The sequence below is a fragment of the Colletes latitarsis genome, chromosome 8 (assembly GCF_051014445.1).
Source record: "Colletes latitarsis isolate SP2378_abdomen chromosome 8, iyColLati1, whole genome shotgun sequence".
Taxonomy (NCBI): Eukaryota; Metazoa; Arthropoda; class Insecta; order Hymenoptera; family Colletidae; genus Colletes; species Colletes latitarsis.
This window is the reverse complement of record NC_135141.1, coordinates 22,009,213-22,464,839: the sequence shown is the minus strand read 5'-3', so window position 1 is coordinate 22,464,839 and position 455,627 is coordinate 22,009,213. Positions and strand designations below refer to the sequence as shown.

The window sequence follows — 455,627 nt, the reverse complement described above, 5'->3', positions numbered from 1 at the left end:
TTAAATTTTGTATTTGTTCGTAAAACAGGCACATGATGCAATACACTAATACCTTGCTTTACGGGCGAGATATTTTCCAGGGGAAAGTCGTAAAAAGGAAATCCCATATAGCGAAGTATGAAATTTATTACAAATCGATACAAGTTTCATAGGCTCGGTTTCAACTTCGTAGAAAAGATTAACAAAATTAATTTCTACTTAGAAAACAAAAAACGTTGAAATATTGTTCGAAGATTAACATGATTAAAAATAATCGTCACAATCTGCTTCTGTTAAAGAACGTACTTTAAAAAATTGGTCCAACGTTCGTCGTTTTGCCTTGCTTTTTCCTACTTTTTAGTAGAATTGAGTTTGCCTTTATTCTTCCAAATGACTAACAATTGTAGATTTAGGGTACATTTTTTTTAATTTTTTTTATCTATAGCTATTTTAATCTTTAATTGACAAGTTTAGATCCAAGAATTTCTGGTCGATTTGTCGTAATAGAAATTTTTTTAAATGTCTATTAAAATTTCCCTCACTCTTCCAAATGCCTCAATTCTGTATCGAGGAGATTTATGTTAGTTTTTGTTGTTCTTAGCTACCTGTATGGGGGCCAATACATTGTTTAAGATCATTGTTTAACCAATGTCTTAATCTTCAACTCACCAAATTTACTTGCAAGAATTTCAAGTTGAGTTTGTTCCCACACAAAATTTTTAAATGTCTTTATTAAAATTTCTCTCACTTTTCCAAATGTCTCTATTGTCTATTGAGGATATTTTTATTAATTTTGTTATCCTTAGCTACCTGTATGAGGACCAATACATTGTTTAACCAATGTCTTAATCTTCAACTCACCAAATGTACTTGCAAGAATTTTAAGTTGAGTTTGTTCCCACACAAAATTTTTAAATGTCTTTATTAAAATTTTTCTCACTTTTCCAAATGTCTCTATTGTCTATTGAGGATATTTTTATTAATTTTGTTATCCTTAGCTACCTGTATGAGGACCAATACATTGTTTAACCAATGTCTTAATCTTCAACTCACCAAATGTACTTGCAAGAATTTTAAGTTGAGTTTGTTCCCACACAAAATTTTTAAGTGTCTTTATTAAAATTTCTCTCAATCTTCCAAATGCCTCAATTGTGTATCGAGGATATTTTTATTAATTTTGTTATCCTTAGCTACCTGTATGAGGACCAATACATTGTTTAACCAATGTCTTAATCTTCAACTCACCAAATGTACTTGCAAGAATTTTAAGTTGAGTTTGTTCCCACACAAAATTTTTAAATGTCTTTATTAAAATTTCTCTCAATCTTCCAAATGCCTCAATTGTGTATCGAGGATATTTTTATTAATTTTGTTATCCTTAGCTACCTGTATGAGGACCAATACATTGTTTAACCAATGTCTTAATCTTCAACTCACCAAATTTACTTGCAAGAATTTTAAGTTGAGTTTGTTCCCACACAAAATTTTTAAATGTCTTTATTAAAATTTCCCTCAATCTTTCAAATGCTTCAATTGTATATCGAGGAGATTTATGTTAGTTTTTCTTATTCTTAGCTACCTGTGTGTCAATGATCATTGTTTAACCAATGTTTAGAAATGGAATAACCGATTCGTAGGGTTTCTCCGAGATTACATGAGAAACGATCTCGTATCCAATGGCGTGTCAAGGGAACGGGGTTCGGATATAGTGATTAAAGCGATACTTCCGCTGGTCGTTATCGAGCCGCGAAGATAGCATCGCGGTTCTCGATCACTGTCAGGGCGGGAACCCTCGACACCATACCAGAAAACTCCATACCGATGTATACTATTGCTATGGGGAGGTTTCGCGAGTTCCAGCCTTGTCTCCTTTACTTTAGTGCTTCCTTCTTGGTCTTCTTCCTAATTAAACGCAAATACAATCTCCTTAAAATATTCTTCTTCATTTCTTAACACTTTGTCAACACTCTTCCTAAACTGTATGCAACAGCATAACTCAAACTCCTACGACTCTAGTAATCTGAAGATTCATAGTGTGAAATATTGAAATAATACTCTTTGTGTTCCTATGGAATTATTCAAGGCTGAAGTTTCTTGAAATTGTACATTCATGGTGATTCTAAAAATATGTATTCAGCAATATTTTAGCGAGTATATTTATTTTGTATCGTTAGATAAGACTATTTTATAACATGGACCATCTTAAACTCCTATGAGTCCTGTAATATTCATAGCATGGAATATGAAAATAATACTTTTTATCTTCCTATGGAATTATTCAAGGCTGAAGATTCTTAAAATTGTACATTGATGGTGATTCTAAAAATACGTATTCAGCAATATTTTAGTGAGTATACTTATTTGTTGTTGTTAAATAAAATTATTTTATAACATGATCTAACTAAAACTCCTATAATTCTTCTAATATGGAGATTCATAGCATGGAATATTGAAATAATAGTTTCAACTACATTTCTGACGATTCTAAAAATATGCATTCAACAATATTCCATTGTGTATATTTATTTTTTGTCGTTAAATAATATCATTTTCCATACCATTGACTTAATGTGACTAAAAAATATTTCTACGTATGAAATAATTTATAAGATTAACTCTTATCTAGTCTCTCTTATGATATATTTGAATTTACCTTTCACAAAATTAGTAGAAACAGAAACTGAATTTATATTTGTAATATCGCTTCGTAATAATTGAAATCCAAGTGATCTTTCGAAATGAGCCGTTCGATTTATTTGCAGAGTTCTCATTTAATGCCAACGTAATCGAATCCTGGTTCGCATCGCTTTGTCGTTATTAATTCCCCAACGTGAAAATTAAACGCATCAAATACGCGGATTCGACTGTTTCCATATGGAAAATGTGGCATCGTGCAATTTTATAGAAATTCCTACTAATTGATCCGTTAATGAGTTTTGACGTAATAACGCAAATGCACGCGACACGATCGTATCGAACAGAGGCGAGCGTACATGGTGCAATGATGTTGGCGTACGAGCAATTAAACGTACTGGTACCTTGATCACCTTGGTTAATGAGAATAGCACTCGAGACAGAATATTTTATTTCCTGACGTTTTATTATTTCCCTGGTAAATTAAGCGTAACGATGTCGTCTTGTACAACGTTGTCGCAAAGTGGTCGCCATTAAAATATATGAAAGCCTTTCGGAAATACAGTTATTCATAATTTTTTTTTTATTCGACTTCGCTCTTAAACTGCATGCATTTCATTGCTTGTTCCGCATACTTTATACGAGTTTATTAGGTTTGTCTTTTATTAACTCATCCTATAAATTCGTGACGTTAATCCTGTCTAGACTGGCGAGAATAAAATTTATAATTCATTGTTTAGAAAAGAGAAACGAAATTCGGTCCTAGGGATGCTCGAAATACACTGTAACAATATCTCTAGTTGGGTTTATATCTTCGTAAAATTCTTGTATGCTTTGTGGAATCATCATTTTGTATTTTAAATTGCGATCAAATAATGTAATTATTAAATTTATTCGATTGGAAAAATTACCAAAATCTGTGAGGGTATATTATTTAGAATTATTAAACAGAAACAAAGAAAAAATTCTATGTGTTTGGTGGAATCATCATTTTGTATTTTAAATTACGATCAAATAATGAAATTATTAAATTTATTCGATTGGAAAAATTACCAAAATCTGTGAGGGTATATTATTTAGAATTATTAAACAGAAACAAAGGAAAAATTCTATGTGTTTGGTGGAATCATCATTTTGTATTTTAAATTACGATTAAATAATGAAATTATTATATTTATTCGATTGGAAAAATTACCAAAATCTGTGAGGGTATATCATTTAGAATTATTAAACAAACACAAAGAAAAAATTCTGTATGTTTGGTGGAATCATCATTTTGTATTTTAAATTGCGATCAAATAATGAAATTATTATATTTATTATACATATACTATATTCGATTTGGAAAAATTACTAAAATTTAGATATTGTCCAGAATTATTAAATAAACAGAAATACGATTTTTTATTATAACAATGAATTTATTTAGACAATGTTGTCCCAATCTATTCAATTCTGCCAAGTCAAATATCGTTCCATCCAGTTATTGAAATCAGAAAATACCTTCATAGAATTAGAAATACCAATCAATAGTTCTATAACGACTGAGAAACAAGCCGGTAGTCTTATTATAATCTTAGAATCGCTGTTATCTCAGGTTCGTCTTTTAGCCATCGTCCCACGGGACCGTAAAACCGATGCCGTAACTAATCGTTCGGCATGCCATTAATCCATTTATAGCGTTGTAATATGCATCCGGACCCGTGAAACGGTTTAGGGGGTGGGTTGTGGTATTACTGGGACGAACGAGGAGGGAAGATACTCGCGCAGAGAGCACATACTCGTGTGTAGGAGAGACCCAAAGATCAGAGAGGGATGGAACGCGTTAAAATACGAGTGAGCTTCGATGTTGACTGCGTGTATGTGCGTTCAACAATTTGAACATCGGACTTTATGGTGTGGAGTATCATGGGAGGTAGGGTAGGCGGGTGTCGAGCCTCATTAGACAGAATGGGACCCCATGCACGGCGAGGGTTCGTCGCTTGGGACTCGATGGAAGTGCGCACGACGAACCGAAAACCAACGTTACCCTAACGCGTCGACTTTTCTTTTGCGTTCACGTTTAGTCGATCCTCTCAATCACCATATGTACCTGGGGGCTTGAAGAGGTTTCGAAATTGTTTGAAACAGTTGTAGAAAAGTCTGGTCGAAACTTAAACTAACTTAAGTTTACATTCAAATACAGTAAACTCAATATTATATTTGGGACATAAAAATATCCACTCAGAGCCTTAAACTTAACGCTTCAAACTTCCGTGTTTAATGCTGTATCAGAAATTTAATATTAAAATTTGATTCAAAGGTGAAATTGCTTTCTTATAGGAAGCACTATATATTTTTACAATCTATTTCTATCCTTCGGTTTTCCATTTGTGCTTTAATGTTTTCTCCATTGCCTTATATCCTTGGTGCTTTTCTTTCATTTCTCTGACTCCTACAGAATTTTCCCGATAGTCTGAAAAATTTCTATTTTAACTAACTGTTATGAAGAACTTAGAAGTCGAAAACAAACCATATAAAAATGGTCCAATCTTCGAACGACCATACTCCTACAATAGTGAATATATTTCAATGAAACTTTTTTCTGATGTAGAGCTCATGGGTATCTACAAAATAATATTAGAGAACTTTTCTGTAGGGCGTCAAATAAAATTACTAAAAATGAAAAATGAATTTTTAAGAAAAATCGACAGGGGGTAGGTGCCTAAATTTTTCGACGAAAAAAAAAATTTCAAATCGTCCTAAAAAAATTATTTTTAGTTGCAGGGGTTAATTACAATCATTTTTGGTCAATAGACATACCCTCGAAATCCTAACCATTTTCGAGAAAAAAATTCTTTACCGAAAATATAATTTCAGGCCAGAAATGTCTGCCCGGATTTTCATGCGAATCTTTAAAACATCATAACTTCTGAACGGATTGGACGATTTTGATGTTTAAAAAAGCAAACGATGCGTATTTTAGTGGAGAATATGTAGAAATTCTAAAAATATTAAAAAAGTTGATCCTTGACCACGTAAAGTGAGAAAAACCTCATAAAAATGGTCCAATTTTCAAACAGCCATAACTCCTACAATAGTGAATATATTTTAATGAAACTTTTTTCTGAAGTAGAGCTCATGGGTACCTACAAAAAAGTATTAAACAACTTTTCTGTAGGGCGTCAAACAAAATTACTAAAAATGAAAAACTAATTTTTAAGAAAAATCGACAGGGGGTAGCTGCTGAAATTTTTCGACGAAAAAAAAAATTTTTAATTAATTCTGAAAAAATTATTTTCGGTTGCGGGGGTCAATTACAATCATTTTTGGTGAATAGACATACCCACGAAATCCTGCTTATTTTCGAGAAAAAAATTTGAATAGGTAGGAAAATTTTATTAATAGTTTTGTTAATATCTTTTTAACAAACAAATTGGTATTCTTGAATTTTGTCTTATATTGGGATCTAGAATCTCATTAAAATTCTCAGGGGTGGCCGAACACCCTGTGTTTGTTTCATAATTATTACTTTTTAAGTTTTCTTTTATACAAGATTCTGAATCTATGTAGAGTTGTAAACAATTTGAAATGTTCTAAATGATCAGACTCTGGACGTTGATTATTTTTTATATACAATTATTCACTGGTGATTCATTATAAATGAAAAGAAACTTGTTTCTTATTTTTTTCTATTTATTTTTGAAGTAGTTCTATTTAACAGTACACGAAACTTTATTTAAAAATAATTTTTAAATAAAAGTTTAGTTTTTAAGTAATCCATGTTTCCAACATCTCACGACCACTGACAAGTATTACATATAATTTATTCAAACAAATAATCTTAAATATCTCAATGTATGAAAAAATGGATTTATACCAGTTTTAATTTAATTTAATTTATAATTCATATTTTAAACATCTCAAAGTACAATTTCAAGAACTCAATTCATAAGAAATAAGTTTTTGTTTGTTCATAGCGAATCACAATTATAGTGCATAAGTACGAATTCGAATATAACTGTATATAATTATTTCATCAGGAATATTTATAAATCTATGATACAAGTCGAAACAAAAATTAGCAATCTTCACATATACTACTATTAATTTTCCTCTTAATTTATCAATTGTATTTAATTGTGACTTACATAAAAACGAGTATCGTGTATCAATGTGACGGTTAAAATTTGTAAATAGTTTAATTATTTTTTCCCACGAAGTACGTATTACAGGATAGTATTAGTTGGAGGGATAATTGTAATTCTATGTTACACTATTACGTTTCTGCAAGGAATTTCCAAAGGGTGACCCGTATCCGGGGATAACGTTACACATAATAATGGCTGTCGACCAGAGAGAGCATCATGTTCACACGCGCGAGTAATATGTAATAGGTTTGAATGTGATCGTGTACGCTGTGCGAATAAACGAGACCATTTGTCACGCATTAGTAATGTTTGCACTCGCTGCTAGGAACAATACGATCGCCGATAATCACGGGGTAAATTCACTGTGATTAATTATGCTTTTCGCTCGATTAGCTGCCCAGTGTCGTTAGACCTTCTGTCACTTTTGGTTGTCGAATAATCCAAAACGCGCGTCAGTAGCGATGGGATCAAACGTCTCTCAAACAGACTCAAACTCTGGTCTATTAAAATTTATATTTACACATTTTACAAAGTTTCTATAAATAAATCTTTTCGAACGACCAAAATCGACTTTTGGGACCAAACGTCTCCCAAACAGATTCAAACTTTGATCTATTAAAATTTACATTCACACATTTTACGGAGTTCCTATGAATAAATCTTTTATTTAATATTTTCTATAATGTGGAATATTAGAATTTTCTAAGCCCTGGCGGTGTTTCATTGTTATCGAGTTCGTCTGAATATTGGAGTTTGTAGATTCAACGAAGTTCGAAAGTTTTACTTCAAGCATAAATAGGTTAATCTCGTCCCTACTTTCTACGGGTTACCTTGTTTTCTCTTTCTTTCGTCTCTCTGTTCCTCTCCCCAGTTCTTGATTTCCCTCCTTTGTCAACGAATAATTGACAAATCACTCGTTTTGTCGACGAACGATCAGACCCTTCCGTACTCGTCTTTCACCTCTGTTTTATTCGAGTTGAAAGAGTACGCGATTTACCTCTTGAACGGGACTTGAGGCATTGTAACAAGTGCGGCTCCCTTTGAGCGTCTGTAAACGATTGCTTGGAAGACAATTGCTTTCGTTATTCAACGGATTCCCGTGGGCTTGAAATTGTCGGTTTGTTGGAAGCATACTTATACGCGAATCTCTGGCAGTGTCTTTGATTTTGTCTTGAATTGAAATGTAAACATCAGATCCCGCAGTTAGTTCTTGGCTTTTTTTTTTAAAAAAGATGGTAATAAAGCATTCCTGAGAATCTATTACTTTTTGTGTCTCTTGGAAACCAAAATCTTTCAGAAATATGATTCTCAAAGCCTCTCAATTATGAACATCAGTAAAAAGAATCCAAAAACCAGTCGAAATTTGACTTGCTAGTATATAAAATAAATTATTTTAAATAACAATGTACAATTTGAGGGAAGTCATTCTCCAAGGAAGATGGTTTAAAAATTTTCAAGTTGCACTTTTTTATATGTATAGTGTCCTCTTCGAAAGGTGGCAACTTTTAAAAATCTTCAAATATGGTCATAAAATTCTAAGTTAAATGATTGTAGGATTCTAGAAAATGCAATTGATGAAAGAAGGTCGATTTTTTAAGTAGAAATGTGCAACTTGTACTCTCTTATATGTAGTGTTCTCTTCGAAAGGTGGCAACTTTTAAAAATCTTCAAATATGGTCATAAAATTCTAAGTTAAATGATTGTAGGATTCTAGAAAATGCAATTGATGAAAGAAGGTCGATTTTTTAAGTAAAAATGTGCAACTTGTACTCTCTTATATGTAGTGTTCTCTTCGAAAGGTGGCAACTTTTAGAAATCTTCGAATATCGTCACAAAATTCTAAGTTAAATGATTGTAGGATTCTAGAAAATGCAATTGATGAAAGAAGGTCGATTTTTTAAGTAAAAATGTACAACTTGTACTCTTTTATATGTATAGTGTCCTCTTCGAAAGATGACAACTTTTAGAAATCTTCGAATATTGTCATAAAATTCTAAGTTAAATGATTGTAAGATTCTAGAAAATGCAATTAATGAAAGAAGGTCGATTTTTTAAGTAAAAATGTGCAACTTGTACTCTCTTATATGTAGTGTTCTCTTCAAAAGGTGGCAACTTTTAGAAATCTTCGAATATCGTCACAAAATTCTAAGTTAAATGATTGTAGGATTCTAGAAAATGCAATTGATGAAAGAAGGTCGATTTTTTCTTTAAAAAAACGCCGGAATCTTGTCTTGAATGTAGAATTTGCGGAGCACGGTTGGTCGAGTCGGCGAAATATCGCGAGATTTTTCACTTTCTTGTTCTGGAAGAAGGTCGGGAAAAAGATGGTTCTCGAAAGGGACGTGGAACTTCGTCCCTTCGATCGAATATGTCATTTGGTACCTGGGTCACGTAGCTCTTCGTATTGACAGGCCAACCAGCCAACCAGGCACCCTCTTCTCTTCTCTCGTCTACTTCGGCTCTTGTTCCAAGTTTAGCTTTATCCGGTTCCCCGTGGAGCCATCGCTGCTTTTTCGAGTTACTCCGCAACACAGGGAAAAATTATCAACGCCATTAATCGAGATCTTTAATATCGCCCCAAAACTTAGTCAATTTAGCGTCGTATAATCGATTGATTAAATTGGTCGATATATTCATACTTTAACACCACTTCCATTAAGAAATACAATTTCAGCTTGAAATAATTTTCTAAATTGTATCATTCTTCCTTCATTGATCTTTATACTTTTCCTATTTTATTCTAGCTTCTTTCTTCCATCAAACATTTTTCTTAACAATTCCGCGGTTATTTGCATTAAAATACAATAAATAATAGTGTAAGTAACACTGCTTCTACCAAGAAATACAATTTTAGCTTGAAATTATTTTCCAAGTTGTATCATTTTTTTCTCCATTAACTTATATAATCTTCTTATAATGTTAAATTAATTTAACGATATCTTTTACCCATCAAATATTTTTGTTAACAATTCCACGTATATTTGCATCAAAATACAATAAATAATAGTGTAAGTAACACTGCTTCTACCAAGAAATACAATTTTAGCTTGAAATTATTTTCCAAGTAGTATCATTCTTCCTCCATTGATTCATACATTTTTCTTATAAATGTAAAATTAATTTAGCAGTGTCCTTTCCCTATCAAATATTTCTTTAACAATTCTACGGTTATTTGCATCAAAATACAATGGTACCAAAATGGCGGTAGAAATTTTGTTAAGGTACCCAACCACGAAGTTATAAATTCTTTTATAACGTCTTTCTGTTAGAGTTGTTTATATAAAAAATGTGTCAGCTAAATATATGTTAATTTCGAAAAATAATCGCAGTTTTATAGTGTGCCTTTTAAAATAACTTTGTGGGTCCAAATTCGCCAGTTTTACAGAACAATTTAGGAAACATTAAGTTTCATTTTGGACTCTCTCTATCTCTATAACATTTACACGAACACTGTTAAATATTTATATGAATTTCGTTTGTTTTTAGAATTTTTGGTGGAGCAGTTATGATACAGCGATGAGCCTGCAGGCCCAGGCTCAAGCTCAGCGCCCTGCCAGGTACTCGCCTCAGGAGACCGTCAAGGTAACAAGTTATTTTTTAATCGATTTATAAATTTACCATCAGTAAAAATTATATTAATAGACAATGCGTAATAAATTATTCCACAGACGTATATTCGGTGCATAAAATGTAAAAAATGGCTCCACGAAGGGTACTCTAAATTCCTATATTTATACAGAAAATTCTTTCTTAATTTTTTTCAATTATACAAATTAGAAATTTTAAGCAAAAACGTTTCTATTGTAACAGTTTAATATTTCGTATAATCTACAATGTAAAAAATAGTTCCACGGTGTTCTAAATTCCTACATTCTCGATTTTTTTTTTTTTTTATAAAATTTGAAATTTAGTTTTAAGCAAAAGTCTTACCATTGTAACAGTTTACTTAATATTTCGGTATACTTGTTCTCAGTTCTTGTTAAACACGTTTTATGAAGCTAGATGTACCTCCTTTAAACCCCTGGACACGTATATTTAATATTTTAATTTTTATTTCATAACTTTATCTCACTTTTCGGTATGTTCACTTCAGATACCATTTAAGTTTGCTTAAAGAAACTCTTTTCTATTTTTTAACGTTTGATATCTCCGTATTAAAATATATTTGAAATCAGATATTATGTTACAAAAATGGAAACCTTGGTATTTTAGCTGTAGTTTCTTTCGTCAGTCAATATTTTGGAGATCAGGATCGTCGTTGAAACACTGTCGCGAGTCTGTTGCTTCAAATTGGAAGCAATGCGTCTAATGAAAATTGCATTCGTTTTACTTGGCGGGCTTGCAATTAACGCGAGCACTCTCCTCGGGTGATATCGTCACTACGTTCTCTACGTTTCACTCCTCATCTCGTTCATCATTGGGGTTAATCCCATACGTGTTCGAGTGTACGCGACCTTGTATTACTTCCTGCGTACTCTGAATTCCAGTTCGGGAGAGAATTAGGGGAAAAGAGCAGACAAATTCCCCGTTTATAGCTGTAAACGCGAAAATGGAATTCCATTATATTGTACAGTGCGATTGCGGCCGCGATCGATGTAAAATTGAACGAATAAAAGTGTCGACGTACATACAGGGTGTTCAGCCACCTCTGTGAAAAATTGTAATGGGAGATTCTAGACGCCAAAATGGGACAAAAATCAAGAATATCAATTTGTTGATTGACGCTTCGTTAAAAAGTTATTAAAAAATTTCAAATCATTCTGAAAAAATTATTTTTAGTTGTGGGGGTAAATTGCAAGCACTTTCTGTGAATAGACATACCCGTGAAATCTTATCCACTTTTGAGAAAAAAATTCGAGTAGGTACTGAAATTTTTGGACGAAATTAAAAAATTTCAAATCATACTAAAAAAATTATATTTATTTACAGGGATCAATTACAAGCATTTTTGGTGAATAGACATACCCTCAAATTCCTACGCATTTTCGAAAAAAAAATTACTTACCGAAACTCTAGTGTGAGGCCAGAAATACTTCCCCGAAAATATTTAAAACATCATAACTCGTGAACGGATTGGACGATTTTAATGTTTAAAAAGGCAAACAACGCGTATTTTGATGGAGAATGTGTAGAAATTGCAAAAATATTCGAAAAGTTGTACCTTAATCCCGTAAAATGACAAAAACACTATAAAAATGGTCCAATTTTCAAACGGTCATAACTCCTATAATAGTGAATGGATTTCATTAAAATTTTAGGAGGAAGTGGAGTTCATGGATACCTACAAAAAAGTATTAAACAACTTTTCTGTAGGACGTCAAACAAAATTATTAAAAATCAAAAACTAATTTTGAAGAAAAATCGACAGGGGGTAGATGCCTAAATTTTTCGACGAAAAAAAAAAATTTCAAACCATTCTAAAAAAAATATTTTCAGTTGCAGGGGTCGATTACAATCAGTTTTGGTCAATAGACATATCCTGGAAATCCTACCCAGTTTCTAGAAAAAAATTCAGTACAGTCGGAACTTTAAACGTTATTAACTTTTTAACGAACTCTCCATCAACAAATTAGTATTCTTGATTTTATAACATAACATATAAACTTGTTATATGTTTGTTTGTTATGTATTGTTTATTATAAAATTGGTTTTTGAATACAAAATTGTTTAGGAGAAATAATGTGATATAGTAGATTATTGTATTTTGAATAACCTTCGTAGTCCCATTGAAACATTATAAAAATGTAATTTAAAACGTAACTAAACATCCTACGCCAGTATTAATATTACGAATTAGAATAATTGGCCTGAATTTTTATTTACGGTTTCCTCTATTTCGGGATATTTTATTTTATGTACCTTGGACGATAATTATTGAAACTTCCGTCGTTAGGATTACACTTAAAGTAGTTCATTTAATTTGGAAGCCTAAAGTTTCTCGTTAAATTTATTATGTACACGGAGAAAGTAGAATTCGCCGGAATTACGTTTCAGCTTTTCTGCAGCCGTAACGTATTTAACAGAGGGATATTGTTCCGTGATAATGTCAGGCCGTTAACTACAATTCATCCCCTCCTTTAATGTTAATCCGATCTTTACGCGGCTATCACCGAGCGACCATTTTAATCCTCCGCGAAAATAAGCGTGTTTATGTATTCTTGATAAGGAACATATACTTTTCAACGGGTTTTATCGCTTCATTTACATATCTATCCATGTACTTTTTCTGGTATTAACATATCTCTACAATTGCTACCGAGCCAGATTAATATTGGAACCACTACTTTTGACACCACATTCTCGTTTGAAAATTTCAAAATTAATCTCCAAACAATCCTTTAAAAATATTTTCCTTTTTCCTTATAAAAATCAATATTAAAAGAATTTACATTACTTTTTCGAGCATAGTATTAATCAAATATCATGATTGAAAATATTTGATTTCAAGTAAATTTTCTATCCTAACTTAATTTTAGATTATTTTCCCCAGCACGTAGGATTTAATATACATTAAATATCCATTTCAATGTTCACAACTTTCGTTTCTGGAGCTTTTTTTTTTGGCATTCAAAGCTTCCAAACTATTCAATAACGTCGTACACAATTGTTATAATCCTATTTTTTAAATTTACGATTCACGAATGGAATGAGACCTCCGGTTTTACGAGAGTTTGTGTTCTCCAGCCGCGAATGAAAAACAGAGATACATATTGTACGAGTGGGGGATAAAACGAGGGAATTCCCAGGAACGATGTCGAGGTATCGGATATAATTTTCCACATGAATGCGCTGTCGGCTCGTCGCTTTTTCCTAATGACTGTCTTAATTAATATCTCGCGAATAGGCGCGGTTGCGTACGACCTGTGCACGAACACGACCTTATCGGGCCCCTCTTCCTCGCCGTTTCAAGGATAATTTTCCGCGCGAGTGCACGGACTTCGTTCCCGCTCGTCGTCGACAAGCCGCTGGTCGTTTCGTTGCTCTTTCTCCGTGCCCCTGGTTCCGACATCAACGTCGACGAGGGCCATCATCGCGGCTGAAGTGGGCGTCGTGTGGATGACAAAATTTTAGGAACGACCAAACGCCTCCCGACGCGTTCCGTTATTACGATTTCCCGCAGCTACGATTACAGATTCCGCGCGAGCAACGCGAGAAAAGGAAAGTTTAATCGAAGTCGATAATTATTCAATATCTAACGCGAACCCTTCTTCAACTTTAGAAACACCGAAAGTAATCTTAAAAGAGTGAAAAGGATAATTTCGTTGGACTCAGTCACGTTTTCTATAGTATTGATTGGAAATTATTAATCATTATAATTGGGATCAGGTTTGATGGATTTCAGATCTCGTGTATAGAATTACAAAAATCGTGATCCTTATTTTCTTGCAATGCATATCGAATGTGACGATCGATGCGATTATACGAATTAATTTTTTAATATATTGCCCCTTTATTAGTTTCGTAGATTTTTTGATTGTAGTAAAATTGTTTACGAGACCCAAAACATCGATTTTAGGCTGGGCAAATTTTATTTGAAATAAAAATAAAGAGTAACTGTTTGAAGTAATTTAATTTTCATTGTTATTTGAAGATAAACATAATAGCGACATCAAATAATGGGTTATTTCGTTATCTGCTTAATTCTAATTGGCCAAAAGAAATGATCCCGGAAATAATAATTAACAAAATTATTTATTTCATGGAATATTTACCACAGTTGACACTTCATGTATACCGCGAATATCCTGTATACAAATTTAAATTCGTTTTCGATTAAATAACCAATTTATAATTCAGTTTTATCGCACATTCGGTCGTATAATCATAGGAATTGTTGAAACTTCTTTTGTTATATAGTGTCAAAGTAAATGTCAAAATAAACATAGAAGTTAGCATAAATTATAGTAGTTGTTACATTCATAGGATAGAGGATGAAAAGCCCTTTAAAATGAGCGTTTGTACGAGACGATAGCGTTATTAGTTCCAGAGATATAGCGTTTTTAGTTTCAAGTCGATACGGTGGCTAGTTCCGGAGATACGAGGGTTCGAAGCGTTAGTTTACGTTCATTGAGATCAATGGACTCGCGCGCGCAACAATAGTAAACAGTGCGTAGTAAATTCTTGGAAATACTACTACTTCCTGATCACGTGACTGTCTCGACTCACGCGCGACAAGGAGGTACGACGCGACGCGTCAGACGGAGACAGAGATAGTCAAATTAAGAAAAATACCCTTTTACATAAATTACGATATCTCGAATACGGAAAGTCCAATCGACAAAAACCAAAAACCATTTTAAAGGGGAAGCTTTGCCGCTTCCGACGATGCCTCATTTATAAATAAAACACTAGTACTTTCGAAACTACACGCGTCTAAAGTTTTAGTATTTTTAATACGCGTGAATAGGCTATTATACGCGAGCCGGGCAGTGAGACGGTCGAATTAAAAAAAATTACCTTTTACATAAATTACGATATCTCGAAAGCGGAAAGTCCGATCGACAAAAACCAAAAACCATTTTAAAGAGGAAGCTTTACCGCTTCTAACAACAGCTCAAAAATGGATAAAGCACTAGTAGTTTCGGAACTGTAGCCATCTAAAGTTTTATGATTTGTAATACGCGTTAATAGGCTTTCGTAAGACGGAGAGTGGAATATTAAAAATTAGCTATTCATTTAAATTGCGATATTTTCAAAATGGAAAATCAGATTGACATAAATCAAAAACCATTGTAAAGGGGAGGCTTTGCCGCTTCTAGCAGGTCTCATTTTAAACAATCCTAAACCACACAATTTAAAAGTCTTAGTTCTTATTTTCATAATCTAAAATTCACGAATCCTTTAACACCTCAACTTGAGAATCATTTCAGTTCCATAAGAAAATTCTTGCCACTCATGCATGGAAAATATGACAGTAAAAGTATCACAAAAAAAAATATTGAGAATCTCTGATAACTCCAATTAGAAATAAAGCACAGATGAAAAAGTAGGTAGATCGTACGAGAATTTTCGTCCACAAATCAACGTCCCACATCGTGAACACTGTTGTACGATGCCATTGTCGCGCGAAACTTTTTAAAACGCGACGATAGATTTTAATTGGGAGTGTTTCACGAGTACTCTCCCCCGTCCAAAGCTATCTTTGGCAAAGCTGCCGCTAAATGGCCGAGATTTTCCGGCAGTGGTTTCCTTCCCTGCTCGTTCGGACGTTGACTCGGATAGACGAAGACGAAGAGAGTTTGGGTGCCGGGTAGAGCCACGCCCCGGTCATGAGAACGAGATGATACCATTTTGCAACCCTCTTGGTAGCTGCCAAAATCCCTCGAGCCCACCTCTCTCCGGCCCTCCGTTGCGTAGATAATTAAAGATACAACGCCTACCTTTCGCGGCGGGGTGTTCTCCTTCGTTGCAAGATCCACCGACACGGTTGGGGCGAGAGAGCGCCAAATTGGATTACGCGTGCAGAATCTTACCGCGTGCCCCCGTACAACGCGGTCTTCGCCGCGATAGTTCCAGCCAAGTTTCCGTAACGTTCGCGAAATCCCTCTCGAGTTCTCGTCGGCTCCAGGGAAACTTCTTTCGGTGGATTTGCAGGGAAGCACGCGAGAAACGAGCGGTCAGGGTCCATCCCGATACGCCAAAGTCCTATCATTTCTCTTCTTCAGTCTCGATTTTATCGATAGCGTTATCAAATCAGTTCAACCTTTAAACTCGCATCGTTGCTTTAAAACAGCGCTAAAGCAAAATGCGTTCGAGGTTCGTGGCTACTTTTACTTTTTTTTAACTATTTTAACACTTTCACTGCCACGTCATCCATATTATGATACCAGAAAAATTAATTCTAAAATTGGGACATCCTTAACACTCGTAAAATTGTACACAACGATACCGTCATTGAAAATGCTGTGAAATATTGAACTATCGAGTACTTCTATTTTTCACGCTGCAATTTATTTATTTATTCATCAGCGTACAAGAGAAAATATATTTTTACAGTCGAGGTACAGAACTGTGCTCATGATTTAATTATAAATTAATTTGAACGAATGTCGAGGGCATCTTTAAATATAAAAAAACTGGCACGTTCATTGACCGTGTTACGAATTTAACAACGGAAGCTCGAATTCTTAAAAATCCAAGTGTCTACTCGCGACCATTATAGTTGAGAAACAACTTATTTTCACGCGTTTTACTATCCTTCTAACGGAGTTCACTCTTCCGTTATGGAATCGAAGCAAATCTCCGAGAGCAGCCTGTAATGTTATCCAATCGATTATCTATCGCTCGGCGAACTTCGTGATTTAATTATAAATTAATTTGAACAAATGTCGAGGGCATTTTTAACATGTTGACTGCTAGTCCAAAAATAGTAGAATTGCTTACGAGGACAAAACTTTGATTTTAGACAATCGTAAACTACATAACTTGAAACTTGTCGCAGTACTTACTTTCGTAACTTCAGTAAAATTTGTGAATCCTATTCAAAATTTTCTTTAACATTTCAGTTTGAGATTCAATTGCTTTAATTCCAATGTATAGAGTCTTGTAACCCATATATGGATGACGTGGCAGTCAAAGTGTTAAATATAAAAAAACTGGCACGTTCATCCACCGTGTTACGAATTTAATCACTGAAGCTTGAATTCTTAAAAGTCCAAGTGTCTACTCGCGATCATTATAGTTGAGAAACAACTTATTTTCATGCGTTTTACTATCCTTCTAATGGAGTTCACTCTTCCGTTATGGAATCGAAGCAAATCTCTGAGAGCAGCCTGTAATGTTATCCAATCGATTATCCATCGCTCGGCGAACTTCGTAATTTAATTATAAATTAATTTGAACAAATGTCGAGGGCATCTTTAACATGTTGACTGCTAGTCCAAAGATTGTAGAATTGCTTACGAGGCCAAAACTTTGATTTTAGACAATCGTAAACTACATAACTTGAAACTTGTCGCAGTACTTACTTTCGTAACTTCAGTAAAATTTGCGAATCCTATTCAAATTTATTTTCTTTAACATTTCAGTTTGAGATTCAATTGCTTTAATTCCAATGTATAGAGTCTTGTAACCCATATATGGATGACGTGGCAGTCAAAGTGTTAAATATAAAAAAACTGGCACGTTCATCCACCGTGTTATGAATTTAACAACGGAAGCTCGAATTCTTAAAAATCCAAGTGTCTACTCGCGACCATTATAGTTGAAAAACAACTTATTTTCACGCGTTTTACTATCCTTCTAATGGAGTTCACTCTTCCGTTATGGAATCGAAGCAAATCTCTGAGAGCAGCCTGTAATGTTATCCAATCGATTATCTATCGCGCGGTGAACTTCACTCGTTTCCACGTTGCATATCACGGAAGAACGGTTCGCGAAGAGTTAGAGCAACGCTCGGTACGATCTCGCGGGTGTCAACCTGAAAGTTATTGCACGGGGAAAAGGAGCATAGGGTGGAAAGCGGAGGGTGTGTACCTCGCGTAAATGCCCTTCGTGCGTATTTGCGCGGTCAGGCATCGATTAGCCATTCGAGGATCGATCTAACCATTGTATCAGAATTGCCTCGGTATCTCCGGGTAAATGCCTCTCTCAGACTCTCTCTACCCTCTCGATGCGCGTTTCTCGAAACATATTGAGCATATACCAGAAGCAGAAGGGAATGTTATCGGTGTATTATCGATATCTCGAACGCGTTACGAGATATCGTCGCGAGATTTCGTACGTACGACACGCACGCCATCTTGTTTCGAGTAGAAATTACTGTTTTATTTGTCGGTGGAGCCTGTTTAGAGAATCTTGAAATTTATTGCGAGATAGTGTCAATACCTTAGCAAATATCGTTTATTAATAATTTAATTAGATATAAGATTATTCTCACTTGTATTTGTACACTATAATGGTGATTAACGAAAAGGAACTTGTTTCTTATTTTTAACAAATATTCTTTATTATACTGTGTTACTTCTTCCATTTACGAAGTAGTTTCATTTAACAGTACACGAAATTTTATTTGAAAATAGTTTTTTATTTAACAATATGCGTTGTCTTCAACGTTTCAACGTTCCACGACCCTTAACTAGTTTTACTTTTAATATATTCAAACATAAATATCTTAATGTACGAAAAAATTATACCAGATTCAATTTAATTTTATTTATAATTAATAAAGTAAAGTATAATTCATGTTTTAATTTAATCAATCACAAACCTTTAAAAACCTCGATGTATTTATACCAGTTCCAAAAACTCAACTCATCAGAAATCAATTTTTTTTCATGAATCATCTTTACAGTGTGCAAATACAAGTAGGAGTAACTGTTATATATTCGATAAATATTTCAGTGTCGATCTTGATCGCGAGAACAATGTTAATTAATAATAATAACATCGACGTTCAGTTAGAGAAAAAAACACATTTCAATCACATTCTAAGTCTAAAATTAACACGATAATTGTAGTATAAATACAACACAAAATTGAAAATCAATATTAAAGAAAATTTGTCTGATAAAATAAAACAAATACCATTTTTGTTCAGTAGGAGTAACCGTACCTGCTTTTTTCTCAAAGTACTGAAATTTATCTTGTTCAAACGGTACTAGTGAAATTATTTGTCGAAGTAAATTCGTATTATTTTTAACGAAGCATCCCTTACAACTATGCTCTCAGATACAAAGTGTGTCCGTTAATCATGGTGCTACAAATTCTAATACCTTTCCGATACTCGTTAAGAAATTGGCGAAGAAGCAAAAAAGCTGAGCACATCGGCGTCTGTGCTACTTTTTGACCTCGAAAGGTGCAGCGCTTGGCAACCAATGGAATTTGTCTGATCCATCTCTCTACGATCGTCTTTTACTTCTTTAATCGCAACTAAAATTATCTGACACGATGTCGGCCATTTAAATCGCTTCCACTATTTTCTTTTCCTATGCAATTTCAATGAAACTGAATCAGAGATGTTTCAAGAGTCTTCAATATTTTTTTAAAAGACTCACATTATTATTAATTGATAATACTACCCTCTCATAGAAAAGTGTTGGTTCAATTTGAAGTTGAAAACTCAACCAAATGCAAATCTGTATCGTCCATAACTTCCAGGATTTCACCCCTCGAATATGAATATCATCGAATAAAAAAAAAATATACTAAAAATTATTCCTTCGTTTAAATTACGATATCTTCAAAATGGAAAGTCTTATTATTTTTAATACGCTAAATGTTGTAAAACACAATTTCAAAAATCCCAATATAATTATTAATTTCACAATTGTTTCAAATAAGATTACAAATAATGTTATTGCAAAATCTTGTATCATCCATAATTTCCAGGATAGTTTTCACCCCTCGAATATGAATATCATCGAATAAAAAGAAATATACTCGTGTAATATTTCTCGATCGAACGGTGTTTCTCGCAAGAATTTTTCTGTATCTCTTTTTCTTTTGCATACGATGCAACCCCAAATATTTCGATCTGTTTTTTACGTCACCCTCGAAGTCGAGGAACGCCGAGATAAGGTGCTCCCCAGTTTTTCACGTTCTCGAATTTTCCGCGTCCGTGGCCACGCGGCACGATAAGCCTTTAATCGAAGATTAATATTACTGGGGTTGTTTGGCAGAGCCCCTCCCCCACCCCCCTGTCACGCATCGCGATTAAGGGTGGACCTTACGTGCCGTGGGCAACTCCTTCTCTCAGTCTTTCCTTCTTCTTCGCGTTTCTTTCCGTAGATGTTGCCCTCGCTTCGTTACTCTCTTAGTATATCATAAATTTTCAACTTTCTCTTCATTTATCCACCAGCGTTCCTTTTCGTAGACATTACACCCTCTTTTCCATATCTCGAACGTGACTTCGCGATCCCTTACAGGGCGAATAAGTAATTTCAAGCATTTTTTTTAAACACTGTAACCAATTTATTTATTCACCTTTGTATAACAGTATTCAGACACTTTTTACGTATCCTTCATTTCGTTATATTTGGATCTTGAGGATTAAAATAAATTGGTTGACACTTGGTTAATGAAAATGCTTGGAATTAAATTTTCTGTGCATAGTAATTCAAATTTTTATTCAATGTTCCAACTATTCCTTTCTTGTCATTTCCTCGAGCTCTTCTGAATTGAAAATTATTTTAACCAGGATTTCTAATAGCGTTGGGCACAGTTTTACTTCTTAAATTTCTATCTGGATAAACATCCATATAGGTGAATCACTTAATAATAATTATTTGAATAAACGAAAAATGTATACTATAGTATCTAGTAACAATTAGAAATTTTTTCGCGGTTAGTGTATTCGTCGTTTGCTTGTTCGAACGTAAGATAAATAAGAAAGTTCCGGTATCGCATTAGGGGAATAAAGACGCTCATAAATCAAAAGTCACTATTAATTGCTGTATCAACACTAGGGAGAAAAGTTTACATATGCACCCCAGGAATCCTATTAATTATTCCCCCCTTTAAGTGCCGCATAAATCATTCCAATTAGTGGTAAAAACGTAATTATGAGTCGTATTCGCGTGAAATCCGTAACCAACGAAGACGTAATATACGTAACAGATATTCATAATAAATGCACATAATACTTACGACGTTTTTACGCCCGTAGGGTGAATAGTCTAATGTACACCATAACGATATTACTGCCATTAAACTGTTAACCCTTCGACGATTCCATCGAAGGCTTTTCGTGTTTCTAATGATCCCTACGCTCGTTATCCTATTTCCTTCTCGAACGTCAAAGGCACAAAGAGGAAATTGAACTAATCGATTTAGTCGTCAATTTATGGCCAAGTGCCACGAATATCTCCTACAGCCCTCTTCGATAACGTAATTTATTACCCCACGTATTCTTCCATTTTTTAAAGTAAATTACCTTCTTTGCTCTCTTGATTTTTATAAATTCCAATAGTAATAAAATTAATTTTCGTTTGATTTAAAACCCTTTTATGTTCGTGACAAAGGTCGATTCATTATTCTTTGACTGTTGGATCGTAATTCTGAGCAATTTCGTATTGAATTATCGAGCATATTCTAATCCTTTACTGCATATTCAATTTTCAATTATTCATAGTAATAACAAATGTCACTGTTTCTATCAAATTTATTTTCTCTGTGATAGTTTTACTATTAAATTGGAATTTTAGCAGCTCCACAGAATCTGAAGTCTTTTATAACTTGCAATAATAATAAAATGAATTTTCATTTTATTTAAGACCCTTTTATGTTCGTGACAAAGATCGATGCATTACAATTCGATCTATTGCACGATCAATTTCATATGAAATTAGTTTATTTTTAATATTACTAGTTTCAATTATTTCAATTGAAGGATTTTCATTATATAAATTTATTTTGTATCAAAAATATGTTAAAATTATTTTTCTTTTATTTCTTTTATATATAATATTTTTATTAAGAACATTGAATTAAATCGAACTCCTTTTGATTTAATTGACGGTGAATCTGAATTAGAATGCTGAATATTTTAGAAGTCAATTTACTCTAATTTTTATAGCCTGTTGGATCACAATTCTGAGCAATTTCAATCGTACTAAATTATCAAGCAAACTATCAACTCTAATTCCTTTCTGCATATTCAATTTTCAATTCCTCATGATGAATCGCTAAATCTTAGCCATTACTTCCATAAAATTTATTTTGTTCGCGATAATTTTATTATTGAATTGAAATTTTACAAGTTCCACAAAATCTGAATTCTTCTCGGCAAAGAAAATATTTTTTCTTGCCTTAGAAAAATATTATAATTTTATCCCCTTCGAAGATGCTAATTTTACCAATTTGTTAATACACTTTTAACGCGTGTAACTGATCGTTTCGATCGCCCTCCCGAAGTTTGGACCGCCTCGAGTCGATCCGTTTGGCGCACGAGCGGTTAGCTTTGCACTTATCGCCGCAATTTCGTCAGTTTCGGTCGATTTGGAACTTGGACGTAAATATCGGTGCGTGGAACATCCAAAGTTTTCTTCGCCCCTGTTTCCGTCCCTCTGCCGTCCACGTTCTCGCTCTCGTTGTCGTAAGAATTGAGAATCGATACCGGTGGAGTTTCTGCAACTTGACGCAAGGACTTTGAGGGGGGTGGCGGAACCATCCGTGCCTCTAGAATTCAGGGGGTTTTCAGGATATTTATGTGACAGCGACTGTAACGTTTCAACCCCTGGGCTTGGCTCAGGCTGTTTCAAATTCTAAGCCCCGGGTGCCGTTTGTTTGGCCCCGACCCGGGAAATATTACGGGCCAAAGAAGAAAGAAGATTCCGCGCGGGCTCTAAACTCTCCCCCAGCCCCCATCATTTCCTCAAGAATGTATGGTCGAATCTTAAATTCTTTCGTCTTTTAGGGCGGCGTTGGTAATTCACTGCTGTTAGTACTGGGTTACGTGAATTATGGCCGTGGAAAATATGCACACATCGCACGGGAATCCTAATCGTTCGTGGAATGGCCATCTTCTTGCGCGATTTCTTCCTGTTACTAAATCGCTGTCGAATGTAGGAGAGAAGTCGATTATTCCAATGGGGAGACAAATTCGTTCTGATAGAAGTTGAGAATATATGATTACATAAAAGAAAATAAAATAATTTTAAAAGATACACGTTCAATAAATAAATGTATAACTCTTGGATTTAGAAGAGAAATCGATTATTCTAATGAGGAGACAAATTCGTTCTGATAGAAGTTAGAAATACATAATAGAACAACAAAAAATAAAATAATTCTAAAAGATACATATTTAAAAAGTGCATGAATAATTCTTGAATTTTGTTGAAGTATTTCTTGTAAAATGAATATTTAAAAAGTATCCATTATTATTGTCTAAGTGTGTCTAGTGTTACGTTAGTAATTTGATTATTTTTTTCATTTTCACAATCGTGGATTTTTCAATATTATACAAAAAAATGTCTTTAGAGCTTCTTTTCTAATTTCAATGCCATTTTATTTTCTTTTGGAAATCATAGTGTAAATGAAGCGTGTAGTTTTATAGTAATCGTACAATTTCAAGTCATAATACGATCCATGCGTATACACCATATGAAAATTTGTTTGTTTCTGTAAGTTTCGTACTTTTCGATTCCACGATTCAGACGTATGACGACGGTACATAATTTCTAATTAAAAATAATAGGCACGGTAATGGGGAAAGCATGTATTGCGACAGAGTAGGGAATGTCTGTAGGAAAATGCGAAGGTGTTACGAGAAAATAGCTTGAAAAGGTCTGTGATGAAAGGTCCAATTTTTACTTTGCGTTTTTATTAATATCATCCACAATTACATACTTTGTTTTTTCTTCAAAATTTAACGCTTGTATAATCCAGTAAGTTATTCAGATTAGAAATTCTTTATATGGTTTTAATCCAGAGTATTAAAGTTAATTTTTGTTTCAAAAAATATTTTACATTAATATATATTAAAAGAATCGTCTAACGATATTTTTAAATATATTTTTCAAAGAATAAGTCTATTGGTAACCAAGGAAATAGAAAAAGATTACGAATAAAATCGTGCAAAATTTATTTGTAGTTGAACTTTCAAACTTTTATCAATCTATCAATTTTATTATTTAGAGGACATTGTAGATCAGCACACACTCTTAATATTTGCTATAAAGTATAGAAGTTGAATATATAAAAATTAGCTCGAACAGAAATGCAAAATGAATGCAGTAATATACGAAGCGTAAGTAGAATAGGTAAACGCATGGTCAGACATATCGCTTTCATCACTTGTTACGGAATCAATTTTTCATTGCCCGTACCGATGAATGAGGATGTGAGTTAATAAATAATTGATGGAATTATTTCCAAAATGTCTATTAGAATGTATCCAGTGAATCATTATACTTAATTTATATCAATGCTTGCGTTTATCAAATTGAAGATGAAAAATTAAAGTCTTTTCAATTTAGCGTTTTGAAAACTGGAATCACTTCGAGAATTCTTTTTTTTTTATAGGTAAACTGTAAGTTGAAGCACGTTCGAATTTTACACATGGTTTCCCTGATTTTTTAACAAGGATTTAGAATTTTTATTTTACATTATTAGAAAATGGAGAATTTGGATCTTGAAATGGAAATTATTAATACAAATTCTATATTTTATTTAAGAATCTTAAATTCATTGCACTTTTCTGTTAAATTAATATTAGTTTTTCATAATTCTAGGTAATTCATTAAATGAATAATCTAAAAAATTGAACTTGCTTTATAATACATACGATATTCTCAGGATAATGATGCTATTTTTTAAAAACAGAAATAAAATCGACAAAACAGCATTACTTCAAAGTATCGAAATTTAAATTTTGTATTATTTCTAAAGGCAAAATAAATACCTTTTACTACAAATTTTTAAAATTCAATTTGTTTTAGTAATTTTGTTTGAGTCTAATACTTTTTCGTAGGTACCCATGAGCTCTACTTCAGAAAAAAATTTCATTGAAATATATTCACTATTGTAGGAGTTATGGCAGTTAGAAAATGGGACCAGTTTTATGGGGGTTTTCACACTTTTCGGGGTCAAGGAACAACTTTTTTAATATTATTAGAATTTCTACATATTCTCCACTAAAATACGCGTTGTTTGCATTTTTAAACATTAAAATCCTCCAATCCGTTCAGAAGTTATGATACTTTAAAGAGTGTGATCTGGCCTCACATTAGATTCTAGTTTAGGAATTTATTTTTCGAATATGCGTAGGATTTCGAGGGTATGTCTATTGACCAAAAATGATTGTAATTGATCCCTGCAACCGAAAATAATTTTTTCAGAACGATTTGAAACACATGAAATTTCAGGGAAATCATTCATTCATGATCAGACATACTTTCGGTAACGAATTTTTTTCTCAAAACTGGGTAGGATTTCGGGGGTGTGTCTATTCATAAAAAATGATTACAATTTATTCGTGCAACTGAAAACAATTTTTTCAGAATGATTTGAAATTTTTTACTTTAATTCTTAATTATTTTTTAACGAAGCCTTAGTCAAGAAATTGATATTCTTGACTTTTGTCTTATTTTGGCCTCTAGAACCTCCCCACGAACGTACTTTGAAATCACTATTTATAATTCTAACGTCAGACTATTGCTTCAATAAATCGTTCGAATTTTGTATAAAAAGGAGTCCACTTAATATAGTTAAAAATCAGTACACGAATGTTTTTTGTAATCATCGTAATAAACATCGTTCGAAACGATTGAAAAGCTCGGCCGTCGCGCCGTGTCTCTAATTACGGATCCACGTACGGTTTATCGAATCGCCTTTAACGAAGCGACTGGCAAAAAGTAGTCTGCGTGCGTTCTCTCGAAAGTCTGGCGAAGGGACGGAGGGCAGAATTAGCGGAGGCATGCGTGATGTTATGTGACGTAAGGTCTGACGGAAACAGGGAATGGAAAGATAGTGGCCGCCTACAAAACCCGCAATGATTCTGTACCGCGTTTCCGTATTGTAACCAGTCACCGATAGACTTCTCGTTTTTCCCTTTGCTCGCGTGTCCCAACGGTCACGACAGAGAACGCGGAATGAAAAATTGAATATCGCAGAGCAGCGTATAAACACGCCACGCGTGATCGGGAATCAAGATTAATTAATTCTCTTTTCTACCGACGACTACTTCGAGTACGCGCGTGCGTGCATGCGAAATCTTGTTCAAACAATTAGTCTTTTTGCATCGAGCCACGTGGGATCCCTTGCAACACGCGTGCACCAGCGAACCGAGCACGCGAGCGTAGATTGATCATCCGTAGCTTTCGTCGACTTAATTTTATTCCGCACACGACATTTAGGCAACAGATGACTACGCAAGAGTATCATCGACGTTGTAAATCTTTTCTTATCGGCGAGTGTTCCGGTTTCTGGGCGCAATCTTTCTCCATATATCGTTACCCGATAGATTTTGAGACGGATATTTGATTAATTATGTCATCGTGCATCTAGATAGGGTTGTGCTTCGCTCTTATTAAATTTGTAATTATTTTAACGCGTTAACTGCGTCAGTTTTGTTCAAATTATAGCGTGAAAGATAGAAATATTTTGTAGTTCAATGGTGAATTTGTTATTTTACAATATTTTATTTTATTTAGAATTTTACAAGTATTAGGGTTTTTCAAGCTCGAATAAGACGAAAATCAAGAATAGTAAAAGAGAAATTATTTTTCTAGGCTGTTTCAAATTTATCGGGAAATTAAAAAATTTTAAATCACTCTAAAAAAATTATTGCCAGTTGCAGGGGTAGATTACAATCATTTTTGGTGAATACACATACCTTCGAAATCCTACGCACTTTCGAGAAAAAAATTCCTAACCGAAAATATAAAATGTCTGACCATATATGACATTTTTCCCTGAAATTTCATGCGTATGTACAAAAGATCATAACTCCTGAACGGATTGGAGGATTTTAATGTTTCAAGCGGCAAACAATGCGTATTTTGGCGAAGAATATGTAGAAATTCTAAGAATATTCGAAAAGTTGTTTCTTAACACCGTAAAGTAAGAAAAACCCCATGAAAGAAGTCCAGTTTTCAAACTGCCATAACTCTTACAATAGTGAATATATTTCAATGAAATTTTTTTCGGAAGTAGTGTACATCGCTATCTACATAAAAGTATTAAACAACATTTCCGCAGAGCGTCAAATAAATTTATTAAAAATGAAAAACAGATTTGTAAGGAAAGTGGACAGGGGGTAGGTACCTTAATTTTTTGACGAAAAAAAAGTTTTCAAATCATTCTGAAAAAATTATTGCCATTTGCAGGGGTGGATTACAATCATTTTTGGTGAATACACATACTCCCGAAATCCTACGCACTTTTGAGAAAAAAATTCTTTACCGCAAATATAATGTGTGGCCGGAAATGTTGGTATAATTTGAAATTTTTTCTCGAAAGTGCGTAGGATTTCAAGGGTATGTCTATTCACAAACAATGATTGTAATTGACCACCGGAAACGGAAATAATTTTTTCAGAACGATTTGAAATTTTCTTTTTTCGTCGAATTTAGGGACCTACTCTTTGTCGATTTTTCTTAAAACTTCGTTTTTGATTATTAATAAATTTGTTTGACGTTCTACGGAAATTTTGTCTAATACTTTTTCGTAGGTACTTATGAGCTCTACTTCAGAACAAAGTTTCATTGAAATATATCCACTATTGTAGGAATTATGGCTGTTTGAAAATTGAACCATTTTTATGGGGTTTTTCTCATTTTGCGGGGTCAAGGACCAACTTTTCGAATATTTTTGCTATTTGTACATATTCTCCACCAAAATACGCGTAGTTTGTTTTTTTAAACATTAAAATCGTCCAATCCGTTCAGAAGTTATGATGTTTTAAAGATTCGCATGAAAATTCGGGCAGACATTTCTGGCCAGAAATGATATTTTCGGTAAGGAATTTTTTTCTCGAAACTGAGTAGGATTTCGGAGATATGTCTAATGACCAAAAATGATTGCAATTGACCCCTGCAACCAAAAATAATTTTTTCAGAACGATTTGAAACACATTAAATTTCAGGGAAATCATTCATTCATGAGCAGACATTATATTTTCGTTAACGAATTCTTTTCTCGAAACTGGGTAGGATTTCTGGAGTATGTGTATTCACCAAAAATGATTGTAATTGTCCCCCGCAACCAAAAATATTTTTTTCAGCGTGATTAGAAATTTCTTAATTTAATTTTTCAATAACTTAACAAAGCCTTTGTCAAGAAATTAATATTCTTAATTTTCGTCTTATTTTGGCCTCATTAAAGTTTTTCTCAGGGTCGGTCCAAACACCCTGTATAAGACTCCATGACAAGTAGTCTCGCAATTATGAAACTTGACAAAAACATCTTTACTCTAGCACAACTCCTTAAAAAATCATTATAATTTTAATCAAACTATCACTCGAGACTGAAAGTAGCATCTAAAGGATTATTTTTCACCAAAAAAACATTGGATTACCCCCCTTTCCCCCATTGAACACGTCCCAATCTCCTTCTCACCTGTTAAACATCGCGGGGGGGCGCAAGTCAGCGGAAGACATTAAACGTCGCGGCATGGAAGTCGACGAAACTCGTCAACACCGGTCTTAATGCGATTTCCCGTGCCCGGGGTAACGGGGGGTGAAAGCGAAACGCGGAACGATCTGTTGGAAAAAGGCGGAGAGTCGCGGCGAAAAAAGGGAAAAGCGGACACGCCGGAGCGATCCCCTTGAAAGTTTAAAGTCAACTTTCGCTTTTCCCAGCGTCGAATACGCCTGGTAGCGCCCTCCTCCTCGATGTACCGTTCTCCGTTCCCTCTATCTCCAGGAGTCAAGGTAATACTCGGTCGCAATAAACGCGGCTCACGGACAAAACTTACCCCGGCTCGGGATGCGCATGATCTAACGGCCACGTGGGAAAATCCTCCCCCTCCGTTCCCTCGTCGTGCCGTTTCGTCGAAACGAAAACGTTATAACACGATTGGAGGATGGAGGGGGAGGGTAGGTGGTGTACTGTTTCCCGGCGTATCACAGGAACAGGGCCGTTTCCTCTTTTTCCTCTCGTCGTTGGAACAGTCGAGGTGTTTGTTTGCATTGTGTCGGAACTTTAAGGGGTTACAGTTGGATATCTCGAAGGAAGCCTCGACTTTTCTTGGATCATATACTAATTATTTTGGAATAATCGTCCTCTTGGAGGGAAGCAGTTCGATATTGAATTAAAAGGGGAATTATTAGGAAACTATTGTGTTATTTTACAGCATGATTGAAATAACGTTATTTACAATTTTATGAGTATTAGCCTTGAACAGGACTGCATGCTCGAAATATTTTTAAGCAATTTTACCGTTAATTTGGAAAGTTATAATCGATAATTATCGTTAAAAGAGTTTCGAGACGAGAAAACCAGAGCTTATTTTTTCAGTTATGAATGTTGCTATCGTCTGAATTACGATCCTGTATTTATGTTAACGATAAGTTACTTTTCCAGGTCGAATTCAGGTCGCGATTTTGATAAAAATTGCAGTCTGTTTTTCTTGGCGATTTTAGTTCCAGCCGTAGCAACATTCATAACGATTAAAATAAGCTTTGGTTTTTCTCGTTTCAGATGACTGAGACGGCCGCTAGCAGCACGACCGTCAAGAAACTTTTCCTTTAAACAGATTTAACTTATCAGTTTCAACTTTGTATATTTTCAAATAAAATTGCCTAAAAAAATTTACACTAATATTCTGAATATATCTAAATACGTATACAAATGTTTCGTAATATTAAAATTTATAGCTCTTCTTTATTAAATTATCGAAACTCACGTTCCAAAATGGAACCTATGTTATAATATTCCTATAATTTATAAGTTAACCTAGACCTCACAATTGTTATATTAGAATATCAGTGAAAAGCATGACTCGAACCCTAACTGTAAAAAGAAAACTTATATGACTTAATAAAATCTTCAAAATGTTTTTAGATACAAATAACGATTATAAAGAAATATATTTTTACGATACATCTCATGATGACGAAAGTAAAATTTGTTATTTGAAAATTATACATATTAACGATATTTTATATCGCTATGAAAAGTAAATATATTAAATTAGGTATTCAAAAAGTACGTGAAATATCAAAACATGTTTTTTGGTATAATTTAAATGACGTACTGGGTACTTCAAATCCCATCACTCGTTCAATTAAAAAAAAGAGGAACAAAACAATAATAATTGTAATTATTTGGAGATAGAACATTTTAAAGCTCTATAGTTATAACAATGAATAACGTAAATAGTAAATAAAAAACATAGAACATCATCGTGACAACAAAAATAAAATTTGTTATTTGAAAATTATATATATTAATGATATTTCATATCACAATGAAAATTAAATATATTAAATTAAGTATTCAAAAAATACGTGAAACATGTGTTTTGATATAATTTAAATACGTACTGGGTACTTCAAACTCCATCATTCGTTCAATTAAAAAAAAAAGAAGCAAAACAATAATAATTGTAATGATTTTGAGATAGACTATTTTGAAGCTGCATAGTTGTAATAATAATGAAGAAATGGTAAAAGAAAACATAGAAAATCATGGTTATTGTATGTTTACTAGACTTTTAGTATAAACATTTTTCATTCAGTAGATACTTTGAATAAATGACTTTTATCTGTTGTTTGAGTGCAAAAAACAAGATATAGAAAATCATGGCCTATACTCAACTCGTATTGTATAAATTTTTCATTCTGAAAATACTTAAAAAGAAACATTTTTATGATTTTTGAGTGCAAAAAAAAGATATAGAAAATCATGGCCTAGAACTATAAAAAAAAAAGAAACAAAACAGTATTAATTGTAATGATTTGTGGATAGACAATAATAATAACAATGAATAGTAAATATAGAAAATCATCGTGACGACGAAAGTGAAATTTATTATTTTTGTTACGCACGAGTGTCCCATATAAATTGAAAGTTATGCGTCGGGATCGTTACCGTTCCCTGCATCCTGCTGTGTTCGCGTTACGCGCGTGGCACGATCACCGTTTCTTTATCGATAAAGAAAGTACACCCTGGAAATAGAATTGCTTTCGCCAGATGGTGTCCTGTGATGTCCTCCTTTTTTTCGGAAAGCCGCAGGTAGTTTGAACTGACGGAGGGTGCGCGCGTGCAGGTCAAAAGTTTCTCGGGGTTTCGAATTAATGGCAAATCCATAGTGAGAGCACAAGCGCGCGTAAGCTCCGCTCGAAACTACCCTCGCCGGCGCAACCCTCTGTCTGCTCCCTGTTCCACGTTTCGAAAGCTCCATCTCTCGAAACGCACGGGTAAATTACATCGGGGGATTCCGCGCTGTTCTTATTCGAATACAGTTTATCCATGGAGCTTCGTCGAAAGAGCTTCTACTGTAACGGCTGTCGGTAAATTCACTCTGGCGAACACATATAAGCGAAATACTTATCCAAATTGTAATCTAGATAAAATTATTTATAAGAAACAGAAGACAAATTTTATTTTGTAAATAAACGTATCTTAATCGTCAAGAATTATTTATTGTAATAACAGTACTAGAGGTCATTGAATTAATATATTATTTATAATGTAGATTTTTATATATTATTGCCAATAATTTAACATCTTTTTGATGTAGTAACTTTAATGTATTACTATTATCGTTTTTTTAATGAGAGGAAAAGAAGGAGCTTTTCAGTTTAATGTGACTATGGTAATATTCAGATGGATATTTGTTTATAAATGATTACTGGTCTATAATTTATATCGTATTTCCTACTTCGTTTCCTATAGCACGAAGGAAGAAAACGCAATTGTGAAACATAAGTAGAATGTGACTTTACGCGTAAGTAGAATAGGGACAGCGTCGAACGATTTAACCCTAAGACGGCTGACTATAGTGTCTGAGTACAACTCGCACGAGAGGTCTTTTATTTTGTAAATGTTAATCGCCCCAATTACAATTTGTAATCGTGTCCAAGCAATTACAATTAATATTATATTAATAATCGCTTCATACAGTTATAAATTATTCAACAAGTTACACATTCATTATAAATTTATAAATTTTGTCAATTTATGTTTACAAATTATTTAAAATAACTTGTAAAGCTTGCAAATTTGCGTTTAGGAATTATTTGAAAAATATTACTCCAATGAATATAAAATTAAAGGTTGTGTTTGTCGAAAAACATTGCAAACATCAGAAAATTGACATATAACTACAAATTTTTCTATATATTTATCATAAATAATTACCACAATTTGTAATTGTGCCTGAGCAATTACAATTAATATCTTATACATTTTAAGAATCATTTTCTACGCTTATAAATAACTCGACAAGTTATACATTCATTACAAATTTATAACTTTACGTTTACTAATTATTTAAAAAACAGTTATTCCAACGAACAGAAAATAAAAGGTCTTCCGTCCCAAAAATTATTATTACAGAAATGTTCACCAACCCGTCCGTGAAGTTGTCATCCCCAGGTCCGCGACAACTCGATAGACATTAATAGACAGCGTTATTGTCAGTCGTAATCTTAACAAACATCTTCTCCCTAGTTCGTGTTCTCGGTTGGTCGGTACTCCAGCACCCCTAATTAGTCTATTTCACGTCCGTGACGTATTCGAATCACGCAGATAGGGGTGTGGCCAGAATGGACGATCGAGTCCTGTCAAAACTAGTTCCTCGCGCGGATTCAATTTGCTAAGCCGATCGCGGCAATATTGCAGGCGGAATTGCATAACGCTCTACGCGTTTACGCGCGCAAAGCGCGGGCTAAATGACGCGTGCACGCGCGCAAAGCTTAAGCTGATTCGAAAGGGGACGAGATGCAGAGTATCATCGGGGATGCTTATTCCTGTGTGCAACACGGGGGTGCAAGCTTAATCTTCGGACGAGTTCGGCGGGTAACCTATGACGGGATGTGCCCGGGATTATAAGTTGTAAGCCCCGACCCGAGAAATCCCATTCGTTAATACGCGGGGCTTGCGGTTGGCCGGCGCATTTGAATTTTTTCTGTGGCTTGGCGGGCCTCCCCAAGGCGCTGTTCAAAGTATCAAAAACTCGAAAGAGTATGTGGAACGACTCGTTTACTTTCGTGGACTACCATAATATCGCGAGTTTCCATTTTATTTTGAACGGGAGAAATTTGTAAATGCATGGAACGATTGAAAATTAACAAATTTTTGGGGGTTTTTTACGCAGAGAAATTTGTACTTTATTCTGTTTTTAATTCTTCAAATAATGCTATGCTAGTGAAAAATAATATAAAATTAATATTTTACTTTGAAGCATCTACCATAATATCACTGGTTTCCATTTTATTTTAGATGAGAGAAGTTAGTAAATGTATGATATGATTGAAAATTAGCAAATTTTTGGGGTTTTTTTACGCAGAGAAATTTGTACTTTATTCTGTTTTTAATTCTTCAAATAATGCTATGCTAGTGAAAAATAATATAAAATTAATATTTTACTTTGAAGCATCTACCATAATATCACTGGTTTCCATTTTATTTTAGATGAGAGAAGTTAGTAAATGCATGGAGTGATTGAAAATTAGCTAATTTTTGGGGGGTGTTTTTAATGCAGAGAAATTTGTACTTTATATTTAGTCTGTTTTTAATTTTTCAAATAAACCTAAGCAAGTGAAAAATAGTATAAAATTTCTATTTTATTTTAAAACATCTACCATAATATCACTGGTTTCCATTTTATTTTGAACGAGAGAAATTAGTAAATGCATGGAATGATTGAAAATTAGCAAATTTTTTTGGATTTAATGCAGGGAAACTTTATATTTATTCTGTTTTTAATTTTTCAAATAATCCTAAGCAAGTGAAAAATGGTATAAACTTTTATATTTTACTTTCGAACATCTACTATAACATCACTTTCATTTTATTTTAAATGAGAGAAATTAGTAAATGCATGGAACGATTGGAAATTAGCAAATTTTGGGTGGTTCTTTTACGCAGAGAAATTTGTACTTTATTCTATTTTTAATTCTTCAAATAATGCTAAGCAAATGAAAAACAGTATAAATTTTTATATTTTACTTTAAAACATCTGTCAAAGAGTAAATGTTCCTTAAGAATTTTTATTAAAAAAACACAAAATAATTGTTCAAATTGAACTTTTACAGCAGAATCTAAGTGCCAATGTGAAAGTTAACTTGAAAGAGAAAGAGAAATGATTCAGAATTTGAAAGTTTACATGTAAATTTAAGACCCAGCGAGAACTCTTGCTATGAAAAATATATTTTATCGTTCAACCAAAGGAAATATATAATTGTAAACAAATACAGAATGAGTATGTAATTTGATTGGCGTTTTCACTAGCAGCCATTTTGGTGAATTTAAGTACATTTTCGCTAATAGACAATCGTTGTAACGAATCCACACCATGGAACAAGGTTTGAATTTTCGTAGAAGCAATGACTTAAGACCTATTCAGTATGAATTGTTGGATTCCCGAGGGCACAGGCTTGAAAAGGAGTCGATTCCAGAGGGGTGGTTTTTCCCTCGAGCACGACTACCGTGACTCATGTTCCTCAATTAAAAATTATTGCCTCAACACCGTAGAACTGGACATATTAAAAAGTGAGACTCATAAGCCATACAGTATTATTTTAAAAATTTCTGAGTTTTTCTCGAACGTATTTACCACTTATTTTGTGTGATCCTCTTCAATAATACAAGTGTTAAGATACAAAATAAATTAATACTCAAAAATTTCTTGAGACACAAAAACTACGTCTACTTTTAAACTCTAATTTTACAAACAAATTGCTTACTTTCCAGTTAGAAAAACTGACCAACTCAATAACATTTAAAAGAAGCATATATTTTTTTATGCTGACGTTTCCTTCGCGAATTTTCCGTTTGGAACCAATTGATACTCAGTAAATAAACTAATACTCAGAAATTTTTCAAGATACGAAAAAATTAGGTCTACTTTTAATGGAAGAAGAGAATCTTCAGCTTTCACTATCTTAGAACGGCTCAACAACGCGTATTAAAAATACTAAAACTTTAAACGCGTGCAGTTTCGAAACTACTGGTGTTTTATTTATAAATGAGGCATCATCGGAAGCGGCAAAGCTTCCCCTTTAAAATGGCTTTTGGTTTTTGTCGATCGGACTTTCCGTTTTCGAGATATCGTAATTTATGTAAAAGGTAATTTTTTTTAATTCGACCGTCTCACTGTCCGGCTCGCGTATAATAGCCTATTCACGCGTATTAAAAATACTAAAACTTTAGACGCGTGCAGTTCCGAAAGTACTAGTGTTTTTGCCATAATTGAGCCATTGTTAGCAGCGGTAAACCTTCCTCTTTAAAATGGCTTTTGGTTTTTGTCGATCGGACTTTCCGTTTTCGAGATATCGTAATTTATGTAAAAGGGTATTTTTCTTAATTTGACTATCTCTGTCTCCGTCTGACGCGTCGCGTCGTACCTCCTTGTCGCGCGTGAGTCGAGACAGTCACGTGACCAGGAAGTAGTAGTATTTCCAAGAATTTACTACGCACTGTTTACTATTGTTGCGCGCGCGAGTCCATTGATCTCAATGAACGTAAACAAACGCTTCGAACCCTCGTATCTCCGGAACTAGCCACCGCATCGACTTGAAACTAAAAACGCTATATCTCCGGAACTAATAACGCTATCGACTCGTACGAACGCTCATTTTAAAGGGCTTTTCATCCTCTATCCTATGAATATAACTATTGTTATAATTTATACTAACTTCTATGTTTATTTTGATATTTAATTTGACGCTCGACTTGAAACAAAAATTGTCATAACTCCGGAACTAATTACGCTATCGACTTAAATGAGCAGTCATTTTAAAGGGCATTTCATCCTCTATCCAATGGATATAACTAGTGTTATAATTTATGGTATCTTCTATGATTATTTTGATATTTACTTTGACGCAATATACCCAAAGATGTTTCACCAATTCCTATTGATTATACGACTGATCATTTGATCAGTCTTGATAGGTTTGGGCATACATGAAGTGTCAGTAGATTTAGTGTTAAACTTAAAATTTACAAAGAACAAAATTGCTTACTTTTCAGTCAGAAAAATGGATCACATTATTAATAATATTTAAAAGGAGTATATGTTTTTCTACGACCACTATATATATGTCGCGTGAAAAGCCTTTGGCGTCGTGTTTTCATGTTTATAAATCCGTTCGCGGTGCGGTGCGGTTTTCGACGGTCGTGGATTACATTTTACGGTATTTTCTGTGTGGAATCATCGGTGAATGGCAATTGGCGTTGGTAGATATAGAGGAGACCGCGATATGATGGCGATGAGGGTCCATTATGCTACCGCGAATCCCCGTCAAAATTCGTCGAGGTTGTACCACGAGAGCCCCTTCGTTTTCAAATCTCGTGCACATACGTGCATCTACGGATTGCAAATATTTTTTACCTGTCGGAAACGAATTCGTTAACGCCGCTTTTTATTCGTCCTTTCAAAACCATTTAAACGAAAGCTATACACGCAAGTAAATCTTGAAGAATTTTAATAATTTTTCGATATTTTTCAGATAATTAAGGATATCATAATATTTTTACATTAAAGATTCAAAGAATTTTTGTCTATTTGTATGTTTTAATATTTCCTCTATTGTAACTTGAAAACGACTCATATTTTGACAAAATTTCTCACACGATTAGATCTTTCTAACTTAGATAAGTTACATTACATTTTCGCTAAACCAAAGAATTTATTTGCTATCAAAGAAATATATTCCATTTATTAGGAAGCATCCAGATAAAGAAAATAAATGTCAAATCAAATGGCAATCATACTTTTGCTCGAGAAATCCTTCCACTTTGTGTAATACAATTAACAGCTTAATTACGAAAAGTAAACGTCGAATGGTAACAGCCAAAAATTTTAAATCAATTTCAACCCCAACAGAGGCGTGACTTTAAATCAGTTTAATAAATTTAAATTTAAATTACAAAATAAATAAAATATAATTATTATATGAATTTGCTCGCAGACTCAACCAAGCGTTGCACGCGATCCAAGAGCCATATTTCGATGTGATTAGCGTTAAAAAAAAAAAAAAAGAAGATACGTCACTGACACGTAACAAGCAGAAATGCAACCGTGATTATACGCCACGCAATCTCCTGTGAAATCGGCGTAAAAATATCTCCAAACAAAAACCTGCTCTTTGTACATGTTCGAAAAACACACCTACACGAAACACGGAGGCGTACTCGCGCACTACCCTTCCATTTTCACGGTCCAGACGAAAAGCAGGGGTTGGATATGCCCTGTGGTGACTGGCTCGTGGCATGGGGTTTCAAGACCCCGTTCTGGCTGCTGGCTGAACCGATGAGATTTTATCCAAATGCTATTCATGAGCAACGCGCATTCCAATATCAGAGTAGCAAAATGAGGCCTGTCGGATAAGGTGAAATTTCTATTATCGCTGGGAACGACTAATAACGCGTCACTGAAAGCACTTTCCAAAAATTAAAAATCTCTTCGTCGATCTTTCTCCCCTTCGTTTCCAGGGATCAAAATTTCATTCGAACGATAGGCAACCTATAACGTCCAGTAGCATTTATTCGTAATTCGAGCGTTCGTTCGATTTGGGGATTTAATTTTTATTTTAATTCCATAAGTGAAATTTCTATTATCGCTGAGAACGACTAACAATACGTTATTGAAAGCAGTTTCCAAAAATTGAAAATCTCTTGGTTGATCTTTTTCCCCTTCGTTTCCAGGGATCAAAATTTCATTCGATCGATAGGCAATAAGCATAGTCCAGTAGCATTTATTCGTAATTCGAGCGTGCGTTCGATTTGAGGGTTTAATTTTTATTTTAATTTCATAAGTGAAGTTTCTATTATTGCTGGGGACGACTAATAACGCGTCACTGAAAGCACTTTCCAAAAATTAAAAATCTCTTCGTCGATCTTTCTCCCCTTTGTTTCCAGGGATCAAAATTTCATTCGAACGATAGGCAACCTATAACGTCCAGTAGCATTTATTCGTAATTCGAGCGTTCGTTCGATTCGGGGGTTTAATTTTCATTTTTTTAAATATGAAATAATTCCATAAGCGAAATTTTAAGGTTTATATGATATCCGATGAACTTCAGTTTTGGATCTATTTTTATTTGTAAAAATAACTCTGCTCGAATTAAAGGTAATGCTTCACTGTTTACAATGCAATCAAAGGAAACACTGAATTCCACTAAATTCATAATTAAATAGCGCAATGAAAATGAAACATATTAAATTAGGTATAATTAAAAAAATACGTGCAATATCAAAATATCTGTTTTGGAATAATTTAAATACGTACTAAGATACATCAAATTCCATCAATCGTTCAATTAAAACAAAAAAAAAAAAGAAACAAAACAATAATAATTGTAATGATTTAGAGATAGACTATTTTGAAGCTGCATAGTTATAATAACAATGAAGAAATGGTAAAAAAAAACATAGAAAATCATGGTTATTATATGTTTACTAGACTTTTAGTGTAAACGTTTTTCATTCAGTAGATACTTTGAATAAATGACTTGTTTGAGCGCAAAAAACAAGATATACAGTAGAAAATCATGGCCTATACTTCACTTGTATTGTATACATTTTTCATTCTGAAGATACTTTCAATAAATCTCTTTAATCTGTTGTTTGAATGCAAAAAAAAAAAATGTAGAAAATCATAACCTATAACTTGCATTGTATAAATTTTTCATTCTCGAAATGCTTTGAATAAATGACTTTTATATATTATTTAAGTACAAAAAACAAGATATAGAAAATCATGGCCTATACTTAACCTGCATTATTTAAATATTTTCATTCTGGAGGTACTTTGAAAGAATGACTTTTATCTGTTGTTTGAGTGCAAAAAACAAGATATAGAAAATCATGGCCTATAACCTACTACATTGTATAAATTTTTCATTCTGGAGATACTTTGAACAAATCACTTTAATCTATTGTTTGAATACAAAAAAAAGAATGTAGAAAATCATAACCTGTAACTTGTATTGTTTAAATTTTTCATTCTGGGGATACATTGATTCGACTTTTCGAGTGCAAATGGCTGAGTTGCGACCAAGCAAAGTTTCTGCGTTCGTTTATCGATGCCTTGAGGAATTCATGATACCACATTGGCCAGAGCAAGTGTTGCTCGTTGCAATATGGTACGATCATACACCAACCCCGTGGCCGAATGTAATTAGTTTTTAGCCCCAGAGCTATGATAGGGGGGCCGTGGCCCTACGCGCCTAGGGTCCCATGGACTTACTGTATGCACACACTTACTCCTAGTGCGATCTAACGCCGGAGGGTAGTTCAGCGCCTGGGGGTGGTTTCAGTTTGCCGGAGGCACCCTCGGCAAGTGCATCTATTGTCTGAGTGCAAGGACCCGAAAATACGCTTATCGGTATCATCGACCACGGAGCCACGAAAATTCCTGATTTCTTACACGAGAAAACTTGAACATTCCCTCATAATTCCTCCACGTACATTTTCGTTGCTCATCAAACCCCATAAAAGTGATTCGCTAATTTTTTAAACGAACGTTATTGTGAAGTGAAACCTGGAAAGTGAAAGTGATTTATTTAATGCTACTGCAATTTTCTTTCAATCGTGCAATGGGTCAGTGTGAGCAGAACTTTCGTTTCGATACTGATATAAAATAAAAACCGATGCGTACACGATCTCCAGTTTCACTTTCGTTAGAAATGTGGTAGATTCGAGGGACCAACGATGGCAATGACAATACCGAATCGTTGTTCTTCGTCGACCAAGGATCGAATATACAACTATTTACGTTGGGCCAAGTCGAGGGCGAAGGTAATCTATCTGGACGAGATGAAGCATTTGCGTTCGAAAAGTAAACCTTCCTTCCTCGAATGCCACACTGGCGCGGGAGACACACCTTTTCGATTAATTAAGGGTTGCAGATAATAGCTGTCGTCTTTATACGATGCTTGTAGAATAACTTCCAATGTACTCCAAGAGAAGAACGTTCCACGTGGACTGGGACTCTCCCAGTCACGCGACCGGAACAGTGAAAAGAAGGCCAGCTTCGCTGAACGCGTCCATTTCGAATAATTGCTTCGAGAACGTGGAGTATTACGAAGTGAGGGCTCGTATTGGTGGTTACGGTTTAAGGCCTCTGAAATCGTTCGACGGTCGATTCGAACGATATCGAAACGACGTTACGGAGTTACTCGCGAGCAAACTTGCAGCGAACGAAATGGAAGGTGGCGCCGTTAAGGATAATGGAAACGGTTTAGAGCACCCTCGGTCCCCTCGTAAAAAGAACCAACGCGAGAACGAGGAGAAACTCGAGGATTTGTCCTCCGTCGAGAAGCGAATTTCAATCTCTGACCCGATCGCTGGATCATCCAGCGTTCGAAACGATTCCACCGACGAAGGTGTGGAATCTATTAACGTCGTGCAAACGTCGTCCAGCGAAAATAGTGGAAACATAGAAGATAAGATCGAGGATAGTGTTGTTCTCGCGGCTGAAGAGGGAAAATCGAAGAAGAAGGACCACGTGAAACGCGACTTCGGTTTGAAGTTGTTTCGAGAACCCTTCGAGTGGAAATCGAGGGTGTCGAGCGTCGCGAGGACTCCGGGATGCTCGCGGGGCAAGGACGTTAAAATTGAGAGTTCGATCCCGAAATTGAAGAAGAGGAAGCACGGACGTGGTTTGGTGAATTCTAGCTCGGAGAGTTCGGGCATCGGGTCGCCGTTGTCGCCGTTGTCGCCGCAGAAAGAAGGTGGTAAAGTTGCGTCAGGAAGTTTGATGAGGACCAGCGGTAGCAAGAGTTCTGGCCTTGGATCGCCGGATTCGCCGTTGTCACCGGAAAGTCAGAAGTACGCGGCGTTTTATTTGATCGAGGAACAGCTGGAGAAACTGAGGAATTGCCCCTGCGAGAAACGACAGGCTCAGGTAAATTTAGTCGACGAAAATTATCAACGAGGATCGAAGAAGAATGTTTGATTTCTGTATCGATGTTGGAATATTCATTTTTTGGAACAATCTACATGTTAATTCGAGGGATACGTACATGAGTGTATTATTTTTTGATGGATTTACCATTGATAATTTATAATGGGAAGTTCTAGAGAGGCCAAAATAAGACGAAAATTAAGAATATTAATTTTTTGACTAAGGCTTTGTTGAGTTATTAAAAAATTTCTAATCACTCTGAAAAAATTATTTTTGTTTGCAGAGGTAAATTACAATCATTTTTGGTGAATACATATACCCCTAAATTCCTACCCAGTTTCGAGAAAAAAATTCATAACCGAAAATATAATATCTGATTATGAATGAATGATTCCCCTGAAATTTCATGTGTTACAAATCGTTCTGAAAAAATTATTTTCGGTTGCAGGCGTCAATTACAATTATTTTTGGTTAATAGACATAACCTCAAAATCCTACGCATTTTTGAGAAAAAAATTCGAGAAGGTGTGAAATTTTTTGACAAAAATTGGAAAATTTTAAATCGTTCTGGAAAAATTAGTTTCGGTTGCAGGGGTCGATGGCAATCATTTTTGATGAATAGAAATACCCTCGAAATCCTACACACTTTCGAGAAAAAAATTCCTAAACTAGAATCTAATGTGAGGCCAGAAATGCACCCCCGAAATTTCATACGAATCTTTAAAACGTCATAACTTCTGAACGGATTGGACGATTTTAATGTTTAAAAAGGCAAACAACGCGTATTTTAGTGGAGAATATGTAGAAATTCTAATAATATTAAAAAAGTTGTTCCTTGACCTTGCAAAGTGTAAAAAACCCCATAAAACAGGTTCAATTTTCAAACTGCCATAATTCCTACAATAGTGAACGTATTTCATTGAAATTTAGCATGGAAGTAGAGCACATGGATACCTACAAAAAAGTATTAGACAACTTTTCCGTACAGCGTCAACCAAATTAGTTACCCATGAAAAACGAATGTTTAAGAAAAATCGACAGACCTAACCCAGACCTAAATTTTTCAACGAAAAGAAAAAATTTCGAATCGCTCTAAAAAAATTATATTTAGCTAGGAGGGTTAATTACAATCATTTTTGGTTAATAGACATATTCCCAAAATCGTATCTACTTTCGAGAAAAAAATTCAGTACGAGCGGAACTTTAAACGTTAATAACTTTTTAACGAAATCTCCATCAACAAATTGGTATTCTTGATTTTCGATCTATTTTGGCCTCTAGAATCTCCCATTACAATTTTTTCCCAGCGATGACCGAACACCCTGTATATTTTTATTGTAGATTATATCAATATTATTTAAAAGACTGATAAGTATGCAAACATAATTATATTATTTCTTGATCAAATTTACTATTGATAATTTACATATTTTTATTTTTTGGTAGATTTATATATTTTTATTTTAGATCACTACATCAATTTTATTTAAAAAACTGAGAAATTTATATTTTCAAATTCCATCTCTTGGAATTACAAATACTTAAATGTTGCATGTATTAAATAGATCAAATTTCATTTTGTTTAACTCCTCGAACGAAGTGTTTATCAAACAAAAATAAGATGAATCTTTTAGCAAAAGTAGAATTATACTTCATACAACCCTCTTAGAAGAAACAATCTCAAAGGGGGAAAAGTTAGATAGATTATTGAAAAATAACAGCTAAAATGAATAAGAATCCACAATTGTATATTCTATACGTCGTGTCCTGGAAAATCGATGAGAGCGTCGAGCATTGAACGTTGACGGAAGATTGGACGGGCAAGGAGTGCAGAGAAGACTATAAATCTTGTGAGTCACATTCTGGGGGGGCAACGCAAGCCCGTGGGTGTGCAACCACGTGGTGCAAAGGAATTACGTTCACCCTCTTTCGGTGGCGCGTTGCTCCACACAGCATGACACAGCCACGCGCGTGCGTTTTCTCATTCATGAGGGCGCATCATGGCCGACGCGAACCGCGAACTCCAGTTTCCGCCATTGCTAGAACTTCTTAGGGATCGTACGTACCGCCTAAGCTGTCTCCTAGCGTGTTCTTGCGTTTTACCGTGGGATGGCGACACGTCACACTGTACAATAGAGGTTCTCAATTCGTTATTCTTTGTTTCTAAAGATTCATTCGCAGGACATGTGTGGAATTTTTCATAAAAGTATCGTTTATTGGAGCTCTATTTTAAACAAAATTATCTATGAGTACATCTCGAAACATATTTTGTTACAGATTAAATCATTGACTTTGGACGAACACTTTTCATTTATTTAATGTTTTCAATTTCTTAAAAAAAAAAAAATTTCAGTGTTTTTAAAATAAATACTATTCTTTATACTAACACTAAAACTACCAAAGTGGTCAAAAGTGGGTCGTAATTTCTAATAAAACTTGTAAAATATTTAATTGACCATAGTCAGTATTAATTGACCACAGTTTTCTAGAAGAAATTGAATAAACATTTATTTTCATTGCATTATAGATTTCTTCAAGCATCTATCATTTTAATTTCTTTGGTAGAAATAATAAATAATAATTCATTCAGAGAATAACATTTATAACTTAGTTGTGTTCTGTATACTTTGGCTAAAAGTATTCAGCACTGAAAGAATTAAATACTACAATATATATAAAATTAAAAAAAAAAAAAGAATATTAAACTATTTTTTGTGCTCTTCAGATATACAGAGGCAAAAGAAAAATTTGCAATCCTAATAAGCACAAGTCAGTATCTCCATACAGTAAAATTTATTTAAAAATTTAATCTGTGAAAAAGAATCAAACAAAATCGAATTTCCTGCAATTGATACACTAAAAATATTCCACCTAACAAATATAAAAATTGCTTTCTTCGAGCCCATATTTTTTTTTTATTAATCATTTCAAACCATACGGATTTATGTGCTTCACAATGATGAGAAAAAAATTAAATTTATGTTATAGTAATATGGAAGGTACTGCTTCAGTCGAAGAAAATTATTCTTTCCGTGGCCAAAGGAGTATTAAATCCGATTTTTCTACGGTTTCCGGGGAAATTAATATCTCGAAAATCGCGTACGGGTCTTCGAACGGGGAGATTGCTTCTTTTTTTTTTGCAGAGTAAGGAAAGAAGTGCCCTTGGAAAAAATGTTCCCGTACTCGCGAGGAATTCGAATATCCTCGGTCGAACCGAGCTCATCGACCACTTATTCCACGTGGTTCGCCACCCTTCATCGCGAAACCACGCGTTTGGGGGGGTCGTAACACGGTTATACTTGCAACGTTCTAATGTTTCGAGACTTTCTTTTCCCTGAGAACGACCGCCATCGTAGGTGAATCCGCTTCTCTCATCGAAGGCCGATTTATATCGAAGCCTTCGCCAAGTAAAAACAAGCACCATTGACGAGTCATGGGAACTTCCTGTGTAAGGGAATACCTCTTTTTGTTCTTGCATTTTCAACCTGATCGTAAATACCGTCGCTGAGCCAGCTCGAAGATTTTCCAGACATTTTTTACTTTTGTACCACGAAAGTTATACTTCGTGTTACTGAAGTCGAACAGATAAAAAAAATTGTTAAAGATATTTATGATTTGCTGTGACAGTTGTAAAAATTGTGCAATCGAGAATGTATTCTTTACTATTATTTTCAATACAGATGGAATATTTGAGATAGTTCGATAAGTCTGTATTTTTGCAGAGGAATTTTATACTTTTTACAACTGTAATAAATCCTAAATATAATACCTAGCCAGATCCAAATAGAAATTGATTAAACTGAGAAAATAAAACCTACGATATAATCCTAGATCACAAAGTCGATAATTCCAACTTATAGATTTACTTTTCCCCCGTCCAACAACGGTCGTTCCATTCGGGGAGGCGAGAAATCGACCAAGTTCGTCGATGGATCGAATTAGGAAAGTTTTTATCGCGGCTGATCGACTTAGCGCGATTACTTGTGCTAACGAAATCGTTCTAATCGACGGTTTCCATTAGACGAATATGAAAGAGGTGTACGAGAGGTCCTTTCGCGTACAGAGGGGTTCATTTTTATGTGGAAAAAATGATTCGTAATAATCCCGAAGCCAGTGACACGGCAATACCGCTTCCCGTAAGCCACCCCTTGCGTAGTACGAATTCCGAAGCGGTTGTCATCGGGTTCCTCCGCAATTTCTACGTTCCTGGAACACTCGCCGGGGCTGTTTCCCCGGACGAAATAATTGGGAGTCACTGACCCAAAGGGCTAAGCCCCGGGGTCGTCGTCGTATTATTATATTGAATTCGTGGAAACGGAAAAGTAAGTCGTCGGGAAGGCCCGGGACGCATCTGAAACGACGAAATCGGGAAGCAGACGGGCATAAGCTCGGTGTGGCTTTATTAATTATTGTGACGACCTTCCCCAGTCGCCCCCTTCGTCATTTGCGTCACGTGTGTGTGCATAGCCCTGGAACAACGTATCGATTCCGTTGGTTTGTTAACCCTCTCCGTCTCCTGATTTTTCGATTTCAGACGCGGAAATTTGATTTTTCCCATTGCATTAGTTATTTTCAAATTTCCTTTAATATTGATTTTCAATTTTGTGTTGTATTTATTCTACTATCGTGTTGTATTGTCCATTATTAATTTTAAATTTAAATGTATCTCTTTCTTTAGCTGAACGTCGAGTTATTTTCATATTTCCTTTGATATTGGTTTTCAATTTTGTGTTGTATTTATTCTACTATCGTGTTGCGTTGTCCATTATTAATTTTAGATTTAAATGTGTCTCTTTCTTTAGCTGATTATTGTTAATTGATACTATGAAATGTTTATTGAATATTATACCAGTTACAACTTGTATTCGTACACTATAATGGTGATTTGTTATAAACGGAAGAGGAAACTTGTTTCTTATTTTTTTTCATTTATTTATAACAAATGTTGTTTGTTACACTGTATTACTTCTATTTAAGAATTAATTTCATTTAATAGTACACGAAATTTTATTTAGAAATACTTTTCATGTTAACAATATAACGCAGTAGTCTCGAGCGGTCACCCATCCCTAGTCTGGTCGCGACCAACGCAGCTGCACTTCACTGATCACACGAGGACCAATTTTTCCAAAGTGCCACGACTGTTGACAAGTATTACTTTTAATTTATTACAATACAAACCTTTATGTACCTTAATACATGAAAACATGAAATTATACCAGTTTCAATTTAGTTTACAGTTAATGAAGTAAGGTAGAATTCAATAAAATAAAGTATAATCAATTTTCTGATTTATTCAAGCACAAATTCTGAAGTAGTAAATCTTAAGGGAGTAACTGTATATGAATAATTATTTACTTATTACTCTTATATAAACCGTATACTTTTTACAGATTTTCATATTTATCGTTTTCTTTAATTTCTTATGCCTTACATTATTCCATTTATTTTGTGATTTATTATAAAACACAAATCCTAAAGTATCTCAATATAGTGTACGAATACAAGTTGGGAGCAACTGGTATATATTCAATAAATATTTCAATGTCGAGCTTGATCGCGAGAACAACATTAATTAACAATAACAACATGACATCGATGTTCAAAAGATACAGTCCTTTCAAAATCACAATCAAAATTTGAAATTAATAATTGCAGAATAATACAACGCAAATGTAATTATACCAGTTTCAAAAACTCAATTCATAAGAAACAATTTATTTTTCATTTATTGTGAATCACCATTATAGTGTACGAGTAACTATAAATCTTGCAGTCTGGGGGCACTGCTCGAGTAATTCAGTATTTTAAAAAAGTAATTTATTTTTTACTGTTAACGAGGGGAACCGTAACACATTTGTGTGTGTGTATGAAATCCTTTTTGTGCAAAATCGTCGACATAGAAACGAACGGGTGAATGTGCCCGCCTATCTGTTGAATGGGATCAAATTAAAACCCTGTACGTATAGTACGAGTAACTGGCCTGTCAGGCGTACGATTTTACTGACATGTGCGTGTTCACGCAATGATGGATTCGTTCTTCCTTTTTAATGTTTTGCTAAGTTTCGCCAGAAACTCCGAGAATTTCGTTAACTACCCGAAACTCGATAATATCGTTGCTCTGTTCCCACCCTTGCACGTGTCTCGATTACCAAGAACCGAACCGCGCAGTAAATATTAGCGAATTGTTGCTGATAATAATGCAAATGAAATTCACTAAGCTCAGAATCAGTTGTAAAGATTAATATTTATTATACAATTATAGAATTATATAGTCAAAAAAATAATATATTTTTTACATATGGATCTGTTGAATATTGCAGAGCATATATTTACAATTTTATTTTTTGACTTTTCGTCGCTCAATTTGTTGCTTCTCTTCAGGATCATTATGTGGAAGGTAAACTATACCTGTATAAAATAAAATTTGATGGGAAATAAGTCATTGGTATATGGCAAATAAAAATATTTTTTAAATTGATTTTCCTTGCACAGAATAACATGAGAAAAATTGAAAATATTAGAAAAACATCATTCCATATGAATATAGACAAACTGCTGTAGAAAGTTTAACAGGTCCTTTTTAACGAATCTATAAGCTACATATACAGATAAAAAAATAATATTATACAAACATTGAATAAAATTCCAATCCCTAAAAAATCTGTACCCAAAGACAGAGAACTTTATAATTTTCTCAATAACCAGAATAGACATTACAACTACATTCGATCCCATTTTTGCAAACTTATTTCCACGTTTGAAAAAATAAAGTCCTCCCATTATTTATACGCTCGCGAATAAATTACTACTCGAGCAAAGTAATAACGGGATTTAATGGTAAAATTTTTCCAACGAATCTCGGTAGAATTGTTTTAATTAAGTTCTGACGCGACCACAGTATGCAATATGGGGTTAACCAGTATGCATATTAATACCGATGCGAGCGGCACCTGTTTACATATGCGTTGGAACAACATTATTCAAGCCTGTAAATCGTTACGCGTCACCCAGTTAGCCCTGTTTACGGAGGTCCAAAATCTCGTTAGGGCGCGTTACTCGCGGCTTATTTAGCATGCATCCAAAATCTTCTAGCGCGCTGAGCATTCGCTATAAATATGTAGATCAGTAGCCACGGCGTGCCCGTCGTGCCGATACTCGCCCACGTCGTAATAAGAGGGCTCCTTTCTCGAGGGTGAAATCGTTTTCGGGTACCTTTTTACCAGCCAATGCCCCCCACCCCCATTCCACAGTCATTACCAGAAGGACACCAGTTTCCTCCCTTTTCTCGAATGCTTTTATTATATTCGCTCTCTCATCCCTCGACGCCCCGTGTACACACTCGTTCCGTGATTTTTCCTGCCACCCCCTTGTGCAACAACCCCCCAACGATCGGAGATCGAGCGACAGCTCCTTCGAAGCTTTTGTCGTCTTTCCCTGTCGTCTTCAATGCTTCGCTTTCCGCGACGAGAATCTGAAAAAATAATCGCGACCACCCACGCCACGAGATCCTTTACGAGTGACTGATCGATCTGTCGCTAGAATCGACGATCTGACACGCGTTTAAGAGACTCTTTTCGATGGCTTCGGCATCCTGGGAAGGTTAGAGTGATGTAGTGGATGTAGAAGCTACTGACTATGGGTTTTCATAATCGTTACTCTTCTTTATGAAACATATTTTATCGTTTAAAAGAGGATTCCTTTGCTGTACAATATTAAGCTATTTTCCTTTTGAGTAAATTAGTATTCCTCGACAGTTCTCTAAGAATAAAATATTCCTTTTCATTCAAAGTAAGTTTTTACTGCTTTTGCAGTGTTCGTGCAATTATAAAAATCCCAGAATCTAATACATTTCGCGTGTATAAAATTTAGGAACATATAAAACATATTCAATGAAGGCATTCTAATATGCAAGTAATTGCACAAAGGTAATTCAAGTTTAAATAGTTTCTAAAGTATTGTTGAATATTAATTAAAATAAAAGGGAAGGAATAATCATAATAGACAATGATAGAATTAAATTCAAGTCAAAATCAAGTCGAGTCAATTAAATTAAATTAAATTCAAGTCAAGTCGAGTCAATGCAATTAAATTAAGTTGAAGTCAAATCGCAAGCAAGACGAGTCAAGTTAAGCCATTTAAATTGAACTCGAGTCGAGTCGAGCCTAGTCAAAGCCCAGACAACTCAAGCTGAGTTAATTAAATCAAGTTAAAGTCGAGTCAAATCGTAGCCAAGACGTCTTAATTCAAGCCAAGTCAATTAAATTAAAGCCAAATCGTAGCCAAGGAGACTCAAGTCAAGTCGATTAAATTAAGTTAAAGTAAAATCGTAGTCAAGACGAGTCAAGCCGTCAATTAAATTAAATTCAAGCGGAGTCGAGTCAAGTCAATGCCAAGACGACTAAATCAAGCAAATTAAATTAAATTAAAATCAAGTCAAATCGAGTCAAATCGTAGCCAAGGAGACTCAAGTCAAGTCGATTAAATTAAGTTAAAGTAAAATCGTAGTCAAGACGAGTCAAGCCGTCAATTAAATTAAATTCAAGCGGAGTCGAGTCAAGTCAATGCCAAGACGACTAAATCAAGCAAATTAAATTAAATTAAAATCAAGTCAAATCGAGTCAAATCGTAGCCAAGGAGACTCAAGTCAAGTCGATTAAATTAAGTTAAAGTAAAATCGTAGTCAAGACGAGTCAAGCCGTCAATTAAATTAAATTCAAGCGGAGTCGAGTCAAGTCAATGCCAAGACGACTCAACCAAGCAAATTAAATTAAATTAAAATCAAGTCAATTCGAGTCAAATCGTAGCCAAGGAGACTCAAGTCAAGTCGATTAAATTAAGTTAAAGTAAAATCGTAATCAAGACGAGTCAAGCCGTCAATTAAATTAAATTCAAGCGGAGTCGAGTCAAGTCAAAGCCAAGACGACTCAACCAAGCAAATTAAATTAAATTAAAATCAAGTCAAATCGAGTCAAATCGTAGCCAAGGAGACTCAAGTCAAGTCGATTAAATTAAGTTAAAGTAAAATCGTAATCAAGACGAGTCAAGCCGTCAATTAAATTAAATTCAAGCGGAGTCGAGTCAAGTCAAAGCCAAGACGACCAAACCAAGCAAATTAAATTAAAATCAAGTCACGACGAGTCAAGTCCAGCCAAGTCAATCAAATTAAGTTAAAGTCAAATCAAGTCGAGTTTAACCAAGCCAATTAAATTAAATTCAAGTCGCGTCGAGTCAAGTCAAAGCCCAGACGACTCAGCCAAGTCAATTCCATTAACTTCAAGCCAAGTAAAATCAAGTCAACCATAAAATTAAGTCAAAATCCAGGTATTAATACACATGTAATAAAATTTGATACATTACATATTTATAGCTACGATTGTCGTAGTACTAATCGAATAGAATACCAACTAAATTTCACAAAAATTGCCATGCTTCCTATAACGGTTTCTCCATTTCAGTTCGGGAGGCCGTTTCGTTTCTCGTTCGATGTCTCCGGATAATCGCGCTATGGAATTCCCGGGGAAAAATTCTCAGAGCGCGATTTAAAGTAACCGCTCGTATAACTCGGGTGCTCGAAATTTACAGGCGTTGCCGCGGGCGAAATAATTGCGGCCACTCTGGCGCTTCTCATTTCGACGCGCGTGGACGTGCAAACGTTGTACGGTTCGACGTAGCCGATGTGCGCCAGCGCACAATTGCACCATGGTCTACGTCGTCCTGTGGCGCATCGGACGCTTTGAAACACCGTCAGTCCTGTCGAGGATCCTTCTAAGGGTGCTCGCTCCATTCACCCCCCGAGGATCCTTCGACTTCTCTCTGCAAATCGGTCCGCGGTTTTCCTCTTTAATCCAGTCGCGCGTCAAAATATCTTCCACAGTGGTTAAACAAAAAAAATTATCCTTAAAAACGGAGTAAACTTTCGCACGTTCGACGAAAAAATCTTCTGTCAACAGTCTCGTACTTCTGCATAAATTGCTTACAATTCTTATGCTACTTGGAGCAAACAGTGATTTTTCAAACAATTTGAGAGGAGAGATTTTTACAAATTTATTAAAGAAACTATGTGTCGATTTCCAGAGATTTCATAGTTGTTAGTTTGCATAAATTGATTATATTTTGGGCGGCCTGGAGCAAACAGTGACTTTTAAAGTAATTTTATTCGATGCTCCAACAGAAGATATTTTGAAAAGTTTATTAAAGGGCGCCAGAGATTTTATTCTTCTGTAATAATATTTTTGTTCTGTGCGAATTAGTTGCATTCTACGTGTTCGACTAGTGGCTTTCAAAGTAATTTAATTTTATTCGTTGGAAGTGGAGAACAGATTTTCTCGTGTTGAACGAAGTTTGTATCGAAGTTAATGATGACGGTAACAGTGTTTCTTAAAATAAATTTTACACGCTGAAAGAGGTGAACATACGATCTTCAAATGTCAGTTAAAGTGTTGCTTCTTCCCCAAAGGAGTTACTATGTGCTCACACAGAGAAACAGTGAAAGTGTTCATAGTGACACTATCAAACCCCTCGGTGATAATTTGCAAATATAAAACTACATTGATAATTCATTGCTGATCGACGCAAGACATTCCTCCAATAAACATCGTGTCAGAGACTCGTGATTCTTCCAAGATACATCCACCAAGGCCAAGAAGACTCGATCAGATGTCTCCATTGCTTCCAACTTCCGCAAGAAACTTGGCCACCCGGTGCAGGATTCGTCGGTGACTGGGCGAAAAATGTGTCCACGATGTCCGGTGGCTCTAGTCCCAAACTGTCCGCGATATTTCCTCGGATGGAGAACGGTACGAAGCCGAAAAGCAAGATCTGCAAGCTGACTTCCACCAAAGCCTCGACGTCCCCTATAACAGCGAGCCCGAAGAAGTCGCAGAAATCGAATTCCGACTCTCCCGCCTCGAGTCCCGCCAAGTCTCACTCCTCCGTGTCCTCGACGTCCCCTCGACGGATTCCCCCGGGCGCGGAGTCGACCAAGAGGTCTCCGAGAAAGTATTCTCAGCTGGAGGATCGACAGCAGGCGTCCCCGAAACGTTCCCCGCGTAGATACGTGTCGATCTTCGAGGAGGATCTGCAGATCGAGATGGGTCTGGGGCTCAGGGTGTCGACGAGCTGCGGGGACGAGCCGGAGATGTCCTTTCTGGAGTTCGAGTCGCTGTACACGCTGGAGAAGGAGCTGATGCAACGACAGGATGCGGGTCAGTTGGACGAGAAATGTGTTGGCGGTTGGATGGGCAGACGCGGTTTGTACACGGAATTACCTGATCCGTTGTACCAGCAAGCGAACGCTGCAGCCGCTGCATCCTCGCAGATACCGATGGAGGGGTTCAGCTTCGCGCCAGGGTGGTCCCTGAACGTGGAGCACTTCTATCAGTGGCAGCATCGGGGCAAGACCACGCAGCAGGTATCGACACTTTCTCAAATCGATTGGTTCGCGATAGACGTTGGCACGAAAGGATTTCCAACCACAGTATGATAGTGGATACAAATACGAGACGCTTAGGTTACTTGTACAGGGTGGTTTGTGCGATTTGTGCGCCTCTGTAACTTCCAAAGTATGGTAAAAAATATTTTGGAGGGATATGCAGTGCATTTGGGATTTTTTGAAGGTGAAGACGTATTGGATAAAAATATAAGACACTTCGATTACTTGCATGGGGTGGTTTATACAACGTTTATAATTTTCTAAGTATGTTTAAAGAAAAATTTGTCCATCTAGCTCCTTCGATTTTTCATAAAAATTCGTTTTTGATATTTAGTTAATTTGTTTGACGCTCCACGGAAATGTTGTTTAGTACGTTTTTATGGGTATTCATGGGCTCTACTTCAGAATAAAATTTCAATGAAAAACATTCACTATTGTAGGAGTTATGGTCGTTTGTGAATTGGACCATTTTAATGAGGGTTTTATCACTTTATGGGGTTGAGAAACAACTTTCCGAATATTCGTAGAATTTCTAGATATTCTTCACTAAAATACGCGTTGTTTGTATTTCGAAACATTAAAATCCTCCAATCCATTCAGGAGTTATGGCGTTTTAAACACACGCATGAAATTTCAGGGGAATCATTCATGTCTCTGGTCAGACATTGTACTTTCGACAAAGAATTTTTTTTCTCGACACTGGGTAGGATTTAGGAGGTATGTGTATTGACCAAAAATGGTTGTAATTGACCCCCCTAGCTAAAAATAATTTTTTTAGAATAATTTGAAATTTTTTTTTTGCCGAAAAATTTCAGCAGCTACCCCCTGTCGATTTTCCTTAAAAATTCGTTTTTCATTTTTAATAAATGTGTTTCACACCCTACAGAAAAGTTGTCTAATACTTTTTTGCAGGTACCTATGGGCTCTACTTCAGAAAAAAGTTTCATTGAAATATATTCACTATTATAGAAGTTATGGCTGTTTGAAAATTGGACCATCTTTATGAGGTTTTTCTCATTTTGCGCGGTCAAGGACCAACTTTCCGAATATTTTTGCAATTTTTACATATTCTCCATCAAAATACGCGTAGTTTGCTTTTTTGAACATTAAAATCGTCCAATCCGTTCAGAAGTTATGACGTTTTAAAGATTCGCATCAAAATTCGGGCAGACATTTCTGGTCATTTCGGTAAGGAATTTTTTTCTCGAAAGTGCGGAGAAATTCGGGGGTATGTCTATTGACCAAAAATGATTGTAATTGACCCCTGCAACCGAAAATAATTTTTCCAAGACGATTCGAAATTTTTTTTTTTTCGCCAAAAAATTTCAGCAGCTACTCGAATTTTTTCCTCGAAAGTGGTTAGGATTACGGGGGTATGTCTGTTGACCAAAAATTATTGTTATAGATCCCCATAGTTAAAAATAATTTTTTTAGACAGATTTCAAAATTTTTTTTTTCGTCGAAAAATTTAAGCACCTACCCCCCCTGTCGATTTTCCTTAAAAATTCGTTTTTCATTTTTGATAATTTTATTTGACGCCCTACAGAAAAGTTGTCTAATACTTTTTTGTAGGTACCTATGAGCTCTACTTCAGAAAAAAGTTTCATTGAAATATATTCACTATTGTAGGAGTTATGGTCGTTTGAAAATTTGACCATTTTTATGGGGTTTTTCTCATTTTGCGGGGTCGGGGACCAACTTTTCGAATATTTTTGCAATTTGTACATATTCTCCATCAAAATACGCGTAGTTTGCTTTTTTAAACATTAAAATCGTCCAATCCGTTCAGGAGTTATGACATTTTAAAGATTCGTATGAAATTTCGGGGGTGCATTTCTGGCCTCACATTAGATTCTAGTTTAGGAATTTTTTTCTCGAAAGTGCGTAGAAATTCGGGGGTATGTCTATTGACCAAAAATGATTGTAATTGACCCTTGCAACTAAAAATAATTTTTCCAGAACGATTTGAAACACATGAAATTTCAGGAGAATCATTTACTCACGATCAGACATTATATTTTCGGTAACGAATTTTTTTCTCGAAACTGGGTAGGATTTCGGGAGTATGTGTATTCACCAAAAATGATTATAATTGACCTCCGCAACCAAAAATAATTTTTTCAGAGTGATTAGAAATTTTTGAATTTAATTTTTTAATAACTTAACAAAGCCTTAGTCAAGAAATTGATATTCTTGATTTTCGTCTTAGTGTGGCCTCTAGAACCTCCCATTAAATTTCCCCCAGGGGTGGCCAAACATCCTGTATAATAATTTAAAAAAAATATCAATTTAGAAGCTCTAAAGCGATATTTATTGCTCGCGTTGTATCTCTGACGAGATCGTGAGATTTTTATCTCAGCCCGGATTCGCAGTCCGTTGCAAACGCGTGGGCGCGAAACGTAATCCGCGCAAAGCGTCGTCGTTCTTTTGTTTTTCAATTTCAGCCGGAAAATGACGGGCACAAAGTACCCGTGGCCGGGAACTGCCCGCGGGAACGAACGAAATGAAGTAAAACTCGATATCGCCGTGCCGCAAATTTGCAGCTCGGTTTCCGAAATTAGCTCGATGAGGGACGCGAAAATCGGCTCTCGCTCGAATCCGCCTCGAGGGCCGAGGCGCGGAGAAGCCGAGGGACACGAAGGAGCGAGAGAGAAAGACGAGACGACGTGAAAACCAATGAAATATAGCCGGGAAGAAAAAAGAAGTGGAAGGTACAACACAAAAAATATGGAAAAAAAAAGAAAAAAGAAAAACAGACGAACGGGGAAACGCGTGACGCGTAGAACCAGGCGAACACGAACAGGGACGAGCAAGTACAGGTAACCAACCGTACGGGACGCGAGCTGTGAGAGAAAGAGAGGTGGGACACGCGTTAAACGTATTCGAGTTGGCGTTCGTACTCGACTGACGGCGAGCTTTGGCGAAATTGCTTCCGTTTTTCAATTAATTCGAAACGCGATCTCCGAACCTACGGCTACACACTGGCCCAGCGAAGAGACAAACGACGACGCGTGTTCCTGACAGCTGATTTCGAATTCGAGCGTCCGCGTAACCGCGTACATTCCGCGTTGAAACTTTACGAAGAGCCTCGAGAGGCTTCGCGACTCCAGTACGCAAGGGTTAAGTAGGAGCTTCGTTACAGGGGTTGAGAACAGTTGAAAACTGTAAGATTTGGGTGTTGAATCGGTCATGGAACACCGAACGTTCGATATAACATTGATATCAAAATAAGTTCTATGCCAAGTTGTGGGTGTAGTATTCCAAGTGTCTGGAAACAAAGTTCATCGTGTATATTTTCTGTATTTGCATTTGCATCTTCCTCTGCAATATACGAAAGCATTTATGTTTAATTAATTTAGATAAAACAGTATACAGGGTGTTCGGCCAGGCCTGGGAAAAATTTTAATGGGAGATTCTAGAGGCCAAAATAAAAGGAAAATCAAGAATACCAATTTCGTGACTGAGGCTTCGTTAAAAAGTTATTAAAAAATTAAATTAAAAAATTTCAAATCGTTTTGGAAAAATTATTTTCGGTTGCAGGGGTCAATTACAATAATTTTTGGTGATTAGACATACCTTCGAAAACTTAAGCATTTATGAGAAAAAAATTCAAGAATGTTTGAAATTTTTCGACAAAATTAACAAATTTCGAATCGCTCTAAAAAAATTATTTTTAGCTAGGGGGGTTAATTACAATCATTTTTGGTGAATAGACATACCCTCGAAAACTTACCCACTTTCGAGAAAAAAATTCCTTACCGAAAATATGATTTCTGGCCAGAAATGTCTGCCCGAATTTTCATGCGAATCTTTAAAACGTCATAACTTCTGAACGGATTGGACGATTTTAATGTTTAAAAAACCAAACTACGCGTATTTTGATGGAGTATATGTACAAATCGCAAAAATATTCGAAAAGTTGTACCTTAACCCCGTAAAATAACAAAAACACTATGAAAATGGCCCAATTTTCAAACAGCCATAACTCTCACAATAGTGAATATATTTGAATGAAACTTTTTTCTGAAGTAGAGCCCATGGGTACCTACAAAAAAGTATTGGGCAAGTTTTCTATAGGGCATCAAACAAAATTATTAAAAATTAAAAACGAATTTTTAAGAAAAATCGACAGGGGGTACTGCCTAAATTTTTCGACAAAATTAAAAAATTTCAAATCATACTAAAAAAATTATATTTAGTTACAGGGGTCAATTACAAGTATTTTTGGTGAATAGACATACCCTGGAATTCCTACGCATTTTCGAGAAAAAAATTCCTTACCAAAAATATAATCTGAGACCCTGAAATGGTTCCCCGAAATGTCATGTGAATCTTTAAAATATCATAACTCCTGAACCGATTGGACGATTTTAATGATTAAAAAGGCAAACAATGCGTATTTTAATGGAGAATACGTAGGAATTCTAAAAATATTGGAAAAGTTGTTCCTTGACACCGTAAAGTGAGAAAAACCCCATAAAAATGGTCCAATTTTCAAACTACCATAACTTCTGCAATAGTGAATATATTTCATTGAAATTTTGGAGGGAACTAGAGTTCTTGGGTACCTACAAAATAGTCTTATACAATTTTTCTGTAGATCGCCAAACAAAATTATTAAAAATCAAAAACGAAGTTTTAAGAAAAATCGACGAGGAGGTGCCTAAATTTTTCGACATTTAAAAGGAAAAGTAATAAACTAATTAATTCTCATATTGAAATATTTAAGAAAATAAATTTGAATAGGATTCATGAATTTTAGTGATGTCACGAAAATAAATACTAAGATAAGTTTTAAGTTATTTACAATTGTCTCAAAAATTAAGATTCTGGTTTCTTTAAAAATTATATTAGTCTAACAGTCAACGTATTAAACATCTCCTCAACACTAGAACTACCGACAATTATACTCTATTTATCTCTACCAAAGAAATTAAAATAAGTGTTTATTTATTCTCTTATAGAAAATTAAATCTTCAAAAATTCAATCAAATTCTTTACAAGTTTCATTAGAAATTACAATTCCAATGTTGAACATCGTACATTCGACATTTTGAATACGAAATCTCAATCGTATAAACGTCGTCCGAGTCCTTTCTTCGCCAGTTTAAACAATAGAATATTCGAATATCAAACTTCTGTAACGTTTGAATATTAAATATTGGTACGAACAGAGATCGTATCCCTATATTGCATCTCCATGCAACGTTGCGTAATATTGATTCGATCAAGAAATCAATTTTGCACGCGTTCTTCGTTCCCTATCGGTTCCTTTTCCCGTTAAAACCGAGCGATTTTTTCGGGGCAAAGTACTCTTAAGGATTCTTCGACAGAGGGTGGATTCGCGAGGTTATCAAATATGCTGCCCGAGGGTGTGAAGGTACTTTGATCAACCCCAAGAAGGTTGCGTTTCTCTTCCCGGATTCGCTCTCCGGCGATGTTTACTTTAAGGGATGCCACCGGCTACCAGCATCTTCCAGCTCGCAGGAAGGACTTGCATTTCTCTTCCTTATACATATTACAAGGGTACGGTTTCTTTGTTCCTCCAACGAGGACGAAGTCGCTTTCATTACCGTGGAGTTTCGTGCCCCGTGATCGTTGCCGCGATCAAAGGAGAAATTGACTTTGTTTATTAGCCGACGCGACCCCGTCCTTTAAAGTAATTAGCCGAAGATGCGTGAAATACGTCGGCGAAATCGCGCGGTAATTTCGACGACAAAGGAATGCGGGATAAAAGCAGACTTCTCGTAACACCTTCAGTGTACAATGGCTCGAGATAATATCCGCACACTATGGTACTATGTAGGTTATTGCCTTTCGTGAACGCTTAAACTGGCTTAGCGAATTAATTTTAGATTAATCTATCAGAGCTCTTATTCTGGCTGGTAGAAATGCTAAATTTAATTTAAAACATCGTCGTGCTTGCTTTGGAAATATTTCTCGGGGATGAGACAGTCTTTTGGCGGGAATTGAAATCGTTGAGGGTCAATTTTTATGTTTTTCAGAATTTTCCTGGGGGAAAGTATAACATGTAGGAAGTTAAATTTTTATACGATTGTGTGTTTACTGTTTTACTACACATACATAAATTTACAGAACTGAAGATGAAATATTTTTTAAATTGGGGAAATTAAAATCGATCCCTTATTAAGGATCAAGTTGTGTATTTTTGAGAATTTTTCTAGGAGAAACTACAACGCGTACGAAGTTAAATTTTTATACGATTGTGAGTTTTCTAATTTACTACACATACATAAATTCACAAAACTGAAGATGAAATATTTTTTAAATTGGGGAAATTAAAATCGATCCCTTACTAAGGATGAAGTTGTGTATTTTTGAGAATTTTTCTAGGAGAAACTATAACACGTACGAAATTAAATTTTTGCACAGTTGTGTATCTATTCTTTCATTACACAAATGTAAATTCACAAAGCTGAAGATGAAATATTTTTTAAATTGGGGAAATTAAAATCGATCCCTTACTAAGGATCAAGTTGTATATCTTTGAGAATTTTTCTAGGAGAAACTATAACATCTACGAAGTTAATTTTTTGCACAGTTGTGTATCTATTCTTTCATTACACAAATGTAAATTCACAAAGCTGAAGGTAGAACACTTTTTCATTGAGGAAATTAAAATCGGTCTCTGGTTAAGGGTCAAGTTTATATTTTTGAAAACTTTTCTACAAGAAACTATAACATGTACGAAGTTAAATTTTTACATAACTGTGTGTTTACTCTTTTACTACACATACATAAATTCACAAAGCTGAAGATAAAATATTTTTTAGACTGGGAAAATTAAAATGAATTCTTCATTAAAAGTCAATTTTTATATTTTTGAGAATTTTTTCACGAGAAACTATAACATATACGAAGTTAAACTTTTTCTCATTTGTGTGTTTACTTTTTCAGTACACAAACATAAATTCACAAAGCTGTTTGATAATTTATATTGTAAAATTGTCTCTCAACTATGAATTAAATATAATTCAATTTAATAACTGTGGCTGTCATCCGTATTAAAATAAAAAACTTACTATAATTTTTTAACAAACGGTGGTCCAGGAATGTGCAATTACCTATTTTTATTATTTATATAACTGGACAAATTTCAAGTCAGAAATCACACAGAGAAAATTGTATTTAATCCCTACCCATTTATATTTGTATCACCAATTTCTGTGCAATATTTAAATAGGACCCAAGGTGGAGACATTCGTCAAATAAATAAATAATGCTTGTTTGGGCACGTATACGCCATAATAAAATTACACAGGTGCTCGTTGTGCACGCCGCAGTACGAAATGGCGTCACCGGCGGGGGTGGAATAAAGGGAATAAAGGAAAAAACGTGTGCATACAATGTTGGCGGAGAGCCAGATCGTCGAAACGTATTTCATCGGTAGGAGAAGAGGGAACGAAGAATTTGTAGGGAATAGAACTGTGTATACGTGCCTCTTCCGGCCGATTACATTCGACAATATGTCGACTTCTGCATCAATTTGATCGCCGCAGCTGTTTACGACGACGTGATGCGATATACACTTGGAAAGTGCCCATTGTGCATTTATTCTTCTATATATAAAAAGAAAACTAATAATTTATATCGCTGCTTGCTGGAAAATTGGTATTCTTGTCGTCCCAAACACTGCTTCGAAATTACTTTATTCTAAACATTTTTATTTGCTATTTCTTTTGTCTTCTTTGGTAACGCGTGTTTACATTGTTGCTTGGTTGGAAAATTAGTATTCTCGTTGCCCCAAGCATTGCTTTCGAATTACTTTATTTTATAAATTTCTACTAGCAACTTCTTTTGTTTTCTTTGGTAACATGCATTTCTTCTTCGAATACGTGGGCAAAAATATAGTAATTTGTATTGTCGTTTGCTGGAAAATTAGTGTTTACAAGTGTTGTTGCAAGTATTATTTTAGAAGTATTTTATTTCAAATGTTTCGATCACTAGTTTTGCTTTAGTAACAGGATTCTATAATTCAAAAGGAAGATGAGATTATTTTAAGGATAAAATTATTAGACGAAAGTGATCGTATGATTTTACAGAAGTCGTGTACTATTATTATAGAAACTATTTTACTTTTTGTTGTGTAAAATTTAATTCATAGGACATTTGTATGAAGGGAAGAAAATTTCAATTTGAATGAATTAAAATTAAATTTCAATTCATGTATAATTACATATAAATGTCCTATTTAATTTTATACAACAAAAAGGAAAGATGTCTATAATAATAGTATACGACTTTTGCAAAATCATATGATTACTTTCGTCTGATAATTCTGACTTCAGAATAATCACAATGTTTTTCTTTTAATATTTAATTCAACGTAATAGGAACTGGAATATACTAGTTTCGTGAATTATTGAAAATTCTTTTGTCTTTGCTATTGAAAATATATTTTACACCTTTATGTAGTTACAAGTTGCAATTATTATTGGCTCAGCGTACGTTTAACATTGACAAATCGACGTAAGTGCGAAGAACCGTGAGTCACTGAGAGTCAACGATTGAATTAAAGATCTATTTTGTCTGTAAGATAGTCGTACAGGCAGAGATAGGCGCCTCGCCTTGGGGTAGGTTCGCCCCTGTCGAGTTCAGGGAAGTTACATGTAGGTACGCGCCTACGCGACCTAAATCATTTATCGTCCAATTGCCAATTTGCAGCCCCAGGAAAATTGCTACGTCGTCAGGGTATTCACCCTCTTCCTGCTTCCTGCGTTCCTTCTACGCTTCTTTCCCTCATAGGGAGGTTCCACATTGTCCCCTGTCGATCATTCGAGGTTTCGTCGATCGATCGAAAATAGTTTAATCAACCAATTAAATAATATTATTCCCAAAAGCAACATCCAACCATTTCGTACACGGAGTACCATACAAGAAGAGTTATATTTGTTTTTAAACGAAACAAAGTAAACATAAACAGGGTGTTCAGTCATCCCTGGGGAAAATCTTAATGGGAGATTCTGGAAGCCAAAATAAAAGGAAAATCTAGAATATAAATTTCGTGACTGAGGCTTCGTTAAAAAGTTATTAAAAAATTAAATTAAAAAATTTCAAATCGTTTTGGAAAAATTATTTTCGGTTGCAGGAGTCGATTACAATCATTTTTGATGATTAGACGTACCTCCGAAAACTTAAGCATTTATGAGAAAAAAATTCAGGAATGTGGATAAATTCTTGGACAAAATTAAAAAATTTCGAATCATTCTAAAAAAATTATTTTTAGCTAGGGGGGTTAATTACAATCATTTTTGGTGAATAGACATACCCCCGAAAACTTATCCACTTTCGAGAAAAAAATTCTTTACTAAAAATATGACGTTAGGTCAGAAATGCTTCCCTGAAATTTCATGCGTATCTTTAAAATGTCATAACTTCTGAACGGATTGAAGGATTTTAATGTTTAAAAAAGCAAACAACGCGTATTTTAATGGAGAATATGTAGAAATTCTAAAAATATTGGAAAAGTTGTTCCTTGACCTCAAAAAATGAGAAAAACCCCATAAAACTGGTCCAATTTTCAAACTGCCATAACTTCTACAATTGTGAATATATTTCATTGAAATTTTGGGGGGAACTAGAGTTCATGGATACCTACAAAAAAGTATTAAACAACTTTTCCGTACAGAGTCAACCAAAGTAATTAAAAATAAAAAACGAATTTTTAAGAAAAATCGACAGGGGGTAGGTGCCTAAATTTCTCGGCAAAAAAAAAAAAAAATTCGAAACGTTCTTAAAAAATTATTTCTAGGTTCTGGGGTCAAATACAACCATTTTTGGTGATTAGACATACCCTCGAAATCCTACCCATTTTCGAGAAAAAAATTCGATATTGGCGAGACTTTAATTGTTAATAACTTTTTATCGAAGCCTCCATCAACAAATTAGTATTCTTGATTTTCGTTCTATTTTGGCCTCTAAAATCTCCCATTACAATATTTATATTTTTTTATTAATAGTTTGTTCAATCTTTCATACTATACAAAAGTTTCCAAACTTAAATTTAAATTATAGAATTGAATATTTCACGACGAATAAATAAAAATTTGTTCGATCGAATACACGTGTAATAATTCGAATAAAATTTGTAAAATTTATATCGTGGTGTACTTTTTACAATTACGGGAAAAATGTCTCGTAAACAAACCTAACTCTTATTATTTTTAGAAATGTTTGTCTCGAGGATACAGCGTCTAGAATACAGGAAAATGCAATGTTTCTCGTTCGACCTTAACGTTATCATGTTGAACACACAAATATTCCTAATCCTGACAATCTGTGATGCGTTTCTGTGACTTCAGAAACGGACAAAGGGACACGGAAAAATAATCGAAAAATGTTTGCACCGGAGAACATCCTGATAAAATAAATACGTCGCGGATAGACTTGATTTGGGGTACGATTACAGTAAAAAGAAATATTCAAACATACAGTTCAGTAATGTACTTAAGGGGGTCTTCTATTAAAGTAGGAATAATAAGCATCTTTGTAAATTTTTTACGTGGAAACCATGAGACTTTTCGATACGAGAGTTTCGTCCACTTTGTTATTTATCTTTCGAGGATATACACAAATTTTTTTAATACGAAATAATAAAAATGTAGGAGTTCTATAATATGTACAATAATAACACGAAATAATATAGAATGATATGAAACTTCATTTTATTTACGAATTTCGTCGAACGACTTTGTACACACATTTCCAAGATTCCAAATTTTAAAAAGATGCCAGGAAAAAATTTTTTTTTCACGTGGATTACTAGAAGACCGATTAAAGTCATCACAGAATCGAAGATGAAAGTTTTACTACGAGGATCCCCTTAAAATTTTACGCATGAATTTTTCCAACATCTCGTTCCACAAACAAAAATGTTTTTCATCTAATCTCTCCTCTCTGCTCTGTCCTTGTGTAAATAATAATGACTTTCGTATCGACATCGAATGTCCCTTTGAGCTACCGTATCTCGTTCGTTTCGTATGCTGATTTTTCGTCGCTCTGTTCCCTCTCCTTCCTCCTCCCACATCGAAGGGTAAAGGGTTGGCTTACGCTCGATGGAAAAGACCAACACGATCGTATTTCTCGCCCGAAACGGGCTTTAGTCGCCGAATCATCGAGCAGTCTCTGAAATTCGACCTTCCTAAACGAACGATCCGTTAGGAGTATATCTTAGTAGGACATTTTTGAAATTTTATAAAATGAAAACTATTTAACGTATCGGTTTGAAACTTTCTACAAACTTTGATACGTGTTTGATCAAGTTACATAAATTTTTTCAAACAAAAATACGCAACAGATTTAGAGATGCTAAATGTTTGCCTGACCATTGTAAGGAATACAGTAATGATTCTTAAAATGAACATCCCTCCGAGATTGACGTATTCATTTTTCGATCAAGAGTCTTTGATGATTCACTGAGCTTTAAAGGGGATTCCTCAGGATGGGACGAATAGAAATGTTCAATTTACGAATCACGTCGGGGGGTTCATTTTAAGAATCATTACTGTATTGCCAATACGTATCAACTCTATGATTTTTTATGAAAGAGAAATTTTTCAAATTGGGAGGGACAGAGATGTTCAACTTACGAATCACATAAGGGGTTCATTTTACGAATAATTATTGTAGTTTGACCCTGAGTCTATAAAGTGGAGGGGTTAAAGGGACCAAAATTTAAAAGTTTCGAAGCGTTGCAGTTTACGCGATTATTCGTTACGATTATTATCTCGTTTTCCTCCCCATCGTTGTCGTTTTGTATCTCTGGGGTGGTTCTTTGGCAGTTATAGCGCGATGTTGGAAAAATCGAAAGCACGTACTTTAGGAATATCGTGACGTGTCGCGCGATGAGAACACGGTGCTTGTTACGCGTCACAGTACGCCCTTCATTTGCGTGGCAAGGCGGAAGAGGGGACCATTTTCCTCTTTCCTTAGGGTAGGAAAACGCCTTGACAACATAAAACTACTCAGATCCCCGCCGAGACGTCTTTCTCGTTTTGTAATAACCATAAAACTCGCTGAAAGCTCTAGCGGAGCTTCTGAGTGAATTAGTAAGAAAAGAGTGCGCCCATTTCCCTTAACATCCTCAAGGTTAGTGCAACACAAGTCCATACCGAGGATTGCAGAGATTAGCCTTGAATGAAATTCAAATTCAGTGATCAGAATTTCTGGAAAAAAGTTACTTCACTATTCTGACTTTCCAAACTAAATAGAAATGGATTTATATTTTTCACATTTCCATGGGGAAATGAGTGTATTTTAATCGTAAACAACATTCACACTAAACAGAACGACACTTCATCAATGCTCTTTAAAATGACTGCCCATTTCAGTCGATAGCGTAATTAGTTCCGGAGTTGTGACAATTTTTATTTCAAGTCGAGCGTCAAAGTAAATGTCAAAATAAACATAGAAGTTAGCATAAATTATAACAGTAGTTATATTCATTGGATAGAGGATGAAATCCCCTTTAAAATGACTGCTCATTTAAGTCGATAGCGTAATTAGTTCCGGAGTTATGGCAATTTTTGTTTCAAGTCGAGCGTCAAAGTAAATGTCAAAATAAACATAGAAGATAGCAGAAATTATAGTAGGTGATATGATCATTAGGTGGAGGATGAAATGCCCTTTAAAATGAGCGTTTGTACGAGTCGATAGCTTTATTAGTTCCGGAGATATAACGATTTTAGTTTCAAGTCGATGCGGTGGCTAGTTCCGGAGATACGAGGATACGGAGCGTTTGTTTACGTTCATTGAGATCAATGAATTCGCGCGCGCGACAATAGTAAACAGCGCGTAGTAAATTCTTGGAAATACTACGCCCGAAACTAGGTCACTCGGTCACGAGTCACGTACGAGAAAGAGAGGTCCGTCGCGACGCGACAGACGGAGACAGAGATAGTCAAATTAAGAAAAATACCCTTTTACATAAATTACGATATCTCGAAAACGGAAAGTCCGATCGACAAAAACCAAAAGCCATTTTAAAGAGGAAGGTTTACCGCCGCTAACAATGGCTCAATTATGGCAAAAACACTAGTACTTTCGGAACTGCACGCGTCTAAAGTTTTAGTATTTTTAATACGCGTAAATAGGCTATTATACGCGAGCCGGACAGTGAGACGGTCGAATTAAAAAAAATTACCTTTTACATAAATTACGATATCTCGAAAACGGAAAGTCCGATCGACAAAATTCAAAAACCATTTTAAAGAGGAAGGTTCACCGCCGCTAACAATGGTTCAATAATTAATAAAACACTGCTGGTTTCGAAACTGCAGCCGTTTAAAGTTTTATGATTTTTAATACGCGTTAATAGGCCTTTCTGCATTTTACATAAATTACGATATCTCGAAAACGGAAAGTCGAATCGTCAAAAATCGAAAACCACTTTAAAGGGGAGTCCTTGCCGCTTCTAATAGTGGCTCAATTCTGAATAAAACATTACTATTAATGTTTAATTATTTTTATATTGTCAGACCGTTTTAAGACAGTGGAAACTGAAAATTCTCTTCTTTCATTAAAAGTAGACCTAATTTTTTCTAAAATTTCTAAATATTAATTTATTGACTGAGTACCAATTAATTCCAAACAGAAAATACGCGAAAGAAACGTCATCATAAAAAAATATATGCTTCTTTCAAATATTATCGAGTTGGTCGATTTTTTAACTGGAAAGTAAGCAATTTTTTTGTAAAATTTAAGATGGACAGTGTTCTAATATTAAAATTTCCCCAACGAATTTCTCAAATATTTGTCTCTCCGTTTCCCGATTAGTCAAATTATGCAACAACGAGCGAACGATCGCAGAACTGTACGGATAGATACGATCGCGGAGGCCTGTCTCAATCGACGATTAAAGAACGACCCGTCGTTTTCGTAAACGACGAGTTCGTTTGCTCGACGATGTCGAGAAACGGACCCTCCTCTCCTGGTCTGTCCCCGAGGCAAAGAGACGCGAGGAAAGTGCCCTGTGCCCGGGCTACATCGAATCAGACACGAGCACTGGATCCCGTTCCCGGCCTCGTGGCAACCCTCGACAAACGTCAAAGCTCGTTAAAGCTTTTTGGAGTAAGTTAGCAACCGTGTCCGTTTCGTCTTCCATACGAATCACGATACGTGAGAGGAAAGAATTATTGCAATTTCGACGTGACGCCTGTCGAATCTCTAATGCGGGACGCGGGCTCTCTTCTGCGAACGGGTCCTGGATTCGAGCAGAATAGTAGGCGGTCTCACGACTACTCCACGGGAATTTATATCAATTTAAAAGTGTACATAAATTGCACGAATCGGAAGCTACTGGAGAAGAAAATATAAGTTATTTAAATATCTGTTTTATCGTTGGGATTTAACAATTATAAGAGTAAATTTTTCTCGTCAAAATTTAGATATTTTACGACTCAATGACCGAAGGTAAAACAGTGATAAATTTCTTCGAAAAATAGCAACTTTTATCGTCACAACATAATACAAAGTCAGACTCTCGACAAAAAAATTAAAACCTCGATCTTCCATGGTTACAGAACTTAATGCATTGCAATATATTCGGTCAGCTGTAATTCTGTGTCTAAAACTATTAAACGTGACAACCGAAGGGACTATAATTGTTATGTTGCATGGTAATATTATTCGCATAATTTGAAACTCTAAAGAGCTAAGAACTCCGGCAGCTTAGTTATTAGGATCGTTGAAAATTGAAAAGCACTTTCTCGAACGATTACGATACCATCAATCTCGCCCGTACAAATTGATCGTGATTTCATAGATCGTTATGTAATAACACGTATTCTATGGTCTTTCTATGCCCGGTAATTTTCGCTATATTTGCATGAGCCATTGTTAGCGAGCGCCAAGGCACTTAACGCTCCCATCATTCCGTAAGAGACGACTGGATATAAATAATAGGAACAGGATCTACTAACAGAAGCAACGATAAGTTTGCACATTCTCGAGTTACGGTCGCGAGTCGGACCAACCAAGAAGAAGTCGTCCCACGGAGCGAAAGTATCGTCGTTTTCGCGAACAGCGACGGAGCTTAAGGATCGTTAGGACGATCCCGTGTGGGCTAGTTCTCGTACAGGATGCCCACACGACGCTCACAATATACAATGGCAGGGTAGGGCTCGGTTGCGTCGCCTTTGCAGCCCGAGATCCAGGTATACTTAGCTTGCACACATTGTAATGGCACGTAGGTGTAACTCATTCATAAAACATAACCCACGTGGCAGAGAGCTCCAGCCGACGAGAAAGAGAGAAGCGTCTGGTTTCTGCTTCTGTTCACCTAAATGGCGGACCAGTCGATAAATATCCACCATCAGGCGAAAAAACGTCGCAGAAATCTATATAATAATTGTTTATCCTTGATATAAATGGGGAGCACGTTGGTATGTGAGTGGTCATTGAGTAAATTGTGTTTTAGAAGCTTTAATATCAATTTTATTTTGGTATATTTACGTTCTAATTGATTGGTTGATTTAAATGGTTAGTACAGATCTTCTAACTTGAATTTAAATTTGTGATTTTATTTTATTTTTATTTAGAGCAATGATATTTATAAAATGAATATATTTTAGGAGTTGTATATAAAGTATCTTTTCATAAATAAAATTAATTATGTATTTAATTAATTATTTAAACTATTTTTCTATGTAGAAAATTTTGTCTTTTATTTTTGTGTATTATCAAGATGAGAAGAAGTTAATTTTAATAGGACTCACTAAAGTAAAATGGTGAATTGAGTAAATTGTGTTTTGAAAGCTTTAATATTAATTTTGGTTTAGTATATTTACCTTCTATCTGATTTGTTGATTTAAATTTGTAATTTTATTTTATTTCATTTTTATTTAGAGTAATGGTATTTATAAAATGAACATATTTTAGCTGTTGTATATAAACTATTTTCCATACATAAAAGTAGGTTAAATCTACAAAGTAGTGTGACTTAATAATAATTATTTAAACTATTTTTCCATGTATAAAATTTTGTCTTTTATTTTTGTGTATTATCAAGATGGGAAACAAGATAATTTTAATGGAACTCACTAAAGTAAAATTGTGAATTGAGTAAATTCTATTTGGAAGTTTTAATATTAATTTTCTTGAAATATATTTACATTCGACTTCATACTTAATGGTTACTAAAAATCTTCTAATTTGAATTTGAATTTATTATTTACAGTAATGGAATTTATAAAATAAAGTAAGTGATGTGACTTGATAATAATTATATGAATTATCTTTTCATATATAAAATTGAATCTACCTACAAACTTCTTTCATTTTTTATGAGGATTTCCAGAATGGAGAAGTCAACTTTGATCGCTAAAGCAACCATCAAGAGTTCTTCCATAAAATCCTCGATATTTCGAGGATGAGTGTTCGACAGAAGGAAAATGGTGGATTTATTTTTAATACGGGATATAATTTTGATGATTCGTAAGATCAGCGAAGCTTTGGGACTGGTTAAAAGCTATTGACTTGGACGGGGAGTTTCACGGGGACAAAGGACGTAAAAATAACTTGTTCCTTCCGGATTTTCGTAGTCATGACAACGAGTTTCCTCGAATCTCGAGAGGGTACGATCAGAGATACCAGATTCAGCACCCGGTGCGCTACTCACACATACCAGATCACGCGTACGTGAGCTCGTAGAGTTTCGGAAAGTCGACAAAGGCAAACTGACACATGCCCTCTTTCTCGATTATTCCGAAGCTGCCCGAAGTAATTTCGGACCGCCTCGTGGGAGTCGAGAGAGAAAGGCTCACATTTGCCTCCACGCTCTTAACAACTGAAATCCGACCTCCCGTCAACGGCATACGATTCGGAATCTCGACTGCCCAGGTATTTTTACTTGCCTTTCCTAGAGTTCATTACTAAACTCTGCAAGTTACTCCTGGTTTCTATTTGCCTCAGATGACCTCTGATGACCAGTGCTGACAAAAGTACAGAACTCCCGACAACTTTTGACACCATACAGCGACTGTTATTGACTGCTCCTGATTACTGCTTGCCTCTGCTGGACTCTGCTGACCATCGCTTATATTTCTGACAACCTATAACGATTACTACTGACTTCTGCTAACCTCTGTTGGTCTTTGCTGATCTCTGTCAGCGTGTGCTTGTCTCTGCTGAACTTTCCTGGCCTCTGCCGAACGCTACTGACCACTGCAGGTATTTCTGATAATGTATAACGATTAATACTTACTACTGCATGCCCCTACAAGTCTCTGCTTGCCTTTGCAGGTTTCTGCTTGCCTGTGCATACCTTTGCTGGCCTCTGCTGAACACTGCTGACCATCCCTGATGCTTCTGACATCGTATAACAATTACTACATGCTACTGTTCGCCCCTGCTGATCTCTGCTTGCCACTGCATGCTTCTGCTCGTCTCTGCTGGCCGCTGCTGACCACCTCTGACGCTTCTGACAACATATAACGCTTACTACTTGCTACTATTCGCCCCTGGTGATCTCTGCTTGCCACTGCTGGCCTCTGCTGACCACCGCTTATGTTTCTGGCAACGTACAACGATTACTACGACTCCTGCCTTCCTCTGTTAACCTCTGCCAGCGTCCCTTGGCCTAAGCTGACCACTGCTGACCACCGTTTATATTTCTGGCAACGTACAACGAATACTACTGGCTACTGCCACCCTCTGCTGACCTCTGCCAACATTTCCCGACGTCAACTGACCATCGCTGACCATCGCTGACAACTGTTGACTGTTGCTGACAAATTGTGACGCAATGTAATATAATATAATATGTTTATATGTATTAAAGTGTTGTATAATGTAAATCTATGGCAATAAATGATATAATTTCAAAGAATTCTATGTGTTCTCGTCACTTTTACCTTTCTTTTCCTCTCCCCATTATTCCCTTAGTTATAAGACACTCCGAATCTTTTAAAATTTTCTAAGTTCCCCGGAAAGATTTCAAATTTCCCGCCGCCAGGAATTTTTGTGAATTCCTGAAACTTACCGGCGTCCCTGAAACTTCTCGGAATCCCTGAAATTTCCAAGAAGTTTCAGGCAACGGCAAAAATTCCGGCCTGAATTTTTCGGCAAAAATTTTAAAGAGCTATTACGTAATATTACGTAATTTCTGCCGAAAAATTCCGGCCGCGAGAAATTTTGAAGAGCTATTACGTAATGTTACGTAACATTATGTAATATTATGTAATATTACGTAATTTCTGCCGAAAAATTCCAGCCGCGAGAAATTTTGAAGAGCTATTACGTAATGTTATGTAATATTACGTAATATTACGTAATATCTCTTTAAAATTTTGCCGAAAAATTCAGGGCGGAATTTTAGCCGCTGCCTGAAACTTCTTGGAAATTTCAGAGAGTCCGAGAAGTTTCAGGGACGCCGGTAAGTTTCAGGGATCCGAGAATTTTCAGGAAATCTTAGAAATGGCGTTATTTCTATTTGGAGAGGGAAAGAGGGGTAAAAAATGATGAGAATACATAGAATTCTTTGAAATTATATCATTTATTGCCATAGATTTACATTATACAAAACTTTAATAGACATAAACATATTACATTATATTACATCATGTCACAAGTTGTCAGCAACGGTCAGCAGTGGTCAGCGATGGTCAGTTGACGTTGGGAGATGTTGGCAGAGGTCAGCAGAGGTTGGCAGTAGCCAGTAGTAATCGTACGTTGCCAGAAATACAAGCGGTGGTCAGCAGAGGCATGCAGAGGCAAGTAGAAACCAGCAGGGGCAAGCAGTAACAAGTAATAATCGTTATACGTTGTCGAAAGCATCAGGGGTGGTCAGCTGTGGTCAACAGAGGCTAGCAGTGGCAAGCAGTGGCAAGCAGAGTCCAACAGGGGCAGGCAGTGGCAAGTTGTAATCGTTATACGTTGTCAGAAGTATCAGGAGTGGTCAGTAGCGGTCAGTAGGGACCAGCGGAGGCAGGCAGAAGTCAGTAGCAATCGTTATACGTTGTCAGAAATATAAGCGGTGGTCAGCAGAGGCCAGCAGAGGCTGGTAGAGGCTAACAGTAGCCAGTCATACTCGTTATACGTTGTCGGAAGTAACAGGAGTGGTCAGCAGCGGTCAGCAGAGACCAGCGGAGGCTGGCAGACGTCAGTAGTAATCGTTATACGTTGTCAGAAATTCCAGCAGTGGTCAGCAGCGGTCAGCAGAGGCTGGAAGAGACTAACAGTAGCCAGTCGTTATCGTTATACGTTGTCAGAAATTCCAGGAGTGGTCAGCAGCGGTCAACAGAGGCCAGTGGAGACCTGTTGACGGGAGGTCTGATATTAGTTGTTCAAGAGCGAGGAGGGAAGTGTGAGCCTTTCTCTCTCGACTCTCACGAGGCGGTCCGAAATTACTTCGGGCAACTTCGGAGAATCGAGAAAGAGGGCATGCGTCATTTTGCCTTTGTCGGGTTTCCGAAACTCCACGAGCTCACGTACGCGTGATCTGACATAGTGTGAGAGAGCACCTTCGGTGCCTTTCTGGCATCTCTGGGTACGATACGTTTTGTGCCTAGCTGCAGGACACGTACGCTTCTCATCCTGAGGGAAGTGGGTGCATTCTCCGCTCGTTCTTGGGGGAAGATAACTCGGTTAGAGGGGTGCTCAACTCGAGCGTGTTCCATATTTGTACAGGCAAAAAGAAATTCTGCGAAGAATTTTAACCGTCGCGGATTCGCAATATATTACATTCTCCCTTCGATTTATTATTCATCGAAAATAACGAGTATATAAAATTAATCAATCCTGTATAAATTTAAGATTTCAACGAGTGATTCAACTATTAATATTGCACTTATTAGGAAGATGCACAAAAATACAATTTTGTTATATTTTTAAAACAAAATGCCAGCAACAGGAATTAAATTAATTTCTACCAATCTCCATCCTCTTTTACATGCAACGGAATTAAGCTTAGGAAGAAAAATTAAGTTTTTTTTACGAATAAGTTTCTTTCTTTCTAAATTTTCTGATGACCCTTCAAAATTTTCTCATTTGCATTAAAGTGGCCTTATTAAATTCTTATTAGACACACGATACGAATCAAGGAATTAAAGATAACGATTTTAGCAAAAGAATTATATTTTTTACTTCGTTTCTAATAATTCTAGAGGGTTGGAAATTAGAAAATAATACGATAATATAGTGGTTGTCGTTATTTTAAAGCCATTACCGTTTACCTATCTCCTTGATTTCTTTCCCCGGTATTTGCAAAGAGAGTGAGAATTTCCGATGGATATTTACATGCGACGTGTACGCGCGAGAAACGGCAAACGCAGGAATAAAAGATTCGTCGAAAGGGAGAAACGTTCACTGGCAGAGGGTGGGTCAGCACGTGGTTCATTTGCAACGAGTAGTTGAACGAGGGAGAAAGAAAAACTCGGGGCGATGACCGTCGAAAAACAATGAGAACGGACAGCCATAAGTGCATATCTCGTATGTGCATAAATTTTTACGCTCGTTGCTAGAATCTGCATATTTAGCGTGCAAATATGCGCGAAAACCTTCAATCATTAAAGCAAGAAGCGTCTGTTAAATTGTCAGAACAACAATAAGTTAGACATAAAAATTTCTTATTCTTGTACATTTCTTGCTTCAGTTTAAAAGATAATACGAAACAGTAAATATTATTTATAATTTCTGAGGAGACTTGTCAAGCCATTCTAATCTTTGCTTATTATATTAAAAATGAAACTCTTTTTAATTTACAATTGATCATCGATGTACCAATAATGTGACATGTGAACTTTGCTCGAATAAAATTATATACCGTGTTGGGCTGTCGTTTCGAGAAGCGTTTCCGCCGATCGAGCAGAGAGAATAATTTGATCCCGATCAGAGGATTATTTGCTCACAATCGTTACTCCACCCTTCCTTTTCCTTCTGCCTCCTTTCCACATCTTTTTCATATTGACTGACTGGCCCGTCTCGATATCGTGGCCAAGGCAAACCTAATTTCATCGTTCCATTCTCTTGGTGCCCATCGAGTAGCCCCTTCGTAATCAGACGACAAAGCCAGAGCCACCCCTTTCACTCTCTCCCTTTCTCTCTTTACTTTCCCTCTTCTACTGACTCGTCTCTCTTACTCTCGCTCGTGTCCAATGGCGCAGTAGATGGGAGATGCAATTGCACGAAATATCCATTTTTTAACCACTCAAAATCTTCAGTTTTCCACCTAAAGTGGCTCCCTCCAGTTATCACTTGGCATAGTTTTTTTTTTAATATTAAAAAACGTATTTGAGGATACTTGTGAGCTTTATGAGATAAGATATTATTAATTTCTTGACCTTCTTTTTTAGCCATGATTTGATTTCTGGTAGCTCCAAACCCTTCGAATATATTTAAATTCAGTTATCATTATTGTAATGTTTTTATTGCTTCTGCCTTCAATTACGACTTTACAATTTAATCTCGATTTATGTTAACCTACGACATACAGTTTATACATTCGTATTCGTACATTATAACAGCGATTCATTATAAATGGAAAGGAACTTTTGTTTTCTTATTTTTATCCATTTATTTTTATTAAATGTTGTTTATTATAGTGTTACTTACATTTACGAAGTAGTTTTATTTAATAATACGCGCAACTTTATTTAAAAACAATTTTTATTTAATAATTATACACGGTATTCTCCAAATGGTCACCCATCCTTGTTTGGCCACGGTCAACGCTGCTTTATTTCAATAATTGGACGAGAAGAGGCGTTTTCAACGTGACACGATTCTCGACAAATGTTTTTTATAATTTATTCAAACATAAACCCTCAAATATCTCAATGCATACAAAAACGAAATTATACCAGTTTCAATTTAATTTACTTTATAATCAATGAAGTAAAGTAGAATTTAATAAAATAAAGTGTAATTAATTTTCTGATTTATTCGAGCACAAATTCATAAATAATAAATTACCATTATAGTGTACGAATGTGGGAGTATACGAATAATTATTTACTAATTACTTGGATTCCTTTGAATTGTGCAAAAAACCGTATACTTTCTACATTATGTTTTCATATTTATCGTTTTCTTTAATTATTTATTCGTTATATTATTCCATTTATTTTTTAATTTATTCAAACATAAACCCCTACATATCTCGATATACTCAGTTTCAAAAACTCAATTCATAAGAAACAACAATGTATAAAAAAATGGAAGTATGTCAGTTTCAATTTAATTTAATTTACAATCCATAAAGTAAAGTATAATTCATTTGTTAATCTATTCAAACACAAACCCTTGAATATCTCAGTGTACTTATACCAGTTTCAATTTAATTTAATTTACAATGAATAAAGTGAAGTATAATTCATTTGTTAGTTTATTCAAACACAAACCCTTGAATATCTCAATGTACTTATACCAGTTTCAAAAACTCAATTCACAAGAAACAATTATTTTTTTTCACTTTTAGTGAAGCGTATTACCAATTATAGTGCAGAAATACAAGTAACTGTATATGAAACGAACGCTAAACAAAATTGTCTCTACCTTCTTCGACAAAATTCCCCAAATCGTCGAAAAGTAACGGTACGTACGCGTCTCTGTTGATGTTTATTTGCAACCCTCTGATTAAATTTCTGCCCTCCCCCGAGTTCTCACGCGTCCATCTCGCGAAACTGTCGTATCAACGAAATTTCGACTGTACCGGGGAAAACTGAAATTCGTCCGACTAACGTGCCCCGTCGTCGCGTCAAATATCCAACCGGGTAAATTAATTGCTGCCTTTTAACGACTTCGTTTCGCCGTGACACGGGGCAGAAGAGACGGAAAACGGACTCTCGATTTCATGCACTCCGATTAGACCGCTCGCGCAGCAGAATCTGTTTGTATCGCCAGGCTGACGTTTCAAAGTGGAAACTCTGCGGAAATTCCGGTTGAATTGTTACAAAGGGGGCGAACGAATCCTCGTAGAGGAACCACCGTCGGTCGAAACGTAAATTGCCGTTTTAACCTCGAGTCCGATAAACCTATTAAACTTGACGCGTTCTTTGGGCGAAATTCAGGTATCGATGACTTTTTTAACATACGAATTCTAGAAAGGCTCGAAGAGAAGTTTATTCGTCTGTTGAGAAATTCTCAAAAATATTTTCAGAAAATTATTCGCTTATTTATAGTTGTTAATGTTCTCGATATTGTTCGTGGAGACGTATCCACCAATTTTTAGAACTACATTCACCTGGTGAACGTTACACATCTGCTGATTAAGTGTTCATATACAACGGTTCAAACTGACAATTTATTCAATTTATTCGACTCAAAAGAAGTGGTTTTACAGTCGAATAAATTGAATAAATTGTGAGTTTGAACCGTCACAAAAGTGTCTCTGACTCTAAAATATTTATTCACCGCTCGAGGATCAAAATTTGCTCAACTTTGAGGGTCATGGGTGACCCAAAATTGTATATATGAATTTGAAACAAGATTCGACTACGATTAATGAGTCTCTGTCGTTCGTTAAGGAATGCTTTAATGTTGGAACGTTGAACCCACTAAATATACGATACAAAAGAACAGACTGCCTTCGCTATTGAAAAGTTGAGCTACCATACGAGACTCGTGCAATTTGTGAAAGAAACCACATATGTATTTTAATTTTTGGACGATTTTAGAATCTGTAGAATAAACAAACGTTAAACATTTCTCTGTATTTCACTCGTTCTCAGTGTTTTCATGATAATTCTACAATTTAGTAGTACCTCCCTCGATAACGTTCGTCCACATTGCTGTAAAACCACTTCTTTCGAGTCGAATAAATTGAATAAATTGTAAGTTTGAACCGTCACAAAAGTGTCTCTGACTCTAAAACATTTATTCACCGCTCGAGGATCAAAATTTGCTCAACTTTGAGGGTCATGGGTGACCCAAAATTGTATATATGAATTTGAAACAAGATTCGACTACGATTAATGAGTCTCTGTCGTTCGTTAAGGAATGCTCTAATGTTGGAACGTTGAACTCACTAAATATACGATACAAAAGAACAGACTGCCTTCGTTTTGAAAAGTTGAGCTACCATACGAGACTCGTGCAATTTGTGAAAGAAACCACATATGTATTTTAATTTTTGGACGATTTTAGAATCTGTAAAATAAACAAACGTTAAACATTTCTCTGTATTTCACTCGTTCTCAGTGTTTTCATGACAATTCTACAATTTAGTAGTTCAATTTAGTAGAGACACTTTTGTGACGATTCAAACTTACAATTTATTCAATTTATTCAACTCGAAAGAAGTGGTTTCGCAATGTGGACGAACGTTATCGAGGGAACATTGTAAAACCACTTCTTTCGAGTCGAATAAATTGAATAAACTGTAAGTCTGAACCGTCACAAAAGTGTCTCTGACTCTAAAACATTTATTCACCGCTCGAGGATCAAAATTTGCTCAACTTTGAGGGTCATGGGTGACCCAAAATTGTATATATGAATTTGAAACAAGATTCGACTACGATTAATGAGTCTCTGTCGTTCGTTAAGGAATGCTTTAATGTTGGAACGTTGAACTCACTAAATATACGATACAAAAGAACAGACTGCTTTCGCTATTGAAAAGTTGAGCTACCATACGAGACTCGTGCAATTTGTGAAAGAAACCACATATGTATTTTAATTTTTGGACGATTTTAGAATCTGTAGAATAAACAAACGTTAAACATTTCTCTGTATTTCACTCGTTCTCAGTGTTTTCATGACAATTCTACAATTTAGTAGTACAATTTAGTAGAGACACTTTTGTGACGATTCAAACTTACAATTTATTCAATTTATTCAACTCGAAAGAAGTGGTTTCGCAATGTGGACGAACGTTATCGAGGGAACATTGTAAAACCACTTTTTTCGAGTCGAATAAATTCAATAAACTGTAAGTCTGAACCGTCACAAAAGTGTCTCTGACTCTAAAACATTTATTCACCACACGAGGATCAAAATTTGCTCAACTTTGAGGGTCCTGGGTGACCCAAAATTGTATATATGAATTTGAAACAAGATTCGACTACGATTAATGAGTCTCTGTCGTTCGTTAAGGAATGCTTTAATGTTGGAACGATTGCGGAGCAAGCCTAGGAAGTGTACACACGTAGCACTGATCGATATTCGACTTGGCGTCGATTATCGTGCAGGTTGCTACGGGTAGGCGCGTACAGGTGCGTTAAAAGGCAACTCGATAGCCGGCATTACAATTAATCATGGTGCTCCTATGTGAATCGTTCGGAATAGCAATCGATAGTCCCAGCACCTGTCAAGAATGCTCATCGTTACCCTCGTGCTTGTCATTGTCCACGCGTGGAATTCTCTACGAGTCCTCTTTCGAATCGGGCGTCAACACAACGATCGTTTGCATTTAATGGGCCCCTCGCTGGTTTGGGAATTAAAATCGAACATGAGCGCTGCGAAGTCTACGTCGAAACTTTAACTTATTCGTTATGATATCTAGAATTATCAATATTAACCATGAAGTGGTGTCCATTTGTGATTTTTGCATATTTTGCTTGCGTAGAGAATTCACAGAAATACTTTGAAGCGTTCGAAAAAGGTTAAAAGTCCCTTCGATTCACGATAGGAAAAAGTCTACTGAATATAGTGAATAATAAAAAGAACGATTTTTATTTACAATTATCGCTCGATGCTTTTAAAATAAAATATTCTAAAAATTATATTTACTTGTACTAAAATCAAAAACTGAGAAATGAAGCTTACATAAATAGGAAATATGGTATATAAAAATAGAATTAAACGGGGAAAAATAGACTCAGTTATATTTTTTTGACCTCTTCACTTTCGATAACAATTTAATTATTATATTTGATATGTCTCTGAAACAAACATAAAAACGAACGATACTAATATGTAAAAATCTAATTGTAATGCAAGAAGAGACGCTGAGGGAAACAGTATCGTCGGTCGAAGCGACAGAAATTGAAGCTGCTTTCGATAAAACATCGCGACGGAACGAACTAATCGACGATCTAAAATCGTTTATTGACGAATTTATAGCCTTTCCTCGATTCTGTTAATTTGCCGAACAATGCACCGCGCATCAGCGTCCATTCATCGCGCTCCGTTTCCAGTTAAGCTGAATTAAAACGACTTATAATCGAGCACTCGTCTCAAGATCCTCTCCTCTCCCTTTTTCTCTCTAGCCACTTTCGTTCCTATTTTCATCCCTCGGTCGTCGTCGCGTTATTTTCGCCCAAAGGGAAGAGATGTTATCTTCTTAGAAGACGCTGGGACCCGCAGCAATTTTTATTATACCCTCCTTATGCTCTCCTCCGTCCTTGTATCCCCTAATTGCGTACGATTAATTGAGCAATTTTTTAAATTTAATTAACATTCGCTATAATTTCGGTTTCTCCTTTTCGCGTCGAAGCAATTAATTTCAACGTACGTTCGAGAATCTCTTGTCTTGGTATTGAATATTTTGGAATTTTTCAGTGAATGTCTTTTTGAGAAAGAGAATTTTACAAATTGTAAAATACAAAAAAACTATAAAGAAAAGGAAAATGTATCGAAGAACTGTAAAGAGATTGAAGATGTTGGTTTTGTTTATATTCGACAGAATATTGTGGATGAAAATTAGAAAAGGGATAACAATTTTTGTCGTATTAAACTATATTGTATATGCAATATGTATATTTCATTTGCACTTTGAAATGTTTCAAAGATACGCATGAAATTTCGGGCATTTCTGGCCTGAAATTATAGTTTAGGTAAGGAATTTTATTTCTCGAAAATGGTTAGGATTTCGAGGCTACGTCTGTTGACCAAAAATGATTGCAATTGACCCCTGCAACTGAGTATATTTTTTCCAGGACGATTTGAAATTTTTTAATTTCACCGAAAAATTTATGCACGTACTCGAATTTTTCTCTCAAAAGTGCATAGGATTTCGGGGGTATGTGTATTCACAAAAAAGAATTGTAATTAGACCCCGCAGCCAAAAATAATTTTTTCAAAATGATTTGAAATGTTTGGGTTTTCCTCGCTTTACTTTTACATTAATATTAATAATTAACAATGAATTTGAAATTGTATTGTTACAGAAAAAATATTTTCAGTTGCACGGGGCAATTACAATCATTTTTGGTCAACAAACATACCCCCAAAATCCTACTCAGTTTCGAGAAAAAAAATTCCTTACCGAAAATATAATTTCAGGCCAGAAAGGTCACTCCAAAATTTCGTGCGTATCTTTAAAACGTCATAACTTCTGAACGGATTGGACGATTTTAATGTTTAAAAAAGCAAACAACGCGTATTTTAATGGAGAATGTGTAGAAATCGCAAAAATATTCAAAAAGTTGATCCTTAACCCCGCAAAATGAGAAAAACCCCACAAAAATGGTTCAATTTTCAAACAGCCATAACTCCTACAATAGTGAATATATTTCAATGAAACTTTTTTCTGGAGTGGAGCTCATGGGTACCTACAAAAAAGTATTAGGCAACTTTTCTATAGGGCGTCAAACAAAATTACTAAACAACAAAAACGAATTTTTAAGAAAAATCGACAGGAGGTAGGTGTCTAAATTTTTTGGCGAAATTGAAAAGTTTGAAATCATTCTGTTTAACGGTTAATAATTGTAACAGATAATTTATTACGAATAACAGTTACTATACCTACTTGTGATACGTACATATGCATGTATATTACTATTAAAAAGTTTAACGCAGAGATGGGCAAAGCTTCTGTCCAGACTACATTCGAATGATAAAACTATACAAATAAAAATTGAACTATTTTGCCAAATAAACGTCACGAATAAGTTGCTGTACTGTGATTTTATTGGTTATCTAATAGTCAAATTAAATCTTGCTCTGATTTGGAGCATGATTTTTAAAATAAATGAAACCTTTTACCGTATATTTACAAAACGATTTATTGAAAATATTATCTTTATATTTTTACAATTGAAGTAGAGAACAGTGCTTATAAATGAATGATATATATAGAAATACTCATAGAACAAAATAGAATTGATACTGAGGCTTATAATATAATTCAATTTAATTATGAATTTATGCTTAATTCTTGCTTTTAATTTTTAGAGTTTTACATAGAATTAAATAGAATTGATAATGACACTTATAATTTAATTTAATTGTAGTTATATGCTTTTGCTCAATTCTCCTTTTAATTTTTAAAGTATTACATACAACAAAATAGAATTGATACTGAGACTTATTTAATTAAATTTAATTTAATTTTGAGTATAAATTTTTGCTTAAATCTCCTTCTAATTTTTGAAGTTTTGCATACGGCAAATTAGAATTGATATTGTAACTTAAATTGAATTCTAAATTTTTGCTCAACTCTCTTTTTAATCCTAAGTTTTGCATGGAATAAAATAGAACTGACACTGAGACTTATTTAATTTAATTTTAATTTTGAGTATAAATTCTTACTTAATTTTCCTTTCAATTATGAAAGTTTTGAATATAACAAAATAGAATATCGACTCCTGCTACTCGACCACGGAATTTACGAATTTGAAAGTCGAACGAGAGTCGAAAGCGCATAACGACGCGAATGCTGGATTAACTAAAATGGCGGAATCGGTAAAAAAGAAAAATCGCATCCCGTGCACGATGGGGTTGGACGTTGGGAGCGACGGAGAGTAACGTTTCGCGCGTGGCTCGCCACGGTGACAACGGTTTGATGAAAACTCGAAGAATGAAACGGCGCAACGAGCTATTATTGAGAAAAAAGAAACGCGCCAGAGACGGAAAAAGGGTGCGAAAGAGGACGATGGAAGGAGAAAGAGCGAGGGAACGCATAGAGAAGCGTGCGCGACGCGCGTATTCAGTTACGTCCGGTGCGTCGCGCCGTCGAGACGCGCCGTTTCGGCAACAAGTTTTCGTCAACGTGCGCCTCGCGATCTGCCTCCACGTGTCCCCCGACGATGCCTCCGAAATCCATAAAAAATCGACGACCAATCGACAATCGACGTGTTTGCCTCGCGAAACATCGTCCATCGACGTTCGACGTATCACCCGAAGCGTCGTTCGAAAACAATTGGCCGCAGACACAGAATGAGTCTCCCTTCGTCACCTTCCATAGTGATTGGATAATAATACAGAAGAGAAAAAGACACGAGTGGAACGCTGTTTGTGTTTACACGGGCTGGCGACTGTTGACTGCGAAATTGAATAATTGGATAATATCGAGCGAGAAATTCTGGGGGGGCTGGAAGTATCTGGTTCTTCTTAAATTAGCGCGTAACTTTGGTGCTTTGGAAGCACCATTCTCTCGTTATCTCGATGGTGCAAGTTCGTCGATTCGCGAGTAAAAAGAGGGTAACGTCGAACCGTTTAATCAATCTCGTTCTTCGAGGAGCAGGTAGTTTCGAAGTTTCCTGTTCCATCTTCGCTACGCCTATGCACAGCCTCCTTAACGCTGCACAGAGAACCCGCGTATACTTCAAACGTGATTTTATTAAGGTGACATTATCGTCTAAACCCTTTACGGTAATTGCAAATAAATAGACGTTATAATATTCGGAAGTTAAAACAACACAAATTCAATAATCAGACTTTGAAAGACTTATCATTAAAACGATTCAACTTTCTCGAGTGTTTATCTCATTAAAAATGTAAACTATAAAACTGACTGTAATTAAAATAAAAATCCAATGATCAGACTGAGACTACCTAGTGTTGAATGTATCGAGTTCTAGTATCATCATTGACTCATTCATACTATAAAAATAATCCCCCGTGTGTTTGTCCCATTAAAAATGCAAACTCTAAAACTGACGTTATAATATTCTCCAAATTAAAACAAAAATCTAATAACCGGAAGACTTTGGGATTTTCCAGTGTCGAGTATATCGAGTTCTATTATTATCACTGATTATATTCGTACTATAAAATAATCGATAAAACGATTCAGTTTCCCCGTGTGTTTAACCCATTAAAAATGTGAACTCTAAAACCGACGTTATAATATTCTCCAAGTAAAACCGGAAGACTGAAATTCCCCAGTGTCGAATATATCGAGTTCTAGTATCATCACTGACTCATTCATACTATAAAAATAATCGATTTCCCCGTGTGTTTGTCCCATTAAAAATGTAAACTCTAGAACTGACGTTAATATTAATTCTCCAAATTAAAAGAAAAATTTAATAACCAGAAGACTTTGGGATTTCCCAGTGTCGAGTATATCGATTTATCATTGCTCGTATTAATGCTATAAAATAATCGATAAAACGATTCAGTTTCCCCGTGTGTTTGGCCCATTAAAAATGTAAACTACGTCGCTTTCCTAATTAACATTGGACTCAGGGTCGATTCTATCGGGTTCGTCGAAACAGAGATCGTGCTCCTTTTCCTTTCGCTGCGAAAGAAGAACGTGAGAACGTATCAAGAGCGTTTTCCGCGAATGTCAACGCCGCCGCGAACTTTTTATTGTTCGCACGGTTGTTGCACGTTTGCCTCGGTGCACGTCTGATACGCCGCCCCGATGCGCTTCCGAGTACACCGGGTTAAAAGGAACGTGATGACACGCCACGCGAGAGCACGTGCATCGAGGATAACAAGATCGGTCCGGTAATAAACCGGGGAACACGGTCTATCGATCGTCTGCTCGCCGATCGTGATCCAGCATCGTTCGTCCTACGCCCGGTTAGCCTTTGGCGAAACGATGATAAACGTTCTTGGAAACTCGCTACGCGCGTCGTTTCTCTTCGTTTGGAGAAAGACGAGACGCTTCCGCGCCCTTATCGCGATCGGTGCTGCCTAAGAACCATCGGGATTTCGATGTTAGGTTTTATTAAATAATTATATGCGTGCAAGAATATGGCACGGATCAAATGCGTGGATGAAAGTCGAAGTGCAACTGGAAACGAAGAATAGAAGATTTGGAAGGTGAGCGACGAGGACTTTCGATTTAATCATATAAGTAAGATAAAGAATACTACGCTTATATAGAGCTAATATAGTTAATATATCCAAAGATATAGCTAAAATATACAGGGTGTTCGGCCAGCCCTGAGAAAAATTTTAATGGGAGATTCTAGAGGCCAAAATAAGACGAAAATCAAGAATATCAATTTGTTGATTGAGGCTTCGTTATTAAAAAATTAAATTAAAACATTTCAAATCATTCTGAAAAAAATATATTTAGTTACAGGGGTCAATTACAAGCATTTTTGGTGAATACACAAACCCTTGAAATCCTACCCACTTTCGAGAAAAAAATTCGAGTAGATACTGAAATTTTTAGATGAAATTAGAAAATTTCAAATCGTTCTGGAAAAATTATTTTCCGTTGCAAGGGTCGATTACAATCATTTTTGGTCATTACACATACCCCCGAAATCCTACACATTTTCGAGAAAAAAATTCCTTACCGAAATTATAATTTCTGACCAGAAATATCTGCCCGAATTTTCATGTGAATCTTTAAAACGTCATAACTTCTGAACGGATTGGACGATTTTAATGTTTAAAAAAGCAAACTACGCATATTTTGGTGGAGAATATGTACAAATAGCAAAAATATTCGAAAAGTTGGTCTCTGACTTCGAAAAATGAGAAAAACCCTATAAAAATGGTCCAATTTTCAAACAGCCATAACTCCTACAATAGTGAATATATTTCAATGAAACTTTTTTCTGGAGTGGAGTTCATGGGTACCTACAAAAAAGTATTAGGCAACTTTTCTATAGGGCGTCAAACAAAATTACTAAACAACAAAAACGAATTTTTAAGGAAAATCGACAGGGGGTAGCTGCTGAAATTTTTCGGCGAAAAAAAAAAATTTCAAATCGTTCTGAAAAAATTATTTTCGGTTGCGGGGGTCAATTACAACCATTTTTGGTGAATAGACATACCCCCAAAATCTTACCCATTTTCGAGAAAAAAATTCAAAAAGGTGGTCAAATTAGTCGTCAAAATTGAAAAGTTCCGAATCGTTCTGGAAAAATTATTTTTAGTTGCAGGAGTCAATTGCAAGCATTTTTGGTCAACAGACATAACCCCGAAATCCTACTCAGTTTCGAGAAAAAAATTCCTTACCGAAATTATAATTTCTGGCCAGAAATGTCTGCCCGAATTTTCATGTGAATCTTTAAAACGTCAAAACTTCTGAACGGATTGGACGATTTTAATGTTTAAAAAAGCAAACTACGCATATTTTGGTGGAGAATATGTACAAATAGCAAAAATATTCGAAAAGTTGGTCTCTGACTTCGAAAAATGAGAAAAACCCTATAAAAATGGTCCAATTTTCAAACAGCCATAACTCCTACAATAGTGAATATATTTCAATGAAACTTTTTTCTGGAGTGGAGCTCATGGGTATCTACAAAAAAGTATTAGGCAACTTTTCTATAGGGCGTCAAACAAAATTACTAAACAACAAAAACGAATTTTTAAGGAAAATCGACAGGGGGTAGCTGCTGAAATTTTTCGACAAAATCAAAAAATTTTTAATCGTTCTGAAAAAATTATTTTTAGTTGCAGAGGTCAATTACAATCATTTTTGGTCAATAGACATATCCCCGGAATCCTACGCAGTTTTGAGAAAAAAATTCGAGTAGGTATTGAAAGTTTCCAGCGAAAAAAAAAATTTTTCAATCATTCTGAAAAAATTATTTTTAGTTGCGGGGGTCAATTACAATAATTTTTGGTGAATAGACCTAACCCCGAAATCCTACCCACTTTCTAGAAAAAAATTTAGTAGGGGCGGAACTTTAAACGTTAATAACTTTTTAACGAAGCCTCCATCAAGAAATTAGTTGTTTTAGAAATTTTGAAAAAATTTGATTCGCGTCTTATTTTGGCGTCTATAATCTCCCATTAAAATTTTCCCCAGGGATGACTGAACACCCTGTATAATTATATGAAAGTCAAAGTGCAATTGGAGTCGAAGAATAAAAGGACACTCCACGATTAAATCACTTAAATCACTGGATTATGTACCGAGGACAGTCAATTGAATTATATAAGTGAAATAAAGAATACTACGCTTTTATAGAGTTAATATATTCAAGTATCTAAGAATATAAAATAGCTAAAATATCTAATCATACGAAAATCAAAGTGCAACTAGAGTCTAAGAATAAAAGGACACTCCACGATTAAATCACTAGAAGATTGTTACATAGAGCTAATATATTCACATATCTAAAAATATAATACAGCTAAAATATCTAATTATACAAAAGACAAAGTGCAACTGAAATCAAAGAATAAAAGAACACCTCTCAACAATTAAATCACTCAAGATTAACAATTGAAGATTACAGTTATTTTGTCATCAAAGAGTATTTTACAAATGCTATATGCACATGTCTAAGAATATAATATAGCTAAAATACTCAAGTACGAAAGACGAGGTGTAATTCGAAGAATAATTTCGTGGGAGGTGCGAACAATAAGGACTACCTACTCCTCTGAATAATCGTCGTAATTGCTGGGATTATTTAGCCGCCTGGGGGGATCGATCTAGGCGGTGGATCGTTGCAAATATTCCGTTGATCCCCGAGAAAGCGTAGCTCGGTACGCGAGGCGACACAGATCGGTGCTCGGATGACGAATGCTAAGTGTAATTACGCCGTTGGTACCGCGAGGTTGCGCTGCAATTGTATTCGTGGCTCAATTGGAAACGGTAATTAGTGATTCTACCGCGAAGCTTGCAGCGTCGTGCGTGAATTGATGCGATTTGGATGATGTTAACGGCTGGTAGCGTGGACGTCATGGCGTGCATCAGGGCACCAAGGTCCGTCTGCGAATCCAACGACGACGTCAAGGCTGATTCAACCCGCAATGTCATACAGGTACGGGCGTATCCGTCGTAGCATACAAATATCCCTGACCGTTCCTGGCCGAATCAGAGATCCGTGGATCCATTGTGTTAACGATTTTAGACCTAGGGGTAACCCCCCCGCGATCAAAGTCCCGAAACATTTGCTGTTGCAAACGAGTTTCACCGTTCCACGACGTACGAGTCGTTTGTGCAAACAGTATCGACAGAAATAATAATTATAAAATTACAGAGTCGTTGATAAAGTGTAATTTTGTACGAGTCGTTTGTACAAACAGTATTAAAAAAAAATAATAATTATAAAATTGTGAAACAATTGATGAAGTGTAATTTTATAGTATTTCTTTAGAGCAAGAGATTTGGGAACACATGTAACTTTGAAATTGAGTTTTACAAAAGTAAATTAATTTATTTTTCAGTTTAAATCTTTGCTCAAAATTGTATCGAGTTTGTGCAATGTTTGACATGGCATGTTTGATTTGAATAGTTGGGGGAAAAATGTATGGTATAGGTGAATTTAATTTTATTGTTCAATTGTGATCAGTACGATGTGATTTATAACTAATCAATCACTTTTTACTTAGTGATATAATTTAATAAAATACATAAATAATACTACTATTCAACGCCTGGACAAACGTTTAAAACTAACCACATGACCAATAACCAGACTACTAACCAGAAAAAGTGACTAAACTAATAATAATTGATAGACAAATTGAGAATGAACGGTGATAAATTAACATCGAAAGTATGGTGCAGTTTGAGAAGGAATTAGATAATCGAAATTTATCTTGAACGAACAAAAATTCATTGTATTTATAGAAAATGAAGTTTGATTCCTTTTTGATGACGCGTCGGTTGAGTATTTAATTATGGTATCAACGCAGTCCGGCGCATTGTGCTATCATAGCACGTCAGGTAGTTGACAGAAAATTTCCTGGACGTCGGATCGGCCTTGGTAGTACGGTAAATTGGCCACTTCTTCCGACCTTACTCCGTTAGGTTTCTCTTTATGGGGTTGTTATGGAAGAAAAGTGCAAACAAAACTTCGTCCGAAGGTGTGACTTCTTATTTACTATTCAAAGTTAGCAGCAATGCTGAAGCAACTTCTTCCAAAGCGTAGACACGAATGTATTTTTATACTTTCTCTTTAGGCAATAAACAGAAATTTCTTATTCATGTAAGAATTACATTTCTGTTGTGGATCATAGTATAAGTGAATCTTAATATTTGTTGGTACAGCAAAATTAATTTCTTAGAACAAGAATCGATTTCTATTTAAAATATATTTTGTAACAATTATTAACACACGTCGATGAATATTATAAATAGTTTATAAAAATCTTATTTTCTCTTTGCACGAAATTTTGCTAGAAATAAACCACTAATCCTTGTTGCACATTGACGATAAATAATAATTATAATAACCCCATTAATTAATAAAATAAAAAACACCCCTGAAGACTCGCCAAGAATATTTTTCATACCTCCCTCCCAAGAGAAAAATCCAAAATCGAGATTAAAATACTTTCACCTAGATATTGTATCGTAATATTACAGTAATGTATTGCCTATGATGATCCATGCTATACATAGTGACTTTGCACGCGAGGGGTGGCCTCGATTCGCGCGTATCGAAATCGCCGCTCAAAACCACAGTCGAAAACTCCACGCAGTGGCGTTCGCGCAGTAATGAAACTTATAATCCACGTGATGACCCGAAATTATGAAGGAAGTTCATCCTGCTTCTCTCTTTGCTACACTCAAAAATAGTACGGGTGTCTCGACTGGCCCGTAACCGACGCGTGTGCGTTCACGCGCGCCTTCACACGCGCCCAGGCTTCGTTTTAGTGCGTACGTGTGCTCGAACGGGTAGATCAACGTTTGAAAAGAAACATTTTTCTTTCGTGGATCCCATCAGTACGTTCTGTATTTTCATAGATTACATTGGAAGATGTAGAGTTCGTGCAAACTGGTCTATTCGATTATTAGGCTGAGTTATTATGATTTTATTAATTGTAGAGAATAGTAGAAAAATACTGGCAAATTGGAGTTAAAAAAACAAAAATGTAGTGTATATAGTTTTCATAGTTTTCATTAGTACATTGCTATATATTCATAGATTACATTGGAAAATATAGAGTTCATGCAAAGTATTCTACCCGATTTTCAGACTAAGTTATTATAATTTTATTAATCGTAGAGAATAGTAGAAAAATGCCTGGCAAATTAGAGGTATAAAAAAAAAATTCAGTGTTTCAAATTTTCATAGATCCCAACAATACATATGCTATATATTCATAGATTACATTAGAAGATATAGAGGTCATGCAAAGAGGCCTAGATGATTATTAGCCTAAGTTATTATAATTTTATTAATCGTAGAAAATAGTAGAAAAATAACAGGTAGATCAGAGTTAAAAAAAAAGATTTGTAGTATAACAGTTCTCTGTAGATCCTATCAGTAGTGTTACATTTTCATAGACTGCATTAGAAGATATAGAGTTCATGCAAATTCGATTATTAGCTAAAGAATATTAGTAACCGCGAGAACTAGTGCAATGCAACGTTTAATTGTTTTATGGTATCTTTTTGATTATTAATTAGTATTTTTCTTACGGTTGGAACACGGTTTGGGAAACGCTGGGGTAGATGAATCGCCTATGTAAATACACGCGTGCCTCCGGTGGAATACGAATGCGCGCGACACACTCGTAGGACAAATAGAGAAGCACGGTGTCGATGTGCGCGCGCACGTTCATTTACACGGCCGGGAGGAACGTGCAAAAGTGTGTGTGCGTGAGCATCGTATGATTCGGTACGCACGGTGACTAAGTCCTTTTCTCTATCGAGCCCCATCCTCGCTCGAACCGTTTGTCTGCTCGTTTCTATTCTTCTGGCTCGCTTCTCCTGTCCCTCTTTTTCCACCAGAAAATTCAGGAAAATTGAGAAAAGATTCAAAACAAAAGTCGCGGAACTCATTTTTTCATTTCGCTGCCTTTAAATTTAAAAGTATTTCAAGTTAAATGCTGGTAATTCGAACAAAACGTCTTTTATTATTCAAAAGCTACACATTAATTTGTTAATTTTGTTAGGCAGATAAAATGTTTACAAACTCTTCGTTATAGGTGGGGAAATTTTTAAAAATCTCAAACACAATTTCACAATTTTTTGCATAACTCGAACTATTCACGAAGCATTAGTATTCCTCGTAATCATTTATTTACATAAAAACGATGTTCTCAAAATTTGTCAAACTTAAATTCATTTTCATTTGTGAAAAGTATCAATATGTTATACATTTTTCACACTACTAGTAAATCTTTCTTACTATTCGCGAGGTATTAGTATTATTCCTTGTATCATTTACGTACAATGTTCTCAAAATTTGTCATTTTTTAAATATATCAATGAGTTACATATTCTACATACTACCAGTAAGCCTTTTTTTTACTATTCATGAAATATTAGAATTCCTTGTACCATTTATCTATATAGAAATAATGTTCTCAAAATTTGTCAAACCTAATTTCACTTTCATGTTTGAAACATATCAATGAATTCCATATTCTACATACTACCAGTAAGCCTTTTTGTTACTATTTACATAACTCGATATTTACTATTCACGAAGCAACTACTATTCTATTAAAAATAATATTCTGAAAATTTTTCTTCGTTCCTTTTTCCCCCCGTAAGTGGGCCAGTAAACAAATTTTAAAGGATGACCGTTAGAAGTCGAACACCCTGTATACCTTTACGCGAGGAGCCACTCGCGGGATCCGACGCGCGAAATATATTGGCACTCGGCCAAAACAATAAACTCGGTGGTTCCGTCCCGCGATGAGCTGACGCCTTTTCGCGACTTGGCTTTTCTTTTGCGTGGAAAGAAGCACCGCGCGGAGAACGAGTTTTGTCTTTATACCGGCGGCGGTGGCGAAGTTTCGTTCACCGGAGAAGAAACGAGCGCGCGCTGGCGACTTCCGGTCGCTGGAGGACTTCTTGGGAGCGCACCGGTTGACCGTAGAAAGTCTTAATTGACTGCACCGGTGCTTTCTCGACGCGTGGCCTTCGTTAAGGGTAGCGAAATAATAGACGGATAATTGAAAAAGTAAAAATAGAACTTACGAATCGTCTTTAGAGGGGCCTTAACTTCAGTCTTCGTTTATTTTTAATTCAACACTAGATTTACGGGTATTGATCGCACATATATTTATCGATACCTTTTAGGTTGACGATTACCTTAAAATACGATTTTTCTTTTAATTAGAATATGTGTTCATGCCATTGCATCAATCAAATTCAACATAAGTTGTTAAAAAATACTATTTATGCGTTCTGTAATTTTAAATATGGAATCTGACATCCGTCAAATTGAGAAAAGAGTAGAATATAACCTCGATTTTGGGGCAAGATCCATTTGAAATAGAAAATAATTTATTTTCGACTATTCCCTGAAAGTTACAGTAATATTCGTTTGAAATGAACTGATTTTAACCCTGGTGTGGATTAAACTAATATTGTATAATATCTGTCGATGTAATTAGTGGAAAATTGATGCAATTCTCCATTAGTTCATTATTTCTTAAATGCTTCGAAGGAAAGCTGATTTACCAACTTCAAAATAATTCAGTCCAGATTGAGGGTTAAATAATGAGTTATTTTGTAATTTCTTTACTTCAAACTGTCCAAAAGAAGCAATCTTGGAAATAGTAATTAATAAAAATATTTATCTTAATCCCTTTAATAATTTATATGTATAAAGCTCTCTTCACGAATGAATAATCCGAAAGTAGACATAATATAATATTTTGAAAATAATTATGAAATAAAATAACACGTTCGAAATAATATTTCAAAATAGTGTAATTTCAGAAGTGCCTCGATGGAAAAATTTGGAGACTGATAAATGTGCCAGCTTCGATTAACTTGCGGACGCGTGATCAAAACGCGACCAAAACTGTCACGTGTCTTTTCGCGAATAATAATGACAGAACCGTATGGACTTCTTGCGTAGAAACGTCCAATTTGGGCGTCGAACACCTGACACTGCGTTGCAAATTGAATTCAAGATGTATCGCAACGACTCCGATGACTTTCTAATGCGTACGGTTCTTTATGGAATACTTTCTCAATAGCTAACAAATAAAATCGTAAAAATAACAGCTCAAAATTTTATTCCCCTTAAAAAAAAAGATATTTCATTCTTTCGAATATATTTTGTCTTAAAATTATATTCTTAAAAGAAAAAAAAATTTTATCGAATCCCTATATTTAAAGTTTAACTTCACGTTCCAAGTTTATTTAAACTCACAATGTTAAATTATTTTTATTTTATTCGTCATTATTCGTCATCCAATAAAAATATGTTTCAGCTATAAATAATACTAACTTTTATATACCTCCCTCAGCTTATTTGTTTAAAACATTTAAGCCAATATTCACGAAAATATAAAATAGTATTTTTTCTTCCAAACGTTTTCAGTCTTAAAAATATTTTTCAGCTACAAATAATACTAACTTTTATATACCCTCTTCAGCTTATTTGTTTAAAATATTTGTCGATCGTCTCTAATTAACTTAATATTTAAAACTTTTGTAGTTTTTTATTCCTATTGTAAATCTTGGTCCATTAAATTTCTAATCTGTCGAATATAAAATTTTCTCCCTTCGTTTTCTCGGTTATTTTAATCAAACATTATCGTATTAGCATACAAATGCAATTAATTATTCATGAAGCTTGTAACGTACAATTAAGTTAAATAGTTTATGCAGTTCCCCGGTCGATGGTGACTCCAAGCATGTGCGGTTTATAGACTTCGGTCGACAAGCGTCGAGCGTAGTAACTCGTTTCTCGATCGATCGATAGATCCTTATCTCTGGTGTAGACAAATGAAACGTTCATTTCTAGGGGGCACGCAATCTAGAAGTCATAATCGACGCCCCTTGAAAATAATCGATCCATCGACCATTACCGTTTTTACCGTGTCGCGACGCGTTTAGTATACCTTAATTTATTATGCTAACGTTGTTTCTAGTCATCATCGACAATTTGCAGATCGATCAGGCGTCGTCGTAACGCGTCCCCCTCCGATAATAATTGATAATTGCGCGCGAGAATTCTCGAGATTCTTCAATGAAATTTCTACTCGTGTTTCTCGGTAGAGCAATTCTGAAATCTTTTGGAATTTACAACTATTAGCAATTTTCTGAATTTTAAAAAATATTTTGGCTTTAAATTTAGAAATGTTGAAAAAAATGATATTTTACATATAACATAATGAAAGAATTTTCCTGCCTCTGAGATGTTTGTATCTAAATATAGAGACTTGTTAAATTTCAAATCGATAAATTGTTTTTCAAAAAATCTGATTAATGCTGACTTTGAAACTAATTTGATTAAAATAAATAATGATTTCCTTTTTTAAATTTATTTAATATTATTTAATTCTACTTTCAAAAACTAAAAATAATTTTCACTTTTTTAATATTCATCGCATCGATGCAATTAAATATTAAATAAAGACTTTCGTTCGAAAAATCATGGATAATTCATCAATATCGTTTCTGATATATTTATTATTAAGTTAATTACATTGACCTGATGTTATTCTAGGCGAAGTCTATTTATTAATTACTAATTGCGTTTTTTTTTTGTGCAGATCTACACGGATTGGGCGAATTATTACTTAGAAAGAGGTGGTTGCAAAAGAAGAGTGGCGGATCTTCAATCTGACCTGTGCGACGGAGTTCTTCTCGCTGACCTGGTCGAGGCAGTCAGTAAGTAAATCAATAGTAAAATTTTCCTCTATTTTAGTAAGCAGACCTACTAAATATATGAATGGAAAAACAAGAAAGAATAACTAAATATATACCATAAACTCATTTGCTTTTATAAGACCTTCTTTATTAAAAAAAGAATATTCCTTTTCAACGTATTAAACCTAAAGAATCCATAGAGACCCAAAACATTGTTACAAATAAAAGAATTTCAACCGTTAAATTTTTTGAAAGTTTCATAAAATTACAAGGAATTATTATTTTCTATTTGCGTAGTATCAGGCAAAAGTAATTTTGTTAGATTCTTTAGCAAATAAAAATTAATTTCTTTTGTACCTAGCTCGTGATCGAATACTTTTTGAAATTGTTATTACGGTAAAAAGAATGTTTACGATCGTCGAACGGTTGTTGATTTTGCAGTGAATGAAAGAGACGCCAATAATCGAGTGGCAAATAACAGTACTGAATGGTCGAATCGTTTATGGTATTGGACAGTTACCCATAATACCTAAATTGACAGTAAAGTCGTTAGTGCATGGGGTAACGTGGTCACGTGTCGTATGCGCACGCCATATGCGATGAGCATTGATAAATTCACGATTTCCCCGTTAGCCAGCGAAAGGGCATCTTTGTATTAATTATCGCTCGTTCCTCGTTGCAGCCAATCAGAAGGTGATTGACGTTAACCGAAAGCCCAGGAACGCCCAACAAATGGTGAGTTTTTGTTTAAACGTTTCCACTTATTTCTCAAAAGAAACGATACTTTATTAGAAAATTAAAACTGTAGTATGCTTAGATCTGACTTCAATCCTTATAAACAATATTTATTTTAAATAATATACACGTTAAATATTTGTATGCAAATTAATTTTACTGTTTAGAGTATCTTCAGATTTTTCTTTCGAAAATTTCTAAAAAATAAACAATGCTTAAAAATGCTAAGAAATAATTTTTTATTCAAGCAATCGCGGATCATTTTTACTAAAGAATATATTATTGTTACTTTTACACTGTTTTAACGATCTCTTAAGCAGCTTGTAGTTTCTTTTGGAAAATGTTTTCCCAAGACTGTCGGGAAATCTCTCGATAAAAGAACAATGGCGTGGCTCGAACAAAACTGTACGTCACCCTTTGCCCGAAATAAACGTCCAAATAGCAAATTTAATAATAGGTGGATAGGACGCGGTGAGTCTATCGCGTGACTTACTCCGTTCACCTGATATTACGTCTTCGAACTTATTTCTGTCGGAATTGGTTAACGATAAACTTGTGATTAATATTCCAACAACGAAAATTTAAAAGTTCGATATCCACCATGTTATAATTGCAGAGGAACTGATAACTGTTCAAAAGGATATTAAAAAAAAAAATCACGAACTTAATTCAAATAGCATCGAATAGTATTATATGTGTTTTATTTTCTTTTTCGAAACTATTTTGTAAAAGCTTCGTTTTCTAAACAATACTTTGACATATTTTAATGTTATATGATTTGGTAGAATTTATTTTCGACCGATGAAACTAGTATACGATGGATCGGTGTTAATAATATAAAAAGTAAACAACGTCCATGAATCAAAACGCGTGTTGGTGAATAGTTAGAAAGATTCAGATCGTTTACACGAAATTTACAAGTACAGTATATACAGAGTAAATTTAAGAACTTCCAGCTTATGGTGACGAGAGTCGATCACCGTGGCTTGGAGCGGTTTACGAGTTGTCTTTTAAAAATAGAAAGCCCATAACTGCATTTGGAATACGTAGATAAAATCTGAACGAGCTCTTCTGTGCAGCTGCATCGCGTAGAACCATTATAGATCGTTAATTACTTCTCTTTGCAATTGTACCTAGTAAAGACAATGGCTGTGATACGCGTTCCTTCAAACTCGATTCTAATTCGAGCAATTAGTATTCTTTTCTAACGAAACGTTAACCACTTAAGATCGTAATTGGTGCTTTCTATAAACGAAACACGTGTCACGTTTATCCTTCGCCATTTTAGTTTTCGCAATATTTCACACTAAATTGTATTCTTTTTTTATTTGAGGACGGTTCGAAAGGTTTGTGATTATTTTATAATTTAAGGGATATATTAATACTCATCTAAAATAGGTTTATTGTGTTTGTATTTGAGGCCAAAACTTTTAAGTTTGTATTTTGTATATTTTACTATCCGAGAAAAATAAACACTTTGGCCTCGGATAATCTCGTTTAACATTTTCGGGATCTATCAGAAATTTATAGAGTTAGGAACGGTTTTATTTGTAATTTTTTCACTCAACAATTGTTAAAATTGTACTTTGCAACGGTCATTTTAAAAACTCAGTACTAATCAATCGAGAAATAATGCACAATTTGATAGAATTTAGTTTACGTATTTTTTATTAACAGAGAGAATAGATTCATGGAAATTAGTACAAGAAGTAAAAGCTTCGAAAACAAAGTTTGCTTCGCTTAAGTGTTCCTCTCTGAGCGGTATTAAAAGTTACTATCATAAATTAAGGTTCACGTTGGATGTCGGATGTCAAGTGTATTATTTAACTTGTCGACCTACTAAACTTGTCGAAAAGTTCCTTTAAACAGTCTGGAAGCAAAGATTCTTCGAGTGGTCTCTAAAACTTTTCCAATATGACGACGCGAACTTATTATAGGTACTTGCAAAACCATTGTCCTAAATTGTGTTTGTCTTAAAATTAAATCGAATGCACGGCACTTAACCGAGAAAAGTAATTTCGTAAAATTGGTCGAACACATTCTGATGCATGAAACTTTTATTTGGTCACAAAAGGAACGGAAAAAATTGGAAAAATATAGAATGGCACTACATTTTGTGAATTAATTTTAATTTGAAGAGTATGCACTATTTTTTCTGAAATAATTTTAATTTTAAGAAGACTAGTTTTTGTGAGTTAATTTTAATTTGAAGAGTACTACTTTTTCTGAATTAATTATAATTTGAAGAGTACTACTTTTTCTGAATTAATTATAATATTAAGAGGACTAGTTTTTCTGAATTAATTTTAATTTGAAGAGTACTACTTTTTCTGAATTAATTATAATAATAAGAGGACTAGTTTTTCTGAATTAATTTTAATTTGAAGAGTACTACTTTTAGTAAATTGATTTTAATTTGAAGGATACTATTTATCTGAATTAATTATAATTTGAAGGGTCCTACCTTTTGTAAATTAATTTTAATTTGAAGGATACTATTTTTCTGAATTAATTATAATTTGAAGAGTACTACTTTTAGTAAATTAATTTTCATTTGAAGGGTACATTTTGTGTTATTAAGAGCTTCGTTAAAAGTTTCGAAAATTCCAAAACAAGATCGTGAAGAATGTTTATTTTGCACCATTTTTGCAAGATTGCTTTACGATACCAATTTAGTAAAAAGTTTGGAGAACTTTTTCGAAGTTCCTGGAAAGTTTTGGTGCACGTATAATGGCAGTCCCTACCCTCGACCACGAGAAACGAGCGTGGTCCATCGTAGACGCTTTCCAATTTCGCGGTGCCGAGGGTAGACGATGGAAAAGAGAAGGGCTCCGGGTCTATAATTAAAGCAACGCTGTTGCATTTGTGCCCGTGGCTCTGCTCGAGTGTGCGTACGCACGAAACAGCGCCGATAGCACGCGAACACCAACGCGTACGGTAAAGCGCGAAACTCGAATCACGTGTTTCCCGTCAAGGCTCACCCGCGCAACACGCGACTTATGCCTGCTGTCCACTTGAAACTTTTACTTTTACAACAAAAACTCCCCCACACGAGCAGGAAAGCCTTCGTGCTAGGCCTCGTCATCTTTAGAAATGAGCAAAATTATCTGGACAGAAGTTTCAAACAAACGCAACATAGACAATTTTACATTTGGTATTTGTTCGAAGAAAATTGCAGAAAAGATTCATAGAAATGGGGGAAATTATTACATAAATAAAAACTTCGAAGAAACGATAGATAAGCAATTTTAAATTCGTTATTTGCTCGATGAAAATTGCAGAGAAGTCTCCATACTGAGAGTGGCCACATAATTTGTACAAATGGGCAAAATTATTAATTATTATTACATTGGAAGGTAGATATTTAGATCCTAGATCCCTTATTTGTTCGATGAAAATTGCAATTTGACCTAGAAAATGAAATTACGTTGCCTGTGCAGTATCACCTCGCTGTATGCACGAATCTGGGTTATGGATACGTGCAACAGAGTAATCCCCACTACTGTTTACGTTTCCTCAGCTTGAGGGATCGTAGATTCGAGTGGATTTGAGGGAAAGAGTAGGTGAAAAGTGGGAGGAGGAAATGTGATTTTCCATTTTTCACTCGTGACCCCCCAAGAAATATAGTGTGACTCACTGGGGGGGCCGTTGAGAATTACTGTAGCAGAGTATCTCGACCATAATAGTGGCTCTCGAGAGCAAAGTGGACATCATAGGTGCAAGACATTGATAGGTGTTGAGACTGGGGATTCAAACCAATCGGAAGTCGAAGCACGCCTTTACATTTATGGTAGTGTGGGGGAGTTTCTTTGATGTTAGTGCACAAAGGGAACTTATGTCACCCGTACGCGGTGCCTGTCGACCGCAGAGGGTTAACTCGTAAACCAGAGGAAACGCGCCCTTTAGGCTTACTCCACATTAAACAGGAAACTGTCGATTGCGTAGAAACTGTAAATTGTGGAGGATTTACCGTGTGTAAAATAGAACGTTTCCCCAACCCTACGGGAGCTTTAATTGCCGACAGATATGTGCAGCGATCCATTTATAAATTTTTTAAACGCTCCTTTACGATAAAATTTCATTAAACGTTCAGTTTCTTTATTAAAAAATACAGATACGCGTATATTTATTTCTTCGATATTTCTGGACGATTTTTCATTTATAGAATTTTGCTAATTATTGTACCATCATTAAAAATGTTTGGGTTTGTATCTAAACTATTGTGAAGTAATGGGAAATTCTAGAGGACAAAATAAGACGAAAATGAAGAATACTAATTTGTTGATTGAGGCTTCGTTAAAAAGTTATAGAAATATTTCCGGTCAAACAGTATTTTTTCGGTAAAGAATTTTTTTCTCGAAAGTACGTAGGATTTCGGGGGTATGTCTATTGACCAAAAATGGTTATAATTAACCCCTGCAACCGAAAATAATTTTTTTAGAACGATTTGAAAAAATTTTTTTTCGCCCAAAAATTTAGGCACCTTCCTGAATTTTTTTCTCGAAAATGGTTAGCATTTTGAGGGTATGTCTATTGACAAAAAATCATTGTAATTGACCTCTGCAACTAAATATAATTTTTCCAGAACGATTAAAAATTTTTTGATTTTGTCGAATTTCAGCAGCTACTCCCTGTCGATTTTCCTTAAAAATCGGTTTTTCATTTTTAATAATTTTGTTCGACGCTCTATAGAAAATTTGTCTAATACTTTTTTGTAGGTACCCATGAACTCTACTTCAGGAAAAAGTTTCATTGAAATATATTAACTATTGTAAGAGTTATGGCTGTTTGAAAATTGGACCATTTTTATGGGGTTTTTCTCATTTTGCGGGGTCAAGAATCAACTTTTCGAATATTTTTGCGATTTCTACATATTCTCCATTAAAATACGCGTCGTTTGCTTTTTTAAACATTAAAATCGTCCAATCCGTTCAGAAGTTATGACGTTTTAAAGATACGCACGAAATTTTGGAGTGACCTTTCTGGCCTGAAATTATATTTTCAGTAAGGAATTTTTTTCTCGAAACTGAGTAGGATTTCGAGGTTATGTCTATTGACCAAAAATAATTGTAATTGACCCCCGCAAGCGAAAATAATTTTTCCAGAATGATTTGAAATTTTTTAATAACTTTTTAACGAGGCCTCAATCAACAAATTGATATTCTAAGAATCTCCCATTATAATTTTTAATTATAATTTTAAGAATCTCCCATTATAATTTTTCCCAGGGGTTGCCAAACACCCTGTATATGTGTGATTTCTTTATTGAAAAATTCAGATACATGTATATTTACTTTCTCGATATTTTTGGACGATCTATAGAATTTTGTCAATAATTGCTGTCTCATAGTTAAAAATATACGGGATTGTACTTTATCATTCTGAATAACACTTTTTTAGATGTGTGATTTATTTATTAAAAAATTCAGATACGTGTATATCTATTTCTTCGATATTTTTGAACGATTTTCCATTTATAAAATTTTCTCACTAATCACTGTTTCATGGTTAAAAATAAATTATACCTTACCTAACAACACATTTTTAAATATGCGTGACGGTACTTTCTCTTAATTTATCTAGTCATGAATTTTTATTTTGCTATTAATCGTCCATTTATGCAGTAAAAATCCATAACAAATACTTTACTATCAATAGGAGAAAATGAATAACCAACGTTAAATTCTCACTTGTTCTTTATGAAATATTTTATTTTATAAATTTAGTCGTCTATTTACGCAATAAAAATTCGTAATAAAGTATTTTAGCAAACGATTAATAGCAACAGAAAAATCCATAAAATATTTATCATGAATTTACTAATAGTTCCCTCGACTTTGGTTAGCGACAGATTAGTGATGAACTTCCGATTGTTTTAACAAACGTAGCGAAAATAAATCAAGTCCCGCCGTGTCTGTAACGTTTCTCGTATCAGGTGTGTTGTTTTTAAAAGAGTCATCGACCAAACCGGAACTGGTCGCCTGCGTCGCATCTCTGACCGTCCGAGTCGGTCCATCGCGATCTATTTCTATTTCACGGAGAGTCCACTCCCGTGGGAGTGACTCATACGGTGTATACGTTATTAGTCAACCGACCAGCTTCTAACGAGTTCACGGTAATCAATTATAAATAAAAGCAAAGCCTCGCGAACGAATACAGACAACAACGAACAGAGAACTATTGGCCCAGTCAGGAGCTGGTCATCGAATTACGCGTACGCCTAACTGTCCGAGTAACGCATGCTCTAGTTATCGAAAACAAATTGCATTCGATGATATCTGTCACTCTCATACACCATAATCTCATTTCTCACGATTGTGCAGGGAAAAATCTCAGTATTTAAGGGAATATTGCTGTCTAGGCATTTCTTCGGCCTTTGTTTGTGATTTTTTTTTTAACGACAGGTAGGTTGTTTTGTAGTGACATTTTGCAGATATATTTATTCGTCTTATAGGTATCTACAGTATTTTTTTCATCAAAAAATATTAAAAATTGCGAGAGTTATAGCTTCTTGTTTTAAAAAACGCACTTAAACTGGCTTACATTGATATTTCAAGATTTAGCAAACCGATTGACTTCAAATTTGGAGAGAATATTCAGCAGACACGCCTTTATAGCTGGAACTAGAGATTTAAAAAAATATTGAGTTTTACTATTTCTTTTGATACGCTAAAGACAAAAGAACGATTAACAGAAATTCGAAACTTGAAGCGTCGCCATTTCTTTATTTATCAGGATATTGACTTCTCCCTAGTTCCTGCTGTAACTATAACCTCCCTTATGAAGATACTTTAACCCCCTCTGTTTGAAATTATCTGGAATCCTGGAAGCCATTGGAGCACCTTTTCCAAAAGAGCCATTAAATAAGAAGTCATAATTCTCACGATTTTTAATATTTTTCCATGAAAAAAATATTGTACATGCTTATAAGATGAATAAATATATCTACAAAGTCTCAGTACAAAACAGCCTATCTATCATTAAAAAAAAAATCATAAAAAGGGCCGTGAAATTGATAGTCTAGACAGCAATACTTCCTTAAATCAGTCAAGATTTCTTTGTTTTTTTCTCTCTAGAATTTTTCTTCTTTATATTTTAAAGTAATTTTATCGAAATAATGGATAACGAGATCAACGTTAAATTCTTATTTGTTTTGTAATTTGAATCAGTGCTCAACAAGTTACTTTTTAATTCGTGTTATTAACTTCGCCTGTGAAATGTTATTTGTCCAAAGGTGATTCAGAATCAGAGTCGAAGGCGTTTTATAATCGAATGTTTGAGCCGATAGTGTAACTATTTGTTCGTCGAAGCGAGAACACGTCGTCGTGAGAGAGCACGAGCGACCGCAAACATTCGATCACCATCGTTTCGTTGACGAAAATGTTCGCTACAGGTGTCCTAAATATAGGTGGGATGTTTACGCAGCAGGTTGTGAGAGGGATTCGGAAAATCCCTCCGGAAAACCTGGGTGTGGTTTTCCTGGTAATCTATCGTCGTGAAAAGAGTTCGATTCATAACTTTTCAGAGAGAGAAAAATATTTGAAATAAAAAAAACTTCGTGTTGGTACAATTTAGGCAAAAGTGATCGACTTCTTTCGCTCATTTTTTCTTTTTTTTTTTTTTTGGAACACAAACGTATTAAATTGTTTGAAATTTCTTGAACGTTAGGTTCAAGTTACTGCGTTCGTTCGTTTAGAGGCTTCGAGTTATGCTAAATTTAGCACATTGTGAGCACATGATTGAAAGGCCACTATGTCGAAACTCCTGAAATACGTAATTTTTTTCGTGGAAACGATGGTCACTCGAACGTATGAAATTTATTAGAAATACTTGTTCTTATAGTAAAAAAGAAAACAATATTTTTTTTATAATCATACATAAACTTGCCTTTTGTCTTTTTCCTGCAATTAAGTCACTGTTCCAAATACTTTTTGAGTCAATCTAGCAAATAAAAATAGTGTTCGCAATATTTACTGTTTTTGTAACAAACTTATTGTAATTTTGAATTTACTCAATTGAAACGACCAATGATGTATTTCATTCTTTCGTTAATTATTGTCCAGTGGAAGGAGATTCTCATTCACAGGCGGTGTGCAACTCTAATTGGCTGTTGCGTGGACGTCCATAAATCTCCATTCCTCCCACGGAAATTGAAATTTGTCGTAATTTTGAGTGGTTTCAAGACGCGTATTTTACACAGTTTAAATGCAGTATCTCATTGAAAATCGTCGACTGTTCCTTTCGTCGTCCACGATTCTAAAGAATAATGCAAAATTTCTTGTAAAATCAACGAACGTGTACGTATATACTTTTTTTTATTCAATGGCTTCATTCATCGAAATGTACATAAAAGGAGAAAACCAAACAGGGTGAAAGAACGAGGTTCGACTGAAAAGGCTATCGTCGAAAATTAATTTAAAATATATAAATAACATATCTGAAAAATTGCACCAGAAGTCGATTCCCTGAACTGAAATTCGTGTATTAAATTGTTTCTAAATAATTCTCATTCAGTAGCCATATTAAGTTATTTCATCTGTATTATTTCCGTGAATTACAGAGTTTAGATATTTTCTGGTGCAATGAAAAATCAAAAGTATCGAACGACAGTGAACGAAAGGAACGTGGTGATTTTGCAATTATTAAAAATTCGAATTAATCGAATGCATATTATTTTGTGAATCTCGATACAACTGGTTTTATTTTAGATTATAGGGTTTTACTATACGCGCTGATTTAACGAGAGTTATTCGAGAGTTTGAAATTGAAATAATTACGAGCGAGTTTGAGTTTAGCTTTCGGTCGTTCATATAAAATGCATGCGGGGGTAGAAAATGCGCTGACCGTTCCCGGGCTCGTGAATTTCCATCCAATTTACTCGGTCATTGTGTATCCTGGAAGTTACTCTTTGCAGGATCCCGCGAGAGGGTGGCGTCTTTTTTTCACCCCCTCTCTGCGTTCTCTTCTCTCCGTGAAGTACGACATCGAATTAGTGAATCTTTCAGGAACGAGAACTCGTTCGACAATGTAGTTGCGTATCGACCAGAAAGGAGGCCTCATTACCTTTCCAAATCGGTCGTGCATTATACGTGGATACGGACAAGCAAACCGGAAGCCTCTTGTTAGAATTTATGCTAATTTTTTAGACCGTTTCGGAGGATCGACATCGCGGAAAGAGAATTTATTAAAATGCAAAATTTTCGAGATGTTCAAGTTTAGCAGAATACCTTGGATTCTTGCTTATTTTCATAGATCAATGAAGCTAATTCTTCATGAGATAATTATAAATAGTGTAAATTTCCATTAATTCCATTTTATAGAACAGAATCTGGCTTCTGAGATGAATACCGATGAAAGTTAAATCGTTCGAGTATAATTTAAACAATTTTTTATGAAGGATCTTTCTCCTAAAAATTCTTTAAACTTTGCAAAAAGATGATAATCACGCTAGGTTCAGATTGTAGGCAGTACTTTTGTATTCACTTTCAGATTGTCAGCCATATTGTTTGTTTTGAGTAGCTTCCAATAGATTCTACGCAATTTTGTGTACCACAATAAGTCTTTTGCAGCGACTCAATTTTTATCGCCATTTTGAAAGTACGAATCTCTTTTGCAGTAACGTTTTCACCATTCAGAAAACGTACAACTGAGTTCTCGTCGCCATTTTGAAAGTATGAAATAATATTAATTATTCAATTTAAGACAACATACGAAACTACCATCCATAAGAACATTTAATTGTCTCATATTCACGCTGAAACGTACATAATCTCGACTCTCGTATAATGGAAATTAAATTACGAAGGCAGGAAATTTGAATCGTAAAAATAGCCCATTTCGTTAACGAACGATTTAACACATTAGAAACCGTAACAACCAGACGATGTTAAAATCGCCATTTTGAAAGTATAAAACAATACGAAGCTAATGAGCACATTTAATTGTTTCAAATCCACGTTTAAACGGATATGACCTCCTCGACCCTCGTATAATGGAAATCAAGTTACCAAGGCGGGAAATTTGAATCGTAAAAATAGCCCATTTCGTTAACAAACGACTTAACAAGTTAGAAACCGTAACAACCAAACGATGTTAAAATCGTCATTTTGAAAGTATAAAATAATACGAAGCTAATGAGCACATTTAATTGTTTTAAATCCACGTTTAAACGGACGTAACCCCCTCGACTTTTATATAACGAAAATCAAGCTAAAATAGCCCGTTTCAAACGTAACAACTTGGCAATGGTAAAATCGCCATTTTAAAAGAACGAAACAATATTAACTATTCAATATAAAACAACATACGAAGCTTACCATCCAAAAGCACATTCAATCGTTTCGCGTCAACATTTAAACGGATATGACCTCCTCGACCCTCGTATAATGGAAATCAAGTTACCAGGGCGGGAAATTTGAATCGTAAAAATAGCTCATTTCGTTCGCAAGCGAGTTAACACGATAGGGATCGTAACATCCGCGTTGAATCGCGACCGTTGTAACAACCTGGCGATGGTAAAAGAGGAATTGGATCAGGAACACAGAGGTTTGGTGGTTATTTTTATGGGGACTGCTTTATAGTACGAAACTGACCCCATGCTATGAGCACCGGCCACGTGGGATACCTGCTTTTAAGGTCCGTATACGCAGCCACTACTCGACTCCCACTACCTGCTTGTTCCTACTTCCCACCCTCTCCACTTTTATACCGCCGTCTCTTTCTTTCTCTGCACCCTGCTAACACACTCTCCACCACCTCTCGACCCGACCAATTGCGGTGTAGCTTACCTCTACCTCGTGTCTGCGTTCTCTGTCTCTCGTCGGTTAGTGTCTCACGAGTGACCCGGTAGTGTGGATGCTGTGACGATCGCGCTCCTGGATCTTCGTGCCGCGAAAGATTCGGCGGGAATCCGAGCAGAATTATCGTTTGTCGTTTCTTAATTTTGTGAAAATATAATCAATCGCGCGCGGTGACTTTATCAAGTATAGTCGATCGAAGATTTTATTTTTCGTTCCTTTAATTATCGTTCACCCAGTGTCGAGCGTAAGATTTCGAGTGAAACCTTTTCTTAATTTTGTGACAAACGGCGTGGTGACTTTACTAAAATGAGAATATTATCTTTTGTTTCTTAAATTTATTATGACGTTCGTCCAGTGTCGACGATGAGACTATTTCGAATGAAATCTTTTCTTAATTTTGTGACAAACGTTTGTTGATTAGGGATGAAGGCTTGGAAGGACTCTGTGGGAAATAGAAAACGTTCAGTTTTAACGAAGAATAATTCAGTCGCGAATAAAATCTTTGAGAAGAGCTTCTTTATTTCGACGTTTCACCCGAGGTCCTCAGATATTTCAACGATTCTCGAGTGAGTGGTAATTTTTGAAGAGAAATTCGAATAAAATAACATCTCAAAGATCAAAGTGACAGTAACACGTATAGATTGTTGTGTATCAGAATATGATTTTAAAAATATTTAAAGTTACGAAAATATACGTAATACGTTAACCGCTGTTCTCCATGTGTAAAAGTATCCTTCGAATTTGTTCAAATTACAGCGTGACTGACACAATTTTATTAATAACTGACGACCAATAAAACCAACGCATAGCAATTTATTCGCGACGTTTGATCGATCGAACATTTTTATCTGTTCCTCGTGAAATATTTAATTCCATGATTGGGAAAGCTCAGCTTTTATTTAACAACGTACAAACAGAAATATTTATCCAGGCCAGAATAACTCGTCGAGTAATTACTTCTTTAAAAATTCGAAATACTCGACAATTAACGATATTATTTCATAGCATTCTTAATAACAATAGCGTCGTTTGTCGCGTTGTGTAACCAGGAAATTTTTCATGCCTTTCTATTCACGCGAAACGACCCTGAGCATTCCGAATTATCCTCGGGATTTGCTCAAATTATCGCGTAAAAACTGGAAATGTCGCTTCGATGCTGGTCTTATTATTGCACGGTATTTCCAACGATATTAATCCGACAAGTTCGCGAGTATTAGAATTTATTTACGGTTCGCGATTTGAGGAAGCGGTGTATGTCAAAGCGTCGGTCACGGGTGACCGGCAACGCGGCTCGAACAAAAAAAACTGATCACCGGTGTCCGCCACGGTACTCAACCGTGTTAATTCCGGACCAGTACTCGTGAAATCGTCTACCAGGACAATATTTCGTTTCAAGACAATTGGAAACTATATAATCTAACATTAGTATTTATTTTTCTACTTTTATCGATTTTCTATTTTAACGTTTGGAAATTTTTTTAGCCTCTCGATAGAAAATTCTATCATTTATACATAAATTAATTGGCAGTTAATGTGTTAAAATTCTTCCACTGTGAACTGTTTTTAAATATATTGGAAGTTTCACGTGGTGGTCACCAGTGAGATACTCGTAAAATTCTCTATGAAATCACTAAATTTTATTTTAATACGATTAGGAACTGTGCAATCTAAAATTCATCTTTTATCAAAATGTATGAGTACTATTTAGATTTATTTTCTTTAACGTCTCTTGACAATTGATCTTTTCTGCTTTTTAGTAAACAAATCCTATTATATAAATAACTTAACAGTTGATACATTAGAATTTTACAATTATTAGAGTTTTTAATAACGGTTAATGTTAAGTTACAATTATCAAAATTCCTTTGTCGTGAATAATTTTGAAATCAGAAATTTTAAACCACAAACATTTCTGCCCTTCGTTTTGTGTTCTTCTATCATTTTATTCGTTGGTGTGGCAACAATTGACTCGAGAACGACAGTTTAAAAGTCGCTCGCTGTGAAAATATTACAAACTTGGATGATTCGATCGACGAAACGTAGCGAAAACCGTACGAAACTTACAAGTTACAAGACTTAGTTTCGATATTGCGTGTGCGCCTGGCCTCTATCTATCAGCGGTTAGTGTACGACGAGTGGTGGTCTGTTACTACGGATGCAGTAACAGTTTCCCGTGTTATATTTTCGCGCTGGTGACGGTTAAACACGCGATACAGATGTCCTGCTGGCCCCACTATCTCAGAATTAAACAAATGGATGACTTGAATGTAAACCGAACGAAATCTTGCATCTTGAAAATGATACGCGTCCTCGATCACCGGAATCAACAGAAGAATTGTGTTGGAAATTCAACCCCGCGATACCACACCTGTGTCTTCATTTTTAAACTCTGTGAGAAAAATTTTTGTGTCATATTAGATGAATTTAATTAGAAATGTATGTCAGCTTGCCTGAAATTGCGGTTATTATTTGGTGAAAAATTCAACGAAGCTCGAAAATTGAGTAAATAATTCTTAGATTATATTTAATTGTCTTGTATACATTCTGGAGTTATAAATTGAGGAATTTAATTAGAAATGTGTGTTAGCTTATGTGAAGTTGTATGTAATTATTTGGTGAAAATACTCAGAAGATGGACGTGCAATAACAGAACAGGTTTAAAAATTCAACGATGCTTGAAAATTGAATAAATGATTTTTAGATTATATTTAGCTATCTTGTATATTTTCTGCAGTCATAATTTAAGGAATTAGAAATGTTACATGAAATTGTAGTAATTATTAGGTGAAAATACTCAGAAAATCAGTGAAGTGCAAAAGAGAACTGAATATTGAATAATATATAACAGAATAAGGATTTAAATTCAATTTTACTTAATATTTTACTGTGAGTTCACTGACAACAAAAACAATAAATGGACAAATTTACATATCCCTGAAGATTATTCAACGAGAAGGAAAGTTGAATTTTTTAATGAAAATAATAGAAATGCTTACATATAAAAATGACACAACAATTTTTCTACGTCCACCAAAAATTATCTGTGACAAAAATGAATAGAAAATGCAACACGTGGCTGTACTATTCCGGGGTTGAATGGAAGATAAAACTATGGTAGTTAAAAATCTCTCCGTATCAGGAAGGGTATCTCTGTAATCGTAGGATCTAGGACCGCGATCCTAATTTTTCCAGAGATGAATGAAATCTTCCCCAAGTCGTACGCCTCTAGAATGAAGAAGTCCCTCAGGATATTAATGATTCTACTCTCAAGATGTTAGCTCGTATTCTGAACTTTTGTCAAAAGCAGACAACCCACAGGAAAGGTGCAATAAACGAAATATCAAAGTCGAAGTCTTTTTTCTGTTCGTCTAGAAGTTTGTAGCGTCGAGACGGTTGAATTAAAAATTCGCGACGGCCAATCAGGACGAAAATCGACGAGGAAAGCGCGATCGGAGACCGGTCGTGAGATTTGGTACGACCTTCTGCGGTGTAAAGGATACTTTGAAAACGATACGACACTCAATCGTCCCGTTCGTCGTGACGTCGTGTTCGGGGTCCTGGTGGCTCGCCACCTTGCTACGTTCGCCAGGGACTCTCTTTTAAGTGTCCGCGTTATCCAAGAACAAAGAGGGGGCGTTATTGCTATAAAAGAGAAAGACAGGAGGAAGCAAAACGTCCGAGAATCTCCTTAAGAAGGTTTATAAATAGGCATGGCCAGTCGAAGCGATATTTTCGCTCTCTCCGGTGAAGCGACAATGAATTGGTCACGACCAAGACGACGACAAATGCCCTCCGTGGCTACTCTTTAACGAGATTCGCAATCGTCTCCGATAATCGTGGTGAACGTTTCTTTTCTTTCTCTTTTTTCGAACAAAGACTCCCCCCGTCGACGGATAATCGCGCGCGTGGGCGGCTGAAAATTCGCGAACGGCGAAAATAAAGTGATACCGGTTGCAATTTGTTTTGACACCGCGGGTGCGTAAATTCCCGAACTGTTGTCATTCGCCAATTATATACGTCGGTGATTCAAGAACCGTTTCCGTGGAACTAGATCGAAATAAACTTTGATCTTCGCCATGTACCGTCCTTGTTGTCGCGATGCGGAACTGGAGCAGTTTTCGAAAACTCGACGCACGATACGAACGTGACGAAGAACACGGATCGTCCGCGTAGCAGGTAAATTTATTTATTTCTATCTCTTTGTGCGTTCGTGTGGATGGATTTTAACCTCTCAACGTGCATGCCCGAGTCTGACTGCTTTGAAAAACGATATTTGTTTAATCTAGTGGTTTAAGGGATGATAATATTTGTTTTCTTTCAAATTATATGTCAGATACAACATCGTAAGTAACAAAAACCGCATTTTTAGAGACAAATCCAATAAAGAAAACTGATCATTCGTGGTTAACCCGAAAAATACGAGCGTTAAGAGGTTAATGATAGTTGTGAGTTTTCTCACCCTTATGTTTGGAGTCCATTTTAAATTTGAAGAAGGTTGTCTAACGCGATTAATTTTTCAATTAGAGTATTATGGAATACAATTAATTCTACAAAATAATAGAATTATAAAATGAGGGACGTCATTTTTGCACCCTTCAGATGCATTTGAAAAGTTATTTCATCACAAAAATTAATGTTTGTCGGTCTTAAAAAATAATTTTAACACCCCTAAATATTTAAGCAAATTAAAATATTATAGAATAGAATTAATTCTAAAAAAAATAGTGGAACCCTTGAATATAAGAGGTCATTTTTCTTAATTTTATTACATTTATACATTTATATGGATGGCTTTTGTACTCCTTAGATACGTTTGAAAAATTATTTCATCACAAAAGTTCACAAGTTTGTTGATCATAACAATGTTTACAAGTATTCACACCCCTAAAGATTTAAGTAAATCAAAGTACTACAGAACAGAATTAATTCTAAAAAATAAACTACATAACGTAGAAGATAATTTTTGTTAATTTCTATTTCAAATCTTGTAGGAACGATTTGTCTTGTTCTAGTCGCTCAGATAAATACAATGACCCGATTATGCTACAAATCAAATAACGAGTCAGACAATTTGTCAATTATCGAAGCAAGGAACACGAGTGCCAATTTGCGTTTTAGATAAGTAAAATTTCGAACGATATTAAGAAGGATAGGATCGAATCGAGTGAAACGTTCGCGACAATGATGGCGAACACGCCAGAGGGTAATTCTTAACGAAGTACATACGCTGCTTCTGCCTCGACCTTAGTCAGATCTGACACGATCACATGTGCAACAGACGACAGTTAAGAAAGTGCATGCTCCGCGTCATTGAGCCGTTGGTTCAGTTTTAATTCCACTCGTGATAGAAATAATTAGCGTCGTCGAGACTATAATTTCAATTTAAATCTCTGTGTGTTGCGAGCTCGGACGACCGTCGCGAGAAACTCTCGGCGAACGAAACCATCGAGGAATAGAAACGCAAAGAATAAATTCTGCAGCGTTGGGTAAAAATTTCTTCTCGTTTAAAACAGCGACAAAATTGAGCCTTCCGGAATTCAGAAATGATACAAACAAATTAAAGATTTATCGGTTTGCCCTCTTTTCTATCACTGTGCTTGAAAAAACAGTTTCAATATCGTGCAATTTTTATTTTCCAATGCACAAATCTCGTATCATTTCGGTGTCGTTGTTATTCTAAATTTTCGTAAGAATTTAAGCCAAGAAATTGACAAACTATCGAACAAAATTAATTACCTCGTATTAACTATGGAATATTTAATAACTAGGAATTTATAAAATATGAATGCAACGAGGGTTTTACTCCCGGATAACAAAACGCTCGAATAGGAAAATGGCCGGATGATCGAACGTTCGAATAACGGAGGATCTACCGTTTTACTATTTGACAGTTCTGTTATTACTATTTGGGGTTTCGCTGGACAATCCAGACACTGCGTAATTTGACATTGGTATCTGTTGATGGAATGTTTGATCGGTATCTCGTGCCGGCGTATTGTCTCTTGAAATGAACATAAAATGAGTTGCATAACCGCCTGGCTCGCGATACGTACACACACGTCAGTCACGCTGCACCGGGTGTCGCGCAGTCCGACCACGGACGCAGGTTAATCCACTGTGTTCGTGTTTCTCGCCGAAGGACTCGCATACCTGTCGCACTTATATGACCTTACATAATGATTCCACTTCCGTCGTTCCAAGGATTCGATACCGCGCAAGATTCGCCTGGGAAAGAGGAAATATTATGTGGGAATCGAACGGTGTGTCTTCTGACAATCGTACACCGAACTCGATAATAGCAATAAATTTTAACGCGACGAGTGCCACCACAAGCACCGATTTGACATCGAACTGAATTTCTAAATATCTTCTTAGAATTTCTACATATTCTTCGCCAAAATACGCGTCGTTTGCACTTCGAAACATTAAAATCCTTCAATCCGTTCAGGAATTATGACTTTTTTAAACATACGCATGAAATTTCAGGGGAATCGGAATGTCAGGATCAGACATTGTATTTTTGGTAAGGAATTTTTTTCTCGAAAATGGTTAGCATTTTGAGGGTATGTCTATTGATAAAAAACGATTGTAATTGACCCCTGCAATAGAAAATAATTTTTCCAGAATGATTTGAAATTTTTTAATTTCGTGCGAAAATTTTGTCCAACTTCCTGAATTTTTTTCTCGAAAATACTTACGATTTTGGAGGTAGTCTATCCACCAAAAATTATTGTAATGGGCCCCCTAAACTGAAAATAATTTTTTCAGAACTATTTGAAATTTTTTTTTTCCGTCGAAAAATTGAGGCACCTACCCCCTGTCGATTTTCCTTAAAACTCCGTTTTTCATTTTTAGTACTTTTGTTTGACGCCCTATAGAAAAGTTGCCTAATACTTTTTTGTAGGTACCTATGAGCTCTACTTCAGAAAAAAGTTTCATTGAAATATATTCACAATTGTAGGAGTTATGGCTGTTTGAAAATTGGACCATTTCTATGGGGTTTTTCTCATTTTGCGGTGTCAAGCATCAACTTTTCGAATATTTTTACAATTTCTACATATTCTCCACTAAAATACGCGTCGTTTGCTTTTTTAAACATTAAAATCCTTCAATCCGTTCAGAAGTTATGACATTTTAAAGATTTACATGAAATTTCGGGGAACCAATTCAAGCCAGAAATGTTATTTTCGGTAAGGAATTTTTTTCTCGAAAATGGTTAACATTTCGAGGGTATGTCTATTGACCAAAAATGCTTGCAATTGACCCCTGCAACCAAAAATAATTTTTCCAGAACGATTTGAAATTTTTTTTTTCGCCGAAAAATTTCAGCAGCTACCCCCTGTCGATTTTCCTTAAAAATTCGTTTTTGTTGTTTAGTACTTTTGTTTGATGCCCTATAGAAAAATTGCCTAATACTTTTTTGTAGATATCCATGAGCTCTACTTCAGAAAAAAGTTTCATTGAAATATATTCACAATTGTAGGAGTTATGGCTGTTTGAAAATTGGACCATTTTTATGGGGTTTTTCTCATTTTGCGGTGTCAAGCATCAACTTTTCGAATATTTTTACAATTTCTACATATTCTCCACTAAAATACGCGTCGTTTGCTTTTTTAAACATTAAAATCCTTCAATCCGTTCAGAAGTTATGACATTTTAAAGATTTACATGAAATTTCGGGGAACCAATTCAAGCCAGAAATGTTATTTTCGGTAAGGAATTTTTTTCTCGAAAATGGTTAACATTTCGAGGGTATGTCTATTGACCAAAAATGCTTGCAATTGACCCCTGCAACCAAAAATAATTTTTCCAGAACGATTTGAAATTTTTTTTTTCGCCGAAAAATTTCAGCAGCTACCCCCTGTCGATTTTCCTTAAAAATTCGTTTTTGTTGTTTAGTACTTTTGTTTGATGCCCTATAGAAAAATTGCCTAATACTTTTTTGTAGATATCCATGAGCTCTACTTCAGAAAAAAGTTTCATTGAAATATATTCACAATTGTAGGAGTTATGGCTGTTTGAAAATTGGACCATTTTTATGGGGTTTTTCTCATTTTGCGGTGTCAAGCATCAACTTTTTGAATATTTTTACAATTTCTACATATTCTCCACTAAAATACGCGTCGTTTGCTTTTTTAAACATTAAAATCCTTCAATCCGTTCAGAAGTTATGACATTTTAAAGATTTACATGAAATTTCGGGGAACCAATTCAAGCCAGAAATGTTATTTTCGGTAAGGAATTTTTTTCTCGAAAATGGTTAACATTTCGAGGGTATGTCTATTGACCAAAAATGCTTGCAATTGACCCCTGCAACCAAAAATAATTTTTCCAGAACGATTTGAAATTTTTTTTTTCGCCGAAAAATTTCAGCAGCTACCCCCTGTCGATTTTCCTTAAAAATTCGTTTTTGTTGTTTAGTACTTTTGTTTGATGCCCTATAGAAAAATTGCCTAATACTTTTTTGTAGATATCCATGAGCTCTACTTCAGAAAAAAGTTTCATTGAAATATATTCACAATTGTAGGAGTTATGGCTGTTTGAAAATTGGACCATTTTTATGGGGTTTTTCTCATTTTGCGGTGTCAAGCATCAACTTTTCGAATATTTTTACAATTTCTACATATTCTCCACTAAAATACGCGTCGTTTGCTTTTTTAAACATTAAAATCCTTCAATCCGTTCAGAAGTTATGACATTTTAAAGATTTACATGAAATTTCGGGGAACCAATTCAAGCCAGAAATGTTATTTTCGGTAAGGAATTTTTTTCTCGAAAATGGTTAACATTTCGAGGGTATGTCTATTGACCAAAAATGCTTGCAATTGACCCCTGCAACCAAAAATAATTTTTCCAGAACGATTTGAAATTTTTTTTTTCGCCGAAAAATTTCAGCAGCTACCCCCTGTCGATTTTCCTTAAAAATTCGTTTTTGTTGTTTAGTACTTTTGTTTGATGCCCTATAGAAAAATTGCCTAATACTTTTTTGTAGATATCCATGAGCTCTACTTCAGAAAAAAGTTTCATTGAAATATATTCACAATTGTAGGAGTTATGGCTGTTTGAAAATTGGACCATTTTTATGGGGTTTTTCTCATTTTGCGGTGTCAAGCATCAACTTTTTGAATATTTTTACAATTTCTACATATTCTCCACTAAAATACGCGTCGTTTGCTTTTTTAAACATTAAAATCCTTCAATCCGTTCAGAAGTTATGACATTTTAAAGATTTACATGAAATTTCGGGGAACCAATTCAAGCCAGAAATGTTATTTTCGGTAAGGAATTTTTTTCTCGAAAATGGTTAACATTTCGAGGGTATGTCTATTGACCAAAAATGCTTGCAATTGACCCCTGCAACCAAAAATAATTTTTCCAGAACGATTTGAAATTTTTTTTTTCGCCGAAAAATTTCAGCAGCTACCCCCTGTCGATTTTCCTTAAAAATTCGTTTTTGTTGTTTAGTACTTTTGTTTGATGCCCTATAGAAAAATTGCCTAATACTTTTTTGTAGATATCCATGAGCTCTACTTCAGAAAAAAGTTTCATTGAAATATATTCACAATTGTAGGAGTTATGGCTGTTTGAAAATTGGACCATTTTTATGGGGTTTTTCTCATTTTGCGGTGTCAAGCATCAACTTTTTGAATATTTTTACAATTTCTACATATTCTCCACTAAAATACGCGTCGTTTGCTTTTTTAAACATTAAAATCCTTCAATCCGTTCAGAAGTTATGACATTTTAAAGATTTGCATGAAATTTCGGGGAACCATTTCAGGCCAGAAATTATATTTTCGGTAAGGAATTTTTTTCTCGAAACTGAGTAGGATTTCGGGGGTATGTCTGTTGACCAAAAATGATTGTAATTGACCCCTGCAACAGAAAATAATTTTTTCAGAACGATTTGAAATTTTTTTTTTTCGTCGAAAAATTGAGTCACCTACCCCCTTGTCGATTTTTCTTAAAAATTAGTTTTTGATTTCTAGTAATTTTATTTGACACCTTACAGAAAAGTTGTGTAATACTTTTTTGTAGGTACTTATGAGCTCTACTTCAGAAAAAAGTTTCATTGAAATATATTCATTCTTGTAGGATTTATGATTGTTTGAAAACTGAATCATTTTTATGGGGTTTTTCTCAATTTTCGGTGTCAAGCATCAACTTTTGGAATATTTTTGCGATTTCTACTTATTCTACACTAAAATACGCGTCGTTTGCCTTTTTAAACATTAAAATCGTCCAATCCGTTCAGAAGTTATGACATTTTAAAGATTTGCATGAAATTTCGGGGAACCATTTCAGGCCAGAAATTATATTTTCGGTTATGAATTTTTTTCTCGAAAATGGTTCGCATTTCAAGGGTATGTCTATTGACCAAAAACGATTATAACTGACCCCTGCAACTAAAAATAATTTTTCCAGAATGATTTCAAACTTTTCATTTTCGCCAAAAAATTTGTCCACCTACCCCTTGTCGATTATTCTTAAAAATTCGTTTTCTTTTTAATAAATCTGAGGCTATACAGAAATGCTGTTTAATACTTTTTTGTAGATATCCATGAGCTCTACTTCCAGACTAATGTCCAATTAAATAGCCTCCCTATTATAGAAGTTATAGTCGTTTGAAAAGTGCCTTTATTGAAAAACTTTATATTCTTAAAATATATTTGAGTCATGAAGAAAATATGCTGAGGATACTCGAGTTGCTATACAACCATAATAGCTTAACAAATGGAGACCTAATACGGCGTCTATGATTATTCCTAAATTCTGTGGCTCTCATTGAAAAACTCTGCATCTTTAAAATATATTTCACGCATGGAGAAACTATGCTTGTGTCGCGATGGTGTAATTTCATTAAAATTCGTCGGCTCGCGAGTTTTTCAGATCGCGGCGAGGAACCGGAGGCCTCGTGTGCAATTAATCAGAGTATGGCTCATCGACTCGCGGGCGTTTTACACGCGCGCGAGCGTACGCGGAATTACCGCAGCCGCGCGCAGCGACGCGCGATCGTCGAATCGTCCCTCCTTCTCTGGACGCCGCGCTTTCAGCGAGATCTCACTCGCGTGCTGTGTCACGGGCGAATTAGTATCTCGTTAACACAGCACATCGTGTTCGCAACGTTGCGTAGTTGCGGCTGATATATCGTTGACAGTCGCAACGTTTGTTCCCGAAACGCGGGAAAAGAAATACCGTTGGCGCGAGATCGCCATTGCCCCGGGGCAGAATTATCGTTTCAATACAGCTGTTGAGAGAGCAACGGAGGGCTTCGCGTTGAAATATTGTTAATTAACGAATAGCAGAGGACGTGCCGTGGGACCCTTGGGGAATTTACCCGGATGACCAATTATTTAGAAAAAAAAATAAGGCTTGAAAATTGCAGTACTCTGTTTCTTAATATCTGAAATTAATTTTTTGCATCGATGCTTTGGATCTTGGCTTTGACGCGTGCAAATGATTTTAATCAACTACTCATGGAGGTATTGGTCCATTTGTGCAATATTATAAGGCGTACGTTGTTAAAAAATATTGAGAATTAATCGAAGGCGGAAATGATGCTTAAATTAAATCCAATTGGAGTGCAACTTGTTTATTAAATTTAAGGATTTTCGAGTTAGTATATTGCAAAGATCACTAAATTGTATTGCCCTTTTCTTATATCATGATCTATGAATGTGCAATTTGGTAAATTTTAAAATTATTAAATTGAATCCAATTGGAGTGCACAAGTAACTTGTTTATTAAATTGAAGGATTTTCTTGTTAGTATATTGCAAAGATCACTATATTGTATTGCCTTTTTCTTATATCATGATCTATGAATGTGCAATTTGGTAAATTTTAAAATTATTAAATTGAATCCAATTGGAGTGCATAAGTAACTTGTTTATTAAATTTAAAGATCTTCTTGTTAATATATTGCAAACATCATTATATTCTATTGCCCTTTCCTTATATCATGACCTATGAATGTGCAATTTGCTAAATTCTAAAATCATTAAACTGGATAAATTCGTGAATCAAGCTTAGTATATAATCACTATTGTTACCTAACATTTACGGATAGAGTTAAATAATATTCTGACATAACGGGACAATATACAATAAATAGAGAAAATACTAAAATATATTATCTTCCGGTATGTCAACTAGCTTCGTGATTTTAGTATTATTTTACTATTTTCTTAAAATTACATTTGACGAACCCCTAATTTCGAATTGTACATTTCGATGTTAAAATGATTCCGAGATCGCAGGTAAATTAGATCATGCTGAAGATGGGAGAGCCGATAAGTATAAAGGAATCCCGCGATGGGGACAAAAGGTTTTGGCTCTTGGAGACTACCGAACCCCATCTTTGGTCTCTTTGCTTCTCTCCATCGTTGTATTTCAGAGACAAAAGGCGCAACCCTGCAGGCACACCGTGCTTCATCTTTCAAACAGAGTGGCAAGCATGAGAGTTTGTACAACTAAGAACCTGACGCAATTTACTGTTGGGGAAATGGCCATGAGCAACCAAAATCTTTTCTCCAAACAGGAGACGTTGATTGACCGTGACAAAAGAGACACGACAAGGAAATTCATTCCATTCACTACATTAGCGTCTTTTATTTCTTTTAAATGGGAATCGAACATTAAATTTGAAAATTATAATATTTAGAATTATCGTTTATTCAGGGTGTTCGGCCATACCTGGAAAAATATTAATGGCAGATTCTAGAGGCCAAAATAAGACGAAAATCAAGAATACCAATTTGTTAATGGAGGCTCCGTTAAAAAGTTGTAGAAACATTTCCGGTCAAACAGTATATTTTCGGTAAAGAATTTTTTTTCTTGAAAGTGCGTAGGATTTCGGGGGTATGTCTATTGACCAAAAATGATTGTAATTAACCCCTGCAACTAAAAATAATTTTTCCAGAACGATTAGAAACTTTTTAATTTCGACGACAAATTTGTCCACCTTCCTGAATTTTTTTCTCGAAAATGGTTGGATTTCGAGGTTATGTCTGTTGACCAAAAATGATTGCAATTGACCCCTGCAACTGAAAATAATTTTTTCAGAATGATTTAAAAATTTTTTTTTTCGCTGAAAACTTTGAATACCTACTTGAATTTTTTTCTCAAAACTGTGTAAGATTTCGGAGATATGTCTATTGACCAAAAATGATTGCAATTGACCCCTGCAATCGAAAATAATTTTTCCAGAGCGATTTGAAATTTTTCAATTTCGTCGAAAAATTTAAGCACCTACCCCCTGTCGATTTTCCTTAAAAATTCGTTTTTGTTGTTTAGTAATTTTGTTTGACGCCCTATAGAAAAGTTGCCTAATACTTTTTTGTAGGTACACACGAGCTCTACTTCAGGAAAAAGTTTCATTGAAATATATTCACTATTGTAGGAGTTATGGCTGTTTGAAAATTCGACCATTTTTATGGGGTTTTTCTCATTTTGCGGTGTCAAGCATCAACTTTTCGAGTATTTTTACAATTTCTACATATTCTCCACTAAAATACGCGTTGTTTGCCTTCTTAAACATTAAAATCGTCCAATCCGTTCAGAAGTTATGACGTTTTAAAGATTCGCATGAAAATTCAGGCATACATTTCTGGCCAGAAATTATATTTTCGGTAAGGAATTTTTTTCTCGAAACTGAGTAGGATTTCGGGGGTATGTCTGTTGACCAAAAATGCTTGTAATTGACCCCTGCAATCGAAAATAATTTTTCCAGAGCGATTTGAAATTTTTCAATTTCGTCGAAAAATTTAAGCACCTACCCCCTGTCGATTTTTCTTAAAAATTCGTTTTTCATTTTTAGTAATATTGTTTGACGCCCTATAGAAAAGTTGCCTAATACTTTTTTGTAGGTACACACGAGCTCTACTTCAGGAAAAAGGTTCATTGAAATATATTCACAATTATAGGAGTTATGGCTGATTGAAAATTGAACCATTTTTATAGGGTTTTTCTCATTTTGCGGTGTCAAGCATCAACTTTTGGAATATTTTTACAATTTCTACATATTCTCCACTAAAATACGCGTTGTTTGCCTTTTTGAACGTTAAAATCCTTCAATCCGTTCAGAAGTTATGACGTTTTAAAGATACGCACGAAGTTTTAACGTGACATATCAGGCCTAAAATTATATTTTCGGTAAGGAATTTTTTTCTCAAAACTGCGTAGGATTTCGGGGGTATGTCTTTTGATCAAAAATGCTTATAATTGACCCCTGCAACTGAATATATTTTTTCCAGCGCGATTAGGAATTTTTTAATTTAATTTTCCAATAACTTTTCAACGAAGCCTCAATCAAGAAATTAATATTCTTGATGTCTTATTTTGGTCTCTAGAATCTCCCACTAAAATTTTTCCCAGAGGTCGCCGAACACTCTGTATAAATAGCTAACAAGAAATTCGTTAATTTATTAATTCAAAAGCATTCATTTATCACAGACGTCATTTTTATAAATTTCATTTGCACAGTTTGCTCGTAAATAAAAAGATTCGTGCCACTGTCGCTGATAACGATTAAAAAATAAAAAATTTGTGACTCGTTGAACTGGAAATACAAATTTTAATTCTAAAATGGAATATTTTCGCGTCATGGGTAATTTGTTGTACGTTGTATTTGTTGGTTATCTGTTATCAGCCGTTTCTAGCGGCTCCGTGATTAGGAATCCGTGCGTCGAGCCACAATTGCGTTGTTTCGTGGAAAAACTCGATGTGGCGTGGCAACAATAGGCGCGCGTGTTTTTTACACGTTTCGTCGTCGACCCGTTCTGAAAGAGTTGCAGCAAAAAACACGGTATACCGTGTTTGACGAATGGGAAAGAAAGGCCGTAGGAAGTCCCTGACGGGAAACGCGGCCTTTAGAAAAAGAAGTCAAAGAGGAACGAATACGTTTCTCTGCTACATTTGTCACCGAATACCGAGTATTTTAAGTGTCGATGGAGACCGGGGAAAAAGCGTGTTCGGAATGTGCGCAATACTGTTCCGCCATTCGAGCTACGAGGAACGATTGTGCAAAAATATCAAAGACTTTACTATAGTAAAATTCTGCAAAAATTTTTAAGTAAAGAAAAAACTTAATTTTGAATATCATTTAATCTTGTTCATCTTCAGTTTCTGTTGTTTCATTTTTAATTATGTCGATTACATTTTTGCAGAATGATTTTTTAAAAGTTTCATGTGTTCTAATTATAGATATTTATATGTCGACAATTATAATAGCAAAAAGAAATATTTCAAATCGGTTAAAAATTCTTGGAAATTAAATTGACAAAAAATATTAGTAGTTCGGTTTTTAGGAATAGAAAATAAAATCTATTTTATTTACTGTTGTCCATTTGACGAGAAAAGAACATAAATTTATTAACAGTGAAAATTTTTATGCTTCATTTTAATATATCAGAGGAAGAATGAGAAGACGACGGTTTCCTATGTTTATTTGCAATAATTATTTCATAATTTTCTACGTCCCTTCCGTCGAAATATCTTCCGTTCTTTTTAATTACAATGTAGCAAATTCTTGAAATTTCCTTTATCGAATATTCCTGCAACTATTTTATAATTTCCAGTTGCAGTAGACGTTGGTTTGCAATTTCTAATGCATCCCGTAGTAGCTCCATGGGATTCAGATTGGGCGATTAAGGCAGCCTATGGTGCATAATATCCCTTCCTCTTTGTTTTATTATAAATATTCTCTACAGAGGCTCGAAGAATATTTCGAATCATTATCTTGTCGCAAACAGAAATTCTTTCCAATTAGTCTCGGCTCGGCGGTATTTTCCTACATCCTACCTCATTTAGTATACCATCGACTTAATATTTCGAATCCCTCGGAGAAACATCCCTAAATAAGGATCGAACCACCAGTATTTTTAATTTATTACAGAAACTGGAATCTCAACTTCCATGAAGCCTAATCTTTTAATCCGCAACAAATTATTTTGAGGAGAAAGAACAACCCTTAAATTTCTTTCCTTCTTTTGAGAGTAAAATAATATAGAACAAATGTATATATAAAAGGTGAGATTCAGCGATAGGCTGTTATTAAATATTTACCAAAAACTTCATTAACCCAACGTTTTTAACGTTTCTTAAACTTTAAACATTCCAAGGGATTTGATTTACTTATGAATCTCGAATATCGAAATTGGCCAATGCTAAAATTAACCAGTTCGAAAAAAATTCCTACAAAATGTCTCGTCTCGAGCTTACGGGAATTTATTTATTAGGTTCCCCGTCGTGTACATTATGTAATAGAGGGTTAATAAATGGACGTTTTAGTAGCTCCCGCGGGGACACGGTTACCTACATGCACGTTCACGAAATTATGGATTAAGCGAAAGTCAGAGTTTCAGGAGTCGAGTGTATAAAATTCATTGTCCTACCGGGGTCAACATAAAATTATTAAATTACGCAGGCGTTATTACACATTTTACGCGGTGTCGCGCCACGCCGAGGTACACGCATTGAAATCACTTAAAGCAGCCAGTTGCGTCACTTTGTCGCTGACTTTAAGTTTCCCTCGTCGCGGGAGAAAATAATTAAGCAATCATTTTTGGTTACACGGACCAATATTCGATTTTAAAAGCACCGATCCGAGATACATACTTGTTCAACGATTATTTTCTCTTTTCCTTGAAACGTCTTCCACTGGAATAAAATAGATTCTATTTTATGCAAGTTTTTTAACTTTTCGACCATAATTTTTCTCTGCTTGGCATAAAAGAACTAATTTTCTGCTATTTTCTTATTTCATCAAAATATCAACAGCTTAAATTTTCTTGCTATTAAATAGATAGATAACTTTGTGGGAACAAGAGTAACGTAAGTTTTTGTTCTGTATAATACAAATATGTCCATTCATATTTTTCTTGAATAACTCTTTCCTGCTTATTAATAATTTCTTTTTTTTTTTACGTAGCATAGATGAAAGAAACTTTGGTTTTAAGATGAGACGTCGCGTTTAATTTGAAAAATTCGGTATTTTTTCCCCGATGGAAATGTGAAAGTTTAATCTGCTCGGAACGCATTCGATATGATTCAACGACTGGTTACGTAATTTCGGGTGTACGAACAATCGTAACGGTGGTAATACGTGTGCATATCTCGCGCGAATCAAGCGGTTTCCAGCCTCTGTGCCTGCACCGCAGAAACGTTAACAGGGTCAGACGATATGCGCAAACCTCAATGCCGAACGATCAAATGAGTCACAGTAATTTCGTCTGCATCGAGATTTCATCGTTCGCGATTCATTACTCGCGAAATACGGACAATTGGTTTCGTTTATCCGTAACGGTAAGTTTTACCATACGCCAAACTTGTTCCAAATACGGGGACGCGTTGTTTATCATGTTTGACAAATGAATAACGATCAGATAAGAAGGCTGGCTGACATTAGGTGCAAATGGATTTACGATATTGCTATTTAACGCGTGGATTTTTACGGTGGTCACCGGTGACCGGCGATTCCAGCTTGCGATCTTCCAAACATTTTCAAACTAAACTTTGATATTTGTTCTTTTCTTATTAAAATTTGAGCAAATGCATTTTTAGACATTGGAGAAATGACCGTGAACGTGTTAATAATTTCGTGCTCAATTTGATGTTAAAAATTAATGTTGAAGTTTCAATATAATATGAAGTTTTAAACTGTAGAAATTTCTTTTCATATTTTGTGGGGTTTATTTCAAATAAGGATCGCGTTCCAGTGGAAACGATACCAAACAAGTCCATGTTTGAATAAGTTTGAATGAGTTTGAATTAGAAAAGGAGTGCAAAAATATTTCATTATGAGATTTGTTTCCGCAACATTGTAATTACCAACGTATTAAATTTCTTTTCATATTTTATGGAGTTTATTTAAAAAGAATTGCGTTCTAATGGAAACGATACCAAACAAGTCCATGTTTGAATAAGTTTGAATGAGTTTGAACGAGTTTGAATTAGAAAAGGAGTGCAAAGAAATTTCATTATGAGATTTTTTTCTGTATAAATTGTATTATCAACGTGTTAATAATCTCGTGCTTGTTTTGATGTCAAAGATTAATGTTTAAGTTTCAATATAATACAAAATTTTACACTATAGAAATTTCTTTCCAAATTTTATGGAGTTTATTTCAAATAAGGATCGCGTTCCAATGGAAACGATGCCAAACAAGGCCATGTTTGAATAAGTTTGAACGAGTTTGAATTAGAAAAGGAGTGCAAAGAAACTTCATTATGAGATTTCGTTCTGTATAAATTGTAATTACGAACAATTCCAAGAAAGTGCGAGTGGTGTTTTAATCTAGGAAATGACTTCACGTAAAACAAAGCGACGCTGATCGTAAAATCTCTGTTTGGTAACAGGCACCTTGTTGGTTTTAGTCTGGAATATATCGAAGAGCCAACATGAGATAAGACGAGATTAAAGCCGATAGAACAGAATGCGATTGTTGGGCATTGAATCGATGCTATTTGATCCACACAAATAGATGACATAAATTACAAGATATAGGAGTATAAATTCGCAGATACCTTCGATAAGCTATTACGAAACGCTATGGGAACGACGAATGCTTTCAACGAGTCTAGGCTCCGATCTAGGGGACTAATTAGCAAAAATAATGTCTAAAATATTGTATTTGAATAGAATCGGTAAAAAGAATGCAAATTTCAATTTCTAAGAAACTCTCGACAGGTTGCACGAATTATAAATAAAAATTATACCTTCAACTTTTATAAATCAATAGTGTTAATATTTCCAGGCAGATTAGGACAAATTCTTTTTTACGATTATGATTATTTCACCAAAGGGTGATTAAAAGTTAATTATTTATTAATTTATTTACTATGAATAAAAACCCAGAATTGATATTGGAAACCTGATTTTTCAACGAGAAAATTGTAACGTAATTAAATTAATTATTGCTCCACTCTGACCCTCAAATAATGAATAAAATCCCATTAGTGTACTAGAGAAAGTGTAATATTTTTACAGTTGAGGCAAAGAACAGTGCTTACAGATAAACAATATATCGTATATGATATAGAATAAAATAGAATTGATATTGGAAACCTGATTTTTCAACGAGAAAATTTTAATGTAATTAAATTAATTATTCCTCCACTCTGACCCTCAAATAATGGATAAAAACCCATTAGTGTGCTAGAGAAAATGTAATATTATACAGTTGAGGCAAAAAACAGTGCTTACAGTTAAACAATATATCGTATATAATATAAAACAAAATAGAATTGATATTGGAAACTTGATTTTTCAACAAGAAAATTTTAACGTATTTAAATTAATTATTTCTCCACTCTGACTCCCAAATAATGGATAAAAACCCATTAGTGTGCTAGAGAAAATGTAATATTTTTACAGTTGAGGCAAAAAACAGTGCTTACAGTTAAACAATATACCGTATATGATATAAAACAAAATAAAATTGATATTGGAAACCTGATTTTTCAACCAGAAAATTTGAACGTAATTAAATTAATTATTGACCCTCAAATCAATTTTTATCGCGAAAAAGAAAATGGAGAAGCGTGGATATGAACAAGGATGTAGTAAGTTTCGTATAAAGTGTGCTGAAAATTTAGTAAAAATATTTACTATTATATGAATACAAACCCATTGGTGCACTAGAGAAAATGTAATATTTTTACAGTTGAGTCAAAAAACAGTGCTTACAGTTAAACAATATATCGTATATAATATAAAACAAAATAGAATTGATATTGGAAACCTGACTTTTCAACGAGAAAATTTTAACGTCATCAAATTAATTATTGCCCCACCTTCGACCCTCAAATAGACTTTTATCGCGAAAAAGGAAATGGAGAAGCGTGGATATGAACAAGACGGAAGTTTCGTATAAAGTGCGCTTAAAATTTCATAAAAATATTTATTATGTCCGTTTACGAGCTGTTTTTTTTTACGATGGCTTCTTTTCGACTGCGCCATAAATCGCGCCTTGTTCCGTGGACCGACGAATAAAGGACGTATTGCGTGTTCAACGAGTTTCTATAGTTGGTTTCCGTGTATGCATCAGCGGGCTTTACCTTCCCGGTACCGACCCGCCCAGCGAGTACAAAAGCCAGCGAATCAATCTACGAGATGGAAGCGAAGGGAAGGCGTCTTTAATGGTCCCAACGACCTCGGGGAATTTACGGAATGTGCATAACGGTGATGGTGTAATCTGCGGGAAAAAATTGGCGGCCGCGATGGGAAAAAAGAATATCGAGCGACGGCTAATAATTGCCTTGGGACCCCGTTTGGGGCCCGCGTGTCGCTTTATCGAGGTTCCTCCGCAACGATCGGGGCACTCGAAAGCGTTCGACGATTCTCGATTCGAATCGGCACGCTTTCGAGAAAATTAGATTACGCGGGCGACCATGCAGATTACGCTAAAATTTTATTTTTAGTTCTCTTCTCGCCTCGATCAAGACGTTTCCAACCCTTCGAAACATCTTTTAGATTTTATTTTAAAAGGTATTTATTGTATTGTAATTAAAATTCAATTGAGTAGAGACTTAATTGTGAAACTGAATTAAAATTTTCTTGGAAACTTCTTTTATATTTTATTTTAAAACGTATTTTTTTGTTATACAAAATTGAATTAATATTATTTGTTTTATGTGGGGTATTTTCTTCTCGTATAGTAATTAAAATTGACTTCAGTCGCGACTTTTCTCATTGAGAAATATATTTTTCGTTTTCTTTGTTCAAATTTTAGAATATTTTGGATCATTACAAGCATCAGTGAGAACAGTTTTTTATTTATTCCATTTTATTTTTACTGTAGAATTCGTTAATAATTTAAAAAAAGAACTTAGAATTCGAGAGATTTAACAAATAGGTGGAATATTACTAAACGTGCCAGACCGATGTTAATATTTTACAATTAATGAGTTATTATGTTTCGAGGAATTTACAACGCGGTATTTAAAACGTAGAAGGGACAACGAAGAAATATTGCGTTTTCATTGTCGACTCGTTAGCTTTTATACAAACGGTGATCCGTTGTTATTTAACACAGACATTAATTTTTGATCCATTTGTCTTCGACGCATAACTGTCAAAAGATAGTCGAGTCGCTAACGAAGTCTTTATTATATTGGGAGACACAATAGACCATATAAATCGTCAAGGCGATTGTCATTCTTACATGCTAATGTTGACACAATAATCCTTTGCAATACACCTCGCGCGAACGTGGGCGGTTATGGGGTCAGGAATAATTTTTGTTTCGCATTTCGTTACACATACCGCGAGTATTGCGTAAAATTGTACTAATTTTTCATCATAAAGTGTAAAAATAAAATAAAAATTAATGAAACTAATATAGATGCAACTAAACTGATTTCATTTCAATATATCTAACTTAAAATATTTGATTAAATTAAAGAAACTTTCCAACATTGTTAGTGAGCCACCGCCATTTTGTTCACTTTAACATCTGCATACTAAAATCTATTCTTGTCTACAAAGTGTGGAAATAAAGTAGAGATTAATGAAACTAATATAGATGCAACTAAACTAATTTCATTTCAATATATCTAACTTAAAATATTTGATTATATTAAAGAAACTTTCTAACATTGTTAGTGAGCCACCGCCATTTTGTTCACTTTAACATCTGCATACTACAATCAATTCTTGTCTACAAAGTGTGGAAATAAAATAGAAATGAATGAAACTAACATAGAGGCATCTAAAATAATTTCATTTCAATATATCTAACCTAAAATATTTGATTAGCTATAATTAAATTAAAGAAACTTTCTAAGTCAGTGAGCTACTGCTATTTTGTTTAGTTTAACATCTGTATACTATAATCAATTTTTGTCTACAAAGTGTGGAAATAAAATAGAAATGAATGAAACTAATACAGAGGCAATTAAAATAATTTAATTTCAATGTATCTAACCTAAAATGTTTGATTAAATTAAAGAAACTTTCTAACTATATCAGTGAGCTACTGCTATTTTGTTTAGTTTAACATCTGCATACTATAATCAATTCTTGTCTACAAAGTGTGGAAATAAAATAGAAATGAATGAAACTAATACAGAGGCAATTAAAATAATTTAATTTCAATATATCTAACCTAAAATGTTTGATTAAATTAAAGAAACTTTCTAACTATATCAGTGAGCTACTGCTATTTTGTTTAGTTTAACATCTGCATACTATAATCAATTTTTGTCTACAAAGTGTGGAAATAAAATAGAAATGAATGAAACTAATACAGAGGCAATTAAAATAATTTAATTTCAATGTATCTAACCTAAAATGTTTGATTAAATTAAAGAAACTTTCTAACTATATCAGTGAGCTACTGCTATTTTGTTTAGTTTAACATCTGCATACTATAATCAATTTTTGTCTACAAAGTGTGGAAATAAAATAGAAATGAATGAAACTAATATAGATGCAATTAACATAAATCCATTTCACTATATCTAATCTAAAATATTTGATTACATTAAAGAAACGTTCTAACTATGTCAATGAACCACCGCCATTTTGTTTACTTCAACATCTGTATACTACAATCAATTTTTAAAAAAATAGAAATAAAATAGAAATGAATGAAACTAACATAGAGGCAACTAAAATAATTTCATTTAAATATATCTAACTTAAAATATTTGATTAAATTAAAGAAACTTCCTAACTTTGTTAGTAACCCACTGCCAATTTGTTCACTTTAACATCTGCATACTACAATCAATTCTTGTTTACAAAGTATGGAAATAAAATAGAGATGAATGAAACTATCATAGAGGCAACTAAAATAATTTCATTTCAATATATCTAACCTAAAATATTTGATTAGTAATAATTAAATTAAAGGAACTTTTTAACTATGTCAACCAGCCACCGCCATTTTGGTTAGTTTAACAATCTGCATACTACAACCAATTCTTGTCTACAAAGTATGGAAATAAAATAGAAATGAATGAAACTATCATAGAGGCAACTAAAATAATTTCATTTCAATATATCTAACCTAAAATATTTGATTAGTAATAATTAAATTAAAGAAACTTTTTAACTATGTCAACAAGCCACCGCCATTTTGGTTAGTTTAACAATCTGCATACTACAATCAATTCTTGTCTACAAAGTATGGGAAATGAAACAGAAATGAATGAAACTAACATAGAGGCAACTAAAATAATTTCAGTTCAATATATCTAACCTAAAATATCTGGTCAGTAATAATTAAATTAAAGAAACTTTCCATGTCAACAAGCCACCGCCATTTTGTTTAGTTTAACATCTGCATACTACAATCAATTCTGGTCTACAAAGTATGGAAATAAAACAGAAATGAATGAAACTAACATAGAGGCAACTAAAATAATTTCAGTTCAATATATCTAACCTAAAATATTTGATTAGTAATAATTAAATTAAAGAAACTTTCCATGTCAACAAGCCACCGCCATTTTGTTTAGTTTAACATCTGCATACTATAATCAATTCTTGTCTACAAAGCGTGTAAATAAAATAGAAATGAATAAAACTAACATAGAGACAGCTAAAATAATTTCATTTCAATATATCTAACCTTAAATATTTGATTAGTAATAAATAAATTAAAGAAACGTTCTAACTATGTCAGTGAGCCACTACCATTTTGTTTACTTCAACATCTGTATACTACAATCAATTTTTAAAAAAATTGAAATAAAATAGAAATGAATGAAACTAACATAGAGGCAGCTAAAATAATTTCATTTCAATATTTCTAACCTAAAATATCTGGTCAGTAATAATTAAATTAAAGAAACTTTCCATGTCAACCAGCCACCGCCATTTTGTTTAGTTTAACATCTGCGTACTACAATCATTTCTTGTCTACAAAGTGTGGAAATAAAATAGAAATGAATAAAACTAATATAGATACAACTAACGTAATTCCATTTCAATATATCTAACCTAAAATATTTGGTCAGTAATAATATATTAAAGAAATTCTCTATGTCAGCGAGCCACGGTCCTTTCGTTGACCTAAGCGTCTGCATACTGCTCTACCTTTGCTATTCGGGGAACTCGCATTGATTTAAATTACAGTGGTCAATTGAACGAAGTGGTAAACCTTGTAACTTATTACAGTAATACTCGCGGTTGTAATAACAGAAAAATCGGTCGGTAGTAATTTAATGCAAGATACAAGTTTCGCAAGCATAGTATTGCATCAGTATATTGATCTGTGCGAAGAACATGAAACTGCAACGGCGGCAGAAATATTCAGAAAGAGAAAACTGAATATAATATATTAATACTTTCGACGACATTAAGTGTCGATTGAACGCGAGATCCGAAACTTTACGATCGATTAAAAGAATATTACGGGAATCGTAATCGACTACACGAGTGAATTATTTAAATAATACACGAGAATTCGACAATTTTAATCCTAATAAGCACACAATGGAATAAAAAAAATTTGAAAATTATCGTATTATTTATGATAATTCTTAGCTGCACCGGAACGATGTCTTGGAATTAAAATATTTTTTCTGTAAAAATAGTGATCAAAATAGCAAATGTTCGGAAGCTACGCGATAACGGCAGTTTTGCTATTTAATATTCGCTTAAAACATTCGTTTGGATTCCACAAAAAATTACCTGGACAGGCAGAACATGAACATGTTCATATCGAGAAACATGATACATATTGCTAGTAAACGATATCCAATATCGTGCATATCCCGGCTACTAGACTACACATGATAGAAACGTGAAATCGACTCGAAATTCAGTGAATATTTATCAAATTTCTTTAGAAATGATGAAACAGAAAAGAAGCTCGCTTAAAGTAATAGTAACATGGCTGTGATCCACAAGGTTTTACGTATAGAAAAAGAAATTAAATTCTTCGGTGAAAATATATTTTTTAACAACTAATCGCTTGTAAATATAATTTGAAATAATAATAATAATGTTTTAAAAAATGTATACTAATTTTTCATTTGTCACACAATTTATTTTATGTATATTTACGGAAGAACGTTGTGAAAGTATCGTAGCTATCATTTATCGTCACTTTCGGTATTAAATCGATAAAACAAGGGAAAGAGAAAGTTGTTTATTTGTTAATTAACGCGCGAAAAAAAAAATCACTAGAAACTACTTAACACGTTCACTGCCAGCTCAAAACCGTATAATATTCTGCAAAAGTAAAGATTTTGGACCATTGTAGGCTACATAACCTAAAAGTTTCGGTCCTCATTTTCGTAACCTTGTTAAAATTCACAAATTCTATTCATGTCCCTCAACTACTTAACTTGAGAATTAATTTTTCTAGTATCACAATGGTAAATCCTGTCACCCATATATGGTAAAAGTGTTAATTATTTCGTGACTTTCCAAACCTTAATTATCGTTGTGCATCGACGTAAACGAGTGGACACGAAACATTTCAGATTGTGTAGTTTTAGGAATTTAATTGGACTTTAATTACGTCTGTATCGAATCAATTAGTTAACGCGTCGGTAATTCGCGCAATTACTCGCTACGACGCGACGAAAATATACGATCGTTCGAAATTACACGCTAAAACAACACTCGCGAAGCTTTCATTGCCGAAAACGTTTAATTTCAAACGTGAATTAGCGGAGCCAGAGGCACTGGAAGCTCGATGGGCCTATCAAATTGGTAAATCGAAACAATTAAGCTTCTACCTCGATATCATTCGTTGTAATTAATTAATGAATTATAAGACGACGAATCAACGTTCTTACTTACGTTACTGAAGGAGAATAATCTTGAAACTTTTGTCGTTCGGCGTACGAATTTTCATACGTCAATATGCATTTTCTATTTTGCTTATAAACGTACTTTATGGGAATTGGAAATAAATAGTATTCTAATTGGACGTTCGTTGTTCTTAAGGTTATATCTGCGTTGAAAAATCAGGTTAGAAATGCAAGGAATTTACTTAATGCTTGTATGCAACTCACGTGTGATCGTTTGGCAGTGGCTTCGAGGGAACTTAGCCTGAATTCCAACTCACTAGGAACTCACGAGTCATTAGACGAAACGTAATTATCTTCGCTTTGTCCCTTTTAATGAAATCATGAATTCCATACGTCGTTGTTTCACATACCTTTTAAACGACAATATTCTCCTTGATTGGCAGAATTATTATTCCGCACAAGCCGCAGAACTATTTCGAGAACTCGGTTACCCGGTGGAAAAACAATCACGTGTCACAAAAATGAAAGTAACTTTTTGTTAATTCAGATACGAATTGTTAGGATTGATCGATTTTAAGTAAACACTTTTGTACGGTTTCACGACGATTTAAGTTTACGGATGGAAATGTAGATTAATTTGTAGTCAAACTACGACGCGACGCGTGCACTTAACATTGCACATGGTTTTCGAGACGCGTTAACAAAAGAACGCGCACGGTCGACGCGGGAAGAAACGCGTGATTGGCTCGCGCATGACCAATAGAAACGCGGCGCCAATACCGCGAGTTTTAAACTCTGTTTAGTACGAATTCCTTGTTAGGTTTCTATTAAAGTCCCATATTCCCCACAATTATAATATTAAATTCGACGAGACGTCTTGCGAATAATAGGTGGGTTCTAATTTATAATTGTCTCGCTTTAGTCAATTATTCTACGAAAGCAAATTAAAATCGAAGTTGAATAATTTGTATCCTTCGAGTATCTCTTTTAAGGGGACAAGGTTGAAAACATTTTGGGGAACGTTTTAGTAGCTCGATATTCGTCGCTACTTGAGGCTCTTATTTTTAGAAAAAGAAAAAGTAAATGCGATCACTCTGTTCTTCTCGCGTGTCCTTCTCCCCTTTTCACTTCCGTACTCTCACGATAATTATGAAGCAAGGCCTGGATGCAACAGCGAGTTGAAGAAGCACATGGCCCGTGACAAGAAAAGCCGGTCTATATCCGACAGATAAATGCGATGGCTGTTTAACACCGAGGAAAGCCCCGTAGGCACGAGCCATCTCTAAAATTAATCGGTCCATCGACTTTTTGTACCACGAGAAACCGAGATTAGAGGCTGTCCTCGGACGCCGCTGAACTTTGTGTCCCATTTACGGTCTCGATAGAACGGAAACGATCGAATCGAGAAGGTTACGCCACCTTTGCGGAACCAGCTTTCGAAATTTATCGCAAATAAATTGTATTATCGCGTAACCGAAGTCTGTTTTTATTTTATGTTTACGTGTACAAGTAACCTGAGATTTTTATGAGTTATTTTTACAATAACTATCATTAACTTGGATCGAACGTTTCTAGGAGTCGACTTTTCTTATTATTTATTAAATAATGTAGAGTTTTATCAATCTGTTCATTTTGTGAAAATTGTAAGAAACAGTTTGTTGGTTATTGCGACGGAGAACAACATTTTAAACACGAACGATGGCCATTTCTTCTGCAGAGTCGCTTTTAATTTATCCAGTTGTGGGATTAGAGTCGTTTAAGCGTTCCACTGGGTTATTCTTCTCAGGATTCATCGCGAGCCTTTCGCACATTCTTTGCGTAGGGCAAAAAATTTGTGGTATGGTTAATCTTGACGTTCCCTGCCTTTCTTCAGTTGTCTCTTTCGAGATATACTTTTTAATTGATCCTCTGCATCGCAGCTTTTTAAATACGCAGCTCGCAGTTTTATCCAAACAATTGAATATAATATAATTGTAGTTATTCGTAAATTTGATGAAAATTTGATTAATGTAAATCAAATGAAAGTGTTGGGTTTTCTATTTACTGAAACGAATGTAAAGCAGAACTGCACTGAATTAGTAATGATCCTACGTTTTATCAATTCGTACGACATTCAATTGATTTTATTTAATCTTTGAACCATTCGATTCGTCGTCTATTATTCGAAGAAAATGTCTCTGGTTTCGAATAAGTGCGCGTAACTCGGTCTTCCGATCGCAAAAAGCGAAGCGAGTTTTATATTTCACTTTATCATGACTCAAGCAGAGTAACGAGGTAATGCGTTCTGTCAGCGACGAAAGGATGTGCTTAATCTGGCGAAAACGAGAAAAGATTTTCTAATTAAGACCAACGGGACAAACATTTAAATAAACGCGCGTAAGCAACAGGCATTCAAATTTCTTTTATAAAGTTCTAGACTGAGTCTCGTATGGTCCCTCAAACTCCCACATAACAAAGTGCATTTTAAAAATTTCATTCTCAGGCCTTACGGTTTTCGAGAAAAATAATTCTTAACAAATTAATACTAGCTTATTAGAAAATCGAAAAATTGTAGGAACACTAGAATCGAGTGTTCCCATAATTTTGCAATTTTTCTTCATTCATTTTACTTTATCTCATAAAAAAAATATCACGATCGAAAGAAATTTAACACTATAGATACACAACTACTGATTTTTACTAAAATTTTTATCAAAATCCCTCGTGTCTATAGTTACGTTAATATGCAATTTTTCTTGTAATCAGAGCGCATTTAAATTCAAGATAAATTGTAAGCAAATGATACGAGTCAAATTGACGATTTCCATAAGTCGGCCATTAAAAAGTCTCGATTGAAACTGATGTAAGAACGTTCGAATCGAACACGTTGAAAGGACCGTGGGTCGAAACGTTTAACTAGGAATTTTTCGCACGAACCGCACTTAATAATTTCAACACCTTCTACTGGAACAGTATTCCAACAATGAAAAGCGCCGACAATGCTCGTATACCGTCAGCTGATCTCTCTTGTTGCGATATCGCCCGAAGGTGTACGTCACTTTCGAGGTCTCGCGAGTTTCGAATCGGAACACCCGTCGCTGCCAGAGATTATTAAGTAAATGGTAATATGCACGGCCCAATCACGCTACGCGCAACGAATCTATAATTGCACGGCCGTGGTTCGACGTATTTGCTCAAGACACGCTGGTCTTTTACAACGCGTGAAATTCTACTCTTTCGTGGCATCGCAGGTCCAGCAATTATCTCTCTGCTGGTCAGAATTAACGATGGAAGTTGTTGAACCAACTGTCTTTCGTGTGACACGGTGCCATTACAAGTCAAAACTCGAGAAAGGTTTTGTAAATTTCTATATCGAAAATACTAGTAAAGGAACCGTAAATTTTATTACCATTATTTCTATTGAAGGTTGTTCATTTGTTGTAGAAAATAATGCTGGAAATTTATTGTAATTTTCGATGCATTTGTTTTGAATTGCCATTTGATGAATGTTTGAGTTTTTAGTTTGATTTTTTGATAAGTTATGTTTGGTATCTATGGTACCTTTTAAATTGAAAAATGATTTGTTTATAATATTAACGATTTATTTCAAGTTTTTATGTTGAGTATTTATTTATATTGAATTGTGTTTAAAGAAATATACCAAGAAATAGCTCTATGATTTTGTGAATATTAAACTTTCATTTAACGCCAATTTTAATGGAGAAAATCAAAGTCAAAACCATTATTGAGGCCTCAGGAGTACTGTAATAAACATTGTTTTTTAAAATGAAAAAATGTTACACAAAATACAAAGTTATACTTGGTCAGTAAATAGCAGTAATAACAATTGACAAATGATTTTTTATTCAATAAAAAATCGAAATCGTCTCAAATGTTTTTTCCGGTTGGTTCGAAATATTCATTCGTATTTTTATAAATTGTTTTGCGTGGTAGCACAAATAAAAGTCAAGAGATGTTACATCCGGTGGCCTAGGAAATAAAACGATTGATCCGCCGCCATCGATTCGACGTCAAGGAAATCGTTCGTTAAAAAATTCACGTACATTCAATGGTACTTAATCAGCAATTAAAAACTTCAGACTAATCGTTCATTTTATTTAATATTAAAAACAAATTAGTTGTCTTGCGATTAAAAACTGTACTTGTACGTCCACAAGTATATTGCGTTTCATATAATTCCATACAGTAATTCATACAGAAATTAAATAATATGTGGTATTTTTCTCTAATATTTCATTTATTTTTAAAATTTGTCTTTTGGTCAAGTCGTTAAAAATTGTTTAAAATACAATGTAAATTATACTGTGCAAGTATATTAGAATTTATTCAATCGTATTAAATTAAATAATGTAATATGAACTTAATATTATCAATCTCCAATATACATTTATTTTTTAAATTTGTCTTTTGACCAAATCGTTAAAAATTGTTTAAAATACAATATAAATTATACTATGCAAGTATATTAAAGTTTATACAATTTTATTAAATTAAATAATATGAAAGTATGTGAACATAATATTATCAATTTTTAATATACACTTATTTTTAAAATTTGACTTTTGACTATGTCGTTAAAAATTGTTTAAAATACAATATAAATTATACTATGCAAATATATTAGAATTTATAAAATTAAATAATATAAAGGTATATGAACATAGTATTATCAATTTCCAATATACATTTATTTTAAAAATTTGTCTTTTAACCAAGTCATTAAAAATTCTTTGAAATGCAACACTTTAATTCATCATAAATAGAGGAAATAGTGGTTCGAATAATGTTGAGGCGACGTCTGTATTTGCCTAGATGAGAATGTTTCCGGTCTCCGGTGTCAGGAAAAGTGGAAAATGAAATTGTTGCTTTACGAGTTTCGATTTCTAAAGATCCGATTCCGGCAGGCAGCGATACCGGTTCCACGACGAACACAAGATCCTCATCTTCTTGTTGTGCAATCGTCTCCGTGCGACTTTTGTCTCGGATACTTCCACTCGCGGTACATGCAACAATCATGCAGTCCACTAACGCGCCACGATGCGCCGGCGAAACCATATTTGACGCACGTAACGAGCGCCTTCTGGAAAACCGAAGAAACGGGTTCCAGCGTCGACTGAATCGATTACTTATTGCTCGATAAGTTTAAATCGTGGTCATCTATTGTTACGGGGATCGATTATTATTTACACGCCGGTCGTTAACCCGCTACTGCAGGGTTTCTCAAATTTCACAGTCCCAACCATCTTTGTAAAGGGAAATAAAATAAAATAATTTTTAGGTATAGGTCGATTAAATAATATTTTAGTTTTATTATTGGAGGAAATATTCGTTTCTCAGGGTTTCTTTCTAGGTAAATAATATTACAATTTTATAATGGAAAATAAAATAATTTTTAGATATAGGTCGATTAAGTAATATTATAGTTTTAGTATCAGGGGAAATTTATATTTATTTTTCAAGGTTTTTCCTCTTTTATCAGGGTTTATTTTTAGGTAAATAATATTACAATTTTGTAATGGAAAATAAAATAATTTTTAGGTATAGATCAATTAAATAATATTTTAATTTTACTGTTGGAGGAAATATTCCTCCCTTCATAACATTTAAATTGCATATAAAATGTTTGTTGTATCATCAAAATTAATAGACATTATGAGACTCTATAAACAATATTCCTCTTCTCATAAAATATTTCCCCATTCTTGCAAACAATTTCATTTATTCATTTACAGGGTGAAAAGAACTCTTGATTTACAAAAATGAGTTTATCTTGAACAAATTACAAAATTGCAAATTGTTGATCTGACGTTCTCAATTTCACAAAAGATGCATTTAAAAATCCAGCAGATATTACACCTTATTTGACAAATTGAATCGATCAGAGACCAGAACGAAACCTGTATGGTTATTCATGATTGTTGCAACGTCCGTTTTCAATTAGTGCATTAATCTGTGCTCGTCGCGCGCTCGAGATGCTTGCGCAGGCGGAATCAGAGGTTGAAGAGAGATAGGCTGAGATCCAAGAGGAGCTTCTTACGTCTTCTTCTTTTTCGTTTTCCTCGTTATGCGGCAGAGGAGCGAGGACGCTACCATAAGAGGACATCTCTTGGCATCTTTTGCTCTCAGCCGTTCTCCTTCCTCGACCACGGTCTCTGAAACCTGGACCAACGTGCAGTTCGAGGGACAGGTACCCTTGAATCGGTTGATCGCATCTACAAATGGGCCCGGTTAATTGCACGCCCGTGACGCGACGTGAATTTTGATTTCGTTAATTTTTACGAGTACCGTTTCATTTTTCGTCGACGCCGCGCCATCGACGCGGAGAAAAAACGTTAACGTGCCGTGCAAAATAACTCTACGACTGCATTCTTGCCATTATAGAACTGATAATTCCATTGTTAATTGGTACGATATGAAAGTACATTTTTAATCGTTTCTTGTACCATTATAGTTACTCATATTTCGTCCGTCGAATCTGAGACATAGATAATAAACAGTGTGATTTTTGTCATTTCAAAATTCACAATTCATTTTTTTTTTAATAACAACTTGAGACAAGATTTTTGTAGAAATTTAATAGTATGTATTTTTCGATGTTTTGGCATAGTATTTTTCACAATGATGAACGAGATTTTTAAATCTAAGGGGACACAATGAGTCTTCAAAAGTTTATTCGCAGTTTATTTAAGGTAAAAATTTATTCTTCGGTCTTCTTGTTTACATTTCCATGCAGAAAAATACAATGTTATCATTGTAATATATTTTTGAAGTGTCGGAGATAATATCTGAATTTTTTAAGGACTTTAAACCTTGATTAAACTTCATTAGACTTCATAGGATTAAGGGGTTGATATTTAGCGAGCCAAGAGGGGTGTAAAATAAAATTTTGAATATAGAAGTCTGTGTATTTTCCTCATATTCATATACTGATCGTCAAGGTGCAATTGTTGAAGTACACCTTTTCTTACATTATCAAAAATTTGCCACTTATCATCGTGGAAGTTTTCTTTTCCTTTGGAGAAAACGTCCTCTATTAAATTTTTAAATTACTGATTTATGTTACTTGGCAAACTGTGCAGTGAGAAAATATAGCTCAAGTTTAATAAGATCCCTGAAAAGTGGCTCGATCGTAAAAGAGTGAACGATGGGAGTAAACTCTGACGTTTAGTATAGCGAGAGGCAAACTTTTTCTGAATTTTGGACTCCATAGTGTTAAAAGTAACATCGAGGAAATTATCTACGTAATTATAAGATGAAGAATGGAATTTTTAAATTTTTCCCCATAACATAATTTCACGTAAGATTTGTTGGGAAATAGTGAGAAGTATAGAGTTCTTCCATAAGACTGAAATTATTCCTCGTCCAATTTCAAAGTATCCATCGTTGAGAATACTTTTTCACGAGTAATAAGTAATAACAGTTATTGTAATTTATTTATTGATCCAGGTTCTGGGAAGTTAAAAAAATCTCAATGTGTTCTCCTCCAAAGAGTACTTTAATTTTCAATTATTTTAATAATTAATGATACATAGGCTGTTAAATAAATAAACCTGAAACTTTTAGAGGTTCCCAGTAATTATCGAGGGGAGTGAAAAATATTGTCGAATCAATTTAGACTTTAAAAACAAGTTTTCCAAGTGTAATATCCCCCCAGTTGAGAAGAATAGAAATGTTCAACTTACGAATCACATCTAAGATTCATTTTAAGAATCATTACTGTACATTGAGTTCCAAAATTATTAACACAGATATACTATAGTTTCAAAACAATGCATTATTAGAAACGTTCAACTTACGAATCGCGACAGGGGTTCATTTTAAGAATCATTACCATACAATGGATTGCAAAATTATTAGCACAGATATTGTATAGTTTTAAAAGAATGCATTATTAATATCGTTCAATTTACGAACCATGTCTAGGGTTCAATTTTAGAATCATTTCTGTATATCGAGTCTCAAGATTATTAGCACAGATATTGTATTGTTCGAAAGAATATATAGTAGAATGTATAGTTTCAAAAGAATACATCATTAGAAACGATCAACTTACGAACCATGTCTAGGGATTCATTTTAAGAATCATTACTGTACATCGAGTCTCAAAATTATCAGCACAGATATTGTATTGTTCAAAAGAATATACAGGGTGTTCGGCCACCCCCGGGGAAAAACTTTAATGGGAGATTCTAGAGGCCAAATTAAGAGGAAAATTAAGGATACTAATTTGTTGATTGAGGCTTCGTTAAAGAGATATAGTAATATTTCCGGCCACACAGTATATTTTTGGTAAAGAATTTTTTCCTCGAAAGTGAATAGGAATTCGAGGGTATGTGTAATGGCCAAAAATGATTGTAATTGACCACCACAACTAAAAATAATTTTTTTAGAACGATTCGAAAATTTTTTGTTTCGCCGAAAAATTTAGGCACCTACCCCCTGTCGATTTTCCTTAAAAATTCCTTTTTCATTCTTAGTAATTTTGTTTGACGCCCTACAGAAAAGTTGTCTAATACTTTTCTGTAGGTACCCATGAGCTCTACTTCAGAAAAAAGTTTCATTGAAATATATGCACAATTGTAGGAGTTATGGCTGTTTGAAAATTAGACCATTTTTATGGAGTTTTTCTCATTTTGCAGGGTTAAGGATCAACTTTTTGAATATTTTTGCAATTTCTACATATTCTCTATCAAAATACGCGTATTTTGCTTTTTTATACATTAAAATCGTCCAATCCGTTCAGAAGTTATGGTGTTTTAAAGATTCGCATGAAATTCACGGGAAGCATTTTTGGCCTGAAATTATATTTTCGGTAAGGAATTTTTTTCTCGAAAATGGTTAGGATTTCGAGGGGATGTCTATTGACCAAAAATTATTATAATTGGTCCCTGCAATCAAAAATAATTTTTTTAGAACGATTTGAAATTTTTTAATTTTGTCGAAAAATTTCACACCTTCTCGAATTTTTTTCTCGAAACTGGGTAGGATTTCGGGGATATGTGTATTCATAAAAAATAATTGTAATTAACCCCCGCAACCGAAAATAATTTTTTCAGAACGATTTGAAATATTTGAATTTAATTGTTAATAACTTTTTAACGAAGCCTCCATCAACAAATTGGTATTCTTGATTTTCGTCTTATTTTGGCCTCTAGAATAAAATTATAGTTTCAAAAGTATGCATTATTAGTATCCTTCAACTTACGAATCACATCTGGGGGTTCATTTTAAGAATCATTACTCTATATGCTGGAATCCTTTCCATTCGCGAGTTATATCACTGATATCGGAGCAATTTTAAAACCAATGGTGGGTGAAATCTGTGTCAGTTGTTTGAATGGGTCCCGGGTCTTATCCATCGGCGACAAAAGCTTCGAAATAACATCTTCGCCGAGGAAAGACGCGAAGCTATTAAAACGTCGTGAGCTTTTATCGATGTTGACGCAGCTCTTCGCCCCAGGGGCAGGTTCACGAGATGCACCGCGACGCATCCGAGCGAGCACTCACCAGTTATCCACGCGAGATGACAGCCGTAAATGGTGTTGGTGCTTTTTAATGCATTCTCCCGTCCGCCTTGTCGAACGTCCTGCGTGTACCTATGCGCGTCTCCCAGCGCGAAAAAGAAGACCTTGGACCTAAGGGAGACATTGTACTTCCTAATAAAGGGTCGAACATCCAACAGGTTGTTCTATTCGCGACGTTGGTCCGTCTGCTTTCTACGACAACTCTTTCGACTCGATTCTCCGCTTATTTCACGAGACGTAACTTTCTCGGTAACTGGAAAATCATGGAACCTCTGTTCTATCCGAAAACGTAGAGAAACGCCATTTCGGTTAGACATGGTGGGGTTAAAACAATATCCAAGCTGATTTAAACACTTTAACAGCTGCACAATTAAACGAACGAAGCTCCTTCACTGGTTTTTGATTCGATATTTTTTAATTGAAGACTGTGGCTTTGTATATTATTTTATCCTTAGAATTATTCGTTATGAATTATTTCTGAATTTCTGTGAAGTGAAGTTTCTGATTAATTTGTTTACATTTTAAGTTGATGAATCGACTGCTTTTAAAGGCGATTCGTCGATCGAGTTTGCACGAAGAGCTAGAGACTTTCTACATTGATATTGTAGACCAAAGTGAGGCTCACGATGATGATATGAATTATAAATATTGAAAGGAATGGGTATAATATTTTTAGTAATATGTTTTTGTATTTAGAAATATTCTTTCGCGATTCCCCTGGATTATAAGACACCCTCCTCCCCTTCTGGTAGATATGGCGCCTCTCACTTTGGAAGCCACTGCTCTATATGAAAGCAAGAACCGAGCAACATCGGATCCATTTACGGGAAAGTCGAGGGGATTTTTCTCGTTTCCACGATTCTGTTTCCACGTCGTCCATACGCCCTATCGGAGACTGACGTATACAAGGTGGTTCATAAATACATGTCCATGCTGCAGGGGATGAATTCACCCCCTAAATCTTCCATTTATAGCTTCCAACATATTTCTACTACTTATCTATTTCCTAACCTCTTTTTTCTTTACTTAAGTTCTTTAGTAAAAACTATATCCAGACTAGTGATTCTTAACCTTTTTGTAACCCCCATAAATAATTTTTTGTTTTGTCACAGTCCACCAAAACTTAACTCAAAATTTTAAATGAGCATCTTACGTTTGATTCTTATGATATAAATGAAAAAACTTATTTATTAGAAAAGAAATATTTACATGTGAAAAGTAACATTGAGTGCATTTCTATTGAGAGCAATTCAGATGAATTTCTGTTCGTAATAAGAATTGTAATTGTTGAATCTTTTTGAGCAATTTATATATTAAATTGTTTAGTAATAAGTTGCTACTCTTGATTAAGTCATTGAATGTATCAGAACCAACCCCATTGGGTCTACGTTTAGCTTCGACCAATAACGAACGAGGACAGAATATACATCTGGCTAGAGACGTGACCAATCCACTCTGGCCATACTCGCGTATCTTTCACTTGCCATCTTTCCAGCTCTGCACAGTAGTACGTTTCTTTTAATCATTAATATCTCGAAAACTAAGGGATCTAATAAAACACACTAGTCAGAGTTAGAAAGAAGAAGAAGGTATCAATAATAAGGAAGAAAGAAGGGTCAAAAAGTAGGGACAGACCTCCAACTTGTCATCTTTCCAGCTCTGCACAGTAGTACATTTCCTTTAATAATTAATATCACCAAAACTAAGGGATCCAATAGAACACACTAGTCAGAGCTAGAAAGAAGAAGAAGGTATCAATAATAAAGAAGGAAGAAGGGTCAAAAAGTAGGGGCAGACGTCCAACTTGTCATCTCTCGAACTTTGCACAGTAGTACATTTCCTTTAATCATTAATATCACCAAAACTAAGGGATCAAATAAAACACACTAGTCAGAGCTAGAAAGAAGAAGAAGGCATCAATAATAAGGAAGAAAGAAGGGTCAAAAAGTAGGGACAGACCTCCAACTTGTCATCTTTCCAGCTCTGCACAGTAGTACATTTCCTTTAATAATTAATATCACCAAAACTAAGGGATCAAATAAAACACACTAGTCGGAGCTAGAAAGAAGAAGAAGGCATCAATAATAAGGAAGGAAGAAGGGTCAAAAAGTAGGGACAGACCTCCAACTTGTCATCTTTCCAGCTCTGCACAGTAGTACATTTCTTTATGCATTAATATCATCAAAACTAAGGGATCCAATAAAACACACTAGTCGGAGCTAGAAAGAAGAAGAAGGTATCAATAATAAAGAAGGAAGAAGGGTCAAAAAGTAGGGACAGACCTCCAACTTGTCATCTTTCCAGCTCTGCACAGTAGTACATTTCCTTTAATAATTAATATCACCAAAACTAAGGGATCAAATAAAACACACTAGTCGGAGCTAGAAAGAAGAAGAAGGCATCAATAATAAGGAAGAAAGAAGGGTCAAAAAGTAGGGACAGACCTCCAACTTGTAATCTTTCCAGCTCTGCACAGTAGTACATTTCTTTATACATTAATATCACCAAAACTAAGGGATCCAATAAAACACACTAGTCAGAGCTAGAAAGAAGAAGAAGGCATCAATAATAAGGAAGAAAGAAGGGTCAAAAAGTAGGGACAGACCTCCAACTTGTAATCTTTCCAGCTCTGCACAGTAGTACATTTCTTTATACATTAATATCACCAAAACTAAGGGATCCAATAGAACACACTAGTCGGAGCTAGAAAGAAGAAGAAGGTGTCAATAATAAAGAAACAAGGTATGAAACAAGGATACAAAAGGTCAAAAGGTAGTGACAGACGTGCAATTCGTAATCTTTCCAGGCCCCAATAGAGCAGACGAAGAGTTTCGTTTCTTTTAGCGTGTAGATACACCCTCCTAAGCATGGGCATGCATTTGTGAATCACCCTGTAGGTATTTACATCGAACACACTAGCCATCTAGCTGTTACCTACGCGTGGGCAACCGGGGTATTGTCGGGTGAGTCATCTCTCTCTTCCGTTCCTTGTGTACCTCTCACCACCCTGTGTGCAACGTGTGCAGTAAGTACAGCACGGTTTGTTTTCTGGGTAAAAGCCGGAGCCGCCGTGGCTCTTAAGAACAATGGAAACAAAAGTGGCACGCCGGCACGCGTGCTAGCACAAGGTAGCCATGGTCACGGCGGTCACGTTTCGTAGAATGTTGTGTCGTATATGTACACCCGTGCCGTGTCTTTTATGTACACCTTATACCGTACTCTCTGCCTCCTTTGCGTTGTTCTACCCTCGGTACCATGTATACCGATATGTAACAGTCACCTCGATGCGTCCACGGAATTCTGGACAACAAGAGGGAAAGTTGGCGAGAAAGAGGATACAAGGCAGTTACAGACAATTTTCTACGCCCTTCGGTTTTCGTTTCGTGGATGTCTGCATCAGTGGGGTAGTTGTCCATGTCAGCCTCTCATTAGGCCAACTTGCTTGAAAGGTGAGCACTGTGGCTGCAAAATTCTACTGGGTAGAAATAATACTGACTTTTCAATCTCTTTCTGTGATCTAAAATATCTTTTCCAATCTCAACTTTGGATTAAGATACTTTTTTTGAAATGTCTGCATCAATGTGGTTGTTGCCCCATTAGACCACCTTGCTCACTCGTGAATTAAATATTTACCAGCATAGAATTAATACTGATTTCTCAATCTTTTCTTTGGAACAGTTTCGTCTCACAATTGAATATACAGTTTATAAAGTTAGTCGAGTTACACAATTTCAGCGATTTTTTTTGTAAATGTAATAGTCCTTCGCCACGCTTGCCACAGAGTTCTTCCTGCCTGTCCTTTGACTCCTTTCCAAGGGATTCGTCGTACTCTCGCCCTTCTTACGCTTTAATTTGCTTTGATGTTCGATACCTCGGACACGATAGACGTACAGGAGCAAACGAGACTCCCTTTGGAAGACCAAAAATCAATGCTTCCTATTGATACTTATGTAAGGTTCACGAAAGAAAGAACTTGGGGGCTGCTGGCTCGACGATAGCGTCTCTGTACGCTAACTTATTAGAAAAGTCTCAGATTTTAACTACTTTTTTAATACACTAACAAAAGGCGCAAATACGTCCAGTGTTTATATTTACATTAGAAGCTTGTTCTGCAGACAATAAAATACAATTTTTGAGTTGCAACAGAGCACCCAGTCTGTGGCTAAGCAAGCAAACCCATGCTTAGCCACCAAAGCAATGAGAACAAAAATAAAAGAAATATAAAAGTATGAATAATTTTTTCTAAAAATATTTTTGTTTCTCCATTTTCTTGAGCCCTATCTCTTTACCATTTTACTACCATGCAGGACGTAGCGCAACAAGTCAAATAAGATCCCTGAACTTCGTCTCCTCCTGTTTCGTTTGAACAGTATCTGACGACACCAAGTAGACTATGGGCCTAAGCAGTACTCTAATCGTCTGGTTTCGATCCCACCAGTCACTCCTCCACGCTCAAGTTACTCTGTCAGGGATCTTATTAGACTCGATGGGCCACGCTAACTAACCTGGCACGCGTACTAGCACAAGATAGCCACGATCACGGTGGTCACGTTTCGCAGAATGTTGTGTGGCGTGTATGTGTACCGCTGCAGCATCCTTTGCGTGAACCTACGATACCCTCTGTGCCCTGTTTGCGTTGATCTGCTCTCGAAACTATCTCTTGCCAACGCACAGTAGTCCTCTGAATACGTCTAAAAGTTAGAGAGAAAGGGGAACGACACGGTTCCAAATACTTTTTTCAGGATTTCACAATGGTCAACCCCTCAACACCAGAGTTTGGAATCTCTTCATCATGTTAAAAACGTAGAATACAACATTGTAATTAACAAAAAGCACCTTTTTATGTAGAATAGAAACAAATTTCATAAAGAAAACCAATGATTTTTTGGCGGATTAAAGGGCCAAACATGTGATTTTTTTCTGCCAAACACCTCAAATAATTGTAGATTCCTCTCTCCTGCAACAAATAGATACTAGTTTATGGCATGATCGATGTTTCTGTGTTGCGCAGGTCGAGAACGTGAGCCTGTGCGTAGGAGCACTCCGGGCTCTGGGGGCGGACGTGGGCTCCGTAAATCCCGGCGAATTGGCAGCGGGATCAACCCTGTGGCCGGTTCTCGCCCTTCTTTTCGCCCTCTCGCGATACAAGCAAAGAGCAAAACAGCTTCAAGATATGCCTAGGTAAGTTGAAATGCAGGTTCCTTCTTTACAGTAGTCGGCTATGCAGAAAACGTTCTTACCGATCAAATTGGCTGCTGGTAAGTCAGGTTTCTCTGTACTAGCAGTTGGTAACGTAGTTTTGGTACGACCGTAGTTAAGCGGGGAATCACAGCTGCTGCATTATCGAACGAAAAACAAAATTACGCGCGCATATATGCGTGTGTGTGTGTGGAGTAAGAGGCACACAACATAGTGTAAACACTATGAACAAATGCAAGAAGAAACTATGTTATGGAACATACAGAATTTTTAAACTATCAGTACGTTTTTCAAAATTAATTTTTACGATTCGAATTCGTGAATCTTGCAATCATTCAAATTTTTGTTTCATTCAATTTTATACTAAGTGATCGAAATGTCAATTGACAGTCCCACAATAGATTATTTTTTCAGTTGTTTTTAAGTTGTAATGAAGTACTTTATATTTAACGTATCGTCTGATTTATTAGCAGAACAGAAACTACCACAATTATTTCTTGATTAATTATACTTCAAGACGCTCACCGCGATACGGAGCATATATGCTCTCCATCGTACCTTCTCTCGGTGCAAGTCATATTTTATTCAACCTTCGTTTCGTGCTGAGACGGTATTTTACGTACGAAGTATGTGCATAACTTCTCCAGAAAAAAGTCTATTTTTCTAGTATTATCAGATATGAATACCAAGTACGAAGTGTAAGTGAAAAGTCTACGGCGGTTGTGCGTTCCGCGCTGTAGAGCTCAGGAGTACCATTTTGTCTATACCACTTTTATTCCAACACTATTATTATTCTCCGTGGAAAAAGAACTTGCGGAGTACCAGGACTTTTCTTCTGGGAACCTTACAATACCAAGGAGGTTTTTAACTCGGAATAATGCTCTAATTGTCATGTACGAGCAGTAAAGAAGCCTTTCTCAAGGTTAATTACGTTCCCAAAGTCTAACATACACTCACTCATAAAAATTAAAAAACAGAATATTCATTTGCAAGTTCTTATCTTCTAAAACGCATTTGAACTAAATTAAAATATGAACAGTAGTACAATTTCATCGTAGATAATTATTTACTCATCCTCCTATATTCGATTGCAAGGACGTTCTCTCTTGGGGTTTTTTTTTTTTAAATCAGACTATATCATTTTGCACAAATCTCCTAAAGGCGAAACTAGCTCAGAATTTGTTTAATAGTCTAATTTGCCTCGTATCACTATGTACAAAAGTTCAAAGTCCATATTGTTCCACAACTATTGTCAAATCAATATCTACGAGAAAGATATCTACGAAAAAGCTATTATTACAGTGAACGTGCTAATTGAATCACGAGCGAAAGGAACGATCCCAATCGAAAGTCGCCAAGAGTGAAACACGACGACGTTCGATAATCCTATTTCACAACTTGCCTTCCCCTCTCGAAGCTTCTTGAAAAGTAGTGTCTTGTTCAATTACAACGCTTCATTAACGAGTGAAGAGATCCTATCGGACTTCCAATCAGGCCTTCTCAATATAGTATTACTCGTAGTAGATGTGCAGTACCTTTCTGTATGGAGGAAGTGAGTTAGCCTGATATTCAATCTATGCAATTCCTAGGGTTTCTCCCAATAACCTGCATGTAGTACGTTAAATTAGCGTCTGTATGTAATAATATTGCGTAGTGTCTTTTCTCGTTAGATTTCATGGTCAGTGTTAGAGGAAAAACTCTCAAAAACCTCTTTAACAAGATACTCAATGGTTAATCGGCGAGCACTTGTGAGAGAGACGAGAGCGTAGCCCTCTGCCGGCGAGCGCGAGAACTATCGCCAAAGAATAGAATGGCAACAACCAGGAACAAACACTGATTTATGGAGACGTTGGCGATTCAGAGATTCCAATCTCAAAACATGCAATTATTTTACAGGTTGGTTTTAAATCTGCTTCGAAACTTTTGGGCGGTGTAGTTTGGAAATATATTTAAGATCGATGGACAAACCTCCTCAGCTTTTTCAGGGGGTCGGTTCTCAAACGTTTGTCTCGTGGGAGGAGCGTTCGCCTAACGGGAAGCTATCCCGATCCTTTCAACTTCTTTCTGGTTTCATCGACGTTGATCGATACGCATCGGTCCGAGGATAAATGCGGCCATTCCCCCGGCTCGGTTTCCGCGAAATTTTCGAGCACTTAGGCGTCTGGTCGTAATATTTTCATTCTTCGCGAAGCACGAATCGATACCGACGTCCCGTCAGACGAACGACCTGGCGGCGTGCTCATTAACGTCCGTGTTAATCAAGCTGTACGCGTGCTCAGACCACGGAACGTTCCGCGAATATAACGACGCGCGTGTACGCATGCGCGCGAGCTACGCGTGGTTCCCCGTATTTCGTTACTGTAATGGAACCGCGGGCCAGCAGCTTCAAACATTTTAATTACTCCCACACGATACGCGGTTAATTGCTCTCGCGATCGCCAAGGAGCCCCACTGACTCGGTGTTTTTCTTAATTCGCATCCCTCGAGAACGACGACTGTCAAGGTCGTTATTTTTAAACCCGTCGCCATTGCCCCCCGAGCGTGAGGGATTTCCCGCCATGCCACAGTCTGTCCAGCAATCGACAAAATGAGCGATAATATTTTCTCTCGTACTATTTTTATTTTGTTTTTTTCATGCATGTTACTTTCTTTTGTACTAAAATCGAAATTTAACTATTAGTTCATATTCCAACTATCGACGTTTGCTATCTCCCTATTATAACATTTTTTTCAGAAATTAAGAATTATAACAAGTAAATTTCTTGTTGATTTATCTACTTAAGGAGAAATTACTGGGTTTTTTGTTGCATTCTAAGAACACTTGTTTCTCAAATTACTGTGTAATAATTGGTGTTCGTGCAATTGGAAAATGTATTTAATAAAAAATTGTTTAGTCATTGCGAAGATAAAATCTTTAACGGGAACAGAAGATATAATGGTTTCTTCAATTAAACAGTAATATATTCTGATTGTATAATCTTTGTTTCCCGTCCAGAAATTTCAGTTAGACAAGATTGGAATCTAAATTGGAGTTATTCCAATTTGGAAACCGAGTCTAATTTATCTAGGATACAATCTTTATAATAATACTGACTGTTGATGAGGTTCTCGTTACTAGAATAGATATTAGAGTACAATTGATACTATTGTTTATTGAGTTCAATAGTTCTCCTGTATAATTGTGTGAAAGAAGATCGTTAGTGAAGAGAAACATTTTAATTGGTTAATAAATATACTCGTCTACGAGATTCTGGATCGAAAGATTTAGTTTATCGATATAAAAAAAACCATAGTCGCACAAACAAAGCTTTGATGATTCGTAAAAATATAAAATGGAGTTCTTTAATGACCAAATGTTTAAATTTATAAATATATTAATTATATGATTTCCAGACGTATGTTTTTGATTTTCGATTTCAAAGTTGTTTCAATTGATGGCTAATTCCAATGAGTTTCTTCACAGTTTACCCAAATATTTTTGACTTGTTTAAAATAATTTTACTTTCACGACACGGTGGCGTGCAAAATGGCGCTCCAGCTGAAATGAGTTTTATGCTATCTGTTTTATCCACTTTCTTTCGTACAATTTCGTCGAAATCTGTGCACGAGGAAATCAGGGCAAACTAGATATCCAAAAATGGCGGCGATCAAACGAAACAGAAATGGATCCTTCGGGGGAACGCGTGTCGAGTGAAATTCAAGGTCCGTCGACTAATGAAACGTGTAAAGACTCTTTCGTTGGGAAGGTGGAACGTAAACCGTCGGAACAGCCAGGAACGCTCGACATTAACATATTAACAATGCTCCATTATGCCCACGACCGAGTGTAGACCGTGGTGTTGCGCTCGCCACACAATATAACCACACTCACACACCGAACGACCGTCCGCAACACAAACAAATCAGCGTGGGTGTATTATGGCTCTGGCTCTTATAACGAGAATATACCGGGTAGTCCAAAAATCTTCGTCAGAGTCTGTCAACTTCTCCACAATTTGCAATTTGATTCATCGTTAAACAAAAATTGGACGGTTGATTTTTTTTAAATTCATTCCTTTATCTATTTTCTACATTAAATTAATTAAAATAAATAGAATTCGGGGGGAGAAATATTTTAATCGTAGGATACTAAAACATAAAGGAAACTAAGTGTTCGTTAACTATTAAACAGTATTAAATAAATTCCAAGAGAACGCATTTCAGTTCAATACAAAATTTGTTGTATACATTTGATTCGAAATAAGGGTTCAAGCATATTTGAAAAACATTAATCTAAATACTCAGAAAGAAAATGGTCCCTAAAAGTTTCTCTTTTATCGAGGATAGGGCGGAAGTTGAGAAACACTGCTCTAATAGAAACAGCTTCAGGAGGTGACTGTTTTATCGTTATTTACAAAACCATCCTAATCAAACACAGTTTATACTGGAAACCGTTATTATTTAACTTACAATTAGTTAAATGTACGCGTATCTATCCAATCTCCAAAGTTGTTTTTCTAGGAATTTTATTCTACAGGGTTGCTATAACTGTACAGGGTACAGGACGATTCTTTCAGGGGACAAATAAAAGGAGAACAATTTCATTTTGATTATAGTATTATTGTGACACCCTCGACGCTATAAATTTTACGATAAAATAAAACTTAATATAAATATAGTAAAGCAAAGTAATGGGATCGTTTCGGGAAATGGTGTCTGTGTCGTAATTTGCATTTTTTAAACAGCCTATACTCGAGAATAGTATGTAGCTCGTATAAATTGTATTGTAACACTATCTATTTGAAGAATGGCACTCTGCCAACACGACTCTGTCGCAGTCACGTGGTTTTGTTTACTTGCACTTCGTGTTTAAGTTGTACTCTACTCGAGTACGTGTCACTTACAATGTGAAATACTCTAGACTTCAGCAGAATCTCTTGAAATGTCACAGTCTACGTGTCACACAGCGACGAGGGGAATTTAAGCGCTCCATATCACATACTCTTTCACAACACTCATAAAATAATGTATTCTGTAAACTACCATATAGTATAACTTCTTTTATTTACCATGTCAAATGAATTTCGAAAAAATTGACAAAATTCTCGTATAGATTCATTATTTTATTTATATTACGCGTGCTATTTTTGGCTTGTTCGATAAAAATTACAATTTTTAATTATACTATCAAATTACGATTCGTAATAATTTTATTCAAATTATTTTTTATAATTTTGAATAAAATTATTCGGTGAATATTTATTTGAAGTAACTGGAGTAACGACAAATTCAGTATAATTCTTAACGTTAAGATCGGGCAATTCATAAAGAAATTTCGGTACAAAATTATACGAATTACGTATATCATTCCGATAATTATCAATATAAATATTTACTTGATGTTAATGGAATAATGTTGAATTCTGACGTTAACCACATTAACCGTTAGCGGGGTCCATGGAACCGTGAAATTCTTCGACAGTTTATTGCAGTGTTTATACTGTGGTCTGCGGACCCCTGGGGTTCCAGGACGTGTTGATGGGGGTCTTGAAGCGCTCCTAAAGAAAAAGGAAGCGCATTATGTAGTGGGATAAAAGATTATACCTCTCCAAGTACTATTTTCTTATTAAAAACATTTGATGAAAACAGGATCGTCCATTCCTGAGAAACAGTACAGTAATATAAAATTTGTAATGAGACAACTTTCCTTGAAAACCAAATAACAAGAATTCACTAATAATATTCAATAAAATAATTCTCAATTTTAATAGTTTTTGTGTGAACTGTAAATTAAAGGATACAAACCCATATGGATAAAACTAAAATATTCGAATAACTTTATCCAGAAACCAATTTCAAAACACGCTATAAAAATAATAATTCAACCAGAGAAGGTAAAATTCGAGGATCAATTTTCGATGCTACCCTGTAGAAAGCTATATCATGTATCGTTTATACAATTTATAAAAGAGTTTATAAACCCATTGAAATAAAATTAAAATACTCGAATAACTTTATCCAGAAGCCAATTTTAAAACACGCTCAAAAAATAATAATTTAATCCTACACTAGAGAAGGTAAAATCGAGAATCGATTTTCGTCGCTACCCTGTAGAAAGCCATTCTCACGAACCGTTTATACAATTATTTACAAACCCATTGAGATAAAACTAAAATACTCGAATAACTTTATCCAGAAACCAATTTCAAAACACGCTATAAAAATAATAATTCAACCAGAGAAGGTAAAATTCGAGGTTCAATTTTCGATGCTACCCTGTAGAAAGCTATATCGTGTATCGTTTATACAATTTATACAAAAGTTTACAAACCCATTGAAATAAAATTAAAATACTCGAATAACTTTATCCAGAAGCCAATTTTAAAACACGCTCAAAAAATAATAATTTAATCCTACACTAGAGAAGGTAAAATCGAGAATCGATTTTCGTCGCTACCCTGTAGAAATCCATACTCACGAACCGTTTATACAATTATTTACAAACTCATTGAGATAAAACTAAAATACTCGAATAACTTTATGCAGAAGTCAATTTCAAAACACGCTATAAAAATAATAATTCAACCGGAGAAGGTAAATTGGAGGATCGATTTTCGATGCTACCCTGTAGAAAGCTATATCGTGTATCGTTTATACAATTTATACAAAAGTTTACAAACCCATTGAAATAAAATTAAAATACTCGAATAACTTTATCCAGAAGCCAATTTTAAAACACGCTCAAAAAATAATAATTTAATCCTACACTAGAGAAGGTAAATTCGAGAATGGATTTTCGACGCTACCCTGTAGAAATCCATACTCACGAACCGTTTATACAATTATTTACAAACTCATTGAGATAAAACTAAAATACTCGAATAACTTTATGCAGAAGTCAATTTCAAAACACGCTATAAAAATAATAATTCAACGGAGAAGGTAAATTGGAGGATCGATTTTCGATGCTACCCTGTAGAAAGCTATATCGTGTATCGTTTATACAATTTATACAAAAGTTTACAAACCCATTGAAATAAAATTAAAATACTCGAATAACTTTATCCAGAAACCAATTTTAAAACACGCTCAAAAAATAATAATTTAATCCTACACTAGAGAAGGTAAAATCGAGAATCGATTTTCGACGCTACCCTGTAGAAAGCCACACTCACGAACCGTTTATACAATTATTTACAAACCCATTGAGATAAAACTAAAATACTCGAATAACTTTATCCAGAAGCCAATTTCAAAACACGCTATAAAAATAATAATTCAACCGGAGAAGGTAAATTCGAGGATCGATTTTCGATGCTACCCTGTAGAACGCTATATCATGTATCGTTTATACAATCTATACAAAAGTTTATAAACCCATTGAAATAAAATTAAAATACTCGAATAACTTTATCCAGAAGCCAATTTTAAAACACGCTCAAAAAATAATAATTTAATCCTATACTAGAGAAGGTAAAATCGAGAATCGATTTTCGTCGCTACCCTGTAGAAAGCCATACTCACGAACCGTTTATACAATTATTTACAAACCCATTGAGATAAAACTAAAATACTCGAATAACTTTATCCAGAAGCCAATTTCAAAACACGCTATAAAAATAATAATTCAACCGGAGAAGGTAAATTGGAGAATCGATTTTCGACGCCACCCAGTAGAAAGCCATACCCGCGTACCGTTTATACAATTTATACACAAGTTTACGCGCAAACAGACTAGACACACGCCAGCTTCTCTACGCTCGAGACCCATACACGTGCGCGTAGTGTATTGTTACATCTCCGGTACAATACCTCGCGCGTGCACGTGCACGAGGAATGCACGCATTACCATAAAAATGATTTAAAAATCGACGCTGGAGAGCGGACGGCCGCGATTGGCCGGCTCCTGCGGAAACCGGGCGATCCCATTGGCGGAGCGACCGCGGTGGGAGCCCAGTGCGCGGAGGCTGTGCGAGCACGGTGGCGACACGCGCGAAGAGAAAAGCGAAACAGAGCGAGAGCGACGACGAAACGGTTACGCGTGGAGGGAGAAGATAGACGACAAGAGAACCGGCGGAGGGTTGAAAGGAGAAAGGACGAACGGGAGTGAACGCGATTGGGAGATTCGAGAACGCGAACGAACGAGGGGTACACGGGGGTGAACGTGAACAGGACGAGGAGGGATGAAACGTGGGGTTCGTCGAGCGGGTGGAACGGAGAAAAGAACGGCTCGCGAGAGGAGACGAAGATGGCGAGCGAAAAGGACCGATGTACGCGAATGTTGCGAAGGAAAGGACGAAACGGGCGAGGACCCTGTCGAAGGGACGGTACAACGCGCTGCATCTGCATGGTTTGTACCGGTAGAGAAAGGGAGAAAGAGAGAGTGAGGTTAGGGCGACTGGACGCGCGAGCGAGAAGCGACAGGAGAGTTTGGTCGAGCGAGTGGTGGGGGGGGGGCGGCGGCGTGGGACGAGGGAGGGAGAGAGCGAAAGAGAGAAGCCACGTGCTATGGGAACGGGAATGGATCTCTCTCGGCAGGCCTCAGTTCGAAACGGGCCATCAGCGATGCCTACACACCATGGCCACACAATGACCGTGGAATTGCTCGCCATAAGGCATCATCGCGTCGGTGGACGTGCAGTGTTGTGAAAAGGTTTCGCTTTTAACGACCACTGTGAGTCTCTCTGTTTATTCCCTTTTTTCTTTCCGTTGTCCTTTACTTTGTGCCCGCGTAGCATGCGAATCGAGAACTGGTCCCTGAAAACAAAGGACCGAGACCGCTGGAAAATATGCTTTCTCTGAGACCGATACGTTCCGCGGACCGTACGTCGATACGCGTTAAAATTCAATCGCGATTCCCGCGTGCGGATCGGTACAACGGGAACACCTCGATCCGTAGGAAGTGATAAAGATAATAGGATCCTGTTACGGAGGAGTTCGTAACCGACGTTTCCACCGTTCAAGAAATAACACGACTCTCTCGGGTAGATCGAACGGAGGAACGACGAATGGGGAAACAGTCGAGCCGGAGACGCGGGATCGTAAATATCCGTTTCGATGAGATTTATCCGTAGGAAGGATGGTTTTCGTCGTCTAACGTCTCGGCGTGCCACGCTCGAGTTCGATGGCACGGATCGAAACCGCACGGGGGAGGAAACGTATCGCGGAACAATGAAGGAGCCTGTGTACATAGATTGTTCTCGCATCGACCAGGATTGAGGTTAAGATCGCGCATCGCGAATAGCCATTCGTCGAATGAATCACGCCGCCGGGAACGATTAGCCCTCTTTTTATTTCGGCGTGTCCGTCGATCGAGGTACGCGACAGAATTTTGCCGAGAGGGGGCACCACAAAAAGCGAGAAGCTCTCCCTTTGACGAAGTTTAAACGCCTGGTGCTTGTTCACCTATTTGTTTGTTTACACGCGCGAGCGCATCGCGCCGACCGGTTGATTCATCGGGACACTTTTGACCGTCAGAAAGTGTCAGTGCTCGCAAGAAGTGGTGCTATTCCGGTTTGCGCGTGGAAACAGGAAGCGGGAGACGAATTCGCTGCAAAATGGGAAACAACGGGAGCAGCAGCGGGGCCAGCAGAAAAGCGAGGAGCCTGCCGAATTCGCCGGAAGCACACAGGTAACCTTGTTTACAATTCCTCGGGTTCCTTCCTTAATCATTACTCGCGATTTATTATTCACAATATAGATTTACAACTGCTGTGGATTTATATCAATTAGTAAACTTTCGAAACAGGGTTTTAGAAATATTATTTTCTGGCAGTCGTAGACCACAACAGAGAGGATGTACTGCTATATATTCTCGACAGTGAAATGATGTATCAAAGAGGTGTAGGTGTTACAAATATTGTAACAGTATTCAGAAATTATACTGCAAACTAATTTAGAGATATTTTAGTTGTCTGAGCATGGATAAACAAGGATATTTTTGGAATTTTATTAAAGAAAATTTATTTCAAATATTAGTTCGACGCTTTGAACTGTTATTTATACGCATCTTACCGAGTTGCATGAATCTTTTCGTAAAAAGATTTCGTACAAACTCTTGTATTTTGAGAAAAACATCCTTCGATAGTAAATTAGAATGAATTGAAAAACTCAGAAATATACAAAATGGCGGTGATTCCAAGTCACTGTATCGATTTTTTTGCAACAATTAACAAGCAAGAAAAGTTTATAAGCAACATTATTTTTATACATTTATACCGTCATCTTCTTTTTAGAATGCAATAGATTGATAGTTTTGAAATAGGAGTGGGAGTAGCGTAGGCATATAACACAGTTTAGAAGTTAGTCGTAAACTACAACAGAGAGGAAAAATTTTAATAGGAGATTCTAGAGGCTAAAATAAGACGAAAATCAAGGATACTAATTTGTTGATTGAGGCTTCGTTACAAAGTTATAGAAACATTTCTGGCCACACAGTATATTTTCGGTAAAGAATTTTTTTCTCGAATGTATGTAGGATTTCGAGGTTATGTATATTGACCAAAAATGATTGTAATTTATCCCTGCAATCAAAAATAATTTTTCCAGAATGATTTGAAACTTTCCAATTTTGTTGAAGAATTTCTCACCTTCTTGAATTTTTTTCTCGAAAATGCGTAGGATTTCGAGGTTATGTCTAATCACCAAAAATGATTGTAATTGACCCCTGCAACCGAAAATAATTTTTTTGGATCGATTAGAAAAATTTTTTTTTTCGCCGAAACTTTCAGTACCTATTCGAATTTTTTTCTCGAAAGTGGATAGGATTTCGGATGTTTGTCTAATCACCAAAAATGATTGTAATTGACCCTTGCAATCGAAAATAATTTTTCCAGAGTGATTTGAAACTTTTCAATTTCGTCGAAAAATTTGACCACTTTCCTGAATTTTTTTCTCGAAAATGGTTAGGATTTCGGAGATATGTCTAATCATCAAAAATAATTGTAATTGACCCCTGCAATCGAAAATAATTTTTTCAGAACGATTTGAAACTTTTCAATTTCGCCGGAAAATTAGGCACCTACCCCCTTGTCGATTTTTCTTAAAAATTCGTTTTTCATTTTTAATTACTTTGGTTGACGCTGTACGGAAAAGTTGTTTAATACTTTTTTGTAGGTATCCATGAATTCTTGTTCCCCCCAAAATTTCAATGAAATATATTCACTATTGTAGGAGTTATGGCAGTTTGAAAATTGAACCAGTTTTATGGGGTTTTTCACACTTTTTGAGATCAACGACCAACTTTTCGAATATTTTTGCGATTTGTACATATTCTCCACCAAAATACGCGTAGTTTGCTTTTTTAAACATTAAAATCGTCCAATCCGTTCAGAAGTTACGACGTTTTAAAGATACGCATAACAATTCAGGCAAACATTTCTGACCAGAAATTATATTTTCGGTGAGGAATTTTTTTCTCGAAATTGCGTAGGATTTCGAGGGTATGTGTATTGACCAAAAATGATTATAATTGACCCTCGCAACCGAAAATAATTTTTTCAGAACGACTTTAAATTTTTTAATTTTGTCGAAAAATTTCACATTTTCTCGAATTTTTTTCTAGAAAATGGGTAGGATTTCGAGGGTATGTGTATTGACCAAAAATGATTGTAATTGATCCCCGCAACCAAAAATAATTTTTCCAAAACGTTTTGAAATTTTTTAATTTAATTTTTTAATAACTTTAACGAAGCCTCAATCAAGAAATTGATATTCTTGATTTTCGTCTTATTTTGGCCTCTAGAATCCCCATACATGACACTAATATCAAAATTTTATATGAATTCATTTAGTACCACTTTAATTTTAAAGTACAATTTTAAAGTACCATTTTAATTTTGAAGTACAATTTTAATGAAACTATTTATTCTATTCTAACTATTTATTCTCTGTTTAACTGTACACCTTAAAAGTGTTTTATAAGAAAATCTATTAATTTGATAAGCAGATTATGTATGTATATATGGAGAATTAATGCAATTAAGTTTCTGTAAAGAAAAATTAATTTGTACTTTTGTTAGAAATATTTAACCATCAAAACCAAGACAATTTTAAATATCAAATTATAATCGAATACTTCTATAAATTAGCGAGGTTAAATTTTGTTTAACTCAACGTTTTCTGAATAATTTGAAATTTGGTTTCTCTGGATCACGACCGTGACTTTACAGCATTCGTTGCCTCTTCAATAAATGCAATATTCCCCACACTGCAACATCCCCATCGCCCATGTTTCACTGACGGTCGAAGATTATTCAAATGCAACTCTGTGTTAGGTCTTCTCCATACAAAGAGTCTCATTCAAAATCGATGAAATCCCCTCACCACCTCCCACATGGATTTACTTCGAATTTTATATATTCGTAGATGTACATATGTGGTAGTCGTAAATTCTCGTTATCAATTTTTCCATAACTCTGCAGGGAAAATCTTTCCACGAAATAAGCTCCACAGATTCCGATCAATTAAAAAAAAAGCAATTAAAAATTCTAATACTTTTATTATTTCTAGTTTTCCATATTCGTATAGAAATCTTTTGTTGCCTCGATTTTTATATTTGAAGCCACATTATACTTTGACAATATTTCTTCACAAAGTTTTATTTTAAATTATTTTTTTATTGTGAAATCTTTCATTCTGTAATTTAAATTCTAATTTTTCTTCAATGTGTAACGAATAATAATTGTTTCTCTTATCTTCGTTGTTCGAAACTTTCGATTAGATAAGAATTTTGCTCGCGTACGACTTGGAAGTAGTAGTTGGACCAGTATCTATGAGTCTTTCACGCTGAGAATCGTCCACCGCTTTCGCTACACATTGGTCCACGTGAATTATGCTACACACGTAAACGAAACACGTTTATAATCATTGTAGATCTTATCTGTATCAACAGGTCATTTCATAAGTCTGCGCATTTCACCGTGCAAACTTCTGTTACGAAGCTTGCGTGCATAAATATAGTCCTACCTGTTCGAATCGCGAACCATCCATAAATTTCGTTGCATTCGTACTTTCGCCAACGTGTAAAAAGGATTTTGAGCTGGGAAAAATTTTAATGGGGAATTCTAGAGGCTAAAATAAGACGAAAATCAAGAATACCAATTTGTTGTTGGAGGCTTCCTTAAAAAGTTATTAACAATTAAATTCAAACATTTCAAATCGTTCTGGAAAAATTATTTTCAGTTGCGAGGATTAATTACAATCATTTTTTATCATTACACATATCCTCGAAATCCTACGCACTTTTGAGAAAAAAATTCCTCACCGAAAATCTAATTAGGTACCTAAAGACGAAAAAAAAGAATTTCAAATCGTTCTGAAAAAATTATTTTCGGTTGTGGGGGTCAATTACAATCATTTTTGGTGAATAGACATACCCCCGAAATCTTGCGCATTTTCGAGAAAAAAATTCCGTACGATCGGAACTTTAAACGTTAATAACTTTTTAACGAAGCCTTCATCAACAAATTGGTATTCTTGATTTTCATCTTATTTTGGCCTCTAGAATTCCCCATTAAAATTTTCCTGTATATTTTGATAATATTTCATACGTGCAGAATAAAATAAATTTTTATAATCTGTCTGTAATTAATTTTGATGATATTTTATACACACGGAGTAAAATAAATTCTTATAATTAGCCTTTAATTTATTTTAATGGTATTTTCTACACACAGTGTAAAATGAATTTCAGTGGTTTGACTGTAATTTATTTCGACGATTTCGTGCGAAACAAAGCGACGTTTGAGTAATGTTAAATTTATTCTAACGTTCCCGAGTTAAGTATCGTACTTATATATCGGAGTTTACGAGGGACAATAGAAAGGCAATGATCGTGAACGATTTTGAGTGCGAGCCACCGTATAACTTACTCGTTCGCTGGTTCCGTTTGATTTAACACGCTACATAGTCCCTGGAACGCACAGACACATCGGTCCTCGTCTTTGCGGATTGAACTTTTACGGTGACCTGCCTTCAGAGTTAAAGCGTGTTCTGTGTTTCTTCGGTGGTCCCGGATTTTACGATCCACGTATCGTGAAATCGAACATGCTCTATGGTTCGAGCCCCGATTGCTCGCTATCTTCGAACATCCAACGATTCTTACCAACTATTCCCGTGGATTACAAATACAGGGAAAATAACATTACTACAGGATGAGAAATCCATTTTTATTATGTAAAATCACGGTTGAATTCGTGGACATACGAAATCAATAATTGTATTCTTTTTAATTTGGGAAATTTTAAATTCTTATCTTCTCGTTTTTTTGGGACTCGTGATTTTAAAATTTAAATTCCTGAGCATTTTTAGAGGATTTTGAGGATATTTAGAATTTCGTTAAATTATTTTTACAAGACTGTTTCGAATTTTTGTGGATCAATATTTCTTTATAAATATTGTAACAGTACTCAGAAATCCATTTTTATTATGTAAAATCACGGTCGAATTCGTGGACATACGAAATCAATAATTGTATTTTTTGTAATTTGGGAATTTTTAAATTCTTATCTTCTCGTTTTTTTGGGACTCGTGATTTTAAAATTTAAATTCTTGAGCATTTTTAGAGGATTTTGAGGATATTTAGAATTTCGTAAAATTATTTTTACAAGACTGTTTCGAATTTTTGTGGTTCAATATTTCTTTATAAATATTGTAACAGTATTCAGAAATCCATTTTTATTATGTAAAATCACGGTCGAATTCGTGGGCATACGAAATCAATAATTGTATTTCTTTTAATTTGGGAAATTTTTAATTCCTATCTTTTCGTTTTTTGGGGACTCGTGATTTTAAAATTTAAATTCTTGAGGATTTTGAGGATATTTTGAGTATATTTAGAATTTCGTTAAATTATTTTTACAAGACTGTTTCGAATTTTTGTGGTTCAATATTTCTTTATAAATATTGTAACAGTATTCAGAAATCCATTTTTATTATGTAAAATCACGGTCGAATTCGTGGGCATACGAAATCAATAATTGTATTTTTTGTAATTTGGGAATTTTTAAATTCCTATCTTTTCGTTTTTTTGGGACTCGTGATTTTAAAATTTAAATTCTTGAAGATTTTTAGAGGATTTTGAAGATATTTAGAATTTCGTAAAATTATTTTTACAAGACTGTTTCGAATTTTTGTGGATCAATATTTCTTTATAAATATTGTAACAGTACTCAGAAATCCATTTTTATTATGTAAAATCACGGTTGAATTCGTGGACATACGAAATCAATAATTGTATTCTTTTTAATTTGGGAAATTTTAAATTCCTATCTTCTCGTTTTTTTGGGACTCGTGATTTTAAAATTTAAATTCCTGAGCATTTTTAGAGGATTTTGAGGATATTTAAAATTTCGTAAAATTATTTTTACATGACTGTTTCGAATTTTTGTGGATCAATATTTCTTTATAAATATTGTAACAGTACTCAGAAATCATATTTTTATTATGTAAAATCACGGCCGAATTCGTGGGCATGCGAAATCAATAATTGTATTTTTGTATTTTTTTTAATTTGGGAATTTTTAAATTCTTATCTTCTCGTTTTTTTGGGTCTCGTGATTTTTAAATTTAAATTCACGCTTAAAATTGTTGAGGATCTTTAGAATTTAGTTAAATTATTTTTACAAGACTGTTTCGAATTTTTGTGGTTCAATATTTCTTTATAAATATTGTAACAGTATTCAGAAATTATACTGCAAACCAATTTAGAGATATTTTAGTATGAGCATGGAGAAAAAGGATATTTCTGGAATTTTATGAAAATATTTCAGATATTAGTTCGACGTTTTAAATTATTTATACATCTCTCACCGAGTTGCATGAATTTTTTCGTACAGAGATATGTAATAGTTTGAAAGATATAAACTATTTCCTAAATTGTTATATTTTGAAGAAAAACATCCTTTGATACTAAATTAGAATAAATTGAAAAACTCAGAAATATACAAAATGGCGGTGTTTCCAAGTCACTGTATCGATTTCTTTGTAAGAATTAACAAGCAAGAAAAATTTATTGGCAAAATCAATTCACGAAATTGAATATTGATTTGAGTATTGAGGAGTTTCAAAAATACAGAATTAAAATTATATATTTTTAATGTAGTGATTTAGTAGAAATATTGATAGAAATCTAAAAAAAAATAATGATAATTTGAGTACTAATTAACTTTGTGTTTCTTTTTTATTTTCGAAATTCAATTTTAAAAATTCAGAGAAAGATTGAATGTTGATGTGAGTATTGAGGAGTTTCAAAAATACAGAATTAAAATTATATATTTTTAATGTAGTGATTTAGTAGAAACATTGATAGGAATCTAAAAAAAATAATGATAACTTTAGTACTGATTAACTTTGTGTTTCTTTTCTATTTTCGAAATTCAATTTGAAAAATTCAGAGAAAGATTGAATTTGAATGAGTATAGGCATTGTTTTGAGTAGTTTGAAAGTCATTTTGTGAAGTCTGAAGCACTATCTATTTCGATAGAAATTAATAAGCTGAGTAATTTTGGAAGTTTTTTGGTAGTTTTGAAACAGGAATGGGAGTAGCATAGGCATATAACACAGTTCAGAAAGATTGAAAATATCAAGATACTGTTTGTACATTGAAAGATTAAAACAAATAAGAGATCCGTCTAAAGATATTATTTATAGTAAACCACTTTTTCTATCAATCACTATCAACGAATACTAACTTTTTGCTCCTCTAGCTTGCATAGAAGTGATATTAACACAGGCGTACAAATAATCAGTCAACAATTGCTTTCTTCAAATCCAAAACGAAATTCATGCCTCAAAGCTCGTCTCAGCTATTCATAGACATATCATTAGCACATCTTTACGTCCTGCCCATGTTTTCGAAATTAGCTATAAATACAAAGTTAATAGTTATTGTCGCTCGTTTAGAAGCATTTATCGTGTTTTAAGTAACGGGAGATCAAATCGAACGAGCCTATCTTCTCCCTAGGTATTCATCGGGTGTCTCTAAAGTTACAACTATAAAATCAATCGCAAATCAATCACAATTTTATTAGTTTTCTCTCTCTCTCATCCCCAAATTAATTCCTTGGTTAATCGATGAAACGATTTTTCCTGTATTCGTTAAAACAACTCCGTTTATCTCGAAGGCTATTAAAGCATGGAATTAAAAAGTGCTCGAAAAAGTGTTTCGAGTCGTTCGATTTCGTCGAATAAGTGCAAGCACGGAGGACGAACCGTAAAAGTGGGAATCATGCAGCGTGTATAATTACACAGCGCGGACGAATAAGACATGCTCGGTCACGATCTATATTGAGAAAGGAAAAATCAAAACCAGATCCTCTCGCTTCGTGCCCCGACTGGCCATCGCCACGGGGCCCCGAAGACCGGTTAGACGTTGACTGCAGGTCGCATCTCGACACCTTCTGCGCTCGAACATCCGACGCGAACACGCGATTCGATCGGTGGAACATCCACTACGTGCATCCTTCGAACCGTCGATCGACGGTGTCGATGAATGCGCGAAAAACCGTGTTAACGATCCTCTTGCTGCCCGATAACGTAATTTTCCGGCGTCCACAGTCGATTCACCGAGGCAACACGAGCCTATTTTGAAGAGGAAGTGGCCTCAATTTTGATCGAAAAGCGAAACGAATAATTTCTGACTGAAACTCGAAAAAATTTGATAAGAATTGTTCTTTCGATTATAATAATTATACAGGGTGTTTGCTCACCCCTGGGAAAACTTTAATGGGAGATTCTAGAGGCAAAAATAAGAGGAAAATTAAGGATATTAATTTGTTGATTGAGACTTCGTTAAAGAGATATAGAAATATTTTTGATAAAGAATTTTTTTCTCGAAAGTGAATAGGATTTCGAGGGTATGTGTAATGACCAAAAATGATTGTAATTGACCCACACAACTAAAAATAATTTTTTTGGAATGATTTGAAATTTTCTTTTCCGCCGAAAAATTTCAGCAGCTACCCCCTGTCGATTTTTCATAAGAATTCGTTTTTGATTTTTAATAAATTTGTTTGACGCTGTACAGGAATTTTCTCTAATACTTTTTTGTAGATATCTATGAGCTCTACTTCCATACTAAATTTCAATGAGATCCATTAACTTTTGTAGGAGTTATGATCGTTTGAAAATTGGACCAGTTTTTGGGGGTTTTCCTCATTTTGCGGGGTTAAGGATCAACTTTTTGAATATTTTTGTTATTTCTACATATTCTCTATCAAAATACGCGTAGTTTGCTTTTTTAAACATTAAAATTGTCTAATCCGTTCAGAAGTTATGACGTTTTAAAGATACACATAAAAATTCAGGCAGACATTTCTGGCCAGAAATTATATTTTCGGTGTGGAATTTTTTTCTCGAAACTGAATAGGATTTCAAGGGTATGTGTATTGACCAAAAATGATTGTAATTGACCCTCGCAACCGAAAATAATTTTTTCAGAACGATTTAAAATTTTTTAATTTTGTCAAAAACTTTCAGTACTTACTCGAATTTTTTTCTAGAAAATGGGTAGGATTTCGGAGATATGTCTAATCACCAAAAATGATTGTAATTGACCCCTGCAAACGAAAATAATTTTTTCAGAACGATTTGAAATTTTTCAATTTCGCTGAAAAATTTCAGCAGCTACCCCCTGTCGATTTTTCTTAAAAATTCGTTTTTCATGTTTAGTAATTTTATTTGACACCCTATAGAAAAGTTTTCTAATAGTTTTTTGTAGGTACCCATGAGCTCTACTTCAGGAAAAAGTTTCATTGAAATATATTCACAATTGTAGGAGTTATGGCTGTTTGAAAATTGGACCATTTTTACGGGGTTTTTCTCATTTTGCGGGGTTAAGGACCAACTTTTCGAATATTTTTGCAATTTGTACATATTCTCTATCAAAATACGCGTATTTTGCTTTTTTAAACATTAAAATTGTCCAATCCGTTCAGAAGTTATGACGTTTTAAAGATACACATAAAAATTCAGGCAGACATTTCTGGCCAGAAATTATATTTTCGGTGTGGAATTTTTTTCTCGAAACTGAATAGGATTTCAAGGGTATGTGTATTGACCAAAAATGATTGTAATTGACCCTCGCAACCGAAAATAATTTTTCCAGAACGATTTAAAATTTTTTAATTTTGTCGAAAAATTTTACACCTCGAATTTTTTTCTAGAAAATGGGTAGGATTTCGGAGATATGTCTAATCACCAAAAATGATTGTAATTGACCCTCGCAGCCGAAAATAATTTTTCCGTGAATGATTTGAAATTTTTTAATTTAATTTTTTGATAACTTTTTAACGAAGCCTCAATCAACAAATTGATATTCCTGATTTTCGTCTTATTTTGGCCTCTAGAATCTCCCATTAAAATTTTTAAATAAAAATCCTGAAGTGAGGAATGTGGTTTGGAATTAATTCTCAAAAGAGAAGTTGATTGTTTTCTTGAAAGAGGTAGTTAATTGTTGGCGAATTTATTTGGTACAATTGACGAGTTAGAAGTTTTAATTCATTTAGTACGTTTGTATAATATTTTCTTGTCGTCGAGATTATTATAATATTACACGTCAATTGTACCAAATAAGTTCTCCAAAAATTAACTACCTCTTTCAAGGGAACAGTCAACTTCTTCCATGAGTCTTCTTTGGGAATTAACTCCACGAAAATTAATGTTTTTAACGAGAAAATGTTATAGAAACGTGCTAAATAAATTATTGGAATTTCTGACGTGTCGATTGTACCAAATAAGTTCCCCAAAAATTAACTACCCCTTTCAAGGCAACAGTCAACTTACTCCTCTTCTTTGAGAATTAATTCCAAGGAACTTAATTTTAAGCCAGATTTCTCTCTCCACACTGTTTATTTATACCTCAAAGTAAGATTTGAAATTATAATTTTTAACAAATTTTGTAAAATTTTAAAAATTATTTTTATTTTACTTTATTTAGCTTTCTAAAAATGGATCTTTAATCGACCACGGACAGTGCCATTTTTGATATGCATACACAATTGAAAAAAAATGTTCTTACTGTTTGAGATACTAGATACTAGATACTAGATAGTAGAACTTAATTTTAGGCCAGATTTCTCTTTCCACATTGTTTACTTATACCTCAAAGTAAGATTTGAAATTATAATTTTTAACAAATTTTGTAAAATTTTCAAAATTATTTTTATTTCACTTTATTTAGCTTTCTAAAAATGGATCTTTAATCGACCACGGACAGTGCCATTTTTGATATGCATACACAATTGAAAAAAAATGTTCTTACTGTTTGAGATGCACGTGAACATTGCGTGAAAGGAAAAGTCTGTGCTTGTATTAGTTTCCTTGAAATTAATTCTCAAAGTGGAACTGCAATTTAAAGGAACGTCCGAAAGTCAGAGATAAGGGTGTTATTTTAGATTTTTTGTTTCGTTGAAATAGCGATGGTGGAATCGTTGGTATGGCTGACCCAGAGCTAACCCGGCTCGCCATTAAACGCAGCTAGTTTCTAACCGACTGTGTCGTTAGAGTTTTTGCGTCGAGCTTTTAGTATCAAGCTAACGGTGTTAGCAACGACCATCTGCTGGAGTATATAAGAAATAGCCAGTGGCGATAAAATACCAAAATAAATAGATCACTGACAGTTCATTATTCGATGAATAATGCACTATCAGAAGCCGTTATTTATTCCTTCGCGATATAATTCATTGAATTATGCATTATTCATCGAGCTATGGGCGTCGATGGAATTGCTCTCGCTGTTGGCACGGTACTGTGCAAGACTCTGACGTTAATCTAAGATCCAAGTAAACTAAAAATTATTTTCGTATGTTGGCTGGAAAAACAAAAATAAATACTAACAGAGAAAATAAAATAATTCTTCAAAGATACACTATAAAATATTTATAATGAATTGTACACGTTAAGTAAAAATGAATAAAAATGTAACAATTATTGCAAACGAGAATTTGTATACTTGCGTCAGGAACTCGGCGATACCAATAATATTTTGTAAATGAGCATTGCAATAATTACAACGAAATTAAATAATTTTTAAACAATGTTTTCACTGACTCAATTTTTACCAATGGCGTAGGATGCATTGATGGATCGTTGAAAAATCCAAAATAACATCGACAATTCGCATTTTTGTCGACTGCTGAATTACCAGTGTTATTAGAAAAATCGGATGACTCATAATGCTTTTATAGCTCTTGCGAAAGCTTAATCAAAAGTTTCTTTGACTTGCAAATACTCGATGACCTGCTCGCTCACCTGGTCCTACGCCGCTGGACTTTTGTCTGCGAGGAACAGTGAAAGCAGTCGTTTATAGTGATATTCCAACAACGTTAGCAAGCATGAAGGATCGTATTAGAACTGCATTTGTGCTGATATTAGCTAAGAAATTAGAAGCATGATCGGGGAATTTTAAAAGAGTCCTTGGTCAATGGACACCATTTTTAACAAATCCAGGGAAGCTAAAATAAATACCACTAATTATTGTGATAGTTTCATTGGGTAAATTAAAGCATAGTACCTATTATAAGGTAATTTTAATTATTATAATATGTAGAAGATTCTTTTTTTATATATATTTTGTGACCTTCAACCCTCTACAACCCCAAACAATTCTGAAATTATATATTGTTTGTTTAATTTCTCGTAGTGTGATTTGATTGTATCATTAGTATATCAATTGTGGCGTTGAAGCATTTGTTTACAATTATTTTTGTGTTGTTTATATCTAAATATATATGTGAATAATTAATATATATATAAATAACTGTTAAATACTTCTTTTTCTTTGATATTGCTTTGCATCACCAAGAGTTTCTCGTTATACATTTTGTGACTTTCAACCCTCTACAACCCCAAATAACTCTGAAATTATATATTATTCATCTACCTTTTCGAAGTCTGATTTAATTGTATCATTAATATATTATCAATTGTGGTGTTGAAGCAATATAGCCTGTCTAAAGTTATTTTATAATATCAGTTAAGAATTTGTACCGGATAATATTTATTTTTTTCTTTGATATTGCTTCTACTAAGAGTAACGGAGTATTCAATGCGTTCGAGTTAAGTGGAACACCCCGTATGGCGTAGACCCGGCTTAACGCTAACCGAATTCGACGCGAAAAAAGCTTAGGCTGTATTAGGAGGGGCGAACTCTGGAACCCTCTAATAATTTCTAGGGTCCAGCAACTCCACGACCCTCGATTCCTACGCACCTGGCGTTCGATTCACGAGAACAAAAGTTTCCTTTTAAAGAGTCAGAAAACGTAGACGTTCGATGATACATTTTATATTATTCTCGTCAGAAACAAAATTTGTATCCTCAAAAAAATTTCGAGTAAAACAACAGACGAACAGAAAAAAATTAAAATTCATTCCATGCTTTAATGTAGTAGGTAATTCAGAAATTTATACTTTCGATAGTTAGTTTCAATCATCGATGTATTTTCCATATTTGAAAAATTTCAAACATTCAATATTTTTTAAATTCAATAGTGATTTTATACTGTATTATTCAGAAATGAAAACTTTCGATAGTTATTTTTATTTATATTATTTATATTTATTTTTATTTAGCGTCTTTAAAATATTTCGAAGATTTGTAATTGTAAAAATTCAATGCTAATTTTATACTGTATTATTCAGAAATTAATACTTTCGATCATCGTTTTCAATCAATTTTCCATCTTCGAAAAATTTCAAGCAACCAACATTTCTGAAATTTAATACTGATTTAGTTCCAGTAAGATAACAGACGATATTACTTACAGGGTGTTCTAATAATATATCAAATACTTCATCCCTTACCATAGACAAAATCTTTTGCAATTTTGTAATTCGTGCACGACGAATGAATAATTCCCCTAAAAATAAATAAAATTATGAAATTGCAAGAATTTCTAATACGAACAACAATTATAGATGTTTTCGTTTGTTTGTTCGAACAAAGTTAGCTTCATCTTTGCTTTGGACAGGGCTGAAGGCGAAGTCGAAGCGATCCAGCGGCGTATCACAATGAAGATAAAAAATGTTTTGCGAAATTCTGTCGTAAACGGAGTCCTGTCTATTCCGTGGGAGAACCGGTCTCCCTCGACACGACGCCTTTCGAATAAACTTCTGCTCGACGTAGATTGACTCCATTTCTGCACAATTCAAATGCATCAAGTTTCTATTAAATGGCCACCTTTGTTCTGGTTCGCGTTTCGTTTCTGGCAACCGGGGTAATCGACGGGAGTTTCGTATTCCGCGACGCGGGCGTTTGTTATCGGCCAGACGCAACGCGATAATAGCAACGATACAGTAAACGTGGAAATTTAATGTGCCTCCCACGAAGTTTAGTATTTTCGTTTTTAACTACGACGCCCGTTTCGAGCCGTTCTCGTTCGCGTTGTTACGTTCCAACGGCTCTTATTTACGCCGTTTGTTTGCCGTTTTATCGGCGTTCTTTAACGACGCGTGTGACGCGAATAGAGACGCGGACAAACAACGTTACATCGCGGAACAGTGATGCGCGATCGTTAATTAACGGCGACCCGTTGGATACGTGCACGACAGAAAAATGCGCGAAGAAATTCAATCGAACGTCGAGGAACGAGCCACTGAAGTAAAACGTGAATTGTAAATTTATAGAAATTGTGGTGTAAGAGGTTTTTGTTAATTGTTGGTGGAAAAAATTTGTTCGTCATTTTGGAAAGCATTAGATGGAAAATATGGAGACACGAGAAAGAAATTTAAGAGACACGATGGACGTTGATGTGAGTATTGAGGAGCTTCAAAAATACAGAATTAAAATTGTGTGTTTTTAATGTAGTGATTTAGTAGAGACTAAAAAAAATATTGATAATTTTGGTGCTATTTAACTTTGTGTTTCTTTTCTATTTTCGAAATTCAATTTTAAAAATTCAGAGAAAGATTGAATGTTGATGTGAGGATTGAGGAGTTTAAAAAATATAGAATTAAAATTATGTATTTTTAATGTAGTGATTTAGTAGAGACTAAAAAAAATATTGATAATTTTGGTGCTATTTAACTTTGTGTTTCTTTTCTATTTACGAAATTCGATTTTAAAAATTCAGAGAAAGATTGAATGTTGATGTGAGTATTGAGGAGCTTCAAAAATACAGAATTAAAATTGTGTATTTTTAATGTAGTGATTTAGTAGAGACTAAAAAAAAATATTGATAATTTTGGTGCTATTTAACTTTGTGTTTCTTTTCTATTTACGAAATTCGATTTTAAAAATTCAGAGAAAGATTGAATGTTGATGTGAGTATTGAGGAGCTTCAAAAATACAGAATTAAAATTGTGTATTTTTAATGTAGTGATTTAGTAGAGACTAAGAAAAATATTGATAATTTTGGTGCTATTTAACTTTCTGTTTCTTTTCTATTTACGAAATTCGATTTTAAAAATTCAGAGAAAGATTGAATGTTGATGTGAGGATTGAGGAGTTTAAAAAATACAGAATTAAAATTATGTATTTTTAATGTAGTGATTTAGTAGAGACTAAAAAATATATTGATAATTTTGGTGCTATTTAACTTTGTGTTTCTTTTCTATTTACGAAATTCGATTTTAAAAATTCAGAGAAAGATTGAATGTTGATGTGAGTATTGAGGAGCTTCAAAAATACAGAATTAAAATTGTGTATTTTTAATGTAGTGATTTAGTAGAGACTAAAAAAAAATATTGATAATTTTGGTGCTATTTAACTTTGTGTTTCTTTTCTATTTACGAAATTCGATTTTAAAAATTCAGAGAAAGATTGAATGTTGATGTGAGTATTGAGGAGCTTCAAAAATACAGAATTAAAATTGTGTATTTTTAATGTAGTGATTTAGTAGAGACTAAGAAAAATATTGATAATTTTGGTGCTATTTAACTTTCTGTTTCTTTTCTATTTACGAAATTCGATTTTAAAAATTCAGAGAAAGATTGAATGTTGATGTGAGTATTGAGGAGTTTCAGAAATACAGAATTAAAATTGTGTATTTTTAATGTAGTGATTTAGTAGAGACTAAAAAAAATATTGATAATTTTGGTGCTATTTAACTTTGTGTTTCTTTTCTATTTACGAAATTCGATTTTAAAAATTCAGAGAAAGATTGAATGTTGATGTGAGGATTGAGGAGTTTTAAAAATACAGAATTAAAATTATGTATTTTTAATGTAGTGATTTAGAAGAGACTAAAAAAAATATTGATAATTTTGGTGCTATTTAACTTTGTGTTTCTTTTCTATTTACGAAATTCAATTTTAAAAATTCAGAGAAAGATTGAATGTTGATGTGAGGATTGAGGAGTTTAAAAAATGCAGAATTATAATTATATATTTTTAAAGTAGTGATTTAGTAGAGACATTGATGGAAATCTAAAAAAAAATAATGATAATTTAAGCGTAATCCCTAATCGAAAACCTTTAATTCTCAGGCGTTCTTCGGGTCTTCTTTTACCCAAAATTTATTTATTTAGGTACTAATACAATCATGGACATAACTATAATGAAATTCATACGTTTCTCCTTCTTCTCGACATATTTTTATTTCCATATATTTATTTTACCACGAAGACCATCGATATATCTGTAAAATAAAAGATCGAGGGTGAAAGATCGTGACGATTGACCAATTATCACGATACCGTGTGGTTAAGCGTAATCGAATCGTGACAAATGCAATTGAATAACATTTTGCGTTGTCGAGGGGTCGTGACAATCCGAATCTCATCGTTCATTCCCCGAAAACGTTTCGCCATCGATCACTCGCGAGTAATTAGCGATCATTTCGACGGGGCGCAGCGTTGAAAAATCGACCAAGGGACGAAAGAAAACATTCCGCGAGTCTTAAAGAGATACACTCGCGACGGTATTTATGTTGACACATGCATTTCATCACGAATATACGAAGAAAAGTATGGTAATATTAAAATAGAAGCAATTTTTAATACAACCACAGTTGTTAACGATTATTTACTTTCTTTTTATAAGAAATCAGGTATTTTCGATATTGTATATGTATATACACATATAGTAATAAATACAAAACAATTAACAAAACTGAACAACGACAATTAAGTTGACAATATATACAAAACAACGTTTCTATTTTCAAACGTAAAATTAATATGTTTGGTAGCCCTTCGCTTTTATAACTTCTAAAAGCCGTTTTGCCATACTTTCGATTAGATTTTTTAACATATTAGAGTTTATTTTAACCCATTCCTGTTTCAATGCCTCAACGAACTTTATTTTTGAATATCTTTCGTTTTGTGATACTTGGTCCAATTCTTCCCATAAGGGTTCGATGGGGTTTAAGTCTGGGATTAAGTTCCTCTGGAGTTAATTGAAAAATTCCACTTTATAATTATCAAATACAACCGAAATATGTTTTCCAACTGTTTTTATAAAATAACGTTAACACTTAATGTGAAGGTTAATATTTTATCTACAGAATGAAAATTTACATGTGTCAACTCACTTTTCTGTTTTGTAGTGATGCATTGTTGGCACTTGACACGTAAACAGTTCGGTCACCGTGGCAGCAATGGCCAAATAAGGCACCAGTTAACACAAAATACGCGAATCGTTAGTATTTACGAATGTCAACATGTCAACATTCCTTTTTCGGGCGACTCCTTTTCTCTCTCGCTCCTTTTTTTTCACCCACCGCGTCTCTGAGTCGACGCTGTTTGATTTATTATTCGCGACTCGCGCGATTATTTCACGCGGTCCACCGTTTCTCCCTTCTTTGCCTCCCTTTCCCTTCGTTCCCGAAACTCTCTTTATTTAGCGAACGAGTTCAAAGACATCCCCGAGACGAGTGTGAGTCAATGTTTTCGATGTGAATGGTCGCAGAAATAGATCCTCGAGCACTCCGCTCCTGTTCGCGATCGCCTTGTCCAAATTCCGTTTTCTGATCTTAACGGGCCGTGAGGTTCTAGGGAATTTTTTTTCCCCTCTCCATAAATCGGTGGTTTGAAATGTTAAAAATAACGTGCAAGTGGTTCCGCGTCGAAATTCGCATTATTAAGCAAGCTGTGGCTCGTTGATGCCAACTGTGCGCGTTGTTTTCTTTCTATTGGGATATACAGGGTGTCCAGAAAGAATTGGACCAAATTTAAACTGTGTGTTATTCAGGTGAAATAGATGAAGAAAGTTCGTATGAACTTGTGCCCGAAAATGCTTTATTGAAAAGATACGAGCGTTAAAAGATTTTTATTTTTCATCTATTTGATGTCAATAATACGTAGTACAAGTTTGGTCCAAAACTTTTTGAACACCCTGTATATTCGTATCCTTGCATCAATTTATACATTTCTAGCAAGTGAACCAGTTTGTTTAAAATAATTAAGACAGAAAACGGGGAAACTAAAATTGTATAATATTATGGAGAAATTAATAAACTTTTATAATGTAAAATTCTTAATGATAACGAAGAACAATTTGTATGAAATAAATGAATGCCTAAAAGACATCATCAATGATGTCTTAGTAAACTTTTTGAGGCATATTAATTTACTTATATTTAATAAAAGGCACAAAAGTCATAACATAGAAATAATTCTAAGTTTTTACAATTCTTTTATAGATGATTTAATATTCTTTTTTTCGAAATATTTAAATAGTTTGTTTCATCCATAGTCCCCTCGATGAATTCCACGTTTCCTATGTCGTTTGCCCCTATGCAGCCCCCATAACATGGCGGGTCCTCCTCGATGTTTCACTGTCGAGCAGATATTACCTTTCTGGTATTCAGTATTTCTTTTTCTCTTCGTACCATTTGTTTTTCCCCCATGTCCGAGTAAATTAATCCCCCAGTTCGAAGATAACATTTTTCCAAAAGCCTTCGATGGAAATACATGGTTGGAATTCATATCCGGATTTTTAATAACGAATATAGTCGACTGTTCGTCCGTTACTCGTAAAAATTGCAATTGTAAAATAAATATTTAAGTGTTCTATCGAATAAGTGTCGCGAACAAATTATTGTACATTGATACTATTAGTTTTATTGGTAATATCAAATATTAAACTAAAAATTTTAAATAAACCACGTTATTCTGTAAAACTGCTTCCGAAATAGATCGATAAATGAGCCGTTCACTGCACAAATCGATTAACTCCACCAGTCGCATAAAAATTGTAACATTTCTGACTTTATATCATATTTTCTTATCAATTTTATATCTTTTAGACGAAAGCCACATCTGTATTTATGCGTTCCACAAAATTTATTTGAATTTATATCATAAAAGGAATTTTAAAAACCAATGCACATTATTTCATCGCATTTCTTCGCTTTTTGTTTTATGGAGTTAATCGATTTGTGCAATGAAGGGCTCAAAACTATAATAAGAAAGTAAAAAAAAATGAGAAGTTGATTAGGAAAAATGCGATTTCTTTCTGTGATAGACGATTTTATAATTTTTCGGTGGTCGAAAAGTTGGTCTGGAATTTGTTTCTGGTCGAACGTCATTATTAAGCGTAACCTTTCGATGGTTGCTCGTCGAGAACAAAGAATAACATCGAATCGTTTCGAAGCGAAGATCCGGTCGTGCCCTGAGAACACACGGTCGTCCAACCTTTCTATCCATAAGCTTCCTATTCGTTAAATCGAAGCTAATTTCCCGAGCAAGCTTTAATTTTATTGTCGACGTTTCCAGGAGAATGTGAAAGAGTTGATAATATCATAGGAAATGGTCTCTGATAAATGTTTTCGTACAATAGATCGACGGAGAGAAAAATAAAATGGTAGAACGGTTGAAGTGCCTCCAGAAAGGAGGTATTGAAATTCTGAGATTCTTTTTCTACAGCAGCCACTTGTACAAAGCGTCTTCTCAGAACTTCTCAGAGATCGAAGGAGACCAGAACCGTTTAGCTCTTAGGGGCCCCCTATACGTTAAACAAAAGTCTCCGTTGCAACCGATTTTTTCGTTTCAGTTTTCGTTTGTTGACCGAGTCATTCTACTTCAGACATTTTGGAAGATGTCCAAGCATTGTTCTTTTCTACTTTTATCCATTCGCGTACGCTCGAATTCGATTTATTGTGCATCGTAAATTTTAGATCGAGGACTTTGCTTTTTATTTTGTAAACACTTTGCATTTTATAGGAGTTACTTTCTGTTTTGTGTTTTCATTAGAAATCAATTTTTTATTTTTCATTGAATGATCCAAGGGGTTACAATTTTTATGGATCAACTATTAGGAGAAAAAAGGGGTCTTTTTTTATATAAAAGAGTAATATTATTCTATTGTTTATTAGAAATATTTTGTTGTTTTGGATACAGTTGCAAAGTTAATGTGAAAGTATTATTAACTGTTTTGATTTCGTTTATAAAGATGTTTATGTTTATAATTGTATAGTTTGATGAGAATTATTAAAATAACAATATAAGACTATCTTTCGTTTAAAAAAATCTAGAAAGCCTCCTTTTTTCTTTCCAACAATCTATAAAAAAGAGTTCGTTATAGTGCAAAGATTAGCCCTCCTGAGAAAATAGTTTATAATACTTTATATGGACCACGTGATATAGTACCACAATCTATACTAATCTGAAAGGAACTAATTTATAGATCTAACAGTCTACTATAATTTATGTAAATCTAAAAGGAATTAATGCAAATTTACATGTCATAGGAATGTTTATAAACACTTCCACCATTAGTACAAAACTAAAACTAATTTATAGATCTAAAAATCTACCACAATTTATACAAATCTAAAAGGAACTAATGCATATTTACACGGAATAAGAATATTTATATACACTTCCAGCATCAGTACAAGACTAAAAGAAACTAATTTATACATCTAAAAATCTACTAGAATTGATATAAATCTAAAAGGAACTAATGCATAGTTACATATAGTGGGAATGTTTATGTACACTTTTACCATTAGTACAGAACTAAAAAGAAACTAATTTACAGATTTAAAAGTCTACCACAATTTATACAAATCTCAAACAAACTAATGCAAATTTACAAGGAATAAAAATATTTATATACACTTCCAGCATCGGTACAAGACTAAAAGAAACTAATTTACTGATCTAAAGATCTAGACGACGGGTTAATATTTTTCCCCCCCAGCGATTCTAAATACCTGGGCTCTAGCGGGGAATGCAAATGCGCACTATTATAGCACGATTTATGCAAAACTAGAAGAAATTAATGGACATTCGCCGGTTTAAAAAATCTAGATAACGGTAATATTTCATTCTGTAATTCTGAATAAGTGGCCATGTGGTTAGTGGGAAAGGGTTAATACACCCGCGCATAATAAACGCCTGTCCCGCGTCCTTGCGTTTCTGCACGCGGGTGTACTAATCGATGGTCTGGACGGTCGTGATAATAATATCGTCCGCGTAAAATGGTACACGTCGCTCTTCCTGGTAGAGGACCGTCCTTTTTCTCAAGATTATCTAAATTTATCGCGCGGCCGCTGGAACAACGTTCAACCGTTCCTTCTGGTACGGTTTCTGCTTTCTCTCCATGTGCCCCTTTCAACTGCCCGCGAATCGATCTTTTATAGCCTTCGCGCGAAGAGTAATTGCACCAGCTCGGATTAATTATCGGCCCTTTTCGTATAAATTATCGAGAGACGTGCGTGTATCTTTCCCCGGGGCTAAACGGTTTCTAGAAACTGTTCGCCGACATCTGTCGAAGTTAATTTCTATTTACGCGGCACGCCACTTCTTTTATCGTCGTTTTTATTCGTCGGTGTGTTCTTACTTTCTTGAGTTATCGTTTCGTTATTGCGGCGAGAGCCTATCGCGTTACGCGGAATCGAATTCTACTCGATTAGTGTTTTACTTTACTGGCGTTTCGTATTTATTTTTCTGATCGATCGGGAGTAATAGTTTTCGATTCAAAGTGAGGAATAAATTATTTATTAAAGTTTTATTTTGGTTTTCTTTTTTGTTTTGGACATTTGGTATTGATATATTTGTTTTTATAGAGTTAATTAAGGGAATTTTAATTGAGGCAATAATATTGAAGTTTCAACCCTTAATAGTTACGTTTACTCATCCTTCTGAGTTAATAAGTTTGTTTTGTATATGATTTGCTTATTTGTTTTGAAGTTCAAGTTTATCAAAACATTGCAAAGTTAATTTTTAGTCATTTCGAGACTCCAATCTGGGGATTGAAACGTAATATAATTCAAAATTTGTTCGACTTAAAGTAGAATGTGAAAAACAGAAGTAAAAATAATTTTATTTCGTATATGATCTGTTTATTTGGTTCGAGGTCCAAGTTTATCAAAAAATTGCAAAGTTATTGCTGTAGTATTATAATTTTTAGTAATATTAAGGCTCCATTCTGGGGATGGAATCGTAATATAATTCAAAATTTGTTCGTCTTAAAATGAAATTTGAAAAACAGAAATAAAAGTAATTTTGTTTCATTTTATGATTTATTTATTTGTTTCGAGGTCAAAGTTTATCAAAACATTGCAAAGTTAATTTTTAGTCATTTCGAGACTTCAATCTGGGGATGGAATCGTAATATAATTCAAAATTTGTTCGTCTTAAAATAAAACTTGTAAAACAGAAATAAAAATAAGTTTTGTTTCGTATATGATTTATTCGTTTCAAGATCCATGTTTATCAAAAAATTGCAAAGTTAATGCTGTAGTATTAAAATTTTTAGTAATTTCAAGGCTCCAATCTGAGGATACAAACGTAATAAAATACAAAATTTGTTCGTCTTAAAATAAAACTTGTAAAACAGAAATAAAAATAAGTTTTGTTTCGTATATGATTTATTCGTTTCAAGATCCAAATTTATCAAAAAATTGCAAAGTTATTGCTGTAACAGAATAATTGTCAGTTATCTTGAGACTCCAATCTGAGGATCGAAACATAGTATAATGTAAAATTTATTTGAAAAACAGAAACCGAAATAAAACGTTTCCAGCAATCGTGAAAAATAGGTGGGATTCGTTGGCGTTAAATTGAAACTGAAATCAGAAGTCTCGTGGCGTAAACAACTGGACAACTTCAGAGATAGTTTGAGCTATCCTTTCTAACCGAAATAACGCATAATTCTCTGTGTCGAGATTTATGGCTCCTTCGCGGCGCTGGACAGCCCTAGAATTGGCTCGCATCCACGGGTGTCACACAATATTGTCTAATACCACGAATGAATTAGCCATTCATGCGAAGTATTCGAACAACGCGTCCATTCTGTGACAATTCTCTCAAATATTCCGACGAACGTCTAAATATTTAGCTACAATTTCCAGTCTCTGCGCTCGTTGTGTTTCGTTTGATGAAGTTTGATGAATCATATTTTCCACATAGAAGATAGTATTATTCAGTTATTATATAAAGTAGTATTTCTTTTCACTATTATAGTTGATCATTTAATTAAGATTGTAGATATTCCAAAGAGGCAAACAATAGATTAGCCAAAATAGTTGTGTTTTGTTTGACAAAGATTGACTAATAATATTTTCCACATAGAAGCTAGTATTAATCAATTATTATACAAACTAATATTCCTTGTCACTATTATAGTTCATCATTTAATTAATATTGTAGATATGCCAAGAAGGCCAACAAAAAACTAATCAAAATCGTTGTGTTTCGTTTGGTGAAGTTTGATAAATCATATTTTCCACATAGAAGCTAGTATTAGTCAATTATTATACAAACTAGTATTCCTTTTCAATACTATAGTTCATCATTTAATTAACATTATAGATATTTGTTAGATAGTTTGATGAAGTTTGATGAAGTTTGATGAATCATATTTTTCACATAGAAGCTAGTATTTCAATTATATAAATTAGTATTCCACTTCAATATTATATTTCATCATTTAATTAACATTCTAGCTCCTCAAAGAGGCCAACAGATTAATCAAAATCATTGTGGGTTTCGTTTGATGAAGTTTGATGAATCATATTTTCCACATAGAAGCTAGAATTTCTCAATTATTATACAAACTAGTTTTTCTTTCTACGATTATATTCCATCATTTAATTAACATTATAGATATTCCAAAGAGGCCAACAAAAGACTGAAATCATTGTATTTCGTTTGACAAGGTTTGACTAATCATATTTTCCACATAAAAGCTAGTATTTCAATTATCACATAAATTAGTATTCACTGTTGTATTTCATCATTTAACCAACATTGTAGATACCCCAAAGAGGCTAACAGGAATTAACCAAAATCATTATATTTCGTTTGATGAAGTTTGACAAATCATATTTTCCACATAGAAGCTAGTATTTCTCAATTATTATACAAACTAGTTTTTCTTTTTACTATTATATTTCATCATTTAATTAACATTATAGATATTCCAAAGTGGCCAACAAAAGACTGAAATCATTGTATTTCGTTTGACAAGGTTTGACTAATCATATTTTCCACATAAAAGCTAGTATTTCAATTATCACATAAATTAGTATTCACTGTTGTATTTCATCATTTAACCAACATTGTAGATACCCCAAAGAGGCTAACAGGAATTAACCAAAATCATTATATTTCGTTTGATGAAGTTTGACAAATCATATTTTCCACATAGAAGCTAGAATTTCTCAATTATTATACAAACTAGTTTTTCTTTCTACGATTATATTCCATCATTTAATTAACATTATAGATATTCCAAAGTGGCCAACAAAAGACTAAAATCATTGTATTTCGTTTGACAAGGTTTGACTAATATTTTCCACATAAAAGCTAGTATACTGTTTATCAATTATCACATAAATTAGTATTCGTCTTCACTATCACATTTAATGATTTAATTAACATTGTAGATATACAAAGGAGGCCAACGAAATCGTGTTTCGTTTGACAAAGCTTGACAAATCATATTTTCCATATAGAAGCCAGTATTTCAATTATCGTGCAAATATTATTTATCATTTTCCCCGTCGATATTATGCAACGTAAAATAAATTCCAATAAGTCGTAGGAGGGCTTTTACGACTACCTGTATACATCGTCCCCGCGCGAAGGCGTTAGATTACTTTGCTTTACGATTTCTAACGATCGGTAGGGACTTATAGTAATGCGCCCGGAGGAGCCGTTCCTCTTCGTTCGAGGATTTTCTCGGCGCATTGTAACAATTTGTACCTGTATGCGAATTATCGTTCCTGTCCCGATGAAAAATCGTCTGTACGAAGACCGTGGCGAACTCGCGGCGTGGTTTCCTCCGGTGGTTTCTCTGTCGTTGTAAACTGGTCCTCTAAAGAACTGGACTCAGCATGCAATTACTCCTAGTGCCACGGATAAACTACCGAACTCGTTCGCATTAAATATTCAAGCAAATCGGCGAGGTGAACGTAAAGGCGTTTCCACACCTGCGGTTCTCGCCTAATCTCCAGTAACGAATGTTTATCGAGTTCAAACTATCGAGCACTCTCAACGGGGAGCTTGTGACACCTCAGTGGGTCACTAGTAGGGGAGAAAAATGGGAAAAGATTCTTATTGAGGCACGAAAAATATTATTTGGAGAAAATAAATCAAAATTGATACTATAGAAATTTATGGATCTCAAAAACTCTAGTTTCAATATTGATTATTAGAATAAAAATGCAAGAATAAATAAGCTACAACATTTTATTATGCCACAAATGATACTACTTAATTTAATGAAAAATATTTAAAAATGGAGACTATAGAAATTTATGAATCTCAAAATCTATAGTTTCAATATTGATTATTAGGAAGAAAATATAGGAATAAATAAGCTGCAGTTTCTTATTGAGGCACGAAAAATATTATTTGTAATTTTGGAGAAAATAAATCAAAATTGAAACTATAGAAATTTATGAATCTCAAAAACTCTAGTTTCAATATTGATTATCAGAATAAAAATGTAGGAATAAATCAGCTATAGTTTCTTAATGGCTTACTAGAAATATTGTTTGTAATTTTGGAGAAAATTAATCAAAATTGAAACTATAGAAATTTATGAATCTCAAAAACTCTAGTTTCAATATTGATTATCAGAATAAAAATGTAGAAACAAATAAGCTACAGTTTCTTAATGGGTTACTAAAAATATTATTTGCAATCTGTAGAAAATAAATAAAAATTGAATCTACAGAAATTTATGAATCTCAAAAACTCTAGTTTCAACATTTATTACTAGGATAAAAACATAAGAAAAAAAATAAACTACAACTTTTTATCATGCCACAAAAGACACTATTTAACTCAGTGAAAAATATTTAAAACTGGAAACTATAGAAACTAACAAACCTGAAACTCTACTTTCCTTTTTATTAACATAAAACCGTTAACAATGACTAAAAAGGACAATATGATTTTACAAATACAGTAAAGTGAATCTACTTCGTCCAATATTTTTTCCTCGTCTGTGGTCTTATAAAATGGCGCCCCAGGTATCCCTGTTTCGTTACATCACTGCTTATAACTAGAAACGGTGTTGCAGCAATTTGTGGGTCGATTTGCAGTGCAGTGCGTTTCGTAGGAAGCACCAACAGATTCGAAACGAGCATTTAGCTGTGGCACGGGTAGAATTGCTTGCAGTATAGCAACTTAAAGTAAAACGGAGTACGGTGAACTGCAATGGCGTTCGAGCAAACGGTACACAGGTTCGCGAAGGGTCAAAGGAGTAAGCTTGAAAGTACGGCAATTAGTAGAATCTGTCTTTGGGATCGTTTGACCGGCCTCTATCTACGGTTATCTATGCGAGGCGGAGAACTATGCACGTAACCATCGAGCTATAGTCCATTAAGCACCAGGGAAGAGAGTTTGCAACGGCCAACGTACTCTTTACACTTCTGCCTAAGTGCACGGGGTTAGGCTGTGATTAAGGCAGGTAAAAGCAACGGCCGGATGCCTATCGACCACGCCGCGCCCGGCGACATTCCTTCTAATTAAGGGATTATTCTACTCTGGAACCTTAAAAAAATCTATTTTTACTTTCTGAACGTACATCTCGAAAATATTTTTGTAAACAGTGGAGGTGTCTGCTTATTGTAGCACTGTTCAATTTCTACAATTTTATTATTCTCAATTGAAACATGAGATGAAATTTTTCATTAAGAATTGTTTCAAGATTTTTAAATCAGACATCAATTTTTATGATTCGATTTTAACTACGATGAACTAGTCAGTAGATAAAGTTTTAGAATCCTTTTTACCACTTGTGGCAAGCTCCTCAAATTCATTCCATTTTACAAAGAAAGATTATTTCTGACCTTAAGACTCCAAAAAAATGTATTAAAGTGCAAAAAAATAAAATTCCAATGTTTCTGTGCCCCCTCGGAAATTGTTTTGCCAGAAACTTTCGCATCGATCTAAAAGAATGAAGGAAAATTTCGTTCACTACACAGTCACATAATTTTCATTTCTTCCTTGCACCCTATTATGAAAACAGAATAATTTATTCAATTACAATGTTTTGGTATTGCAGGCCTTATTCTCATCTGATGGAAATTATATAAATTCACACTGTAATGGAAGGTCAAAAATTTGGGGGATGAAAGTAACGCGTTGCTCTTTTAATAGAATCCCGGAATGGAATGCTTCTTAAGGCCCCGTTTCTTTTGTTTACTCGCTCTTGGGGGTTGTTTGGCGACTACAGCGGGGGGTTCTCGCGATTTTTCGAATCGATCGACCAATTAAATCTGGCCACAAAGACGCGAACGGTATCGCGGGGTTGTATGCCCGCTCTTTCACGAAGCCAGCAGCAGCTACGCCTCTCGAGACTACGTGCTCCTCTCGTTAAGGTAAAACCGTAATTTTGCACGTTGCTTCGCCGGTGAAGCCTGTCATTTATCACCGTTAGCTCGTTAGCGATGCTGAATTTTTTTCACGGGCTATCGACGATCGACGATGAAAGCTTTCCAACGATCGCGAGACGAAGATTGAAAAATCCTACGGGCAAGAAGGGTTTCGAGTAACGTTTGCTTGCCAGTCTTCGAGCATCGAGACTGACCTATCGCGATTTTTTCTCTGGACGAACGTCGATCGTACATGATGTGCACAGTGGAGGAACGAAAATACTCGAGCTGTATTAATTTTAGTATGTATTAATGGATTTATTTATTTAATGCCTAGTATGCTTGGACTTACATCCAGTTTACATGCTCACTTTTTCTATCTATTGAACTGTAATTATCTATGTTTTCTTAATATTCACGAAGAATGTACGATATTTTGTCTTTGTTTACGTTTGGTTCATAAATTCTTCCGCCTCGAGAAATTAGCTGATGGAGCATCTAGTTCTTTAACATTAAACTTACTGATGCTTCATGTATATCCTGTATACAAATTTAAATTCATTTTCAATTAGATAAACAATTTATAATCCAGTTTTATCGTGCTTCAGTCGTATAATCAATAGGAGTTGTTGAAATCTCTCTAAGTATATAGCGTCAAAGTAAATATAAAAATAAATTATAGTAGTTGTTACGTTCATAGAATAGAGGATGAGAAACCCTTTAAAATAAGCGTTCGTACAAGTCGATAGCTTAATTACTTCCGGAGTTATGACAATTTTTGTTTCAAGTCTAGCACCAAAGTAAATGTCAAAATAAACATAGAAGATAGCATAAATTATAGTAGTTGTTAAGTTCATAGGATAGAGGATGAAAAGTTATTTATCATCGTAATAGAATTCTGCTCGTTTCTATTACCAGCATTATTAGGATTAACGAGTTGTGGAAAATAAGATGTTTAACAGTTACACATCATTTACAGCGCTATATTTCATTTGGTTGAATAATAAAATATATTTCCGTATTTAAATTTGTCCAACGCAAAATTTATTTGAAATTAAATACTTTCAATTGCAATATTTAATCAGAAATAAATTTGATTTGTCAGGGCGTAGGTACATGTAAAATAAAAAATAATTAAACAGCTAATAGTTGTAAAATCAGGTGCATCTGTATCAATCAGGTAAATTGAAGACATAATATTGTTCGAATGTATCGTTTATCGTACGATCGCGCTAAAAATTACGAGACAGCAATGTAAACGTAGATTAACAAATTGCCTTGTCCATCTCTTCCAACGATCAGGGTTTAATACACGGCGTAAAATCAGCTTCCGCGCGATCCGGATTGATTTTCGAGTATGATTCGACCATACGCGTATCCGGTAAACGAGAAATTGAATAGCACCAACGCTCGTAAACCGACGGATTTTGGGATTTTTACGAAGATTAACGAACGTTCGAGTTCGTATCGATGTACGTCAAATTGAGAGGATAAAGCTTCGTGTGTTTATTTAAATAAAATTCATTCCGTCGGCTTTGATTTTGTCGAAACGATGGTATCGGAACTGCGGGCAGAGACTGATGAACATTGAAACTCGTGTAATACGGTGGAGTACAACGGATACAAACATCATAGTATATATCGCGGGACACGTCTTATACCGGAACTTGAATTACATCAAAATTTAATTGCTACAATTATTACGAACGACCCTTACGCTCTAATCTGTAAAAATAATACAATGTTACACTTATCAGCGAGGAAAGTTATATACCGTAAAGTACCAAATATACCAAAATTATATACCGTAATTCTGGAGGAAATAATTATTTATTAGCATAGTAATTACTCGAGCATCCTGTATACAAATTTTAATTCATTTTCAATTTACTTTTATCCCACACCAGTCGTATAATCAATAGGAATTGCTGAAACTTGTTTAGGTATATAATGTCAAACTAAATTTCAAAATAAAGATAGAAGACAGCATAGAATATAGTAGTTGGTATAGTCATTGGAAAGAGGATGAAATGCCCTTTAAAACGAGCGTTCGAACAGGTTGATAGCGTAATTAGTTCCGGAGTTATGACAATTTTTGTTTCAAGACGAGCGTCAAAGTAAATGTCAAAATAAACATACAAGATAGCAGAAATTATAGTAGGTGATATGATTATTAGGTGGAGGATGAAATGCCCTTTAAAATGAGCGTTTGTACGAGTCGATAGCTTTATTAGTTCCGGAGATATCGTAATTTTAGTTTCAAGTCGATGCGATGGCTAGTTCCGGAGATACGAGGATACGAAGCGTTTGTTTACGTTCATTGAGATCAATGAATTCGCGCGCGCGACAATAGTAAACAATGCGTAGTAAATTCTTGGAAATACTACTACTTCCTGGTCACGTGACTGTCTCGACTCACGCGCGACAAGGAGGTACGACGCGACGCGTCAGACGGAGACAGAGATAGTCAAATTAAGAAAAATACCCTTTTACATAAATTACGATATCTCGAAAACGGAAAGTCCGATCGACAAAAACCAAAAACCATTTTAAAGAGGAAGGTTTACCGCCGCTAACAATGGTTCAATTATGGCAAAAACACTAGTACTTTCGGAACTGCACGCGTCTAAAGTTTTAGTATTTTTAATACGCGTGAATAGGCTATTATACGCGAGCCGGACAGTGAGACGGTCGAATTAAAAAAAATTACCTTTTACATAAATTACGATATCTCGAAAACGGAAAGTCCGATCGACAAAATTCAAAAGCCATTTTAAAGAGGAAGGTTTACCGCCACTAACAATGTCTCAATAATGGATAAAACACTAGTAGTTTCGAAACTGCACGCGTTTAAAGTTTTAATAATTTTAATACTCGTTTATAGGCTTTCGTGAGACGGAGAGTCGAATTAAAAAAATTACCCATCTACATAAATTACGATATCTCGAAAACGGAAAGTCCGATCGACAAAATTCAAAAGCCATTTTAAAGAGGAAGGTTTACCACTTCCAACAGTGGCTCAATTATTAATAAAATACTAGTAGTTCCAGAACTGCACGTATGTAAAGTTTAACTATTTTTAATACGCATTGTTAGACTGTTCTAAGGCAGTGGGAACTAAAAATTCTCTTCTTTCATCTTTGCTATACATATGTTTCCTATTTACATCAGAAGCTAACCAGAATATGATACCAAATTTTGTCTTAACTACATATTTTTCTAGAAAAACAAACAATAAGAATAGAAGTGAATATTGTAATACACAAGGTACGTATACTCCAAAAAAAGTCGTGAAGATAAATGGCGCTAAAACAATGTTGTATGTTAGAAATTCTAAACGAAGTTTTAAAAACCAAAATGTCTGCCAGGAATAGACCTTCTCCTTCCATTTGAAGATACACTCACACAAACTCGCTCGCCAATCCTTTACATTCACGTACACATTGACATTGAAAGAACAATCGATGAAAAAATGTAAATGTTAACGTAAGATTAAATCCGACACGTCTCGAGAAAATGGATTCTAGCATTCACAAGAACAGTCACGACTCGAGGGCACAGTTTGTATTTTACGCCGCGTGAAACGTGGCTGCTCGGTGGTCGGTTTTGCGTTAGAAATTTCTACAAAGTTAGCGTTACATCACGACGTATTTATTGCCATTTCCACACCCTGAAGTCCTGAAATAGCCCTCGCGACATTAATTTACCGTGAGAGCCGCGGTATGCTAAGAAGCTGGAGAGATTGCCACCGGATGGAATTTAGATTCACCGATCGGTACTTTTGAAAAAGGTTGTTTCACCGTTGATCGTGATTTCGCATCGCATAAACCAACGACTAACAGTCTCAGCGTCGTTAAGATGAATTTTATAGGCGAACAAATAGATTTCTATCGCGATCGTTATTCGAATGCAATCTTTATTGCTCCCAAACAGTTCGATACTGCAAAATCTAATCGAATTCGTAATAAAAACTTGTAGATCGAGATCCAACAGGGCAAATTCTTATTTCGTTGAATAAAAACTGAAATTTCAATCCGTAGGATTAAATATTTTGCAACGATCGATTAAACGTCGCGAATAAATCGCTAGATATTGGTTTTGTCTATCGAATAAAATTTAATAAGTTGTGAAATCTTAAAGAGAGTATTCTAATAATTAAAATATGAAGAAATTTCGTGCGATAGAATCTAGTTAGGAAAGAATTATACTTTTCTTTAGTCGTTGAATAGAATCGTTGGTCCCGTTAATTAATTATTTTTCTCATGCTACCATTTCCTGCACTAAATATCTAATGATACGTAGATTGTACAAATATGTTTTTACATTTTTTAAGAATTTTATGTTTGTTTAAATTTGTTTCTTCTCTTTAAGGATCGATTTCGTGGACATGTCGCCTAAGTATGTCCCGTTAAATGTACACATATCAGACATACTATCTAACAAGCGTCCATAATTAATGCATTAGTATGCACCGATCAATATTTATCACGCTCCACTTTTCATATCACGTAATTTCATCGGAAGTTATAAAATTGCTGTCTGAATTTAATGTACTCTCAGTTTATTATTATTTCCTCTATGTAATCCTCTCAGGTATACGTTTCAGGAATTTTACAGTTATTTTCATGTTCCAAGCAATACTATAATTATCCCGCTAATCACAGTTAACCTTTTCCTTCGTGCTTATTCTTTTAGAGAACAAGAAATTACTTATACAATGATAAATACTGTGTAATCGAGTTTCCAATTAATTCCAGTAATTATTTCTATTTTAATAAAATTATTCTTCACATAGTCGTGAAAATTCTAACCACTGTTTTCATCCTTTACATTCTTTTCAATATCTCTGCAAACTATTTTATTTTTATATTGTTGACATTACTTAAATTCTCTTTTACAAATGATTTGCCACTGTTAGAGACCAAATATACAGGGTGTCTGGCCAACCCTGGGAAAAATTTTAGTGGACGATTCTAGAGGCCAAAATAAGATGAAAATCAAGAATACCAATTTGTTGATCGAGGCTTCGTTAAAAAGTTATTAACGTTTAAAGTTCCGACCGTACGGAATTTTTTTCTCGAAAATGCGCAAGATTTCAGGGGTATGTCTCTTCACCAAAAATGATTGTAATTGACCTCTGCAACCGTAAATAATTTTTCCAAAACGATTTGAAATTTTTTTCTTCCGTCGAAAAATTTCACACCTCCTTGAATTTTTTTCTAGAAAGTGGGTAGGATTTCGGGGGTATATCTCTTCACCAAAAATGATTGCAATTGACTCCCGGAACCGAAAATAATTTTTTCAGAATTAATTAAAAATTTTTTTTTTCGTCGAAAAATTTAGGCACCTACCCCCTGTCGATTTTTCTTAAAAATTCGTTTTTCATTTTTAGTCATTTTGTTTGACACCCTACAGAAAAGTTGTCTAATACTTTTTTGTAGGTACCCATGAGCTCTACTTCAGAAAAAAGTTTCATTGAAATATATTCACAATTGTAGGAGTTATGACTGTTTGTAAATTGGACCATTTTTATGGGGTTTTTCTCATTTTCCGGAGTCAAGGACCAACTTTTCGAGTATTTTTATAATTTCTATATATTCTCCACCAAAATACGCGTAGTTTGCTTTTTTAAACATCAAAATCGTCCAATCCATTCAGAAGTTATGACGTTTTAAAGATTCGCATGAAAATTCGGGCTGACATTTCTGGTCAGAAATGATATTTTCGGTAAGGAATTTTTTTCTCGAAACTAAGTAGGATTTCGGGGTTATGTCTGTTGACCAAAAATGCTTGCAATTGACCCCTGCAACTAAAAATAATTTTTCCAAGACGATTCGAGTCTTTTTTTTCACCCAAAACTTTCAGCACTTACTCGAATTTTTTTCTCGAAAGTGGATAGGATTTCGGGGGTATGTGTAATAACCAAATATGATTGTAATTGACCCCTGCAACCGAAAATAATTTTTCCAAAATGATTTGAAATGTTTGAATTTAATTGTTAATAACTGTTTAACGAAGCCTCCATCAACAAATTCGTATTCTTGATTTTCGTCTTATTTTGGCCTCTAGAATCCTCCATTAAAATTTTTCTCTGGGGTCGAACACCCTGTATATCAGATCGAAACGTGAATTGCATTTTTAAGTAATTATTACTTCGAAGATAGAAAGCTATAGAAGCGAGCAAAAGTTACGAAAAGTTTTGCAGGCACTTTTGCGGTCGGCCTGAAACGTTTCTGTTTCTGCCCGTAAATCTGCCGAAAGTACGTATATAGTAGAAAAACTGACAAGAATAACTAATTTTATTCGCGTCGAAAGTTTTTACGGAGTTAAAACGCTTTCGCGAGGGAAACCAAACGACAGTACCACTCGCGAAACGATATGAAATTGAAATACGATGCTCACTGCAGGGAACTATGAATTCCTATTGTTCGGTAATTTATTGCTATTTCTTGCGTGGGATGGAGTGAAAACTTCGTTCGACCGTACGTAGACTTGTTAACGTAATATTGGTTCGAAAATACCAAAGAATATAGCGTTAAAAAAAATTTCCACGAGAATATCTTTTCTTACTTATTATTGTGTTAAATTGGGTTTCGATTTTTACCATTTTTAACTTTGAACTTTCAAGTTCCATGCTTCTAATTCTGTCCAGAGTTTTGGTGATTTCACTGATTGTGAGTTTGCACTTTACATGAAACACGAAACTCGTAAAAATTGAAAAGCATTTATTTTGTAACGTTTCATATAATTGCATCTTCGAGTTCCTCCATTTCTATACTGATTGTGAGATAACTATCGAGAAGATATTTCAGCGAAAAATAGGGTAAAAATCGAACAAGTCTGAATACTTATTCACACAGTGTAAAATCTAATTTTATTTGATAGAAATTTTACAGTAATTCCCAATAACAAATTTCCCCTGTCCCCAAGGTTCCTTTGTCCCGCTAAATTTTAGTAAAAAATTCAGGGATTGCAGAGTTCGTCCCCAATATTTTATTTTTGGGATCTTTGAAGTATTTTTTTAATTTGATTGATGCGTCCCCATATTGGTTTTAAGAAGAGGGGCACGGTGGATGGATAAAGCGTGAACTGACATAAGACAGGGATGCTGGGGCGCACAGAGGTGCAAAAGGGGATGCTCGGAACAGCAGGGATGAGAAATCGGATATTGATCCTCGGGGGTCTCATTGGATGTGGAAGCCAGAGGCTCGAGTAATTAACAGTACCTCCTTCCCCCCTTTTACCCCAGCCATATCTGCATTAATTGTTCGCCAGAACGTGTCCATATCGCGCGAGTACTTACAATCGGAACGGTACATGCATAGTTAGAACACGTGCGTCGCGTACGAATTTTCTTGATACTTGGCCGCGTGAATGCCACTTGCGGAACAAAAAGAGCTTTTTGCTCGATAAACATGGCAACACGGTGTTCCTAAGTCTTCTGCGTTCTTTTATTAATTTTTACTATATCGAAAAATGTAAACTATCACGAACATATTTGTTTATTCGACATTATATTGACACTAGATTTTTATTAAAACTCGTCGTGTTGACGGTCGAATTGAAATTTGATTTTTCTTTTAATTATCAAATTCCACACAAATTGCTAACAAATAATGTTTATGAGTTCTGTAACCTCAAATATGGAATCTGAAATCCGTCGAATTGACGACCTCCATAACTTTAGTGTCAAACTCCAATTTTTTTCTTTTTTAATTAAAATTTGCAAAATTATAGACACAAAGACACGAAGATGGTTCATTGCAAAGTGGTAATATTTATTTGCCTTAATTTTTGTGTTTAACATAATTAAATAGTAAATCGTTAATATTTAAAATAAAAATTTATCAATTTCACTGCTTTTAAAGCATTCCTTCGATATTACTCGAACTCTGACTTTGTTCTTTCGTACTTCTGTTATCTTAGCTAAAATTCTTGGAGTCGTATACAAGGTGTTCGGCCACTCCTGGGAAAAATTTTAACGGGGGATTCTACAGGCCAAAATAAGACGAAAATCAAGAACATCAATTTCTTGATTGAGCCTTCGTTAAAAAGTTATTAAAAAATTAAATTAAAAAATTTCAAATCATTTTGAAAAAATTATGTTTGGCTGCAGGGGTCAATTATAAGCATTTTTGGTGAATAGACATACCTTCGAAATCCTATGCACTTCCGAGAAAAAAATTCGAGTAAGTGCAGAAAGTTTTGGGTGAAAAAAAAAGACTTTCGAATCGTCTTGGAAAAATTATTTTTAGTTGCAGGGGTCAATTGCAAGTATTTTTGGTCAACAGACATACCCCCGAAATCCTACTCAGTTTCGAGAAAAAAATTCCTTACCGAAAATATCATTTCTGGCCAGAAATGTCTGCCCGAATTTTCATGCGAATCTTTAAAGCACCATAACTTCTGAACGGGTTGGACGATTTTAATGTTTAAAAAAGCAAACTACGCGTATTTTGATGGAGAATATGTACAAATTGTAAAAATATTCTAAAAGTTGGTCCTTGACCACGCAAAATGAGAAAAACTCCATAAAAATGATCCAATTTTCAATCAACCATAACTCCTACAATAGTGAATATATTCCAATGAAACTTTTTGCTGAAGTAGAGCTTATGGGTACCTATAAAAAAGTATTAGACAACTTTTCTGTAGGGCGTCAAACAAAATTACTAAAAATGAAAAAGGAATTTTTAAGTAAAATCGACAAGGTGTAGCTGCTGAAATTGTTTGGCGAAAAAAAAAAATTTCGAATCAATTACAATCATTTTTGGTGAATAGACATACCCTCAAAATTCTACCCACTTTCTAGAAAAAAATTCGGAAAGGACGGAACTCTAAACGTTAATAACTTTTTAACGAAGCTTCAATCGACAAATTAGTATTCTTGATTTTCGTCTTATTTTGGCCTCTAGAATCCTCCATTAAAATTTTTCCCAGGGGTAGCTGAACACCCTGTATATTTAAAGCGCTCGTGCAAGGATCATATCTCGTTAAGTTTGCATCTAGGCACAGTGAAACAAGACCGTGACTCCAAGGCGTCGGTTAGAAAGTTCTACGCCGTTAATAATATTGTTAACGGGTGTACCAACCACTCGAAGAAACGTTTTTCGCTTACACACGACAAACAAAGCAAGGCAAGAACCATGTTTACAACCGAAACACGTCATATCATGCAATATTAATACGTCAGCCGATTTGCAGCCAACGGAAATTGTGAAACGCGTGGCCCCGCGATAACCAACCGAGAACATTAATTTTCGATATTGCCCTCGTAAATATTCCCCGAAACGCAACTATTCCCGACGGTTTTCTTCGCGAGATTGAAACGTTTTCCTTTTTTTTTTATTCGACGCGCGCGCGACCGGGAAGCGTGAAAAGGGGTTTCAATTTTTTCGTCGGACAATTTTACGCGATGTATCATCGCCCGTGTCTTCTATTGTGACGCATAGGAATGTTTCTGGGTGGTGCAAACAACCATAAATCTCGAATGGACACTATTTCTCTTTCACAAAGTGTGTATAGAATGTAGAGACTGCGATATTATTTGTTTTTGCTGGATGAAAACATCCCTTACATACAGTTACACTTGTATTCGTAAACTTGTTACGAATTTTTTCCCTAATTCATTTTTTTTACTAAATATTTTTATTACACTGCCGTTTTATTTTTATTTAGAATTGTAGTTTTTTTTTCTTTAACATTAACGAATGAGTAATGCCTAATTACAAAACTGACAGAAAAGTATACAGAAATCACAACAAATATGTTTTTTTTCTCAATCGGTCACCCATCCCAAATTTAACCGCGCTCAATGCAGCTGCACTTCAATGATCGAACGAGGTCCAATATTTCCATCGTTCCATAACTGTTGACAATTATTACTTTTAATTTCTTCGAATATAAACCCTTAAAGGTCTCAATGTATGAAGAAATGGACTTATTTTCTTCACTTATAGTGTACGAATACAAGTGGGAGTAACTGTATGTACGTGATTCATTTTTTATTTACTAATTGGATTCGTTTGAAGTTTGTCGTTTTCTTTAATTTCTTGTACGTTCTATTATTCTATTATTTAAATTTATATAGAATTTACATTTACACCTGAAGAAGACCATCGAAAGTTAAAGGTGTTTCGAGCTGAAATAAAAATTCTGATAATTAATAAAACATTGAAGCCATCGACTTTCACGTTTATATAAATTCTTCCTGTCGCTTTCTTTTTTTTCTCAGTATTTCTAATGTGTGAAAACCGACTTAAACATCAACGTTAAAGACATAGCAACAAACGATATTTTGTAAATAATTTGTACAGGGGGAATTTATATCATATTGCACTCCCTGCCTCCATCCCCTTCCTAATCTTTCTAGAGTTAATAATAAGCAAGACTTCGTTCTGAATTGCCTCGATCGTTCTATTAGGCAGCATTCTGCCCCCCGGAACTTTATCACGGACAAAAGCATTGTAAATAAAGAGTCTGAGGAAGTCGCGGACAAGGGATTAAAGGAGACAGTTAACTACGAGATCCCTAATAAACTCGTAGAGAATTTTATAACCTGCGCAACTAAACGTTCCTCGATCACTTTTTCTGCTGTTTCGTGCAATTTTTTTCCAAGTACCATACCTGTGCGATTTTTTTTCTCCGTGTAATAGATAGACGTGGCCAAATTAATCGTGCATCATTTTATAAAAATACATTGCATCAATGAATATTTTCTATACTTTTCATCAGCCTTAATTTAACGTTCTGTGGGATTGGATCGTAATTTATCTTGAGTATCCGCAAAATTGAGAAGAATAGAAATGTTCAACTTACGAATCATATTTAAGATTCATTTTAAGAATCATTACTGTACAGTGAGTCTCAAAATTATTGTCACAAGTCTACAGTTACAAAAGAAAGTCTCATTAGAAGTGTTCAATTTACGAGTCATGTCTGAGGATCGTTTTAAGAATCATTACTGTACAGTGAGTCTCAAAATTATTGTCACTGGTCTATAGTTACAACAGAAAGTTTCATTAGAAGTGTTCAATTTACGAATCACGTATGGGAGTGCATTTTAAGAATCATTACTGTCCTAGTGGAATTATTATGTAGCTAGACACTTATTCGAATTTATTTTAATAATATCCAACCGTGATACTAGGCCAACTACAGTAATAATCCTTGAAATGAACATCGATAGAAATGTTCAACTTACGAATCATATTTAAGATTCATTTTAAGAATCATTACTGTACAGTGAGTCTCAAAATTATTGTCACAAGTCTACAGTTACAAAAGAAGGTCTCATTAGAAGTGTTCAATTTACGAGTCATGTCTGAGGATCGTTTTAAGAATCATTACTGTACAGTGAGTCTCAAAATTATTGTCACTGGTCTATAGTTACAACAGAAAGTTTCATTAGAAGTGTTCAATTTACGAATCACGTATGGGAGTGCATTTTAAGAATCATTACTGTCCTAGTGGAATTATTATGTAGCTAGACACTTATTCGAATTTATTTTAATAATATCCAACCGTGATACTAGGCCAACTACAGTAATAATCCTTGAAATGAACATCGATAGAAATGTTCAACTTACGAATCATATTTAAGATTCATTTTAAGAATCATTACTGTACAGTGAGTCTCAAAATTATTGTCACTGGTCTATAGTTACAAAAGAAAGTTTCATTAGAAGTGTTCAATTTACAAATCACGTCTGGGGTTCATTTTAAGAATCATTACTGTCCTAGTGGAATTATTATGTAGCTAGACACTTATTCGAATTTATTTTAATAATATCCAACCGTGATACTAGGCCAACTACAGTAATAATCCTTGAAATGAACATCGATAGAAATGTTCAACTTTCGAATCATATTTAAGATTCATTTTAAGAATCATTACTGTACAGTGAGTCTCAAAATTATTGTCACAAATCTACAGTTACAAAAGAAAGCTTCATTGGAAGTGTTCAATTTACGAATCACATCTGAGGATCATTTTAAGGATCACTACTGTAAGTTTCACAATAACGATACTATGTTCGTCGTGAGGTCTAATATATTAAAATCAACAGTGAAACAAATCAGTTCTTTTTTGCGAATATAAACAAAATTAAATCGTGTACATTTAAAAAATCACATTAAAATCGTACGTCAAAGCAAAGTACGTTGAGCAAATAAATTTTTCGAACCGTCCAATAATTGATACAAATAATTCTCGCGTTACTCGTATACCCAGTAGCGAAATAAAGTCGCCCAATTTAGCGTTAAAAGCTAAATTACGAATTCACAGGGTCCGTGTTTCCTTGGAATGCGTCTACACTATAATGCGTAGGTAGATCTTTCCTTTTTAAAGGGAATAACCGGTCTCGTATCGATCCTCGCGAGCAATATCGTTCGCTCGACATGGCCCTCGTATCCTCGCGTATCTTAAGGGGTCCCCTTAGGACACATCCTCCTTATCAGTGCAAGTACACCCGCTATAAACGTCTCACCATCCTTTGCGCGTTATAATACGCATGTAACCTCGCGTTTCAAAATTTTTATTCAAGACTTAAAAGGGCCTCGACCATTAACGCGCCTCTCTGAAACATTTTGCCCTTAGGCCTGGATGCGAACCAGACTTTCATCAAATGAAATGGATATTCGAGGACGCGAGCATGTGTTGCTAGGCGCCTAAGTGTCCGTGGAAGTGCTGTGAATACTTACAAGTTTGCAAAAGTGAGACTTCGTTAAAAATCTTACGTTAGAGCCATGCTTTGCTCGTTAAGGTATGGCATAGTATTAATTGTAGGAAGACCGAGCTGCGATGTCGAACACCGAGGGGAGCTCGACCAACCTAACTACGGTTTCCCATTTTTTATTGGTAATTAAAAGAAAATTAAAAACGATAAAATTGGAAATTACTCGTAAAATAAACTCGACTCGAAAATTTCTTTTGTCTACCGCTGTAATTTGTTTAAATGGTCGTGAAAACAATTTTAATATTGTTTGTTTCATCCTTGAATCACTTTCCGCCATTTTGATTGAAATCTCAATTTTATTATTTCCTTTGCGTTGCATTTGTAAATTCTTTAGGTATTTATTTATTAAAAATCAAAAAATTTAATGACTAGTTTATTGATCGTCTCAAATTAAATTACGAGCAGAACTATAAAACTGTTTCGTTCGAAAATTATTTCGCGAATTCGATATTTCGAATTTTGTATTCTCCAGTTGCTCACGTAGCCAGTTTCCACGTATCTAGTGACGTTCCCATAAAAATATTCGCGTTCTCCTAGCTGCAGCCTCCACGAAGCGTGATATTTCTTGGAAACGTGACGCTTTCATCGGCTGATTCGTCAACAAAGGGGATGGAAAGCGTAGTTAAATAGTGGGGCGCGAAAGACAGGCACGTCATACTCGTTTTTACACGGTCGCCATTTTACGTTTTGCTGCCACGCGCTGGTTGCAGCTGTCCAACTATTTTACAACGATCAAAAATATTTTATAAGCCAATTATTTCCACCCACAATTTGTGCTTTGCATTTATAAATTGTATTTGTTAGTTGCACTCGTAACTTCTATTCGTCAGTTGTATTTACAAATTCTATTTGTACGTAGACTTAATTTTACCTTGATATGTACGTTATGTATTAACTTACAAATATAAATTGTAAACACAACTTATAAATGCAAGATACATAACTCTAATTAAAATACAAATTATATGTCAATTACTAAATAAACGAACAAGATATAAGTATAAATCAAACGCAGATCGTGAACAGTAAAACGATCGTATCGAAACCATTTTGTTTCACATCGTCGAACATCGTCGAACATAATCAATCGTACCAAGAATTCAGTTTGATCGTCTTCGAAGAAAATTCGTGACACAGTCGACTGAATATTGACCAACGAATTGAAAATTTAAAAGGCGTCGGGGCAGAAAATTATTTTTTCCGTATTGTCGAAGGGTGGGGGGAGGATCCTAGTTAGCGAAGTTTGTATCACCCTTCTATCTCCGACTGCGTTATTCAAAGAGAATCTTGTGCTCGCCGAATTCGCGGCACCCTTCGTCACGACGGGAAGAAGAGTACGACGACGCTTGGAAAGAAAGAAAAAAAAAAAACGAAAAAATATATCCGTCGAAGGGAACGGTGCGCGACACGAGTACGAAACGACCACCAACGAGTCTTTCTTCCTCCCACCCCACGTCGAGCTCTCGTTTACCAGCGTTTTCTTTGGGCAACGTTAACGCCCTCGTGAGGTTTTCTTCTTTTTCCCGGCCACGGTCTCTTCTCTCTTGTTGCCCTCCCAGCTCTGCACCCTTTTCACTCTCGTTTTCCAGCGAAAGTACGCGTTTTTGGCACGCGATCCGGTTGCATGCTTACGAAAACTACGCGATGGAATTCCCGTTTGGAATTTCGACGACCCGCTAATAGGATGCCCCGAATCGTTTCCCGTTTAATTTGCAAACGTTCGCGTGGCACGCCAGGGAACTCATTTTTATAATTTTAGCCAATGTTTATGCGGGAAACTGATGGAGAAAGTGAATCGTAATAAAGAAACAAATTGCTAGTATGTATAATTAAAATTAGTAATTAATAACTGAATGCAAAAGTGGAATATATATTAAAATGCAGTAAATTTGTAGTAATATATTGAAAAATAATAATCTTTATTTTCTGTTATTTTCTTCGAACAGTGAATGGTGACAAAGAAATAAATAAATAGTATAATTAAAATTCATAATCGTTATATATAGAGTGTTCAGTTATTTCTGGGAAAAATTTTAATGGGAGATTCTAGAGGCAAGGATACTAATTTGTTGATTGAGGCTTCGTTAAAAAGTTATACAAATATTTTCGATAAAGAATTTTTTTCTCGAAAGTACGTAGGATTTCGGAGGTATGTCTGTTCACCAAAAATGGCTGTAATTGACCTCTACAACTGAAAATAATTTTTTTAGGTCGATTTGAAAAATTTTTTCTTTCGTCGAAACTTTCAGCACCTATTCGAATTTTTTTCTTGAAAGTGGATAGGATTTCGGGGGTTTGTCTATTCACCAAAAATGATTGTAATTAACCCCTGCAACCAAAAATAATTTTTCCAGAGCGATTGGAAATTTTTTAATATCTTTTTAAGGAAACCTCAATCAACAAATTGATATTCTTGATTTTCATCTTATTTTGGCCTACAGTATAGGAAACAGGAATCGATTTTTATGATCCCAGGAACTCGTATATTATGTCCTTTCATAAATATACGTTGTGGAAAAGGTTTCCAGTTGCCCTTTCCTAATTTAGATAACACAGTTATTCCTAACACTATAATTACTGGATGCCTGTCCGTTGTATTGGTATCTCGAGTCGAAAACACGAAACGCTTTCTATCCTCTGTAGTTTTCGTTTTGATTCGCCGCGCACGGAAGAAGTGGCAGTACAGTAAGACCTTTCCAAAACAAACAGTTCTCAGAAAGAGTGTTTCGCCCAGATCGTGGAACAATAACATAGGCGGCCAATGGCCGTGACGAGATAGTAACCTCATGTTTCAGCACTCGTTCGTTGGAAATGACGAATACTTCTGGTTATACTATCTTTGTTTAAATTACTCATGTCATCGTTATCGATCATCGTATTAACGGTACGTGTCATTTTAACCTGTTGAATTTTATAAAATTTTCTACGAGACTACTTTTGTTTTCAGAAAATTGAATACTACTTAATTAAAAATTTGTAATTATTTTTGTCACATTTATTTTCCTTAACGTTTCACCGTAAGAATTAATTTTTGTTGGTTCTGAATGAAAAATAATATCATCTATTTCAAGTATTTGAATTTTGGAATATTCTAGATATCTAAGATTGTACAAATTGAAATTATTATAACTAAAATTATTTCTGATAACGAATAGAAAAACTTTGAATTATTTAAAATTAAAATCGAAGTATCCCATTAGAACCAATATTCTTCTAACGATTATTATAAAAATTTGATTAAAAGAGTCCATTCCTGTGACCAAAATAGAGTGTAATCCATCAATTTAATTAAAAAAAATTAATAGTAGTAAATAACTTCAAGAATAGACCTTTCTTCCTACCCCAATTAATTTTCAGTTATAATCGTAAAAGTTACAAGAAGAATCAATACTTTTAAAACGATTATTATAAAAGTGTGATAAAAAGAGCCCATTTCTGTAACCAAAATAGAGTGTAATCCATGAATTTAATTAAAAAAAAATTAATAGTAATAAATAACTTCAAGAATATACCTTTCTTCCTACTCCAATTAATTTTCAGTTATAATTGTAAAAGTTACAAGAAGAATCAATACTTTTAAAACGATTATTATAAAAGTGTGATAAAAAGAGCCCTTTTCCGTGACCAAAATAGAGTGTAATCCATGAATTTAATTAAAAAAATTAATAGTACTAAATAACTTCAAGAATATACCTTTCTTCCTACCCCAATTAATTTTCAGTTATAATCGTAAAAGTTACAAGAAGAATCAATATTTTTAAAACGATTATTATAAAAGTGTGATAAAAAGAGCCCATTTCTGTGACCAAAATAGAGTGTAGTCCATCAATTTAATTAAAAAAAATTAATAGTAATTAACAACTTCAAGAATATACCTTTCTTCCTACTCCAATTAATTTTCAGTTATAATCGTAAAAGTTACAAGAAGAATCAATACTTTTAAAACGATTAGTATAAAAGTGTGATAGAAAGAGCCCATTTCTGTGACCAAAATAGAGTGTAATCCATCAATTTAATTAAAATAATTAATAGTAGTAAATAACTTGAAGAATAGACCTTTCTACCCCAATTAATTTTCAGTTATGATCGTAAAAGTGACAGGAAGAATAAATTAGAATGCAACTTTTGCACCATTCGTTAGCAAAAGGAATGCTGAGAACGATGTTGGGCAATTTGTGGCACCTAATAGCCAGCGTAATCATAGTTGGAGGTATCGTTGAAACGAGCCGAGAAACGATTTCAGTCTGAATGACACTAACGACTCTATCGAGACGTTGTTTTCTAAATTGATCTCTTTGTTCCAGATTGCCGTCTCCGTACAATAAGCAGTCGGCCGTCGGTGGGGCAGGTGGCGGACCCGGCGGTGGAACCAGTATACCTTTACCTGCCACCGTAGCTGCCACCAGGAGGTGTCCCCCGGATAAAGTTAGGCCAGCACCAACACCGACCCATCAATCGCAGCTCGGTAAGTTCACTATCGTTTTACCCTTCGTGAGAAACTTTGGAAAGGGTCGATCAAACGCAGACGCGGTTCTTTAAATAACATTATCTTCAACCACCCTACCTCGAGAATTTGTTTTTCAATTTTGGTAGAATATTAAACTCAGTCATGGTATGTAACGAGTTCAGAAACATTTTTATTTGGATTTTTTAAAGAATTGGAGACTTTGGCGTAGGATTGTTTTTGTTTTAGAAAAGTTTGTTCATTCAAATAATGATAATTCTTGAGTTTCCTAGGCTTTGAACCCCCGAATTTGTTTTTCAAATATTTTGGTATGATATTAAATTAAGTTATGGTACATAATTACTGCAAAAATATTTTTATTTGGATTTTTTAAAGGATTGGGGACTTTAATGTTGGCTAGATTTGTCCTACAGAAGTTTATTTATTAAAATAATGATAATTCTTGAGTTTTTTTTGGCTTTGAACCCTTAAATATGTTTTTCAAATATGTTGGTATGATATTAAATTCAGTTATGGCACATAACGATTGCAGAAACATTTTTATTTGGATTTTTTAAAGGATTAGGGACTTTAATGTGGGGTAGATTTGTCCTACAGAAGTTTATTTATTAAAATAATGATAATTCTTGAGTTTTTTTGGCTTTGAACCCTTAAATATGTTTTTCAAATATGTTGGTATGATATTAAATTCAGTTATGGTACATAACGATTGCAGAAACATTTTTATTCGGATTTTTTAAAGGATTAGGGACTTTAATGTGGGGTAGATTTGTCCTACAGAAGTTTATTTATTAAAATAATGATAATTCTTGAGTTTTTTTGGCTTTGAACCCTTAAATAAGTTTTTCAAATATTTTGGTATGATATTAAATTAAGTTATGGTACATAATTACTGCAAAAATATTTTTATTTGAATTTAGTAAATAATTGGGACTTCGATGTGGGATACTTTTTGTTTTAGAAAAGTTTATTTATTGAGATAATGATAATTTTTTAGCTTTTGAGGCTTTCATCCCCTAAATTTGTTTCCCAACATTTTTATATAATATTAAATTCAGTCATGGTACATAATTATTGCAAAAATATTTTTATTTGGATTTAGTAAATAATTGGAGACTTCGATGTGGGATAGTTTTTGTTTTAGAAATGTCTATTTATTGAGATAATGATAATTTTTTAGCTTTTGAGGCTTTCATCCCCTAAATTTGTTTCCCAACATTTTTATATAATATTAAATTCAGTCATGGTACATAATTACTGCAAAAACATTTTTATTTGGATTTAATAATGAATTGGGGACGTCGATGTGGGGTAGTTTTTGTCCTAGAAAAGTCTATTTATTAAAATAATGATGATACTTGAGACTTTTAGGGTGTTGTTGTCCAGTAATGTATCCAATAAACGTAGAAGCATTTTTATTTCAACCCTTTCGTCCCTTGAATTTTTTTTTCAAAGATTTTAGTATAATATTAAATTCAGTCAAGGTATCCTACGACTATAAAAATATTTTTATTTGAATTTAGTGAAGAATTAAGGACATTAATGTGTAATAGTTTTTGTTCTAGAGAAGTCTATTTATTAAAATAATGATGATTCTTCAGTCTTTTGGGGTTTCACCCCTTGAATTTAGTTTTCAAACATTTTGATAAAATATTAGTCATGTGAGTTATTCTGAGAGTGAATAAAATGAAAAATTGATGGTACCATTTTCACCCTTTAAGGGTTAAATGTAAACCAAAAATATGCGAAAAAATCCGTTACAAAAGTGTCATAGTTTTCGTTTTTATTCCAAAGAATACAAAATTTGACCAGACTAGAATAAAATCTTGTATAATCTTGTATACTATCATTATGTTTCGTAAAATCCGTCACAAAAGTGTCATAGTTTTCGTTTTTAACCCAAAGAACACAAAATTTGACCAGACTACTCCCTCAAGGGAGGGTTGAAATCTTGTATAATATTGCAGGGTTAATAATGGGTCCGCTATTTGATTTATCCAATCGCTGCTGATTGAAATAGCGATCGAAACAGAATTTTTTAATTAATCTCGAAGCTCCACAGGAAAAACGCGATCGAGGTCCGTGGAAAATTAATAAACTCCCCGGAATAAAATTGCGAGAGCGACGCGCGTAGCATCGCGAAAGGGGAAACCCGGAGCTTTACGCGGGAAAATGAAAGCAAATGTCAGAAACAGATACTGCACGCATTAAAAGATTATGTCTGGATATTATTTCGTGGCGGCTGTTCGCGGTATCCTAGCAGCTAATGGAAAATGACTTTCCATTAAAACCAAGTTGTCCGAAGGAAACAAAGGGAAGTTACAAAACAATATCGCTGCTTCTGCCGACAGACCCTTGGCTTATCACTTCTCATTTCGCCAAAGCATTTCTGAATTATATTCTCGTCTCGTAGAACCTCTACGAACGCTCTGATCAAACAGTGCTCGTGGAACAAACGAACTGAATTTTTCAGTCGATCTGTTATTAAATATTTTTTAAATTATTTGTGGCGGGAACAAACTCAATTTTTTTAGGTTCATTCGATAGAGCAATTTCGATAGGTTGGTTCTGGAATGTTTCTATATTTATTTTTATTGAATAACATTGTTCATCGAGAAGCTCACGTATTTTCTAAGATAAGAGTACTCCCATATTCCCAATTATTTTTTAAACCAAAATAAAAATTGGTTTTCACACACTTTTCTAGAATAGAAGTTTAACTTAATCCGTTTCTAAAAAGCTCTCAAATTACCATCGTTGCAATAGACTTTTCAGATAATAAATTAAAAGATTCGATTTTTTTAAGGTTTTGGACCAGAACACACCCTTAAAAAAAAATCAATTCTCCTTCGAAACGACTTGAACCCTCAGCCTAAACGCGTTTCGTAGCTTGGTGACGTTCTTAGCACCCCGAGCTTACTCTTTAAGACACAAAGATTCGACGAGGGTGTCAAGCGGCATAGTAGATTCGGTGGCACGTTAAGAACACCCCATTAGCCATTAGCGCCGTGAATGGCTTTTAACAACCCTTTGCGCATTTCTGGCTGCCGCGAGGATCCTGGACCACCACCATGGAAACTGGCTTCCATGGGGGTACGTGTCCCTTTTAAATATATGGGCTCTCTTGCCCGTGCGTCGACCTTGTTCTCTCTTTCCACCCCTCACACTAACTCACCCTCTGTTACGCGTACTCGTGCATTATTACACCCTCTCCATCCTCGCTACGCATACACCCATCGCTCATTCTATTTCGCGTAGATACACGCAACATCGTTCGACGGAAGTGCGCTCTATTCGGGGGCCCATATGCGTGTATCTGAGCCTCGATTACCCCCGTTTTGTGCTCTCGTGTCTCACGAAACCCTCACTGGAGGGAGGAGATATCAAATTCTGGTTTTTTGGAAAAACTTTGTAACAGAAATTGAGTCGTAGATCACCTGATATTTTGGATGAAAATTAATCGCGTTTGAAATTCTTTATTGTTTACTATAAAATATTCGAAATAAGATCATTTCGAAACGATTTGGAACGACACTTCTGAATAGTAATTTTTCAACAAGAAAAACTTTGTAACAGAAATTAAGTCGTAGATCACCTGATATTTTGGATGAAAATTAATCGCGTTTGAAATTCTTTATTGTTTACTATAAAATATTCGAAGTAAGATCATTTCGAAACGATTTGGAACGACACTTATGAGTAGTAATTTTTCCTAATAATTACTTCTATTGCTTTGCCAAAATGCCCCTTAAAATTATGAAAAATGGAAGCTCACTTCGAATCACTTATTTCTCATAGAATATGACGGGTGACACGACTTTTCACTAAGAAGTTAAACAAATTAAAAAATCTCAAGATTGAATGTTAATAAAAATAAATCTAGATAGGACTCTTGAATTTTAACGCTGTAAAAATAAGTTTTCTGACAAATTGTGAGTATACTAGTTTCCAATTGTCCGAAAACAAAGTTTCGTTTTTGGTGGACAATTTGGGGGATTTGGCAGTCGATGTATTAAAATAAAATAATTTCAAGGTAATAGAAAGACACTCGTGAATAATAATTTTCCAAAAACGTTATCTTTACTGCTTCATCGAGATATTCGTTTCTTAAAGTTATAAAAAATAGAAGCTAATATTCGAAGCACTTATTTCTCATTATAGAATATGTCACTGAAAAAAATCAGGAAAAATCAGAGGTTTGACATGTTTCGAATAAAATGGTTTCGATGGAAGGGTGCTCTCGAGGGCTAATTTTCCACCCTGCAACAGTCCAAATCGTTATCTTGACTGGTTTGCTAAAATATTCGTTGGCTAGATTTATAAAAAATTGAGGCTTATGTTTGAACCAACCCTCGTCCATACGCGAAACTCTGTTAGGCTGGGCGACAAGCACAGGCTGATAGCGAACGTGCACGAACACACGCCTATCGCGTACAGACGACGATATTACCTACATCCACGATGGGCACGAGGGGGTAGCTAGTCCGCTACGAGATGGGGTGGCACCCCATAGTTTATACTTTACTCTCAACTCCCACGTTTCCAGGGCCACCTCCAGATGTGCACGCCGATTTACAGCGGTTCCCAACTCGCGGGAAACTTGAAACACAAGCTCACATGGAACGAACTTTTAAAAAATTTATGTACAGTATAATAATTTAAAATTTCATATCTCGAATCAAACTGTAAATAGTGGTTCTCAACTTGCAGTAAACTTGAAACACAAACTCACATGGAACGAACTTTTAGAAAATTAATAAACACTGTAATAATAAACGAAATAAAATTTTATATCTCGAATCAAACTGTAAATAGTGGTTCCCAAACTTGCAGTAAACTTGAAACACAAGCTCACATTTTAACGAACTTTTAGAAAATTAATAAACACTGTAATAATGAACGAATTAGAATTTTTATATCTCGAATCAAATTGTAAGTAAGTAGTGCTTCTCAACTTGCAGTAAGCTTGAAACACAAGCACCCATTTCAACGAACTTTTAGAAAACTAATAAACACTGTAATAATAAACGAATTAGAATTTTTATATCTCGAATCAAATTGTAAGTAAGTAGTGGTTCTCAACTTGCAGTAAACATGAAACACAAGCACCCATTTCAACGAACTTTTAGAAAATTAATAAACACTGTAATAGTGAACGAATTAAAATTTTATATCTCGAATCAAACAGTAAATAGTGGTTCCCAACTTGCAGTAAACTTGAAACACAAGCACCCATTTCAACGAACTTTTAGAAAATTAATAAACACTGTAATAATGAACGAATTAAAATTTTATATCTCAAACTGCAAATAGTGGTTCCCAACTTGCAGTAAACATGAAACACAAGCACCCATTTCAACGAACTTTTAGAAAATTAATAAACACTGTAATAATGAACGAAATAAAATTTTATATCTCAAACTGGAAATAATGGTTCCCAACTTGCAGTAAACATGAAACACAAGCTCACATTTTAACGAACTTTTAGTAAATTAATAAACACTGTAATAATAAACGAACTAACATTTTTATATCTCGAATCAAACTATAAATAGTGGTTCTCAACTTGAAACACAAGCACCCATTTCAACGAACTTTTAGAAAATTAATAAACACAGTAATAATAAACAAATTAAAATTTGTATATCTCGAATCAAATTGTAAATAAGTAGTGGTTCCTAACTCACAATAAAGTAACTAATGGAATTATTGTCGTGGAAATGTATTTTCTGTCGTATCGTGAACATCCACATTCTTTATAGCTTCTTGCGATGACGTAACCGAAATGCATTTTGACGGCGATGAAATATGCATTCGCGTTGTCGTATAAATTATGGAACTGTCTTGTCGAAAGTTACGTGAAAGGGTGAACAGAGGCGAAGATACGAATACGAGATGGCGCATTTTGTTTTCTTTTTATCTCTGAAGTTACGAAATAGTCGCAGATAAGAAAATGGGAGGAAAAGCTAAAGGAGATTTCCACGTTAAATATAAATAGAAATCTTTCAGACGCGTAAAATCTTTTCAGTTTCAATTTTTAAAACAGTCGACAGAGGAGCCTTCACGTGGTTAAAATCGCATAATCTTTTGCGATTTTTATATTGCGATTTTTGCTATATTTTCCGTCATAACTTAAAGAACAACTATACAAAATTTTATCCATCTTGGAGAAAAACAGTAGGGGCTGCATGAAAATCACAAACACACAGATTTCAAATTTTACAGTAATGAATCCCAGTTTTACCGTAGAAAATTCTACTCCATTTTTCCCCAAGTTTCTCGAAACTAAAATCGAAATTGAAATCGTGGAAAATCGTCAATAGTAAATTTAACTTGTGCCTTTGAGCAAATTATTACCCTAGAACGGATTTATTCAACGGAAAATGGCCGCACGAGTCATCTTCCGTCACTAAAAACTCGCGGGGGCGTCTCGTAATCTGGAAATAAGTAAAAAGCCGCGATAATGAATCAATTCGTGGGGACCTTTTGTCCCCCTGGTTTCTTCTCGAGCCTCAAATACCGAAAATATAGATTTTAAATTAAAATAAATTTTAATGTATATTCAAAGGTTACTAGATAAAGTAGAATGTATACAGGGTGTTCGGCCTCCCCTAGGAAAAATTTTAATAAAGGATTCTAGAGGCCAAAATAAGACGAAAATCAAGAATACCAATTTGTTGGTGGAGGCTTCGTTAAAAAGTTATTAACAATTAAATTAAAAAATTTCAAATCGTTCTGGAAAAATTATTTTTAGTTACAGGGGTCAATTACAAACATTTTTGGTCAACAGACATACCCCCGAAATCCTACTCAGTTTCGAGAAAAAAATTACTTACCGAAAATATAATTTCTGGCCAAGAATGTCTGCCTCAATTTTCATGCGAATCTTTAAAACGTTATAACTTCTGAACGGATTGGACGATTTTAATGTTTAAAAAAGCAAACTACGCGTATTTTGGTGGAGAATATATAGAAATTATAAAAATACTCGAAAAGTTGGTCCTTGACTCCGGAAAATGAGAAAAACCCCATAAAAGTGGTCCAATTTTCAAACAGTCATAACTCCTACAATTGTGAATATATTTCAATGAAACTCTTTTCTGAAGTAGAGCCCATAAGTACCTACAAAAAAGTATTAGACAACTTTTCTGTAGGGTGTCAAACAAAATTACTAAAAATGAAAAAGGAATTTTTAAGAAAAATCGACAGGGGGTAGGTGCCTAAATTTTTCGACGAAAAAAAAATTTTTAATTAATTCTAAAAAAATTATTTTCGGTTGCGGGGGTCAATTACAATAATTTTTGGTGAATAGACATGCCCCCGAAATCCTGCGCATTTTCGAGAAAAAAATTCAGTACGGTCGGAACTTTAAACATTAATAACTGTTTAACGAAGCCTCGATCAACAAATTGGTATTCTTGATTTTCGTCTTATTTTGGCCTCTAGAATCCCCCATTAAAATTTTTTCAGGGGTAGCCCAACACCCTGTATAATAGTAAATATAAGTTTAGAAACTATAATATTCTTAAAATATTAACAATCCAAAGACAATGGGACATTTTACACATGTTTGCAATAATAATTATAACACGAAAGATATTTCTAAATACAAAACATTAAATTATTAGAACTCGATTATTTGTCATCTATTATGCAAAAATTGAGAATATTTTTTCAGGTAACTTTTCAATAATTTGGGAATGAAATGAATAAATTAATAAATTATAGTCCAACAAGTAAAATTAGAATAATAGACAACAAAAGGAACGAAAATATATTTATTTACCACGTTATTTATCAAATTAAAAAAAAAAAGTAATCACTCTGATATAACACTACCAAAAAATATATTCATTAATAAAATTAAAATAGTCGTGTTTCCCAATAATTATAATATTACCTCGGACTACCCAACCCTTCCATTTAATTTCTCACTTATGTTCTCACTCGTTCACAGAAAAAATATTTAATTCAATTTGTATTCGACGAACGAAAAAGATATCGTTTGCTTGTTCGTAACTTTGTATCTAGATAAGAGTTTTGCCTCTGGTTTTTTATCTGTAGAAAGACATCGACTATAGCGATGTAAATCAGGACCATGACCTAGACGCATAGGGCCTGTCGTTTAGACCGACCGCTGCGATGCGAGACGAACGACGAAAAAAGGAGAAAAAAAAGGAAACGAAGGGCTCCGAAAATAATATCGTAAACCACGAACGACGATGCGTCTTGTCTACGCACGCACGCTTATGCGTGCCCGTACATATATTATGAACACGTTACAGGACGTGGAAGTCTATTTCGAACCGAAACACATTCTGTATCCAGCCGCTCGCAACACGCTGGCTTTGATACAGTCACGATATATACGAGGGAACTGCATCCCCCTGAAACTGTAACAGTGGCTCTCAATCGTGTAAACAAGCCGTCCGAGCAAACTCGCGACGCGTTCGAAATTTGTCTCCCACCTGTAATACGAATCCTTTCGCGTTCAAACTTCGGTAGGATTTCCCTACACCTCCCCCGGAAAACAAAGCTTTTATTCAGGAGGGGTAGTTTGTTCTGAGCAGGATTTAATCGCCGCTGCAGCGAAGCTTTACTTGTACTTCGTGTTTCCCCGAATTGTACGTTCGTACCCCTTCCCACCTGTTTTTCTGTTTACTCTTTCGTTATATACCAAAAGCATTAGGTGCATTTATAAAGCATAGGTGTATTTTTATATGTTTACCAGTCAAATTTTATTAATTAAGGATGATACAGTGGACGTTGTATCTGTTTTTATTTTTAAATCACTAAAGTCTAACCAGGGGGCAGGAACTGTATAGATTTTAATGTGCTAATGATAGTAGAAAGGCTCTTTATGATGTGTGTAAAATATTAGGATACTCTTCAGTTTTTAAGATATGAATTAAAGTGGGATAATTGTGAGTTTGTTTTGGATAACTTGGATTTTAATGTGCTTTTGTAGAATGATAATGGTTCTTTATGGTGCATGCAAAATATTAACTGTAGATATTCAACACTTTTTAAAATACGAATAATAAAAGAGATACGATGAAGCTTGAATAACTTCTTTTCACGAGTTTTTACAGTAGTCTGAAGATCCACAACGTTCCAATAAACAATGTACACAGGATGTTCGATCACCATTGGGGAAAATTTTAATGAGAGATTCTAGAGGCCAAAGTAAGACGAAAATCAAGAATACTAATTTGTTGATTGAGGCTTCGTTAAAAAGTTATTGACAAAATTATTGCTGAAAATTATTAATAAAATTTGTCCACCTACACGAATTTTTTTCTCGAAAGTGGGTAGGATTTCGGGGGTATGTCTATTGGTCAAAAATGATTGTAATTGACCCCCGCAACCGAAAATAATTTTTTCAGAATTAATTAAAAATTTTTTTTTTCGTCGAAAAATTTAGGCACCTACCCCCTGTCGATTTTTCTTCAAAATTCGTTTTTCATTTTTAGTAATTTTGTTTGACACCCTACAGAAAAGTGGTCTAATACTTTTTTGTAGGTACGTATGAGCTCTACTTCAGGAAAAAGTTTCATTGAAATATATTCACTATTGTAGGAGTTATGGCTGTTTGAAAATTGGACCATTTCTATGGGGTTTTTCTAACTTTACGTGGTCAAGGAACAACTTTTCGAATATTTTTACAATTTCTATATATTCTACACTAAAATACGCGTCGTTTGCCTTTTTGAACATTAAAATCCTTCAATCCGTTCAGAAGTTATGGTGTTTTAAAGATTCGCATGAAAATTCGGGCAGACATTTCTGGCCAGAAATTATATTTTCGGTAAGGAATTTTTTTCTCGAAAATGCGTAGGATTTCGGGGGTATGTCTAATGACCAAAAATGGTTGTAATCGACCCCCGCAGCTAAGAATAATTTTTTTAGAACGATTCGAAAAATTTTTTTTTCGTCGAAAAATTTAGGCACCTACCCCCTGTCGATTTTTCTTCAAAATTCGTTTTTCATTTTTAGTAATTTTGTTTGACACCCTACAGAAAAGTGGTCTAATACTTTTTTGTAGGTACGTATGAGCTCTACTTCAGGAAAAAGTTTCATTGAAATATATTCACAATTGTAAGAGTTATGACTGTTTGAAAATTGGACCATTTTTATGGGGTTTTTCTAACTTTACGTGGTCAAGGAACAACTTTTTGAATATGTTTATAATTTCTACATATTCTACACTAAAATACGCGTCGTTTGCCTTTTTGAACATTAAAATCGTCCAATCCGTTCGGAAGTTATGACATTTTAAAGATTCGCATGAAATTTCGGAGAACCATTTCTGGTCTCAGATTAAATTTTCGGTAAGGAATTTTTTTCTCGAAAATGCGTAGGAATTCAGGAGTATATGTAATGACCAAAAATGATTGTAATCGACTCCTGCAATCGAAAATAATTTTTTTAGAACGATCTAAAAACTTTTTTTTTTTACCGAAAACAGCACATATTCGAATTTTTTTCTCGAAAGTGCGTAGGAATTCGGGGGTATGTGTATTCACCAAAAATGCTTGTAATTGACCCACGCAACCAAAAATAATTTTTTGAGAATGATTTGAAATTTTTTATTTTAATTTTTTAATAACTTTATAACGAAGCCTCCATCAACAAATTGGTATTCTTAATTTTCGTCTTATTTTGGCCTCTAAAATCTCCCATTAAAATTTTCCCCAATAGTGACTTCACACCCTGTATAACTTCACTATAAAAAAGAAAATCGTTCTCACCCAATAAATTATTTTTTCTAAAGCATAATCGTCTTTGTCGGATGGTTAACCACAATGCTTTATAATGTTCTATTATTTTATCTAGAATTCCTGCTGGCTGTGTTTTAATCTCTCTTTTAACGAACGCAAGGTGGAGGAACGTTTAGTTTTAGTTGGCAGTTGGAGCGATTGCGAATCGATTCACCGGTGTGACCAGTCCCTTTGAATTAGGATAGAATTATTCAGTACGGCCCCTCCGGGAAATCTTTCCCTAGAAATCATCGTTTTCATAAAGCGGACCGCGGTAACGCAGTCGCATGCAGCGACAGCTTAACTTCCGCCACCCCGTAAGCTCGATAAATTTTATGGCTGCTCTGTATCCGAGTACCGGAACCCCCACCGACTTCTGCAACCCTCTTCCGTCTTCGCCAGGGGTAGAGAGCTGCAGCTGCTGCTCCCTTTTGCTACAGAAAGTATTCTTAATTTTTTGTGCTTCGAACTGAATGGATACTACGAGATATGGTCCTCGCGAGTGGTGGTCACCGGTGACCGGCACTGCAAACTACCCCTTGCAATATATTTTACAATGGAAGAACCTTATAAATGGACCGCGTTTATGGGGAATTTTAATTCTTAACAAAATTACAGAATGCACTTAATATGCAAAAATATGAGAAACACGTAAGATACGAATTATTGTATTTAACCCTTTGCACTCCGAATTATATTTCAATTTTGTTACCAGCACCTCCTAACGCTTGCGTTTTATTTGAAATTTACGTTAAATAAGACTAAAACAAATTCAATGAAATATCTGTTTCATTTACACTACTGTTGTATTTCGTAATTTTTAAGTGTATATCTCTTTGGACTTGAAAAAATGTCCAGTGGGATTCGACAAAGGAGTTCCTCATAGCTCCTCACGCTCGACATAGGAGTGCAAAGGGTTAAAGGTCGAGACAATCGTCCACAAACCTCCCATTTTATTAATTCTATTAATAAAAATATGAATTTGCATAAAGATCCACAGACTTCTTATAAAATTTTGAAAATTGTAAATAACGCTTTAATTAGAAATTTTGCCATACAATTAGGGGTTGAAACGTCGAATATTTTTGTGTTCCGCGCTATAATTGTGGAGAACGTTTTTAAACATTTGTTAAAAATTCAAAACGTGCTTGATATAATTTTCTATGAATTCAATTAAATTTTTCTTTATTTAAGGAAGTGATGCTTTCTTGAGTCCTAATTTTTAAAAATTCCCAAGATTGTACAGTTGTTGAGTGAAGATTCTGTATCGAGACTCCTCCCGTTCTGTCACAATTTGTTCTCTCCAATTTCCGGGTGCAGTTATGAGAGGAGCATAGGTGTTCCAGAAATTCACCGCTGTTATTTATCTCCAGCTCGCTGGTCGAGTACGTTTGAGTCGAGAGACGCGAATGGCGAATGAGAAACAGCGAGAGATGTATTTATGGTAGCGGGAATAATTGCACGATAGTTATAGAGGCAATTTATTATTAAAATTATCAACTAGATTAGTCAAATACTATAATCGTTACGGACGAAGCTCGTACCGTTAAACTCGGTGACGTTGGATCTAATCGCAACGACCCATTTATCGTTTAACATTAAACGTTTCCGACCAGCCGTTCGTAGTAATCTTCAGAATTATTAATGTAGGACAGTCTACATTCCAGAGAAAAATACATAAATTGCATAATGAAGAACTAACGAGCCGAAAATAAATTTTCGTCTAGACGAGTCGAAGTATAAAATACTAGAAATTAAACGTTTGAAAGAATATTACAAATTTAATATTTTATACTATTCAGGAAATTTCTCGATCGATGCTCGAATATCTCATCAGCTTCTAAAATACAATTACTCCTATTCGTATTCGTTTATTATAATGATTCCCTGTAAATGATAAAAAAAATTTGTTTCTTATGAATTGGAAACTGATATAAGTACATTGAGATATTTAAGGGTTTGTGTGTTGAATAAATTAAAAAATACATTATTTTATTAAATTATATTTTATTAATCGTAAATTAAATTAAATTTAAACTGGTATAAGTCCATTTTTTCGTACATTGAGGGTTTGTGTATTGAATAAATTAAAAAATGAATCACACTTTATTTTATTAAATTATATTTTATTAATTATAAATTAAATTAAATTGAAACTGGTATAATTTTTTCGTACATTGAGATATTTAAGGGTTTGTGTGTTGAATAAATTAAAAAATGAATCACACTTTATTTTATTAAATTATATTTTATTAATTATAAATTAAATTGAAACTGGTATAATTTTTTCGTACATTGAGATATTTAAGAGTTTGTGTGTTGAATAAATTAAAAAATACTTTACTTTATTAATTATAAATTAAATTGAACCTGGTATAAGTCCATTTTTTCGTACATTGAAATATTTAAGGCTTTAAATATGAATAAATTAAAGATAATATTTGTCAACGTATATTGCACGTTGAAACCATCGCTTCTCGTGTGATCACCGACGTGCAGCTGCATTACAGTACTTTGGGATGGGTGACCGCTCGGGAAAAAAACACATATCGATTTTCTATAATGTTTATATTATCTATATCTCTTTATCGATTTTATAATTGGGCTATACTTGCTTCGTATCAATATTAAAAAAAACCACTTTACTCATAAATTAAAAACAAAACTGCATAGATTGTACTCATTGTAAACACCGATTCTCTTTCGATCACCGAAGTAAAGCAACGTTGATCGTGGTTAGTACCAGATTATTGTTAAATAAAATTGCACGTATTATTAAACGAAACTAAGTAACCACAGTATAATAAACAACACTTAGTGAAAATAAATGGTAAAGCATATATGTTCACAGGAAACAAGTTTCTCTTCGTTTATAGTGAATCACCATTTACGAATAGTGTTAACTGTATATCATTCGCGTATGTTCCTGGTATAACAGATCTGTACGCGCATATAACCCTAGATCATACGCGAGCTTACGTCCACACATTCACGAGCGTATACATTACAGATTATTTGCATTCAAGAGTATGTATCAGATTCGCGTATAGTGTACCCGCGGTATTTGCTTCAATTACTAAGGGTGTTACGCCGGATTATTACGAGACTTCGGATGAAATGTTACCGCACATAGACTCTTATTGACCTCGCTGCCAAGCTTTACCTTAAGTCCCTTGATCCCTAAAGACCTTAACCATTCATAGATCTCTCGAGCCAAAGGAGGAAAAATTTTCTTTCATTAAAATAAAGTAGATTGAATTTTCTTGGAGTAGGTTACTCGCTGCTGGACGTCGGTTAACGGACGTTAATCTCCATTATCTTTAGATTTACGTACAGGGTGTCCTTAAAAAAAAAGAAATTAACGTTGAAACTCATTGCAATCATTTTTTAACGCAGTTAATTTTGAAAACGAGTCACGTATTAATGTTTCTAAAGTTAAGTTAATTCGAGGTTACGTCCATTAATTAAAATTTTATATTGATATTAAAATAGTATTCCATTTTTAGTATATATTAAATGTTGCAACGTGAAATCGTACGAAGGGTCACGGTTTGGTAGAAAGATCGGTCGTTGCACGATCTTCCACCGCGGTGTGATCTCATCCCGTGACTGGTAATCCCTCAGGAATCTCATTAGAACTCGGCTAAAAAAGGAAGTAAAGGAAAACGACCGCACGCGTCAACGGGCCGCAGTGCGCTTATAACTTCTCCCCTAATTTATCAAGTAATAATTAAGAACCCTCTCTGCAAATAGGAAGTAATTATTACGTAGAAAGCAACTTGACATATTTAAATAGAAAACGTGTGTATCCGTCGCGCGAATTCTAAGAATTAATAATAATAATTAATTTAATAGAATTCTATTTTAATTCGTGATTAATTCTAATTTTAATCACGTTTGCAACTGCAATGTTAAATTTCTATTTCAAAAAGATCAACCGAACAAACGGTTATAAAATAAAATTTGTAAACGTACAACTTTTTCTGTTGCTTATATAAATTGTTGCATTAATAAACGAAACAAGCAAAACAGAGAAGAAGGATTTGCTTCGATATATTTGGAAGAATAAAGTGCAAAATATTTCCTTTTCGTGAACGAAAGAAATAAATAAAATCCCCTGACAAATACGGGTAGAAATACACGCGTCTATTTATTTCATTACGTAGGGTTTACGCAGGATAAACCGTTTCCGGATAAACCAGCAAACGACTCTCTGGCTCTGTGTAAGCTTTACCATAAGCTTTGTAATCCTGCAGGAATCTCCCTAAGAGACACCTTGGAGCGCGAGAGAAGAAAAAAATGGTACCCGTATTCGTCAGCGCCGATATAAACCGTCTCTTTCGTGCGCGTAGCGTTGGAAAGAGAGAAACTAAAAGGCGAAGGGATGTAGGAAGGGTTAAAGGCGAACAAAAATGGCAGGAAGGTCGGGAAAAGAACCAGGAGAAGAGAAACAGGAGAGAAGCGACGAGAAAGACAACAAGAGAAAATTGAAGTCGCACAGCACACGTAAGACCTGCACCCGGTCTTTAACCCCGAAGCATCCGAGGAACCAGTGGTTCTCAGTATTTTAAACAGTACAACTGCTTTGGAACCCAAAAAATTGCGCGATATTTCAACAAAATTTTTTCCCCTTTTTTCTATATTTTTTTTTAAAGAAACTACTGGGTATATCGATGTTGCACTTTGCACGTATATTCGTCCATGTTTTGTCTATATGTGAGAATTTTTTCAAATTTATTTTTTACGTGTGACAGATTTTGGGAAAATTTTTGTTTCTGGGGATGTCAGTTTGAAGGAGCTTGTTTCAGAAGAAACACGTTTGAAGTTTTATATTTTTATTTAAGGAACTGCTGGATATATTAATTTTACACTTTGTATGCATATTCGTGTATGTTTTGTCTACCTGTGGGAATTTTTTCAAATTTATTTTTTACGAGTAGCAGATTTTGTGTAAATTTTTGTTTCTGGGGATGTCAGCTTGAAGGAAGTTGTTTTAGAAGAAACACGTTTGAAGTTTTATATTTTTATTTAAGGAACTACTCGATATATTAATTTTACACTTTGTATGCATATTCGTGTATGTTTTGTCTACCTGTGGGAATTTTTTCAAATTTATTTTTTACGAGTAGCAGATTTTGTGTAAATTTTTGTTTCTGGGGATGTCAGCTTGAAGAAAGTTGTTTTAGAAGAAACACGTTTGAAGTTTTATATTTTTATTTAAGGACCTACTGAATATATTAATTTTACACTTTGTATGCATATTCGTGTATGTTTTATCTACCTATAGGAATTTTTTGGAATTTATTTTACACGAGTAGCAGATTTTGTGAAAATTTTTGTCTTTAGAGATGTCAGTTCGAATGAGGTTGTTTCAGAAGAAACACGTTTGAAGTTTTATATTTTTATTTAAGAAACTGCTGGATATATTAATTTTACACTTTGTATGCATATTCGTGTATGTTTTCCCTACCTGTAGAAATTTATTGGAATTACAAAATATCTCGAGAAACTCTAATACCACTCCAGATTTAAAATTGAATTAATTTGGATGAATTATACCCCTTCAAATTGAAATTTGCGTTAATTTGGATTTACATCGTGGTTTAATCAATTCGCAATACCACCAGACTGTTCAACGAGATACTTTTAAAGGTTTCCGGATCGTAGATGACCAGGGGGAACTCTTAACAAAGATATTAGAAATATCGTTAACGAATAACGACGATTGTTATGGAATTTTTTGAACGAGCTTTTATTCCAAGAACTTATTCATTCCTGATTGAATTGAATTCGTTCTCGAAATAAAACTGTGTCCAACAGTTCCTCGGTCTCTGTGCTCGAAGCACTTTGGACCTACCTTTTTCGTGGAATATTCCGCCGCAATGTACATGGTCATATAGTCTCTGCAGCTGAAACAGAATCGCCCTTCGTTCCTCGATGATTCCTTTTTTTTCGCTCCACTCGGGTACCTGGGCTTCTGCAATTCTTCTCCGGGTTCTCCTCTCCCTGGAAAGTGTTCGTTGGCGTTCTCTTTCATAGCGTCATCTTCACGAAAGCTTGTAGGAAGAAGGGTTTAGCTCTAAAACGACCAATACTGTTCTGGGTCCATGTAACGTCAGAAATTCCCTCGACAAGGAACTCAAGGATCTCATCCTCAGCGTAGACATATTCCTAGAATGATTCACTTCCCTACGAAAGCAGGAAATAATACTAGAACTTGATGACGAAGCAAATCTGTCGTCAGATTATTTTAAATTATTCGAATAAAATTGTTTTAGTGGAATTATTAGATAGACTCTTATTCGAATTTATTTTAATAATGTCCAGGTCATGCTAGACCAACTACAGCAATGATTCTTAAAATGAACATCGATAGATATGTTCAATTTACGAATCACGTATGAGAATTCATTTTAAGAATCATTACTATTGAGCAAGTCACAAAATTGTTGACACAGATATATAGTTATGAAAGAATGCATTGCTAGAAATGTTCAACTTACGAATCACACATGAGATTCATTTTGAGAATCATTGTTGTACAGTCAGTCTTAAAATCATTAGCACAAGTATATAATTGCAAATGAGTGTATCGTTTGAAACGTTGAATTTACAAATCACTTCGAGAGTTCATTTTAAGAATCATTCCTGTATATGATGAACCCTTTCGCGTTTATTATCGATTATGAATATGAGATATCACTTTATTCTTCATTAATAATCCCAGAAGTTTTGCACGTCCCTATTCTGGCAAATTCGTTAATTGATCAAAATTTATATTAGACGTAATAGTTTCATTATTTAGTCTCAATTCAAAATATAAAATATAGTAAAATCTATTTCTCATCCCCAGTTACCAAACTTTTTATAAAAATTTGTTTTTTATTGCATAAAAGCAAACATTTATATCGATCTTCGATACCACACACATGATCGTTAATATAACTATTTTAAAAGTATCGAGTATTCCCTGTAACGATAAATTTAATTCTTCATCTACCGAATGACAAATTCTATCCTCTTCAATCTTCGATGTTTGAATTCTATGGATCATCAACAAGTGTATCTTTCCAATCCCAGTGATTACTCGCTTTGATACCCAGTTTGATAGCTCAACCCGGTTCATTGAAATTGATACGCATTGATGAGTCTATCCCAGCAGCGATCCCATCTCTGCTGGAGCGTGTTCCGTGATTCAACGAACAGTGTTCCGTTGGTATCTCGATGTGTTCCGGTTTAGAAGGTAGCTATTTCAACACTCTTGCCCTCACTTGCATTCCAATTAATACACCGGCGCACTCGTCTTCTAATTGGTACGTTCTTCTGAAAACTCCGAGCTCTCTCACCCAGTTCTGGTAATCGCCAGAATTTCCACGGGAAGTAGCTCAGTACGCCCGGCCAACTTTGTTACGTTGATCTGTGGACGGTGACACGTTTCATTGCATAATTTCTTCCTCCTCTCCAAAGTCGAATTTTTAGCTACAAAAATTTCACAACCTTATTAAGTAATTAACCAAACTATATATTAAATTTGAGAATGATCGAGCTTGTACAGTTTTCAAAAAAAATTCTTAAATGTAACAATGACTGATGCTCCATGTCCATCTTAGATTCTGACTCGTATCATTCCATAATTTCTCCCTCCTCTCGAAAGTCGATTTTTTAGCTACAAAAATTCCTAAATCTTGTTATGTAATTAACGAACCCATATATTAAATATGAGAAAGATTGAGCTTGCATGATTTCCAAAAAAAATTCTTAAATGTGACAGTGACTGATACTCCATGTTCATCTTAGATTCTGACACGTTTCATTGTATAATTTATTCCTCCTCTCCAAAGTCGAATTTTTAGCTATAAAAATTTCTCAACTTTATTAAGTAATTAACATAACTATATACTAAATTTGAGAATGATCAAGCTCATACATTTTCCAAAAAAAATTCTTAAATGTAACAGTGACTGATGCTCCATGTCCATCTTGGACTCTAACACGTTTCATCGCATGATTTATTCCTCCTTTTCAAAGTCGATTTTTTAGCTATAAAAATTCCTGAATCTCGTTTTATAATTAGCAAAACCATATATTAAATTTGAGAAAGATCGAGCCTGTAAATTTTCCAAAAAAAAATTCTTAAATATAACAGTGACTGATGCTCCATGTCCATCTTAGATTCTGACACGTATCATTCCATAATTTCTCCCTCCTCTCGAAAGTCGATTTTTTAGCTACAAAAATTCCTAAATCTTGTTATGTAATTAACAAACCCATATATTAAATTTGAGAAAGATTGAGCCTGCAAGATTTCCAAAAAAAATTCTTAAATGTAACAATGACTGATGCTCCATATCGATCTTAGACTCTGACACGTTTCATTGCATAATTTCTTCCTCCTCTCCAAAGTCGAATTTTTAGCTACAAAAATTTCTCAACCTCATTAAGTAATTAACAAAACCATATATTAAATTTGAGAATGATCAAGCTCATACATTTTCCAAAAAAAATTCTCGAAAAGGAACAGTGACTCATACTCCACGAGCATCTTGAGTAATTCAATAATTGCTAATATAAAACTCAAAATCTAATTGGTTGCCCATCGTATTCATTATAATTTAAAATTCTGATACATTATTGTGTAATTAACCATATATTAAATTTGAGAAAAATGGAGCTTATACGGTCTCCAAGAAATTTTTTTAAAGATAACAGTGACTCTACGAGCATTTTGAATAGCTCGATAATTACTAATATAAAATTCAAAATCTGTGATGCAATTCGTATTCGATATCATTTTGCGTACCAAAGTTGTCCTTCTCCAGATATATTTTCTGCCCTTGAGAAGTTTTTCTCGGTTAGGGACACGCAATTAGAGAAATCTTTCGCCCGGAGACCGTTTTTTCGCGTTTCTCTTCCCTTTTCGCCCCACAGTCGCCGTTTCCTCCTTCACGAGGCGGCTTAGTTGCGTACATTTATTATAAGCACGCCACGTGAATACAAAAAAGGTAATACAACCTACCGTGCAACTCACCTCACGCGTGTCGAGATTCCTTAAACAGAGAACCACTGGCTTGGGATACTCAAAGTCCCTTAAATCTTTATCTTTCTCTCTCGTTTTCAAGTCCCCCGCTTTCCTGTCCGTTCGAGTTAAAAATACTATACTTTTTCGTTCTTATACCGGTTCCTCGAACGGTTCGAATATTGTCCCTCGATGAACGCTTGGTTCGAAAGGGCTGAAACAGTGTCAGGTTCGAGGTCAAACTTTTCTAATGAACCGAACAGATTTGATTACCTGTCTGCTCGGTATGCGAAGTATAGTCTTCCGTTTCCACGCAAGGTGTCTCGTTCGAACAAAAATTTGCAATCGTCCATCAACGTCACGTTAATGAAATAATTGTACTCCATGTCTCTATTAATTCGTATTAGATACTAACGTACAAATGTTACATTTGTAACTGAACACAAATTTTATATTACTCTAGTATTTCATTTGAAAAAATTTTGTTTAACGATGGACGTTATAAATTATTATCATTTACTGTTCAATTACATTTATTAAGTATTTAATTCTATTTAGTAAAATTGTAAAGTATATATCTAAGGTGTCGTAATTTTTAGTAATTCCTATTATTATTTAATGTTTAATTAGAATTATTAAAAATATAATTTTATTCAGAAAAATTTTGCAAAATATATGCCTGAGTTGCTGCTGTTAGAGAATTTCATTCAATAATGGACGTTACAAATTTTTATTATTATCTAATGTTAAATTCTCGATTAATATTTTTGGTTATTTTTTTGTATAAAGAAATAAAGTCGTTGAAATGAGAATTATGAAATCGGTTAGAGAGGATGTTCCAGTATCTGGAGAATATGTTTTCTAATATATCGTAATTTTGATTGGCAAAATTGAGTTTCAAAATCAACAGTTAAATTTCTTTTTGTTCAAAATGTTTCTCAAGAAGACAGTATTGAATATTCCCTCTCGAGATAATAAAATAGTCAAATAGCGAAGGATTAGGGCAACGAGTTGTACAAAGTTCGGATAATGGATGTTCCATTCTATGCCTGGTTCCGCGCGATGATTCAAAACGTATAAATAACGAGCGCTAAACCGTGAAGAAGTTTGCGCTTATAATTAGCACAGTTTCTTCGCGAAAGTCGGGTCTTCGATCGTCCTCCTTCCTTTCTTCGCCCAGGAAGTAAGTCTCTTTGTTCTAAAATGGACACTCTGATGACACTGTGCAAATGTTGCTCTAAAAGTTAGCGCATCGTTACGCGGGTCAAATATTTTTCAAATATTTCGAACGAAACACACTACCACGAATAAAATCGATTACCATTTTATAGTACAGAATTAGTAAAAAATTTCGTGTCAAATTTTAGAAACATAGCTATCGTTGCAATTGTATCAAATAAAATTATTGGCCACAATTGCAATTATAATTATCAAAATAAAATTCACGACTCACCAGATAAACAATACACAAATATGGTCGTTTATCAAATAAAATTTATCAAATAAAATTATTGGCCACAATTACAATTATAATTACCAAATAAAATTCATGACTCACCACATAAACAATACACAAATATGGTCGTTTATCAAATAAAATTATTGGCCACAATTGCAATTATAATTACCAAATAAAATTCATGACTCACCAAATAAACAATACACAAATATGGTCGTTGATATTCAAAGCATGCAATTTGGAATTCATTAAAAAAAAAAACATGAGAGAAAGTTGATCAGCTTTTGTTTGAAACACGAATCAAAATCTGAAGATATCGAAAATTGGAAAACCGAAATTACGAGTGTATCTAGCGAGGCTCGAATGAAATGAAATTTTCAATTAATTCCGATATAACAGTTATTAGTTTTAACTTTTTTGCTCGAAGAAAACAGTTTTATATTCCATATATTAATGTGAGGAGACAATAATTGCTTTTCGTTGGAAGTTCTTATCTATTAGTACGTGTGTATTTCTAATTCAATTATCTCGTAATATGTAATCAATATAATTCAATTCGATTCTCTTTGTAATTATATTCCCAATTGCAATTACGAATTACACTTTAATTGAATTGAACAAAAGATTCAAATAACGAATTACAATGTAATTGAATTACATTTATTAATACGTATTTATAATTCAATCACCTTGTAATATATGTGTAAACTATATAATTCAATTCGATTCTTTTTGTAATTATATTCCCAATTGCAATTACGAATTACACTTTAATTGAATTGAACAAAAGATCCGAATAACGAATTACAATATAATTGAATTACATTTACTAATACGTATTTAAAATTTAATTCGATTCTTTCTGTAATTATATTCCCAATTGCAATTATGAATTACACTCTGATTAAATTGATCGAAAGATGCGAATAACGAATTACAATGTAATTGAATTACACTTATTAATACGAATTTAAAATTCAATTTTCTCGTAATATATAACATAATTCAATTCGACTCATAATTATACTCCCGATTGCAATTACGAATTACAGTTTAATTGAATTGAACAAAAGACCCGAATAACGAATTACAATATAATTGAATTACATTTACTAATACGTATTTAAAATTCAATCACCTCGTAAAATATAACCAATATAATTCAATTCGATTCATAATTGTACTCCCGATTGCAATTACGAATTACACTCTGATTGAATTGAACGAAAGAACCGAATAACGAATTACAATGTACTTGAATTGCGATATACGATTATAATCGCTCGATTCAATTCGTAATTCTGCACAAACTCTGTCGCGCGGGACGTTAAATTAAACTTTCCGCGACAGACACGCGCACGGGAAACGAGTCTGAGCGGAATTTAACAAATAACCGGGAGCATAAATGCGAGAAAGCCTGACTGCGTCAAAGGAACGAAAGACAAGGATCGACGAGTGTATGAAATCTGTTCCCGCCTCGACGCGTCTCTTTGTTTCCGATGGAAAGCTCGCAGGAAAGCCTGCGGTGTCTTCCATGCTGGAGATTCGCCGCGGTTTCCACCCTCGGCAATTTCGAACCCCCTGGTTTCGCGGCCCTTAACCTTTTGCAACCTCTTCCTCCGTCCTCCGAATGCGTAACGCGACTGCTGGTGCTCAGGTGTGTGGCCGAACTTAGAATATCACCAGGAGGGAATACGAGCGTCTCTCGAAAGGCACAAACCGTATTGGAGGCGCGCTCCTCCTCTCCTGAAAACGCGCGCTCGCGTTTGCATAAATTCCCCGTACAGGGTGTTCGCAAAACCGGGAACCAAAACCGCCTTATTCGATCCGTTGACATTTTGGGATTCAAACCAGCGATACGATCCTTTTTGTTTAAATGTTAACAATAGATTTATTGACATTGCTCGTATTTTTATTGACAGTTACATTGGCGGTTGTATTAAAATGTGGCTTCTTTTGTTATTAAGTTGCGTGTTCGTACTGTTACATCGATCAAATTTAGTGTAAATTGCTAATAAATTATATTTGTGAGTTTTGTAATTTGTAGTATTTGTTGATATATTTCTGTTTATATGTAGGATTTGAAACACGTTAAATCTACGAGTTCCCGTAAATCTAGTGTTATTCGGAATGTGAAGTTCGAAGAATATCGTTAGAAATTGTTCAATTTGCGAATCACGTTTGAGGTTCGTTTTGAGAATCATTATTCTTCAGTGAGACCCAAAATTATTGGCGCAGGTATATGCATGGTAACAAAAGAATGCATCATTAGAAGTATTCTATTTACGAATCATGTCAGGGGTTCATTTTAAGAATTATTACTGTTTTAGTAGAATTATTATGTAGATAGACTCTTATTTGAATTTATTTTATTAATGTCCAACCGTGATAATAGACTAACTACAGCAATGATCCTCAAAATAAACATCGATAGAAATGTTCAACTTACGAATTACATCTGAGATGCATTTTAAAAATCATTAATGTACAGTGGGTCCCAAAATTATTAGCAGAAGTATATACATAGGAACAAAAGAATACATTATTAGAAATGCTCAACTTAAGAATCATGTCAGAGGTTCATTTTAAGAATCATTACTGTTTTAGTGGAATTATTATGTAGATAGACTCTTATTTGAATTTATTTTATTAATGTCCAACCGTGATAATAGACCAACTACAGCAATGATCCTCAAAATAAACATCGATAGAAATGTTCAACTTACGAATTACATCTGAGATGCATTTTAAAAATCATTAATGTACAGTGGGTTCCAAAATTATTAGCAGAAGTATATACATAGGAACAAAAGAATACATTATTAGAAATGCTCAACTTAAGAATCATGTCAGAGGTTCATTTTAAGAATCATTACTGTTTTAGTGGAATTATTATGTAGCTAGACAGTTATTCGAATTTATTTTATTAATGTCCAACCGTGATAATAGACCAACTACAGCAATGATCCTCAAAATAAACATCGATAGAAATGTTCAACTTACGAATTACGTCTGAGGTGCATTTTAAAAATCATTAATGTACAGTGGGTCCCAAAATTATTAGCAGAAGTATATACATAGTAACAAAAGAATGCATTATTAGAATAGTTCGACATAAGAATCGCGTCAGAGATTCATTTTAAGAATCATTTCTGTTTTAGTGGAATTATTATGTAGCTAGACAGTTATTCGAATTTATTTTAATAATGTCCAACCGCGATACTAGACCAACTACAGTAATAATCCTTGAAATGAACATCGATAGAAATGTTCAATTTACGAATCACGTAGGAGGTTCATTTTAAGAATCATTACTATTCAGTGGGGTCCCAAAATTATTATCAGAGGTATGTAGTTACATGCATCATAAGACATGATCAACTTACGAATCACACCTGGAGTTCATTTTAAGAATCACTACAAACAAACCCATTTTCCATAAACGATCGCTCAGAAACCATAAATATTTTATCAAAAAATATAACTGCTTTCAATCTTAAGAAAAATAGTATATATTTGAGTCTCAAAAAATTTAAATCTCTATCAAGGACTACAAACGATTTTTTATTTACAAAGAAAAGAAATACTTATCGACAAATTCAATGTTGATTAAGGTCCATTTAAAAATTTTTTTACGTAAATAGAAAAATCTTTACACGCATAATTTTGGTGATTTTCTCCCCCATTAATAAGTGCAGTAAAATCGTATTATTACGAAATAGACGGTTGGTGGTAATTGCAGGGGTTGAGCATCGCTTTTCAAGGCGCGAGGATACGAATTTCCGCGGTTTTCCTTTTAACGTTAACACGCAGCTCGCGTCTGCCCGGGTGTCCCGATACGTTTGTATTGGATTTGCACCTGCACGGAGTGCGTGTTGCGTTGGTGCAGCCCCGCCGCGAAACTCTCGCACCCCCTCGTAGCAGTGCGCAGCCCCGCATGCATTTATTGCATCTCCACAAAGACGCGACGCGAATCAGAAGTTCTGATTCAGATCCGTCGCGGGCGAGGGAGGGTCGAGAGGGGATCGTGGGTAGGGGGATTCGAAGGCAAATGAAACGACGGAAGTGAAAATCAGTTTCACGTCGGCGCAGCTCGCGCCGATACGCGATTCGACGATAAACGGGACCAGTTTCTTATTTGTCGAACACGACTTCCGGGGATATCGAGCAAATTAATAGACAGGTACACCGGATAGTTGTCGACGCGCGGGCCACGAGGCGAGGTGTGCACGAAATGTTTACCTTGCCCACGTTCCGACGTCAGTGTTCCTCTTCGATCGTGATTAAGGGATTGCAACCGGACGACTTAGACAAACAGGTGAACTTTCAGTATGTTTCCTTTGGGGCAACCGTTGATGGGGCCTTCTATTAAAGTAGAAAAGTAGACATTCTTTGTGAATTTTTTATGAAGAAACCATGAGACTTTTTGATAGGAGTGTTTCACTCATTTTTGTATCCATCTTTCGAGAATACACACAAATTTTTTTAGTACAAAATGATAAAAAATGTAGGAGTTATATAGTGACATGTATAGACTGTTTCGAATCACAGTTGATGAGACCTTCTATTAATGTAGAAAAGTAGGCATTATTTGTGAATTTTTTACAAAGAAACCATGAGACTTTTTGGTAGGAGTGTTTCGTTGACTTTGGTAGGCATCTATCGAGAATACACACAAATTTTTTTAGTACAAAATAGTGAAAAATGTAGGAGTTATATATAGTGACACGTATAGACTGTTTCTAAACACAGTTGATGGGGCCTTCTATTAAAGTAGAAAAGTAGGCATTATTTGTGAATTTTTTACAAACAAACCATGAAATTTTTCGATATGAGTGTTTCACTCATTTTTGTATCCATCTTTCGAGAATACACACAAATTTTTTTAGTACAAAATGATAAAAAATGTAAGAGTTATATATAGTGACATGTATAGACTGTTTCTAAACACAGTTGATGGAGCCTTTTATTAAAGTAGAAAAGTAACCATTATTTGTGAATTTTTTATGACGAATTAAAGTATGTATTACAAAAAATTAAATATCTTAATTTTTAAAAAGTTGTGTAACAGTGTTTTAAAATTTAATTTTATTGGACAGCAAATTATTTGAGATTATTTTTGTACGACGAACTACTCCTGTTTGGACATTTTGCTTCTTTTATTTGGATCAGAATTTGTTGAACGAAGCATCGGGAATATCGGGATGGTGATAAATGAATTGTTTATATGCGGGTGCTTTTGTATTCATAAAATTGACACAACCAGGCGCTCTGACCCTTCGACAGATGGATTTTAGTTTTTTTTTTTAGAGAAAATAAATGGTTGATGAAATATTGATTTGCATGCGAAAAGCTTGTGTTTTACTCGATGGAAAACAGAGTTATATTTTTTTTTTTTTAAATAAACATTCATCCAGGTGCATATACAATTTCCTTTTGTAGATATTACTGTTTGCCAACGATCGGTAAACTTTTCGATTCCAAATCTATCAGTATATTTTGGATTTAAATTAAAATACATTTCTGTTGCATTATTGATGACTTCGACGATTTTAAATGCTTTTCTATTCAATTAGTTTTGCACTAGGGTGAATAAATAATTGTCAGAAAATGATAGATAATTTCCCTATAGATAGACAATTCATCCCATAAAGACTCAGAATCTTTGTTTTCAACGCCGTGTTTGCTGGAAACAATCCAAAATCACAATAAAGTTTGCTCGAATTACGATGATTACGAATTCCAATTATCATAAAGCACGCTATCAATTTAATCTTGCACTCTTTTGCTTATTCCGTACGAAAGCTCGCGGTCGAGATGAAATTAGTTCGTTCGGGCTTGCCAGGAGCAGATAGGAAATGAAATTTACAATTTAAATTTCATTCAAAACGAGTGTTCCTCTGGTGCAATAAAATTAAAAATTACATATATCATGAGAAACTGAAATATTCTAAGAATAAGCACAGCAAAGTTAGTGTAAATAATCCTACAAGAAAGAATATTCTTATCGTTTTTTAAATGTCTTTGAAATGTTCAAATTACGAATCACGTTTGAGGTTCATTTCAAGAATCATTACTGTTTTAATAAAATCATTATATAGATAAACACTCATTCGAATATATTTTAATAACGTCCAATTGTGATACTAGACTAATTATAGTAATAATCCTTAAAATGGACATCGATAGAAGTGTTCAATTTACGAATCACGTCTGAGGATCAGTTTAAGAATCATTACTGTACAGTGAGTTTCAAAATTATTGTCATTGATCTATAGTTACAACAGAAAGCTTCATTAGAAATGTTCAATTTACGAATCACATCTGAGGATCATTTTAAGAATCATTATTCTTCAGTGAGACCCAAAATTATTAGCATAGGTATATGCATAGTAACAAAAAAATGCATCATTAGAAATATTCAATTTACGAATCACGTTTAAGGTTCATTTCAAGAATTACTGTTTTAATAAAATCTTTATACAGATAGACACTCATTCGAATATATTTTAATAACGTCCAATTGTGATACTAGACCAACTACAGTAATAATCCTTAAAATGAACATTGATAGAAATGTTCAATTTACGAATCACGTCTGAGAATCATTTTAAGAATCATTATTCTTCAGTGAGACCTAAAATTATTAGCGCACGTATACATATAACTGCGAAAGAATACATCGTTAGAAATGTTCAACTTACGAATCACATCTAGAATTCATTTTAAGAATCACTACTAAACAGTAAGTCCCAAAATTCTTCACACAGATATATAGTTACGAAAGAAGCACAGTAGAATGTGAGCTATCATTAAAAAATTGTTTACTTCAAAATATCCAATATTTTTAATTTTCAGATTTTACAGATATTTTTATTTATGTTTACGTTTTCCTAACGTAGATCGTGCAGGTGTTTTATTTACGTACGAGAGTATCTCCGTCTTTTTCAATATTCCCGTGACAGCAAGTTTATGAAACTCGTTCCTCCACACCGAATGCAAAGGTACGATCGCCGCGACACGCGCGTACGTTTGTTTGTTGCAATCCACGAGATACCAGGCGTTCGCGTTTCTTACACAATGCGGCCCGAGCCGCGTATTGTCGGTCGGAATATGACATGGAACGAAATGTCGGAAATAAAAATCAGCGCCTCTTTGGGGAAACCGATAGGGAAGGTGTCGTACACTGGAAATACACGTCCCCCTTTATCGGATAACAAACTCGATTTTATGGCCGTGAATAGAATTGTTTCTGTTACGCCGCTCCGTGTAACGATGTTTCTATAAACTTTTCGCGATTCGGAGCACGCGTCCCTTCAACTCCGCCGCCAGCAATATTATTGTCCGACGTCGGCCAAAGTTGTTGCGTTTAAACAACGGTGCACTAGGTTCGTAATAGAACTCGAACAAACATTTCAAACATGGTATGCAATTTTACCAAAATTACTAAACCCCGTCCACGTTTCACCACTCGCTTGTATCGATGAAACTTCGATTTTTCAATAAAATTTTGTTCGACGCAGTTCCTTATCGTGTTGATATTTTTAAATTATTTATCCATGCAAAGACTACAGTGAGTCTCAAAATTATTTGCACAGGTATATAGTTACAAAATAATGCATCAAATCTGTGGTTTGTAAGTTAACATTTTTAGTATTTTTTGACTTGTAATATATACTTTATAGTCTGATGGAATAATATAAATTAATAGAAATATTTATTGTCACTAAATAAAGAAACAGTCGATATCTAAATGCTTTTCTGGAATCACAATAACATTCCCATAATCTGTAATTGCACAGTAATGATTCTTAAAATGAACCTCTGACGTGATTCTTAAGTTGAACATTTCTAATAATGCATTATTTTGTTACTATGTATATACTTGTGTTAATAATTTTGGGATTCACTGTACATTAATGATTTTTAAAAAAGACGTAATTCGTAAGTTGAACATTTCTATCGATGTTCACTTTAAGGATTATTACTGTAATTGATCTAGTATCACGGTTGTATATTAATAAAATAAATTCAAATAAGAATCTATCTACATAATAATTCCACTAAAACAATTTTATTCTAATAATTTAAAATAATCTCGTTAAAAAATCGTCAAAAAATGAATCTGATATTTGATTCATAGATTGAACATTTCTACTGATGTATTCTTGTGCAATTATATATCTATGCCAATAATTTTGAGACTCACTGTAAAGTAGTGATTCTTAAAATGGACTCCAGATGTGATTCATAAGTTGAATATTTCTAGTAATGCATTTTTTTGTAATTATATATCTGTGTCAATAATTTTGTGATTTACTGAACAGTAATGATTCTTAAAATGCAGTCCCATAGGTGATTGGTAAATTGTAAATTTTTATCGATGTTCATTTTAAGGATTATTACTGTAGTTGGTCTAGTATCACGGTTGGACATTATTAAAATATATTCGGATGAGTGTTTATCTATATAATGATTTTATTAAAACAGTAATGATTCTTGAAATGAACCTTAAACGTGATTCGTAATTTGAACATTTCTAACGATGTATTCTTTCGTAGTTATTCAAATAAATGTCTAGCTACATAATAATCCCACTAAAATAGTAATGATTCTTAAAATGAACTCCAGAGATGATCCCTTATACACAAGATGCACCGATTTTACGAATTATTGCTCTATATCGAAACCAATATATTACCGAATTCTGAAATAAATACCGTTATTATTTGAGGTAAGAATAAAATAAAGTAATTAACGATTATATTGATGAGTCTTTAGTTAATTATATTAATATGTGTAGGTCAAAAGAGAAAAATTTTGACAATTGCAATGCAATCAAAAAATTGAAAACATTACCAATAAATATAGATAAATATACCGGGTGTTAGAACAAAGGTACTACCTACAGTGATCGGCATAATAAAGCGACCATCCTATATTATATCGTAGAATATCCTAAAACTAATATTTTTAACGAGAAAAGATCCTACTATTAGATCTTTACTTAAAATTCATTGTCACATCAAAGGTTTGTTACAAAAATTAAACGAGCATTTTCAATAACAAGAACTTATAATTTTATTTTAACAAAACAAGCACTTTCATATATGACAAAAAAAAGTGTCCACTTTGTAGATCCTAATTTATCCTTCGAAGAAAATTAACTTTAATATTTAGTATGGCCTCTTCATAGTTACCACTGTACGGTAAAATCTCAAAGAACAAATACAAATTTTCTCGAGTAAACAAAGATTGCACTTTCCAAATCAAACCTCGAATCGATTTTTGGTCTCCGGGTCTGAAGCAGTAGCTTTCCAAACCGTTTCAAACAATTTCAAACCGTTTCGAAGCGTTTCGAAGCGTTTCAAACCGATTCAAACCGTTTCGAACCGTTTCGAACCGTTTCAAACAATTTCAAACCGTTTCCAATCGCCATTATCGCCGCGAAGGAGACGGCACGATACCGCCAGAAAGTTTTTCAGGCTCCCGATACACGGCTGGGCCGCGTTGTGCCAGTGACTCCCGGTAACCGTAACGTTTACACAAAATCGAAACACGGTGGCTGCGTGTCAATGCGGGGGCGCGTATGTACGCGCCTCGCGCAGGAACACGTACACAAACTGGCCAGGCCGGGCGAGCCACGACGGCAGCGGATGAAAAGGTAGACACATAGAGAAAATACTGAACAGGGCGAGGGGCCAGAACTCTTTGAACCCTCTCTCTGTATTTTCCCTGGAACTCTTTTTCTCCTGCTTCTTCCGCGTACCTCTGGCTCTTTCGCGCTCTCTCTTTCTTGCTTTTCCCGCTGGTGCTCTTCTCTGGTACCTCTCGAGCGTCTACGGTTTTACTGGTTATACCAGGAGCCAACGACGCCGTCGTGCTGCATTTCCATTATCGAATTCCTCGCAGTCGTTCGTCGCCCACGGTCGTTTATGGTCGCGCGAGAGAGGGTGACATGTTCTGCGTAAGATTTATCCGCGAGAAGAGCCACGAGGAAAGCTGCGCTTGTCATCGGCCAGAGATCGAAGGTAGGGGGCTTGTTCGAGTGGTTCCTTTATTTCCACCCGTCCCGCCGCGCCGATACTTCCATTTATTTCGATCGTTTCGCGTTGGTCGGTTTATCTTCGTTGTTCGCGTCGAACATTTTTTTTTTTTTCTTCTTTTTTCTCTTCTCCTACCCTATTCAAGCCCCACTTCTCTGCCATCCTTTATCCTTTGTTTTCCTTTCGTCGCGCGGCTGCTGTCCACTCAGACCGTTCGAACGCTTTTGTTCCCCGGGGTATTTCTTTTTCCAATATGGTTCTCTGTTTCGCGCGGGCTTCGGTTGGTCGTTAACTGCGAAATTCGACCCACATTTCTTTTACTATCGACGCCGTCAGACCGCGTTGGAGAGTTTTGTTAGCCAGAGATCTGCTTCTGACGATACAAAGATTTTTTTGTCGAAGATTGTTGGGGAGTAGATCTTTTAAACTTTGCGGAGTTGTTTATATATGTTTTGGGAAGAGGTGAATGTTTCTTTTGTTGAGAAATTGTGATTAATCGGAGAGGGGCTTTGGGGAGAAGAGACACATGTATTCCTGGGGTTCCCCATTTTTTAAATTCTATTAATTCGAAGTATTTTTGTAATTTTAAATTGGAAGATCTTCACTCTTTATAGACGTGTTATAATTTTAAACAATATACGAATAAAATTTAGTAATTTAGTTCTCTCTGTCCCCTCGTATATTCTTATTATGGAAGATGGAGCAAAATAATGTTAATACTCGTGAAATACACGATATTGTTTTATCAGTATGGTGTTAAACCGTTTTGTTTTTAATATTTTCATTTTTCTTAAAAAAGATTTCAACAATTTTTCGATGGTTTCTAGAGAAATTTTATCGAAGAAACAAATACAGCGTGTTCGGTCACCCCTGAGAAAAATTTAAATAGGAGATTTTCGTGGCCAAAATAAGACAAAAATCAAAAATATCAATTTCTTGATTGAGGCTTCGTTAAAAAGTTATTAAAAAATTTTAAATCATTCTGGAAAAATTATATTTAGTTGTAGAGGTCAATTGCAAGCATTTTTGGTGAATACACATACCCTCGAAATCCTACCCATTTTCGAGAAAAAAATTCGAGTAGGTGCAGAAATTTTTAGACGAAATTAAAACATTTCAAATCATATTAAAAAAATTATATTTAGTTGGAGGGGTCAATTGTAAGCATTTTTGGTGAATAGACATACCCTCGAAATCCTACCCACTTTCGAGAAAAAAATTCGAGTAGGTGCAGAAATTTTTAGACGAAATTAAAAAATTTCAAATCATATTAAAAAAATTATATTTAGTTGGAGGGGTCAATTGCAAGCATTTTTGGTGAATAGACATATCCTCGAAATCCTACCCACTTTCGAGAAAAAAAATTCTTTACCGAAAATATAATTTCTGGCCATAAATGTCTGCACGAATTTTCATGCGAATCTTTAAAACGTCATAACTTCTGAACGGATTGGACGATTTTAATGTTTAAAAAAGCAAACTACGCGTATTTTGGTGGAGAATATGTAGAAATTGTAAAAATATTGGAAAAATTGGTACTTGATACCGCAAAATTAGAAAAACCCCATAAAAATGGTCCAATTTTCAAACGACCATAACTCCTACAATTGTAAATATATTTTAATGAAACTTTTTTCTGAAGTAGAGCTCATGGGTACCTACAAAAAAGTATTAGACAACTTTTCTGTAGGGCATCAAACAAAATTACTAAAAATGAAAAAGGAATTTTTAAGGAAAATCGATAGGGGGTAGGTGCCTAAATTTTTCGATGAAGAAAAAAATTTTCGAATCGTTCTGAAAAAATTATTTCCGTTTCCGGTGGTCAATTACAATCATTTTTGGTGAATAGACATACTCCCGAAATCCTACTCAGTTTCGAGAAAAAAATTCTATATGTGCGAAAATTTAAACGTTAATAACTTTTTAACGAAGCCTCCATCAACAAATTAGTATTCTTGATTTTCTTCTTATTTTGGCCTCTAGAATCTCTCAATAAAATTTTTCCCAAGGGTGGCTCAACACCCTGTATATGAGTATATCATAAGTATTTTTAGTAGTTCAAATTAAATACATTAAAGTAAATTTCTCGAAATAGCCAAATAACGTGTGACGTCCATCTTCAAACAAAAAAATGTCATAAATAAGCAATTTTAGTATAGTAAAAAAAAAAACATATTAATAATATTATAGGTATTCACAATATAATTCTAACTTAATATTTATTATTCATAGTCGAGTGTTTGTCATAATGAACAGGACTTTTGATATTGTTTAAAATAATTTTTTCTTTTTGTTTAATAAAAAGTTGCATCGAAGTAAATGGTGTGAAATTTTCTGTGGAAATAATTGCGAGTAAAAGTAAGATTCGGGACCCCTTAGAAAATATTTTGCACCCCCTTGAGGGTCGCGACCCACTGGTTGGGAATGAGTGATCTAGTCCAAATACTCAGTGGTAGTAATACGACCGTTTAGGGCAATAATGGAGCCAGTCGAATACCAAGATATGGCCTTCCGAATCGTCAACCATCCCCCATGTTCAACAGTTGGAGGCAGACAATTCGAAATATGACTTTTTCCCCTCGTCATACGTGCTTCTGATTGTTACATTCGAATTAATTACAATTCTTGAATTACCAATTAAGGAGACTGTGGGGATTTCGATACAGATTATCGACCATCACTGATAAACAGAGAGTTACAATATGTTGGTACGAAGGGGTTAAATTCAAACGAATGTATGTGTTTCTCTTTATCATCTGGAAAATGGAAATTTTATCACATTCTGCAAATATAAATTTGAAAATATCAACGTCCTAAAAACAGTATTTAATAATATTTGAATGGAAAATCGAACTTTTATAGCGACAGAATAATAGTTTTGTTGAGAAAATTAGTGATTATTAAACCATTTTAAGTTGCCAGATTTTTTACTAGAATTTTAAGAAATATTTTAAACGTACCGTTGAATTTTATGAAAAATTGTAATTTCTCTTTTTTTAGTTTAATAACTCCCATAATTGAATTTTTTCATCAAATTCAATGGAAAAATCACGTTTAAAATATTGCTTAAAATTTTATTACAAAATTTGGCTCGATCTCCCATGGATCTGATATTTTCGAAGAATTTACAAAGTTTCTCGAATTTAAAAGCGAGAAAATTTGAAACGTTTAAAAATAATGGCGACAAAGTTCTGCCAACTTTTTTATCAGTGGGAAAGGGTGTCGCAGTAAAAAGGGTTAAAGGTTAAAATTCGGAGTATTCGACGTTGCAAAACGCGGTTGCATTCCTGATCACGGTTCACCGTTTCTATTTTCCTGGGGGAAAAGATGCTTCCGCTGCGTTTGCGAACGAGAAGAAATGGAAACTGGCGCCAAGGTTTATTTCTCTTGGTCCTGGCTGTCACGCTTTCTTGTTCCTTTTTACGTCGTCTTCGCGATCTCACCCCAGAAATACAAATATGCTTCTGCCTTCGCGCCTCTGTTCGCCGTTGTAATGCCATTCCCCATTTTATTATTCGCAGAAAAAAAAACCGCATAATTTTGTTTCGTATTATTGAATTATTCCATTCTTTCCCTTTGTTTCCTCCCATCTTCGTCGGCCATTGTTGCAACCTTTCTCGCGCGTTCTATTCATCCGACTTGAAGAACAATTTGGCCACAATCTTTTTGATTTTATTAAAAAATTAAACTTAAACTCTGCCTCAAAAATGAGGGAGGAAAATAAAATAGTTTTTTTCAATAATTCGAAACGAAATAATGTTAGAAATAACATTTGTTTCTGCGCCACCTAGAGTTCTTCTGACTTACTATTATTATACCGTGTGTCTTTTATCTGTAACGAAGCCTCGCGCTAATTTAATGTGTTACTCAGAGGAAGTCGAGTTTTGCTCATTTGAATCCCCTAATTCCCACAAATAATTTGAGAAAATATCCAATTTTCCCTCTTTTACATTTTGCAAGTTCTAAATTCGAAACGTCGATCTTCGTTCGGAATCACAGTCGCCGGAATTTCATCCGCGAGAGCCCCCGTTGTATTTATCTTCTTTTTTTTCCTCATCTGTACTCGCACGTGGAAACACGTGAGTACTTACGTATGTCGCCTGTGCGTCAAGACGTCCTGAAAAGGACACGTCGTCGACACGTGTACGTGACAGAGAAGAGGGGGAGGGGTTGGCGTTGAAAAGCAGGAGTTTCCAGGAGGGTAGCTGGGAGAGGGTCGAGCGAAGAGAGGACAAATAAGGGAATCTAGGAATAAAAGAGGGAGAGATCGCAATTTGCTGAACCTTGCTGCGAAACGAGACAGCCGAGGTTGAACAAAAATCACGTGTCTGTGTTTCGTCACCCTGCTGATGAAAGTGCGCTCTGTTTTTTTCCTCCTTTTCCCAGCGACGCTGCACGCTCGTTGTTTCTCTTTTTTTTTTATTAACCCCGCGACACGTACGCGTCTACGTACGGAAAAGTGGTAGCAGCGCTGTTAAACGGAGTTTAAAACTCGCGGTATTGGCGCCGTGCTTCTATTGGTCACGCGCGAGCCAATCACGCGTTTCTTCCCGCGCTAACCGTACGCGTTACGCGTTACGCGTTCTTTTCTTAACGCCACTCGTAAACCATGTGCAATGTACCACGCGTCGCGTCGTAGTACGACTACAAACTAAACGTATATTTCCGTCTGTAAATCCTCTTAAATACTCGCGAGATCGTAGAAAGTGTTTATTTGAAATCAATCCATCGCCCTGACAAGTGCATTTTTCCGAAACCCGAGACAAGCGCAAGAAACGACGCACGCTGGACGAAGTTTCTAAAGAAACACCAGAAGTTCGTTTATTTTATAAATATTACTTTGCAAATAGAAATATTAAAATGTCGACTCGCTGGAGAAGATCTGGTGTTCCTTTAATAGTCACCGATCCGTTTCGTATCTTTTATCGTAGCTCTTGGACATCGTTCGTTTAGGTTAGGATACTATTTTACATCCTACGATAAATTTTGACCCGGTTAATGATACAAATCTTCGAGCATTGCGTAATAGAAGGAAAATTATAAGTAAATGAAAGGTGTAGCGAAGGTTATAGAATTAGACAATAAAAAACGATGCATATACTTTTTAGATTATGTTTAATATTGCACGAATCGTTGCATACATGGTACTTCTGTTAAACTGTTATAAACTGTGCAAAACAAAAGATGGTATGCACGTTTGCCAACGAGGGAAAAAGAAATATTTCCAACAAAAGGTTACAATCGTTCCCCTCATATGTACCATCAAACCTAACCTTGCAGCATATTGTACATTATTTTATTTACGTTTATAAACGATACTTTCTCTTGTATAATTTTTATTGCGTGTTCCTCTTCTTGCAGTAAAGTATGTTTCCAGTGAATAAATGAATAATAATAGGCGACATTATGTTCGTAACTCGAAAGCTAAGGAGTAAAGGACGTATGTTAATAACCTCGTGACTCGAATTCATTTGATTTTCAAAGCCGATATTAACAAAAGGTTGAAATATCCTCGTGGAGGACCTACTTTCTACGGCTCTCGAGGCTCGAATTCGTTTTGGTTCTTTTTAATCGTCCTTGTTCTCTTCCGGTAGTTTCGAGAGTCTCGGATTCGTTCTCGACGGTGCTCCCCTCTGGCCGCCGCTTTTCAAACTTCGTTTTTCGTTCCGTCTTTCGGTGACCGAGTTTCCTTTCTTCCGAATCGAAGTTCCGCGTCGGTGAAAATAAAACCTCCGATAAAGAGGGCCTCTCGATGTAGAGAGAGACAGAGTAAGGATTTTTTTTTTTTTTTTTAAACCCAACCGACGTATCCTGGTCATTCATTTCTGATTTCAATGCGATCCTTCGTTCCTCGCGCTTCCTTTCAAGTCGCCACGCCAAAGACGGATATTCCTTTCTTCGACTTATCGATTCCAGGGTTTTCTTCTCCAAGCCGCGGAATAGACGATAATGATTTGCGTCTTTTGTCGTTTTTATAGGGAAAGATTATGTGACGGATGCCATGGGAGACTCCGGGGACCGTTTACTGGGTTTTATTTGCAAGTCAATTTTCACATACCTCGCCAGGTATCTGCAATTAGCGACGTTCGGAAAAGCAACGGTACAATCGACTCGTGTTGTACCTGGGCCATTAAACTATTTCTCTTTGCTATGCAAATTGGAGTTAAGGGAAAGGAGATTATTCAGATACTGATTCGTTTTATCTGTTCGCTGTTTACTTTGTGCTACATTCTAGAAGATATCAAGGCCAGTCTTTGGGAGATTTAAATAACTAGGAATTGATATCTTATTTATATTAAAGTATTTCTTCTGCTTTAAATTTATTTTATTCATCTGTGTGAGAAGAAAATAATACCTATTTGTTGTTCTTCTTAAATAATTATAGGAAGAAGGTTTCGACATTCAATGATCAGTCGAGGAGCTTATATGTAAGACTAGATAATCGGTCGAGTACTTGTGAGAGAGCATAGCCCTCTGCTGGCGAATGCAGGAACTGTCGTCATAATATCAAAGCCAGTCTTCAGAGATTTAACGTATTTCTTTTATTTAATATTCATTCGTCCAAAAAAAGGAAGATAAATTGTTATTTTAATTTCTGTTTAGTACAGAAAATTATAAACTAAGGAATTTGTTTGCAAATAATTTTCTAAAATAATTTTTCTTTCTCATCTCTCTGAATTTTTCTATGAATTGTATAATTCACTTTCCTAGAGAGGGACAGATCTGTGAGTCGAGAAACATGGTATTAACGTCGATAATATTTATTTGATCTAATCGAATAGTATGACCACGGCGCGAGCGGGAATATAGGCGAAGCTTTAATCCGGATTTTCCGATTTCCGCCCTCAGCCGAGTATTTCCTCCGACTCCCATTACTCCTGCACGCAGTCGAATTTAGGGGAACGCGAGAGGATGAGCTTGAAAATCCACAGAACGATATTTCCGATACGGTTAGTAGCCAGAACGCTCTCCCCTAACCGTATAATCTGCGTCTAAGCAACGACGCAAGGGTGGTCCAGAGCTTTTTCAGCATCCCCAGCGTCGAACGTTCGCATATGGACTTCCTTTATACGCATTCTTGCGACCGTAGTTTTCGGGATATTTATGCAGGATTTTCTAGACGGCGGATATACGAGGCGCGAACTTCCGGATTTCATGGAAATTTACGAGCCCTTATGAAAAAAATCTCGCGAAGGTCGATCTGGGTTAAAGAACGTAGAACATTTTTTACGTGGATATTTCTCAAAATTTCAGTTCCAAAAAAAATTTATAATTTGTCACCTGATGTTACAAATTTAATGACAATTTTATTATTTTTTAAATTGTAGATTAGAAATACTTCACAATAATAATTGTAGATTTGAATCATTTCCTAATAAACAAATACAAAATTAATTGTTAAAATGAATAAACTATTGCACGTGGTTATCCTTTCTGGAAGTCGTTGATATCATTTTTATCAATCTTGTTTGAAATTTTTCACTCATTGAATATCAGAAATTATTTTTGCAAAAGTCTTCGAATTAAATACAAAATTCTTACAGTGACGAATTAATGATATTCTTTAGTCACTGTTACAAATAAAAGTTTAACGAAATATAAATTCACATGAATAGAAATATTTACAAAAATGAACATTCTTAAATCTATACATTTGTACAACTTTTTCGTTGGAAAGATATAAAATTTATTGAACATAAAGGTCAAATTGGGTTAAAGAACGTAGAATCTTTTTTATGTAGTTATTTTTCAAAATTTCAGTCCCAAAAAAAATTTATAATTTGTCACCTGATGTTACAAATTTAATGACATTTTTATTATTTTTTAAATTGTAGATTAGAAATACTTCACAATAATAATTGCAGATTTGAAACATTTCCTAATAAACAAATACAAAATTAATTGTTAGATCGAATAAACTGCACGTGGTTATCCTTTCTGGAAGTCGTCGATATCATTTTTATCAAACTTGATTGAAATTTTTCACTCCTTGAATATCAGAAATTATTTTTGAAAAAGTCTCCGAATTAAATACAAAATTCTTACAGTGACGAATTAACGATATTCTTTAGTCACTGTTACAAATAAAAGTTTAACGAAATATAAATTCACATGAATAGAAATATTTACAAAAATGAACATTCTTAAATCTATGTATTTCTACAACTTTTTCGTTGGAAAGATATAAAATTTATTGAACACAAAGGAAACTGGGTTAAAGAACGTAGAATCTTTTTTATGTAGTTATTTTTCAAAATTTCAGTTTCAAAACAAAATTTATAATTTGTCACCTGATGTTACAAATTTAATGACAATTTTATTATTTTTTAAATTGTAGATTAGAAATACTTCAGAATAATAATTGTAGATTTGAATCATTTCCTAATAAACAAATACAAAATTAATTGTTAGATCGAATAAACTGCACGTGGTTATCCTTTCTGAAAGTCGTTGATATCATTTTTATCAAACTTGATTGAAATTTTTCACTCATTGAATATCAGAAATTATTTTTGCAAAAGTCTTCGAATTAAATACAAAATTCTTACAGTGACGAATTAACGATATTCTTTACTCTCTATTACAAAGAAAAGTGTATCTAAATATAAATTCACATGAATAGAAATATTTACAAAAATGAACATTCTTAAATCTATACATTTGTATAACTTTTTCGTTGGAAAGATATAAAATTTCGGGTTGTATTGTTTGAAAATTGTTCTCACGCAGCGAGCAATTAGCGAGTAATTTAAGGTGACGAAATTAAGCGACTCAGTCTGTGTGCTCTTAAGCGTAATTAACGGTCAATTGTCGCGTCTAAATCGTGTTTTTCGAGTACGTCGAGCACGATTAATGCTCGGCGTACGCGGATGTTTGCGTGGCCAAGTGCATCTGAAGTAACACCACGCGACTTGTCAATTCGTTTAGAAGAGGGTGAACAATCCTGGTGGAGTGGTCCCATTTATTTACACCGCGGGTACCGACAGCTGCCATCGACGTTAACTCCAGTTTGTTTCCTTGCAAGTTCGCCCCCCTTCCATTGTCCTTTCGGTGAAAGGCGATCAGTGGGTCGAAATAAAAAATTAGGGGATGTTTCTTCGTCTTGATATTGGATCTCGTTCGTCGACAGAATCCGAGGGTGAAAATCAATTTAGAGAAATCTTACGGCAGACTCCTCCGAAGACTGCTCTGTTTTGCGAGATAATATAAAATACAGCGCAGAAAAATGTAATAATTCAACAAATTTATATCACTAAATTTTAGTAACTAGCGAATGTTTAAACGTCTAACGAGCAAGCTTATACGATTTAGAATCTGTCTAAAAAATTGTGTAAACAGAATTGGAATAAATAAGAAAAAGGTGTAGAAAATTTTTAACAATTATGGAAGCAGAGCTACCAAAGAAAACAGAAAAAGTAAGAAAATATAATTATACTTCTTTAAGATTCTTTGAAGCCTGAGTAAGAAAAAGATATAAAAAATTCTTACCAATTTTGTGAAACAGAGTTACTGAAGAATTACGTATTTGAAAAGAAAGCAGATAATTACAGAAAAAGGAGATATAATTATGCTTTTTTAAATCTTGAGTAAGGAAAAAGTGGAGTGAAAATTCTTGCCAGTTTTGGAAACAGAGTAGATGAGGAATTAATTAAAAAGAAAGGAGAAAAGATAATTACAGTAAGAGGTGGAAAACGTAGAAAATACAAAAGAAAATGGACAAAGGAAGTGCGAGAGAGAGGAAGGAGGAAAGATTATTGAGAAAAGGGGCTGCGAGGGGAAGGAACGTATAACGGTTCAGGAAGATGATGAGGCACGATGATAAACGATGATGATGAAACGGTATAATGGTACTGATGAACGTGTGCGTGTGTGTACTCCAATCACGGGCAGACTCCTGTTCCTCGAATCATATTTCCTCCTTCGGGCGATCCTCGAGCTCCTTACACGCGGTGTAAATTTAGAAAAGAAAAATGAAGAGGAGTGCATTTCTATGTTGGAAGTATAATACAAGATTATCCGTGGACAGTGCGAGACAGACTCGAATTATTATATAGACTGTGATATTTCATAATGGATAACTATAAAAGTTTAACCGTACGTTCGTTATTTATCATCGTAATAGAATTGTGCTCGTTTCTATTACCAGCATTATTAGGATTAACGAGTTATGGAAAATAAGATGTTTAACAGTTACACATCATTTACAGAGCTATATTTCATTTGGTTGAATAATAAAATATATTTCCGTATTTTAATTTGTCCAACGCAAAATTTATTTGAAATTAAATACTTTCAATTGCAATATTTAATCAGAAATAAATTTGATTTGTCAGGGCGTAGGTACATATAAAATAAAAAATAATCAAACACCTAATAGTTGTAAAATCAGGTGCACCTGTATCAATCAGGTAAATTGAAGACATAATGTTGTTCGAATGTATCGTTTATCGTACGATCGCGCCAAAAATTACGAGACAGCAATGTAAACGTAGATTAACAAATTGCCTTGTCCATCTCTTCCAACGATCAGGGTTTAATACACGGCGTAAAATCAGCTTTCGCGCAGTCCGGATTGATTTTCGAGTATGATTCGACCATACGCGTATCCGGTAAACGAGAAATTGAATAGCACCAACGCTCGCAAACCGACGGATTTTGGGATTTTTACGAGGATTAACGAACGTTCGAGTTCGTATCGATGTACGTCAAATTGAAAGGATAAAGCTTCGTGTGTTTATTTAAATAAAATTCATTTCGTCGACTCTGATTTTGTCGAAACGATGCTATCGGAACTGCGGGCAGAGACTGATGAACATTGAAACTCGTGTAATACGGTGGAGTACAACGAATACAAACTATCATAGTATATATCGCGGGACAGGTGTTATACCGGAACTTGAATTACATCAAAATTTAATTGCTACAATTATTACGAACGACTCCTACGCTCTAATCTGTAAAAATAATACAATGTTACACTTATCAGCGAGGAAAGTTATATACCGTGAAGTACTGAATATATCAAAATTATATATCGTAATTCTGGAGGAAATAATTATTTATTAGCATAGTAATTATGCGAGCATCCTGTATACAAATTTTAATTCATTTTCAATTTACCTTTATCGCACACCAGTCGTACAATCAATAGGAATTGCTGAAACTTGTTTAGGTATATAATTTCAAACTAAATTTCAAAATAAACATAGAAGACAGCATAAAATATAGTAGTTGGTATAGTCATCGGATGGAGGATGAAATGGCCTTTAAAATGAGCGTTTGTACGAGTCGATAGCTTAATTAGTTCCGGAGTTATGACAATTTTTGTTTCAAGTCGAGCGTCAAAGTAAATGTCAAAATAAACATAGAAGATAGCAAAAATTATAGTAGGTGATATGATCATTAGGTGGAGGATGAAATGCCCTTTAAAATGAGCGTTTGTGAGAATCGATAGCTTTATTAGTTCCGGAGATATCGTAATTTTAGTTTCAAGTCGATGCGGTGGCTAGTTCCGGAGATACGAGGATACGAAGCGTTTGTTTACGTTCATTGAGATCAATGAATTCGCGCGCGCGACAATAGTAAACAGCGCGTAGTAAATTCTTGGAAATACTACGCCCGAAACTAGGTCACTCGGTCACGAGTCACGTACGAGAAAGAGAGGTCCGTCGCGACGCGTCAGACGGAGACAGAGATAGTCAAATTAAGAAAAATACCCTTTTACATAAATTACGATATCTCGAAAACGGAAAGTCCGATCGACAAAAACCAAAAGCCATTTTAAAGAGGAAGGTTTACCGCCGCTAACAATGGCTCAATTATGGCAAAAACACTAGTACTTTCGGAACTGCAGGCGTCTAAAGTTTTAGTATTTTTAATACGCGTGAATAGGCTATTATACGCGAGCCGGACAGTGAGACGGTCGAATTAAAAAAAATTACCTTTTACATAAATTACGATATCTCGAAAACGGAAAGTCCGATCGACAAAAACCAAAAACCATTTTAAAGGGGAGGCCTTACCGCTTCGAATAGTGGGTAAATTATTAATAAAACAGTAGTAGTTTCAGAACTGTACGCGTCCAAAATTTGTGTACTTTTAATACGCTTTAATAGGCTTTAGTAAGGCGGAGATTGGAATTTTAAAAATTACTCTTTCACTTAAATCACGATATCTCGAAAACGGAAAGTCGGATCCACAAAAACCAAAAACCATTTTAAAGAGGAAGTTTTACCACTTCTAACAGTGGGTCAATTATTAATAAAACACTAGTAGTTGCAGAACTGCATGTGTGTAAAGTTTAACAATTTTTAGTAAGAATTATTAGACTGTTCTAAGAGAGAATACAAATTCGCCTAAAAATTAAACAATCACAGACAAATTTTTCTATTTTTATAGATAGATTCGAAATATTTATGTAGATAACAATCCTGTTCGTATCTCGTTAGAAACACAGTAATCTATAAACAATAAAATTATACCAGAATAAAATAAACAATTTCAAAAATTCCAAATCGAGTTTTCGAACGTTTACCAATAATTTTCTTTTCTCATTTTCATGAATAAATGTTAAGAGAGCGGTGAAATATTTTTTCGTTAATCCGCCTCTCATAAATTTCCGTCAAAATCAGCCGAAAAATTTCAAGATTATCGAGTCACAATTTTATTCATATATTTGCTGGCGACACGAAAGGTGATCGTTGAGATTATGCTACCGTTTTGACCGTCGAACGAGTACTATGAAAGGAGCGCGTACGTGTACACTGTAGGGAGTAATGTTAGGAACGTTTATGCGAATATTTCGCCTCTCGAGCGAGTAAGAAATAGTCGCGTGCACGTCAGCCTGTATGTACATACGAGCCATTAGGATTTCTCTTGTTCCTCCGCTGATAGCGCTATGAAAGTCTGATTTATCGTCGATCCGTGCGATTTCAAGCCGCGAATAAATTCGACCGGTACCTGCGTCGACAATATTTGCTTGGAACGTTTCAGCGAAATAAAATGTTCGACAAACAGTCGACGATTTCGTGCCGTGGTATTATGTTGCTTCCATTATCGATGGCTCGATGACCACCATGCATATGCAAAGAATTTTTCATTTATTTACAAGATAAATTCTCCCTCTTTTTTCCAAATACACAATTAATTACATTTTTATAATTATGTGATATTATTTATCGTTGTATAATATCGTCTACACCAAAATTCACAAGTATAAAATGATAAAATAATGTTAGCGTGATATAAAATAATAAGTATCGCAAAAAATAGATAAAATTATGGACTAGAATACTTAAGAATGAATCATAAATTGACAGGAGACAATTTTTGAAGACAATTAAATTGTAATGAATTTTTTAAAATTTATTTTTATATCAGTTTATTTTATGTAATTTTCTGATACTATTTATCGTTATATAATATCGTCTAAAACAAAATTCACGAATATAAAATAATAAAATATTATTTTAGCATGATATAAAATAATAAGTATCTCAAAAAGTAGGTAAAATTATGGACTAGAATATTTAAAAATGAATCATAAATTGACACGCGACAATTTTCGAAGGCAATTAAATCGCAATAAATTTTTTTATTTTCGTATCAGTTTATTTTATGTAATAGATATTTTTCCTTCGTATAGTGTTGCAACCCGTTTTAGCGATAACGTCTAACAATCGTAAGTTTCTTCGAGAGCAGGTTCTTATCTCATTCGCGTGTCGCTGATTAAAATATCGAGCTCCGATACGAAAGAAAAAGACGCGTTCTTGAAAGTCTTATCACGCGTCCGGCGTTGCAGCATTTTTGCGCCACGCCCACCGCGATTCCCCGTCGAATTAATTCACTGGATCGCGAGGCAGGATGTATATGTACTTCCTGCAAATGAATTTCGCGGTGAATAGAAAACACTCGATCCTCGACGCCCCGGCGTCAGAATGCAATTTCTTTGCGATGCCCGCCGGGGGAATTGAAAATATAATGTGCATCAGATATCGTTCCTCGTGATCTTGTTACGACGAAACACCCCTCAAACAGACTACGGTCACGAGAATCATCGAGATTTATCTGGAAATATTCGTATACCATCGTTCAAACGATTCGAATTTTCAATTTTTTGAGGGAGGATTATTCTATCGATCGTTTCTTTGGGATTGTATAACACAAAACACTCGTATTTGTCGTTCACTTTTTCCTGATCTTCTGGAAATCTCAGTGAAATTGAATGTAGTAATTAAAATCAGATTATATACTTTGTTAAATTGTTTTGAAAATTTGAACATTTCTCTTATAGTTGAAAGTAGAATGAAAGAAGTTGAGGTTGAGCTGTTTAATAATAATATAAAATAAAAGAATATTAATCTTCAGCAATATTCGTTGGGGTCTTATTTGACCCGAGATGAGGAACGAGCGATCACAGTTGGGGATTTAAGGAGTTAGCTATTTCTATAATAAGATAGTTTGTATAATATTTTATAAGGAATAATAATTTAGATATTTGTCATTGGAAGTAAATCTGGGTAAAAAATGACCGATTGAAAGTTTTTTTATTCATTAAAAATCTTTATGTCCACGATTAATTACGTAGAATTTGTTGTATAGTAGCGTCGTAAATTTTGATGGCAAGTTAAATAATTAGTAGAAGAAGAGTAAAACGACAGTGATGGGAGATAGATCAAAATTCACGATGGGCTTATGAGTCAACCATCCTGACAGCCTTTGGGACTTAAGCCGATCCCACGGGACGTTGCTGGAGGAGTCTCCGCTTTGTTGAATCCACCCCCGATTCTAATTCGTATCGACGGCCACACGTGCGTGAACTCCCCGAAGGAGAAAAAACACGTGCGCGAAATCGGCAGACCCGATAGCGAAATTGAAACGAGTGGGAAATTCCGATCGTTCGTACGATTGAAAACGCGTTTACGAGCTTCGAGTCGCCGCCATTATTACCCTAAGTTTCTTAGTTTCGGGCAAACAAAGACAATGTGATTCGAAATATATTTCTTTAAATTTTGTTTCTGAATACTCGAGACTGTTCGACCACATTTTTTGGCCAATTTTATTCAAAATTTAAATTGTATCACTTAATTGTAAAGGATCAACAAATTTTTTAAACTGTTCCTTCGTTTCGGGCAAATAAAAATAAACTGATTCGAAATATTTCTTTTTTAATTTTGTTTCTGGATATTCGTGACTTTTTGACCACATCTTTTGGTCAATTTTATTCAAAATTTAAATTGTATCACTTAATTGTAAAGGATCAACAAATTTTTTAAACTGTTCCTTCGTTTCGGGCAAATAAAAATAAACTGATTCGAAATATTTCTTTTTTAATTTTATTTCTGAATATTCGAGACTTTTCGACCACATCTTTTGGCCAATTTTATTCAAATTTAAATTGTATCACTTAATTCAAATTGTAAAGGATCGAGAAATTTTTTTAATTAATAGGAAATAGAATTTGGAAAGGTTCAGTTTTTTTTTAATGCAATTGACAAGCTTGAAGAATTGGGTTATTTAGAATTATAATTTAAGTTTCTTCGTTTCGGGCAAATATAAATAAACTGATTTGAAATATTACTTTTTTAATTTTGTTTCTGAATACTCGAGACTTTTCGACCACATTTTTTGACCAATTTTATTCAAATTTAAATTGTATCACTTAATTCAAATTGTAAAGGATCGAGAAATTTTTTAAATTAATAGGAAATAGAATTTGGAAAGCTTCAATTTTTTTTTAATGCAATTGACAAGCTTGAAAAATTGGTTTATCTAGAATTATAATTTAAATTTCTTCTTTTCGGGCAAATATAAATAAACTGATTTGAAATTTTACTTTTTTAATTTTGTTTCTGAATAATCGTGACTTTTAAACCACATTTTTTGGTCAATTTTATTCAAAATTTAAATTGTATCACTTAATTCAAATTGTAAAGGATCGAGAAATTTTTTTAATTAATAGGAAATAGAATTTGGAAAGCTTCAATTTTTTTTTTAATGCAATTGATAAGCTTGAAGAATTGGGTTATTTAGAATTATAATTTAAGTTTCTTCGTTGTGGTCAAATAAAAATAAACTGATTTAAAATCATCGAATCACACTATTTATAAATAATTTAATTTAAATTGTAGTCGATCAAAAAATTTTTAAATCCCAATAATGAATAGATTTAGAAAAGATTTAGTCTTTTTATAATGCAATTGATAAATCCAGTTGATTTATAAGAAACTATAATTTCTCAAAAACACCCCTACGTTTTCAGAATTTTCACTCTAAATACTACCATAGTTCTCGATAAATTGTAATAATAATCGAACATCGTACTATTTCTGCTTTAGAATTGAATAAAAAAAATTTATCGTTGTTCTCGATTTAACGAAAAATCTTTTATTCACCGCCCAGAGTGTCCATTTTGAAGAAATGTAAAATTAATCATGCTCAGACCACACTTTTTAGATCATCTTCTTGCAATCTCAGTCGTTGTCCCTGTTACGAATTATATTCAATTTTTATTCAATCAAAAAATGTTTAAATCCCAATAATGAATAGAATTAGAAATTTTATAATGCAATTGACAAATCCAATTGATTTATATGGGACTATAATTTCTCAAAAAGACCCCTAATTTCTGAATTTTCACTCTAAATTGAATAAAAAATATTTATCGTTGTTTTCCATTTAACGAAAAATTTTTTATTCACCGCCCAGAGTGTCCATTTTCAAGAAATGGAAAATTAATCATGCTCAGACCACACTTTTTAGATCATCTTCTTGCAATCTCAGTCGTTGTCCCTGTTACGAATTATATTCAATTTTTATTCAATCAAAAAATGTTTAAATCCCAATAATGAATAGAATTAGAAATTTTATAATGCAAGTGACAAATCCAATTGATTTATATGGAACTATAATTTCTCAAAAACACCCCTAATTTCTGAATTTTCACTCTAAATTGAATAAAAAATATTTATCGTTGTTCTCGATTTAACGAAAAATCTTTTATTCACCGCCCAGAGTGTCCATTTTGAAGAAATGTAAAATTAATCATGCTCAGACCACACTTTTTAGATCATCTTCTTGGAATCTCAGTCGTTGTTCCTGTTACGAATTATATTCAATTTTTATTCAATCAAAAAATGTTTAAATCCCAATAATGAATAGAATTAGAAATTTTATAATGCAATTGACAAATCCAATTGATTTATATGGAACTATAATTTCTCAAAAACACCCCTAATTTCTGAATTTTCACTCTAAATTGAATAAAAAATATTTATCGTTGTTTTCCATTTAACGAAAAATCTTTTATTCACGGTCCCGAGTGTCCATGCGGTAGAAATGGAAAATTAATGCATTTTGGATCGCGCCCAGCGCTCGTTAGTCACCGCAATGCGGTCAACCGACAGAGTGGACTAATTGCAATCTAATCTCCTAATAGAGATTCGAGCCATCGCCTGGAAACCCTCGCCATCGTTCGTACCAATCGCGTAAAAGCTCAAAGAAGCTGGATAAGAACCGTGGCGATGGCACCAGGCGTCGGAACAGACGTTAGATCGAAGCTCTTTGTGCGTCCCTTTGACAGCCCTTCGATAATAAACCTTCTTTTCCTCGGGAAAAGGGTGGCTTAGTCATCTCAGATGAGCCTGATCGAGCAGCCCGTGCAGAAGTTGACCCCGAAGAAAACTCTAAGGGCTCTCCTAATCTCTAAACACCCCCGCTGGCTGGCCTAACTCGTAACCCGACTCCTTGGCTAATCATTTTAAGCTTCTCGTTCGCGTCGCGTTCTTCCATTCTGTCGATTTCAAAGGCTGCTTTGACCCCCGAAATTCCTGCTTGCCAACAGACAGATTTTATTCGTCGAACCGACCGATAAGCGGCTGATTAAAACGCGCTGGCACATCAAAGTGCCCGCGAAGATCAAAAGTCGTGGAACCGGTTGCATTTATCGGTAATCTGTTAATGGAATAATTTCGTATTAATTCGTTTGATTAAAAACATCGTCGATGGGATGTTGAAATTCAAGTAACAAAGGTTAACGAATTCCACGGTGAATCCTCGAATTTTAATTTTTATATTTGCGAATTTGTTGAATGTGTGGATACTTTTAAATGCAATTAATTTGAAAATTCAAGAATTATTAACTGAGAGTATCTAGTCACGATTACTATTATATTTCTACAATTTTACGTTTCTTATAAAAGTTACGTTTTATTTTCGTTATAAAGGGTTGTTCAGCTACACCTGGGAAAGATTTCAATGAGGGATCCTAGAGGCTAAAATGAGACTATAAAATAAGATTCTAGAGGCTTCGTTAAAAAGTTATTAACAATTAAATTCAAGAATTTCAAATCGTTCTGGAAAAATTATTTTCGGTTGCAGGGGTCAATTGCAATTATTTTTGGTCAATAGACATATCCTCGAAATCCTACGCACTTTCGAGAAAAAAATTCCTTACCGAAAATCTAATCTGAGGCCAGAAATGCTTACCCGAATTTTCATGCGAATCTTTAAAGTGCCATAACTCCTGAACGGATTGGACGATTTTAAAGTTCAAAAAGGCAAACAACGCGTATTTTGGTGGAGAATATGTAGAAATTGCAAAAATATTCGAAAAGTTGATCCTTGACCCCGTAAAATGAGAAAAACCCCACTAAAATGATCCAATTTTCAAACAGCCATAACTCTCACAATAGTGAATATATTTCATTGAAACTTTTTTCTGAAGTAGAGTTCATGGGTACCTACAAAAAAGTGTTAGACAACTTTTCTATAGCACGTCAAACAAAATTACTAAAAATGAAAAACGAATTTTTAAGGAAAATCGATAGGGGGTAGGTGCCTAAATTTTTCGACGAAGAAAAAAAATTTCAAATCGTTTTGGAAAAATTATTTTCAGTTGCGGGGGTCAAATACAATCATTTTTGGTGAATAGACATACCCCCGAAATCCTACTCAGTTTCGAGAAAAAAATTCCTTACCAAAAACATTATTTCTGGCCAGAAATGTTACCCCGAATTTTCATGCGAATCTTTAAAATGCCATAACTCCTGAACGGATTGGACGATTTTAAAGTTCAAAAAGGCAAACAACGCGTATTTTGGTGGAGAATATGTAGAAATTGCAAAACTATTCGAAAAGTTGATCCTTGACCCCGTAAAATGAGAAAAACCCCACTAAAATGATCCAATTTTCAAATAGCCATAACTCTCACAATAGTGAATATATTTCATTGAAACTTTTTTTTGAAGTAGAGCTCATGGGTACCTACAAAAAAGTATTAGACAACTTTTCTGTAGAGCATCGAACAAAATTATTAAAAATGAAAAACGGATTTTTAAGAAAAATCGATAGGGGGTAGGTGCCTAAATTTTTCGACGAAGAAAAAAAATTTCAAATCGTTCTGGAAAAATTATTTTCAGTTGCAGGGGTCAATTACAATCATTTTTGGTCAATAGACATACCCTCGAATTCCTACGCGTTTTCGAGAAAAAAATTCTTTACCGAAAATCTAATCTGAGGCCAGAAACGCTTACCCGAATTTTCATGCGAATCTTTAAAGTGCCATAACTCCTGAACGGATTGGACGATTTTAAAGTTCAAAAAGGCAAACAACGCGTATTTTGATGGAGAATATGTAAAAATTGCAAAAATATTCGAAAAGTTGATCCTTGACCCCGTAAAATGAGAAAAACCCCACTAAAATGATCTAATTTTCAAACAGCCATAACTCTCACAATAGTCAATATATTTCATTGAAATTTTTTTCTGAAGTAGAGCTCATGGGTACCTACAAAAAAGTATTAGACAACTTTTCTATAGCACGTCAAACAAAATTACTAAAAATGAAAAACGAATTTTTAAGGAAAATCGATGGGGGGTAGGTGCCTAAATTTTTCGGCGAAGAAAAAAAATTTCAAATCGTTCTGGGAAAATTATTTTCAGTTGCAGGGATCAATTACAATCATTTTTGGTGAATAGACATACTCCCGAAATCCTGCGCATTTTCGAGAAAAAAATTCATTAAGGGCGAAACTTTAAACGTTAATAACTTTTTAACGAAGCTTCCATGAACAAATTGGTATTTTTGATTTTCGTCTTATTTTGGCCTCTAGAATTTCCCATTTAAATTTTCCCCAGGGGTGGCTGGACATTCTATATAAATTTAAATTTTAATTCGAATATTTTGAAGTTTTAGTTTGCAAGAGTGTAAATGTCAGACGAGTAAGAAATAAATATTAACTGTAAGTTGATAGACCGTTAGGTACAATGAAAGTCTTTATCGTGCTGCGTGACCGATCGCCTAATCGCAGAATGTATCTCGATGCATTGTCTCGAACGAAACTCAATACAACGGAGGTGAGAAAGTAAATACTAAACGACTCGGACATAATCTTCGTGAGAAGAGTAAACAGTCTAGTAACACCTTAAGGCTGATTTGCGTTTTCCATTAGGGAGGATTTGCAAATTTTATTCGCGAATAACAAACGAAAATAGTTGATTCGTGATCTAATTTTTAAATATTACAAAGACACAATTTTTCTTACGTCGCTAATTAATTACGAAATTTCGAAGGAAAGTGAACCACGAGAATCGCTGACTTCGTTTTACCATTTTTGCGAACGCTATGATTCGACGATGGGCGAAACGTATTTCCTTATTGGGCTGACACTGCAGATATATTATTAAGTAGGTACAGTAATTTCTGCTCTTGAATTACAAAATCTTCTGGTTCACTTTGAAATGAAAATTAGGGGACGGTCTTCTAGTACCACTCTAAGCTTTATAACTTGAGTCCATAAAATTCAAATTTAAAAAAAATTTATAATATAAGATAGGATTCAATGAAAGGAGAAAAATTGTTTCGTTTCTAATTTACAAATAGAAAAATGTGTTTTATAGCAGATGAATAATTATCGTCCAGTTATTTCGTCAGTATAATTTTAGGTATTAGATGATTAATGATATTTGAAAATATCAGACACTTGAACGTTAATATTAGATAAATGAATATTTGGAAAGAATCGAAATAAAAAAGAAAAATACATCACCCTTGTTCTGAGCCATTACTGGAATATTTTTATTTTTAATAATGGAATGTTGCTATAATTCATCATTGTACAAGGATTAGAATAATTAAAATTGCAATTTAGAATCATAATATAGGCACACATATTTTCTTATTTGATTCAAATTAGTAGCTAAACTTATTTACTTGATGTTTACTCTAAATTATAAATTTGTTTTTGAAAAGTTGTTAACTTATTTCGTTATTTCACGACACGAATTGAAATGTTTAAATAAATTTGTACCACTCTTGTCTGTCCATTAAATAATTATAATGATAAGAGAAAGATGTAAATGGAAAAAAGGGAAGCAACGGTTTTGCTAAAACAAGTAAATTTTATTTTTAGTCGACCATGGGTGGAGCAACGCCTAAGTTTCCTTTATGTTATTTACGACAGTGCCAAGCAAACCTCAATACGTGCACAAAGGTTGTCTGCATTAGCTTTGTCCCATTAAAATCAACCCTTGTCGACGGTTTCAGTTGTATTCTGCAACATGATGTTACAACAGTGTAAACGTACCCCCAAAACGTTTACTCGGTTGACATTTGCTATGCAAACGGTGAAGTGTACCTTTTCCACTGTCCTGACTTCCAGACTATTTGTTTTAAGCGACAATCTACGCGTATACACTTAACCCTGATATTCTTTATACGGTCCCCTGCACACGTGCCATTTTTCACGAATGTTTTTGTCCAGATCTTCTAAATCCAATGATTTGTAAATTGTAGGTTTCATTAAAAAAATTGTGGGATTTATTTTTAATTTTATCTATTTTATGTATTTATTTTTATTTTTAATATTTATCGTGGTATAACCCCCTAAAAGAAAAATCTTATGTAATTGTAGATTTAATCAATAAATCCCACAAGTTATTACAGTTATATAGGATTTTTTTTTGAGGAGTTACACTACGATGAAAATTAAAAATAAATCCCACAATTTGATGATTAAATCTACGATTTACAAATTATTGGATTTAGGAGATCTGGACAAAAACTTTTGTGAAAAATGACACGTGTGCAGTGAACCGTAAATTGTGGGATTTATTTTCAATTTTTATTTATTTTATATGTTTATTTTTATTTTTAATTTTCATCATGGTATAACCACCTAAAAGAAAATCTTATACACATAATTGTAGATTTAATCAATAAATCCCATAAGTTATTACAATTATATAAGATTTTTCTTTAAGAGGTTACACTATGATAGAAATTGAAAATAAAAATAAATATCTAAAATAAATCCATCAATATTGATTAAATCTATAATTATATAGGATTTTTTTTTAAGGGGTTACACTATGAATGAAAATAAAAAATAAAAATAAATATACAAAATAAATCCCACAATTTATTACAATTATTTACTATTAGATAGGATTTTTCTCTAAGGGGTTAGACTATGATGCAAATAAAAAATAATAATAATAAATATATAAAATAAATCCCACAATATTGACTAAATCTACAATTATATAGGATTTTTCTTCAAAGGGTTACATTATGATGAAAATAAAAAATGAAAGTAAATATATCAAATAAATAAAATTGAATATAGATCTCACAATTTTTACAGTTATATAGAATTTTTCTTTGAGGGATTACACTACGATGAAAATAAAAAACAAAAGTAAATATATGAAATAAATAAAATTGAATATATAGATCCCACAATTTTTATAATTATATAGCATTTTTCTTTAAGGGGTTACACTATAATGAAAATTGAAAATAAAAATAAATATATAAAGTAGATCCCACAATATTGATCAAGTCTACAATTATATAGGATTTTTCTTCAAGGGGTTGGACAATAACAAAAATTGAAAATGAAAATAAATATATAAAATAAATCCCACAATATTGATTAAATCAACAAATAATATAGAATTTTCTTTTAAGGGGTTACACTATGATGAAAATAAAAAATAAAAATAAGTATACAAAATAAATCCCACAATTTATTACAATTATTTACTATTAGATAGAACTTTTCTCTAAGGGGTTAGACTATGATGAAAATAAAAAATAATAATAATAAATATATAAAATAAATCCCACAATATTGATTAAATCAACAAATTATATAGGATTTTCCTTCAAGGGGTTACAATATCATGAAAACAAAAATTATAAATACACATATAAAATAAATAAAATTGAAAATAAATCCTACAATTTATTACAATTATATAGGATTTTTCTTCAAGGGGTTGAACTATAATAAAAATTGAAAATGAAGATAAATATACAAAATAAATCCCACAATTTATTGCAATTATTTACTATTAGATAGGATTTTTCTCTAAGGGGTTAGAGTATGATGAAAATAAAAAATAATAACAATAAATATATAAAATAAATCCCACAATATTGAATAAATAAACAAATTATATAGGATTTTCCTTCAAGGGGTTGCAATATGATGAAAACAAAAAGTATAAATACACATAAAACAAATAAAATTGAAAATAGAAATAAATCCCACAATATTGATTAAATCTACAAATAATATAGGATTTTCCCTTAAAGGGTTACTCTATGATGAAAACAAAAAATATACATACACATATAAAATAAATAAAATCGAAATTAAATCCTACAATTTATTACAATTATATAGAATTTTTCTTTAAGTATTTACACTATAATGAAAATTGAAAATACAAGTATATCCCACAATATTGATTAAATCTACAAATAATATAGGATTTTCCCTTAAAGGGTTACTCTATGATGAAAACAAAAAATATACATACACATATAAAATAAATAAAATTAAAAATAAATCCTACAATTTATCACAATTATATAGAATTTTTCTTTAAGTGCTTACACTATAATGAAAATTGAAAATACAAGCAAATCCCACAATATTGATTAAATCTACAAATAATATAGGATTTTCCCTTAAAGGGTTACTCTATGATGAAAACAAAAAATATACATACACATATAAAATAAATAAAATTGAAAATAAATCCTACAATTTATCACAATTATATAGAATTTTTCTTTAAGTATTTACACTATAATGAAAATTGAAAATACAAGTAAATCCCACAATATTGATTAAATCTACAATTATACAGAATTTTCCCTTAAAGGGTTACTCTATGATGAAAATAAAAAATAAATATAAGTATACGAAACAAATCCCATAATTTATTAGAATTATTTACAACAATATAGAATTTTTCAAAGCAGTTACACCACTTTGAAAATTAAAAAGAAATCGAATTTCTTCTCATTCAGCGTTCGTGCGAAACAGACAATGCTCGACGAACGGCCTTGGTACTAGTATTCAATAACAGTCGCGAGAGTTTTAAAGGAGAACAAACGACGAAAGAAAGAAATCGGCGTATCTGGAGTCACCGTTGAAGTTAATCTCCTTGGCCTGTCAATCGTATGCTGTGGACGCACACGCGTGTGCAACCGACTCGTTGCACACGCGTGCACGACGATCGTTCGATGCAATGCCCTTATGAGTCCGTGCACCGTTAAAGACTGCACTAATGCAACCGTTTGCTCGTTGCTCCCTCGTGCATCGATGCACACTCGTCGCGTACCGTACGAATGAAACAAAGGGTGGGAGGAGAGCCTGGCGTAGAGCAGTATGGAGCAGCGATGCATTCGCACAAAATGCAAGTACGAGTTTACGTTAGAACGAGGACAGAGACGGACGCGTTGCCGCGATCGACGGATAAATCGTGGCTCCGATCGAGGAGCTGAGAAATAATACTATCGAGTCGGTTTGCACGAGATATTCCAATTTTTTAATTTTCTTTCCTTTGGTGTTTTTTTTTTGTTTTTGGTGCCACGTCGACTTTGATATTTAGATATTTTTCTCGTACGAAATAAGGAGTGTGTCGAAGTGTGGAACGATTTTTCGTGATCCCTTGCTGACGGACATTTTGGAGCACGGACGACAAAGTGTACGATTGAAATTATTGTTTTCTGTGTATGTATTTCATTTTTAATTTGGAACATTTTGGCACTGATTTTATGGTAGACACTTTATTTTGTGGTAATTATTGGGAAAAAGTAAAGGCTTGTTTTGTTTTTGGGGATATTCTATAAACTTTGTAATAAATTTTTATTGAAGAAATACTGCAGGAAAGATTGGGAGTTCTTAATTGTTTTGTTAATATTGGAATATAAAATTTTGTTTGAATATACGAGACAATTTCTTGGTAAAATCTTCTAAAAATAAACCATGGTCGAGATACTATCTGTAGTAAAATATGAAATTCAGAAGATCATTCTTAAATTTTAATTTAAATTTGTAATTTTACTGCCGATAGTATCTCGAACATGGCTTCTTCCCAGATTATGTAACTCGATTATTTCACTGATCTGTATATACCGATTACCAAGAAATTGCTTTGTACAAACACGTGGGCGAAATTCGTGTTCCACTATTTGCAAGCAAATAAGCTCCTCACTTTTAACCTTTTCAAATCACAAAGCTGTTATATTATCCCCAGGTTATCAGCTTTCGTTGCTGTGCAATAATGTTGTTCGTAATTTGCTTTAAAATTGTATTTTCATCGAGACCCAATGTTTCTGTTTAAATAATCCATTAATTTCACATTATTCCGTTGGAAAACCTTCAACGAGAATAAAAGATTATTATTCTTATCGACATGTTTCCCAACGACATTAATACTACAATTAATAATAATAAATTATGTCGTAATACGACATAAAACGACATCTGTCACTTCAAATGAAAATAAAAAATTACAGACACTACTTTTCCCCCACATTTTGAATGTAAAAAATTTCATAGGATGTGAAAGCAATATTTTTTTTACTTCCTTCATAAAAGTAACAATTCATTCTATATATTTAATTTCTGAAAGGACAACAACAGTATAATAAAAAAAAATATAGTATTTTATAGTAGAATAACTTGAATTAGTAATAATGAAATATTTTCTTTTCGTCAAAAATTTTAAAAGTTCATTTACCACATCCATACATGGATTTATTTCTTCATAAAAGTAACAATTCATTCTATATATTTAATTTCTGAAAGAACAACAACAGTATAATAAAAAAAAGATATAGTATTTTGAAAAATATAATTACAATAAATACTCTCGTACAATTAACACGATTTTGTGTCATATCAAACGCTCGTTGATCGATAAAAATTTATTTCTTCATAAAAGTAACAATTCATTTTATATATTTAATTTCTGAAAGGACAATAACAGTATAATAAAAAAAAATATAGTATTTTATAGTAGAATAACTTGAATTAATAATAATTAAATATTCTCATTTCACCAAAAATAAATTAAATTATTGGATATGGTAAATAAATTATTTAAAAATTTATTTACCACATCCATACATCGATTTAACACTTTGACTGCCACTTTACCCATATATAGTTGACAGGATTTACCATTATCATAATAAAAAAATTAATTCTCAACTTAAGTCGTCGAGGAAAATAAATTCGGATAGAATTCGTGAATTTTAACAAAGTTATGAAAATAAGTACTGTAACAAATTTTAAGTTATGTAGCTTACAATGGTTTAAAATCAAAATTTTACTTTTATTTACGTTTTAATCTGGCAGTGGACGTGTTAAAGGGTTAATTTTTGCTCACGCTTGTGCAGCCATGATTCTCAGCCCCTAAATTGGGAGCACAACGTTTCTACCGTTGGAACGTTGACGCAAGTAGCTGCAAAGTGTTCGATGTGCAATCGTAGGTCGCGATTAATTAGCGTCACTCGATAACCAACGAATCGAGCGGCCATCACAGTTCGTTGCACTTGGCCTGTGCACCGAATATCGACGAAACAGCGTTGTTTTTTAATTATCTCCGTATCTCGAGCACCGTTACGCAGAGAGGGGGGATTAGAATGAAGTGGGGCTGGAAGCACCTATGCTTGCAGGAAACGCAAGTACGATTTCACACGTGTTAGCCACCGTGTGAACACGCAACAAGTCTTGCCTAACACGCGTGCCATGGAATTCCCCAGTTGCTTGCATCTGTGATTTCTTTTAATTATTTTTGTTTTTGTTCGACCCCTGTTGCACAGCTTTTTCGTAGGTATAGAATCTTTTTGAGCAAAATTTTACAATAGACGTGTTTTTCAAAATTTTACATAATATAATCTGGACGAAACAAAAAATAATTAGTTTATGGACAAGTTTCGTTCGAATATTTCAATAATCTCAATTCGATGGATGTTTAAGATTAAATTGTGCAATGTCTGGAGAGAGATATGAATGTTAATTAAAATGTAACTTATCTTTCTATACAATTTTACCACTGGTTATTTCATTTTTTTTATAAGCTTCCAATCCACAACCTTTACAATAGAAGCTTGAAAAATTTGTTTAGTTAGCATCGAATTTAAATTTCTGTCGTTTGGGAATAATTATTTGTACAAAATGATATGGAATAATATTAAAATAGAAGAGGTTAATTTTTCTGTATATTTTTATGAAATGTATTTAATTGGTAATATTTAGTTTCATCAGTGGATATTAAATTCGTCGATTAATTTTCGAAAGAAGAATGTTCTCAATTTGTTTCGTGTACGAAATACTAAAACCGAGATGACGGATAGTAGGGTAAGAGTGGAAGAAGTAATTTAATGAAGTGGCGCGCTCATGTAGAATGTTGTTACGGTCGAGGTTCGCTTATTAAGAAGCAGAAGGAAGAGCTGCAATTGTTTTTGCGTGTCTATTTTCCCATTTGAGCGTCTATGCAGCGACACATCACCGCGCGGATGTATCTATTTCGCGATGTACACCCGTTGCGCGAACTTTTTGTCGCATTACGGGCGAACAAGTAGACCGTTTATTGATATCTCGGGTAAGAAGATAAGTTGAACGAGTTTTGCACGAAGAGAGATGGAAGTTTCGTGGTCGAGCAAATTACAAGGTGCACAATAGAAGAAGACACAAAAGAAAACAATGAAATATAATCAGTTGAGATATTTATATACAGGGTGTTTGGACACCTCTGGGAAAAATTTTAATGGGAGATTTTAGAGGCCAAAATTAGACGAAAATCAAGAATATCAATTTCTTGACAGAGGCTTCGTTAAAAGGTTATTAAAAATTAAGTTAAAAAATTTCAAATCGTTCTGGAAAAATTATTTTTCGTTGCGGGGGTTAATTAGAATCATTTTTGGTTAATAGACATATCCTCGAATTCCTACGCGTTTTCGAGAAAAAAATTCCTTACCGAAAATATTATCTGAGGCCTTAAATGCTTCTCCGAAATTTCATATGAATCTTTAAAATGTTATAACTTCTGAATGGATTGGAGGATTTTAATGTTTAAAAAGGCAAACAACGCGTATTTTAGTGGAGAATATGTAGAAATTGCAAAAATATTCGAAAAGTTGCTGCTTGACACTGCAAAATGACAAAAACCTCATAAAAATGGTCCAATTTTCAAACGACCATAACTCCTACAATAGTGAATATATTTGTATGAAACTTTTTTCTGAAGTAGAGCCCATGGGTACCTACAAAAAAGTATTAAACAACTTTTCTGTAGGACGTTAAACAAAATTACTAAAAATGAAAAACTAATTTTTAAGAAAAATCGATAGTGGGGGTAGCTGCTGAAATTTTTCGACAAAATTAAAAAATTTCAAATCATACTAAAAAAATTATAGTTAGTTACAGGGGTTAATTACAATCATTTTTTGTGAATAGATATACCCCCGAAATCCTGCGCATTTTCGAGAAAAAAATTCATTAAGGGCGAAACTTTAAACGTTAATAACTTTTTAACGAAGCTTCCATCAACAAATTAGTATTCTTGATTTTCGTCCTAATTTTGCCTCTAGAATTTCCCATTACAATTTTTCCCAGGGTTGGCTGAACACCCTGTACATGTTAATATTTATGAATTCCATAATTTATAATTTCAGTATTAAATAACGTTATTTATTATGAAATCTAAAATCTGATATCGGTGTTATATTTTAAAGAACAATTCAAAGAAGCGGATAGAAATATTTACTGCACAGGAAATTTAATTGGAGCAATTAAAAATGGGATTAAAACAGTCAAAGAAATTCCATAAAATATCGAGTTCGTACTGTTGTCCAATTATCGTAAAAATTTCTGGAGCGAATATAAATTAATGATTTCGCGTCTTGTTATTCGTAGCAGTTTCTTTTATTCAATTCTTTCATTGGAGTTGTGTTTTTTTTTAATTGCGATGGGATGCTTTTCTGTTGATTGTGAGCGTGTTTTATTTCTGCATATATTTCACGAGGATGGGTACACGAGAGTGATGGATGATTTTCAGTACGAACGATTGTACTTGATCTTTGAAGTGTACTGATGTCCAGCCATCGATCAGTTCCGTTATCGAGTGCTTCCCAAACATTAGTCAGGGAATCGTATGCATAGTTAGCCTAGTTGTGGTGTACACTGCTTAATTACAGTTTCATGAATCAAGCCTCCCAGACAAGAGATCGAAATAGTTGCAGAACTTCCTTGACCAATTGCATATTGTTACATACATCGAATCATCGAGTGAAATATTCACTATTATCTACATTTCCAAATCTGTGAATATTTCAGTTAGTTCGAATTTTCACAGAACTTGTGACAGAATATATTTTGAGAAAAGGAGTCCTTTTCATAGAAAGTTTAATATCCCCGGATGATAATTGTGTGAAACGAATTAAATACAGAAAAGAAATAAAATTAACTCCGAAAGTGTTAATAAAATATATTCTAATACTAGAAACTTTAGATTACATAATTTTCTTTTTCGTAGACAATTTTACAACCATCAATGAAATACTTTTTCATCCCTCATCGTACGATTTAATTAAACGTTACTTTTCAAGATCACAATATTTCATTTTTCTACTATTCAAAATAGAATAATTCGAAAATATAAAAATGTCTGGTTCAATTTAGTATTTAAACTTATCAACCACCCCCCTAAAAAAAAATTCCATCCTTATATGGTGGCGTTTAAAAAATGTGAAGAGAAAAAGTATTTTAAAAATTTTTAATTTAATTTAATTTTTCAAGATCACAATATTTCATTTTTTTTACTATACAAAATTGAATAATTTGAAAATATAAAAATGTTTGGTTCAATTTAGTATTTAAACTTATCAACCACCCCCCTAAAAAAAAATTCCATCCTTATATGGTGGCGTTTAAAAAATGTGAAGAGAAAAAGTATTTTAAAAATTTTTAATTTAATTTAATTTTTCAAGATCACAATATTTCATTATTTTACTATTCAAAATTGAATAATTCGAAAATATAAAAATGTCTGGTTTAATTTAGTGTTTAAACTTATCAACCACCCAAAAAAAAAAAAAATTCCATCCTTATATGGTGGCGTTTAAAAAATGTGAAGGGAAAAAGTATTTTAAAAATTTTTAATTTAATTTAATTTTTCAAGATCACGATATTTCATTTTTCTACTATTCAAAATTGAGTAATTTGAAAATATAAAAATGTCTGGTTCAATTTAGTGTTTAAACTTATCAACCACCCCCCCAAAAAAAAATTCCATCCTTATATGGTGGCGTTTAAAAAATGTGAAGAGAAAAAGTATTTTAAAAATTTTTAATTTAATTTAATTTTTCAAGATCACAATATTTCATTATTTTACTATTCAAAATAGAATAATTCGAAAATATAAAAATGTCTGGTTCAATTTAGTGTTTAAACTTATCAACCACCCCCCTAAAAAAAAATTCCATCCTTCTTACATGATGTTTAAAAAATGTGAAGAGAGAAAGTATTTAAAAAATTTTTAATATTCACTTTGTCGTCGATTAATTTCTGTCGAATTGTCCAAAGTGTTTGAAAAATGGCGGGAACCGTTACGACGGATACTGTTTTATTTGTGTCGTCTGGGAGGCGAGTAATGAAAAAAAGGAAGAACGTAGTTGCAGGTGGTTATCCTTTGAGAATTCGAGGCACAGAGATGCGGTTAATATCTCTGGAAGATCGATCGACGCTGCTTCGACTTACGATGAATCATTCTCATGACTGGCAAACCCTAATGCCTGGTCACGTTTTAACCCCCTCCCTTCTCCCCTCTACGTCTCCTCTTCTTTGTCAGCGATGCCCCGCAGAATTCGCTGATAAAAAAGAAATCGAATTTATTACGACACCTCGTGACTCGTGCTTTCCATAGGGGCGCGAATGTTCTGATCAATCATCCTCGAATCGTCACGCCGCGGACGAAATCTGAAGCATTCGTAACGGCGGGATCGATTCATATTTTAATAAGGAAATCGTTCGACGATAGCAAACGTAAATTAATTTAATTCTTTTCTTGCGATTGTAGATTAAAATTGTTATAATTATATAACTGTGATAACTATTTTAGGACTCACTTAAAATGAGCCTCAGACATGATTCTTAAGTTGAACGTATCTGTTGATGTTCAGTTTAAGGATTATTAATATAGTTGGTGTGGTATCACGGTTGCACATTGTTAAAGTGAATTTAAATAAGTATCTATCTATATAATAATTCCACTAAAAGAGTTAATGATCCTTAAAATGAACCTCAGACATGATTCTTAAGTTGAACATTTCTGTTAATGTTTAGATTAAGGATTATTAATGTAGTTGGTCTGGTATCACGATTGCACATTATTAAAATGAATTCAAATAAATATCTACCTACATAACAATTCCACTAAAACAGTAATGATTCTTAAAATGAACCTCAGACGTGATTTGTAGGTCGAACATTTCTAATGATACATTCTTTTGTAACTATGTACCTGCGATAACTGTTTTAGGACTCACTTAAAATTAATCTCAGACATGATTCTTAAGTTGAACATATCTGTTGATGTTCAGTTTAAGGATTATTACTGTAGTTGGTGTGGTATCACGGTTGCACATTATTAAAATGAATTTAAATAAGTATCTATCTACATAAAAATTCCACCAAAACAGTAATGATTCTTAAAAGAATCTCAAACATGATTCTTAATTTGAACATTCCTGTCGATGTTCAGATTAAGGATTATTACTGTAGTTGGTCTAGTATCACGATTGCATATTATTAAAATGAATTCCAATAAGTATCTATCTACATAACAATTCCACCAAAACAGTAATGATTCTTAAAATGAACCTCAGACGTGATTTATACCTCGAACATTTATGTTCCTCCTAATGAGCTAGCGTAGCATGAAAGACATTTAAAATACGAGCTGAGTATAAATATCTTCTGATATAAAATTTCACCTCCGCTGTACGAAAGATGAACATGCCAACGCCAGACATCGTTCGCCTTAAGAATCATTAATGTAAATTTTATCTTACTACTTCTTTTCATAACTCTAAAATTCATGAATCATATTCAGATTTATTTCTTTTAACATTTCAGCTTGAGAATTAATTGAGTTGGTCCCAAAATGAAAAGTCTTGTCACTCATAATATACAGGTGACGAGTTGGAATTAGTTTACTCAAGCAATTGCAATTTCGATAACGTTGAAACGAATAGAGAGACCCAAAAGTACGTTCGACGGTCGGAGAATTCTCGACGAACGACGAAAATTATTGGAATTTAAAATCCCGTTTCGATTGTGCCTTCTTCTTTCCGTCGAACGTGTTCGAATTCCGTTAGCAACACGCCGGAAGAATGCAATTCGCCAACATGCCGGCATTCCGGCACGCGTGGCATTCGATTATGAATGCTAGTACGCGCTGTTGTAACCGCCACGATGCCTACCAAACGATCGATGAAGGGTTAAACTAATAAAGCCGCCCCCTTCGCGGCCAGGCCCGTCGTAAGATTTCTCTTAGGTGGCCGTTTATCTCGTATTTGGCTGATTTGTGTCACGTACGCTGACAATTGAACCGTACGAGCGAATTAGGCTCCGTTGTTAGGACGAATCACTGTCAGCATCGGTGCCAATGAAGAACGATCGTCGCTGGTGAGATTGCAGCGATCGAACGTGAGACCAGCGTGGCCGAATTAATTTAAGAAGACAGAGGAATTGATTTACGGCCCTGATACAGTCCGCCGCGGGAAAAAAACGATGCCGTGCGCGATTACGCTGTGCAATTCATGGATCTGGATCGTTCTCGAAACGGCAACAAATAATATGCGCGGGCCCCTCTGAATTATGGATCGAACGCGATCGAATCTCAACGGTAGATCGCTCGAGGGGCCACTGCAAAATTCTCTAAAAGTAACTGCATCAATTACCTGTTTTTCTTTCCTCGAGGAACTTTGGAACGATTATTTGGAAGGGGGATTCTTTTAGGTGTGGAGGACATCTTTAAATTGCTGGGAAAAAATTTTGTTATGGTCGATTCTTTTTCTTATTGATGTAGAATTTTATTATTAATCTTTAGTAGACTTCTCGTCACTATCTGATTGGGGAGGGAAAATTTGCAATTTTTTAAAAGTTTGCACGAGGAGTTTGCATTAAATAGACTTTAATATGGATTAAATACTCATTTTATTTAAATAGTTGAATTATTATCAAATGGTTTTTATTATAGATGTAGAATTTTATTAATAACCTTCATTAGATATCTCAGAAAACATTTTTAATAAAATTCGACAGGGGGGAAGGGCCTAAATTTTTAGGCGAAAAAAAAATTTCAAATCGTTCTGAAAAAATTATTTTCGGTTGTAAGGGTTAATTACGATAATTTTTGTTCATTACATATACCCTCAAAATCCTACCCACTTTCGAGAAAAAAATTTGAGAAGATATGAATTTTTCGACAAAATTAAAAAATTTCAAATTGTTCTGGAAAAATTATTTTCGGTTGTAAGGGTTAATTACAATAATTTTTGTTCATTAGATATACCCTCAAAATCCTACCCATTTTCGAGAAAAAAATTCGAGAAGGTATGAATTTTTCGACAAAATTAAAAAATTTCAAATCCTTCTGGAAAAATTATTTTCGGTTGTAAGGGTTAATTACAATAATTTTTGTTCACTAAATATACCCTCAAAATCCTTCCCACTTTCGAGAAAAAAATTCGAGAATGTATGAATTTTTCGACAAAATTAAAAAATTTCAAATCGTTCTGGAAAAATTATTTTCGGTTGTAAGGGTTAATTACAATAATTTTTGTTCATTAGATATACCCTCAAAATCCTTCCCACTTTCGAGAAAAAAATTCGAGAATGTATGAATTTTTCGACAAAATTAAAAAATTTCAAATCGTTCTGGAAAAATTATTTTCGGTTGTAAGGGTTAATTACAATAATTTTTGTTCATTAGATATACCCTCAAAATCCTTCCCACTTTCGAGAAAAAAATTCGAGAATGTATGAATTTTTCGACAAAATTAAAAAATTTCAAATCGTTCTGGAAAAATTATTTTCGGTTGTAAGGGTTAATTACAATAATTTTTGTTCATTAGATATACCCTCAAAATCCTTCCCACTTTCGAGAAAAAAATTCGAGAATGTATGGAATTTCACGACAAAATTAAAAAATTTCAAATCCTTCTGGAAAAATTATTTTCGGTTGCAGGGGTTAATTACGATAATTTTTGGTCATTAGACATGCCCTCAAAACCCTAACCATTTTCGAGAAAAAAATTCAGTACTGGCGGGAATTATTATTAAATGGTTTTTATTATTGATGTAGAATTTTATTATTAACCTTCATTAACAATTTTTTGAAAGTTTGTATGAGGGGTTTGCATTACATAGAAATTAATATGGATTAAATATACAATAATTTCTAAATAGAAAGAATGTATTTTTAATTAAATATCGTGGTTTGAAATGTTTAGTTTTGAATAAATTTTCTTGCAACGACTGAAATGAGCTTTGAAGCTGATTAATTTTTTAGTTTTTCTTGGCGCCAGTTTGACAATCGTGATTCCGAGAGAAACGTGTTTAAAGTTTCAAATGCAGTTTCGAAATAAGTCCGCGGCTTGTTTCACACTTTGGTACTTGGCGCGAAACCCCAACGCATGAAACTCATTTCCAGAGGCGAGAATAATAATGTTCGGACGTAGCTTGTGTCCTGTTTGGCCTTGTTTCGGAATTGTAGCGAGTTTCCGTGTCGCAACTCTTCTGGCGAGCCAAGTTACAACCGATACGACTGCTTATAAACAATGATATCTTACGTGTGACCTTTTTGGACAATATAAACGCCTATCTCGTTGAACATTGCACCACTGTAATCAACTTTTCATTTATGAACACAAATTCAGAAATGGAATAGAGCTTTATGGAAACACGATTCTATAAATTACAATTAATGAAGACTCACAGAACACTTTCATACAAATTTAAATCAACTTTTCATTTATGAACACAAATTCAGAAATGGAATAGAGCTTTATGGAAACACGATTCTATAAATAACAATTAATGAAGACTCACAGAACACTTTCATAGAAAATTTAAATCAACTTTTCATTTATGAACACAAATTCAGAAATGGAATAGAGCTTTATGGAAACACGATTCTATAAATTACAATTAATGAAGACTCACAGAACACTTTCATACAAATTTAAATCAACTTTTCATTTATAAACACAAATTCAGAAATGGAATAGAGCTTTATGGAAACACGATTCTATAAATAATAATTAATGAAGACTCACAGAACACTTTTATAAAAATTTTTACAAACTCCAAAAGCAAATCTATCACGGAAAAAAATGTTCATTCTTTAGGAATTCGACAAAAATAAATCACTCTATTTTCCACTAATTCTAGTAATTCGCTAATTACTGGTCTGCAACAGCATCGACGCGAACGATAAATTGCATAATTTTAGCCAGCTGGCAGTAGCACAAATCGTGATAGGACAGCTGTTCCATGATCTAGCTTAGGACTTATCAAGGGATCTTCATTGCAGCAATTTAGATACCCGGTACAGTCCAGTCTGCAATTTTCTCTTTGCAATAATCCATCTATTAATATCTATATACAAACAATCCTTCAATAATTGTAAGCGTTAATAAAAATATTATATTTACTCGTTAGGTAAAAATAAAAATAAAAGAAGCATTTTTAGTGCTCTATACGATCTCTGATTTTCACTTTACAATAATCCATCTATTAATATCTATATACAAACGATCCCTCGATAATTGCAAGCTTTAATAAAAATGTTGTATTTAGTCCTTGGGTAAAAATAAAAATAAAAGAAGCATTTTTAGTGCTCTATACAATCTGCAATTTTCTCTTTGCAATAATCCATCTATTAATATCTATATACAAACGATTCATCGATAATTGTAAGCGTTAATAAATATATTTGCTCGTTGGTTAAAAATAGAAATAAAAGAAGCATTTTTAGTGCTCCATACGATGTTCATCGTAATCGTAGAATGCTCGTACTTCGGATTATCTATCAAGGCGAGGAGAATGCGTTAGAAGTTTGTCCCACGATAACGTAAATTGCTGGGTGGAAACAACGTCTACGATCAGAGTAGTGACAGATTGAGCAACGAGGGGCAGGGAATTAATCTCATCGCGTGGTAAATGCACGCTATCACGTGCATGTACTGTGGTTTATTTTGTCTACAAACAGCGTATACTGCCCAGACACCACTAAAGAGGTTTAAGCTGGGCACAGCGTTACGACTGTATTTGCTTAATGAGCCAACAGATCATCGTTTTATTGAGTCGCGGCCAATGACAGCGAAAACGTAATAGGAAACGACGGGGGATATTTATGAGCGTTTATCGTCGACCGTTTAATTAAATGTAGTAAATAACCATACGACTGTTCCTCTGTACAGAGATCAGTCCTATTATATTATTATCATCGTTACTCGTGCGAGCAATTTTTCATTCTTTCCCTTCGTTCTTAGTTAATCGATATATAATTAGTTATTTATATTTGTGACAATTGTATTTGCAAATTTTTACTCTTTGGATACGATGTGTCTGTGAATGATCGTAAAGAAAAAGTGTTATAGAAACGTTGGAGAAATTGGAAAATTTATAGAACAAGATTGAAAGCTAGATTTAGTGAATTCTAATTAACATTTGCAATATCGAGCCTTTCTCTTATTTCGTGAGCCACCAAATGGTGGAGGTTTCTATTATTTCTTAGAGAATTTATTGAGATTATTTGTTCTGTGTTTTTTTATTCCATTGTATGCCAGTGATTTAATTTGTTGTTATTGATATCTGACCATTTGTTTCGTATTCTTTTGTTTCGTGACATTTATTCTTTCTTAATGAATGTATTATTATTTGCTGTATATTCTTCTGTTTCATTGTTTGACAGTGATTCAATTAATTATGATTGAGATTATAGATATATATATTAGAATAATTAGATGAAATTATTAATTACAAATGTTAGTATATTTTTCTAGATTTTCTTTCTACGCCTACCTATTTATCTATGTTTATTCTATTCAGTTATAATAAATTTAAAAAATTATTTACCGAGGAAGACCAAAATTAGAAATTAGAATAATTAGATGAAATTATCAATTGCAAATGCTAATATATTTTTCTAATTTTATCTGATCCTTTGTTTCATTATAAGACATTTATTCTTTCTTAATGAAAGTATTAAGTATTATTTACTGTATATTCTTCTGTTTCATTGTTTGACAGTGATTCAATTAATTATGATTGACTATAATTCACTAGGCCGTGGTTTGAACTTTCTCATTCCTTCATAGAGAATTTATTAAGATTTTTTAGTCCTGTATTCTTCTGTTTCATTGTTTGACAGTGATCCAATTTGATATGATTGACCAATTTAGTATAATTCATTAAATCATGGTTCGAACTTTCTTATTCTTTCTTCAGAGATTATACCAGGATTATTTGTTCTATATTCTTCTATTTTGTTTTGACAGTGATCCAATTTAATGTGATTGACCAATTTAGTATAATTCATTAAATCATGGTTCGAACTTTCTTATTCTTTCTTCAGAGATTATACCAGGATTATTTGTTCTATATTCTTCTATTTTATTATAACAGAATTTATCATGTTTAATTAGACAGGGTGTTTGGCCACCCCTGGGAAAAATTTTAATGGAGGATTCTAGAGGTCAAAATAAGACGAAAATCAAGATTATCAATTTCTTGACTGAGGCTTCATTAAAAAGTTAATAAAAATTTAAACTAAAAAATTTCAAATCATTCTGAAAAAATTATATTCAGTTACAGGGACTAATTACAAGCATTTTTGGTGAATAGACATACCCCTGAAATCCTACCCACTTTCGAGAAAAAAATTCGAGTAGGTGCAGAAATATTTGGACGAAATTAAAAAATTTCAAATCATACTAAAAAAATTATAGTTAGTTACAGAGGTCAATTACAAGCATTTTTGGTCAATAGACATAACTCCGAAATCCTAGTCAGTTTCGAGAAAAAAATTCATTACCGAAAATATAATTTCTGGCCAGAAATGTTTGCCCGAATTTTCATGCAAATCTTTAAAACGTCATAACTTCTGAAGGGATTGGACGATTTTAATGTTTAAAAAAGCAAACTACGCGTATTTTGGTGGAGAATATATAGAAATTGTAAAAATATTCGAAAAGTTGGTCCCTGTCCTCGCAAAATGAGGAAAACCCCATAAAAATGGTCCAATTTTCAAACAGCCATAACTCCTGCAATTGCGAATATATTTCAATGAAACTTTTTTCTGAAGTAGAGCTCATGGGTACTTACAAAAAAGTATTAGACAACTTTTCTGTAGGGCGTCAAACAAAATTACTAAAAATGAAAAAGGAATTTTTAAGAAAAATCGATAGGGGGTAGGTGCTTAAATTTTTCGACGAAGAAAAAAAATTTCAAATCGTTCTGAAAAAATTATTTTCATTTACAGGGGTCAAATACAATCATTTTTGGTGAATAGACATACCCCTGAAATCCTACTCAATTTTGAGAAAAAAATTCCTTACCGAAAATCTAATTTAAGGCCAGAAATGCTTCCCTGAAATTTCGCGCGAATCTTTAAAAAGTCATAACTCCTAAACGGATTGGACGATTTTAATGTTTAAAAAAGCAATCAACGCGTATTTTAGTAAAGAATATATAGAAATTCTAAAAATATTGGAAAAGTTATTCCTTGACCCCGTAAAGTGAAAAAAACCTCATAAAAGTGGTCCAATTTTCAAACGACCATAACTCCTACAATAGTGAATATATTTCAATGAAATTTAATAGTCAACTAGAGTTCATGGATACGTACAAAAAAGTATTAAACAACATCTTCGTGTAGCGTCAAACAAATTTATTAAAAATCAAAAACTAATTTTTAAGAGAATTCGACAGGGTGTAGGTGCCTAACTTTTTAACGAAGCCTCCATCAACAAATTAGTATTCTTGATTTTCGTTTTATTTTGGCCTCTAGAATCTCCCATTTTTTCCCAGGAATGAAATTTTATTCTTTTTTTTTTGTAGAGAGTTTGGTAAGATTTCTAGTTCTCTAGTAACGAATTTTAATTGGGATTATTTTTAAATTAAAACGTACCAACTTTTCACTGTTCCAGGCGGTTTGAAACACGGAAACGGTGGCATCGGAAGTGCTAACAGTTCCAGAAGCACTAGTCCAAGTCAACAACAGACGCTCCAAGGCGGGCTGTCCTTCATACCTCAGCCCAGAAATCAGAATTCAACTAACAGACAACCTGCAGCCACTACCCCGAGGTAAATAATCTTCCCATCCCACGCAATATCAATTTAATTACGGTTCGTTAAGGCCGGAGATGGTAAAAATTGTATTCGAGCAATAAACAACCAACAAAACCAACATCTAGCAATTCGTTCATTTGTAAAGTCTTTCATTCTATATTTATAATTTTTATTCGTTAATCTATGTTATTATCTTGATAATAATTTTACCCATCTCTGTCCAGGATAAATATACCAATAGTTGACCACTTATTTGTAGAAACTTTTCTTCAAATACCTGCTCCATCTTAAATTGCAAATAAAATGTTCCTTTATTTTACTCTGATTCTTCTTGAAAATATTTTTCAATAAGTAATTGATATCTAACAGTGTTATAAATTTTATCACTTTCGTTGCATCAGTTAGAATAATTAAAAAAAAAACTCAGCATTCTTAAAATTAAATACTATTATAAATAAAAAAAACTGTTTGAAAGAACTTTTCGAAAAATCAAAATACTTTCGGAATAACAAATAATCAAAGGAAAAATCTCAGTATCCTTAAAATAAAAATCTATTTGAACGAATTTTCCCAAAAACTAGAATATTTTCAGATTTACAAATAATTAAAAATAAAAAATCTGTCAGTACTCTAAAAATAAAATTTAGAAACAATTTACCAGAAACCAAAATACTTCTTTCAGAACTACAAACAAGTAAAACAAAAATGTCGAAAACCCTAAAAATAAAATATCATTTGAAAACATTTTCCAAAAACAATATTTTCCAAACTACACGTACGATATAAAATCAAATGTACAGGGTGTTCAGCCACCCCTGGGAAAAATTTTAACAGGAGATTCTAGAGGCCAAAATGAGACGAAAATCAAGAATGCCAATTTGTTGATTGAGACTTCGTTAAAAAGTTATCAACGTTTAAAGTTACGACTGTAGATGGGCAACATGCATACAGTGGTTCTCACTCAGCATGAGAAACTCTACTTAGTGACGTTCACAATTGACGTTCTACAGGCGGGACTTTAAACGTTAATAACTTTTTAACGAAGCCTCAATCAACAAATTACTATTCTTGATTTTCGTCTCATTTTAGCCTCTAGAATCCCCCATTAAAATTTTTCGCAGAAATGGCCGAAGACCCTGTATATCTACTGTTTACTAATTAGAGCAGTATTTCACCCAGTTTTGCTCGAACCCTAGTCAACGAGGCGTCAGCAAATATCGATGAAACAAAGTAAAACCTCAACATTGAACCTCCCTGAAGGATCTTATCTAACTAGTCGAGCTATAAACGGTCAACTATCGGTAGTTTTACCTCGCTGAATTGCGGACGGTTGATTTTGGCGAAGGTCGGATTAATCAATGCACGTGAAACGGTTTCAGCCCCCGAGCGTCGACGGTGGGGAAATCGGGCGGCACGAGGGCCACGCAACCTTCGCCGTACACGGCCGCGGGGCCGCCGATCCAGCAGAACAAGAACTCTGTCCTGGACAAGTTCAAACTTTTCAACAACAAAGAGAAGAACCAGGACCGCGGCAAAGCGTCGTCGGGCGTATCGAAACGCACCTCCAGCTCCTCGGGGTTCTCGTCGGCCAAGTCGGAGCACTCGGACAGTTCGACGTCGTTGTGCGATCAGAGCAGAGTTCAAGTGGAATCGCCGAAGAGCCGCGCTTTGAAGTCGAAATTGCAGTCGACCAAGCCGGCGAAACAGGCGAGCCCGAAGACCGCGAGGAAAGAGCAGAGCAAGGCGCAGAGCAAAATCGCTCGAACGAAGGCCGCCACCGAGAAGTTGGTCAGCTACAATCCGCCCTTAGAAGATGTCAAGTCAGCCGGCAAAGTCGGCGGCGTGGTTACGAAGCTGGCTGCGGACAAGAAGACCGGGAATCTGCAGGACCTGCTGAAGCAACAGCCGGTGGGCCAGCTGCAGAAGCCGAATCCGCCGTCGCTGACGCCCTCCAAGCAGATCGAGACGAAGAGCGCGGCTGGCACGAAGAACGAGTCGATGCAACAGTCGCCCAGGCCGAAGATGGAGCTGCCAGGGAAGATGACGGACGCGAAGATCCACCTGCAGAACATGAAGATTCTGCCGAACGGGCTGAACAAGGACCTGCTGGCTCAGAAAGGATTGACCGGTAACACGAATGGGATGATCAAGCAGTCGGATCAGGAAGAGACTCACGAGCACAACATCGATCACACGCTGTCCATGAACCAGGCGAATCTGTTGGAGGAGAAGTCGTCGATCGGTAGGCAGAAAACGATCGTCGAGAATGTGCAGTCGAATCAGTTGGGGGAAGCTGGGTCCAAGAACAAAAGTGACACGAAAGCCAAGGTTTCGAACGAGCTGCAAGAAATGGGGAGCTTGAACGAGAAGCAAACGCCTGGGTCTTCCGTTAACAGTCCCGAAGCGATTGATGGGAAGATGAACGTCCTTCAGGATGGCTCCATGACGAGTTACGGGAACTCCGTTTCGCCGCAAGGTCAGCTCTCGAACGGGGTGAATTTCGGACAGTGCAAGCAACAACTTCCGGGAATCAACAGCCCGTTGCAGGGCTCGACGATGGCCGCTTCCGGGATCAGTCCTGGCTCCAGCATTCCGAAGCCCACGGCCTTGGTGAAAGGCACTTCGAAACCACCGAAGGAAAACAACATACCGGGCGTACCGACGCCCACGAAATTGAAGGCAGACGTTTTGCATCGCAAGCTCGATCCCAGCACGGTTGCAATGGTGTCACCGATGCCAAGTATTTCGGATCTGATGTCCGAGAGCTCGCACAGCAATTCGAACAGCACCGGCCAGAGCAACTCCAGCGACAGTAGCGTTATTTATAGGCCGAGCAGTGAGAGTGGCAGTGAGATCAAAACTATACCCAATAGAAAAATTGACACGACCTTCGAACAAATGGAGAAGGTTAGTATCAATAGTAGCTTGGCAGAAAACACGGCTCTGTGCACTTTGAGCGACTCAAAACATCTTTAGAGACTACACCCAGGCATACTTGATTGCTTCTTCTTGTAGTATACTTTGCCTCGTAATGTAACAATGTCAAAAGTAAAAATCGGAATCTTAATGTACCTCGAATTTCTATTTAAAACTTGAGATAAACTTTTGACTGTTTTATATTGTTTTGCAATTTCGCTGAAAAATTTCAGCATCTACACTAATTTTTTTCTCGGAAGTATGTAGGATTTTTGGGAGTATGTTTATTCACTAAAAATGTTTCTAATCGAACCCCATAACTAGCAATAATTTTTTTAGAACGATTTGAAATTTTTTTTTACGCCGAAAAATTTAGGAACCTTCCTGAATTTTTTTCTTGAAAATGCAAAGGATTTCGGCGGTATGTTTATTGGCCAAAAATGATTGTAATTGATTCCTGCAATCGAAAATAATTTTTCCAGAATGATTTGAGACTTTTCAATTTCGCCGAAAAAATTGAGCACCTACCCTCTGTCGATTTTTCCTGAAAATTCGTTTTTCATTTTTAGTAATTTTGTTTGACGCCCTACAGAAAAGTTATCTAATACTTTTTTGTAGGTACCCCTGAGCTCTATTTCAGAAAAAAGTTTCATTGAAATATATTCACAATTGTAGGAATTACGGCTGTTTGCAAGTTGGACCATTTTTATCGGGGTTTTCTCATTTTGCGGGGTCAAGGATCGACTTTTCGAATATTTTTGCGATTTGTACATATTCTCCATCAAAATACGCGTCGTTTGGCTTTTTAAACGTTAAAATCCGTCAATCCGTTCAGAAGTTATGACGTTTTAAAGATATGCACGAAATTTTGGAGTGACATTTCTAGCCTGAAATTATATTCTCGGTAACGAATTTTTTTCTCGAAAATGGTTAGGAATTCGGGGGTATGTCAATTAACCAAAAATGATTGTAATTGACACCTGCAATAGAAAATAATTTTTCCAGGGTGATTTGAAACTTTACAATTTCACCGAAAAATTTAGGCACCTACCCTCTGTCGATTTTTCTTAAAAATTCGTTTTTCATTTTTAGTAATTTTGTTTGACACCTTATAGAAAAGTTGTCTAATACTTTTTTGTAGGTATCCATGAGCTCTACTTTAGGAAAAAGTTTCATTGAAATATATGCACTATTATAGGAGTTGTGGCTGTTTGAAAATTGAACCATTGTTATGGGGTTTTTTCCATTTTGCGGTGTCAAGCACCAACTTTTCGAATATTTTTACAATTTCTACATATTGTCTACTAAAATGCGCGTTATTTGCCTTTTTAAACATTAAAATCCTTCAATCCGTTCAGAAGTTATGACATTTTAAAGATATGCACGTAATTTTGGAGTGACATTTTTGGCCTGAAATTATATTTTCGGTAAGGAATTTTTTTCTCGAAAATGGTTAGGATTTCGAGGGTGTGTCTATTGACCAAAAATGGTTATAATTGACTCCCGCGACCATAAATAATTTTTGCAGAATGATTTGAAATTTTTTAATTTCGTCGAAAATAATGTTCTTATAATTAATTATATTTATCTCATAACTATATTAATTGTACAAGTATGGCTGGGAATAGACTCTAGATTTTATGTATTTATGGTGTATGCTGGTATGAGAAGCTTTTACAATATTTATGCAGAACAATAATACATTTTTTAATTGCGAGGAAGCATGTTTATTAATAACTGGATTGCGGAGTTTATGCATTTAGATCATATATTGCAAAAAATGTATGATATATTCCAAAAGAATTAGTAGAATTCTAATTTAAGTTAAGGAAAATTTTACTTTATATTGCCTTGTAAAATCAGTAAGACGTATGTATGAGACCTTGTTTGATCTATCAAGAACAGGATGTTTCTGAATGTAACTTGCGCATAAAGGAATGCTGGGTCGATCTCACTGACAAGTTCATTACTAATATCTAGAGGAAACATCAATTTATTTTCATAATCATTACGCTCTTGAGAGATCAAATAATGCATGGCCCTCATAAACATATCTTATTGATCTTAGTTGAGGAATTAAATTACAATTGCCCTTAATTAAAATTTGCACAAGAGAATTGGTTGAGAAATTTCTCTCCGTAGCTATTTTAACTTGCCTTCAATCAATGCAAACGTTTACAGGTTTTTAAATTCCATTTCCTTTACGATATTTTAGTATCAATTAATTCTCTATTTACGGACCAATAGCAGCCACAAATATTCTCTTTTACTCATTCTTTAGTATATAATCTACCAGTGAACGGTCCCTTCAAAAGGCTTTCTACAAAACCGACTACCAAATTTTGAAATTTCATTTATTAGCCCACTCTGTCAATCTAAAATCTCAGCTACTGTTTTCAAATTAAGTAAAACCCCAATACTCTCGACAAAATTACTATTCTTACAGTCAATTTAAGAGCTAAGCACACAAAAAATTTCTGCTCGATCGACCAGAACCAGGGCTTTCTACAAAACTGACTACCAAATTTTGAAATTTCATTTACTAGCTCACTCTGTCAATCTAAGAATCTCAGCTACTGATCCAAATTAAATAAAACTCCAATACCTACGACAAAATTCCTATTCCTACTGTCAGTATAAGAGCTAAGCACACAAAAAATCTCTGCTCGATCCCTATTTTTTCGACCAGGACCAGGACTATCTACAAAACTGACTACCAAATTTTGCAATTTCATTTCCTAGCTCACTCTGTCAATCTACAATCTCAGCTACTGTCTTCGAATTAAGTAAAACCCCAATACTCTCGATAAAATTCCTATTCCTACTGTCAGTATAAGATCTTTGCACAAAAAATTTCTGCTGGCTCGACCAGGACCAGGACTATCTACAAAACTGACTACCAAATTTTGCAATTTAATTTCCTAGCCCACTCTGTCAACCTACATTCTCAGCTACTGTCTTCAAATTAAGTAAAACCTCAATACCCTCGATAAAATTCCTATTCCTACTGTCAGTATAAGAGCTAAGCACACAAAAAATCTCTGCTCGATCCCTATTTTCTCGTCCAGGACCAGGACTTTCTACAAAACTGGCTACCAAATTTTGAAATTTCATTTCCTAGCCCACTCTGTCAATCTACAATCTCAGCTACTGTCTTCGAATTAAGTAAAACCCCAATACTCACGACAAAATTCCTATTCCTACTGTCAGTATAAGATCTTTGCACAAAAAATTTCTGCTGGCTCGACCAGGACCAGGACTTTCTACAAAACAGACTACCAAATTTTGCAATTTCATTTCCTAGCCCACTCTGTCAATCTACAATCTCAGCTACTGTTTCCAAATTAAGTAAAACCCCAATACCCTCGACATAATTCCTATTCCTATTATCACTTATGAGCTAAGCACATACAAAATTTCTGCTCGATCCCCATTTTCTCGACCAGAACCAGGATTATCTACAAAACTGCCTACCAAATTTTGAAATTTCATTTACTAGCCCAATCTGTCAATCTAAAATCTCAGCTACTGTCTTCAAATTAAATAAAACCCCAATACTCTCGATAAAATTCCTATTCCTACTGTCAGTATAAGAGCTAAGCACACAAAAAATCTCTGCTCGTTCCCTATTGTCTCGATCAGGACCAGGACTTTCCACAAAACTGACTACCAAATTTTGAAATTTCATTTACTAGCCCACTCTGTCAATCTACAATCTCAGCTACTGTTTTCAAATTAAGTAAAACCCCAATACTCTCGACAAAATTACTATTCTTACTGTCAATTTAAGAGCTAAGCACACAAAAAATCTCTGCTGGCTCGACCAGGACCAGGACTTTCCACAAAACTGACTACCAAATTTTGAAATTTCATTTACTAGCTCACTGTGTCAATCTAAGAATCTCAACTACTGTCTTCAAATTAAATAAAACCCCAATACCCTCGACAAAATTCCTATTCCTACTGTCAGTATAAGAGCTAAGCACACAAAGAATCTCTGCTCGATCCCTATTTTCACGACCAGGACCAGGACTATCTACAAAACTGACTACCAAATTTTGAAATTTCATTTACTAGCTCACTCTGTCAATCTAAGAATCTCAGCTACTGTCTTCAAATTAAATAAAACCCCAATACCATCGATAAAATTCCTATTCCTACTGTCAGTATAAGAGCTAAGCACACAAAGAATCTCTGCTCGATTTCTATTTTCTCGACCAGGACCGGGACTATTTACAAAACTGGCTACCAAATTTTGCAATTTCATTTACTAGCCCCCTCACACTGTGAATCTAAGAATCTCAGCTACTGTCTTCAAATTAAGTAAAACCCCAATACCCTCGACAAAATTCCTATTCCTATTATCACTTATGAGCTAAGCACACACAAAATTTCTGCTCGATCCCTATTTTCTCGACCAGGACCAGGACTATCTACAAAACTGACTACCAAATTTTGCAATTCCATTTCTTAGCCCACTCTGTCAATCTATAATCTCAGCTACTGTCTTCGAATTAAGTAAAACCCCAATACTCACGACAAAATTCCCATTCCTACTGTCAGTATAAGATCTTAGCACAAAAAATTTCTGTTGGCTCGACCAGGACCAGGACTTTCTACAAAACTGACTACCAAATTTTGAAATTACGTTTATTAGCCCCCTCACACTGTCAATCTAAGAATCTCAGCTACTGTCTTCAAATTAAGTAAAACCCCAATACCCTCGACATAATTCCTATTCCTACTGTCAGTATAAGAGCTAAACACACAAAAAATCTCTGCTCGATCCCCATTTTTTCGACCAGGACCAGGATTATCTACAAAACTGACTACCAAATTTTGCAATTTCATTTTCTAGCCCACTCTGTCAATCTACAATCTCAGCTACTGTTTCCAAATTAAGTAAAACCCCAATACTCTCGACAAAATTCCCATTCCTACTGTCAGTATAAGAGCTAAGCACACAAAAAATCTCTGCTCGTTCCCTATTGTCTCGATCAGGACCAGGACTTTCCACAAAACTGACTACCAAATTTTGAAATTTCATTTACTAGCCCACTCTGTCAATCTACAATCTCAGCTACTGTTTTCAAATTAAGTAAAACCCCAATACTCTCGACAAAATTACTATTCTTACTGTCAATTTAAGAGCTAAGCACACAAAAAATCTCTGCTGGCTCGACCAGGACCAGGACTTTCCACAAAACTGACTACCAAATTTTGAAATTTCATTTACTAGCTCACTGTGTCAATCTAAGAATCTCAACTACTGTCTTCAAATTAAATAAAACCCCAATACCCTCGACAAAATTCCTATTCCTACTGTCAGTATAAGAGCTAAGCACACAAAGAATCTCTGCTCGATCCCTATTTTCACGACCAGGACCAGGACTATCTACAAAACTGACTACCAAATTTTGAAATTTCATTTACTAGCTCACTCTGTCAATCTAAGAATCTCAGCTACTGTCTTCAAATTAAATAAAACCCCAATACCATCGATAAAATTCCTATTCCTACTGTCAGTATAAGAGCTAAGCACACAAAGAATCTCTGCTCGATTTCTATTTTCTCGACCAGGACCGGGACTATTTACAAAACTGGCTACCAAATTTTGCAATTTCATTTACTAGCCCCCTCACACTGTGAATCTAAGAATCTCAGCTACTGTCTTCAAATTAAGTAAAACCCCAATACCCTCGACAAAATTCCTATTCCTATTATCACTTATGAGCTAAGCACACACAAAATTTCTGCTCGATCCCTATTTTCTCGACCAGGACCAGGACTATCTACAAAACTGACTACCAAATTTTGCAATTCCATTTCCTAGCCCACTCTGTCAATCTATAATCTCAGCTACTGTCTTCGAATTAAGTAAAACCCCAATACTCACGACAAAATTCCCATTCCTACTGTCAATATAAGATCTTAGCACAAAAAATTTCTGTTGGCTCGACCAGGACCAGGACTTTCTACAAAACTGACTACCAAATTTTGAAATTACGTTTATTAGCCCCCTCACACTGTCAATCTAAGAATCTCAGCTACTGTCTTCAAATTAAGTAAAACCCCAATACCCTCGACATAATTCCTATTCCTACTGTCAGTATAAGAGCTAAACACACAAAAAATCTCTGCTCGATCCCCATTTTTTCGACCAGGACCAGGATTATCTACAAAACTGACTACCAAATTTTGCAATTTCATTTTCTAGCCCACTCTGTCAATCTACAATCTCAGCTACTGTTTCCAAATTAAGTAAAACCCCAATACTCTCGACAAAATTCCCATTCCTACTGTCAGTATAAGAGCTAAGCACACAAAAAATCTCTGCTCGATCCCCATTTTCTCGACCAGGACCGGGACTATCTACAAAACTGACTACCAAATTTTGCAATTTCATTTACTAGCCCCCTCACACTGTGAATCTAAGAATGTCAGCTTCTGTCTTCAAATTAAGTAAAACTCCAATACCCTCGACAAAATTCCTATTCCTATTATCACTTATGAGCTAAGCACACACAAAATTTCTGCTCAATCCCCATTTTCTCGACCAGGACCAGGACTATCTACAAAACTTACTACCAAATTTTGCAATTTCATTTACTAGCTCACTCTGTCAATCTAAGAATCTCAGCTACTGTCTTCAAATGAAATAAAACCCCAATACCCTCGACAAAACTCCTATTCCTACTGTCAGTATAAGAGCTAAACACACAAAAAATGTCTGCTCGATCGATGTCCCATTTTCTCGACCAGGTCCATTTCTTCACACACGTAGATTAGCATAGTTTGGGGAACGTTGTAGACAGGCTTAAATACTAGCGTATGCATAAAATCCACAGCCAGGTAATAACTTTCCGCTTGGCATCGAATCAAGTATTAACTCGCGCTCCCCCGCAGGTCCTGTCTGAAAGTTCAACTTGCGCTGGGGGTTCCATAGCCGACGACGAGGCTGAAATGACAGTGAAGCCTATGCAACCTCTGCTCCGCGGCTACACGCCCGGCGCAAGGGGCCTGCAAACCTTGCCAAGCAGGACGACCGCGAGACAGTACACGATCCTTCATTCTTCTTCCCATCATCATGTCGGTCACGATTACGCGGACATCGACGTCGCCTCTGGCTACCTAAGCGACGGAGAGGTTCTTCGCGGCGGCATGAGCGTCGGTAGCAGAACACTGTCCGACTTGTGCGACGGTTACATGTCCGAGGGCGGTGCTTCCTTGTACGCGCGCAGAATCAATCCTTCTTACGGCCACGATCACGAGAGGTAAGTTTGACGAAGTATTAATATTCGAGGGAGAGGGGAGTAAGGCTTCTCAGAACGCAGAGATACTTGAATGGGGAGAGCGACATTTCGAGGAATCCGGGGCCTTTTAAAATGTGGAGCACGATGAGAAAGAAATATTGGAATATTATATAAAATTATGATATTCTCATTTTGAAGATGTCGAATTGGGGTTGGATGGAAGGGATGGAGATGTTTTGTTATTGTTTTTATACGATGGATAGTTTCGAGAATTACTGTTGTGATTGTGAAGTCAAAAATTGAAGAATATTTGGACCTTTTTTTTAGTTTGGTTCAATTAGATTCGATATATGTCTGTGATAGATGGAAAGGAATTTCAGAATATTGGAATATTTTAAAAAGTTGCATTATTAAATACGATGGGTGGTTTAAAAAATTATTAGTATGATACTGAAGTTAAAAATTGAAGAGTGTTTTAACTATTTTCTAATTTGAATCCATTGATGTAAATAAACACCAATGATAAATCAAAACGAATATTAAAATATTGGGATATTAAAAAAAATAACATCATATAATACGATGGATAGTTTTAAAAATTATTACTATGATACTGAAGTCAAAAATTGAAAAGTAATTGGACCATTTTTTAATTTCAATCTATTAGTTTAAATAAATGCTAATGATAAATAGAAAGGAATCTCAGAATATTGGAATATTTTAAAAAGTAGCATTATAAAATACGATAGATAGTTTAACAAATTATTACTATGATACTGTAGTCAAAAATTGAAGAGTAATTGGACCGTTTTTTAATTTCAATCTATTAGTTTAAATAAATGCTAATGATAAATAGAAAGAAATCTCAGAATATTACAATCGACAATTTTTAAAATTACTAATATGATCGTGAAGTAAAAAATTAACAAATTCTTGGAATTTTCTTTTAGTTTGAATTCTTTGTCTTAATAAATATCAATGATAAATGGAAAGAAATGTCAAAATATTAGAATGTTTTAGAAAATAGCCTTATAAAATATGATGGATATTTTAGAAAATTACTACTTTGATACTGAAGTCAGAAATTGAAAAGTAATTGGACCATTTTTAATTTCAATCCATTGGTCTAAATAAATGTTAATGATAAATAGAAAGGAATCTCAGAATATTGGAATATTTTAAAAAGTAGCCGTATAAAATACGATGGATAGTTTAAAAACTATTATTATGATACTGAAGTCAAAAATTGAAGAATAATTGGAGCATTTTTTCCTTTGATATAAATAAATACCAATGACAAAATGAAAGGAATCTCAGAATATTAAAATCGACAATCTTAAAAATTACTACTATGATAGTGAAGTCAAAAATTAAAGAATTCTTGGAAACTTCTCCTAGTTTGAAACCTTCGTCTTAATAAATATCAATGATAAATAGAAAGAAATATCAAAATATTAGAATGTTTTAGAAAATAGCCTTATAAAATATGATGAATATTTTTAAAAATTTGGATCCTTTGATCTAAATAAATGATAAATAAAAGGGAATATCAGAATATTTGAATATTTTGAGAAACAGTGTTATAAAAGTTTTTAAAAATTCTCTCTGTTAACTCAACCATGTACTGTCATAATAATGTTTCCTGGAAGCTTATATTCTTACGTAAAAATCTAAAAAAATATTGCATAATGGCCTAAATGAATTTTACTAGTCACTGTGTATCCCCGTTGAGAAGCTTACAAGCTTTAAGTATAAGCTTCACTGATCAATACTTCGTCCCTCTCATCTGTCTTCCAGGCGATGATTTATTTACGTCTTCCTTACGTAAATTACTGTAGATCCGCATTATTAATTACATTAAAATATAATAACTTACTGGATTGCGTGTATTTCATGAAAGTTTAATGAAAAATTATTATACAGAATATATTACAAGAAAACATTATTTAAAGTAACTATATTTTTTTATAAAGGGACTACATATTTTTATTATCATGGTATAATAGTTAACACCCATCTAGTATGTGACTTTGGCTACGAAAATTCCTAAATACAGACTACACAATAAATACATTAATTTTAATATTTGACAAATTTTCTTATCGTAAAAAAGAAGTGGAATATTTATAGTTATCAAGTTGATTGAATCACCTTGCATATACACTGAAAGGTAATTAATTTAACCGATTTAGAAACTTTTTGGAGCTAGTATCGTCATTTATTTTTTCGATGTGTATCGTGTCATAAAACACGTGCTCCACTGACAGTGACAAGTCGAATGAGTCATGGCCTCCACGTGAGCATAAAATGCACATCGTGAAATCCGTCGACGCGCGTGGACTCGACAGGGAACATTTTAATTTTCTCTAATTGTTTTCTTACTTAAAAAGAAATAAAAGTTTTAGGTAACACAGAGTAAGGAAATTGATTATTTATATACGTTACTGTTTGGAAACTAGTTTAAAATACAGTTATCTGTTAGAGACTGGAAGTATGTGTTCTATTAAAGTAATTTGTAAGAGTATAGTACAGCACTCTTCTCCAATGTAAAATTAATATTCTACAAAGCACGCCAGTAACAGCTCGTGGAAAAAGCTTTTTGCATAAAGTAGTGTAAGAGCCTCCTTATACGAGCATATTAAAAATATCAAGTAACGCGATATGTTCTATTCAGGTCCTGCAAAATATTACTCCAGTATCGAAGATTTACTCCAAACAAATATTCAGCATGTATCACAGAATATAATCCGAACAAGCATAGTTTATTTAACATGAACATCTCGATTTTTTTTATTTGGGACATTTATTAGACATAAATTTGTTTGACACTGTACGGAAATGTTGTCTAATACTTTTTTGTACGTATCCATGAGCTCTAGTTTACTACTAAATTTCATTGAAATATATTCACTATTATAAGAGTTATGATCGTTTGAAAATTGGACCACTTTTATGGGGTTTTTTTCACTTTACAGGGTGAAGGAATAACTTTTCGGACATTCTTAGAATTTCTACATATTCTTTACTAAAATACGCGTTGTTTGCCTTTTTAAACATAAAAATCCTCCAATCCGTTCAGGAGTTATGATTTTTTAAAGATTCGCATGAAATTTCAGTGGAATCGGAATGTCAGGATCAGACATTGTACTTTCAGTAAAGAATTTTTTTCTCGAAACTGCGTAAGAATTCGAGGGTATGTCTATTCACCAAAAATGATTGTAACTAACCCCCCTAGCTAAAAATAATTTTTCTAGAATGATTTGAAATTTTTTAATTTAATTTTTTATTAACTTTTTAACGAAGCCTCAATCGAGAAATTGATATTCTTGATTTCGTCTTATTTTGACTCCTAGAATCTCGCATTAAAATGTTTTCTAGGAATGGCTGAACACACTGTATATATTTATGTTGATATTTATTGTAAATATCTAATGAAGTTCCATTTCAACGTATCTTCAGTATTTTCTCCTTCGACTTTGGCACGGGAAGAAAGCATTATTTGAAATTGATCGAATTGCTTCTGACGATGGTGGGGTTACGTGTACGCCCGCGGTTAATATTAAGTTATCCTAGCGTGAATCACTTGGCGAAGTTGCGCCGCGACGTCTGAATTAGACTTAATGTGATATGCACCGGAGAGTAGTCGCGTCGCCAAGTACTAACGGCCATTAATTAGACGAAATTTTGCGGCCTAATTTTGTACGGGCCTGCAATTACTCAGCCCCACTTAACTTAGCTCGATTACCTCTTGCTACTCGAGTTACATTGATTTAATTAACCCTTGTTTCAATAAACTGGTATCCATTTTATCAGTTAAAAAATTTCTTTACGTTACACAATTTCCAATTCTTCGCAGTCGCGAGTCTGTTCCTGGCCCCCCAATTTTAGAAACTGCGTAGAACGGGCCACGGTCCTAATCGATGTCTGGCATCGATTAGACACCCGCTAAAATGAGTCACACATCGAATTCGAACGTTCTTTGTTAGGTAGAAATTAAACAATGAAATTCAAGATTTAAAAGAAGAAAATTTCTTAGTTTCAAAGCTTCATTATCATGAACAATAATAAGATAAAAGGACATGGCTAATATGTTGACTGTCGAATGAAAATAGTATAATTTTCGACCAAAATTTTCATTATTTGACATCTGAAATTTTAAGATAAATTGTAGATGGTTGCACCTATCTATAGTGAAATTATCAAGTATAATTATTAGTATTTTTTCATAGTTTTCTCTTGTTATGACTACCTATTTATTTACGTTTATTTTATGCTGTTATAATAAATTTAAAAAATTGTTTAACGAGGAGGACCTAAATTAGAAATTAGAATAGTTAGATGAAATTATCAATTGCAACTTTTACTATATTTTTCCAATTTTTTCTTTCTACACCTACCTATTTATTTACGTTTATTTTATGCAGTTATAATAAATTTAAAAAATTATTCGCTGGGGAAGACCAAAATTAGAAATTAGAATAATTAGATGAAATTATCAATTGCAAATGTTAGTATATTTTCCTAGATTTTCTTTCTACGCCTACCTATTCATCCACATTCAATTTATGCAGTAATAGTATGTTAAACAAATTGTTTACCGATAAATAGATTCTCGATAGTTTACGAGCACAGACGGGTTAACGTTCATTATTTAACGGCACTATAAAGAGAGCCACCGCAGAATTTAATCAAGCGTTCGTTGTGCGAGTTCGATTAAAATCCAGCCCCCCACCCCTCCCTCCCTGGTAATGAAATCTAAAGATTTAATATCGATACAGTACACGAATAGTCTGGCAATATGGAAGATTAAAAGGTCCGCGGAAGGAAAAGAAAATCAGTTACCGTGTGGAACGGAAGTGGGTCAGTGGTGATCATCTCGATTAGATTCACCGCATTGAATTTGGATTCGTCTCGGTCGAATAGAATCTCGTTGAAGCGTAGGCTGTCCCATCCAGCTCGTTCGACTATTCAATCTCACTTGATTTCCTTCGAACGTGTCGTGCATGGAAAAGTGTATTGGACGAACGACAATAATTTCTCGGAAATGTCCTATATTACGAGCCAGGCCAGATAAGAAAGTGTACCGTAATGTTCGTTGGAATATGGGACACGCTCGTCGGTGAAGCTTCGATTGTGCCATTGACAATAACTCTGAAGGGGGATGGAAAGTTAACGATTCTAATATATTCCCGGCGAAAGGAACAAATCTAACGAGGACGAATAGAACCGACGACGACGCTTTAAACGAACTATTTCTGCGACGCTAACCATCGTGCGTTCCTCGAGTAATGCCTGCACCGAGCTCTCAAATTGTTTCCAATCAGAAATATAAATCTGACCTCTAAAATGCAAAATCTAAGTATTAGGCTTATATTAAAAACTAATAATTTCATTTTATTATTGTTTCTCTTGCTTCTCTTCTAAGCTGGGGATTGTGAATATTAATGGCCAAATTGAATTGGAAATATTAATCTAAAAGTATTTTTCGAGCAATAATAGAATCGTTCACCTCCAATGAAAACTCTATGTATGATTTAAAAAAAAGTCTTAGTTTTATTTAGAAATAATCGAGACTTTTTTTTATTTTTTTAAATTGGATGATATGGATACGTACGTGTCTTAACAATTTTTTTTAACGAATCTATTTAAGATGAGAGCCTAAAAATAATATTGAAGGTTCAGTATTATAAGAATGATATTATAAAAATAATATCGAGTTGTTCGAATTGCCCTAACTAATTTAAAAAATTTGCAAATAGATTTTGAATGTCTCCATGAAAGTAACGTTCTGAGAGGAGGAATGCTTAGAAGAAACAGACGATTTAAATTGCTAGAAATTGTTACATTTCATTGTGTCGAAGAACGTCTTGGTTATAGTGTTCGTGGCTTCTTACGTGAGCAGAACATTGCTCCGAGACGGTTTGTTCCCTATACCCGAATACCCCAATCCCTGTATAGTGATATCCGAAACCTCGACACGACGCAGACACTTGTATGGCTATACGATAGGTATGATGTAAGTGAGAAACGTATCGCGTGTAACCTTTTAATTAATTTTCTAATAATAAAAATAGGGCACAAGCGCAAGAGTCGAGCAGAGTATCAGAAACATTACACCCATGATGGAGGAGTACCATTAAAAGCTCCAATAGTAGAAGAGTTTCAATTTAAAACTGTTTAAATATTTATTGTATCGTTAAATTATTTATTCGACAATCAATATGTATACATTTATAGCTGAAATTTATGTAGTTTAATTATCTGTATACACTCTCGTTCGAATGCAATTATTTCGAAAACTATTTTAAGCAGAATTCACTTTGTTTCAAGCAGACTATTTTGATCATACATTGTTCTGTCCTTTGTATTTTTAAATGACTTTATTTAGTTAGGTAACTAGTATATTCCTCAGTTGAGTTTGTTGAATACTTAGGCCTTTCAGGGACATTTAACTTAATTTTCTTAAGTATACATATTCTCTGATAAAATTGACTTTTTTTAAGTAGAAGGATATTCATTTCACTCATTTTAACCGACTGATTATAGAAATGGGGTGTAGTAGAAATAACAGAATAATAAGTTAATGATAAAACCGGTTATTTTAATTCATGTTTGGGGAATTAGAACATTTCACTTTTCCTCAACTGCCTTTCTGGGACATCTTGATATTCCATACCAAGATTGATCGTTTTAAAGTCGAAGAACATTAAATTCACTCATTTTAATCGATTGATTATAGAAATGGGGTATAGTAGAAATAATAGAATAATAAATCAATAATAAACTCGATTATTTTAATTCATGTTTGGAGAATTAGAACATTTCACTTTTCCTCAACTCTCTTTCTGGGACATCTTGATATTCCCTACCAAGATTGATCGTTTTAAACTAGAAGAACATTAAATTTCCTTATTTTAACCAATTGATTATACAAATGGGGTGTAGTAGAAATAACAGAATAATAAATCAATGACAAACTTGATTATTTTAATTCATGTTTGGGGAATTAGAACATTTCACTTTTCCTCAACTGCCTTTCTGGGACATCTTGATATTCCCTACCAAGATTGATCGTTTTAAAGTCGAAGAACATTAAATTCACTCATTTTAATCGACTGATTATAGAAATGGGGTGTAGTAGAAATAACAGAATAATAAATCAATGACAAACTCGATTATTTTAATTCATGTTTGGAGAATTAGAACATTTCACTTTTCCTCAACTCTCTTTCTGGGACATTGTGATATTCACTACCAAGATTGATCGTTTTAAAGTAGAAGAACATTAAATTCACTTATTTTAACCAATTGGTTATAGAAATGAGGTGTAGTAGAAATAACAGAATAATAAATCAATGACAAACTCGATTATTTTAATTCATTTTTGGGGAATTAGAACATTACACTTTTCCTCAACTCTCATTCTGGAACATCATGACATTCCCTACCCAAGATTGATCTTTCTAAAGTAGAAGAACATTAAATTTCCTTATTTTAACCAATTGATTATAGAAATAGGGTGTACTAGAAATAACAGAATAATAAATTAATGACAAAATCGGTTATTTTAATTCATGTTTGGAGAATTAGAACATTTCACTTTTCCTCAACTCTCATTCTGGAACATCTTAATATTCCCTACCAAGATTGATCGTTTTAAACTAGAAGAACATTAAATTTCCTTATTTTAACTAATTGATTATACAAATGGGGTGTAGTAGAAATAACAGAATAATAAATCAATGACAAAACCGACTATTTTAATTCATCTTTGCGGGTCAGAAGATCTTTCCAGTTACTCCACTTGCTATTCACCAACAAAATATTTTAATATTTCGAAATAGTATGTTTAATACTTTTTTTTTTCGACCCTCGGAGGATCGCGACACATAGTTCGAGGAGTTGCGTCCCAGAGCGGCCGAACTTCGTGGTTTTCGTGGGGCACGAAACAGCCGGAGGCGCAATCTGGCCCCTCTTCGGTAGCTCTAACTCTTTTGGCATAACCAAGCTGCGTATCATCCGCTTGAAACCCGACGCGCTTTTCGGAAATTCAATATACTCGCCCCCGTCTCTTGGGTCGACCCTCTTGCATCCTACTGGCATCGTTGGGAACCCCACGAAACGAGGTGAGGGCACAACAAAGAAGACGAGCCCCGAGAAGCATATTCCGACGATTACGAATCCTCGGGCTACGTTTGAAAACATTGTCTCTCTCTTGCTCCTCCGTTTCGGCCGTTTAACCCTTTCGCAGTTTAGTCGAAACGATCGAGACGAAAGCTGCCAAACTGTTTGGGTCCTCGATCGACGAGGCAATGGCCGACGATCAAGATAAGCTCTTTGAATCCTAGTCTACTGGTTAGCCTAATAAATATACGAAATGTTTCGAAACATGAGAATTCTTCGTGTGATAACACGTTAAGAACCACCGATAATTATGGTGTTTTTATTAAAATGAAGAAACGTACAGTGCAATGGTAAACCACAATTTGTAAAAATCCAGTCGTGTAAATTTTTTACAATTTTTATTAGAAATTATGAATGGATTATTTCGATTACTTTGACAGTCCTAGTGTTAAAATAGAAGAAAAAGATTTAAAAAATATCAAGTTCCATATAATCTTAATTTCTAGAAGACTAATCTTTTTATTTAAGACACAAATAAAAATGGTGGACAGTCTGCAATTTCAGCGAGATCGCGTTCAACGGGCATTTTATTAATTCGACAATTTCAAGACAATTTATAAATTTGATTACTGCTTTAATGAGCAGGCACACACGAGTCGTACCCAAGTTCTATTTAATTACACGACGAACAGAAACTACGCACATGGAATTTCAGGTCGGCGGGGTAGAAATTAAACCGCACACGTATCCCGTAATTATGAATTTCCGAGCATTCGGAAAATGCCACCTTTTCTTTTCCTTGGCCCCCCTCTGTCCTGTTCCTACGAATCTATACCTGTAATGGTTCCTAGCAATTTTTTTTTATTTACAAGAAACTCTCAATTATGAAACTGTATAATAACCGCCGGAGAAATAAATTTCGAGTTATTAAAACGAATCGTTATTGTTACGTTCTACTGCGAAAACATTCGTCGAATACTTACTTCCAATTTAAATATTAACGAACGGTCTGAAAGGCAAGAATTAACTTGAATTTCCCAATCGATAATATCGTGCAATGGAGGGTTAATTTAAATCGTATAAAAGTTCAAACACCCATTCGTACTCGTTCCATTAAAAGGTCCAAGTCTCGAACAAGTGGACTTAAAAAGTTCGTAAAAGCTAGCTCGATAACCGGTCAATTAGTCGTTCCAGTCGTTCAAAATAAGTGGCCCGTAACTTTTGGGGCGACTGCTGTGAAGCTAACTCGGACGTTCGTAGAAATATTGGACGATCGTTGTTCAAATACGATTGATGCTGAATTTTCAAGACAATTCCCGGCAGCTCTGCAGGACTGGAGCACATCGCGCGTTCGCCCTCAGCGTCGAACAATCGTGAATGAGCAAGCAACAGAGCGAGAAATCAATTTAAGCTAGGGAGACGTCGCATTGGACGTAGCCGTACGCAGGAAGATAAGCGTCTTTGTCCTTTGTCAGCGACGTTCGGTATTGTCCTTTTCATTCACCGGGATGGTAACCAGAAGACCAGAGAACTCGCGCCTTGCCTATTTTGAAATATCCCGAAGGAAACGTTTCCGTGACTGATCATTTGTGCCAGAGTCTATCAAACCCACCCACAGTCTCTCGAAAGAAAAGAACATACAACATCAAGTAAAAAAGAGGTCATACTTTACTTAAATTCGTCGAATCCAAGTCTCTAGGATTTTATACAAACTTCGAACGCCAAGGATCAAAGTGATTTTTAGAATATTACTCCCTTATAAATATTTTGTTAATTTTTCGTGAACACTATTATTGATATATGTAGATAACTGCGAGAAATACAACGTAAAATTTGTTTATTTTGTATTTTTCGTTAACGAGACTTTCACTAGTATATTTGTAAGATTTTACATATTTCCATATTTAACGAGTATTTTCACTCTATCGGACCTAGATTAGAAACAAATTATATCGTGTTTGGTCTCCTTTTAATCGGGAAGCCCTCACAAACACATTGGTAGAAGTTTCATTCGAAGAATAACAAAAATAAAAAAGTTTCATTTTTGCGTATATTGCCTCGATATTCGAGCCCCAATCAGATTGCGCTACTCGACGTTGAGCTTCTTACTGTGTCAAGGGGAGTCCCCTCTCGGTAGTAGGGGACCTTTCACTTATCCAATAGGAAATGACTCGCAGTTATCCAAGCTTTTACTTAGAAACTTGAAAAAGATTGTTCACTTTTCTTAAAGACAGTTTTCAATTATATTAGAAAAATAGCAGTTTAATTCTACTGTAGGGTGTCTGGGAAAAAGGTTAATTCGAGCAACACTGGGAATTACGCGATGTCAAAAATATAATCGAATAATTTGGACTTTGAATTTCACGCGTACGGACCATGTGTTCGATGCAGTTGTCCTGGTTGCCACGCGAAATTACTTCTCACGGAAGTGCCATAAGTCTTTGACGGGTTGTAATGGCACACTCAATCCTTTTAATTGTTTCATAAATCACCGCGGCATAAACGGCAGCTTTCCGTGGCCAGTGCGTTTAAATGGTAATCTCTTGAGAATGTTGTATCCCACAAATTGTCGTAATACGATCGTTAATTTTTGCAACAGATTTAGCCAGTTGTTGGAATAGAATATGCATAAAATCTTAAACGTTTACGACTCGCCCACGCCTCGTGCTTTAAGCCCTTCGTGTCTACTGAATATAGCCATTTACGTGGATTTTATAATTCCTAGAACGAGAGAAGTAAATACTTAAAATAACGTTACAAATAATTTAGCATTGTTACAACGTAGGAGGTCTGTTAACACCATTTAAAATATTTTATTTGTATTTATTCTTTATACAAAACTTCAATTCACAATCTCAAATTAAAGTAATTATAAATATATACAAAAAGTAAAATGTTTAATTAATTCGAATTGCAAAAAATATTTTGTGTTACATCAAATATATTTGGTTTAATCGACCATTTGCTACAGACGTCTCCATTTTGTATTGCTTTAAACTTGTTCTAGTTGCTTGTTTAAAATTGACAGTTAATTGACTCGATCGTATCGGAGTTCCTATTCTACATTGTATTCCTAGATAATTCGACCGATTATTTCCAGGAATTTGAAACACTCCACCGGTCGATTATCGATTAAGTCATAGATACCGTGAACTTCGAGACACCTGCTTGCTCGCGTTAGGGTTACTCTCAAAGTCTTCGGATAGGAAAGTCCATAACCGTATTTTCTTGTATCATCCAACTCGAACAACAAACTCTAAAAATATGTAAAGGGAAGACGATTACACTTTTCGTCGCGTCTATAATTTCGTTCTTAAATGGGGGATGAAAGCAAGATAACTCATGTTATAGTATCAAATTTTCTTATATTTTCCCTCTTAAAGATATAAAAAAGAAGTATTTTTCCCTATTTCTTAAATTAAATTTACATTTAAATAGTGTAGTCCAGAGTATAAAAAATAAAGTCACGCTTGTTTGGATTAACGAAGAGCTTAATTTGAATATCCGTTTGGCCGATCTCAATAATTTATAAGATCCTATTCCCATCGTAGAATACGACTCGATCTTAACTAGAAACAATGTCCACACGCATATCCGACAAATCAAGCTCAATAACCTCAAAAACAAAGTCTGAAATGGAAGAATGTGATCCTTAATATCGAAACAGTTATTTTCATAACCGTTTCGATCACTGGAAGCAAGAGACACGATACTAGACATCGTCGATACGGTGTTCGATAGATTCTCGAACGAGTCGACTCGTCTCGATCGGAACATCCGAGTATCGAGTCCGTTCCCGGCAGTCGAATCTTCGGAATGTTCCGAGTCCTCTATTCATAGGAGAAGGGAAAAAAAGTTTCTGGTATCTGGACGAAGACGAGGACGCGTGTCGCCGGTGGACGATACGAGGCGAGATTGGCACGACGCTTGCGTCGACCAGCGTGACGTCACGTCGATCGATCCGTCGTGGTCGTTTACGGTGGCGCGATCTGGCGGCGACTTGGGGCAACCATCAGGGCGGCTTAAGGCGCCACCGAAGGAGGTTCTCGCGCGACGGTTGGCGGAGTGCGCGGGGTGCTGTTCTCGGGGGGTTGTTCGACGGGAGACCCGTCCGTGGCGCGTAGTGGACGAGGGTGGGGAGCTGAGTCGGGGAACGAACGAAACGTACGGTTACGTGCACGAACGACGGGAACGTCGTGGTTTGCGATAGTTCTCCGGGGACGGAGGAGCCGGCTGCTCTTCGTCGCGACGCTGTCCAACTCTTGCAGTTTTCCACGATCGGTGATTCTACGGATTTACGCGGAACAGTGAGTCCTCCACCCTCTTTTTAACCCTCCACCCCCACAGTCGTCGACGGGACATCGCGATGCCGACTCGCGCGAGGAGTGTACGCGTTAAGAACGTCGTCGAGTGAAGCGAAGAGTAAACTTTCGCTTCGTTTGGCCGACGAGTCACGCTCGATCTCTACGCAGGAGTCCGTTGACAAGGTTAGAAGTTCGCAAGGACAACAACGGATAGTTTATTTTTGCCACAGGTTGGTACACGGTTGCTCGAAACGTATTGTCGTGCACTCGCGACACCCGACGAATGTTATCGCGTACGCTAGCGGAATTTTTCGAATTCCGAGGAATTCGGAATTCTCGTGTCGAGACAGCGGTGCTCAACCTGCGGCTTACTTTTTAACACTCGAGTCGTTTGAATGATTCGAGCTGAGACACGAAATTTTTTTGGCGATTTTATTGCCACGATTGAGTCGCGTAGGGTTATGTGTGTATGTTTTTTTTTGTTGGTAGTACGATTTAAAAATTAATTATTGTCGTTTGTAGAATATTGATTTTAGATGTGTTTAAGTATTATTTATTCTGTAGAATTGTCACTGCTGAAATTTAGTGTCCTTTAAACGTTATTTTAGTTTTATTTGTACTTGTAAATGGTTGTGTATTGTATTTTTTGACTGAAACTCCGGATCTCGGATACAAACTATTTATTCTATCCTTGTAAATAAATAATTATATAATGAAGCTTTGTGAAAATTGTAGAATTATCACGTTTGACTGGCATGGTGGTCACCGGTGACCGACGCTTTGAAATGCTTAGAATAAATGAAACTTTGTATTTGTAAATTTCTTAATAACGTCACTGACAGTAGGAATACTATAAAATATTTGTGATTTGAAAAAATGTCGAGGAAAACAGTAAATAATGTGGTTAATTCTTGTGATCAAACGAATGGTTTTTGATCATTCCAATTTCAAAGGGAAGAAAATATTTTTAAGGTAATTATTTTAGATAATTACCTCCAATCTTACTGGGATGTGACATTGGATCGCATACCAAGGTCAAGTGACTATAGGACCTGAAAGTAAATTCATACACTGATGATAATTTATGTATTAAATCATAAAACACATTTACATAATTTCTCATAAATATACACATTTATTTATAGAGCCCAAGGTTGCACAAACTTGGTGTGTGACTCAAAGTCACGTTGCAGGATTAGGGCTGAGAAAAGAATAATGAAATGTTGGATGTGATTAGAATTAATGTTTATGTTAATATAACGACTATCACGACACGAAACTATAGTCGACGATTTGGGGAACGATAGATTTATTGTTTTTTATTTTCAATTGTTGTGTAACTTCGTGAAAATTTTTAGAATGTTTTTAGACGGAACGAAAATCCAAATTTGAAACGTAAGAGGCTGTTGAGTATTCGTAGCACGATGAATATTGTGTAGCTTTGTTAAAACTTGAAAATTGACGCTAACCCCATCGGGATATAACTTCGAAGCGCATAGAAAGTTCGAGTAACTATAAGCACAGTAAATAAGTTTGTATACTGATGATATTTTAGGTTTTATTATAAAATACGTTGCAAAATCTATTATTAAATTTGGTATGTGACTCGAAATGAGATATGATTAGAATTAAAAAAGATATTAAATACAGGGTGTTCGGCCACCCCTGGGAGATTCTAGAGGCCAAAATAAGACGAAAATGAAGAATACCAATTTGTTGATGGAAGCTTCGTTAAAAAGTTATTAACAATTAAATTCAAAAGTTTCAAATCGTTCTGGAAAAATTATTTTCGGTTGCGTGGGTCAATTACAATCATTTTTGGTGAATAGACATACCCCCGAAATCCTATCCATTTTCAAGAAAAAAAATCGGGTAGTTGGACAAATTCGACGGAAATAAAAAATTTCAAATCGTACTGGAAAAATTATTTTCGGTTGCAAGGATCAATTACAATCATTTTTGGTTATTACACATACCCCCGAAATCCTACGCATTTTCGAGAAAAAAATTCCTTACCGAAAATATAATTTCAGGCCAGAAATGTCACCCCAAAATTTCGTGCGTATCTTTAAAACGTCATAACTTCTGAACGGATTGAAGGATTTTAACGTTTAAAAAAGCAAACGATGCGTATTTTAGTGTAGAATATATAGAAATTATAAAAATATGAGGAAAATTGTTCCTTGGCATCGCAAAATTAGAAAAAACCCTATAAAAATGGTCCAATTTTCAAATGACCATAATTTCTACAATAGTGAATATATTTGTATGAAACTTTTTTCTGAAGTAGAGCTCATGGGTACCTACAAAAAAGTATTAAACAACTTTTCTGTAGGGCATCAAACAAAATTATTAAAAATGAAAAACGAATTTTTAAGAAAAATCGACGTGGGGTAGGTGCCTAAATTTTTCGGCGAAGTTAAAAAGTTTCAAATCGTTCTGGAAAAATTATTTTCGGTTGCAGGGGTCACTTACAATCATTTTTGGTCAATTGACATACCCCTGAAATCCTATCCTGTTTCTAGAAAAAAATTCGAGAAGGTGTGAAATTTTTCGACGGAAAAAAAAAAATTTCAAATCGTTTTGGAAAAATTATTTTCGGTTGCAGGGGTCACTTACAATCATTTTTGGTGAATAGACATACCCCCGAAATCTTGCGCATTTTCGAGAAAAAAATTCAGTACGGTCGGAATTTTAAACGTTTATAACTTTTTAACAAAACCTCCATCAACAAATTGGTATTCTTGATTTTCGTCTTATTTTGGCCTCTAGAATGCCCTATTAAAATTTTCCCCAGGGTTAGCCAAACTCCCTGTATATTAAAAAACAGTTTTCTCGAAGTGAACTCGTATCTTTCAAAAATCTGAGAAATTAAAATCGAGCATAATAATAAAAAAGACATAAATACATGATACTATTCGAGAAACAATAATTTTGCATAACATTGACATTGGAAAAGGGCCAGGGAAGAGGGTCGAACCATAATGGACGCAATTATACGTAGAAATAAAATTGCAAAGCTGCTGCCAAGTTATTTTATTTATGTGTCTACGATAGAAATTAATGTTTTTGTTAAAGCAAAGGTTGAAAACCAAACTGTCGAATTTCTTATTGTTTTCATTTCAATTCACTAAAAAAATAGAATAATGTATTCTATGCACCAAGTTTATAGCAAGGAAAATAGTAAAATAAATCAAATTTATTTAAAAATATGTGTATTCAAGACCTCATGAATAGGATTAATGGATCTTGATTTCTATTGTTTGGGTCTGAAAAATTAGATACGATAAGAATTAATGTTTTTTTTATGATCAAGTTGCTTCTATTTTTAATCCTAACAGTCGAAATTTGAACTAGGGACACGAGACCCTGTGGTTCGCACGCATTCAAAACTGCGAAAGGTTCTCTTTTTTCTTGTCTGGCTTCCACCAGAATAAACAGAAAATTCAAACAATGTCTGCAAGTTTTCTTTAGAATTCTCTCGAAATAGAATTGTGTAGATACCTCCGAGTTATTTTCTTTCCACCGCCGTAACAAATGTTATACTTATTAACGAAATCAGTGTACGTGTGGTAATTATTATTTTCTGAATCATGAAATTTTCATAGATATTTTTATATTCTTATCAGTCTTTTTACATACTTTTCACACAATTTTCTTACAATTATTATCTTGTTTTTAAGTTGTTTGAATATATTACTCTTTTATTATAATTAATTCTCGTGCAAATGTAAAGGTTTCTCAACAGCTTTTTAATCACCCCTATTTTAAATCACCTACGAATCCCTGTTTCCATTATGTATCAATCGTAAACGCTTTTAAAATGTTTTAAAAAGCCTCCTCTGCCACAATATTTTGTTTTCCAAGGTTTGTTGGTATTTTAAAATTCATTACTAAAGTCGATGTTATTTACGAGAGTATGAACGTCAAAGAATTAAAAATAACAGGGAAAAAAATCTTTCTCGATCCCACTTAATGATCTTTTTGATCTTGCATCTCATTGATGGGGTCAGCTATCGCATCGCGGTTCGCTGCTCGACCCACAGGTCATAGGTCGCCGACCACTGTATTACAAATTAAAATGCTTGAACCGACTGACCTCTCGAGCACCCTTTAATAATTAAGTGTATCATCTGTACCAATTTTTATAGCCCTGAAAGGTGAAAAATAAATAGTCAACGTTTGACAAAACTTCTTCTACTTGAGACTTACTCTTAGCCATCATTATTCTTTCAAAATTAGAAATAGTACGAGTACTCAGGAAAATATATTAAGAAATGATCAGGATCAAAGGCTTTCTTTTTTAAAAATTACTCACTCGATTTTGCAAATTGTTTTCGGTAATTATAAAATTTTTCTCGATTTCTCTACAAAGACAGACTTTCCCCTTTTTGCATCCTTGTTTGGTTCTACTAACAATATAGTGTTCAGCCTACCCTGGGAAACATTTTAATGGGAGATTCCAGATGCCAAAATAAGACGAAAATGAAGAATACCAATTTGTTGATGGAGGCTTCGTTAAAAAGTTAGGCACTTACACCCTGTCGATTTTTCTTAAAAATTCGTTTTTGATTTTTAATAAATTTGTTTGACGCTGTACGAAAATGTTGTCTAATACTTTTTTGTACGTATCCATGAGCTCTAGTTTACTACTAAATTTCATTGAAATATATTCACTATTGTAGGAGTTATGGTCGTTTGAAAATTGGATCACTTTTATGAGGTTTTTTTCACTTTACGGGGTCAAGGAACAACTTTTCCAATATTTTTAGAATTTGTATATATTCTTTACTAAAATACGCGTGAAATCCTATCCATTTTCGAGAAAAAAAATCGAGAATGTGGGAAATTTTCCGACGAAATTAAAAAATTTCAAATCGCTCTGGAAAAATTATTTTCGGTTACAGGGATCAATTACAATCATTTTTGGTCATTACAAATACCCCCGAAATCCTACGCATTTTCGAGAAAAAAATTCCTTACCGAAAATCTAATTTCTGGCCAGAAATGTCTGCCCGAATTTTCATGCGAATCTTTAAAACGTCATAACTTCTGAACGGATTGGACGATTTTAACGTTTAAAAAAGCAAACGACGCGCATTTTAGTGGAGAATATGTAGAAATTGTAAAAATATTCGAAAAGTTGATGCTTGGCACCGCAAAATGAGAAAAACCCCATAAAAATGGTCCAATGTTCAAACGACCATAACTCTTACAATAGTGAATAGATTTCAATGAAACTTTTTTCTGAAGTAGAGCCCATGGGTGCCTACAAAAAAGTATTAAACAACTTTTCTGTAGGGCATCAAACAAATTGATTAAAAATGAGAAACGAATTTTTTAGAAAAATCGACGGGGGTTAGGTGCCTAAATTTTTCGGCGAAGGTGAAAATTTTCAAATCGTACTGGAAAAATTATTTTCAGTTGCAGGGATCAATTACAATCATTTTTTGTCGTTACACATACCCTCGAAATCCTACTCAGTTTCGAGAAAAAAATTCCCTACCGAAAATATAATTTCAGGCCAGAAATGTCACTCCAAAATTTCGTACTAATCTTTAAAACGTCATAACTTCTGAACGGATTGAACGATTTTAACGTTTAAAAAAGCAAACGACGCGTATTTTAGTGTAGAATATATAGAAATTATAAAAATATTCGGAAAATTGTTCCTTGACCTCGCAAAATTAGAAAAACCCCATAAAAATGGTCCAATTTTTAAACAGCCATAACTCCTACAATAGTGAATATATTTGTATGAAACTTTTTTCTAAAGTAGAGCTCATGGGTACCTACAAAAAAGTATTAGACAACTTTTCTGTAGGGCATCAAACAAAATTACTAAAAATGAAAAAGGAATTTTTAAGAAAAATCGACAGGGAGTAGGTGCTTAAATTTGTCGACGAAGTTGAAAATTTTCAAATCGTTCTGGAAAAATTATTTTCAGTTGCAGGGGTCACTTACAATCATTTTTGGTAATTACATATACCCCCGAAATCTTGCACATTTTCGAGAAAAAAATTCAGTTCGAGCGAAACTTTAAACGTTAATAACTTTTTAACAAAGCCTCCATCAACAAATTGGTATTCTTGATTTTCGTCTTATTTTGTCCTCTAGAACCCCCCATTAAAATTTTCCCAGGGTTGGCCGAACACCCTCTATAAAAATCGGGTAAATAAATTGCAGGTTAATGAATTCGTCTTGAAAGACACTCATCGCACGATCTAAAAAAAAATATATAGTTCCATTTAAAAAACGAAACTTCACCATCGTATCTTTTAAATTAATAACATGAACAAAATTTTCGTTTACGCCAAAATAAAGATCCTATTTTATCCTGCAATTTTCATATAAATAATTTTTTCGTATCATCAATAGTTATTGAAATATCGCGACTGTCACACTTTAGCTGGGACACCCTGTATTAAGAAATGATCAGGATCAAAGGCTTTCTTTTCTAAAAATTACCCTTTCGATTTTGCAAATTGTCCTCGTTAATTATAAAATTTTTCTCGATTTCTCTACGAACGGGACATACTTTCTCCATTTACATCCTTGTTCGGTTCCGCTAACAATGTATATCGCCCGAGGAAATCGCGTGGCCCTGTAAAGATAACGGAGTAATGGAACATTTTCCAATAACAAGAAAAGGAAACTGATTCCGGTTCGAACCGCCGCGGAATAAAAATATTGAAACGGAATTGTTGCGAAATACGATCGACCCCGTAGCTAAGGAAAAGTTGATCGCGTCTTACGAATTCCCATCTAACGAAACGGGAAATAGGAGTGCAACTTCCGGGAGTTTCCTTCTTCTTTCGCGCGATGTATGAAATTGGCGTTCGTGTCCTTAACGAAATTGAAAAGTTTTTCCGACGGTAATGGAGATGTTCATTAAATTAAACGTTGTTCACGGAACAATCTTTCCCCGACGAACGGTTTGCATGCTCGGGGATTCCCTCGTTTCAAAGTTACTTTGGCATCCCTGTTGAATAAAACGAATCCTTGGAATTTTATTTCCTCTCCATTCGAATACTTCGACGGATTTACCAATTCATTTTATTCGAATTAAATTAAGGATCAACTTAGATTCAGGTGAAATTTTGTACAATTAAATGTGATCGATTTGTTTCTTTTTAATTTGAGGGGGGAAGCCATTTTGTTTTGTTCGAGACAATTTTATCTAAATGCTTTTAAGTTGTGAACGATAAATATGTAGAAAAGGTAATTGGAATAAAATATTCAAATTATAGTTTGTTAAAATAAATATGTGTAATTGAGTTTTGTCACTTTTTTAATTTGGGGAAGAAATCCATTATTTTATTTGAGTCATTTATATTTAAATGGTTATAAATTGTAAATCACAAAAGATATGAAAGAAAACAGAAATAAAAGATTCAAAATAAATTCTGCAAAAATATTTAAGTGTAATTGATTTGTGCCACTTTTCAAATTTAAGGGAGAAATCCATTCTTTTATTTCAGTCATTTCTATTTAAATGCTTCCAAGTCATAAATGATACAAAATACAAAAGAAAACAGAGATACAAGATTGAAATTATATTCTGTAAAAATAAATAAGTGCAATCCATTTCTACCACTTTTCAAATTTAAGGGAGAAACCCACCCTTTTATCCAATCTACCTCTATTTATATGCTACCAAGTCATAAATGATAAAAGATAAAAAAGAAAACACAAATGAAAACTTCAAATTAAATTTCATAAAAATTAATAAGTGAAACTGATTTGTACCACTCCAAATTTGAGGGTGAAATCCACCCTTTTATTCAACCTCTATTTAAATACTGCCAAATCATAAATGACAAAAAATATAAAAAAAGCTGTCTTCGTTTGTTAGTAAAAATTTCTTTTCTCACAAGACTAAATAATAAAAATGAAAAATTCCGCTATCGTGGACTATTTAGAAATTTTGTTCCAAAGATATGGCCTCGAATACACGGTCGAAAAACATTGAATAATAACCGTGTTACGATTATGTAAGACGCCAGGGGACCCTTGAAGAATCGTCGTGAAAGCTTTACAAGAAGCTGGACGCTGCAATCGCGTTGGGTTAGGTTTGTAGTAGAGTCTTTGCAGCTACGAGGCGTTCACGTAAGCGCAGTAATCCTAATCCTGCGCGCGTGATTCGTGAATTATTAATCGCACGACACCGTGAGACTTCCTAGGATTTGCGTCAGCGAATCTGTTACTGGTCGCGTCGAAATAGTCGTGGAAACGCATCCGCCAGCCATCGGCCGTTCGAGCGCTGACTTATACTACTTACAAGTTAATTAGCCGACGTCCTAGGCATGCAAAATCTGTCCCGTCAGCCTAACAATCCCAATCCACCACTCGAATCATAATCTAATTTCACTTCGTTTCGCTGAACCCCTTTTTTTCACGTGCCTTGCATTTTCTTGTTTCTCATTTTAACACGTTCAATGTCAAGTGAACGGTTCTGAATTATTAATTGAAATTTTCTTTTTTCAAGGCAATTAAAATCTGCGTACATGTAATATTTCTAGCAGTATTTTTATTTTTGTAATCTTGAAATTTGTGAGCCCTGTTCAGATTTATTTTTTTTGAACACATTGGAAATTAATTCTTTCGATGGGGTTGAAAAATTATTAGCTAATTCGTAGCAGTATTTTTGTAATTTTTTAAGCTTTGAGCCCTGTTCAGATTTATTTTTTTTGAACACATTGGAAATTAATTCTTTCGATGGGGTTGAAAAATTATTAGCTAATTCGTAGCAGTATTTTTGTAATTTTTTAAGCTTTGAGACCTGTTCAGATTTATTTTTTTAAACTCATTGGAAATTCTTTTAGTTCAGATAAAAATTATGAGCTAATATTTGTTGCAGTATTTTTATTTTTGTAATCTTGAAATTTGTGAACCCTATTTAGATTTATCTTTTTTCTTCTTAACACTTTGGAAATTAATTCTTTTAGTTTCTTAGTTAAAATTTCTGTCACCTGTACTGTCTTGTCTGAGTCAAATGTTAACGTTTTTTAATATCTGAGGAAAACCAAGGTTTTATAAATATTTAAGTAGTATCAACCTAACAATTAATTAAATTCTTCAGAGGATATTTTAAGTTTGCAAAGAAAGTAACATAAAACGTTTGGACACAGAATAAGATTTGAATTGTTATTAATTTTTTTACACTTGAACAACTTAAATATAACACTAATCTTCGTAACTATTATCATTAGAAATTCTTAACGATTCTCAGGAGGCAAATACTTTTTGACAAAATTGACTCCGATTTTGCGAGACATTTTAATACAACAGATAATTTCTGTTGATGCAAAATGTAATGTAAAATGAATAACAAATCAAAACTATAAATTCGTTGGTAAGCTTTTCTTTGCAGTTTCCTTTGTTAATATATTCCAATTAACGAATTAATATACAAATGACACGTAAACGAGAATTTCAGAATGAATCTAAAATGTTTGTTCGTTATTTGCGAATAAAATTACAGGTGCTAATAATGTTATAAAACATCCCATCCGCCATTCAAGTGTTAGTTTAGGACCGTCTGACTCAATGGATGTTATCATAGGACACTATAAACTATTAAAGCTGTAACTGTACTTATAAATTAAACTGTTTCTGGAGTTCTACAAACTTCGTAGGGCATTCTAACTCGAAAGGTAAAAAACATTTTGAAAAATTACTAATTTATTAACAAAGGTTCTTGGAGGTGTTTGAACTTTTCTCGTGAAACGTTAACCGGATCAAAGTTTCATTTTCTCGATCTACAAAGTGCTTTCGAAGGGTGGTTAGAAACGTTGCAATCGCTGAATAAAAAATGATCGGTCGACACAGATTCGCGAATCGATCATTTCAGAGCGAATGGTTCTATTTCGATTACGTATTGTAAAGAGAAAGATCAATCTTGGGTTAAGTGGGATATGTGATATTATGCAAGCAGACGAGCAATTTTTATTAGTCAAGCTTAGAACAGCAGATTGAAACGTCTGACCTAATACTGGTTGAAATTCCTTCGAAGATCCATCTTCTATTCTCCGTACAATACACGCAATTACACGTTAGTCTATAAATATTTAATAGTAAATCTCTCTAATCTGCTCTAAGCTTGATACAGTTTTATATTGGTTGCAAAAATATCGTGTCTGCGTGTGACGTTTTATTTTCAGCCGCTATACACCCTCCACCCACGTCTATTCGTTGCTTACGATAGGTAAACAAAAGATTAAGTTAGGATTATCGGAAACCATTCGACTCGATACTTTCGTTTCGCAATGAAATGGGTCTTTCCTATTTCGATCGTCTAAAATTAAATGGCTTTGGGGATTTATTTCTAGAAAAATAAAACTATTCAATGATTTTCAACCTTTCAAGTAATAGTAAAAGATATTCACAGTTATTAGTAAATAATCTATTTTATTTACACAAAATAGTCCTTCCATTTCCCCAAAATTTTCTGCAAGCTCTTGCTTTGTTAAACTGAATCCTATTTTGCATAAATTTTCCACCCTTACTATTTTCTTTTATATTGAATTTTAAAAACGTAGCAAACACTCATCTTCCTACAATCTTTACGCCATTTATTATAATAAAATAGCCTCGATAAATCTTAATAAACTCTTCTAAGTGATTGCAAATGGGGGATGAAGTGAACAGTATCCTCGAGATTTTTTACTCTGAATCAGCGGTCCCAAAACCCCATAAATAAGGCGTTAACGAGCCTGCAAAGTTTCGAATCACCTTTCAAACGTACGACACAACGTCCAGGACAACTTTGAAAGAGGCCAAGCGACACAGAAACAGACGTACGTAGTTACTTTGTGTCCGGTACGTTGTACGGTCAACGAAAGGACGTCAACCCGATAACTTCAGTCCGATTTTAATTGACAACGAAGCACGGGGAAGCCCGTCGACAAAGAGAAAGGATAGGACAGTCGAACAGCAACTCATCGATTTCGAACAGCTTAACAGACACACTGTCCGTCGAGTGGATTGGCTCGTGGATCTAATCTCGCTAATAGAGCGATTTCTATACGATTCAAATCCACCCTCATTTGGCACGTTTCACGGTCCTCGAGTCGGGCACGATGCCTTTCGGAGCGTCCATTTTGTCAGAGGCTCCTTACAAAAGGAGCTACATGGCCGCCATTGTTTAGCACATCTCTTGGTGTTCTTCGCTTTATCCTATCCGTGTCCACTCAAATGGAAAACTGCTGCTCCGGATTGTATTCTAGTTTTCTTCTTGGGCGACCATGACCTCTGGAAAGAGGAGGGTTGTCACGATCCAAAGAGGTCAGATAAAATCCTTGGAATGTTCTACGAAGTCGACATTTTGTTCCTAGACGATTGGAAACTGTGAAATTAATTTAATTTAATTCATTTGTCACTTGGTATTAATTTTTGCAATCTTATACAAATTCCTGAATCCCATGTCTTATCATGTCCATCATTAATGCAGGGAATCATTTACTCGAGTAATTATTTGTCCAGTAATTTATAGAGTTTTCTTTATACTCAACCATGTATTAATATTTTACTTTGATTAATTAGATGAGAGATATCTGTGAAATAACAGAGGGAATGGGCCTGCTCAGACGCCATGACAGTCAATGATAGGTCGAGCACTTGCGAGAGAACGTAGCCCTCTACCGGCGTAACCACACATTCTTCAAGTGGCCACTACCTATCGAATGACTCGGATATTTATTATTATTTATTGCAACATCGTGAAGCAAAGTGACACTTTTACCATGCATATATGCATGACAGCAGACGGTTTAACGAAATAACGAGGGATCCATAATGAACCCCGACGCGTCGTCTGAGGGTCGAAGAACGAGTCTGCCACTACGTAGTTTTCCACTAAAAAAATTAGTTCTGAAATTTTAGATTTCGAATATTTATTTTAACAAGATTAGATAAATTACAAATTTTAAATATAGTTTCAGTCTTGCGGAATATTGCACGCTATTCGCGTTAAGGCAACGTCGCTAGAGCGTTACGATAACGCGGGGCTTTGTAATAACTTTTTATTTAATATTCTTTCACGGCGCCCTCGCGTCGAAGGTAAACAGTAACGAGAATCGCACGTGCATTTTTTTTTTTTAGATACGTGGGCGGTTCGAGGCGAGAGTTGTCAGGGGTGAAGGAACTGGTGACCTCGAGGAGGGTGCAGAAGAGACCCTCCGCGAACGTTGTAAGGTCGGATGGAGGTTGCATCGGGGGCAGTCCAGGAAGCGGCGGCGTCATTGCAGGCGGCCTGCTAGGCGGTTGCAGTGGTGGCAACGACGCCTTAGCAGAGTTAACCATCGAGGACCTGGCATCTCTTCCCGCCGGAAATCACACCTCCGCCAATCACACGGGCCATTCCTCTCATCACAAGGTCAGCGAACTTGGCTAAATCGATATTTCGTTTGGCGCGCATAGCATCGTTTAGACCAGCGGTTCTTAACCTGTTGCCTGACCTTTGAATGATTGTTGTCCAAGACTCGACTCGAAATACACAGTGAGCATCTCACCGTTCGAGTCACACGATAGAAATGAACAAAATACGTTTAGAAGTAATTTGGAAAGTGTAATGTTGTTTCGTGTCTATCAAGAATGGTTTAGAAGAATTTCTGTTTGTAACAAAGACTATGAGTCTTTTTAAGCAACTATCATTTCGCGGGCTATAGGTTGAGAAACACTGGTTTAAATGTACTCTGTGTACGTTGGTCTGAAAAAAGGTTTTGCATGGGCAAAATTAAAATCGTAGTTAGTTTTTGTGTGAAACGATTGATTAGAGACCAATAGTGCAGGAAAATGATGATTTAGGTTATAAAAAAAGGGACTATAATTAAATTTGGGAATATCAACATCAGTGTGTTTGACACTAAAGGAGCAACATTGCTGTAGAGCATGATACGACAAATCTCGAATTAGAGTAATGGTTCTTAAAATGGGTCGATGTGATTCGTAATTTGATCATTCTGTTACTTCCAACTTGAAAGATCCAAAGACAATGCTTTGTGTGTCAGATCTCGCCAACTGGCATTTAAAAATCACAGCTTATTAACTCTAGAAAGATATTCTTCAAAATATACTATTTATCACGTTAAATTATTTACTAATTTAATAGTATAATAGTATACGATGAATCATCAGATGCATTAAACTCTGACTAAATTAGAAGAAATAATTACAATAAAGTTGCTTCAATGTTATATAATTCATCAATTTTTACTTATACATATTTATAGATTTTCCAGAGAAAAATATTGTTTTAATCCTTTTAAGAAGGAACGTGATATTAGTCGAATAGATCATTTTACAAATCAGTACTGTATAAACATCTTCTAGTCTCAAAATTCGCCTCACAATGATGTTCATTTTGCGAATCATTCCTGTCAAACATCTCCTAGTGCTGAAATTCACCTCACAATGATGTTCATTTTGCGAATCATTCCTGTTAAACATCTCTCAGTTCTGAAATTCACCTCACAATGATGTTCATTTTACGAATCATTACTATTAAACATCTCCCAGTGCCGAAATTCGCCTAAAAACGATGTTCATTTTACGAATCGTTCCTGTTAAACATCTCCCAGTGCCGAAATTCACCTAGAAACGATGTTCATTTTGTGACTCATTCCTGTTAAACATCTCCTAGTCTCAAAATTCACCTCACGACGATGTTCAATTTGCGAATCATTCCTGTCAAACATCTCCCATTGCCAAAATTCGCCTAGAAACGATGTTTATTTTACGAATCATTACTATTAAACATCTCCCAATATCGAGATCCCCATCCACCTATATGAAAAACGAACACATCAACTCTGAAGCGCCGTTCATTTTAAGAATCATCACCGGTAGTAACTGGAATAATTTTTAAACGTAAATCTTTCGATAATATAATTGATCCACGATGCGGAAAAAAGCCCCCACGGATTCGAACGAGCTTCGAACAGCGCACTTCGCCGGTTATTCTCGCGCTCCATCATTCTTAATCAAAGTAATCCGTCGGTTGTTCATTATCATTGGACGATAAACACGACGTGCCGGTTCGGTCGGCGTGCCAATTAGGTTTTATTTGAACGTCAGTTGACATCGAATTGCGCGATAAACATCGGGTAAAATTAATTAAGCTTAAATCGCAGTTGCGGTGAAACCGTCCGCTCGAAACAAACGGTAACGAGGTGTAACAATGCGAATTACACGCGCGTACACGAACGAAGAACAGAGTGGGGGGGGGGGGGGGGAACGATCGACGGGATTCACCGCGTATTCTTGAATCCGAATACCGATAATTGCGGGAACAGTCGGGCGGCGTCCGGGCTACCCGTCGACGGGATCAACCCGGCATGTAATAATTATTCAAGACGCATTACGTGCGGCCCGCGTAATTATTCAATAACCGTGTGCACTCCAACCGAAACGTACATCGACTACGCACAAAACGCGAACGTGAGTCGGAGCGCAAACAATGAAATTACAAAGAGTCTCTTTCGTACGTGTGCGTCAGCTGTTGCATCGAGCAGCTGCCACCGCGTACTGGGTGGTGCGTTTTTAAATGTTTCCCCGACTACCCCAACCCCCTCCACATCCCCGGAAATTCAGTTACCGTAGGAATCGAATTAAAGGCCAGTTGGTCGATTCGAGTCGTGATCTTCGTCTACAGCTCATTCGATTCGCCATTTTCTACAATAATGGCGAGGACTTTGATGATATTATTAAAGGAGTGCTGAGAAATAATTTGGGAATCGTAGAAATCTAGTTTTTTAGATGATTGGAAACTAACATACCTACTTTAAAATTGAAGAGTCTAGATTTATTTTATTTCACATAGAATCTTGAGAATCGATTTCTATAGCTCATCCATATGTGGCTTAGCAGTTAATGTGTTAAGGGTTGTGAATGTCAGTTTAAAACACATGGCATGAAAAGGGTGCTCCATTGGGGGTTGGAAACAGCTGGAAAAAAATGTTAAACAACACTGCCAAGTTCATAGAAAAATCCCCATTTCAGTCTGCAACATATTCAGTGTTGTAAATTAATCTAACTACGTCAACACCCCTTTTAACGAAGACCAAAACACAAAATTATTAAAACTGAAGTAACTCGATGCACGGTATTAGAATCAGAGGTGCACTGTGCGTCAACGCCTGGAGCAAATCAGAGTTTCTTTGATCGAAGAGGCAATCTTCCGTGGTGGTGGGGGATGATCTGTGCCCCTTCGAGCCGCGACTCTTCCCCCCAGGCTATTCCCCCGCTTCTAAATTTTGTTCGTTCACTAGATCGGTCCTCCGTCTCCTCTCTCTGTTCCAATTTCGCTCCTCGTGCATTTCGCCCGTTCATTTTCTCCCCTTTTATTCCCCTTTAATATACGACGTACGCTGCACCGATGTAGCGCTGCGTGTTGCATCGTACGCGTTTGACCCCCTTTTCCCTAACAGCCCCATTCACCGTGTCCTCCCTTTTTCTCTGTTGCTTCGGCGCATCGTGCGACGCTCTATGCTGTCGAGAGTTCGAATGTCTCGTACGCGCCACCCACACGATGAATGGGAGGCTTAGAGAACACCTCGGATACACGGAACCAACTTTACAAGTCGCCTGTCGTGGAAATAATAACAAGAACAAATCGATCTGGGTGTCATCCATCGATTCTAGATTCTAGATTTTTTACAATTTTTTAACCATCATCTTTCGATGCTATAGTTGATTCATAATTGCTCTCAAGATAGTACTATGCCTTTAGATAACTATACAATATCAAGTAATTAAAGTGTACCTCAGATATATGAGAAATAATTAACTAAGTTACCTTCTTCCTATCAAGAAAGGAATTATCCATCTATTTTTGATTCTAGATTTTTTACAATTTTTTAACCGTCATCTTTTGATGCTATAGTTGGTTCATAATTGCTTTCAAGATAGTACTACACCTCTAGATGACTATACAGTATCAAGTAATTAAAGTGTACCTCAGATATGTGAGAAATAATTAACTAAGTTACCTTCTTCCTATCAAGAAAGGAATTATCCATCTATTTTTGATTCTAGATTTTTTACAATTTTTTAACCGTCATCTTTTGATGCTATAGTTGGTTCATAATTGCTCTCAAGATAGTACTATGCCTCTAGATGACTATACAATATCAAGTAATTAAAGTGTACCTCAGATATGTGAGAAATAATTTTCTAAGTTGCCCTCTTCCTATCAAGGAAGGAATTATCCATCTTTTTTAAATTCTAGATTTTTTACAATTTTTTAACCATCATCTTTGGACGCTATAGTTGGTTCATAATTGCTTTCAAGATAGTACTACACCTCTAGATGACTATACAATATTAAGTAATTAAAGTGTACCTCAGATATGTGAGAAATAATTTTCTAAGTTGTCCTCTTCCTATCAAGGAAGGAATTATCCATCTATTCTAGATTCTAGATTTTAAAAAATTTTTTAAAGATCATCTTCTGATGCTATAGTCGATTCATAATTGCTTTCAAGATAGTACTACACCTCTAGATGACTATACAATATTAAGTAATTAAAGTGTACCTCAGATATGTGAGAAATAATTAACTAAGTTACCTTCTTCCTATCAAGAAAGGAATTATCCATCTATTTTTGATTCTAGATTTTTTACAAGTTTTTAACCATCATCTTTCAATGGTATAGTTGGTTCATAATTGCTTTCAAGATAGTACTAGACCTCTAGATGACTATAGAATATCAAGTAATTAAAGTGTACCTCAGATATGTGAGAAATAATTAATTAAGTTACCTTCTTCCTATCAAGAAAGGAATTATCCATCTATTTTTGATTCTAGATTTTTTACAATTTTTTAACCGTCATCTTTCGATGCTATAGTTGATTCATAATTGCTCTCAAGATAGTACTCTGCCTTTAGATAACTATACAGTATCAAGTAATTAAAGTGTACCTCAGATATGTGACTAATAATTTTCCAAGTTACCTTCTTCCTATCAAGAAAGGAATTATCCATCTATTTTTGATTCTAGATTTTTTACAATTTTTTAACCGTCATCTTTTGATGCTATAGTTGGTTCATAATTGCTTTCAAGATAGTACTACACCTCTAGATGACTATACAGTATCAAGTAATTAAAGTGTACCTCAGATATGTGAGAAATAATTAACTAAGTTACCTTCTTCCTATCAAGAAAGGAATTATCCATCTATTTTTGATTCTAGATTTTTTACAATTTTTTAACCGTCATCTTTTGATGCTATAGTTGGTTCATAATTGCTCTCAAGATAGTACTATGCCTCTAGATGACTATACAGTATCAAGTAATTAAAGTATACCTCAGATATGTGACTAATAATTTTCCAAGTTGCACTCTTCCTATCAAGAAAGGAATTATCCATCTTTTTTAGATTCTAGATTTTTTACAATTTTTTAACCATCATCTTTCGATGGTATAGTTGGTTCATAATTGCTTTCAAGATAGTACTACACCTCTAGATGACTATACAATATCAAGTAATTAAAGTGTACCTCAGATATGTGAGAAATAATTAACTAAGTTACCTTCTTCCTATCAAGAAAGGAATTATCCATCTATTTTTGATTCTAGATTTTTTACAATTTTTTAACCGTCATCTTTTGATGCTATAGTTGGTTCATAATTGCTCTCAAGATAGTACTACGCCTCTAGATGACTATACAGTATCAAGTAATTAAAGTGTACCTCAGATATGTGAGAAATAATTTTCTAAGTTGTCCTCTTCCTATTAAGAAAGGAATTATCCATCTATTTTTGATTCTAGATTTTTTACAATTTTTTAACCATCATCTTTCGATGGTATAGTTGGTTCATAATTGCTTTCAAGATAGTACTACACCTCTAGATGACTATACAATATTAAGTAATTAAAGTGTACCTCAGATATGTGAGAAATAATTAACTAAGTTACCTTCTTCCTATCAAGAAAGGAATTATCCATCTATTTTTGATTCTAGATTTTTTACAAGTTTTTAACCATCATCTTTCAATGGTATAGTTGGTTCATAATTGCTTTCAAGATAGTACTAGACCTCTAGATGACTATAGAATATCAATATCAATATCAAAATAATTAAAGTATACCTCAGATATGTGAGAAATAATTTTCCAAATCTTTTTTACAATTTACTAACATTCGTGATTAATTCGCAGTTGTTTTTAAGACTGCAGAGGACTATACAATCCTAACATACAACTTTTCATTTCTCACAGTATCATCATGAATCAGCAAATTACTAAGACTCATAAAAATAGAATTTTCCCTTTTAGGAAAGGGGGATTTATCTCGACCATAATTAAAACTAATTGAAACAGGATTGTGTTTGGGCTCATTTTCACTGTAGAAACGTCACGAATCGATTGACATCGACATCGTGAGGACGTAACGAACAAAATATGAAAATTGTAAATTTTTCTGGCTGAGATAAACTCTTTTCGATTCTTTGGCGCATTGTGTTCCACGCTGTCGAGAGTTCGGATGTCTCGTACGCGCCAGCCGATGAATGAGAGACTTAAGGAACACCTGAGATGTCTCGGACCAACTTTCCAAGTCGCTGTCGTCGTATCAAAGAAAGAGCAGAAAACAAAAAAGGAAAAAAACAACCGACCGACTCCGCCCTGGCGTCGTCTTTCGATTCGTGGTCGTCGTTTCTCAGAGCTTTTCCGAGTCACCCCTATCTCCCTTCCGTGTCACTTTATTTTCTTTTCTTTTTAGAATCCTTATCCTCCTCCGAGGGACTCGTCGATATTCCTGATACTCGTCGTTTTCCTCTCTGGCCGCCTTAAAACTAGACGGATTTATCAAATGCTCTGACGGTGGAAACAATACTCCCCTGGGATAGTCTCAGTTTCTTCTGCTGTACTTCCGACGAGGCAGCGCTTCCGGTGAACTGTCAGACGTAGGAGAAAACGTTTTTCGTTGACAAAATATGTTTGGTTTTTAAAGTCTGGATATTCTTATAGGATAATGAGGAACAAACAAAATAGCTCGAATTAATTATTATTTAATTTCGTTTCGATCGAATGATTATCACGTAAATAATTAATTGCATACAAAATTATTAATTGGAACCAAAATAGAGGTAAATTGTCGTTAGTAATATTTGAATTATCAGAAAGTGGTGAATTTGGATTTTCAAATGAAATTAAATTCTCTTACAAACGACCTAAAAAACCAGACAAAATTTGGTATAAAATTCTAGTTAGCCTCCAATCTAAATAGGAAAAATATAGCAATCATAAAAGGAGAGAATCTTCAGTCTCCACTGTCTTAGAAGAGTCCAACAACGTGTATTAAAAATAGTTAAACTTTACACGCGTACAGTTCCGAAACTACTAGTATATTATTAATAGTTAAGCCACTGTTAGAAGCGGCAAGGCCTCCCCTTTAAAATAGTTTTTGGTTTTTGACGATCCGACTTTCCGTTTTCGAGATATCGTAATTTATGTAAAGGGGTAATTTTTTTAATTTGACCATCGCTGTCTCGCGCGTGCCTACGCACTGTTTACTACGAGCACGTACGGTCATTGACCTCGCGTCAACGAAACGTAAACAAACGCGACGGACCCTTATATCTCCGTAACTAGACACCGCATCGACTTGAAACTAAAATCGCTATATCTCCGGAACTAATAACGCTATCAACTCGTACGAACGCTCATTTTAAAGGGCATTTCATCCTCTATCCTATGACTATACCAACTATTATAATTTATGCTATCTTCTATGTTTATTTTTTCATTTACTTTGACGCTATATACCTAAAGAAGTTTCAGCAATTTCTAGTGTGCGATAAAACTGAATTAAAAATTGTTCATTCAATTGAAAATGAATTGGTATACAGAATGTTTGCGTGATCACTATACACCCACTCTTCCCTAAATAATTGTTTTCTCCAGAATTGACTGTGGTATCGATGTAAAACAAAATCCAGGTACAGAAAATTCGCTCGCCTTTGAGAGTTTTCGACCCGTTCACCCGGAAGTCGCTATCGAAGAAGGCTCCGGGATCGGTATATCAATTCGAAATCTCCCCTCGGACGCGTTCGTCCATATTTTATCGTTGTGCTTCCGCATCGTCGACGCTTCTTCGCTTTTTCCACGGCGTTCTCGCTCGATCTCCCGAGACGAAGGATTTGTCAAATTTCCCGGGGAGGACGTAAACAACGTTCCCCGCGGTACCGTCGCGTCGACGAGACGCGCTAGGAGTCCCTGGGCGGCATCGTCGCCGGGGGACGAAGACAGACGCGCGTGTTTCGCCCGGGATTGGGAAGAAAGAGAGGAAGGATTAGTGTACGCGTCGCCGTGAGTTATGCAGGCGGGTCACGGCAGGTCGTCGAATGGAATCGATATCTGCCGGGTGAAATAATAACCGTTCTCTTTCTCCCGTCTCGTTGCGCCCTTTGACCGTCTCCGTTCCTCGCGGGCAACGGTTACCGCGAGCAAAGTCACGGGGACCAGACCTGGACGACCTCCATTTTGAAATCGAAAGAGAAATATTATAATATCATTTAGTTCATTTTCTCGGTTAATTCTTGTTGGTTAAATTTAACTCAATATCGTTCTGAAAATTATTCCGATCATGTAACCTATCCTTCGTATACAATAATGATTCTTAAAATGAACATCGCTCGGTGTTCATCTTTCGTACAGCGGAGGCGAAATTCGACACCAGCTGATATGTATACACAACGATATAGGAAGATACTCCCGGTTGGGAGGGATACAAATGTTCAATTTACGAATCATGTTTGAGGTTGATTTTATGAATCATTACAGCGAGTCTCAAAATTATTAGCACATATAGTCACAAAATAATGCACTGTTAGGAATGTTCAACTTACGAATCATATCTGAGGTTCGTTTTAAGAAGAATTACTGTACAGTGAATTCCAAAATTATTGGCATAGATATATATAGTTACAAAAGAATGCACTGTTAGAAATGTTCAATTTACGAATCATGTCTGAGGTTCGTTTTAAGAATCATTACAGCGAGTCTCAAAATTATTAGCACATATAGCCACAAAATAATGCAATGTTAGGAATGTTCAACTTACGAATCATATCTGAGGTTCGTTTTAAGAAGAATTACTGTACAGTGAATTCCAAAATTATTGGCATAGATATATATAGTTACAAAAGAATGCACTGTTAAAAATGTTCAATTTACGAATCATGTCTGAGGTTCGTTTTAAGAATCATTACAGCGAGTCCCAAAATCATTAGCACATATAGTCACAAAATAATGCACTGTTGGGAATGTTCAACTTACGAATCATATCTGAGGTTCGTTTTAAGAAGAACTACTGTACAATGAATTCCAAAATTATTGGCATAGATATATATAGTTACAAAATAATGCACTGTTAGAAATGTTCAATTTACGAATCATGTCTGAGGTTCGTTTTAAGAATCATTACAGCGAGTCTCAAAATTATTAGCACATATAGCCACAAAATAATGCAATGTTAGGAATGTTCAACTTACGAATCATATCTGAGGTTCGTTTTAAGAAGAACTACTGTACAGTGAATTGCAAAATTATTGGCATAGATATATATAGTTACAAAAGAATGCACTGTTAGAAATGTTCAATTTACGAATCATGTCTGAGGTTCGTTTTACGAATCATTACAACGAGTCCAAAAATTATTAGCACGTATAGTCACAAAATAATGCAATGTTAGGGATGTTCAACTTACGAATCATATCTGAGGTTCGTTTTAAGAAGAATTACTGTACAGTGAATTCCAAAATTATTGGCATAGATATATATAGTTACAAAAGAATGCACTGTTAGAAATGTTCAATTTACGAATCATGTCTGAGGTTTGTTTTAAGAATCATTACGAGTCCCAAAATTATTAGCACATATAGTCACAAAATAATGCAATGTTAGGGATGTTCAACTTACGAATCATATCTGAGGTTCGTTTTAAGAAGAATTACTGTACAGTGAATTCCAAAATCATTAGCCTACGTATATACATAGTAACAAAAGATTTAATCCTGGAAATTTGGTCACTAAATATTGTGTAAAAATTTGTATAAAATTGAGAATAACAATAGGGTATGAAATATTTATCCTGAACATTTTGTAAAAGACGAAGAGAGTGGAATGTTCCTATGTTTAATTCGCAATTAACTGCAAGAAAAATTGTAGAATTGTAAAAATTTTCATCATGGACGATAGTTCTTTCAATAATACTGTTTTCAAAGTGCGCCGGACTGGTTGCTATATATGTAGGGGTGGATTCACCCTTGTTTCGAGCCACCTTGTCTCTGCTTTTCATTGATAACACGCGCTAGCTGATTATGAGCCATGGGGTTCCTGGCTTTCATTGTTTATACCGTTGTCCTCGTAATTCTAAAAGTTAAACTCGATACTCCTATACTGGCGAACAGGAGTTTCATGCAAATTTTAGAATCCCATTGTGTGGTATAATACTTAAATTCAGAGGACATTTTCATTGAAAACGCCATTTTTCAACCAACGATTAGAATTTAACAAATTGTACCAGGCATTTGAAATTCAACACACACGTACATTAATATTTCCAGAAAGTAAACTGAAATTTGTGTGCAATTATATCGTATTTTGATTGAGTTATTAATTTTGTTCTATGCTTTGTTCCAAAGCTTTTTCTATATAGTAGCTATGATCAGGGTAGTTTTATTTATCCTGTTTAATTGTAACTATTGTTCTTATAAGAATAACACAAGAAAAATTTAATTTAACGATACACTATGCCTCTTTTGGGATCTGTGAAAGAATATTATAAACTATAAACAATCAATATGCAACTAATATCTGACACTAGGGCGGGTATTCATACCTCATTTATATCATAGAATTTAATTTGAAAGTGAAACATAATTTGACCAACAATCAGTCTCAGACTCTTGCAATTGCAATTTTACAATAATTGTAAATCACAATAGAAGCAGTATAATAATATTTAAAACTTTCATCGTTTGAAAAACCAACTTCTTTCCTGCATCAGTTTTTAAACGAAGAAACTTTAAATGATTAACAATATAAATGAAAGAATAATCCTTTGTTCTCCCTGAATGGATTTTCCTTATTAAAAATTATAATGAATTTCTACTGCTTTTTAAGTTTCCTGATTTCTACGTAACTCTGTTTCCCCCTAGTTTCATTTATCTCTTTCACGTTACTCCTTTATCCAATTAAATGAGGAGAAAATGGTATGTATTTCTCTTTTTCGCAATTACTCCGTCTTTCTATGCATAGCCATTCAGTACGTATCTCGTTTACTTCTTTCGAAACATTTTGCGCGGTAATATCAGCCTACGAACAAATAATTTCTGCTCATTACTCGAACTCTAATCGTCGCTAACGAGCAGTAATTTTCACTGAAACGGAGAAAATGTTATGCCCTCGACTGCAAACAGATTATTGCTCTTTCCAGATGATAATCTGGCCGTACTAGCGGTTCTATTAACGATCGTTGCACAAAGACTATTGGATTTAGAATTCTGCCCGACGAAATGAATTATTAAAAATATTGAGAATGAGAGAAACGATCGACTAACAAAAATATTACTGATGCCTTTTTTAGTTTAATAACCTTGGCTTTCTAATTAGTGACTCTTGACGATACATAAATACATTATTTCTACAATGTTCAAATAATCTGGAATTCAAAAATTCGAGATAATAATTATATTAATTACATAGAAAATTCGTAATAATTTTTCCTAAGGCAGAACTCTAGACAATTATTTCTGAGAGATTCTAATTAAACATATTTAATAATAATGTGATAGAATTTTACACGAAAAATGGGGATATGAAGGCTTCTTTAATGCTATTAAATTAAATTTATAATATATAAATTCGGTACAGATCTATGGAAGTTACCAAATTAGAGTTACATTAAATTTATTGTATATTAATTGAGGTTACATTGATAAAAATTAATAATCAGTATATATTTTAGTAAACAACGTATAAGAACTCTAAATTATAAACTGTGGAGCCATTCAGATTCGAAGAAAAATATTAAAACTGTAGCTTCCTGCTCTCGCCGACAGAGGGCCACACTTAACTTTTACCTCTCTCACAAGCACTCGATCGACCCCCTATTTCTACATATACACTTCTTAATCGACTATTAAATGACTCCACTAGCAGACCTCTACGAAACACACATAGATTTCTTCAGAAAATAGTTTTTAAATATATTAAAAAATTTTGAGAAACATTATATATTTCGAATTCCTTAAGAAAACGTAACAATGATAGCCAAACGGGGATTGTTATCTTCCCCCATCTTCGAACGTTATCCAGCAATTTTAACCGATCGGAAAAATCATGTTAAAGAGAAGTTCTTTGGCGTTGGACTCTCGCCTTCTTGGAGAAAATTACGTCGGCCCTTAGCCGATAATCCGCCTAGGATAATCCCCGATTCAGCCTCGTCGAATTGAGAATCCCTGACCGACCCTGGAAAGTAATCAGTTTTCAAGTAACATTACTTTTCGAAACCAGCCCTCCTCCGACCAGATAAAATTAGAAGGGTGAATAGCGAAGGGGGTTTCACTCCCATAACGCTTCATCGTTTGCACAGCGGCGGTTCCCTCTTTTCTTCTCTTTCGAATGTGAATCAACTTTATTAAACGACCACCACCGGATGCTTTTATCAGCACCGCGTCGCGGAACAAAACGAATTTTTAATTATTTTAATCATCGCCAGCCGAGGCAGACTCAATATCCTACTCCGTTCCATTAAGTCTTAAGTCCAGTTCGACGTAAGGATTTTCTTGCATCGAGTAATGCTGCGATGCAAATGTAACTGTTCAATCAGAATTTGGTCATAATAAATTTGGATGAGATTTACTTTAGCGAGGTTGCAAAAAATACATACTGAAACAAATTTTAGGTTATGTAGTTTACAATTGGAATCAAAATTTTGGTTTTTTAAAATATTCTAGAGTTTTGATGTGCCTGTGAATGTGTTAACAAGATCTTGTAGGGACTATATTCTAGTTACTTCGTGCCTTACATTGACATATTGGAACGTGTTGATTAATAATAAAAATTCAGAAATCTTATATTGAACAATAAATTTTAAATTCTGGTGACCATAAATATCGAATTATTGACAAGCCTTGATCAAATAGGAATTTCTATATTAAATTTTAACAATTTCAACCTTGAGAAAACAAAATTTAAAGAAAAATTGGTAGGAGGTAGGTGGACATAGTTTTTGGCAAAATTGATAAGTGTCAAATCGTTTTGAAAAAATTATTTCTCGTTGCGGGAGTCAATTACAATCATTTTTGGTGATTAGACATACCCCCGAATTCCTAACCATTTTCGAGAAAAAAATTCCTTACCGAAAATATATTTTCAGGCTAGAAATGCCACTCTAAAATTTTGTGCATATCTATAAAACGTCATAACTTCTGAACGAATTGGACGATTTTAATGTTTAAAAAAGCAAACTACGCGTATTTTGGTGGAGAATATGTAGAAATTGTAAAAATATTGGAAAAATTGGTACTTCACACCGCAAAATTAGAAAAACCCCATAAAAATGGTACAATTTTCAAACGACCATAACTCCTACAATTGTGAATATATTTTAATAAAACTTTTTTCTGAAGTAGAGCTTATGGATACCTACAAAAAAGTATTAGACAACTTTTCTGTAGGGCATCAAACAAATTTATTAAAAATGAAAAACGAATTTTTAAGAAAAATCGACAGAGGGTAGGTGCCTAAATTTTTCGGCGAAGTTGAAAAGTTTAAAATCACTCTGGAAAAATTATTTTTGATTGCAGGGGTCAATTACAATCATTTTTGGTTAATAGACATACCCCCGAAATCGTAACTATTTTCGAGAAAAAAATTCGTTATCGAAAATATAATTTCAGGCTAGAAATGTCACTCCAAAATTTTGTGCATATCTTTAAAACGTCATAACTTCTGAACGGATTGACGGATTTCAACGTTTAAAAAGCTAAACGACGCGTATTTTGATGGAGAATATGTACAAATCGCAAAAATATTCGAAAAGTCGGTCCTTGACCCCGCAAAATGAGAAAAACCCGATAAAAATGGTCCAATTTGCAAACAGCCGTAATTCCTATAATTGTGAATATATTTCAATGAAACTTTTTTCTAAAGTAGAGCTCATAGGTACCTACAAAAAAGTATTAGACAACTTTTCTGTAGGGCGTCAAACAAAATTACTAAAAATGAAAAACGAATTTTCAGGAAAAATCGACAGGGGGTAGGTGCTTAAATTTTTCGACGAAAAAAAAAATTTCAAATCGCTCTAAAAAAAATATTTTCGGTTCCGGGGGTCAATTGCAATTATTTTTGGTGAATACACATACTTCCGAAATCCTACCCATTTTCGAGAAAAAAATTCGAGTAAGTGCTGAAAGTTTTGGGTGAAAAAAATGACTTTCGAATCGTTTTGGAAAAATTATTTTTAATTGCAGGGTCCAATTGCAAGCATTTTTGGTCAATAGACATACCCCCGAAATCCTAACCATTTTCGAGAAAAAAATTCTTTACCGAAAATATAATTTCTGGCCAGAAATGTCTGCTCGAATTTTCATGCGAGTCTTTAAAACGTCATAACTTCTGAACGGATTGATGGATTTTCACGTTTAAAAAGCCAAACGACGCGTATTTTAGTGGAGAATATATAGAAATTGTAAAAATATTCAAAAAGTTGATGCTTGACACCGCAAAATTAGAAAAACCCCATAAAAATGGTTCAACTTTCAAACGACCATAACTCTTACAATAGTGAATATATTTCAATGAAACTTTTTTCTGAAGTAGAGCTCATGGGTACCTACAAAAAAGTATTAAACAACTTTTCTGTGGGGCGTCAAACAAAATTACTAAAAATGAAAAACAAGTTTTTAAGAAAAATCGACAGGGGGTAGGGTGCCTAAATTTTTCGACGAAGTTGAAAAGTTTCAAATCACTTTGGAAAAATTATTTTCGATTGCAGGGGTCAATTACAATCATTTTTGGTGAATAGACAAACTCCCGAAATCCTACGCACTTTCGAGAAAAAAATTCTTAAATTTCATTCCCCCGAAATATCATGCGTGCATATAAAAAATCGTATCTCCTAAACTGATTGGACGATTTTAATGCTTCGAACTACAAACAACGCGTATTTTAACGAAGAATATTTAGAGATTCTAAGAATATTGAAGAAATTAACACTTCGTATGTAGAGTGCAATTATCCGGCATAGTTGATTTTCCAGCATCACCCCAGTCTCGAGTCTACCGGATAATCGGAATCATACCATGCAATTTTTAGCAGTTTCAACGCAAATGAACGACCCGTTAACGTTCAGTCGATGATATTTTTTGTGACTGGCTGTACGACCGGTGGAGTATTCGGTAACCAAGCGTTAGTAAGCAGTATCGTCGCATAAAGTGGGGAGGCCTGGTGAGCAATGGATCGTCGACCCTCGCAGTCGGGCAGTTAACGTTCGTCCGCCTGGTGAAAACGCGAGCGGTTCTCGTCGAAGGTGGTGCGGTATATTCCGTCGACGATGGCGGTGCACGTTGATGGAAAGCCATTCCCTTAATTTTCTCCGTCGAAGGGAGGGGGATGGAAACTCCTTCGTTTTCACGGTGTGTCCGCGCGGCGTTTTCCTTGACCGGGATCCCTTTGGAAAAACCTGAAGGAGCCGGTCTAATCCGTGAAAAGCAATTCCCCGCGTCTTTCACGAGGGTAGAAATCGCAGACCCTCGACGAATATTTATGGTGTCTAGTGCCTAGAAATCGGGTTCCGGGCGTTATCTTTTCTACGCAGAAGGGCTGCTCTCAAAGTTCAATTTGCGCTAGTTGGTTCGCATTTTGAGACGCCGGGGAAGGACGGGAACGTGTTTGCGGCAAACTGTGCCCGCGCCGTGCTAATTTGTTTCGTTTCCACCCGCGTGCAAGAGTAATGAACGTTGGTGGCGACGCTGAACCGTGCGAAAGGGGCTAATTCGTTGAAAGAGGTCCAAGTCGTTTGGAGCCTAGGTGCAACGTGCATTATTCAGTTTTTAAAGAACGAAGGAGAATATGGTTTCACCGGGATAGTTATTCAGACGATTCCAGACATTACCGCAGTTGTTTATTTACCTCTTTCTGCTGCACGGGATACGTGAAATAAATCTTGAGAAACTTTTGTAACGTATATAGAACTTATGAACGTTTATATGTTTTATTTTGGGTACTACGGAATTTAAAATATACAGGGTGTTCGGCCACGCCTGGGAAAAATTTTAATGGGGGATTCTAGAGGCCAAAATAAGACGAAAATCAAGAATAACAATTGTTGATCGAGGCTTTCTTAAAAAGTTACTGACGTTTAAAGTTCCGACCGTACAGAATTTTTTTCTAGAAACTGGGTAGGATTTCGGGGGCATGTCTATTCGCCAAAAATGAATGTAATTGACCCCTGCAATGGACAATAATTTTTCCAGAATAATTTGAAATTTTTTAATTTTGCGCAAAATTTTGTCCAACTTCCTGAACTTTTTTCTCGAAAATGCTTACGATTTCGGAGGTAGTCTATTCACCAAAACTTATTGTAATGGGCCCCCTAAACTGAAAATACTTTTTTCAGAATTAATTAAAAATTTTTTTTTTCGTCGAAATATTGAGTGCACCCCCTGTCGATTCTTCTTAAAAACTCGTTTTTCATTTTTAGTAATTTTGTTTGACGCCCCACAGAAAAGTTGTTTAATACTTTTTTGTAGGTACCCATGAGCACTACTTCAGAAAAAAGTTTCATTGAAATATATTCACTATTGTAAGAGTTATGGTCGTTTGAAAGTTGAACCATTTTTATGGGGTTTTTCTAATTTTGCGGTGTCAAGCATCAACTTTTTGAATATTTTTACAATTTCTATATATTCTCCACTAAAATACGCGTCGTTTGGCTTTTTAAACGTGAAAATCCGCCAATCCGTTCAGAAGTTATGACGTTTTAAAGATACGCACGAAATTTTGGAGTGATATTTCTGGCCTGAAATTAGATTTTCGGTAAGGAATTTTTTTTCTCGAAAGTACGTAGGATTTCGGGGGTATATGTAATAACCAAAAATGATTGTAATTGACCCCCGTAATTGAAAATAATTTTTTTAGAACGATTTGAAAAATTTTTTTTCACCGTAAAATTTCAGCACCTTTCTGATTTTTTTTCTCGAAAGTGGATAGGATTTCGGGGGTATGTCAATTGACCAAAAATGATTGTAAGTGACCCCTGCAACTGAAAATGATTTTTCTAGAACGATTTGAAACATTTCAATTTCATCGAAAAATTTAGGCACCCTACCCCCTGTCGATTTTTCTTAAAAACTTGTTTTTCATTTTTAGTAATTTTGTTTGACGCCCCACAGAAAAGTTGTTTAATACTTTTTTGTAGGTACCCATGAGCTCTACTTCAGAAAAAAGTTTCATTGAAATATATTCACTATTGTAAGAGTTATGGTCGTTTGAAAGTTGAACCATTTTTATGGGGTTTTTCTAATTTTGCGGTGTCAAGCATCAACTTTTTGAATATTTTTACAATTTCTATATATTCTCCACTAAAATACGCGTAGTTTGCTTTTTTAAACATTAAAATCCTCCAATCCATTCAGAAGTTATGACCTTTTAAAGATTCGCATGAAAATTCGAGCAGACATTTCTGGCCAGAAATTATATTTTCGGTAAAGAATTTTTTTCTCGAAAATGGTTAGGATTTCGGGGGTATGTCTATTGACCAAAAATGCTTGCAATTGGACCCTGTAACTAAAAATAATTTTTCCAAGACGATTCGAAAGTCTTTTTTTTCACCCAAAACTTTCAACACTTACTCGAATTTTTTTCTCGAAAGTGGGTAGGATTTCGGGGGCATGTCTATTCACCAAAAATGATTGTAATTGACCCCCGCAACCGAAAATAATTTTTCCAGACCTATTTGAAATTTTTGAATTTAATTGTTAATAACTTTTTAATGAAGCCTCCATCAACAAATTGGTATTCTTGATTTTCGTCTTATTTTGTCCTCTAGAATCCTCTATTAACCCTCTATGGGCCCGTGTAACTTTCAGGTGACATGTTAATATATCGACATTTTACTAAATAATTTTAGTTTTCTCACAAGATTATTTAATGTTTCTGAGATAACTAATAACTAGACTGCTGATGTTTATGCATTTATGGGAAATTTAAATTTTCAAAAAACTACAGAATGCACTTAATATGCCAAAATATAAGAAATGTTTCAAGTTAGACACAAATTATTGTATTTAGGGGTTGAGACAACCCTCTATAAGGTTCCCATTTCATTAATTCTATTAATAAAAATACGAATTTGCATAAAGATCCGCAGTCTACTAATAACAATATTGATGACGATTGGCAGCACCAGATATCAAAGTAAGTGGCTCGTAAGTTTATATTCAAGAAACAAATTCGGCCCATAGAGGGTTAAAATTTTTCCCAGGGGTGGCCGAACACCCTGTATGTGTGTAGAGTAAATTTTGAGAAACACCTCTGAAAGTTTAAATTTCATTTTAAAGATATCGAAATCAATGGAATATTTACAAAATACAAAATGTTATTTTAATATCCTATATGAGAGAATGAAAATACAGTATATTTCTAAAAAAGATACGCCAAGGGGTTGATCTGTTAAAATCTCGTCGTTTGACATTTTATTTTTATTTACTGGAAAAGACACGCGGCACGATAATGAAAATCGTAGAACGAGAATGGCAATTGCTTCGATCGAACGAGCATCGAGACTCGTTTGAATCGTCGGATGAGGAGTGTCTGAAACAAATAGACACCCCTGTTAAATTGCACTAGACACTGGAGGGTAACAGGGGTGGTTCTGGTTCGAGGGCTATCCCTTAATTATCCTGTGCAATGACGCATTCGACGTTCACACAGGTATTTCGTCGCTATCGATCCCATCGAAAGGCCGACACGTGTGCGGGGACCAGCGAACTTTCGTAGTTTCGACGATTAGGGCCACTTCATCGCGCCAATTAAATTATCCCGGGAGCAGTTCGATCCCCGGGAAAAGTTCGTACGATTTGGCGAAACGGAACAAAGTGCGATCGACGATAATAATTCCGGGATTCGGTACTCGGCGACGAAGTGAGTGATTCGTGGAAACGAGCCGCGATAACAAGTTTCGCGCGATAATAATAGCCATAATCCGAATTGGACGAAATATCGCGGTTGCCTTCGTTCAGACGTTCGTGACCGTATTAAATAACTGGGAAACGACTTTCAGCGACGGCGAAAATACGGAACAGTTCGATCGGTGAAGTAAAAAAATGGTGAGTCTATTTTTACATTCTAAGCTTTGGGAATTATATCGACGATTCCGAAATTTCCAGTTTAACGAGTTTGAACCTGTTTTGTGGAATATCAGAAGTTTCGAAGCTTTAATTAATTGGTTTAATACTGTATTGGGATACCTCAAATTTTCGTCTGTTGGACGTGAATTCTTTTTTTTTTTGTTATTTACAGCTGAGATTAATGGTAACACGTACTCGTTCATATGATTTCAATTTTGTAATTTTTTTAAGTTTAAATGAAGACATGTTATGTGAATGTTCCAATTAAAAAGAAATGTTTTAAAAAATTTTACTGAATCTAGAATTTATCAGTCTTGTCTGCTTATTATATAGAGTAATGGAGGTTCCAATGTTTTAAAAAATATACTTCTCTTAAATAATTCCTATTTCTTATTTATAAGTTTGCTACAGTAAAAGAAAGAATTTTAATGTCTTCAATATGGCGACTTTTGATAGGTAAAATTCTCCTAAATCTGGAATTCATCAGTCTTGTTTGCCTATTGTATAGAGCAATGGAGGTTCCACTGTATTAAAAAATATACTTTTCTCACATAGTTTCAATTTCTTAATATTTATAAGTTTAAATGAAGAGATGTTATATAAATATTCAAGTTAAAAAAAAGAATTTTTAAAAATTTCTCTAAATCTAGAATTAACAAGTCTTCTCTGCTTATTATATGTATAGGGTGTTCGGCCACCCCTGGGAAATGGGAGATTCTAGAGGCCAAAATAAGACGAAAATCAAGAATATCAATTTCTTGACTGAGGCTTCATTAAAAAGTTATTAAAAAATTAAATTAAAATATTTCAAATCGTTCTGAAAAAATTATTTTCGGTTGCAGGGATCAATTACAATCATTTTTGGTCAATAGACATACCCCCGAAATCTTACCCACTTTCTAGAAAAAAATTCGAGAAGGTGGGAAATTTTTCGACGAACTTAAAAAATTTCAAATCGTTCTGGAAAAATTATTTTCAGTTGCAGGGGTCACTTACAATCATTTTTGGTCAATAGACATACCCCCGAATTCCTACGCATTTTCGAGAAAAAAATTCCTTACCAAAAATCTAATTTCAGGTCAGAAATATCACTCCCAACTTTCGTGCGTATCTTTAAATCGTCATAACTTCTGAACGAATTGAAGGATTTTAACGTTCAAAAAGGCAAACAACGCGTATTTTAGTGTGGAATATATATAAATTGTAAAAATATTCAAAAACTTGATGCTTGACATCGCAAAATTAGAAAAACCTCATAAAAATGGTCCAATTTTCAAACGACCATAACTCCTATAATAGTGAATATATTTCAATGAAACTTTTTTCTGAAGTAGTGCTCATGGGTACCTACAAAAAAGTATTAGACAACTTTTTTGTAGGGCGTCAAACAAAATTACTAAAAATGAAAAACGAATTTTCAGGAAAAATCGACAGGGGGTAGGTGCCTAAATTTTTTGGTGAAATTGAAAAGTTTAAAATCACTCTGGAAAAATTATTTTCGATTGCAGGGGTCACTTACAATCATTTTTGGTCAATAGACATACCCCCGAATTCCTACGCATTTTCGAGAAAAAAATTCCTTACCAAAAATCTAATTTCAGGTCAGAAATATCACTCCCAACTTTCGTGCGTATTTTTAAATCGTCATAACTTCTGAACGAATTGAAGGATTTTAACGTTCAAAAAGGCAAACAACGCGTATTTTAGTGTGGAATATATATAAATTGTAAAAATATTCAAAAACTTGATGCTTGACATTGCAAAATTAGAAAAACCCCATAAAAATGGTCCAATTTTCAAACAGCCATAACTCCTACAATTGTGAATATATTTCAATGAAACTTTTTTCTGAAGTAGAGCTCATGGGTACCTACAAAAAAGTATTAGACAACTTTTCTGTAGGGCATCAAACAAAATTATTAAAAATGATAAACGAATTTTTAAGAAAAATCGACAAGGGGGTAAGGTGCCTAAATTTTTCGGCGAAGTTGAAAAGTTTAAAATCACTCTGGAAAAATTATTGTCGGTTGCAGGGGTCAATTACAATCATTTTTGGTCAATAGACATACCCCCAAAATCCTACCCACTTTCTAGAAAAAAAAGAAGAGGTGTGAATTTTTTCGACAAAATTAAAAAATTTCAAATCGTTCTGAAAAAATTATTTAGGTTACGAGTGTCAATTACAGTCATTTTTGGTGAATAGACCTACCCCCAAAATCCTATCCATTTTCGAGAAAAAAAATCCAATAGGAGCGGAACTTTAAACGTTAATAACTTTTTAACGAAGCCTCCATCAACAAATTAGTATTCTTGATTTTCGCCTTATTTTGGCCTCTAGAATCTCCCATTAAAATTTTTCCCAGGGTTCCACTATACTAAAAAATGTATTTCTTTTACATAATTCCAATTTCTTAATATTTATAAATTTGCTACAATAAAGACATGTTATACAAATATTCTAATTAAAGAAAACAAATTTAAAGAATTTTCCTAAATCTAGAATTAACCAAACAGTCTTGTCTGTCTATTATTCACAATAATTGCGCTTTCACTCTATTAAGAAACTACCATTTTCTCACTGTGTGCTAAATTTAGGGTAATCGAACAGGCGAACAAATTAGAAGACCGTGTCTGTTAAGGGTTAACATTCGTCGTCCGCGTGTTTGGGGCATTTTTTCCGGTCTGAACGATAATATTTATTCCGTGGAAAAAAAGGGACGTTCGCAGGCCTGTATTTCGGATAATAAACCAAGGAGAAGAAAGAATAAAGGGTACGGGCGGCGCCGTGACTCCGTACTCGGAAGGAGGGCCCCGTTTATTTGAATTTTCGCGGTAGTACTGTCGTTCAAAGCAAAGAAGTCATCGTCTGTTTATTGTTTCTCGATCGTTTGTCTTCTCTTGACGCATCTCGGGGATTACCGTCGACCCGTTTCGATCGGTACGAACACGCCTTTAAAGAGCAACGGGAGAAAAAGTCGCGCTTAACCCACGGGGATCTTTTGTCCGGCTTATGGCCTTTTCACCGTACCTTTACGATCCAGACGGTGAAAACGTGAAAGAGCATTTTCTACACCCCCTCCCCATGAGTCACTACGTACGCGGTAATTCTACGTTTCTGAATAGGGGGAGGGATCGGGAGAAATTGAGGAAACGAGGACCAGTTTTCCGTTCTCTCGATTTACAGTCGTTTGAAATAATTGGATGAAACGGTTGGAGGGCGGTTTGCTTCAAATTTCTTTTTTTTTCATTTTTATACCCTTCAAGAAACCACAGTGCAAAATTCTTAACCCTTTTGGACTCACAGTGAAGTGTAAAAAACGAATTATTAATTATAATAGTGTAATATATTTCCCTATCAAGAGTTACTTGTAGATGAAGGTTGAAGAAATATTTTTCTTCTTGAAATTTTTATTTGTAGAATTTCTTCTTATAATTTAACTTAATTAAACTATAAATTATTAATTTAATTTTAGAGTTTCTTCTTATAATTAAAGTATGAATAATAAATTTCCTCGCCAGCTGGATTTTGAGTAAAAGTTTGTCCTTTAGACACCCCGATATTGTTTCGATTTTTTTGAACGAGAAGAAAAACATTGAAAAATACTCCCACGTGCAAATCAAGTAACGTATAGTTTCCGTTGGTGGATAAAGGGTTCCGGAACTGGTGACGAAAAGTGGGTTTTACGCAACGACCCTAATCGTAAACGCCAATTGTTATCACCTGATCAAACATCCACCCCGTGCCCCGAATCGGGACTCCACCCTCGCAAAATTTTATCGTGGGATTTCAGGGACAGATTTGGGGAAATTTTATTCCCCAATATCGAACACAAATTTTAGATTCATTTATAAATAAAGTTCATTCGTAAATCAGAATCGAATTTATCACAGATTTTAAAGCAATTCTTTTTCCCATATCTTTGGACACAATAATGTATAATATATATGCTTGAAAAAAATGGTTCAAAATATGCATGAACATGTGTACAAATGTTTAAATTTATAAGTCTAATACTCTTGTTAAAATTAAAATATAAACTTGTTTTTTCATCGTCTTCAAACTACCCCCTTAACTAAGGAGAGTATTTTGGTTTAATAAATGAACAGAAATAACTCAGTAAATGAAAATAATTTATCAAAGAGGCACAAATTTAAAAATGTATAAGTCAAACTACCCTCTTAACTAAAGAAAGTATATTGATTTGATAAATGAACAGAAATAACTCAGTAAATAAAAATAATTTATCAAAGGTGTACAAATTTAAAAATGTATAAATACTTTTGTCAATATTAAAATACAAACTTGTATTTTCATCGTCTTCAAACCACCCCCTCAACTAAAGTAAATAGAAATGATTTATCAAAGGGGAAGAAGTCGCGTTAATTAACGAATTCCTGCAATTATCAATCCTGATACCCAACTTTGTCGGCTAGTGTGTAATTACGAAATCAGAAGCTGAAAGTTTATAAAAAAATACGAGAGGTTTCAGTTCGAAAAGTGCCATTGGCAACGAGTGCAGAGATTCTGTTCTCTGTCGTGCAGCCGCCACCGTGGCGTCTGTTTTCTGACTCATGCCATCAGGGTTCTGACTTCAACGTGCCTTATGCTCGAGAATCGATAGCAGTGAAATCAACCTCGCCGGAAGTCCTTGACCTAGGTCACGCGTTCGAGTACACCGATATCGACACCCCCATTAAGCGCCTAATGGATGATGAGCAAGAATTTTCCAAAGATTTATCTCACATTGCATGATTAGTCAGCAATTATAATTATGTTAAAATATAATTAACAATCTCCGATTATTCTGTAAACTTGGTACTCTTTTTATGGGTTCACATTAAAATTCTAGGGGTGAGGACTATCCTCAAAGTTGTGGATGAAACATTTATTTAGTTACACAAAAATTAGTGGAAATATAGAAATAGATATGATTCATTTTTATGGTGCAGTTGAGAGATTGTAATAAAAATTACAATCTTTTTTAAATGTCTAATTTTAATAAATATCTGATTAGTTACAGTGGCATAGAATACGGTGACATAGTGAAAAGTTTACAGAGTCCTTATGGTTGTTCTTTGGAAAGCAAACTTCGTTTATATTAAAGTTTTTGGCTGTCTCTATTAATTTTTTAGATGATAAACCCTCTGCAACAACCCTGTATGACTCATAGCCATTGCACTACCATCCAAAAGTTTAATCTCACCGAAATGACGCTGGTCGTTAGAAGTATATATTTTTAATATTATGATTCAGAGAATATTCTTAGTTGTATAGGAGCTTGTAGATAATAATAATATAACAAATACTGCTCTTTAAGAAGCTACTTTTACGAACATTTCGACTCCATCTACAGAATAAATTATGAATTAAATTTGGCAAATTACTATTTGCCATACCTCGATTCAAGTTTCATATATGATAACACAAACTGAATTTAATAAATATACGAATGAAATTTAAATTGTAGGTATTTAAAACAATTTTTGTGGAAAAAAGAATATTTTTTTATTTTTAGAAGTCACGTTACAAAATTGCATTTGGTATTGCTAGTTATTAATATTATAACTCGACCAGGACAATTTTTTAACACCCTACAGTGTGTTCTAAAATCATATGAAAAAATTGAAATCTAATTCTTCTAATTCGTTGAGCTCTGATAATCGTATTTTTTGAATTTTTAGAAAGGTTTCTTTATTTTTAGAAGTTACATCATAAAATTGCATTCAACACCCCACAGTGTATTCTGAAATCATCTAAAAAAATTGAAATCTAATTTTTCTAATTCGTTGAGCTTTGATAATCGTATTTTTGGAATTTTTAGAAAGGTTTCTTTATTTTTAGAAGTTACATCATAAAATTGCATTCAACACCCCACAGTGTATTCTGAAATCATCTAAAAAAATTGAAATCTAATTCTTCTAATTCGTTGAGCTTTGATAATCGTATTTTTGGAATTTTTAGAAAGGTTTCTTTATTTTTAGAAGTTACATCACAAAATTGCATTCAACACCCCACAGTATGTTCTGAAATCATCTAAAAAAATTGAAATCTAATTCTTCTAATTCGTTGAGCTTTGATAATCGTATTTTTTGAATTTTTAGAAAGGTTTCTTTATTTTTAGAAGTTACATCACAAAATTGCATTCAACACCCTACAGTGTGTTCTGAAATCATCTAAAAAAATTGAAATCTAATTCTTCTAATTCGTTGAGCTTTGATAATCGTATTTTTGGAATTTTTAGAAAGGTTTCTTTATTTTTAGAAGTTACATCACAAAATTGCATTCAACACCCTACAGTGTATTCTGAAATCATCTAAAAAAATTGAAATCTAATTCTTCTAATTCGTTGAGCTCTGATAATCGTATTTTTTGAATTTTTAGAAAGGTTTCTTTATTTTTAGAAGTTACATCACAAAATTGCATTCAACACCCTACAGTGTGTTCTGAAATCATCTAAAAAAATTGAAATCTAATTCTTCTAATTCGTTGAGCTCTGATAATCGTATTTTTGGAATTTTTAGAAAGGTTTCTTTATTTTTAGAAGTTACATCACAAAATTGCATTCAACACCCCACAGTGTATTCTGAAATCATCTAAAAAAATTTAAATCTAATTTTTCTAATTCGTTGAGCTCTGATAATCGTATTTTTTGAATTTTTAGAAAGGTTTCTTTATTTTTAGAAGTTACATCACAAAATTGCATTCAACACCCCACAGTGTGTTCTGAAATCATCTAAAAAAATTGAAATCTAATTCTTCTAATTCGTTGAGCTTTGATAATCGTATTTTTTGAATTTTTAGAAAGGTTTCTTTATTTTTAGAAGTTACATCACAAAATTGCATTCAACACCCTACAGTGTGTTCTGAAATCATCTAAAAAAATTGAAATCTAATTCTTCTAATTCGTTGAGCTTTGATAATCGTATTTTTGGAATTTTTAGAAAGGTTTCTTTATTTTTAGAAGTTACATCATAAAATTGCATTCAACACTCTACAGTGTGTTCTGAAATCATCTAAAAAAATTGAAATCTAATTCTTCTAATTCGTTGAGCTTTGATAATCGTATTTTTTGAATTTTTAGAAAGGTTTCTTTATTTTTAGAAGTTACATCACAAAATTGCATTCAACACCCCACAGTGTGTTCTGAAATCATCTAAAAAAATTGAAATCTAATTCTTCTAATTCGTTGAGCTTTGATAACCATATGTTTTGAATTTTTAGAAATGTTTAACGGGATACGATTGAATTGTTTGCCAAAACAGAGGGTGCCGGGTGGTGGCGGCGTGATTGTGGGGGGTGGCGGTAGTTCGGCCACCCCCCAAGGTGCACAGCAGGCCAGCAACCTGGTGTACCGCGTCGTGAGCTCGAGGCATCCCGGCGGCGGTCATCATCCTCACGTGAAGAAGTCGGACAGCTCGCAGCAGACGGACAACTCGGCGTTCAAGCATCAGCAACAGCAACAGCAGGGCTCGAACAGCTCGACGAACAGCAGCTCGAACAGCCAGCAATGGAAGAAGTACATCGAGGCTGGAGCTGCGAGGGATCGGGAGAGAGACAAGGAGGGTGCACCCCCGAGTCCTAGTCCCTCCAGGCGATCCCAGGTAAACATTTATACAGTTTCGTCCCTTCTTCAGAGCCGTCGCTCTTCTGGACAATATTGATCTTTCGGATGGGCAGTTTGGCTAGCTCCACTCTTCTGTGGCGCAAGAATTTGGGGCCTATCGTGCGCTAGGAAGGCCCATAGGTCCCTATTTTCATTTTGTAATACACGAAAGTCGTTGAACTGATATATTACTCGTAATAACTAGAAATTTAAACCTTCCAAGAATATATCAAATATAGAAGCTAATATAAATACATATTTATCATTATAAGGAATATAAATATTGCTCAAAAAATAAAATAAAGAGAAAGAAAATTGGGGTTGAATCTCACGATGACCTAACAATAGTGAAACGTTGAATTGTTTGAGATTTTATAATTATTATACACATGAACTGGAATGTATCATTATGAAATTATGTTTGTTTGTTTTATTTTTAACTGATATGTTGATGTTTTATCAGTCTATGAAAATAACGATTTTTCATTACTCCTACGTCTTTTATTACAAATTATTAAAATAGTATTTATGAGAATCTGTTGTCCATAATGCTTTTCTTGCCAGCCCATAGAAAATACAATACTAAGCTTGTCAAGCAATTTAATTCAAAGGTTTTCTTTGGCATTGTCACTCTCTCTTCTTCATAATACTATGATATTGCTTCCAGACTAATTTAATCTTCCCTTTATAATATCCAATTAGAAGAGCTAAATTCTGCACCGACGAAAATCCTCTTTTCCCCCTAAGTGCCGCATGTGCCCCGCGACATTTTAATACTGCAAGAAGCTATAAAGAATGCCTTTGCATGTGATGCTCGCGACGTCTTTTCCCCTATAAATTACATTTTCATGGTAGTTGTGCTTGATTTATGCGAAACGAAATTCTGACCAATTAAAACCAGTTAAAACTTTCTCAAAAACTGTCCTTTATTCAATTTTAACGTCTACGTCTGGGATTAAGGGGGAATATTGTCTGCAAAGAAGATTATTATACATATACTGTCGATTAATTTTAAGACTCTAATTAGTCAGTTTGTAGAGACAAATATCCTTTCTCAATTTTTGAAATTCCTTGCGAGCAATAGTTTCCTAAATTGATCCTCCATTTTGTAGTTTGATGGAGGTGTCCAAAAGCAGAAAAAATTCTACATACCTTACTCATTTGGTATATCGTTTATTATAAAATTATTTGTTTAATTTGGATAAGCTGTAGATATGAAAATAAAATGGTCGTACGTTTAAAATGTATTTGTTTGGGGTGTCGCAGGATAAACATCGGAAACAGGCCATGGCCGAATATGCGAACGGCGAGAAACCTCAGAAAGTGTCATCGGGAACGTCGACCAGCGGCAGCAGCAAAGTTAGGGGAGTGCCGCAGAGTTTTGGATACGTGAAGAGACACAGCGCGGGTACCAGTCCCAGTCCCAACGGGGTCCAAAATGGCGGCAAAGATGCTACGAGAACGGCACAAGTCAGCGCAGTCCCAAGAACAAAGGCAAGCAAACGTTTATCTCCTCTTAATTGACCATACAACTCTATTCCCGTAACGTCATTGAATCAAGATATTTATTTTACAATTTTAAATATCAAGGTAGATATTATTGGAGCACCGAGAGTCTTTGATATCATCAAAGACATAATTTTATTGAATCGTTTTCAACCATACAACTGGTCGTCCTCAAAAAAGAAACATAATTTTACACTTAGAAAATGTATAAGAAAATTATGCAGTTTAAAGTGAACAGTTATAATTATTATAGTATAATAATATCGTTCTTACAACCAAAGAATATCTTCAAATATATTCTTTTCTCTTGACTGTACAAAGACATGGGTATTGAATATGAAAAAATATTTCCACTTCAGAAGATTAAGTTTGATCAAATTACTGAGATACACGTTACAAAATCAATAGAGATTTTCTACAGTACTACCTTGCTTCTTGCACTACCGTTAGGGATATGTGAAACAGAATCATCCCCATCGACATGCAAGAAGAGGATCAGTATTATTTCCTTCAATTTGACTTCCATAATTTTTGATAGTCATTAAATAAGATTGCTTACTTTCTTCAATTCTCTGTTACAGGTTAAAGTGTCAGGTGGTACTCAGACATGCACCACAGAGCTCCAGGCCAATTCTTCCTCGTCGAGTCAGGGGCACCATTACAAGAGTTACAGTCTCACGGGTCCTAGCGCCAGTCAGCTGTCACAGTCGGTACGAGATCGTCTCATGCTCGGATCGCAGAGCCTGCCAAAACCTGGTAGCCCAGAATTCACAGCGCTGTTTGCATCTGCCCATCATCGGGACAGAGGACCCGGTGCTGGACCAACCAGCACCTCCTTCTCCCCGCGAGTACTCAAACCGTCGGATGGAAGCCTGAGCGACACGTGCAGCAACTATGCAGCGCCCGATCTTCAAGGATATTACACTCCCAATAGTCCCTACACCACATCCTGGATGAGACACAGCAATACCTATACACCCAGTGGACGTTCTCAAGGTACATTTCTAGTATTTCAACTAGAAAATATATTAGTGTAGAAATCCATAAACTCAAATTAAATACATGGAAGACGGTATTTTGCACTGAAAAGTCGTTTCTGTACAAGGTGGTTCGGCCAACCCTGGGTAAATTTTTAACGGGAGATTCCAGAGGCCAAAATAAGACGAAAATCAAGAATATCAATTTCTTGATTGAGGCTTCGTTAAAAAGTTATTAAAAAATTTGAAATCGTTCTGAAAAAATTATTTTTGGTTGCGGGGGTCAATTATAAGCATTTTTGGTGAATAGACATACCCCCGAAATCCTACGCACTTTCGAGAAAAAAATTCGAGTATTCACTACGCTCTGTTTACTATTTTCACGCGCGCGAGTTCATTGAACTCGATGAAACGTAAACAAACGCTTCGAACCCTCGTATCTCCGGAACTAATTACGCTATCGACTTGTTCGAACGCTCATTTTAAAGGGCATTTCATCCTCTATCCAATGACTATACCTACTATAATACAAATTTAACTTAAAACAGGAAATAAATAATTTGAGAGTTCACTATTTTATTAAAACCCTGTTGAAAATTACATATACGAAAATCAGCATACACGATAGTCCTGAAAATAGATAAACATACGTGAAACATGGACACCTATTTCAGAGTTAATTCAACGAGGTTCGTGGATATTGGACAATGTATTTACTCGAGTTTCGTAATTTCAGGAATGGGTTTATGCGAGGCGGACAGCGTAGAGTCGCTGGGTTCCCATCGAGCGAGCTTAACCCATGCTCGTTTGTTGATGCATCAAAGGGACTCGACCGGATCGCCAGCCCCGCCGAGACTGAACAGAAGCAATTCCATTAGGTGAGCCCGTAGCGTAAACGATATATATATTATTTTCTTGCACTAGTTACTTTCACAACCTCATACGAGATCCTTAGAAGTCATTTGCATACGTCTATATGTATAGATGCATGACTAGAGGATGCAAATGTCTCATCATATTCGTTGAATCGATCAGTTTCAGCTTCTTTCTGATTCTTTATAATTAACCACTCAATGACATCGATTGCTCGTTTACGGTGAAATAACGCAGATCATTTGATACCGTTCTAGCCATCTGCGGGACAGGACATTCCCAAGGTAGTGAGAAAATCTAGAATACACATTCGTCGAGCCTGTTTTCAATGCATAAGTATTAAAACGAACAATACCCTCCGGGGTGGTATTAATACCCTACATGTACACACGAGTGACCGTTGTACGCACTTGACACACACACACATCCCTGTGTATTTATATATTTCCAAGTCTTATTTACACGTGTGTCGATTTTACTCAATAGCGATATTTTAGTTCTCCAATAATTGGAACGATTTCAATTTTCGTCGTATTTTTGTACTTTGTGACTGGTCTGTGTGCTTATTGTGCGAACGCATGCTCTGTCGCTTCTTTTTCTCTCCTTTCTTCTATAAAATTAGTTAACCGCGATACGAAACGTACGTAATTAGGATCGTTTCTGACTTAGACCGTTCTTGGCTTACATTTTTTTTGTTCCACGGAAGTACTCTTGCGAATCGTTCGCTCGACTCGTTTTCCCTTCGTGGTGCTATTATAGAACTGCACGAGCGTATACACTGATCGAGAAGTGGTACTCGACATTCAGACGGAACGGAATTTATCTTTTAATTAGGAGCCTCTTCCAGATCGACTAATTACGTATACACTCGGCCAAGTAGATAGACGTGTTCTCGTCGATGTCCTAAACAAACTGAACACTCGGATGCGAAGAACACTCGTCTCGGTCGGGTCGTCCGTCCGTTTCTCCGTGAATCGAACGCGACGAACTCCAGTTTTATGGAATAAAAAACAAAAAAAAAGAACGAACCCCACGACGATTCCGATTTCTTCGCATCTAAAGGTTTCCGTTTCACGGAAACGCGTGATTGCGTTCGGGAATTAACTTGTAATTGTCCGATTCGCTCTTTCCTTTCCCGAACGCAATCAGGCGCGACAAGCTACAACGATGTCTGTGCTTTCTATCGTTTCGAGCGAGATACTTGGGCAAATTCTCTAACGTTTCGACGAGATTTCTTAAGGAGATATTCCCGTTTTTCAGGACGAAAAGATCGATCTTTCAAACGATATTATAAAAGTTCGAAGGCTTGATAATATTTGAGAACGTCGAATCAAGTTTCTCTAGAAATTATGCTGTTATTATTAACAAACGACAGCCACATTCGCGTAGTTGAAATCTAAGTTTGATTTAAATTCAAGATGGCTACCACTGTGCCCATTTTTCGTCGCTTCGAGATTTGATTCGCTATATTATCAATAATAATCGAGAGAAGAATTGTTTCCCAGCAAGAAAATTAACAAATAACTGTGCAAAAGTTGATCCTTCGCCACATTCGCGTAATTGAAATCTAAGTTTGATTTAAACTCAAGATGGCGACTGCTGTCCCCATTTTTCGTCGCTTCGAGATTTGATTCGCTATAATATCGATAATAATCGAGAGAAGAATTGTTTCCCAGCGAGAAAATTAACAAATAACTGTGCAAAAGTTGATCTTTCATAGTTTTTGGTAAATGTATTCTCTAAAAATGGTTTAAAACGACTCGAAAAGAGGGAATGCCTCCTTAAGTGTTCGACGGCGGCCATCTTCTATCCGTGCACGTTACGGGCGCTTTTTAATCCTTCGAAGATGCAAACAGTTCTATCAGCGATCGTCGTCGTGCGTGGAATATCAATTAACGATAACAATGGATATTTACGCGAACTTGTGAATCGATTACAGAACTCTTTGCTGATCTTCGAAGTCACTTACGATATAGTAGCCAAATATTCTCTACCGATGATTTAGATGGTTGTACCTCTGTTTTCGCAGATCCACGAAAAGCGAAAAAATGTATCCGTCAATGTTAGCTAGAGGAAGCGGGGCCTCGTCTTCCGTCGGCGAGGAAGTCGGAGTCGGGATAGGGATGGGTGTCGGTGTTGAACCCTATTATAGCGTTCCTGTAGGATCTACCGGGTGTACGGGACAGCACTGGTCTCAGCCAACGTCTCCAACGCCCACGCACACTTCGCGACAACCGCCTAATCTTTACCAACACGTGCACAAGGACGACGATAGTAAGTTTTCGTTTCGATGTGTTTCAAACTAATTCATTTAATTCGATCGCTTGGAATAGCGAAATAAAAATAGAAATTTAAAAAATTTATTCAAAATTAATGAAGATTTATAATAAAATCAAAATGTAATATAGCTTTACTCTTCCATATTCTGTTATTTTATTTATTGCTTTCTTATGAATCTCGAAGGTATCAATAAAAAAGGAAACCTTAGCGATTTCTATGTATTTAATAAAAATAATATTCTCGGTTCGAAAGAGACGAAGTATTACGGCGTTTCGTCCTAGATCCGCCGGAGGATTTTTCAGCAAGGCTTTCCTAGCGGATCCTGCCTTAGACGCGCCTACCAGGTGAAAGCAGTCTCCTATATGTGAAGCTTTTAGGTCAAACACAACGAGAAAAATCTAAATAACAGCCATCTGGTGGCTGAAGCACGTCGAAACGACATAGTCTACGCAGCGAGGAAAATATCAAACTTTAGAAACGAGGAAGGGTATTAAAAGGGCTCTCTAATGGCGACGAAAGTGGAAATTTCGAGTTCCCTTGCAAACCTGAGAAAGAAAACTGTAAGGGAGTGGGCAATTTTTATAAATATGACCAACTATTGATCGTACAGTGTGAAGCAAAAATATTAGATTGGGCTCATCGTAACAGATTACTTCAAATAATTTAGAATTAATCATTGAATTTGTGTCATCGCATCAAACTCACTTTTCTATGGCTAATTTCTTTTCAGGTTTGCATGCTCTATGTTCAGATTTAACGTCTCGCCTTGAGGATTGTTTTATCTCCTCAGTGTAACGATGCAGGACTCTTTGATATCAGATTTGCGCTCCTTATTATTAATAGACAGTTTATTTGCATAATCGAAAAATTAGTCACGATTTCACTTGATGGACGGGGGGAAAAAAGTGGAATCTTTCTCTTTTGCTTTCAGTTCATGGTTCTTCGGTATCTTTGGTATCGACGGCGAGCAGTCTTTACAGTTCAGCCGAGGAGAAACAAGCGCACGAACTGAGGAAATTACGACGCGAGCTCCTGGACGCCCAAGAAAAAGTCCATTCGTTGACTAGCCAGCTATCGACAAACGTGAGTACATGTTACGTCGATTAACTTTAGCGATAAAGCATTGCCGGGTCGTATATTACGAACTTGCTACCGTTCGAGACCCAAGTCATACGTATTTCGTAATTTATATACCGGTCTGTTAAACTGACGTCACGTTGATACACAATTGCTCGACACGGATCTATCCTGTCGCGAGAGATAGGTCGAGTTATCCGTGCTCCGCTAAGGGAATTGGTGCAAATGATTAATCATAATTAATCGAACGGGACGACAATTAGCGTACTTACAAGCTGCACGTTGCAGGTCGTGCTCTTCTAACGAGCTTGATCCGGCCAAACCTGTTGCGACAATTTTCTATAGAACACCGACATACCGTCCCCCTTATGTCAGAACCATGAATGCGACAACTTTCATTTTTTCCAGTAAACATGAGTTTTTTGACTATTCTATTTTTTTCTGTTTTTGATTTTACACTGATTATATTCTCGATTCGACAGTATAAAATATCGTTCACTTTTAGCGGGACTGTAACTTTTTCATTTTAGAATTCATATCTTTGTTCGATTCAAGTCTCTATTCAATTCATGACTCCATAATAGTATCGTTGACTTTCAGCAATATTGTAATTGTTCAATTTCAGAATTCATCAATTCATTTTTTGCAGTAAACACGTGTTTTTGACCATTGAATATCTTGTTTTTCTGTTGCTGATTTTACAGTGATTATATTCTCGATTCGTCAATATAATATATCGTTCACTTTTAGCAGGACTGTAACTTTTTCATTTTAGAATTCATATCTTTGTTCAATTCATGAATCTATAAAACTATCGTTGACTTTCAGTAATATTGTAATTTTTAAATTTTAGAATTCATATCTTTGTTCAATTCAAGTCTCTATTCAATTCATGACTCCATAATAGTATCGTTGACTTTCAGCAATATTGTAATTGTTCAATTTCAGAATTCATCAATTCATTTTTTGCAATAAACACGTGTTTTTTGACCGTTGAATATCTTTTCTGTCTGTTTCTGATTTTACAGTGTTTATATTCTCGATTCGACAATATAAAATATCTTTGACTTTCAGCAATACTGTAATTGTTCAATTTCAGAATTCATCAATTCATTTTTTGCAATAAAAACGTGTTTTTTGACCGTTGAATATCTTTTTTTTCTGTTGCTGATTTTAGAGTGATTATATTCTTGATTCGTGAATATAAAAGTATCGTTGACTTTCAGCAATACTGTAACTTTTTCATTTCAGAATTCATATCGATGTTCAATTCATGACTTTATAAAAGTATCGTTGACTTTCAGCAATACTGTAACTTTTCAATTTCAGAATTCATATCTTTGTTCAATTCATGAATCTATAATAATATCACTGACTTTCAGCAATACGGTAACTTTTCAGTTTCAGAATTCATCAATTCATTTTTCCCAGTAAACACGTGTTTTTTGACCATTCAGTATCTTTTTTTCTGTTGCTGATTTTACAGTGATTATATTCTGTATTCTACAGTATAAAATATCGTTGACTTTCAGCAATATTGTAGCTGTTAAATTTCAAAATTTATCGATTCATTTTTTGCAGTAAACACGTGTCTTTTGACCATTGAATATCTGTTTTTCTTGTTTCTGATTTTACAGTAATAATATTCTTGATTCGTGAATATAAAAGTATCGTTGACTTTCAGCAATACTGTAACTTTATAATTTCAGAATTTATCGATTCATTTTTGCTAGTACGCACGTGTTTTTTAGTATCGAATCTATTTCTTTCCGTTTCTGATTTTACAGTGATTATATTCTTGATTCGTGAATATAAAACTATCGTTGACTTTCAGCAATACTATACTTGTTCAATTTCAGAATTCATCAATTTATTTTCCCCAGCAAACACGTGTTTTTTGACCATTGAATATCTGTTTTTCTTGTTTCTGATTTTGGGTGGAAAATTATTCTCAAAACATACTTGATTCTGGTAGACAATCGAATAATTTCTTTTCCTTTCAAAAATACCAATATCTACGAGTACAGTGGCTAACAAAGTACCTCATTTCATTATTTTTCAACTCTTATAAACATTCTCATGATATTGAAGTAACATGAAAAAATTATTCTCAAAACAATCCTATATTTCATATACTAGTAGTTTTATTACAACAACTAACAGTATATTTTATTTCATTATTTTTCAACGTGGACGTACATTTTCATGAAATAGAAATAACATGGGACAGCTTTTCTCAAAACAATCCTATATTTCATAGAGCGATCAATAGTTTTATTACAATGTCTAACAAAGTACCAAATTTCATTATTTTTCACATTCCATAAACATTCTCATGAAATTGAAATAACGTGGAAAAATTATTCTCAAACAATCCAATATTTTACATAGTAATTGATAGTTTTATTAGTGTCTAATAAAGTACCAAATTTCATTATTTTTCACCTTCTATAAACATTCTCATGAAATTGAAATAACGTGGAAAAATTATTCTCAAACAATCCAATATTTTACATAGTAATTGATAGTTTTATTAGTGTCTAATAAAGTATCAAATTTCATTATTTTTCACCTTCTATAAACATTCTCATGAAATTGAAATAACGTGAAAAAATTGTTCTCAAAACAATCCTATATTTTATTACAACAACTAACAATGTATTTTATTTCATAACTTTTCAACGTGAACGTAAAGTACCCCATTTCATTATTTTTCAACTCATATAAACATTCTTATGAAATTGAAATAACATGGAAAAATCATTCTCAAAACAATCCTATATTTTATATACCAATAGTTTTATTAAAACAACTAACAGTGTATTTTATTTCATTATTTTTCAACGTGAACGTACATTTTTATGAAATAGAATTAACGTGGAAAAGTTTTTCTCAAACAATCCAATATTTTACATAGTGATCAATAGTTTTATTACAGTGTCTAATAAAGTACCCCATTTCATTATTTTTCAACTCATATAAACATTCTTATGAAATTGAAATAACATGGAAAAATCATTCTCAAAACAATCCTATATTTTATATACCAATAGTTTTATTAAAACAACTAACAGTGTATTTTATTTCACTATTTTTCAACGTGAACGTACATTTTTATAAAATAGAATTAACGTGGAAAAGTTTTTCTCAAACAATCCAATATTTTACATAGTGATCAATAGTTTTATTACAGTGTCTAATAAAGTACCCCATTTCATTATTTTTCAACTCATATAAACATTATTATGAAATTGAAATAACTTGAAAAAATCATTCTCAAAACAATCCTATATTTTATTACAACAACTAACAATGTATTTTATTTCACTATTTTTCAACGTGAACGTGCATTTTCACGAACTGGAAGTAGCGTGGAAAAGTTTCTTTCGAGCTAACCCAATATTTCGAGCGTCGAGAAAGGTGTTAAAAAGATCGAGGGACGCGTTAATGAAATTTCGAACGACCCGCGTCGCTCCGAGGCCGCGGGTAGCGTCCGTGCAGCTGACTGGCTGTTTAACGAGGAAGATCTGTGGCCCGAGCCAATCAGACGCGACGCGGCCGCTCTGGCATCTTGGATCGCCCGTGGCGTGGATCGGTAGTCGGTTTACGTTCAGTTTGTGCCGAGACGCGCTACCATAAACATCGTGCGTCCCCTTGTCGTCGGGTTCGTGCACGCGAACTGTACGCTTCGTTGTGTTTATCCGTCGAAGTTTTGGCGGGCAACGATCACGATCCGCGTACCCAGTGTGAGAAAAGTGCGGAAACGGATCATTCGCCGTGGGAAAATCGTTTTGTTCGTCGACGTTACGCGTAGTCCAGTGGTGATCGTCCGAATCGATCGCGCGATCGATGAGCCCGAAACGTGATCTTCCGATGCGGCGGACTGGCTGAAAGAAAAGTAATTGAAATGGAGTCGTTTGTCTGGTTTGATTTTTATCGATCCCGAGCGGTCGACTCGATCGCTTTCCGTCGATAACTTATCGCCGGGCGACCTTTCTCTTTGTAAACGTTTTATCGAGGATTACGCGTTACGTTCGTAATACTTCCTGGATTTGTTTACCATTCTATCAGTTTTCTTCTACGCGTCAAAGTAGAAAGCAGATAAAGAAAAGGGCTGACACGACGTTTTGAAAAATTTACCCTGTGAATGATCCAGCAAAGGGGGGTGCGAGTTAAGGAATCTACGAGCATCGAATGTTTGAATTAAATTGCAGTGCAAAAGTGTAAGAACGATTAGAGAATATTTTTTAATGAAACGGTTTGCAAAAATACAGATATGTTCGTTATATTTACTTGTTGCTGAATGAAATTAGTTTATTTATTTAGGTGAAATTTAAATTTCTAGTTGTTTCTCCTTTTCTGACATATTTGTTATTTTTTAATCAGTGTCACAGTTTGTTTTTGGTGAAGAAACAGACGAGGATTGGCAAACAATCACTTGTTAAAAATTGTTTAAATGGTATTTGCAACGAACTGTCGTTAGAAATTAATTTTCGAAACGTAACAAAATAGTTTTAATTACTTTGTTATATTTACGAATTTACGTCACACTTCATAGAATGTTTTTATTATCAATTCACTGAATACTTATTAATTCACTAATTACTCAGGCGGCATTAATTTTATATTTTCGTAATTATGTAAAGAATTCCATGAGGCAAGAAAAAATTAAATATTGAAAATATTTATAACGTTAGATTTCTTTCACGTATTATATAATTTGTTTCACCGTCTTACAAAATGGGATTTCTGTTATGAATGTTCGTCATTCGGTTTTTTCTGTAGACGAGGCTCCCTAAATTTCGTTTTGCCTTGGGCCCTATGAAAGCATAATGCGTCACTGTTCTTAATAACTCGAGGGAAGGCAATCCATTTAATCTGTTCTTTGGAGTTGAATTTCGGAGCCAAGTCTCGAAAAAAATCTTAAAAGCGAACATGACTTTACGGTCGTTGCACTTGTAACCGGAAGAGCGACTGAGATCTTTAATAATTCCTATTTATTTTTGGAGCAGTCGAAAGTTACACATTTTCAAGGATCCATTTTCAGAATCGATTTATTCAGAAGCTAAATTTTTAGTGTAACTTTTAATAAATATTGAAACCCTTCTTCGATATTGTCACCATTTTGGTTAAATCCTGAAATTATAGTATTCAGTCGATCTGGAAGGTTATTTTCAACGATCTATTTTCTTTTTATATTTTTATCCACAGAATTTATTGAATGGTATCGATATATTCAAAACCTACATTTTTAGTGTAACTTTTAATAAATATTGAAACCCTTCTTCAATATTGTCACCATTTTGGTTAAATCCTGAAATTATAGTATTCAGTCGATCTGGAAGGTTACACATTTTCTTTTTATATTTTTATTCTCAATATTTATTCAATGGTATCGATATATTCAGAACCTAAATTTTTACTATAACTTTTAATAAATATTGAAACCCTTCTTCAATATTGTCACCATTTTGGTTAAATCCTGAAATTATATTATTCAAGGTTTTGAATACATATGTACGTTTCATGAATTTTTCGAGGGAAAAGGTTGTTTGAAATCTGGAGCAAAATTTAATTATTTAATGATTTAAAAAAAGCAAGGCATAGGTGGGCAAAATTTAATTTCTATGATTAATTCAAAGTTTAATTCTGTGATTCAAATTCTAGTTTTCATTCAACGAGTTGCAGATAAAAAGTTTTATCTGTTATTCGTCGTTCGAAATTTGTATTTTTATGTGAATTTTGCACGTCTATGCAACAGAATCATGGATCTCTGAGAAATAATGAGGTGGACACGCTGAGAAGACAGATATTACGGTCAAATCGACTCGTTTGAGCCAGTTCTCGGCTCCCATGCTATCGGGACGCATAATCGCGATACGATATCTGAAAGTGCATCGCGAATCGATCAAGTTTCCGAGCAGAGATCCGCGTAGCTACCCACGAATGCCTGTTTCTCGCGAGATAACCTTTAATTGATCGTCTTGAGCTCTAAACGCAGGGAAATAGATAGAAAGGACCCTGAAAACGCCATTTCAAGAACCTCGTCTTCCACTAACAGATCCATACGATTCATATTAATACAAAAAGAATCTTAAAAATAGATGCAAAAATTGCAAACAGGAGTAACGTTAGTTCTCGCTCTTAAAAACGAAGAAAACAGAAAACAATTGTGAGGAAATTAAATAATAATGTTCGTAAGAGTCATCGACCACAGAAATATTTTTTTAAAAATTAGTTTTCAATTTTCATAGTAAAATAGCAAGATAAGAAGTTTCATTTGTAATTATTAGTAGCTAAAGCCATTTAAATTAAATAAATTAATCGATACCCTACAGGTTCTTTTCATTTTGGTTAGAACAAAAATCCTCAAATTTTTTTTTAAATTACAGTTTTAAACTTTAGTTAAAATTACAGGTAGTCGAGATCAATAAAGTGGATCATTATAGAGAAAAATAGAGTAGAATTAATAACAGGATAACAAATTTCACTCATAATTATTAGTAGGTAAAACCAGTTTTATCAAGAAAAGTATCGATACTTTACTTCTTTTCATTCTTAGAATAAAAGTCTCCAATTTTTTTTAAAATTGCAGTTTTAAATTTTCATAGTAAAATAGCAAGATAAAAAGTTTCATTTATAATTATTAGTAGCTAAAACCATATTTCAATAAAATAAAATAATCGATTGCAGTTTTAAATTTTCATAGTAAAATAGCAAGATAAAAAGTTTCATTTATAATTATTAGTAGCTAAAACCATATTTCAATAAAATAAAATAATCGATACCCTACAGCTTATTTTAATTTTGATTAGAACAAAAATTCCCAAATTTTTCTTACAATTACTGTTTCAAATTTTGGTTAACATTGCAGATAGTCGACATCAATAAACTGAATCCTGAAAAATTATTGTAGAGAAAAGTAGAATAGAATTAATAACAGGATAACAAATTTCAGTTATAATTATCAGTAGCTAAATCTATTTTAACCCTTAAATGGACTCTCAATCTCAACTGAATTATTTTAATGTTGCTTTTTACCAAATTGTTAAATAGAAATCATCTTTCTTTTAAGGGATTTAAGAAATAATTAACTAACAGAAGATTATATAAATTTTCAAATAATTACAATTACATATGTTAAATAATTATTAGTTTAAATAATCCATTGAAGGGTTAATCTAGAAAAGAACCACTACCCAACAGCTTCTTTTCATTTTACAACAAAGATCCATTTTGTCTTAAAATTACAATTTTTAATTTTGATTAAAATTACAGATAGCCAGATCCAATAAACTAAATCCCAATTATCACTATCTAAACCTATTTTAATCGAAAAAAGAATCAATCCCTTGTTCTTATTTGTAGACCAAAAATCCCTAGACATAAATTTTGTCTGCTTTGTCTTAAAATAACAATTTTAAATTTTGATTAAAATTACAGATAGCCAAATCCAATAAACTAAATCCAAATTAATTCAAATCCAACAATAATCTACACGAATCCCAATTATCACTATCTAAACTCATTTTAATTGAAAAGAAGAATCGATACCTGCTAGTTCTCATTTTTAGACCAAATGTCCCTAGAGATAAATTTTGTCCACTCTGTCTCAAAATTACAATTTTAAATTTTAATTAAAATTACAAATAACCAAATCCAAATTAATTCAAATCCAACAATAATCTACCCGAATCCCAATTATCACTATCTAAACCCATTTTAATTGAAAAGAAGAATCGATACCTGCTAGTTCTCATTTTAGGACCAAAAGTCCCTCGACAAAAATATTGTCCACTTTGTCTTAAAATTACAGATAGTCAAGTCCAATAAACTAAATTCTAATTAATTCAAATCCAACAATAATCTACTCGAATCCCAATTATCACTATCTAAACCCATTTTAATCGAAAAAAATGAATCGATACCTGCTAAGTTCTCATTTTAGGATCAAAAGTCCCTCGACATAAATATTGTCCACTTTGTCTTAAAATTACAGATAGTCAAGTCCAATAAACTAAATTCTAATTAATTCAAATCCAACAATAATCTACTCGAATCCCAATTATCACTATCTAAACCCATTTTAATCGAAAAAACCGAATCGATACCTGCTAGTTTTCATTTTTAGACCAAATGTACCTAGAGATAAATTTTGCCCACTCTGTCTCAAAATTACAATTTTAAATTTTAATTAAAATTACAAATAACCAAATCCAACAATAATGTCCCCAAATCCCAATTATCACTATCTAAACCCATTTTAATCGAAAAAAAACAGTCAATACCCTTGTTCTCATATTTAGACCAAAAGTCTCTAGACAGAAAATTTCTCATCTCGTTTCGATCGCCCGCACGTGAATATCTGGAGCTCATTAAAAACCGTGATCACGTCCGGCCATAGCACCGGACGCGAACGAGCAGTTTACACTGCTCTCGTTGCTCGACACGAGGCGGACCGACCCCTTTCGACGTCGTGTTTCGAATACGTTTAAAAAAAAAAGAAAGACCATTCGCGTCTCGCTCGGACGACAAAACGGCCCGTCCTCGAACATACAATTTTCGATATAGCATGAATCGCACCTGGATCGTTGTACGACGAGGGGTGGGGGGGCGTAAGACGCGTATATGGAAGGAAAGAAGCGCGTCGTTGGATCGTTCCTAGGAAACGAGGGATCTACCGGAGACCCGATCATTTTTGCGCTACTATATGCGACGTGCAGCATTCCCGGCGCGTACACCTTCGTCCACTATCGTCCTACCTTATTTTCTCCACTTTGTCTTTTTCTCGCGTTTCCGTTTCTGTCATCGGCTGCTGGCCAGGCCAGGTCGACCGTTCGTCACTCGCGCGACCGGTCGACGATACGCCGTAGCCCCGTGCAACGAGGATAAACCTCTCGCGGACGGGAAAGAACCCCGCCGACTCGGAACTCCGCGATCTTTCCTTCCACGATGTCCATGTATAGTTATTGACGCCATCTACGGGGGCCCTCGTTATGTCGATCGTCGTGTGAATCGCTAGGATACGCTTTTATCCGTTTCAAATATGAATGCACAGCGCCGATCGACCCGATCCACGGCCCTCAGGATCCTCCAAATCGGCGAATTCACCCCCTCAAGTACGATTTAATTTCAAACGACCATTACTCCTATAATAGTTAACATATTCCAATGAAACTTTTTTCCGAAGTAGAGCTCAGGGGTACCTACAAAAAAGTATTAAACAGTATTTTCATACGACCTCAAGGAAATTTATTAAAAATCAAAAACGAATTTTTAAGAAAAATCGAAACTTTTCGGCGAAATTGAAAAGTCTCAAATCATTCTGGAAAAATTATTTTCGATTGCGGGGGTCAATTACGATCATTTTTGGTGGAGAGACGTACCCCCAAAATCCTGCACATTTTCGAGAAAAAAAATCCAATACGGGTGGAACTTTAAACGTTAATAACTTTTCAACGAAGCCTCCATCAGCAAATTAGTATTCTTGATTTTCGCCTTATTTTCGCCTCTAGAATCTCCCATTTTAATTTTTCCAAGGGTTGGTCGAACACCCTGTATATGGCACAAAAAAGAAAAATTCAAATGACTTATTAAATCACACGTTATTAAATAAACATGTCCTCTGTTGTGTTCATACGTTTGCTAGTTTCTTTCGAGAAAATTCTTGGAAATTTCGCGGGTTCGAACGTTCTATTACAGAATACGACCCCTTGATGCATTATATTTGCGAAAAATGTCGGAACAATCGACGGTTGTGACACGCGTTATTAAGAAATATCGCTGGCAGCTGCGCTACGTGGGAAAAGGATTAATTATATCGTTCGCGAGCTCGATGTTTCGCCATTGACAGCCCTTTATTCGTAATCAAAATTCCAGCAGACACTTTTAGCCGGAAGCCAGGCAACAGGTAGCACGAAGCAAACGCTTTTACAGCTGGCGTAGGACTCGTCGGAAATGCGTCGTTTATGGCGTCATTTGGCGATCTCGAGATAGATAGTGGCTCGTGCAACATTTTCAATTAAAAACCGATCGATTGGACATTTTAATCTGTCGTTTGAATCGAGGCGTTTGCATTAAACTTGGGCACAATGTAATCTGATTAATGATTCACGGATAACGGTTACCCTGTAATAATAATTAAACCGTGCAATTACCGTTCGTGTACCGTGCGTTTACTATCGTGAATTATTCAACCAATTAATTTATACTCTGCTCTACACACAAGGTGGACCACGTTAATTTTATTGACGAGTCAAAATGCAAGGAACGCTTGAAATTAAAATTGAAGAAATGTCGGAATTTCTATTTCTATATACCAGTCATTCTTTTTGTCGAACTTAAATGGAATTGGAAAGTTCAAGGTCTTCGTTAATTTTTTATCGATAATAATTTCCGCGATTATTCGAATCGTTTTAGAACGTGCTTCGAGAGTATCAGTGAGTCATCGAATTAAATAATTAAACTCGAGTTGTAAATGTCTGCGAGGGTGTATTTTGGTTTCAGCCGCCATTCTCGAGGCGAGTTAAAAAAGAAACGTTCGTTAAATAATATTTTAGCTGTGCAGAGACTTCGTGTTTCAACTGTTTGTGAAAAGGTATTGTTTAAATATTTTTACACGATTTTTGCATTTTTCCTTCCCATTGAAAAATGGAAGGGAACAGGTTATTTAAATTGTTGAGCAAAATTCTGGTTGGTATTTTTATTTCTTTTTTTAATTGATTTCTGAAACTGTAGAATAAATTTTCTTTTAATTATTGGATTTCCAAGTCTGTTTTTTGTCACGGAAGTGACCTACTCGCGGATGGCTCTTGTTTTCTATGAATAACGCAAGCAATTAAAGGGTTCTCGTAATTTACGATCGACTCGATACCATGGCGCTCATTCTGACCATACGTGTGCTTTTATCGCGATAGTAATGGAGAATCTGTTATCTGGGCTCATTAATTGCAAGAAGAGTTTCTTGATGTTCGATAAGCAGCAACGTTGCGCCGTCATTAAATGTGCAGGATAAATATCCCCAACATATGGAGCCCACTTAAACACGAAAATAACTAAAAATGTGTGTATAAATATTATACACACCACAAACTGTCCTTGTCCTCGAGTTATGGCCATTTTTGTACTTCGAAAATTCTTAATTACGAAATGGTACAATTTTTACCAAGATCTGAAGTTCAGTATTTTTTCGTTAACATTAGAGCAACATCGTTAGAAATACTTGGAATACTCAATATTTTTCCAGGATAGTAATAGTAAAATTCCAGGTCTCTATTTCTGTATAGTTACACCCACTAGTTTGAAATTTATATCGAAATAAGAAGAATTTTATCTCCACTTCCGATTTTATTGCGTTGTCTTTCTGGGGATTTTTCTTCTTCGCTAATTTTACCATTTTTTATTTTAAATGCTACTTATTATACTGTGGTTTTAATAGTATACACTATATTTATACATTGCACTATATTAATAGTATATACTATAATGAGGTGATTTACTATAAATGAAACACTTGTTTTTTATGAACTCTTTTTCCATTTACTTTTACCAAATGTTATGTCGTTTATTACACTGTAGTTTTGAATATTACAGTTATTTCTATACTAGTATATTCGTACACGTGATTTACTATAATTGAAACAACTTTGTTCCTTATAAATTTCTTCCCATTTATTTTTATACCAAATGTTGTTATTTATTACACTGTGTTTTGAATAGTATTTTACACAGTTACTTCCACTAGTATTCGTACACTATAATGGTGATTTACTATAGATGAAACTGGTTCTGTACAAATTTCTTCGATTTATTTCTACCTAATGTTGTTTATTACTCTCTTCTATTTACAATGTAGTTTTTTTTGTTTTCTCTTTCTAAACATTAACGAACAAGTAATTCTTAATTACCAAATTGATAGAGAAGTATTTATTAATAATATAAACAGTTATATAAATTCAACAATAAGTAGTGTTTTCCTGAGTGGTCACCCATCCCTAACTTGACCTCCACCAATGCAGCTGCACTTCGCTGATCACACGTGGACCAGCGTCTCCAATGCTGCACAACGATCAACCAGTTCTCTTTCTAATTTAAACCCTCAAATATGTATGAAAAAATGGTAGTTTTAAAAATAATTCATAGAAAACAATTTTTCCCCATTTGTAATCACCATTACAATATACGAACGAGTGGTAGTAATCATACACAATTTAAATCTTTGGAGGGCCAATCTTTTCAAAATTAAATCTCATAGATTTCATGCATAAATTCTGTTTTCACTTACAACAAATCGCCATTATAGTACACTAGTACGAGTGTTGTAAATAACTATTTAAAATATTTAAAAAAATAATTCGATAAATACCTACAAATCGAATAGCTCAATTCATAGAAAACAATTTTTTCCCCCCATTTGTAATCACCATTACAGTGTACGAACACTAGTGGTAGTAATTATACACAATTTAAATCTTTGGAGGGTCAATCTTTTCAAAATTAGATCTCGTAAATTTCATGCATAAATTCTATTTTCATTTACAACAAATCGCCATTATAGTACACGAGTACGAGTGTTGTAAATAACTATCTAAAATATTTAAAAAAATAATTCGATAAATACCTACAAATCGAATAGCTCAATTCATAGAAAACAATTTTTTCCCCTCATTTGTAATCACCATTACAGTGTACGAACACTAGTGGTAGTAATTATACACAATTTAAATCTTTGGAGGGTCAATCTTTTCAAAATTAGATCTCGTAAATTTCATGCATAAATTCTGTTTTCATTTACAACAAATCGCCATTATAGTACACGAGTACGAGTGTTGTAAATAACTGTCTAAAATATTAAAACAAATAATTCGATAAATACGTATAAATCGATGACAAAAACATCGCAGATATAAAAGTCGAGAAACAATCATGGCCTCGCGAATCGCAGAAAAAAAACAAGATTTATCCATTCTCGAACCAGGAAACAGCGACTTAACGATCGTTTTCATTAACGCCGGAGTAACATTTCTGCCCGGTTAGATCACTGTCGCTTTATACACGTCGGTGCCATCAGCCAGCGAGAAGAAACTCCTGTCGTCGTATTCGCGAACGGGTGTTAACTCGTAATCCCGGTTAGGTGTCCCATAATTATTCCTAACCCCGTTTTTGCACGGTTAATTACGTATGACGCATACATTTGCAGTTATTAACCACACCCGTTACGCGACGATAGCGAAAGACGCCACGTTTCCGACGTCTTTGGAACATCTGTTGCTATACCTCGCCTCTTATGTTATGGTACCTCGACCAGACGCGCGTGTTCCTTTGTCATAATTAAAATTATCATTCCCTTGGAACGTCCATTGTGCAATGATTATTTTCCTCGACGCCCCCGATGGGCTCGATACTTTCGAAGTGTCCCGTCCTAGCCGGACAATTAATATTTATTACCATTATTGCGTCTTATTAAAAATCATTAGTCTTCGTTAAAAATTAATGGAAAGTCGTTTGTCGTGGTCGTAGGGTACCGAGCAGACTGTTATTTTTTCACGTACGCGACCGCGTAAATAAATTAAACGCCTCTCCTCGCGAAGCAAATATCATTAAGCTCTCCCGTGGCTCTATGAAACACAATTTCTACACGAGTGTGGCTCGCTTTACGGCCTCGTTTTGTATCATCCTTTATTTACATTTCGCGTAATCTTGCTTTCGTCGTCCATTTTGCTTGCCCAGCTTCGCGGAGAAAGTCCCCCTGAAACACTTTATTTTCGTTGCTTTGCCTCGCGTTAAAAAATTTTATTTATTCCAAGGGTGATAATCGTTCGAATATAACTACTACGATGGGTAAAAATTTAATGGAAAATTGAACGACTCAGAGAACGATGCGTTGCAATGGCGATGGAATGTTTGAACACCTGCTGGAATATAGTTTCTGACACAATGGATAGAACGTTACGTAAAAGATCACGTTTTTTAAGGTGTGAAACAAATATGCATAGTTCAAGTTTTTAAAAAACGAGTGTATATTGCAAATTAATAAATGCACCAAACTCCTGAAATTATCCACGATAACGAAACTCTATTTTTCAAGGCTTGAAATTCAGAGAGGGCTAGATTTATTTTCTTCAGCATTCAATCTTGAGAATTAATTTTTTTAATTTTTGGTGAGTGTTAGTGTGTTGATAGAATTTTTTTAAGAACGTTTTCATCAACCCCCGCCTAAGGAAGGTGAAAAATATATGCATAGATCATTTTTTTAGAAAATAAGTGTAAAAAGAAACCCCTCAGATTGTCCAGGAAAACGAAACTCCATTTTTCAAGGCTCATTAAAATTCCAGAACACTCGATTTATTTTCTTCAGCATCCAATCTTGAGAATTAATTTTTAAAATTTTTTGATGAATGTCAGTGTGTTGATAGAATTTTTTTAATAACGTTTTCATCAACCCTCGCCTGAAGAAACTGCTTCTGGTCCCAATTTCGAGCCCAATCATCGTCCACACTATTTTAACGCGAGTCGAAGCTTCGAGAGTCGTAGATTTATTTTCTTCCGCATCTAATCTTGACAATTTAATTTTTAAATATTTCGATGAATGTCAGTGTGTTGGTAGAATTTTTTTAAGAACGTTTTCATCAACCCCCGCCTAAAGAAACTACTTCTGGTCCCAATTTCGAGTCCAATCATCGTCTACAATATTTTTAACGCGAATCGAGGCTTCGAGAGTCGTAGATTTATTTTCTTCCGCATCTAATCTTGACAATTTAATTTTTAAATATTTCGATGAATGTCAGTGTGTTGGTAGAATTTTTTTAATAACGTTTCCATCAACCCCCGCCTAAAGAAACTGCTTCTAGTCCCAGTTTCGAGTCCAATCATCGTCCACACTATTTTAACGCGAGTCGAAGCTTCGAGAGTCGTAGATTTATTTTCTTCCGCATCTAATCTTGACAATTTAATTTTTAAATATTTCGATGAATGTCAGTGTGTTGGTAGAATTTTTTTAATAACGTTTTCATCAACCCCCGCCTAAAGAAACTGCTTCTGGTCCCAATTTCGAGCCCAATCATCGTCTACAATATTTTTAACGCTAATCGAAGCTTCGAGAGTCGTAGATTTATTTTCTTCCGCATCTAATCTTGACAATTTAATTTTTAAATATTTCGATGAATGTCAGTGTGTTGGTAGAATTTTTTTAATAACGTTTCCATCAACCCCCGCCTAAAGAAACTGCTTCTGGTCCCAATTTCGAGCCCAATCATCGTCCACGCTATTTTAACGCGAGTCGAAGCTTCGATTATTAATTTAATAACTTGTTTCCGGCTGTTGGAAAGGTGACAAGCTCGTTTGAGATACCGTTGCTCGAAAAGTACCAGAGTTCCCTGTACACGAGTTGTTCGTAATCGCTCCTATCGGTCTGCGGTCGTTAGAAAAAGGAACAAATATTGTTGTACAGCGTCTTTGGTACGTCCATCATTCCAATAGCAACTACGAAACACACACGCGGGTTATTTATGAAAGGGGGCCCGTCGATTGTGTTACACGGAGCGTCCGTTAAAGCCAAAGCGAAGAGCTCGTCGTTCGTGCACCGCGAGCGGCGCCAGGAATAATGAGCGTTTCCATACGTTTTATTGATATTCCATTGACAAGCCATTGGCACCCAGGGGCGTACGGCTCGCGAGGCACGACTTCATGAACTTGCCACGGAAAGACAGCCTGTACAGAGACCGCGTGGGAGTTCCGTTAATCCGTAGGAACCGAGCGAGCCTCCACTGGCGCAGGAAGTCATAAACTCTAATTGTTACCATTGTTCTTTATCGTGCGGATGGCTGCTAATCCTTCGACGGTTTTTTTCAACAGCCACGCCTTCGATCCTTGAAACGCGAAAATTGCGGCTCCATTAGTTTTCTGCGTTTGTGTTAAGCGGTACACTGTATAAGTATTTGGACGATTTAAATGGAGTATTTAAATTTTGTGAAAAAAGTTTTTCTGGGTTTATTTTATATAGTTTCGCGAAAATTGTTTTGAGAAATTTGTTTCGCGACTGAAGAGATTGAAACATCTATTTTATAGTCACCCCCTTGAGAATTGATCTACGACTTTGTTGCGGTTTTATTCTAGTATTTTATTTTCATAAAATAATAACGATTTTAAAGAGTGTTCAATTACGTTTTTTTTTAAATTTGTCATGCGATTGAAGCTACCATAAATTTAATATTAAAACTTCTCTTTCATAACAAAGCTCCTTGAGAATTAAATCCACAATTTTTTAGTCATTTTATTTTAGTATCTTATTTCTAGAAAATGCTAAAAATTTTAAAGGAATTATTGTTTAATCCTCTATTTTTACAACCTATATTTTTTTTAAATTTATCACGTGACTGAAACTATCACAAATTTAATATTAAAACCTCCCTTTCATGGTCACCATTCAAGAATTAATCTACAATACATTCGTCATTTTATTCTAGTATCTTATTTCTGGAAAGTGCTAAAAATTTTAAAGGAAGTATTGTTTAATCCTCTATTTTTGCAACCATATTTTTTTTAAATTTGTCACGTGATTAAAACTACCATAAATTTAATATTAAAACTTCTCTTTCATAACAAAGCTCCTTGAGAATTAAATCCACAATTTTTTAGTCATTTTATTTTAGTATCTTATTTCTAGAAAATGCTACAAATTTTAAAGGAAGTATTGTTTAATCCTCTATTTTTGCAACCAATATTTTTTTAAATTTTGTCACGTGACTGAAACTATCACAAATTTAACATTAAAACCTCCCTTTCATAACAAAGCTCCTTGAGAATTAAATCCACAATATTTTCGTAATTTTATTCTAGTATCTTATTTCTGGAAAATGCTAAAAATTTTAAAGGAAGTATTGTTGAATCCTCTATTTTTACAACCTATATTTTTTTAAATTTATCACGTGACTGAAATTATCACAAATTTAATATTAAAACCTCCCTTTCATAGCCACCATTCAAGAATTAATCTACAATACATTCGTAATTTTATTCTAGTATCTTATTTCTGGAAAATGCTAAAAATTTTAAAGGAAGTATTGTTTAATCCTCTATTTTTGCAACCATATTTTTTTTAAATTTGTCACGTGATTAAAACTACCACAAATTTAATATTAAAACCTCCCTTTCATAACAAAGCTCCTTGAGAATTAAATCCACAATATTTTCGTAATTTTATTCTAGTATCTTATTTCTGGAAAATGATAAAAATTTTAAAGGAAGTATTGTTGAATCCTCTATTTTTGCAACTATATTTTTTTTAAATTTGTCACGTGATTAAAACTACCATAAATTTAATATTAAAACCTCCCTTTCATAACAAAGCTCCTTGAGAATTAAATCCACAATATTTTCGTAATTTTATTCTAGTATCTTATTTCTGGAAAATGATAAAAATTTTAAAGGAATTATTGTTTAATCCTCTATTTCTACAACCTATATTTTTTTTAAATTTATCACGTGACTGAAACTATACAAATTTAATATTAAAACTTCCCTTTCATAGCCACCATTTAAAAATTAATCTACAATATTTTCATCATTTTATTCTAGTATGTTATTTCCAAGCAATGTTAACAATTTTAAAGGAATGAATATTGAATTTAAATATTGAGTCCTCTATTTTCTCCCTATATTGTTTTAAAATTCATCATGCGATTGAAACTACCATAAATTTAATATTAAAACCTCCCTTTCATAGCAAAACTCTTTAAGAATAAATCTAAAATTTTGTCCGTCATTTCATTTGGCTATTTTATATTTAGGAAATAATAAAAATATTAAAGGAATATTAAATTTAAATATTGAGTCCTCTAGTTTCTCCCTGTATATTTTTTAAAAATTTGTTACGCGTTTCAAACTACTCCAAATTTAATATTTAAACCCCCTATCATATATAATATTTCATATATTATATATATAATATTTAAAACAAATTTAATATTAAAACCTCCTATTATATATAATATAATATTAATATTAAAATCCCCTTCGTAGCTGCCCCCTCAAGAATTGATCTACAATTTTTTCGTAATTTTATTCAATCTTAATTTGAAATTTTTAAAATCATAGAATTTTCTTGGGTAAATATCTCTGCCAAAAGTTGGTTTATAATACTAACTGGTACAAATGGAGTGTTATAGTACGAACGAGGAATTAATAGGTAACCTAATTCGATAGAAACATTATGTTTGCAAATTTTTAGCACGCGTTTACACCTGTTTCTTAAGTGGTCACCTACGTTGCTCGTTTGCATAAATTGATCCTTATCATTCCTCAGATAAAATTAGTAAGGTATGGCCATTGGAAACGTAGTACTTTACGAGGTAGTAAATATTTTATGTTAGAATATCACTTTATTCCTGCAGGTGTTCGAACAGTCTCCCACGCGATCCAAATACAGTCGAACTCATAATAAACAATAAGCTCATAATTGCTCATTTTTATAACGAACACAGTACAGATATGTACCATAGAGATTTTGGGAGATTTAAGGAACATTGATCAACGTAGTTATTCGTTACAAATAATAATATTAAACAGAATTCTCCTCAAATTTAAAAACTATACAATCAATAACAAGTGCATTTATTCACCTATGTAATTACAAATTATAATTATATAGCTATGAATTAGAAATTTAATTCATAGAATTTCAGTATTATCCAGCAAATTTTGCAGATTCACCGCTACTAATTATAACCAAAAACAGGGGAAATTTTATTCGAACTGCCATAATTTATTCTTGACGTTCACTCGATCGAACAAATTTTTATTTCTCCATAAATGAAATTTTGTAACAGAGTTCGATAATATTTTCTTGCTAGTCTCTTCACACTTTCAAGTCCCATAACAGTCACGTGAGAGCAATTAGTTTTGATTTTAACATTCCAGTCATCAATCGAAACGAAAGGCTGCGAGGACGCAGTGTTATTTAAAAAAAAGAATTCACGAGAAAAAATCGAGTGGGTTGAAATGGAGAGAACAAGGCGACCAAGGTGTGGGACTTCGTGTATCGAGCCATTTTTCTCGATGCGTTTCCGTTATGTATTGTGCCACGATCCGGATGTTATGGTGCCCCATCTCGCTGGGAGGTTCTGCAAAAGACGCAGTGTGTTCGCAAGCCTTTCGTTTCACTGTGTAAACTAATTGCTTCAGCACGTGTGTTAAATAATTTATGATGAAAACTGTATAGAAACTGGTAACGAAATGACATTAAAAGTAAAATGTTTAAACACCTGTTGGAACGAAGTCATTTTCTAACAATTAAATATGAAATATGTTGGACGATATCACCTGTGTTTAATGAGCATTTTCTTAGTATTTTTGTACGTGAGATAATAAAAAAAAAGTCATTATTACGACATCTAAATTTTTAGTTGCTACAATGTCCAATTGTATTTGTTTTTTTGGAAAGCTTAGTTTATATCGTTTCTGAGCTATTAATTTTAAACGTTCAGTGTGTTTAATAAAAATATTCTTCTCTCAAATTTAACATAGCAAAAAATTGGATAATTGACATTGATTCCTTCAGTTTATTTTGATAGTTTCGAAGCAGTCAAAAGATCGTAATTTGCGTTATTTAATAACGATGACCTATTAATTTTAAACGTTCAGTGTATTTAATAAAAATATTTAAATAGCAAAAAATTGGAAAATTAACATTGATTCCTTCGGTTTATTTTGATAGTTTCGAAGCAGCCAAAAGATCGTAATTTAATAACAGTTTTGCAAAATTTTTTTAGTGACGATAAATGTATCGAATCTCGAAATTAATTAGACACAGTTTGGTACGATTTTGACGGTCGACAGTTGTCGAGATATTTACGAAACAATGTTTATAGGATCTTAAAACGAGATAAAAGAACAGCAGAATGATTCTTTAGCTCGACAAAGTTCCCTATTGACTACTTTGCCATTTCCGCTTGGTAAGTGTCCCTCGAGAAACTTCACTTTCCGTGAAAGATAAAATTCCTCTGTGTTGTTGGTCGAAGATAAAATGCTTCGACAATAACATGAATCAGTACAATCTAAACATCGTCGTTTTACTGAAGTATCGTGAGAAAATATTAAATTCAGGCCAGTAAATATATAAAATAAAATACTTAACCAATTTTTATATAGTTTGGAATCTTTCATCGATTACAATTATTGCTCTAGTTCTGAACAAAAAGAAAATTCTATCAAGGGTTAAATTTAAATTTTATTATTTAAAATTCCATACATCTGGAAAAGTCTTAGAACTCCAATTTTTAATATTGCAATTATTCTCAGATTTTCAAATGTTTCTTCCCCTTTCGTTAATATGTGAAATTAAGTTAAAACTAGATAAAATTGAACGGTTTCTTGGGCGCCTAAAAATCCGAATGAAGGTTGAAATTGATGTTCGATGAAACGAAAAATGATCAGATAGGTCTACGCCAATGGGTTCTGAAGGGTCTGGCCCGGATCCTGCAGGCTCTCTTCTGACAAGAATGTATCAGCTCGGCTTTTATCGATGTTTTCCTTCCGTCAAGGCAGCCTGGATTTCTTCTTTTCCCTCTGGTCGCCCACATTGGGCTGCTTCCAATTCATTTCTTGCTTTCTGACCAAACGAAATCGCCAAATTAGCCATTTCGAAGCGGAGTAAAATTATGTGAAACGATTTTAAAACTGTGGAATTTTATTGTTCGATCCGTGCATCGATCAGAATTATTATTACCATGAAAATATCTTAGAAATTCTATTCTGTATATTAAAATTGTATAAATAGAATGATTATTCATGTTAACTTCGTATACACAACTGAACAACCCTCGAGAAGTCTAAAACTACCCTTGCAACGTACATTAATTATTTAACAAAATTTTACAAGTAATACATTTTCAATTTTCTCCCTATAATTTTTATTTTGTTTCTCTTTGTAATTTTCCCGCTATTAATAATAACAAAGCTTCGATCGATTCTCTTAACGTCAAAATAAAAATAGTAAAATAAATTATATCGCGCGTAAACAGTCTCTGAATCGACAGATTTCCCAGAGACAGAAGCCCAAGCTCTCAAGAAATTAAACAAACAGTAACAGAGAGCGGGGGAAAAAAATCAAAATGGTGCCTGTAAGCCATTCCGTACTCGTGGCAGACTAAACAGCTCCAGCTCTTTGGCAGTCCCTTTGATAGACTCGACTGTGAAATCGAGCTTTGTTTCCAGTATTCGATCTCTACGTTTCGACCGTCGATTCCGCCCAAATCCAGTTTGCAACTTTTTCTCTCGCGATTCGTGGAGGGGAAAGAAAAATCTCGACGAAAGAACTCCGTCGTTATTTCGTCGCGCGATTATTCTTCGCGAAGTCGCGAAAACGGCGAAAAAACGTCGCGGACATTCGACGAACGCGAACGGGATGTTAATCGGTATTAAATCGTTCTCTGAAGGGCATTCTTCGAATTTTCGGTGCTCGTTCGGACAACGAAAATCGTTTTTCTGCGACGTTATGCCAGATGGCCGTGCCGCGCGTTTTATTTTTCTGCTCGCGACAATGCGTCGGGTCAACGTACAGGGTGAACCACCTAACTTTCCCACATTAGGGGGCTTTTGAATCAGCTGTTCCATCGAAAACGTTCTCTTGCAAATGTTACATTAAATGTTTTTTTCGTTATTCTTCTTCTTCTACAGAGACATTGATATTCAGAATTGGGGGTAAAAAATTGTTAAAATACAGTGATTTTTAGATAATATTTATTAAGATTCTAGTTCAAGTGTATTTAAAATAATTAATTCGTCAGAAATCTATCATTCATGTACGAAATAAAAATTTATTAACAATCGTGAAATTAATGGCAGCAATAACAGGATATTTTTTTAACAAATAAATCACATCTGCCATTATGAAGTTAGAAGAATGCACAAAATAATTGCAAATAGATTATTTAAAACAATGATTTGATATTTTTCTGCATATTGTTTGCTAAATTGAAACCACTGTCATAACAATCATTAAATTAATGCCAATAGTATATTCCTCCCACTTTGCACCCCAGAATTCCTGTTTACTTTGTTACAAAATAATTCCGCCATCACACTTGCCATAATAAAATTAAAATACTGCATCAAATAATTAGAAATGCATTATTTAAAACAGAAAATGAGTCTCTGAGATGCCAAAATATAGTTCAAGAATTAAATACTGTTCGTGTATAGAATTTACACATTTATTATTAAATTTATTATTAAAATTCAGATATTATACATTTAGCATTACGACCATAAAGTTTAAAAATATTTATTAAGAATATTTATTAACAATATAACAATTTCCCTTCTCATATCCCCGAATTCCTAGTTTCTTTTTCGCAAATAATTTCACTACAAAATTATAATAATGCATCAAATAATTATAAATGTATTATTTAATACAATAGTCTCCGAAATACTAAAATAGTTAGAGGGTTAAATACTGCGATTTATCGCGGATGGAGTATCTTATTTTTAACCTTTGCAGTCGAAGCGACTCGAGGCATCATTTAGAAAAGAGTTATCGAATAAATAATCTGTCAATACCGCGCATAATGCGATGGATAGTGCGTCCAGTCGATGCAAATTCTTGTCAGTTTAGTTTGCTCTGCGAATAGATCTCGCGTCGTTTCACGAACGGGGCTTCGGAGCCTTGGTAAACACGCATTGTCTTCGATCATACGTGAGCTATGCAATAAATCATCGGTAAAAGAAAATGTCTTGGGGACAGAAGGTTGCTTTGGCATCGTACAAACGATGATAAACGAGAAGCTGCGATTCGTGACGTGTCCTGGACAGAGAGGCGCTTCGTCAACTCGAGGATCCAGAAGTCAAAACGCGACTTCTTCGCCCGTACCTGGCATCGAACTCTCTGCAACCCGATTCACAATACAGGGTGAATCGTTATTCGTGGTATCGGTCGAGCCAGATAAATTCTATAACTCGAAATAAGTCGAAAACCAAGAATAGAGAAAATTGAATTTAAATATTCTAAATTAAAAAGTGAATTTTATTATGTGAATATATTATTTTGTATTTTATGTTTTATTTTGTAGAAAATTGAATTTAAATATCAGAATTCTTTCATGAGAAATTAAACGATTGCACGAATTTTTCGATAGGATTTCGTGTAAATTGAAAAGTGAATTTCGGTTGGATTTTGAAAAGCTCAACAGATTTTGGAGACTGATGTCTTTTAAATTACTTTTCGTCTAGATGGTAGGATTTTGTTGAACGATAAGCTAGCATTCGTCTGGGCCATCGATTTGAAATCACTCGTTGAATCGTATGTGAGATAACTTAAAAGCGATCGCTCGCGAAGGAGGCGATAAAAATGTGTATTTGACGTTGCTTGAATCGCAATTCGGGTTTATGGCATCGAGAAACGCGCGCAGGGAACGAATGATGTGGTTGGAATTGATGGTTTAATAAATACAACGAAGCTACATAATAAATTGTCGACGCGGGATTGTTGACATTTTAACTGTTGTAGCGAGAACACGTGCGTGGGCATTTTCGAATGTACACTTTAACCTTTCCCGATTCTAAAATTTCACAGACTTTGACACGATTATGTATCGTTTACGTAGAGTCTATTAATATTTTACTTCAATATTTAAAAGCAGTTCCTAAATCGAGAGGAATAAATAAATTTGATTGGAAGTTAATTTTATAGAATTCAATTATGCTTCTTAAATCGAAAAGAATAGTCTTTGTTTCCATAATACAAAATAAGATACATTAATTGAATATAAAAATTCACACTTATGTTTCTTGAGTCAAAAAATAAAAAATAATTTTGTATTCCTTGATACAAATTTATGGAACAGTTTGTTAGTAAAATGGAGCTTTTCTTTCGCATCAAAGAAGATCCAATAGAAATTAGGAACTCATCAAATAATTTTGTTTAATATGATATTATAGTTAAAAAGTGTTATGTCCCAAAAATGTTAACAGGATTAAATGTTTTCGATTTAAAGTTTGAATATTCCTCAACTAACAATCCCTACAAAATAAATTATTATTATACACAATTGTAACATTAAAAATTGACTTTTGAAAGTTTATACCAAAAACATATTTGCCAACGTTCTCTTGAGAAGCTGACCCAGCGTTAATTAACGTTGAAATAAATAAATGAGCCCATGAATTACGCAAGAGTTAATTAATCTTTTATGATAAATTAGCTGACCTGTTTGCGCTCACCGAGGTACAACTACTTTAATGAATGCTTAAACTCTTCGTCCTGTTAAAAAGAGTGCGTATGCAATAATTATTTAGGTCAGTTCTTATAAAAGAAAATTATCTTTCGCAACCTTTAATCAGTGGCAACTTTCGATTGGAACTCTTCTATACAAGTATCGTTTAGTATCAAATGGAATTATGTGGTGTAATAATAAATATACTCGAGAAACTCTCAGATCACTAAACTACGGTCACCAAGTAATGTTTCATTGTTTTATTATTCCGAGCAAACAAATCATTTCTGTGGTGATTTTTCGGAAAGAACAAACGTTCCATTTCCCTGGTACATTATTTATTAAAGCTCAAAAAATTAGCAGACCTATAGATATTTTCAAACATCCAATAAAAATTGATTTTTCATCCAAACAAACCTGTCCTAATTTCTCATGGACATCTCGTAATTATTTTATACTTCGTCAAGAAGGTCAATACTCAAATAAAAATTTCGACCAAAAGGTAAACAATGGTTACTCGTCGAATAAAAATTAAAAATTAGATTACAGAGTAAAGCATTCCACAAATAATAAATAAAAGTTTACCACTTTGAATATAAACGAGTAGTGATTAAATTGATGCACTTGCTATTTTTACTAAACAAAATGGTAGATCTACCCATCGAAATATAAATTTTATTTAAATGCTCTCCACGGTTCGGTAGATTGAATTTTCCAGTCCAATTCGACGGGTGGAAAACTGTGACCAATTTTCCCTCGCGCGTAGTCCAAAATGGACGAAATGGAGCGAGAGGGGACCGTCGAATTCCGGCGGTTGGCTCATCGGGATTCAAATAGGTGGACCGTCGGTGTCGTCAACGTCGACGACGGGCACGGGTAACAATAAGTGTGACAATAATAATAATTCATCGTCCCCGTCGTCCGTGGGTTTAATTCATCAAGTTGCGCGTGCACACGCTAGGAATGGGCAAAGGCTCCGTGGAGACGCAGGGAAGAAGACCCCGGGACTTGATTGAAGCCAACTGGCCGGCCAATCCCGTACTCCGCCTTATTAAAACTCGTACCGTTGTTTTGTCTTTTGTCTCTTCTTTTAATGCCCGGCATTAACTAGCCGCCTCGAACCCGCACGTTCGTCTTTGTAACCATTTCTTTCGACCTCCCTTCGGCTCTCTTCCCTCTGCTTCTTACCTTTTTGTCCCGGCGCTGAAAAGAGGCAAGAAACATCGGTCGTGGCTCGATCGTTCGCAGATTATACAGTCGACCGCGTCCCGTTTCGTGGCGTATTGGATCCACAGATCGACAAAATCCGCCGGATAAAAATTTCGATAATAAACTGTTAAATCAAAGTATTTTATTGGACAATTGTTATACGTGAATTATAATACATGCGTAGTAAAAAAAAAGATTGTGAAAACCGAACTGCTCATTCATATATCCAAAGAAACTTTTCATGTAGAAGTCGCGAACATCGTTCATAAACGATTAACTTCGTCCATTTTTTACTCGTTTGATGGAAACAGAAATTTGTGTGAAATGAAACAATCGAAAAGTTGAGTAAATTGTTCGAATAGAAATTTTCCCAGTTTTCTGTCAGACTAGTTTCAATCGAATTTTTGTGGTTTTGTTCGTTAGTTTTGAATGGGTGTAGTAGATTTTTACGTGAGGAAAGATATAGGTTAGGATCCGCCATTTATTTGAAGAAACGTGTGTAATACAAATTTATTCTCTTTTATCAATGGTTAGAGATTGTATTCTACCTAGAATGTATGTGTTTGCACATTTAAAAAATTATTTTCATTTTGAAAAGCACCCACGAAGCGATCAAAATGTTAATCCTAGTAAAGATGACCAAAGAGAGACCAAAATGGCCGCCAGTAAAGAGTTGACTTCTTTACAAGTTCCAATTCTTAAGCTTTTGTAAACAATTTTTAAATATGAGTTTCATTTAAATATCTAATCTCTTTCATTAACTTTTATTAGAGGTTAGAAAAATATATTCCTCCTAAAGTATACGTGTTTGCACATTTAAAAAATTATTTGTATCTCAAAAAGGACTCACAGAGTGATTAAGACATTCTTAACCTTGTGTAAACAATGTTCAAATACGAGTTTCATTTGAATATCTAATCTCTTTCATTAACTTTTATCAGAGGTTAGAAAAATATATTCCACCTAAAGTATACGTGTTTGCACATTTAAAAAATTATTTGTATCTCAAAAAGGACTCACAGAGTGATTAAGACATTCTTAACCTTGTGTAAACAATGTTCAAATACGAGTTTCATTTGAATATCTAATCTCTTTCATTAACTTTTATCAGAGGTTAGAAAAATATATTCCACCTAAAGTATACGTGTTTGCACATTTAAAAAATTATTTGTGTGTCGAAAATCCCCATTCTTAACCAAACTTTTTCAAATAATTCCTAAATCTAATTTTTATATCGAAAGAATATAAATCGTGGAACCCAATAGTTTGCTACAATTTTTAACGCAGACTTTAAAGACGCTAAAAATAACGATGTTCCTCTCCAGGAAGATGGAGACTGCTTCATTATGCCGTGGCAGAAATTAATATTTAAATTCCAGATAAAAACAAGCGCTGATTCGTATGCGCGACGCCACAGCTGTGTTATCAAAAATCATGAGAGGTGTTTTAAAAATGTCGTCCGAGGAATATTAACGACGCGAATTCTGTGAGAGACGTAGCAAAGACAGTCGTGATCCTATCGAATCTGCATAGTAATAGATTTACATTATGCAAATGGCGCATTATCCAGTGCATTGGAAGCGCGCGGCAGGCATAAATATCAACCTGAATCCGCGTAAATATTTTCCAAGTTGCACAATATTCTTTTCGTCGATGACGGAGACCACCGTTTTATGCGACATTCGTCTGACGAATTGTATGCACAAATGACGCTAATTTAATTACGCCGTGATTCGTTGCCGACACCGAGCACTGATCCTTTAATAGAAACCAATTTATCAAATTTGTCAAATTAAAAATCATATTTTAATCTTTATTAGCATTTCGAGATGAAGGGATTATTAAAATATGGTTTTTAAAAATTTATTGTGATGAAAGTATGTGTTTAAAAAATTAGTATCAATACGTTGTTCGTGGAGTGTTAAAATGTTTTTATTTTTAACTGGAAGTTGGTTTTTCAAAATGGCAGCCTTCTCTCTGACGATGTGAATGATTTCTATTCTCTGTAGATTTAAAATTATTTATGATCATGTCGAGGTTAATAAATTGCATAAATTTTCTTGTGAAAATGTGTACGTAGTACTATAGTTTAGATAAACAAATTTATAGAAATATTCCTCGTAATGAACAAATCTGCCAAATTTTATTAAGATTTATTGAAATATACGGAAGTTATTTATGGAAATATTGCTCGTCCCTTTAAGTAAAATTTTGTTCTTTCCACTTTGTGCTTAAAAATGGAGACTGTTTTGGTTTATTTAGTAGTGGACAAATCTGCGAAATTTTATTAAGATTCGTAGAAATGTACACGAGTTACTATCCAAGTTATTTAAAAGTTTACAAGGCAATCAGGACGAATAAACAATTTCTACTTTAAAATGATTGTAATTGCATATTATTTTCTTACGTTCTTGTGCCTCCAAGTTCAAATTAGGGGCCTCCCTTAATTGTAGGTTGAGGATACTCTGCGACCTTTCCACTGCAACGTACTCCAGGGCCATTGAAATGGTCGAGGTCCTCGGTATTGTAAATAATTACCATTTATGGTCCTCTTGAAACATAGAAATTTAAGTGTCCATCGTCTACGCGAAGGTTCACAATTTCTTTCTCCCATCACGAGTACCAAATCTAAATTCTTGCACTTAGATTTACTACAAAATATCAAACTATAAAACTCCAAAAATTATTTTCTCATTTATTGTGTGTTATATTTGTAAATTACAGTCCATTTGTGCCATCAAAAATTAAAACGATAGATACATACGTGAAGAAATATACAGGGTGTTTGACCACCCCTGGGAAAAATTTTAATGGAGGATTCTAGGGGCCAAAATAAGACGAAAATCAAGAATTTTTTTCTCGAAAATGCGCAGGATTTCGGGGGCACGTCTATTCACCAAAAATGATTGCAATTGACCCCCACAGCTAACAATATTTTTTTCAGAACGATTTGAAATATTTTAATTTCGTCGAAAAATTTCACACTTTCTCGAATTTTTTTCTAGAAAGTGGGTAGGATTTCGGGGGTATGTCTATTCACCAAAATTGATTGTAATTGACCCCCACAGCTAACTATAATTTTTTCAGAACGATTTGAAATTTTTTTTTTCGCCGAAAAATTTAGGCACCTACCCCCTGTCAATTTTACTTAAAAATTCGTTTTTCATTTTTAATAATTTTATTTGATGCCCTACAGAAAAGTTGTCTAATAGTTTTTTGTCGGTACCCATGAGCTCTACTTCAGAAAAAAGTTTCATTGAAATATATTCACTATTGTAAGAGTTATGGTCGTTTAAAAATTGAACCATGTTTATGGGGTTTTTCTCATTTTGCAGTGTCAAGGATCAATTTTTCGAATATTTTTGCAATTTCTACATATTCTTTGCTAAAATACGCGTCGTTTGCCTTTTTAAACATTAAAATCCTTCAATCCGTTCAGAAGTTATGGCGTTTTAAAGATACGCACGAAATTTTGGAGTGACATTTTTGGCCTGAAATTATATTTTCGGTAAAGAATTTTTTTCTCGAAAATGGTTACGATTTCGAGGATATGTCTATTGACCAAAAATGATTGTAATTGATCCCTGCAACTAAATATAATTTTTATAGCATGATTTGCAATTTTTTAATTCAATTTTTTAATAACTTTTTAACAAAACCTCAGTCAAGAAATTGATATTCTTGATTGTCCTTTTATTTTGGCCTCTAGAATCTCCTATTAAAATTTTCTCCAGGGGTGGCCGAACACCCTATAAAATGCAATAGATGTGTATTCATTTTCTCATAGAAAATTACGATTTTCAAAAATTTAATCCAGTAAATTTTTTACAATTTCTATCAGAAATTACTAATTAATTGCCCACTTTGGTACTTCTAGTATTAAGCATTTGAAACCATACATACAGATTTACATGCTTTACAATGACCAGAAAAAAATTTCTAATTAACACTCTTTAAGAAAAGAAACAATTTCACAAAACTCAATACTAAAACAATTTAAGCGTATATAAAACCTCGACGATACTTTTTTCTGTCCACATCAACTCCTAGTTTAAATTAGACCTCGACTCGAGACAATAACAACAAATTCAAATCTCATAATAAATAGCAACAATACGAGAATAACAAACCCAGAAGCAGCGTTTGATCGTAGGTTGACCTTTCCAGCACAGTTCACGGCCGTTTCAACGACGAGGTCATTACTAACGCGCATAATTAGCGATATCGGATAGCCGGAAACTCGCGGAAGGCTGATTGCATCGACGTCCTCTTCTTATTTGTACCTCGGTTGTCATCGCTGAACGGCTTAATGAAGTCGCGAGCGATTACGCCAGGCGGCTGTTGACCCTGTAGCGATTAATAAAAGTGTTTTCCCCTCCGTGTTGATCGATTAGGACAGCAGTACCGCGAATAAGAGTGGCCGCTCGTGCTCCTCTTCTTCTAGGCTCGTGCATGGTGGCGTTCTTCGCTGGACGCAACCGCGTGCTGTTTCTTGGCTGGTAGATAGCCATCGCGGGAAAAAGTGGTAGGCGACTGGCCAAGAGAAAGAACGGAGCGAGAGAGAAATAGAGGCGGGATGTCGAGTCTTTGTTCGGATTTTGTTTCGCGTGGATTCCGCGCGCGTTCTCCGCGGCGAATCGATGATCTCCGGCTTCGCGAAGATCCATATCATGGCGATCCTCCGACGAGGATTGGACGAAATATCCACCTCCGTTTCATAACTTGGTCTTTGAGCGGTTTCTTCGGTGGCCCCTTTGCTCCGTTTCGTGCACCGCCATTTTTTGCGTATCGTTCGAAATAAACATTGCGTCATACGGTGATTCCTCGTGTTCGTATATTGTAATGGTGATTAGGTACGAATGAAGAAACATTTGTTTCTTATGAATTGAGGTTTTTGATATGATATGGAGTGTATTTTTTTTGTATGTTGAAATATATGAGGGTTTGTATGTGGATAAATTAGAAAGAAACATTGATGGTGACTGTACTGTACAGGGTGTTCGGCCAACACTGGGAAAAATTTTAATGGGAGATTCTGGGAGGACAGAATAAAAGGACAATCAAGAATAGCTATTTCTTGACTGAAGCTTTGTTAAAAAGTTATTAAAAAATTGAATTAAAAAATTGGTCTTTGAGCGGTTTCTTCGGTGGCCCCTTTGCTCCGTTTCGTGCACCGCCATTTTTTGCGTATCGTTCGAAATAAACATTGCGTCATACGGTGATTCCTCGTGTTCGTATATTATAATGGTGATTAGGTACGAATGAAGAAACATTTGTTTCTTATGGATTGAGGTTTTTGATATGATATGGAGTGTATTTTTTTTGTATGTTGAAATATATGAGGGTTTGTATGTGGATAAATTAGAAAGAAAAATTGATGGTGACTGTACTATACAGGGTGTTCGGCCAACACTGGCAAAAATTTTAATGGGAGATTCTGGGAGGACAGAATAAAAGGACAATCAAGAATAGCTATTTCTTGATTGAGCCTTTGTTAAAAAGTTATTAAAAAATTGAATTAAAAAATTTCAAATCGTGCTATAAAAATTATATTTAGTTGCAGGGGTTAATTACGATCATTTTTGGTCAATAGACATATCCCCGAAATCGTAACCATTTTCGAGAAAAAAATTCAAGTAGAGGCAGAAATTTCTAGACGAAATTAAAAAATTTCAAATCATATTTAAAAAATTATATTTAGTTAGAGGGGTCAATTACAAGTATTTTTGGTTAATAGACACACCCTCGAAATCCGAACCATTTTCGAGAAAAAAATTCCTTACCGAAAATATAATTTCAGGCCAGAAATGTTACTCCCAAATTTCATGCGAATCTTTAAAACGTCATAACTTCTGAACGGATTGGACGATTTTAATGTTTAAAAAAGCAAACTACGCGTATTTTGATGTAGAATATGTAGAAATTGCAAAAATATTCGAAAAGTCGATCCTTGACCCCGAAAAATGAGGAAAACATCATAAAACTAGTTCAATTTTCAAACAGCCATAATTCCTACAATAATGAATATATTTCAATGAAACTTTTTTCTGAAGTAGAGCTCATTGGTATCTATAAAAAAGTATTAGACAACTTTTCTGTAGGGCGTCAAACAAAATTACTAAAAATGAAAAACGAGTTTTTAAGAAAAATCGACAAGGGGGTAGGTGCCTAAATTTTTCGACGAAAAAAAAATTTTTCAATTCGTTTTAAAAAAATTATTTTTAGTTGCAGGGGTCAATTACAACCACTTTTGGTGAATACACATACCCTCGAAATCCTATCCACTTTCGAGAAAAAAATTCGAGCAGGTGCCTAAATTTTTCGACGAAATAAGAGAATCTCAAATCGTTCTGAAAAAATTATTTTCGATTACAGGGGTCAATTACAATCATTTTTGGTCAATAGACATACCCTCGAAATCCGACCTATTTTCTAGAAAAAAATTCGAATAGGTGCAAAAATTTTTAGACCAAATTAAAAAATTTCAAATCATATTAAAATAATTATATTTAGTTGGAGGGGTGAATTACAAGCAGTTTTGGTCAATAGACACACCCTCGAAATCCTAACCATTTTCGAGAAAAAAATTCCTTACCAAAAATATAATTTCAGGCCAGAAATGTCACTCCGAAATTTCATGCGAATCTTTAAAATGTCATAACTTCTGAACGGATTGACGGATTTTGATGTTCAAAAAAGCAAACAACGCGTATTTTAGTGGAGAATGTGTAGAAATCGTAAAAATATTCGAAAAGTTGGTGCTTGATACCGCAAAATTAGAAAGACCCCATAAAAATGGTCCAATTTTCAAACGATCATAACTCCTACAATAGTGAATATATTTCGATGAAACTTTTTTCTAAAGTAGAGCTCATTGGTATCTATAAAAAAGTATTAGACAATTTGTCTATAGGGCGTCAAACAAAATTACTAAAAATCAAAAACGAATTTTTAAGGAAAATCGACAGGGGGTAGCTGCTGAAATATTTCAACAAAATTTAAAAATTTCAAATCGTTCTGGAAAAGTTATTTTCGATTACAGGGGTCAATTACAATCATTTTTGGTCAATAGACATACCCTCGAAATCGTAACCATTTTCGAGAAAAAAATTCGAGTAGGTGCAGAAATTTTTAGACCAAATTAAAAAATTTCAAATCATATTAAAATAATTATATTTAGTTAGAGAGGTCAATTACAAGTATTTTTGGTCAATAGACACACCCTCGAAATCGTAACCATTTTCGAGAAAAAAATTCCTTACCGAAAATATAATTTCAGGCCAGAAATGTTACTCCCAAATTTCATGCGAATCTTTAAAATGTCATAACTTCTGAACGGATTGACGGATTTTGATGTTCAAAAAGGCAAACGGCGCGTATTTGAGTGTAGAATATGTAAAAATTATAAAAATATTCGAAAAGTTGATGCTTGACACTGCAAAATTAGAAAAACCCCATAAAAATGGTCCAATTTTCAAACGATCATAACTCCTACAATAGTGAATATATTTCGATGAAACTTTTTTCTAAAGTAGAGCTTATTAGTATCTATAAAAAAGTATTAGACAACTTTTCTATAGAGCGTCAAACAAAATTACTAAAAATCAAAAACGAATTTTTAAGGAAAATCGACAGGGGGTAGGTGCTGAAATACTTCAACAAAATTTAAAAATTTCAAATCGTTCTGAAAAAATTATTTCCGTTTCCGGAGGTCAATTACAATCATTTTTGGTCAATAGACATACCCTCGAAATCGTTACCATTTTCGAGAAAAAAATTCGAATAGGTGCAAAAATTTTTAGACCAAATTAAAAAATTTCAAATCATATTAAAATAATTATATTTAGTTAGAGAGGTCAATTACAAGTATTTTTAGTCAATATACATACCCTCGAAATCGTAACCATTTTCGAGAAAAAAAAAAGACTATTATATTTCTAATAAAGAGGATCTCATAAAATATACACTGTGCAACAATTTCGATTCCTTGAAACCTTTAAATTGAAAGGACTTCGTAATGGCATCGAAATAAAAACACACGTTTAAATTGGCGAGGTTCAATTAATAATTGGACGATTTAGGCCATCCCCAATGTAACGTACGATGACCAACAGTCGGCTGCTCTCGAAACAAATAGCATTTGAACTTGATTCTAGCAAATGGATACTTAAACCGTGAATGCTCTGCATTATTAAGAAGAAGTGTAATTTGTGGCTGAAATATCGTTCTTTTTGCGATACTCCTTTAATCTCCCGTCGTAATTAAAATGCTTCGAAAAACGCTAGTAAGGTTACTCATAGTCTTGAAATATCTTCGCGTCCTTCCGTGTTCCAGCAGCGATTGCATTCTTCCTGTTAAATCCACGAGAATTGTAATTCCCTGTATTTCCTCGACATTGATTACTCAATAGGAATATAACGACAGAACATCTGCACAGGTTCAGTTATGCGTTCGTCGTTAACACAATGTTCGGTATTTAACTGTGCAGAACCTTCGATAATGCTTCATCGAGTTTCAGTAATTTGTAAAAATGTATTGGAAATGTATCGGCGTACAGAATCGTGGAATACAATTCCAACGAAGTTGTTACACGTGAAAGGAAAATAATATTGAAGAACTGAACTAATTCAATCTCGAGAAGAACTCACATGTATTCGATAAAATGATTTCATATACGTTCTAATATTTTGTTTAATATTTTATAGATTTGCAAATAATCGTAATTAAACATTTCGTGTAATTAAACGTATTTTTTATTAATCTTGAACGTGTAATTAATTTTAGAGTTCCAGTAGAAAGTTTCGCCAGTTTATTTTAACGACCTTTCTGTCATAATTATACCAAGACTACTTATACTTTATGTAACTGCATAAATTAAACGAGATCCTTGGTCTGGAAATTCTATTCGAATGATGAGCAATAGCAAACGAAACCAACGTGTAACGATTTATTTGATGTAATTTTTATTGAATTCAAATTTTTATCTATTTAATCATTTTTCGATGGTCTGAATAGTTTGAGAACAAAGATAAAATTCACACTTTGAGTGAAAAATAAACAACTTCCGTTTCATCAAATAAAAATTACAGGATGAAATTATGTTTCACGTCGAAAGAATGGAAGGTTATTTTAATCTTCGATCGAAGAAATCGCTACGTGGAATTCGCATTCGCCATAATCGTCATTTATTGTTCGAGTAAGCTTCTCCCCTACTCTGTTTGAATTAGTATTGGATGACACTTGTTAACTAGGGTTATAGACCTAGACCCTAGGCGATAGTCTAATCGTCTGGCCTTATCCCTGCCTCTCGTTGACCACCTCGAGGCTCTTATTAAACTTCTTACGAGTATACATCATTTTCATGGAAAACCTTCGTCGCTTATAAACTCGTAAATCATTATAAAATCAGTTTTTTACTATAACATGCAACGATTTACTTAATCGAGTAATTCAATTTTGATTTGTTCATTGTGAAATATTTCAATGTATCTAATTTTTATCGAATTCAAATTTTTATTTGTTTATTCAGTTTTCGATAGTCTTATTTGAAACGAAAGGGGAATAAAATTCTCGAGTAAAAAGCAAGAAATAAACTTTTATTTCGTTCAATAAAAATTACATAAATTATCAACTCATTGTCTGTCAAACCAAAATACCATTTTTTACTATACTAAAACTTTGATTTCAGAATAATTGTAAACTCCATATTAAAATTTCTCTCACTACGTATTTTCGTGAATTAAAATTCACGAATTCTATTCAAATTTAGTTCTTTTAACATTTAAACTTGAGTTTAGAATTTTATTCGAATAATAGCAAACGAAACCAACATGTAACGATTTATTTGATCGAGGAATTCAATTTTAATTTGTTCATAATGAAATATTTCAATGTATCTAATTTTTATCGAACTCAAATTTTTATTTGTTTATTCATTTTTCGATAGTCTTCATTATTTGAAACCAATAAAATTCTCGAGTAAAAAACAAGAAATAAACAACTTTTGTTTCGTTCGATAAAAATTACATAAATTATCAACACAGTGTCTGTCAAATCAAAATACCATTTTTCACAATACCAAAACTATATCGAATATCGAAATCAAATTTTTATCTGTTTAATCATTTTTAAGAATTAATAGATTTAATATTGAATATTCGATTCCACTGTGGAAGAAAATGAGACACTAACCGGATTTTACTTTTAATTTTGACACGACGGAAGCACGTTCGCGGACACGTGCTCGTCGCGAACGCCACTTCCGGTTCCGTGATTTAAATCGCAATTAACCAAGCGCGCCCTGCGCGTTGCAAACGCGTTTAACTCGTGTTTATATCGTTCTCTTTTCACCTATCGTTGTCGCGATAAGATGACGATTTGTCGCGCGACTTTTTTCATTCTCTTGTTCTTGAGATTCGCTATTAGCTCGAGGAAAGATCCTCGAGGCAGCTGCGACCAGCGACAGGAATTCACCGCGTAAACGCGAGCAAGAATGCGAGAGGACGTTTCCGTCGGCGAACCGAGACTGTCGGAACTATCAACTGCCAACATTAACGACAAAGAAATAGAATTGTTCTTGTTTCAACGTCGACAGGACGCTCAAAACAAATTACGAGATCGAAATAGTAAAGCGAAATACTCGAGTGAGGGAAGTTCTTGAAAGTTATGAATATGTAAACTCTTGTTACTTTAAATTCAAGTTACTTCCAGATTAGATTATGGAGGGTTGGATACTTTTTAAACTGAATAGATATGAGAGAAAGATATAACGAACGCGGGGATTTAAATGCATTGGACAGAATTTTTGGAGTAAATAGAGAAAGAAATGGAATATTCTTTGTTTTTGGAAGTTAAGATAAATGCAATACTTAGTTTGAGTCCCCTTTAATTTTAATTGAAATTCTTATCGTTGTTTTGGATAGAATTTTGGACTAAATATAGAAAGAAAAATTGGGGTGTAAGAAAATATTCTTTGTTTTCTTTTTCTTTTCTTTTTGAAAATTAAAATACAGGTTAAAATAGATGGTTTGAGTCCTCTTTAATTTTAGTTAAAATTCTTATCGTTGTTTTGGATAGAATTTTGGACTAAATATAGAAAGAAAAATTGGGGTATAAGAAAATAAAATATTCTTGGTCTTCTTTCTTCTTCAATTTTAATTCATTTAATTAATTTACTTATTTTTTTATCTTTTTATACTAGGATTTTTACTAGGATTTTATACTAGGATAAAGAGGATTTTTTCCTTGTAAATAAATAAATAAAATAGCTAACAATACACTTAATTTTTCACATATCGTCACTACTTTGTAATAAGTATTCTTCTTACATATATTATTTACAATTTACGCTCTCTGCAGTACAAGATTTTCTCTGTTTTTATCTCGACCACTTAACGACCATGCACGAGATAACTCAGGCCAGATAATCAAGCGAAACCACGCTTAGCGATTAAAATAATAAAGAGTAAAATAAGAGCACGAACACAGTCTGCATACTACAAACGTTTAAATATAGTTTCGAAACATTCCTCCAAAAATTAGATAAAAATATTGCATTTTTAGATTCAGATTGAAACCAATTCTTGGAGTACAGAGGGTTAATTGACATTTCTTAATATTCGTACAATACATTAAATTTTCTGAATTTTCAATGTATCAAAATTCAAAATATATTACTCAGAGTATCTCTAAAAGATTTGAGTAAAAAAAATATTGCATGTGTAAGCTTATATGGAGATCAACTTTTGGAGCACAAAGGATTAGTTGACATTTCTTAATACTCGTACAATACATTAAATTTTCTCAATTCTCAATCTATCAAACTTCAAAATATATTACTCAGAGTATCTCTAAAAGGGTTTAAGTAAAAAAAATATTGCATTTGTTTATTATTATTGCATTTGTAGGCTCATATTGAAATCAACTTTTGGATCACAGGGGGTCATTTCTTAATATTCGTACAATACTATTAAATATTCCGAATTCTAACCGTATTAAAGTAAGTAAATAATAGAGAAATTAGTGTTACTTCTCGTCCACAATAAAAGTCACTAGAACTTCGCGCGACAACCCCTAAAGCCGCTAACGAGAAGCGCCGTAGCTGGATCTGGTGAAAAAGGAAAACAGTGAGACACGAGCGCTGTTAAACGAGGGCCCCTAGGACGGAAGAAAACTCCCTAACGATACGAAGTTACGCACGGACGGCCGTGACGTATCGACGTCTTTGAAATATTAATATTTATGAGCCTCTTCCTGCAAAGAGAATGCACCTGCGTCTGCGCGTACGCGACAAAGCCGCGGCGTCGAAGGAACACGCACGAGATTTTTTCTTTTTCTTTTTCGCTCGACGCACACGGCGCAACGTTTGTTTGCCCTTCTGTCCTTGCTTTCTGTACTACGGAGCGTTGAATAGCCCGTAGGAATATCCGCGGGCAGGGAAAAGTCTTGTTTGGATTATTTATAATGCCATGGAAATTGGCTTGGGACCCGCGCGCTATCTCGGGACGTGTCTCAACTATTATATCCTCGCAGGAAGTTCCGTAAACGAGTTACGGAGTATCCCGTCGCACTTTTTGCCGCCTTCTAATACCGGGTGTTCCGCGATTTCGCGCCCCGCGAATCACGGGGGCAACGCACCCTGCGATTATTCGACCTTTCGAAGACTCTTCGCTCGATTCTGGCCGCCATTTTTCTAAAAATGCTAAAAAATGCCAACTTTCTAAACGGGGTGCAAGAATATTATATATGAGAGCGTTAATAGTAAATGAATTATGTTTGGGGGCTCGTAGTTCATTTATACGTTCGGAAATTGCATAATTGATATTGTAGTATCTCTGGAATTTGGACGCCATATTATTGAGACTAGCAGGGGCTTTTTAAATAAAATAGAAGAGTATATTTTAAGGAGGAAGCAATTATATAGCAACTACATTATGTTTGAGTGGTCGTAGTTTATTTATACGTTCAGAAATTGCATAATTTATATTATGGTATATTTGGTTTTTGGACACCATTTTGTTGAAATTAACAAGGGTTTTATAAATAAAATAGAATAGTATATTATTTAGAGAGGAAGCAATTATATAGCAACTAAATTATGTTTAGGAGCTCGTAATTAACTTATACATTCAAAAATTACATAATTAGTAATATGGCATCTGTGGAAATAGTAAAATAATTCCAGACAAATAGAAGAAGTTTTCCTAGACGTTTCCTGGCATTGAGTCTATTTCCTTTACACAAAATCATTTTGAACAAAATTGAACTTTACACAGTCCTCAGACCAAAATTGAACAAACAAATTAAGATTTAGTTTCGAGCAACTGAGGAATAATTTCGCTTCGATTGTATTTCTATAAACGTTCCAAAATAAATAAAAACCAATTAAAAAATCGAGAAATATCAAAGGAATCTTTTTTAAAAATCGAACAAACAAATTATGATTTGAACGCCATGCTTGAGACGTATACGATTTGTGTTTCGTAGTTTCGAGCAACTGAGGAATAATTTCACTTCGATTGTATACGAATAGAGAATTATATCGTCTTTTCATTCGTCGTCTACTATTCGAATAAAGGTTTTCCCCCCGTCCAATCGGGTTCACGAAATTACTGTTGCGCCAACAGCTGTCCCCGTAATTAAAACTGACGTTCTTAACGAATTGTTCGCGCACCTGCTTTCGCGTGGCCGGTTCGATTTCAGCGCGAGTTAGGGCTGAATTTAGAGAGACTTTAATGCCGGGGAACAACGCGCCGCGGGTTCGAGACCACTTTTCTGTCGCGCGCGTTTTGCAATTTAATGCGACTACCTGGAGAGAACGACTGGTAGTCGGGTATTTAAGCGGATGAAAATGAATTCTTGACGCGCATTGACTTGAATTTAAACGGTCCCTGATTACGATGAGCGCCGCCATAAAAGAATTATCCGACGAAATTCACCCGTATTCTCCCTTCGATCGTATATATTTAACTATGGCGGGCTAATGCTATAATTTTACTCCTGTGGACACATAATAATATGAATAATTCAGAATCGTGCGTAGAAAAGTTTGTTTATCTACGGAAATTAGGCGAATCCTCGACATTCGATCAACATATTCCTCGAGTGTAAATTCGGTTAGTAAATGATATATACAATGAAAAATTTATGATACTAATATGCTACTTTATACGAGATTCTATAATGTAAATATTATTTTAAGAGTTGTTTTTGTTTAATTATGTCTTTTGAGGCACATGGGATACACCAGAATTAATTATTTCGTAAAATAATAAAAGGGCAAAGAAGAAGTATATTTATTACTGAATTTATTATGTTTACATTTTTTGTCTTTTTCGGGAATTATATTGCAGGTTGGGATATTATAGAAAGCTTGTTTTAGTAAAAATCGCTACACGAGACTTGATTAATGAAATCGTAAATAAATAAGAAACGAACTACTGTGTGGCGACAGACCCAGAAAATATTACAGAAAGAGTTTTCATATTCTTCGAACCAATGGCTGTTGCTAACATTTCTGCACACTGACAACTTCATTTATTTAAATTGTTGGAGTTGGAAAAATCTTTTACAAATTTACACTGAGTGTATCTATTGAAAGTTAAATACTTCCAACAACAATATTCAATTTTAAATAGATTTTGCATAGTTATTCAATAATTTAATTTTAATTATAAAACCATTTTATAAGAAGAATTTAATTTATTTGTTACACGTATGAAAATAGATTTTTTACTGTTCCACCAACAAATTTAATATGTCGACAAAATCTTCTACTTTACACTGAATGAATCTATTAAAAGTTAAATATTTCTAACGACAATATTCAATTTGAAATATATTTTCCATCACTATTTAATTATATTTATAAAACCACTCCAGAAAGCAGAAAAAATGCAGAAAAATCTATATACTGAAATAATATTTCCATGGTTACTTAGAATACTCAGAAACCCCAAAAATATATATATTCGACAATAACAACTTATAGATCACGATTACACCACCGTGTTAATTTAATTCTACGTAGTACTCGACATTTATAATCGTCGCCTGGAATTAAATAAAATGCACCGTATTAGAAGGCGTTTCCTTTACAGCAACAAAGCTGATGGTTTTATACATCCGTAAACCCTGAAACGACGTACTAGATGTCCACGATTAATTCCTTTACACCGCGAAGATACTTCCATTCTGTCCGCGAGCATCAAGAATAACTTACGCACGCCGCGAAATTTATATATGCGATAAATTTGTAACCGTTTTAACGCATAAGATAAACCAGTCCCCCCTGGCATTAGAAGCAACGATTCTACAACTATTTCTGCAACCATCGTTGAGCCCATCCTAAGTTCTTCCCGTTACATCACGGGTTACCAATCCGACCTATCGAATCCAAAGAATTATACCAAGCGATTTACATTATATGCTACGAATCCACGCCGCGTAGTCACGTTACGATAATTCACCTCTTTAAATGGTAACGATTAGCATAATGCGCTGCTTATGCGGCCACGAGCGTAGAACTCGACGAACTATAGTCCCCTGCACGACGCAATAAACGTAATTTTTGTTCGAACACCAGGCAGAAGTCGACATCGATTTATTCGATCGATGTTTCCTGATACTTCTCGATGACCAGGAATTTAATTGACAATCGGTCAATTAATAATTAAGAAAAACCGAGATATGAAAATAATTATGGTTGCTGTGAATGATATTGTAAAAGAAACATTATTGGAAAATATCGTAGTCTCTGGAGAGTAAATAAATATAAAACAGAATCTGTGTAAGAAATTGTCTTCGACAAAGAAAATTGCGAATGCGGAAGAAAAAATTTTTTGAGTTAATTTGGGGCACAAATAAAAAAAGTTAAAGAATTATGTAATTTGGATTGATTAATATGAGTTGCATCTCTGATTCTGAACTCTGGTTGAAAATAAACATTACGTGTCGTAAATGTAATTTGTATTCGTCAAAACTGGCAGAGTTGCATAAAAACTGGTAAAGAATGTAATTGGAAAAAAACGTGCAGCCAAGGTTGGACGATACTGTGAATCGAGATGATTTCACATACTGCATCATCGCGGAAGACTGGGAATTTAAAATACCTCCATTTTGGTAACACGAGAGAAATTGGAGAATCTTAATATAAAAATTACAATTTTCTTCTGAATAAAGAAATTTAAGGAGAAATTCTTTTCTTGTATTTTTTATAGCTTGAGGTCTTGAAAAACTGACTAAAAAGATTCTTAAAAATTCTCTTAAAAGATTCTGATAATAATTCGTAAAATTAATCGGAGTTGTAAACAGTTTTGTTTCGATATAATACGATTCTCGATTTCGATATGGCGAATGAAGTCGTTTAATAATTAAATAAATCGATGATTTAAATTGTAAGAAAAAATCAGTGGAAATACCTTTGTGAATATCTCTGTTGGGACGATTTGTTAGAAAGATCTTTCCATGTGGATATGTATAGAACGTTCGAAGACTTTAATTTTATGAACCTTGACAGTGATGGGAGTGAAAATCAGGTCGCAATTGAATTTTGCTCGTCTAAAAAAAACGAGTAATGCGTCTAACGGTTACAACGGTGATTATTCGACGCGACAAAAGAGGCCATCGCAGCTTTCAGAAATGAAATCGTTCAGCTATAGAACAATTCGAACAGGAATGCGCACTGCGCGGCCTCGGTATAATTAACTAAACATAAATATTCAGTTTTGCAGTTTTTTTGATTTTTATAGCTCCCCTGCATGAATTTTTTAATTTCAAGTTTGTATTTTTAATGTATTTCACAATTCTTGGATGCACAGCAGTCCCTCGATTAATGACTTAAAAGACTCCTTTGATATTTCTGGATTTTTTTTATTAGTTTTTATTTATTTTGGAACGTTTATAGGAATACAATTAAAAGTGACACAAGTCTCTAATTCGTCGCTCCAAGCTATAAAATATAAAATATATCCAAACCGTCTCAAACATGGCGTTCAAATCTTAATTTGTTTATTCGATTTTAAAATAAGAGTCGTCTGGTATTTCTAGATTTTTTTTAATGGTTTTTATATATTTTGGAACGTTCATAGTGAAACAATTCTCTAATTCGTTGCGCCAAGCTATAAAACACAAAATATATCCAAACCATCTCAAACATGGCGTTCAAATCTTAATTTGATTACTCAATTTTAAAATAATTATTAGTTTTTATTTATTTTGGAACGTTTATAGGAATACAATTAAAAGTGACACAAGTCTCTAATTCTTTGCTCCAAACTATAAAACACAAAATATATCCAAACCATCTCAAACATGGCGTTCAAATCTTAATGTGTTTGTTCAATTTTTAAAAAAGACTCCTTTGATATTTCTCGATTTTTTTATTGGTTTTTATTTATTTTGGTACGTTTAGAGGGATACAATTCTCTAATTCGTTGCTCCAAGCTATAAAACACAAAATATATCCAAACCATCTCAAACATGGCGTTCAAATCTTAATTTGATTACTCAATTTTAAAATAAGAGTCGTTTGGTATTTCTAGATATCATTCATTGATTTTTATTCATTTGAAATGTTTATATAGATACAATTAAAATTGAAACAAGTCTCTATTGCGTTGTTCCAAACTACAAAACACACAAACACATACCTACCCCATCTCAAACAAATCCAAATCTTAATTTCTTCGCAGTTATAATGCAATAGAAGAATAGTTGCATTTGAACGTTATTCTATGAAAGTTGCATTTGAGATAATCGTGTTTCCGTTTGTCTCTACATGTTTGATCCAGACAATACTCATATTAATTCGTATCTGTGCAATTTAGCCCTCGTATGACACTACTTATAAACACATACATGCCCATAGTGTTTTTAATTCTATTTTTATGGTCGAAGAAGTTTGACATTTCTCGATATTTCACGATTGGTTCGATCCTATTCGACAGGCTGATTGTTGTTATACAATAACGAATTGAAACCAGAAGCTGTGCACTCGTTGTTACGTCATCTGGCACGAGACCCAGTTACATTATCAATGATACCGTCTCAACAGCTGCTTCCAATCACGACCTGCCATTTGCAATGTTGGTTAAACTATGCGTCTGTGAATACCATACGCGATAATAATTACGTTGCGACAGTGACACTATTACTGTTCAGTTTCGCAACGTACCTCATCTTCGTTACATAAAACGACTCGTGCGACACATTCTCGTTTATTCGTTAAACGATAAACAAAACGTCCCTCGAAACTATACCGCGACAATACTAATCGAGCTCTCGTAAGAGACGTCGAAGCATTCGACTGGAACTTTTCTTCAAGACAACTCGTATGTTTCTTCGTTAAAAAAAATTAAACATATTATTAATTTAGACGAGCATAGAGGGTTCATCAGGGACCTCATTATTTAGTTAATAACTCGTTGACTAAATTGAATTAATTACAGTACTCTTATCAATGGATTAATTGATCGTAGGCTGGTTTTATTCAGCAAAAATTTCTTTACTCTTTTAAGATCCTTCGAGCTTACTTTTTCTAGATCTTTTCATTTCAAATAAGCAAAATGGTGGGAAACGTGTCAGCCAGTAGGATTCCTTTTTTGTAAAGGAACAGTTTTGATTATTTTGTTCTTGAAAAAATTTGTGATCGTTCACAAAACATAGATAAATATCTGTGCAAAATGTCGAAATTGAGAAACTTATATATTTTTTGTAAAAAATCCCTAAAAAGATAAAAAAAATGAACTCTTATTCTTCGTTCGCTATTTTCTATATCTGAATCCAAGTGCAAGCAGTAAATAGTATTTTCTCATGATTTAAACGTTTAATAAAATAGCATTGATTTATGCAAATATCTCAATGTTTACTATTTTATTTAGCCCAACAAAAATAAAATAAAAAATCAAATCTCTACCAAATTCAATCCTAACAAATTTCTCACTTATAATCCAATAATTTATGGAAGTGTCACGAACGTAATCGCGTAACATCCAGGATTTCCATCGGTCAAACGACTCCAGAAACTAACGAATAGTAAATTGTTTCCCACAGAAATAATTCTACAGCAGCTGGTGCGGTATAAAAAAAAAACAATCAACGATGCACCACGGTGTACCGATCACAGAACATTTTGCAAAGTGTACGCGGTGATTAACGACAGTCCTCGAGGCAAGAATGCCAAAAGTAACGTCCTGAGCCGTCGATGATGGATCTGAACGTGTGTTCGCGTCGCGTCCACGACGGCTACGCGACCATAAGGTCGAGAGGTCGCAGCAGACCTCGAGCCGTGTACAGATCCGACTCGGAGGAGCTTCTAAAAGAAGCTGGCGGCCCTTACGCGCTTCCCAGACTCTCGAATTTCCCGATAGTCTCGAACGATCTGCACCAGGTGCCAAGGTGGTCGGACTTCACCAACGACTGTCTCCTGATCGAGAACTACGGGACTCTGAGAGGCTCGAGGAAAACAAATTTACTGGAGGATCGGAAGCCAGTCACCTTGAACACGTTCAGCAGGGTCGACCAGAGACGAGGCAGTCTGCAGAACTGTTGCTTCGACGAGAACGACGATGCTCGATCGAACGTCCAACGACTCAACACGTTCTCCGGCGGAAACGACATCAACGACAAGAAACAGGACTTTTACGCGCGGAACGGTGGCGCGGAAGACTGCGATTACGACACAGTGGCTGCGGAAGACTACCAGCAGAACGATCGAGCCACCATGCGTTCCTTTCGATCGAGGAACAACGTTTTCGACGACAAAGAGCAGCTCATAGAGTCCCCGAAAAGAGCCACCATCGTCCTCGATCCTAGCTCGAGAAGGCTAAAGGACATCGAGTGCCTTTTAGGGAACTCCGATCTGATAAAACGCAGCGAGAAAATCGTTGGAAATAGACGGATCAATGGCACCAAAGACAGACAACCGATCTACGCTGTTCCAAAAATGTTGCTCAAACCCAGGCGTGATCGTCGAGTGGTGGTCGTCGATGGCAACTACGTGCCCAGCGGGGATCTCTATCGAACCACCGCCAAGTACATCGAGGACATCAACAGGAACATCGCGGAGATCGACAAGAGCTACGAGGAGCTGAAATCCTCGTCGAACTCCAAGAACTCTGCCTACGGAGTGATAAATAAAATCGCGAAAGGAGAGCTCCTGGATCAGTGCAATCTTTACGGGTACGTGAGGAAGCGGGACATGGCCCCCATGCCTCCCATAGCCTCAGATTTCGGCGAGAACCTGGTGGAAAAATCTGAAAAGCAGTCAGAGATCGAGAAAGCTGAGATACCAAGGAGCTTTCCGAAAAGCAGACCCAACTGCTTCGGAAAGCAGCCGCCAAAGCTGCTACCGCGATCCTCCTCGATCGACAACACCTCGAGACACTCGACCGGGTCCACCACAACGTCCTCCACCAGGTCCACCGAGTCCCTGTACGCGATCAGCGAGTCGTTGTCCAGCGAGACTCAGCAGAACGACGCCTCGAAGAGTCCCCTCAGCTGCAAATTGGACACAGAGGTGTCCGACGACCTGGAGTCCAAGGACGACGTGTCCTCGACAGACGAGGACAGATCCACAGCGATTGGCCACGAAGACGAGCTACTGGTCACCAGTACGATTCGAAAGAATCGTTCTAGAGTCGACAATGTTGACAAGTCATACTTGAGGAACAGGATCCTATCCAAATACGATGGTCATCAGAATGGTTTCCAAGAAAGAAGGAACTTGGATAACGTACAGCCGGAGGCCAAGAATTTCGAGGATTATCCAAAACGAAGATACGATACGTTGCCTTACAGGAGGTCCAGGGTAGCCTCGAGGCCTCTTCACAAGTCCAGCGAAGACGTGCTCGATGGCGAGCGACCCGTTCGTAGCAGATCGTCGTCCCTGAACAGACCCTGCGCCAGCAGCATCGACGTCACCAGCGAGGATTCCTGCAATCGGAAAAACTTATTCGACAACAGCAAGATTCCTCTGTACCTGATGGACGCGACGGATATTATACTGCACGGTCAGCTGGACAGGACTAGTCGCGGGCTTCAGATGCAAGAGAGGTTCCCCAGGTCGTCGTACGGCAGAACCAGGCACAATTCTCTGGAATCGGAACCGGAGGACAAAGGCAACGATGATAATTGTCGACAGAACGGCTTCGCCACTTTGCCCAGGAGGGGGAATCTCTCGAAAGATCAGGCCCCTAACGATCCTCTTAGACGACTCTCGGGCAACGTGCCGATCCTCGAGCCGCTCTACGAGCACGCGGTCAGCGATCCAGTTAAACCCAGGAGCGCGGAGAACGTCATTCCTTGGTGGGAACTGGCGACTAGGAAGTACAGGCACCGCAGTTGCCCGTCTTTGCAGGTAACGCGAGGATTATTGTTTACTGGCGATAAACAGCCTCGAGAATGTGAAAGATCTATCGCGAAGAGAGGTCCACCGAGTTCTAATGCTGAGTTTTTCGGATGAGGTTTTGTTCAATGATAGAACTTTGGAAAACTGAAACTGAGGATACTTGGTTTTGGGAGCAAATGGCTTATAGTTTTTAAGGTATTTAGGGTTGATGATTTTTTGATGAAATATGAAACGTGTGGCGGAAGAGAATTTAGGGAAGTTGGTAGGGTTCGAATCCTGCTAGAGGAATTTTTTGAAAAATCGTTTTTTTTTTATTTAGTTTTTAATTATACACTTTGATGTAATGTTTTAGGTTTTACTGAGCTTGAAATATATTTTTTTAAACAGTGAATTTAATATTAGAAGTACCGAGAATTATGGTGTATTTGTACCAAAAAAATTGAAAGGATAGAAACTTGAAAAAATGTATAATGCAATGGAAGTATTTATTCGTTTTCTTTATAGAAAATTGCGATAAATTTGCAAAAATCCAGTCGAGTAAAGTTTTTACAATCTTTTTGAACACTTCGGTGGTTCTAATGTTAATGTCCACTTTGAATATGGAGTGTAGAACAAAATTTTTTTCTTCGAATTTTTGCTACTATTTGTTGGAGTAGTAATCTTTGAAAAAATGAAAAACTTTCTTGGATATTATATCAAAAATAAAATAACAGAAGCAGACTATAACAATTCAAATTTACGTAAATTGCTATTTATTTAGATTTCGAATCATAAAAATAAGAAAAAGTTTCGGATGTCCAATTCCTAGTTAAAATATATAAAATATCCCAATAGTCATGGTGCAATCGAAAAGGAGATTATTGTACGTGAAAAAATGATTCGAAAATGTAGAATAGAATTTGTTCATACAATGCTTAGATTTGAAAATATTTGAGTTCGAAGATTTGCCTGGCGCGTCTGTCCATTGTTAGCTATTTCTACTTAATCTGATGTCCGAATTATTCTCGCGTACTCAATGAATTCTTCAAGTCTGTTTTATCGAAAATGAAGTCTCGCTTGAAGAAATGTTACTCTACATTTTTGACTTGCTTATTCACGTAAAACAATCATGATTACTGGAATAGTTAATATGTTGAGCCAAATATTATATAAAAATTATATAAAATTTATTTCTTTTTCTTGCATTTTATTATGTCTAGTATATTTATATATTTTGGCTTTAACCGTATCTGTTTCTCAGAAAGAATTAATACATTTTTACGGAGATAATTTTTGCTATGATAGATAATTTTTAAATATTTTTTTTAGATAAACAATAATTTATATCAAGAGTCCTAAAGATTAGATTAGATCTAAGATTAGATGGATGCTTACAGCAACTAACTTTTTATTCATTTTGGTCTTCGAAACAAGAAACATTTATTTCATTTTTCTATTTAAATTAATAGAAAGATAGAAAGTAGAATGTCTTGAGAACACGTCGAATGGTTGAGTCACTTCGTACACGAACGTAACTAACTTATCGGTCATCGATTGTTATAACTTATTACGGTCCATTTCACTTATCGCGATCAATATTTAACAAGTAAATATTAACTTTCTAAAAGGTAGTTCTATAAAATGTGTCAGTGATATAACGGTTAATTGTTTAAATAAAAAGAATATATATAGGGTATTCAGAATTACGGAAGTTAGATATAAAATTAATTCATTTTTAACAACCAACAAATTACGATAATTAATATTTGTAAAATATTGTTTTCAGTGTAAAATTACATATTGACTATTTAAAATGATACTATTTATTTCTTTTTGTATTCAATGACAACTCATAGAATTATTTTTACTAACATTTTAACAGTAAAATATAGTTTTTGAATTGACTTTATTAACACTTTCCAATCTGTAACTAAATAAAGTGCACCATTTATTTATGGCGGTACAAATTGAATCGACGAAATGGTAAAAGTGAAATTAAAAAGAACATTTCTAATATTTTGAAGTAGGACCACGAAATTGTTAGTTACTCATATTATAACAAATGTTCAAAGTGCAAAGAGTTGGTACCACTTTAAAAATATAAAATTTCACCTTGATATCGCAATAAAGAAAAAGGTATTTAAACAGATTTTAATTATAGTAATTTGTAGAATATTGAATCTATGAATCTTGTCTATATTTTTAAAATGCAGGAAATAATACTTTCGTTTAGTTAGTTGCAAATGAATAAATTTTTTTTATAAACAGATGTAGTTAGACGTCTACGAGGAGAATGAAGCTTTTTATTGAAAAATCGTACGCGATCGCGTCGAATCGTGATACGTACAAGGCTCTATGTAGTCGAAGACACGCGATTCGTATAAAGTGATTCTTTGACACGTATGGCGAGCAATGATTTTCTTAGAATTACTTGAAAAGCTCTTTTATTCGTCGATGGAACATCAACTAAAGCAGTCGAGGATTCTTTTTTCCTTTTACGATACTCGAGATGCGGGATCTTTAATTAAAGACACGATTACTCTTAAATCGCATTTTCTGACGATCAATCATACATGTTCATCCTGAAATTAAAGTCAAACGACTTAAATAACATAAAGTAAAATAATCTCTATTCTTGTTATATATAATTTTTAATTTCATAAGAAAAATAATTTCTATTTTCATATTTTTACCATTCTTTATTCTTCTCGATTCTTATATTTTTATATTTGTTATATATAATTTTTAATTTCATAAGAAAAATAATTTCTATTTTCATATTTTTACACTTCTTTATTCTTCTTTATTCTTATATTTCTTATATATAATTTTAATTTTATGAGAAAATTAATTTCTATTTCTATATTTATATAATTCTTTATACGATTTCTAAGTTCACTGATTACGCTTTAAATTTATTTAATTTCACGTTCAGGATGAACACGTTCACCTCAGTCGTACGGAATGCGATACAAGAGTAATAATTTAACCGTTTCTGTTCGTGCAAAGTGTATAATTCGATTGTTACTAGAAACTAGGCCTGTCGCTTCTCGGGCAGGGCGATACAAATCTGAAACACTTTCTAATTTCCAATCGGCGAAATTTAATTGCTTACCATTGTGTCGGGGCGCAAGAATCGTTTCGTATTTAACTAATACCCGAATGCATCGGTCGTTTCGTTCGATTCACCACGCCACTTATGCCCGGCTCGATCAGGTTCATCGATCTTTCTTCGCGCCTTTCACGCGTCAGCATACATCTCCGGCTAATTATAGGAACGCCTTTGATGAATTACGAAGATCGCGGGCCTAAAAACTAACGTTGCGTGATTGTATCTTTCCGACTCGGCGGTGCGCCATTAACGTTGCAAAAAGAACGCAATCGTCGCAAATTATTTTAATTGCGATCTTAATCTGACCACGGTGAAAGCTGCTGGATCCTCGCGATACGGCAATTTATAATATATATTTACGCGTTTTAACGGACGAATTCCAACGTTCATTTTCAGCGGAAGGAGCTGCAACACTTTGTTGATTTTAAATAATGGAAATAACTGATTTCACGATTTCTTCAACGAGAATCCAGGGAAAAGTCAAGAACAACGATTGATAGGAGCATTATAATTTTTTATGATTTATTTTCATTCGTACGTGTTCATTTTCTCAACATTTTTGTGTGTCTTCTTTTTGTCCATAGTGTTTAAGAAATGGTACATTTAATATTACACTTTCTATTCGATGTCAGAGTTATTATTTTTGAATTCTATATTGTTATTCTGTCTTGGAAAGTTTATTTTCGTTTTAATATCGTAGATGGAACTTGGCTTTTTGTTTCGTTGAAATGAAAGAAATATGTTTGGTCCACGGATGGATAAAAGGAAAAGGTAATGAATAAATTCGAACGCGGCCACTCTCGGTCGTCAAGGCGATCTACGTGATTTATTTCAACTTATGTCACTGCTTAAACTGCTGCGGGTAGGTGGAGGCACTCGAACAATAAATTCGATAATGAGACGTCACGGGTGGAGCCGTCAAACGAAATTAAAGCAAGCGCATACCATTGAACCATTAGAAAGACGATGTGTAATAAAGCGTAGGTCGACAATGCCACTCGTGGTCCCGATTGAATAATTATGTGCTCGTACACCGAGCCTCTTCAGTATCCTCTTTAAACTCGATCCTCCGCTGAAACGTGCCCTTTTCTCGCCGTGCAGCTCCATTTTCAACATTTACACAAAGTATCAGATCTGTCCCCCAAATCAGGGACACGAAATAAAAATAATATATTATTTAGCTAAATGTTGGCAAGCAAATGATTTTTCTCTACATTCGAGTAGCTATAAAGATTTCCAGATTTTAATTTTAATAATCTATATTGTGGTTCTCAGCCTCTTAGATCAAACTTTCTTTTATAAGAAATTATTTGAAAACGATTTATTTGCTTCTCGAACGAAATAAAGTTACTTTTCTTACGTTAATTTTAGATTAAAGATAGTACAGTATTTGTTTGTATTTTATTTCAAATCCAGTGCGTCTTAAACTAATAAGAAAACAACGTTAGTTTACTCGCAGTATTTATTCAAACAAGCTTTTGTTTTTTCAATATGAAGAGTAATTTCATTCTTAAACTGACACTCCAATTTTTATTGAACAAATAAAGAGATAAATAGTTTGAAATTTATATCTAAATAAGAAGAATTTTATCTCCACGCCTCTAGTTTTGTATATCAGCTTTCTAGGGACATTTTTCTCCTTTGTTTACTGTTTTATTCATATGCAGTTACTCCCACGATTTCCATTTATTTTTATAGTAATTGTTATTTATTATACTGTGTTTTGAATATAGTATATTATTACACCAATTACTCCCAGACTCGTATTCGCAAATGAAAACTTGTTTTTCTTATGAATTTCCCATTTATTTTGACCAAATGTTGTTTTATTACTATGTGTTACTCTTTTATTTACAAAGTAATTTTTTTTTGTTTTTTCTTTTTAAATATTAACGAGCAAGTATACTTAATTACATAATGGATAGAGAAGTATTTATTGATAATATAAATAATGTTTTTTTTCCGAGAACGGTCACCCATCCCAAACTTGACCGCGCCCAATGCAGCTTCACTTCTGTGATCGGACGTGAAACAAGTGTGTCCAACGAGGCACAATCATTCACACACTTTATATTCAATTTAAACCTTTAAATATCTCAATTGTACAAAACTATGAACTTGTACCAGTTTAAAAAATAACTCAATTTATAGGAGACAATTTTTATCCATTTATGATCGCCATTAGAGTGTACGAACTCGAGTGGTAGTAATTCTACATATTTTTTAAAATTAGATCTCGTAGATTTTGCAACACCAACAAATCAAGTACATATATAGTTGTCAAGATCGTGAAAATTCAAAGCCAACGATGGACGAATGTTTTTGAATCCCAGATTGCAATAAAAATGAAAACCCAAAGCATTATGGTGGCTTTTCAAAGGCTCACAAAGAAGTTGGTTATACCATCGATGAGTCAGAGATGGCTGGAGCATATCGCAATCCACACGTGTAATAATATTCGTTTAAGTGTTGCCCCGAAAAATCGGTGTCACGAATAAATAGCAAGGCAGCGTGTTTCTATTTTGGTACATTTCAGTGAACATTCGGATTTAACGTGACGCGTAGATGCTGCAATCGTTTCTGATAACACTATTCGGGGACAGAAGCGATTAAGCTCGTATCCAGCTGTTGCATACGCGACGGTTACCTAACTGTCGTCTAATCTATATCTCAACAAACGCCAATCTTATCGCGATCTCGCCGTCGGAAAAACTAGGAACAAAAAGAGATTATTTTCGTAAAAATAAACGGTTATAATCAATCATTGGAACGTTGCACGTGGAATAAATTGCGTTTTGTAGATTTTATGAACGGGAATGGTAATAGCCTAGAAATAATGTCACAACAGACGCGACCAAAACATCTGTTAACCGTTTAGGGAAACTTAAATATGGCGGTTAAAATTCACGTCACGGGCGGTGTCTTTGAAACGTGACTTTCGCGTTGGGAAATTATGTTCGTAAGATTGTTGCTCGTCCGCAAGAATGTTTCAACGCTTTCCTGGGGCGGGACAGAGGCAGTAAATCATGGCCTCGCATAACAGTGGATCGCCCAGTAGCTGACCGTTCTCAAATTTTCCCATCGAGGAGAAATATCGTATATCTGCGGCCAGGTAGCCGGTCCTAAGAAAACATTGAGTCACTAAACAGTCTCCTAGTGCAACTATCGATAACCTGCATCCTCGATAATAGACTCATACCGGAGGCAGTTCCATATTTTTCAAATATTCGAAACACGAAACTCGAGGGAATGGTTTCTAAGATTATTTCGTTCTGGATCACGTTTTATTTTTATTTCACTTTTTTTGGGGTAACATCCACTTTAATTCTATCCAAATATTTTTCGAGTATATTAGAAACACAAAATATTTGTAGACATGGTTTTTAAGCTCATTTTATCTGGATCACGTCTTATTTTTATTTCATTTTTTTAGGTAACGTCCATTTTTATTTAAATATTTTTCAAATATTAGAAACACGATATTTGAAGAAATGGTTCTTAAGCTCATTTTATCTGGATTACGTCTTATTTTTATTTCATTTTTTTAGGTAATATCTATTTTTATCTTAAATATGGCTTAGTGTATACGTTACATATATTTTACTCATCGATTCGGGATCAGAAACGTTCAATAATCGAGAGATTATTGCTGCTACATTAAATGACAAGAATTTTCCGCTACAAACTTAATTTTTAACAATCAAAAATTCTTCACACTATTTTTGATTCGTCTAAACGTAATTCTTTTCATTTGATAATACCTTGTTATATAATATATTTTTTTATTTAATTGGAGATCGAGAACATTTCATAATAAATGTTGCAACTATCCAAACATAATTTTGACATTAGAAGCTTCATTCCTAATAACAAAAAATTCATTTTCAACTTACCTAAATATAAAAATTGTTTTCGTTCTTCATCATATAATTTGTACATACTTTTTTATTTAATTGGGGATCGAAAACGTTTCATAATAAATGTTGAACTACTCCAAACATAATTTTTATATTAGAAGCTTCATTCCTAATAACCAAAAATTCATTTTCAACTTATCTAAATATAAAAATTGCTTTCGTTCTTCATTATATAATTTGTATATATTTTTCCCCCAATTGAAGGTCTAAAACGTTCGATAAACTTTGCAATAAATACTTTTTGCAAATTTTGTTCCTGATAGATTCGATGCTCGACGAGAATAAACACGATATATTATAAATAAAAAAAAATAAGAGAAACAGTTTTGAAGTGCATTTTTATTCGTCGACTGGAGACTTAATAGAACGTCAACAATAAATTACACAATTCGTTCCAGGTTGAGAACATCGAACTAAAAGAGTCTCGCGAATAGAAATTGGCGTTTCGTCCATATTTTACAGGGTGAGACTCGTCAGCGAGGTTGACTCAGCAAAGCTTGCCTGAGTAATTTATCGTAAGCATGATTGCGCTCTCTGATTTCTGTATTAAAATTCTCCCAGCATAGTATCACCCTTTAAAAAATAGTAATCGAAATCATTCCTTTAAATTTACGATTTATTCGTTAAAAAAACAACGGTCTCTAACGTTACTCTTATCGAATAATAAATCGTCAGATTCGACTTTTATCAGGAACAAAGCTTGTACAATAAAACTCGCTGACGTTTGACGCTGTTGTATCAAACAACCCTCGATCAGAGAAAGAAATATATAAAACTATCATAACAAAAAAAACTATCGAACATTACATTCGTAATAAATATTATCTATAAAATGAGAAACTAAAAAGAGAAGAAAAAAAAGAGAAAGAAATATATAAATCTATTATAATAAAAAAAACTGTCGAACGAAAACAATTTTTATATTTAATCGAACTGTAATAAATATTATCTATAAAATGAGAAACTAAAACTCCTATTAATTTTTGGATATTGAAGATAAAGAACACATTTTCAAGAATACTTCTGGAGAATCATTTTTCAAGGTATCAAAATATAAGATAAATTAAAACTAATATAAAACGAGCTCGACAAACCACGCGTGATAATTAGTATCAGATATAAACACGTTCAAAGATAACGTCGTGAAGATAATTGTCTACGTAGACAATTCTGTGTGCAAAAAATATATACAGAGTTTTATCGTGAAACACATTCCGCAGATTGTCGATGCTCGTTCAGGAAGCTCGTAAATGGATTTTTACGACTGCAAACGTGAAATAGATTCCGCGTTCGAGTCGTCGAAATTAATTTCTCGACGACCCAGTTGCTCGAAGTTTCTTTCTCGAATCCAAGCTGAACCGTCTATCGGGCGTGGAATATTCGTAAAAATAGTCGTGACACCCGTTAACAGACAGCTATCGTTACAATTGCGCGGGTGTTAATTACAGTGACAGTATAAATTAATACAGCGCCGCGGAACGAACAACTTCTTTGCGACAGATTGTTGCTGGAATGCCTTTGTCCCGCGAGTGTTTCCATTTTCTTCTCTTTTACAGCTGTCGAATGGCCAAGCGACAGCTGACAGCGTATATGATACGCGTACCCGTTCTCTAGACGTTTCTTAACAATGTTATTTAACCCTCTAGCGCAGTGGTGCGCAACTTGTTTCGTCGCTAAACAAAACAGGATATCGAAAAAAGGCATTCGAGTGAAGTTAAAATACATCAGCCATTTTATTTTTGAACCAAACTTTCGTTTATTTTTAATTTTATTATTCACTGAATTATTATCCGGAGTCTTACAAAATTTATTTTTCATTTGATTGAATAGAATTATGATTTATAAGATTAATAAGGGACTTCACGAAGTAACAGAATTCAGAAATAATTACGAAATATAATATGGCATTTGTTGTTTGTTTCGTGCAAAAAACGAGCTACTTTTGTCTTAGAATACTATTTAGGAACCGATTGAATGGCTATGATTGAAATTTTTATTTTTATTTGACAAGCAAGGGATAGACAGATTATTTTTTATTCGTTAAAATTATCAAAAATTGACCTTTTAAGGAACTTTTCCTCGAATAGCTATTGTATTTATTTATTTTATATGTGTATATGAAACATATTATACAGGGTGTTCGGCCACCCCTGGGAAACATTTTAATGGGAGATTCTAGAGGCCAAAATAAGGCGAAAATGAAGAATATCAATTTCTTGACTAAGGCTTCATTAAAAAGTTATTAACAAATTAAATTAAAAAATTTCAAATAGTTCTGGAAAAATTATTTTTGGTTGCAGGGGTTAATTATAAGCATTTTTGGTGAATAGACATATCCCTGAAATCCTACCCACTTTCGAGAAAAAAATTCGGATAGGTGCTGAAATTTTTTGGCAAAAAAAAATTTTTTCAAATCGTTCTAAAAAAATTATTGTTAACTGTGGGGGTCAATTACAACCATTTTTGGTCATTACACATACCCCCGAAATCCTACGCATTTTCGAGAAAAAAATTCCTAATCGAAAATGTAATTTCTGGCCAGAAATGTTGCCCAAAAATTTCATGCAAATCTTTAAAATGTCATAACTTCTGAATGGATTGACGGATTTTAATGTTTAAAAAAGCAAACTACGCGTATTTGAGTGTAGAATATGTAGAAATTATAAAAATATTCGAAAAGTTGATGCTTGACACTGCAAAATTAGAAAAACCACATAAAAATGGTCCAATTTTCAAACAGCCATAACTCCTACAATAATGAATATATTTCAATGAAACTTTTTTCTGAAGTAGAGCTCATGGGTACCTACAAAAAAGTATTAGACAACTTTTCTGTAGAGCATCGAACAAAATTATTAAAAATGAAAAACGGATTTTTGAGAAAAATCGACAGGGGGTAGGTGCCTAAATTTTTCGACGAAAAAAAAAATTTTCAAATCATTCTAAAAAAATTATTTTCAGTTGCGGGGGTCAATTACAATAATTTTTGGTGAATAGACCTACCCCCGAAATCCTATCCACTTTCTAGAAAAAAATTCAGTACTGGCGGAACTTTAAACGTTAATAACTTTTTAACGAAATCTCCATCAACAAATTAGTATTCTTGATTTTCGTCGTATTTTGACCTCTAGAATCTCCCTGTATATTTTTTTTTTAGCTCTTTATCCGCCTTCACAAGCAATCTACTAAATATTTTTTCAAACATAATGTTCTATTCTCTTTCTACCATAGGGTAACTTCTTTACCCTTAAATAAATATTCCAAAAACTTCTCAGAAGTTCAATAGAATTCTATTAAAAATAATTTTCCAATAATCGTCAGTGATCTAAAAAGTAGACCAACTAGTAAGTTTAAATAAAATGAACAATATAAATTACATCGTAAATCATGAGAATCACTTTTCGACGATAAAGAAGATTCAAATCTATATAAAACTTATTTGATCGTGGAATTAAATTTCGCGAAATATTCCATTCTACGGTTCGAAATTGTCGTTCTTATTTATGTTGTGCTACCGTGAAATTTCTACGGAGATAAGGTTCGACGCATCGTACGTCATTTATCGCGCAATGGCGAGTTTCTAGTAAATTTTAAGCAAGGTCGCCGCAGAACGTTCAAAGCTAACAGTAATTAATTGCAGCCGGTCGCGGCTCGTGTAAATAAATCTTTCGGCCGAGCCACCATATTGAGAATGATCTCGAGCACGGAGCTCCTGCTAAAACAACCTATTCAATTATCCACGTACACTCGAAACCTCTTTGCTTCCACTTGTAACTCTACCGCGGAGTGCATTTTCCTGGGCACTCGAGCTTCTTCTTCGTGAAATGACCTTTCGTCCATTTTTTTTTTCTCTGCAACTTCTGGTGCGCCATTATTTGCATCTTCGACCGGAGATCGCGATCCTTTGCTCGATTTTCCAATTGTCAAAGTAAAAGATTGCAATAAATTCTTTATTTATGCCTAATCACGAGATAAACTCGATGAGCAAGATAAAATTAATCAAATTGTTTATTACCTAGTTTCATAAAGCAAACAAAATTGTGAAAGGAAGATAATTGGAAGCTTAAACTCATTGAAAATAACGTAATAAAGTTACGTTTGTTGTTTGTGAAATAAAAATTATAAAATATTTACAACTAGCGAAACCATGTTTTATAAAGCAAATATAATAGTGGAAGGAAGAATATTGGAAGCTTGTAAAATTATCGAGAATAATGAAATAAAGGTACGATTATTTTTTGTGTAATGAAAATAATAGAGTATTTAAAATAATTCGTTATTTTTACGTTTCGAAGAAAATGTGCTCAGGTTTGTTTTCAAACGTTGATAATTTAATTAAATTTGTAAAATAAAAATAGTAAAGTGTTTTAAAATAATTAATCATTTTTATATTTCGAGAAAAACATACCCAGGTTTGTTTTTAAACATTGATAATTCAATTAAATTTGTAATATAAAAATAATAAAATGTTTTAAAATAATTAATTATTTTTATGTTTCGAGTTAAAATATACCCAGATTTGCTTCCAAACGTTGACAATTCAATAAAATTTATAAAATAAAAATACTAAAATATTTTAAAATAATGAATTATTGTTGAGTTTCGACGAAAATGTGCCCAGGTTTGTTTTAACAGTAATTTATCGTTTCTGACCGGATCTTTCGATAGTTTTCGTCGTTGAAAGATTGAACGAACGCCCCGCGATGGTCCTGCAGGTAGTTTCATCCACCCTCGAGGGTCGATTCTATATTTTTCTATCGTCCTGCAGGTCGAAACGTGCCCCACGTGGGGCGAGGGAAAGTCGGAAATGCATAAAACTGTCGCTGGGATTTGTGGTAAGCCGTTTCACTCGTTTAGGATTCGTTGGACACCGGGTCCTGTTGTAAATGTCCTTAACTCCCCCGCAGGACGAAGATTTATCGTTTCGTGCCTCGCTTAAACGTTTTCGGCTGGTTATTGTATGTAAGCGCGCGCAATGGCGTAGAAATATTCTTTACAACGACTGAACGTTTCGCCTTCGCTGGAACACGCTACCGAAATTTTCTCGCGTTCTTAACAATAAAATATTTCTTTGTTTCACAGAGACACGAGTAAGTGCAAATTAATTCAAAAGGAACGTTTCAATTTTAATTTGCGTCATCTCACAAAAATTCATTTTATAGATTCATAATGTTTGTCGTACAATTTTTATATTATATAGGCCAGTTTTAAATTAAATTTAATTTCCCTGAACAATTTGGTTTTGCTCTGGTATCTCAAAACAGTAAAACGCATATTTTTATTTTAATTTGCTTCATTTTTAACCCTGCTCCCTGTGGAATTGGAATTTTAAGAAATTATTATTATTTATTTATTCATCGGTGGAGAACCTCTTTAATAGAAAAAGACAAATAGTATCTGAGGAAAAGCAAAATATTACGACTCGCAGAAAGTTAGTAAAATAATTAAATACAATGTATAATTAATGCAAGGTTTCATTTTAATTTCCCGTTGCTTCATTTTTAACCCCCTCTCTGTGGAATTGGAAATTCAAGAAACTCTGGAGTAACTATTATTATTATTTATTTATTCGTGGAGAAACTCTTTAATAGAAAAAGACAAATAATATGTAAGGAAAAGCAAAATATTACGACTCGCAGAAAGTTAGTAAAATAATTAAATACAATGTATAATTAATGCAAGGATATTTTTAATTTTTCGAGGAGAGAAGTTTTCTAATTTACATTTACGTGCAGACTATTCTGGAAATGTTTAAACGAAACAGCGATGGAGGCGAGATGTAGAACAAGATATTGTAAGCTCTGAGGAGTACCAGACGTGTAGCGTGGCGTAGTTTTTAGTGGGGCAGCCATTGAATGCAACTACTTGAGTACGGCCTTCTAGATAACTATGAAACCACTTGAACGTACTACCATGAGTATCTATCTTGGTTAGTTTTTTTTTTTTAAGTGAATCACCCGATTCACTTTCTCGAATGCTTTCTCAGTCTTTATATAGTACTTCTATATTCCGATTCAAATCGCACGGTTACTGAATGAAGAAAGATTCCTTGCTATAGATCTGCCCTGTGGAAAGTTAATTATGCTTGTCGTACAGCCATTTTGTCCATCATTATCATTTCAAAACGTCTTCGTTTATCGTTAGTGTATTTTTTATGCTTCGTAAACGTTTCTCGAACGATTAAAACCATAATTTGTCCATCGACCTTCGTAGAATATGCTATTATCGACGTGCAGGATAAGTCGCCTAACTCGATCACCTTGAATTACTGATAGACTGTTGCATTTTTTTTATCGAAACACGAAGGCTATCTTGAGTATCTTCAACGCAATGTATAACGTTGCAATTCGAAATTACTGAAATATTTGTTAAATAATTTGTCATCAAAATAACGTGCCAAATGCCAGAAATGAATAAAATTTTATCAAAATAATTAGTCGGATAAATTTTTTTCGTTTAAGAATACGATAGAATACTATTCTACGTTTATTGTATAATTCCATTTCTATTTTTTATTCAAGTTTGACCAATTTTTAGGCGCTTATATCTCAATAAACAAGAAAAATAACAAAAATTCGATTTTCGATTGACACATATTTTTTTTGTAACAAAACAGTGTACAATATAATTTATAGTAATCGAGTCAAGTGACTGGCCTTTTTCGTATAAAAATAAAACACATCTAAAATGCAGTAGGAAATGCCATTTTGAAACCTAATCTTATTGATGGTTTGCCAGTGTGGCTAAAATATTTCAGCTATTAAATTTAACAGGTAATTTGCACGCGAGTGTAATTAACGATTAATAAAATACAATTACAAATTGTGGTACGTCTAGAAATCTCAAAGAAATAAATGTCCGTCGAGCCGTTTTTAGAGTTTCCTGTGATATATATTCGCTGATAGGAACTAACATTGACATTCATTCTAACAGTATAGCCTCGACTATTTACGAGGCTAGAAACACTCGAAGTAATTAAGCTAATTTTTTCCACCCATTACTTCTCCGTATTTCGTCGAAACAAGGTGGCCTTAACCGAGTATCCTCGTTAGCAACACACATTTCTTTGAGAACGTTAATTGCACGCGAAAAGATAAGATATTTCTTGCCTCACCCCCTAAATACATACCAAACGGAAGTATTTGAAATTTAAACGATCGAGAGATGAAAAGAGAGATAGGGAGGCAAGATCTTTCAGCAATTAAAAGGTTAAAACTAAAACGCGAATGGGAAATGATAGGTATCTGTGCTTTAAAATGCACGCTCCGTTGGCCATGGCGTTAAGCTATCCTTTAATTAGAGCCTAGAATGAGAAGCTATAATCAGTGGATATTAGAAAATACTTGGTCAACTGGTCTCTCGTCCGTGGCTCGAAAGCAAAAACGATTATTCCGCGGATCGAGCATCGGTTTCAAGCAAAGGAAAAAGTGAAGTTTAAACAATAATTTCGAAATTAGAAACAGCCCACGGTGACTTCTTACGTTTCATTTTTCATTTCACTCTTTAAATACCTGTCCTTTGACAGAGATCTGTTGCGCAATTGGATTGATATATCCGTTCGACACGCGAATATCTGACGTGATTTATTTAGACCTCGTAACTGTGTTTCTTGCAAAGATACACCTGCAGAAAGTAATTGCACGTTTCTCTTAATTATGACTGTCTTTTTTCCGTAATGTGCTGCTTTTCACGTGGTCGAAAAATAAACACTTCATTTCGTAACCACTGACGCCACGGGGAAATATTCCACCATTTTGTAATCAGTACTCGACCACTATTAGTTGTCTTCATATGTAGATGGTTTGTTTTACTTTGAACGTTGCATGAAAATAAATAAACGTTTGATGTATTATGTGAGGTTTATAAACATCAATATGAACTTTATTTTTTTAATTAGCTGCTTTTTAAGAAGGAAACAAAATAATAGTAGTTATATGTGCACTTTAATCTTTCAATCAAGCCGCCATATTGCAAATGATTTCTCGAAATTTACCAAAACATTTTAACGAAAACCTGCTCACCCAATAAATTCGATAAACATTCTTCTGAATTGAATAATTTAGTTTAGTTTTTTAGTCTTACAAAAAAAATTGTATTAGTGCTTTTTGTGATATTTATAATTTATATGCTTAACAAAGCCTAAATAATATAAGAGACACAAGCTTCCATCAACTTCTCACATTTATAAACACAAGTATGAAAACAAATTTGTTAGTCATAAATATTAATAAAGACAAAAACTTTCTTCACGACGATTAAATGATGATAATTATGAATATAGTACAAAGTTACACGCGAGTGGAGTTATTAAGAAAACTAAATCTGCATAAGGATTGGGAAAAGTGAGTCGTACGAAACGAATTAAAATGGCGTACGTTGCCAGAGGGTTAATTAGTTCCTCGCTGCCCCCTTTTCTGACCTGGCCGTGCCACTAGTCTTAACGGTGATCGTCATAGCGCAGCTGCGCTCGCATGCAAATGTTTTCGCTCGCGAATCGCACGCCAGCGAAAAAGGTTCGCATAAATTGTTCGAATCGCGTTGCATCGGTGCAACAACACTCCGCGGCCGGAGTTCATCGCGTTGAACTCGAATTCTTCAGTCAACCTCCCTTTTCCTTAAGGTTGTCGTTATGTTTATTACGCCAGTCCCTCGCTTCGAGGGGAGCCAAGATGGCTATCACGTGTTCGCCTTTCGTGCACCTACAGGGTGTGACAAATCGAGCGAACGTTACTTATGGAGCGAATTCTTTTCACTATTATTATCACGATTTATTTAGAAGACTTCCGTTGACCAGATGGCAAATTCGATCGATGTGAATTGAAGTTTTAGTCGCTTATATCGTGTCGATACTAATTGTAAAGTGGCAGACATAATTCGACTCGACTTATCAAAGTTTGAGAATTTTTTTAATTTTTGGAAGCCTCGAATTAATATTATGATTTGAACTTCTTCTCTTTTTTCTTCTTCAGTGTAAATTTAATTTTTAGTGACTTCTCTGATGTATCGAAATTAATTGTAAAGTGGCAAATATAATTGGACTCAATTTATCAAAGTTTGAGAATTTTTTAAATATTTAAAAGCCTCGAAGTAATAGTAATATTATGATTTTGACTTCTTCTTTTTCTTCTTCAACGTAAATTTAATTTATAGTGACTTCTCTGATGTGTCCAAATTAATTGTAAAGTGGCAAATGTACTTTGACCCTTAACTCATCAAAGTTTGAGAATTGTTTTAAATTTCTGGCAAATTCGAAGTACATAATATTAATATTACGATTTGAACTTCTTCTCTTTTTTCTTCTTCGATATAAATTTAATTTTTAGTAACTTCTGGTCTGTTGAAATTAATTGTAAAATAGCAAATATAATTCGACTTAACTTATCGAAGTTTGAGAATTTTTAAAATTTTTGAAAGCCTCGAAGTAATATTAATATTATGATTTCGACATCTTCTTTTTCTTTTTCAATGTAAATTTAATTTTTAGTGACTTTTCTGATGGGTCAAAATTAATTGTAAAATGTCAAATGTACTTTGACCCTTAATTTATCAAAATTTGGGAATTTAAAAAATTTTTAAAAGCCTCGAAGTAATATTAATATTATGATTTCGACTTCTTCATCTATTCGTTTATTTTGTTAATTCAATTTGCATAACTATGATTAGAATTTTAATTCAAAGGTAGCGTGTTACGATCCTGAAAGCTCCACTATTTGAAAATTTCATAATCTCAATATATTACCATAATAAATCTTTTAAATTTCTATATTAGCATAATATGTTAATGTATTGAAATCGAGAAATTTTCAAAAAAGGATTTAAGTTTGTTGGCTCGTGACACGTCCATATGTGCAAAGAGCTCGAGTTCCCTTCGGTATGCAAATGTTTATTGACAGTGCTTAGAAACATAATCCTAGAAATCAATCCATTCGTACGGATATTTTTTCGAAAAGTAAATAAATCAGGAAAAATAAAATAAAAATAAATTGTTTCTTTCGAACCCCAGTCGTCGAGTACTTTGGCTCGAAATTTAATTTTGTTTACTTTTGGTTAGTGTAAATTAGAAGTACTTAATAGGTCTCTGTTCCAGTTAAGTTTACCTGAATTTCACGTGGAACGTGTCAAGATTGTGTATACGCGTATCGAAACTTGGTTTATTTATATTGTAAATGTTAAATATAAGTATGCATATCTTTGTGCGAAAAAAATATCAGAACTCTCGTTATCGAGGTCCATTTCACATTTGACCTACTTGCTGATTCGCGTATAAACGTCTTTCGCTAATATGCATTGACTCCAACCGCGGAGTCATTCATCTTTACAGATTAGAAACTGTCAGATTATTCAACGAAACCGAACGTCGAAACACGGAATCTGAGAAACGTAGACTATCCGTTATAAATGGATTTTTTATTATAAAATATAAATATTCACCAGTCAATTCTAGCATAAAAATCGGTAAATAATTCTTACAAGAAAACAAAATGCAAAATTGTCCACTATAATTAAAATTAAAAATCTATTTTGAATTACGAAGTAAATTCATTTGCTAGTCAATTTTACCACAAAAATCGTTTAATGATTCTATCGAGATAAAGAAGTGTAAAATTTTCCACTATAATTAAAATTGAAAATGGTTTTTTAATTACAAAATATAGATATTCATTCATCAGTTCGATTTTAGAATATCTCAAAGCATAAAGTAATTGCTAAAATACAAAAAAATCGTTAAATAATTCCATCGAGAAAACGAAGTGTGAAATTTCCCACTATAATCCTCTTCTACCCTCCACTTACTAAAATCACATTGTGCAGGTATAAAATATAAGGCCAAACAGACGCTTTAAAATTTAAAAACGTAATCTCGATATCTGATTCCAAGGCTCGTTAAAATCTGAATAATTTAATCGAGTAATCTTCCTCTGTTCGCCACTCGACGTGACGCAATAATGTTAATAATCACAGAGAATGATACATTTTAGTTTTCCTGGCGATACCGAGACGTCCAGGGAGAAGCTATAATCATTACCGGTGCTTGAAACTACATGAAAACGTAACCTTGCCATAATCTAGTGCCAATCAAGAAGTTTGCAGTGTACATTTACCGACCGTGTAAACGATAATAAACGCCCATTTATTTCTTCCTACTGCGCCCGGGTTGCTACCACGCTGAATCGTTCTTGAATGATAAAATCATAGTTACGCGTACTCCGGTCATTATTGCGTACGGTACCCTCTTTTTACACTCTTTTTATTCGTGTCGTCCCCCTGTTACAACACTAGGTGGTTTTCGTACTTTTTCAACAATTTCAAACCGCCTTTTTACCCTGCTATTTTGCCAATAGCCGGAAGTCGTACGTGTCATAAGCGAATGCCAGCATAATTCTCGCACAAAATGGTGGTTAGGTTACCATAAAATTTCACGTAATGCGAAACCGTGTTATAAGAGTCTGGAAACCGGGACAAAAACGACGGTGGCTTCCACGAACTGACAAAAACATCGATCAAAGTCAAATTTTATTTACGTATAATAAATGACAAACGTTTAATCCAAAAACTTCACAAATTGGATCGAGGCTTTTTTAATAATTCTATTATGTGAATTGAAAATTTATAATTCATCCGAGAGCTCGATTTCACGAATTGGATTGAAGCTTTTTCTTTTTTATTTTATTTAAGGTCAGATTAACAGCCAAGGTCATGGATCATCGATAACTTATATGCGATTTTTTACTTTATGTCCATTTTATTGGATATTAGTTACAAAATAACATTTAAATTATCATGCATATGTATAATCATGTTATATACATTGATGTTCTTTTAAAAACTAATAAGTTTCAGTGTGTTTTTTTTTAATTTTGTGTCTTCCTCCACCATGATGAAAATCATTGGAAAAATAATAGATTTCACACTGAGATTTGCAGTTTGGACATTTTGGAGTACTTTGTTATCAAATGTGAATGATTTAATTTAACGAGTTCTATTAATATTCGTGTTATTTTTACTTGGTCATTTTTGTTTAATTTACTTATATCCATTTTATCCTAGCAGATAGAGAATTTAGTTTTTAAATCTCAGTTGTTCAAAAGTCAATCTCACTGTCGAGACCTTGATACCTTCTTCTTACTTATTCCTCAGCAAAACTCTGGCACAAGTTTCTCCATAAAAGATTCCATTTTGAAACTCAATCTCGGCCACTGATATTAACAAAACATTTACAAGTCTTAAAAGAGGCTCAACGTATCGCGGAATCCGGAATTGAAATCCCATTAAACCGAGTGAAAACAACGTCACGGCTCAGAATTCTTCCACAATTCGTTTTAACGAGTCATTTAATTGCATCTTAGACCACCTAGGGAGCAATCTCGCGGATACATTAGAAATTAAATGGAGCGTATTTGCATGCACAGAGAAAGTCGCGACGGATTGGCAAAAAGCTTATAAGAGGATTAACTGTGCCTATTGGGTAACAGAACGTGGACCCAATCGTTCATTGCATTAAATTCCTTTCTTTCCTTGCTCGTGCCAAGGCCCAAGAATATAATTAAAATTTAAAAGAAATATATTATCACTTGGAAGTCGAATTTATCTTGAAAAGTGTCAAAGCCCAGGGAAATTATTCAAATTTTAAAAAAATATAATAATATCACTTGGAAGTCGAATTTTTCTTGAAAAGTGTCAAGACCCAGGGAAATTATTCAAATTAAAAAAAATATATCACTTGGAAGTCGAATTTATCTTGAAAAGTATCAAGGCCCAGGAAAATGATTTAAATTTAAAAAAACAATAATAATATCACGTGGAAGTCGAATTTATCTTGAAAAGTGACAAGACCCAGGGAAATTATTCAAATTAAAAAAAATATAATATCACTTGGAAGTCAAATTTATCTTGAAAAGTGTCAAGGCACGGGGAAATGATGTAAATTAAAAAAAAACAATAATAATATCACTTGGAAGTCGAATTTATCTTGAAAAGTGTCAAGACCCAGGGAAATTATTCAAATTAAAAAAAATATAATATCACTTGGAAGTCGAATTTATATTGAAAAGTATCAAGGCCCAGGAAAATGATTCAAATTTAAAAAAACAATAATAATATCACGTGGAAGTCGAATTTATCTTGAAAAGTGACAAGACCCAGGGAAATTATTCAAATTAAAAAAAATATAATATCACTTGGAAGTCGAATTTATCTTGAAAAGTGTCAAGGCAAGGGGAAATGACTCAAATTTAAGAAAACAAATAATAATATCACTTTGAAGTCGAATTTATCTTGAAAAGTGTCAAGGGAAATTATTCAAACTACAAAAAAAAATATTAATATCTCTTGGAATGATATCTATCTTAATGAAAAGTATCAGGGCCCAGAGAAACGATTCAAATTTAAAAAACAATAATGGTATCACTTGGAATGATATTTATCTTGAAAACTATCAAGACCCAGGGGAATGATTCAAATTTAAAAAACAATAATAATATCACTTGGAAATCGAGTTTATCTTGAAAACTATCAAGGCCCAGGGAAGTGATTCAAATTTTAAAAAATAATAATATCACTTGGAATGATATCTATTTTGATGAAAAGTATCAAGGCCCAGGGGAATGATTCAAATTAAGAAAAAAATAATAATATCACTTGAAAGTCGAATTTATCTTGAAAAGTATCAAGGTTCAGAGAAATGATTCAAATTAAAATAAAATAATAATATCACTTGGAATGATATCTATCTTGAAAACTATCAAGATTCAGGGAAACGATTCAAATTAAGAAAACAATAATAATATCCCTTGGAATGATATTTATCTTGAAAACTATCAAGGCCCAGGGGAATGATTCAAATTAAAAAAAAAAGTAATAATGCCACTTGGAATGATATCTATCTTGATGAAAAATATCAAGACTCAGGGGAATGATTCAAATTAAAAAAAAAAACAATAATATCACTTTGGAAATCGAATTCTTGAAAAGTGACAAGTACCATGGAACTGATTAAAATTTAAAAAAATAATAATAACACTTAGAATGATATCTATCTTGATGAAAAGTATCAAGACTCAGGGGAATGATTCAAATTAAAAAAAAAACAATAATATCACTTTGGAAATCGAATTCTTGAAAAGTGACAAGTACCATGGAACTGATTAAAATTTAAAAAAATAATAATAACACTTAGAATGATATCTATCTTGATGAAAAGTATCAAGACTCTGGGGAATGATTCAAATTAAAAAAAAAACAATAATATCACTTTGGAAATCGAATTCCTGAAAAGTGACAAGTACCATGGAACTGATTAAAATTTAAAAAAATAATAATAACACTTAGAATGATATCTATCTTGATGAAAAGTATCAAGACCCAGGAGAATGATTCAAATTAAAAAAAAAACAATAATATCACTTTGGAAATCGAATTCTTGAAAAGTGACAAGTACCATGGAACTGATTAAAATTTAAAAAAATAATAATAACACTTAGAATGATATCTATCTTGATGAAAAGTATCAAGTCCCAGGAGAATGTTTCAAATTAAAAAAAGAACAATAATATCACTTTGGAAATCGAATTCTTAAAAAGTGACAAGTCCCATGGAAGCGTTTAAAATGAAAAAAAAATTATAATAACACTTAGAATGGTATTTATCTTGAAAGGGGGGTAAGGTAAAGGTACACGGATGCTCTTGTGACGAGGCTCGAAAGATTCGCGGAACGTGGTCGGTGAAAAAATGGACGTATCTTTAGCCGAGTCTCACACATGTGCCGATACACGCTCCCATATGCACTGGAGTGTACTGTTTCGCGATGGAGAATCGCTCTTCTGCGGCCTGGGAACTGTTAGCCCAGTTTGCTCGGGTCGTAACGCTTGGAGGATTATGGTACGTTCACATCGTGTGTTATCTGGTCTCGTATTCCCAGCGAGCCACTCGTACGGAAAGGAAAGTACGATACGTTCGATCTTCTCCTCTTTTTCTCTCCCTCTTTCTCTCTGTCTCCCTTCGACTTTTCATCGAGGACCGCGTGGAAAAGCTCGCCCATGGAAATTCCGAGGGCAGCATGGTTTTACTTTCGCCCAGAGAACTCGCGATAAGAGCGGTAATTCGAACAACCCTATTGTTCGAGCGTAAAGAATACCTCGCGAATGAGCACGAGTTTCGGAAGAGCACCGCGGGGACACGCGTAATTATCGTGAAACCGAAAGCAGCTTCGCGGTTGAGATTATGGTTGTATGGTTGCAGGAGAAAAACGCGATGACTGCTTCTTCGTTTGTGGAATTGAAAAGGAGTTCTTTAAAACTTTTGGTGAATGCAGTTATTCGAGTATTTATTTCTTGTGGTCGCATTGGGTCATTAGTGCGAATTAATGATCACCCAATATTAAAAGATTTGATCGAATTTATGCTACGTGTTATTTAAATGGAATAGATGAAAAAAGTTTACACAAACTTATGTCTGATAATGCTTCGTTTAAAAGATACAAGCTTTTGAATGTATTTATGACTCGGTTATAAATAATGTTTAAAAATTTCTTTGCGAGAATACAGGCTTTCGTCGAATTAGTGATTGTCGAGATCAAATGTTCCATTTCTGTATTGGAAATAATAGTTTTATTACGTATTATACAGGGTGTTCGGCCAAGCTTGGGAAAAATTTTAATAGGAGATTCTGGAGGCCAAAATAAAAGGAAAATCAAGAATATCAATTTCTTGACTGAGGCTTTGTTAAAAAGTTATTAAAAAATTGAATTAAAAAATTTGAAATCATGCTATAAAAATTATATTTAGTTGCAGGGGTCAATTATAATCATTTTTGGTGAACATATATACCTTCGAAATCCTTCACACTTTCGAAAAAAAAATTTAGAAATGTGAATAAATTTTTCAGCAAAATTGAAAAGGTAGAATTCATTCTGGAAAAATTATTTTCTATTGCAGGGATCAATTACAATTATTTTTGGTCAATAGACATACCCCCGAAATCCTATCCATTTTCGAGAAAAAAATTCGAGTAGGTGCTGAAATTTTTAGACGAAATTAAAAAATTTCAAATCATACTAAAAAAAATTATATTTAGTTGCAGGGGTCAATTACAAGTAGTTTTGGTCAATAGACATACCCTCGAAATCCTAACCATATTCGAGAAAAAAATTCCTTACCGAAAATATAATTTCAGACCAGAAATGTCACTCCAAAATTTCGTGCTAATATTTAAAACGTCATAACTTCTGAACGGATTGAAGGATTTTAACGTTTAAAAAAGCAAACGACGCGTATTTTAGCAAAGAATATGTAGAAATAAGAAAAATATTCGAAAAATTGATCCTTGACACCGCAAAATGAGAAAAACCCCATAAACATGGTTCAATTTTTAAACGACCATAACTCTTACAATAGTGAATATATTTCAATGAAACTTTTTTCTGAAGTAGAGCTCATGGGTACCTACAAAAAAGTATTAGACAACTTTTCTGTAGGGCGTCAAATAAAATTATTAAAAATGAAAAACGAATTTTTAAGTAAAATTGACAGGGGGTAGGTGCCTAAATTTCTCGGCGAAAAAAAAAAAATTCGAAACGTTCTAAAAAAATTATTTTTGGTTCCGGGGATCAATTACAATAATTTTTTATCAATAGACATACCCTCAAAATTCTAGCCATTTTCGAGAAAAAAATTCTTTACCGAAAATATACTGCGAGGCCGGAAATGTTTCTTTACAACTCGAAAATTCAAATATTCAAATCACTATATTTATTTCACTGCATTGTTAGAAACTTAAATTTTCGAAATATTACAGAGTGCACTTAATATACAAAAATATAAGAAATACTTAGAGTAAGATACGAATTATTATATTCAAGAATTGAGACAACTCTCTACAAAGCTCCCATTTCATTCTATCAATAATAACACATTTATTAGTTTAAAGTATACAATTTACGAAGAATAAAATGCAAAATACTTTCACCAATAATTTGACAACAGAAACATTTAGTAACCTTGCAGCAATTCAACCACGTGAAAAATAAAATAAAATTCATTTCCCATGCCTGATAAAATAAATTAAAAACATCAGTGGCCAAACTATCATTGAAATTGAGTTACACAAAGAAAAGTAGCTCTGGAAGAGGCAAAATACTGTATCTGTATGAAAGTATTTAACAAATGGAAATGGAGGAATCGGGAACCAAGTAATCGTTTAATAATAGAAGCGTTAAAGGGAAATACGGAAGTTGGGAATTCCGTGGAAGGAGGATTGGGAGAGCGCGTAAAAGATTATAACCATACTTTGTATACTTTTCACGGCGCTGTATAATTTATATTAACCGAACGAACGATAAGTTGGCCGTAACGATCCGCAAAAACGCGAGGATATCTTTTCCACGGGTCGTTGCTCGTCGTGTCTCTTTTTCCGTATTCCGTGTTTCTGTCGGATCGAAGGTGCTTTCATTTTTCCTACGCGGTTTCTTCCAATCCAATGATAATTTAGACGCGGTTCACTTAGACAACGCGCGTTTAGTTACCGGGGCGAATCTGTGTCGGTGATCACAAAGTAAATTTATGACACGCGAGTCTCTTCCGGCGAGGCCACGTGTGTGCAACGGTTACTCGAATCCTATATGTTTCCTGCAACGTTAGAAACCACGTACAATGACCCAAAAACTGCATTAACAACGATAATCCACGGTAGAATATTATTATATTCTTTTCCACAATTTCTACGTGGCTTTCTAATATCACAATGGCTGACTCGTACTTGAAAGGCACTTGATAATAGATTTACGGGCATTGATAGCACGTATTGATATCTTTCATGTTGACGATTACCTTAAAATACGATTTTTCTTTTAATTAGAATATGTATTCATGCCATTGCATCGATCAAATTCAACATAAGTTGTTAAAAAATAATATTTACGTGTTCTGCAATTTTAAATATGGAATCTGACATCCGTCAAATTGACGGCTTCCGTAAATCTAGTGTTAATATCGAATTCTCTTGTTGATCATGTCGAAGTAGGAAAGGTATTAATTTTCAGTGGGGATTTTTGAAATGGTATATTCGAACGATTGGAAAATTTAAATTTTAATATTTTAAAGGATTTTCAAAATTCCTTTTCAGTTTTGAAGGAGAATGAAATTGTTATATTTATTTGTTATTTATTGAACATTTTTAACGTTGATTTTAAGTGAAATTGATATAATAAAAACTCAATAATAGAAGGAATTCTAGAATCTGAAAATTTATATAATTTAATGTGTTTTATTAATTAAACTTGGAGTCTGCAAATAAATGATCCAAATCGTAGTAGTATGACAGTTATTTATATTTGTAGTGTATTTTATCACGTTAGAAAGAATGTTTTCAACAATAATTTTAATAAAAAGATTGATAGGATGGATAACACTCGTCTCACTCTAAAAAAAGAATTATACAGAAATGAATTCAATACAAAAATCGCGTTGAGAAAAGGACACTCTTTTAATTCATATTGTTGATATAATTTTGGGAAAAAACAACGTTTCTACAGGTCGTTAAATTCGAAAAAACATACAAAAAGATTGCATAGAAATGGTAGAAGCTAGAAAAAAGCTACTTTTCAAAAAACTTTTTAGTACGTATTGTCAATTTCCCTTTGCAAATTTTTTTTTTTAAATAAAACTAGTTGATATCACGCGGTTTTGTAATTTTTTAATTTCTCTAATTTCTTAAGAAGATTTAAACGTATCAAGAATCACATTTTGCTCGCGAGGGACTGGAAAATTTCATAATTTTTGAGAAGGGATACGCTATGAACGAAGGTTTTTCGTGCGTTGAAAGGTGGCTTTTAAGAATCGCGCGTGTAAAATCACCCTGCGGAGCGCAGAAAGTCTCGCTGCAACGCCAACGCAACCCTTTTAGAGAAGACAAGGCGCGTCAGTGTGCAGAACGGTGCGTTTTACGCGCATCGTCGGCACGTACGTTTTTGCCACAACAGCTTCCGGTCCAGTTTTTAGATACTAGCTTCATCTCGAACCGCCTCGACTTTTCGTTAAGCCAGATGCACATCGAGGTGAGCCCAAATTCCTCTTACGAACGCGTTAATCATTGCTTAAAAATGTATTGCAACGTACCGTGACAGTCATTAATTCGATACATACAACTTACCGCAGAATATTTTCAAACACGCTTTTAACCCTTTCTTGGTATCATATATTCGCATTGGAACGTTTCTATGGCCCAAAACATATGCTATTAAATGATAAATAACACCCAAAATCCTTGCACAGTTCGTTAAATTTAAATAAAAATATACGTTTCATTATTCAAAATATATAATTGTAAATTAAATTAAACATGAAAACTTACTTTGTTATTCAAGTGAAATATCTCATTGTAGATTAATTTGAACACAAAAATATATTGTATTATTCAATTAAAATATACCACTGTAAATTAATTTAAACACAAAAATATATTTTACTACAAAGTGCTCCTAATTCAATAAAAGTGAATTAAAAACGATAATAGACAGAATAATAGAGCTCAATATCGGTTGGAAATATAATAAATTTGAATCGTTATTTATGAAAATGCCCAACCAAGTTAAAAAATACTTTTATTTCGTCGGTCGACCAGAAGTGGACGATTAATCTTTCGCGATAAAAACTCGTCAAAGACTCGTTGACAGATTTATTCGAATTCTTTTTTCATCCGTGAACGATAGATAGGCCAGTGAACTGAAACATCGCGGTATCCGAAGCATTTAGCGGAGTACAGAGGATCGATGAACTTTAATTTTTCGAGCGTTACGGATTTCACGAAACTAGGAAACTTAAATACGGATCGAAAGAGTTAATACGATTCCCTCATTTCTTAATAGAAATTTCCTGATTCTTAACCGTGTAATTATTTACATAAGTTTCGTTTCATCACTTTTGTAATTTAATTCGAGAGACACAGTTTTTACACAACGCTGATTCGTTTCTAAAATGAAACGAAACAATAATACGTGAGGATGGTTTCCATTTCCGGATTCCACCGTTTCATGTATAAATTTCTTTTTGTAGAAAACATTTATTGCTGTTTGGTCCAGTTTTTTTAATCGACCTGTGAATGGAACTTCAGATATAGAGAAATTATTCAATTTAATAAAATAAGTGGTAAAGCAAGCAAAATTACTGCCAATTTAACTTCAAAAATTGATTCATATTCATACGTTAGCTGTTGGAGTATTTTTTTTCCTAAACCTATCAGAGTAGAAATAATTACGATATTAAATAAATATTCAGAATTAAATTGTAGAGCAAGCAAAATTATTGCCAAATTTAATTTGAAAATTGGATATTTTTTTTCTTAAACCTATCAGAGTAGAAATTATTCAGTAAATAAATATTCAGAATTGAATTTTAAAGCAAGCAAAGTTACTGCTAAATTTAATTTGAAAATTCATTTATATTGATACATAACTATTGGTGTATTTTTTTTTAATTTGAAAATTGTTAGAATTTGATGGACGTAGGCTTTGGAATTTCTGTGTGAAACGTTTAATAGAGAATTTGTGGTGGAAATAGCTGGCGAATAGCAGAGAATCGCGCGAAATGTCGCTGCACTCGGAAAAGTTTGATGCATCAGGATGCATACGCGGTGAATGACACTTAATTCACTGACGCGTTGGAAGGACGCGCGCGTGTAATAGCTGTTTTCCGTCTAATTAAAATTCGTCCAATGCAATCCGACGGACTATTGTTAGAAAAGAAAACGTGTCTGTACGATGATTCATGCTCGCATCGTAATCGATCAAATATTCGACTCTTCGAAGAAACTTATATTCCTCTTTTCACCGCCATTGAAGCTCTAAAATAACAACGTATAATATAAAATAATATTAAATCAGACATTCGACCTTTTACAATTCAATTATCAATTAACTATTTCAAACGTACGATTTCCAACGACAGAAGAATTTTCTGTCTAATGATCAGAAATAAACAACATGGGATCGAATAAAAAATGGCGATTTTCCTTAACGAGGAACTTGGAGATTAATTGTCTTCGAATTAAATACAATAGAAACTACATTGATAATTAGTGAGAGTTTCCTGCGTGCTTCCTCTTGTTAAAGAGTAATAATTACTAATTACTTATATTTTTGTTAAGAGACAGTAATTGATCGTTGGAGTAAATACGTTTCAGATCACTCTAAAAACTATAATGGAGTTTAATTTTCATTCCCACGTTAATAATGACCATGGAAGCGTTAATTCCATTCATAGAAATTTCCTAGTATAACACAATTTTCTATCTCACAGTATTTTTTTTTTAATTTAAGTGAATAATGACCTTTGTTATTAATGTGATTTAAAATAACAAATAATAATAATAAACAGCATCTCTATTTGTAGAATATTTCCAACCTAATTCAAACTCATTACTCTTTTTTGCACTTCGTATTATCATCTTTAAAAATTGATAGAAAGTAAATAATAACCTTTGTTATTAATGTGACTAAAAATAACAAATAATAGTAATAATAATAATGGAATTTTCCTGATCTAATCTAGACACCCCACAGTAAATAGTAAGTAAATAATAATAATTGCTCTCTTTGAAAGTTGATATAAAATCACAAATTTTCTATTGATGCTACTCAAAATACCAAATAATAATAATAATAAATGATATCTCCACTCACAGAATTTCTCCACCCCAAATTCAAACTCAACACAAATTTCTACTGCACATTATCATCTTTAAACATTGATAGGAAGTAAATAATAACCGTTGACACCACTCGATATAACAAATAATAATAATAATAGTGGACCCACGTCGTTGGTTTAGCGACGTAACTTACGCTCGGGTTCTCGTAATTGAGTGTCTCCCCGAGTAAACGAACGTGTCGGGAAATTTCACGCGATAAATTCAGATTAGTACGCGATCCTGATTTACGTCATAGAATTAAGGAGAGGAGAGTGAGATTCGCTCTGGATCGGAACGAATCGAAATAAAACCGCGAAAGAGAACGGTGAAAGATGATCTACGAGTTGCTCGTTCGCAGAGTGTATTATATCAAGGAAGACGAGACGGTGGGAAGTTAAGTACGATCAGCGTTTCGAGAGCGATAAATTACTGTTTTTTAGATAGTTGGTCCGCAGAAGCGATACGGGACAGAGAGTGGATGTCGTCGACGTTTCTTCTGGTTCGTCGATTAGGTACACGTCGTTGAAAGTGAATTTTATTATTTCGATACTCGCCAGATCACGGTGCCCTTGTGTACGTTTGATAGAAACTTTTCTCAAGTTGCTAACGGTGCTTTAAAATAACTGTTGACAGAATTAAATGTTTATTCGTTGTCAGGTTCGAATTAATCGTCGAACTATTATTTTTTGTTAGCTTTGAAACATCATTCATTATTGTGTCTTTTAATATAAAATTTGTTCAAATTGCAAATGGTGCTTTAAAATAACTATTGACAGAATTAAATATTTATTCGTTGTCAGGTTTGAATTAATCGTCGAACTATTATTTTCGTAATTCTTTTTTATCAGCTTTAAAACATCATTCGTTATTGTGTCTTTTAATATAAAATTTATTCAAATTGCAAATGGTGCTTTAAAATAACTATTGACAGAATTAAATATTTATTTGATATCAGGTTTGAATTAATCGTCGAACTATTATTTTCGTAATTAAGAACAATCGATGGAATATAATTTCAATACAGCTTGTATTTTTAATTTATCACAACCCAATAGTTCAGACACGCCATTTTCAGCATCACGAATGTCGGTAAATAATATTCGAATAGCAAAAGTATGTTTTCGTAGCCTCGTTACGAATCCTATTGATAAATATTTCTTAATCTTACTATCCAGAGCTGTTCTATTCGTCCGATATTATACAAGAACCTCAACGATTCGGACCATATTCGGATCCTCCTCAGGAGTGTAAATCAGGTTAAGAAACTCGTGTGTCCGAATCAAAACATGGCTCGTAAATGCAATAAATCGCACTTAATAGGATGAAAATTAAGTCAATATGTAAAAAAAGAAAGAAAATCCCGTGATATTATAATTGCAAATCTTCCACACACAACCTCGTCAGTCTTTAACACTGTTACAAATCTCGCCACACCGTTGAGGCTTTTTATAAAAAAAAAATCGTATCATAAAATATTAAGGTTTCTCTTTTTTCTTTTCTCATAGTGATTTATTTAGTACGATCTAATTATAGAATAAGAAAATAATTAAAAACACAATGAATAATATCTCCACGTATTAATTTAATTTTCTTCTTACAAAGTACTCTATGCATCGAGTGTATCATACTATGACTTGAATAGACATTTAACAATTATACGACAATTAAGTAAACAAAAAACAAGATAAAAAAAGCACAATATTATTACTATTTACTAGACACTCAGCACGTGGTTTTCTGGACGCTATTTTGGGCTCCTAAAAAGGCCACGAATATGTACCAAAACGCTATATTTGATATCGAATGAATAAAATAGCTCCGTGGATGGTCTAATTAAGGAATGTCTAGACAAGGTTTATTTCGAATGGCTGTGGGAACGTTTAACGGTTCGCTGAGAGAGCATCGAGAACGCGACACTTTCCAAATCGATCGAGACGTGAGCCCACCCACGGGATTTATCGATGGTAGATGCGTCGGGACGCGTGGGCGTCGCGTGGCGATCGAACTTAAGCTCGTAAATCGCTACCAGCGGAATCGACGATCGACCGTGGGACGCTTATTACACGTAGGAGTCGGAACGATCGCGAGGACGCGAAATTAAAGCACCAGGCGACATTATTGCTCTACACTTGTTGCTACGATCCTTCAAACACGAAACGATATTACTGGGTTCAGTCACAAGTCGTTGGTTCAGGTTGGATTACAAATTTTTTGCAGAATTCCAAACGTCATGCAATTCCTCTTCGTCGTTCAGTTTATTTTATTTTAGAGAATTTAGCAGAAAATAGTTGTACAACTTTTTGTGTGACTCAAATAGAAAAGTCACAGCAATATTACTACAATCTTTCAAACTCAAAACGATATTACTGGATTAAGAATGAAAATTTAACAAAGAAATAATGGTACAACTTTTTGTGTGATTCAAATGAAATAGTAAGAGAAACACTGCTTGGCTACTGTCAATAAAATTACAGTGGTGGAAAACCTAATAACCTGAAAAAAATCATCAAATTAGACGTTTAAAGATCCTCAAAGATCCTCAGTGACGTTCACAATGTGGAACAAGTCAATTGTTCCGCCTCTAACACATGTTTTCGCGATATTAAAGTCATTTGTAGGCGCATCAAAGTCGTTTAAAACGTAAATCAACCACAGCGTAAAGCTATAAATATTGACGCTAAATGATGTTCGCTGCTGCAAAAGAAATCCGTCTCTCCGCTTGTGAAATGCATTTTCACGATATTAATGCGATCCAGTCGTTAGTTGCAAATTCATGTAAGGTGTTTGAGACTTAAACAGTCGATATTAGTCCGCCATCGCTGTCTGGATACCGGAACTGTAAGAACTCGAGGCTGAGTTACGTTCGCGACGCGAGTGAGATCAGTCTTTTCGTTCGTATAATGCGTTTTTATAATAGTGATGCTATTAGTCACTAGATGCAGATACATTGGCGTTGTTAGTGACCTAAATTGTCGATATTAGTTCGTGAAGTTGGAGAATTTGTACATGGAGTTACAAAGATTCGTCGATGATGAGGAAGAAATTTGTCTTTCTGTCTGTGAAATACGTGTTTGCAATAGTAATGCTATTTGTACTCGATTGTAGATGTATTAGAGCTGTTTGAAAACTAAATTGTCGATATTAGTTCAGACAGGCTGTAACAACTACACGAACCTGTAAAGATTTAAACTATTTTAGTGGAAATAGCCTCTATATAGCTGTGGTTAAGTATTTTTCTTAAGTAGTTTTGTTTCTTCCAATTTGTATTAGAATATTCTGAGGAGAATTGTTTCAATATTGCTATTATGGACCCATTTTAATCCAAATACAAACAGAGGGGGAAAATTTGATGAATTTTCGTAATCTTTATTGATATTTTTATACATTTATAGAATATTTTAATTCTTCTTCTTTTTACTCTGTAATCCATCTCTGCAAAACAATGCATATTCAATCTTTTATTCATATTCTGTTTTATCATCGGATGATTCGTAAGAAAATGGCGTTTCTAGGTTACGAGAACTATAATCACCCGCAAGTCAGCCATTTTTAGCAGGAACGTTGACCATCGAATTTTGAGAAAGAGTCAAGAACCTCCGTATTTTAAAACCAGTTTGGAATATTATACAACGACAGGAAACATAGTAGAAAATATAACGAGTGTCTAGAATACATTAGTAAATCCGTATTTCGAAACGAGTTTGCAGTGTTATGTATATAGTTGGTCTACCAAATGAAAGCAACGATACTTCGTGCAAAAATCGTGAAAATATGCAATAAAAAGTGAATGTACGAGCACTTAATATTCACGTGTATTTCAATATAAAAATAAAAATTGACCAGTCTATTTTTTGGCGTCTAATTATAAATTTTTTTTAATCTCTGGAGAATGATCTATGGCCGTGGTCTATTGGGTAAGGCCCACTATCTGGGCCAAAAGGGACGAAGCTCGATAGGATGCTCGAAGGAAGTGTAAAGTCGACACGTAGGTGGGCAGCATTTACGAGCATATCGTGTACGTCCGGCACAATAAAGAAATGTATTTCTACGGGTATGGTCGACACATTCGGCGGTAGGTGAAGCAATATAGCAATCGCATTAGAGTCACGCGTGGGAGCGCATCTCATATTTACGATCGACCGAGATCCTTCGAGGGATTTACTGGGCCCCTCCGAACTGTTCGATATTTCTCTTCCCTAACAAATATTCCCGCCATTGTAAACAATTTTATTAGTTTGACAAATATTTCAGAATTCAGGTTCACAGAAATAATATTTGTCAGCAATTTATATTCAACTTAATTAACGTAACGATACGAGCTTCTATTCTAATTGAAAGGAAACCCATATTTTACTGCAACCACCAAGATGGCGGATGTCGATTGAAATATGTGCAATCGATCTGTACATCTAACGTCAAAGAGTATTAAATAAAAAAATTGTCAACTACCAAAGTGATCACAATGACTCGTTCGTAATTTCTAATAAAAGTTGCACAAAATTTACTCGACTGGATGTTTACAAACTGTGGTTTTCCATCGCGTTATACATTTCTTCAAGTATCTATCGTTTTAATTTCTTTCGTACAAATAAATACTCCATAATTGTTGGTAGTTCTAGTATTAAAAGGAACCCCATATTTTACTGCAACCACCAAGATGGCGGCTGTCGATTAAAATATGTGCAACTGAAAAAAGTTTTCATTCAAAAAATTCTATCAAAAACTTGTGATAAATGACAGAGGGAACTAAGGTTTGCACGTTTGAGGTTACCAAACGCAATGTGGAATTTGTATCCTCGTTGCACGCGTAATGACATCGTCGGGGACCTTGGCTATCAATCAAACCTCGCGCTTTCGACCGGTAATGTATATCGCTACCGGTTTTTCATCGTCTTTAACAAGTTCGGACATTTTTTGCCACGGACGGTGCATATAATGCGATTTGAAGTTGACATTCCGGCAAAAGGGGGGAGCACATCGCGTGTCCCGCGACCACAATCATCATCATCGCAAGCGTGAAGGTTCCATGCCTTGCGACGCGAAACGAAAAGGTACAATGAGGGAGTCATGAGATAGGTTCGAGAAAATTACCGTTCGCGTTTTACGAGCGGAATAATTTCTCTGGTATTACGCGTGGAAACGTGGCTCACCCACGCGTCCTTTAACCTTTGTCCTTCTCAATTTTCTCCATCGCTTTGTCGGTTCCGCGGGAACCGCGAAGACCCTGAAATCTCAATAGAAAAAATTTCGTAACGTCTTTTCGGTTCGACTGGCGTCCATAAATTCACTCGAAATATTTAGAAACATAAATTTATTATAATTGAGAATCATTGTGGTCCTTTTTCTTAAGTTCCTATCCTAAAAATCGTACTATTCGCCATTTTGTAAAAATTCCCTATATCTTTAATGGGACTGTATACTACCACTTAATCCTACAAATTTTTTGAAACATTCTGCTGGAAAATTGCAGCACATTGTTCAAACAATCATTTTCTGACAATGGAAATTTTATTTTTGTCGCCATTTTAAACGAAACAAATTGAAAGTATTAAGATTGAATTATTATTGAAATTATGTTCAACCTTAAAAGAAATAAATAAATGATAGCAAATAGTATACTGAATATTTTTCAAATTACTTTTACGGGAAACAAGGAGAGGAATTGTACGACGTTTATGTCGAGATTAAGTGGAACGTTCGTCCGACATTTTCTCACCAGAGGTGTCTAATACACCCGAATGATTGATGAAGAATTGCGTAGCGATAGGGCACAAACCCGTTGTGTTACGCAGATAAAAAGAAATCTAATTACATTCTACGCGATAACAATGGTAATTTATCGTAAAATTTTAATGGTGCTCGATACGAACTTGTCTGGCGTAATTTATTACGCAAGACTGGTCGGGAAATTCTTTTTTCAAGATCCACCGGTTTGATTTGATTCTATTTTAAAAATTAAAAATTATCGAACATATTTTGAAGAATTATTTAAATACTTTTTACAGATTTTAAATCGATTCTTTTCGTAAAAATCGTCTTCGATCGATAGTTAATATTCTACGAAAGTTGCAATGTGGCGACCTCTATGAGAACGATCATCCTGGCGCGAAACGTTTGAACCCATTCGCAGAAATTTCTATTTTACTTTCTATTTTAGAATTTTACAATATAGATTTGACATATTACTTCGACAAATGTTTTTAACAATCCTATCTTTCTATTTCAGAAATGGATATAAAATTAGAAATCGATATTTGAGAAAATTGTTGGATTAAGTATTTCCCAGAGAAACCACCAGTCACGATTCGATGGGTCTGTCCATCAAATCTGTGCTGACGAAACCAGACACCCATTCTGCACCGGGAATATAGATATGTGCTCGTGGTCGAGAAGGTCGTTGTACCACGAGTACGACTCTAACCCTTTCTATTTTCGGTCGGAATCGTTCCTCAAATCGCCATTGCCCTACCAGCCACTAGTGGCCACTCGAGAGAAGAAAAAAAAAATGAATTATCGCTCGACATTGAGTGCAGGACCGAAAATTGGGTAGCTGGGATCGATACGCGGAAGATAGCTCCCTCGTGTCTCCACTCGACGTTATCCAGCTTCCATATCCTACTTCAAGAACCTTTTGATAAAAGTACAGGGTGTTCCCTTATAAAAAAACACCGGGTAAACTTTCGTTCGATGAAACGGTTCGATTCTTATTTTTCCATTATTAGTAGCAAATGAAATTCACATTTCTAATAATAGAATTAATAAAATTGGAGCTTTGGTATCTCAACCCCTAAACATAATAATTTGTATCTTACTTTAAGTATTTCTTATATATTCTTATGAATTAAAATTTCCCACAAATGCATAAACATCCCTAGTCTAATAATTATTACAAATTCACTGTCTTATTACTCTGAAAATACATCAATGAATTTTCACTGAAAATATCTTTTACTCGCCCCAGCCGGAAGTAAAATACTTCTGGATTAAGGGTTAATATTGTACCAATATTTAAATAACCGATCTCAAATAAATTTAAACACCAAAGATGTTTAACTCATAATTAAAATATAAAATGTTATACAGATTTATTTAGCTCGAAGTTTCTCTTTGTTGTGGCTCAGTGTTGCGTGGCGATAAAATTATAAAAGTACACGTAGGCATCAATGACGTATCGAGAAAAGGCTTTTAATCGATTTTGAACATGCATTATAATTGTCTCAATCGATGATAATGATTTAATTGTTTTTTTTAATCGTCGCTGGGATCTTTAAAACGAGGCTGATTTCGTAACAGCAGTAACGGGCTGTAAAGAAAGGGCGGGAAACAAGCGGAAGAACAGATAAGAATCGTTCGCGTCGGTGCAGTTTAGATCACCAGATTCCGTACCGTGAGTGGTTTTCTTTCTACCTGGGATCGCTGAACCGACGGAAACTGATTATCTCGCAGACTCGTGTAGCACAGATTGGACGTAATCGCGTTGTTCGGAACGATATAATCGGGGAACGCAGAAACAACGCGTCGCTAAACCCCCCTTTCCATTTTAATCGATCTTATTCTACTAACGACACGTCGACTTGCAATTATTCTATCCCTGCATCTACAAATTCTACTATTGTAATTTTACTCGAGTCGACAATTTTTTCATTCCATTCTTTACTCCAAGAATTTTAATAGCAAATATCTCTAAACCTTATACCAGTTTGATATAAACAAATATACCTATACTAAATTTTAAATGTATTTAAAAAACTTGACAAGCTTTAAAATAAATAAAAATTGTCCAAACTGGTGTACATAAAATACCAAATGAATGATACGGACCGTGAATTTTAAAATACTAATTTAATTTTAAATTAATTTAAAAATGAATTTTAAAATACACACCTGAGAAAAATTTTAATGGGAGATTCTAGAGGCCAAAATAAGACGAAAATCAAGAATATCAATTTCTAAAGTGAGGTTTCGTTAAAAAGTTATTAAAAAATTAAATTAAAAAATTTCAAATCATTCTGAAAAAATTATTTTTGGTTGTGGAGGTCAATTACAATCATTTTTGGTCAATACACATACCTCCAAAATCCTACCCACTTTCAAGAAAAAAATTCGTATAGGTGCTGTAATTTTTCGGTGAAAAAAAAATTTTTCAAATCCTTCCAGAAAAATTATTTTTGGTTGCAAGGGACGATTACAATCATTTTTGGTCATTACACATACCCCCGAATTCTTACGCGTTTTCGAGAAAAAAATTCCTTACCGAAAATATAATTTTAGGCCAGAAATGTGGCGCCAAAATTTCGTGCGTATCTTTAAAATGTCATAACTTCCGAACGGATTGAAGGATTTTAATGTTTAAAAAAGCAAACTACGCGTATTTTGGTGGAGAATATGTACAAATCGCAAAAATATTCGAAAAGTTGGTCCCTGATCCCGCAAAATGAGAAAAACCCCATAAAAATGGTCGAATTTTCAAACAGTCATAACTCCTACAATTGTGAATATATTTCAATGAAACTTTTTTCTGAAGTAGAGCTCATGGGTACCTACAAAAAAGTATTAGACAACTTTTCTGTAGGGTGCCAAACAAAATTACTAAAAATGAAAAAGTAATTTTTAAGAAAAATCGACAGGGGGTAGGTGCTAAAATTTTTTCGGCGAAAAAAAAAATTTCAAATCATTCTTGAAAAATTATTTTCGATTATGAGGGTCCATTACAATCATTTTTGGTCAACACGCATACCCCAGAAATCCTACCCATTTTCGAGAAAAAAATTCGATTAGGTGCTGAAATTTTTAGACGAAATTAAAAAATTTCAAATCATACTAAAAAAATTATATTTAATTACAGTGGACAATTACAATCATTTTGGGTTATTATACATACCCCCGAAATCCTACGCATTTTCGAGAAAAAAATTCCTTACCGAAAATATAATCTCTGGCCAGAAATGTCTGCCCGAATTTTCATGCGAATCTTTAAAACGTCATAACTTTTGAACGGATTGGACGATTTTAATGTTTAAAAAACCAAACGACGCGTATTTTAATGTAGAATATGTAGAAATTCTAAGAACAATGAAAAGGTTGTTCTTTGACCCCGTAAAATGAGAAAAACCACATAAAAATGGTCCAATTTTCAAACAGCCAATACTCCTACAATAGTGGATATATTTCAATGAAACTTTTTTCTGAAGTAGAGCTCATGGGTACCTACAAAAAAGTATTACACAACTTTTCTATAGGGCGTCAAACAAAATTACTAGAAATGAAGAACGTATTTTTAAGAAAAATCGACAGGGGGTAGGTGCCCAAGTTTTTCGGCAAAAACAAATTTTTAAATCTTCTGAAAAAATTATTGTCCATTGCAGGGCTCGGTTAAAATCATTTTTGGTCAATACACATACCTCTAAACGTTAATAACTTCTTAACGAAGCCTCCATCAACAAATTGGTATTTTTAATTGTCGTCTTATTTTGGCCTCTAGAATCACCCATTAAAATTTTGTTCAGAAGTGACTAAATACCACCTTATATATAATTACTAGTATTCGTGCATCGTAAATGAAAAAGACTTCATACATTGTGATATATAAGGGTTTAAATTAAGAAAAAATCTTGTAAACGGTTGTAGCACGTTAGGAACACCCGGTCCACGTGCGATCACCGAAGTGCAGCTGCATTGCACACGGTCGAGTACAGTACTTTGGGATGGGTGACCGCTCGGGGAAAAACACGTATTCATTAATTTATATTACTGTTTATATTATTAATAAATACTTTCCTATCGATTTTATAATTAAGCATTACTTGTATAAATATTTAAACAAAAAAAAGTCATAATAAAAACAACATTTAGTAAGAATATATAAATGGGTGAAAAATTCACAAGAAAAACAAGTTTCTTTCCATTTCTAGTGAAGCGCCATTACAGTGTAAAGAATACACTTGAAATAATAATTAATTAAAAAAGACACTCCAAATAGCAATCAAACTTTACGGTGTCGATATTCTTTCTGTTCCAGGCCCACGTGGTGTCAGCTTTCGAGCAATCGCTGTCCAACATGACACAACGGCTGCAACAGCTCACGGCTACGGCTGAAAAGAAAGTAAGTTACCGTCAGATTACGAAAATATATGAAACCCCCGTTAGAAACAATATCAAATCTGATTCTATCGAACCGGTTACGTCGACGGCAGGTGTCGCGACGACAGAAATTACGAAATCGCGGGGTAGGTTAAGCGCGATGATAGTGAGAAAATTGTTGGAGTAAGTCCGACGTCGCTGATTTCCCGGACGATTAAGGATGCCGCAACAACAACCACCGCAGAGATGACCACGCGTTCCTCTGCGCATTGTCCACGTTTCTAAGTTCACAATAACCTCTCCATAACCCTCCTAGGATCCAAATTGAATCCGCCATGCACGTTACCCAACGTTCCAACGAAGCTGTCGATCAACAACCGCACGCGAGACCGCCTCGAAATCGAAAACTCGATCGACCAACCGACCCGAAAACCATGCAACTGTTGTCCGCCTTTCCCAATCATAACATTCAGTATGTGAACGGCACGGTGATGATCCCGGTGCCCCCGGAAGACGCGAAAGCCCTCGGTCTACGCGTGCCAGAGTCGAGGAACTCCTCCGTGGGCTCGAATTCGACCACCTCGAGGAGTTCTACTCGTCCGTCGGGCTCGAGGACCGTTCGTAAATCGTCCAACGACGTTAAGAGATCGAGCAAAGCGACGAGGAAGCCCCAGGATCCGAAGGAGGAACGAAAGACCCAGCGAACCGTCGCCTCGGAGAAACTGAGCAACTTCCACGCGAAACTGGAAAGAGGATTGAAGAGCATCTCCTGCAGGACGAAGACGCGTCGTAAGGACGGTTCGGAGACCTCGAGAACGTCCGATCGTTCGTCGAAATTGAGTCCACCGTTGAACGGAGCCGATCGTTCGTCGAGGAGGAATCCGTCGACCTGCCAGGAGGACAAGTCGGACAAGATTCGAGCGGAGCCGAGCTCCAAGTCCATGAGACAATTGTTCAGCATGGCTGACTCGTGGAGCAGCGACTCGATGATCAGTCACTCGGATAACTGTGCTTGCTGCCACAATCGAGAGCCCTGTCCTCTCCACGGAACCGACCGCGTCGAGGAAACGCGAACTTCCGTGGAAAACCACGGTTCGACGGACCCGGGGACGAATTGGCGCGGATAATATCGCTCCGTGGATAATTGAAAAGTCTTTCGAACGTTTTTACGAGAGTACGATATTGGAAGTTGAAACGAGCAGGTGTTACAGCAGGTTGGAGTCGATATTGATTATCTGAAAAGACGAAGGAAGAAATCGATTTATTTTGTATGCGAAAACATTAATAGTGTTGATAAGTTTTTTGAGAGTAATTGATTCATTTTCTGTTTACACTTTTATTAACGTGATTTTATATTTTGGTCCAGAATGTATTAGCTGAAATATACGAAAAGGAAGCAAATCTGTATTATATTCTTATCTATACAAGTTACGGACTATGAGAGGAGAATTTTTAATGAAATTACAGAAACATTTCTGGTCACACATATTTTCGGGAAAGAATTTTTTTCTAAATAGGGAGTAGAATTTCGGAGGTACATGTAATAACCAAAAATTATTGTAACTGACCCCTGCAACGAACAATAATTTTTTCAAAAGGTTTTGAAATTTTTCCCCTGTCGATTTTTCTTAAAATTGCGTTTTTGATTTTTAGTAATTTTGTTTGACGCCCTATAGAAAAGTTGTCTAATACTTTTTTATAGATACTAATGACCTCTACTTCAGAAAAAAGTTTCATTGAAATATATTCATTATTGTAGGAGTTATGATCGTTTGAAAATTGGACCATTCTTATGGGGTTTTTCTCATTTTGCGGGGTCAAGCATCAACTTTTTTAATATTATTAGAATTTCTACATATTCTCCACTAAAATACGCGTTGTTTGCCTTTTTAAACATTAAAATCGTCCAATCCGTCCAGAAGTTATGACGTTTTAAAGATTCGTATGAAATTTCGGGGGTGCATTTCTGGCCTCAGATTATGTTTTCGATAAGGAATTTTTTTCTCGAAAGTGCGTAGGATTTCGAGGGTATGTGTATTGACCAAAAATGATTGTAATTGACCCCTGCAATCGAAAATAATTTTTCCAGTATGATTTGAAACTTTTCAATTTCACCGAAAAATTCTAGCACCTACCCCCTGTCGATTTTTCTTAAAAATGCGTTTTTGATTTTTAGTAATTTTGTTTGACGCCCTATAGAAAAGTTGTCTAATACTTTTTTATAGATACTAAAGAGCTCTACTTCAGAAAAAAGTTTCATCGAAATATATTCATTATTGTAGGAGTTATGATCGTTTGAAAATTGGACCATTCTTATGGGGTTTTTCTCATTTTGCGGGCTCAAGGAACAATTTTTCGAATATTTTTATAATTTCTACATATTCTACACTAAAATACGCGTCGTTTGTTTTTTTAAACATGAAAATCCTTCAATCCGTTCGGAAATTATGACGTTTTAAAGATACGCACGAAATTTTAGGGTGACATTTCTGGCCTGAAATTATATTTTCGATAAGGAATTTTTTTCTCGGAAATGGTTAGGATTTCGTGGGTATGTCTATTGACCAAAAATGATTATAATCTTCCCCCACAACTAAAAATAATTTTTCCAGAATGATTTGAAATTTTTTAATTTCGCCGAAAAATTTAGACTCCCCTGTCGAGTTTTCTTAAAAATTCGTTTTTAATTTTTAATAAATTTGTTTGACGCTCTACAGAAATATTGTTTAATAGTTTTTTGTAGGTATCCATGAACTCTACTTCTAAAATAAATTTCAATGAAATACACTCACCATTGTAGAAGTTATGATCCTTTGAAAATTGGACCATTTTTAAGAGGACTCATACCAATTTCAAAAACAACTTAATTCATAGGTGTTGAATATTTATTTGTTAAATAAATACAACAGAGTTTCGACCTAAGATATATTTAATCAAGGTATAATAGTTTTACAAGACGAAAATGCTGTTCTCAGTTTAACGGTGCCATAAATGAGTGTCCTCCTCAAGTAGTGGTGACCTTAGCAAGGGAGGAGACCGCACCACTGGATTTTCCATTCAAAATATACGGATGCAATGCTTATTCTCAACAATAGGAGACAAGTTTCTTTTTTCATTTATAGTGAATCACCCACGTTCTCCTCAGTATTACTCAAACCACGCTTGTCCTCGCAAAGAACGATCATAAAATTCATAAAATTTTCAGGACTCCGAGCTTCAGGAGCTAAGAGAAACGATCGAGAGACTCCGCAAACAAAGCGCCGAAGCTGGCCTGAACAGTGCTCCAACAGCAAACAACGGTCGCCGCCACACTCTTGGCGACTCCGATTCTGGAACAACGGGATGCACCGGGAACAGCAATTACCACCAAGGTGCCTCGATGGCGAGGCAATTGTCCGCCGACAGCGTCACCTCGTTGAATTCGCTGAGCAGCGCCTGCTCGGCCAGCAGCCACCACAAGAAGAAGGGTTGGCTTCGCAGCTCCTTCTCGAAAGCGTTCTCCAGGTCGCGGAAGAACAGACACGGCTCGGTCTCCGACGCTGAGGACTGCAAGGAAAGCACCGGCGGGGATCTGAGCGCCCCAAACAGCCCTAGACTGCCTACCGCCTCTAAACACGAGTCCTCCAGAGGCCAGGGCACCAGAAGCAACGGGCAAAAGTCTCCGGAAGTCGAGAACCCTCTGACCGGGAGCAAGAGCAGCTCTGCCCTCTACAAAAAGGAAGACGAAGACGTGGTCGAGCTGAAGAAACAACTCAGGGAAAAGGACCTCGTGTTGACGGACATCAGACTAGAGGCTCTGTCCTCGGCGCATCAGCTGGAGTCTCTCAAAGACACGGTTATCAAGATGAGGGTACGTATTTGTCTCCTTAGTGATCGAACGATCGTCAGAATTGCTGTGCATGTAGTCTCTAGAAAGATTTCTCCAAATAAAATTCTTCGTTTGCAGAACGAGATGCTCAATCTGAAACAGAATAACGAGCGTCTCCAGAGATTGGTAACATCGAAATCGTTGACGTCCTCCCAATCGTCGCTGCCCAGCGATCCGGACAGACGATTCAGCATGACGGAAGTGGCGTCCACGGTGGCTGCGCTCTCGAACGGCGACACCAACACAACGGCGGATCAGTTAGAGAATCTGAACGTGCCGGAACACTCGGTGGTGCCGTCTACCACCTCGACCACGGGTGAGCCGGCAATGGAGCAAGACACGGACGGGAAAAGGATCAACGTGGCTATCTACCTGGGCAGCGAGAAGAACTTCAACTATAATCTCGTGACCGGAAGCACTTCCGATGGCAGCATCGGCGAGCCGCCCCACTGTATCATCGCAAACGTCTGCATCAGCAACAAGACCACCTGGGACTCCCTGGATTCTACCGTGAGACGTTGTTTCAAAGAGTACGTCACGAGAGTGGATCCTGTAACGAACTTGGGCCTAGGTGTTGAATGCGTCGCCGCTTATCACCTTGGTGAATCATCTAGGTACGTATTTTGTATATTTCCTATTCTCGATCCCATCGCTAGACATGAGAAGCACGAATTAGAACCCAGGTGGAAAGAAATTGCGGTGAACTTTGTTGGGATATACTCTTATAAATCTGTTTTCGTCACAGGTGTACCACGGATTCCCAGCATCCAGAGTTGTTACCCTGTGGATACTTAATAGGCCACGTGAAAACTATTTACCTGGTGCTTTCCGGTTACTCGTGGCTCGCCGTGGACACTCTGATACCGCGGTCCATCGTCCAGCGACTGATTTCACTCCTCACCGAGCATCGCAGGGTGATCCTTTGCGGACCAAGCGGTACCGGCAAGAGCTATCTGGCTGGAAAATTGGCTCACGCTTTAGTAGACACGGATAACGACACGAAGGACGCGGCGGCGGTGGCCACGTTCAATGTCGATCACAAGTCCAGCAAAGAACTCAGGCAGTATCTCGCGCACATCGCCGAAAGATGCGACTCGAACGCGGCCGACGAGCTACCGAGGGTAATCATTCTCGAAAATTTGCAACACGCTGCGTCGTTGGGAGAATTGTTCAGTGGCCTCCTTGGTACTAGACACTCGTCTTGCCCGGCTATTATCGGCACAATGAGTCAGGCTACTTGTAGCACAACGAATCTTCAGTTACATCATAACTTCAGGTACTTTTTACTTTAAGAACGATGACGGTTCGTGCTTGCATCGAAATGAACATTCGTTGGCGTATGAATTACGGTAAAGATTCTTAAAATGAACCCCAGATTCGTAAATTGAACATTATTATGCCTCCCAACTTGGGAGATCCTCCTTAGAGTGAATCGTGACTTCGTCACACCAACTGGCATTTGAAGACCACGGCTTATTAACTCTAGAAAGATATTCTCAAAAATGTGCTATTTACCGTGTTGAGTTACATAATAATTTAATGATATAATAGTATATGATGAATGTGTATCATCAGATGCATTAAATTCCGACTAAATTGAAAGAAGTAATGACAATAAAATTGATCAAGGTTATATAATTTGTAAATAACAGCTCATGGCATGTCCAAAAAGTGGTTAATTTGTTGATTTCAAATAGAAAAAAGAGAAGAGGCTCAATGATATTGCTGTGTATAAACATTCATTTTAAGAATCATTACTGTAACTCGAGCCCATTTTAACCCATTTGCATCGTACGGAAGAATGACAAATATTATCGTCAAATTTATTTTTATCGAATCTAAGTACTCAGCAAAATTAAGGGATCAAGTTTGATGGAAAGATTGTCGATCTTTGAACTGCTGTAACCACTTAAAGAGACGTCGTACAATTAGTTTGGATTCGTTTTAAAGCTCGAAGTCACTGCCTTCAATGCATGAAACAAACGATGAAAAAAAGCTAAAAAGAATCATCCCCTTATATTATTGATATTTATAGTATTTTACCAAGCGTATTTATTATTAACCCTGTCCTCTACATTATATCTTTAAACAATAATAATGGGATAGAAATTGTAAGGTAAACTTTAATAAACACAAACTTCCAACTGTATCTACCCTGGTAATAACTAGTAATATAATCAGTAGTTGTAAACAGATTGTTTCATAACCGTTACTTTCAAAACACAATCGATACGCATTGATAAAAAGTGTTTTGAGTGCTTCACCATTGTACGATGAAGCGAGAGAACAACCTTGCCCGGAATTCTCCTACCCCATTTTGTCTCCGCTATCCCTAACTTTTCTTATAATATTTTACCTGAAATACAGAATGATCGATCTCAGAAAAATGCGTGTTCTATTATTCGAAAATTCCCTCACCCGTACAGCTTTGTATTTCTATTGATATGGATAACGGGGACTCCCCGGACTACCTTTCGCATATATCAATTTCCTCCAATACTTTCTATTTTTAGGTGGGTGCTATGTGCTAACCACATGGAACCGGTTAAAGGGTTCTTAGGCCGTTATCTCAGGCGGAAACTGTTAGAACACGAACTACGCGAGTGCGGCGGGACCAGGAATGCAGAAATGGCAGCCGTCGTCGAGTGGTTGCCACGGATTTGGTTACATCTCAACAAGTTCCTAGAAACTCACAGTAGCTCCGACGTGACCATAGGTAAAATAATCGAACGAATATCACGGCCTCGATGATTGTTTGTTTCAAATTGCAACCGCAAGGTAATATATAAATATTCGCGCTTTCAGGACCACGACTGTTCCTGTCCTGTCCAATGGAGGTGACGGGTTCTCAAGTATGGTTCACCGACTTGTGGAACTACTCGGTGATACCGTATCTGGTCGAGGCGGTCAGAGAAGGATTGACGCTTTACGGCAGACGCGTCAGTGGAAATGGAAACGGTGATTCCTCCTGGGAGGATCCGGCTCAGTTTATCGTTTCGAGCTATCCGTGGATTTCTACTCATGCTGTTCACGGTGGTAGCGACGCTCTTCTTCGCTTACGACCCGAGGACGTTGGTTACGACGTTGTTACGTCCGGACACACATCCGGAGTCGGTGCATCGAGTGTGAAAAGCCTTGGCAGCACGCACAGCGACACCGAGGGAGACCCACTAGTTAGTGTCACTTTCTGTTTGTAGTTCACAAGGACAAATTAACACTTTGGCGGCCACTGTCGCGTGTACGTGACTTCACCGTTACTTGAGGAAAATATACATCGCGTTAAAGTAGTCCTTATTTAAAACATGAGAACCTTAAATAACATCAGTACAAATATTGTAAGCATCTTCAACTAAATAATTCAGAGATTTTCAAATTTACCCTTTTATAAGTAGTAAAGTAAAAATATTCTTTTATAACGGAAAGTAGTAACATGAAAGAAGAAGCACACAAAGGTGCATGAAGTATCGCAACACGATGATTAATTAATGTTTCCCGTTGTTGCAGCTGAACATGTTAATGAGACTACAGGAAGCAGCTAATTATTCGAGTCCTCACAGTAACGACAGCGACTCGGTGACCTCCCTGGACTCGTCGCACACACGGCACTCGGAAGATTTGAGTTCGTCGACATCGTCGTCCAGGGGTGTAGAATCGGCGCTTTAATTCGACAATTCCACCCGCCGTCGATGCAAAAGAAAAACAGTTTATCAGTAACATCGATCGTGCGTCAGGCCAGTTTGTAACATCCACTTTAAAGAGGTAGCAATTTATGACTATTTGAAACGTACAACCGAATTAGATGCATACGCGAAAAAAAAAATTGAAATACGGAAAACGAATCAAAAGCAAAGTTTTTAATACCTTTAGGATACGAGTACAGATATTTCTCCTTCTAACTTTTTACGACGAAATATATCAAAGAGGTTGGTAAACGATCGAAGTGTCGATGGGAACCACGATGTTTTCGATATAATACGTGATACGATACTCTTTACAAAACGCGTCCTTCCATTTGTTCTTACGGTGAGGCAATGATGTGCATTACGAGTGAAAAAAAAAAATTAGAGATTAGAAATGTCAAGAAAAAAATTTTCAACGCCTACAGCTGGCCTATATTTATTCTAGATTTTTACGTGCGTGAAGCACTTCGGTGTGATATGTAATTAAATAAGTAAGGGACAAGTAAGCATTGACGCTAGCGTTCTTCGTATGTAAACGACGTAAATGCGTACGTCACCACGCGATGCAATAATCCACGCTGCCGTTACGGAAGTACGAGTCTATTTTAAACAAATGCAATTTCTACGATCAAATCAAGTACGATCCAACGTAAGTGTAGCTTAATACGAATCTACTCGAGAAAAATTTGGATGAGATATACAGTATTATCGTAGGGCGTAAAACAAACGGCTTCGAACTGAGCCACGGTTTAGGATCGGGGAACTGCCATTCCTCTCGTCCACTACTTTCAGGTAATAGCTTATCTTACTCGATAGACAGATCTCATGGACGAACAGCTCAACAGAGTGTATTGTCTCGCCTTCAGGAATGCAGCGCAGTTCGAAGTGAGCACTGATGATGGGTGTGCGTGCGAAAATAGTCTATTTATACATACTTTGCTACGAAAGCTCTATTTAATTAAAGAATGTTAATATAATAATATGTATATGTGTACATGTATATATGTCGCGTCCCTAAGCGGGCGATGCTTTCGCGACACGTGGCGTACTCGGAATAATTCTACCGCGGTTTTCGCGTAGCGACCAGGTCCGCTATGAACAAAAACCGATCGACGCGGTTTCTGTTTTCAACCGTTCGCTCCATCGCCAGCGCAAAAAGAAGCGAAGAGAACGACACCCGCTTCTTCGTCCTCTTCAAGGGCTCGGGCTGTGACGGGGCCGTTGGTAGCCGGCGATGGCAATAAATCCATTCTGGTTGTTTTGATTAGAACTTTCTCAAGGGAGGCTTGAAAATTTGCTACGTTTTGGGGTGCAGTGTGCCTCGTCTTGATGGGCCTTTACATCATTCAAGAGACTAATGACTATCCGCAAGCGCCGTTATTTTAGTCTCTAGATCCTCAAAGGAGGATGTGGTTGAGGAGCAATGAGGGATGCACCGGAAAACCCCTTTGAGATACGCAGTTATGAGTTCTGGAGTAGAGGTGATCATAGACGCCAGATCTAGGACCACCTCTACCATGTTGTATCGTATGAGGAAAGGAGAGATTTTCTCTATGGATGTCCACAAGTCAGACGTTAAAGGACATCTTATTTTTGACACAAATGACTTGGCTTGAACAGATCCCTCTCTCCTCCGATGAACAGATTTGATGTAGTTTAAATAGGCTAAGGTTTGCGTTCCAGTCACGTCGGGGTCACCAATTGTCGCGTCCCTGGACTGCGACTAATTTTCTCTAGGTCGCGTGAGAACGGAAGCAAAAGGCGGGAGGTATGAACGCACAGACGCCAGATAACAGATAACAAAAGGTTTATTTTTACAAACACAACAATGCCTAACGAGTGACGAGCAACAATTAAACGTGCAACAAATAACGAACAACGAATAACGATAACTATAACGGATAACGGATAACAGAAAGCAGTGGAATGCAGAGGCTCAAACCGTGACGAAACGGGCGATGCTTTCGCGACACGTGGCGTACTCGGAATAATTCTATCGCGGTTTTCGCGTAGCGACCAGGTCCGCTACGAACAAAAACCGGTCGATTAACAATCGTAAAACTACCGGATGTGGCTTCTGTTTTCAACCGTTTGCTCCATCGCCAGCGCAAAAAGAGGGCACGGCCGCAGCTCCTGTTTCCGGCTCAGCGGCCGCGACGGTATCGCCACATATATATATACGCAAATATAAATATGTACACATACATATATATACACAACCTAACGATGACGGCGCTAAGTGTATGTTACGGATAAAGTTTATAATTAGCCAGTAAGATATGTGAGTAATTCTGGTCATGTAACATTGTAAATACAAAATACGATTGGGATGCACGATGACGCTAGATGCAGATTTGATTCGAAGTCCCATGATAGCCTGCGAGATCTTTTCCGACAATGGCGCGTGTAAAGTGTAAAAAAAAAAAAAAAATGAAAAGAAGAAGAGATGAAAAGCAACAAAATTAAAACCCTTTTATGTGCAATTCATCGATTCGCGACGTGTTAGTTTCAACTGCCAAAAAGACAGAAGATAATACAGGCTACACAGACTATACATATTGTACATGTTTAACAGGCCTTTATGGCCGATTTCAGATTCCGATCGATGGCACGATGTCCTGAATACGATGTGCATGTAACGTAACAATTATACAGTCGCATTTACAGGTTTTCTACGTTTGTACCGTATTTATACGCTGTACGACACTGCACTCGATCTTTACTCAAATGACGATAATTATTGTGTCATCAAATAAATCACACTAAACTTTATGCGGTTCTTATCATTCCATCTGTATCTTCGTGACACTTTGTTTGCCTATAGTACTCTATACCGTAAAGTAAAGAAAATTGGAAATGTTTTTGTTTTGTCACAAAAACTTATATTAATGCTTATAATTTTTATTTCGTTAATTCAGTTTGTGTTACGATAAATGAAACTTGAATTTAATCGCGATATATATTATGAGAATTTGTGTTTGAACGGTTGATTTACGATATCGAGACACGTTTACATTCACTATAACGTCAAACATTTCAGGTGGTGTAACATCAGTCGTACGTCAATTGCAATCACATCTGCTACAGGTAAGTGACTAAATAAATTGTTAAATTATTCAGATATAACAACGCATCGTTTATGTTCCAGGAATCGATTTTATTTGTCTCTCTTAAAAAAAGTGAAAAAAATAGAATCAGAGCAACAATTAGGTTACAAGTTAAACGTTAAACATGGAGCTAATTTTCTGTTTCGACGCATATAATGACTAGCGACAAATTACGCGTGTTTCTGAAAATGATACGTCTTCTATACACAATGTGAAACGTGAAAAAATAAACCACTCTACAAGGAATACTTCGGCTTGCAACATAGTTTCGGGACACTGACTATTTACAAAGCTGATTTATTTAAATCAAGGATACACATCATGCTTATATTTAAATGTTCATTCAGTCTAGAAACAATCCAATAAAATTTAAATAAATCTAGAATTGACATGACTCTTTGGAATAACGCTAAAAAATATTGCTCGTCACTAGGCCATATAAAATACGAATATTTTCCTAATTCTCTATATATATATATAAAACGTCTTAAATACACTAAACATTCTATAAAATATAGGCTACCGATGGTCTAGAATAACGTTAGAAGCATACTTTTTACTTTTCAAACAATATTCTACAACAGCGTATATAGTAAGTAATCTCCTATCCATGGCACTTAAATGAGAATCTGTAATAAGATGCTCAACGCCGGCCATCATCGACTCGTGTGCGACAAGCTTTCCAAGAGCACTGCTCAAAGAGCCTCCACTAAGTAATTTTAAACGATCCCAAGTAGTTTTGTGAATCCTAAAAGAAACATCGCCAAGATTAGTAGTTTCGGAATCTCGATAAAAACGAGCAACACGCTCTTACGACAACGGAGACAAATTTTCTTTGCTTAAATACATACATGCAACACTGATACAGTGGTGCTAATATATCAAAATGATCGACATCAGGATTCCCAAGGCTCTTCCCATTATCGATCAACAAAACAGCAGGATTGTGAAAGTTATTCTGCGCTAACTCGTAATGATGACGATCGCCATTGTCCATTAAGAAGTCAAAGATCGCAGTGTCTACCAAATCCAAAAGTCTGCTCGACGATTGCGGAGAATACGCTTTGGAATCTTTCACCTAAAAGAATGAGCAAAGTTTGTTCGAATACTCTTTACTCGTCGAGGGAATAAAAAGTACAAACGTACTTTCTCGCAATAATTATCATCGGTCTCCCACGCTGCGAGTTTGTTCTTCTTGTAAGTCCTCTGCCACGGATGACGATGCTTCACGAGTCTCAAATATCGCGGCAACCAAGAAATCAGTGCACCCTCCAGAATATCTCCAGTCGCGCAAACTGGATCCGCGGGAGAACAGTAATGACAAACTCCGTACAGACAAGTATCGTTGCCATCTTGATACATAGTCGTGTAAAGTTCAGGGGTTGCTAGTGGCCGAACTTCGTTTCCTAAATCGACTGCAGACACCATTCAACACCATGTATTTTCGAACGTCTCAATTACATAAATTTGTAGCTTCACAAGCAAGTTTAAACTTAATAAAGATTCTCTTTATAATACTTTAACCCCTTCCCCTACTTAAACGAGTCTGACTCATGATGAAGATTTTGGTCCCAAACATGGATGTCACGAACCAGACTCGCAGACAGCAGATCACGATCGTGATTGAGTTTTAGTTCCTATCAGTACGCCAGAAGAGTTGGTCACGATTCTTATAACCTGTTACAATAGCAGTTTAGCATCAGTTTGCTATTGGGTTGAGTCATAAGTAATTTCATTTCTTTATTAAAAGAGTTACGCAACACCTTAGTCTAAAACGTATCCTCCATTATTAAATACAACCTTTTCCTATTTATTTAGTAGCTTATCAATTTCTGCTACAGAAGAATCAACTTGTTTTTATGAGAAAAACGTTTGAATGAATTCCTGTACATGGTTGTCGCTATTGAATTTTCGTCTGTTTAAAGAATTTTGTAAGGATCGAAATAAATGATAATCTGTGGAAGCTAGGTCTGATGAGTAAGGAGGATGAGATAACACTGTCCATCCTAGTATAGTCTAGCATTGTTATGCAAAAACATGAAGCCCTTACTATAAGTACTGGTCGTTTCTGTAATAATTTTTCTTGGACCCTGTTCAATTGTGTACAAGGCTGCTGTAACTGTCTCATTACGTTTTAGCAACTTACAATGGATTATTCCTCTTTGATTCCACCATATGCAAGGGGGAATCTTCTTTCCATGAAGAGAGGCTTTGGATTCTGGCAGAGGTTGTTTATCTTTATCTATCCACTGTATTTTTCGGGTAACATTTTCATACGTGACCCATTTTTTATCTCCTGTAATCAGTTTGTCCAAAAATGGGTAATTTCTGTTCATAGACAAGAGCAAAGTGGCAACCACCATCCTATATGCCTAGCTGATTGACTTCCCAGTTTTTACAGATGTCGACAAATGGTAGATTGGTTGTTTGACGTGGGTTTTGCACCACTTGGACTCTCAAAACGTTGTCATCAATATCCGTTGACCGTCCCGGTTCAGGTTCATCTTGAAGACTGGTATCTCCGGAACGAAACTTACCAGACCAATTTCGCATTGTACATTCTACTACTACACCTTGACTTCTCCATTTCACTTACACGAAAAATTGTTCCAGTACTTGATCTGAGCTTGCTGACTACTACTTCTGAACTGTTCAACCCTCTAAGATAAGCTAAGCACGACGGCGAAAACGAACAGATCATTTGGAATTCCCAAAACAGTTTATCATCCACTACCTGAACCGGCAATTACTCATGACTCAATCCAATAATACCAAAAGAGGGTAAACTATGCTTAAGAAGCTACAGATCTATCTATAATATAATTTATCGTCGGAGCAAGCGTAATACGTGTCCAATCTAAATTGTTTCATCGTACGCGGAAGTGAAACATACGTTTTCTTACAACGGTTACCGGTACTCTTCTCAGAGCCAGTAACGATGACAAATGAAAGGCTACAACTTCGGCATTGTGCCTGTCTTTTCCGTGGTAAACGGGCCCTCGAATAATCGCGTCTCTGGAATACCATTGGGGCTTGAACATCGCTTTGACCCCGTGTTCCAAAGTTAACATCAACTTCAGTTGCGTACCAAGCGCTGCGTTGTCCGCGCGCATCACTTTCGATTTACGCAAAGTATCCAGTATTGTTCCCAACTCGGGCGCGACAGGTGGAATTAACTGGTGAGCATCCGGCCACTGAAAGTATAACATATTCCTTTCATTCCATTCATACATTTTATTAGTTTTATTACTTCATATTCCGACCTAGTACTAACATTATTATTAGCAATGTTCCATATATTTTCGCGAACATTCGGCGTTATCCTTAATTCGGTCAACAGCCGTTCCAAGACTACCGAATAGCTGGTATTTTGTTTAAAATATTTCGACGGTAGTATCTCGATCTCCGTTTTAATTTTCTCCGCCATATCTTTCGCGACCGATTTCTGCGGGACTTCCAAGTTTTGTTCCACCCGCGCGATTAATTGTTCCTGTTCGAGCTTCAATTGGGAAATAGGCACGCCTTTGGAGGAAGTCTTTTGCGACGAGCTCTCTACGATCAATCGGATGAAATATACATTAACGCTGAGGACGAGAATCAAAAGACCGCCCAAAACGACCAGAGCGCAGCGTCGGCCAATCATCTGCGAACATAAAGTTTTAAGTTTCGATCGTACGAACGTTAAATAGATGGCGCGCTATTATTTCGCTCGAGAGAAACATAACATCGAGAGACCGTAGCGTCGAATGGCGTTAACTTGCGCCATTTTCGTTCTTTATGTATATTTTTTCGAGACGTGTTTTCATCTTAAATTGCAGAACGACAAATACATTAACGCGTATCGTTGGAATAATGACACAGTCGGAAACTCCATGAAACGAGTCTCAATATCGTAAGCGTACAACATGGCAGCACTGTCACGAAAATGCATATAAATCGTTAAAAGCGTACTTAAGTAATATCAAGGAAATGTTTGTTTAGAAAGGAACATCAATTGCTATCACCTTTGAAAAATTGGCCACGCTGGTAATGTCACCTGGTAACAAATATTTCTTTCATGTTTCGGTTAAACTACTGCTCAGTCGCGTCCGACAGTGATCAAACAGCAGGTATCCGTCGCCATTTTTAACTTCAATCCAAAATACTCACGCGCCGTAAAGCGTTGCATCGGAACCATAAATAAACACCGATGAATGAAAGTTTTCAACAAAATTCGATTAGTATTATGTTTCTAAAAAACGTTATATACAAACTACCGATACTATCGACTGTGAAAAATAAGAAAATATTATTTTTGTAATAGTGGGAACACTAAAAGCATTGTCTACAATTTCATACATATTCTACCTTTTTAAAATTGTTTTTAATTTTCATAAAAAAAAGGAAAAGGTTTACTATAAATATCGTATTCATACACGAGGAATTTCCGCGTTTATACAGAGTAAGGAACAGTAAAACACAATAATTTATAATCATGGATTTATTTTATAAAAACATGTAAACTACAAGGTGAATATAGTAGAATTAAATTTAGGCTATTACTTCAAATGAAGTAAGTTTTCTCTTAAAACGCGGTGGTGTTCGGATGGCTCGGCTCTAAATCGTTTTTATCTCCATAGTTACACTCGTACAAACATTTATATTGATATATACATGTAGCATACATTTTCATTCTCTTCGTTGTCTCTCTCTTTCCCGTGCAAGCTCTGTGGCATAGTCGTAAGGCGAGCCTCTTCTATAATTGGCAAAAGTTTAGGGAAAACTATTAATGATGGGACCAGTAAGGAAACACGTTACCTATCTCGGTGACGATCCTTGTCACGGTAACGGTCTCTACTCCGATCTCTGTGTGATCTGTCCCTACTACGACTCCTATATTCTCTCTGCCTTCGACTTCGATCGCGGCTTGACGATCGTTTGAAATGCCTGTCCCTTTCTCGATCTCTTTCTCGATCTCTTTCTCGAGCTCGTTCGCGTTCACGTTCTCTAGTTCGATCTCGTTCGCGCTCACGGTCCCTGTATTTGTCCTTACGGTCCTCGTCAGATCTAGAAAAAGAAATCGTACGAAGGGAAGTACCGCTGAATAACGAATAATCCTTCAAAGATATAAACTTATGCAAGATGCATAGATACGATGGATTTATTTGTAATGCAAGATACCAAGAAATTATTTGCTATAAATACATCGACGTTTTACTTGATAATCGTAATTATTCAAGAAAATTACTCATTTCTTGATATCCAATGGATAAAGTTAGAGATCAGTGTACAGTTATCGTAAGTATTTAGATGATTTTTCAAGAATTACGAATGATTTTTGACCTGTAACTTTATTGGTGCAAAAAATCCAATAAATTTCGATGCAATTCAAGATAGATAAGAGCGAGTCTAAAAAATATACAAAATGGTTCTAGAATCTGGAATAAAGCTGTAGCCCTTTTTCTAAGCGCAGACACAACAAAACTGATACAGGAATCGTCAATTCTGCAATCGGGACTATCTTTTGACGATATAATTCTTTTTGCTTTCACGACAATGCTAACGTAATGTGCAATTGTACTAATTTCGTTTTAATATAACCATACATTTTCTGCGCATAAAACGATACTTCCCACCGTGTAAAAAACGTACAACACCGTCCGACAAAACAAGTGCAAGTGCACATTGTATTTGCACTGTTGTAAAAAAAGAAAATTGTATTATCAAAAAATAATCTCCAGTGCGGCATTAAATTTCATCCTACATCATTTTTTTTGTATTTTTGTTTAAAAAAAAGAGTCGAATCTTTGTCCCAATTGCTAGGATCACCCTGCATACAGGATGAGGCATTTAAACCAACCCATCTGTATAACTTGTCTACTTTTAGGGATAGAAAAACATCAGAACGATTTTATTGAGTTTCAAGGAGGGTAAAGTTGAAAAGATCAAGTTTGTTTTGCAAATAGGATGACCTTCTTTTTATTCTCCTAAGAACTTCTTCACACAGTGATACGCGCATCGCTATATACGATGAACATAGATCAGAGCTCGAAAACTATTATGAAGAACGTAAGTTTCAAATTACGTCAATTTAATTAAGCTTCTTGCATCAGCTAGGTTCCTATAACCGTTATTTTGTATAGATTGTTGTTTCGAGATAATCGTAAACTAATATCAAACGTAATATACATAGGAAATAATTGTTCAGGATATCGATCCTATCAATGTATTAAAAACCCATCCTTAAAACTGAAAAAGATTAGTCCAATGCTTTGTTTTCTATCGTCAGAAGCGATCGAGTTATTCAAGTGGCCCGCTTTAAATGCCTCCCCATGTATAGAAAGATAGATTTATTGCACTAAATTTGTAAAGCAAGCAAATAACTGTACAAGAATCAAGTAGGAACATACACGTGTACTAAAGAAAACTGAACGATGATACACTGAGATCAAGAGTTTCCTGGAGATGGTACGTCTTTAATCTTCACCCCATTTCCCTAACAAGTTCAATGAATATTATTAACCTTATATAAATTAGTAACGTGATTGTACTCATACCACGTAGACGCACCTGGCTCGCCAGTGGCTTGTTTTCTCAGCCTCGCCCCATTGAGCTTCGCTATCTGGGATATGTCGTGGTTGATTTCGCGGCACAATGTTGCCATTATCTTTCCTGTTACCGCTGTTACTATATTTCCCATGATTATTTAACGTGATCGGTGGCTTTGCATTCCGAGCGTTCATGGACTGCTGAGGAAACCTTTCTGCTAATCGATGTTCAAGTTCTTTTTGTATAGGCACTGGTATTCTTGGGAATAGAGTTGAAAACCACTCTAATTTAGTAAGAAATTGTTTGAGAATATCACCCATCTTCATAACTTGACCTCCTCCAGCTTTTACATCTAACTCTTCCTCATCCTCTAAGTAATCGCTATACCAACTAAATAAGTCAGCTGGTGGTTGTGTGTATCTATAAATATCATCAATTAGGATACAGTGGTTTCGATGAAACTATCTTTTAAAAAAGAATTATCATGATTCTTACCTAATATACATAAACCCTAATGCCCGAATGTACGGTGAGTCAGGATGATTGATAAGACCATTTAATTGTTTCCGCGTTAGCCTCAAGGTGAAGAGCTTATACAGCAGACAATAAGCCGTCGAAACAATTCCTCCAGCACCGACACCACGAACCTGCATGAACCGCTAAATTTACACCCCCCTATGTCAATTATTCGTAGTCATATTATATTAAAATATATTGACCGAGAACATGCTACTCTGCAATAAATACACATGGTGTTAAGTGAAACTGTCTGCTCAGTGCCTGAATCAGACTGGTGCACGGCCAATACGTTTTCTATTGATGCCTGGTTGCACGTTACTAGTGAAAGTCTATGTTCGAAAGCGTTGCTCTGTTCAATTTATTTTAAATAATTCCACTTTTCCTATTTCTATCGGCAGTCTCTGTTTCGCGGACCGCCCGTGTCTTTTAAAGTGCTACAAACTTGAAGGGTCTTTCCGTGCGTACAATAAAGGCTCTGTGATTGTCTTACTTTTAAATCAACACATAAATTAACAGATAAAAAGTAACAATGTATTAGAAAACATACTCACGCCTCCACACATGCCCGTTTGACCCGCTGTTTTCCTGCTTCCCTTTTCCCATGGTTCCAGATGAGACACTTTATAATAAATTTCATCGATAACCTCGTGGTATGTTTTCAATTCGTACAAGTTCACTTTAAAATAATGCGATGACTGTATATTCGTCAAAATTAGTGGATTTAAATTCATAGTCCTTTCGTTCCCCCATAGAGGTAGTATATTTGATTTTTTACCCTCCTTTTGAGCTGGACGACGTTCCTCGTCGCAACCGCTGGAATTGTTCCATGGCGAACCTATGCAAGAACATTTAATTTAAGTAAATATTTAAACACCGTGTAACACCTAATGGCATATGATTGGCTGGTAGAGGTTAAGTGTATTAAAAAAAAATCGTACTGCCAGTAGAGCATTTTCCCCCCTTCGACATTTAAATGTCACGAAGAGAGAAAATAAAATATTCATAACAAACGAAATATACGTTTACCTACCGTCAGCTCCTTCTGCCTCTTGTACTTGCATATTTATACGTTAAACTCGCGAATCTCGCGACGGAGTTTAACAAACCAGACGCCACATACAAACGTTATATATTTCACTGTAAACTCGTAACTTCAACGGATGCAATACAAAATAATCATATTCCCGTATTCAAAATAATTAAATACAAGATTTAAGAACTCGTGTAACGCTTTTTTTTTTTTATATAAGTGTATAGAAAAATGACGTCAACGGGAAGCGAAAAAAAGACACAATACGGTTAATACGCATGCCTACGAAATGTACACATCCGGTTTCATTCACATCTCTACTACTTTTATTTTTACCTACATTGCACTATGTAAATAAACCATGTATCACAGGTTTTCGTGACATGTATATCCAACGAATTATTAAAGAAATGTTACACGCCAAAAATTGTAAGAACAGAAAAATGAAACGAGCATATATCAGAAACTGTACTGTTACTATAGCACTTCGATCTAAACACAGAGAACCACATGAACGAATGGTAAATCGAATATTCAGACACACTGTTCACGAAAGTACAGTTATTTGGAATAACCGTTTATCGGCGATATGGATCTAATATACTGCGTCGACTTGTGCACTTAGATATTAGCATTTTTCACGTTTCAAGGCTAAATGTAAATGTCAGCACGAACGTCGCGTCGCACCGTGTTTTACTACTTCCGAAGTGTAATATGGTGCAAAAACAAAAGCATCATACATTTTCCCTAGAAAAGTTCAAGGGACCTGTTATTACTAGATAGCGGGAAACGTAAATTCAACTTATTTTATATAATCAACTTAACGTCTGAACAATCCAGTCGATGAATTGAATTTACCGCTCGTGAGATTTAATTTTAATTGCTTCTGAAATAATTATATTCTTCCAATTAGTTTTAATTCCAAACACTAAGAGTGTTAAATTCGAATTCCAATTGTGAACCGGTAACATTGGAAGCAAAGATGCCAGATTGAGCACCCGGTGCATTATTCACACTATGCTAGATTATGCATACGTGAGCTCGTAGAGTTACGGAAAGTCGACAAAGGCAAACTGACACATGCTCTCTTTCTCGATTCTCCGAAGCTACCAGAAGTAATTTCGAATCGCCTGATGGGAGAGTCCAGTGAACCGCCCAAGTTTGTCGTGAAATAGTTCGTTATTTTCAACGCTAGATGGCGCTTATTTTCCGACCTCGAACCCTCTGGTGCTAAAACGCCCAAGTTTGTCGTGGAATAATTCGTTATTTTCACCGATAGATGGCGCTTATTTCCCGACCTCAAACCCTCTGGTGCTAAAACGCCCAAGTTTGTCGAGAAATCCATCTAGCGTGGACGATGCGAACTATTCCACGACAAACTTGGGCGTTTTAACACCAGAGGGTTTGAAGTCGAAAAATAAGCGCCATCTATCGTTGAAAATAACGAACTACTCCGCGACAAACTTGGACTTTTTGCTATCCGGATTTCCAATGTGCCCGGAACATTTCCAAAATGCTAGCAGCCTTGCGAAGAAGTGGCATGTATTTTATAGCTAAGGGAATAATGAGGAGAGGAAAAGAAAGGTAAAAATAATGAGAACACATAGAATTCTTTGAAGTTATATCATTTATTGCCATAGATTTACATTATACAAAGTTTTAATACATATAGATATATTATATTATATTATATAGGGATCAGCAGTGGCATGCAGAGGCTAGTAGAGACCAGAGATGCCAGAAACAGAGATGCCAGATTCAGCACCTGGTGCCCTACTCACACATCGAAGATCACGCGTACGTTAGCTCGTGGAGTTTCGGAAAGTCGACAAAGACAAACTGACACATGCCCTCTTTCTCGATTATTCCGAAGCTGCCCGAAGTAATTCCGGACCGCCACGTGGGAGTCGAGAGAAAAAGGCTCACATTTGCCTTCTCGCTCTTAACAACTGAAATCCGACCTCCCGTCTACGGCATACGATTTGGAATCTCGACTGCCCAGGTATTTTTACTTGCCTTTCCTAGAGTGCATTACTAAACTCTGCAAGTTACTCCTGGTTTCTATTTGCCTCAGATGACCTCTGATGACCAGTGCTGACAAAAGTACAGAACTCCCGACAACTTTTGACACCATACAGCGACTGTTACTGACTGCTCCTGATTACTGCTCGCCTCTGCTGGACTCTGCTGACCATTGCTTATATTTCTGACAACCTATAACGATTACTACTTACTTCTGCTAACCTCTGCTGGTCTTTGCTGATCTCTGTCAGCGTGTGCTTGTCTCTGCTGAACTTTCCTGGCCTCTGCCGAACGCTACTGACCACTGCAGGTATTTTTGATAATGTATAACGATTAATACTTACTACTGCATGCCCCTACAAGTCTCTGCTTGCCTTTGCAGGTTTCTGCTTGCCTGTGCATGCCTTTGCTGTCCTCTGCTGAACACTGCTGACCACCCCTGATGCTTCTGACATCGTATAACAATTACTACATGCTACTGTTCGCCCCTGCTGATCTCTGCTGGCCTCCGCTGGCCTCTGCTGGCCTCTGCTGACCTCTCCTGTTACTTCTGACAACGTATAACGATTACGACTGGCTACTGTTAGCCTCTCCCAGCCTCTGCTGGCCTCTGCTGACCACCGCTTATATTTCTGACAACGTATAACGATTACTACTGACTTCTGCCTGCCACCGTTGGACTCTGCTGACCGCTACTGACCACTCCTGATACTTCTGACAAGGTATAACGATTACAACTTGCTACTGCCTGCCCCTGCTGGACTCTGCTTGCCACTGCTTGCCACTGCTAGCCTCTGCTGACCTCTGCTGACCACCCCTGATGCTTTTGGCAACGTATAACGATTACAACTTGTTACTGCTTGCCCCTGCTAGTCTCTGCATACCCCTGCATCCCTCTGCTGACCTCTGCTGGCCCCTGCTGACCACGCTGACCTTTGTTAACTTCTAACATGATGTACATGTATTAAAACTTTGTATAATGTAAATCTATGACAATAAATGATATAATTTCAAAGAATTCTATGTGTTCTCATCACTTTTACCTTTCTTTTCTTCTCCCCATTGTTCCCTTAGTTATAAGAAACCGTTTCTCTACTTAAAACTGGAATTCCAAAGTGCCCGGAGCGTTTTCTGAAATGCCGGTGACCTTGACCCACTTTCGAAACTGGGTCAAGGCCAAATCCTGATTCACAAAGCGCCCGAAATTTTTCTAAGATTCGATGGCCTTGACCCAATTTCGAAAGTAGGTCAAGGCCATCCGGATTTCCAAGTCGGCCAGAAGATTTCTGAAATTTCGAATGGCCTTGACCCACTTTCGAAATTGGGTCAAGGCCATCCGGGTTTCCAAGTCGGCCAGAAGATTTCTAAAATTTCGAATGGCCTTGACCTACTTTCGAAATTGGGTCAAGGCCATCCGGATTTTCGAAGCGCCCGGAAATTTTCTAAGATTCGAATGGCCTTGACCCACTTTCGAAATTGGGTCAAGGCCAAATCCGGATTCTCAAACTGCCCGGAATTTTTCTAAGATTCAAATGGCCTTGACCCACTTTCGAAACTGGGCCAAGGTCAAGGTCAAATTCGGATTTTCAAAGTTCCCGGAACATTTCTAAAATGCTGGTGAACTTGCGAAGAAGGTGGTACGCATCTTATAGGTAAGAGAATGATTTGGAGAGGAAAAGGACGGTAAAAAATGATGAGAATACATAGAATTCTTTGAAATTATATCATTTATTGTCATAGATTTACATTATACAAAACTTTAATACATATAAACATATTATATGATATTACATCATGTCACAAGTTGTCAGCAACGGTCAGCAGTGGTCAGCGATGGTCAGCTGACGTCGGGAGATGTTGGCAGAGGCCAGCTTAGGTCGGGAGATGCTGGGAGAGGTCAGCAGAGGCTGGCAGTAGCCAGTAGTAATCGTTGTACGTTGCCAGAGATATAAGCGGTGGTCAGCAGTGGTCAGCAGTGGTCAGCAGCGGTCAGCAGAGGCCAACGGAGGCCAACGGAGGCCAACGGAGGCATGCAGAGGCAAGTAGAGTCCAGCAGGGGCAAGCAGTAACAAGTAGTAATCGTTATACGTTGTTGGAAGTATCAGGGGTGGTCAGCTGTGGTCAGCAGAGGCTAGCAGTGGCAAGCAGTGGCAAGCAGAGTCCAGCAGGGGCAGGCAGTAGCAAGTTGTAATCGTTATACGTTGTCAGAAGTATCAGGAGTGGTTAGTAGCGGTCAGCAGAGTCCAGCGGAGGCAGGCAGAAGTCAGTAGTAATCGTTATACGTTGTCAGAAATATAAGCGGTGGTCAGCAGGGGCCAGCAGAGGCTGGGAGGGGCTAACAGTAGTCAGTCATAATCGTTATACGTTGTCAGAAGTAACAGGAGTGGTCAGCAGTGTTCAGCAGAGGCCAGCAAAGGCATGCACAGGCAAGCAGAAACCTGCAAAGGCAAGCAGAGACTTGTAGGGGCATGCAGTAGTAAGTATTAATCGTTATACATTATCAGAAATACCTGCAGTGGTCAGTAGCGTTCGGCAGAGGCCAGGAAAGTTCAGCAGAGACAAGCACACGCTGACAGAGATCAGCAAAGACCAGCAGAGGTTAGCAGAAGTCAGTAGTAATCGTTATAGGTTGTCAGAAATATAAGCGATGGTCAGCAGAGTCCAGCAGAAGCAAGCAGTAATCAGGAGCAGCCAGTAACAGTCGCTGTATGGTGTCAAAAGTTGTCGGGAGTTCTGTACTTTTGTTAGCACTGGTCATCAGAGGTCATCAGAGGCAAATAGAAACCTGGAGTAATTTGCAGAGTTCAGTAATGAACTCTAGGAAAGGCAAGTAAAAATACCTGGGCAGTCGAGATTCCGAATCGTATGCCGTTGACGTGAGGTCAGATTTCTTTGAGGTCGGAAATGTGAGCCTGCCTCTCTTAACTCCCATGAGACGTGTCCACGGTGCACTCGGCGCTTCGTCTGACATCTCTGGTTTATACCAGAGATGACAGATCACGCGTATGTACGTGAGCTTGTAGTGTTTCGGAAAGTCGACAAAGGTAAACTGACTGTTCTCCTTCAAGAGGCTCTCAGAGATGCCAGAAAGGCACCGAAGGTGCTCTCTCACATTATGCCAGATCACGCGTACGTGAGCTCGTGGAGTTTCGGAAAGTTGACAAAGGCAAACTGACACATGCTCTCTTTCTCGATTCTCTCGACCTCGAACCCTCTGGTGCTAAAACGCCCAAGTTTGTCGTGGAATAATTCGTTATTTTCAACGATAGATGGCGCTTAGTTTTCGACCTCAAACCCTCTGGTGTTAAAACACCCAAGTTTGTCGAGAAATCCATCTAGCGTGAACGATACGAATTATTTCACGACAAACTTGGACGTTTTAGCACCAGAGGCTTTGAGGTCGGAAAAAACAAGCGCCATCTATCGTTGAAAATAATGAACTATTCCACGACAAACTTGGGCAGCTCTCTCGACTCCCACGAGGCGGTTTGAAATTACGTCGGGTAGCTTCGGAGAATCGAGAATGAGAGCATTTGTCGACTTTCCGAAACTCTATGAGCTCACAAACGCGTGACTTGGCATAGTGTGAGAAAGTGTCGTCGGTGCATTTCTGGCATCTCTGGTTGGAAGTAACATGGAAATAAGTTGAGAACCGCCATACCGTATGATAGAAAAAAACATTGCATACAACATCTATTCTATACCTTATCTATGGTGCTAGCGAGTTCCCGATTCGTGTATCACGAAATAGCATTAGCTGCATCGTCTATTCTATACCTTGTCTGTGGTAATATTAGTGTTATTTAAACAGAAATTAAGTACAGTAAATTTCGGTTATATTGTAGTTAAATTAAGTCTGCCGATAATTAAATAGTTGGAACAGTTTTTATTCTAAGAATCGACATTTTCTATACAAGCTGTGGCTGAGTCTTGTACGAATTGTTCAGTGGCGAGAGTGAATAAGCTACATTGCAAGCGAGCGAGATAAATAGAACAACAATCTGAAAACCACGGTTTACCTGCGGCCGACGAAGAGTGGTACGAATCTACAAAAACGTAATGTAAAATTGTCATACTAACACTTAATTGTTTCTCATTATAAAAACAGTGATTTACAGAGTTTTTCGAACCGAAAAATTTGGTATTTGAATGAAAAATTTTAATTACGATACAATTAATCTCTCTAGACCGGGGAAAAATTACTAAAAGTATTTTAATATTTATTTAATATTATTTTTTATTTCGTTCGTGTTATAGAAAGTTAATTACAACATAAAATTGTTAATAAGTAGTAGAGGCAGCATTAGCATTTATGAGAGAGATTTTAAATTTATTTATTAGCTTTTGTGTGGTGGTATGCGTCTTACCCAGGGGCGGATCTACCATGAAACTGATGAAGTTTGGGCCCCTCATAGAAGGGGCCCACGAAAGCTTCTTATTTCTCGATTTTTTTACTTCATTATTGTTCAGAACCATAGAAAACAAATTTTATTTGTTCTTGAGGAACGCAGTTGCTCGTATAAAATGCTAATTTTACTCAAAACCAAATTTTTGGTTATTGGTCCTACCCTGTATTTTCACCTTAACACTTTTTATTAAATATTGTCAGACTAGATGAACCTTTTTATGCAATAAAAGGGTTTTTGCTAAGTGATTCCCAGAAAGAAAAGCGCCTACACCACCTCTTATACTCCTCAGATACACCCCACAAAGTCCAGTGATTGGATCTTTTACTATACTTACAAAGGATTGTAGGATTCTGACGAATCACTATAATTCTTATGGTTTTGTTAACAGGTGACCGCGTATGGACAAAGGATCGCCTGCGCCGACTAAACAGAACAATTAGTGGGGATGCATCCGTCATCAGATATCCGGGTAGCGCTGAAATTCTACTGGCCGAACCATTCTCGGCTGGTTGGAAAAACGAGTCCGGATCGCGGACCATCTATAAACCTTGAAATCCGCTTCTTCGATTATATTTGATGTTTACCTGCAAAAGTTGGGTGTGTATACTGTATTTAACCCTTTTACTGACTAAATATACGCTCTGGTGGCAATGGCCAGGAAAATTATTGAAAGGTTAATATCGAAAGAACTTGCACTATGTGATGCAGGTACACGAAACTTGGCAGCAGTTCTCAACGTGTCGTGAAACCGTGCTCCTCGTTGCACGATGTTGACTGGACAGACCAAATCGCGCGTTTACCTGTCGTTGAAGCAACGGCTCGACATCTTAAGGCAATTGGAAGATGGCGTTTCGATGGGTCAGTTGGCCAAGGAGTACGAAATCAGCGACGCAACGATACGTCGCATCAGGAGCCAGGCGGACCAGATACGAAAACAATCGCAGACGCCTGGAATTAAAGATAGAAAGAAATTTTCGAAACCGAAATTGGAGAAGCTAGACGCCAGTCTACACGCGTGGTACCAAGATCAACGAGTACTCGACGACTGCATCACCGATGCTATACTCAAAGAGAAGGCGATAGAACTCAACAAGGAATTAGGTGGTCCGTCGACGTTCACGGCCAGCAAAGGTTGGATATGGCGGTTCAAGCATCGCCATGGCATCAGCTTCCGCGAGCTCAACAGCGAGAACGCGAACGTCGACACGAGGGAGACGGAAAAGTTTATCCAATGCTTCTTGCAATGCCTGGAAGAGAAAGGTGTGGAGATGCAAAATGTTTACAGCATGGATGAAACGGGTCTGATGTGGAAGGCTCTGCCTCGAAAAACGCTGATCGACGCTACAGCAAGGAGAGTCTACGGGAAAAGAATTAAACAGAATCGAGTCACCGTGGGGCTGTGTGCAAACGCTATTGGAACGCACAAGCTTCCGCCTCTATTCATCCACAGGTGCGAGACACCCAAAGCCTTGAAGCATTGCAAGGACCGTTTGTCGGTCGTTTTCAAAGCCCAAAAGAACGCTTGTTTGGATCAGACTGTGTTCACCGACTGGCTGGAGAAGCACTTCAAACCGGCCGTCAGAAAGTATCATCTCGAAGCTGGTATTTACGGAAAGGTGCTGTTGCTGGTAGACAAGTGTAGGGCTCACATGTTGTCGCCGCAATTGCAATTGCAGAACGACAACGTCGAAGTTGTATACCTTCCCACTGACACGTCGTTGTATCTACATCCGATGCAACAGGGAATAATGAAAAGCGTGAAGGTGTCGTTCCGTCGACGCATTCTGAATCGGATCTTGGATTTTCCTGGCGGTGTGGCGGAATTTTATACGGATTACGACGTGAAAGACTGCATAGACTTGGTAAGCGAAGCCTGGACGGACGTCACGCAGGTCGACATCTACAATTCGTGGAAAAAGTTGGTGGGATTCGATGCGACGTTGTTAAAAGGGGCGAGGGAAGGACAGAACAACGAGCACCCTTATAACCCGTCGGATATCAACTCGATTAAAGACACGTTAAAAGCGATTATAAACGAGACCGTTTCTGACAAGCAAGTCGAAAAGTGGCTCTCGATCTGCGAGAATGTCGAACGTGATCCGGACGAGTTCGAGTTAGAAGAGGAAGACTTTCCGATCGAAAAGCCGGACTTGCATCGAGATGAGGATGAAATCGATCGGACCATTGCAAAGTTGATACTGTGGTCCGAGGGACAATCTGATTTTGTTAAGTTGCACGCGCGTCTAGTAAAAGATTATTACGACCTGGTGCAACGATGAAACGGGGACAACATTGTTTGCGTTTTACCGCTTGTACATATTTGTGTATTGTAAACTTTCTCTTTCAGAGCACCCCACAAACAAAAATGTAGAGTAAGTTTGGGTGATTCAGGAAGTCTGGAAACTGGTATTTTTCTAGCAACGACGGGAGACGTTTGTTAAAAATATTGAGAAAGACTCCTGTTAACAGTCGAGGAAAGAAATGAGAAGAAACATTACATTTTAATTGGTGCTGATACGATCCTCGCCGAATAACGTGTGAATTCTCATTTGCCCGTACATGATTATTATATAAATTAAATATTAAAATAAATATACACAAATTTTATATAACGTTTCTATATCCTTTCGTGTAGATAATAATATTTCGGTGTTGTCATTTTTAACGATTTCGCCTGAAACAAAAATAGATTAAATTGGCGGTTAATAGACTGAGCTGAAATAGCGACAGAGGGAGCTACCGTTAACGAGGCATATGAACTCGCGTTATTGCAATCATCAACAGGGTTCGCGCTCTCTAACTTGTAGTCATCCAAGCATTACCGGCCACGAGGTGTGATTTGTTATTATAATCATCGCAAAATACTGTTATATAGAATTATAACAGTAACATTTTTATTGTAACAATTATTAAGTTATGTATAATAATTATTTAAGTTTCTTTTCCAAACAAATTTTACATTACGGTTTTTAAACATACTTTCACTCTTATTACTTTGCAAACATTGTACATTTTCTCTTATTGATTCTTTTGATGCAGAGCTATAATTATTATACATATATAGCAAAGTTGTATAACTTTTATTAAGTTTGTACTTATTCAGGCGCCAGCCATTCGTTGTTTCGGTCCTGTCACAAGTCACGTGGTTTTATTTACAGGAGTACTCGACTCGATGGTCGAAGTATAGAAGATGGAATATATTCTTATATATTGAAGATACTTTCTTCGACTTGGAGGATGGATAGAACATCTTGAATTGTACCATAGACGACAAGTTAGTATTTTATATTACTTCTTTCTGTTACCAATTCACATCTTTACTTGTATCACTTACACCTAACTTGCTTCTCGCTCTCGTGTTATATTCTTTATTTATACCACGAACGAGGCGTAGAATAGACGTTTCATCGTACGATAGTTGTCGTACGAGCTGCAGTACCGACCATGGAAAAAGTAAATCGCGTCATTCTATATTCTAGTGACTTTCAAATCAGTAGGTTGTATGACTTCCGTGTTTAAGAACGGTGATTTTGAGAACTACAGTAATGCACGGTTAACTTTCCAAGATTCATATCCCTCCAATCCCTTCCAATCAGCGCCTCGAACTCAACGAAATCTGACCCAGCAAGAAAGAGAAAGGCAGTGAGACACTTTAAATATCTCATTAAGAGTTGCGTTTGGTCCCATTTTAATTGGAAGAATCTAAAGAATGCATTGGTACCACTTTTAGAAAAATAACATGAAAACTACAGAAAGTAAAATTTTATATATTGAACGATATTGAAGTGCTCAACGTATTATATCCATTTCGCTTCCGCCCGTTATAACCATTATCTTCCTTTATCGAGTTCAGTTCTATAAAAAATACGCTGCAGGCGTAACTTTTACTTTTTTGTTCGAAATCGTAGGATTAAATAGATATACTTCGTGTAGTCCATTGTGGAGCTTTCTTTAAATAAGTGTGTTTAAATGTTCAAACTATACTTTTGTATTGGATTGTATATGGTTTATCTTTTTAGTCATGGACACACTTTATTTGTAATCAATTTAGAACAAGAGTGTAGGTGGACACCATTATGATTCTCAGTCCACCACATGGAGTTTGATTAATTGTGTGTGCCCATAGATCTGCATATGCTTGTGTGAATTTCCTGCAACTCGAGGGGAAGCGTAGTGTGGCTATTGCATACTGTGATCGAATTCTCTCGAATAGTCGAACGAAATCGGTGTAGTTGTTCATAGTTTCACACACAGCAATGCTTCGTGCTACGTCGACGCGCATGCGTGCCTTATTCTCCCCTCTCGCTCGTTCTTCCACTCTCTCCTCCGCCTCCTCACTTCATCCATCCTTTACATCCATTCAAATCCCCCTATCTATTCCAATACAGTATGTAGTGTCTCGCTTCAAGGCAAAAAATCAGATCCAACAGCTGCGTTGAGGGTTAAAAACGTATTCTCAATCGACGGGAGACCCAATCATGGGCGAACCGTTCGATGAGAAAATAATAATTATTCGAATAATCATATTTAGATTTATTTTCATTGAAAAGTCTGCAATATTTTTTTTAAAGGCAGATTTAAATTACATTAAAAATATGAGAATTTAATTCTATTGTAGTATATCTACCCAAATAATAATAATTATTCGAATTATCATATTTGGATTTATTGTCATTGAAAAATCTGTAATATTTTTTTTAAAGGCAGATTTAAATTACATTAAAAAGATGGGAATTTATTTCTATTGTAGTAGGTCTGCCCAAAACTTTTTCGTTATTGTAAGGGTCTACGGTGAAGTTTGAGAAACACTGCATTGGGGGGTGAAATTCGATGAGGCGCATGTCAAAGAACGATCTGGGCAGCCGTTCGAGTCGAGTCGATATCTCTCGCGCCGAAGAAAAAAGATAATAGTGGGGATGATTCTGCGCCTTGATGCCGGGGAGGAACTTCAGTCTTGAAGCGAAGGACTAGTGTATTTGCGTTGAATTTTCTCTTTAACCGCCGCTACCTCTTTCTACCATGGCCGGGTAAATTTGATTTTGAATAACTAATACGAGACAACTATTCGCTAGCAAATAATAAATTATTTTCTTTTGCATCAAAAGTTATTCGAATTAAATATAATTTCTTATTTGTTAGAATCGTGATTCAAAGTCACTAGCGCCTTGTTCACTTCGAGTATTCGTTTGGAAATTAATGGAGGCAGTTAATAACCGGATAATAGTTTATTTGATATTCGAGCGATCTTCTGTCTATCCTCACTGAGGATGCACGAGATTAGAATAAAAAAATCTTGGTTACTCTTTGTTCATTCGAAGTGTATGTTGTACAATGTTTCGACTCTCTATGGACACCTGTTCAGGTAAACAAACATAAATAATTTTTAGTAGATAATATGTCGATATTCTTGTATCCTAAAATCTATGCTACGCTAAAACTTTCGTCCAATACTGTACATTAGATAGTTAGAAATTCGACCCGCGTTCGTATCCCTTGTGGGCCAAATTTCAAAGCGATACCAAACGCTCTCGGAGTGTATGAACGACTGTGAAATAATAATTTGTACATATTTCAAAAATAATCAAAAATAATTGGAATCACAAGGACTATTTATCAAATAACTATTTCGTTCATTAAAAATAAAAGACACGATTCGAAGCTATCAAAAATAAAAATTTTAAACCTTCTTTAACGATTTAAGAATCATTTCTGAAATACTTTGAAGCACGTACACCTGAATATAGTTGTGTTCGGGTTTATTTTCAGCGGGAAAACCTCACCAACCTATCGGTAATACTTCAATGAAGATACACTGAGAAACAGAAATGTTTTCGGTTTGCGTTGGACGCAGATACGCGCGCAGCATTCCTTTGAAGTTCGGCCAGGCGGTTCTTATTTCCGCAGCTGCAGGCCGCTCGAGCTGATAAAACATAATCCGCGGCGGGGGGGATTCCGGCTCTTGAAGGCAGCGCAAAAATTCAATCGTGAAACGAGGAATTACTGCGCCGCGCGTTCTCGACGAACTCTTCGTCCCGTTTTCATTGGATTTGCCTGTTTACGGACGATCGAAATGTTAAAATCGACATTTTCACGTACGTTGGGCGGAATCACTGAAGCGTGTCCGTTCTGTTTCTCATCAGTTGGCAGCCGATCGCGCATGAGCAATGGATCGCCTGCGTAGATTGAACGCAACAAGCGGTGGGGATGCTTTCGCCGTCAGATATCCGGGTAGTACTGGAATTCTACTGGCCGATTCCTTCCCGGCGGGTTGGTAAAACGTGCACGGAGCGCTCTGGTCGTCCGGAAACCGCGACGTTCAATGTTTTCTTACGACGATTCGAGTTTACGGATTCCCGGAAGGTTCGTGTGCTGAACTGTAAGGTGTACGTAACATCGAAGTACTCGCAATCTCTTTATCCACGATTCTCGATTGTCGGTTGCCGGTGCTACGAACAACTTTCGAGGTCACGTGGCCGTGGAAATGCGCGCGTCGTTGCACGATGTTGGCTGGCCGGAAAAAATCGCGCGTTTGCCTGTCGCTACAGCAGCGGCTTGACATTCTGCGACAATTGAACGATGGCGTTTCGATGACTCAGTTGGCCACAGAGTACAAGATCAGCGACTCGACCATACGGCGCATCAAGAAACAGGAACTCCAGATACA

General features: G+C 34.8%; 4 protein-coding genes across 9 annotated transcripts; 2 read left to right on the top strand and 2 right to left on the bottom strand.

The window, feature by feature from the left end:
• The first annotated feature begins 10,244 nt into the window (after window positions 1-10,244).
• Window positions 10,245-434,120, top strand: Sick (sickie). Of its 5 annotated transcripts, none has more exons than XM_076771991.1 (23): window positions 10,245-10,325; window positions 93,095-93,212; window positions 93,874-93,926; window positions 144,970-145,139; window positions 198,890-199,050; window positions 269,855-270,011; window positions 271,376-272,903; window positions 279,819-280,186; window positions 304,696-304,969; window positions 331,217-331,555; window positions 332,824-333,051; window positions 333,645-334,059; window positions 334,777-334,918; window positions 335,171-335,197; window positions 336,943-337,187; window positions 338,125-338,276; window positions 423,739-423,822; window positions 427,006-427,650; window positions 427,747-428,282; window positions 428,414-428,944; window positions 430,182-430,384; window positions 430,474-430,841; window positions 431,173-434,120. In XM_076771991.1, exons 1-23 carry the CDS (start codon window positions 10,260-10,262, stop codon window positions 431,329-431,331), a joined length of 6,969 nt encoding a protein of 2,322 aa, XP_076628106.1. In that variant the 5' UTR covers window positions 10,245-10,259; the 3' UTR covers window positions 431,332-434,120. The 5 variants fall into 5 exon arrangements, with proteins under 5 accessions (XP_076628106.1, XP_076628104.1, XP_076628105.1 ...); XM_076771989.1 differs by lacking the exon at window positions 10,245-10,325 and adding an exon at window positions 86,305-86,442; XM_076771990.1 differs by lacking the exons at window positions 10,245-10,325; window positions 335,171-335,197 and adding an exon at window positions 86,305-86,442.
• On the top strand, window positions 423,833-426,990 carry LOC143345159 (uncharacterized). The gene has a single exon (XM_076772017.1). It carries the CDS (start codon window positions 424,136-424,138, stop codon window positions 424,925-424,927), a length of 792 nt encoding a protein of 263 aa, XP_076628132.1. The 5' UTR covers window positions 423,833-424,135; the 3' UTR covers window positions 424,928-426,990.
• A 113-nt stretch (window positions 434,121-434,233) lies between the features above and the next one.
• LOC143345150 (glycosaminoglycan xylosylkinase) lies at window positions 434,234-438,579 on the bottom strand. The gene is made up of 6 exons (XM_076772003.1): window positions 438,460-438,579; window positions 437,730-438,098; window positions 437,349-437,649; window positions 435,602-435,870; window positions 435,307-435,533; window positions 434,234-435,203 (listed from the first exon to the last, which is right to left on the bottom strand). The coding sequence occupies exons 2-6, from the start codon at window positions 438,096-438,098 to the stop codon at window positions 434,975-434,977; spliced, it is 1,395 nt and encodes a 464-aa protein (XP_076628118.1). The 5' UTR covers window positions 438,460-438,579; the 3' UTR covers window positions 434,234-434,974.
• A 348-nt stretch (window positions 438,580-438,927) lies between these two features.
• Window positions 438,928-443,254, bottom strand: LOC143344685 (uncharacterized). Of its 2 annotated transcripts, none has more exons than XM_076770964.1 (6): window positions 442,533-443,254; window positions 442,054-442,337; window positions 441,479-441,642; window positions 441,005-441,403; window positions 439,253-439,501; window positions 438,928-439,190 (listed from the first exon to the last, which is right to left on the bottom strand). In XM_076770964.1, the coding sequence occupies exons 1-6, from the start codon at window positions 442,561-442,563 to the stop codon at window positions 439,124-439,126; spliced, it is 1,194 nt and encodes a 397-aa protein (XP_076627079.1). In that variant the 5' UTR covers window positions 442,564-443,254; the 3' UTR covers window positions 438,928-439,123. The 2 variants fall into 2 exon arrangements, with proteins under 2 accessions (XP_076627079.1, XP_076627080.1); XM_076770965.1 differs by having other exon boundaries at window positions 441,479-441,630; window positions 442,533-443,252.
• Between the last annotated feature and the right edge of the window lie 12,373 nt (window positions 443,255-455,627).

Coding starts and splice junctions, on each gene's coding strand:
- LOC143345159 (XM_076772017.1), top strand. CDS start 424,136: ATGCACGTTACCCAACGTTCCAACGAAGCTGTCGATCAACAACCGCAC.
- Sick (XM_076771989.1), top strand. CDS start 86,332: ATGATGTTAACGGCTGGTAGCGTGGACGTCATGGCGTGCATCAGGGCA. Junction 423,823..427,005: donor CGGCTACGGCTGAAAAGAAA/GTAAGTTACCGT, acceptor TAAAATTTTCAG/GACTCCGAGCTTCAGGAGCT. Junction 430,842..431,172: donor ACACCGAGGGAGACCCACTA/GTTAGTGTCACT, acceptor CCGTTGTTGCAG/CTGAACATGTTAATGAGACT.
- LOC143344685 (XM_076770964.1), bottom strand. CDS start 442,563: ATGCAAGTACAAGAGGCAGAAGGAGCTGACG. Junction 441,643..442,053: donor AAACGGGCATGTGTGGAGGC/GTGAGTATGTTT, acceptor GTGTAAATTTAG/CGGTTCATGCAGGTTCGTGG. Junction 439,191..439,252: donor AAGGATCGTCACCGAGATAG/GTAACGTGTTTC, acceptor TGCCAATTATAG/AAGAGGCTCGCCTTACGACT.
- LOC143345150 (XM_076772003.1), bottom strand. CDS start 438,098: ATGATTGGCCGACGCTGCGCTCTGGTCGTTTTGGGCGGTCTTTTGATT. Junction 437,650..437,729: donor GGAACATTGCTAATAATAAT/GTTAGTACTAGG, acceptor TTATACTTTCAG/TGGCCGGATGCTCACCAGTT. Junction 435,871..437,348: donor GGTAACCGTTGTAAGAAAAC/GTATGTTTCACT, acceptor TGGTGTCTGCAG/TCGATTTAGGAAACGAAGTT.